Raw genomic sequence first — 550,222 nt, 5'->3', positions numbered from 1 at the left:
AACCGGGTTTCTCCGGACCCCAGGACTGATTTCAAAATATTTTTTGATTTCATGTTAAGAGTGAAGTAAAGAACCTACTTTGACCACTCCCAGTACTGGGCAAATGCCAAAGACTTTGTTAAGTGACTATCTGAGGAGAACATTTGAATCAGTTTTTCTCAGGTCTCCTTTGACCGATTTCAAAATATTTTAATTTCATGTTAAAAGTGAATTAAGGAACCTATTTCAATCACTCCCACTACTGGGTAAATAAGACAGGCTTTGTAAAGCGACTGTTCATGTGGAATATTAGAACCGGGTTTTCTCCGGACCCCAAGGACTGATTTCAAAATATTTTTGATTTCATGTTAAGAGTGAAGTAAAGAACCTACTTTGACCACTCCCAGTACTGGGCAAATGCCAAAGACTTTGTTAAGTGACTATCTGAGGAGAACATTTGAATCAGTTTTTCGGGTCTCCTTTGACCGATTTCAAAAATATTTTAATTTCATGTTAAAAGTGAATTAAGGAACCTATTTCAATCACTCCACTACTGGGTAAATAAGACAGGCTTTGTAAAGCGACTGTTCATGTGGAATATTAGAACCGGGTTTTCTCCGGACCCCAAGGACTGATTTCAAAATATTTTGATTTCATGTTAAGAGTGAAGTAAAGAACCTACTTTGACCACTCCCAGTACTGGGCAAATGCCAAAGACTTTGTTAAGTGACTATCTGAGGAGAACATTTGAATCAGTTTTTTCTCGGGTCTCCTTTGACCGATTTCAAAATATTTTAATTTCATGTTAAAAGTGAATTAAGGAACCTATTTCAATCACTCCCACTACTGGGTAAATAAGACAGGCTTTGTAAAGCGACTGTTCATGTGGAATATTAGAACCGGGTTTTCTCCGGACCCCAAGGACTGATTTCAAAAATATTTTGATTTCATGTTAAGAGTGAAGTAAAGAACCTACTTTGACCACTCCCAGTACTGGGCAAATGCCAAAGACTTTGTTAAGTGACTATCTGAGGAGAACATTTGAATCAGTTTTTTTCTCGGGTCTCCTTTGACCGATTTCAAAAATATTTTAATTTCATGTTAAAAGTGAATTAAGGAACCTATTTCAATCACTCCCACTACTGGGTAAATAAGACAGGCTTTGTAAAGCGACTGTTCATGTGGAATATTAGAACCGGTTTTTCTCCGGACCCCAAGGACTGATTTCAAAAATATTTTGATTTCATGTTAAGAGTGAAGTAAAGAACCTACTTTGACCACTCCCAGTACTGGGCAAATGCCAAAGACTTTGTTAAGTGACTATCTGAGGAGAACATTTGAATCAGTTTTTTTCTCGGGTCTCCTTTGACCGATTTCAAAAATATTTTAATTTCATGTTAAAAGTGAATTAAGGAACCTATTTCAATCACTCCCACTACTGGGTAAATAAGACAGGCTTTGTAAAGCGACTGTTCATGTGGAATATTAGAACCGGGTTTTCTCGGACCCCAAGGACTGATTTCAAAAATATTTTGATTTCATGTTAAGAGTGAAGTAAAGAACCTACTTTGACCACTCCCAGTACTGGGCAAATGCCAAAGACTTTGTTAAGTGACTATCTGAGGAGAACATTTGAATCAGTTTTTTCTCGGGTCTCCTTTGACCGATTTCAAAAATATTTTAATTTCATGTTAAAAGTGAATTAAGGAACCTATTTCAATCACTCCCACTACTGGGTAAATAAGACAGGCTTTGTAAAGCGACTGTTCATGTGGAATATTAGAACCGGGTTTTCTCGACCCCAAGGACTGATTTCAAAAATATTTTGATTTCATGTTAAGAGTGAAGTAAAGAACCTACTTTGACCACTCCCAGTACTGGGCAAATGCCAAAGACTTTGTTAAGTGACTATCTGAGGAGAACATTTGAATCAGTTTTTTCTCGGGTCTCCTTTGACCGATTTCAAAAATATTTTAATTTCATGTTAAAAGTGAATTAAGGAACCTATTTCAATCACTCCCACTACTGGGTAAATAAGACAGGCTTTGTAAAGCGACTGTTCATGTGGAATATTAGAACCGGGTTTCTCGGACCCCAAGGACTGATTTCAAAAATATTTTGATTTCATGTTAAGAGTGAAGTAAAGAACCTACTTTGACCACTCCCAGTACTGGGCAAATGCCAAAGGCTTTGTTAAGTGACTATCTGAGGAGAACATTTGAATCAGTTTTTCTCGGTCTCCTTTGACCGATTTCAAAAATATTTTAATTTCATGTTAAAAGTGAATTAAGGAACCTATTTCAATCCTCCCACTACTGGGTAAATAAGACAGGCTTTGTAAAGCGACTGTTCATGTGGAATATTAGAACCGGGTTTTCTCCGGACCCCAAGGACTGATTTCAAAAATATTTTGATTTCATGTTAAGAGTGAAGTAAAGAACCTACTTTGACCACTCCCAGTACTGGGCAAATGCCAAAGACTTTGTTAAGTGACTATCTGAGGAGAACATTTGAATCAGTTTTTCTCGGTCTCCTTTGACCGATTTCAAAAATATTTTAATTTCATGTTAAAAGTGAATTAAGGAACCTATTTCAATCACTCCCACTACTGGGTAAATAAGACAGGCTTTGTAAAGCGACTGTTCATGTGGAATATTAGAACCGGGTTTTCTCGGACCCCAAGGACTGATTTCAAAAATATTTTGATTTCATGTTAAGAGTGAAGTAAAGAACCTACTTTGACCACTCCCAGTACTGGGCAAATGCCAAAGACTTTGTTAAGTGACTATCTGAGGAGAACATTTGAATCAGTTTTTTCGGGTCTCCTTTGACCGATTTCAAAAATATTTTAATTTCATGTTAAAAGTGAATTAAGGAACCTATTTCAATCACTCCCACTACTGGGTAAATAAGACAGGCTTTGTAAAGCGACTGTTCATGTGGAATATTAGAACCGGGTTTTCTCCGGACCCCAAGGACTGATTTCAAAAATATTTTGATTTCATGTTAAGAGTGAAGTAAAGAACCTACTTTGACCACTCCCAGTACTGGGCAAATGCCAAAGACTTTGTTAAGTGACTATCTGAGGAGAACATTTGAATCAGTTTTTTCGGGTCTCCTTTGACCGATTTCAAAAATATTTTAATTTCATGTTAAAAGTGAATTAAGGAACCTATTTCAATCACTCCCACTACTGGGTAAATAAGACAGGCTTTGTAAAGCGACTGTTCATGTGGAATATTAGAACCGGGTTTCTCGGACCCCAAGGACTGATTTCAAAAATATTTTGATTTCATGTTAAGAGTGAAGTAAAGAACCTACTTTGACCACTCCAGTACTGGGCAAATGCCAAAGACTTTGTTAAGTGACTATCTGAGGAGAACATTTGAATCAGTTTTTTCTCGGGTCTCCTTTGACCGATTTCAAAAATATTTTAATTTCATGTTAAAAGTGAATTAAGGAACCTATTTCAATCACTCCCACTACTGGGTAAATAAGACAGGCTTTGTAAAGCGACTGTTCATGTGGAATATTAGAACCGGGTTTTCTCGGACCCCAAGGACTGATTTCAAAAATATTTTGATTTCATGTTAAGAGTGAAGTAAAGAACCTACTTTGACCACTCCCAGTACTGGGCAAATGCCAAAGACTTTGTTAAGTGACTATCTGAGGAGAACATTTGAATCAGTTTTTTCTCGGGTCTCCTTTGACCGATTTCAAAAATATTTTAATTTCATGTTAAAAGTGAATTAAGGAACCTATTTCAATCACTCCCACTACTGGGTAAATAAGACAGGCTTTGTAAAGCGACTGTTCATGTGGAATATTAGAACCGGGTTTCTCCGGACCCCAAGGACTGATTTCAAAAATATTTTGATTTCATGTTAAGAGTGAAGTAAAGAACCTACTTTGACCACTCCAGTACTGGGCAAATGCCAAAGACTTTGTTAAGTGACTATCTGAGGAGAACATTTGAATCAGTTTTTTCTCGGGTCTCCTTTGACCGATTTCAAAAATATTTTAATTTCATGTTAAAAGTGAATTAAGGAACCTATTTCAATCACTCCCACTACTGGGTAAATAAGACAGGCTTTGTAAAGCGACTGTTCATGTGGAATATTAGAACCGGGTTTCTCCGGACCCCAAGGACTGATTTCAAAAATATTTTGATTTCATGTTAAGAGTGAAGTAAAGAACCTACTTTGACCACTCCCAGTACTGGGCAAATGCCAAAGACTTTGTTAAGTGACTATCTGAGGAGAACATTTGAATCAGTTTTTTCTCGGGTCTCCTTTGACCGATTTCAAAAATATTTTAATTTCATGTTAAAAGTGAATTAAGGAACCTATTTCAATCACTCCCACTACTGGGTAAATAAGACAGGCTTTGTAAAGCGACTGTTCATGTGGAATATTAGAACCGGGTTTTCTCCGGACCCCAAGGACTGATTTCAAAAATATTTTGATTTCATGTTAAGAGTGAAGTAAAGAACCTACTTTGACCACTCCCAGTACTGGGCAAATGCCAAAGACTTTGTTAAGTGACTATCTGAGGAGAACATTTGAATCAGTTTTTCTCGGGTCTCCTTTGACCGATTTCAAAAATATTTTAATTTCATGTTAAAAGTGAATTAAGGAACCTATTTCAATCACTCCCACTACTGGGTAAATAAGACAGGCTTTGTAAAGCGACTGTTCATGTGGAATATTAGAACCGGGTTTTCTCCGGACCCCAAGGACTGATTTCAAAATATTTTGATTTCATGTTAAGAGTGAAGTAAAGAACCTACTTTGACCACTCCCAGTACTGGGCAAATGCCAAAGACTTTGTTAAGTGACTATCTGAGGAGAACATTTGAATCAGTTTTTTTCTCGGGTCTCCTTTGACCGATTTCAAAAATATTTTAATTTCATGTTAAAAGTGAATTAAGGAACCTATTTCAATCACTCCCACTACTGGGTAAATAAGACAGGCTTTGTAAAGCGACTGTTCATGTGGAATATTAGAACCGGGTTTTCTCCGGACCCCAAGGACTGATTTCAAAAATATTTTGATTTCATGTTAAGAGTGAAGTAACCTACTTTGACCACTCCAGTACTGGGCAAATGCCAAAGACTTTGTTAAGTGACTATCTGAGGAGAACATTTGAATCAGTTTTTCTCGGGTCTCCTTTGACCGATTTCAAAAATATTTTAATTTCATGTTAAAAGTGAATTAAGGAACCTATTTCAATCACTCCCACTACTGGGTAAATAAGACAGGCTTTGTAAAGCGACTGTTCATGTGGAATATTAGAACCGGGTTTTCTCGGACCCCAAGGACTGATTTCAAAAATATTTTGATTTCATGTTAAGAGTGAAGTAAAGAACCTACTTTGACCACTCCCAGTACTGGGCAAATGCCAAAGACTTTGTTAAGTGACTATCTGAGGAGAACATTTGAATCAGTTTTTCTCGGGTCTCCTTTGACCGATTTCAAAAATATTTTAATTTCATGTTAAAAGTGAATTAAGGAACCTATTTCAATCACTCCCACTACTGGGTAAATAAGACAGGCTTTGTAAAGCGACTGTTCATGTGGAATATTAGAACCGGGTTTCTCGGACCCCAAGGACTGATTTCAAAATATTTTGATTTCATGTTAAGAGTGAAGTAAAGAACCTACTTTGACCACTCCAGTACTGGGCAAATGCCAAGACTTTGTTAAGTGACTATCTGAGGAGAACATTTGAATCAGTTTTTTCTCGGGTCTCCTTTGACCGATTTCAAAAATATTTTAATTTCATGTTAAAAGTGAATTAAGGAACCTATTTCAATCACTCCCACTACTGGGTAAATAAGACAGGCTTTGTAAAGCGACTGTTCATGTGGAATATTAGAACCGGGTTTCTCCGGACCCCAAGGACTGATTTCAAAAATATTTTGATTTCATGTTAAGAGTGAAGTAAAGAACCTACTTTGACCACTCCCAGTACTGGGCAAATGCCAAAGACTTTGTTAAGTGACTATCTGAGGAGAACATTTGAATCAGTTTTTTTCTCGGGTCTCCTTTGACCGATTTCAAAAATATTTTAATTTCATGTTAAAAGTGAATAAAGGAACCTATTTCAATCACTCCCACTACTGGGTAAATAAGACAGGCTTTGTAAAGCGACTGTTCATGTGGAATATTAGAACCGGGTTTCTCCGGACCCCAAGGACTGATTTCAAAAATATTTTGATTTCATGTTAAAAGTGAATTAAGGAACCTATTTCAATCACTCCACTACTGGGTAAATAAGACAGGCTTTGTAAAGCGACTGTTCATGTGGAATATTAGAACCGGGTTTCTCGGACCCCAAGGACTGATTTCAAAAATATTTTGATTTCATGTTAAAGTGAAGTAAAGAACCTACTTTGACCACTCCCAGTACTGGGCAAATGCCAAAGACTTTGTTAAGTGACTATCTGAGGAGAACATTTGAATCAGTTTTTCTCGGGTCTCCTTTGACCGATTTCAAAAATATTTTAATTTCATGTTAAAAGTGAATTAAGGAACCTATTTCAATCACTCCCACTACTGGGTAAATAAGACAGGCTTTGTAAAGCGACTGTTCATGTGGAATATTAGAACCGGGTTTTCTCCGGACCCCAAGGACTGATTTCAAAAATATTTTGATTTCATGTTAAGAGTGAAGTAAAGAACCTACTTTGACCACTCCCACTACTGGGCAAATGCCAAAGACTTTGTTAAGTGACTATCTGAGGAGAACATTTGAATCAGTTTTTTTCGGGTCTCCTTTGACCGATTTCAAAAATATTTTAATTTCATGTTAAAAGTGAATTAAGGAACCTATTTCAATCACTCCCACTACTGGGTAAATAAGACAGGCTTTGTAAAGCGACTGTTCATGTGGAATATTAGAACCGGGTTTTCTCGGACCCCAAGGACTGATTTCAAAAATATTTTGATTTCATGTTAAGAGTGAAGTAAAGAACCTACTTTGACCACTCCCAGTACTGGGCAAATGCCAAAGACTTTGTTAAGTGACTATCTGAGGAGAACATTTGAATCAGTTTTTCGGGTCTCCTTTGACCGATTTCAAAAATATTTTAATTTCATGTTAAAAGTGAATTAAGGAACCTATTTCAATCACTCCCACTACTGGGTAAATAAGACAGGCTTTGTAAAGCGACTGTTCATGTGGAATATTAGAACCGGGTTTTCTCGGACCCCAAGGACTGATTTCAAAAATATTTTAATTTCATGTTAAAAGTGAATTAAGGAACCTATTTCAATCACTCCCACTACTGGGTAAATAAGACAGGCTTTGTAAAGCGACTGTTCATGTGGAATATTAGAACCGGGTTTTCTCCGGACCCCAAGGACTGATTTCAAAAATATTTTGATTTCATGTTAAGAGTGAAGTAAAGAACCTACTTTGACCACTCCCAGTACTGGGCAAATGCCAAAGACTTTGTTAAGTGACTATCTGAGGAGAACATTTGAATCAGTTTTTCTCGGGTCTCCTTTGACCGATTTCAAAAATATTTTAATTTCATGTTAAAAGTGAATTAAGGAACCTATTTCAATCACTCCCACTACTGGGTAAATAAGACAGGCTTTGTAAAGCGACTGTTCATGTGGAATATTAGAACCGGGTTTCTCCGGACCCCAAGGACTGATTTCAAAATATTTTGATTTCATGTTAAGAGTGAAGTAAAGAACCTACTTTGACCACTCCCAGTACTGGGCAAATGCCAAAGACTTTGTTAAGTGACTATCTGAGGAGAACATTTGAATCAGTTTTTCTCGGTCTCCTTTGACCGATTTCAAAAATATTTTAATTTCATGTTAAAAGTGAATTAAGGAACCTATTTCAATCACTCCCACTACTGGGTAAATAAGACAGGCTTTGTAAAGCGACTGTTCATGTGGAATATTAGAACCGGGTTTTCTCCGGACCCCAAGGACTGATTTCAAAAATATTTTGATTTCATGTTAAGAGTGAAGTAAAGAACCTACTTTGACCACTCCCAGTACTGGGCAAATGCCAAAGACTTTGTTAAGTGACTATCTGAGGAGAACATTTGAATCAGTTTTTCGGGTCTCCTTTGACCGATTTCAAAAATATTTTAATTTCATGTTAAAAGTGAATTAAGGAACCTATTTCAATCACTCCCACTACTGGGTAAATAAGACAGGCTTTGTAAAGCGACTGTTCATGTGGAATATTAGAACCGGGTTTTCTCGGACCCCAAGGACTGATTTCAAAAATATTTTGATTTCATGTTAAGAGTGAAGTAAAGAACCTACTTTGACCACTCCCAGTACTGGGCAAATGCCAAAGACTTTGTTAAGTGACTATCTGAGGAGAACATTTGAATCAGTTTTTTCGGGTCTCCTTTGACCGATTTCAAAAATATTTTAATTTCATGTTAAAAGTGAATTAAGGAACCTATTTCAATCACTCCCACTACTGGGTAAATAAGACAGGCTTTGTAAAGCGACTGTTCATGTGGAATATTAGAACCGGGTTTTCTCCGGACCCCAAGGACTGATTTCAAAATATTTTGATTTCATGTTAAGAGTGAAGTAAAGAACCTACTTTGACCACTCCCAGTACTGGGCAAATGCCAAAGACTTTGTTAAGTGACTATCTGAGGAGAACATTTGAATCAGTTTTTCTCGGTCTCCTTTGACCGATTTCAAAAATATTTTAATTTCATGTTAAAAGTGAATTAAGGAACCTATTTCAATCACTCCCACTACTGGGTAAATAAGACAGGCTTTGTAAAGCGACTGTTCATGTGGAATATTAGAACCGGGTTTTCTCCGGACCCCAAGGACTGATTTCAAAAATATTTTGATTTCATGTTAAGAGTGAAGTAAAGAACCTACTTTGACCACTCCCAGTACTGGGCAAATGCCAAAGACTTTGTTAAGTGACTATCTGAGGAGAACATTTGAATCAGTTTTTTTCTCGGGGTCTCCTTTGACCGATTTCAAAAATATTTTAATTTCATGTTAAAAGTGAATTAAGGAACCTATTTCAATCACTCCCACTACTGGGTAAATAAGACAGGCTTTGTAAAGCGACTGTTCATGTGGAATATTAGAACCGGGTTTTCTCCGGACCCCAAGGACTGATTTCAAAAATATTTTGATTTCATGTTAAGAGTGAAGTAAAGAACCTACTTTGACCACTCCCAGTACTGGGCAAATGCCAAAGACTTTGTTAAGTGACTATCTGAGGAGAACATTTGAATCAGTTTTTTTCTCGGGTCTCCTTTGACCGATTTCAAAAATATTTTAATTTCATGTTAAAAGTGAATTAAGGAACCTATTTCAATCACTCCCACTACTGGGTAAATAAGACAGGCTTTGTAAAGCGACTGTTCATGTGGAATATTAGAACCGGGTTTCTCCGGACCCCAAGGACTGATTTCAAAAATATTTTGATTTCATGTTAAGAGTGAAGTAAAGAACCTACTTTGACCACTCCAGTACTGGGCAAATGCCAAAGACTTTGTTAAGTGACTATCTGAGGACATTTGAATCAGTTTTCTCGGTCTCCTTTGACCGATTTCAAAAATATTTTAATTTCATGTTAAAAGTGAATTAAGGAACCTATTTCAATCACTCCCACTACTGGGTAAATAAGACAGGCTTTGTAAAGCGACTGTTCATGTGGAATATTAGAACCGGGTTTTCTCCGGACCCCAAGGACTGATTTCAAAAATATTTTGATTTCATGTTAAGAGTGAAGTAAAGAACCTACTTTGACCACTCCCAGTACTGGGCAAATGCCAAAGACTTTGTTAAGTGACTATCTGAGGAGAACATTTGAATCAGTTTTTTCGGGTCTCCTTTGACCGATTTCAAAAATATTTTAATTTCATGTTAAAAGTGAATAAAGGAACCTATTTCAATCACTCCCACTACTGGGTAAATAAGACAGGCTTTGTAAAGCGACTGTTCATGTGGAATATTAGAACCGGGTTTTCTCCGGACCCGGACTGATTTCAAAAATATTTTGATTTCATGTTAAGAGTGAAGTAAAGAACCTACTTTGACCACTCCCAGTACTGGGCAAATGCCAAAGACTTTGTTAAGTGACTATCTGAGGAGAACATTTGAATCAGTTTTTTTCTCGGGTCTCCTTTGACCGATTTCAAAAATATTTTAATTTCATGTTAAAAGTGAATTAAGGAACCTATTTCAATCACTCCCACTACTGGGTAAATAAGACAGGCTTTGTAAAGCGACTGTTCATGTGGAATATTAGAACCGGGTTTCTCCGGACCCCAAGGACTGATTTCAAAAATATTTTGATTTCATGTTAAGAGTGAAGTAAAGAACCTACTTTGACCACTCCCAGTACTGGGCAAATGCCAAAGACTTTGTTAAGTGACTATCTGAGGAGAACATTTGAATCAGTTTTTCTCGGGTCTCCTTTGACCGATTTCAAAAATATTTTAATTTCATGTTAAAAGTGAATTAAGGAACCTATTTCAATCACTCCCACTACTGGGTAAATAAGACAGGCTTTGTAAAGCGACTGTTCATGTGGAATATTAGAACCGGGTTTTCTCCGGACCCCAAGGACTGATTTCAAAATATTTTTGATTTCATGTTAAGAGTGAAGTAAAGAACCTACTTTGACCACTCCCAGTACTGGGCAAATGCCAAAGACTTTGTTAAGTGACTATCTGAGGAGAACATTTGAATCAGTTTTTTCTCGGGTCTCCTTTGACCGATTTCAAAAATATTTTAATTTCATGTTAAAAGTGAATTAAGGAACCTATTTCAATCACTCCCACTACTGGGTAAATAAGACAGGCTTTGTAAAGCGACTGTTCATGTGGAATATTAGAACCGGGTTTTCTCCGGACCCCAAGGACTGATTTCAAAAATATTTTGATTTCATGTTAAGAGTGAAGTAAAGAACCTACTTTGACCACTCCCAGTACTGGGCAAATGCCAAAGACTTTGTTAAGTGACTATCTGAGGAGAACATTTGAATCAGTTTTTCTCGGGTCTCCTTTGACCGATTTCAAAAATATTTTAATTTCATGTTAAAAGTGAATTAAGGAACCTATTTCAATCACTCCCACTACTGGGTAAATAAGACAGGCTTTGTAAAGCGACTGTTCATGTGGAATATTAGAACCGGGTTTTCTCCGGACCCCAAGGACTGATTTCAAAATATTTTGATTTCATGTTAAGAGTGAAGTAAAGAACCTACTTTGACCACTCCCAGTACTGGGCAAATGCCAAAGACTTTGTTAAGTGACTATCTGAGGAGAACATTTGAATCAGTTTTTCTCGGGTCTCCTTTGACCGATTTCAAAATATTTTAATTTCATGTTAAAAGTGAATTAAGGAACCTATTTCAATCACTCCCACTACTGGGTAAATAAGACAGGCTTTGTAAAGCGACTGTTCATGTGGAATATTAGAACCGGGTTTTCTCCGGACCCCAAGGACTGATTTCAAAAATATTTTGATTTCATGTTAAGAGTGAAGTAAAGAACCTACTTTGACCTCCCAGTACTGGGCAAATGCCAAAGACTTTGTTAAGTGACTATCTGAGGAGAACATTTGAATCAGTTTTTTCTCGGGTCTCCTTTGACCGATTTCAAAAATATTTTAATTTCATGTTAAAAGTGAATTAAGGAACCTATTTCAATCACTCCCACTACTGGGTAAATAAGACAGGCTTTGTAAAGCGACTGTTCATGTGGAATATTAGAACCGGGTTTTCTCCGGACCCCAAGGACTGATTTCAAAAATATTTTGATTTCATGTTAAGAGTGAAGTAAAGAACCTACTTTGACCACTCCCAGTACTGGGCAAATGCCAAAGACTTTGTTAAGTGACTATCTGAGGAGAACATTTGAATCAGTTTTTTTCGGGTCTCCTTTGACCGATTTCAAAAATATTTTAATTTCATGTTAAAAGTGAATTAAGGAACCTATTTCAATCACTCCCACTACTGGGTAAATAAGACAGGCTTTGTAAAGCGACTGTTCATGTGGAATATTAGAACCGGGTTTTCTCGGACCCCAAGGACTGATTTCAAAAATATTTTGATTTCATGTTAAGAGTGAAGTAAAGAACCTACTTTGACCACTCCCAGTACTGGGCAAATGCCAAAGACTTTGTTAAGTGACTATCTGAGGAGAACATTTGAATCAGTTTTTTCGGGTCTCCTTTGACCGATTTCAAAAATATTTTAATTTCATGTTAAAAGTGAATTAAGGAACCTATTTCAATCACTCCCACTACTGGGTAAATAAGACAGGCTTTGTAAAGCGACTGTTCATGTGGAATATTAGAACCGGGTTTTCTCGGACCCCAAGGACTGATTTCAAAAATATTTTGATTTCATGTTAAGAGTGAAGTAAAGAACCTACTTTGACCACTCCCAGTACTGGGCAAATGCCAAAGACTTTGTTAAGTGACTATCTGAGGAGAACATTTGAATCAGTTTTTTTCTCGGGTCTCCTTTGACCGATTTCAAAAATATTTTAATTTCATGTTAAAAGTGAATTAAGGAACCTATTTCAATCACTCCCACTACTGGGTAAATAAGACAGGCTTTGTAAAGCGACTGTTCATGTGGAATATTAGAACCGGGTTTCTCCGGACCCCAAGGACTGATTTCAAAATATTTTGATTTCATGTTAAGAGTGAAGTAAAGAACCTACTTTGACCACTCCCACTACTGGGCAAATGCCAAAGACTTTGTTAAGTGACTATCTGAGGAGAACATTTGAATCAGTTTTTTCTCGGTCTCCTTTGACCGATTTCAAAAATATTTTAATTTCATGTTAAAAGTGAATTAAGGAACCTATTTCAATCACTCCCACTACTGGGTAAATAAGACAGGCTTTGTAAAGCGACTGTTCATGTGGAATATTAGAACCGGGTTTTCTCCGGACCCCAAGGACTGATTTCAAAAATATTTTGATTTCATGTTAAGAGTGAAGTAAAGAACCTACTTTGACCACTCCCAGTACTGGGCAAATGCCAAAGACTTTGTTAAGTGACTATCTGAGGAGAACATTTGAATCAGTTTTTTCGGGTCTCCTTTGACCGATTTCAAAAATATTTTAATTTCATGTTAAAAGTGAATTAAGGAACCTATTTCAATCACTCCCACTACTGGGTAAATAAGACAGGCTTTGTAAAGCGACTGTTCATGTGGAATATTAGAACCGGGTTTTCTCCGGACCCCAAGGACTGATTTCAAAAATATTTTGATTTCATGTTAAGAGTGAAGTAAAGAACCTACTTTGACCACTCCCAGTACTGGGCAAATGCCAAAGACTTTGTTAAGTGACTATCTGAGGAGAACATTTGAATCAGTTTTTTCTCGGGTCTCCTTTGACCGATTTCAAAATATTTTAATTTCATGTTAAAAGTGAATTAAGGAACCTATTTCAATCACTCCCACTACTGGGTAAATAAGACAGGCTTTGTAAAGCGACTGTTCATGTGGAATATTAGAACCGGGTTTTCTCCGGACCCCAAGGACTGATTTCAAAAATATTTTGATTTCATGTTAAGAGTGAAGTAAAGAACCTACTTTGACCACTCCGTACTGGGCAAATGCCAAAGACTTTGTTAAGTGACTATCTGAGGAGAACATTTGAATCAGTTTTTCTCGGGTCTCCTTTGACCGATTTCAAAAATATTTTAATTTCATGTTAAAAGTGAATTAAGGAACCTATTTCAATCACTCCCACTACTGGGTAAATAAGACAGGCTTTGTAAAGCGACTGTTCATGTGGAATATTAGAACCGGGTTTTCTCGGACCCCAAGGACTGATTTCAAAAATATTTTGATTTCATGTTAAGAGTGAAGTAAAGAACCTACTTTGACCACTCCCAGTACTGGGCAAATGCCAAAGACTTTGTTAAGTGACTATCTGAGGAGAACATTTGAATCAGTTTTTTCTCGGGTCTCCTTTGACCGATTTCAAAAATATTTTAATTTCATGTTAAAAGTGAATTAAGGAACCTATTTCAATCACTCCCACTACTGGGTAAATAAGACAGGCTTTGTAAAGCGACTGTTCATGTGGAATATTAGAACCGGTTTTCTCGGACCCCAAGGACTGATTTCAAAAATATTTTGATTTCATGTTAAGAGTGAAGTAAAGAACCTACTTTGACCACTCCCACTACTGGGCAAATGCCAAAGACTTGTTAAGTGACTATCTGAGGAGAACATTTGAATCAGTTTTTTCCGGGTCTCCTTTGACCGATTTCAAAAATATTTTAATTTCATGTTAAAAGTGAATTAAGGAACCTATTTCAATCACTCCCACTACTGGGTAAATAAGACAGGCTTTGTAAAGCGACTGTTCATGTGGAATATTAGAACCGGGTTTTCTCGGACCCCAAGGACTGATTTCAAAAATATTTTGATTTCATGTTAAGAGTGAAGTAAAGAACCTACTTTGACCACCCTCAGTACTGGGCAAATGCCAAAGACTTTGTTAAGTGACTATCTGAGGAGAACATTTGAATCAGTTTTTTCTCGGGTCTCCTTTGACCGATTTCAAAAATATTTTAATTTCATGTTAAAAGTGAATTAAGGAACCTATTTCAATCACTCCCACTACTGGGTAAATAAGACAGGCTTTGTAAAGCGACTGTTCATGTGGAATATTAGAACCGGGTTTTCTCCGGACCCAAGGACTGATTTCAAAAATATTTTGATTTCATGTTAAGAGTGAAGTAAAGAACCTACTTTGACCACTCCCAGTACTGGGCAAATGCCAAAGACTTTGTTAAGTGACTATCTGAGGAGAACATTTGAATCAGTTTTTTTCTCGGGTCTCCTTTGACCGATTTCAAAAATATTTTAATTTCATGTTAAAAGTGAATTAAGGAACCTATTTCAATCACTCCCACTACTGGGTAAATAAGACAGGCTTTGTAAAGCGACTGTTCATGTGGAATATTAGAACCGGGTTTTCTCCGGACCCCAAGGACTGATTTCAAAATATTTTGATTTCATGTTAAGAGTGAAGTAAAGAACCTACTTTGACCACTCCCAGTACTGGGCAAATGCCAAAGACTTTGTTAAGTGACTATCTGAGGAGAACATTTGAATCAGTTTTTTCGGGTCTCCTTTGACCGATTTCAAAAATATTTTAATTTCATGTTAAAAGTGAATTAAGGAACCTATTTCAATCACTCCCACTACTGGGTAAATAAGACAGGCTTTGTAAAGCGACTGTTCATGTGGAATATTAGAACCGGGTTTTCTCCGGACCCCAAGGACTGATTTCAAAAATATTTTGATTTCATGTTAAGAGTGAAGTAAAGAACCTACTTTGACCACTCCCAGTACTGGGCAAATGCCAAAGACTTTGTTAAGTGACTATCTGAGGAGAACATTTGAATCAGTTTTCTCGGGTCTCCTTTGACCGATTTCAAAAATATTTTAATTTCATGTTAAAAGTGAATTAAGGAACCTATTTCAATCACTCCCACTACTGGGTAAATAAGACAGGCTTTGTAAAGCGACTGTTCATGTGGAATATTAGAACCGGGTTTCTCGGACCCCAAGGACTGATTTCAAAATATTTTGATTTCATGTTAAGAGTGAAGTAAAGAACCTACTTTGACCACTCCCAGTACTGGGCAAATGCCAAAGACTTTGTTAAGTGACTATCTGAGGAGAACATTTGAATCAGTTTTTCTCGGGTCTCCTTTGACCGATTTCAAAAATATTTTAATTTCATGTTAAAAGTGAATTAAGGAACCTATTTCAATCACTCCCACTACTGGGTAAATAAGACAGGCTTTGTAAAGCGACTGTTCATGTGGAATATTAGAACCGGGTTTCTCCGGACCCCAAGGACTGATTTCAAAAATATTTTGATTTCATGTTAAGAGTGAAGTAAAGAACCTACTTTGACCACTCCCAGTACTGGGCAAATGCCAAAGCTTTGTTAAGTGACTATCTGAGGAGAACATTTGAATCAGTTTTTTCTCGGGTCTCCTTTGACCTGATTTCAAAAATATTTTAATTTCATGTTAAAAGTGAATTAAGGAACCTATTTCAATCACTCCCACTACTGGGTAAATAAGACAGGCTTTGTAAAGCGACTGTTCATGTGGAATATTAGAACCGGGTTTCTCCGGACCCCAAGGACTGATTTCAAAAATATTTTGATTTCATGTTAAGAGTGAAGTAAAGAACCTACTTTGACCACTCCCAGTACTGGGCAAATGCCAAAGACTTTGTTAAGTGACTATCTGAGGAGAACATTTGAATCAGTTTTTTCGGGTCTCCTTTGACCGATTTCAAAAATATTTTAATTTCATGTTAAAAGTGAATTAAGGAACCTATTTCAATCACTCCCACTACTGGGTAAATAAGACAGGCTTTGTAAAGCGACTGTTCATGTGGAATATTAGAACCGGGTTTCTCCGGACCCCAAGGACTGATTTCAAAAATATTTTGATTTCATGTTAAGAGTGAAGTAAAGAACCTACTTTGACCTCCCAGTACTGGGCAAATGCCAAAGACTTTGTTAAGTGACTATCTGAGGAGAACATTTGAATCAGTTTTTTCGGGTCTCCTTTGACCGATTTCAAAAATATTTTAATTTCATGTTAAAAGTGAATTAAGGAACCTATTTCAATCACTCCCACTACTGGGTAAATAAGACAGGCTTTGTAAAGCGACTGTTCATGTGGAATATTAGAACCGGGTTTTCTCGGACCCCAAGGACTGATTTCAAAAATATTTTGATTTCATGTTAAGAGTGAAGTAAAGAACCTACTTTGACCACTCCCAGTACTGGGCAAATGCCAAAGACTTTGTTAAGTGACTATCTGAGGAGAACATTTGAATCAGTTTTTTTCTCGGGTCTCCTTTGACCGATTTCAAAAATATTTTAATTTCATGTTAAAAGTGAATTAAGGAACCTATTTCAATCACTCCCACTACTGGGTAAATAAGACAGGCTTTGTAAAGCGACTGTTCATGTGGAATATTAGAACCGGGTTTCTCCGGACCCCAAGGACTGATTTCAAAAATATTTTGATTTCATGTTAAGAGTGAAGTAAAGAACCTACTTTGACCACTCCAGTACTGGGCAAATGCCAAAGACTTTGTTAAGTGACTATCTGAGGAGAACATTTGAATCAGTTTTTTGGTCTCCTTTGACCGATTTCAAAAATATTTTAATTTCATGTTAAAAGTGAATTAAGGAACCTATTTCAATCACTCCCACTACTGGGTAAATAAGACAGGCTTTGTAAAGCGACTGTTCATGTGGAATATTAGAACCGGGTTTTCTCCGGACCCCAAGGACTGATTTCAAAATATTTTGATTTCATGTTAAGAGTGAAGTAAAGAACCTACTTTGACCACTCCCAGTACTGGGCAAATGCCAAAGACTTTGTTAAGTGACTATCTGAGGAGAACATTTGAATCAGTTTTTTTTCTCGGGTCTCCTTTGACCGATTTCAAAAATATTTTAATTTCATGTTAAAAGTGAATTAAGGAACCTATTTCAATCACTCCCACTACTGGGTAAATAAGACAGGCTTTGTAAAGCGACTGTTCATGTGGAATATTAGAACCGGGTTTTCTCCGGACCCCAAGGACTGATTTCAAAATATTTTGATTTCATGTTAAGAGTGAAGTAAAGAACCTACTTTGACCACTCCCACTACTGGGCAAATGCCAAAGACTTTGTTAAGTGACTATCTGAGGAGAACATTTGAATCAGTTTTTTTCGGGTCTCCTTTGACCGATTTCAAAATATTTTAATTTCATGTTAAAAGTGAATTAAGGAACCTATTTCAATCACTCCCACTACTGGGTAAATAAGACAGGCTTTGTAAAGCGACTGTTCATGTGGAATATTAGAACCGGGTTTTCTCGGACCCCAAGGACTGATTTCAAAAATATTTTGATTTCATGTTAAGAGTGAAGTAAAGAACCTACTTTGACCACTCCGTACTGGGCAAATGCCAAAGACTTTGTTAAGTGACTATCTGAGGAGAACATTTGAATCAGTTTTTTTCTCGGGTCTCCTTTGACCGATTTCAAAAATATTTTAATTTCATGTTAAAAGTGAATTAAGGAACCTATTTCAATCACTCCCACTACTGGGTAAATAAGACAGGCTTTGTAAAGCGACTGTTCATGTGGAATATTAGAACCGGGTTTTCTCCGGACCCCAAGGACTGATTTCAAAATATTTTGATTTCATGTTAAGAGTGAAGTAAAGAACCTACTTTGACCACTCCCAGTACTGGGCAAATGCCAAAGACTTTGTTAAGTGACTATCTGAGGAGAACATTTGAATCAGTTTTTCTCGGGTCTCCTTTGACCGATTTCAAAAATATTTTAATTTCATGTTAAAAGTGAATAAAGGAACCTATTTCAATCACTCCCACTACTGGGTAAATAAGACAGGCTTTGTAAAGCGACTGTTCATGTGGAATATTAGAACCGGGTTTTCTCCGGACCCCAAGGACTGATTTCAAAAATATTTTGATTTCATGTTAAGAGTGAAGTAAAGAACCTACTTTGACCACTCCCAGTACTGGGCAAATGCCAAAGACTTTGTTAAGTGACTATCTGAGGAGAACATTTGAATCAGTTTTTTTCTCGGGTCTCCTTTGACCGATTTCAAAAATATTTTAATTTCATGTTAAAAGTGAATTAAGGAACCTATTTCAATCACTCCCACTACTGGGTAAATAAGACAGGCTTTGTAAAGCGACTGTTCATGTGGAATATTAGAACCGGGTTTTCTCCGGACCCCAAGGACTGATTTCAAAAATATTTTGATTTCATGTTAAGAGTGAAGTAAAGAACCTACTTTGACCACTCCCAGTACTGGGCAAATGCCAAAGACTTTGTTAAGTGACTATCTGAGGAGAACATTTGAATCAGTTTTTTTCTCGGGTCTCCTTTGACCGATTTCAAAAATATTTTAATTTCATGTTAAAAGTGAATTAAGGAACCTATTTCAATCACTCCCACTACTGGGTAAATAAGACAGGCTTTGTAAAGCGACTGTTCATGTGGAATATTAGAACCGGGTTTTCTCGGACCCCAAGGACTGATTTCAAAAATATTTTGATTTCATGTTAAGAGTGAAGTAAAGAACCTACTTTGACCACTGCCACTACTGGGCAAATGCCAAGGCTTTGTTAAGTGACTATCTGAGGAGAACATTTGAATCAGTTTTTCGGGTCTCCTTTGACCGATTTCAAAAATATTTTAATTTCATGTTAAAAGTGAATTAAGGAACCTATTTCAATCACTCCCACTACTGGGTAAATAAGACAGGCTTTGTAAAGCGACTGTTCATGTGGAATATTAGAACCGGGTTTCTCCGGACCCCAAGGACTGATTTCAAAAATATTTTGATTTCATGTTAAGAGTGAAGTAAAGAACCTACTTTGACCACTCCCAGTGGGCAAATGCCAAAGACTTTGTTAAGTGACTATCTGAGGAGAACATTTGAATCAGTTTTTTTCGGGTCTCCTTTGACCGATTTCAAAAATATTTTAATTTCATGTTAAAAGTGAATTAAGGAACCTATTTCAATCACTCCTACTGGGTAAATAAGACAGGCTTTGTAAAGCGACTGTTCATGTGGAATATTAGAACCGGGTTTCTCCGGACCCCAAGGACTGATTTCAAAAATATTTTGATTTCATGTTAAGAGTGAAGTAAAGAACCTACTTTGACCACTCCAGTACTGGGCAAATGCCAAAGACTTTGTTAAGTGACTATCTGAGGAGAACATTTGAATCAGTTTTTCTCGGGTCTCCTTTGACCGATTTCAAAATATTTTAATTTCATGTTAAAAGTGAATTAAGGAACCTATTTCAATCACTCCCACTACTGGGTAAATAAGACAGGCTTTGTAAAGCGACTGTTCATGTGGAATATTAGAACCGGGTTTTCTCGGACCCCAAGGACTGATTTCAAAATATTTTGATTTCATGTTAAGAGTGAAGTAAAGAACCTACTTTGACCACTCCCAGTACTGGGCAAATGCCAAAGACTTTGTTAAGTGACTATCTGAGGAGAACATTTGAATCAGTTTTTCGGGTCTCCTTTGACCGATTTCAAAATATTTTAATTTCATGTTAAAAGTGAATTAAGGAACCTATTTCAATCACTCCCACTACTGGGTAAATAAGACAGGCTTTGTAAAGCGACTGTTCATGTGGAATATTAGAACCGGGTTTCTCCGGACCCCAAGGACTGATTTCAAAATATTTTGATTTCATGTTAAGAGTGAAGTAAAGAACCTACTTTGACCACTCCCAGTACTGGGCAAATGCCAAAGACTTTGTTAAGTGACTATCTGAGGAGAACATTTGAATCAGTTTTTTTCGGGTCTCCTTTGACCGATTTCAAAAATATTTTAATTTCATGTTAAAAGTGAATTAAGGAACCTATTTCAATCACTCCCACTACTGGGTAAATAAGACAGGCTTTGTAAAGCGACTGTTCATGTGGAATATTAGAACCGGGTTTTCTCCGGACCCCAAGGACTGATTTCAAAAATATTTTGATTTCATGTTAAGAGTGAAGTAAAGAACCTACTTTGACCACTCCCAGTACTGGGCAAATGCCAAAGGCTTTGTTAAGTGACTATCTGAGGAGAACATTTGAATCAGTTTTTTCGGGTCTCCTTTGACCGATTTCAAAAATATTTTAATTTCATGTTAAAAGTGAATTAAGGAACCTATTTCAATCACTCCCACTACTGGGTAAATAAGACAGGCTTTGTAAAGCGACTGTTCATGTGGAATATTAGAACCGGGTTTTCTCCGGACCCCAAGGACTGATTTCAAAATATTTTGATTTCATGTTAAGAGTGAAGTAAAGAACCTACTTTGACCACTCCCAGTACTGGGCAAATGCCAAAGACTTTGTTAAGTGACTATCTGAGGAGAACATTTGAATCAGTTTTTTCGGGTCTCCTTTGACCGATTTCAAAAATATTTTAATTTCATGTTAAAAGTGAATTAAGGAACCTATTTCAATCACTCCCACTACTGGGTAAATAAGACAGGCTTTGTAAAGCGACTGTTCATGTGGAATATTAGAACCGGGTTTTCTCCGGACCCCAAGGACTGATTTCAAAAATATTTTGATTTCATGTTAAGAGTGAAGTAAAGAACCTACTTTGACCACTCCCAGTACTGGGCAAATGCCAAAGACTTTGTTAAGTGACTATCTGAGGAGAACATTTGAATCAGTTTTTCGGGTCTCCTTTGACCGATTTCAAAAATATTTTAATTTCATGTTAAAAGTGAATTAAGGAACCTATTTCAATCACTCCCACTACTGGGTAAATAAGACAGGCTTTGTAAAGCGACTGTTCATGTGGAATATTAGAACCGGGTTTTCTCCGGACCCCAAGGACTGATTTCAAAATATTTTGATTTCATGTTAAGAGTGAAGTAAAGAACCTACTTTGACCACTCCCAGTACTGGGCAAATGCCAAAGACTTTGTTAAGTGACTATCTGAGGAGAACATTTGAATCAGTTTTTTCTCGGTCTCCTTTGACCGATTTCAAAAATATTTTAATTTCATGTTAAAAGTGAATTAAGGAACCTATTTCAATCACTCCCACTACTGGGTAAATAAGACAGGCTTTGTAAAGCGACTGTTCATGTGGAATATTAGAACCGGGTTTCTCGGACCCCAAGGACTGATTTCAAAATATTTTGATTTCATGTTAAGAGTGAAGTAAAGAACCTACTTTGACCACTCCCAGTACTGGGCAAATGCCAAAGACTTTGTTAAGTGACTATCTGAGGAGAACATTTGAATCAGTTTTTTTCTCGGGTCTCCTTTGACCGATTTCAAAATATTTTAATTTCATGTTAAAAGTGAATTAAGGAACCTATTTCAATCACTCCCACTACTGGGTAAATAAGACAGGCTTTGTAAAGCGACTGTTCATGTGGAATATTAGAACCGGGTTTCTCCGGACCCCAAGGACTGATTTCAAAAATATTTTGATTTCATGTTAAGAGTGAAGTAAAGAACCTACTTTGACCACTGCCACTACTGGGCAAATGCCAAAGGCTTTGTTAAGTGACTATCTGAGGAGAACATTTGAATCAGTTTTTTTCTCGGGTCTCCTTTGACTGATTTCAAAAATATTTTAATTTCATGTTAAAAGTGAATTAAGGAACCTATTTCAATCACTCCCACTACTGGGTAAATAAGACAGGCTTTGTAAAGCGACTGTTCATGTGGAATATTAGAACCGGGTTTCTCCGGACCCCAAGGACTGATTTCAAAATATTTTGATTTCATGTTAAGAGTGAAGTAAAGAACCTACTTTGACCACTCCCAGTACTGGGCAAATGCCAAAGACTTTGTTAAGTGACTATCTGAGGAGAACATTTGAATCAGTTTTTTTCTCGGGTCTCCTTTGACCGATTTCAAAAATATTTTAATTTCATGTTAAAAGTGAATTAAGGAACCTATTTCAATCACTCCCACTACTGGGTAAATAAGACAGGCTTTGTAAAGCGACTGTTCATGTGGAATATTAGAACCGGGTTTTCTCGGACCCCAAGGACTGATTTCAAAAATATTTTGATTTCATGTTAAGAGTGAAGTAAAGAACCTACTTTGACCACTCCCAGTACTGGGCAAATGCCAAAGACTTTGTTAAGTGACTATCTGAGGAGAACATTTGAATCAGTTTTTTTCTCGGGTCTCCTTTGACCGATTTCAAAAATATTTTAATTTCATGTTAAAAGTGAATAAAGGAACCTATTTCAATCACTCCCACTACTGGGTAAATAAGACAGGCTTTGTAAAGCGACTGTTCATGTGGAATATTAGAACCGGGTTTCTCCGGACCCCAAGGACTGATTTCAAAAATATTTTGATTTCATGTTAAGAGTGAAGTAAAGAACCTACTTTGACCACTCCCACTACTGGGCAAATGCCAAAGACTTTGTTAAGTGACTATCTGAGGAGAACATTTGAATCAGTTTTTTCTCGGTCTCCTTTGACCGATTTCAAAAATATTTTAATTTCATGTTAAAAGTGAATAAAGGAACCTATTTCAATCACTCCCACTACTGGGTAAATAAGACAGGCTTTGTAAAGCGACTGTTCATGTGGAATATTAGAACCGGGTTTTCTCCGGACCCCAAGGACTGATTTCAAAAATATTTTGATTTCATGTTAAGAGTGAAGTAAAGAACCTACTTTGACCACTCCCAGTACTGGGCAAATGCCAAAGACTTTGTTAAGTGACTATCTGAGGAGAACATTTGAATCAGTTTTTCTCGGGTCTCCTTTGACCGATTTCAAAAATATTTTAATTTCATGTTAAAAGTGAATTAAGGAACCTATTTCAATCACTCCCACTACTGGGTAAATAAGACAGGCTTTGTAAAGCGACTGTTCATGTGGAATATTAGAACCGGGTTTTCTCCGGACCCCAAGGACTGATTTCAAAATATTTTGATTTCATGTTAAGAGTGAAGTAAAGAACCTACTTTGACCACTCCCAGTACTGGGCAAATGCCAAAGACTTTGTTAAGTGACTATCTGAGGAGAACATTTGAATCAGTTTTTTCTCGGGTCTCCTTTGACCGATTTCAAAATATTTTAATTTCATGTTAAAAGTGAATTAAGGAACCTATTTCAATCACTCCCACTACTGGGTAAATAAGACAGGCTTTGTAAAGCGACTGTTCATGTGGAATATTAGAACCGGGTTTTCTCGGACCCCAAGGACTGATTTCAAAAATATTTTGATTTCATGTTAAGAGTGAAGTAAAGAACCTACTTTGACCACTCCCAGTACTGGGCAAATGCCAAAGACTTTGTTAAGTGACTATCTGAGGAGAACATTTGAATCAGTTTTTTCTCGGGTCTCCTTTGACCGATTTCAAAAATATTTTAATTTCATGTTAAAAGTGAATTAAGGAACCTATTTCAATCACTCCCACTACTGGGTAAATAAGACAGGCTTTGTAAAGCGACTGTTCATGTGGAATATTAGAACCGGGTTTCTCCGGACCCCAAGGACTGATTTCAAAAATATTTTGATTTCATGTTAAGAGTGAAGTAAAGAACCTACTTTGACCACTCCCAGTACTGGGCAAATGCCAAAGACTTTGTTAAGTGACTATCTGAGGAGAACATTTGAATCAGTTTTTCTCGGGTCTCCTTTGACCGATTTCAAAAATATTTTAATTTCATGTTAAAAGTGAATTAAGGAACCTATTTCAATCACTCCCACTACTGGGTAAATAAGACAGGCTTTGTAAAGCGACTGTTCATGTGGAATATTAGAACCGGGTTTTCTCCGGACCCCAAGGACTGATTTCAAAATATTTTTTGATTTCATGTTAAGAGTGAAGTAAAGAACCTACTTTGACCACTCCCAGTACTGGGCAAATGCCAAAGACTTTGTTAAGTGACTATCTGAGGAGAACATTTGAATCAGTTTTTCGGGTCTCCTTTGACCGATTTCAAAATATTTTAATTTCATGTTAAAAGTGAATTAAGGAACCTATTTCAATCACTCCCACTACTGGGTAAATAAGACAGGCTTTGTAAAGCGACTGTTCATGTGGAATATTAGAACCGGGTTTTCTCGGACCCCAAGGACTGATTTCAAAAATATTTTGATTTCATGTTAAGAGTGAAGTAAAGAACCTACTTTGACCACTCCCAGTACTGGGCAAATGCCAAAGACTTTGTTAAGTGACTATCTGAGGAGAACATTTGAATCAGTTTTTTTCTCGGGTCTCCTTTGACCGATTTCAAAAATATTTTAATTTCATGTTAAAAGTGAATTAAGGAACCTATTTCAATCACTCCCACTACTGGGTAAATAAGACAGGCTTTGTAAAGCGACTGTTCATGTGGAATATTAGAACCGGGTTTTCTCGGACCCCAAGGACTGATTTCAAAAATATTTTGATTTCATGTTAAGAGTGAAGTAAAGAACCTACTTTGACCACTCCCAGTACTGGGCAAATGCCAAAGACTTTGTTAAGTGACTATCTGAGGAGAACATTTGAATCAGTTTTTCTCGGGTCTCCTTTGACCGATTTCAAAAATATTTTAATTTCATGTTAAAAGTGAATTAAGGAACCTATTTCAATCACTCCCACTACTGGGTAAATAAGACAGGCTTTGTAAAGCGACTGTTCATGTGGAATATTAGAACCGGGTTTTCTCCGGACCCCAAGGACTGATTTCAAAAATATTTTGATTTCATGTTAAGAGTGAAGTAAAGAACCTACTTTGACCACTCCCAGTACTGGGCAAATGCCAAAGACTTTGTTAAGTGACTATCTGAGGAGAACATTTGAATCAGTTTTTTCTCGGGTCTCCTTTGACCGATTTCAAAAATATTTTAATTTCATGTTAAAAGTGAATTAAGGAACCTATTTCAATCACTCCCACTACTGGGTAAATAAGACAGGCTTTGTAAAGCGACTGTTCATGTGGAATATTAGAACCGGGTTTCTCCGGACCCCAAGGACTGATTTCAAAAATATTTTGATTTCATGTTAAGAGTGAAGTAAAGAACCTACTTTGACCACTCCCAGTACTGGGCAAATGCCAAAGACTTTGTTAAGTGACTATCTGAGGAGAACATTTGAATCAGTTTTTCTCGGGTCTCCTTTGACCGATTTCAAAAATATTTTAATTTCATGTTAAAAGTGAATTAAGGAACCTATTTCAATCACTCCCACTACTGGGTAAATAAGACAGGCTTTGTAAAGCGACTGTTCATGTGGAATATTAGAACCGGGTTTTCTCGGACCCCAAGGACTGATTTCAAAAATATTTTGATTTCATGTTAAGAGTGAAGTAAAGAACCTACTTTGACCACTCCCAGTACTGGGCAAATGCCAAAGACTTTGTTAAGTGACTATCTGAGGAGAACATTTGAATCAGTTTTTCTCGGGTCTCCTTTGACCGATTTCAAAATATTTTAATTTCATGTTAAAAGTGAATAAAGGAACCTATTTCAATCACTCCCACTACTGGGTAAATAAGACAGGCTTTGTAAAGCGACTGTTCATGTGGAATATTAGAACCGGGTTTCTCCGGACCCCAAGGACTGATTTCAAAATATTTTGATTTCATGTTAAGAGTGAAGTAAAGAACCTACTTTGACCACTGCCACTACTGGGCAAATGCCAAAGGCTTTGTTAAGTGACTATCTGAGGAGAACATTTGAATCAGTTTTTCGGGTCTCCTTTGACCGATTTCAAAAATATTTTAATTTCATGTTAAAAGTGAATTAAGGAACCTATTTCAATCACTCCCACTACTGGGTAAATAAGACAGGCTTTGTAAAGCGACTGTTCATGTGGAATATTAGAACCGGGTTTTCTCGGACCCCAAGGACTGATTTCAAAATATTTTGATTTCATGTTAAGAGTGAAGTAAAGAACCTACTTTGACCACTCCCAGTACTGGGCAAATGCCAAAGACTTTGTTAAGTGACTATCTGAGGAGAACATTTGAATCAGTTTTTCTCGGGTCTCCTTTGACCGATTTCAAAAATATTTTAATTTCATGTTAAAAGTGAATTAAGGAACCTATTTCAATCACTCCCACTACTGGGTAAATAAGACAGGCTTTGTAAAGCGACTGTTCATGTGGAATATTAGAACCGGGTTTTCTCCGGACCCCAAGGACTGATTTCAAAATATTTTGATTTCATGTTAAGAGTGAAGTAAAGAACCTACTTTGACCACTCCCAGTACTGGGCAAATGCCAAAGACTTTGTTAAGTGACTATCTGAGGAGAACATTTGAATCAGTTTTTCTCGGGTCTCCTTTGACCGATTTCAAAAATATTTTAATTTCATGTTAAAAGTGAATAAAGGAACCTATTTCAATCACTCCCACTACTGGGTAAATAAGACAGGCTTTGTAAAGCGACTGTTCATGTGGAATATTAGAACCGGGTTTCTCCGGACCCCAAGGACTGATTTCAAAAATATTTTGATTTCATGTTAAGAGTGAAGTAAAGAACCTACTTTGACCACTCCCAGTACTGGGCAAATGCCAAAGACTTTGTTAAGTGACTATCTGAGGAGAACATTTGAATCAGTTTTTCTCGGTCTCCTTTGACCGATTTCAAAAATATTTTAATTTCATGTTAAAAGTGAATTAAGGAACCTATTTCAATCACTCCCACTACTGGGTAAATAAGACAGGCTTTGTAAAGCGACTGTTCATGTGGAATATTAGAACCGGGTTTTCTCCGGACCCCAAGGACTGATTTCAAAAATATTTTGATTTCATGTTAAGAGTGAAGTAAAGAACCTACTTTGACCACTCCCAGTACTGGGCAAATGCCAAAGACTTTGTTAAGTGACTATCTGAGGAGAACATTTGAATCAGTTTTTTTCTCGGGTCTCCTTTGACCGATTTCAAAAATATTTTAATTTCATGTTAAAAGTGAATTAAGGAACCTATTTCAATCACTCCCACTACTGGGTAAATAAGACAGGCTTTGTAAAGCGACTGTTCATGTGGAATATTAGAACCGGGTTTTCTCCGGACCCCAAGGACTGATTTCAAAATATTTTGATTTCATGTTAAGAGTGAAGTAAAGAACCTACTTTGACCACTCCCACTACTGGGCAAATGCCAAGGCTTTGTTAAGTGACTATCTGAGGAGAACATTTGAATCAGTTTTTTCTCGGGTCTCCTTTGACCGATTTCAAAAATATTTTAATTTCATGTTAAAAGTGAATTAAGGAACCTATTTCAATCACTCCCACTACTGGGTAAATAAGACAGGCTTTGTAAAGCGACTGTTCATGTGGAATATTAGAACCGGGTTTTCTCCGGACCCCAAGGACTGATTTCAAAATATTTTGATTTCATGTTAAGAGTGAAGTAAAGAACCTACTTTGACCACTCCCAGTACTGGGCAAATGCCAAAGACTTTGTTAAGTGACTATCTGAGGAGAACATTTGAATCAGTTTTTTCTCGGGTCTCCTTTGACCGATTTCAAAATATTTTAATTTCATGTTAAAAGTGAATTAAGGAACCTATTTCAATCACTCCCACTACTGGGTAAATAAGACAGGCTTTGTAAAGCGACTGTTCATGTGGAATATTAGAACCGGGTTTTCTCCGACCCCAAGGACTGATTTCAAAAATATTTTGATTTCATGTTAAGAGTGAAGTAAAGAACCTACTTTGACCACTCCCAGTACTGGGCAAATGCCAAAGACTTTGTTAAGTGACTATCTGAGGAGAACATTTGAATCAGTTTTTCTCGGTCTCCTTTGACCGATTTCAAAAATATTTTAATTTCATGTTAAAAGTGAATTAAGGAACCTATTTCAATCACTCCCACTACTGGGTAAATAAGACAGGCTTTGTAAAGCGACTGTTCATGTGGAATATTAGAACCGGGTTTCTCCGGACCCCAAGGACTGATTTCAAAAATATTTTGATTTCATGTTAAGAGTGAAGTAAAGAACCTACTTTGACCACTCCCAGTACTGGGCAAATGCCAAAGACTTTGTTAAGTGACTATCTGAGGAGAACATTTGAATCAGTTTTTTCTCGGGTCTCCTTTGACCGATTTCAAAAATATTTTAATTTCATGTTAAAAGTGAATTAAGGAACCTATTTCAATCACTCCCACTACTGGGTAAATAAGACAGGCTTTGTAAAGCGACTGTTCATGTGGAATATTAGAACCGGGTTTTCTCGGACCCCAAGGACTGATTTCAAAAATATTTTGATTTCATGTTAAGAGTGAAGTAAAGAACCTACTTTGACCACTCCCAGTACTGGGCAAATGCCAAAGACTTTGTTAAGTGACTATCTGAGGAGAACATTTGAATCAGTTTTTTCGGGTCTCCTTTGACCGATTTCAAAAATATTTTAATTTCATGTTAAAAGTGAATTAAGGAACCTATTTCAATCACTCCCACTACTGGGTAAATAAGACAGGCTTTGTAAAGCGACTGTTCATGTGGAATATTAGAACCGGGTTTCTCCGGACCCCAAGGACTGATTTCAAAAATATTTTGATTTCATGTTAAGAGTGAAGTAAAGAACCTACTTTGACCACTCCCAGTACTGGGCAAATGCCAAAGGCTTTGTTAAGTGACTATCTGAGGAGAACATTTGAATCAGTTTTTTTCTCGGGTCTCCTTTGACTGATTTCAAAAATATTTTAATTTCATGTTAAAAGTGAATTAAGGAACCTATTTCAATCACTCCCACTACTGGGTAAATAAGACAGGCTTTGTAAAGCGACTGTTCATGTGGAATATTAGAACCGGGTTTTCTCCGGACCCCAAGGACTGATTTCAAAAATATTTTGATTTCATGTTAAGAGTGAAGTAAAGAACCTACTTTGACCACTCCCAGTACTGGGCAAATGCCAAAGACTTTGTTAAGTGACTATCTGAGGAGAACATTTGAATCAGTTTTTTCTCGGGTCTCCTTTGACCGATTTCAAAATATTTTAATTTCATGTTAAAAGTGAATTAAGGAACCTATTTCAATCACTCCCACTACTGGGTAAATAAGACAGGCTTTGTAAAGCGACTGTTCATGTGGAATATTAGAACCGGGTTTTCTCCGACCCCAAGGACTGATTTCAAAAATATTTTGATTTCATGTTAAGAGTGAAGTAAAGAACCTACTTTGACCACTCCCAGTACTGGGCAAATGCCAAAGACTTTGTTAAGTGACTATCTGAGGAGAACATTTGAATCAGTTTTTTCGGGTCTCCTTTGACCGATTTCAAAAATATTTTAATTTCATGTTAAAAGTGAATTAAGGAACCTATTTCAATCACTCCCACTACTGGGTAAATAAGACAGGCTTTGTAAAGCGACTGTTCATGTGGAATATTAGAACCGGGTTTTCTCCGGACCCCAAGGACTGATTTCAAAAATATTTTGATTTCATGTTAAGAGTGAAGTAAAGAACCTACTTTGACCACTCCCAGTACTGGGCAAATGCCAAAGACTTTGTTAAGTGACTATCTGAGGAGAACATTTGAATCAGTTTTTTCTCGGGTCTCCTTTGACCGATTTCAAAAATATTTTAATTTCATGTTAAAAGTGAATTAAGGAACCTATTTCAATCACTCCCACTACTGGGTAAATAAGACAGGCTTTGTAAAGCGACTGTTCATGTGGAATATTAGAACCGGGTTTCTCCGGACCCCAAGGACTGATTTCAAAAATATTTTGATTTCATGTTAAGAGTGAAGTAAAGAACCTACTTTGACCACTCCCAGTACTGGGCAAATGCCAAAGACTTTGTTAAGTGACTATCTGAGGAGAACATTTGAATCAGTTTTTTCGGGTCTCCTTTGACCGATTTCAAAAATATTTTAATTTCATGTTAAAAGTGAATTAAGGAACCTATTTCAATCACTCCCACTACTGGGTAAATAAGACAGGCTTTGTAAAGCGACTGTTCATGTGGAATATTAGAACCGGGTTTTCTCCGGACCCCAAGGACTGATTTCAAAATATTTTGATTTCATGTTAAGAGTGAAGTAAAGAACCTACTTTGACCACTCCCACTACTGGGCAAATGCCAAAGGCTTTGTTAAGTGACTATCTGAGGAGAACATTTGAATCAGTTTTTTCGGGTCTCCTTTGACTGATTTCAAAAATATTTTAATTTCATGTTAAAAGTGAATTAAGGAACCTATTTCAATCACTCCCACTACTGGGTAAATAAGACAGGCTTTGTAAAGCGACTGTTCATGTGGAATATTAGAACCGGGTTTTCTCCGGACCCCAAGGACTGATTTCAAAAATATTTTGATTTCATGTTAAGAGTGAAGTAAAGAACCTACTTTGACCACTCCCACTACTGGGCAAATGCCAAAGGCTTTGTTAAGTGACTATCTGAGGAGAACATTTGAATCAGTTTTTTTCTCGGGTCTCCTTTGACCGATTTCAAAAATATTTTAATTTCATGTTAAAAGTGAATAAAGGAACCTATTTCAATCACTCCCACTACTGGGTAAATAAGACAGGCTTTGTAAAGCGACTGTTCATGTGGAATATTAGAACCGGGTTTTCTCCGGACCCCAAGGACTGATTTCAAAAATATTTTGATTTCATGTTAAGAGTGAAGTAAAGAACCTACTTTGACCACTCCCAGTACTGGGCAAATGCCAAAGACTTTGTTAAGTGACTATCTGAGGAGAACATTTGAATCAGTTTTTTTCTCGGGTCTCCTTTGACCGATTTCAAAAATATTTTAATTTCATGTTAAAAGTGAATTAAGGAACCTATTTCAATCACTCCCACTACTGGGTAAATAAGACAGGCTTTGTAAAGCGACTGTTCATGTGGAATATTAGAACCGGGTTTTCTCGGACCCCAAGGACTGATTTCAAAAATATTTTGATTTCATGTTAAGAGTGAAGTAAAGAACCTACTTTGACCACTCCCAGTACTGGGCAAATGCCAAAGACTTTGTTAAGTGACTATCTGAGGAGAACATTTGAATCAGTTTTTTCTCGGTCTCCTTTGACCGATTTCAAAAATATTTTAATTTCATGTTAAAAGTGAATTAAGGAACCTATTTCAATCACTCCCACTACTGGGTAAATAAGACAGGCTTTGTAAAGCGACTGTTCATGTGGAATATTAGAACCGGGTTTTCTCCGGACCCCAAGGACTGATTTCAAAAATATTTTGATTTCATGTTAAGAGTGAAGTAAAGAACCTACTTTGACCACTCCCAGTACTGGGCAAATGCCAAAGGCTTTGTTAAGTGACTATCTGAGGAGAACATTTGAATCAGTTTTTTCGGGTCTCCTTTGACCGATTTCAAAAATATTTTAATTTCATGTTAAAAGTGAATTAAGGAACCTATTTCAATCACTCCCACTACTGGGTAAATAAGACAGGCTTTGTAAAGCGACTGTTCATGTGGAATATTAGAACCGGGTTTTCTCCGGACCCCAAGGACTGATTTCAAAAATATTTTGATTTCATGTTAAGAGTGAAGTAAAGAACCTACTTTGACCACTCCCAGTACTGGGCAAATGCCAAAGACTTTGTTAAGTGACTATCTGAGGAGAACATTTGAATCAGTTTTTTTCTCGGGTCTCCTTTGACCGATTTCAAAAATATTTTAATTTCATGTTAAAAGTGAATTAAGGAACCTATTTCAATCACTCCCACTACTGGGTAAATAAGACAGGCTTTGTAAAGCGACTGTTCATGTGGAATATTAGAACCGGGTTTTCTCCGGACCCCAAGGACTGATTTCAAAAATATTTTGATTTCATGTTAAGAGTGAAGTAAAGAACCTACTTTGACCACTCCCAGTACTGGGCAAATGCCAAAGACTTTGTTAAGTGACTATCTGAGGAGAACATTTGAATCAGTTTTTTTCTCGGGTCTCCTTTGACCGATTTCAAAAATATTTTAATTTCATGTTAAAAGTGAATTAAGGAACCTATTTCAATCACTCCCACTACTGGGTAAATAAGACAGGCTTTGTAAAGCGACTGTTCATGTGGAATATTAGAACCGGGTTTCTCCGGACCCCAAGGACTGATTTCAAAAATATTTTGATTTCATGTTAAGAGTGAAGTAAAGAACCTACTTTGACCACTCCCAGTACTGGGCAAATGCCAAAGACTTTGTTAAGTGACTATCTGAGGAGAACATTTGAATCAGTTTTTCTCGGTCTCCTTTGACCGATTTCAAAAATATTTTAATTTCATGTTAAAAGTGAATTAAGGAACCTATTTCAATCACTCCCACTACTGGGTAAATAAGACAGGCTTTGTAAAGCGACTGTTCATGTGGAATATTAGAACCGGGTTTTCTCCGGACCCCAAGGACTGATTTCAAAAATATTTTGATTTCATGTTAAGAGTGAAGTAAAGAACCTACTTTGACCACTGCCACTACTGGGCAAATGCCAAAGGCTTTGTTAAGTGACTATCTGAGGAGAACATTTGAATCAGTTTTTCTCGGGTCTCCTTTGACTGATTTCAAAAATATTTTAATTTCATGTTAAAAGTGAATTAAGGAACCTATTTCAATCACTCCCACTACTGGGTAAATAAGACAGGCTTTGTAAAGCGACTGTTCATGTGGAATATTAGAACCGGGTTTTCTCGGACCCCAAGGACTGATTTCAAAAATATTTTGATTTCATGTTAAGAGTGAAGTAAAGAACCTACTTTGACCACTCCCAGTACTGGGCAAATGCCAAAGACTTTGTTAAGTGACTATCTGAGGAGAACATTTGAATCAGTTTTTTCTCGGTCTCCTTTGACCGATTTCAAAAATATTTTAATTTCATGTTAAAAGTGAATTAAGGAACCTATTTCAATCACTCCCACTACTGGGTAAATAAGACAGGCTTTGTAAAGCGACTGTTCATGTGGAATATTAGAACCGGGTTTTCTCCGACCCCAAGGACTGATTTCAAAAATATTTTGATTTCATGTTAAGAGTGAAGTAAAGAACCTACTTTGACCACTCCCAGTACTGGGCAAATGCCAAAGACTTTGTTAAGTGACTATCTGAGGAGAACATTTGAATCAGTTTTTCTCGGGTCTCCTTTGACCGATTTAAAAATATTTTAATTTCATGTTAAAAGTGAATTAAGGAACCTATTTCAATCACTCCCACTACTGGGTAAATAAGACAGGCTTTGTAAAGCGACTGTTCATGTGGAATATTAGAACCGGGTTTTCTCCGGACCCCAAGGACTGATTTCAAAAATATTTTGATTTCATGTTAAGAGTGAAGTAAAGAACCTACTTTGACCACTCCCAGTACTGGGCAAATGCCAAAGACTTTGTTAAGTGACTATCTGAGGAGAACATTTGAATCAGTTTTTTTCTCGGGTCTCCTTTGACCGATTTCAAAAATATTTTAATTTCATGTTAAAAGTGAATTAAGGAACCTATTTCAATCACTCCCACTACTGGGTAAATAAGACAGGCTTTGTAAAGCGACTGTTCATGTGGAATATTAGAACCGGGTTTCTCCGGACCCCAAGGACTGATTTCAAAAATATTTTGATTTCATGTTAAGAGTGAAGTAAAGAACCTACTTTGACCACTCCCAGTACTGGGCAAATGCCAAAGACTTTGTTAAGTGACTATCTGAGGAGAACATTTGAATCAGTTTTTTTCTCGGGTCTCCTTTGACCGATTTCAAAAATATTTTAATTTCATGTTAAAAGTGAATTAAGGAACCTATTTCAATCACTCCCACTACTGGGTAAATAAGACAGGCTTTGTAAAGCGACTGTTCATGTGGAATATTAGAACCGGGTTTTCTCCGGACCCCAAGGACTGATTTCAAAAATATTTTGATTTCATGTTAAGAGTGAAGTAAAGAACCTACTTTGACCACTCCCAGTACTGGGCAAATGCCAAAGGCTTTGTTAAGTGACTATCTGAGGAGAACATTTGAATCAGTTTTTTTCTCGGGTCTCCTTTGACTGATTTCAAAAATATTTTAATTTCATGTTAAAAGTGAATTAAGGAACCTATTTCAATCACTCCCACTACTGGGTAAATAAGACAGGCTTTGTAAAGCGACTGTTCATGTGGAATATTAGAACCGGGTTTTCTCCGACCCCAAGGACTGATTTCAAAATATTTTGATTTCATGTTAAGAGTGAAGTAAAGAACCTACTTTGACCACTCCCAGTACTGGGCAAATGCCAAAGACTTTGTTAAGTGACTATCTGAGGAGAACATTTGAATCAGTTTTTTTCTCGGGTCTCCTTTGACCGATTTCAAAAATATTTTAATTTCATGTTAAAAGTGAATTAAGGAACCTATTTCAATCACTCCCACTACTGGGTAAATAAGACAGGCTTTGTAAAGCGACTGTTCATGTGGAATATTAGAACCGGGTTTCTCCGGACCCCAAGGACTGATTTCAAAAATATTTTGATTTCATGTTAAGAGTGAAGTAAAGAACCTACTTTGACCACTCCCAGTACTGGGCAAATGCCAAAGACTTTGTTAAGTGACTATCTGAGGAGAACATTTGAATCAGTTTTTCTCGGGTCTCCTTTGACCGATTTCAAAAATATTTTAATTTCATGTTAAAAGTGAATTAAGGAACCTATTTCAATCACTCCCACTACTGGGTAAATAAGACAGGCTTTGTAAAGCGACTGTTCATGTGGAATATTAGAACCGGGTTTCTCCGGACCCCAAGGACTGATTTCAAAAATATTTTGATTTCATGTTAAGAGTGAAGTAAAGAACCTACTTTGACCACTCCCAGTACTGGGCAAATGCCAAAGACTTTGTTAAGTGACTATCTGAGGAGAACATTTGAATCAGTTTTTTCTCGGGTCTCCTTTGACCGATTTCAAAAATATTTTAATTTCATGTTAAAAGTGAATTAAGGAACCTATTTCAATCACTCCCACTACTGGGTAAATAAGACAGGCTTTGTAAAGCGACTGTTCATGTGGAATATTAGAACCGGGTTTTCTCCGGACCCCAAGGACTGATTTCAAAATATTTTGATTTCATGTTAAGAGTGAAGTAAAGAACCTACTTTGACCACTCCCAGTACTGGGCAAATGCCAAAGACTTTGTTAAGTGACTATCTGAGGAGAACATTTGAATCAGTTTTTTTCTCGGGTCTCCTTTGACCGATTTCAAAAATATTTTAATTTCATGTTAAAAGTGAATTAAGGAACCTATTTCAATCACTCCCACTACTGGGTAAATAAGACAGGCTTTGTAAAGCGACTGTTCATGTGGAATATTAGAACCGGGTTTTCTCCGGACCCCAAGGACTGATTTCAAAATATTTTGATTTCATGTTAAGAGTGAAGTAAAGAACCTACTTTGACCACTCCCAGTACTGGGCAAATGCCAAAGGCTTTGTTAAGTGACTATCTGAGGAGAACATTTGAATCAGTTTTTTTCTCGGGTCTCCTTTGACCGATTTCAAAAATATTTTAATTTCATGTTAAAAGTGAATTAAGGAACCTATTTCAATCACTCCCACTACTGGGTAAATAAGACAGGCTTTGTAAAGCGACTGTTCATGTGGAATATTAGAACCGGGTTTTCTCCGGACCCCAAGGACTGATTTCAAAATATTTTGATTTCATGTTAAGAGTGAAGTAAAGAACCTACTTTGACCACTCCCAGTACTGGGCAAATGCCAAAGACTTTGTTAAGTGACTATCTGAGGAGAACATTTGAATCAGTTTTTTTCTCGGGTCTCCTTTGACCGATTTCAAAAATATTTTAATTTCATGTTAAAAGTGAATTAAGGAACCTATTTCAATCACTCCCACTACTGGGTAAATAAGACAGGCTTTGTAAAGCGACTGTTCATGTGGAATATTAGAACCGGGTTTTCTCCGGACCCCAAGGACTGATTTCAAAAATATTTTGATTTCATGTTAAGAGTGAAGTAAAGAACCTACTTTGACCACTCCCAGTACTGGGCAAATGCCAAAGACTTTGTTAAGTGACTATCTGAGGAGAACATTTGAATCAGTTTTTTTCTCGGGTCTCCTTTGACCGATTTCAAAAATATTTTAATTTCATGTTAAAAGTGAATTAAGGAACCTATTTCAATCACTCCCACTACTGGGTAAATAAGACAGGCTTTGTAAAGCGACTGTTCATGTGGAATATTAGAACCGGGTTTTCTCCGGACCCCAAGGACTGATTTCAAAAATATTTTGATTTCATGTTAAGAGTGAAGTAAAGAACCTACTTTGACCACTCCCAGTACTGGGCAAATGCCAAAGACTTTGTTAAGTGACTATCTGAGGAGAACATTTGAATCAGTTTTTCTCGGGTCTCCTTTGACCGATTTCAAAAATATTTTAATTTCATGTTAAAAGTGAATTAAGGAACCTATTTCAATCACTCCCACTACTGGGTAAATAAGACAGGCTTTGTAAAGCGACTGTTCATGTGGAATATTAGAACCGGGTTTTCTCCGACCCCAAGGACTGATTTCAAAAATATTTTGATTTCATGTTAAGAGTGAAGTAAAGAACCTACTTTGACCACTCCCAGTACTGGGCAAATGCCAAAGACTTTGTTAAGTGACTATCTGAGGAGAACATTTGAATCAGTTTTTCTCGGTCTCCTTTGACCGATTTCAAAAATATTTTAATTTCATGTTAAAAGTGAATTAAGGAACCTATTTCAATCACTCCCACTACTGGGTAAATAAGACAGGCTTTGTAAAGCGACTGTTCATGTGGAATATTAGAACCGGGTTTCTCCGGACCCCAAGGACTGATTTCAAAAATATTTTGATTTCATGTTAAGAGTGAAGTAAAGAACCTACTTTGACCACTCCCAGTACTGGGCAAATGCCAAAGACTTTGTTAAGTGACTATCTGAGGAGAACATTTGAATCAGTTTTTTCTCGGTCTCCTTTGACCGATTTCAAAAATATTTTAATTTCATGTTAAAAGTGAATTAAGGAACCTATTTCAATCACTCCCACTACTGGGTAAATAAGACAGGCTTTGTAAAGCGACTGTTCATGTGGAATATTAGAACCGGGTTTTCTCCGGACCCCAAGGACTGATTTCAAAAATATTTTGATTTCATGTTAAGAGTGAAGTAAAGAACCTACTTTGACCACTCCCAGTACTGGGCAAATGCCAAAGACTTTGTTAAGTGACTATCTGAGGAGAACATTTGAATCGGTTTTTTTTCTCGGGTCTCCTTTGACCGATTTCAAAAATATTTTAATTTCATGTTAAAGTGAATTAAGGAACCTATTTCAATCACTCCCACTACTGGGTAAATAAGACAGGCTTTGTAAAGCGACTGTTCATGTGGAATATTAGAACCGGGTTTTCTCCGGACCCCAAGGACTGATTTCAAAAATATTTTGATTTCATGTTAAGAGTGAAGTAAAGAACCTACTTTGACCACTCCCAGTACTGGGCAAATGCCAAAGACTTTGTTAAGTGACTATCTGAGGAGAACATTTGAATCAGTTTTTTTCTCGGGTCTCCTTTGACCGATTTCAAAAATATTTTAATTTCATGTTAAAAGTGAATTAAGGAACCTATTTCAATCACTCCCACTACTGGGTAAATAAGACAGGCTTTGTAAAGCGACTGTTCATGTGGAATATTAGAACCGGGTTTTCTCCGGACCCCAAGGACTGATTTCAAAAATATTTTGATTTCATGTTAAGAGTGAAGTAAAGAACCTACTTTGACCACTCCCAGTACTGGGCAAATGCCAAAGACTTTGTTAAGTGACTATCTGAGGAGAACATTTGAATCAGTTTTTTCTCGGTCTCCTTTGACCGATTTCAAAAATATTTTAATTTCATGTTAAAAGTGAATTAAGGAACCTATTTCAATCACTCCCACTACTGGGTAAATAAGACAGGCTTTGTAAAGCGACTGTTCATGTGGAATATTAGAACCGGGTTTTCTCCGGACCCCAAGGACTGATTTCAAAAATATTTTGATTTCATGTTAAGAGTGAAGTAAAGAACCTACTTTGACCACTCCCAGTACTGGGCAAATGCCAAAGACTTTGTTAAGTGACTATCTGAGGAGAACATTTGAATCAGTTTTTTTCTCGGGTCTCCTTTGACCGATTTCAAAAATATTTTAATTTCATGTTAAAAGTGAATTAAGGAACCTATTTCAATCACTCCCACTACTGGGTAAATAAGACAGGCTTTGTAAAGCGACTGTTCATGTGGAATATTAGAACCGGGTTTTCTCCGGACCCCAAGGACTGATTTCAAAAATATTTTGATTTCATGTTAAGAGTGAAGTAAAGAACCTACTTTGACCACTGCCACTACTGGGCAAATGCCAAAGGCTTTGTTAAGTGACTATCTGAGGAGAACATTTGAATCAGTTTTTTTCTCGGGTCTCCTTTGACCGATTTCAAAAATATTTTAATTTCATGTTAAAAGTGAATTAAGGAACCTATTTCAATCACTCCCACTACTGGGTAAATAAGACAGGCTTTGTAAAGCGACTGTTCATGTGGAATATTAGAACCGGGTTTTCTCCGGACCCCAAGGACTGATTTCAAAAATATTTTGATTTCATGTTAAGAGTGAAGTAAAGAACCTACTTTGACCACTCCCAGTACTGGGCAAATGCCAAAGACTTTGTTAAGTGACTATCTGAGGAGAACATTTGAATCGGTTTTTTCGGGTCTCCTTTGACCGATTTCAAAAATATTTTAATTTCATGTTAAAAGTGAATTAAGGAACCTATTTCAATCACTCCCACTACTGGGTAAATAAGACAGGCTTTGTAAAGCGACTGTTCATGTGGAATATTAGAACCGGGTTTTCTCCGGACCCCAAGGACTGATTTCAAAAATATTTTGATTTCATGTTAAGAGTGAAGTAAAGAACCTACTTTGACCACTCCCAGTACTGGGCAAATGCCAAAGACTTTGTTAAGTGACTATCTGAGGAGAACATTTGAATCAGTTTTTTCTCGGTCTCCTTTGACCGATTTCAAAAATATTTTAATTTCATGTTAAAAGTGAATTAAGGAACCTATTTCAATCACTCCCACTACTGGGTAAATAAGACAGGCTTTGTAAAGCGACTGTTCATGTGGAATATTAGAACCGGGTTTCTCCGGACCCCAAGGACTGATTTCAAAAATATTTTGATTTCATGTTAAGAGTGAAGTAAAGAACCTACTTTGACCACTCCCAGTACTGGGCAAATGCCAAAGACTTTGTTAAGTGACTATCTGAGGAGAACATTTGAATCAGTTTTTTCGGTCTCCTTTGACCGATTTCAAAAATATTTTAATTTCATGTTAAAAGTGAATTAAGGAACCTATTTCAATCACTCCCACTACTGGGTAAATAAGACAGGCTTTGTAAAGCGACTGTTCATGTGGAATATTAGAACCGGGTTTCTCCGGACCCCAAGGACTGATTTCAAAAATATTTTGATTTCATGTTAAGAGTGAAGTAAAGAACCTACTTTGACCACTCCCAGTACTGGGCAAATGCCAAAGACTTTGTTAAGTGACTATCTGAGGAGAACATTTGAATCAGTTTTTTCTCGGTCTCCTTTGACCGATTTCAAAAATATTTTAATTTCATGTTAAAAGTGAATTAAGGAACCTATTTCAATCACTCCCACTACTGGGTTAATAAGACAGGCTTTGTAAAGCGACTGTTCATGTGGAATATTAGAACCGGTTTTTCTCCGGAGCCCAGGGGCCGATTTCAAAAATATTTGGATTTCATGTTAAGAGTGAATTAAGGAACCTATTTCAATCACTCCCACTACTGGGTAAATAAGACAGGCTTTGTAAAGCGACTGTTCATGTGGAATATTAGAACCGGGTTTTCTCCGGACCCCAAGGACTGATTTCAAAAATATTTTGATTTCATGTTAAGAGTGAAGTAAAGAACCTACTTTGACCACTCCCAGTACTGGGCAAATGCCAAAGACTTTGTTAAGTGACTATCTGAGGAGAACATTTGAATCAGTTTTTTTCTCGGGTCTCCTTTGACCGATTTCAAAAATATTTTAATTTCATGTTAAAAGTGAATTAAGGAACCTATTTCAATCACTCCCACTACTGGGTAAATAAGACAGGCTTTGTAAAGCGACTGTTCATGTGGAATATTAGAACCGGGTTTCTCCGGACCCCAAGGACTGATTTCAAAAATATTTTGATTTCATGTTAAGAGTGAAGTAAAGAACCTACTTTGACCACTCCCAGTACTGGGCAAATGCCAAAGACTTTGTTAAGTGACTATCTGAGGAGAACATTTGAATCAGTTTTTTTCTCGGGTCTCCTTTGACCGATTTCAAAAATATTTTAATTTCATGTTAAAAGTGAATTAAGGAACCTATTTCAATCACTCCCACTACTGGGTTAATAAGACAGGCTTTGTAAAGCGACTGTTCATGTGGAATATTAGAACCGGTTTTTCTCCGGACCCCAGGGGCCGATTTCAAAAATATTTGGATTTCATGTTAAGAGTGAATTAAGGAACCTATTTCAATCACTCCCACTACTGGGTAAATAAGACAGGCTTTGTAAAGCGACTGTTCATGTGGAATATTAGAACCGGGTTTTCTCCGGACCCCAAGGACTGATTTCAAAAATATTTTGATTTCATGTTAAGAGTGAAGTAAAGAACCTACTTTGACCACTCCCAGTACTGGGCAAATGCCAAAGACTTTGTTAAGTGACTATCTGAGGAGAACATTTGAATCAGTTTTTTTCTCGGGTCTCCTTTGACCGATTTCAAAAATATTTTAATTTCATGTTAAAAGTGAATTAAGGAACCTATTTCAATCACTCCCACTACTGGGTAAATAAGACAGGCTTTGTAAAGCGACTGTTCATGTGGAATATTAGAACCGGGTTTTCTCCGGACCCCAAGGACTGATTTCAAAAATATTTTGATTTCATGTTAAGAGTGAAGTAAAGAACCTACTTTGACCACTCCCAGTACTGGGCAAATGCCAAAGACTTTGTTAAGTGGCGTATTTACAGTATATACATGGCTAGTACGCAAGCGTGTGAAACTAGTCGCGAATAGATTGGAATTCACTTTTTATACAAAGTCTTCCGATGTATACAGCAGCAGTACGCAAATACTCGCATATATTTTGTAGTGGCCAAAGTAACTTGCTTTGTTCCATAATATACAGTGCTAGTCCGCATGCAAACTAATCGTGTATACACTGGAATAGGTGCGAAAAACTTTACGATTCCAATCTATTCGCGAGCAGTTGCATGCTGCCATTTTGATTAAAACACGAAATAGCATTTAATGTTAATTTAAATATTAATAATGCTCGTAAATTCAATTTTTTTTTTGTATGTTTTTTAAATAAGTTGATTTTTTATATGAAATATAAGTGCAGCCACAAAATTATTTACTGAACACATGATTAAGCTTCCAATTTTACAACATTATTTATACATTGTCATCTAATTTACTAACTCGGCCTCCTTTTTAGTATATTGCCATTTATAACCTTCAATTAAAAAACATTGTATTAAAAATTGAAGTTAGTGACGAAAACGAATCGCTGCAAAACCGACTCCACGTAGTCTTGTCTGCCCTACCCCTAGAGTGCAATTCAAAACCGCGTAGGCGCGGAGGGGCGAGGCGGCCTGCGAGCTGAGCCGCAGGTAGTTTTAACGCTCGCCGCCGCGGCAGAGGCTGGCCGGCTGAGCCGGCCAGCAAGCCGAAGCTGCGGTGGTGAGCGTGAAAACCATCTGCGATGATAAGCTCTCATGGGACCGCCGGAGCCCCGCAGCACCGGAGCCGTGACAGAAGCGATGCTTGCTGCATGTTGCTTGCTTACATTTTAAACGTACTGAGTTAAAAAATTAGAAGCTAATTAAATATATTTTATGGTGTCATTTAATATTATTTTAGAAGTTTACTGTTAGAATGCATGCTACAAATTTAGATGCTAAAAAATAACCATCATGCTGAGTTGTATTTAGAGTGGTTTACTTAGAAGATACTAGTGGGTAAGATAGTATTATTTAGATGCTCGTTAATTGTGGTTACTTAGTAATTTAGAAGGCAACATACATTTTTGGGGGCGAATAATGATATCAAAAAGAAGCCTGTTTAATTAGCATTTTTAATAAACAAACTCAGATTCGAAAGCCTTTTTTATTTAATGCTTTACCTAATATTAATTTTGTATAGTTAAATTTGACCGTGTATAAATTGGAAAGATGCATGTGCACGTCTAAGCTACGAATTATACTGGAGCAGTACGCAAAATTCGTGTATACTTTGAAATCACAAATTAAAAAACAGCATTACAAAATATCAGCGAGCAGTTTCCTATGGATGCGTTTTGGCTATGTACACTTTGTAAATACGCTGTTAAGTGACTATCTGAGGAGAACATTTGAATCAGTTTTTTTCTCGGGTCTCCTTTGACCGATTTCAAAAATATTTTAATTTCATGTTAAAAGTGAATTAAGGAACCTATTTCAATCACTCCCACTACTGGGTAAATAAGACAGGCTTTGTAAAGCGACTGTTCATGTGGAATATTAGAACCGGGTTTTCTCCGGACCCTAAGGACTGATTTCAAAAATATTTTGATTTCATGTTAAGAGTGAAGTAAAGAACCTACTTTGACCACTCCCAGTACTGGGCAAATGCCAAAGACTTTGTTAAGTGACTATCTGAGGAGAACATTTGAATCAGTTTTTTTCTCGGGTCTCCTTTGACCGATTTCAAAAATATTTTAATTTCATGTTAAAAGTGAATTAAGGAACCTATTTCAATCACTCCCACTACTGGGTAAATAAGACAGGCTTTGTAAAGCGACTGTTCATGTGGAATATTAGAACCGGGTTTTCTCCGGACCCCAAGGACTGATTTCAAAAATATTTTGATTTCATGTTAAGAGTGAAGTAAAGAACCTACTTTGACCACTCCCAGTACTGGGCAAATGCCAAAGACTTTGTTAAGTGACTATCTGAGGAGAACATTTGAATCAGTTTTTTCTCGGTCTCCTTTGACCGATTTCAAAAATATTTTAATTTCATGTTAAAAGTGAATTAAGGAACCTATTTCAATCACTCCCACTACTGGGTAAATAAGACAGGCTTTGTAAAGCGACTGTTCATGTGGAATATTAGAACCGGTTTTTCTCCGGACCCCAGGGGCCGATTTCAAAAATATTTGGATTTCATGTTAAAAGTGAATTAAGGAACCTATTTCAATCACTCCCACTACTGGGTAAATAAGACAGGCTTTGTAAAGCGACTGTTCATGTGGAATATTAGAACCGGGTTTTCTCCGGACCCCAAGGACTGATTTCAAAAATATTTTGATTTCATGTTAAGAGTGAAGTAAAGAACCTACTTTGACCACTCCCACTACTGGGCAAATGCCTAAGACTTTGTTAAGTGACTATCTGAGGAGAACATTTGAATCAGTTTTTTTCTCGGGTCTCCTTTGACCGATTTCAAAAATATTTTAATTTCATGTTAAAAGTGAATTAAGGAACCTATTTCAATCACTCCCACTACTGGGTAAATAAGACAGGCTTTGTAAAGCGACTGTTCATGTGGAATATTAGAACCGGTTTTTCTCCGGACCCCAGGGGCCGATTTCAAAAATATTTGGATTTCATGTTAAGAGTGAAGTAAAGAACCTACTTTGACCACTCCCACTACTGGGCAAATGCCAAAGACTTTGTTAAGTGACTATCTGAGGAGAACATTTGAATCAGTTTTTTTCTCGGGTCTCCTTTGACTGATTTCAAAAATATTTTAATTTCATGTTAAAAGTGAATTAAGGAACCTATTTCAATCACTCCCACTACTGGGTAAATAAGACAGGCTTTGTAAAGCGACTGTTCATGTGGAATATTAGAACCGGGTTTCTCCGGACCCCAAGGACTGATTTCAAAAATATTTTGATTTCATGTTAAGAGTGAAGTAAAGAACCTACTTTGACCACTCCCAGTACTGGGCAAATGCCAAAGACTTTGTTAAGTGACTATCTGAGGAGAACATTTGAATCAGTTTTTTTCTCGGGTCTCCTTTGACCGATTTCAAAAATATTTTAATTTCATGTTAAAAGTGAATTAAGGAACCTATTTCAATCACTCCCACTACTGGGTAAATAAGACAGGCTTTGTAAAGCGACTGTTCATGTGGAATATTAGAACCGGGTTTTCTCCGGACCCCAAGGACTGATTTCAAAAATATTTTGATTTCATGTTAAGAGTGAAGTAAAGAACCTACTTTGACCACTCCCAGTACTGGGCAAATGCCAAAGACTTTGTTAAGTGACTATCTGAGGAGAACATTTGAATCAGTTTTTTTCTCGGGTCTCCTTTGACCAATTTCAAAAATATTTTAATTTCGTGTTAAGATTGAAGTAAAGAACCTACTTTGACCACTCTTACTACTGGGCAAATGGCTCAGGCCTTGTAAAGTGACTCTTCGTGGAGAATATTTGAACCGGTTTTCCTCAGGACCCCAGGGAGCGATTTCAAAAATATTTGCATTACGTGTTCAGAGTGCACTAAGGAACCCCCTGGAACTACTCCCATTGCTGGGCAAACTATGAGCCCAGACCCTGGCATTGTCCTTTAACAACTGTATGCGTGGCACGTAAAGATGACAACTATTAGGCAGATTAAAAAGCGAAAGAAAGAAAAATCTGGGGGCACGGCAGTGCCCCAGCCAAGTCTCGAGCAAAACGGGCACGGCCGTACCATCTTTTCTCGAAGCGATTCGCGGCTGTTTCGCCCCCCCTATGTCTTCGACGTGGACAAAGCTAGGAGTTTAGGTTTTCGGTGAATAATAGTAGGCATTAGAACAAGCTTAAGTTCGAAATTACATGCCAATTGAATTAATAGTTTAGGAGTTACGGTCGATCAAAGTTACGCCATTTTGTCACTCACTGACTCACTGATTCACTGATTCACTGACAGATCATCAAAAATCTAAGGTACTTCTAGCAGACTTAGAAACTTCAAATTTTGCACCAAGATAGGTCATTAGCCACATATAAAGGAAAAATTATAAAAACATTAAAAAATAATATGCCATAGAAAACAATTTTATATTTGCGGTTTGGCAAGAACATTATGTATGGATTTTAACTGCATTGTTAACTTTGTTCGTTGTTTATACCATAAGTACCTATTCAATTGGATGAATACATACATAGAATAGAAAAGAATAATATAAATGTAATACATAGACTATCATTAATACAAATTAATACATAAAGTTCATAATTCATTAAATTAATAAAGCTAAAACTCCATTGTATTGCGATAAATATGGTATGCGCGCTCGATAGATGGCGTTGTACCTGTCTGAATCGCGCTATGGTTTCGTTACAAAGCGCAGTCTAAGTAGTACTTCAAAATAATTCGATAAATTTCATTTGATAGCGCCATCTGTCTATGAAAAACCATTTCGAAACTAAAAAATATTGTAGTGGTAATTTATATTCGGACTTTACGTGTTATTTGGTTTAGATTAGCTAGTTATATTATAGTTTGTAAGTTAGTAGATATATATTTATTTAGTTAGTTATTTGTTAGTTAGTTTAGTTCTATTTAGTTTGTTAGTTATTTATTATACATATATATATATATGCAAATATATATAAGTTTAAGTCCTATTAATATGTTGTTATAGTAGTAATTGTAAATATAGTGTAATGGAACGTGAAAAAAAAGAAAGAAATACACTTACAAAAAATAAATGAGATCCCACCAAAAACATTAAATGTAAAAAAATGCCAAGTCTCTCGATGCAGTCTTTCCATCGTAAAAAGTTTTGAGATCTCATAGAAGCCAAGTCCTATTCAAAATATTTTGTAGTTATAAATCAACATTTAGTAATTGTATCAATAGTTTTCTTTATATTATAATTATAGTGACTTGGCAATGAGCACAAATTAAAAGCTGCTTGCTGCCTGGAATTATGTGCAAATATTACTGACGAGACCAGTGATCAGATTATTTGTTATGTGTGAATCATGATGGTCACTACCGACTACATGCTCCAATACAATAATTAAGAATACCTTACGGGCCATCGCTATGAAAGTAAATGAATCGGGAGTACACTAAGACTGACTGCCGTTGCCGAAATTCGGTTGGGACGACACGGATAAACCAAAAGAAAATTAATTTTGTGATATTAATGTTTACGCATGCGGTGTGTGTAACTTTCAACTCCTCCAAATATGCCGTTTTATTTGTTTCTTCTTGTGCTCATTGCCAAGTCACTATAATTATAATATAAAGAAAACTATTCATACAATTACTAAATGTTGATTTATAACTACAAAATATTTTGAATAGGACTTGGCTTCTATGAGATCTCAAAACTTTTTACGATGGAAAGACTGCATCGAGAGACTTGGCATTTTTTTACATTTAATGTTTTTGGTGGGATAATATATTTTTACGCAGACGCACACGTAAACACACAAAAACAAGACAAGGAAAATTACTTTAACAAGATAAACAGAAATAACACTAAAAAACTTAATACTAAACAACAGTTTTAATCAATGGTCCACAGCGTCGCTCCACTGGTCACTATAACCATTTTTGAACTCGCCGTAGCCTAGCCTATATCCACCTCCAAGTTAAAAACAATTTTTTTCAGCGATTTTTACTTGAAAACATACAACACACACTTCTTCTATTATAACAATAAATAAAAACAACTTTATCACCAACCTTCATGCAGAAACGGCCTAATCCCTTCAGGCCACTCGCCATCTGCATTAGTTCTATAATACTTCTCGGCTAAGATCTTGAGCGTCCTGTCTGGAGTCCACAAGTTCTGTGCCTCCCTGCGGGCACTGTGACAGTGTGTGCTGAGCAGTTTTGTAGTACGGTGACTGGTCTTACGGTCGTAGATTATCTGGAAATGTTAGGAATAATGATTAGTTCCTGCTTGTGGTTTCATCTGTGTCCCGAGGGATGCATTCTTCCAGTACCCGAAAGAGAAGTAGCTTACGTCCTTTCTAATCTGTGTCATTTAAATTGTTCTAATAGTTTTGGTGTGAAAGCTAGACAGACAGCATTTATAACATTAGTAAAAAAGTTGTATCCTGTTGAAAACTTAATTTTAAATGAGAGCCAACTACAAAAGAAGTATAGATATGTCAAAAATTATAGTAAGGATGTGAAATCTCATTTAAGATTTGAGTTGACTAGGTTTTACTAAGAAAACAAAGTACCTAAACTCATTTATTACTTGCAATATTGACTATATTGCAAGTAATAAATGAGTTAAAAAAATAATAATTACTTACCAAAGCTGGAGGATAATGCGCCAAAGTAGTGAGAAGCCTGGAGGAATGCTTGTCATCTTGAAACTGGCCTAAGTGGAACAAACCTATTGAAGTGTCCACAAAGCATATCCCATAGGTGCTGCTGCCATTACTTTCCTGTAATATTACGAATTAATGTTAGTAAATAATTATCATCTGCGATTTTTGTTAAGATCACATCAAAATATAGAAATAGGTTTAATTTTATTTTGTGTACTAGCTGTTTCTTTTGTTCTCACTCATGTCAAATAACGGAACTTCTGCAGGATCCGGATAGAATATAGCTACTGGTGACATACCAGGGAGTAGTGTATAGTATATTCCCAACAGTGAACCAACTTTATTTTGCTTGTAAAGGCCTAGACAAAATAAATAATTTGATTTTGCGTGAAATATTTTTTCAAATCGGTTCAGTAGTATCAGATCCTTCAGGATACAAACAGAAAAACGAAAAATGTTTTCTCTTCATTAGAGATAGAGAAAAGTAAAGATTATTGTCAGTTGTTACACTGACAACCTAGACAAATTTAATGAATACGGATATTGAGTGTTACAGACTCAAGTTCAGTGAATGCTGTTAATAAAATACCTCTTCAGCAATAGCCATCATGTAAGCAGCAGTAGGCTCAGCCGGGCCGTTGTCCTGCAGGCCGCAGATCTGAGCGCCGCGCATCGTCACCTGGCAGATCTCGCGACGAACCACTTTGTCCCATTTGCTGTTCTTACCCGCTGAAAAGGAATTTATTATTTAATACTAACAAACAACAATATAAATAATGTTGTTAGTGTGCACTATCCAAGACCTATATTGGTCATCAAAAAATTTGTCTGAATGGTTTACCTACACTATGTTAACCATCCAGTATATAATTACAAAAACATAAAAACTTACTCTTCCTGCACCTTTCCTGCATCATGTCAGGAGTTTCAGTCTGTTCGACTCGCGCTACTTTGTATCCCTTCGATACTAATGTTGACGCCATCCTGCCGTATGCACTCTCAGGGAACCCGGAATGTGCGAATTCACCCTGAAATAGAATAGATTTTTAAGTTTTTGCTATTTAAAGCTTTATATCTCTGCCAGAGGTTATGATTTCCGGTCATACTTTTACTCGTGTGAGCGATTTTGTTATGAATATGGCAATGTTTATTTAAATGTTTATGTTGGCTACATGTTGTTAATATGTCAATGTTGGTATAAGCTCTCTCCCGTTCTATTGTTCTAAAAGCAACACGTTGTACAAATTATATTTTCAAATAAAAGACAAGATAGTCCACCGAACAAGTCCTGTTTAATTTCAAAAACATCAGATTTCACACGTGTCCCGAAGGACCTACTCCGCACAACCAGAAAAAAATGCGTTTAGCATTCCTCGATAAATGGGGTAGATTTTTTAAAATTGGGTTGGCTGTTTCTGAGTTCTGCACTTTCAAGGAAAGAAACAAACTCTTCAGCTTTTTAATATTAAGTAAAGATTGACACTTGTGAGCTCAAGATATGAGTGCTAATTATATTTACCTTCATATAAGAGAATCCAAGTTCGTTAACCCCAACAGCGGCATCCATATGGTACAGCTCATAGAACTTGCCCACTTTGAAGAATAGCACACAATCAAAGTGTGAGGACTTCATCTCCCACCACTGACGGTGAGCCTGCAATCAAAATTAAATTAAATCAATAAGTACTTGTGAAATATCAATGAATTGTGAAGGAAAACATGGATTAAAAAGTATGAAATCCCTATTCCGCCTTGACTATATAACAATAATGATGAATGCTCAGAAATTCTCTGTATGACAAGATCCCTGTGTCCTGCAGTGAGATAGTAGAAAGGCTGATAGAATGTTATTAAATTAAAAACTAAGCTTTCAAAATTGGTAAAACAGTTGAAGAATAATTTTATAACGGTCAGAAAATAATTTCAGACTCTTATCTGCCTATAGGTTTTCATTTACATAACACATAGGTAATGTAATGTATGTATAATGAAAACTAGTAATAAAAAAAGACTTTTATGCCCCATCATCTTATCAATGGTGGTTACCATGTCGTTGTTGTAGTTATTGTTGCATTGACATCATACCTAAATTTTATTGTATTTTTTTTATAACATGTTGATGGGTATATACTTACAGGAGTCTGATCCTTATAAAACTCAGATGGCACAAACAAGGTAGAAGGGTCGTACTCAGGATGATCTGGTCTCCTTTTCTTTGCATCCCGTATTTTCTCAGGCTTTAACCACTCCAACTTACAATGAGTCCAGTTGTCATCATCGGCTGATATGGGTTTTTCTTCAACTAGCTTTGGGGCTGATGTTGAAGGTCTGAAAAGTATTTATAACAATTCTGGATTTTATTGATGACAAGGACGCCTGGCTTTAAAATAATATTGTTTTTTCTTTTTCTCTGCACTGTGGCTTCAAGGAGTGCCTATGCCCAGACAAGCCAAACGGAGCGCAAGTTGCATTATGTGTTTCAGAACTTGGTTACCCAATATTTTTTTTTATTGTATAATTATTTTTCTCTTTACAATCGCAGAAGAAAATGGCTGATTGCCTGATAAAATTTAAATATTTACGTAAGCTTTGTAGCATTTACAGTGATATTTTCTTTTGTAACTTAACTGTTATCAAAATGAATAATGGAATTTTATTTTTATATGTTCCATAAAATTAGTTTTGTTTATTTACTTATCACTGGTTGAAGATTTGGTGGCTGGTTTGCTTGGCTTCTTAGCCTTAGGTGACTGGTTTGGTTCATATTTGAAGCTATCCTGTAGTTTCTTCTCCATAGATGGCTTCTCAACTTCAGATGTATCCATTTTGTTATCTGCTGAAAATTAAAAAAAAATGTTAGTAATCGGGAGAAAGTCCTTGACTGTGTGTGTATGATTGTTACTACCTCGCGCTCTAACAGCTGAATGAAATTTCATTCAAATTTGCAGTAATACAGTTTATATATCAGAATAATAGTTAGGCTACTTTTTATCTACATACAGGAAATACTTCCCCCAGAAATCAGGTCAAACTGAAAAATATCAATAACACAACCAAATTGCATACAGCGAAAAGAACCTAACTATTTAAATATAAACAGGTCATTTGGTCACCTTATGGCAGGTATATGTATATTTACCGGTATACCTTTTACCACTCGGTTGGTTAGCCCCATGGTAAGTTTGTTTTGTAAAATGTGAATTACTTTGTAACCCACCTTGGTTCTCCACATCGGAATCATCAGAGTCCACCGGGTTGAGCCGGATTCTCTTCCTGCGTTTGGGAGCAATGGGCACCTCATCCTCACTGTCGCTGTTTCTTTTAACCTCAGGGGATGGTGTAGCTTGTCTTTCACGCTTTTTCTCTGTTAAAACAATGATTTTGTGTAACTATTAACAGTTCATGATATAAAACAGTTAAATGCTTGTACTGCTATTATGTTATGTACTTACTTTCAACCTTTTCTTTGTCACCGTTTTGAACCGAAGAGTTTACTTTCGGACTTTTAGCAACCTCAACCTCTGATTTTACCTTCTTATTCGTAGGCGGTGTTTTAGTAAAATAATTGAATAGGGTGTTTGAAGCACCTACACTGTTACGTTTCGACATTTTGTGTTATTTTACTGAAAAATCATTCTTTTAATTCAACAAAACAACAAAAGATTTTACGTTTTGGCGCAAAATCCAAGGCCCGCTTATGACAGTGACACTCGTCGGCTGTCAAGTTGACATTCGGTCTTTCTTGTCTATGATATAAGAATTTTTGCACTAGCCACACTCTTGTAATTTAGTCGATTATTGGATTGAGTGGGAGCACTCTAAGGATCGAGAGGTGTGGAAACAAAATGGGGAGGCCTTTGCCCAGCAGTGGGACCATAAGGGCTAAGAAAAAAAAAAAAATTGGACTACTTGGTTGTGTCCAATAGGTATTCAATGCGATATTGCGATGGCGAATCAACGGTGACGGTGGCAGCGGCAGCGGCTGAGGGTGGTGATCGGTAGTCTGTCACCCCAGTTCCTGGAGGGAGCCTTAACTGATTCATATTGCAGTTTGCTCTCGTTCCACCATCAGACAAACAAAAAAAAGGTACTACTATTGCCACCGAGTAAACAGTTTTTAGATACAAAAATTATAAGCATCAACATCATCGCCCCAGTACTAGGCAAAGGCCTCCTCTCACGTAGAAGGACCGAGCGTTAATCACCACCCTTGCGCAATGTGTGTTGGTGATTATAGAGGTCACCTCGAGATGTTTTCCTTCACTTTAATCCAACTTGGGTAAAACTTGGGTAACCAAGATAAGATATAATGCCCGTTTTCACCAACAATCTCTTAACGTTTCGCTAACTTAGTGTCACTTGATGAATGGATTTATTTACAAATAACTTTTTACAATATCATAATAATGAATATATTTACAACATACAACTAACTTATTACCCAATATATACACTTACTATAAATATAGTTTAAAAAGTGTCACTTAGAATAAGGGCTCCGCCAATAATAAAGGTTATAAGGGACACTTAAACTTTGGTGAAATCGAAATACGTATTAAGTGTTCCCTAAATGCTCTTAGGGGACCTCTAAATTAAGGTATTTATTGGTGAAAATGGGCAAAAGAAACTTTATAGAAACTTAGAAAAGTTGCATTTTTACTCAAATATTAATTTTAAAAACTAAAATTATAATAATAGCAAATTAAACGTGTGCGTTCGCGCAGCGGAATGTTGTTGAATTTAAAGATTTTAATTATGCAGATAATTAGTGTAAGACGTCCTATAATTGTGTATGGTAAATAAAAATTTGTGTATGCAGCCATTGTGGAGAAATTCACCAAAATCAGATTCCGCTGGGCGAACGTTGGCGAACGTTGTCCTGGCGGAACTTTTTTTAATCCATAGACTTTAGAAGAAAAGAGATGTGTCCGAAAATTAGTGTGTATTTGTGTATAATTGATTATGTATGAATGAAATCAGTGCATGCATAAACTTCGGAGAAATTCAAGTTTCCGCTACGCGAACGTTTGGCCATTAGCTAGTTTTCATATAAAGCGCTTACATAGAGAGCTGTAGATTTTTACATATGTTGTTTTGAATTTGTTTATATTTGTTTAAAAAACAGATTCAGAAAAAGTCGTAGGGTTTAAAAGATAAAAATATAAACGTAAAATACACTTATTTGGTCTTAGTTCTTAAAGTATGCTTAGTGGCATTATTATTGAAAAAATATTTTTCATTCAAGAAATGCAATTGTTTTATTTTTTCCTAACGCTTGTTTACGCAACTGTACCATTTTAATAAATATACTAACCTTCCAAGTTAAGAACGTTGCTTAGACATATGGCACGGCCGCTTTTTTGTAGCTATCCGAACTTGGTCGGATTATGTAGGGTTTCGATGCTCCCTCAGTATTATAATTGTCTTTCTTTAATTACTGAATTTAATGACATGAAATTTTGCAAGTGAATAGTTGAACGATTAAACTAATTATTGGCATACATTTTACCATGCAATTCCTTAAGAACGTCGTGATATTCGACTGCTTTGTAAACAGTGATCTGTTCATGGTAAAATATCCTATAACTTTTTAATTACTAACGGAACATCATTGAACTCAATCAATCATCAATTATACACAAATACACACTAATTTTCGGACACATCTCTTTTCTTCTAAAGTCTATGGATTAAAAAAAGTTCCGCCAGGACAACGTTCGCCAACGTTCGCCCAGCGGAATTTGTTTTTGGTGAATTTCTCCACAATGGCTGCATACACAAATTTTTATTTACCATACACAATTATAGGACGTCTTACACTAATTATCTGCATAATTAAAATCTTTAAATTCAACAACATTCCGCTGCGCGAACGCACACAAATTAAACAACTCCAAAATATTCAATTACTATTGTATTGTGTTGCCTTATTTTTATTGTGATGTACATAGGTAGTTATAAAGTATTTATTATCATCTAACTTCACAAAATAGTTTACACTGACATCAAACCTTAATCTAATTTTGGTGTAAAATGGCAGTACATTACATTGTACGCTGTAGTAAGACGGCTTAAAGTTAATGTAAATCGTACGTTTTATAGACATGTTTACAGATTTCAAAGCTCTCAGTTTTACCACTTATGGGAAGAACATTCTGGTAAATAGTTCCTAGCTATCCACGTGTGATGAAAAATACCTGGTTAGTGGGTACTTGAGTGCTCTGAAAACTGATCGCGTGAAAGGAATGTTTCTATTTATAATGATTAAAAAATAATTTCATTTACAAATTACAAAATAAAAATAGATATATTCTTTGAAGTTTACAAACAATATTTTTATCATTTACAGCAGAATAACAAAATAAAATGAAAATCAATTTATAAAACAAAATAATCAAAACTACCACTTTAGGTACGTATTACAAAATAATTAACATAGTACAGATTATTCAGAATATAAAATCTATTTTGTTTTTTTTTACAAATAAGTTCTATTTTATACCACTATGTTATGTAAATAATTTGTAAAACAGCAGATAAGAGACTTTTTGGTCGGTGCTTATGTCACCAAAATTTTAAAATAATTATAATGTCAAATATTCTAATTATTGTGATAGTTGTTTTTTGTACTTTTTGATTAAGAGATTTGATAAGCAAGTACATTATCGAATACGGATTTAGTGACATAACCCATAGGTAAAACGTCAGTCGATGACTAAAGAAGGAACTGATTTCACTTACCGACCAGTTGAGTCATCCGTATCAAGTGATATAATCATGATAACTGGCTGCCGAACACTTATTTTTACAATTATATTTAAAAACTAGCCCCAACTACGAAGAAGTTCCACTCAGTCTTTTTACATAATGATCTGTGGTTCAGGCACGGACAGTGCGATGGACTTGTGCGGTAACACTTGGCCCCCGTTCACGTACAGTTCGTCCTTGACTATGACATCTTCGCCAAGGACCGTGCAGTTCTCCATGCGGACCCAGCGGCCCACTACGGAGCGCCAGCCCACGATGCACCCGTCCAGCCAGGCGTGCTGGCGAACGCAGGCCCCTCGGAGAATTGTGCTGCGTTTGATACACGCTCCTGAAAAAAATGATAATCATTGTTATAAATCCTATAACATTCACCACCTGTATTTTTCTGTTTTTAACCCCCGACGCAAAAACGACGGGGTGTTTTTGCGTCGATGCCCAAGTATCGTATACCTTTGGTAGTAGCACTGCCTTTCAAGGCTTTACTAAGGGCAATAATTGGACCACCTTGAAGAGGTTTTTAGATAGGCAAGCATCAACAGTTGTACTCCAAGATCGAGCATTGGAATCGGGTGAATCGGGAATTCCATGTAACGTCATATTATATTTATAGATTGTACTAAAACTTGAATTTACAAGTGGCGAAAAATGTTTGATGCCCTCAATGTTTTCACTCAAAGCCGGTACGAGTCTCAAGTGCCAATAGACATAATTATTTTAAAGCATACATTGCGACTGACGATTGAAAACAATTTCAGTGCTGTTACAAATTCTTTTTGTACTTTGAAACGAAAGTTTCATTGTAACCTCTTCCAGACCTCGGGACTATAGAGTCCCGGATTTTTGGGAGGCGAACGTGGGGCCGAAGCCAACACGCTGAAGCCCTTTTGAGACAACTTTAATGAAATGGTGACACAAAACCGACGATTATCCCTGTATACACTATAGAAATGTACCCAAGGAAGGACAATCCCCGGTTCTGTGCTAAACTATTGCTAACTATGGATGAAAACTACTTGGGCTATTGTGATGGGATGCTAATGGACTAGGAATGGGGAAACTACGGGAACTATGGCACCTGCCGATGACAATGTATTAAATACATGTTAAAATGGCAGGTGGAGACTCGCCAACTCACTTACTGGGCCCCCGGGAATCAGTCACTGAAAAGCAACAAGAGGGCAACAGGGACATGAGCGGCTGAGAAGGGTGAGGATACCTCGGCGGACTTTAAACGCAGATCACGCGCTCCCTGTGGGTCCAGCATCACCGGCCCACTCGCCACTTACCACGAGGCACCTACCCTCCGAGCAGGACTAACCTTGCTCTAGCGATTCCACTCTGACCGGCCGATGAAGGCAAGTCATGCTTCACTCCGGCAAGCCGGAGATGGGGGACAGTATACTCTCCCTGGAGCAGTCGGATATATAGCCTCGCGGGTCGCTACTCCCCGTCATCCTATTATTTTCTCTCATTAAAAATAAAATATTAAGCTTATGTATTTTATTGTGCTGAGCACGTAAATTGTATAGTTGTTGGAACACAATGCAATATACTCTTTATAATTAAGAGGCATGTATAACATTTAGAAATTCGCACTTCCTCTTCATTCATATCATTATTATTTAAATGTTCAGTTTCCTTTATTACAGCACAGCTGAGTACATTGTCGCACCCACTCAGCCAACCAATGGCAAGCGCTCACGTGTAAAACATTCAACGACACGATAACTATACCTACTACATATAATTACTTATGCACGACAATCATGCAATACAGATAGCACATATCTTTACAACTATAAATAATGATGGTATAATCACTTGACGGATGTCAATAAAACCGGATAACCACGATTTTGATAAAAAAAAAAACTAAGTTAAATGTTCTTACCATCTTCTATAACGACGTCTGGGCCGATGGTAACGTTGGGTCCTATCCTGCAGCCCTTGCCGATAGTAGCTGTGGGGTCAATCAGGACATTGCCAACCACACCAGTGCCGTCATGTAACATGTTCGAATTCTTCTGCCGTAGGCTTGTTAGATATAGACACATTCCTGAAATAAATTCATTCATACACTGTTAATTTAAATGTATGTCTGTCTCCACCGCTAACACTCTAGCTGACTATCAAAAAGGTCTAGTGGTTGCAAATACCGTGCAAGCGGTCATAGATTCGATTCGCTATGTAGGTTTTAGGAAACTGTCTACTATAATTATTTTAATTCAAAAATATGTAACAGTGTTTTTGATATGCTTACAAATAAAAGAATACCTACAATAAATAGCGAATACTTCTTACCTGTTAAAAAGTCTTTGGGTTGTCCCACATCCATCCAGAAGCCCTGCAGCTCCATGGCAAATAGCTGCCCATCAGTAGCCATGAATGGGAAAACCTCCTTTTCAATCGACATGGGTCTTAGTTCTATTCTACTTAATACCGAAGGATTTAATATGTACATTCCTGGGGAAGAAAATAAAATCATATAGCACAACTTTTTTAATGAGTTTAAAATAATAGAAATAGAGATGCTATATTTACTCTTATCAGGTGTAATTAAAGTTACATAAGAAGTACCTGTTTCATAAATGAATCACTATTATTTGCTTTGAAATGAATGTGTCATTGGTCACTCTTCACCTGTACATGTACTGAATCATTTTTTTTACAATAATCACGTATGCCATAATTCGTCTAATACCAAAACAACTTACTTACCAGCATTAATTTTATTTGATATAAACTCCTGTGGCTTTTCAACGAAACTTTCGATCTGACCGCCCTCTTTGTAAACAACAACTCCATACTTTGATGGTTCTTCTACTTTGGTCACAACTATAGTTCCTTCCTGAAATAACATGTAACAAATAAGTGATATTATAGGACTATGCAGTAATATTTTAACACATTCTGAGTGAGCAACGGGTTATGGTCATCCTGGACAGCAGATCAAAAAAGCTGTACCAATCAAGTTTATAAACGAACAGGTAAAAACCCATATGTATGTATTGAAATCATACATACATATAGTTTCACTTAAAAGCAAACTACAATATGTGTAATCTAGTTCAGCAAACAAGATAAGTGTTAAGTGTTATCTATTAGGAAAACAATTATCAGAAAAGTGAATGTACTATATTTTCCACATATTTTACTACTTTTGCTACAGACTAGCTGAATGTATTAAAATTAGGCAACAGGAAAATTTGATACACTGAATAATATAAGGAAATATAACTGCAAATTCCTTCACTTTAAAAATTCCCATTTTTTGTTCTTACTGTTACTTAATTTTCATCACAAGAATATTATGAGTTTTTGAGTCCTTGTAGTTTAAACATATAATTATTTTCTAGCTACAAAGATTATAAAAAAAATATTATGATCGTGTAAAAAATAAATACCTTTCCATGACTCCTGTGGAATTTGGCAAGTTCTTTGAATGGGAAGTCGCATATGACATCAGAATTTAGTACAAAGAAAGGCTCAGGGCTAGCACTTAGAAGTTCACGAGCCAATGCAAGAGGTCCCGCTGTGCCCAAAGGTTCAGTTTCATGGGAGAATGTGAGAGACACACCAAGTTTGGAGACCTGCTCTGTCAACTCTTTTTCCATATCCTCTGCACGATATGACACTGCCAGTATGACCTGCAATTTTGTACAAAATAAATTATAACAGGCCTTATTTATATTACACAATTTGGTCAGTGGGTTTTCTGAGGACTTTTCTGAGTTTTGATAATGATTTTTTTTTTTTGTATATGCTAAAGCTTTTTTTAATAAAATAAACATACCTGTGTGACTCCAGCTTCAACCAAGGCCTCAATTTGATGCAACAAAATAGGTTTGTTGGCAAACTCGACAAGTGGCTTTGGTCTACTTAAAGTAAGGGGTCTTAAACGAGTCCCATAGCCACCCACAAGAATGAGGGCTCGAATTTCACCCAGTTTCTTATCAGACCCACACATTTTCGGTATTATTTCGATGTTACGATTGACAACAATGCAAAGCGAGCCGGACCTCAATTATTATGATAACAGTTTGAACCTTATCAACACGGAGATCACATCAATAGTAAAAGTGGAGTTCGTTTATTTACACTGACTTAATTCAAGTTATGACTGAATTTGAATTATATTACAGTTTTATGTAAATCCTTGCAAAACAAAAAGCTAATTACACGTCATATCTTTTCGAATAAACAAATTACCACAGATTACACAGAAAACTTTAGCATTCTACAGAATATAACTATAATCAATGAAAACCATAAGCAATTAGTCGATTATTGTATGTCATATTGTTAAATTCCACTTGTAACACTGGAAATTATTTGTCAGTTACGTAATGGCTGATGAGATTATAAGAACCATCTGTCAGTCATCGTTAGTGTCATTTAGCTAAATTATTTGAATTCTGGACTCCTTCCTTTTTTCCAAATAATAATCTGCTGTAAAATGGCTGTGCCGATCCGGAATTTATCACGGTTTAAAGGTTAGAATCTGTTTTATCCATCGGTAAATTTCTGCTTCAGAATATTCATGATAAGGATAGTTGAGCACCGCAGCACGTCACGTCAACTTTTTTTTTACTATTAACCTACGATGTTAACCTTGCTATTCAATTAGCACCTGACTAAAATATACTATTAAAACCTAGATAAATTAATAGAAAGTAATTAAAGCCAACAGATGTTGTATTCTGTGAACTTTCAATGTCGTACTCATTAAGCCGAATAGAATGTAACCGAGACCTTCGTCTAAAAATACTATCAATGTCGCCGCTAGCGATAAATTTCGGCGAATATCTTGTTATATAAACTCTAATTTGTACTGAGATTGTCCACTCCCTTCATGCTTTTCTTAATTTGTGAAGCTTCAGTCAATAATGAACAAATTGCAATGAATCAATATGACCTTTGATCAAACATGAACCTATATATTGTATAGTTGACTTGTCAGATTAGCTTATCTGTTTATTTTTATTTTTTTGTCATATTTTTAAAACAATAGTCACTATCTATAAAATTTCATAATGCTCACACAAAATATAAATAATTTTATTTGACCTATTCCTTGTTTTTTCCTTTTTTTGTAGTAAATGTGTGTTGAAAATAAATTGGAAAATCTTCATGGATACTACTACAGAAATAATTTATATTCATACAATAGAAATAAAGCAATTTGATGCAATATGACCTAAAATCTAATATAAACTTTAAACAGGTTTTAGTATGTTTTTCAATTTCTTGTCTAGTTAGAATCTTATCAGTATTTGTCTTTTCTCAATGCAATCAAAAAACTTTCATTCAATCTTCATATCATATATTTTTACTGCATTGACCCCACCCATGTTATGTAAATTTACCTACTAGCAGGATTTGTTCCTGTAGTAGGTTAAACTATTTTCCAAAATCATTCTCATCCAGGTATCATTCAGTTCTAGATTAGTTTGAATTAAAACGTAAGTAAAAATGCTTAAATCATACATAAAAAGAACCACTAAGTTAACTTCCATAGAATAAATTAAGTAACAAAATATTTTTCTGTTTCAGATGTGTTGAAGCTAGGGTCTGTCTCAGTCAGATACTCATCAGAATATGCCAGCACAAACACTAATTTACTGCTGACCAAAGACACTAAAGTCATCATACAGGGATTCACCGGCAAGCAGGGTACATTCCATGCTCAACAAGCAATCGAATATGGCACAAACATTGTTGGTGGAGTATCTCCTAAGAAGGCCGGCAAAGAACATCTGGGCAAACCAGTGTTTGGAACGGTGAAGGAAGCCATGGCTGCAACTGGTGCTACCGCTACTGCTATCTATGTACCTCAGGGAGGATCTGCTCAAGCAGTGTTGGAAGCCATTGAAGCGGAAATGCCCCTCATTGTCTGCATCACTGAGGGTATTCCCCAGCATGTAAGGTTTTCGGTTATTTTATTTTTACATGTCTTTCCCCAACTATCTTAGTGTGTTTTACATAGAGAGACTGCCTATCTATCCCAACTCAATGCAGTTACCTGGGCAACCTGACACCCTTTGATAAAACTGGTAGTCAGGCTTTCTCGCTTCTGAACTGCCTTACATTTATACATATGTATAGTGCATTCAGTCAATAGTGTAGCAAAAAATGAAGTGATAAGCCTAATACCTTATTGTTGACGATTATCATGCATAAAGAAATGACTGAAATCATAGACACTGCACGTTCCAAACTCCTCTTTTATTTCAAATCTATATTCATTCGAAATCAATATTGCAATCTAGGTTATACCAAAAAATTTAATGAATGTTATTACAGGACATGGTGCGCGTGAAACACGCACTTTTAAGGCAGAACAAGTCCCGTCTATTGGGCCCCAACTGCCCAGGCATCATCTGTCCGCCTGCTAACTGCAAGATCGGTATCATGCCCGCATCCATCCACAAGCCTGGGTGCATTGGTGTAGTGTCCCGATCAGGCACCCTAACTTATGAAGCTGTCCAACAGACCACTGAGGTAAGTTTGAGTATTTATAGTTTTAGCACATGTAAAGAAAATAGGTTTTATTTCATTTTCTTCCTTTTTTGTTTGACGTGCTTGCACGTAGAACATCATAACTGTAAACATTGAACCCCAGAATTAGGTCCCATCAAAGTCCATTTTCAAAAGGATGTTCAATACCCTACATTGGTAGTAGTTAAGGACTACAATTTGCATAGTGATAGATCTTATGAGGCGGTAATTTATTTATTTAGACACATTTTTTTTTGTTGTGGATTGTTTCATTTATTCTTTTCCATTTTACTTTTCAGCAAGGGCTGGGCCAGACCCTTTGCGTTGGTATTGGAGGTGATCCATTCAACGGTACCAACTTCATCGACTGCCTAGATCTCTTCCTGAAGGATGACAACACAAAGGGCATTGTGCTCATCGGTGAAATTGGTGGCAACGCTGAGGAACAAGCAGCTGAGTTCCTCATTGAACGCAACACAGTAAGTATCAAAAAATTCATAAAAATATATTTTCTATTTCGCTCTCTAAAATATATGCTTGATACTAATATACAAGTAAAAACTAAAATATTTGCCTAACTACCTTCAATTTATTTATTTATTTAAATCTAATAGGCTCTCTTATTTTTCCCCTACAGAGTAAGGTAAGGTGTAAGATATTTTTATTATTTACGTAACGAGTATTATTTGCATTTTTTATCATGTTATTGTCACGAACACGACACGAACATAAATGTAGTTACATCACGTTATATCAACAAGTGACGTGAATCATGTTTTTAGATTGCGATCTTTTAGATTTCGGTAAAATCAGGGCCGGATCTAGGGGGGCTAAAAAATATGGGTGTGGCTCACGTCATAGTACCTACCTATCATATTAGAATGACATATTTACATTTTATCTTGAGGGAACACCCGATTGGAGTGCGCGGTGAATCCAGGCGCGGAATTATTAGCACTGGCATTTTTCACTTTTTGGCCCCCTCCCCTCCCCACCCTCAACAAAAACGTAGATCCATTGGGTAAAGTAATACATGGTCATAATCTCATGCTATTAAAACGTTCAATAGTGCAGACATCCGTACGTTAAAATCGATTTGTTCTCCTTTGAAACAATGAGCACTGCATTGATCATCAATTGTTATTGTTGTATGGTCGTTCACTACTAATTACCTCTTACCTCCATACATCTCTTGATTTGATTAACGACTTCGGCAACGATGTCCATACCCATATTCTTTGATAAGCGTTAACGAGAGTCCTCTAAATAGGTAGATTGAAGACGAAGATAGAAACTAGTTTTAGCTGGATACAATCAATGTACTTATGGATGTAGAGCATCTACTTAACTGCAGCATTACAATGTGTTCTTGCTCCATCAGATTCTTCTTTTCAATAGCAGAATGTATGAGCTATTTTAATTCGCAATCAACTATCGCAAATTTTTTAATTGAACCTACTTCTTTTTTAACACAAGGGACCGCGCATTCGTAATCGTTTTATCCTTTAGATACAGACCCCTAAAAAACAATATCTCGTTCTAAAAAAATAACTAAATTTCGTACGTTTTTAAAACTTTGTATTTCAAATTCCAGGGTCGCAATGCGAAGCCAGTGGTATCATTCATCGCTGGACTGACAGCCCCACCCGGCAGGCGGATGGGTCACGCTGGTGCCATCATTTCAGGCGGCAAGGGTGGCGCCATGGACAAAATAAAGGCTTTAGAAAAAGCTAACGTGCTCGTCAGCCGCTCCCCAGCTAAAATGGGTAGCATCCTCTTCAAAGAAATGAAACGATTACAGATCGTCTAAGCGACGCGTTAAGCATACATTCTCGTTGTTATTTGACGTTAATATGCATGATATTTACGTATGCGATGTATAGTCTTATAGTAATAACATGCTACTATTTATTTGCACTGTTGTCCCGTCAACAGTTTATTCAAGTTTACTTGCCGGGAAAAAAGGAAGGAAGACAGAATTAAGTGACACTGTCGATGATTACATTATTGTACCTACTTAAAGCTATAGTTAATTTTTGTTATATGTTCTGTAAAGCTGGTGGTTTAAGACACGAATCGTTATCCGAGCACCCACTCGTAGTATTAAGAACTCATATTAATGTTATAAGAGTTACCTTTGATTCGAACAAAATCGACTCTGCGGTAGTTAATAAAAATTATGAAATATATTCTAGAATTCCTATTCGTTACGCTTGGCGATGTTGTGTCTAACATATTGTGAACTCGAAATATATGCATACTATCCAACTAAATATTTCATTTTATTTCTAGAACAAATTAACTCTGAATCTACTGGACTAATAAAAAAAAAGTCACAAATGTGGTTATATCCCTGGTTAAGATAGGTTGCATTTTATATGGGCTAGAGAAGTAATTACCCCAGGAAACAAGTGAAACCTACAGAAACAGTTCTATTACACATAATACATACATGATACATTGTACGTATATGGCGCGAATGAGAGCCGTTTGTAGCATGCTGACGACACGCAGAGACGGCGAGGGATGTTGATTGCTCTTTTTATGATTTAACAAATTAGAGGGATAAAATATAATAAAACTTAAGTTTTGATCACATAAACCTTGTAATAAGAAATGGCAAAATAGACATCGACGACATATATCTAACATATCGTTAACATCAAATAGTTGTAAAACAGTAGTTCTACATTATTATGTATAATTACACCATAAATACGACACCTTTTGCTAGAATTAGCTTTTATAAGGAAAAGTACCTAGTACAAACTACGACATTTATTATAGACCGTGAATATATACTTTTCACTTTCTATCACAGCATGAAAGTCAAACTTAATACTAGTTTTAAATATTTTTAAACAATTAAGTTTTACTTTTCTTAACTTAAGTAACCCGTGTCTTGCACTTCGTACAAAGACAATTCACATAATATTAAAAAGGGTACAAGTAATAACGAAAAATTCACCAGTTTACTGAAACAACACGATTCAAGAGGAATCCCGAACTGCATTAAAAGAGTTATATTAGGTATAACCTACGTATAGGATAACATTATTGTGTAAACTATTTAGGTATTACATATCTACTGTTTTCACTAAAACATCGATTTTGACATAAACAGTTCTGATAATAGCCACAAACTACAAAATCACGTAACATAATACTGTTAAATAAATAGGCCACATCTCAAATCATGCCATCTTCGATTTGCTTAATATTAACTTGATGAGAAAATCTGAGAAAATATTATAAATACCGAAACTCAGCAATGACCTGGAATAGAGCGAAAAAACCTGTTTCAGCCTCTGTCCTAGAACCAGGTTAGCGTTGAGTTTCGGGACATCTGTATACATCTGCAAATTAATCCCGTATTTTTTTTTCAATATTAGTATTTTATGCCTTCATGAGTTGTTTCAGTTTTGGCAACTTATCTAGGATATCGTCACCAAATTACCAGCGATCTCTCCTCCCGCGACTCCCGCCGCCGCCGTATCCTCCACCGCCGCCGTATCCACCACCTCGTCCTCCGCGGCCACGACCTTGACCTTCTCCTCTCTCCTTGTCTCGACGTATTTTCATAGCTTCGAATCTAGAAGCCATTTGCTCCAGTTCTTCAGGTACTTCTTGATTTGCTTCCTCCAGGATTTTTATAAGTTCCCTAGCATTTCCCCAATCACCCCTTGCTATAAATGTTAGAGATATGCCTGTTTTTCCTGCACGCCCTGTCCTACCTACTCTGTGTACATACTCTTCGATGTGCCGTGGAAAATCTAAATTAATAACATGGGTAAGATCTTTTATGTCAATACCTCTAGATGCTACATCAGTTGCAACCAAAATATTGACAGTGCCATCCACCATTTCATTTAAAGCTGCCTCACGGTCAATCTGATCTCTATCTCCATGCAAAGATTGGCACTCTATGCCTTTTAGGGCTAATTCGGTGGTAATGTGTGTTGCTGTAGCTTTCTTGCCACAGAAAATGATAACTTTATCTGTTGGGTCCATATTACGTAGAAATTCAAACAATGCCTCCTCCTTCTCAGATTCTTCAACAAACATTATTTTCTGTGTGACAGTGTGCACTGCAGCAAGATCTAATGAGCCAACATTAACTTGTATGGGGTCCTTCATGTATGACTCAGCTAGACGACGTACACCTGGGGGCCATGTAGCTGAAGTCATTACCGTCTGCCGATCAGGCCTCACATCAAATAACGACTTCCTGATCTGTGGTTCAAAACCCATGTCTAACATCCTATCAGCCTCATCCAGAACAATGTAAGAGAAATTGATGATATTCAAGTGGCGAGCCATTACCAAATCATTAAGTCTGCCTGGAGTTGCTATGACAATGTCTACACCTTTAGCCACAACTTTTATTTGCTCCTTGCGGTCTCCTCCTCCATAAAGACAAACTGACTTGATACCTTTGTATTGGTACTTAGAGACTTCTTTGTCTATCTGTAATGCAAGCTCTCGAGTGGGTGCCATGATAAGTACAGTTGGGCCTTCCCTTTCCTCTCTTGGGATGGTCTGACCGTCTATATGTATGAGTGCTGGTAGAAGGAATGCCAAAGTTTTTCCTGTACCTGTTTGAGCTATACCAATCATATCCTCACCTCTAAGCAGAATGGGCCAAGCTTGGCTTTGTATGGGTGATGGTGTTTTAAAGTCTTGCTTGTATATTTCCTCCAAAATTTCAGGATACTCCTGAAATGCTTGTTCAAAAGTAAGCACTGGGTTGGGTATTGGGCGCAGACCTGGTTTGTCATCAAATGTTCGCTTCACCTGTATGTCAAAGTTAGCGAGCCTCCAGCGTGTCACCTCGGCTGCTGTCATAGCTGCTACAACTGGGTCTTCTTTGTAAAAATCCTTAATAATAGGAGGTAGCTTTTCATATCTACTTTGTTGGTGCTCATTATGGTATGCGTTGAGCTTTTCCCAATCAATTACCTGAACTCCGTCGTCAGAGGTTTTAAAAAACTCGGAGGTATGTCCACTGCTGTCACTAGTATTGTGAGATTCTTTTTCTTGAGGGGGTCTAAAATCCTCAATTAAATTATTAATCAATTCTTCTGCTTTTGAGATAGCTTCATCAGTTCCCGACAGAGTGATGTCGGCTTCATTGCCGCTAGAATCTCCGATTTTTATCCTGGCATCAGATTCGTATTGCAAGTCTTTGATTTTGACGCCGCCTTTGCCTATAATACGGCCAACTTTATTAGAAGGAACGTAAATAACTTTTTTGTTACCGGATTCTCGCTGTTGGTAGTCGCGACGGCCGGTCGCGCCTCCGCCGCTGGCACCATCACGGTCGTAGTTGCGTCGGAAATCACCGCCGCTATTATTCCCACGTTCCCTCCAATTAGTATCATTGTAGGAGCTTGATCCTCTGCCGCGAAAAGTTCTTCCACGATATTGCCGAGTTTGAGGCGCGGGTGCTGACGGTGCCGGTGTTACACCCGGTTCATTATTATCCCAATCATCTTCCCAGTCTGCCATTTTAATCTTATTAATTTGGCACCACTCACGACTATGATGTTTTCTTAGTTATGAAATACAACTTTTAAAACAAGCGAATCTTAGTTGCGAAGCTTTTTCAAAACAACGACCGCGTTTTTCCTCGAATGCGAATCGGCAACGTGAATGATTGATTGTCAAAATTTTACTTGCGATCGCACTTTTTCACTTAAAACGTTTCCAACTGTATAGTTTACAGTTTTATAAGGTTCTTGTAGTCGAAAGTACTAAAAACCTAAATTCTGATAGCACTTTAGTAGGACAGGCTACGTATTATTTTTTAAATTATCGATTTGAATTCATTTTATAAAATATTATGTTTTCACTTATTTCTCGGCCTCTTTGAGTGAAATGGAACGTTTTATAGTGAAGCACCACGTGGCGACTGTAATTGATCAAAAAAGAATAGTTACAAATACCTAATATCAGTAATATCTATAGCCGTTTTTTTATTTATTGATTGATTACATAAATTACACAGTACATTGTGAAATAAACTTTATATAATTCAAAACTATCAAATCAGTCAGTTAACAACTTCAATTAAGTAAAATAGCTATATGTAAATACGATAAAACAGGGTTCGACCTTTTTGTGCCACATTGAAGTATTTAAAAAATCATTGAAAGTACCTACACTTATCAAATGCACCTCTAGATTACATTGAGAGATGGCAGAAAACTGAAAAGAAACAAAGAGATCTTGAAGAAACGTGCAATGTTTGTGTATCATACATGAATAAAATCACAACTAGCACTGTTATTATTTAGATTCTCCCTAAACTTTTTGGTCGTCACTGAACAGCCGTTTAGAAATTATCAACGAGTATCAGGCAGCGGTATCAGCGAGTGACGGGTTTTGGAAGGAGTATGGACACATAGCGTATTTTACGTATTTGTGTTATTACGTTGCAGAACGACATCAATTCTCATCAAAATTTTTCAAAATACTTGTAACTCAGTTTTAAAGAGGTTGAGATTCTAATCAAGTAATATTATTGGTGTATAAATTTTGCCGGAACTGTTCCAGATACATATCAAACATATTTTGATTTGCTTGCACATCCCTAGTTATTTATCATCTGTATGTTTTGTGCGTGCGTGCGGTTCGTCGGCTGGCAAACGAACGAACCGGGGATTGCGACTGTACCGAAATAATTATTATTTTGCAATAAAAAAATCAATTTACTTTACACGGTTCTAAATACTTCGACACAAAATGCGTGTAGCTTTTATAATTGTTTGATAGTATTGCCAAAAGCCTGACGTCCCGCAAACAGCCAAAATGAGTAACTGGGCTAGAAGGATGCATCGACGAGCTGCTACATTGAGCAATGTGGTTACGTCTTGTGGGCATCCAAACTCTTTGCCATACCCAAGAAGATTAGAGAAAGTGAAGTTTGGTGTTCCTCTACATGAAGTGTGCAAGGATGATATCCCTGGGCCCTTGCTTGTTAGTATACTAGCGACTTGAAGTTCCCTGACAACGCCCTTGAGAAACTTGCTAGTTTTGATTATCAATATGAATATGACCGTTTGTTTAAGTGCTGAATTGTTGTAGAGCGGGTTTCAGAAGTTGTATCAAGCTTGAAGTTAGATATGGTTAAAACAGCATTTCATTCTGGTTTCCATTCTTGCGTGTGTTAATAGCAGCTTAATAAACAGCTTTATCGAGTGTTTGGTGTGTGTTGTGAGGTTTTCCTGAAAGTAAAGTTGTGGTGATGTGTAGGTGCTGATACTGAAGCTGAACAAGGAGGCGCCGCTGCGGCGGGACGTGTTCCGCGCGCCGGGTCACCAGGGTGCCATGAAGAAACTGATTCACTTCCTGCAAACCGGCCGCCTGGTCAATGTAGATAACTACTCTGTTTATACTATTGCTAGTGTGCTCAAAAAATTCCTCAGGTAAGCATCCTTAGTCATACTACAAAAGTTTTTTTCTTTTTACCCAGTGGAACACAGTTTATTTTAGTGAGCAATGTTTCTTATTATTGCTAAAGCTGAATTGTTGCTTACTAACAATAGATAAATAGTTTTCTTTAATCTGATAAGGTTTTTTAAGTAAATATTTTTGTTTGCATTATCAGGAGGTGTGATAATAGTGTTTGAGGTGCACTCAATACAGTTTAGATTGATTGATAATCTTTGAAAGGTGTAAGTTCATGGCTGATGCAGTGAGCTTCATTTCCTGAGTCACCTGAGTGTAGAAAGTAACAGTTTTTTTTATCTTAAAAAAGTTGTATCTGTAAAAAATAAATTAGTTTAAACTACAGTGATACACTCTCCAACTTTGAGGCTGATTTGGTGGTTAATAATTATTTTGTGATTGTTTTTTTCATAAAATGTATATTGTTTAGGAAAATCCCTGGTGGTGTGTTTGGCCGAGATGGTGAGATGCACCTGTTCACAGCAGTGGAACTACCTGAGGAGCAGCAAGTTGATGAAATTCGCAGGTCAGTTGCATGCATTATCAACTTTAATATAAACAATTACCCTTCTGGCAGCCAGGTAAAATTATGCGTTATGGTTTCAGTTTGCATACCTTTGTTGAACTACTTACTTCATAACAATTATTAAACTCTATATTTTTAAAAGAAAGTACTAATCATTATCGTTTGCCTGTCTCTACTTTTCACCAGACTATAAAGTATGTGTACCTATATAAACTATATTCTTATCCATAGGTATGCATACCATTAGTATCTATAACTATAAAGAACTGTTAGGTACAATGTATTGTTCTCATATAAAATATTTATTTGAAACAGGTATTATTTCCTATCATTAAGGCACTTTAGTTAAAACTTGCAACAAATAAACTTTTATTACGAATGTGATAACATTGTAATTGTGTACTCTTTTCCACCTTATCATCTGAAAATATTTTTGAAAACAGGTATTCAAGAATTATTTAAATATGAAACCAGTTTACTTAGTCAGTGAAGTGCCAAGATAATGTGTATCCTTCAAACAAAAACTATACAAGAATTTGCAACAAAGTATAAAGAAAATGCAAATGTGTGGTTACTTATGTAAATTAAGGGTTACCAGCCTTGCCTTCTTCTTTGCTTATTGTCAAGTACTGGTTGTCAGCAATTATTCTCCTTGTAAACGAGCCTAGATTGCACAATTTAAAGCTTGTTCTGGCAAAGTTTAGCTGTGTATATGTAAAACTATTTAGGTACGCCAAAATTTGATAAATCCTGTGACGAATTCTAGGTTCTAAAGTCTAAAGTTTTTACTTGATAAAATTATGCGAAACAGCACATACAACACGGGTGCAATGTGCTTATTCCGCGGCGATTAAAAGCTTAATAATAAAATTGTTTCTTCTAATTTGGTGATTTAACACCGGTTTAATTTTGGCCCCCTTGACTCCAACTGAGTCAGTGAAAATACTGTCGACAAACTGTGTGACTTATCAATTTACGTTCGAATTCAATTGCCTCTTTGATCGTTATTCCAAAGAAGCAATGAATCAACTTCTCTGCAGTTTATTTAATACTTTCCGAGTCTGGGGTCCTCAAAGTGTGTGACGCCAAACTGAGCGAGCAATCTGGCATTGAGGCCCTCCTTGCCTCGTACCATCGTATTGTAAATTAACTAGTTAGGGCCCCGAGACGTAATACTTAGCAGTAATAGTAAGTGCGCCGAAAATTGAAAAAGTTTGTGAACTCTAAGGTAAACCGAGAGAAACAGCTAGCAGGCAATAGAAACCGCTCGCAAAGTTCAGCGTTTGCCGTAAGTCTAAAATTGAATTTTAAATACCCTTCGAGAGCTGGATAGTGTAACCAGTTTTGTGTTAGACAGCAGTAAGTTTATGGAAATCGGTCGGTAGTCGCTCCTCTAAAAATTGATATTCAGCAACTTCTAGCTCGAGTGAAAGCTGCGACTCCAACCTAGTTGGGAAAAGGCCAAAAGGCTATGCGAATGTATGGTGATAGCCAACACTACGTGTCAAAGTTGATTTAGAAAACTAGTTTTAAAATTAAAATCTAAGTTGTATCAAAATGAAGCTGTGTTCATAGAAATACTACAGCCATTGTTGAAAGTACTGTAACGTTTTAAATTATATCGTCTGTCTTTAATTAATTAAAGAATTGAACTGTTCTCGTCGTCAAAATGATACACAAGTAAATTTCCCATGGTTGCAGGTGTGCAATTATTTATATACCTTGTTAGCTCATCGGCCGAGTTTAATGTTCGTAAGTAACCTGTTTTCCTCTGTTGACTTTTATGCAATTGTGTGGGATGATAAGCACCTCTTGTACAAATGTACATTGTTGTTGCATTACAACTAAATAGCTGGAACAATATTTTCAGTGTACCTACTTTGAAACTGTGAATCATTAAAGTTAATGCTAAAATTAAAAGTGCATCGATTCTTTTGTTAACTTTGATTCAAATGTGTAGGTTGTTATTATTTTTTTCAAAAACATGTAGTTTCTGGGAATAACATAAATATTTTTCTATTATTTAATCGTTTACCTGTTTGTGTATTCTCTTTCAATCTATTACCGCGTAAAATTTTATTATAACGATTTGAACGGCTTAGTAACACGCAACTGATATAAAATGACGTAAATACACAATAGATTGTATAATATAACGTAAGAGCTATTTTATACTCCTACATGAGATTAGATATTGTGTCCTTAGGGAATATCCTTTTTCTTGTGCTCAATAATAGCTTGTCTTGCAAAATTAAGTTAGTTATAATTGGACTTTGTTGATGGGGAAATAGAAAAAAGATCCTCCGTTTTGCTAACTGAAAGCAATCAAGGAGTTTTTTGAAAAGTAGACCCCTGATACATGGGTCGTCCTATACCCGCCATGACGGGGCAAACGGTAAATAATGACAAACTTAACATTATGGCAAAATTAAAATATATCCTAAATTGAGATACTTTTCTCAACGACCCATGTATCAGCGATCTACTTAAAAAAAAAAAACTACATAGTTATACATAGAGACAGTAATATTATTTTAATGTTGGCTAAGTAATGTTTAGTTTGTCATTATTTACCGTTTGCCCCGTCATGGCGGGTATAGGACTTTCACAATACATCAGTATTATGGATAGGAACAATGGTTGTTTATAGAACACCCGACCTGAATTTTGATGCGCTTACACATAGTAACGGTGCGCTTCGGTTGCCATGGACATGGCAGTAAACAAATAAATATGTTTTTAGTATTTTGTGTCATGTTTCTTTAGTATGCAAATATTTATGGCCGTCACTTTAAATATTCTTTCAAAATCGATTCAGTAGATCCGGAAATTATCCTCTACAACGCAACAAACTCCCTGTCTCTTCATAATATTAGTATGGATTTAAAAACACAGACAATAGCCGAATTCGAACAACCAACTTCAGAAAAGTAATCGTTATTTTTTATTAAACTTAGGAAGAAGTCGTGGCCAAGACAAATGTAATTGGTCATGTCACGGACAAAAATAAGCGCTTCTCAATTTTTTCCAAGTTTTTTGTTGTTTCATTTAGCTGCAATGAACGGTACAATATTACCAGTGGTAGACAATGTCTTACAATTTAAACTTGGCAAATTGGTAGCTTCTGAAATCGGTTTCACCCGCGTCTATAAAGATAAAAAGTAGCCTTCCTCGATAAATAGCTCCCTAACATTGAAATACTAAATCGATCCAGCAGTTCCCGAGATTAGAGCATTCAAGCAAAAAAAACCCTACAGCTTTCATATTTCACCTATAAACTATTTATCCCCATTACGTTTTTAAATAACATAGTTGCAATGAACCTTAAACAGATTTGCCCTAAAATGTTTAAAAGATAGGCGCGGTCTGACATATTGAGCGTGAACTCCCGGGTCCATCGAGTTTGGAACCATTCGACCATTAAGTTTCCAAGCACTCGGGTAGGCTACAAGCATGACAGATTTTTGTTTATAGATATGGATAATGAAACCTATCTAGTATGGACGCCATGGAGAGAAAAAAATATTTGGCGAAGTATCTCATGAGTTCATCAGTATACAGCTTTTTTGTAAATTATTCGCATGCTCCAAGGCAGCATAGAGTTTTTCATTGGTCAATTCTTAATCTTTGACTTGCATCGTCATATGTAAGTCGATAAAAGGTCGCCGGAAGACGCTGGATGCAGGTCGCCTCCAACAGGTATCTGTGGAGACCTAATGGGGAGGCCTATGTTCAGCAGTGGACGTCCTATGGCTGAGATGATGATGATGATGTTAGTCTATCATTAAGGATTGTTTATACTTCTGAGACAGTCTTAAGTTTAGTAGCTGACGAAAAGAAGAGGTCAGTTACTAAATATAGACAGTAAATAGCATGATGCTTTTAAAATCGGAACCATAGCCAGTTAATGAATTGGTTTCACATGGAATTGCTGACCGTGAACCTTCGATTCTAAGCCATGGTCAGCGATCAGCTAATAAACTTTCTTTTTTACAACGATAATGCTCTGTTTCGAGTCGAATAGGTCAACTTTTCTTTTGAGTTTTACAATAGTTTATGATTTAACAACTGCTACTGTTAAAATCCTGTCGCGGCTGCGGGATTGTTGGAAAGAGTTACCGCGACCCTAGTATACAAAGTGCTCCAGATGAATGAAAGCTGGGTTTTAGTCAGTAAAAGTCTGACTCTCCCACTGCATCCACAGCGGGAGGGGTAATATGATGATTTATCTGATTTATTACATAAAAATAAGACTGTTAACATTAAACGGCTCTCATATATCAAGGCGAAGGAGCCCAATTGTATAATCGGAACAGCGTTGAGCGTACATATTAGCGTAATCGTTCCTTATTCATGCGTTAAGTCGACGCCTCATACTGCATGTTATACAATGCCGTCTTTCAACTCATTCATATAAATCTTGGAGCAACCGAGTTATTCGTGCGGTTTTGCCATCATTTACGAACCAAAGGTCAATAACCTCACGTACGTTTTTAATTTTCCTCTTATAATAATTGGGTCACCGCGATAATATCATTGAAGTACCAATAACCGCAGTATCACGGAAAATATTGATTGGTATATTAATTTAAAAATGTTAATTGATTTTTTAATCAATTTTAAAGTTTATTTTCCTTGTATGAGAAAACAATATGTTTTACATGGAATTTGGTTTAAAAAATATGACATAATTGTATTTTGATGTAACATACGAATTATATGGTTGTTATTATTTTCGACGAAGTTATGTAAAATAAAACGTTTTGCGTGAAGCACCGCTGTATAGCTACCAGTATCAAGATCACTATCATTCTTGCGAACATGCGATTCTTTTCTCTCAATTGACTCGCACAATTCAACGGAATTGCTATTATAGTTCGGCCGCTCAGAGAATGCGTTTCTGACACATCGCGATTGAACTGACGACGTAACTTTGTAATGGCGTTGCAGTACGATAAAAATATTTTTGCTGGTTGTTTATCGTTTTAACAATTGTTGAGCATTAAAACAACATTATTATATCAATAATAATCAATGAATGTTGTAATTTTGTGCCAAATTGAGTGTCAAATAACTTGGTAAACAATATTTTTCTAAATCTATACTGCGCTATTACAAGGTTATGTCAGCGCTTTATATTTGTAGTGCTGTGCTAAAAATAACAGGCAAGTATCGTAATCTGTTCTGGTTGATGGTTCTTATACAGTTATACTCATAATATAAAATAATACGTTTTGTTTTTCTTTTTAAGAATTTGAAAATAATGGACTATAGGATAACTTTTATGAAATATAAAAATAAAACTATGATCAAACTGAATGCGCGAAAGAAAGTAGCATTTTTATATTTAGGTTGAAAATGGTAACCCCAAATGGCATCATGGGCCGTCATTTTGTGACGCTAAATAGTCATTTGTTGTCGTTTCGTGCGCTAAGACTAAGTGCCCTGCCTCATTAGGACGCCAATGGCGACGTCGCCGGCTACGTATCCAAGCAGTTAGTATTGAAATGTATGGAACCTAACTCACTAGGCGACGGTTTGGTAACGTCGCCAAATTGGAGGCGTGGCCACGAGCTACAGTTCCCTATGTGGCTTCTGGCTACCGTGGCAACTTGGCGACGTGGCCACAGTAGCCACTATAACACGTAAAAGCGCACCTCCCTCACACAGTCGCCAATGTGGTCGCCAGTCAGCTTGCAATTTCTTGAGCGACGACGTAAACAATTGACTGTCGAGACGCCATGGCCACTCGACTTGGCGACATTTGGATGCCAGAAGTAGCCAGACCTGTGCCGATGGCGACGTCGCCATGGCGTCCCAGTGAGGTAGAGCTCTAAAAACCTGATTTTGGAAGATTTTGACCGAGATATCAGGATTGATTCTGTTATTGATAATACCTAATATACACGTAATATACACGTAGGCGAAGATGATGATGAAGACACCACCTCCTCAAGCGAATCGGAGTCTGATTAACATTCTGTACGCACATTCAATTCAATGTACTTACTTTATTGCATAGAAATACAGATTGTAACTTTGTAACAAAGAATAAATAAAACGATTTTATTATATGAATATTACCTTTTTTTGGTTTCCACTTAAATAACAAAAATATAAATTTTAAATGATTCCGCCAATTTAAAACGAAAATAATCTTAAAATAATGCGGCGGTTTATTTTGGGGGAACGGTAACGAACTTAGTGTTATTTTGTGCCCATCACTAGTCCTGACTAACTGATAGGTGTCAGGAACGCATTCTCTGAACGGCCGAACTATAGTAGTACATACCATGTAAGTATAGTTTTAATTTTCACTCTCATTGGTCGCATGTTTTCATGATTACCGTAACTTTAGCCTTGTCACGCAGAGTCTGGATACATCATCAGTTCCAGTAAAGCATTTTGTTGATTAATAGCTCAGAGGTGGCATTTTGGGGTCAAAGCCTGCCGGGGCTGCTGGATTGTTAGAATCAGTACTATCGCCCTAGAACACGAGGAGCTTCAGAAGGAAAAAGGCTGTATTTTTGTCAATAGGAGTCTGATGCCCGTTTTCACCAACAATCTCCTAACGTTTCCCTAACCAAGTGTCACTTAGAATAAGGGCTCCTCCAATTATAAAGGTTATAAGGGACACTTAAACTTTTGTGACAACGAAATGTTTCCCTAAATGCTCGTAGGGCATGACACTCTTTTGTTCCACCCACAGCGATGATGAAACCATTTGACGATTTTCGTCCTTCTTAAAATAGGTTTTGATCGTCATGCTATACATCTACTTTCATAAATGATGTAGGCCCTCAGCACGATATAACTTAGTACAACTTGTGTAAGTAAAGTGGAACTTTACCACTCGTGCTACATAACACATGTATGCGACTGTTGTCGAGACTCGGCGTCGTCAGTCGATGCTTTATTTAGCCGCTTCATTGATTTATCTATATCCAATGCTGTGGTGCTGTGACTAACTTGAATGTCAGGTCATTTCAAGTTGTAACTTTAATGCAGTATGCTACATAAATGCTGTCAAGTTTTTTTGTCTGATACTGTAATAAGGGTCCCATTTTGATGGGCTGCGGGATAGTTCGAAAGAGTTACCGCGGCCCTGGTACATAAAGGGCTTAAGAAGAAAATTATGATGGGTTTCAATTAGTACGAGTCTGACTAAAATCCATCACCCCACAACGGGAGGGGTCATTTGACAACAAGGCCCCATTTGGATGCTTAACAAATGTGTCAGAAACATCATTTTCGTTTTTTAGCCTAAAAATAAAACATTAGTATGTAGCATGTTAGTAAATTGTGTTTTTGTCCCCAGATTGCTACTGTCGCTACCAGTGTGCACGCAGAGGTTGTTGGTGCTACTCTTCGGCACGTTTCGGGTGATGGCCTCCAACGCTGACAAAGCAGGTATTTAAGTAATCTGTGGTATTGCCAACAAAAACTTGATATTTTCTGTCGACATCATCAACATACTTCCTAGACTTAGGAATTACAAAATATTTACATTTAAGGCTTGAGAATGTAATCTAATTAAGATGAACTCAATGACTAACTGCAAATGAAATCTTAACTCTTTGTTAGCTAATATTTACGTTGAGTAATTACAAGAATATTCGCGATAGTATAGCAAAATTCTTAACATTGCCGAGATTCGAAAGCCCCGATTAAGGTTTATTATGATGTTATGTACATGACAATACATAGCCAGCATTTGGCAGTGGCCTAACGAAAGTAATTAGTGGTAATAATGCCAATTACACGCGAAGCTGCGTGGGCGCGCGTGATGCAACGGCTTTACATTCATTGTGCTATTATTTAATGTTTCTTCAGAACGTCTCGCTGGATTATTTCTTGGCCTAGTTCGTGATGACGTCTTTGCTTTAGTAGCTTTAGGCGTAACCTTTTTGATCTATTATATATTTATATTAATTATTTAGGTCGCGCTGTGCTGTCCTAGTTTCCGAAAAGTCGCGATTTTATGGGAAATGTCACTGCTCCCATCGGTAGAAAAATATTATTTTGCTTTCAAATAATACGCCGTAGTTTCGTGACTTCGATATAGCTAAGGTAGAAGTTAATATGCAAGGACTCCATTATTTCTTTTCGCACAAAGTTGTGCGTGTTTTGCATAACAAAAGGCGTGAGGGCTACATTAATGATTTACTCTCATCAATGTCTATTAATCAGTAGGATCTTTTGCTATCACGCATGGCAACTGTTTCTGAATGCTCTTTATAAGGCGTGTTCTTCGTCACGTCTCCTTTTAATACGTATTCTGTTTTCCTGGACAATGTTACCGCCGACAAACGCGTCGTGTGCGATTGTGCGGCGCATATACGGCTCATTTAGCTCTATATCGAGCCTTGTTTAATGCGACTTGCGTCTGTCTGTTCGTCATTGTCGTCGCAGGTACTAATATGTAAAATATTATGGTAATGACGTATGGACGCATGAACGCGAATGCGGTGCGCTGGAAATAATAGGAACCTCTTATGTGACTCTAGTTGTCTTCGAATCAAAAGGCAGCTGTTAAATTATCCTTTGACTTTCAAGTTTGTTGTAATTACTTAGGGATTTTTGAATACAGGTTAGACTTAGGCACACCTTTTTGTTGATGTTGTATTGTTTTTTTCTTCATGCTTTGTATTCAGTAGTCAATTGAGTGTAAGAAGAATGAATACCAATTCATACCATTCAGTCATGACTTATGTATGACGATTACGATGTTAAGTTTTTGCTGTATTTTTTAATACCAAGAAAACTCCGTTCATACACCATTGCGTGTAGAAGTGCAACAGTACTTATGCATTCTGGCAAGACTTCTGTATTAATGCTAAATAATAGCTAATTCGGTGTCTGCAGTTTTAATTACAGTAATTTGCCGCTTAAATAGTTTTTTTTTGTATCCGACAATTAGATAAAACAGCCAAGTTGAACGACTTCACCGTGCTTAAACGAAGAAGAGAAAAAAGTTAATTTGTTTTCCGTGAATATCTTGTGCTGTGATTTATTTACAGGTTTTTGACTTGAGAAAAAGCGTTTAGTTCAGCTTCTAATTTACTTGTTTACCTACTGATGAGTTCGTCAGTGTCTGAAAAAAAGATTGGATGTTAATTTAAAGGTTTTTATCATCAGAATATTGGCCAGCTACAGTACTTTGATTCAAACAATTGTATTGTTTCTAGGTACAGGTATGACATCCGAAGCCCTGGGCGTGTCGGTGGCCCCATCATTTTTCCACTCTTGCGTGTCGGACGGCAAAACAGCTACAATGGAGGACGTTCAGAGATTCAAGGTTAGTTCAATCATTATCTGTCATATGTCACAGTACTAAGGTGTCATTAGACCCACGTATGGCTGAGGAAATGTTAAAATTGTCATGTTGTTATTGATTCGTGATAGTTTGTTCGACGTTGCCATGGTTTCCCGTGGAACTTTCTGTTAGTTACATCCTTTTGTCTAGTGACTCATAACTTCATAAGCACAGAATATGATGAAATTAAAATATGCAAACTATGACTAAGTAAGATATTAAAAGACTTATCAAGCAATTCCTAGACATCAACAGTTAATAATTTCCAAGAATTATGAAAAAAATAACAGTTGCTTTTGAACTAAATATTGGGCTGATGATACCATGATGTTTATAAAGAACTAATATACTGACAAAAACTATGTTTAATGTGTGTACAAGGGGAGTGAATGCGCTTTGTAAAGTGATACATGTATGTGTCGCACTATGTGATAGCTGCACCATTATCGACGATTAAATATATCGAGTTTCGGTGTAATCACCTGATGTGGACATATGTTAGCTATATTATGTATATCTACGTTTGTTTTGGTACCGGTCGCTCATCATACGATTGTCATTTGAACTTATGCGATGACATTTACAATCTATCGTAGTATTAGAAAGGTTTTCTGTCGCTAAGCAGCTTTTGCTGTGAATTGTTTCTTCCCTCTGAACGTTTATTGTTATACAATGACTTTATTAGGTACTAAATTCCATTATAAGTCGCCATTAAAAGTACTTACTTAGTTTTTTTTTATTATGATGAAAATATATTTTATTCAAGCAAGCTTTAACAAGTGTAGATAGTTGATTTCCAAAGACAGTATTTTACATACCTCGTATTTTACTACGTACTTACCATTGTTACAAGTATAATCCGTTGAATGACTCGTATATAAAGGTGAATCATATTGAAAGTCATTGTAAAATTAAATCAATCTAAGTACACGTTCACAATGAAAGTGAACGCCAAGAAAAGCAACAATATAATCTTGCTATCGTAATTCATAGTCAATAAACAGTTTTTTTATCAGCAATGTCGAGTGGGATTCTAATAGTGTTTCCTTATCAGATACAAGGCTTAAATTTAAATTATCTTTCGCTTGCTGACTGTATGTGCATTGTAATGCGTTTGCAGTACCAAGATTATGTTTTATCACTTTATGCGATTGTTCTTTTAAAACACGTAGTTAAATCAGATTGTAAGGAGGAAGTTACGTTAGTTTCAACGTTTAGGCGTTTATTTAATACCTGTTTTAGAACTGGTTAAATAATTGACGTTCTTTGCTGCGATAAATCAAGCCTACAAGTCAACAGTCGGAAAAGTTGCTGTAACAATGATAGCTGAAAAACTAGTAGCATTTCTAGACTGAAAGTTGTACGTAAAAACTTATTACACAAATGTATGTGAACATTCTGCTTTACTTAGGTTTATCTAAAGCCGGTACATTCCACGGTTTTTATGAAACATTGCAGACTTCGACTGATTGTGCTATGACGTCATATTCATTAATTAACCTTTTTCGTTGCTTTTCTAATTGTCTTTGACATGCATTACGGTTTTAATTATGACTTCTACTCTTTAGCCGGTCATAACCTTGTATGAGGTTTTACATGCACTTATTGTTAGTCCGTTTTAGTGGTTTCCGATGTTTCTTAAAGTTATTAGGAAGTAAAGTACCTACCTATATTTTTTTGAGAGTCGTATTTTCAGCATTTAGTGTTTCAGGAGTACCAATTTTGAACATAAAAGATTGTGCTAACATTGTCCACATCAATTGATTAAATCGATGTTAAAAATGAAATGTAAGAGCGTTACTGTAAATAGCTTGTACTGTATTCACTAAAACTGTATAACATGCGGCAAAAGGCTGAAGTTTCCGTGAGTACAACATTATACAACCAATCAGTTTACTTTCCACTGTTATACTTATGTAGCTCATCGTAACTTATGTAGCTCATCGTACTACGCTTTCCTCAACTGCGGTTATTTATGTTTTACGCATTTTCTATATGAACTACTTACTTATTGCATGAGATATTATGTGTAGCTTGTTCGTGTATTATTGTTTGTTTACATAGAATTGTGTATTTTGTTGAAGAGGTTCCAAATAACTGGTACTTACCTATATATCATTATAATTTTTGCTTGATTAGTCATTCTATAGAGCTTGAAGTAGTCTTTGCTTTTATTGTTGAAGCTGGTTATGATAGTAAATATGTATTTAATTAGCATGTTAAAATAACACCTTTATCTTTTCGTAGAAATACTGAAACTCACTCAATTACTCTTTATTAGTAATGAGTCCTAGAATCCTATCTCCTATCCTAGAGTAATAAAATCATTGAGTTTCAGCAGATGTGACCTAATCACGCTTGCGGAAAGAACGTATTAATCACCACTCATTCTTTTAAATGTTCTAAAGCTTCATATCATCCGTTCCTCTAATTATTCTAGTAAGCTTTCATAGAAATGATATTACATCATAGAATGCTAACATTGTGCTCCTTATCGGTTAACTCAAGCAAGAAGCATCATCTATTTATTTTTTCGACCTCAACACTGATAAGCTTGATTCATGGATTCTTTGGTTACTCACTTCCTGCACGCGGTTCGCTGTTACTCAACGAAATATTGTAGCAGTAACAGTTGATTGTTTAATTGTTGGTATAAATTATGTTAGATTCCATAGAAGGAAAGGTTATTTGTAAAATTTTATCTGATTATTGAAGAGTCGGCTTTTACTGAATTGCTAGTGAGACCTGAATCTATGAGTCATGCTGATACGAGTAATATCTATCAGCTGTTAATTTGCATTAGTTGTCAAACATAATTTGTACAAATGTATGGAGTGACTCATGCATGAAAATTGAATTTCCACTCTGGATAATGCAATAATGTTTTTGCTAGTTTGTCCGTCGTTATAAGCATGCCCTAAGTAGCTACTATTTGATACCTATTTATATAATTGATTGCATTGTTGATGACTTTTATGAATTAAGAACATTAATTTATATTTTCTAAAAATAAATATGCTATTAAGCGAACTTCTTCCCAACAATTCAAAACTATAACGGCTGCTCTCAATATCATATTTATCTGTTGATTTGTTTACTTTAAGATAGATAGATAGAACTTTGTCAAAAATGCTATTGTCAAAATTCTATCTTCAGTAAGCAAATGTACGGATAGAATATTGGGAGCGGCTTTTAAACAACAACTCATGTCCAGGTGGCGACCCGTATCATGCGGCAGCTGATAGAACAGTTCAGCGCGGGTGATCTCTTCGGTCGAGACAACTACGAGTATTACGCGCGGGTGACGGGCCGGATACTCAGGGTGAAGGACGAGTGGATCTGCTCCTTCAGAGACCCGCCCCCGCCGCGGCACCATCGCGACCAGGAGGCTTATGCTAGTAAGTACCATTGTTCTTGTGAAATTAGTGTACAGGCTGGTTTTGGACAATAGGCGGTATTTTTCCTCATGCTGCTTTGAGGAAGGTTTTTGGACATAGTCAATAAAAGAGTATGGAAGAAGAAAACAAGCTGCTCTGATCCCAAATAAAATTTGGATAAGGGGATTTGTCTCCTGCTTATCCCAATTGGTGAATGATGAGTGATGATGATGTGACGACCAGGTCGATGATGTTTTCCAACTGTTTCTGTAATTATGAAACCAAGCAAGGCCTTATTCTTTAGTGTCACTCGTTAGATTATAGTTCTTCATATTAAGCCTCAGTTTTCTAGTCCTCTATTTTATACATATGTTGCTCATTTCCATACGTCTTACAATCATTGTGATGTCAGTTCATAATTATTATTTTGCATTCCAAGGTCGCACTCCAAAGTCCTTACTCATTATTTTAACTTTATAGATATCTACAATAGCAGTTACAGTTTCGTTTTGTCATAAGAGCCGCATGGCCGATGGAGCGACACTCGAGATATAAGATAATATTTATAAGTACGTCTAATAACACTCGTCTGAACCTAAGGTTATTATAATAATATAGTACTCGACTAATTTGACTACAGATTTTTGACTTCAAATTAAGATGAGCCTCTGAGATAATATCAGATTATATTTGAATAAGATACATGAGAAAATCTTTGAGCGGACATTGTTTTGTAAAATACGGAAACTGAGCTTCTTATGTTATGAGAAACTTTAGTCACAACACACATTGTTCAAACAGTTTTATTGGATGCGCTCTCTGTATCAAGGCCTTGTAATAAGAATTTATTTTAGACAGAAACACGAACGCTCCGTGTATTAATTAGTACTGGACTCTTTGTTTCGTATTTTTGTTGCATTTTTTTATTCTTTTACGCAATTGTAATGAATTACAGAGTTCTTATAAGGCCCTGAATTGTATAAAAATAAAATAATTTAAATTAAAAAAAATCCGTACTTGTTATTATAGAGAAGTTTTTAAAAGGTTATTACTTTATTTACAGGACAACTGTCTCTGGAGGCCGAAAAAACATGGCTGCAATGCGAGTGCGATCGTTGGGGCAACAAATTTAATTTAGAAGGTAAATATATAAATCAATTTCATACACTCTCGTATTGCCAGAGGGAATTAATTCCTAATATAATAGAACATTTTTCGCAGGTCATCCGAATGAAAGTCATTTAAGTTGTTAAAAAATACATAGTCAAGTTACAAAATTCATTGCAAATAATATATAATTTTTGGTGAGTTTCCGACAGTTTGTGAATGAGTTCAATAACATATCACATTTGATTTTCATACTTGGTACGGATTTGTTTTTATAATACATGGGTTTTGGTAGCACCGATTTGGTAGATATTTAGCAACCACACTAATACATATAGACCCAAGTATAAGTTTGATCCATTTTTGAGTACCTGATATGTACCTTCATCTGTATTTGTGATCACTAACTGGGTCGGTACGGTATCTTTTAAAACATTTTTTTTAGTTCTTTGACCATACTAGAAGTACCATTATAGTACGAGTAGTACCTAGGTATACTTACTTTCTAGATTAGAGTAAAATAGTTTTAAATTGGGAGAAGTCAGTTTCGAGTTGACTGCATCTAAATATAGCGTGCTTCTTGACTTTAGCTCCATTTTATAACTACTCGGGAGCAATTCATAATGCAATACTTAAAGGCTTTAGTGCAATATTGATCCGGTGGGTATTCCAATTTAATTTTAGAATAGATCATATTTAGCCTTATGATAACACTTCTCGAACCTACTTGGATTTTGAATATTGTTATTAAAAACTGGAAAATACAGTTCTCTCAAGGGTTAAAATTATTGATCTGGACAAACTAAAATCCTGGCCTATTCTTTCTTATTTTTGTGCACTGTTTTAATCGAATTATTTTCTACTTCGGTTTTCTCTATTTCATTATTAATAGCATTAAATTCAATATTCATATTGCACATTTCAGAAACTGTTTTTTGTACACATTCTCGGGACGGTAGCTGAGATACATTAGGGAAATAACATTTTTCTTATTTCCCGTGTCATTAAACAATGAACACAATCATCTTCTAATAACGGTATTAGCTCACTTCTGTTGAAATAAATTGAAAACAGTCAATATGACATCAGTTTCAAGTTTTTTATTGATGTAAATAACTGCATACTTGTGCCAACCCATCTTGATAAAAGGAAGCACTGACAGTCATTTATAAAGTACATATAGCATATTTAAGATACATTAGGTATTATTCACGGGCTTATTTACTACGCCTCATTCATTTAGGTAAAAAAAAGGTTATGTCCAAATTGTAACATGGGTCATTCTTCCCTAAAATCTAAATGGGCAACTCCGACTTTTTACTTATAAACTCTAGAAAAAAGTAATGTTTTCGACCAACTAACCATTGCTATATCAATCTCCAAACTTTTACCATCAACCGAGATGTCTAAAAGATCTAATCAAAATATCTGCTCAGCAGATATGACACATCGGTTCAACCTACATGACTCCATAGTGACATGCCATATAAGTACCGTCACATCTCAAATATCATTACAAAGTTCTATAGTTCCTAGACTTGTGATAATTACCGAAGTAATTTTGACCTAATGTAGCTACTAATAGGGTTAAAATTAAAACCACGTATTAAGTGCTTGAACTGCTGGCTCATATATGTATTTGATCTGATCTGATCTCGATACATACTAAAAAAAAACAATCTTAAATAAATCGTTGTAACTTGATAAAACCGACCTAAAAATTGTCCTCCTCAATATTTTTTCAACAAAAGGCAGTAGATTGTAGAGTGTGAAGTGGATTGTCTGGCAGGGCTGTCGAAGTCGGAGGAGTGCCAGTCGATGCCGGCGCTGGCGGGCGGCGGCGGCGCGGGCGCGGCGGGCGGCGTGCTCGGCATAATACCCGAGCACAGTCTGCTGGACTCCTGCACTCGACTGTCTATATCGCTTGAGGAGAGCGTTTTTAAAGTACGTATACATTGCTTCTTTAGGGCTTTTTTTCTTCGTGAGAAATCATCAAATGATCTCTCCAAGGTCCAGCGTGAGGGAGTGTCAGACCCTTACTGACTACAACCCACCATGTCCCTTCGGAAGCAATCCTTTGGCCCGCTTCTTTTGCGCTTAGGCTTACCATCTTAATTGACCTCGAATTAGCAAACTGGGATGGTTGTTGGTTATTGGGGGTAGCCTTCATTCAGCAGAGGATAGCAATAAGTTAAAAAGGTATCTTTATCAAGTTATATACATAAAAGCACACATTTTCAAGTACATTCCTTTTACAAAATGTAGCAATGAGCCGATGAGCAGGTAAGAATTAAACTGATTTCACTCTCTTCTTAGGCCGAACTTATTGCACAAATGAATGCTGTAACCTTCTAAGTGGCTTAAGCAATTTCCGGATCGAGAGCGCAACAAAACTGAAGTATACATTCATTTGCATTTAATTAATTAGTCTACTCTATATACCTTATTATGATTATGCAACAATATGCACCGATACCTGATGTTTCTTCTTTAATCTTGAAAATTGACATTGACACAATAAAAGTAACAGATATGATACAGGTATCAAAGAAAATCAGGTCAAACCAAATTTGCAGTGCGATAGTGCAAGCAATAATCAGTTTAAATCGAACCACTTGTCAGAAAACATTGATTTTGTGTAGCTTCTGTTAAAATGGAAAGTTCTAGAAAAGTGTGTATTAAAACATTGCTCTTCCTTTAAAATTCGCCATTGATAAAATGTTTACTTTTATAGATCTTGCTTATTTATATATTTTTTCAACTTTTTGTGTAGAGGCCTGTAGATATGGCGACAATTCGTTAAGGAGTTCTTAACCTCAATTGGTATATTGGCTACAATATCATGAAGCAGAAGAGTTTGTTTGCTGCACCTATTAAAAAATTCTTTAGGTCTTAGATAGCCTATTTTTCGAGGAAGATAGGGCAGTGTATACTTCTACGATGCCCTATGATGCGCGAAGTAGTTCTCAAATTTTTATTTATTTATTTAATCAGGCTTACCAACTAACACATCTCACTAGACTGGAAGAAACTGCTTCTTCAACAGTAAACTTATTATATTCTACTACCAATCTCCAGGTATCAGTGAGCTCGTCATCTCAATCGTCTCGCAGCAACTCAAGTCCCCACATGACCCTGGAAGAGTTACGCGCCATCAACAAATACGCCGAGAGCACCAAGAGCCTCTCCTACTTACCTCAGGTACGACACCAAATGTATTACGAACATATCTTAATACTGTTACTACTCATCTATTTGACTGTGTTCTTCAAATGATTCTTGTTTCTCTATCTTTGTTATTTGTTTTAGAAATCATTTTTTTGGATGAATTTTAAGTCTAAGGCGTTCAACTTTATAACTACCTAACTGATTTTAAAAATAAGACTGTGTTTCTGTGTTATTTTGCAAAATGCGAGTAATAAAAATGATTTCTGAAATGGTTCTATCTGTCCATATAAGTATGTGTTCTATCTGATTACATAATACTATAAAACTATTAGCTCCCATTATAACATGTATTTCTACCATTACATCTAAACAAACGTTGGTGTTGCCATCACCAAAAAATCATATACCACTAACATATTACCAGATTGAAAAATGGCCACATTATTATATGGACGCCATTGAGCCCTTTAAACTGAACAGATAAATGTATAAAGAGTATTATTTCAATTCTAGCGCTCACTGAAGGACATGTTTTATAAGCATAAGTGATGGTGACGAGAATTTTCTCAATATCCACCTGTAGATTCTAAGTCTGTTTCCCCTGTACTGTCTCAGAAGTAACGTGGACTGCTAGCTGTAATATTATATAACACTTAGTACAAAATTATTGTAGGAAAAAAATAAAAATCCGTAGTGTTTTGATGTAGGTGTTCATCCGCTACTAATAATTGGCATAGGTCACTTATATAAGTAGTAAATTGTGCGATTGAAATACGATATAGAAAATCGTGATTCGCCAGTAGTCCACGTTTGACTCTTACATGCATGAGTGATGTCTGTTTCCCTGATAACCTAGGACAACTTGTGGCTGATCTGTTAGTTCTTAGATATTTCCTCTTGATATACATTATTATACTGGTAAATACACGGTGTGACATACAACAGAATGTTGGACACAATGTGCTTACTCAAAGCTAGGTGTGGCAACGCACACACACATACACAGATGCTTATAGCAGCACTCAATGGTGCAGTGTGACCACCACAAACGAACACCTAGATATACGTAATATTATACATTTTGTGATATTTATTTCTTATGATTGTTATTCTCTATTTTAATAAGAATGTACTCAAAAACATGACTGAATATTTTTTATCATTGAAATAAAATAAAAATGTAATATTTTATTCAGTGGTTGTGGTACCTTTTGTGGTTAATATTATGTAGGCGAAACTAATATTCGTTTCATTTCGTCGACTAATTATAGAAATATTAGTTACTAATAAATTATTAACACACGCTCCATGTTTACTGTAATTAACCTCAGTTTTAATAAACATTGCCGAAGTAGGGTGGGTACTTGACTAATTAATTATTACCGGTCGAAATTAATATCTTGTGCTAAATTAGTTCGCGAAAGTATACTACTGCCTCTTGTCGCGACCCCCGCTTCCAAAATCGTCATTTAACAGTCTTTTTATGATAAACCAACCAGCCTAAATTGACTTGAATTCCCAAACCACTATGTTAATCAAAATAATTACAGAATATCATGGCAACATTTTAAGTGGGAATACGTCAGAAGTTATTGCATATGAAATAGGTAAATATAGAGAATCGGGTCAGTTTAGGCAGCAAGGGTGTCGGATTAGGTGTCATGGGGTGGGAGGTCGCGAGGTGTAAGCGGTGTGGTGCGTAGGTGCACGAGCGGCAGCGCGCGCGCATGCGCACGCGCTCGGAGTGGTTCCTGCAGCCCGCCGCGTCGCTGGACGCCGGCCGCGCGCGCGCCGGTACGCCGCCCCGTGTCGCCCCGCCCCGCGCCCCGCACAGCGCCCCGCACGGCGCCTGCGCGGGCGAGGCTCGCTCCGAGAGCACCGCTCTCTACGTTCTTGTCGCCTGCCTAGAGTTTTTGTTTTGAACCTCGCGCACCGGTACTGTCAAACTGTGTTCGTTCGCTTCGGTGCGGAGGACTAACCGGCCGCGGAGGCTTTGCACGCTCTCGATATCACATCGGGTGTCACGTAGCATCTACAATTTGCACTTGACAAGTCTAAACCTAACCTTTAGAAAATCTCAGCTAAAGACTCGAGGAGATACCAAAAACCGTCTCCTTGTCCCCATGACGAAGTTACGTTTAATCTGCTAAATCACTAGAGAAGCTAGAAGCTATTATGTTTAGATAATAGCGTAACTTCACAGCTAGATATACTTCGCGTGGGGGCGTGGTCGGCAGAAGCAAAGCCTCCTGCGCTACACAGGGCGGTACATCGCTTTGTGCGCTTACGCTTGGGCGCATCGCATGTGTCATAACACTGTTTGTCGCCTACATATCGCACGCATGACCTGCTCCTATATGTTCTCTCTCTTTTTATTGTTTCTTCTTGCTAAATATTTTACAAATATTATTTTCAGAATTATTTTTAACTTAAAATCTCAAATTATGTAGATATTGCTTCTATTGTAAATAGTTTTTACATTTTTGTCTATGGTTATTTAATATTTTTTTTATATTGTATTTGATATAAAATATTCTACATAATATTGTAAATAGTCCTTTCTTAGCTAAGTTGATGTATATTGAAAGAGTAGCGGTAACAAGTAAAGGCGATACTATGGTGTACGCAGCTTTGCCAGCACATTGTGCATCATCAACAATGTCATGACGAGCATGTGTTGGATATAACTGCGAATAATTGTGTTCGAGCATGTTGGATGTTGTGACGTCACAAGCTTGGACATCAGTCACGGCCCATTCAGTTTCATCGTCACCAATGAGAACATGCCAAATGTCACACGTTCATTGTAAAGTTAATGTCATACCATGCAGTGAATGCAGTACCGTGTTATATGTATATGTTGTTTTGATATGGCAAGAATACTGTACCAACTTGTCAACGCTTCTTATTCAACAGAAAGGAAAGACTAGTTTACAAATACATATATCTATTTTATATGTGTATCGATTCTAATATGGGAACCTATCTATTCGTATGGCATAAGCGGACTTGCAGATTGAGTGGAAATTAGTCTTTGCTTTCTAAACAATCGATGTTTTCAAATTTTAGTATTCATTAACAGAATCGAATCGCTGATTGCTCTTAACAAGACAATTTTTGTTTTAATTGAATTTAATTTGAAAACGTCACTTATTTTTTTCTTAATTTCGCTACTTGTATGTACTTACAATTAGTAATGACGATATATCGCAGACGTACGGGCGTGTCTTATTCCCCATAAAAATATATAGCTAAAATCTTTAGAAAAAGCGAAGAAAATATTTTTTATTTTTTTAAAACCATTAGAACTAATTTTCCTTAGCTACCATATTTTAATTTGCTATTTTCTAAATTAAAGCTACTAAACATTAAATAACTGCTAGATAACACAAAAAGTTAGGGTAACAGCAGTTCCCAATATTCTATGTATGAATCCGTTCTTTTGCTTACTAGAGATAGAGGAATTCGTCATTAGCCCCACACAAGTAATGTCAAATTCATATCTCTAGTAAGCAAAAGAATATACTTACATAGAATATTGGGAACGGCTTTAAGCAAAACAACAGATAGACCGAATATTGGGAACGGGCACAAGTAAGGCACGGGCGTACGTCAGCGAGTACCAGGAGCGCATGAGCTCACGGAGATGTCGCGTCAGGTGGCGAGCGGCGCAGTTCGCGGCGTCGGTCCCGGCGCGCGCGCGTGTGCGGCGGCGGCGCCGCGTGCCGCGCGCTCGCGCACTCCGACACTGAAGTCCCGCTCGCTCTCCAGCCTCGTAAAGTGACCGCCTGACTGCGCCACGCGCGCTCCGCCGAGGACACCAGGTAACGCGCGGCTCCCATGCGATGTCTTATGCCACTACACTAGCTCGTATACTATAGCCTGCCAAATACCTGCGTGACATTACCATGCTCCGTAAACAGCGGATGTAGGCATCAGGGGTTGTAAAGGGCAATTAAAAATGATCCTGTTGGGAGTGTTTATCTTGAGCCGTCACTGTTGGCGCTAACCTCCCACGTGATCCAAGGGAGTGTCACGTACGAATTTTCCAGTTTATAGCTACTAAGTGCGGATTCATCCCCCAAAAACTAACCTCGGCGCCAGCTGTCGAAAATTTGTCCTGAGCACCAAAAATAGCAATAAGTATTTAACCTAGGAAAAACATAGATGACCAATAAATTATTCCTTTAGTACGAAACTATGAAGTTTATGCATGGTGTACAGGACAAGGTTTTCGTTTATGCCGAGGCGCTAAAATGTGAAGGGATGATCCAATATTCAATATTGATTTTAGTAGCATTAGACTAAAATCATAGTATTTAAACACTCCTTCGACTGCTAACTGCTACTCTGTGTAGTAGAGCAGTTCTTTCGAAAACGCTTAAAAACATTACCGTTCCTAAGAAGTTGTGTATCAGACGTTTAATACGGAAATATGGGTTGAGTATCACTGCCATTCGATGATGATACAAAAATACTGATGCAAAGTAGGAACCGTAAGGAAATGTGTTAAAAAAGTTAAGACTAGATATACCCATTAGATAGAAGCGTTGCGTTGTCTGTCAGTATTATCCGAGGCTCGCCACCTCTAGCTAGGGTAGTCCGGCGCGAAACTTTCTATTATAATTCGTGGAGTCTTGTGGCTGTTGTGCTGATTTACTAAATATATGTGATAGAGCGTAGGTTCTGCGATAAGGAGTTTGTACATTTTTATAGCTGATGTCGTACGCTTTAGGCCAATTTTTCATTTTTTTTCTCATTAAAACGATATCATCATATTTATAAATAAAAATATACCACGTCGTTTTTCGATTTTTATATTCGATGGAATTAAATGTCAACCCAAAATTATTGAGCTCTCTATTTTATAAAAAAAATATTTCGATGTTGCGTGAATATTAAATTAGTATAACGCGTTTGTTTATCAGAATTTACTTTTCTGAAGTCTGTTGAAACTCGTTTCTACTAATGCATCACACTTGCGCGTTTTTTGTATGCACACAATTTAATTATACACAATATTTTGAAATAAGATATGCAATCTTTTCTGTGCCATGAAAAATGTACCTAAACTAAAATGTCAAAGTTTTTAATATCAAGTTTTGAAAGAAGATAAAATGTACTGTAGTTATCCAAATTATTACATGTTTGGGGGCAAGTGTTGCTAATGTCAAATTAATATTACGACTAAACATTCCTGTATATAAATGGTTAGTTTATTTTTACGTCGTAGAATAATACTTTCCTAACTTAGTTAAAAGTTTATAACGTGTAGAAACGGCATTATTATACTTTTCTTTGTGCATTTCTTTCTACCTCATACACGTTAATTTCTCTGTTATTACATCGTTCACGCGGTAGATAGTAAATTCTGCAAATTTCAAGTCATGCCAAAATTTACTGCTTACAATTGGCTCTATATAAAAGTATACAGGTGTCCGCCAAAATTTGAGCCAGATAGAAAAGACTGAGCTATGTTTAGAGACGTTTATCTTACCTAACGAACAAATGCGGTTGAAAACTATGCATACATAGTTCTCGATTCAGTCACATTCACATATTGCAATTATAATGTTGTCTATTATTGAATAGTACAAAATGACATATTATACAGTTGTCAAGTTTTTTAATAATGGTTGTTTTGTATCTTTCTGTAAATATCTACAATTGGATCTTGATAAATTAATATAGGTGCTAGTTTATTCAGAAATCTTATGAGAAAATTCATTTAGTTATACCTAACGTTGACATTTAAATATTTAATATTATTTCCTTACATCATAACATAATTATTATTTTCACATTATTATGTAGGTAGTTATAAAATATATAATGTTATAAGTTAATAAGACTCGCAATGGATCAAATGTTTCTTTTTTGTTAAAACATGTATATAATTTAGTTATTATTGGAGTAACATGTGTCTTTGTATGCACATCATTCGCACATTAATTATTTTTTATAAAATGTACCTTTTATTTGTAAGATTGTATTCTAAGACTGTTTTAGGTTAAATTGTTTCAATGCAGGTCAAAAGCAATTTTCGTTATGTTGAATAATAGATAATTGTTTGTACACAAGAAGTGTTCAGGCTTAGTGCCTGATTGCTAATGTAGAGGTTTGTGTATCGAAGGCAGCTCAAAGTAATTTTATATTCGTTGTGTAATTACGTATTGTTAAGTATTAGCACTCGGCTAGCGGTTACATCGCTGCTATCCACGGCTACGTCATGGCCATATTTAGAAGTACTTTTTGTTATATTTCGTTTTTATTTTATCACCTTTATTATATATTTGAATATATCAGGTGAAGTAGGGTAGACTGGGTACAGTTGTGCCAATTTTCGTTTGATCACCAATAATTTTGTTATTTTACTAATTAGCTCCCAGAAAAGGAACTTGTATCGCAATTTGGACATTTGTGTACGTAAAAACACTAATATATTGTTCCTTAATACAATGTATTACTCATAAGATCAATTTTTAAAAAAATGGGAAAGTGTCACAACCGGCCACATACCAAGGGCGGTTGGGACACGCATAAACATATATCAAAATGGTCTATAATATCTTTTATTGTAGAAATGTTTAACCTAATAAGCTTACAAACATAGTTTTAACAATCAACAAAACAACATTTACTCTGTTAAAACTTGTAGCTGTAGAAAGGCTTGTAGCTTGTGCTAGACTTACGAAATCCCTTGTTTCGCTTCTTCATCGGCATCTTTATATTTTTTTACATCATACTGCTCTCTCCGGTCTTCCACAAACGTATTCTGGACATCTAAAAGCAAAAAATAATAATATGAGATTTTTATATGTATAGATATTCGTCACAACCGTACCCAAAAAAATTGTCACAATCGTACTCAACGCATCATTTTGAAAACAAAAATTCGCCATGATTTTGCCAAATACTTTACGTAAAAAGAAATCACTTGTAATTAAATATTAATGTCCAACTTTTAAAGAAAAAAATAACAAGATAATCTATCTGTTTAAAAATAACAGAAATTAAGAAAAGAAATCGAACAAAAATACTTACTTTTGATTGTTGAAAAGCAATGTGGGCTCCTGCTTACGTCAACGTCCTGCGCCGGCTAACGCAATATTGGGGAACGTGTTTAGGCTTGTGAGCCACGTCTTTCTCCCTCACACCCCTCCCCCGTATTACGTATAGTTTCGTTACAATTGCGACTGTCACTACCGTACCCTGGCACAACCGTACCCAGTTTACCCTATTTGTTGTCAACTATAGTATTCCCCATTTCAGGCATGGTTTTTGTGACGAATAGTCCCATGCTGTATACGAATATGTTACTGGTAAACGATTATCAAATTCAAATGTTAGGGCTGCGGTGACCACTGAACTAGTGGTCCCGATAGTAGCCAGATAGAGGAATCTAAAATTAATTGATACCTGGCTTGCATTTTTGGATTTGCACGTCCAAGTTCCTGTGTTCATTATTAGTGTTAGGAGATAACGAATGTCGTAGTTTAATGTGTAGATTTTGAGATCAAAAGACTTGTCGTTGTTGACATCACAAACACTATGAACAGCCGTCAAACGATTCCTGTACTCTTGTGGTACCAATAGCGACAAAACTAAATTTTTGTAAATTGTAAAAGTTAGCTTATATTTTTCGTCTTTATTCAAGTGCGTCCTATTTTTTAATAAATTAACATTTTTTTAAAGTATAACAATATTAACTAAATACTAGTAACATTTTTGTACAATAATATAAGTTTCTCTAAAGTTTAGATAGTATAATATTATTTTTGACTTTATAAGACTGTTTATATGTTATAATTATAATTTATTACTAACCCTCGAATACATTTATCTAATCATTCCACCGACTTAAGTATATAACGACACCAGTTGCATTTGAGTATTATTTTCTGTCATAAAATGTTAGAACAGATCTCGGAGCTTTAACAAAATTATAACAGTGTTACTAGCGGTTTTATACTATGATAGTAAATTAATGTTAATTTTTATTAGGAAATGTAACAGCCGTCAAGGAGTGCAATGATAGCCTGTGTTACCCGTAGGTCACACTCGCATTATTATGTTCGTCGCGTGTATAAGGGAATATATTAAAATGTAATTCCTTTAGTATTATTGTATTTACGGTATTTGCTTATGTAAATTCAGTTTGTATTTTCACATTATATTTGCACATTTTTTCTACACAAATTATAAAGAATTACACAAGAATAAAAAGTATAACAAATTACTTTTGAGTTTTATTTATGTCCAAGATTTTATTTAAGACTAATTTATAAAAACAACACTGATTTTATAGTGTCTAAAAATATTTTATAGAAAATGTAAATATCACATTGACGTACGATGGCAACGGAAGAGTGCTTTGCATAAAATATTGATAATCTCAATTACTTACTAATATGTATCTTACCCACAAATTGTTACAAAAGATTTTTCACTAATTCTCCTTTCACATAAACTTGTACAATGTTCCTGTCGTCTCCCAAGAATACGAATTTCTGCAGCAAGTCCACTATATATTCTTCAGTGGTAGTTGGTAAAGCTCCTTCATACTCGTCAATTTGGCTACCCTTAGAATACACATCTACCAGCAAGGCGTCAAAATCTTTGCCTACATCGAAGTTGCCAATTTTGTCATCCAAGTTCAAGGCTGCGAAAAAAAGCAAATTTATGGTAAAGTATCCTACATAAAGAAAACTGGTCACAAGGTTCTTAAGGGGCAATCTGAAATTAATAACTCTTAAGTAAAGCCACTATAGCAAAAGTTCTCTCAAGTAATACCAAAAGATAAAAATTCGTCCGGTTCTTTCAATAATTTGATAAAGCTGCTAGTGTAGAGGGTATGAAAGAAATAAAATTTTACCTTTAGCACCGCCTAAAGTAGCTAGGTAGAAAGCTTCCTTCCAGTTCAGAGCGTAGTTGGGGCTGCCTTGCATCTCTAAACACATGGAGATGTCCATAGTCCTTCGTATAGCATCCAGTATTGATGCGTTGTCGCCACCGGACACATCTGAAGAAGACCATAGTAGGATGTAAAGGTAATTTGAAGTCAATGTTTATACTTAATGCTTCATGCTTATGAATGGGTACGCTTCTGAGTGTAGGTATTTGGTGGTTCAGGATTTAGTATTTTGTAGATGACATATTTTCATTACGATTCCGACAAGAGTGATGTTGAAATTCTGTCTCATGGCATTCCTTCTATTTATGTAGGTAGTATAAGTTTTGTATCATTCTATAGTGGCGTAGTATCTAGGTAGTGACAATATTAAAATTTCATACAGCAACTTTGTTGTGCATAAACAAAAAATATAATTTGTATTAGATATGATTGTATAAGTTGAACTAAATAGCAAGTAGCCTGAGCCTTAATAAGAAGTAGAATTTCTTACCCGTCCCCAATCCAACAGTAATATTAGCATTGATAATCCTTCTAACAGGACAGAGTCCAGACCTCAGCCTTGTATTGGAAGCCGGACAGTGAGCTACAGACACTCCTCTCCTCGGCAACAGGGTCAACTCCTCGTCTGTTAGGTGAACTGCATGAGCCATTATACACTGGAACCCAAAGAGAGAAGGTGAGTAGGAAATATTGTTATTGCTATGTGTAGCGAGTATACTGAACTGGCAGACTGCCAGTGGCAGTATAGATTTTTTACCTTGTAAGATCACTTTGTTGTCTGACTGCGTGTAAAAAAAAAATCAGCAAATAACATTGATGTAGAATGTAGACAATAAGAAAAATACTGGAATTTAAAAAATAGGGTGTCAAAATTCTAAATACTACCAAGCACTTGTTCAAAATTATTTCTTATAAAAGGACTTGATATGCAGGGTAACCTACGCCCATGCTGCAGTGTGTTCTTAATGTGTGAAAACTCCAAAAAATGTACAAACTTACCTTGTCAGTAAATATACCACTTTCATCATAAACATCTCCATAAGTTTTGCATTTGGGGTTTGTTTGTAATACATATTCTATTTCTGATAGGTTTTCTGATATATGGCTCTGAAAAAGTAAAATGCAAATATAAATAAAATCACTAAAACTCTTTTGTAAAGAAGTGTAACTTTGAAGATTACTTTTAAAAATTACTACCTGTATCCGACAATCATATTGCTTAGCTATTTTCGACAAGCCCTCCATTAATTCTTTATCACAACTGACTGCAAATCTTGGGGTCACCACAGGTTCCACTAGTTCATTCTGAAGACAAATGCATATCAAAAATATTACTTATCCATCCCCTGTCGATTTAAATATGGAATCTGAACCAGAGACCAATCTTCCTGAAAAGTGTGGAGTTTTTTTCTTTATTTATGATACTTGACCTTCAATCAAATGAGACCTCCATGTTACTATTTATATTATTTGCAACAAAGATAACAGTACAAGTGAACTGGTTTGATAGGAAGAGACACAAACCTGATAAGAAATGACTGTTTGGATGAATTCTTCAACATCAGCCAACTCTTTCTTGGTCTCATTGTAGTACCCTGCATCATTTTCTTTGTTCATGCTCACTTTACCTATAAGGGCTCTTTGGTGGTGCTTGATGGCACTTTTGACTAGTTCCAGTGTTCCTTCTACATGTAGGGAACCAAAATAGCAGGCTGTTGTGGTACCGTTTGTGAGTAACCGTTGCTGAAATAGATGCAAAACATATTTTAGAATTTTCTTGTTTTATCATGCAGTAAGAAGACTTAGAATGTTTGTTATATACTACATGCATATAACTTTTGCATAAGGAGGGTATTATTTTATGTAATATTTCGACTATTCAGTAAAAACTGGCTTTTGTTTATTCATTCATACCTAGGCAATGGTATCCTCAATTAGCAGTAATGAAGCTTGTACCTTCAGGCCTTTGCCCTCTATTAAGGATAATTAATAGGCTGATACTGTTAACAGCCACAGATAAAAAGGAAAATTGTTATAAAGACTTATTGTATGTGATGCAATTTAATTGGCAAGTTACTCACCACTACCTGGTCGTAGACCTTAGCAGCAAACTCTGTGTCACTATACTTTTTCTCTAGAGGGAACGTGTATTTCGCTAGCCATTCTAATAGAGGTCTATCTAAACCTAGACCGATATTAGGAAACTGAGGAGCATGGGTGTGGCAGTCTACAAACCCAGGTATGATAAATTGGTTCCGGCTTAATTTCATTATTTTATAGCTTGAGAATTCTCCAGCCTTCTCAGATTTGGCAAACTCATCTGTAGAACCTTTTTTGACAATCTGAAATATGTTTTTAAAATTGGAACAGTTAAAAAAATTACAATAATTAGCGATGCATTTGTCAATATTATAGTATTCTTTTGGGTCAGTGGGTCGTCTTAGGGGGTGTATGATTTATAGGGTAAGTAAGTTATTTGCTTAGTATTTACCTTTCCATGTTGAACTGCAATGTATCCGGAGTTTATATCAAGTTTGTTTAGAGAACTCGAACTAGCGATTATTCCGACAAACACAATGTTTTTACTGGTCATTTTTGGTACGTATGTTCACCCAACGTCGCGATTATCATATGAAATAATATGAATAGCACAAAATTACGCAATAAATGCCGTGTTATTGAGAGATAAAGTTCTACTAAAACTTTGTTATCAGTTTTGTTTGTTATCAAGTTTTTATCACCGATGACAACACTTGACAACAGTGTTAAGTTTTTAACGCTTTTAGTTAACTTGGAACTCTCGTCTTTTAAGATCTTTTGACACTGTCCTTTGCTAACGTCCTACCTACTTTACGCACCCCGCACCCGGATAGTACGAAATGACATCTTACCGAACAAAAGGCAGTGGTTTACTAAAATAAAAAAAATGAATACTGACTAGGTACAGAAAAAGAGAAGTTAAGTTTTAAAATACTTATATTATTTTATTAGTATAAAACATTATGCTTAATTACTGTTTTACATTCCAAAGGTTTGAATTGATTCCATGGGAGAAACGGGTAGGTACATACGGATGAGGTCACGTTTCAGAGAATAGGATAGATAATATTGAATTTTGATTTATATGAACGTAAACTTGAAACTAATTAAATTTTATCGTCTCGTGGTACTGATTCTATACATGATTTGGTGCCAAGAATTTTGTGCGTACTCTGTACCCTCCCGCCAACTCACGAATCGTCCTGTGCGCGCATTTTGTATCCAGAACACTGAGTTTGTATTCGTTGCGCGAACCATGGCTTCCTCGAGGCGGTTGTGCATCTTCTTTGCTTCTTCTGAAGCCTGCAAATTTGGATGGAATGACGAAATTATAAAAATATAAATTTATCCCACTTGGAATGAAAGTCAAGTAGAGATATACTACTTAACTAAATTCTTAATACTCTCTTCTTAATACATTATGGAATGCAATAAACGATATGATATGATACTATTTCATAAATTATTTCAGACAAAGTTGCAAAGTTTCATACTTGATTAAAGATGACGGTGGCAGCTGCATGTCGGCCAGATAACATTGACGAGTTGGCTCTCAGTAGGCACCAGCGAGGGTACAAGGCTCGCAACTGACGAGCGTCGTTTTCTAACCGAGCTAGTTCTCTGTCCGCTATCGAACGTAATTCCATCAGATCCACCACCTAATGAAAATCAATAGTTATTATAATTTCACTTTTTGGATATGTATCTCATAGCTTTACTTTCTCATAACGGAGTCTTGGATACCTTTCGCAAATCGTCCATCTTTCTTGCCAAACTTTCAAGCATCCCTTCAGCGAGTCTCATTGAACTCAAAAGTGTGGACATCGACCCATCATCTTGATGTGATGCCCAACTTAAAGCCTCAGACTCGAAACGTTTCGCCTTCCTTTCTGAATCTGCTCTTAGCCAATAGGTCCACAGTCCTACAACCAGTCGGCGTCGACTAGGCCCTGCTGATTTACCTCTACTAATTGCATATTCAGCAAACCGACTTATCTCCTGTGGTGACTCAAGTTGAAATCCTGCATCTAGTATCATATCCATACACAGAGCATAATACCATGTTTCAGAATCATATGACATATGATCTTGTTGATTACCACGTAGGGCAAATTGCAAGATGTCGATAGCTTCTGTTATTCGCCGACGGGTAAGAAGAATATAGAATAAGTCTGGTATTAGGTCCAAAGATACATCTTCAGCTTGCAAGAACCGACTAACAGCTAATGCACGGAAGCCAGAGCGGATAGTTGGCGCCAATTCACCTCTGGCCATCCGAGCTCGAAAGGTTGCCATAAAAAGTTTTCCAACGGCAAAAAGTTCATCAGCCTGAATTGGGTTAGCAAATGATTTCAAAGAGTGGGCCGCCATTTGCTCTATTTCTGCAGTAGCTTCTGGTGTGCCGCGGTCCAATTCTACTTGTATAGCGTTACAATACGTGTCGCATGTATTCACTACGGAACACTCAAAATTTTGTACTATGTTTAGGGCACGGATAGCCGTCATCCTTGTTACTCTTTCATCTCCCAGCATGGAGTATAATAAAGTGGCTGTGTTCAAACAGAACACTGAGTCTGACTTTAGTATTGCTTTATGTAAACGATGTTTTTGCCTTTGAAATTTGAAAACCTTTGTGATATTTTTCAATTTTAAATATTCCGGGACCTTATGTAAATTGATGTTATAAAGTTGTGTTGCATGATCCGTTTCAATTTTAGCTGCAGATAGATTTCCCATTACGAGGCACGCGGAAGCTCTTAGTGAATAAATTTTTCCTAAATATCGCTTTTTTTCGAAACTATCTAAGTGGCTAACTGAGTAACACATCCCTTCGGCTTCATCGAGCTTGGCAAATACATTTTCAACATTATTGCTCAGGATGCACAAATAAGAGTACTTAATCAGGAATTCGATAGCTTTTGACTTTAAATCCGCACGTTGTGCGTGGTGGACAACTTGTTCACTAATAGTTATATTTAACTCCGCACAGGTACATCTGGCAAAATTTGTTGCTGATACACCTTTTTCAATATTGACGCTAAAAGTTTTTTTCGATTTGTCATTTTTAATTTCTTCGAAAACTTCTTGACTATCAACAATACCCAGGTTCTGCCAGTCACTAGGAGTATCGGCTTCGGTGACCTCACGAAGCATATCGAAAATCTTAAATTTTATAACGTCTTCAGAACTAGTTTCGTTATTAAAAACGTGTGTCATAGTAACTTTTTTAATTGATTTTTGGTTGCTTTGAGCCGTGCTTGTTATATCCATACTGCCTCTTGCTTTCAAAATAGGTGTTACTTGAGATTGCCTCATATCAAATTGTGTACTTTCTTTTGAAATGCTAGGTAGCTTTATTTCACTAGGTGATTTGATTGTTAGTAACGATTCTTTTACAACATTTGTTTCCGATTTAGCTTGATATAAATTAATAGAGCTCTGTTGTTTAGAAGTAACTTCTTCATCTTCTTGCGACTCTTCATCTGAACTTTTGTCTCTGCTTATGGTAGTAACTGATGAATCACTTGAGGGACTAATTACTGGTTCTTCTCCATGTAAACTTAATAATGATTGAACTACCATAACCGTCCCACCACAGTCTGTGCACTTTTGTTTATTATTTTCTAAGTAATTGACAATCCGTGTGTGAAATTCCTTTTTTTGATTAATTGGTAACAGTTCGTAACATGTTTTTCTCGAGTTTTTGCTTCTGAATCGCATTAATTTACAAAATGCATACTTAGGTAGATCGTGAACGTTTTCTGAGTCGTATTCGAAACTACATTCACAAACAAGATTGGGATTATAGGATGAGTTGCTGGGAAATATAGATGAAGTAGAAGTGCCTCTGCGACCATATTTATACATAGAGTCCGCGTTTGCACACGATAGGATTCGTAAAGAAAAAAGTCTTTTGATTGCTTTCGCTGTAACTATATCATTATTTTCATACATGATATTTTCTAAGAGATCCCTCGGTATGAAGTTACCTATTACTGATGCAATTTTTAAAAGCAGTTGTTGATAAGGCGTCAATGAATCAATTTGTATCATAATTAATGCATCTAAATTGTGGGCATTTATATTTGTATTCAGTTCTTGTTCGTCAGTAACTATACATATGCCTATGTCTTCTTTGGCATCATTTTGTATGAGTCTGTCAAGGTCATCTTGATTTTTACCATCCAATGCCTGTGGGTGTAGAAGAGCGGGATCTGGAAATTGTAAGTCTGCTGATTCCCAGTCACTTAGTTCAGTATCTTGTATCCTATTGATTTCAATTGCTCCGGTAGAAAATAAATGAATGATGAAGCTCTCAACAAGTCCCGGCATACCTTTACATTTATTTCGTAAGGCAACACATAAGTCATTCGAGACAGCGTCTACGTCTAATATTTGGCAAGCTAAAGCAGGGATCCATTCTGGTTCCAAAGGTCCTAAACATATTTTCCTAACACTATTATTTATAAATACACTATAGAGCCAATTGTGTACAGCACTAAATTTTCCACGTGATACGGATATGACCAGAAATATTTTCATTGAGCTGAACATCAATGATATGTATTCCCAGGAAAATGAATCCAAATTTTGTAAATCGTCTAAAAATATGACAATCGTTTCTGGTATCGCATTAATTAATTTCTGAAACATGAATTTAGCCTTTTCTTTTCGCTTAGCTTCATCTAATGAATGAGCTCCTTCGTAATAAGCGAAACGTACTTTAATTACATTATTCAAAAAGCATAGGTCATCAGAGTAGATTTTTAATAATTGCACTATTTTTTCTTCTTTTGCAAAGGCCTCTAGAGGTTCTTCAAGCTCAAGTATTTGATTAATAATCTGGCTCAAAGCTAAATAGGCAGTTGCAGAATGTATGGAAGTTAAGGTTAACGAACATACACGAAATCCATTATTTTTGGCACGGCGCGCCATCCATTCTAGCAATCTACTTTTTCCGATTCGTGATTCACCTACCATTAGGAGAGCATCAAAACTTCTATAAGTTGACTTACTATCTTCCAGCCAGCTGTCAAAATATTCAATTTCATCACCACGATTAAGAAGTGGGGGAATCATTGGTATATCGTACATCTCTTTAACTCTAATATCTTCCGAGTATTCATATATTTTTCCAGGTTTGACAATACCTTTTAATTCAATAGTAGGTTGAAGTGTAAACCCGTTTTTGGACATTTTACTTTTGACAAAAGTTGTTTCATCACAAGTGATTTTATTTCGGAATCCACACATAAGCCGTGCTGCCTTGTTGACAATAGCACCAATTACTGTAAATTCTCTGCGAAGAGGATGACCTACCACGCCACAATATACTTGACCAGTCGTCACACCAATTGATACTTCTAAAACTCCATCCAGTGCAGATACGGATTTTTTTATACTGTAGGCACATTTCAATGCGGCCTGAGCTTCAGATTCGTGTTTGAAGCCCCGTAATCCGAAAACGACCAAAATCATGACGTCTTTATCAAAAAGAATTATTTTATTAACGCACCCCATTGATTTGTATACTATTTCACAGGTTATTTGATAAGAATTGTTAACAATTGTTATTAATTGGGTAAATGAACATTCTCTTGGCTTAAGAGTCACAAATAAAATTGAAACTTGACGCATTTCAGTCAGGTATTCCAGTGGTTGATGTGCATCAACTTGAGTCAGAACTGGTCTGATCATAAATCTGCGAATTTCAGATCCTATATTTTTTTCTTCAGCGACCAAAATTGCTTTACGTAAGTTAAGTGCTTCGCTTTTCCTTAAAGCATCGGCAACGTTAGAACTTTTCGATGAGTCTAATATGAAATCAGGCAGACTCTCTATTGCACTGAACGGCTTTTTGTTTTGCCTGACCAAATTTCCAAAGCCAGCGAATGGTTTTGTGACGTTGCTTTCATGAGGATCATAAAGAATAGACTTTATTGTTACATATCCGTTGTCATGAATAATGTGATCATAATTTCTGGAGTAGCAATGTCCCCATGCGGTGGGGGTCAATTTTACTTCCCCCGAAGCACAGAGACTTTCGGCAGCTTTAGCTTCGATTACGGGTAAGCCAAAAATAATGTAGCTCATGTCTATTCCAGTTCCTACAGGCGCAAATATAAGATTGCCAGCAGATATGGCAAGTTTTACTTTTAAATTAACTTTAACATCAGTTTCATATACTGCATAGGAATGTTGTATAATTAGAGCACAAGCTATAACTGTGTGAATGGTGTGACATAAAAATGAACGTTTATCAGTTTTCCAAAGTGCTAAGAAAGCGTCTCCGGCGAACTTTATGATGTCACCACCGTGTCCATAGATGAGCTCGATGAGTGCGCCGAGGTACGTGTTTAGGGTTACAGTTAGTCTATAGGTGCCGCCCTTGCCAGTGTTATTATATCTTTCCGACAGAGCTGTATAGCCTGAAACATCGGCCATGAGGAGAACGCCAACAAACCTTTTCGTATCTGTTGAATCGAATCTGAAAAAAAAAAGTTTTTATGAAAAAAAAATGTACTACGGTGTACCTACTAATATTTTAAATGTAGGTATATGAAAGGTAGACGGTAGGTATGAAGGATATGTAACAGAAAATGATCCTGAAAAGTTAAACCCTACATTACATTTTCTCAATTACATTAAATACTTTACTTGTCTATTAAAAGAATTTCATCAGGAACCAAAGTCGATAGGATAAGAGTCTGCTTCTTAGTCAGTTGTACTTCAATGTCTTGGTCAACTTTGTCAGCATCGCTCTTTCTCTCGAATAGTTCCTCGACCCAGTTTTTAACATCTTTATATTTCGGTTCATATTCATCCAATTCTTCATCGAATATATCCTGACCTCGACGTGACATCCTCCGGCTGTAGGTTCTCCATTTTTCAGTGCTTGCCATAACACTTGTGGAGTTTCTCCTGGCACCTCTTTTGTTCTTGAGGAAATTCATTTTATTTTTTTGTTTTGGTACGGAATGAACGTGAATTTTGAGCGGGGTCCGGATGATTTGTAACACTTAACACTTAACCTAGTGTCATCAGCAATCTAGTAGGCCACCCTGTAGAATAATATTTGTAATCGTATCTTTCCGAAAACATAAAATATCTCTACAAATAGCACATGGGACCATTGATTTAGATTTTTGACAAATAGTTTACTTATGTCATGTTATATGACTAAAGAGGTATTCATCTCGTGTTGTATTTAAAACTCTTTCTTAGAAAACTTAACTTCTGTCTAATGTTATAAAAACTTCGGGAGACGCGGACTACGAATGCAAGAGCGGTTCGTGTATGCTGATCACCGGCTCATGTTAATCCTTTAATTTTTTTTCTATTTAATACAAATCATTATTTCAATTTAAAACTACCAATCGTCAATGATTACGTAGGTAGGTACACCGTAGTATGTGCGTATAAATAAAAGCTGCCCATTGTTTACAAAATATTCCATCACTTAACAGTTATGATTTAGTCATAACTTTCCATTACAATTCTGATTACTCGTTAATGAACACAATATTCATATATTAATAATACAAGTACATAGATACCCAGTTGATTATTTTCATGTCTTTGACCCACAGCAATATTACATAGGCCGACACCCATTGCAAACAATTACAGTTCTTAATTACCTACAATAAATGTTGATAGTACGAAGAGTAAACTAATTTGACCTTTGTGCAATAAAATATGATTGAACAATGTAAATTGTTTGTTGTGTTGAATGCATTGTGCGTCTGGCCCGTGCCAGTACGGCATTCTCTATTGGCCTGCGCACACGCAAGTGTCGCCGAGTGATCGTGTAGCGATGGAGCCGAACGGTACATCGTTTTTAGATAAAGTGCTCAGTTTAGTCAAAGAGGAAAGGGCTGATAGTGTTCCGCTAATAAGATTTAAACACCCGAAGGAATTGGAGGTACTTGTCAATTGTTTTGTCGTTCTAATAGGGTATTTTCTTGAAATTTTAGTTGTAATAAATCCTACAAAACGGTAAGTATTTTCGTAGCTAATGCAATACACCTGCGTTAATTTACAGTAAATATGTAAAATCTTGTTTATTTTTAATTCAAAAGAAAGTGTTTTTGTAATTGTTTGCAAGCCTACAATAATTCAAACCACTGCCAAGCTCTGCTAGCTTCGCAGACTGATAAAAAATATCACATGCACCACATTCTTCGCGTATCATCTTCCGGTGATCTTAGGTGCCTTGATCGATATCGTATGACAGCACGAATCCGGAAGCCCATATTAAAAAAAAAAACACTGGTATTTATCCAGCCACTCCGATCGATCTCATCTACCTATAAACACGGTAGTAATTTTCCATAGAATATCCATTTTAAGCAATAATAACAAGGTCATGCGTTTATAGCTTCGTTAAACATGATCATATAACTACGATATATCTAGCCTAATTTCGCCGACACCTACATATACATCAGTTTTTCTTATATGTAGCAGTCTCACAAAGAATTGCCAACCGCATTACCAACTGTTCCTTTAGCTATACCTACTTCCTTAACGTGAAGTAAGAAACAAGACGCCTAACTTAAGTAAAAATAGATAGGCAAAGTCTCTAGGCAAGAAGGTTTACCTGATTAAAATGTAAGGCCAGTATGTTAATACGCAAACCTTGCCGTAGTTGTACCTTCATTGCGAAGCGTTGAAAGCAGAAACTTGTTGCAAAATCGATAGAATATTACAAGCGATATTTCATTAGGAGCTGTAGGCCTTCACATACTCATAAAGGTCTTAGTTATTTTACTATTCGATTCGATCTTTATTAGGTACTTTTGTGTTACAGCTCAAGTTGTCAGCATTTTAAAATTTGTCGCGTCTAAATAATATGCCATGTGGGATATTAAATGCCGTGTTTGGAGATGGGCAGCAGCATCTCTTAAGCCCAAAAGGATCCCACACTGCTCTTACTAACACGCTTACCTATAGTGACTATGGGCGAGGCCTTTGTCCAGCAATTGAGTTTTTAGGCTTGGACGACGACGATGCGAACGCAGAAAAAGTCGCTAAAGGAAAACTAATCAACAAAGATTTTAGGAAAACGTTACCAAAATAATGTTAGAAAAAACTTCTCGTTTCAGGCAATTTTGGACCTAGACGTGACAAAGGGCGTGAGTGACAAGGACCTGGAGCAATGCGTGCGCGAAGTGTTGAAGTACAGCGTGAAGACTCACAAGGCTACCTTCAGGAACCAGTTGTTCTGTGGCACAGACCCTTATGGGCTGGCCGGGGCATGGATCTCAGAAGCTTGTAATACTAGTCAGTAGGTATACGTACATATTATTTAAATGTTATGGAAAGCCGTTATATTGATTTGGTCCAAGAGACAGATGGAAATCTTGTACCGCTCTTGCCTCACGAAGAAGTTATTTCAAGTAACGCCAAGAAAAGATTGCATTCATCGTCAGGACGAATTGTTAGTGGAACCATTAGACCTACGCGGCTCAGGAGTTTGTTTGCTTAAACACGCTTATCTCCATTAACCCATTTACCGAGGAATGCTCCCCTTAATCAAATGTTTAAAGAATTGCACATGAGACACGGGTGACAGCAAGGCGTTTAAAAAAATCTTTTAAATAGAGTCAGATGGTTCTACACAATCAGAATCACAATCTATCCATAAATAGGTAATTCCAACAGCGGATAAGGTTAACAAGTAATGCAACGTCCTTACACCTAGAATGCAGTTTCTAATTTGTTAATACCTGTAACCAGTTCCTAAGTTAGAATATTTTCTCGCCAATGTGCAATATTTGTGAACTAGCAAGACTTGTCTTCTATAGTTATTAAATAGCGTTAAAACTTTCATAAAACATGACCTGCATAGGTCGCTTTCTAGTATTGACTCCCCCTTTGTTTTATGAGCTAGTCAAGACGTGATGGGTCATGGCGACCGTAAGGCGTTTTAAATAAGTGTACAAAGAGCTATAAAAATGGGGTTTTATGTCCATAGCTCTTACATGACATGAAAACGTAGTTTTAGTGTTAAATTACTTCGATCGTAAATAAAGAATTGAAAGATGACCTAGTGGTCAGTGGTCACAACACTTGGTCTAGGAGTGACTTCTATATTGAGGGCACCTTTAATCATGGTAATTCCGAGTAAACCTTCGGGTTGCAAATAGGTGTTTGTAAACTTTTTCCTACTTTTCAGGTACACATTTGAAGTGGGTCCAGTATTCACACTCATTGAGCTAAAACTCTTGGGTCACATACTCAAACTGTTCGGGATACCAAATGGAGACGGTATCTTCAGCCCTGGAGGCAGTATATCCATACTCTATGGGATGGTGGCTGCGAGGTACAAAGCCTTCCCTGACATCAAGGCCAAAGGCATGAGGAATCTGCCTGAGATGGTCATATTTACTTCTGAAGATGTAAGTTTGACATTATTGTTTTGGCTTTAGAGAATTGCTATATATGTATGTGATAGATACCTCTAGAATAAAATACGTACCTACCCAGCTGTGAAAACGGTTGAAGATGTGATTTTTGTTTAGTTCAGAATTAAACGTAGAGACTTTGCACAACAGTTGTGAGACAAAAACGTATAACTTAAATATGCTGTAGACTATACTTGAGTTTTACGATATGATGAGCTCAAATATTAATTTTAGAGATTTTTGACTTACCGAGTCTCATACTGGACAGACGATTGTAAAGCCCTCTAAAGAAAAGCCCTCAATGCTCAACAATTATTTGCACTGAAAGTTTTTACCCTAACATTTTCAGAGTCACTACGCTATCAAAAAAGCAGCTCACTGGCTGGGCTTCGGCACAGAATCCATTCGGATCATACCAACGAATGACATAGGACAGATGCTCATACACAAGCTAGAAGAAGCTATTCAGAAAGAACTGGATCTTGGCAGATGTCCTGTGTTCGTGAATGCCACAGCCGGGACTACGGTGTTGGGCGCAATTGATGATTTAGACGCCGTAGCTGATGTGTGTGAGAAGCATGGCGTTTGGATGCATGTTGATGTAAGTTGAAAAAACAATTAATGTGGTAGACTAAGCTATGTGGGGTAATTTGCCATGGGATTTAGTTTTAAGAAGTAGATACCAGAGAGCTCTATTTATAGAAGCAGGTTTTTCGGGATAGTTAGAGTTTTCGTAAAGTGATTGGGCAAAGCTGCTAACGGCTTAATGACTATTTTGACAAGTAAGTTTTTCTTCTTTCCGGCTACTTCAATAATAATTTTTATAACTTCTTTTTTATGTATGTTCCAGGCTTGCTGGGGAGGCAGTTTAATGCTTTCACCGAAATACAAAACCAAACTCAAAGGCATAGAGAGGTACAGTATAAATATCCAATTTAACATTATAAGTATGCTCTTAGATTCAGGCATACTTTGGACACACAATGTCTATCTCCTGGCACTTCTTTTTCAGAACTCAGAAGGTTTCATTAGATTTTACCTTATGGAAATTTTAGGCTTCTGAAAAAAAATACCCCTGAAAGTATCATATGTAGCTACCCGCCCCAGCTTCATTCGGGATAACAGTATTTCCCCTCTATTTAACGGATGTTATTATACATATTAACCTTCCTGTTCAATCACTCTAACTATTAAAAAAACCGCATGAAAAGTGGTTGCGTAGTTTTGAAGATTACATGACATACAAAGGGACATAGAGATATAGAGACAGAAAAAGCTTTGTTTTATACTATGTAATAATTTGAAGATATTAAAAAATGCACAATAAAATTCCAGAGCCAACTCAATATCGTGGAACCCTCACAAGATGGCGGGCGCTCCGCTGCAATGTTCAGTGTTCATGGTGAGAGACAAGGGCTTGCTGCACGAGGCGAACTCTGCGGCAGCACAGTACCTGTTCCAACAGGACAAGTTCTATGACGTGTCTTATGACACCGGGGACAAGAGTGTGCAGTGTGGGAGGAAGGTAGGTGCCATATTTGGCAGTAAAAGTCCATACTATGTATAAAGAATGGGTCATCAGCCACTTAAGAATAAAAGCATAAAAAGCTTCAATTTAAACGTGCATGCATAAATCGTTTTCTCAAAAAATCCTTCAGATCAAGTTTGAGATGTATCAGGCACTTATAAAGAAGGCAACTGTATTCTCTATTTAGCAGAAATCTCAGCACTTATTCGCAGACAGTTGGCTGATGCTCATAACAGAATTGGAGATCACAATCCAGAATATGTAAATCTATGTTACTAAATGTACATAGATAGATACATATATAACCTTTACTATGTAAACCAATTATGCTTAGTTTAACGAGTAACATCACCAATTCGCAGATCGACGCCTTCAAACTATGGATGATGTGGAAAGCTCGAGGGGATCTGGGTCTGAGCAAACTAGCAGACCAGACGATGGCTACAGCACAGTTCTGTCTGAACACCGTAGCCAAGAGGGATGGCTTCAAACTGGTTTCGGAAGTACTGCAATGCCCTAATGTGTGCTTCTGGTATATTCCGAAGTTTATGAGGGAGAGGGAACAGGATCAGGGATGGTGGGAGACCATGCATAAGGTAAGGAAATGGTATTCTTGAAAAAATGTGTTTTCGACTTTTAAGATTCTTGAGGAAACTCAAAAAAGGGGATGAAATTTAAGAATATGAAGTTTGTATGTTTTATCCTTGTTTGCGATTCCCGCTTGGGCTATTTGCCCAACCACAACTAGAGAATTGATAAGGCGGGTCTACGCTAGACGAACCATCGACTCATTTTATTCTACCTCTTATTCCACAATTATTTTTCTTAAAATATGGATTCGACACCTTTATATCGTTTAATAATACCTACAATTTTCCATCTCCAGATAACTCCAAAAATAAAGGAGCTCCTAACATTAAACTCGCAGCTGATGGTAGCTTACTCCCCGCTACGTAACTACAAGAATTTCTTCCGTCTCGCCTTCACGTTCCATCCAGCGGTCTCCGAAGACCAAGTGTTGAGTATGCTGCAGTCCATAGAACAATGTGGAGAGACCGTTACTTTGTCCATGCTGTCGTAAGATCTTTATGTTATAATTGTGGAATATACTCGTATATATGAGAATCTGAATATTTTAACACCAGACCATAACATATTAGTGGTAGATATGAACATTGAAATAATAACTGTCTTGAATGTGAGTGTGTCTGCGCAAAAAAGGCACAGGAAATAAAACAATTGAATATTTTATCACAGTTTTTTATTTATGCACAATCATTTTTCAATTGAGAAGTGTAACTTCTGTTATCTATATTTCTATAATCCCCTTTTCCCATACCTTTGTGTTATCATGAACAACCCAATTTAAGGTGTTGTTTTGGCCACGAGGATCGCCGTTGTGACCCCAAAGTAGTCTATCGCCGTTTGAGTCTACATTTACATCCATCTTCAAAGCCTGGTGATGTTCGCAATTTATTAAACGAAACACCAGAGTTTCATCTTTCATGAGTGGCTCAACAAAATATTGATGGTTCGTCTCATTGTCGTTGCTAGAACCCATTACTTTTCTATCTCCCAAACTATCAGTTTCAGCATCTAATTTTAAATACAGATTACTTTCCATATTGCATATTTTAAATACAACGTTATCATTTACCCACATCGGCACGAACTTCCAGCTGACGGTTTTACTTGTTTTATCAGCACGATCTCCCGAAGCAAATCTATCATTTTTAGAATCAACGTTCGAATTTAATTTCAAAGCTTGTTGATATTCCATATTCGTAATTGTTACGGCATCTCCTTTAAAAATTAGGCTAAAGGCAGCTGGGAAACTGTTACCGATAATTTGGCTATCTTCACTGTTCCATAGTTTTAAAGCATATGCCATGACATTAGGCTTAGCTTCACGTATAAGTTTGTAAACAACTTCACCTATGGCTGGCCTTCCAGTGTCGTTATTCATATTTTTTGTCAATTCTAGGGCAACATCGTAAGATCCTGCGGAGATGTTATTATAAAGGTGGTCTTTTACTGCCGTCAGATTAAGGAAAGCAAGTTCACTGTCAAATAAAGTTAAGCCTCGGAGCCCAGTTGGTAAGGTGTACTTGGGGCAGTGAAATATAGCTTTCTTATTCAATTCATTAATAAGATTTTTACTGTATTGAGAATCCTTTTCAAATCCATACGCAATAACTTGGCCGAGGTCGGAGTTCACTATACGCGCTATATCTTTAGCACAACTGGTGTTGATAGGAGCTCCCATGATTGTGACGGTTTTGACTGAGTTGTCTTTGATGTAGCTGCTAGTATCACAGTTTGTGTAATTAACGACTGGGATCCTGTTCGGTATCTTCCTGTCACGATCAGCACCATTGCTTACTAGTTGATACACATGGTTGACGTTGTAACAATCCGAGAAGCCGCTAATACCGGCTGTGGTGGTAATCCTGCCTTCGCCCCAGTAGTCCACATGTTCTATCAAGTTGTTGAGTGAGAGCGGTATCTTCACTAAGTTGTATTCTCCTAAATAAGGCACCTCGGAGTAAGGGTAAGTTTTGTCCTTATTAGTGACGTAGTTTGGTCTACGAGCCAGCTTCCAAGCGGATATGGAGTGCATGTTTGAAATTACACTTATTATTTACCTGAAAATTAAAGGAAACACATAAGCCCATGGGATTTTGTGTGGGTGGTGCTACCCCACACGTAGTATTTATCCTGTGTGTAAACGCACCCACGATTTAAGTAAAGGAATATGTGAGAGTTTGTTAGCCATGGTGTTCAAATAACGAATCTAAAATTGTACAACTAGAAAGACCCATTTTTTGGGATTCTTGGACATTTGCAGATAAAAATATGAACAAACTTACCAATTAACACTTGCACCAATAATTCTGCCCTTGCAGGTCAGCGGTCCCTTATATATCAATCATTGTTGTGTGAACTTGTTTATTGACTTATCATGTGGTTGTATCAACCACAAGCAACCTTCCCAAGGACCAGCCGCAAATTGATAAGTCCAATACATATTGAGAAATTATTTTAGGTACCTATAGGAGCATGAGTAGTTATAGATAATTAAATAAATGGTGTCTCACGAGGATAGGTAGAATTATCTGTTTGAAGCTCATTTTAAAGTTATTTCTCAGGAGGTATAATTATGATAGTAGGTTGCAGGAGTACGTGCATCTTTGCATACACGCAGTAGATACCATTATAGTTACCAATACCTTTACGTGGTTTGACTGTACCTACAGCACGTATGCTCATTTTGATCGTTATTTTACTTCACATGTACTTTCTTATGACTTGGGTAAATCATTAGGTTCCTCACAATATAGTTCGACAGAACTTGATCGTCAATTGTTAGAATTGTTTCTTCCTTATGTTAAGTACATAGTATCAAGTATGTATAGGGCTCGTGATGACGCCTAAAGTGCAGGCCATGAAAGAATAATGGCGAAAATATTTTCTTCAGTGATGGGGGCTTAGGGATTGCTTCGAAACCATTTTTTTTGTACTTTTACTTGCATAAAAAACTAGTCTACAAAATAAAAACCACATATAATTCATATTAACTTTTATTTCAAATAATTTTAGAACAGATATTTTCTTCTTCCTAGAAGCGCGCATTCTGTGCAATCCATCCTAGGTATTTGTCGACACGTGCGTACAACCCAGGGTGGTTGGGCTCTCCGCAACGTAGGCCCCAGGAGACCACGCCGACGGCAGTCCAGCGCCCGCTGGGCATCTGGTACATCAGGGGACCACCACTGTCACCCTGTGAACAATTATTTACATATTTTTTTAAGTTTTTGATGCGTGATGCTGAAAACTGCGAAAAGTGGCTATCCTTGGGGAGGCCTTTATCCAGCAGTTACCTATCTGCTTTCTGAGGCGTGTTAAATAAGTACACAATTTTAAGGTTGGTAGGTATTACTAATACCTTTAAGACAACGATGATGTGGTTATTGAACAACGTCCTTAAAATTGTGTACTTATTTAACGCGCCTCAGAAAGCAGGCTAAAAAAAGAAAAAAAATAAGCTACGCTAAATATTTTCGACCTCAACTTGCACCTGCATATCAAGGACAATTCCTATAAGTACCTGACAAGCGTCCTTTCCACCTTCTCGTCCTCCAGCGCAGAGGGTTTCATTGAAGATACTGTCTGCGAAGGCGGCCACACACTCGTCGTGGTCCCACACCGGGACTGTGACCTCCATCAGCACGTTGCTGTGAGGACCTCCGTACCATTGTGTGCCCCAACCTGAGTAACAAATAAAATATTAACAAATAATGTCAGGGAATCTAGTAAATGCGGGCGATGCAAGAGCATAATAGAGATACTTTGTGGATTCCAAGGGATTTAAGTCACCAGTTTGGATACAGCCATACCAAATTAAATCGCTCTAAACAAAAAGAACCTTTTTGTTACTTATCACTTATACTATACAGAACTTTCATTGTCTTTCTGGGATGCATATAGCGAAAACAAGAAACTTTTCACAGAGTGGTAATGGTTAGTAGTATTCAATGCGCTATAATTTACATCAATCTATTGTGTTAACAAAATATGAGACGTAAGTACTTTGGAGATGCTGTCATAAAAGTGGAATGTGCTAAGTGTCATGTACGTTTTCTCCTTATAACTATAAATTGTGAGTGACGCAGAAAGTTCTTCAATTTCCATCTACAAAGAGCACAGAGTCCGCCAAGAGGGCTTTGGAAAATAATTCTATTATTGATTTAACCAAGGTAAATAAACAATAATCATAATCACCAATAACGATAGCCGGTTCACCAGTCAGCTCCAAATTCATTGGCGGAAGACATATCGGCCACACATAAGTATTGAATACGGCTGGTCGGTCTAACTTCAAGATGGCGATGTCGTTCTTATAGTTGGAGATCTCGAAGGCTTCGTGCTGTCTGATCTCTGAGACTCTGAAGTTGTAGGTGCGAGAGTCGTTGTTGCGTTTGAAGTCGTACTCGCCAAGACGGACGAATAGCTCTTCTGCTTTCCATCTATAACGTAATAATGTAATGTGTAATGTAATAACGGAATATGTAGAAGTAAAAGGATTAGATTTCTTTAAGACTCCGGTGCTTTGATAGCTGTTAGGGTCAAAAATGGATGGTCACTATATATTGCAGATGATGATGACTATGGCTTTCGAAATTATTAGTCGGGAGTTTTCAGAACAAGTACAGAATTCGCGAAATTGTTCAAAAGAGTTACCGAGACCCAAGGGTCTCAAGAATACGAAGGATTCTCGAAGGGACAGAGTGACACCACTTATTTGATGATTTACTACCTATAAAAAAGTCATAGAGGATTGTCACCCTAAAACTTTTTTCAAGATTCATCTTTGCTAGAATTGACTCCAGCGTACCTCCTAGTGCAATGAGCAGCAGTCATGACATGTCTATCAGTGATGAGTACTCCGCCGCAGTACTGCTCGAAGCCTTCAGGGGTGATGGAGGCCATCCACGGCCACTCCCGAGGGTTGGCCTGCCGGGCGCCTAGCACGCGGCCTTGCTGACGAGTGCTAAGGCCACAACCTGGGAAAATAAAGGGGTTGGTAAATCATAAGAGACCTTGGAACCCCATCATAGAAACTAATATATTATTAACTATATGAAAATCCAAAGCAAAAACTGCTACACCTAAGGATATAGTGAGCTCGTTTTGCGTGAATCGGATTGTCAATTATAATGAACATTTAGGGTAGCTGTGTGTAACTAAAATATCAAGACGACCAACACCTTAGTCTACCCGTGACCATGGATGCTGTAAAGGATCCGAAACGTCGGGATTAGATAATATTAATATAACCGCGATAAAATCCGTAAAAGAAGTTTTATTTAAATTATCCGACTTCCCAAAGAGGTTCCCAGAGAGTTCCCAGAGAGGTTCTCAATGCGGGTATTTTTGTTTATTGTTTTAGTGTGGTGACTCAGAACGGCTACAGGTTGGCAGTAAGTAGTCGACAATTCTTCTGAAGCGAAATAATAATTTCTAGTATATTTCGAGAAAGCGAAATATAATTATACACCTACCTCTGGTCTCGGCTCTAGTGACTTTAATAAGGGCTTCATTCTGTTCCTCCCTGGGTGCTGTGGCAGGCAGGTCTCCCGCCAACCCTTCAGCGCCGCCGCGAGTCATATCATCTGGGCAACACGCTCCTACGGTACTGAGGATATTTTTCGAGATAAGTAAGTCAAAGGTAGCAAGGACTGACACCTGCAATTCTCTACGACAGTACATATTTTTTTTCAAAGTCGGTAAAAAAGAACAAACTCACTTTTGGTTGATAATGCAGACGTAGTCCATGAACTTTATGAAGTCATTTCGGAACTCCTCCTGGATGCAGTGACGCAGGGGTCGGCAGTGACCCGTCTTGCCGTTAGGCAGCACGCAGCCTTGGTAAGCCATGTTAACCTAAAATAAAGTGTTCATTTTAATTTCAGGATTTATGTAAAGCTGTTACTCAAATGTTGGTATCGTAGGTCAAGCCATGAACGGGCGCTGATTCAAGCTCCAGAATAGAAAATAACGTAGATTAAGGAACTATGACACACTCTCACTCTTCGTGTGAGAGGAGGCCTGTGCCCAGCAGTGGGACGATAAAAAAGGCTGTAACTGTAACTGTAAGGAACTATGACAAACCCTACCCAGGAATGAAACTAGACTCTTCGCCCAGCTGCTCTTTATCAAACTACTAACGAATGATGGTGATGAATTGCATGTGTATTGATAAAATTACATCACAAGAAATATATTAAGGTTCTTGTGAGTATACTTAGGTACCCACTTGTCTATGGGAATAAAGTTTCTATTGCATACAAACATTCACACAAAACATTATCATGCCCCTAATTTGGAATCATTAGAGGTCTTGTGTCAAGAGTTAATGATAAGATCGTGACAGCGTCATTGTATGAGTCGGTGCTTAGAACACAAATACTAAACGCATATTCTTTGCAGAGAGAGGCTGATTAAGCTAGAGCTTATTTAGAATGTAAGATTTACAAACACGATGTGCAATATGCCAATATTTGCCTTAAGTCAGACTTTACGAGAGGTTTAATTTCCCTCCATTACCTGTTAAAATCAATTAATCTTTCAATTATTATAATTATAATCTTTTAATTATTGTCTTTCCAAATGGCCTGTAATTGGCTTGAAAGACACTCCTAAAATACCGTTCATGATGCAGTTTAAGAAAGAATCATACCGTCAACTATAAAACTGCGATTCTTACACACTTACTTACTATCTATCCTGTATGCAAATTCGCTAACACACAGGTCAGCCTCGGAACTTCGCCTAATTGCTCATGTTTTACAAGCGTAATGATGTTGTTGTACCAGGAATCGGTTGCAAAACACGCTAGAACTGGCGCCAGCAACAAAGTCGGTGCGAATACAACGACTAATTGAATACGACATTTTCTAACTATGTAGTTGCCGCTTGAAGGCTGTAGGCGTGAAATTGAATGTTCTGACTTATGTCTTTATACACCGAGAGATAGAGATGATTCTATGAGTAAATTCGGGATTCTGTAGAAAATAGAGCATGGTATTAATTAATATACAAGTTAACTAATGAATAATTGTGGCACCGATCAGAAAAGGCGGGTAAAACGTGCGTCAGTAGCTATTAATTGCTGGAAAAGGTGACTAGGATCCATATAAATAGTTAAGACAATCGGTTCTCAGCAATATTATTTATATAAACACGATATTCTTTTTCAATACTTACATTGTAATTCATATTATACATATCAACTTTGTTTTATACTTTAACACCATTGTCTGCAAACAAATTTAGAAACAATGGAAATATATATTTAAAACCTACTGGTACCTAAGAACCTAGTTATATCTATATTTCACACTGCATTGAACAAAGTATTCCAAATATTATGGCGTTTGTTATAATTATAACGTACCTACTTACCTAATATTACGTCAGCTTCCTGCATTTAAACTGAACTGAATTATAACTTTGTGACAGCGTGATTGGTTTGGACAACATGTTCTAGATCTGATAGGACTTTAAATCCGTTTTTCCCTGCTGACGCTTTATATAAAGTTTTGGTTTCCTGACCCCTAACTTGAAGCCCAAATCCTAACAATATAGTTGGCAAGATCGGACTGTCTGCAATTATTATAATAATTTATTTTTCCACAAAAAGAGTTTCTGTATTCATAATAATGTCATGTCGTTCTAGAATGCACTGATTGATAGAGAAGTAATTACACTTACCTGATTGTCGTTTATAGCGATAAAGCGTTTGGACCGTCCACCGCCGATGTGCAAGCCACCTTCCTCGAGAACCTCTTGCCATGTTGGATCCAGTAACTTGGCTGTAAGAGGTGAAATGAAAAGAACGATGAGAGGAAGAAAACAAGAAAATGAACTTTGGCAGGCAAAATACTATAAAGGCAGAACTCAGAAAGACTTAATAAGCAAAGTGGTTTAAAACTCTCACAGGCCAGTGGCGCAGTAGGCAAGCGCGGGGCCCGTAGTAAAATACTTAGCGGGTCTTAAATCCTACTAAAGAGATGCCAAACCTCCAATAAAATTACAGTTCAGAACTTTTAGATTAAAACCAGATACTTCCTATATGTATAGATAATCCGGCACTGACAAGCCCATACACCGATCAAATTAACGCAACGGATGTTTCACAAGAACACAAAATAAAATACTCACACTTATAATCATCTTCACTAACACTGGCACTTAACACAGTCCCAAATAAAAACAAAAGAAGCAACATATTTAATGATCATTCATTCGAGGAGTTCAAGCGATTGTGGAGTATCGAGACCAATTGGGACGGATGGCCGGATACCGCAGTGATAAGTACAGTAATCCACAGGATGCCATTGAGCTGATAGTGGATATTTTGCAGCAAAATGACGGAAAATAGATACAGCCCGCATGTATTCGGACAGTTCAAGGTTGGCAAAATAATGTACATGTACCACTAAGTCACCATTTGATCCTTTTTCCTGCTTTTTGCAGACTGTCTCTGTTCGCAGAATCAATGAGTCACGTAGATATGCATAAGCATATGTATGAGTTTCTTTTCTTTATTCGCCGAGAAGACAAATTAATGCAAAGCTAATACTAAGAGGCGAGTTAACACGTCACCAAGTTACTGTTAAATGCTCTTAACTGATCTAGCCACTTTTGGATACATATTTTGATACAATTAATCGAAAATTAAATTAAGTGCTGAACGTGTTGCTGAATTAATAAAGATTAGACTGATAAAGATTAACGGCATACATAGACATTCAGTACCAATTATGGTTTTATTAATGTCATTCAATAACATTTAACACTCCCTAAACTGGTATACCTAGGAGAACATTACCATGAAACTATCTAACTACGTATATTCTAAATATTATGTACTGCAAAGTAATTGAAGACAATTTTGTAACCGTTATCCGCAACGATGTCATAAAATAGTAGTTAAATTTAATCTAATACATTTTCTGGTCCGTGGGTGATCATTAAATTCCAGCGAAGTTGCAAAAGGTACATCAGTGGCGAAACCAGAATTCCTTGCGGCGATTGTTTGGTCCGAAGTGTATGCAAATGGTCAAATATTCGTCAACGCCCATTATACTGTTATGATAATAACTACATTGAATTTAAGTTATCCTGAGGCACCTCTTATTACTCAAACTGGTATGTCCGCGACTTGTATAATGAAGGTACTTTATTTATCTAATGTAACCGTTAAACAAAATTAGCTTTGTTGAGATTGTTTCAAATTAAAATGGAAAAAATGAAGATCTGTCTACCCCGCCTTTACCCGACGAATCTATTCGTGTGCTACAAGTTTATAGCCCAAAGCGATATTTAATTGAAATAATTAAACAACTCAAAAAAATGCAACAATCGGAGAAGACAAATTTGGTAAGTTATATGTTTATATTTACATATCTTTATATTTTGTGGTTGGTTAGAATTATAATAATACTTTTAGAGAAAAGTTCATGTACTTAACATTACTTATATAATTAACAAACTACGTAATAATTAATAATATTTCAGCACGCATACATAGCACACAACTTTCAAACCCTGATTCTTCAATTAAGAAACCTCACCTTGATTGTCAGCCCGTAGCATTTGTCAGAGACAAAATTAAACCGATGGAGATCTAAACTAAAGCAGTGCAGATTTATTAGCGGCTTGAAGTACGGCCTGGACACTCGTATTAAGGTTTAACCGAGCTATGCAAATAGCTGCAGTCGCACGTCGAACCTGGATATTGGGTCGCAATTAAAATACTCGCCTTATTAACTTGACACTATGTGGGATATGTGCAGAAGTTCTGTTTACTACAATTATGGTAGGCTTTAATAGTGAACGGAATTAATGTTTAGGAAAATAAGTTTGCAATGCAAGAAGAAATAAGAAAAATAGAAGTCGTTATGTATCTAGAAAAAAAAACAATAAATGTATCACTTACAATGAATGACAATAAATACTTAATTAGGAGCCAGTGGTTAATGTAACCTGCAAAACTTTCTAATGCAAAACAATAATATTTCAAGTTACAGTTGATTTATTAAACAAAGGCATCTAAAAAAATACTTTGAGGTATAATATTCCCACGGATGATAACATCACGCCTCATATTAATTAGGTAAAAGCAAAAAAAATGTAGTTACCCTTCTGAATAATATTATGGTGCATCAGACAGGTCGGTGTGCGCCGGCGCCGCCGCTGCACCTATGCATCTAGTTAGGTAAAGTCCTCGCACAATTTGCTGTTTCCTTTTTAATGAACCCTTTATTGTTGCTAAATATTTTACCATTTAGGGCCTCAATGAGCTTTTTAATTTCCGGAAGATGTTACAAGTAGCAATTACTATTTTGTGCGCAAACGTCGTTTACGTCGTTTTCCTTGACTGCCAATTGCTTCCGGGATGACTTAGTAATTCGCGCAAATTGTGTAAAGGAATAACTGCACAAGTAAATACTAGCAGTTTAATTAATAATTAAAAGGCAATTATCATTTTGTATTTTAAAATTTTATGAGGATTTTATGTTTCGCGCAAAGTTTTAAGTATCGTGTAGGAACTAATCGTTAAGTTAACATCTAGATGCGTTTCGTACCTAGTTGTGCAATTGTTTATATTTAATTAGGGACGGCAAGAATGTTCTTGTGGTTGCTTATAATTTTCATTATCTTCCTGAAAATTATTAACTCATTTCCCAAAAGAGGAGTTTTTTTTTTATTTTTTTGACTGTAGTGTACCATTTTATAATAATGAGTCAGTTGTAGGAAGGATGTAGAGTAGCATCACCCATTACCTTATCCCAAAGGAAAGGAATTTCTTTCAGCACATGGATAAAGAATTTTTTATGTAGTTTTTTTTATGTTATTCTGCGAATATATATCAAGCAAGAACATATGTTCTTGCTTGATATATATTCGCGTTTATAAAATAAGTAGGATGAAATCATCCGGTGTTACGAAAGACTTGAACTTGTGGAAAAGTTTTTGTTATTATGATTTATTTTTTAAGACTTTCGCACACCTACATTCAACATCTTAGAAACCTACTTCTTAAATCTCCAAACATTAGTCATCTTTATTACGTACAAAACTAATAAATTCATAAATATTACGAAAATTTAATTATACATCCCATCTATTTTGAAAGATAAATCAATCTGTGTATCTTAGGGAACAATAAACTTGTCTATATTTAGTTAGAATGGCATTTGTCTATGGCAGTGTCGTATTACTCGTCCTTGTGTTACGATGTTAGGAATATTTTGACCCACATAACTGTGATTTATTGAAATCGTAATGTTACCTCCTTCGTGTAACTGCAATTTATCAGATCTTCTATGTTCTGTATAGTTTGATATTTGTTTCGTGATTATATCTAGGCAAACATAATGTTATTGATAGTCCACAATTTAGTTATTGAATTATTAAATCGGTCTATTTAGCACATTTTTAGCATATTATTTTTTACTACACTCGCTATTCCTCGAGGTTCCACCCAGAACTATTTCCCACTAGCTGGTGCCCGCGACTTCGTCTGCGCAGGTTTAGTATTTCGAACAATATGTTTACAAATTGTAGCCTATGTGTTATTCTGATGTATAAGCTATATTATTGTAAAGTTTCATTAAAATCCATTCCATTCCATTCCATTGAAAGAGTAACAAACATCCATACATCCATACATACAAACTTTCGCGTTTATAATATTATTAGTAGGATTAAAAATATCCTATATCGTTTTTAAGGTTCTAGAAAATATGTTTACCATACTATATCGATATAGTAGTTTTGGTGCCAAAGAGCTACGGACAGTTTCGCACTTATAAATAGACCATATTACCTTTATACGATATCTTTTGCGTCAACATTTTCTGAATCTTATTACATTCTTCCTGTTAGCAATAGGTGACAATTACAAGTAGACATACATAATGCATGCGCTAACATCGATATTAAAAACCGACTAATTATGCAGATCACCCACTTGCGATTCAAACTATAACGTTAACTGTCGCACGTATGCACTGACATAATGAAATACTTGCATAATGTGTGGGACAGCAGTGTCTAGACATGAGTCCTAGTCTTACGACCTGGTAATTACTGCCCACAACTAATTGTTGTACTAGCAGAACCTATTTGAAATAATTTACTCTCGTAGAAGGTTCGAACACTTCTATTGCCATTAATATCCTAACTAATACTAACAAAACTATATAAATGTGAAAGTAACTCTGTCTGTCTGTCTGTCTGTATGTCTTTTCTTCACGCCTAAACTACTGAACTGATTTGTGTGGGTACAGACATATTTTGGAACTTGAGAAAGGACATAGGATAGTTTTGATTACAAAAACATATACAAATAAAAAAATAATGTTATTCCGGACATATAGCGCCATTCGGTCAAATCTGCCGAAAGTCACTATTCCACGCGAACGAAGTCGCGGGCAAAAGCTAGTGCCTACATAAAAGTTGGAGTGTCTAGGAAAATACGTGCCTAATCATAATTTAGCACTAACTTTAACAGCGGTAAAAGTTAGTAATTGAGGGTTATTTGCGGACCCACTAACGGATCGCGTTATTTTTATGATCTAGTCAATAGGACTGAATATAATTGAATGGGGTTACGTTCAACGATGTCTAATCTATGGCTAACGCAAAGAGTAAAACTGATCTTTTCAATTCGGATATTTTCAAGGATTTAAGTACTTAATTAATATTTTAATGAAGAGTTCCAACCATTTAAACCATTTATGATATGATCTCTTGAAGAAGTTCCGAGCATAACCCTCTTTATAGTTAAGCTCTTTATACACGAGCTTCGTAAGGAACAGCTCATTCTCAAAGCTTTTTCCCACATAACAACAGCAATTCCGTTCCCACCGGGTGACATTATAACACTTACGAGAAATGCAGTAAGATAACAAATTATTTTATAAACTATTGTTATCATTACTTAGTATGAGTCAACGTGAACTGTAGGGATGTTCTGCTCTTGTTATCGAAGTACTTACATGTGATCTTTCAACTCTTGGTTACTTGTAGCGTAATATACTGATAGTGGAAGTTCTATATGTATAACAGAACAATAGGAAAGCTTGAAAATATTGGTATGCTACTGTTAGTTGAGTTTTTGTAAGTTTGGCTAAGTAGGGAACTGGGTAAGAGGCTGAACGGAATACTTAATTGCAGCGCCGAAAAATGTCGTGAAGTCGGTTGATTGGTCGGTAACGCAATGGTTTGTGAAAGATTTAAGCATTCTTGAATAACATTAAGGTCTCCCTAAGACGGTTTATAAGAAAAGTATAAGGTGGCATGCAGACCAATATACATTGAGCGATATCTCTATATAGCCCTCACCAACCAACACGCATGCAACCAAATTTCCATATCTTGGTGGAGGCCTTTGTCCAACAGTGGACGTTTTAGACTGTTAAGACGACAGACGACGATGGAACTGGTTTTAATTCTGTACATCAAAGCATCAATATTGATTCTTTCCTACACTATCATCATGTTATCGCAAGTACTACATGTCTGATTAAAGACTTACATCACGAGATGATGTTAGTCCAGCTAATTTATGACGTCACTTATACTCCACGTTACTGCGGATGCTGTCATTGCATGATAAACAGCGATAGAGATCTTGTTTAACGGTGGTTCTCAAACTGTGTGCGGATATTGGATAGACCTTGACAGGACGATGTCATAACCAGGATTGGCCTATCTTAAAATTGCATGAACTCCTAGGTTAGGTACTCTTTTGAGAGTATGTAAAGGGTGATGCTATTTAGAAAAAAAATCCAATAAAATGTTCTTATTTGTTTAACACGTTAGAAAAAATATGTGAACAGATCTAAAACGTCGGTATTTTAATCTTGATTGTTGGGGAAGAAGCTCCAAAAAAGAAGTCAAGTAAAGTTACTTTGGTACCTTAGACTAGTTGTCAGGTTTTATTTCATACGACCAGTTTAGATAACTTTGAGAACCACAGAGTTAGAAACTAACATGCTAATAATACTTGTATTCCAACTTTTACACTTCCTGTCACGAAGTATCGATGCAAAAACCTTATCAAGATGGCAAGCCTTTACTAAAAACTAAAAACAATACTAATTCTGTATTCCCCGAGTGTTTATCGTACTGTAGCAGAAAATTAAATAAAAGTGAGATGTTTTTTAGCTATAAATGTATGCTAAGCATTTTGATATCATTTTGGGAGTTTTTTTTTTAAGTTATTAGGCACTTCCTTAACTAATAATATTTAAGCTTGGTGGTCTATAAGCCGAAAACCAGTTAATAAATAAATGAGCCTGCTTCAGTTATAAGATGGCCGGAAATATATGTCTGGTTCTGTTTTTATTATGATTTATTATTAGCTGGTAACTCGTTTATTTTATTGTGGCAAAAAATTAAGCGCTTTATTTTTTTGTCTTGTCTAATCTGTCCGTAATAATACTTGAAATTATTGACGGCATTATTGAAGCTAACATACATAAAAATACTAAACTGGCTTTTTCCCGTGGTTTCACCCGCGTCCCGTGGATTGAAATAAAATATAGCCTTTGACTCCCGAAAAGAATGTAACTTCCCAATAGTGACATTGAACTTTTAAGGCGCAAATAAATCCTCCTTATTGTTATTTATTATTATAGATTCCTTGCACCGTTCGTACTTCTGTCGGCAGATGCCTTTACAGTCAGTCAGTCAGTGCAAAATATCTTAATTTGTCACAGAAATGAAACCAAGAACTAAAACACTCAAATTACCCAACAAAATCGCGGACATTCGCGAATTATTTCTCAGTTTGAATACCAATCACTCTATGCCCACTTCAAACGGGTCCAATACAGAAATTTATCATTTACGAACGACCAGTTCACTATATAAGAGACATTACCAAATCATTTCATTACAATTGATGAATGAATCGAGTTTCCACTCAATATTATCGTGGCTGGCATCAATTTAGTTTGTAACGCTAGGAACGGCCTACGCGTTCCCTTCACCAGGTTTAGCTTATCAACTGATATTCCTCAACAGGTTACTAGGCTAGGAATTACGACTGTTAGCTGTGTTTGATAATGTCTGGTGTTGGTATTAATTTCACTGTTATGTAACAGGAGGAATTATGAAGATCGAAGCTATTTGCGAAACCTGTGAGGACAACAAATATTAAGAACATTTTCTTTTAAATATGAGGATTCTAAAAGAAAACGTAATAGATCATTTGATTTCAGTATTATTTTATAAAACAAAAGGGGTCTTGTTAACATCTGAGCATCATCCGAGTTTTATTATTGATGATCAATTTCAAATTCAATTTTAGAACAGAACGCCTCGAGGTCAACGTCCATAGACAAAACGAAAAAGGTTTTATTTAGGCCTGTCATAACGTTAAAGTGCGATCGAGTTTTTAAATAGTTGTTAAATTACATGTAATTATAAAGGTCGGTGTTACAAAACTGCGTGTGTTGAGCGTGGTAGACTGACGTACAAAAACATGGTTTGCCTTATCATTAGTCTCGTTAGCAGAGCCATAATTATCACTTATCGTCTTCTGAGTAATCCGTGTGGAAAGACGCTTTTAGAGTTCCGTATGGAAAAGTGCTGAGCTCTTATGGAAATGGAAAATCAAACACTTATTACACATTTATTAGGAATACATACATACATTTATGTCTTACTTTACGTAAGTATTAATTAATTTGAAATAATTGTAAAACTTAATGGATCGATTTCTTAAAGGCGTTAAAAAAGAAACTAATTTTTATCACCGACATCATTAAGCTTAATTAAAATAATTAAATATCACAATTAAGGTTTTCCTCACATTTATATTAACATTCTGGTCGGAAATATTCTAGACCGGAATCTAAGAATTTGAGGTATTCGATACAGTTGTTTGCATCTAAAAATAATCGAAATATTTGCGGACGCGACATATCTGACACATGACTGTACTTATTAGCATCTGGATTTTAGTGTTTATTTTAATTTTATCAATACTTAATTGATTCTGTGAGAATTTGTGGCACACATTAACGGCTTTCCTGTCTTATGACTCATGTATTATGTGATAGTAACATAGTGATGTTTAGCATGACATTGTACGTGAACGGACATTGAAAAACTAATTACTAATTACAAGCATCTGTATTGAAAACCTCATCCTTTTCGGGATGTCGGTAAAAAATACACAAATAATTGTATCATTACATTCTCTACATTATAGTAAGTTATTAGATACTACAACTAAAAGTAGAAATTCGTACGGAACCACTACCGCGTTTCAGTAGTCTACAATTGACGTTCATCACGTTTTCTCTCTCACATCACCTAAATGTGACAAAGACGGTTACATTCATTTAGTGAGCACACGCATTGATGTCCTACTTTTGCTCATTTTGACGAATACGGGAAAATGACGAAGGTACTTTAAAACAAGCGTTTTGACGCGGAACCGCTTATTATCCAACGGTTAAGACAAGGTCAAATATAGCACTTTTGAAGACCCTTAGTTTTGACGGACACTCTGACAGACGGATAGACGATTGATGTTGCGGCTAGTCGGAATTTTTTATATGTATGTTTTGTTCGTTTATTTTATAGAGACGATTTCAGACGTGTCTAGTTGCAAGGTTTGATTTGCATTTTCTGGGAACTGGGATGTTTATTGTGCACCTATTTTGAGTATTTTTGATAAAATGCCGAGTAATAGTTACAAAGATGACTCCTGTAATTAATGTAAATAATTAAGTAATCGAGTATTTTATTTACCAATCACGTAATACACATTAGACGTTATTGCAATTACATAGGTTCATAAATTACCCAAGTATGCGTAATTAGATAATTATCTAACTTATTTAGTATTCGATACTATGGTCCTGAAGACCTTATTGGCCAATTAATTACCTATTTAAACATTACAGAGACACAATATAAAGAAGGAGAGAGTTGCCAGGTTTAATTAGGTAGGTACGTGTCATGTAAAAAATAAAGTTATCTCGAAAAACTAAGCTTTATTTGTTGAATTCATAGCTTTATGTATTGAATGTAAACATATGTATAATCCATAAAAATAAGGTTCTGAATAATTTTTAAAATGTGCGCATGTTTGATAGATTTGATAGCTCATAAACAAATAAAGCAAACTAATATTTAATTCAATAATGACAGTTATCTTTAACGCGTGCATTCATTAGATTTATTTATTCCAGTGTTAATATTATTTGCATAACTATTTAGGCTTTGAACAGCAGATACACTTAATACGGTTACCTTTCCAATATCTGAAAAATGGTTGCCAAATTCTTGACCTTCAAATTTTTATGGACAAGAAACATCTCTTCGTACAGAATCGTGCGAAAATGCCTATGTAAATAATGTGGGTCTGCAACTAGAGAATTCCTAAATAATTTAGCTATAAAAGTGATAAGTTGTTTTATTGCGGCAGATAACCTAAATACTTACTTAGATGCTATTAATTATAAACAAAAAAGAAACAAATATTTTTATCTGTTTAAGAACAAATTACCTACGCACCTAATAAAAACATAAAATTACAAGTACACAAACCACAAACAAACACAGGATGTGGCCGTGCCAAAGACAAAAATAAAAATCGACTAAAATTCTCGATTTCAAAAAACAATGCGTCGATTTTCAACTCGGCGGTAAACAAAAAACGATCAAGCTGAATTTCTTCAATGGTTCATTAGTCCGTTGATTCATTAAGAAGGCGGACGTCTTCTCTGAACCATTAGTTTGCTCGGCACGTACAAAATTGCTAAACCGAGGGTTAATAGTAAAAACTGTTGCATAACCGCATGCCCGTAGGACGTGCGTGGCGATCATACTTCTCCGGTCATTGGATGCGCTCCGAGTATCTATTGGTAGTTTAGATTGGTAGTTTTTCCAGACTATTTACCTGTAAGGAAACATTTGCTTCTGATTTTGTTCACAGAAAAATATAGGTATATTTATGGATTTCATAATTATCATTCTCATTTAGACATCATTGAATCAAATGATAATTACCTATGTAAACATGCACCATGCAATTAGCACCTACTATTTTTTGCTCGTCAAGAAACAGACTTTTATACATAGAATAAAAAATATTAGGTACCAGTTTTCAACTTTAAGCAAAAAATTTTGAAAAGCAGTATCTATATCCAAAACCAGATTTGAAAGTCTGTGAGTCATTCGAGCCTAATCGAATCAACTCGAAAGCTAGTAATAATTGATATGTAATGTAAGTATATCGGTACAGTCAAGACGCATAAGTAATCTGATGTGACTACCACGCAAGTTAATTTCGCAAATAAACAATGCAATAAGTAGAAAGTGGAATTAATTAAAGTAACCATACTTAATCTGATTTATGTCTTTATCGTGGGAACATTGATTTATAAGCCAGTTTGTCTCAATGATAGACATCGTTACATCCTTTTCACATCGGCGTAGATATAATTTGCATTATCAAACGCTGTTTCGATTGATTAAACTTTAATGTGGTATTTCCTGCCTTGTAATGAAATGAAATACCAAAGCCATTATAAATTGCCCTCCGAAGAACGAGGAACAATGTAGGGAGTTTGACAGATTTTTGACATTTGTCCATAGACACGCCGCCGCTCTCAAATGCCAAAATACGTTGGTCAAAACTTTCTTTGTACCTACATATTTAGAACACATACACTATAACGGGCCTTTTCCTCGGCAAACTAATAAACCTATGCGTATGTGGATCAATTGAAAGCGTAATTATAGACTGCACCAAAGTTTTTACCATAATTAATTGTTACTAACGTTCTGTTTACAATGGGTGTTTTTATTGGTTTTTAAGCGGATGTGAGATTTGAAACACGTTTTGAAAGTGCTTAATTGTTTTGCTGATCGAGCTTTGTAGACAAGAAATTGAGAACCGAAATAAAGGTCTACCTGATTTGTGACTGTATTTTAAAAGGAGACACTTACATGTTCAATCAAATTCCATTAGCATCATCGTAAAAACCGCATGCGTCCGTCCGCGGCGTAAATCGTCAAACGTCGAATAGTTCTCGTTTCAAAGTTGTCAGCAATTAGAGGGAACGTTTTTGCTGGGCCGTTGTACAGTTAGTGTGTCCAGGTCGTCTTCCTTAGAAGGAGACTGGTCCCGTCCCGGCGGAATGCGTCAATATTGTGCCGCGTTCCGTCGCCTGCGCCTGCGCCGGACCCGCGGTCAACTTAGCGGCACCCGCGACCAGCGCACCAGCTTCCATTCATGCGGACAAATGTTTACCGGTTTTGGCATTTTTTTGTGAAGTGAACCTGTTCAGGGTATTTAGATACATATAACTGCATGTATACGCGTGAAGAAGATTACCGGTATTGGATTTATGATCGCAAAAACCTGTTGTGTTCGGATTTGTGAATCTTGGGCTTTGCGTCTGCTTGAATTATGTTGTTAAGATGAGTATTAGCAAATCTTGAATTGAGTTCAGTTCATCTCCAGTGATTTTAAATTACGGTAACTAGACCTCAACTTTTTGTGCAAAAATGTGTCCGATATAAATCAAAGTCGCGACCAGGATAATGAGCTGATAGAGTGGTAAGTATTTCTCTCCCTTTATAAAACTAAAATGCCCATAAGTGTCCACAAAAAAGGGACACTTCCTGATCTAAACGAGCGACTTGTCTCCATGTAAGCGGTAATGATGTGCAGCGTAAGTCATTGAGAGCATCGTCACGTATGAATGATAGGTGCGCTGCGGACGCAAGCCATTACACGCCGAGAAGCCGACATTACGGCAATTGTATCCACTCGCGCGCCAGGGGAGACGGCATTTCTCTCATTTGAAAGTATTCTATACTAAATTATTGTTGGTACATTATATAAGCAACATAACATTCTTTTACAACTTACGCTCAAGTTCAACGGCAAAATAAACGCCCGTTTACTTTGAAAATTTAACGTACAAATACAAGTAAACAGGTGTTTTAAGAAAACTGGCGTTTTATTTGTCGGTGAACTTGGGCCTTTGTAACTTTTTGCGCGCAAGATGTTTTCGACAACTTGATTTGTATCTGATCTAAATTATACTGTAAGCATGTAATTTTAAAATGTATGTAGTTCTCTTTTTGCTCCTTGTCAGTAAATTGGGTTTTAAAACATTTTCATCGTGTTCTAGAACAGTGATTTAAAGAAAAAAAAATCAAATGGAAACTAGAATGGAATTATTGTAACGATGATGAGTGATTATGAGGAACTTTATCTGTAGATTGGTTCGATCCAAGTTAATCAATACCAGAAAGTTAGGATAAGCGTAAATAAAATTAATGAGATCATTCATACGTGTGCGGTATTAAGTTAGCGATTAGAAAGTAATTGAAACGGGTACGAATAATTGCAATCACAAATCAATCAATCGATCGTGTTCCATATTGACATGTTGAAGTGCCAATAAACTCCACATACGCTGAATTACTAGAAACTCGACCCAGTTTCCACAATACATAAACATACTAGTTTCCATTTAATTTCCTTTAGATTTTACTTACGCTTATTAGCCGCTGGTTTTATTGGAATACCATTAATAAAACGCGTATATATTTTCACCTGATTAATTAAGGCTGGGTTATAACTTTCTCAGTCTAAGTTAGGTGGTTCTTAATTAACGGTCTAACAAGATTCTAGGTGATCTGTGGTAAGTGGTAGGTAACATTCCTCTACCTAAATAAGTCGAAGTCGACCTGCCTCACCTTTGGGCCTCTCTTCTCTTTGTTGTACCTACCTACAATTAATCATTGTCATGGTAAATATCTTAGGGAAACTATACGTGATATTCCATAGGAATAGATAGCGAGTTTGACTCGGGTGAAGAAGTTTCTAAAAGAAAAGAGAGTTCAGTCATGTTTCTAGGCGGACATAGAGCAGGAATTGAAGGTGGATTACTGAAAAACGAGCTAGTGGCGCGTGTTATAAATATAATAGCCATAATATAATATTCAGTAGAGTGAAAAGAAAAAGAAAAGAAAAATGATGATAAAGTTGAAAAGTCGTAATTGGTTGTTCTGTTCGGATATGTTGTTTTTGTTTTTATATAACGTTACCTTGACGCAAGCCAAGCCACACGCCCGGTACTCACATGCAAAATTAAGTATCGGAGTTAAAAAAGTTGATTACACTACAGCTTAACTTAAACCCTACAGAATACTTAATTAGTACTTTTTCGCGACAAACAATGAATCAGAGCAATTAATTCAGAACAGGAACTTCATAGCGATAACCTTTGTCAATAAGTCAAGTTGAGCTGGTACATATGAAATGAGGAATTGTATGTAATTATAGCTTACTATACTATAATGCTATGTCCTTCGAGGTACGCAGAAATATTAATTTGACTGACATCTTGGGCATACACGTGAGACACATTTTGAAGAGGTCATAATGTGGATGATAAACGCACATACTTAATTTTACTCTCTAGCTTGATCTGATTTTAAAATAAAATTAACCAAATGACTGACACCTACGTACCTATCAAGAAATATTTACATTTAGACTGCCTACCAGATGAAAAGCAAATAAAATGGTTATTTAAATAAAAGCTTGTAAAAACGTTGACACATATAATTACACATAATTTGTATGGCAGAATCAACGTATGAATGACCTGACTACTACCAAGTTTGACTGTCTGTCTTCAAACATCCCTATTAAAGTTTAAACCTTACCAACTCCATACGTATCTACTAAATGTATGAGGGACGCCACCTATTGCAAAATGAAGAGTGCATGTAGCATCCGCAAGCCTATCTGCGACACCTGACATACGGCATCTCTTCCTAGAACCATCATTATACCCCACAGACTATTCCTTGAACCCATTTGGTAACCAGCAGCTTTTCCCACGGCTCTTAAGCAATATCTCACGGGTAAATATGGAGGAACACATTCATCTTTCACTTGTCCTGTAATCAATGAAGTCAGATTTATGGTTTCAGAAGTGTGAGAGGAATTTTGAAGTATTTCTGCAAAGGTATTATGAATTTGTCGTATTTTGCAAACATAGGAACTGGAAACTGATTTACCTACTGTCAGTGGCGGCCCTAGGGGTGTGCGAACTGTGCCGTCGCACAGGGCCTCGCGCTTGGGGGGGCCTCGCGCTACAACCCACATTAATATCAAAAATATATAATTAAAAAATATATGGTGCCAGAAAAAAAAATTGCAATTTTTCTTTATTTCTAATTAATTCTGCGTTCACTTTTGAGTCCTCAATTTAACAAAAACTTGGAACACCAAAGTAACAAAAACAACTGGCTCTCGATCCAGTCAACAAACAATTTAAAAAAAATCGCGTTCGCTACGCTCGCGGCTGTTCACTTGACAGTCCCTTTCACAGTCTTTTATTATTCAAGTTTAGGTGCTTTAGTGACCCAAAGTTCAAAAAATTTTGCGCTCGCTACGCTCGCGGGTTTTTTACTTTCCACTTGTTTTATTTTTTTCATCCTTTTTTAGCCGAACCTAGAAGGTAGTACCGCTTTTAAGTCCTTTTATTAACAAGAAAATAACTCCTAGTTTCCGTATGAACTTTCTTATTTACGACGTTCGAACTACTCAAGCCACAATCTTTCAATACATAGGGGGCGCTTGGGGCATGATTGCACCCGGGCGCTACATGAGCTAGAGACGGCCCTGAATCAGTTATAGTTTTATACGAAGAGCTGAATATTATCTCGGTGCTTGTTATTTTATGTTTCAGTGACCCAAAGCTCTAAATTTTCGCGCTCGCTACGCTCGCGTGATCACCTTCCACTGTTGTTTATTATACAAGTTTAGGTGTTTCAGTGACCCAAAAGTTCAAAATTTTCTCGCTCGCGACTTCACCTTGCACTGTTATTTATTATGCAAGTTTAGGTGCTTTAGTGACCCAATGCTCAAAATTTTAGCGCTCGCTACGCTCGCGGGTGCTTTACTTTCAACTTGATTTACTTTTTTTAACCAAACCTAGACGGTAGCGCCGCTTTTAAGTCCTTAGTAGTACTTAAATAGTAAAAATAAAATTTTATTAATTTGTTTAACTTGAGCATTTCTCCTCAAACATGACGATTAGCTAAATCAAACCACCAGCTTACTCTCGCAACACATACTTTTCACGTAGGACAAAGGGCCTCGCATAGACCTGCCGCACGTAGCCTCGCAATGGCTAGGGCCGCCGCTGCCTACTGTATAAGAACATAATGTGAATTTGCAACATAGAACTACATATACTTAGTGGGTATACCTTAGGAATGGTTAGAAAGCAAGCATGTTTGGCATCAACGATTTTGAATTAGGCTTTGTCTAAAACTTACAGTTAAGTGGAGATACTTTTCAGTAATTTAAGCTTTGTCTAAAACTTACGGTATAAATGGAGATAATATTCAGTAATTAGGAAGACTAGAGACAATAGCTTCCAATTAAAACTACAGTTAACCATAGTTCTTTGTGCTGTACAAAATACGGAAACTAAAGCTATTTATAGTCCATCATGTAATATTAATTTATCGTATGTTAAACTCCGCAAGAGGGCTATATTTATTCAGTTTACATATTTATTGCTAACGGATTAAAACAATGGGTCATGAATGGATTCTGTTCGAGGATACACTTATGTGTATGACCACATATGATGGACATAGTAATTTGAACTTTAGGTCTTCAAGAATAAGATTTAAAATTGTGTGAGATGTTGATATTGTTAGTTTGTGTGTGTAACAGATTTACGCGTTCCACTCCTTCATTACTTGGATATTCTGGACATAACGTTTAGTATTCCGAAGATGTTCTTTATTTTCGCGTTGGCAGAATAAATACGCAACTGCTATAGATTAAAATTATCCATAAAGCATGGTCTGCACAGTCTTACAAGGTTCCGTAGATGACAAATTTTATTTGAAAACTTATTGAATGAGACCCATTTGGTGCAGACTGCAGTCACGGCGGATAAAATACTTTCTCGCTGCCACAATGGTATAAGAAATAAACTTGTTTCTTTCTTACTAACAATTTATGGAGAACGAATAAGATCAAAGTATAAATTTCGAAAATTTACGCAGTGTTGTAAAGTTAACAAAAAGCATGTATAGGCGTTGGCTTAAAGGCGCAGGTCGTAAATGTCAACTCTAGGTAATAACTGTCTTTATCCCAATGACTTTAGTAGGTAGCATAGACACGATACATTTTACAAACTGCTGGTAAGGTACCTATCACATTATTCTGTGTAACATAAATAGGGGACATGACAATACATGAGAGGGCCAACAATGTAGCCCTGAACCTCTGAATGCTGATGCTACATAAAAAGCATACATTCTATACAAGAAATACTTCAAGAAAATATGTACCTAAGTACCTACTCAACAAAATGGATTTGATTTCAAGCTAAAACTGTCAGAATTTTCTTTCGAAATATGGCAGAATAAAAGGGACACTCAAGAAAACTTTGAGGAACCCAAAAAAAAAATTCGCTTGCGCACATTATGTCGACGATTGATTGTTTCCAAATCCTCTTTACTGTCCGTCTTGATTATAAATGGGGGTCTAATAAATTCTAATCACAGGGCAGACGAATCCATATTATACATGTATTTGGATGCATTCTCACGTACCTACCACGTAATATTCCTATTGCGTTTTGGTTTCAAATTGGAAAATTTTATCCGTCCAATTGAACTACAGTATCAAGTAATCATACTTATATGCCAAAGCCTTAAATTGTACAGATAATGAGACAAGGCAAATGGTTCTAGCTGTATTTACATTGGTGTACGTACACAGATGCACGCTTGTGGACGTTTAGTCAATGAGATTTCTTGAATTTGTTTAACAGAATAAGGTGTGTCGATCTGATTTAACTATTAACTGCAATTTAGATCCAATATTGAAACGTCTAAAAGTAGGTCAATATTAAAACTCCACATTTATAAACATAAATAATTCACTTAATTTATTAAAAGCCAAGAAAAGCCACATATTGATTTAATGCTAAGATAACTACGACTTACGGGTCTAATATCATATTAGCATCCATATAGAGATTACCATTACGAACGGAAAGTTAACCGGAATCACAAATAGTTAATCATTTGTACTTAATTCGTGACAAATTGAATGTGGTGAAACCTAGTGGTCGTAAAATGTAAAATGGCGCGCAGACGAACCAGAGAGCGCCACGCCGCCGGCGCCTGAGTCTCTGGTAATCCTAAGATTTGTGACCTGCCTATCTTGACAGCTCAAATAGAATTATGTGCTCTGCGACACTACTTAGCTTAACATATAGGTGAAATCATCTTTTATTGCGAATTCGTCGAAACAGATGGTATTAGGTTCACTCTAAAACGAGGCTTATTTGGTGTTTTTTGCCTATTAGGCTCTACAAGGCCTTCTAGGCTGTATATTAACATTCACATAAGACATAATCTGTATCCGTTTGGCGCTATAATTACAATCTGTGGGTTGCCATTTTTTGTATTCATTGATACAAAAAGAGAACCATGAATGAAATACACTAAATAGGCTAGTTCTAGTTAGTTAACAGTCTTCATTGTTATGTTGAGTTGTGCGATTCTCGGAACAAACTAAAAGGGGTTTTCATAAGATTTAAGGAATTAATAATTTCTAAATAGGGTCTCATGGAGAGGAATTGGTGGTAACTTGTTATGCTTGACTTTTTCCAAAATAGTTCTTTGGATTTATCGAAACCCTTCAATAAATTACAGTCTTAAAAACCAGACATTACAAAGTGAACCAGTGCGCTGTATCAACAATCCATATGCCCAATAAAGGCAACTAGATTTTTAACAGGTTACTGTTAAACGTTATTGATAACTTAATTATTTAAGGTGTTTATACAACAATTAAGGTTAACCAACACTCTGTGGTAGTTAATGTATCGTTTAAGAGCACTTCACGGATAAAGGGGAGCCGATTAGTAAATAAGTAAGTAGAGGTAAATACTTAGTTGAACGGCACAAGCCAGTGTTCACTTCCTACGCAGTCTACAGTAACTAGTGTTGTAAGACTTGAGCCACATTGTGAGAACGTTGCAGTACGGGCTTTTTGAACTCAACAGCTTTATAATTATATTTCAAAGGGAGCTGTGGTAATAAGGCTAAAAATCAGGGAGCATATGTACCACTGGGGTGTTAACTGCCAAATTCACCAAATAGATATACGGGACGGATGTCACTCAGAAGCAGGAAATTATGGGATATGGCTTCGAGACGTCGACGCCCCGTTGTCGCTGGTTCTTGAATCATTGAGGTATACGTTAGTTTTCTTTAAGTTTCAAAGTAAACAGTTATTTTACGTAAATCAGACTTTATGTTGTCGGGAGCTTGGGTCTAAAGAAATTAGTTACAGCAGCTTCTGCATTCCCAAAAAAGGTTCAAAAACATAATTCGGTTACATAAAATCTTGTCAAGTCTTACCAGACATGGTATGATTTACTACTTTTTGTGACCGCAAAGCAATAAAAGGGTTTTAACTTTTGAGTTGAGGACTTTCCAGTTTTATGCTTTTTCGGGAAGTGGTAGAATGAGTTTAAGAATGATTTTGTTTGACACTCAGAGGCCACTGATGACAAGATATTGCTTCTTCAAAAATGTTCTATCTTGCTTATTTTAGTAGGTGTGCTTCTTATAATGAGTTACCATGACTTGTGTTGTTTTATATTGTTACTTTATGATAAACCAGAAGCCGTCAGTTGCACAAAGCTCCATTAAAATTAAAGCTTCATTAAATCTATTGCTTACACTTTTTATCTTGTTGACAAAGAAAGAGTCAGCAATATACCTATTTAAAGATGCTTTAACTTTAATGGAGCTTTGTGGAACCGACGGAAAGCGCAATTCCTACTAATATTTCTACACGTTATTTTGCTTATTGGCATCCGCTGTCATCATTGGAAGCGTTGCATTCACTATCTGTGAAGGTCTCAATCAGACCTTTAATAGCTTGATATCATAAGCGTAATCAGTAATCACATGAACTAGAACTAACTCGTTAGTTAATGCATAAATATTTACACTTAGTACCAAGATCATACCGTCGTTCGGTCGATCGTTGATTAATGCTCAATCCTTCTCCGTGTGAGAGGAGGCCTGTGCCCAGCAGTGGGACGATATAAAAGGCTGTAACAGTAACAGTACCAAGATCATAAATAATAATCTAAACAAATATATGTATCTTCCTCTTCTGATCATCTGATTCTAAACCAGAAGTCAGTTCAAACAATTGTTTTTTTTTTTCATAGTTTTGAAGAACGTACGGTCGTCATGGTCAAACACATTACAATCCAAGTAAATAAGTAACAATTATTTTGCTAACGTAATTGCTTTAACTTCTGCCCATCATCACATCAGTATGATATCACGAATAATTGCATCATTTTCATTAAGTTGTGAACTGTATTTTACCGTCCTTGGTCATGTACTTTTAATAATACTGGTAGATGTAATAATACGGTTCAAAATAATTTATAGGACCACCTCATAATTACTACTTCATATTAGGTATTTTAACATCACACGTTACCATGTATTTCAATACAGCGACATATCGACCCATCCCACTATCTTATATTTTGGATGAGGTTAAGGAATCCCAATGTCACTTCTTGACCAGAAGTATACCTACATACAATTGCTGCTATAAGTTACCCGAACATAAAAGCAAAAGACGTGCGATCACCCTCCCAATTAGCAATAAGCCTTGTAGGGCTTAATAGGTGGATAATTGTTACATTGTCGCTTTAAGCCGCAACATAATCCCTTGTTTTATTCCTACCTAAACCTAAAACAAGTTAAACAAAATGACTAATAGGTTCTTTTAGCCAAAACACGTGTTACCTACGTTTAGTTCCGCGAAACCGTAAGACATTTTAAACAAACATGTTTCAAACTCTGTTAAACAATAAGCAAATACATTCTGAGCAAGCTTAAATAAATTATGAATATTCAAAAGCCATAAAGTAGGAACAATATTTGATTATGTGCTTACTAGAAAGTAAGATCGGAGTCTTGTTGAAACTGCATCATCACCTGAGTTTTCCCTTTGAAACTTTTCCTTGTGATAGGCGAAGAATTTTAGTATTGTTGGCTGTGGAATTATTCGAAAGAGTTTCTGCGGCCCTGCTGCACGACGGGATCCAGAAGTAACAAAGGTGGGTTAATTCAGTAAAAGTCTGACTGACACTCCATCCTGTAACACTCACAGCGTGATACTTAAGTTATATGATGATTTCCCGCTGAAAAGGACCAATGATACGAAAACTCCGGGCCGGCCGCTACCGTAAAAGTACCACACTTTTCCAACAAGGAAAAAGTATGCCAGCTAAAGTAAAATAATCATGAAAATCTAATTTATACTTAATCTAATTAAAACTCTTATCTGAAATGTGCATGAAACTAGGTTGAGGTATGCTGGGAAAGGCTTGCAATACCAACATTATTTCCATCTGAAACCCAAGCATTTTAGCCTCCGCCAAGAGAATGGGTATACTATTTTTAGTCAGAGGTAAAACACGCTATCAATTATGTTATCCGTTATGGCAAAACTCATTTAAAACAATCATACAGCGCTTTAGCTCGGAATTATCCGAGCGCCTTGACCTAATCGCACCTCGCACGACCTGAACCACCGGCGTTGTGTTACACGCCGATATTATTACAAACACAGGCTCATTTATGCTTAATATTGTTTATATTATAATATATAGGCTTATTTCATTGTGTGGTAGGCAGGCTAACAGAGAATGGTCACATAATGGCGCGCTGTCCGGTCCACGCCTTGGTCTTATCTGCGTTTAACCGATCGTAAGCATCGGTCCTTTATAACTTCAAAACAATAGGTACTTCCGAAGCTGGAAATGAGGATTTACGACAGGAAGACCATTTCTTGATTGGTTAGCTTTCCTTCTTCGATAAGATGCAAAGTAAAGCAACTAATATTCATCCGGTTAAAAGCGCTGTGACAAAGCAGCACTGGCTGTGTTATGATGCGATTTAGAAGCCAGGCATCATATCACTATTTAATTCTGCTATGTCTAATCTTTACTCTTTACTCAATAGTTACGTGAATGACCTTAGACCACCAACAGAGTCTGACCTAAACCGCAAAATATAATTATGAACGTTACAAGTACGTTTAAATACAATATTAGATAATGCACTTTTTAGCTCGTGTCAAAGAGCTAATTGCAAACATCCACGGAATTTCAAAGTTAATTGGTCATAAATCTAGGTTGTAAATGATCTAGCACCGGTTTATTAGTTTTTATTACACCTCTTTTCGCAGAAGAGCTAGGTAATATGGCATTTAATAAATGCTGCTCAAGTATATGAAAGTAGATAGGTGTTGTACTTTCTTAGGAGGTTACGGCATTGTCACGCATTTAACCAGATTTTACCCCAGCATGGTAACTGGTTGCGCTTTTACCTGATATCCCAACTTGTTATAGCTCGGAATCTTGGAAACTGTTCGTATTGGAGCGGAAAATTGCGACGAGATTATGATCAACTGATGTTTTCCATATAAGAGCCGTAAAAGCGCAGCCTTGTGCATTAATAAATTATAAATCTTCTCCATAACTCAACGCCCTCAATCCATCAATCATATCCAAATTTTTGGACTTAAATATCTAACAGTAATTTTTATCAATTTTTATTGTCTTGAAAATATTTTTAATCAATTTCTAACAACAGAATATTTGTAACAGAAAATGATTTATGCCGCCATAAAGACGTTAGCACATCGACATAACAAAGCGGATAAACGTCGTCAAAACACCTACGAGTAATAAAACCTATGCCTCGGGCTCACAGAAGCGAAGTGAAACTACAGCCCGACCACTGTATGCAGACCCGTAACCACGGAACGGACTGGTTCACTTCCTCCAATACTCCTTCATAGTGATTTATTCTCCAGGTCCAAATACACTGGTGATACAGCCACGTAGAAAGTTGTGAGCTTACCATATCAAGCGAGCTGTTCTGACGCCAGTTCCATATTAAATATCATATTTAATAATCATTTTATGGGATAAGCAAACTTGATTATAATCATTGCGTTGATAAACTACGTTGTGATGGCAATTATCGAAATATTCAGCAAGATGCATAATTTTAACTTTAATTAAGGATGTACGGACTTCATTGATGAAATAAGCTTAATTTAAATATGTGATGACAAGCATTCATTTACGATTTTGGGTGGGGTCGAGAAATCTTGGTTTTAATTGGGAGATTATGAAGGGTTAATGATGAGGTATGAGCTGCAGGTTATTTAAGGTATGCACTTATGCAGTTACGCCACGCGGTGTATTTGCCCAGCGCTCATTACGCGGCTTGATGGCGAGTCTCCATTAATTTAATTATGACGCTGGTCCTAACCGGCCGCGCTAGATTCCTTATTAGACTCAAATTTCATGAGCACACCGTGCATTTCCGTGGGTGTTTTTTGGAACACATCCACATGTTTGTTTGCAACTGTTTAAGACTTAGGTAGTGAGAGACAATCTTTCACATAAGCTTCGTATTACTTTGGTTTTTATGTCCGTGCCATTTGCTTTATCAGCTGCTTTGTGAGCAACTTTAATTCTGGGCATTTCTGGGTTTACCAGGTTACTTTTGACTGTTAAAATAAAACGGGTGCAAAGGGCACGATGTAAATACTATAAATCAAATTATATTTCATACCCTCCATTCGTTCCGAATCTTAAAAACGTCAGTCACTCCAACCACAAAATCTCAAAAAACCTAAGACTAATTTGATACGATACTAAAATGCATTCATCGGATTCAATAAGGCAGCCATGAAAATTGATTGCAACGTCGTACCTTAAAGAGCAGGTCACACCTAAAATGGTGTTCGAAATAATATGTTTTAAGTCCTTAAGCAAAGGTTAATAAGGTTTAATCACGCTATATCGATAAGTAGGTGGGCAGTTAACCTGTAACGACAAACAGGTTGCTAATCTGCTGTAATAATCACTCAATGTTTACGGTTATATATTTCAATTATTTGTTTTCCTTACGCAGGTGATATTTTTTTATTTGGTAATCTACCCAATGTTTTGACTCATCGACCATTTCTCTGATGGGCCTATACATGCAGAATGATGACAGTAGTGCATGTGATATATTTTATTATGTCTGTCTAGATACATCTAAAAGTCTTGATGGCTGATGTTGTAGCTCCATCTAAAGCTCTATACCACGAAACCAGTTCAATCCGCCAAGTATTTATTTCTAAGATATAAAGCCATGACAAGATGATGTAACGAATGCATCAGAAAAGTACTCGGCCTTCTGAATGTCAGTTGAAGCACGAAGCAAGGCTGTGTCGACGAGAACTTGAGATATGCAAACTTAACTTAAGCCTCTAAATCGTGCATCACACAAACATACCGTAAAGCGTGACTATGAAATTTTTCGACCATTATTAACGGTTACAATTTGTATTTGTACGAAATTCTTTAGCTATGGAATGCTGTTTACGAAAGCCCGAAAGGCTATTCTGTATGATGATGACGGTAGATTCAGGTGTAATGAACCCGCACTATGAAATATCACAGTCATGTATCAACACAAATATTTTGGTAAGTAGGAAGAATAGATGCAATTTGTAGACCGTGAGTTGTGGGAAATACTTATCTTCTTATTGGAATATATCGGGTGCGTCGTTCACAATCACATTAAATGAAATTCATTAATATATTGGTTAATATATGTCGACTAACACAAAGAAAAAAGAAAAATACCTACGTAAAAATAAAAAAAAATATTTTTTCAAACAATGTAAATAGAATAAAAATGTGCGAAAATTAGAACACCATATAAAAATCTGTCACTGAAATTCTCCCTTAAAAACTGACAGCTGTCAACTGATCAAACGTTCGATACTCCTAACTTTATCTCTGCTTTACACATGATGCGATAGGATTTAATGTGATTGTGAACGACACACCCTGTATTAAAGAAAGTTTGAAACAACATTTCAGGTTTGATTCTATTGTTTGCCTATTACAATTAGTGGAGACAACTTAGACATAGAGACTGCCTTAATTCTGAAGACACAAAATTGTATTAGTTTCTTAATTAGTGGTAAGGAAAACAACGAGATGGTGCTTTGCATGCATAAATATCAAGTGAGACTTGTTTAGCACACGATATTTCTACTAATGTAAATTATGTATAATTAAATGCCTTTTTCTGAGACCACAGAACTCAAACATGGAAAAAGACAAGAAAGAATGGATCTCCATGAGGTCTTACCATCAAATGTCGTGGGCAGCAAAATGCTATGCCCATTTCATCTTACGGGTGGTTCCTACCGATATATTCGCGGTCTACCGGTTGTCGAGATAAGCGCAAGAGTGCGCGGTGTGCGCTTCTGCGTCAGCGCATGATAAATGTGCAGGCTGTAGGTGAGATCATTGTTTATGTTGTATTATGATGTTTGTAGCCAGTTCCTGGTAACTGAGATTATGTATATCTATGTGTGGGTAGATAAAGAAAGTAGGTGTTATAATTTAAAACTCATAAGTATTTAGCTGTTGATAATTTTAGCAGCTGCGTTTACTAATTCATCGTAATAACTAGGGCCTTGTTAAAATCATTTCAACGCTTCCGATTGCAGTAGTACTTATGCAGTTTTTTACAAATGTTAAAAAGGGTGCCTAACTAGTTTTTTAGCAGATCCTCGTATTAATCCTCTTAACTATTTTTTGTTTTAGAGCCAGAATTAAATAAGGTGAACTTCTAAGAAATGGCCAAATCCACTTAGATACATATAAACCTTTTCAGAGAATGCTCAAAATAAGATAGCGCAAATGTTCAAATATGGTAAGACCGATACATTTTTTATTATCTTTTTGATTAAAAAGCAATAAAATTGGTAACGAATAGACGCGAAACAGAAATAGGTACAATATCTTTTGCATACTCAGCCTCTAATTTCTCTGTGACATTTTATGGCTCTGTGGGCGTAGGTTCTTTTATTCTAAATTCAAATGTTTCAGGTAGGTCAGCATTGGTATTGGTTCCATAGATATAATATTACTAAACAAGATTGCGCACGCTCAAAATATATATTTACGAAAATGAACTCTATTCTAAGGCAATAAGGTACTAAATTGGTTGCATAATACACAGAGGCAAATCCGAGCCGAGAGGGATAGTTCGAACGGAGGCTGTTTGTCTCTTTCTAACACCTTGCCAGCATAAAAAAATGTTGTGATCAAAAGTTTTGTCTTCCCAAAAAACAATTGAATCACTTATATTTTTATTTTATTTTAACAATTGAAGTCAACAAATTAATAACAATCGCATTCATTTATTCGTATTTATTCTTAAAACATAAACAACATAAATTTTTATTTTGCTTTTTTTTATTTTCTAGCGGTAACCCTGAACATTCTTGGCGCGTAATCAGCATTTAAAATTTTGTTTATATTTTTTGTATTAAATCAATTTAAACTATTTAAATGGTGAAAAAGTGTTGCGTTTATACTTGTAAAAGTGAATCCTATGGTGGTTGCAATATATCGTTCCACAGTTAGCTAATATTAACATTTTCGTAAATCAAACAACTAGGGTGTCCATGAATTCTTGTAATGAGTCAAAATATGGGTAATGGATTTTAAAACTGTTGTACTATTGTTATAGCTTCCCAAAAAATTAAGGAAGGCGACATAAATGGCTTAGCAGTCTATATGTGAAGCAAAAATACAAACAAATCAGTCTTCACTTCGAATCTTCCTGCTTTCATACGGCTAATTCCTGCTAATTTTTAAAAGCTTATATTAGTATCTTAAGGTCACAAACTGCGTAAGTTAAAACTTCAATACCAATCTGTGTTTAATAATCTTAGCAAATTCGGATTTGTCTCACATAGCTTAATCTCATAGTCACCCTATTAGAAAGGGACAAACAGCCTCGGTACTAACTGTTTCACTCGGCTCGTTTTTTGGGTATAGGTGCGCAGTCCTGTTTACTAATATTATGTCTATGATTGGTTCCCACCTCGTATCAAGGTCGGCCATTGTGAATTTATGGTTGCTTTATTTTTACTTGACTAGCGCCATTTTATGTTTACGAAGCACGTAGGTGAAATACAAACGTACAATATAAAAGAGATGAACAATAGGTATAGAATTTTGTGGCAAGAAATTTATTTTTTCAACTTTCTTCTTTCTTGATAATTGTTTTTGGGTTTTTAATGGCCACGGTTTGAGAAGTAACTGGCCAGTTAAGGCGATGTGTGACGAAATAATCGATTGTAAGTGATCGGGTGTATTATTTTGCACAATGACAATGTAAACCAGCAGGAAAGTAAATTGCACAAACATTTCACTTAAAGTTCACCACTTTAAATATAAATAAAAGAACAATTTACAGTAATAATGACATAAACAGTGAGAAAATTAAGCTCATAAAGTTCTCGTACGTTACAATCGGGCCAACGTTCCCTGTCTCGTAAAATACAATATTAAATGTTATGTCAACTTGGCCGAGGTTTGCGTAGGTCGACAGTTTTTTTTTTTTTATCAGACCACACCGCGGTTTAGTCCTTGAGAAAATAGGTCCGTTCAAAAGCTGGCTTTGTTTTTAAAGTAGCACGGTGCGGCTCCGATAAGTAATGAGTTTGTTGCACTGTATGCTTGGCGATGGAAAAGCAACCATAGAGTTTCTGACACCAGAGGATTCTACATTTTGTCACATGAGAAATAGCCACTTCAACATATAGGTAATTTGCTATTAACTGTTAGTTTTATAGTTCTTCTTATATATTAAAATGAGTCGCCTGGAAATGTTTAAAGTGAATTCGCAAAACTATCACCGTAGGTTGCGTTTTTCACTTAGTAGCACAGATTACTATAATAGTTACTTTCTTTTTCACGAGTACCTATTGTCTGCTATGGTTTCTTAAATTCTCTTCTCATTCTTCAAGTTTCAAAAGCACTACCACTAAGCACCAGCCTCGACAAGGTCATTCAAGTTTATCAGCAACAAAACAATACCAATAGCTTTCATATCAAACCTACGAAGAAATTCTCTAGCTTACCCATAAAAGCACTGCACTTGGTTTTATTTCCTATTGTTTTCATGCGTGAGCGCAATACCTATAAGAATTAAATTGTCAACACTGTTATTTACAACATAACGCCACAAACTTGAGGAAGCTATGCAGTTCCGTGTAACTGTTTATCGGAAGTTTTTTTTCAACAGCAGCCCTTGAATACTTTATGAGGAATAAATACTTGGTAAGTAGGTATTAATTAATGCAATAACGTAATGCCATAAACATAGCTAGTTCTTTTTGTCGAGAGGTCTTTTGATTAAAGTCTTCAAGAGGGAAAATGGAGTGTCTACTTTGGTCTTCTAAAGTTATGGTCTTGTGGAACTACTGAATAGAGTAAATGAAGTTATTTTAGCCAATAACTAGTAAAAAAAAATGTATTTAAAAAATATATTGAACGCGGTAAACTTATTTTTTTACACGATTTTATTTCTAAATCACAATATATATTCGTCTGCACCCAAAAACAATATTCTGTAAAAAAATTACAAGTCATCCGTTCTTTTTCCGCGTGCATATTGTCGCAGTGGCATGTTCGAGCCTCAAACAGCTGCCCACGCGCACCGTTCCGTTATACTTCGTACTGTCACTTAGGAATTTCGACACCACGATGCTTTCCGGTCGCGTGAACTGAAACAATTAATGCTTATAATAAGTGATTTATTACTCGCATTAGATTTTGAAGGAAAGCTTTTTAGCCAATGATTTATTAATATGAGTTTGAGTATTATTTTAAAGTGTTATTAGATTTAATACAATTTATGATAGGGAAATATTAAAACTAAGTATCAAAATATTCATCCGCATCGCTGTCAGCTGGGATCGTGCCCAAAAGGCTGGCTGCATTGCCACGCTGGATAGCAATGCATATCCTTTGGCCGAAGTATAGGCCAGCCCTTTGGTCACGAGTGGACTACACTAATCGCTTAAATTAGATTTAAAAATGTCGTATAGAAATGAAAAATGTTTGTCTGGATATGTTCTATTAATTCAATGTTACCAGATACGTGTAACTTACGGACTGAGTTAAATTACGATAAATCGGATCTTAAATATCAAATCTGCTGAGAAATCTCTCATATCTACTCAAATATTTGTTTCTATTAAAACTACGTAACACCACATAACCAGTTGAGCTTGTTAATAACTATAACAGCTAAACACCTCATTTTACACGCAAACAAACAAACTAAAAATGTAAATGAGCATAGACAAGTCAAGCACTAAATCACAGCAACGTTAGAGCTAAAATATATGACTATAGCATCACTGGGGCCCGATGATTCTCCTAATTTTACTTAAGCAACATACGATTCATGTTCGACTCGATTCGACTGAGACCCAATCCCGACTCGATTACGATTGAAGCGCATGTGGCATTCCGCTATTTTTCTTTGAAATAAACGTTTTTATCCTTTTCTGTCATTCAATAATGAATCATTTTGACTGCAAAGGATTTACGATTGCAAAATGATTGTACAGCAAACTACCGTATAGACCAAAATCACCAAAATAGCAGACCAATCGCACACCAATCAAATGTCAATCGAATACGATTGGTCTTTTATTAGTAGCAGAATGCCCGATATGGTTAAAACTGCTATTGCGATCATATTGCGATCCGATTTCTATTCGATTTTGACATTATTAACTTAGGAGAATCGGGCCCCTGATTGATATCAATATTTATCTTATCTTCGAGAGAAACCTTGGTTTCGTATTTCGAAGTTTTGGGGTATTCTGATAATGGAAACTGACTGATAGCACAGTTGGAAGGCTACGGCCTTGTAGAATTTGGAGCCAAGCAGTCTTGCTTCGTATCTTTGGTAACTATTGATTTTTGTGTGGACAGATAAGCAAAGAACCTACCTATGTATGTAAAAATTACAATTATATACAAAAAAAGTTAATAAGAGAAATGTGCTTTGCAAAAGACAAGCAGAGGAGTTTTTAACCCACCATTGTGACAACTTATGAAGAAACCGGCAAATGGGATATAGCAAACGTCTTACTTATCTTAGAAATAAGCTAACTCACAATACTGTTATATTACTCAAGTATTATCAAAAGATCTCAAGAAAACATCTAAGTTAAACACAGTAGATAATAATGTCAAAACAAGACGCGTAACCCTCCTGAATATTGGCCCATTTCCTGTAGTTACAAACCGACCCATATCTGTCATCAACCCATCAATATTATAATTGCCAAGACTTCTTGTGGCATAAATAAAATCCGATGACAGACGAAATGTATCTTTGACTCCAAACTTAAACTATCTCGTTAATTCTCGTTAACTTTTTTATTTAAAAGTTTCAGATAAAATATAGGGTCAAGGCAATATAAACGCTCCAGGCTGTCTGACAATATTCATATGTTTGTATCTTAAAAGATACGTATCTATATAAGGTATGACATAAATAATAGTGAGTGTTATCTGTGTTCCACACATGTGCAAGTTATATGCAAGTCTGCAAACGAAGTGGCCTACGCAAAACATTGTTTATCAATTCGTTATTCAGCATCTTTATCTAATCTTAAACAAACAATATGGGAAGGATTAAATTTTGTAGATAGTGGTGACTAAACCATTTGGTTAGAGATTAGTAAGTACAGGTTCCATTATAGTTATAGTTAACCTTAATGTAGTTAATTTTATTCTGTAGAAAGATGTTTTTTTTTTTGTGCTAGATTTGCGGAGTTTTAGAGCCTACTCACGGGTTAGCAAGAAACCTGTTTTCACAAAATACTACATCTCTGTTGTTCGCCGCAACTATTATGTTACTTTTTTTTACAGGATTTTTTAACACATTTAACATACAAGGTGTCCAGTAAATAGCACGACATACTGCAGGGGTTTTTTTCTTATAGGCACATACCTACTCGTACTTACCTACTTATATTCTACGATCCAGATAAAATTAAGTAACACTTGGTATATATATACATATAGTATGTACTATATATATAGTATATGTATAGTACAGTACGAGTATGTGCCTATAAGAAAAAACATTTCAGACTTATGTGCACTTTTGTTATACATATTTTCTTATAAAAGACTTCGAAACTCAACGACTACATCTCATTTAACTTAAAGTTCGCTCAATTTATATTTAAAATGTTTATAAAATATTCTTATAAGGTTACTACGGCCTACGTAGTCGTACGTAAGTAGTACAATAATATAAACTGTATTAACATATCGAATAAGGGCCGTACTTGAGACCAATGTGATGATAATTTACACAATTTACTGTTAAACTCGGTTATAAGGTCCCTAAATATGTTTTTAAGTGACCCTATATGAGTTGCGAGTACTTATCACCCACCTTTTAAATAGTAACAGTTGTTGTTGATACTCGTAAATAGTATTTTTTTTTATATTTAAAAACATGGCAGGTTCCTCATTGGCTTGTAAGTTTACAAAAAAATAGAGCATACTTCTTTTAACAAAACTACTTTAATTGTATAAATAAAATAAATATATATTTTTTTTTTAAATAAATTACATAATATTTTTTTAGAAATAGGTATATTTTTTAATTTAAAAATGAGGCCTCGCGACCTTTACAACCCAGTACCTAATAGGTACCAAACTGGGTAACTCGATACCTTTAACACTACAATACTGGTAGTCAGCCTGGCTCCGTCTACCCGTGACAATTCAAAAAGAAGAACGGGGATTTACGAGGCACAATTTTTTTTTAGTTTATTTATGGTCCTTCCTAACTAAGTATTTACCACCTATAGCTTAACTTGTCCCGCTTCCACGATTATGTCTAGCCGTCTCCCTCGTGTCATTTTGTTTATTAAAAAAAAATGTGAACCAAAAGCAACAAGATCTTATAACGAGATACAACACAAATAGGTAGGTAGGTATACCTACATACTTGTTTGAATTACTTAGCGCTTTTTATCAAAGCTCATTTCTTAGAACTTTTATGATAAATGTCTCATGTTCTCGTCTGTAATAGGTACCTACTAACAAGCGTTCTCATAAACACAACTTAGGATATTCGTTCGTGTATTTTCCCTTTTAAAGTAGCAGAGATACATATTACTTGAGACAAATCAGATATTGTGGTAAAGATCAGAGGAATAAGTAACAATATAAGTATAGTCAGAGGCTGTATCTACCTGTTAAGTTTCAAGTAACCATAGCTTCGAGCAGGCAGTCGCGGTCGGTGGCCCGTGCTCGCAAGGACGTTGGTGCGCGGGCGGAGGCAAATGTTCAACAACTTCTTGGCCAATCAGCGAGCGCCGTTCGTAGTGTGAGTGGGTTGCTTCGTACGATGTTTGTAGTGTTGCCAGGAATAGTGGTATTACTCAAATTGAGGTTTTGTTGTTAGTTTTGTAGAATGGTTTTATTATTAGAAGTTTATACCTAAGTTTTTAAAGGATGAAAGATTAAAGATGTTTAAAAAAGCAAAATAGCTTTAAAAAACACTAAAATGTGGAACAAGATTACGTTTCTAATTTTGTAACAATAGGATAAGAAAAGTCTATTGACATGAAATTAAATCATTTATTTATTGTAAATATTATTATTTTTATCATAAATCAAATGTTTTACAATATTTACTTTTATACAACAAAGTTAGTTATATCAGATATATAAACATTCAACATTAATACAAATATTACATGTTATCCCAGCGAATAATGACAGCATATGAAAAAGACGGGATAATTATAATTCTTATGCTGGCAATACTCACCTGAGACAGAGCGCGCGCACGCGTGCGTTGCATATTGTTTGTATCTCCATTCACTCACACTGTGACGCCGCGCTGAACGTGGAAGTTGTGTGCGATGTTGTAAACTTTTGTTTTTTTTTTCGTATACGGACGACCACTTGCTTCTTTGCCCACCGTTTACCTGCAAGAGTTATAACTTTGGTTTTAAACTGTGATCTTATTTGTTAAACTACAAAATATACGTTTGAAGTAGAAGAAAACTTGTAAGTTTTAGCGTCTAGTGAAATCTCTGTCGAGTGAGGTCCAGATGTTAGAGCAAGCGGCAATAACCTCGTTTTGTGTCAACAAATAATAATAAACAGTGATCGGGACAACTAACACTGTGCGTTCCGAACAAAAAGTGATGAATTAAAAGATGTTCTAAACTGGAAAGCCTGGACGAGAATGGGTTTCGTTCGCTTGTATTGGAACGTGAATATTGTTACGACCTCACCTACATAACATTTATGGTAAGAAAAAAGTTTTACTTCTTGTTTCGTAACTTGCAACTTTATTTTTTCGGTCGCCGAGTCAGTCAGTTTTGGTGATGATGTGATGCGCTTTTTTTACTTATGCTTGTATATTGCGAAGAAAGTTGGACAAGTATTTTTTTTTAAATCGTTTTGCTTCGTGCAAAGGTGGTGCGTGTTGAGTTGCGAAATTGGCGGTATTATGCCTACGTGCAAGAAGTTTCGTTTATGGTGTTTAGCCTACGCAAATTTATGTAATAATGCCGTTTCGTGATTGCTTAACTTACCCGGTTAGTTTATACTTTAGTGATAATTGTGAATATTACCAGGACTTAGTGGCTGGTGTTTTTTTTTTTATTAAGGGTCTGTACTTCTGCAACATGTTATGAGTAACTTACCTACCTGCAGAATTATTGAATTTACTAATTAGTATTCGATACTTATATATAACCTTCTTTGGTGAAAAAGCCAAGATATCCATCCTGCCTCGGGTTCCCCTAAAACTAAAATACCTACTAATAGGTAGATTTCGAGCTACCGAATTTTCAAGTAGAGAATGTGAAGTAGGTACCCACGAAAACTTTATTAGGTTCAGCTACAATGGCCCAGGTCTGCATCTTCTAGAATTAAGAAGCCATTAAAGAGAAACGTAATAGAGATGTACCTACCTCTCATAGTCGATAATTACGTATATATGACTACCAGCACCTACCTACCTTCTAAACAATTTATTTATCGCAGTAATAAATAAAGCTTAAAAGATTACCTAAGGCTATATTTTAGCGGCTGTCAATTTCTGGGTCAAAAGTTGATGAGCAAAAAATTGATTAAGTTACTTATTTTCCTCATATTTTGTGACCAGGATTAAATTGCCCGGTAGAAAGCTATTATGACGGTAAAAGTTGATTGGAGAAGTTATTCGGTTATTATACTAACCTAAGGCTGCGTGTACCCCCACAAACAACAAAGTCGCACAGTGGTTTCATTTCGTACCACCAAAGAAAAAAAATCACCTGTGAAACTTAAGCTTCTTCTTTTGAGAAATCTTTCTTCCACGACCTTCAAGTGACATAAACATATTACGAGACAAGAAACCAAGACGATACTAGACTGATTCACCTCTCAAAAACTGGCTTTATCAAGTGTTGGCGCCACAATCAACTAGTTACCTAGGTATGTCACGAAAATGCAAATCTTCGTCGACCATATGGATTAAAGAGCCTATTATGATAAAAGTTCCGTGTCTGTCCATAAGTAGATAAATCTATCTACTACTACTACGATCAAAATAGGCATAGCTGAGAAAAATCACACCAATAGTAGTGACAAGGATGTAGTTTACCTACGTAATTTTTTGGTCTCAAATGTGCTCCACACTTATCAAGCGTATGCTGTACAAAATATGTAATTAAAATCACCGAAATTATACCTAAATGTGATAGATGTTGTTGCATTGCATTCCAGAAATCCTATTCAAGGCGCGATATAATTCATCCATGCTTGACAAAGCATTGATCCATATCTATCACCGATCACGGCAGACGGGAGAACGTGAAAAAAAAAAACAAAATGGTCTTCAATATCGCCTTGACACGTTTCTTGAGCACGCAGTCGAAGAGTGTCCAAAATCATAAAGTACCATTAATTTAAGAGATAGCACCAATAAATGCAAATTGTCTGCGATGACGCTGATTCATTACCGCCGTGTTGCAATACAAATACAATGTAGGCCAAACATATTGATACCATGCTTTGATTGTAATCAATTAACGTACAGCCATTGTCTAGCTGCGTGTAGGAAGGAAACCATCAAACCGTTAGCTTGAAGAATATGTGGGCTTGTAATTAAAGATGTCTAGCTCGGTGTCAGAGGCCAGTGAGACGCGTTGATAACATAAGGTTAGAATTCAGGGGTAATGTCGGGTGGTCGTCGTTAAAATGTGTACAACTAAACGAGTAGTGACTCAAGGACGGAATACCTACTAAATAACAAACGATTTTTTTGTTATCTCAGAAAAAAACCCATCGGAATTCCGTAATGATGATTGTAGCTATTATTATTCTATGATGATTTAATTTTTACGACCGGAGAATAATACCTAACTTCAGAATAACCTACCTTATTATAGGAAAAGACAATTGTAAAACTACAGAAGAGAAACTCGATAAACCCAAGTTTAAAGTTCCCAACCAACATTATTGTTAGGTTCCACAGTTCTACATCCAGTCTAACCAGTTGCGACTGAATTTTAAGTAGGTATGACTTCTTTTTTGATTACAAGAGTTGCTGCAGTTTTCAGTTTAGTCTACTTTTTATCTTGGTGGTCAGTCGCATAAACAGATGACCACGTAAGAATTTTTAACGATAGGTTATAGAAAATAACTTTTAATCGGTCTAACAAGGGGTTTTAGGACACAAACGCTGCTGAAAAAATGAGTGGTCAGTCATACATAGTTGAGATGGTGTAAATGTCTTAAGTAAAATTGAGAAGTTAATAAACATGGAAGAAAAATGGATTGATTGCCTGAAAGAGGACTATAAGAATGGGAAGGATGTAAGGATTGAAAGCTGACAGAAGAGATTAATGTTATCGGAACAGGACAAGACGAAAAACAAAAAGTGATACATAAAGGTGAAGAAAAGTTTTTCACTTGAAAAATGAATCTGTTTTTACTCGCCAAACATTGAGCATATGAAATGTGCTGACAGTTAAAGTTAAGACCACATGCAGACATACCTTTGTTAGGTTTGTCACCGTAAGTTAATTACCATGCAATAACACAGCGTGTTTTGTGCATATTCAACTGGAAACTCTCTAAAACACGTGTGCATTGTCATTGCGTGAGTTGTGATTTATTATTTTGTATGCACAGACGACAGGGTTATTCTGTTTGTAATGTTTTTGTCAACAACTGGTAATGAGCGGTCTTAAAGGGTAATGGTCTTCATAATGATGATTCAAACGCGCGTTCCATACACAAGAAAATATGTAAGCGTCTTAAAAAATATGACATCGAACAATTTTATTTTAGTTTGACAGAAAATCTATATACCATATTAAATATTGAGGCCAGAAAATAAGCAGCCTGTGCAAAGAACATGATTTTTTTCATGATTAGTCTCCTTTCATTAAAAATAAAGAAATACCAGTACAAGAAATTGGTATTCATTTGTGTTGTGATTAAGATGAAAACGATAGAAGTCCCATCCACCTGTTGTGCAATGTTGTTTGATAAGATCATAGTGCGAAAACCAGGTTTGTTTATGGGCTGCAAAGGTCAGAATGCCACTACCTACCGCGTAAAACCAGAAATTCCATATCTGATGATGGAACTTGCTCAGAAGTACCCCAATGATCCTACGACCAGTCCAAACAAAGACTGACCTTCCTTGAAATATCTAAACGAGATACTGTTACATGATGAGTACATCCGTTAAAATATAATCTGCCGGTATTGTTTGTGATGATATGTTAGAAAAACGATGAATAGGGTAGTGTCCAGGGTCGAAATAATGAAATAATATTTAGTCCGCTTTTTAGATAATCAAAAAATATTGGATACGTATTTTTTCTTTTTTTAATTAAACATAAAATGACAAAGATAATACACTTCAAAAATTAGGAGTGGGGGCCTTTTACGTCACAGTGTCCTGAAAATTGTAGCAACTTGTGACGTCACACTCAACTTTAACACGATATATCTTAACAAGTTCTGATCCAATTTAAAAAAGAAAAAATACGTATCGCTTAATTTTGGACAATCTACAAGACGGATTAATTATTATTTTTTAGGAAACTGGCCTATTGCAACTTCCTTTTTAACCCTAAAAAAACCACGAGCTAAGTAACCTGCACTAAAGTTTCGATGACCTTAAATTGGAAGGTCACTTGAGCTTCCAAGAAAACAGTTTATTTCAAACCATATCAACAACAAAAGGTTTATAATTGCTCGTTTAAAAATCGAGTTACACATAACCAATTTCCGCCAACAAACAGCAGTTAAGGCCGTATAAGTAGGGTCCTTTGCCTTACATAATTATATTTTTTTTATTGCCCGTGCGTGTGCGCGTGATTTCCACTCCAGCACTGATATGGTGGGTAGTGATGGGACGTGCTTTTATTTTTAGTCGAGTACTTCATTAAAACGTCAAGCTGAACTAAGTGCCAGTTCCGATTATACGGGACGGGTTGTACAGGATGGACACAAAGGAATTTATGGGCTGTTTATTGGCCTCAAACCGTGAATTAGGTACTTTCTAAGGACTATCATTTCTTTAACGCCGTATAGAAATGGTAATAAGGAGTACGGGTACAAGTTTTCCATGTGGAACATCTTAATATAAGAGCTACATACATTGACACGTAACTAAACTACGTAAAATGTAATTACGCACAGACACTAATTGGCTGAGTTTACAGTAATTAATTATCGCACCTTTTTCCTTGTCGTATTTAATTCTTAATTAATTTTATAAGTAGGTACATATTTGCATCTGCTTATAATTAATCACCAGCAGCGTGTAAACGCCAATAAATCTTACTTAAGTCTTAGTTAAGCCTCAATACACATCTCTAGCGGGTTCAACGGTTGTGCGTACGTATTCTGAGAAACAGTAGCTTTCTTGTTTGTGCTGGCAACACAACGCTACCCTCAGAGGAACCATTGTTCCTCCGAACACTTATGTACTTAAGCGTCAAGTTACATATGTTTGTGTGATACGGCCACTGCTAACATGCTGGCCAGCACGTAGCACGTTCTTCAGACTTTATCTATTGTTTAAACAATATCGATACTTATACGTATTAAAAATGTTATCGATAAAGCTTTTACGATGGTGTAGGCAGTGAGATAATGCAAAATCTCAATGTTTTACGCAAATGGAGATAAGATTTTGAATGAAATTCGCTGTTGATAATGAAAGTTGTAGATCGTCAAGGATACACGTTCAATCGATGCGCAGTATTTTTCTTGAACGACAATAATTACGAACTTTTGTGCATCTATGTATAAATTAGAGCTTCACGTCGAACTTAAAGAACGACCCGTGCCTGAAGAATTCTATGATAGATTCTCTAGATGATTCTCTGGAGATGGAGATGGAGATGACATAATTCGTTCATACTGTGAAATTTGATCCTAAAATAACCATACCGCAACGAAATAAAAACTTGTCGCTTGCCTACAAGAGAATGCAGTTCAATCAACCTGTAGTTCATTTTTATTATTTAACTCACTATCTAAACTTTCCTTAACAGTAGGTACGTACGTTACTTATTTAGATAACACGGTACCCTTATCTGTTAAGGAGTTTTACGCCTACTATATAAATAAACTGAGCACTTGACGTATCAATCTAGGTCGATTTCGGTACACAATTTTTTATCATATTAATCTTAAACGTTTTAAAATTTATTAATATTTGTTGAGTCAACAATTTACACTTGATAGGAGACGTTCCATAAAAATAAGTGGATAACAAAGTTCACCATGTATAAACCTATGTGGGTTCTGTAGAAAACGTTTTATTATAATTGCCGATACATAGGTGTCGATAGCCAGGTTACATCCCTACCGAACGGTTTTGCTGTAGAATGATACAATAAGGATTCTGTTTTCAAAAACTTTATAAAAATGACTTAGGTATTCCACCTATAGTGATAATCACATCCATTGTTAGTGTATTTATAACAGGCTCTTATTGAATGTAGGTTTTCTTTAATAGGTGCCACATCGCGCGGTCTTTATTTTGTCTTCAATTTTTCTTTCTTATACCCCGTTGAAAATGATAGTATACGAGGTCGTCTCATATCAGTGAAGTAACAGTATTTTGGGCATTTCTAAATATTAGTCATCAGGCCAAATCTCGTGGAAAAAACTGTCTAGAACAAAATGTGACCGGACCACATACAATTATTCTTGAATACATTATGATATTTAAATCGTTTGCTTGTTGTCAAACAACACATTAAAATAAATAACCGGTCAAAAATACATTAATATTTAATGTGAAACCTCATTTTAATACAACCTCTATAGCAGTTAAATTACATACTACATTTACGATTGGATGTGGACATTTTTGTGTTTTTATTATACCACTACTAACGCAGATACGTATTGTGACGGTTTATGGTTTTACTTCCACGGAGTATAGATTCTAAGCAAGCATTTTTTTAAGCCTTTGCTGTTCACTGTGCCTATCCAGGTCTTCTCGCCAGAAGTACCTACCTTGGTCTGCCTCTAAGTTACATCCATCAACCTGCTATACCCATGTAAGACAAAAAAAAATTCACAGTAATCAGTACTAGAAAGTTGGAAAGCATTAATAGCACGAACTACTTCGAAACGATTATTAGAACCCGTCCGTTTTAAATATGGCGGTATTCTAGTATATTATTGTGCGGTGGCTTTGTTATTTCATTGTTTGTAGACCTATAAACATGCAGCACTGTTGATTAGATAGTACAAAGAGAACTTGTATTGTACATGGAATTTTGATGAATGCTGCAATTGTGTGACCGGTTTTGTATTGATAATTAAAATTTATTGTGACTGCACTAAATTGAAGATCGTTAGAAACCTAAAATATTTGTAGCTTCAGAACTATTGTAGATATGACGTCATATGGTTGACCTGCATCCTTATTGCATACACAAAACTATTTTCAACCGTTCTAAGCGTGATTTCACTGCAAGCACTGCGATTGGATTAAAACCGAACGAAACAAACAATTGTACAATTAAATAACTTGTTTTAAATAGCCTTCAGGACATCTAATAAATAATAACACCCGTCATAACCAACCCAATTACGGATAATTCTAGCCAAAAATGTCTACATATACTATCAAAGAACCTAGATAGTCTATCGCAAGGCATAGCTACTGTATTTATTTAGCACCATCAAGATATGAAATCGCCATATCGCCTAATATTTGCGCATTTGCCACTAATATTTGTAAAGACCACTCCCATCGCCCGAATTAAAACTAAAATACGGAAGCTGATATCAAAATAAATACATATCATAAATGAGCACTCAATATTTAGGTCGAAGCAGTTGAACCTTCTTGAGATACGAGTATTTAAAATGTTACGTTATCTCAAACAGTTTGATGTTGATGTTTAAAAATGTTTTACTGGATGGTCTGTGTAGCTGTAATAAATCAATTAGGTAATTGCGCACGCGTCTCTTTCAAACCAAGCTTATATGGGGGACTACAACAATGTCGTTGGTGTTAAGATTCCTATTATTTTAATTGAACTCACTGGTTTTATTACTTCAGTTTGAATGATTATTCTTTAACGCATGACTGAGTTAGAAGCGTACTTAGTTTTTGGAGCAGCTATATTTTTCCTATAATTGCCAGCCTTGTAATGGCGTCTGCTAAAAAATGGAGTCATTGATTCGATCTCGCGGCTGGATAAAACGCTATTGGGTTTTTCCATCTGGAATTTCCAAGTATTAGGCTTTGTAATAAGCTCGTCCTGGTATAATGTGGGACTTGGGTCAATTCACACTGAAAGAGCAGCGGCCGGCAGCGGCCGGCAGCGGCCGTAATTGCAAGGGATTGAGCGTGAGCGCGGCGGGCCGCATCGCGCCGCGCTCTTACATTTTCCGTGCTCTTACGGCCGCTGCCGGCCGCTGCTCTTTCAGTGTGAATTGACCCTTAAACGAAATTGGAATGAACTAAGGGATCCGAAGTTACATCTCGGTCTTATAGTTTAACTACTGTGGTTACAACTGCATTATCATCAGTTTTCAAATTATCTGTTGATTTTCTATGCATAATATTTCGAGTTACTGGCTACTTGGAATACTGATGTGTTTCACCTCATCTCGTTACGTTACCACTTCACATTTTATTGTCTACTTTTACTTTAATGTCTAGAACGTTTCTATTACATACTTTCTATAATCTATGTCTTCAGGCTTGTTTTCGCTTCAAATGCTTTCGCTTAGAATTCCGAACGAAACAAATGTTACGTTGTCGAGTGCCTATTACAAGTTTGATGTAACAAAAAATGCTTAGTTGAAAGTTGTGTTGTACGTACCTAATATCTATCGGTCATTGGACTGTCAAATCGTTCTATTAGAATTGGTATTGGCGCGTACGCAATTTTATATTCTTGTTATTACGCAGTTCTTTGTTACTTAATTCCCTTAAATTAAAAAGCCCATTAAAATTTGCCGGCATGCGGCTGAATTATTTTTTTACTTCTCTGACGTTAAACGTTTGAGTGTATTATTAAAATACTGCTTCTATAACGCGGTTGCAAAGGAATTTTTAACTTTAAATCAATTAATCTTTGAAGATGTCCTCTTGCAGTTGTTTACGATTTACTAATTTTCTAGAAGATCTTGGCATCAAGTAGACCTAACTACGTCATTATGTTTCCCTAGAATTCAAATCATACTCTCATATGTCCATACCAATTTAATATCAGAATCATTGCAGTGGTTATTTCAAACTGTCGGACAGGGCTACTATCGTATTTCTAATAATATTATTTACAAAATTGCCTCGTTAGATCATTGTAATAAGATCGATTTGTTGATGCTTAGTCATGATTCAGTAATCACGTTTTGTTATTACATAAGTAATGTGTTATTATTTATAACTAAATGTTACGGATAAGTAATAACTAATAATTGATTGGTCAAAAGCTATTTGCCGACAAACATTGCAAAATACATTATGAGTAATTAATAACACATCACTTGCTTGAATTTGAAATGATTTGTAGATAAGTCTTAAAAATTAAGTTAAATAAGCCTATTATGCTTTATATGAGTAATAAGTTAATTTTAAACAGGTTAATGAATGCACTGATATTTGTCGTAAAATATGATCAAATTATGTACACACGTAGGTAGTCACGGTTTATGCCAAACATTCTGTCGGCAAAATTGTTCAAGACCGCAGTAGTTTTAAAAATATAATAATAAAACTGCATTTGCAATTGGTGAGCATGTAGATGGAACGTTTTAACAAAACAAAGATTACTGTTACAGCTACAAATTACGGAAGTTTTTAAATAAATATTCATTACTGCCTTGAGTGGAACTGTGGAACTATGCACGTTTCTTACATAAAGGCAGTCTAGACTATATTCGGCCGTGACGATTGATCAATAAAGGACAAATTGACAATAAAAATGACGAGATATCGATTGACAATTTCTTTTGTTTACATTTGTTTGTACATATCATATCCATTATCAGCAATCGATAAATTGAAATCGTCTTTAAACTTGTGCCAGTAAGAAATATTGTAATTATTTTACAATGGGCGTTACAGCAAGTGAAATCCATGGGTTCATATAAAACTTCATCGTCTAGTAACCTAAGCAATGCGTGACTAAAACTAACACTTAGCTTATCAACTAAAACCCATCATGTGCGTAAGCCTAATGGAGGCAATGACACCATATCTTCAGTGCTCCCCCAGCCTTATTATGCCTAAGTGGGACGTTGAGCTTCACGAACTAAAACTAGATATAGGCCTGACAGACAGATAGACAAATGGACGTGAATTGACAGCAAGAATCGATAATGTTTGAAGACTATGTACTGAGCTATACTTCAAACCAGTTTAGAGCTTCTAAGCCTAACTTAACTGCTAAGCCATAAGGCAATTAAGCAAATTGATTTTAATGCGATTCCAATAGTTTTTTTTTAAAATAATTGCAGGACACGATATAATATAAAAAACACAGGTATTTACGGAATTTGTGTGAACAGTTAGCATCCTTTTAGCAAATGGTATTCTGGTCTGAGATTATGGCAAATATTTGCATGATATATGGATTTCGGATGTCGAGAACATTTAAGTTTGAAATATTTGGAAACGACATCCATATCTTGTTTGCTAATGAGCGGTAGACCGTTCTACCGAAGTAGATTTAGTCACAGAAACACAGACTTTGCATCTACGCTATTTGAATTAATAAACGCGAAATGCAAAGACAATGTTTTGCTGGTATTAGGACAGAAAAAAAACTGTATTTCAGAAGTAATTTCAGGTTAATGTTCTATTCACATGTGAGGCTCTCTCCTATTGGAAATCTAGAAGAATCACATTAAAATTAAAAATATGATTTTTCTTTATCTCTAACGTTAATTTCCGTTGTTACAGGTAACAATAATCTTCGAGAATGACGTGGACGGTATACAAAGTAGCTGCATTAATACTGCTCAGTGCACTCAGCAAAGGAGAACTGCCAGAAGATGACTTCAGGATAATCAATAGACAAGGTAATTACAGTTTTTCTTACTTTATTATTTTCATAACCTACGTATGATTTGCTAACACCAAACAACCAAATAATTTCCTGTCTACACTTGAGGTTAAAGTCCTGAACACAGCTTTTTTATTATTATCACAAGAATGTGAAGAATTCACATCTGTGTGATATAAAAGGTGATTGTATAGCTATGTCAAAAAAATCTTTGTTACAGTTTACATTAAGCCATTAACACCACAAACCAATATTGAAATCAAGCGATCCATATGGTTCAATATTTACGATAACTCTAAGATGTTTATTGCCTTACGGTGAATTTGTTTGTACAGTCAGTGTGAAAATAATCAACGCATGGTAATCGCTTAATCGCTCACTATAAACATTTGAAGTGATGACAGATACACGACAATTACTTTGTAACTGATCGCCCAGGTTATTTTGACCCGCACTGTAATACTCTTACACCAACATACAAACCTGGTGTTTGGTGTCAAGATATTCTGGTGCTTGTAACAATGTGTTCTTTACTTGTTCGATTTACAAGTCAAACAGGCTAGCCTAAATGTAAAGTAGAAAGCTAATTAGTTCACTTAACTGTAATCTAAAGGTATGGTCTGTAATGCCTATGATATTTAAGGGGCTATTGTGTATTTTACCTTTAATTGGCCGAGGAAATATGGGTGAGAGTATAACATGGTGGTGAAGGATAAAACTAGATACGCTGCTGATGATCCTAATTCGCGCATTTTATTACCGCTCTAGATTTCATCATAGGAATTATTTAATTATGGTCAATGATGTACTTATTAATCATAGTGCTAATCATAGTGTAACCAGAATCTTTCTAAGAGTCTGAACTTAAAAGATAGTTACCATAACTGCACTTTTAATAAATACAACCTACTCTTCTAAACCCGCCTGGCCTCGACTACTTTAAGCAATGAATTTAGATTGTCTCTTCAGAATTTGCGTGGGTAGTCATTACATAAGGTCAGTATTATAATCATCTAATTTGTTATTCAAACATGGCTTCTAATCAATCAGTATTCTATGTAAAGATATGAAAGAAACCTGCCGTTCTACTGCGATAGTTATCTTTTTAATTTATACTGAGTCTGGTTAGTTAACAGCTTTCCATGGAAAGATAATATTTGCTTGCCTAGTTGCATAAAACAGTCGCATACAGAATGGCTTTGACCAATTTATTGTGTTGCGTTGACAGTTTCTGTTGAACAGGCTCAGATTTCATTAACTTGATGAGGACTTAGCATGAGTTTGTTCTAGATGGCAAAGCGTTCTTTAGTTTATGCAAAACTACAGTAATATTATAGTTGCTATTAGCCTGGAACTTTCATACTGATGATGATGTCCTCCTAGCTGATTATCGGCTACGGCGGCTTGTTCTCATGTAGAAGATAGCCACCTGCGCAAGACATATAATAGTGCGCAAGCATTTGCGCAGAAAGGAGCACTCACTATTCCTTCACTGCCATAGCCCGATGGGACGGCAATCCGACACGACCGGAGAGAGATCAAGCGCAGGACCGACATTTACGTGCACTTTCATACTACTGTAGAAAGGACTGATCAGAAGAGATTGACCCTTGATTGTCAGATTTCCTGACTTCTGACTACCTATGACACGATGCGGTATGATATGAGACAGCCAAGACCCACAATTAAGACATCCCCTAAAATATTTTCTAAAACTTGTGTATATTTTTCCAGATCTGCTGACTTCGGAACACAGCGACTCATTCGAGGACAGTACCACCGGGTCGTTTTCGCAACTGCTGTTCGATGTAGCAAGGGACCAGGTTATCGTGGGCGCAAGGTGACTGCCTAAATCTATTAATGTCTAGACTAGCAATCCAACCTGTTCTAAAATACTTGATTTAGAGCCTGAACATAGTTTCGGTGACTTCATTATGGTATTGGAGTAAAAGTTGAAACGATCCTCGATTACTTGTGATTTGAGATGCTTCAACGTGCTTTATTTTTTACAAAAACGCATCCTGACTAATTGTGTTTCGTCGACCATGAACAGCCACAAGAGCAATATAGCTACATAATAGAAACTCACTTAAAATTCAAGTGATTGCTCTAAGTTTTTCTAGCTGTGCTAAGCTAGAAAATCAGCAAACGATCTTATCGCATAGTATAGAAGTTAGATAATTTAGAAAATGTGACAATATATTTTTGTGGCAAAATGTGACACATTTCCTCCTATATCTTTATAAACTTGAAGTTCGCAATAGACCTTTTGGAACGACTTTGTTAGGAACATTATTAACTGCACAGCTATTCAACTATCTTCAGACTCGTCATAGCTTTGCAGTATTTTACAGCTGCCATAATACTAAAACTTACCTGTTCTTACTTCTTGCTAGCCTTGTGAACTTTATAGTTCTATTAGTTTCTCTTTATTCTTGTAATTTTATTGTGATTTCGTTCTAAGGTTTCCTCAGTTTGAAGTACTTTGTTTGATCGAAGTTTTTACATGACATTTAAAAAGAAATGCCTGCACTTAACAATGTACTAGAAAGGATTTCTAGTACATTGTTGTTGTAGGTAAACCCAGTTCTAAAAAGAAATTAAACTTTCACAAACATTCTGCTTTAATTAATGCTACTTAAATAAATATTTAATAGTCTCATAATTATCATATAATGGCTTACGGTGTAAATTTTATAGAATGTTGATGGGGTTTTATAACTTCTTGATTTAAGCTCGGCACGAACTCTATAAAATGTTGATAGGTATACGTAGCTATCGTAAACTAATTGGCAAGTTAATGAAAGTTACAATGTTTAATTAATTCATTAGTAGCAGCAATGTATTTCAAAATTGTCATATTATGGTTACGTTCCCTTTATAGTAATTCTCCTATTGGATAAAGAATAGCAAAAATAACCCCTTTTTGCCATGTAATCTGACACTTATGACATTGTTATAGCTTACTTTCCAAAAAACACAAAGTAGCCTTTTCCCTACTATGTTGGGATCGGCTTAAAGTCTAACCGATGCAGCTGCAGCTACAACTCTGGTACTCTCCAGTGTTTTACAAGGACCGACTGCCTATCTGGCCTCCTCAACTCAGTTACCCGGGCTAAAATCACAGTTGTGTTATAACCACTTAAGTTACAGCAGTTCTCATAGTTAACTCTATTAAATTTTTTTACGATAATTTGATACTGATACCACCATAAAGATATAAGAATACATATTTTTATATTGGAAATAGATGCAGTTCTCAAACGTTACGAGTTGGCCGGTTAATAAACTGAGGGGGCGTCATAATCTTAAATCGATTGATAAAGCTATCTCGGTATAGACGAGTTGAACGAATAATGTAGAATTTATTAAGTATACAGTAAGCTGCTGAAGTTATTTACACTGTAGATAGTTTCATTGAATATCAATGAAATATCATTAGCTGCCGGGGAAGATATAACTAATTTTATCCACAAAACATTATAATTTAATCGGTATATAAATTATACCTCTTTTTCTTAAGAGGACGAATTGGAATTTTTGGCCCCAAGGATTTCAATTTTTCTCAGTAAATACAAAACGGATCAAAATACAACTTGGTTACCTGAAAGTTCATGATATAAACCTTATTCTGTTAGACGTAGAAACATGATTAGGTAACTTTTATAACAGAGAAAAATATATCAAACATACCTCTTTTTAAAAAGAGATTCACATATTATGGGCGTACGGGACCGATTTAAGCCTCTTAACTTTTTTAGTAGTTGAGTATATATGTTACCGGCCGAACCCGATTTTAGGATAAACCAGTTTTGCCTAGGCTCAACTAGTTCTTCCTATACGCGTTAGGATTAACTAGTATAGCCTAGTCCAAACTAATTTGTCCTAAGCCCGATAGGACGGACCAGTTTAGGCTAGGCAAAACTAGTTGGTCCTGATATAAGTACGCACACTCTAGGATAAACGTGTTTAGAAAAATAATCATCTTTATTAAACTATAATAATTCGTCGTTATGGATAAATTGATAATACGAACAATCATATTACATATATGTAGCTAACTAACAAATAAATAGGTAAGTATTTTTTTTTTAATAGAAGCAATAATCAAATCTCAAATTAAAATTGTTGTCGTTAAAAGTTATGGATAATAATTGGTAATACAAACAATCACACTATCTATACATATAATAAATCTGTAGAAAAGTAATTTTTGTACATTGAAGAAATTGACAAAAAAAATAGCCAGCATGTTAAAGAATAACTAACAGAACCCATTTCCATCATTTTTGTAATTTTTGTCTGTTTGTCTGTTTGTCTGTTTGTTCGTTCGGGATTCACGTAAAATCTACGAATTAAATGCAGACAATGCTTATATACAAAAATTCTACGTAACTTGGGGTATTACTTAGTTTTTGTTTCATCGAAATCGATTCACTTTATCAAAAGATATGATAAATTTTGTGAATTCAAGATGTAAAATATTACGACACGCAATCTATTTGTCAAAACTGTACATTTGAATGTTGTACTTATATTAGTTGATCGGCCTATTATTAATCTTTACACAGAAAATCACAACTTTATAAGTAACTTCGGAAGAAAAAAAAATATGAAAATTTTGTTTAGCCAAGGTTAAAGTAGCTCCATCTGTGTTAAATCTGTGGTAAATAAAATACATCAAATTAGTCAAAGGAGCGAGATGGTAAATGACAATATACATTCTTTATAGAGGATTATTATTTCAACAGATGGAGTTGTGTATTTTCCGTAATTCACCATATTTTAACACGTAGTGTAATTTTTCGATAGACATTTCAATAGTGTTTGTCAGTTTGCCGTGCCACATCAAAATCCAACTATAATTATTACCTTGATGAAAAGAAAATTAATAGTTCTCAGCCAAATTTAAAACGGTGCCATCTAAATTATTTTTTGAACATTATGTCAAAAATGATGACTTTAGTGGAACAATTAATTATCGTTTAAAGTTACAGATGGAGTTCATATCAGGATTTTTTCATAAACATAGTTTAGCTTATCTTCCACTAATGTGCTGGCCTTAAAACAAATTACTTTGAGTGAGTAGTATTAAGTAGACCTTAATTATTTTTTCTGATGCAAAATATGTAAACTTAATCCTAGAAGAAATGAGGATCTATCTCTCGCAAGCGCTGCTAAGCGTGAGGTAGGTAATGTAGGATTCTGTAGCTTTAAAAACAAGAACAGATACAAATGCAGATAAGAAATGGGAGCTTTCTCTATTTAATACCATACACACGTAAAATGCTTTATGCGTCTGAAAACGCACAAATTGGCGATTATCACACTGCCCCGCATGATGCAGCGTAGTGCGTGGATGCGTTTTTTTCTGTTGTATGGAAATATCTCCGTTTGTATGGAAAACACGCATAGTCCAACACACTGAAAATGCATCCACGCGCGTTCATGCGGATCACGCACATACATGCGGAGAAACACGCACCCCCGCGCGTAGGTGCGGGGCGAGACGCAAGGTATGGCACACTGAATCCCGCAGTGACGCGCGTGATTCTGAATGGGCGTGACGTGTATATTTGAAAATGGAACTCGATGAGAGCCGCTGTGCGTGAATTTACAAAACGCACCTACGCGCGTGAGTGCGCGAAAAACCCGCACTATGATGCAGATCTGCACTCCCGCAGGAACGCGCGTAGGTGCGTCGACACGCAAGATGCAGCGTGATGCGGGGCAGTGTGAAGATCACCTTACGCGCCGCATACCAGAGACATGCTTACTTTCAACTTCTGATCGCAAGTACACTGTTCACGATTACGAACAGTCTCAGTACGACCCGAGCCAAGTCTAAAAAAATACCTTTTATATAAAACTACGTTTGATGTCATTTAATCACAAATCTAAAGACAGAATTGTTCTCTGTTCCTATCCACCTATATCCTATCCTAATCCAGAATGCATTGCAGGTGTGCATAGCACAAAAACCAATGGTATCCTATTCGAGAAGTCAAAAGAGTTGATCTGCCAACGTCGCCATCAGAATTACATTCATCGTTGAATGAGGTGAATAAATTTTCAGAAACCACAATAACAGTAGGAGCCAAAGCGTATTATCGCTTCATAGAGCTCTGATTGGCCCCAGGTGACCAAGTCAGGTCTGATTTGTTCGTTTATCAGATCTTTGAAAGTGTTTCGGTGGATACTTACTGTCGTCCTGTTTACGTGTGACACAAAATATACGTCCTCCGCAAGAGCGAAATTTTCCCGGTGTGCGGTAGTGACGCACAGTATACAGCACTTATGTTTCTTTTGATTTGCTGGCTCCACCAAGAAATTACAAATTGCGAGCGCAAATTTTTAAAATCTTGGCAAAACTGCAGGTTTCAAGTACGAATACATGAAGTGGACTCTCACAGATACGTACATTTTGCCTATTCGTGAACTAATGCAAACATTTCGGTGGAGTCCCGGCTTAGGCCACCACATTAGGCGTGCGCGTTCCTCGGGCGTGAGAGTAGCGCGGGCACCACGCGTGCGTCGCGAGCGCGTTGCATGAGCGTCGCGTTTTGCTGCCCTGCGGCGTTTGCAGGGCGCTCGCGGCACGCACGCGCCGCTCTCCTTGACGTTTAACTGCTAAGGCGTTTAGCGAGCGGCGGGGATAGCGGGCGAAGGGGTAAATACGCAACTTGAGCGCCGCGTGCTCGCCGCGTGCTCGCCGCGTGCTCGCCGCGAGCGCGTCGCTTGCACTCTTCACACATGCCGCAGGGCAGCAAAACGCGACGTTCACGCAGCGCGCTCGCGACGCCCGCGCTACTCACACGCCCGAGGATCGCGTACGCCTAATGTGGGGTCAGCCTTACCATAGTGAGTAAGTGAATCTATCCTACCCTATGCACCTGCTGATGATGATGACTCATTTTATCATCCATCCAGCTATTCCCCAACTATGTTGGTGTTGGCTTCCAGTCACCGAATCTGTTTGAGTACCAATATTTTGCTTGGAGCGACTACCTATCTACCTATCTTCAATCCAGTCAACTACACAAGACGATATCCATGGTAAGACTGACAGACTTTCTGGCTTCTGATTAGTCGCAGCAGCTGCAGAAAATTTACAAATGACAGCTTTGTCAGACTCAAAGCATAAGGACATAGATTATAGCTGTTTCCTGTGAAAATTACTTACGCACCATACGTAATAATTTTCCAAATTGGCTGACTAGATCCAGAGATATTCACACCGTCACAAAATTTACTTCTTTCGTTTAGATAAATGGTCACATCCACAACACAACCTTGATCAATGAATCTATGCTACTGCTAATTAAGTCATCATCCTCCGAGCCTTTTTCCCAATCATGTTGGGGTCGGCTTCCAGTCTAACCGGATTCAGCTGAGTACCAGTGCTTTACAAGAAGCGACTGCCTATCTGACCTCCTCAACCCAGTAACCCGGGCAACCCGATACCCCTTGGTTAGACTGGTGTCAGACTTACTGGCTTCTGACTACCCGTAACGACTGCCAATGATGTTCAATGACACCTATGACATCTATGCTACTGCTAAGTGCTAATCCTAATTATACTGTCACGTGAAAGAATGCACCTACGGGGTAAGTAGTATTTTAACTATTCTATATTGCCCACGCAGACGAAGTTGCGGGCAACAGCTAGTAACAAATAATACAGTTTTTTTTAAGAAGCAATAATCATACGAGTATTATATTAATTATTAAAATTGTTATTTATTTTTACACGGTTTACTTTGGTGGCACTTAGAATTGCAGAGTATCATTGCCTTCTTGCACTGGCATCTGTTTGTGGAACAGTTCTTGTTGCAGCTGCATCTTACAAAACCTTGGCCTGATCCAACAGAATGTTTCGTAGCTGCAGTTCTTGACATGTTTGTTCAGTTACTTTCCGACCTCGCTACATTTGTTTATTGTTTAGACTAGGCCATACCAGTTTATCCTAGAGTGTGCGTATTGATATTAGGATCAACTAGTTTTGCCTAGCCTAAACTGGTCCGTCCTATCGGGCTTAGGACAAATTAGTTTGGACTAGGCTATACTTGTTAATCCTAACGCGTATAGGAAGAACTAGTTGAGCCTAGGCAAAACTGGTTTATCCTAAAATCGGGTTCGGCCGGTAACATATACATATTCTTTAAAATTATTTTAGAAGGAATTTTTATCAAATTATCATTTCTAAATAATAAAATTACAAAACCATTTTGTCGCTTACGACTTTTAGTTATAAGCTAGCGCGCGTATTGTTATCCTCGCCCCGCTCAGACGCTCCGACCCCTTTTGGCGCCTTAGATGCGCGTGCCGGTTATGGAATTATTGTTGACCAATTCGTCGCCTTAAGCGATTCTCAGACACTAATAAAGAGTTTAACTTAAAAAAAAATCCTTTTTTTATCTTCGGTTTATTAATGTCGTAAGTAAATAATATAAGCGATGTAGTCATTAAGACAATCTTAAAACAAAAATTGAATAATGTCCAGCTTATCATAATTGAATCTAAATTAAACGAACCACGATTATAATTCACAAGATAATAAAATCACTGCGAACATTAAATTAAAAAAAGCTACATATAAAACGATTAAAAAACTATGTATATCATCGTAAGATATAACAGCATTTTAATGTGGTATCAGTCGTTCTAACAAGTTGTTCAAACATCGAGTCATTCACCTGCTCAACTTATGATATAAGATATCGTTATCAGTGAGACAGCTTGTTAGCTTCAACCACTCGATTTAATTATCAATTACCGTTTATTTTTTACTTTAAAAAGTGTTCAATTTACCGTGAGAGCTTTTCAATATCCGATCGGCAATGATTACGCGGTTTTAAAAGGCTTTTTGGCCGCGAATGGCTCAATAAATTATTGGGAACTGGTTAATTTAACACACATCTTAATGCTTTTATTGGCTTGTGAGGTGCTATATAATCGCAGTTTATATGTAACGCAAGTTCTTGAAATATCTGAAACATTTACCATAATCAAAATAAAGTACCTATCTATTAAATATTTTCTATAAATATCAAATAGGAAACTCTTACGTACTTCTCATAATTTTTATAATAAGTAAGCGTAGTAGAAAGGTGTAAAACACGTTAGTAATGTGTGGGTTAAAAGTGTCAGTTTTATGTAATGAAATGTGGTAAACAGTAATTAAAGCATCATTAGCCAGGCTGCATCATTATACTCAATACTGTAACGATACTGACCAATAAACATTATAATATTTACATTATTATTATTGCTATATTTACGTTAACCTCGGAGCTAATTAGTTGAATTAATAAGTAGTCATCATTAAAAATATAAAATGTATAATTTTATTTGCGTTTTAATATTCTTAATTAGAAAGGTCTTTTGTTATTCAGTTACAAGGTCTACTCCATGTTTTCATGTCTATAAAAAGTCAACAAAGGTTTTCACCATGAAAATTTTTCCACTTTGTTACTTTTCTTTCATACTAGATTAAATCCAATAAACGATTTGGGCAGTAATAATCATAAAAAATAAAATCTTTAGGTTTGGCTTGTAAGCAGTTATAACTTTTGCCAAAAACAAAATGCTATTAAAATCAGAACAGCCCGCAATATGCCAAAATAATATTCCCGGAAGCCTGTTCAGGGCAGCTTATAGTCTTAAGAAACAGTTCCACTCTAGGGTGTTAATAATCCTGCACTAAGCCTATATCAGGTTCCAGTTCACCTAACTCCTGAACAGTAAATCCGCCCGCGTTAAACCGAATCAAGGTCGACCAGAGATTCATTGATCCTGCTCAACTCATGTACAGTTATTATCTATAACTTGATCTTAAAATTGCAATAGCATAAGTACTTATTTTACATTGCAAAGTTATAGTGAACATAGTAACTCGTTTTCCATATAGGGAAAGGGAGATTCTAGGCCTTCTTTGATATTCTTGGTCTAGAAATGAGAACCTCTTAATATAGTCTTGGCTTATTGGCTGTTACTATGTAGTTGGTCTCTAATACCTTAACTGCATGTGAAATATTTCTGGTAAGGAGAATTCTTGCTAGCCGGCATTACATACATTGTTGGCCCATGAGAAAGTAGGTATCATTAAATTAGAAAAATAAAATAAAAAAAATAGACGCAACAATAATTTTCTCAATCATAAAGGTAGATTTCTACTTCAACTTTTTATGACTAACTTTCTTTACTTAGAAACATCTTCGTCGCTATCAATAAATGTATTTAATTGATTGGTTAAGTATTAAAGTAAGTAGGAATAAAAACACAAGGAATGCTTTCGCGTATCGTCGTGACCCAATACTCCTAATTACTTCAACGCGTGGTGAGAAATGAAAGTTCACATCTCGAAATTTCGTCAATATTGAGACTAACGCCAGTTAAGTGTTATTACGATTGTCTATTAACAGTACAGTTATAATCTATGGATTCGGTTCACGGGTAGGGTTGCCAACTCATGAAAATAATGAAAATCCGATTGGTAGATGATAGATGATGGTAGATGGCAGAACACCGTCTACTATTTTTGCAGCACACCTTGATATACTTCTACAATGAAAGTTTTTAGCTAAAAAGCAAATCTAGGTTTTTGGTTCCGAAAGTTGTGTTACCAATCGGTTACCCTCAAAACTGTGCAAAATGAAATCTTAGTTTTTAGATTCTGCTGTAAATCGTCGTACCTATTTCGATATTTTACCCACGATTCCTAGTTCTTGTAACCCTAAAAGTTACATTAGCAGAGCGGCATAGATGAAACGCCAGGAAGTGTCAGTGTTTGCCACAGTGTGTCAATATGTGTGCCGTGAACATTTGGCTCAGCTATTAAACCTTTTTGTTTGTTCATGTGCTTTTTGAACGTATCAAGGCACGCGTTCAGCCATAGTACTGGCTGGTATGTGTGAAGTTTATTATGTAAACATAAGTTTATGGTGGTACTGGCTGGGTATATTAATTTGACGTTATATTTTGGCGGGGTAATTTTATGACAGCCTCGATTTTTCTTGAATCTAATTTTGTAACTACCAAAATGTACCTATGTTAATTGTTAACCAACATAAGTACCAATTTGGGTGATTCTGATAGTAAAGCTTTTAGCTAATTAGACTAAAACAAAAGTCAGAGTGACAAAGGCGCGGCTAAGTAATTAATTTGGCAGTTTCTAATCTACTAAGTAAGTCTACAATGTTGTAAACTAAATACACGCGACCACACTCGATATCGATACATAAATAATTTCGATACCGTTCCTATCGGTAACCATATCGATTACAACGGCGTAGCATTGATATTCGATCCTGCGGCAATCGACTCGTATACAGTTACTTACATGTGTTCTGATTTATTCCAACTACTGCTGTGTAATGATTTATTTCCTAGATCTTTAAAATTGGATCTAGGTGATTAGATTACGTTTCGAATTCAATAACATTGAAAAATGCATGCGAAGTTGCATTTTTATCTACTCATTATGCGACGCCCCGCTGTCTACGTGCTGTTGATAAAAATGTTCAATGTCGCGATATTTCGATATCTGGTGGATATTTGAATAAGTAGTAAGATTAGTATAATTTATAGCTCTCTACTTCCTAAGGATAAAACGTACGCAAAAGCATATTGTTATCAGCTTGACATCATTATTGGATTAAAGAGATTATATCTGCATTGTTGTCACGGAAGTACTGCATTATGTAAAGTATTAAGCAAGTGACTTTTAACCAAGTATTTGCATTGGTCTTCTAACTAGCAGGGATTGTTACATAGTACTCTATACATGATGTCATTATTGGGATGTATAAGGGATATATAAGGGATGTGTTTCTTCCTTTTTTACTTATCACATAATTGTTTCAAGGATAAACCGGCTTTTATTACAACGTTTCACTTTATTATTTGCATATGATGGTCGAACCACCACAATATAGTTTGCGGTTTATCTCGTAATCCAAAGCTGCTCCTGTATTAAACACAAACCCAAATTAGAATTTGGGAGATCGAATTTCTAAAGCGGTTTGGTTTATAGGTCACCTTATGAGGACACAGATAAAATATATCTTGGATTTTATTTAAGTACATAGATTTTAGAACTTACTGTCACTCCTCCTCAGTTATTCCTTCATTTGTTTTTCGCAACTTCGAGAAATTGTCGATTGACAACGTTTTTATTCTTTGTTCTCAGGGACGCTCTCTACCGACTATCATTGCGTGGCCTAGGCGTTCTAGAACGCGCGGACTGGCTAGCATCCTCAGAGAAGGTGAAGTTGTGCCAAGTGAAGGGTCAGACGGAAGATGACTGTAGGAATTACATCAAAGTGCTACTGCTGCATGGACATAAGCTGTTCGCTTGTGGAACTCACGCGTTTAGTCCTGTTTGCAGTTGGAGAGAGGTATGTGGAACCAACTGTTTTTATGTATCTTTAGTTATCCATTCAGCTTTCATTGGAATCTCGGAGCCCGGTGATATATGTAAAGGTCCTTCTCTTAAATAAGTGGGACATGAATGTGTCACATGAGGCACACCGAGAGAACTCTTTACAAGGAACATGGGACTTTCAGTATTTTCAGCGCTTTCACGTCGCGCGGTTTTCACTTTATTTTTTGCACCGGCATGCGGCAGGCAGCTGTCAGTTGTTTGCTAAAATGAACGTTGTCGAAAATCTGCTAGTGTGAACGCGCTGCTAATAGATATTTGGATTATTACCGTAATTTGGTTCTTCAAAAAATATTTTCTTCGAATCCGCAACCGGTATTTTAAGAAAGAAGCTAGTTAACTGGAAGCAACTGCGCTAAAATCTTATTTGTTGTTTTTACTGCCTAGCTGCCGTTAAGTGTGTGTGCACAGAATATTTGAATATTGAAATCGAATTTGTATGTAGGTACACATAAAATGTTTATACAACACTTTCGGTGTTCAATCTAGTTTCTAGTTTGTCTGGTTTCTAGTAAGTGAACTATGAAACTAAAGACGCATGCAATTTTATATTATTATTTTTGCTAAGTACTTACTTGAAGCTCACAGGTACTTAACGAGTTACCAATTTTAGAATATTCTAACGCTGCGAGTCACTCCTTAGTGAAGGATTGTCAAAGAAATCCATCACTAAGGAATGGCTTAAGTAACAATTAGGTAAATGTCTCTGAGTGTGTCCATAACCGTAGAATGTTTAAGAAAACATATTGTGAGTTTTTCTTAACGGAAGTTACCAAATGACTCCTCTCTAGATTGTTGCTGTGGAGTTAAAGAAATTGATGAACTATAGACGTCCATGCCAGGCTTTTAATGATCCTTTGTTTTACAGAATGGTCAATTTTGCATCTCCAGACGACTTTAAGACTTATTAATATACTGTTATTTTCTTTCTATAACTCTCTATAATTTATTTCTGGATTTACAGGAAAACTTCTATCTACTTACATATAATTTTGCCCCCAGATCGAGTCAATAAGAACAGTGACAGAATGGGTGACGGGCGTCGCGAATTGCCCGTACAACCCTCACTCCAACGTGACTGCTATTCTGGCCAGTAATGGAGAATACTATGCTGGTACCCCCACAGACTTCGCTAGCTCCGACACGGCTATATGCAGGTAAAATATTAGTAAATTAAAGTCTAATATTGATAACTGATGATGATGATGTCCTCCTAGCGGACTATTGTCCACGGCGTCTGTTCTCATGTAAGAATATTAGCCAACTGCGCAGACACAGGTGCACTCACTATTCCTTCACTCTCATAGCCTGTTGGGACGGCTAAGATAACTATTATGATAATGTCTGAAATCACCAACCGGCATTGAGCAAGCGTGGTGATTAACGCTCAATTCTTCTCTGTGTGAGAGGAGACCTGTGTCCAGCAGTGGCACGATAAAAGGGCTGATGATGATGATGACTGAAATTTATTTGCTACAAATGAAATGAAGGTGCAAAGAAAAGTGTCTTATTGTAAATCAATTCAGAGAAAGTGCAATGGTTTATGGAATTAGAAATTAAACAAGAAGTGTCTTTCAGTCAAGTAAGATTTTATGCTGCGGCGTGCAGCTATTACAAACATAATATAACTAATACTATCCATAACACACAAAAAACTTACAAAAACTAACATTAAATTAAACATACATTGTGGGTCTTGCATTTCTAACTTTCCCGTACCTACTTATTTACTAAAGCTATTTTATTGCTATCAGTTGCCAAGTGAGTTTTACAACCAACTTAATCAAAATCAAATATGTACTTCATTTTACCTATTACTACAAGAGGTTAGGTTATTTAACGACTCTAGTGTCACCGCTCTAATTTGATATCGATTACAGGTCAGTAAATTATTAGTTGTTATCGATATTCGCCCTTGTGTATCTTGGAGTGTCATGCTTTTATCTATTTTCGCTATGTAGTAGCTTTGATTAGATTAATTTTATTTTCGGTGATGTTATTCACTTGCACTTACTAAATCCAGTCCATTTTATTTTCCTCTACTCAAAGAAATATGACACATATTATTGAAAATACATATATTGTTCCTTTATGTATTGTATCGATAAGTCAATCATACATAACACTAACAAAATAATTACATCACCTGAACCGTTTGTAGTCTACGTTTGGAATTAAGAAGGTCTTTTTAGGCCTATTCTGCCTTTGAGGAAAATCGAGCTCCGGAAGGTCTCAGAACATTAGGGTCAGAGAGGACTTATCTCAAAAACACTCCAACATGAGTGGCGAGTGGCGCCTATATCACACTTCAATAGAAATCCACTTGAAAATCAGTCAAATTACATGTTATTTGGATAATGAACTTAACGAAGACTACCAGGTACTCGAGCAAATATCTCGACCTAAAACTTGATTCAAGCAATCAAACTATGCTATGGAATGGAATGCCCATGTGTGTCTTATTTTTGTTGTTCAGTCTTTAAAAATCATCAAATGACCCCTCCCGCTGTGGGTTAGCAGCGGTGAGGGAGTGTCAGACTCTTACTGACTAAAAACAGTCGTGTTCCATCGTAGGCCTTTTATGTACCAGGGCTGCGGTAACAATTCCGCAGCCCCGGAGTTCTTTGCATCTTACTTAACAAGATTTGTACTTCCCATGACTTATGTAAAATATATATTACCTCTCAGTCTTCTATAAAATGAACTTTCTTCACAGGAGCCAAGGCGCAGCGGCCCACGACTCTGGGATGCTTCGCACCACACAATATGACCTGAACTGGTTGAACGAGCCCCAGTTTGTGGGCAGCTTCGAAGATGATAGCTTCGTGTATTTCGTCTTTAGAGAGGTGGCTGTGGAGTTCATGAATTGTGGGAAGGTAAGTTTGAGATTATACTTATGTGAAATAGTTTAAAAAAAACTAAAAAACACGCTTTTTATAGAAAAACGAACTAAAAAATAGAAAATAAATTTTAATGAATTTAAATTAAGAAAACAGTGTTAAAAATTTCAATGAATATAAATTAATAATAGTGTGAATACAAAAAAAAATATTTAAAAAAAGCGTGGGGTGCATGGTGTCAATAGTTATAAATATTTTATTGACAGATATGAGTACAGTGATTTTCATTTCGATAATATCTTAAAAGCACCCACGCTTTTTTAAATATTTTTTTTTGTATTCACACTATTATTAATTTATATTCATTGAAATTTTTAACACTGTTTTCTTAATTTAAATTCATTAAAATTTATTTTCTATTTTTTAGTTCGTTTTTCTATAAAAAGCGTGTTTTTTAGTTTTTTTAAACTATTATTTATTTTCTACTTTTTAGTTTGTTTTAAAACTATTATTTGTTTTGTAGAATTAAAATTCTCTTTAGTATACAAAAAATTGTCAATATTAGAGAAAACGGCTAAAGATAATTTATTGGAAATAAAAATTAACGTCGAGTCCTGCCTTATCGACTGTCGAGAAAAATTCTAGAAAATTTTAATTAATTTTCTTACCTTATCGACTATAGATAAAAATTATATAAATTAACAAAAATCATATTTTGCAAATTGAAAAGCCTAGAAGTCGGTGTCTAATGGATGTTACTAAGTTAATTTTGCCACCGACTTCTAGGCCGATGCACCTAAAATTAGTTTTTTTTTTTTGCTTTTTAGTGTTTTGGGAAGTCGGTTTAAATTTTTTGTAAAAAGGTTATTTATTTAAAGCTTTTCAGTGATACGAATAGTTGTCACTATCCATACAAGTGGGAAGTTCTCATCAATACAAAGAATATAAGTCCAAACGAGGTATTTTACATATTCAGTTGTCGAGTTCCCTCGACTTTCTCTGGTCTCCATCATCAGGTCAGCTCCAAACCTTCACTGTTGCATAGGTCTTGTCAATACGAATAATTTAAGCCCAAACACGAGGTAGTTTACATATTCAGTTGTCGAGTTCCCTCGACTTTCTCTGGTCTCCATCATCAGGTCAGCTCCAAACCTTCACTGTTGCAAAGGTCTTGTCAATACAAATAATTTAAGCCCAAACACGAGGTAGTTTACATATTCAGTTGTCGAGTTCCCTCGACCCTCTCTGGTCTCCATCATCAGGTCAGCTCCAAATCTTCACAGTTGAATAGTGCTTTTAGGCGTACATCTGAGTGTCAAGTTTTTACCCTATGTATGCCTACAACTTTTGAAGGTTGCCCTCGATTTCTCAGGGTTTCCATCATCAGATCCTGACTTGATGACTATGGGACCAACTGGCAGCTATTCCGAGTCGAACAAAAAAAGAATCACGTAAATCGGTCTATAAACCTCGGAGTAATCGATGTGTATGTGTAACCTCCTCCTTTTTGGGAAGTCGGTTAAAAATGGAATAATTTTATCAAATTAGTGTATTGTCATCGGTCCTCAATAAATCTACAAAGTTTGAACGAAATCTGGCCGTTTAAAGTGGGTCAAAATCGCGCCCAAAGAAGTAGGTTACAAACATACAGGTGAAGTTAATAAAAAGCGTGTAAAATACGTTTGTTTGCTAGGTTTCCCGGTAGGTCGAAATTTGTCTGAACTGGTTAAGATGTTTGGTACCGAGACAGGTTGTATTAAGAAGACGGTTATAGGTTTCTATTTATCTAGATGTTGGGAAATACTTTCTTCGAGACGAAGGATAACAAAGGGGAAACAAAGGTTTGCTTAAAAGTATCAAGAGGAGTTATTTCTGTTAGAATATCTTGTTGCCATATAATTGAGCTTCTTTCGAGGCATTTTGCAACTTTTTGGCTAACTGTTATAGTTAACGTTATCTCCTGTAGGAAGTATGTAGTAAAACGGCATAACTCATGAATGCATTGACTACAGGAGACAGGGCTTATAGACAGGATGTTAAATATACTATTATTTACTACCCAAGCTAGATTACCGAACAACGCAGCATCCTAGCATAAAACATTTCTTGTTTCACATTCACTAAGTCCATATCTATCTTCTATTCAAACGAGCTATTGAGTGCAATGACTCATTTCGTACAAGCATTGTATTTGGCCACGCTTGTTAACATATACAGGGCGTACTTGTTACATGTACATGGTGTTTACATAACAGAGAGTACGTTTGTGACGTCATCTCGCGTCAAACGAATGTGTTTCTAAATTATGTCTGTTTCTTCATGCAAACAGTGCTTGATAGATTTTGTTATATTAGCTGTTACTCGCGGTTTATTCCCATCTTCTTTCCGGATAAAATATGCAATGATATACGCGTGTTTCAGTCTCAAAGCCAAAAGGTTACAACTAAGCAAAAAAATCCTCTTAAGAATATTAGTTTAGACTTCACTGATAATGCTATGTTATTAAAAATATTACGTTCAGTAACTGGCCCTGTTTTCTAGCTTCCAAGAGTAGTACCTAATTGACCACTTCAGTGACAGTTTCCTCTTTTGAAATCAACCATTTTGTTTGTCGTCGATCGTAACTAGGTACTTATATAATTCATCTATATCTGAACTCCCTACGCGGAGGTCCAAAGTATCTTATCGAAGATAGTAGGTTAATTCGTTCCTTGGTTCCTTATACAAGGGGTCCTTTAACGAGAAAAGTGTTCTAATGATAGTGCCATACATCTTACGCCGGAACAGGTTGACTTCTGACCCTATCATGTCGCCACTGACAATTTGCCAATTGTCTTCGTAATAATTTGTTTGATGTATTAGATTGTTATTGATTTTAAAATTGAATTATGTCGTTGGTTCGCATTGCGGGGCACCTTCAACATATTTGTAGGTGAATAATAAGCAATGTGGTTGTATAATATAATTCACTTCATAACCACTAGTAGGCCTGAAACATGACTCATGGAGACTCTAATCTGGCTTATGTATTATCTGGACTTATCCCATAGAGATTTTAAACGCCCGCGATGATTTTTTTTCGTATCTACTTATTTATGGGCCATATGCTGCTTAACAGATTTGGCTGAAGCTTCATTCAATTTCTAGGGCTCTATTCAATTATCTATGCAAAATTCAATTTCTAGCTTCATTCAATATTTAATTAATCACATAAAATACCTTCTAAATCACCACTAAACTCCACTTTTTTAAACCATTCAGATAATCTACTCGCGTATTGCTCGTGTCTGCAAGAACGACCCCGGCGGCTACTTAGTAATGAAGGAGAGTTGGAGCACGTTCCTAAAAGCGAGGCTCAAGTGTTCGGTGCCAGGAGATGTGCCCTTCCACTATGACGAGGTTCAGAGCGTGGAGTATCTGCCTCAGGAGAAGATACTGGTTGCTACCTTTACTACACCCGTGTAAGTATTTTTTTTCTACGTTATTTGGGGCTTATGTTTTTTGGATGCTTTTACAGTGTGGTTATATCTTTATTTAATAGCTAAGGTTTTTATAAGTAATGGCTTTGCACGAAGTGGTAATTGTGTGGAAGTAGGTAGTCTTTATATGGAGACTCACCATCTTGTCACACCATCATTTGTATAACATGTGTGCCTGTCCTTGATAAGAAATTAACGAAATAGCATTCTAAGCTAAGGATGTTCTTTATAAGTTACAGTTCAAAGAGAATAATGATTTGATATAGTCATTGGAATTCTTTGCTTAGTCTCATACCATTAATATGCTAAATTAAGTTCAATTTGCTGAATAATGTATTAACAATAGAAATGTAAAAAATGTACTTTCTCCCACAGGAACAGTATAGTAGGAAGTGCAGTATGTATCTACAGCATGTCAGATATCCACGCAGCGTTCGAAGGGCCTTACAAGGTGCAAGACAGACCTTCATCCACTTGGGAACCGCGGTCGCCGTCCAAGCAAGCTAGAGACCACTTCAAATGTGTTCCTGACTCCAGGTTGGTTTTGTAAATAATTTTGAATTTTTCTTTCTTATCAACTTAGGTAGTAACCAATATACATACTCGATTTTTTTTATATAGCTGTTTCTTGCGATTTCATGTTAAATTATAATTTTATCAGAGAAACAAGAAATATGCCTATGGCACCCGGGGATAGTGTAGCTTCCCAAATGTGAAAGAATTATTCAAATCGGTTTAGTTGCGGAGTCTTTACATTTTGAACCCTTGATCTCTTGTAATCACATGTAACATAGTTATACATACCCACTATAAACAGCGTTTGTGAACTTCTAAAATTACCAAATAAATTATCTTCCACAGACTGAACGAAGCAATAGAGTACCACCGGTACCATTTGATGTACGAATCCGTACAACCCGTCTCTGGCGAGCCCGCTTTCAAAGTGACCTCAGAACGGTTCACCCACGTCACCGTCGATGTTACCAGCGCTAAAAACATTGACAAACAACTCGTTCTTTACGTGGCAACACAGGAAGGAAATGTCTTGAAGTTGGCAGTACTGCCGAAGTTAGATGGAGCCTGCTTGGTGGAAAGGTGGAAACTTAATAGTAGGAATAGCAGCTTTGATGTCTTGACTATGCAGTTTGTGAAGGATACTGTAAGTATTTTTTGACTAGGGGTGATTTTATATTGGGATATTTGTATGAACGTTCATCTCTCTGAACCATAAATCTCTTCTTTTCCAAAGAGTAAAATGAACATCGGAGATAATAATGTTTAGGGTAGATTGGAAAAACCTTGAAAAATCACAGTGTTTGCTGACAAAATTGTCCACTAATAGAAATCAGTTATGTATAGAAATTTTCCCTACAAGTTATGCCAGATGAAGTCAAACTGGCATTGCATTATTTTTAACCGTTCATCATTTTTTTTTCCTTCCCAGATGTCAGTATACATAGGTGGCAGGGCCGGCGTGTTCCGTATATCGGGGGCCCGCTGCTCCCGTTACACGGGCCGCTCGGGCTGCGTATTAGCCGGGGACCCACACTGCGGGTGGGATGATGCAAGGGAGCAATGCGTACCTGCGAGCGGGAGAATAGGGGACCCACAGTTTAAGCAGTCTACGGGGGCTTGTGCTGCTGTTGATTCACCAGGTAAGGAGTAACTTATCTGTCAGATTTTGTACACAGGATAAAACTCTTTTATTTATTAATTTTGAAATTCTCTTTAGCGCAAAATTCTTCCGCGGCAATGTGTGATGTCTTATGTGACTACAGCCCATTTGCATCGCCAAAATAAATGCCCGTTCTTAAAACAGCTTTTTCCTTAGAAAATGCAACGCAATGCAGTTGTTTTAAGAAGAATGACGTGTATTTTCTCGGTGAACTTGATAAATACCTCTTGAAAATTAATTGTAACATTATTTTTTGCTGCTAATTTGTACATGCACCAGCAATTTTTCTTTATTTAAAATCTTTTCCCCAGTTGACGGCGGCTGGTCACACTGGTCGGAATGGGAGCCGTGCATGCAGGATGGAACTTCACAATCTCTGTATGCAGACAACAAACCTGATATGTGTGTGTGTCGAACACGACGATGTGACAACCCGAGACCGGCTTATGGTGGACAGCCTTGTGAAGGTAGGTGATGAGATATGATAGCATACGCATGCATGAAATTATAGTTTATTTTATTTATGAAGTAGTATTTTGTACATTTAAACATAAGTTCAGTCAGAGCCGGATTAAGTGAGCTTGGGCTCCTTAATTCACAAAATGTATTTATTGCTATGTGGTTAATCCAGCACTGACTTGCATTGCTAAGATTCTATAACTTTACATACTAGGCTACATTACCCGTACTGAACCAGTCAAGATACCAAACACCGCAATTTTTTATTTATTTAAATCAGGCCATAGAAAATAATAAATAAATAAATAAATAAAATTAAAAACACATAGTTCAACATGTACAAATACAAATAGCTCATTGTAATGGCAGTAAATAAATCTTAAAAAATAAAATAATCATAGGAGTTCACTTAATCTAGACTAATACATAATAAATACAAGAAAGACGGTCTAAATCTAATACCTATATGGACCACCCGAACTAAGATTATTTTAAACCTGTGTTTCGGGTTATCATAGGAGCAAAATAATATTTATGGATAATTTAATTATAATTCTATGATATAAGTTTAAAATAGACTAAAAACAGGACAAGCTGTCCTAAATTATTACATTACCTCTACCTATTATATAATTACCAAGCTAAACAGTTTATTGTAATACTTCTAGCAATTTTTCCGTATCTGAGTAATTTAGAGACTGTAAATACTCTGTCACCATTATATTACACCTATTTAAGCTTACACTATATACCTTTAGCAACCTATTAAGTTTGTTATATAAATGAGGTCCTAAAAATAAATAAAATCTGTTAGTAAAAGCATATATTATTACATTAAATTTTGAAAATACATATATTATTACATTAAATCATATACTAATACATATTTTATATAAACCACTTAACACCAAAATAAATAATGTCAACCTTTAACCCAACTTTCTTCCCCAGGCGCCAGTATATCAGTAACGAACTGCACAGTCCACGGCGGTTGGTCAAGTTGGTCGGGCTGGTCGAAGTGCTCAGCATCGTGCGGCATCGCCATCAAGTCCCGTCGCCGCACGTGTTCCGCCCCCGAGCCCAAGTTCGGGGGCCGAGTGTGTGTGGGGCTGGATATTGATGATGTCTACTGTAATTTGCCGCCTTGCCCCGGTTAGTATTATTTAGAGCAGTCATTTATTTTAATTAATTTCACCATATAAATAGTTTGAAAAAGTTCTTTATAATTTTCAAGCTATATAATTTCGAAATGTGAAGGATGTACATATATTTGTAAAGTTGAAGATGGTGTTTATGTCAACCAAATAGGATGATATGAATAAAAAATCTGAATTTTAGAATTATTTCCCAGTTGCAGCACAAATTGACTGTGCTATGTACATGTTGCAGGATCGGTTCTGACATGGAACATTTTGTATATTTTTATCTGCAATTTTTATCAAATGTTATTTTCCCCAGACCCAACTCTTGCGGCAGTCGACGGAGGCTGGTCAGACTGGGGCGCGTGGTCTCCATGCACCAGTGCCGGTGGGCCTGGCTGCGGCCCCTCGGGCGGCTGGAAGGAACGGCGGCGTGAGTGCAACAACCCCTCGCCTAAGAACGGGGGTGCCGAGTGTGAGGGGTCAAGTGTTGAGAAGACACCTTGTGATATGGCTCCCTGTGAGGTCCGGAAAGCTACGGCGTGGACTCCTTGGGTACAAATACCTGGTATGTAATGTTTTGAAGGATAAGTCATTATTTATTTTTAGTATGTAAATGTAAAATACCTTTCCATAAATAAGTCCTAATGCAGGATATTTAATAAAATTTTATATTTTGTGTAGGAAATGGATCAGATGGCAGCTATACTGAAAAGAGATTCAAGTTTCAATGCAGGGCTCCATCACCTGAGCAGTTGAAGGTATGTAGCCACTATGACTTGCAGTTTTTGTACTTTTCAATAATAACCAATATGTATTTTTTATTGTTTAAATGTCAAGTAACCGTAGTGAAACCGCGCTGAATATTGTTTTGAATATGTCGAATAAAATGCTTATGTTTTTTGTATCTAGTTATCATTAGTACGCGAGGACGAGCGCTACTGTACAGCCCGGGGCCGCTGCAGCAGCGAGCGGGCCCCCGAAGACGAAGCCGGCTGGGAGGCGTGGGGCCCGTGGCAGCCGTGCTCGGCGCCGTGCGGGGCGGGGCAGCAGGCGCGGCGGCGGCGCTGCGTGCGGCACCCGTGCCGGGGGCCCAGCGAGATGCTGCGGGCCTGTAACACGCATGCTTGTACTGGTGAGTGTGTAGCACGAGGCGGGCAGCAGGCGCGGCGGCGGCGCTGCGTGCGGCACCCGTGCCGGGGGCCCAGCGAGATGCTGCGGGCCTGTAACACGCATGCTTGTACTGGTGAGTGTAGCACGAGGCGGGCAGCAGGCGCGGCGGCGGCGCTGCGTGCGGCACCCGTGCCGGGGGCCCAGCGAGATGCTGCGGGCCTGTAACACGCATGCTTGTACTGGTGAGTGTGTAGCACGAGGCGGGCAGCAGGCGCGGCGGCGGCGCTGCGTGCGGCACCCGTGCCGGGGGCCCAGCGAGATGCTGCGGGCCTGTAACACGCATGCTTGTACTGGTGAGTCTACCGTACCGAATACGAGGCGAGCTTAGCTCCTCGTCCAGGCCCGGGGCCCATCAACTTTCCAAAAATACAGTCACCAAAACATCGTCCAAATCATAGACCTACTAAACTATTACGTACCGTACTATTCATATATTGTGAAGAGCTCGCAGCTAAGTCAAAACCGCGCGGATCGACCATAACGCTCTACACTTAACTCACGGATCGCGCGCGATGGCCGCCAAATGCGTTTCGAAGTATTCTTTAGCGAAACGGCTCCACACTTGGCGTTCCCGCCCTTTCGCGGCCATCGCGCTCGGTCCACGTGCGTAGTATAGAGCGGGCTTAAGATTAAGCAACGCTTAGCGCGGTCGTTCCATGGATAGGTGACCATTTTGTGATATCCGTTGTGGGTCTCTGCTGTCATTTGTTTGTCGAGTCCAAGCCAGAAAAATCTGCAAAATTTGGCTTTTGGTAAAATCTAGCAGATGACTATTACATACATTGTACTCACTATTTAATTTGTCCTCAGGTGAATGGTCATGCTGGAGCGAGTGGAGCGAGTGCAGCGGCTCGTGCAGTGACGGCACATTGTCGGCGGCCGGGCACCGCACTCGCACGCGCCTGTGCGTGTCGCCGGAGGGCTGCGCTGACGCCGGCGCCGCGTTAGAGCGACGCGTCTGTGTTAATAATTGTGCTGGTAAGGAGTTTCTGTAGTTAATAATAGTACCTACTCCTTACACGACGCCCTACACACCTACATGGTAAATTCGGGTTGGTTTCCGAATGTTAAGTGTAAAATGACGGGCAATGAGGGTTTTCTAAAATGGCGTCCACGAGGTGGCAGCACCGAGTCGTCAGGTCCAGGTAACTGTCAAAGTGCTTATCTTTACTATGAATAGTGAACGATTTTAGTGTTTTTTTTTTATTTTATAATTAAAGCACTGCATTATTGTTTTACTATTGAGGTTGAGTAAATAAAAAAAACTAAATCATATTGTGTTAACAAGCTTTTCCTTAGTACCAGTGACTTTTGCACCCTCTCTCTTAGCTCAATTTTTAGTTCGGAAACCTTATTCTGACCGTAGTCCATAATAAAATCAATAACACTTCCAATATAACAGGATTTCAATAAACAATAAGTTCGGACCCTACAATTCCATACTATTTGACAGCTGTTTGGACCTGACGCATACGAAGCGCCGCCTGGCGGCAGAAAAAGTATCGAAAACCCTCATTTATTTATCTTTGTTGAAATCGTACCTAACTTTTATTAAGTAACCGTAACCTATACCTAAATGGTATATTTTACACTGTAAATTAAAATTAATAAAGTAAATATACTGTAAATTGAATCATTTACGGGTAAAAATAAAGTTGTGTGATTATTTTACTTTTTATCTTACATCTTTGATTATATAAATGTAATCAAAGTCTTACATTTATGTTATACTTAAAAATAGTAAGAGTATAGAGTACAGTGCAAAATAAATAATTTAGTAGGTACTTTGTCGTGCTTATGTATGACTGTAAGATAAAAAAAAACATTCAGGACTAACCACAACTCTTCTTTCAGACTCGGAAGCAGGGTGGGGTGAGTGGGGCGCATGGAGCCCGTGCGCGGGCGGCGAACGAGTGCGCAAGCGAGCCTGCCTCTCCGGGGCCTGTCTGGGAGCACAACTACAGGTCGCCCGCTGCGGCGGAGACCAACAGGATCTCGATAATGGTGAGGGAATTCTGGAAAATATTATAACATATGTTTATGTAATGTTCAAAAGTAATGTTAATCGTGAATTAAAAAAAAAATACGAGAACACTGTGTAGTGTATAGTTTATGGTCACATATAAAGTTAATGGAGAATTTAAAAAAATATTTTGTAGTTTAGTGAACCAGTTCAAGTAGTTCATCAAGATGGCTGAAATGATGTGCACTGCATATTGAACTAAGACTGTTTGATTGTGATTGATCATCATATCATTTTTGATCAAATTGTCTCGTATCGATATTTATATGGTTAATAACACATCATATAATTGAAAGTGCAATATGGTATTTATGATGAATTATGTGTTACATAGGTTCATGACGTTTGCGATTATTTAAACAATTTCAACATTATCTTCTTCAACAGAACTGTACGCGATGCCGGCTTACAGTCAAAATGTGGAAATGGCATCCTTCGTAACTATGGCTGGAAATGAAACTCTCAGCCTAGGTAGCATCATAGGCTGTGTGGTCGCTGCCTTTGTCATGGGTAAGTTCTTAACTCACTTCGTAGTTCCTTTGTCTGATTATAGATGGCGTTGTTTTATATAGTACGGTGTAGCGAAACTAGATGGCGTTGTAAGCAATGATATGAATTTCTAATTTAGTTTTGCGGTTTTTGTGGTTTAATTTTTGGATATTTAGCAAGTTAGTTTTTTGAATTGGTAGGCATATTGTTTCTTGTTATTACTGTGTAAACTTTATTATAATTTAAATGAAATTTGTTGAGTTATAGTATAAAATGCTACATCGCGCAAATGACATTTTCTTGTAAGTTTGTTCAAAAGTTGAAATTTGAAAATTTCTCTCGTGTCTATTGAAAGGAGAGACGGTTAGCACTCCCCTTGACAAGGATGGAACACATAAATACTGGTTAAGGCACAACTTGACCACATTTTTTTTTTCAAAGATTCGACAGATTTTTATACACTTGGATAGTTTTTGCTTTGATAAATATGTATGTAAGTTTTCTTTACTACATTTGAAAAGGCACTTATCTGAAGATAAACAAACGTGATGTGATTTTTTAAAATGAAATATGCTGCTAAATATTAATTTAAATATTTATTCTAAGCAGCAATTTATTTGTTTGATATGTATTTATATAAAATACCTAAGTGTTTAACCCCAGTCTATTCAAATGGAGTATAGATATTTTACATGTGATTTTAGTTTACTAGATATTTCTGTTCTAGTTTTTTTTCTGAATTTTGACCGATTTTTTTGTCACCAGGTTGTCTAGTCTGTCTTGCTGGTGTAATATTCTGCCAGCGCCGAGGGACCCGCATGCCGTGGAACAAACAGAACAGAGTGCCATCCAGCCCGCACTATATCACAGCTAAACAGAATAGCTACGTCACTGTCCCTTTAAAAGAAGTTGTAAGTACATACTAACTATGTAGCTATATTTTGTTTTTTTTTCATAGTGCTTTTTACCCGTCAAAACAATGTACCTACATACTTACCCAATTTTTGAATGGTCCAAGTTCTTTAACATTAAATATGTGCGAATAAATATAAAAAAATATACAATCATTTGAATGGAGAACTTCCGCCTTTTTATGAAGTCGGTTAAAAAGTTTGATAAAGGACTATTCATACTTATTTAAAAAAAGTACTGTATTTTTGAGGCTATTTAATAGCCACAAAGTATTTGAAGTTTTAGGATAAAATATTTTCAACTGAAGACGTCTTTTTACCTGCAATGTGTAGTTCAAATCGTTTCATTTATATATTTTTAACATTTCGACAGCCACGCAAAGCGAAACGCCAGCCATCCTTCACTGGCATCGGCGGTACCAGTGGGATCCTTCTCTCCAAAAGCAACAACATTTCCAACGCGAATAACCATAATAACGCGACGACTACCCCCAAGCTATACCCTAAGGCCATAGCCAATGAGTACGACTCACTAGGAACATTGCGAAGACATTCTAACCAGCCGAATAATAAGAATAATCTGGATATCGAGGAAGATAAGTTTTATTGAAGAATTTTGAAGGTATGTCTTACCTAGTTTTCTACAAAATTAAGAAACTGTTCTACAGTGCCACCGTGTCTTTTGAGCAGTTGACAGCTGTCAGTTTGCAAGGTATACATATAGGACCATCCTTAATCCCACTCCAAAATTCTTGGGGATGATACCATTTTTTGTACTGAATGACAGCAACTGTTAACTGTACCAGAAAACGGTCCGACCATAATTATAATGTGGTAGTTTTTATAAACAAATGACAACTTTGATGATCGTCTTATCTTCGGCACAAAAGTACAGACTTTATATAGGAGAAGTTCAGAGACAAAGTGACAAAGAAAAGTGGACTTTATAGTAATGAAGTTAAGGTCGATAACGTGTAAAGCCTGTGATAGTAAGAGATGGATTCTATTTAGATAGACGAAACAGTGTTGTTACTGTTTATTTTTCTGTTTTTATTTTGACAATGTCGCAGTATGAATGATTCAAGGTTAATATTTTTTGTGCATTTATTAAAGTAAGGTCCAAGTTCACTGTCAACATAAAAGTTAGTTTTCTCAAAACCACAGTTTATTACTAATTTTCACGTACAAGTTACAAAGAGAAAAAGTTGGTACTTACTTTTAATTTGACGGTGTACTGGGGCCTCAAATATATACGTATTTTTATATGTAATAATGACAATATTTATACATACCACTGTGACGTAAACCTTGCCTTGACAAAGTACATATGTACGTAACTATGTAACATTTTGCCTTACAAATAGTTCCTTGCAGTTAGTATGGAATCTCTAAAGAAAAGTTGAATGATTTCCCTAGTTGGTCTACAATTTATTCCTGTGTACATCATTGTTGCAATGTTAGAAGATATAACTTAGGTACTCTAGATAGTATTATTTATTTCTGCATTGGAATAATTATGTTTCCGTACTGTCAAGAATATCCCTCCAAATTATTTTGTACTATGAAAAAGGTATGTGTATGACGCAAATGAAATTTAAATATGCCTGGTGTATGTTTGTACTATCGATATGTAAATTCATTGAAAAGTAATGAAAGAATGTGCTATTTATAATCTATGTAACATCTATTTCCATTTCAGTTGGTGAAATAATGTTGCCAAAATGATTTATATTCCAATTTTTGTAATATTATGCCTATGTTAACTATTATTGTTTCTATATTTTATTAAATTTTCTATTTTCTTTTTTATACAATAAACTGTGGATGAAGTTGGGTAAAAAGTGAAAGATGCCAGGTGGTAATTTTTAAAAAAACAAAATTTGCTACGGGACCAACATAATGTCGCAAAATATAATTATTTGCGATCAATGGCGTGATTTTAAACAACTCAAAAATCTAAATGCTTAGTTGGCAGTAAAACACGTCATATCAACAATGTCTGTCTTAGTTTTCTTTTGTAAAATATTAGTTTTTAATAAATAAGTATTGTGATTAGTCGTAGAGAACGAATCCAGTGCCATTCTACTAAAACATGTAAAAATAACCTAATCCCTGTGTATTTTAGTTTTTAATTTAAAATGAGTTTGTTTCAAAAAGTATGTGCCATGTAAATAAGTAACGTATTTTAATATTAAACATGTAAATAAAAATGTAGTTATTAAAATTAAGAAATATATTTTATATTAAGCAGTACAAAGAGAGGTGCCTTCACATACAATAAATATATATTAAAAAAAATACAGATACATATTTACAATATTGAAATAGATGGTTATTTACATAATATAATTATTATTATATTTTATGTAGAAAATTGTACGTAAATACATATGTAAAAGTTGTTGAATGAATTTCGACATTTTGAACGGCTCATGTTGAGTCATATATAGAGAAAAGTGTGGGTTATTTGTATGTGAATTTTTATACTTTTGTATTTTATTATGTAAGTTATAAATGAGGCTAGTTTACACTTTCATTAGGACCAGCAAATACAAAAATATGAATACTTTGGCTAAGCGGATTATTTTTTATAAATGGCTCTAATAAAAGTGTAAACAAAGCTTAATATAAGTTTATGAAGTGTGTTTTGAGCTTGTTTTCCTATTAATTTTGTATGAGAATATTATTAAAAATCATTTTTTTCTGGTTCATGAATGAAATGCGAAACTGGCTATATCAATTGGTCTCACTGAGCGCGTAGGGTAGGTATACGATTTTTTTATTTTTGTTATAACTATGTGTTGCTATCTTTTGAGAAAATTCATTTAAATTACAAACTATCAATATTTCTAGTGGAATTAAAAAAATAGGGCTTATTAAAAATGTTTTTTACAATCTAGCACCCTAAATGGATTTATTTTAGAACATCACTTTGTATCTAACAAAAATGTGAACAGTCAAACCCAAAGCTATATTCAAAAAAGCTCTTACAATATCTATCAAAATCATTGCTTATAACCCGCCTACGCGGGCACTTGAAACATTTCCACATAACATTAGCTATAAGTGTCGCATGATGGATAGGTTCTGAAGGTCAGCAAGTCTGATGCTACTCTAATGTTTTATGACGTAGCCCTTTGTTTGGCAGTAGACAGCCTTGCTGTATTGTCTATCGATTCGTGCCAATGAAGATTTCATTAGGGAATAACTGGGTTAAGTGAAAAGTTTCCGTCATAGATGTGGGCCATTTTTTGATCGGGCTTTAATGTAATGAATATGAGGGAATGTAACACTCTCGTAATAAAATGTTATAAAAATGAATTTTTAAATTACCAGTGATTTCACTTCGACGAATTTATACTCAAACGTCATTTTATTACTTAAGTTCCCATTGAATAAGAAAATAATTCTAATTTGGGTAACCCGTTTCGTTCTCAATAGTCAAAACCGGTGAAGACTCCCAAATTAAACTCCATCCTAAAACAGTATATCTTTGCAAATAGGTCCATATTACAAAAGGGTAGTAGGATATTGGTGCTAGTTCCCCATTAACGACATAGTACGTGGGTTGATGGGAATACAATGGGTTTCACTTAGGGCCTTCGTAAACGATGTCATTTCGCTCGGACCGTCCGCACTTATATTACACTATCGTTCAAACTTATTGCAGCACATTGTTAGACTTTCTACGTTATATTTGCGAAAGAGTAAGTCTTCCAAAGAAAATTATATAGGGACAATATAATTTACATCCTTTTTTTCACGCAAAATAATTAATTGACGTTTATGGTGGGTTGCACCATTGAACTATAACGATTACTGAATCATTTTCATTTTTCAATTTGACTAATGGGCGGCCAAATTGCCGGTTTCACCAATGACTGTCAAGTACTTACATGGCTGGTTATGGTTTGGCTATCATTATAGTTAAATGGTGCGATTTACCTTTTTTATAGCTTTTTCAACTATGTTAGTTTTTGATAAATTTCGTATCCAAATAATTGATTTGCGGACTTAAATCGTGACTTACTTAGTTTTTCCTAATATTAAAGTAAAACTTTTACACAAATATCGTTGGATGTCGACAATGTGCGCTTGCTTTCAGTGGCTTTCATCAAAACGTTTCACCAGTAGCCTTCATTTCCATTTCAAGTGAAATTCATTATTATTATCTACTCCAATTAAATTCGCATACTGTATAAGTTAAATTATTATTTGAAGAGGCTTCTTATCTCAATAACTCACCGATTCATGTTAAAATGTAGGAGATTATTGTTCTTGTGATTTGTAATAGGTACTATACGCCTTAGTTATTTCTTATCCTAAATGTTTAACTATGTAAAATGTTTATATAAGACGCTGTACATTGTTATTAAGATAATTACTTAAAATAACAATAAAGACTGTCGGATATTGATTACTTGTTTTATTCGTAAATTACTTTTAACTTTATTATGATCCCAGTGGTTTCTTGAAAAAGAAAGTGCAGCCCAAACCCTTTGGGATCTAGCTTTTGAGAGAGAATAAAAGAATATAATGAAAATACGTAAATTGAAAATAATATGTAATGGAATGAATACATAAAATTAATAAGCATTTTTGTAATTCACGTAGCACTTAAGAATAAAAGCCAGACAAATAAATTCAATGAATTAAAATAAACGATATGTACCTAACTTTATAATGGGTAGTTTAGGTAGGTACTTATATACTTGAAATATTTGCGTTTTCGTTTATTAAAAAAAAATCTAGGTACCATTACCCAGGTTTGTCACCATGCCGGACTGCCGAACCTGAGGTCCCGGGTTCGATCCCCGGTTCGGTCGACATGTGTGTGATGAGCATGTTTGTTGGCCGTGGTCTGGGTGTTACAATATGTATATATGTAGCTATATGTAGTTTATCAGTTGTGTTAGCACCCATAACACAAGTTAATCTAGACACACGGCAGTGTGTCCGCCAAGTTCGAGCAAAAAAAGCGACACACCGGCCGTGGGTTATATTACACGAACCATTTCGGGCCAAATTCGACCCCCCTATAACTCAAAAACTATTTTATTTACGCAAATCAAATTTCTAGTATCTGTTGAGACCCCCTCACTTATCTAAAATACAAAATTTCATTAATATACCTATTGTAGGTCTTGAGATATTGATGTCAGAAAATCGCTATTTTTACTATACACTCACTGACTGACTGACTGACTGACTGACTCACTCATCAAAAACCTAGACCACTTCCAATGGTCGTATTGACTTGAAATTTGGCACGGAGGTAGGTCTTTATGTCAAGGTAAAGGGAAAAATCTGAAAATGGCCAAGTGTGAGTCGGTTTCAAAATAATGAAGGTGTTTTATACCCGGTGTAAATTTATACCCCTAAGGAACTAAAACGAACTAAATTTATCTATATTTATATAATACATCTTCGGATGGTCGTACCGATCTGAAATTCGTTACAAAGGTTTGTATTTAGTCAAAGTAAAAATCTGAAAACGGCCAAGTGTGAGTCACTTTCGAAAATAACGAATACGAATAACGAACGAAAAACGAATAACGAACGAAACTTTGATCCACGAACATAATATATGATAACATGTCATGTCAGTCAGTTGGTAAATCTAGTCCATTTAGTTAATATAGTTCATTTCTTTGTAAGAAACATAGTGCATATTAAAAAATCTGAAAGATAGTATAAATGAGACATTTCTTTAACTAACTTCATATAAGAAAAAAATAAAATAAACAACCTTACAAAAATAAATGAAATCCCACCCAAAACAAAAATGTGAAAGACTGCCAAGTTCGATAATATGGGAATGCTTCGCCTATAAAAGAAGTGAGATCTGAATTAGTACCAAGTTCCATACACATACCTCAGTTAAAAATAGTTACTTTTTATTGATGTTACTTGGCAAGTTTTAATGGAATATTAAATACTTGATTCATAGCGTTTAGTAGGTTTATAACAAGGTGTAGGAAAACTTGCCAAGTAACATCATTAAAAAGTAACTATTTTTAACTGAGGTATGTGTATGGAACTTGGTACTAATTCAGATCTCACTTCTTTTATAGGCGAAGCATTCCCATATTATCGAACTTGGCAGTCTTTCACATTTTTGTTTTGGGTGGGTTAATACTTACTATGGGGCTAACCGACCGTGTGTGAAAATGTGTCCAGACATTATTACCCAGGTAATTTAATCTTTTAATCCAAATATTTTCTTAACGATTTAAACGTACGAAGCATAGAGATGGGTTCTCTACAATAACTGAATATTCAAATGCAAATCAAAATAAACATCTTCGAATGAACGATAAATAATTTATCGTTTCTTTGACATCGAATACAATTTTGAGTTGTTTATTCGGATAATCTCGCCGAGTTATGATAACAAGGCTCATGCATTTTAATGAGGCTGGTATAGGTATACCTAGGTATAATATTTGTTGAGCGTGGGTAAACAAAAATACCTGAGCAGTGAGCCTGAACAATGAATTTGATCGGGGACGAATTTGTAAACATCACAGACTACCTGAGGATATTTTAGATAAAGCTTTATGATTTCGGTAGACATTTTTATTGTTTAGTCAACATGTTGGTTGTAATAAGCGATGTTGGAGTAATTTTTGTCTATATAGTATAGAATTTTGAGAAGCGAGACGTGCATTGGCATTAAAATTAATAATGCTACTTTCTTGCTGTTGATGGTTAAAAAAGTGTGGTGGCCTAGTGAGTAAAGAGTCAACCTCTCAAGTAAGATTGTGTGGGTTCGACTTCAGGTCAGGCAATGCAACTTTTCTATTTCTATGTAGATACTTTCTAAATATCCAAGTGGTCTACCAGCGCTGCAATACCTAGTATCAAAGCCAGTTCTTTGAGACTTATTACTTAATACTCAATAACTACAATCATACTCCAGACTCACAAAGCAGACAAACTCGCAATACTATAGGTAGTTAGTAGGCAATATAATAATAAGCGTCGGAATGCGCGTCACGTAGTCACTCTGTACGTCGGGAGAGCACTCACTGAATACCATATAATAAGCTTATTGATGTGAGATCATGGGTGAAATATATTGCTAATAGAAATGCAGTAGCTGTCTCTGTTTGGTGTGAAATTATCTTTATGACTACCTACTTGTTTATTTATTGCGTCTAGACCTTGTGGGGAAACACTTCTCAATACATTTGAGAATTTATGGAAAGCTCTAAAATGTCATCATATCTATACTAATTTAATAAAGAAGAAACTTTTTTCATCGATTTGAAAAATCCCTTCACTGCTGGAAACAGTGGCGGATTTACAAACTTGCCGCTAGTAGGCCATTCAATTTTTGCCGCCTCTAATGATTGTGAACTTAATGATATTTCTGTCAGTTACTAGATTATTTTTGCAAGCCTCTATGTATGTACCGAAGAGTTTAATGTTAACAAGTTTGTATGACAGCGACTTTGAAGCGTAAAACCTCTGTAACTTTTAAACGGCTCAATCGATTTTCATCATACACTAAAAAAAAAACTAAATTGAAATCGGTTCATTCGTTCGGGTGCTATGATGCAGTGGCGACATAGCATCGGGTGGCACCCGGGGCGGACTACCTATTGTGCAGCCCCCCAAAAGAAAAACGACAAATGTAAATACTTTTCTGTTCCAAAACTCAATAATTTTGTAAAGTGAAAAAGTCGCGAGCGAAGCGAGCGCGAATTTTTTTTTAGTTTTGGTACCCAAAAATATCTACCCAAACAAGAGTGGAAAAAAAGCACTGTAAAGAGAAGAAGCCGCGAGCGTAGCGAGCGCGAAATTTTTGATGTTTGGGACGCAATAATACCTAAAGAAATCAGAAAATAGCCACTGTCAAGTGAAAGGCGCGAGCGCAGCGAGCGCGAAATTTTTTGAGTCTTGGAACACAAAAATACTCAAACAAGTTTGAAAAAAACCAGTGTAAAGTGAAAAAGCTGAGAGCGCAGCGAGCGCGAAATTTTTCGAGTTTTGGACACAAAAGTCCTCCACGCGTCAGTTGTTTTTACTACTTCGGTGCTTTAACTTTTTGTTAAATTGAGGACTCAAAGAGTGCAGAACAAACCAGGAATGATGAAAAAAGCCGCGAAACCGCGAGCGAAGCGAGCGGATTTTTTATTTTATTTTTATTGAAACGCTATTAGAATATTTTAAAATTCATGATCACGTAAGTACCTAAGTATATGTATATTACAGTTTATTAATTTTGCGTTTATTAATCGTCTATTTATATATGGATTGTGTACTCATATACTCAATTATAAAAAAACCTGTAAAAAAATTGCTAATTTTGCCGCCCCTCTAAATCTGCCGCTCTAGGCACTGGCCTACTTGGCCTATTGGTAAATCCGCCACTGGCTGGAAAGCTACACTCTTCCCGAGTAACATAGCTATATTTGATCCCTAGACGGGCAGTAGTTCCCAAGGAACGCAGGTGAAACCGGTAAGGATGACTTAAAGAATTTCCTGAAAACTCAGGTCTGATTATCGGCGTTGTCTTTCGTATTTAGCTTAGGTAATTTAGTAGCTAAGTATCATGTTACAATTCCAATTATCATGGTTCCTCTTGGTTCTCTAATATGCATTTTTCGAAACAATAATATACTCAAACCAGCTTCCAACAATTTTGAATAACTATATACTTAAAAGAAAAACATTTCTAATATAATAGTAGATTATATTATATAACAAAGCGGCAAAACTAGAGGAACGTCGCCGGTCTGACTAGACCATAAAGTAAATAACCACTAGAGAGCGCACTCGCCAATTTCTTCTAAGAACACGACTCACCACTGCGGGCGGGGGGACGCGGCATAATCCGCGGCTACTATTGGTCAGTTCACGGTCGCTACTAAAGGATCGTACTGATCGTAGCCTTATAGTACGCGCAAAATCACTAACTTTTGGCGAGCGTCGGGGCACTGTATGCGCAGTCAAGTGGTTTTATAGTCTTTGGACTAGACGGAGTTTAAATTGGAATATAAAACAATAACAAAGTTTCGATGTTTTGTTTATTATACGACACTAATATAATTAAGTTTGAAAGTGTTAGGCTCTTACGCGGTTTGTTTGAACGAGGATGAGATACACACATACAGTAGGTACATTATATACAGTTTTTGAAAGTATAATCAGCATTTCACAGCTGAGACAGTTACTAAGGTATTAGGTTTTATGAATTAGGTTAAATTAAATAACCAAATAGCTTGAAGTTTTACTTGAAGCATTCACCGACCCTGGCAATTTTATTACTGTATTTATGTTAAAGTTAATTTTAGATAACATAATATTTGCACAGAAGTTTGGTAATGAATTCTTTTTTAACGATGATACCTCTATGGCCAAAATATACTGACGGAAGAGATGTTCGACTTTTTCCTATTTTTCAATAATACCAAAGTTATAAATATTTTTACACAAAAATATTACCTTTACCGAGCGGAGGCCTATTCCATTCATTGTTCTCATTACTAATGTGTTACACGACCCCACAGTAATTATTTTCCGAGAATCGCGTGTATTTGGCACACGGTTCATGACGGTAACTGAATAGAAAACTTCTTGTTGACTTTGAAAGGGCGCGCTCTCAGAAATTATATTACTCAGACCCACTGAGTAATGAAAGATGATGAGCGGAGATGCCATAATGCAGCGGTAGGTCAGGCGCCTTCTTCTTGGTCAAATTCGTACGATGGGTAGTACTAAAACCATCAGTAACGATTGAACTAACGGGGCGTTCGGGTTCTTAGAGACATACATATGTCAACGATTTTTGGTATTACGATAAATTTTCGGGTCCAAAGAAGGCGTATAAGGGCGAAAACAATAACTATTCTCGTCCCCCGCTCACCCGCATTTGGCGCGCTTTTTTCTTAGGAGATTTTCCGCTATGGCACCTCCGCTAGTCATTTTGTTTTCCATGCTCAAACCACACTCACACTTACTTTGTTGTGTTTCCAGTAAGAAAACCTTTTCCTCTAACCGAAGCAGAACTTTACCACGATTTGGGGTAGAAACGAAAACCAAGCTTAGTAATAATTAAGTACATAGCTACCTACTAATTCGCTTTTCAGGGCCTAATTTTATCTTGAGATATTCATGAAGATCTTACATTATTTATTTGAGGTTCTATTAAAATATGCTCAAAGGTTTCTTGGACTAAGTGTAAGGTAGATTGGTAGACTGTATAATCCTTATTAAGACTTAGGATTTCTTTTGGTAAGGTACGCTGATACGCTCACACAGTGGGTACAACACTATCTATAACTTTTTTTTGGGAATTATTTCGTGTGTAGTGTGTAAATGGATTTGATATATTAGCATCGGCCTTTTTTAGTTGCTACCTACCTACATAGAGTTTATTGAGAGAGAACGGGTTTAAACCACATAAAACCCTTTTGTTCAGGTATTGGTGTTTTGATCAGGTAATATTTTGGGATTCATGCCTTAGGCGTTGCTTGTCAGTACCATACACTGCCTTGTCTGTTCAAAGGGTTCCGTACAGTGAAATAGCGATAGAAATAGCAATTTATTTCTGTTGTTTGATCTTTTATCATTGTAAAGCCTAGCTAGCAAAGTATACGTAAAATAAAACTAAGGAAAAATGTTGAAGTGTGTTGTGAGGATTAACAAATGCGCAAAGTTTTGAACCTCACGAAATATCCAACATTGTGGTCATTGTGAAAACTTATTATGAAGGCTTTTCAACTTTCTGGTTTAACAGTACTCACTAAAAATATAACCCAAAACCCATATTAGCGTAACCTACCACAGATTTGAAAAAGTATTGGACTGAAGTTTGGCTACAGCACCACCTATTGTATTTTATCCACTACTCGTTAACAATCCTGTTTAAACTTTTTGGACCGTAATGCAAATTAAAGGATCCTTCTGTACATTGTGAGACCCTCAAACTTTAATATGAGTAATACAGAAAAGGGATTGGATCTTACACAAAGGTAGACTAAGTTCGAATTAATTTCCTTACAGCTAGTTTACAGGCCCACTGTTCTTGTTCAATGGAAATAAATTCAATTACTCGCGTGATTGAACTTTAATTGAAATAATAATTTAATTTCTTTATGCTAGCGTTTGGGCAATGATAGTTGATGCTTAGTCTGGAGTTTAGAATAAATCTAGACCTGAATTAACAGCACATTCAAGTAAAGGATATCTTTAGGCATCGCGTTTCAGTAGAATGGACCTGATTAAATAGAAGATTCAACCATGACTAGAAACGTAGGTACTGGTACTGGAATAAAACAAAATAAGAGTCTGACACTTTCTCACTGCTAAGCCACCTCAGAAGGGGATTTGATGATTTCCACATCCACATTTGATTATAGCCACTATTCTTTCACGCAAGGTGGGTGGTTTGGAAATAAACACAAAATAGGTAAGTATTTTAAGTGGACTGTATACCTAATGTTACGAGCGATGTGTATGCAATCAGGGAAAACGTACGCGTACCTGGCTCTCCAGCGTTGGGCGTTTCAAGATGGCGGCAGGCGGCGGTCTTCCCGATCTCACAACACAATAGCCACGTTCACACCCGCGGGCGGATTATCACAAGCAGTTCGCTATCCTATAGCAGAGGTGAGGATGCGTCACGGGAGAAGCACGAGCACTTTCTCTCGGCGATGCGTTTACTTTCAGCGGTTTAGCAATGGAGCGCGAGCGCGTCACTCGCGCCAGGCGTGCGTAAGAACAGGAGCGGGAAGTCGGGGGTGGGGGTAGCATCGCTCGTTTGAATGTGGTCAAACGCAGTACTATTTTTTATTGATGATAAAAAATATAGATGGCGCTACCAGTGGGGAAGGTTCATAAAGATAGATAGATAGATAGATATTCTTTATTAGGTACACCAATTTTACATTCTTGATCTTAAACTAGGTAGTTAAAGTAGGTGACATAATGGGCGGTCTTATCGCTAAGAGCGATCTCTTCCAGACAACCTTAGGATGGATTGAGACGAGAAGGAAAGCTATACAAAAGCATTAAAGGACCAAACATGACATGATTGATCGGTACATGAGATAGACAGGCATCACAGGTAGGTATACTTGATAGAAATTGTTGAAAATCTCACACGCTTATCTCAACTAGAAAAAGAAAACTGCTGAAAAGCCCCAAAGGAAAAGATTCGCCTGAATCACAGTAAATACCTACATACATTTATTTTGCGGTCCTATTTCCTTTGCCAAGTCAAATGTGAACATGGAAATGTCCTAAAACCTATGTCTAGTATGATTTATTGTACACTTAAAGGCAATGAATTCGGGACAGTTCTGAAAATATATTACTGGTATGATGTGGTAGATAAATATAGCTGAAATATCCATTTTATTCCTATTTAGGAAGGTATCCCATATGAATGTTTTCTTATACATCGCGTACAATTATAATTAACTAACTGTGTCCAGGTTTCATCCGCGTCTCGTGAAAACTTTTCGGATCCGGATTAATCTGTCCTCTGCGATAGTCTAGCTTCCCAATAGACGAAAAACTTTTTCAAATTGGTTCTGTAGCCTGTTTCGGTTTGCAGACGAGTACATAAGAGGAGTACACAAGAGAGTATATAAGAGGAGTAGGTACATAAGAGAGTTCACAAGAGGAGAAAATAACAGGTCAATCCATTAGATTAGAACATCCTCTGAAAACGAATGGATATTTTAGCTCGAGTTTGAGTGTTTGTGATCAGTAAATCGGCAGATTTTGATCAGTAAGATTCTGCGTCCTCAAGTGTAGTGCGTTGACCTCTATCACAGTGATGTAGATATTCACGACACGTTCCGGTCAAGCTCTCGTTTGCCGTGAATTCTTACTGTAGTCTTTTGTCTGTCCGCATGTTTATTTCATTCTGATTGTATTGTCTTATCCTGTCGTTGTACAGGCTAATTTGTGTTCTATATTCAGTTAAGAAAGTTGTGTTATGTGTAGGATATATGTATTATTTGTGGGATATGTGCAAACAATTTAGCCTAAACGTGTTAAAGAAAATCTTTTATTATTTTAAATTATACATAAATAACTATAATTTCCTTATAAAGGTCGCCGGAAGACGCTGGATGCAGGTCGCCTCCAACAGATATCTGTGGAGATCTAAAGGGGAGGCCTATGTTCAGCAGTGGACGTCCTATGGCTGAGATGACGATGATGAACTATAATTTCTATAGGTGGTGATGCAGTGTTGTTACACCACCCGTGGTGGGCTGTATCGAAGGACCGTAGCGGGTGCGGGAAAATAGCTTGGTCGGTGATTAGGCGAACCGAGACACAGTATGAGTGAAGCTAAAGGGTTTTGGTGAAAGGAAAAAGGACTTACTTGTGCTGGATGGTGGACGTGCACGTTGTCGCAGGCCTGCGATGCTGTTTCCTCTACGCGTAGGTTAAATACACTGTCACTCACGATTAGTTCTTGTGTGCCGGCTACACTAACACTGATTTTATGCGGTTTGAGATGAAGCGGTGCGGTTATTTAATTTATTTTCACATAAAAATGAGGAGCGGTGTTGCGGTGATTCGAAAGGTTTTCGGAATACAACGGCGGGAGCGTTGCGGCGCTAGTCGCGCCGAGAGTTGGTGCGCGCATCTTCCTTCTCTTTCTGGTGTATTGTAGCGGGATAGGAGGGAAAGGGAAGGATAGCCAACTCATACTGTGCGGTTGCGGAAGTATTAAATGTTAGAAAAGATGCGTTCAGAAATTGTATTAGAAATAATATAACTAATGAAATTAAAATGTAAAACTTGCGCGAGCAATAGGTATTAAATGTATTTATAAGTTTTAAAATAATGCCTTTTCGTTAAACAATTTCGTAACCATTTGTTGAAAAATACATGTGATATATTTCGGTGGAGAGCGTTTTTTTACTTTACACCCAAAAATCTATCCCTGCAGAATCTTTCATCTCTAAGGTTTTTACTATTTATTTATGTTACAATTATGAAAATATCCTCGTGCTATATTTTCCGCGTCATCAGTTGCGTAAATTGCGTCAGTGATTCCCGCCATTTCATGTTCAGTTAAGCTTTATCGAGATGATACGGCACTGTTGGGCGAACTGCCAGTCTCGTGTTCGCGGATAGCCCAATCTACATTATAATGTTTATTTACCTGTAGGTATATCATTTTTGTCATGAAGTGGATAGTACTTAGAAAGTGTCGTGAGGGAGAGTTAGTTCGGTTCAGGAGTGTAAGTTATAAGGAAGTTCTGGTTAAATTATCAGTTTCAGGCTGTTTTTAGGGTTGTTAAATAGAAAAGAAGCGATGGAATTCCTCATCTCTCATTCAGCGCAGGGTGAGAATATGATATTAAAGCACAATTATTATGATATTATTAAATAAATACACGAATGCTAAAGCTAACGTTCAGTATTTTTGATACTTTATAGAGCTCACGCGGACGACGTAGCTGGTATCAGCTACTTAGTAAAAAATAAATCAAAATCATCATCTAATTCCGTTCTGTACTTTTTGCGTGAAACAGTAACAAACGTACATCTATATATCTTTACAAACACAAGATGAAAATGAAATAACAAAGAATATTTGCATTCAGAGAAAAATGCATTTTACTGCAACTAATCTAAAACTACCCACGTGATATAACTGTGATGTCTAGGTTCAGAACAAACGGAAAGGTTATCTAAATAAATAGTTCCGACGACTGGTTCTGACATTTCAATTGAAATCCCATTTCAGTTGAACCCGTTGAGGTAACATTGTTCTGTTAACTCGCAACGAGTTTCAGCTTATTTCAATGTTGTACGAGATACATATACTTACATTAAATAAAAGATAGAAAAAGGTTCTTACTTCGTTATATTTGGAAACTTTAACCTGTGATATTTTTAGCTGTTATAACAACAAACACATTGTTGGTTATAGAAAGTTTATTGTAATTAGAATAGAGACATGGTAATTAGTTACATAGGTAGTTCACAAACACACGTCGTACTTATCTAGATAGCCACGGTCGCGAGAGCTAACACATCGTGCGAAATACATGGCGTCGTGCGCCGGACTGGCGACTCAGCGAGCGTCCCCGCTCGTGAGAGTAGGCCCTCGCTCCCCGCACCCCTCTGCCGGCCGGCCACGTATTGGTCGGCTCGGTGATCATGCGATGGCCTTATATGGCCATGGACTCGACCACGAAAAGTAGGCGCGCGTTACACTGTGTTTTTTTGTCATCCCGTGTATCGGGAAAGGACAATGTTTCGAGGACTTATCGTCGTTACGATTTTTTGGATTAATATAGCTTTGTTTATCCGTAGTACTAAATACACACTTATGATTTTAATTTAATTCTGATATCGGATATTTTGATATATTTGAGATACATATATTGATTCAGCGAGGGATTGCTTAAAAAGTAGAAAACAAACAAAATATTTAGGCACCTACGTATTTAACAACGTTACCGCGAGAGCAAAATGTATTGTTAGCAAAATGTAAAGCTATTACGATGCTAACATAACAGGGGTGCCACAATACTACATGCAATTAAAATGCAGTCGCTTTGACAGTTTGGACACGTAATTTAAAAAAAATGATAATTGAAAGATTTCATATATTTAAGAAGGTACTATGTTTAAAGAAAAAAAACAGTGACACACTTGATCAAGTAGGTACCTATCGAAACTAGACAGCAACTGGTACAAAACTTCCTTTTTTAAAACATGTCAGAAAAAACATCCTGCAGAATATACTTAGTTTTATGAGATCTTTAGAGATCTAAAACTACTAACCCTACACGTGCTATAGTTATTCGCCACGTCTAGACCGATTCCTAACCCTTAGCATTTACTGGCATAACAACGCTGAAAGTTTCAATTTTCTCACAATACGCCCTTGTTGCAAGCATTGTCTGTTAAACCCAGACGTAGCTACAAAACTGCAACGTTGGGAATATGTACGGAAAACTTTCAGGTAAGCTTCTAGAAAATTCCATTTAGACTGGAAAATAAGCTCATTATTGTAATAGGAAAGTTCTAAAGGAAATGGCTTGATGTTCTAACTATGTAATCAATTTTCTGATTGAAAGAAAGGTGAGGAAATTGCATTTTCCTGATAGAAGTCGGTTTTAGCCTTTTTCAACAGAATTATTGTGGTGTACAATTATGCTTTTTCTTTCTAGAGTAAATAGAAAAAGTTGAACAGGAAATTTCGATAAGTATCAAGTTTCCGAAATATGAAACTTATCTTTTTGAGGCGACTGTGATTATTTCTCTTCACTTTTCCTTGTTTTGGTTGACTGTAAGATATAGTTCAAATTGTTTATATAGCAGTGCGATCATAGGATCATATATTCATTTAATTCATTAGATACATTCAGGCATATTAAATCGCATCTTTAGATAAACTCAATTAATTTATACGCAAATATAAAACAGCAATTCTTCTGGATACACTGTTAAACTGCCTACTATTTGATGTTAACATCAGTTAATCCAATACAGACTCAACATTAACCACAAACAACCTCACTAACTACACACACAGCTATAATATGTATGTTAACGCTACACTGAAATCCTGTGACAGATTAGCGAACGCTCCACAGAGTTGATAGACAGACTGACAAGCTGTCACGCGGAGACAGCCGCCGAATTAATTCCAACCGCGCTTTCCACGCACAACTCCGAAAACCATTTCAATTGTCATTTTGTGAGTAGAAGTTAATTTAACTTATATTTCACTACCATCCTAAGGTAGGTGAAAGCGTTAAGTTCTTGATAGTATAAAAATAAACAACTAATTTAAAACAAATGAATGCACAATTGTATAATTTACAGCTGAACATTTTAAGGATAGTAAAGAGTTATAAATCAATAAACATGTGCCTACTTAATGCATTTATGATTGTAACATAAAATATCATCATATCCATTGGGTATAAATTATGTCTCCACTATTACATGACGTATGCCATTTACAATATGGCATGTTATAAGTTAAGCGCTTAACTAAAGCATGACTGAGGTATGCCTTTCTTAACGAAAAAATGCCTTGTTTATTAGAACAGTTTCTGGTGACTCCAGTGTAAGAATAAATAGAATCGGATCAATAGAATCACTAGAATCGACTATCTTTCTCATCTGAATGTTCGAGGAAGCCAATTGCTGCTAAGATTTCGGCTTCAATATTTTAATCAGAAAACATCCGAACATTCATAAAGTTCCATTTGTATTGGATAAAAGAAATAAAGTGAACGAAACACAAAATCTCCGCCTAGAGATTGCAATTTCCGTCAAAGTTCCATTCTACGTTGAAGCGTCATTTGAAAACGATCCATCATCTGAAACTGAAAAGGAATTTGTGTGAAACTCAATTTCAGGATAATCTAGGCCACATTCGTTCGATCAAAGCTTTCGGACCGACCTCGGGAAGGTAGAAAAAGAAATACAGAGTGATGGATTCAGATTGGTTCTAGTTTAAAAGTTGAAGTAGATGTTTTGAGTTAATACTTGCTTTAGAAATTAGTTTTTCTTTGTATTATATTGAATCTCTTCTACAACTAAATCCAAAACGCTTCAAAGTCTGCTTCAATAACAATTTTGCGTATCACATTAAAACCATGGAAATCAAATTATGTTAAATGTTTAATTAACATTATATATGCATAAGTAGTGTAGTTTTATGTTATTTAATATTTTAGTAACATTATGTTGCATTTAACATTTTGTCTGTTTGTTCCGCTTTCATGCCAAAACTGCAGAACCAATTAAAATGCATCGCAAATAGTCTAGATTCTAGAGCTTAAGATAAGACAAAGGCATTAATAGTTCAAAATTAAGTAGTTATATTCAGTAGATACAACATCAAAACCCACTTACATCTTCATCTCAAACAAGCCTACTAAAATACAATTTTCCTCCACGCCCAGCACCAATAAAACGTATCAGGTTAAAAGGAAAATCCTGATTATTTTCCATCAGCATAAGACCTTAATACCAGGCCGTCTGGTCCAGGATTACTGGCGATAGATCACGGACACGTGAGCCGTGTGCTAATGGCCACGTGTTCTATCCCACATACGCTCTCTTTTACAGTAATAGGGAAAAAGGTTACTTAAGTACCACATGTTTTTAACACGCTTATATTAGCTTCACTTACTTCACGTAAATGGGTTGAGGAGGTCAGATAGGCAGTCGCTTCTTGTAAAGCACTAATACTCAGCTGAATCCGGTTAGACTGGAAGCCGACCCCAACATAGTTGGGAAAAAGGCTCGGGGGATGATGATGATATTAGCTTCACTTGTAACTATGTACGTATGTAAGAAAATCTGGAATCTTAATTACACAAACTTCCCGGTCTTCGATTAAGATGAAATTTTGAACACGCTCTGTGTTCTAATGACATTAAATGATTAGCTAAGAAACGTCATTATGCATGGCGCGTGATTTTTTATTATTTTTGAACTATTTTGCGTAAGATTAGGCGGGTTAGAAAATTAAGTTCTATTGTTTGATTACACGGTCGGTTAGGAGAGAAGTTAGCCTATTGATTAGCTTATGTTATGGGTGTTTACATAAATGATGGGCTGCTCATATTTATAGCTAAACCATGACAATCATTAAACATGCTCATCACACAAATGTTGATCGTACTAGGAAACGAACCCGGGACCATAAGTTCGGCAGTCCGGTATGGTGACCATTGCACCGATTAGGTGTTCTTAGGCGATTATCACACTGCCCCGCATGATGCAGCGTAGTGCGTGGATGCGTTTTTTTCCGTTGTATGGAAATATCTCCGTTTGTATGGAAAAAACGCATAGTCCAACACACTGAAAATGCATCCACGCGCGTTCATGCGGATCACGCACATACATGCGGAGAAACACGCACCCCCGCGCGTAGGTGCGGGGCAAGACGCAAGGTATGGCACACTGAATCCCGCAGTGCCGCGCGTGATTTTGAATGGGCCTGACGAGTATATTTGAAAATGGAAGCCGCTGTGCGTGAATTTACAAAACGCACCTACGCGCGTGAGTGCGCGAAAAACCCGCACGATGATGCAGATCTGCATTCCCGCAGGAACGCGCGTAGATGCGTCGACACGCAAGATGCAGCGTGATTCGGGGCAGTGTGAAGATCACCTACTTAGTAGAACACCGAATATTATATTGAAGAGTTAGTTATTGTATTGTTGTCGAAAAGCGTAAAAGTTTCCTAAATAAATAAAGATAATGGATAATTAATATCCAAAATTGGTTGTAGTTTCAGATTTCACATTTGAAAAAATGATTAAGTATAAAAATATCTTTCACTTTATCACATTTCAACGTATGGATATGTTTTGACGTTCCCTATGATACTTCTTCTATTTTATCTTTAACAACTTACACGCGCTTCAGGAGCGAAACTAGCACGTGTTTATAATACTTCTAACGAACGCCACGAGGAAGTATTGCTATTGAATGTCATACTGTTTATTAAGCTTTATTCAATGATGTTATTTAACTAGGAAATCGAGCAATCAGATCACTGAATACCTACTTAATTTCCTTTAGTTGCATTTGAAATTATTAGCAAAAAAAAATATTTTATTTGCCTTTATTGTGTAATTTTGTAATTAGAGATTTGATTTTTTCTGCAGAGACATTTTTTCAATAACATTTTAAATGGTAGGTATGTGCCATTCTGACTTCTCATCGGATAGCGAAGAAAGCAAGGACCTTAACGATTGAATTTTTGGTCATTACAAAAATATTCAAGTAAGACTTACGAATTAATGTACTCGGCATTATCTGTGAACAAAACAAATCACTTTGAACAACAAAGTCCGAAGCCATAACTTACTATTATTTGGAAACTTACACAATCAAATCTGAAGTTTGTTCATTGAGTGAAGTATAATGACTTCCGAACGAAATACAATAAAAGAAAACAAGTTAATAATCACAAAGTGTCATTACTTATGACCTTTGAAGAGAGTCAAGTTTTTTGTTCTTATAGTCAGAGAGTTACAAGTGATACGACATAATAGTCTTTTATCTAGTAAGTAGTGGTTTTCTTCCGGCTTCCCCGTATCCTGGGGGAACTTCTTTCCGTACTGGGATAAGACATAACCTATGTTTCTAGAGAAAAGTACCTTTTCAGTTAGGTACTTACCTTTTCAACAGAATTTATCAAATCGGTTCAGTCATTTCGGAGCCTTTCGAGTAACTACAAACAATGAAAAAAAGATGCTCGCCTTATATACATTAGTATACATGAACCAACGCCATTTGAGAACCCTAGATGCATATTAAATTCTTAACACAATTAGGGACAAATTAGGGTTTTTTTTCTATTAGTATTAAATTACTGGTTTATGTGCAATTGGAAAACCGGCCAGAAGAGGGTTGAATCTATAAAAAAATCGCAATAGTTTACCCCTACATATTCCGTAAAAAAACAGCGTAAAGTTGTGTAACAAACTCCTAGCCTATCAGACTGGCGGACAGCCAAATCGCTTCACAAAAGAGTGCGTAATAAGCAACGTACAAACAAAAAACCTAGTTGCCGACCCAAAACGTTGTTTATCGGGTTCAAAGGTGAAACAATGGATTGTTTGTTACGAAAAACGACTTTTGGGGATAATTTTCTTCTACATATACGACGTTTGAGAGCAAAACATGTTTGACCGTAATTCCTTAGAGAGGTATTTCTTGTATCCATGCTTAGAACCTTTGAATATTGTACGGTTGGGTTCATAGCAAATTAAGCTCAGTGTAATTTCTGTGTCTGTCAGTGCTCTAAGTAAATAATTGTTTTTTTGACAAGTTAAAATTTGTATATCTATGCTGTATACACTGATGTTATAAAGTGGAAACATTACTAGTTTTTTTTTCTATGTTTGTTAGCTTGTATTCTACTAAGTTGTATTGTACTATAGTGTAAGAGAATTTTTAGAAGATAAATTGTATAATTAGAATAATTTCTGTTTTTATTTATTATCAGTTTTTTTTGTATCTAATAGTTTAATTTTGCACGTTTTATGGTAGGATATGGTAATGCTCCTTTTGTAAAATATAATAAGATCTACATGTTACATACATTTGAACTTATGTTTTTTTGTTAGAACAAATTATAATGGTTGGTTGGCACAGATCGGATTCAATATTTGCACGTAAATATTAATAGGTATGGACATTTGAAGTGAAGAGTCTTCACAAAATAATTCCTAATACATAAAAGTCGAAATTGAGTACTTTTTTTTTGCAAGGCCGTTAACGAGGAAATAAATCCCTACCAAAAACGAATGAAGATCAGTAAAAACTAAAACAAAAAGTTAGAAGTTCTTCGGTTTACTTCCACGGAGTCGGCAAACTTAATTTGCTCGATTTGCTTTACTTGTTTGTAAGGTTTATCTATTTATCTGGTGGTATAACCAAGTATTCTTATGTTGAGATCTCTGTAAACATGGCCAGCTAAATGAATCTTAGTATGTACCTGACACAAATATCATCATCTGCCGAGCCTTGTAAATGAAACAAATATTATAGCTTGAGTAAATACCTTTTTTACAAAAAATAAAACCGACTTCAATAATAAATCTTCTAAAATTTTCGAAAAACGGTACAGCCAAACGTGAGATAATCGCGCTCAAACATACATACAGGTCAAACTGAGATTCTTCTTTTTTTTAATTCGGTTAATGATTGGTAATTTAGTTTACTTCATACTTTCAAAAGGAATAAATCAAAGGCCATAGCTGACTTGAATATTGAGTATTACGCTAGTGGGCAGAATCAGAAATGAGTTCATAGTCTTTTCTAATGATGTTATGGCAAAATAAATATGTAGTTACTTGATGGCCTTGGTAATTTTATCGATATTATTATGAATTGAGTTTTAAATTGATTGATCTAAATAAATTACGAAGAGTGTTTTGACTCCACGAGCTAAACTTGGTAACGTAGTGAATTATTTTTTAGTTCAAAGCTGTAGTATTTAATTTGGAAATTTTCGTTTATTTACTTGTTCAGAAAAAAATATAACTTGTACTTTGAAGAAAGAAATATTAGTACTAAGAATTATGTTTGTTTTGAATGCTTTGTAATTAAGAATATATTTATTTTTTACTTATGTATTCGACTTACGTGGTTTTAAAAGCTAAGATTAATTATAGGTATAATTCTTATTTATGTCTCCAGCCTACCCAAGGGTTAGCCAAACCTCTGAGTACAGCAGTAGCAACTCATTTGCCAGAGTACCGCTAATATATTGATGGCTACTTTGGGTTCCCTTCGCGGGATTACCTCCGAAACGACCATGAATATATGAAGACAAACACTACTAAATAAATACGTAGGAAGCTCAGTATAATGGGGTTGAGTAATAATGTGGTTTTTAATAATGCAGGTTTTTGTTTTGTTTTACAAGCCATTTCTTTGATTTTTTGTCAGCCAAAAGGTAAATGCCATCGGTCTGAAGTACTATGACGCGCCAAAATATTCATTTCTGGTCTACTCGCTCTAATCTATTCTTTCTATACTAATAGAATAAATAGGACACTCCTTTTTTTGTTTGTTTGTTCTCTAAAGGTTCCGAAACTATTGAACCGATTTGAAAAATTATTTCACAGTTAAAATGCTACCTATCTTCTTCCCAAATAATATAGGCTACATTTTATCCCGATTCGGCAGTGGTTTCCAAGGGGCAGAAAAACGGCTAGTATTGAATAGGCCATATATTTACGCAAAACGGCTCTCGTTTAGCATAATGCTACGATATCCTAGAATTCCAAACACAATACTCCTTACTGAGCAAACGTACCAAGATTTCCTACAAACTAAATGCAGCCTAGTTTATCCAACAGTTATGTACAAGTACTAACATTTGTACACAAGCGGGGCTGATGCAGATGCGGAGGAACTTTGCTCAGATGGTGACGAACGTGTGACTGAATATATAGTTGAGTTACCGTGCACTAATGTGCTCAGTTATATACCTACATATGTTTTAGTTTACGGTGTTTCTGTACGCTTAGAAAATAGTACGTTGTGTTAAAAGAGGTTTTTTTACTACAAAAGTACTTGAAAAATGAATTCTTGAAATAATAAGGCCCAAATATACCGATATAAACGTTAGTTTTCTTAACAAGTGTTTCTGATTTTTCACTTCCAAAGAATACTGTTGTTTTACGAAAAACAGACGTTTATGTTGTTGTTAAAATTAGTACTAAAACCTATACGAAAACATTGCTTTCGAGCCGGGTATTTAACCTATAGAATTGACTATGTTTGCTTCTGGAATGATTAAAACAACTGTACACTATAATAAAACAAATGAACATACTCAAACCATAATCCAATACACCAAACAAACGCTCTTAAATCTCTTTATCTACAAAAACTTACGATAAACTACAATGTTCCCATAACAAATGATCTTGTGAAATTCCCCAGAAAGGGCACAATATATCCACTTACCTATCTAGAGGTATAGATGTGTGACCCATATCGGCGATAGCAAGCCATTAGTATGATTAATTAAAATCCCAGCTGAAACCTTTTCAGGTTAGTGGTCAACCGCGCCGGTATTCAGTACAGGACTAGTGTTAAATACGGGAAAAGTGCTTTGTGGAAAAATAGGTACCTTTTAACAATATAGGGAATAGTTCAATTTAATTTATTCATTCCGGAACACATTGGTCCATAATGATTACTTGTAACTGTTACTAATCATTATGTACCAGTTGTAACTAATCAGTTGTACCTCCCAGTTTACCCTATAAAATATTAGTCGACAGATATCTCGTGAAGTTTGATTATCTCCGCTACACACTCCTAAATATACAAGTTATTCTTATAAAAAAAGCTTGTTATTTCAAAATTCTAATCGTAATTTTTTATTCAGAATTCTAGAAGAGAAGAGCTATTTTCGTCATTGTTCTAATTTTTTACGGAACCAAAATACATGTAGAACATATGTATATGCTTAGTTATTTCAGTAGCAGCATCTATGAGTTAACAAACAAAATAAAAACAGCATCCAATTCTACACAAACAGCCAAAAAATATTCCGATAGCAAAGAACCATGACTCCATAACAGATAACTACCATTAATTTACTTTTTTTTGGTCTCACAAACACAATTTTGACAAAATACGCAATAAATCACGGACATATTGTCGAGTGATACGGCTCAGGTGAAATACATACATTGGGTTACGGCGGCCATGACACTTTTTATTAATGAGAAATAAAATAAAGCTGTACAGTTTGATGCGAGTTGTAAACGAGGTATGATTAAGTGACGTGTTTATTTTGCAGAATTTTGAAGCTAAGAAATGAAGTAATTCTATCAAAGGAAGTAAGACTAAACATACATAGGCTGACAAAGCTAGCATCGCGTTGTTGTAAAATATTTTTGCAATTACAGAACAGTGGCGATGAAGATAAACTACTTCAAAGTACATATGTATGTGTGACTACGAAAATACGATCTTCAAAGGTCTGAGTCACTAAATCCATTTTACTTTTCATCTTTTCCGTCCATCAAAATATGTGGTAGGTACGCATGTCTCCTTACTTCCATTGTTTTTGATGAGAAATCCTCAAACGACCACCCCCGCTATGGGTGCAGCGTGAGGGAGTGTCAGACTCTTACCGACTAAAACCTACCATGTTCCTTCTTAAGCCCTTTATGTACCAGAGCTTCTATAACTTATTCACAAAGATCTGAAAAATCATTTTTACCGAAAAACATAAAACTTTTCCTCATAAATTATACATTCTACAAGCTTAACCCCAAAACGACTATGGGTAGACGATAAATATTTATTACAGGTAACACAGCCGTTACGCTAAGCTATGAAAGAAAATAACTTTGTAAGTGAATTCAAATGGCCATACTTACAGGTAGAAAACAGGTAATATATGACTCGTTACTTTTTATGTGATTTCTTGTTTATGGACGAAGTTTTTGGAAGCAAAAAAGTTGGTTAAACATGAAAAGAAAGTATCACGGGTGCTTCCTATATAGCCTGGAAAAAATACAAGCCCATTGCAAACTCACAACAGAAATCAGTATGAAAATGAATGGTAATATGCATATTACAGATCTTGTATTTAGCCGGTATCAGACAGACTGAAAGCTTTGATGCAAAAAAAAATACAACCATTGGGTCAACTGTCGGCTCACTGTTTAATCTGCAGAAGCTAACTAGTACTTCAAAGAAATATATTTTGTGTTATTAAAGTCAAAATGAAGTCTACTATGTTAGAAAGTTACTACAAGTAGACATAAACTAAAAGACACCAAGAAAAAGAATTATTTCATGAAGTCATATACTCCGAAATACGCAAACTAATCTAAAGTAGATGCCTTACTAAAAGCCCAAACCTTTACAATCGTGGATTCTCTAAAACTTTCAAACTAAGTTAACAAGACCAGGTATATTTTTCTATATCGATCCAACCTATTTTCAAACGCGGTAAAAGCAAATGGAAAAATAAAATAACCTTGGTTTGTTGATCAATGTTAAAAGCTATAAAAAATATGGGTCATAAGCAAGGAGGTCTCAAATACATACTCTCAAAAAGAACACTCAATGAAAAATAAAAGAACATCGAAAAATGTACCTTTTACGACCAAACCCTTGACATAAAATAGTCAACAATGTTTCAAACAAAAATACATTCATAACAATTTTCGCTTGATCTTAAAGTTTTCTACTCTTTCAAATTATATAGGTACCTATATTTTTTATCGGAGATAGTACGATTTCATTTTGATATTTTTCATATTTATTTTTATCGAATTTATTGGATGGTTGCTAATTTTTGATTTAAGGTCGTCAACTTTATCAATTTATTTATTGCTGATAAAAAACTTCTTAAAACAAATTGAAAAAGAAAGGCTTAGACAGCCATAAAGTGATAAGTTTCAACCTCAAAGAGCTTAAAAAATAAACTTATATCACAAACTTTTTGAACCCAATAAAATCTAAGTTCTTAAAGAAAATACATCTCAGTATGAATATAAGTATAAATGATGGAAAAGACAAACATAGCACACCCTTGAGGCTTAGGCGTCTCATCGATCACCAAGGAATTCCGTCGAAGCCTTCGTAGGCCCTGCTTTGTACGTGAGCGAGCCAGTCGCGCCGCGCCCGTAGCCAGCTACGCTCGTAGCGCCGTAGCACCGTAGCACCGCTACGAACGTGACGTACGTACTATATTTATAAACAAGTGCTGTATTGTGAATGTGGAAGTGAGTTTACGGGAGTTTTGTAACTTACATGTAAGTTTTAGTTAAGTTTTACTTAGTTTTTAGTTTAAGTTGGTTGTTTTATTTTAGTTTTGGTGGGTAATAAGATTGTCGTTTCTCTTGTAGCACTTTAACTTTTAAGCTGTATGAATAATTTAGTCTTTCTTCAATCGTCTTTTCTACTTAAGATAAGGTTGGTTATTTGAATGAATAATTCCTTAACAAGGTTTAGATATCCAAATAAAATATTTTTAAGTATTTTTATCACCAAAAATTAAGTAAAATAAAAAGTTTTAGTAGATGTAATACAGAACTTTCTGCTACCTTACAAAACAAAAAAAATAATTCTCTCTTCAAAAGCGGAGGTGTCATCATGAAGTTCAGGAGGCTGCGAAGTGGGTCAATGATCCCGCATCACAGTACATAACGCTACTCAGAGACGTGATACAAATTTCAACAGGTTCTATATTTAATTGGGACCTCGAAGCCTCTTTAGAACCTTCGCTATAGCAGCTACATTTTTAAATTTAATTACCTACCTTGAGAATATTTCCAACGACTTTTTATTTCATTATAATCACACATTTTTAGTCCTTAACTTAATCATTAATCTTAAGTTCTTCCGTTAATTATTGTTATTTTACCACTAGTATTATTTCTCAATTTGACCGCACTATATATATATCACTTAAAGCTAATAAAAATATCAAAAATCATTAAAATATTTTGTCTTTCACAATTAACATTACTGTGCTTTTACTCTAAAAAAAAACATCAAAAATATTTCGTAAACATTTTTTGGGAACGCAATTTTAAATTCTGTAACTTCAAAAGGCTGTCCAAAAGTTACATCGCAAAGCATTTTTCATAAAACGAGCGTTCCAAATATTGCACTGAAAATATATCCTGTCATGTAGTAACTTGCATGCATATAGTTGCATCGTATATACATATGAATACGGAAAACTATGCTGCGGTCATATTCAATTAAAGGTTTGTGAAACCTTTATTTTGTAAAAGCTTGTTAGTATACAAAGTATGTCCACGTTATATGCGGTCACCGTAAAATGTATGTGTTGGACGATGTGGGCCCATGTATTTAAAACTTAATTGATAGTTGGTCGGTGGATTAAATACCAAATAATATGTTAAATCTGAAACTAAAGGTTTGTAGAGTTTTCGTTTGACTGTTATCCTAATTTAATCTTATTGAATAACCAATTATGATGAGTAGGTACATTTAGTTATCTTGCTTGATTTCGTTACTATTTACTTACCTTAATGAAGAGGCAGAGGTAGAATAAGGTAAAGATGGGTTTACTGCTTGAAACAATAAGAAGGCATTGGATATTAGTATGACGACTGACATAGACAAATGAAAGCGGAAAACATTGGCGCTGATCCTAAATAACCTGGGAACAGGGGAAGAAGAAGAAGTGGTAGCTCTGTGTATTATGGCTAGCTGTTGGCCGTTCTAATGGCGTCCCAAGGGAATTATTTCCGACATCCCGATAAAAAGTAGTCTAATGTTTTACCAACGTGTAAGCTTTTTTTTTGCTCTAGTTTCATTCCGTCCAATATATTGAAAGACAAAGTAACATACTTACTAAGATTTAGAAAAGTCTAGGCAGATTATGTTGCTCCTCATATTGCACGTGATTATGTATCATTTAGGGTATATCCACTTCTCTATATTTATGTAGTTTTGACAACTCTATACAGATTATCCCCATTTTAACCGACCAGACACATTAACTCTAAAAGAAATCGTGACAAGAATAAACGCATCTCACAATCCGAGACATTACCGTTTAACTTGAAGTAATATACTAAAGCCTGTAGTTAATACTACTGTCGCTAGTTAATTGCAGTTGCAGTTACAGTTAATTGCCAATTACTGACCGCCGCAGCCTCTGAGAGTAACTCAGGAAAGTTATATTCATCCCGGGAGATGTATGTGAGCACATTTTGCTTTGTCACTTGGACTGGAAGATGGGCAGAAAGCTGGGTAGCTAGAAATGAAAGAATCCTTTATGAATTGGTTTTTGTAGAGATAGTTAATTATTTCAAAGGAAATCATTAGTGGTCTTCGTGATTTGTAAAAGCCGAAAATCGATCTCAGTGGCATGCACTTGGAGAGGCCTATGTCCAGCAGTGGACTGCTATATGCTGATGATGATGATGATGATGTGCTTTGTAGCTTATTAGTTCGTATACATTTTTTTTGTGAACCAAAAGTGTGTATGAGTTGGCGCGAGTCCACTGCTTATACAGAGTGCAATTTTGTGGAGGTATTCTAGAAATGTTTGTACGCAATTTGTTGCTAGAGTTAGTAGACAAGAAGAAACAATTGCATAGTGGTGGAATTTCGGTGGAATCGTTGTAATTTAGAGTCGAAACTATGAATTAAGAATTTTACAAAATATTCGCTTATTTAAAAAAGTTGATTATGTACTGCATTCTAAACTGTAATTCATTTTAAGTTACATTAATATTCAGTCCCATAGGCTTATTGCTGTATGCTTAATGTGTCGATTCTACGGTTACAATATACGTTACCTACATAAAAGTAGATTGGAGCATCCGCGATTGGCTGACATTTTCCCCCTACACAGACCTTTAGTTTCCAACTATTATTTTCCTTTAAAGTTGAGAGTAAGTGCGCGCTTCTAGAACTGAGGAGAAAAGTTTAGTTTTCAAGTGTGTTTGATAGTTCTTGAGTAAGATAAACTATGTCGTTAGAGAAAATAATGTGTTCTACACCACCATAGAATTGAAATAAATAATTCAGAGTAAAAAGAGGGTTGGAAGTGCACCTAATCATTATTATCCGTAAGATGAAGAAACCCACATAATATAATGTGGAAAGATCGGAACATATTTTTTCGTGAGTCATCGACTTGATTGAAAGAAACCATGTCAATTAGATACCCTGAATCTGCCAGTCAAGTTAATCAAAAGACTCAGGCTTGATTGTGAACGAATATCAATATGGATTTTTTACATACGAGAGCAACTTTTCACGATTTCCAAAGTTGGTGTACTGTATTCAGTTTTAAAGTAGGTACCCGTTTACTGTAGACAATTTATAAGCCCGAACAAACTATCGGCCGACTAAAAGTTTTCAGTCTGCAATACTGACACATTTGTGACTTACAGCCAGTTTCTTCATCAAAAGTTAAAGCCAAAGTTAAAGTTAAAGTAATGTCTAAAGTTAAAGTAACGGTTAAATTCAATTTTTCTATGAATTTTGCTGTCACCTTAGCCTTGAAAAAACGAATTTGACCGTTATTTTTACTTTAGACATTACTTTAACTTTAACTTTTGATGAAGAAACTGGCCGTTAGCCTGAAATAATTTCAGACCTTATTTTATTGTAGGCTCATAACACAATGAGACATTTTTCAAGGGCTCAGAAAGGCTACTCATTCTTTGTCAACAATACAATGAAATGAGCAGATTCTTCTACCCTAAAACATTTTATGTTTATTTCTCACATGGGTACTTGAGAGTGAGAAATAACTTCGTTGGAATAGAAGCAGGAAAAATGTGGTATCGGCTCATATTTACATTGTTCGTAGAAAGATTCTCCAGTATTATTGATCAGTTCTGGAAAATTCTTTCACGGAATCCGAGTAGCAATCAGTTTTGTTCGTTTTAGGAGAATATAGCGTTCAATTAGATATTTATTCCGATTCTAGAAATGCTTTTCTTGGTATATAATATGTAACATTAATGTAAAATATGCATTAAGTTTATTTCTCCGGTGCCACCCGCAGCCCGAGGGAACTACTGCCTGCACCCTGTTAAAATGTAGACCTTAGATTTCTTAGGGTCTAAATTAGGAGAGCTGTGTTACAAATATATTTAATCTGTTCAGTAAGCCAGTTGGCTGTTAAAAATTGTTAGTTAGTCTTTCATGGTTTGTCAACAAAAACAATAGGTGGCACTTTTAGTAGTTGTCATGTACGAAGAACAAAAACCAATAATTACTGAGTTGCTACCTATATTTTGTCTTCACATACATAACATACATACACAGATGAATAATTTAGTAGGCAGTCGTGTCACATACAATTAATACAAAACTCGGTGTTGCGTGAGTGCCTGAAATCACACATAATGTTATAGTGTGTATAAGGAGGCATACAAGGCCATCTTGATAATAATTCGGATCATTATTTGTTACCCCTAATAGCGGGGTTGTGAAAGTTTATTAGCTTATATAAGGGTTTCTTTGAACAATGAGTAATGCAAGCGTGGTTTTCGTGAATATATTAGTCATATATTTTAGGGGATGACTCAAGTCTAGGCTTCTTATAAGTTGTGCAATGTTTTAATCTTGGTATACAAAAGTTATGACTCAAGCTGTTATGAAATCTTTGCTAATATTGTAAAGCTGATTATTTTCAACGCGTTTATCTTGGGAACTACTGGACTGATTTGAAGAATTATTTCACTAGATATACTATTTATCGAAGAAGGCTGTAGGCTACTTTTTATCCGTATGCACGGAATAGTGGATCCGTGTGATGCGTGTGAAACTGCTGGTGGAATTTATTTTATAAAACCTATGAGTCCATTATCAAAGTTAGACTCAAAATACATAGGATTATACATAACAATCTCCATTCATTGTCTTGTCTAACAATTAACGAACATTGAAACAAAAGTTTTCATTAATTTGCGAGGCTTTGTTACCTTTCAGTGAAAACGTAACAAAGTCGTTAGCGCATTTATTTCGTAACAATTTAATAGTTGTCGGTTTTTGTTGAACTCGGATTAAACTAGCTCTGGAACTCGCTAATTAAAGCTTTTCGGTTTTAATGGCGGTTCATTGAAATTTTATTTCATTTGTGTGTGATGTGAATTCAGTTTTGTGTTTTAAAACTTTTGTGGTTTTGGTTTTAGCTTTATTTTTATTTGATGAATAATAATAAGAATAGTCTTCTTATTATGCTTAACCTCTATCTGATACGTAGTTATTCTAAAGAAGCATGATCTCATTTTCTGCCGTGAAAGTTTTATCGATAACAAGCTTCTGACCGCGTTGTCACTCACGTCCCAAGATAACTACTTCCCGTACCATGACATCCTATGTTCGTATCATAGTAGGTAGATACTAAGCAATCACCAATTTTTAAATCGGTATAGCGATTCTTGAATTACAAGTAAGTAGTGTAACTTGGAATGCGAATATAACTTCTGGCGGAAGCTACTATAGGTATAATAAAAAGTTTCCTTAACCATATAACAGTGACATTTTGAATTTATATCAGTCCTGAATGTTACAGTAATACTTTAGGGTTCAGAGAATACTTTACCCCTGTCAGTCATGCGAGGATTTGGGAGAGGTATCCCGAGTTCCCGGGGTCCTTTTACCTTAAGGCGCGTACGCACGTACGAACACGAACATAGCGAACACAAACACCAGACCAGAACATTTGGTTCGTACGTATGGACGGCATATTCGAACACGAACGCAAACATAGTTTGAGTCGAGTTCGCGAACAACAGAACTCTATCTTAGTAGCCATGACGGCGCCGTTGGAAGTGGTCGATTGTGAAGTTATTAAAGCGCTTCGAACACCGTCCATACAGAACACACTACAAGGATCGCCGCGAACATGTTTGACGAACAGAGTGTTCGATGTTCGATAGTGGTACGCACGTGCGAACCAAGTTGTTGCATATCATGTAACGCAACAAATTTGTTCGTACGTGCGTACGCGGCTTTACATAAATTGTACTTAAGGGTTTGAGGATCGTATTGATTTTGTTACCGTTTTGTGTCACTTTAGAAAGGAAGAATAGTTTGCTAGTTACATAATTTCTTGACGAATATTGGTAAAAGTATGAGGTAGTGAAGTATCTTGTGATTTCTTTTAATTATTCATTGATTTCCATATAAAATATTTATATCAAAGTGAACCGTGTGGACAATATTTAAGAGCAAGCAAATTGCTACAAGTTTTAAAAATACGAATAGATATAAATGAACATGAAAGTTGGTCATTTTCATATTGATAAATAAAATGATTTAATCTAAATAGCATTCATAAGGCTGCCTGTCTACCGGAGCGGAGCTAGGCTGCGGAGTGGAGAAACTGAGAAATATTAACCAAAAGGATTGAGGAGCGGAGATTTTGTGCAATCATAGGTACCTGTTTAAATCCTATTTTAAGATGCAGCCTCACGGCACATTTATCGTCTCTGCTAAATATACGTTATCGCATCACTCGCTACAGCTGAACAATGCATCTCGCGACTGCTATAGACGGATAAGCTGAGCTTAAGCTTACTCCGGATCACGCGAGACGTTTTAGAAATGCTGCAGACGTTGCCAACATTTGATCCAATGGTTGGACTGAATCTTAGTTCTTTTGGATAATGAGAATGTTTGTGCAAATATTGGAGCTATTGGTACATAAGTTCCTCGAGGAAGATTTCTGTCCGAAGGGTGTTGTGTACTGTTGGTTTCGTGGCCAGCTAAGTGACACCAGTCAGCGAAACATTTAGTTAGTTAGTTAGTTACAGCCTATTTATCGTCCCACTGCTGGGCACAGGCCTCCTCTCACACGGAGAAGGATTGAGCATTAATCAGCGAAACATGAGTTATTAAATTTACGTTACCTATGTGTAGGTATTTAAAGTATGTTTAAGTTGTTTACTTTCACGGTTTTTTTTAATGGTTAATTGAGGTGGTGAGTAATTGAGTGGAGTGAGTGTTATTCATATCCCTTTTGACGCGAATAAAACTGGTACTAATGATTTGTTATTGCCTGGTTGAATAGCTATGTTTTTTAGCAGCATTGTATTAACCAGTAAGTCCAACGTATGCAAGCTTTATTTCGCACACGTTTAACGTTCCGTTTGTCAAGATACTAACCTAACATTCGACACGAGCAGTCTTATTGTGTCTTTACGTGGAACGGAACGTGACGGTGACGTTAACGGGGCCATTATTCTTCTTTCGTTTAAACTTTAAATCCTGCAGTCTTTATTTATTTATGTTGGTGATTTTGCTACCATTTAAAAGCGTCAATGGAGTATCTTGCCGATTCTTCTTCATGAGACTACAGTCGTGCATATAGCTTTAGACTTTTAAGAGAAAGCTCTAATAGGTATATCACATTGCAATACAATAAAACCTACCCGGTTGCGTGAAGTAGTTCCTTTCAAGAAGCGTGTGAAACCACATGCGGAACCTGGTTTAAAATAGGAACCTTTGACTTTGATTTTGCACGAGTAATCATTGTTGAATCTTGTATGGTAATTTAAACATACCTATTTAATATCTCTGTTTATCTTCCTTATTTAGAATATAAACAGATATTTGTTGGTTCCCAAAAGTTCGTCTTACCACAAACATTATTTGCAAAAACATAGGTAATATTATTATATAGATAGTGTTATTACACTATCTGTTTTCACGCGGTTTAACCCACGTCCCATGAGATCACTGCCCGTACCGAGATATAATGTAGCCTATGTTATTTGAGAAGAGTGTAGCTTTCCAAAATTAAAAAAGTTTTTCAAATTTTGCTCAGTAGTTTCGGAGCCTTCAAGTCACAAACAAATAAATGTTTCTTTTTTACGATATTTTTATAGAAGTATAGATTAATCTACAAATTGGTTTGAATCTCAACCAACACCCTGTGATAGTTGATAAATGGTTAGTTTTCTTTTAAGTATTAATCTTTCGATCTATTTCCTTTATCCATCGGAGCGTGAAAGAGTATCGTTAGCACCCACGCAAACACTTCAACTTTCATTAGGGAGGAATTGTCTATAGTTTTCGCCTTGAGAAATGTGATGACGTCATTATGATCATATTTATTTATATTTTAATAAGAAGATAACAAATATACTTCGCAGTCGCTGTAGGTAGTCAGAAGCCAGAAAGTATGACCACTAGTCTTACCAAGAAAAGTCTTAACAGATAGGCAGTCGCTCCCTGTAAAACACTGGTACTGCATCCTATTAGATTAGAAGCCGACCCCAATAAAGTTGAGAAAAAGCTAGGCAAATAATGAAGAAAATAACAAATTATGACGAAAATAACTAATGGAGCATTAAAAAAAATAAGGAACAACTTCCTCATTTCCCTTAAACATTGAATCAAAAAGCCAGTAAATATCATAAAACACAGTCATTGAACCATCCCCAAAGACAAATAAAGCGATAAATATTACGTAACGGTACTTTAGTTCGACCTCTTTCAATAAAGCAACGCTTGATAAGCATTCTACGTACGAATTGAATTTCACACTCAACTTGAGATCAAAGTTTGGCATATTGTAAGGTGATTGACCCCTCACGACATACGTCGGACGTCTTGGATGGACCCTGGCTGTCGGCCAAATCCCGAGGGTTTCCGACATTTCCCGAATATCTCCGAAGGCTAATTCGTTATTACCTAAGCAATTTCTCCATAGTTTCCGAGAGTAACACTTTTTTATACGTTCATTCACACCGTCTCGACGCTTTTTTGTTTGTTTGTGTTTTTCGTTGATATGAGCTGTTTATTGTTTATTGGCAGTTGTTTTTAAACACGTTGTTAGTAATAATCTTTTTATACGGTGTGAAATGGTTATTTTTTCACACATTTCTGTCTGAAACAGTATAAATAAATACCTGATTCACTGATTCATTTGTTTTAAACAATAAGGTTTTAGTTCAAAATGGCGGGGTTTTTCTAATTGGTAAAAAGAATCTATTTAAGATATTTAAGGTAATATGTTTTAAAATACATCTTATGTGTTAGATAGATTACGTAGTATGACTCTATATAGCTCCAGATTTAAAGAAATAAAAATAAAGATGAAACACGGACACATCACGAATTCATTTATCCAATCTAGAAACATAACAAGATATGTATATAGTACAATGATCGTAAATGTTGCTCAATAAATAAATAAAATGCAGACAGCTAACAGTTCCACAGCAGTCTACAGTCAGCCATAAATTATGATTTCAGACAGTAAAGCATTGGTTATGAATACAGACGAGATCTAGTGGATTTGTGTGTAAGAGCACTTTCAGAATAGCGGATTTCCCACTCAGATTTTCTGCGCGGCAACGCTCAGTTCATACGGCTGATGTATATTTTTTGAGAGAAATCAAATGACCTACTATGGGTGCAGCGTGACGGAGTGTCAGACTCTTGCTGATTAATCCCGCCATGTTCCTTCTGGAGCCCTTCGTGTACCAGGGTCGCTGTAACTCTTTCGAAGAACCCCGTATATTTTCCGTGTGGCAACATGGCGTATATACGCTTTATGTTACAACAAACAATTGACTACTACCGGTACAAACGATGACATCTGAAACCGCACGAAATGAGTCGCGCGTAGAAAAACGTTTATACCTAATATAGGCGTAAAAAAGGTTCTCCTAGTGTGAAAGTGATGTAATCCTATTTATCATATCAGACGCTCTAGTCGATGTTTCATAAAACAGCTTGTAGATACTGGCCAATGGCCCGTGGATTTGTACTGATTTATTTGGAAATAAAATCTTGGACTATCGTTTTATTTGGCTGAGAAGCTTTCGTTACGTCCTCCTACTCAGTTATATCACTGAAAGGAGAAATTACTCAGTAAGTGGAGATGAGAATGATAATGATGATGGCGCGATGGCTAGACGATTGTGGACCACGGCGGCTGTTCTCATGTAAGGAGTTTAGCCAGCTGCGCAGGACATATTACAGTGCACAAGCAAGTGCACTCTCTATTCCTTCACTCTCATAGCCCGATGGGATGGCAATCCGACACCGTCGGAGAGAGATCAGAGTACGAGATGTTTCAACAAGGTGGTTAGAAACTTCTCAGTTTTCCTCCACTTCGGTGAAAACCTAACAATACTCTACGTAAATTCATCCCATTTACACTAAAAGCAACAGGATACTGCAATAAACCGTTGATTGCTTAAGTAACGTTCGGTAATCGTTCGTGTATTAATCAATTAGAGGCCGAGCACTGAGGGGTAGTATAGTTTACGACGTTTATTTTATAGGCTCGCTAAGTTCTCACCTAGACGAAGTTTTATTTATGTCTCGGCGTTTTTATTGGTTTTCGACGCTTTGGGTTGGTAGGGAATTGTGGCTGTAGTTGTCTTTTGTCGCCTGGAAGATTATAGAATCTTTAGGGTTCTTTAGTTATAAGGAGGTTTTTAGGATTAGGTAAGATGTATTTCTATAATCGTAAACGCCAGTTCAAAAGTAAAAAAGCTGTGATAGTGAAACTGACAATTTATCGCAGTACATTTATTTTTCTGGTATATAATTTTATGGTTTCACAAAAAAAAGTTGTTATTTCGAGGCTACTTAACTGTAACCAGTAGTACTTTAGTTTTAAAGTTTGGAATGAAAACAACATTATCCTTAAATTGTGAGTGGTGTATTTCGCTTTTATGTAAGAACTTCGTAAAAAAAATAACAAGTATTTGAGAACCCCTAAATCAGAAAAAAATTGCGCCATAATCTCTGAGATTTTCACATAAAAGTTGTAAGGAACAAAAACTTTATTCGTTTACATAACCATTACATAACGTTGCTAACTAAAACTTGATGTAATTTGTTTACGATACAGTTTCAGGGAGATTGTGTACGTAAACATTAAGTTGGTTTGTGTTGTAAAATGACATGTTTCAGTTCAGGCAACTTAAGTAAAATATCTTAGCCACATAGCTGCATGGCAGAATATTGCTGAAGAGTATCATATAGCTGTGTGGTACCAAAAGTTTTCTTTTTGACAAAATGAAAGTAGTTAATAAGTTGATAATGTTTAAGGGTAATATGATTTCTTTTGAATGAGAATTAGAATATAAAGAAGAAAAAATCTTCCTTATGTAAGATAAGTTTTTTGCATTTTTGTTTCTGTATAGTAGGTAAATTGATATTTATGAGTTTGGCAAGACTCCTGAAAGAATAAAATATAAATCATACTAACCTATGTCTCTAATAGGTGGCCACGACACCAAGAAAGTAGCTCTTTATTGCAACAAACAAAACGTAATTCAGTTTTTTTTTCATATTAAAAGTATATTTTCCCTTAACCCTTACGATGAGGCAGGATAATGAGTTATTCCGGAGGAAATGTGAGTCGGCAGAGGGTTAAAGTGATTTGTATATATGGTGGCTTTGATAAATCACCGTATGTATTTTATTTTCGTCTCACATGGTAACTTATTATGATCATCATTGTAGTTTCAAAAATAGTATCAAAATACTTTTTTATAAAGATAAAATTCTAAGTTTGTTCTTTTAAGATGGTAAACTGAATTTATTAAAAAAAAACTACATGGATTTAATAACGTTTTTATGTCCAGATAAAAGTTGAAAATGCGGTGTTAAGATTTTAGTGTTTCAACTAAGCTTTTGCTACGACGTAGCTAGCGATGATCTCACTGCTACGGCGCGGCGTAGTCTTGCCTGCGATGTAGTCTTTAAGACTTATAACTTTTATACATCTATACAAATAATATAAAAAAAGCAAACATTGTCTTTTGTAATGGATAAACTCAAAAACTACTGGACCGATTTTAAAACATTCTTTCATTGTTGCAAAGCTGCACTCTTCCTAAGTAACATAGGCCATATTTTATCCCGGCACGGGCAGTAGTTTCTACAAGAAGGTGAAGTTTCTGCAGGTGAAACCGCATGAAAACGGCTAGTGCCCAATAAAGTTATAAAAAAATATCTAAAAGAATACATAATATGAAAACCTTCAAAGGGATTATATAGCTTTTAATTTTTATATAACCCTGGCTTAACAAGACAAAAGGCATTTCACATATGATATTATAACCCGGCAACCGCTGTACGTTGCGCAATCACGCGGGGTCGTTAAGACCCCAAGCTGTTAATTGTTTACGACCCATCACTCTTATGGCAGTTATGCTTTATTTAAGGACCTATGGCGTATGGTCACTATGGGTTTTATTTTGTTGAAGCTTATGTTGGAAGACGTAAATAAAATAAATGTTTTGTGATAATGCTATTAATTGCTTGATTAAAAGTAGTTTGGCAGCTATTTCATATTATATCACGTCTGAAAAGATATATAATACCTTATAATCATAAACTTGTCTAAAAATTATTTACCAAAAAATCAAATCTTATAAAACAATTTTTTTTGCGAATGTTTGTTTATCTCATCGGGATTTTTTTTTACATAATTTCATAAGATATTAAATTCTAACTCTCAACACAACATGCGCACATAATCTTGATGAACCTCTGCTCTAATGATAGCATTTAATTCAAAGGGATTTCGTAACACTAATTACGAAGGTCATTAAAAGGCGAGGGGGTCACGTGTCACAACACCGTCATTTAAGGGTTGAAACGTGAGCATTATTTTGTATGTGTTCTTGTGAAAAAACAAACAATTCCTATGGTTTTTTGCTCTTTGAATATAAGCGTGACAACAAGGTAGAATTGTACTTTGCAAGCTTTGTGTAAGCTCAGGTGAAAGTGGTCAAGCCTGTAGTATCAATAAATCACAAATTCAGGCTGTAGATAAGTTCAAAATGTAAGATAATTTATAAGAAGAATTCATCTTCGAACTGAGTTTAGGATCTCGTATTCGCTAAATGGATATTTTTATCTCACAACAATAAAATAAGATATTAAATTAAAATAATATATGCATAAGGAGGTATCTGCTACTTGTAGTTAGGTAATATGAAACTGGGAATATCCATAACCAAAAAAGGAACCAAAATATTGACCTGCTTTCCACCACAAAAAACTCGCAAGAATTTTAACTACCATTTCAAAGTCAAAGCAATTTACTAAAGCTATGCAGTTGACCAAAATTGGCGTGTTGCATGATAATCATACGAATTACCATGGAGAGTCATAGTCTGCGGTGCGGTGAGTGTCGGCAAAATGACGACCGCCGCATACATTTGCGTTAAATCAACGCTTCGGGTGAAGTAGGAAAATGTAGTGGCTTTGCCTATCGGAATTTACAATTCATAGTGGCGCTTTGATAGGTTTTTTAGTAAACTGGCGTAACTCACTATGGTACAAAACTTTTTTGTTTTACCCTGTTAGCGAGGTGGATGTTGTGTTCTATGTGGTCCATGTTTTTTGAAAGGTTCTATTTACCATAAGATGGGATTGACATATTATGCTGCGCGTAAAAGGTACTACAAATAAATAAATAACTTAGGTACAATACTGTTAGACTACTCTAAAGTTGTCAAGAGTTAAATTACAAAAGCTTTAACCAAGACTTTAGTCAAGTCTCTAAAGAGTTTGTTTTTTTCTTGTTAAGACAAGAGCTTGGAAGAAGTCCTATAAAGTTTAAAGATCCGAAAAAACGCTCTGTTGAAGTTAAACATCTAGGTATAAGAAAACTGGGAACAAGAGGTTTTCGTTTTGTTTGTTTTATAAGACGATTTTATTTACCTACTCAAACCACGGTTGTTGTATGTTTAAGTTTTATGTACCTATATTTTTTACATTATGTATGATTTTTACATACATCATTTTGATAAAAAAAAACAAAACATCTCATTAATAAGACTTTAATCAATTGAAGAGAAAATTGTCTTAACTGTAATACTCGAAAAACCAATTTAAAATGCTGAAAAGTTACAACTGTTTCAAAATGAACTGACACTGAACTGAGTTGTTTCAGCACGTAATATCAATTTTTAGCTGTAAGCTCGATAATCCTTGGCAAGTTAACATACAGCCCCTTCATAAAATAAACACCAACCGCAACGTAAGTATAAAATTAAATTCAGTTGAATCGAACATTCGTAGAGTTTGTATTACATCTGCTGAATTTTATCCCTGCAGAGTTGAAATTGGCTAATTTACACATCGTGGCTGCCAGGGATTCCCATTTCCATGCTAATTTGTCAATCGAATGCGGAATTATGTATCAATTGGCTGAGCTTTGCGGATTTTAAAATATTGTTAGAGGGGTATTTTGATGCGTTACGTGGGAATGTGTGTTTATCATTAATGATGAACAAAATTAATAAAAAATGACGATTTAACGAAACTTTTTCTTACAAAATTGGCTCAAAAAATGTAAGTTTCCACAAGATACTTCAACATTATTTTGGCATGTCAACATATCTTTATCATGTCTGCAAAAAGATGTGGAAAAACTATGGTTGAGAAATAAATCAGGTAAGTACGACTTTGAAAACAAAAGGTATGCTCATAAATCTTTCACGGGTACCTATTCTTTTTGTAGAAAATATTTGAGAATTAAAATCTTGTTTAACAGCTTGGAGAAATAGATTTTGTTTGTGGTGTTTTCTGCATACTCCTTGAATTTAATGTTTTACTAATGAGGTGAAAAATATTCTAGAGAATGTGGTCGTGCTATCTAGACAGTTTTACTCCACCTTAGTAATAATAGATATTGTTAGTGTTTTATTATATAATAGTTGAAATAAGCTAATAAGTTCATCGAGTTGCATTTTTAAGCGATTTTTATATTGAAAAGAGATGATTTATTTTAGTTTAAGTAGGAACCAGCTCACGTCTTGCTAATGTTTGTTCTAAAATGATAAATAAAAATAACAATCGATCAACAAAAAATAAATATGAAAAGCCTTCTACTAAGTCCAAATAGGACGGTAGAATCCGTAATAGGTATCAGACATGGGTCGTAAAACGTAAACATACCTAGTTAATTTATTTAGGCTGAGCAATTGCAGTGACATCACGTTTGTGATCCAGTCTAGACTAATATTGTAACTACATTGTTGTTACACGTATTGAGTTTATTCACGTGAAGTAATTTATGTTTGGCATGATATATTTGGGAGCAATGACCTCATGCTAGACATGCTACAAAACTATATTAACTTAGGTTTGATTGAAGGTAGGTATTGTACAAGATTTTGCTGATGATTTGTCTTTGCTTCATAGTAGTAATGTTCATAGTTTGGTTAATAATTAATTGAAGCTGCTTAATTGCTGTGGAATTGATTCAAAACTACGAATTTCTTCAAAACATAACAGAGCATTTCTAGTAATTACCACAAAAATGGGCATAAACTTTGGATTAAGCGAAACAATTATTTTGTGCAAAGTAAGCGTGTTGGTTCAAAACAATAGAGACTAATGTGCAGCTATTAAGAGCGTGTACGTCAACCGCGCGCCATTTGGCCTAAAATGGTACTTTTCAAACCACTGTTTCTCAGTAACTACTTATCCTATAACTATGTTATTTTTTAATAACGCAAGGTAATTTCACTGTCTATATAGTTAATTGAACATAAATTTCAATTTGTGTAGTTTAAATACTTAAAACCCCTATAACGTAACAGATGTTTTATAAAATTCCCGTTCAGCGTCTATTTCGAAGCTTAAATTCATGTGAAAACAGTGGCAAATCTAATCATATTTATTTTTTTACTCATAGACGAAATCCCCATGCCTATAGTTAGTTGAAAACATTTTTTGATTTAGGTCTCTATCTTTCAGAAAAAAATATTTTAACAATGTGAAAAATTGTGAATTTCAAATGCTTTTTTTACCTATCTATCTTACTTCATTCAATATAACAATTATTTACTATAGTAATATAACTCTTTCTTTAAAACATAAACTTTATATTATAATTTAATCTCTCGTTTTATTTTTTATAAATTATTTAAAACTACTATAAAACGCTGCACGCGAGTCAACTCAAACCAGACCGCCGCAAGGCTTCACAGAGAGAGGACGTGTCGCTCCGTCACGTCGCGTAGGGTGAATAACCTCTGCCGTGGATACCGAGAATAGAGTACATTTCAAGCGCGGCCAACAAATCTTGATACATAACTATTTTATTTAAAGCTCAATTTTGAAGCATATTTTTTTATCGATTGAGTTGAAATTTTGTTTGAATGTTCAGTTTTAATGACAATGTATGATTCTATATCCAATATGGCGGTATACCCAAGATGGAGAAAAAATGTTTTAATGCATTCCTACGATATGGGTATCAAATGAAAGGGCTTGCTATGAATAACTCGAAAAAAAGTGTGTCGCGAGTCTAAATCCAATATGGCGGACTCCTTAGGCTAGAAATCACTTATTGCAGATGTCTGTTACCAATCGAGCTATAATTTTTTTTTTTCATTTTGGATGCACCCAAATTTTGACTTTTGATCTCGAATAACTTTTGAAGCATATAGGATAGATAACTTAAAACTTTATTTGCAATGGTAAACCCAAGCTCTTCACCAATATTTGGCTTTCCGGCAATTGTTGTTATTTGACCACAATTTTTCGGTCTGGATGGACTGGACCATTCATATAAACAATCAATTTTTCAAATCGGTCCAGGCGTCTTTGAGAAATCGAGAACAATCACATTGAGAACAATCACAAAACAATCTAATTGAAGCCTCCTCCTTTCTTTTTTTGAAATCGGTTAAAATACAGAAACTCTTAACATTGTCATTAATCATCAGTCGACTATTTAGTACTGTTGAAAATTGTATGTAATATACAGAAAGTCCTCAAAACCAAGGTTTTCATAGGTGCCCGATTTTTTTGCAAAAGAGTGTAAGTATTAACGACTTATTTTCATGCTTTTATATTTTAGACATCCATACACTTACACTATTTTCCCGCTATTAACTATTTACTAAATAATATATTTTTTGTTCTACCAATTTCACTCGAAAGGATCAAAATGGTTTGTGTGACTATACGTGAAGTATGATAGGCACGCACACAGCCGCGACGCTAGTCTGCGCGGTTTTTTGCGTTGAATTACCTAAAGTTGACATCGTGCGGCGAGCGTGCACGCTCTTAACCTTATAAATGTTATAAAACTTGTAAATAAAATGAAAGTGTGAGTTATGAATACTGCAGCACTTTTTACGTTTTTCAAGCGCTGTAATAAAAACTTTTGTTATATGACCAATATTTATTTTGGCATACATTCTGCTGCATATAGTTACTGCTATTTATTTAGTTGACTTGTTTAATGACGTGTCTTCGCTTATCAATTTGTTTGTTAGTTTTGTAAATAACGCTGTAAATGGCATATGTGATAGTTGATTCAAATAAGTATTGTGTTGAATGTTAGGTTGACTTTTAGCCAGATTAGTAAGGATTAACTGTGAACTGTAAATATAAGAATTTATATGTAAGGTTTAAAGAAGTATACACAACACATACATGCTATGAATACATAATTAATAATAGATTTGAGAAAGTTACAACCCCAGTTTGTTCTAAAATCATCATTACCAAAGAATTCACAGCTAATTTCTTATGAATTATGTTTACAGACTATTTATCTCACCAAAAAATAAAATAAGGCAACTCTCACAGAGTTTCTTCTATAACAGGAAATTCTTCGGCATCCAATTCAGACACATTCGAATGCGCTTACATAAGAATGTGCAGGGAAAAGGAAAGACTGTCCCAATTTTCTTTCACTGTCAATTTCCTTATATCTGTGGAGAATGTTTGCTCACTTTACTAGTATGGACACATATGCGCCTTTAGGTGGTCGCATAAAATTGGTTTGATATACCTAATCTTTAAACCTAAGCTAACGTTATAAAAAGGATTTTTTTCTCAGGCTCCGAAATTACTCAACCGATTTGAAAAATTCTTTCACTGTTGTGAAGCTATACTATACCCGGATGATATAGGCTATATTTTAAGTATATGGATAGAATAAAAAGAATCCCCGGAACGCGGGCGAAACTACGAGAACCAGGTAGGAACTTTCAATATTCAACAAACTGATATTTTCAACTCTAAATACCTATACATAAGCTTAGGAAACTATCGCTTAAGTTTCAAAGCAAACTTTTTTGTCAACGTGAGAGTTAGCACGTACTTGACTAGCGCGCCACTCGGTCCCGCCCGAGGCTCGCTAAGAACAGCTTGAGATGTTAAGATCTGACGCCTACATTGGGGTGAAGAAAACGGTGGTTGGTGACAATTGTTCGTATTTTACTTTTCATTCAAGCGGGAAGTCAGTAAGTGTAATTTTAGTTTTTCAAAAGAATGTTGAGTTTTGTCGCTAAAAGCAACGAGAAGATCTTAATTAATCTCAAAATTGACCAGCTTACAAAAGACGGTTAAGGAATTACACAGTTATTTTTGGCAGTCAGCAAAAATTGCTTTTTAATTTCCCAAAATTTATTCAAACAATCCTACAAAGATAGTTGGATACTTGGGTAAGAAAATTATGGTTATCACGTGAACAGAAAAGCTTTAACCATATTTAAAAGGGAAATGTCCTAATGAGGTAGTTTGAACCACTTCTAAGCGGTTTAATGAGGGTTCCGTTCTGATATACCCATTCCTATTCAAGTAGAACTTTATTTAATTCCATTTCGAGTTTTATATAAAATTGTAATCTTGAGGAATAATTGCTGTTTAATGATATCCCTCGGAGTGGATTCAAATCGTTTTATATTTATGCATATTATATTTATTAATTCTAACAAAAATGGCTGACCCGTGGTTAGATAAACTTAATTTGGATGTTCTTTGTGGTAATAAGAAGAGGCCAGGACAAAGTAGATAAAATCTTACTCATAATATCAATGAAGAAAAACTAGGAGCTAAATAATAGCCACAAGGATTGATCGATCATAACGTCAGCGTTGTTTAACCTTCATCATCATCATCATCATCAGCCTATCGCAGTCCACTGCTGGACATAGGCCTCTCCTTGTGCACGCCACTGAGATTATTTAACTGATTTTTTTGTTTAACCTTATGATGAACATTTTTGGCAGTCCAAAGCCAGAAAGTCGGACAACCCGCCATATCAAGGGGGTCAGCTTGCCCAGGTCACTGGGCTGAGGGGGTCAGATTTGAGTCACTCAATAATACTCAACTGCATCTGGAAGCCAAACCTAAAGTTTTGAAAAGGAAAAAAAAAAAAATAAAACCTCAGGTACCTCACACCTGTTCGTTACTGCGCTTAAGTTTTCAAACAATCAACTCGTGACTCGTAGGGCATAGACAATAAGTCTTATCTCTTAAACTTTTGAGTGCTTTTGCAAAGAACTGTCGTCTACTGAAGACAAGTTCTTTTCAAACACAGGTTATCGCAGATCTGTCTTTGTATTTGAATTAAAAGTGAGTTTTCAGTTCAAAGTTACGTATTTTCTGGGTCCTATTCAGAGCCAGTTGATAAAGAATTTCCCTTAATTGATGAGATTGTGATGCTTCAGCTAAATATACAAAATTAGTGAAAGTAAAAAAAAAAAATTGTCAGAAAAAAATAGGTTTCTTAAAATATTCATTTCGCTTCAGTATAACTACGTGAATGACACAACAGGATGGTCCAGAACCTAAAAAGCTTCTTTTTACCCGGATTCGGGAAGTGATTCACCCGCAACTTAAGGAGAACAGAACCGGCTAAATCTAAGCAAAAAATATAGCAACAGTACGAGGTCAAATGGGAAGAAAATTCAATTTTCCCTGCTCGAACGTCGATTCGACATAATTTCATTTTAATTTAAAAATGAAAATGTCTTGTCTCACCATGGCGATGGCAGACATAAACATAATTGCATTGCGAGCGCGGCAGAATTCTAATGTAGCATTTGTGCGGGCTCGGCTAAATTATACTGAGAAAGACAACTTATTTGGTTTCTTATAAAAGTGGTGCTGGTTTGCGACCGTATTGAGCTACTTGTTTAAATATGATGGGGTTATTAAGTGGCTAATAAAGTTTTTGGCTTTTATAACTTATAGTTACCGGAACGGATATTGGGCTCTCGGCGGAGGAGTGGGGATCGCTTTGCGCACTGTACACATAAGGCAATGAACCAATAAATCGCTTCTGCGCAGGTGAAGGTCAGGGCTCAATATCCGTGCCGATAACATTATCATGGTAAGTGAATACAATGCCGAATGAAGAATATCAAAAATCATGATACCTTTGACCTTTACAAGCTGAGGTTAAGTAAAATCCGGCCGTAAAGAAATTCAGTTCAATCGACTCAAGATTTCGGCTTCGAAATTGAGTTTGAAGATTTCACTCGCTAATCATTTAATTTCATTACAAACATACATTGCAAGTTAAATAAAACTGAAAAGACTTCTAAATAAAAACAATTTGACATAAAACATTTCTTTAGGTATTAGTTGCTAACCTATAAACGAAAACAGTGATATTAATTTATCAAGAAACCAATATTATAGATTCTATACTATAGATTCTATAGTAATATCTACTGACAGATACTTCGGTAGCCATTCAAGTGAGCTGAAGGTTCATTCCCCAGACTCCACCTCCATTGTGATGTCAGAACCCCATAATAAATGGCTTCTAACCTTTCGCATAATCATTTCCTTTCACAGATTTGATTGTATTTCCAGGTTTATTAAATAGACTTCGCGAAGATTTAATAGGGCAAATAATTAATCATTTTAAAAGTAAATGATGAATATAATTTTTCTCTTTAATATATTCGAAAGGATACTGTGATTAGTTGGGCGAATGTTGCATTGTGTCGTGGATCCTGTCGACTACATATTTTTTAAAGTATAGACTTTTGTGGATTTGCAATTTGGTGCTATGCCTTTGTTTATTATCCAGCCATGTTAATCTTCTTTGCGATAAGGGCTGCAGAGCAGGGCGCAGTAGTAATTATAAGTATTTTAATTATACTCGGTGGAGAAAAAGAAATACAACCTGGCTTGTTCATAACCTCAATCCGCAATAGACAAGAATACCACAGACACCATAGACAATAGTTTGTTTCTTTTTTATTGGCTATGTTACATTTCGAATTATTTATTACAATGTATTAATATTAAATGAAATTTTCAAAAATCCCAAATAAAAAGCTTAATTTATTCTGCACTAATAATGTTATGTCAAAAACATGAACCATTTTTTTTTTTATGAAATATTCACAAATAATATAATACCAACAATAATTACCAACAATTCACAGTGAAAGCATCTATTTTAAAACATTTTATTTGAAATGCGCTCTCTCGTGCATAAATCCGTTTTCAATTAATCCATGCAATAACAATCCTAAAGAGAGGCCACAAGCAATTTATTTAAATGAAATAACTGATAATTGCTTACGATATTTGTACTCGTAAATATATGCTTCCTACTGTTTGTTGGAATTGATTATTTATCATCATACTCCGAGCCTTTTTCTCAACCATATTGGGGTTGGCTTCCAGTCTAACCGGATTCAGCTGAGTACCAGTGCTTTACGAGAAGCGACTGCCTATCTGACCTCCTCAACCCAGTTACCCGGGCATCCCAATACCCCTTAGTTAGTCTATGTGGTTTGGTTAAAACTAAAATAACAGGTTATGATAGGTATTTAAAGTAATTTACAAAAAAAATGCATTGACTTTTTTTTATGGATGTTTCATCACCGATTTTTCTAGTATGAACTTGCAAAAACTTTAAATTGAATCCATCATTATTTAATTTCAGTAATATACCAGCAGGATAACATATTCAAAAATGAATGGGTGTGTTGACAAAAAAGATACAAATGTCATTTTACAAAGTTACACAAAGGGAAGCCCATTCACCTGTTTCAATTAACACAAATAACGATTCAAAGGCAGTTTAATGCTTCATTAAACTTTATTTTTATTTAAAAGGTCCAGTATTTAAATATGTACAACATTAAAGGGGTTTTGTTCAAATAAGTACAAAAGAGGTAATAATGTAGGACTTGTCAGTGAGATCCGTTTAATTATTTAACGAAGATGGACTGTACTTTGAATATTATAGAGCGGAAGTGTTTGTTTGTCTGCTAGAATCAGTAAATTTTCAGGGATAATTGGACCGATTAAAAAAATCTGTGTTAGACATAGGCCAAACTGTAGATTGTACCTATGGTTTTTGCTTTTGGTCTAAAAGTCTAGAAGGTGAACTTACGAAGCAATGATAGTCAACTTTCTTAACCTATAAATGTTACAGTCTTTAGAACAATGTCTATTAAACAGATAGCACAATTTAGGTCAAGGTGGTATTTTTTGTGGTCTACAAAACCATATAAACTAATATATCTGTGGAAACTGTTAATCATTTAATTACTTGGATACCAGATACTAAAAAGGAAGAATAATCCATTTTACAAAAGGTTACAGGATTAATTAACTAACAGACGTTGCAGTACAGAAAAGTTCCGATGTAAGTTACCGATTCGAGCGAAAAATATAAAAGTACGAGCCGAGTTTAACTTACCACTGCAAAGTCTGAGCCGAGGCGTTGCAGATAGTTGCGGACTTTGCAGAGAAAGTTTTAATTCAGTTTGAATTTAAAGTAACATGAACATAATTAAAACGAGTTGATTCCTTGAAATTCTTGGGAAATGGGCTTTTGTTTAGCTTAAAAGGACGGGTTTGGACGGATTAACTTTTTGCCATGCACCAAGCATTTTAAATCTCACTCAAACATTAAATCTGGCACCCATTTGGGTCTACTGGAGTATCATTGGCTAAACCAGCAGTTTAGAATATAAAAAAACCGGCCAAGTGCGAGGCGGACTCGCGCACGCAGGGTTCCGTACTATAATTTATAAACCTCCAAAAATATTTTTAGGGGTTTTATTTAATTCTAGTTTTCAGTATTTGTTGTTACAGTGGCAACAAAAATACATAATCTGTGAAAATTTCAGCTCTCTAACTATCACGGTTCATGAGATACAGCCTGGTGACAGACGGACGGACGGAGGGACGGACAGAGGAGCGAAAACAATAGGGTCCCGTATTACCCATTGGGTACGGAATCCTAAAAAAAGATGATTGTTTAGATAGAGATCATTCATTGCACGAAATATGTTTTCCCGAATGCGATATCATCAGTACACCAGTACATTGCCTGTTTGACGGAGAAACACAAAATACTTATTCAGTGTGCGCACTCCATACTTAAGAACAGTAGGTATTCGTACATTGTACTTATCTACGAAATAAATTCACATCAAAAGTGAGCGCGGCCTAAAGCTGCGAGATTAAATACATATTTAAGATTTAATTCATCTCAGAGGTATTTTCTTTGTGGTATATAATAAGTATTTTGCTGTTCATTTCGAGTTTAAATGATCTTTCATGAGTTGACTTTTACCTCATTGTTGCGTAACTGAACAATCTCTGACTTATTTTTTTTTATGAAAAAAAAAATTGTGTCTGTTAGGTAATAAGCAGACGCTTTATAGGTTGTAAAAAAGGAAGTTGAAAGCATCTGTATACATGCTAAGCTGTAAATCGGACAAAACGATTACTAAAAATAGTTTTTTTATATATCAAATGAGATGAGACGAAACGTTATATTTACTAACCTAATATTATTTATTAGTTCTGAATTCTCACAAGCATGACACAAGACAAATATTTTAACCTCATTACGTTTTTTTCGTAAGCTCTTTGCAAAAATAAACGGTAGTACAAAAGTAGTTAAAAACGGTAGTACAAAAGAAATTCATTAACGTCAACTCTGAGAAATATTAATAAAAAGAAAGCTTATAAAAAAGTGTTAAAGCTCAAAATGAGCGTAAATTTCAGAGATACAAAAATACACTGTGGCAAAAAAAGGAAAAAAAGTGTTGGGGCTTTTCATAAAATTAATTTCAGTGAGAAGCTACTGACTGGGTATGAATAATTTATATTTCTTTGTGACATATATCTTTGGGACCGTCACTTAGTCCCGTAAATAGAACAGGTACCTTTTTTGTTCCCGTTCTGAACTGAATACAATTTTAGCGTGCAAAGTATACTAGGTTATTCTTTTGACGATATCCATTTCAAGGTATGGTTGTTTTTATACGAGGAGATAATTAAGACTAATATTATTCAAAGTTGAGTCCCTGTTAGGCCTAAAGAATCACATAATACGGGCTGGTTCCCATTTTTCAAATAAGTCCAGTAGTTTCCGAGTTGAAACCAACAAAGTCAAAGTATAGGTAGATGATTAGGAACAAGAAAATTGTTAGTTATGGACACAAAAATATTATTTGCAATTTAAAGATTAAATGAAATCAAAATGTGATTATGTCAAATGAAGTTTCAAATAAACACGGTTCTGTTATGAGACTCCGAGACAGTTTTCAGTTAAATTAGCATTGTGAGAGCACGGAAGTCAAGACTAAAGGATTGTTGAGACTTTCCTTGACGCAGCGCCAAAAATTTAAATGAGATACACTGCTGACTTTATGAACTTTGTCATAATTGTTTGTTTGATAAATAACTGTGGTAATATACCTATATTAATTTGAATTATATGTAGGTACATATAGGTTATGTGCTTGTGCTTAATGTACACATCTGATAAATCATTAGGTAGATAAGTGAGTAGGTTTAAAAAAGCATGATGTTTTTTTAGATATTTTACTTACAACTAGTATGCTACTTATATATAAATAATTTAGGACCAGGATTAAGATTAAACCCTATTATAATATAATATTTACAGACTATACCGAGGTAGCCTTGCTGGTTCAAAAAAGATACACGTTTTAAAAGATTTTCATTAAGTTAAAAGGACCTTGCCACCTGCACTGACCTGCCGACGTAGGTGCATGAAAAAAACAACTTAAAAAAAAGTTCTTAATAAATTATTAACACGTAGTTGGTAACGTGTAAAATATAATTACATTCGTTGACCTGGATATAAGTTTACGTCAGCTTGCATGCAACTTTTAACGAAAGGTAATTTTTTTATAAAATATTTTCTTTTATTTTACAGAAAGTTGATGTTATTTGACACGAAAGTTCTAGACACTTTCATAAGTGAACTAAAGGTTCTTTAAACCAAAATAAAACCAGAATATTAAACCGACTTAAAAAAAAGGAGGTTCTCTGTTTGACCTGTCGTATGTTTTTGCGCGATTATATTATCTCACGTTTTGCTGAACCGACTTTGATTCGGTTTTTACTATAGTATTTTTCAAACTAAGCAGAAGGTTTTAGGTATATTATTTATGCCTTTTTAATCAGTTCAGTACTCCAGAACTTCGCAGTTTTTGTAAACAGAGTTTTAGTATTGAAGCTACCTGGACTGTCTGGTCCCAATTTAATTAGCTAATTGACTGTAGCGGCCATTGCAGGTTTGTGGGTGACTAAACATTAGTGCTATACTTCTTTTGTTTTTATTTTAGTTCGTAATGGTTCTGTCTGTATTAATATACATAGGTCAGAAACTGACAAATAAAATTGAAATTTGACCGAAACTTATTTGAATTTAGGTAGACACTTACCTAATTTGTGTTTTGTAAAACAGTTTTATCTTATTTATATTTGATGTGTATGTTGTATATTTGAATATCTATTAATTTTATTTCATGGTGGTAGGCGAGGGGAGCCGGGTCAGCTAAAATTAAATTATTAAAATTAGTTAACGTGAAGGAAAAGTTGCGGCTAATTGGAAATTTTCCAAAAGGGACGATGGGTCTGTAAAACATATTTAAATGTAATCTTAGTTATAATTTGTTCGTATACAAGTATTTTGGTTGCGGGTGGTCTTGGTTTAACCTGTAATTATAAATGGTTGTATATAGAAAATAATCAATTTATACATGAAAACATCTTCAATGCATCTCAATTCACAAATACATAGTTCAAAAATGTTTTTTTAGGCAACATACGAGTGACCTTGACAAAGAATTACCATACTTTTCTAACACCCAAATATCTCGCAAAGTAAAAACATAGCAAAATATGGTTGTCTAGTTGTAGAAATAGTTGTCTGTCTTGCGTCCTGAAGTTATTTCATAAGCCGCTTATGTAGCTGATCTTCTAGAAAAGAAGATTAGATCTAAGAAATCAGGATTTTTCTCACGAAATAGTATAAGCGACGTTATTTTTTGTGAGAAATAAAATACACAACCTTTCAAAGAAATTCCGTAATATTTTTTCTCGAAGGATTTATTGAAGTGAAAATGAAATATTGGTTTTGCCAGATTTGCTTTGGAAAGGACTCCTAAGTAAACTATTTACATTATTATATAGTTGATATAATATTAAGAATGTTTGTATGGATTCTTCAAAGACCCTTTATGATAACTTGGTAAGTCTCAAGTAAATATACAAAGGTCTGATAAAACAGACGTTGTTGATGTCTTGTTTTAGCACAAAAAATGGGTCACAGTGGTGTCTTAAACTCTTTTTCGATTTTGAACTTTTGGTATTCGGATTTCGAACTAAGCTTTTATCTACATTTTTGCACCTATTAGCAAAAATCAACAAGTTGAGAGTGGTTGAAAATTTAACTCAAGAATAAAAAGTAGGTTCTTTGATAAACAATCCAGTCAAATATTATTTCGTTATATTATAAGATTCCACATTTAGAAGTTAATTTATCTCCGTCGACCTTGAACTTATCAATTACGACATTTATCCATTTAGGGCTTATTTATTGATGAAATTCGGTAAACTGCTTTGTTTTACGTTAAATGTTAACCTGGATTATATACTTGTATAATTTGTATTATATAATTGTAAATGTGACTGTATAATATTTCCTAATCAGGCTTGTAGACTAGATACCTATACATAAGTATGGCGAAGTCTTTCTCACTACAAATATGAAAATAAGTGGTATAATAAAAATGACCTTGAAACATAAAAGGCATAGTATTATCGTACAAAAGCTAACAATACACATAAAACATGCGGGTTATGAAGTTTTATGTTAGAAATAAAATAAATTAGCAGTTAATAACATTTCCACCATTATTCGTCATTTCTTTTGTTTCAAGGTCAAGGTCGATTTTGGTTTGCTTTGAAATATGACCTTGGCTTTTAAATATTTAGGCAGTAGGTATTGATGTCAGTGAAATGGTTTGAAACACGTTTTTCGATTGATTGATAGACTTTTCAACTTTAATTTCTGGCTTTTCCCTTGTTGCTGTAATGTTTTGTGTTTTCTAATAATTTAAGTAGATATTACATCGCTTCCGCCTGCGATTTCACGTGTATTCTAAGGGAACTACTTTCCGTACATGAATAAAAAAGGAGCCTTTAGGTTTATGTTATTCTGATTGGCTAAAATAAATATATAATTTTATATTGCTCCCAATTGATATGTCCCACAGATTTCATTCATAAACCATTCATTTGTTTCATTTGTAAAAGGGTTGTTATTTGCTCACTTAGATCTCATATTTATGATCCTATTACACCAATAAAATTACTTTACGCTTGTTACAGTTAAACAAATGACTCTCAAAGGTACAATGAGGTCTATATGTCACTGAGACTGTGTGACTTTCTGTTTTAATCACTCATTAGGGGACCGCACATAAATTGTATAAGTTTAAAAGGAGTTAGTTAGCTTCTTATTTCATGTACTTTAGAATTGTTTGTTCAGTATAGTTTGGCTTTTATTTAAGATTTCGATGTTGGAGATATTGCAATGACCATATGTAGGTACATATAGTCCCCGTAGAGTGACACGTTTGAAAAGTTACTAAGTCCGAAAAAAATAATGGATCACTCATTTTCGTCTTTTTTCCGGACTTTTCAGTCTACGTGGACGATATTTGGCCTTATTCGCACTTGACCGTAACATAACACTTCAGTTTTATTTAACCATCCTGCAACAGTTTTTGAAATGAAAATAGTTATGGTGTTATTTGCATTAAGTATCGCAATGGAAACTTCTTACTTAGAATATGGAAAACAGTGGCAGATAGAAGACTATAGAAGGAGAAGACATGCTGCGCCGGCCCTAAATAAAATTGAGAGAAAGACAGAAGGATGATGATGATAATGAATATGGAAAATAGTAAAAAGAAACAGTGAATCCCAATGCAATAGCAAAATATACCTTATTTGTCTCAGAATAAGATCTAAATTTAATTAAAGCCATTTATTTGTGAACATTACAGTCTCAATTTACTCCCAAAGAACAGACAAATTATTCGTCACTAAATAACAATGTCTACCAGAGTAAGTGACATCGCATTAAATCAAATCTAATTTGAATTCTAACACGAGTGTCGGAAGAAGTGTCAAGAGATTGCTTGAGATCAAAGGGATGTCAAGCGAAGTGTTTTGTTCAAGTGTTAATTTTCGCACTTATTCACAGTTTGACCTAGTTTCGATAAAGTCGAAAGTATTTGTGAACTTTTGAGCTTAAGGATTTTTTTGAAGTGAGTTTGGGACATCGAAATGTTTTGAATAGGTAATGGAATGTTCCAGAAATGGTTATTTGTGTGACTCGTAAAATAATATTGTAGAATATATTAATTTCGAATATGTTCTCTTTGATTATGTCATTCGTAATAAATATCAGTCATAAAAGTAGGGTAGATGGCAATTACTTCATTACTTATTATTCTGCTCATACATCACACATTCTCGTTTATTACGACGTGTTACTAATGAAATTATGGCCGTCGAATGACTAATAAGCCCAATAATAATATAACAGCCATATTGGATTATGATATCAGAAATACTGCGACGCTTTCTGCTCAACAGGTTATTGGCGCCCACCGTGGGACCATTCATAATACATTTTTTTTTGAGAAAAATACAATATTAGTCATATTTAACGTGTAGATTTATGAAGTGTTAAGTTTGCATACTTCTGCAATAAAATCAATAATTTGATAACATTGGGCTGATTGGTCCCACAGTGGGCGCCAATAATTATTTCAACTATGCAATTTACTTAATGTGTCTCTTCTACAACCTACAGCTTATTCCCGTGTTCTATTTAATAGAATTAATGTACTGCAACATGACCTATACCAAGAATAGATGGGAAGACGCCCGTGGGTGTCGTAAGACGATACCTGTTATATGCGGGTACTCAGTGACCGTAGGTGGTGAGAACTTAGCTATTATTATGTATATGGATACTATTTAGTTAATTGAAACTAGAACTAGAAACTGCTACAGTTCTTGCGTAAATGTAATATACCTATCTATGTATGTGGGAGTTTTGAGACGCATTTGGAATCTGTGACGCATTTCTCGATAGTCGCCACTCGCAAATATTTATATTGATTGATTTCTGACTCTTACCTTGGGTGTGGCCCTTGAAAATATTGCGTTCTTAACAAGTTTAAGAACACACTTAAGCACATAAATTCTTAATACACTCCACAAACTCGCATTTCCTAACACACACAACATAAACAACACTCATTACTTATCGCATAATATTCAATTACGTAATATTAGACGCTGAGCGCCGCCATGATTTTGGTTCATTCTTTACATCATAACCTCAACGATTTTGACAACAGCGCATAGACAAGGAACGAATGAGCCAAATGCGTGTGCGATTGAGTCGAATGTTGCCAATGTTATCACTACTTAATTTATTTATTTATTTTAATTCATAATTTATTTTAATAATATTATTGTTTTATTTTTAATATATATTATTTAAATTGCCGGCGGACGTTAACACGTCAGCTTTCGGCTTTTGCTGAAAACCAGCGCTGAGACTCTGTCCAACAGAGTGACAGCAACATCTTGAGCAAGGACCTTTTCGCGTGGATTATTGTTTGTATTCGTCTATGCGTTATGTCCATGTGAATAAATGTATTTTCTTTCTTTCTTTCTTTCTATTTACCTACAAAAAACTTCACTTAAAATCTTCTAAAACCCTTCAGGCAAAACTCCAATAGAGCTGTAGAAATAGAGTATTAGTTCCATGAAAGCTTTTGAATAGGTCAATGTGATTGTAGTGGCCATTCCGATGGCCGATAGTTGGGATTGCTTTGTAGCCGGCGTGGCTCGAGCTGTTTTGAGAACGAGCTTCACATTGCCTGGTGCATACTTCAAATACAATTTGATTTTGAATTTAATCTAGGGGTTTTTATTGTGAAGTGCTTTTGGTAGTGGTTTGGGTTTAGTTTTAATGATATGAAGGTTATAGTGATGAGAGTATCAGTGTTTGAGCTTTTATTGTTATAACTCGAATCCCAAGAAACAATACTTACCACACAAAGATAAAAGCTGTATTTACTGCCAAGTTTTATTAAAAAAATCATCAAGTAGTTAAAGCGTGAAAATGTAATAAAAGTACAGACACGCAAGCATGCATTCCTACAAACTTTTGTGTTCATAATAGTAAAAGGATCGTTTCAAATTTTCCTAAAAATTTGAATTTAATAACAATCCAGATACACAAATTGTAAAAATGATTTACTATTAACAAAAAACTTTTCCATAACGCTTTAAAACCTAATTTTCTGCTAAAACCTAATTTTCTTACAAATTCCATCTATCTAAGACGTAGTTTCTACCTACAAAATACTACCTACGTTATTTTGCATTTCAAAATCGGATTTAATTCCAAGATTTGAATTTCACAATTTCCTATGAATTTCCAGTGTGCATTCAAGTAAACGGAATACCGAGTTTCCCTACAGTGTTAAGATCTCAGTTTAACGAGCTCGGTGCGGCTTCAGCCTGAATATTCATGGCATAAACATACGCCTGTTCTTTGTTCAAATAAATTGCCTGAAAATAATACCCGCATTTACATAGGTAGGTGGACTAATTAATTGGAAGATTTTTGTTTTAAAAAACATGTTTTTTTGGTGTTTGGATTTGTACATAACACGTATGTTAAGATTTAAGCTTTTTAGTCGTTGGGCAAATCGTCAATAATTTATTTTCGTTTACTAGGTATAGAAAAAGTTGCAAATTACGCTGTTTTAACTCCAATTTGGGCTCTTTTTTATATGCGATTGTTAAAAATATTCTCTACTTTGGCTTTTTTATCGAAAACACAACATTAGAAACTGAAATCTAGACACACGGCAGTGTGTCCGCCAAGTTCGAGCAAAAAAAGCGACACACCGGCCGTGGGTTATATTACACGAACCATTTCGGGCCAAATTCGACCCCCCTGTAACTCAAAATCTATTTTATTTACGCATATCAAATTTCTAGTATCTGTTGAGACCCCCTCACTTATCTAAAATACAAAATTTCATTAATATACCTATTGTAGGTCTTGAGATATTGACGTCAGAAAATCGCTATTTTTACTATACACTCACTGACTGACTGACTGACTGACTGACTGACTGACTGACTGACTCACTCATCAAAAACCTAGACCACTTCCAATGGTCGTATTGACTTGAAATTTGGCATGGAGGTAGGTCTTTATGTCAAGGTAAAGGGAAAAATCTGAAAATGGCCAAGTGTGAGTCGGTTTCAAAATAATGAAGGTGTTTTATACCCGGTGTAAATTTATACCCCTAAGGAACTAATGGTCGTATTGACTTGAAATTTGGCATGGAGGTAGGTCTTTATGTCAAGGTAAAGGGAAAAATCTGAAAATGGCCAAGTGTGAGTCGGTTTCAAAATAATGAAGGTGTTTTATACCCGGTGTAAATTTATACCCCTAAGGAACTAATGGTCGTATTGACTTGAAATTTGGCATGGAGGTAGGTCTTTATGTCAAGGTAAAGGGAAAAATCTGAAAATGGCCAAGTGTGAGTCGGTTTCAAAATAATGAAGGTGTTTTATACCCGGTGTAAATTTATACCCCTAAGGAACTAAAACGAACTAAATTTATTTATATTTATATAATATATCTTCGAATGGTACAAAGGTTTGTATTTAGTCAAAGTAAAGTAAAAATCTGAAAACGGCCAAGTGTGAATCACTTTCGAAAATAACGAATGTGTAACTTTGATCCACGAACATAATATATGATAACATGTCATGTCAGTCAGTTGGTAAATCTAGTCCATTTAGTTAATCTAGTTCATTTCTTTGTAAGAAACATAGTGCATATTAAAAATCTAAAAATAGTATAAATGAGACATTTCTTTAACTAACTTCATCATAAGAAAAAATAAAATAAACAACCTTACAAAAATAAATGAAATCCCACCCAAAACAAAATGTGAAAGACTGCCAAGTTCGATAATATGGGAATGCTTCGCCTATAAAGAAGTGAGATCTGAATAAGTACCAAGTTCCATACACATACCTCAGTTAAAAATAGTTACTTTTTAATGATGATTACTTGGCAAGTTTTAATAGAAAATTAAATACTTGATTCATTGCGTTTAGTAGGTTTATAACAAGGTGTATGAAAACTTGCCAAGTAACATCATTAAAAAGTAACTATTTTTAACTGAGGTATGTGTATGGAACTTGGTACTTATTCAGATCTCACTTCTTTTATAGGCGAAGCATTCCCATATTATCGAACTTGGCAGTCTTTCACATTTTTGTTTTGGTTAATTTAAATTCCTGAACAAATTATTACACACCACCCAAGTACAAAATTACGTTTTCCACTATAATTTGTTTATGATTAAATAGTGCGTGGTATTTACTTTCAATAGTTTTCCGTGCCAAAAAGCAATAAAACATCCGAGATACACTGACGGCCATAAAACTTTGGTCGTTAAACCGTTTACAGTTTTCATGAACAATCCTGAAATTAGGTTAACGTACAGATAGTTGTATGTATTTTTATGACATTGTTATTGACACGAGTAAGAGTAGTGGCGGAATATTATTTATGAATGTATATACATGTAGTACCTGGTACATATTAGGTACTGACAGTTTTGAACAATAATGGTCTTACTACAAAAACTCAAACATGTGTCAAACACTTGTCTAAAAAAAGTTTGGCTGCCAAATAGACTTTATTTCAATGTCATAATTTGTCATTTTTTAGACAAGTGTTAAACTGACGTTTAAAAGTTTTTGTGGTAAAAAGGTTAATGTTTTATGAGGCAGTTATCAAATGGTCATTGAGAAGTATATTTTGAAAATTCTGCGCCTTTTTTGACTAAAGAGTTATTTAAATACACTTATTCTATTTACATAATATAGGTACACTTACAAACTTAAGTTACTTAACAAGATTAAACGCCTACGCCTTTATTCTGATTTCTTTGTAAGTTCTCTGCCGTTTTATAACTTGGTAATTTCCCTTAGCTTCGGCTTCATTAAAAACAAATTATACACAAAGAAATTCAAAGCAACATTAAATAAATCTGAAAGAGTTTAATTACAAAAAAAAGTAACAGAAAACCAGATAATATAATAACTCACGATGAAAAATGAGAACGGTATCGCAGAAAAAATAATGTTTAAAGAATTTCTATAGGAGAATTAGGAGAGCTCGAAAAGTATGATAAATCACTCTTTCCGTCTATTTAAACTGTTTCCCTTTTGTTTAACAAAAGGTCAACAAACCTAGCCGTCGTAACTTGTTATAATTAATTAAATTTATCGCTTCGGATGCTCTTTATAACGACTTTGTGAACTTTTGCTGTTACATTCCGCTTAAGCGACAATTTGTCCGCTTTTGTTTATTTTACTATTGAGAGGTAGTATTTACAAAAGGACGATCTTAGTAACCTATCTTTTGATTTGCTTACAATAGATAAGAACATGCTTGTATGGGGGAGTTAAGTAAGTTGTATGGGGTTTATGCCAAATATCTATTTTTGGTAAGAAAATCAACAGAAAGCACAGCAACCTTTCGCAAGATGATCTTAAAGGTTTGAGGTGTCAAATGCATAACTTCAGAAATGCAAAGTTTAGTGGAGCCGATAGTAAATATACAATGTGTCCCGGGGATAAGTGACCGCCCGAAATTTTTTGAATATTTGTACAAAATTAAGGATAATTTCCTTTATATTTGGGACTTACCGCCTTTGGTTCTTTTTAAATGATTTTTTATTTTTTTTAGTAAATACTGTGACGTGCTGCAGTTTTTTAAAGATATTTCCTAAGTTTTTACATCTTTTTAAATTCTTTTTTCTTTATAGACTAGCCGACATCGCAGTTTATCAATTAAAATTATCAAACATAACAAAAATGTAATTAAACGCCTTTTTAAAAAAAAAAAAAAAATAAGTCCAATAAATGCCCCCTAAATATCACTTTCTTTTAATTTATTAATAAACTACATGATATTTCCTACAATAGCTCAAAACAATGTTTGCTGCTATTTCAAACAAATGCAAAAATACAGTCAGTTGAAATTTGACTCCTACTCGGTTAAAAATGAGCAAAGCCTGTTATTAACAGGCCTGACAAAAAATTTTTTTTAATGATTTTTTTCAAAAATATAAAAGAAATTATCCTTAATTTTGTACAAATATTCAAAAAATTTCGGGCGGTCACTTATCCCCGGGACACATTGTATAGCTATGTATTTGTAATGCTATGTTCATTCTAAGCGAGGTTAAACTAACTTACATAAAAGGTAGTAGGTATGAAAATCTTCCGTGTTCTCTCAGTACTTCATTTGTTAGCTTAAGTTTTAGTTGAGTAAAGTTATACCTTTAAAGCGCACTTAGTCTAAGTAAAGTTGTTTTCTTTGCTACTTCAAGAGAGTAACGGAGATTATGAAAAAGATTTTAATATGTTTTTTTATAGTTTGTACGGGGTAAGTAGTTTCTGGAATCTACTGTATCCCTTCTGAGTACTCTTTTAACAATAAAAGGTCACGTTATATTTTATCTCAGTGCAGAATCCTTGGGACATTAATTATTGTATTTAAATTGTTTCAATTCACAAATCTGCTTTATGAAATTTTCTGAGCCTTTTTGGGTACCTACAAATAAACAAAGAGAAATCTCTTATTATACTATTATAGATGAAACCCCCACTCACCAAAAACATCCTTTTATATTGTGTATATTACAACGCCTAAAACAAATGAAACGTAAATAAATAGATATTTTCCTGTTACAACCATGATAACCAATTTGATGCCTTTGGGATTGGGTACAACATTTTCCTTACCCAAAGTTGTGTTACACGCTATAAAAGCGACTGCAAATTGCATTTGCAGATTACATCGGCAATAGCATAGCTGAATAAGTGTCGTCCCTCGAATTATATAGGGTTCGAATAACTAGGAAATTCGTTGGTTAGGACTGGTCTACACAAATGCCCAGTTTCTTTTAACACGTAACGTACGTACGTGTTAATACGAGTTACGATTCCGTAAGTAACTTTAATGTTTATTCTATGACGCTTATGAAAAAACTACTGTAAGTAAGCAAAATGAATCTTATGTTTTCATAGGAACCGGGCATAAAAATATATATGGTGAGTAGGTATTGTCAAAATGCTGTTTTGAAATTAAGACATGAAAATCCGTATTTTTTTTTCATAATACTAGAATTTTTAAGTGGCATATCCAATCAATCCATTTAAACATATGATACGACAAAGTACATTTACTAGTGATTTTGAAAGTATTTTTGCTTTGTTGGTACATAGTGAACCAAGTGTACTCTGCCCTTTACAACACATTCACTGCAACCAAGCACTTGAGTTTGGTATTCGCAGAGACAGGTCAATCGTACCAATGCATTCTATGCGGGGACATAATATATGCAAAATATACATATATTACAGTTATTGTATGTAGTTTACCGAAATTGTTGAACTGATTTGTACAATTTAATTTCCTATTTATTATATTAGTAAGGACCAGTCAGTAGGGAAAAATAACAAAGCTTGTGCTTCTGTTAATGAGTTTAAAAATAACACTTTAAGTAAAAGGCCGCTATTTCCTATCTGACTGGCTTGAGAAGAAACGCTGAAACAAACTCAAGGGGCACAGTCTCTTTTAAGGCCCAAACATAACTGTACTAAGTACTACCCGGGTTTATCGGGGTTTCACCCGCGTCCCGTGGGAACTATTGCCCGTACCGAGATAAAATATAACCTATGTTATGCGGGAAGAGTGTAACTTTCCAATAATGCAAGATTTTTTCAAATCGGCTCTGTAGTTTCAGAGCCTTTGAGAAACAAACAAAACAGAAAATGTTTCCTATTTATTATTATATTAGTATAGATGGAGAATGTAGGCTGATATAATCCGGCCTTATACGACACGACGCCGTGACGTGCCGGTTGCAATCCGGACCGGTTTTAATTAAACCATAGATAGAACTGTACACAATACACAGGACGAAAAACAAGCTATACTTACGCGGAAAGAGTGTAACTTTCCAATAATGAAAGAGTTTTTCAAATCGGCTCAGTAGTTTCAGAGCCTTTGAGAAACAAACAAAACAGAAAATGTCCTATTTATTATATATTATAAGTATAGACGGAAAATGTAGGCTCATATAATCCAGCCTTATATGACATGGGGCGCCGTGACGTGCCGGTTGCAATCCGGACCGGTTTTAATTAAACCTCAGATTGCACTGTACACTATACACAGGACGAAAAACGAGCTGTTTAAACTAGTTTATTAATTCCTAGCGAGTTGGAATACAGTTGAAGTGAAGTTGGGAAATTAGTATTGCAGTGCGCTTAATATTAGTATTTGTTTCCTGTGGATTTTGTCGTTTTATTTGCTAAAGGTATTGTGAGTAATTAAAAAGCAATATGTTTTTTAAAACCTTCAGCAAAATGTTGTTTTATCATTTATACCTACGAGTATGTGCTGCAATATTTTAATTGCTTAACTCTGCGAATGCCCCAATTTTCAATGTGTTACTGAATGAAAATCGCTATTACACTAGTGTTTTTTCCGGTAGTTTTTTCCGCGCTGCGATGCTCGGTTCTTAGGGCGCATCTACAAGGTGCAAGTAGCTTGCGAATATTGAGGCACATGCGCAGGCTACATACCTTTTAAAACGTGCGGGATGTACCAAAGCAACATACCCACCCGCGTGCTCATATCACTTGTCACTTGCACATGTTAACTTGCTCCAGCTACGTGCACCGTGTAGATGATCCCTTACTGCATCGCTAACAAAACAATTTGACATCTGAAACAGCGTGGCCGATGTTTTCCGCGCGGAGTATGTAGAGAAACTACGCGTAGGTATACGTATGTACGTGCGATAAAATCCACTAGTATGAAAGCACTCTTAGGTTGTCAGGGATGTTACGAATATATTAAATTATATCGTTCCACATCGCAGTTGACAGTTTCGACGTTAATACGTTTTATTGGTTACTTTGACTGTTGGATACATATTATTTTATACTTGTATTTTTTTATAATGATATTAATGTATAACTTTGCTTTTAATTAATTTCTTTAATAGTACCTAGATAAAGGGATGATGGCAAAAAGAAGAGTCCGAAAGAAGAAAACATGCTACGCCGACCTCGAATAAAATTTTGATAGAGACAGGAGCATTATAAGATAAAGTATCATAAATTCTAAGTGTCAAAAAAGTTGTAATGAAAAAAAAATCTTGAAAGCCCAAGACATTTTTCCATATTTTTTTTCAATATACAATCAGATTGCTAATATAACTTGTCCAATATATAAAGTTTAGTGTGCCAGCGTGCGTGGATAGAAAAATAAGTACATATGTTAGTTTCCGTAATATGGTACGTAATTTATCACATGCCTTCCATTTCTTTAAATAGTATAACGTTTAAAAGAATCTCTTTAGAAAGTTTTTATCCAATATCCAAACAAAGTAAACAAAAAGCTTTTCATAAGTATTTTTTAATTTGCTTTTCACATAAAAGACAATTGTAACAAACAGTTTCATGGCATTATTTTCCAGATTTAATGAAACTTCAATCGGATTTCTTTCAGAAAGAATAGAACCGTTCGTTATTCAGCTGAGAGAGTTTCAGTTTGTGAAGGCTACGCTATCGATACCTTTCAAACGGTTTGGAACAAAAGGATAAATCTGAAGCAAAATGTAACTGGTTTTATGAATAGTTTGTGTTGTTTTTAAACGTTTTTCCAAAAGGGAGGTTCTGAATTTTGATATGTTTGTTGCTTATATTTTGAATGAAGTGAATTCTTATTAGTGGAAAGTTGATGGTAAAAAATAATGACATAAGTATCCAGTATGGATTTTTGCAAATACGGTCTACTACGAGTATGTTACTCGGAAATAGTGTAGTTTTCCAATAGTGAATGAGTTTTTCAAATTGGTTCAGTTGTATCGGAACCTTTAGACTACAAACGAAAGAATGTTTCCTCTTTACTGTACAGATTATTTGGGTATTGTACGTTATTTCAACTTACCAAATAAAACACTACATGATCATGTATGAATTTCTAACATTACCTCTAACTAACATCAACACAACTCCACAAGAAAAAAAAAACAACCAGCTATTTCCGAGCTTTTCTAGCTCAAAACCAATTACACATGTGCACCCAGCTTATTTACACAGCAGTGTAAGCCAAACATGCTATCCACTGCGAGCTGCATTTGTAGACACAGAAGACAAATGTATACCATCCTTCTTGTCTCAAAGACTTGAATTTCAATCTGATATCACAAACAGATGCTTCGTTTAATGTTTATTTTTGTAATGAATGTTGCAATGCAATGTTTGTTATTTAGTTGGGAAATAGCTGCTGTTTTTAATAAGTGTTTAGTTCTTTATGTAATGTGAATCGTGGCTGTATTTAGTAGAGATTTTCTTATAGGAGCTTGGGGATAATCAACTGCCGAACCCGTCGATTAATCAGGAAGTTAAGCTGATATTGGTGCGGTTGATCAGTGGATGGGTGGCTGTCTATAACATAAAAAGTTTCTTCGTGTTTCGAAAGGCACGTTAAATTAACGGGCGCCGGCTGGCATTTGTAAATTTTCGGCTATGGTTAAGGGTAGTCAAAAGTCAGAAAGTATGATCCTGTTAGACTGAAAGTCGAGCTCCATGGATTTGTGAAAACGCTAAACAGTTTATCGTTATTGTTTTATACAAAGTACCTATTAGTATTATGGCCAGCGCGTCTAGATTCTGCTAACGAGTTTGTGTGGGTGTAGGCTTTCCGTCCAATTAAGATGTGGCTATAGGTACGTAACAATACTACGTAGGTATAGCATCTGACCTTTACAACACCGTTTCTGTTACTAAATGTACCTCGTTAGTTCGATTGTTGTTAATCTATGCTAGTATTAGGTATACTGTGGATTTGTTTCCTTATGATTGAACGCGCTAATCTCAGGAGCTACTGGACTGATTTGAACAATTCTTTCACTAAATACATATACTTAGGTAAATGTCTAGATTTATATAAACGTAGCATCAAATTTCGCCTACCTTAACCTACGAAACTAAATGATTATAAAGCGTGAAAATTGACTAGCGTTTATCCTCAACGTTTTTCACATTCGTAAAATTGGATATGGAAAATTATTTTCCAATTCAATTTCGAAAATACTTTCTTAAATTCCCGCACATAGTAAAGTATTCGAACGATATCCAAACCGCAAGCGATCAGTTTCTAGACATAAATTAAATCACACAGGTTATACTTTATGAATTTTATGCAGAGGTAGGGGTTTAAATTCATATGAAATTATATTATCACATTATTAGCACTGATTTTATATAAACAAAGTCTTATCGTAAATAAACTTAAAAAAATATAATTTTGAGAAGAAAAATGTTTGGTAGATAATTCGCAACAAATTATACATACCATCAGTTTTCATTAAAAAAAATATTGGGTAAAGCTTGTTATTATTCTTGTGTTCGATTTTCAAAACCAAAACCAAAACGTCTACTGCATTTTATTCATACCTACCCAGGTTCTCTATTCAAAAATCCTTCGCACTCGATTCCCAAAACGTTGCCAAAAACCCTAGTACCCAATATACCCAATGAAAGCTGTACAAAGTGGGTCCTCCAATGTAGTGCTGCACAAACATGGCCTAGTTTACCCCGCGGCTCCGGTTACACCGCTTTGTTGTGACGTCATTGATAGGCTCACATCGTGTGGACGGCGAAGTTTTTAACACGTCATAACTTTGTTGTCACAGAAATTGTCGTAAGTGGTGGTGGGAGCGAGCTTTTGAGAATGAAAAATACATATAAATATACTTTATTGTTGTACACAAATGGATTAGTAGAATCAATTATTTTATAGAATATGGAATTTTAGGCCTACTTACCAATACTAGCTTTAGACTAAGACATAAATTTTCCAAGACACAGAATGAAAAATGAATTAGATCAAAATATAATTTCAACAACGTATTACAAAATAATTCTATTTGTAGACCACAAAACACTCCGGATTTCTCCGAAACGAGCTTGCAAAACGCTTCTTTTATTATCTCAAATTGTCTCACTGCCAAATAAGGACCCTCAAATCCCCAACCGACTATTATTTCCCAATCCTCGAAACGAGAGGCAATTACTCGAAAATAACGAGAAAAATAAGGCGAAGAACTCACCTGCGGTTCTCTAAAACCTTTATAATATTCCCCTGGGAGTGATTGGAGTCTTCTATATCCCAAATTTATGGCCCTCCTTTCGTAAAATATAATGGGAGTCTCCAATTTATTACTTGTTAGCTGTAAGCAGAATTAATTATGGTTATCAAGCCTTAAGTTGAGAGCTCTCTCCGCGATACCGTGTAAGAAATATGTGCACATTAATTTACCTGAGGGAAAAGAAATGTGGAAGGATATCTGAGGATTTCTTTTATGTAATAAATGTATTGAAAGAGGGTTCTCTTATTACATTACATTTTTAGTTGAGAGCGTGTAGACAATATTACATACATCTTTTTAGCTACATTTTGTTAAGAAATGCTTTCATTTAAAAAGTTGTATGTTATATGTATTATGTTAGTATGTTAAATATTTCTACCTAAAAATGACGTTACATGATAAAAGAAAAAGTGACCAATATTTTAGCCTAATCTATACAAAACGAACTTATACTTAACAATTTATACTTAATTACATTTTTATTCAACATGCCTATTCTTATTCCGATGTGAAGGCCTATTATGCCTGAACGAATATTATAGGATAATAGCTATCAATTTAGATGATGCAGTGTAGAAGCTTACCTAACATTACCTTTTTACAATATGAAGAGTAATGGTTATCGGAGCAATGGCTGACATTTTGCGGTCGATATTTTATAAATCTAAAGTTACCATCCCAGATCAGCTAGCAAGATTAATATGAAAATACCTGAATTCACAGGAATTTTATGATTTTAGAGTATAGCGGGACTGGATTTTTCTCTAAAGAAAAATCGAATTAAGTACGGCCCGTACTTTTTAACCTTATTAGTTCTTCGACCTAGGTCGGCTATAAATTAATTCTGAAGAACCTGCTTTTTCAGTCTATATCTAATGATTTTAATTTTATGATTTCCAATTATAATTAGATACCTTTACATATTCAGGCGAAACACATTTTTAGGGTTTCTTTGTGATAAGTTTAATACCCCCACATTAGCTAGAAAAAATAATATATAACTCTTCTTGTAACCAATTTTTTGCTATTGTCGCCAAAGCGCTCAAGTTATTCCTGACATGTATCTCCACAGACCGGATTATTACCTAAGCTATTTACTTGTAACCGCATAAATGAGACTTACACCAAACAAAGAAGAAACAGGAGCAAAAGCCGAAAGGACAATATTACCATTCTAGAAAATCATCAACATTACCAATAACAATACATCCTATAGTTTCTTCCCATTTTATAGTTTCTTACCTAGTTAATGTATTTCTGTCAATGTTCTTATAAATGTAATTGTTGGCAATCCAAAATAAATACTTTAGGCTAATCTGCACCATATCTGATGGTATATTTTGTTCCTTAGCACGATGTCCCTGGTTCCTCCGGGGGGTGCGGACTCCCCCAGTCCGCGACGCGCAGTCAGTCCCCTGCTAGAGATGCGCAGACCCCACTGCACGCTCGCCTGTGACTACTGCGCAGCTATATTGGAGGATAAGTTTAAACGTGAGTAGAAACAGTATATTTTCAATCACTACGTACTATAAGACAAAGTCGCTTTTTGTCCCTGTGTCCATATATCGCCATCCATTTGCACGCTTAAATCTTCAAAACTACGCAACCGATTTTCATGCGGGTTTTTAAATAGATAGAGTGATTAAAGAAGAAGGTTTATATGTATAATATCACACATGAAATGGTAGAATACGGTTATCCCGTGCGAAGCCGGAGCGGTTCGCTAGTCCTTGCTAATGTTACAAATAATGTTGAAATTAACTCTGCTATCTGTCTGTAGTTCATGCCAGAAGTTTATGAGGTGGAAAATCAGCAGAATATCTCCCCCGCTGTGGGTGCATTCCTGCGCTTTAATATTTTTTCTTTTGCATTTTTTAAACTAACACAGATAGTTCCGATTAAAATGGGTTAATGTACAACCGATTAAAGAATACATTAATATAAAATGGTTCAATATAAAAAATAACATCACTAAACATTTTTATACCGCCTACATTTACGTCGCAAACATTGATCGACCTCCATAACATAATCAAACGAGAATATATTTTCTATACGGCCCATTTCTCCATAACCTCGGGCATGGAGCATATTTTCCCCATAAATTGTCATATAAAGTCCTCTCTCTATGGGGAAAGGGAGTTACGGGGCTTACCTTTCATAGAGGTGCAGATTTACTATAGAAAGGCCAGGTGTTAGAAATTGCCGTAGAATAAAAATAAAACCTACATAGTTCGATCGTAGCCAAAACCAATAGCGACCTGTTATTAAAAAATACTCCGAGCATTTTCGGAATTTTTCCGTGCATTTTTTTGGGAATAGGTATATCAAATCGTATGGATAGGATCTGTTGGTATTTCGCAATAAATCTGTATTTGTAGTGATTGATCTAAAATGTTATTGTGAAAGGCCATTTCTTTGGTCCACAGCTGGACCAATACAAAAAAGGCCATAAGCTGTAATAACAGATGACAGAATTAAATCACTCTGTAAATATTTTCTTTTTGCAAACTATTAATTATATTCTACTAGTAAAGGCTTTACCGATATTTGTCGTCATTGCCAGATAGTTGCATTCAAACGAGGAGTTACATAAAAAGAAAGATCGAAAGGTCAGAAAAAGGCGGGTCGGGGCAAAATCTAATAATAAGTATATTTTTGCTGATGCTATGTTCTTCTTCCCATGTACCTTATATGGAAAGCCAATGTAACAACTATGTAATACAAATTAATTATTCAGGGGAAGTCACGGCAAGCACGTGACTAATCAGACCACATTTGCATATATAGTTTATCTCGGAAAAAAAAGACGCACGTAAATACTAGAGGTACATTTGTTTTGCTTTTTTCACAACCCGTTTTTTTTAACAAATAAAAAATGCGGGAATTCTGTGAGTAATCTTTAAAGGGACATTTTAATTTCATGGGCCATTTAGTAAATACCTTTTAGTTCTTAGTGAGTTCAGTTTATAGGCTATTAATTTGTCTGAACCTTCATGTTTTTTAAACGCTGGAAAAAGCTGTTTTTAATTGAATCTTCGTTTAAACGTTTTATGGTTAGAATTGACTGCTCATTTCGGACTTAGAGCAGACAGACTAATGATTATTATCATAGCATAGAAACCGTTTTATACGTTGGCTATATAAGTGCTGAAATATTAGGATAGTATGCCATTAGATACAAGGATGCAACCCTGGAGTCTGGACCCTGAGAAATGCAGTTTGTCTATTTACACCGACCTTCTTTTTTGGATATATTGTATGTCTTATGTTTGTTAACTCATCGTTCTGTTTATTTATCTTTTAAAATTGTTTTCTTGTTTTACCATGTTTTTTTATGAATATTCGCATGTCTGTTTTGTGTCCTAAATGATTTGATTTGATCTTTATGACACCAGGGAGCGCCGATATGCGCAACCGAGGCACATCGCCGCTGTCAGCGTCACCGCGCCAGTCCCTGACCGGGGAGCCACCCTGGACCCTCCCGGATGACGACCGACCCGACTTCTCAGCACTCAAGGAAAATATACAGAGGATTAACAAGTAAGCAATCTTTGCATAATATCAGACCGTTGCCGTCTACAACTGAAGCAGGCCCTTCCACAATGAGCGTCAAACATCTCTTTCTTTTACGAACAAAAAGTGCACGCGACGAGACGTTGCGAGTCCAATTATGCTAGCGTATGTTCGGTTGCAACTTCGTGGATATTTTAGAAATGTTTGTAAGCAATTTGTTGCTATTTGCGTCACAGTGCCGTACACTAGTGGAATCTCTTCTTTACAATGCATAGATACGTAGAAGGTTCGTTAAACGTCTTTTGTTTTGGATTCCGCCTGAAGTTCTTTTGATCAGCGTTAAACGCTATGCGTTTTGGATATTTGGTGGGTTGTAGATTAAAATTCGCTTTGGATTGGCTTGTACTCAGGTGAATTTGAAATAAAAATTGTTAAAATATGAAAAATTATGTAGGTATCTGACTCATTATAATACGGCCTTTTTCCACATGAGTCTTGTCATTTCATCTGAAATCTAACTCTTATTACCCAACACAATAACGAAACATAACAATAGAATCGATACGTAACCTAGTAGCGAGCTATATTACTAGCTGATTGAATAGCCGCTTGGCCGCTGATTAGATGCGATACAGCGAGGAGCCACAAGCCATAATATGCAGTAACAATACAAACCGCTACAGACTGAGATGAACTGTGGGTTAGCTTGTGAATATCAGAGTTAATATTGGATAATAAAGCTCTAGTATATAGGATTTGTTTTATTAGGTTTTGAAATCTAGGTTTTCCTACTAAAAAAGTTCCATAACTAACTACCTTTTCTTAGTTTTGATTTTTTTAAAGCTAAATAATAAGCATCGTTGGGTGAAAGTTTTAGTTAGTGTCAGGTTAAATAAAGAATGGTATTTTAGGAGTATAACGCATTTTTTTGCCTGAACCGTCCCACTGGTGGATAAAATCCTCCCCACTTTGGTCTCTGTGCAACGTATTGTCATTGAAAAAAAAAAACATTCTATCTACTATTGGTATTTAATTAATATTCCATGATGAGGATGACTAGGGCAGAGCTTTTTGACTGAGGAAATATATTTTGTTTTGGTACAGTCCAATTCTGGATGTCTTTTCTATAAATAACTTTTAAAAACTTTTCTTCCTCATAGGGACTGCGAAACATCAACAAGGCTGGACATGCTGCTGACACAAGTGGAACAGTATGCTAACAACCTGGAGGCGCTGGTGGAGGAGAGGACCTCCGACTACCTGGAGGAGAAGAGGAAGTGTGAGGAACTTCTGTACCAGCTGTTGCCGAAGTAAGTCAAATTGTCTGTTATACTGTCTTCGGAATTGTGAGACAGTCTTCGTTTCAGTGAAAGACCACTTCAGTCCATTGCCGAAAAAAGGCCTCCTCTGAGGTTTTTCACTTTAGGTGTTTATCAGTTGTGGCGAGTAAATTACTATTGTAACTGCCTCGTTGGTCTAGCTGTCGCAAGTGCGGCTGCTGAGCACAAGGTCTCGGGTTCGATTCCCGAGTCGGGCCGAAATCGCTTTGTGGGTTTTAGAAGACTTTCACAAAGCAGCCCGGAGCCTGGAAGCTGGTGATTGATACACCCGTGCATCGGAGAGCACGTAAATGTCGGTCCTGCGCCTGATCTCTCTCCGGTCGTGTCGGATTACCGTCCCATCGGGCTATGAGAGTTAAGGAGTAGTGAGTGCACCTGTGTCTGCGCAAATGCTCGTGCACTATAATATGTCATGCGTAGTTGGCTAATCTCTTTACATGAGAACAGCCGCCGTAGCCGATAATCGGCTAGGAGGACATCATCATTGTGAATAGTAGGATCAAAATAAAACATATAATTTTGCTTTTATTGACTTCATCTTGTTAGCTCCATAAAAAATGTGTATGTAGAATATATCTACAAAGCATCTGCCGCCATCTGGAACAGCGTCGTTTAACAGTATCCGCACTGCATACTTTACAGTCGGTCGACAGTTGGTCCGACTGTTCATTGTAGCATACGGGGTACACTAAACATAATGGCAGTTTTTCAATCCATAATTTAAATTGTCACTGGCTTGCTTAAATACTTAGAACATTTATGTTTTTTCCACCCAGGTCCGTAGCCTCCCAACTAATAATGGGTCAGCCTGTCATGGCGGAGACATATGACCAGGTGACAATCTACTTCAGCGACATCATCGGCTTCACCCAGCTGTCAGCGGAATCCACGCCCCTAGAGGTCGTTGACCTCCTCAATGATCTGTATACCAGCTTCGATTCCATTATTGAGAATTTCGATGTTTATAAGGTGAGTGAGTAAGAGTTACAATTAATATTTACTGATATTCGTACTCTAAACATCAAAAAGATTCTCAAAACTTCTGCGTTACAAAAGTTTCAAAAAGTATATCAAAATAACCATTTGTCATATTTGTTATTTATATTTGTCTTGCCCTTATCCCAATTTTTATTTTTAGTTTGTTTTTATTTGTAGCATGTCTTCTTCTTCCATTCTTTTCTCTCTTATGTCTGATGTCATCCTTCAAGTAATATCGTCAGGCATATTGTCTTTCACAAAATCCACATAACTGACAGAACACGAATTAAATAACATACCTACAGCCATGAGAGACGAAATCACTGCATTACATTCAGAAACTTTTTTACTAACCAAGTTAGTAAAAGAAACATTAAGTACCAGTTTCATTTCATCACTCTTCCAGGTTTTATTTCCTCTTATAGAAGAGGAACAAAATGATGTATCGTGTTTGAGCGTCCATCGTTCACTGCAGTTTGCTTTCTTAGGTCGGTGTTGAAATGTTTCCACTTTATGAGAACAAAGGAATTTTAAAATCTTAAATGTATCATTTTGAACAGGGCAGTAAATCGTCACAAAAATCTTTTTTTAATCAATCTTGTAAGGCATCCTCAATCTTTAAGTTAGTGGGGACAAAATCGATCAAAACTACCACCACTAATATTAATTTGTATAGTCTTTTCTATGTTGGGGGCGGCTTCTAGTCTGCCCTTATGCAGCTGAGTACCAGTGGTATTACATAGAGCAACTGCCTATCTGACCTCTTCAGCCGAGTTACCTGGGCAAACCGACATCTCTTGGTAAGACTGGTCGTCAAACATACTAGCTTCCTAATACCCGTAAGCCTGCCAGAGATGTTCAAAAGACAGCGGGGACCCACGAATTGCCTCCCTTTTTTAGTACTTTATCAATTGTACTGTAACACATACTTAATTCTCTTCACTCACCCACTTATATTTAAAAGTTCTAAATATTTAAGACACATCAAACGTTACCTTACAAAACAGCTTGTCTCTTTCACAGCTACTGAAAGGGCAATCAGAATATTCTAGCACTAACCTCGAAAAGGGACAGAGTAATCAATGCATTATTAACTGGCGACCTATTTAATTCCGTATTGGACAGTGATAGAATATTAATTAGATTCTGCCCGGCGGGTTGGTAACTAATTTATACTGATCTGATGACAATTTAGAGCGCATTGCTATTTATGAGGTAGTGGATTAGCCGGGATTGCATAATTATTTAATAGTGAATTAATTTAAATATTTTGGGTGTCAGTTCTGATGACGCAAAATAGTTAATATTTTATTGTAAGTACAAATAGAATTACTAACATAGTTCTTAAGCTATTATCTTTCATGTATTACTAACACTATATGGACCGAAAATAAGTCTGAAATAAATATATTGAAATTGAAATTGAAAAGCTTTATGCATAATTGTGAACAATTGAAATTTCGGAAGACATTGTTTTTTTTTTCAAAGATCATTCTTTTGATTAAGGGTTCCACTTTCTGTAAAAACATAGCTTTTAAACAAAAACTATGTTCGACATTAGTCATATCATACCTATGTATGGTATACTAATTAGTCTCAAGGCCTTTGTGAATGTAAAGTTTACAGAATATCATTACTCTGTATTTCCGTATAGTTTTGTCTGTGACATCAAAAGCTTCGCAAAAGCCCTCTCCCAAATTCAATTTTGGACTGAGCCCGCTTTTGTACGCAACAACTTCAACATGGATATGTTCCATTTCAAACTTTAATAACAATTGTAGAAATAAACAAGTTTTTGCTATAGCAATAGTTTTGATACTTGAATGTACTGTACTGGAATAATTCCGCTTCATAGTTTTAAATCCAATTAGTATTTAAACTTTCTTGAGGACAATTTTAATACTATATTGAGTCACGTGCATACTATTATTCATTGCTGTATGCCAATGCATTTTATTCACCTCAACATAGGTATGTATTTTTTCAATAAGAACGCGGTGTTCTTCTACTTAAGAAACGGAAGAAAACTACCTATAAGAAGGCTTTTGCCTACTTTTTTGGGTCAATTCTATCATTGTTTCTAGGAGTCTATACCTATTCGTAATCGTAAGAAATCATGGCAAATAATCAAGAGATGAAAAAAATACCAAGAGCAGGTACCCAAACAAAAAAGTGCACATACCTATAGTGCTATCAGTTTCTACATAACATCAACATCACACTCTCCCCAATATTGCTATTCTACAACCACACAAATTCTCCCCAGGTGGAAACCATAGGCGACGCCTACATGGTGGTATCCGGGCTGCCGATGCGCAATGGCAACCGTCACGCCGCAGAGATCGCGCGCATGTCTCTCGCGTTACTCAACGCGGTGCGCGTGAAGACCGTGCCTCATCGACCTGGAGAGCGCCTGTTGTTGAGGATTGGTATGCATACAGGTAAGGTACTGTTGGTTAGTTGGCAATATTCTATCTCTCGATTTGCTTAGAAACTAGGTATAGAATTTTGACATTAATATCAATATCAAAAAGCAATTATTCAAAGTAGGATCAAAAACAGCACTTTGTGAACGTTAAAATTAGACGAGACAACCCTCTAACCTCCCCACTCAGAGACATTTAATGGTAACTTAAGCCATTCCTTAGTGAAGGATTTGTATGACATTCCGTCACTAAGGAGTGACTTAAGTAATCATTAAATGTCTCTGAGTGGGGGGTGAAACGCTCACCTGTCTGTCAACACTTATGTTATTGCTGGGAAGGAGTGGAACAAAAAAAAGCAACGCGCGTCTGTCTGTTAGATTTAAAGGACTAGCCCCATAAGTACAAGAAATATCTTATTTCTATCTCTAGTAAGTAAAACATAACATTATTGGGTTAGGCCGTAAGTCGGTAGAATCTTTATGCATGTTTTGTAAGTGATTCCTTATTACGTACATGTTTTTACTCGAAGAAATTAAAGAGTTTCCATTAAAGGAGTTTCATAATATTGTTGTAATATTTATATTATTGTATAAAATAAACTTCTCTCAAGCAGATAATATTTGTTGCAAAATTTTCCACACTCCCGTCAATGTATGCAAAAACTTTTATACTTCTTACTCCGCTTTACGCAGAGTTTAAAATATACATATATAATTATATATTATGTAAAACTAACACGTGTTTAACATAAACATTTTCTTAACTTAGAATCTTAAGCAATCTTGAAAGAAGAAAATTGAAAAGTTTAAAGTAATACCAAAGTACAGATATAAAAGAAAGTCGTTTTATTTATACTATCTACTTAATATGTCTGAAGAATGACTGAATCGTTTAAGACGAAAATCAAAAGACAGGTATCTCAGACTTGGGAGAAGGACATAATATAGTTTTTATCACTATCCGGGAAACAGTTATCTGGGAACGCGGGTGAAACAGCGGGCGGAAGCTAGTTAAGAATATAAGTCAGAATTGAAACAGTATTATTAAAAAATGCTAGCATTTATTTCACCAATAGTTTTTCAAGTTATTTTATCATCCTGTCGTCAGTCGATAAACTACGCAGTTTAGCCTACATTCTTACAGATTATACGCAATATCGTTCAGTGCAGACAAAGTAATGAATCTTCCTGTCAACTTATCGCGAGGGCATATCAATCACGACATAGCAAAAACGTATAAAAGTGTATTACATTGTAAATATAGGAACTACTGCGTAGATTCTTAAGTTTCGATCGGAAGATGATACTGTCGGTATGTATGTGTGAATGTTCTTTTGTTCTTGAAACAAATGTAACTGGCGACTGGGTGTTGTTGTTTAATGTACATGAAACAAACCATTCAAAAAAATTAAGAGCATACAAAAATGGAGTGGTTGTTTGAAAAGGAAGCCAGAATGAAATTGCTACCACGTAGTAGTGTTAATGAAGTTACTACGCTCGAATGTCGTAGCACTTACCTATCTTGGAAATTAAGATTTGTCATTTTTCGTTTTTTTGCAAGTTTCAAAAGACATTGTCAAATTAATAACTAAACCTATAGCTAAACCAGTCTGGGTTGTTTCAAAGTAGCTCGATATCTAAAGAAATAAGGGATCTACTAAGATATTTTCTTATCAGGATATTCCTACCAAATACAAGATAACGACTGGGTTTGATTAGAAAATTCTATACACCTGGTTCATTTTAAAACATAATGGATAATTTAGACGTGGGTGTAAGTAGAACCACGTGCACCTACTAACATTTACTTAAAGGTCGTATCAGTGCAATAGAAGTACAAACAACGAGCTTTGTACCTCGTATTCCCTGTATAAGACATTAGGTACTTCCTACACTTGACACGTGTGCTCAATTCGAGGGTACATATCTACATATCCAAAATATATACAAACTACTTCTTAAAAGTGGCTGACTACAAGTTTGCAGTGCGTGGGGAGCTCTAACAAGTAGGTATGTTTAGTTAGGAAATTGGAAAATCCATTTTTTGTCACAATTCGCAAATGCCAAATGCTCAATTCAACTTAGAATTTAATGCGTCATATCATAATATGCCAAAATTATATTCCCTCTTTTATAATTTAAAGTCAAATCAAGATTTTAGAATATCACTGTAGATTAATATTTCACACTCCATGATTTTCTTTTTTACAAACTTGCGAAAGTGCAGTCTCAAAAGAATTGAAGACCTCCAACCAAATTATTAAAGAATTTTCTTTTCATTTTCAGCTTTGCCTATTATAAGGTTCTTTTGTAACGGAATAAAAATGAGGCTCATAATTTTAGTCGCAGGTGCAAACTAGTTCTTTGAGCTTTTGAATAAATTATTCCCACTAGGTGTTTTATAACAAAGAGAGTATTATTCGGTCCTTATTAATAATATATTTTTATTGAACGAAACCGCCATCTGTTCGGGTTTTGAATTACCTAATGTTTTTCTTATGATTATCGAAATCAAATGATTATTACAAATATGAATCTTTCTTAATACTACTGGACTTGCGAATATCTTAAGAAGAATTAGTCAAAGGAAACGTTTAAGTCTACGTTTCTTCCATTTATTTTGATATTTTTCTAATTTATATAGGTTTCACAGTAAAACGTATTTCCTCTTTTCTTAGGACCTTGCGTGGCAGGAGTGGTAGGACTCAAAATGCCTCGATATTGCCTCTTCGGAGACACAGTCAACACAGCGTCAAGGATGGAGTCCCATGGAGAGGCCCTGAAGATCCATGTCAGCCCGAAGACCAAAGAGGTTCTGGATCTATATGACTGCTTCGAACTGGAGTGCAGAGGAGAAATCACTATGAAGGTCAGTATCCATTCTAACACCATAAACAAAAACAAACGAATATCTGGACCTCATTAGATGAAGGTGAATTTAAAAATAAAACCTTGAAATATTTCTAAGTCATGTCAATTATGTAAAAATGTTCACAAGAAAGAGAATAACAAATGAGTACGAAAGATGAAATACAAAAATAAATTTCCATAAATATAGGATTTTATTTCCGCGTTCGTATCAAAGGGCGGTATATTAAGGGAAAGCTTTGTCTTGTCACAACTAATGCTACCTCATGAATTTTCATCGGAATCCCGCCAACTGTAATTTCTAGGAGAAACAGGAAAGTCCTTTCCCTAACAAAATTACCTTTTCACTAAGAATCTAGGTAGAGCCGTGTAATCACTGGTTCCATAAGACCAACAATTAACTAATATGGCAAAACTTTTTTGACTAATTATTATAAAAAGATGGTGTAACTAAAATATTGTTCACAGGGCAAAGGAAAAATGACGACATTTTGGCTGATAGGTGAAAAGAAGCCAGAAAACCAAGAGTGTTACTACACACAAACGAATCACGCGCAAGCCACATTGGTGAACAACCCGAGCATCACCTTTCAGGGTCCCGACAGCCCTGCATCCCATTCGCTGACACAAAGTCATAGTCCTGAACAAAATATCCCAGAAACCAAAGAAAATCACAGACCACTCGAAATCCAAAGCGAGAGAGATCGCATCAAACACGAGATAGCTACATTCGTTGCAAAGGACTTGATAAACAACATTGATATCGCTGTGAGAGAATTTCGAAAATCGCAAAGCGCGAATTTTGCTTCACACGCAAACAATAAGCCATTATGCAATGGGAATGGTAAAGGCCTAATAACACCAACGTATGATAAGGAACTCGTTATCAGCAAAGGTAAGGTCCGTGACGTTGTGAACAGATTCAACAACTCTGTAAACGAGGGTAATAAGTGCACGAAAATGAAAATTAAAAACGAAGACTGAACTGAGAGGAATGAAACGCTTATTGTCTTTCCCGGCCCGGTCTAAACAGATTTTAATACTTTAGAAGTGTTTATAGAGATACTTACTTAAAGAAACGTTACTAGTATATTTTGTGCCAAGCACATAGAAGATTTCTTTCATAGTCTAGTCATTACTGTTTTAAGATATTATTATATTAATAATGCATAGTACATTCCTAAGAAATTACATGTTAAAGGTAGTGGGTGACCAAATACCCTCCGAATTCTAGTTAAGTATAAAAATAGATGATTTTAAAATGTATCTCATAGATATTATAAATGTCATAGATTAAGGCGACAATCGCAGAAGCGATTTCAAGAAAGATGTAGTGAGAATTATTATGTGTGAATAGTAAAAGGTAACTATTGTATAATACACTTGGACCCTGTAGTGTTTTTACTGACCTTTTATACTTGCGTATCTTTCTAGTCCATTATACTGTCGTGAAGTAAGACATTTGTATGATAGATCACTTTCTAGCACCGCTGTTATTGGTGGCATTTCATCATTCCTTCAATGAACATCATTTACGAAAGAAATACAGCCGAGAGCTTTGTTTGTTTGAATGAGCGTATCTCGGGATCCACTGGACCGATTTGAAAAATCTGTTCAGTGGAAGTTCGCTCATTTATCGAGGCATGTTATAAGCTACTTTTGAAAGCGGGTGAAGCTACTAAGTCAAGTATTTGATGCTTATGTTAACTTGCGAAATACTCACTATTTCCTAATTTCACCCACACTTATAGAATTAAGTGGTTGTTAGAATTCTTCTAATTTTAGAATTGTTCGTTGCGTCTGTATGCTGTAAGCATTTTTAGATGATTTTGATGTTTTAAATAAAATATTTTATTGTGATAGCTTTGTGAGATTCTGATGTATGGATAGTTGGATATACTTCGGATACAATACAAGCAATTAAGAGTTATTTTTGTTGCTTTCAATGAACTAAAAGTATAGAGCGAGAGTTGATCATTCTGAAGTTTAATGATTAAGCTATATTCAAGTATTTTGCTACTAATTTATAATCCTTTCAAATCTTCTAAAATCGTTCCTTTTTTGTCGCAACAAAAATCTTACATAATATTGCTCTGGAACGGGAAATATAAAGAAAAACATTAGCAAAATTACTCTATTTATGGCAGTAGGCGCGGTTGTGGTTACTGCTCTACTTAATGCAAAATGGTCACTAATGAAAATACGCAGTGCAGGCTAATGGTTTGTACCTGATTCAATTATTTTCTAACTGTGACTGGTATAAATACATTTCAATCAAATAGCTAATATTAATCATCTGCGTTAGCAATTGTTTTGGAAATTGACGTCTTCCAATTTCAATTTCGTCAATTGTTTTGGATTAGGCTCAGGCTTATAATTTGCTAGTAAGTCAACTAAAACATTGCCTGTATTGTATCATTAAAAAAATATTTTGTTGTTATAATGAAATTATAAATAAAATACGTATTATTCAAAGATCTCTATTCTAGTCCATTTTGAAATTTTGATTGTGATATAAATATTATTATTCTAGTACAACTTTACCTGAGCTGTGACTGTATTCTATGTATATTAATTTAATTATTTATTGAAGTTCCTTTAAACAAGATATTTATGTTGCGACATTGTATGAATCATATATGAATAAAGAAATATAATTATTTTTTGACGTTTCATTTCTTTTTACTTTCTCCTTAAAATATTTACAAAAAAATAATACTTAAATATTAAGGAATTTTTATATAATTCTATATACTAAATGAAGGTGCATCAACTTGCATTGAGCAAGCGTGGTGATTAACACTCAATCCTTCTCTGTATGAGAGGAGACCTGTGCTCAGCAGTGGGACGATAAAAGGGCTGATGATAGTTATATGATGATGAGGTGTTCAAAGATAGATTTAATACTGGTAATTACCCTTGAATTTATAAGAAAACCCTCAGTATAACTTCATAGCTATGTATCCTTTAAGGAGCTTTATATAACGTCCACGGCCATAAAAAGGGGATTAAACGGCCGTTTCATGTTTTACTAGGGGGGAGTTAAATGCGGTGCATCTAACAGCTTGTCGGTACTTATTCCGCGCGATAAACTGCCAAGCGCGAGCGATTCAATCGCTGGGAGATTGGCAAATCTTTATGTATCGCTTTATGGGAAGACAGAGAATGGGATTTGTAGTTATATGTAATTGGAATTGGGCCACGTTTAGTTTAATATTCGGTGAGAGTTTTAATTTGCAATTAATTTATTACTAGAATGAAAAGTAAAATTGTCGTAATAATAAAGAAGTTCTTAAGGATGTACTCGCCGGTGCAAGTCCACTGCTAGCTAATGTTCTAGCGATTGAGATTTTGCGGATGTTTTAGAAACGTTCACACTCAATTTGAAACTGTTTGCTAGAGCGAGTCGACCCGAAGAAACAATTGGTGTCACACACACACTGTGTGTCTTACTACGAAAACAAAACTAGGCAACACGTAACAGATAGGTGTATCAAACAAACACACGAGCTCTGAATCCCCTAACGATAGATACAAATGCAGCTATATATAGCAGTAACAAGCTTTGCAGCAAATGGGTTAAACTACGAAGCGACAGCTCACTAAACATTTTTGTAACACATATTGTAAAAAAACTTTTAAAAACGATCTATGCACTTTTGAGGTAAACTTAAGAAAAATGGCAATCTGTGAAGAATTTAAGAAAACTCTGCCATATTACGTAACATACTTTTGTTACACACTACACGATATTTTGTAGAACAAAAAGTAACGACAAAGTCTTTAAAAGGAATATCAATTTACTAAAAGCATCAGACTCGAAGGCACTTCCAGATATTACGAAGACGTTTCAACTAAAGCTTGTTTTTGGCCATTTCGTTTTAATTGCCTTGTTTCTGGCGGTTATTACAATAATAACTGTTATTTGTTTAATAGAACCACTTTACGTAACTATTGTAAGTTTAAGTTACAGTGAAGTTCCAACATGCATTTGTTTTGTTCTTTGGTAACTAGCAAGTACTGGGGTATAGTTAACTGCTAAATCTTTTGTAGCAATTGACTAAATTAAAACTCTTAAAAAGAACTATGACTACGTTGTCTTTCACGTTAGTAGCATGTGTTTCTTAAATATCCAATCTATAGATGGCGATTAGAAATCGAATTGCTGTCTCATCTTACTATGAGGCTGAGTGCCAATATAATATGTCCTGCGCAACTGACAGATCTTCGAAAACTGGCTCTAAGGCCAAATATACTAATATTGAAGACCTTATTGGCCTGATTGGCCTTAGAGCCGGTTCTTGAGAACATTATCTTACAACTTATGAACACATTTCAGTAAATAACAAACGGTATACTATCCCATATTATTGCTACTATAACTATAACTAGATGTTGTTCCTTTGATCGAGAAAGTTGGTAACAACCTCATCCCGTATTCTATGATAGTTCGACGACTCTCGAACTTTGTCTAGCTAGTAACGACCCCATATCGAATGTGTATGATGTCTTTGTCGTGAGATAACGAGCTTTTGGATATAACTTTGATAGGACATAGTATAGTGTTTTGTTTTTTAACCGACTGCTAAGAAAGGTTGTGGTGTTTTCAAAGGTTTAAATAAGAGCTTGTTACTTTTATTTTACCGTCAGCAAAAAGGGCTTGTGACCTAGCTATGTAAAGAGAGGCTCGTGGCTACTTAACAATCGTGCTATTGCAGGCCGTAAGTAAGCACAGATTTACATGAAACTGCTATAGCAGAAAAAATACCGGTCAATTCCCATTGGTACCTTTAATTTAATAATTAAAAGTATGATGAATACCTAATACTTATTAAAGTATCAATAGTATACAATCTAAGTAGTTATTGAACTTGATACTTATAGAAGTTCAATCCAAAACAACATGGAAACTTACTAACAAGCTCTAAGAACCTTAACAAGGTGCCTATTCAGATCGCAGCTTGTTTAAAGTTCTCAAGAATAGCATACACTAGCTCTTTCAGGCATTTGCTAATGCAGCTGGCTGGATCTAAGTTTGCCGTGCTTGCTTCTATGGGTGAATGTGCATACCAAGGAGAACAAAAGACGAGAGATGTTATAACGGAAAATCTCCTAAGAAAGTAGCGTCGCCAAAATGCGGGTGTTCGATGGACGAGGAACGCGACTTTCTCTACTCTTATACGCTTTCTTTCGGACCCGCTCATTTTTTTTAACCAAATCGCCAATAAATTAAGACCAAACTTTGACAGATATCTCAAGGAATCCGTCAAGGACCCCGAAAATCTCTTTACTTTACCAGTAACTGATCGTTTTGATTACGCCTACTGTTCTTTATTTGGCAACTCCGCTATCTTTCCTTCTTCCTTGACACATACCGAGGACATAAGTGCATCTCAACTTACAAACTGTTCCTACAGATAGTATTAGCAAAGTGCTTCGGGGCTATTTCCAAATTAACTTAGTTCGAAAACTTATAGGAAGTGTTGAAGTCAAGTTTGTGAATGTAGTCCAATTTGCTTAAAAGTTTTTGGTAAGTTTTAATGTCTGTACCTAAAGTTGTAGATAGAGTAGACCTTGAGTAGGAATTTGTTTGCATTTGTGTTAAGGACTACTTAGCTTTTGAGTTACCAAAGTCTGTATTTCTCATATTCTTTACTGGTACTCAGCTGAATCCGGTTAGACTGGAAGCCGACCCCAACATGCTTGGGAAAAGGCTCGGAAGATGTGTATTTCTCATATCGAACCGCAGATGTTTAAGTAAGTATAAAGATGACAGACGTAATTCTACTCAGCCTTGTTTTGGCAAAAGCAAAATATAAGTGATGTTACAGGCAGTTCAAAACCAACAAACAAAACCCAAGAAACTGACCTTCAGTTGTTTTCCTACCACCGAATATACAGAGATTTCTTCGAAAAAACAAGCGAGAGTGGATCCGTTTATCGAGATCTCTCGCCTCAGGATTTAATTCATCCGTCGCGTTCTGGGATCCATCAAATTGGATCCGTGACGTGAGCGTTTGAGCAAAAGGGTATTCCAAGAAAGGCTTTTATGACTTATGGCTTATTACGCAATGTATGAAATCCGTAAGTATAGAGAGTTTACTTGAGTTGAGTTTCTTTTTGTGTGCAGTAGGCAGCTTTTGAAGTGTTTTTCAATTTATCAATATTTTTTTGTATTCTTAAGGCATGATGCCATGTTGGGAAGCTACACTGTCCCCGAGTAACGTAGGCACATATTTATCTTATATGGGAACAGAATGAAGTTCGGGACGCGAGTGAAACCACGGTAAAACAGCTAGTTCGTATATTATGTTACTGTAAAAGTTTATAGCAATAGGTAACTTTTGCACTAGATATTTATTTTAATTCTGACGTACAAGAATGCCATATAGAATGAAGTGATAACCCGTGTTATGTGATTTTTCGGTTTACATCACGACAATGCTTTTGAAATTCAGTACTCGCAATAACAATACTATTACGTGTATAATTTACAAGAGCATCCAGTACTGTTGATGTCACTATCATAAATGGGGCGAATTTCTGCGAGCTGGGCCAGGGATGGAATGCTTTTGCCAATTCAAACATTCCAGTTAATTTGCTTTACATCTGTGAAATTTAATTGAATTCATAATTCATCAAAGGGATTTATATCACTACCTATTTTATCTGTACCAGCTTTTTGAGATAGATCCTTCATAAGTATATACTACATTTTCATGACACAATTCATCCCCATTGTACGAGTATATTGCTTTGAAGCGTAAACATTAAACCAAGCAATTCTTTGATATCCCAATAAAATCAGTGAGATTAGTCTGTGCAACTCTAAAATTGGGATATCGTATTGGGATATATTTCGGAATCTCGGAATTTACTACGCTGGAAAAGAAAGCAAAACTAATCAGTGTATTGTCTTTTTATCAAAATAGTATGTATCCCATGTTCCGCAAATTTTACTGGGTTATGTCAATTTATTAGATACTTCCAGTAATTAAGATTCTACAGGCGAAAATAATAACAGACCTAAAAACATTCTGAAAAAACTACTATGTGTTCAGTACAAACACTCAATGTACTCTCTATTATTTTTTTCCTTTCGGTGCTCCTTTCAAATCCTGATCACTACAGCACACAATTTTATTGAAATTCTTTGTCCTCAAAACCAATAGTAATTGGTAACCCTAGGTATGTAGGAAAGTGGCCATTAAGGGGGCGGACTCAGTACTAATAATAGTAATAGGGGTGCCTACTGCCGACGCTTCGGAATGCCTTGTGCAATCAAATAATATGCATTGAGTTTGTAAGGCTATTTAGCTTATATTAGATGTCGTGAAATGTGCGTTATGGGGTATCTGGCCTTGGAGATTAGGAAAAAGTGTAGTAAACTAGTACTTTTCTTGTAGTTTTGTATAGAAAACAGCTTTTATGTTTGATTTGTATTAAAACAAGATTTTAATGTGAGTTAAGCAAATAAATTGTATAGAATTAAAGACACTTCATGAATGTTTATTCCAGATTTTTCAAGGCATAGTTAATTTTCTATAAAACCTTTAAGTTCTTTTTGGTTATCGAACTCTTTACAAAAATCCCAAGACGTCTGTAACTCTGGGTGCCTGATTTCTTTTTTTATCTCGTCTGATAAAAAAAAACTTATCTATAGGTATTGGAGGTATAAAATGACGTAACTAAACACACTTGAGTTATTGTATTAACTAAAGTAAACACGACTTATGACACCAGCGTCACTACAAAGAATTAATAATATTATATGGCAAATATTTGTATTGGAAATAATTGTTTATTCTGCGAAGTATAACGTGCAAGACGTCAATAGGTATCAATGTTTCTGTTAGAAACATTATCTTTGCTGGAAAGAAAAATAAAATGATTTATTATCAAAGTATAATACAACTGGAGACTTTGTTATGCTTGGTTGCGTTTTGAAAAATTATTTGTTTGTTAGATAGCCCATTTATAAAAAGTCTATAAATATGTTTGGGTGCGTGGAGAAGTTTCCACTTGACGCATGTGACACCGCTTGTCAGTCATTTCTGTCCAGATTTCTGTGCCTAGTGATAAGCGTAATATTCAGAAAACGTAACATAGTAGGCTTCACTTACGAAAACCAGAAAAGAATAGGTAGTACCTATAAATGAAGCTCAAAAATCTTTTCATGAAAACTTTCTTTACAAAACATTTTTAGGTACTTTCACTCACGTTACCTTTATCTTTTCTGAAGATTTCAAACCTTCTACCCTTGGGACCCAGTCATGTAATGGAATAGAACGGTTCACGCATTTTATGCTCCTAAGTTCACGTACCTACAACTATTGGTACCTAATATTAGTTTATAGTTTCCCTTGGGGTACCCTACATACGGGTTCGACTAAAATAGGTGGATATATAAAACCTAATATGAAAAGGTGGAGAAAAGTTAGCCTTATGAAATCTTTGTTGCATGTATGTAGGTACCTGGTTGAAACTAAAATAAATATTTTATCCGGGTGCGGTAAGTGGAACCACGGGTAACATCCAGTGAATGTATAATTTACTGTCATACTCTTACTATTACCAAAGTAACTACATATTAAAGTAATCTGTGTATTAGGTACACTGTAAGTAACAGATCAATAAATAATTCTATTTATTTTCTTTGTAGTTTTGGCATCAACGTTCACATTACATAGTTAAAAGATTTTCGAGGCTGAACATTTTGTTCCCAATTGGTTTTTTAGCGTGATTTATGATTACTTTCACTTAAAAGCCTACTAACTGAAATTTTTGTAACAGAAATAGTCCGTTTTTTGGTAACCTATATACCTACGTACCTATATTACCTATATTTTTTGTATTATTTCGCGAGCTCGTATCATTTTATCTGGGACCCCAACGACACGATATTATTTAGAAAATCTGAAGGGAAAAAGAAAAGTTGATAATTATAAATACAGATTTCTTGTAAAATGCCCTAGGTATAAGTTAAAAGGGCTTAAAATCTTCAATCGCTGTCACTTCGTTCACTCGGTGCCGCCTCTAATTTGCGTTCACGTCAACCCTATCGTCATATCCAATTAACTTTCTTACAAACTGCAAAACTTAATGCATTTATAATTCCTAGTCATTAATTAATATTTATCAAAGCATAAATTATACATTGTTTTATATATAGAAACATCCCTACTAATATTATAAATGCGAAAGTAACTCTGTCTGTCTGCCTGTCTGAAAGTATTTGTAACTACTTATAAAAAAAAAATATGCATGATGTGTCCTCCTGTAATTAAAGGAATACACATGATAGGTTAACCTATGTCTTAGTTTTAAGATTGTGCTGTGCATATTCTTTGTTGGAGGCCCAATATATATAAATTAATTAATAATTTTTTGTTGGTGAATTTTCGTAAATTTTCCTACTAATAAAACTTTCACAACCAGTACCCGAAAGTTACTATTCGTAATAGTTTCTGAAGTAAATCAAGGTACGGTAATATATTTGGGGGTGTATAAAAGGGTATTTTTATGGGAATGTGAAGGGAAAAGTTGAGTGTAATAGGAATAATTCTTGGGAAAGGAAACGTGTAAAAAGAGCATAAAACATAATCTAATGTCCGCAATACGTGACATGGGGAATATTTCCACTCCATCCCATGTTCCCATAGTTCACTTTGAAACTGTACTTTTTGGTTCAAGCAAAGAAAATTCCTATTAATTTAGGGAAACCCCTAAATTAATACTGAGACCCCTAAATTCCCCCCCTAAAAAACCCCTAAAGGGGTTTCCCTAAATTAATACTCACTAATTAGAATCTCCTTTTACTTATGCCTTGGGGTCACCAAAGCTGCATTGCATGACTTTCGCAATCCTCAAGACCTGTACCTAGTACCCTACTAATTAAATTGGTTGCATATTAATGTTGCAAAATTAAATGTGTTTTAACCACTTGAAATCTAAATAACGTTTAAAGTTCGTAAATTCGATAAAAATATAATTAATTTCAAGATTAAAATAATATCAGAAACTTGATGAAAACATCGAAACTTTTTGTACAAGGCAATCAAAATATAAAACTTGATAGTTTTAGAAGCCACGGTACGGCTAACAGACAGGTTTTAAATTAATTCAAAAGTTTGTAGACTTTTGTACTAATTTTATAGATTTAATGTTTGTGTAAGTTTAATTAAAACTAGCTTTAGACCGCAGGGTTTAAAGTTTTAACCACAGTATGTATGAACTTGGTTTTGGACAGACGAATTGACTAACCGAAAAGGTCACGTCTTATCCATTTTTGGTAGCATGACGTGGAACATAATAAAACTATTTCGCTGGGGAATACGTTATTTTATACTCGTGTGTCGTAGGTAAGTCTTTATAGTTTTAAGTTCAGATCTATTTTACTATTAATTTAATATTTATTGACTGTTTATGTTTCTTATTCCCTAAACAGTTAATGCTGTGCAGTTTCTACAGTGCTACTTCGCGCACCTGCGTAAAAGCCCGCAACCGCATTATGAGTTTTACTATATATGTACTTACTCATAACAAATTCGCAATTGGTACAGCGGGTTTATCAGCAGGACGAGGCGTCGATAGCGAGGTTTTTTACAAAAATCAATTCGTCTATTTATATATATTACTTAAAACAAGCAACAATACAATAAGGTAGGTACCTATTGAGAACAAAGAACTGGTACAAAGCTATGTTTAATGATAAATGAAAACAAAATCTAATTGACAGTTAACACAATCCAAAAGGTTTCCAAGTATTTTCCCAGTTTTTTTTTCAGATATTCATTCATATTGAATGTCAAGTCTGTTTAAGAATAGACTGAGATCTCTGAGATAAGGTATTATTTTTATTTTTGTTATAAATTAACTTTATATTCAGGCAGAAAATGTTCCCGAAATAAGTGAGTATATTTTTTTCAGTGATACCTCACTGAAGTTTTTTTCGGACACAAAAAAGGAAAATATAATGATTCTTTCTGTGTATGAAAAAGTTTTAGTTGACCTTTAAGGTGTCCATAAATAAATTCAGGCAGAACTTTCCAGAAACACGTCAGTCCGTTTAACGTATACACTACAAACTCTATCCTACTAACTGATAAAACTTGCAGTGATTATATTCCAATTGATCTAAACTAAAATAAATCATGGTAGGATTTTTATTATGTAAAAGTCCTACATACAATACTACATACATAGTAATACATGATGGTGATGTCCTCCTAGCCGATTATCAGCTACTCATAATACCCATATACGTACATAAATACATATTGGAAAAATAAACTACAGCTTAAAATAATGATTCTATTGATTAAGCAATTGTATATAAATTGTTTTTTTTTCGCATTTCATTTTTAAATTAAGCTTTTAATAAATAAAAAGTCATTTTAAAGTGGTTTACTTTTAGTAAAATGCCCACTGAAATAGAGTATACGTACATAGAAGCTTGTGATACATCAATAGGTTACAAGCCACATTTAGATCACGGCTCGTGACGTCACTCGTAACATTTAACATATATGTGACGTCATAGTTCAAAGAAATATATGTTTTACTTTGAAGACGGGTTTGTGTATGAATCTTCTTTCAATCGTAAAGCAATAATATTGATTCTATTAGATTTGGGATGTTCACGCTTCCTTGACGTCAAAGCTGATGTTAAACGTGCGTGACGTCATATTTTGAGTGGAAATTCTACCATAGGCAATTCAAGACTCGGGAGGTGAAGTGAATCTCATTGTACATGATCTTTTTTTTTAACGACGTCAAAAATCATCAAATCACCCCTCCCGCTATGGGTTAGCAGCGGTGAGGGAGTGTCAGACTCTTACTGACTAAAAACCGTCGTGTTCCAGCGTAGGCCTTTTATGTACCAGGGCCGCGGTAACTCTTTCGAACGATAACGCAGCCCATTTCACATGATCTCCGTTCGACAGCGCGGTCCAGCGGCTTACTTCTTGTTTAACGCTACTGCATTCCACAGCGGTGCACAGTGACTTGTACCTAATAATTGCCATAAAGTTACAGTAATGTAAAGTAAGTATGTTTTGAAGTACATTTGTTGGCATACGATGATAATTCCGTCATGCTTGTGCTCCGACGCTTTTCATGATTTAACTGCCTAATAAGGCTATCATCAGTGTCTGGTATACACTTCAATGATCCTAGGGTTCTGTGGATCCCAAGCAACCCCGTGATACCTTAATTTCCGCCTTCACATAACTCTCTAGATCCTTTTCAAACAAATTAAGAGCACGGAATAATAATTCCCCTCCCTTATAAATAGTTCACATTATACAAATGCAACCGCAAGCAAAGGCTATACATATACATATACCTATGTAGTTATAAATAAAATATGATACTGGGAAACTGTGTAAAAGCTCACGGACCGCATGTAGGTTACACTCGCGTTACGTCACGGGTAACATTTAACCTGTGTGACGTCGTAGTGTGTCTATTGTATCTCTGTATTGTATGTATGTAGGTATGTATTTCAGTGGATCATTTGTTGTTTGTTGCAAATGCGGTCGTGTTTTGTTTATAATATTATATTATTTTATTTAAACTCTGTTCTCTTTATCGGGTACAAAATGTTCTGTCTGGATGGATTTCATAAATGGAATAGCGGGGATACCGTCTCATTTTTGACAGTTACTTTTAAGTTTAGGTACCGTTAATAGCTACAGTACTTCGTGGCTGGGATGATCGCATACAACAATTTCACAGGTCACTTTCAGACTCTAGTTCGGTATAAATACCTAAGTTAGGTGCTTCCAATGCTCGCACAAAACTGTCGTTCGGATTACATAGTTGTTGTCCTGCAGAATGATTCCCGTAGGAACTAACTGGACTTAACCCAAACTCTATAGAATCGAAATTGTGAACTTATCACATACAAGAAACTGAGAAACAAAGTTAAACCCTACAAGATATGAAGATACTGAAAAACAAAGTTAAGCATTGTTTGTTAATAACAAATAACAAACTAAATAAATTGTTTGTTTATGAAAACTTGTGAGAAAAGTCGATATCATAGAGATGTTTACATTCTGTAGATATTGCGGTGACATAGAAATTATTTGCTTCTATGAATATGTAAAGACGGTTTTCGTGTTGATTATAATTTCATACTTATTAAACGCGACAGCTTGACACAGCTGTGAGCCGTGGTGGAAAATTGTCGTAGCTAAGAACTGTGTACAAAGGTAACTTTAACTTTTGTTTTATATAAAATTAAGTATGTATTTCATATTTCCATTAGATTAGGAAAAATTAGAACCAGGAGTTGTACAGATCAGCGAGGAAACCTTTTGGTTGTATTGCCTACCTAAACCACAGATATGAGAATAAGTAGTATGTCATAGTTACCATTTTGCGTTTTGATTTGAGATTTCAGATCTGCGCAGTTTGCTTATGCAGCACAGCATATTTGCTTCTTCCATACTCTTATATCTGCAGTCAACTGTCAAGTTACTACAAAGCATAAAAGGGTATAGTGTAGTTTATTGCTTTGCATTGAACACTTCAATTAACCTACACAAGACAAAACGTCACTCAGTTTAACTTACTTTATCTTTTACCTTTACTTTACCTCTTATTCTAAGAAATACCCTTTTACGAACTATGCACGGGGATCCCTGGAGGACGTTAACGTTCAGTTCGTTTCTGGTTCAAAGCTGTAAGTTCTGAGGACACTGATCCGTGATCTGTGGTCCTTTGGTTGCACTGAAATCTAACCGCTTTCGAATTCTTACATTTATTTGAATTCCACTGGAGAACTGTCGTTTAGATAGGTTGATCGTGGCTATAGTTTTTAGTTGAAATTTTAGGTGGTTAAGTCTTTTAGATAAGTATTTAGCCAATATTAACAAATAAGTACCTATTTTGAATAAAAGCTATATTTAACACATATCTATACATATAATAAAATGATAGGAAAGTCAAAACTGTACATTGAATATTTTTTTAAAAGAATACTTGGGGGGTGATCTATTATCGATTCCGAACCCAAATATATAGTTTTTAGGATTTTTGTCTTTTTGTCTGTATGTCTGTTTGTCTGTTTGTCTGTATGTTTGGTCTCACTGAACTCGAAAAGTACTGCATAGATTTAAATCAAATTTTGCATGAATATTACCTGGGGGCCGGTTCAACATATAGGATATATATTATCACGCTATCACCTACGGGGGATGAGCAATGAACGATAATTTCTGTTAACGTTTCTGCAACAGCGGGTGCAATAATGACACATATTTGAATGTTGAACTTTGTAAGTTTATCGGCCTATTAGCAATCTTTACATAGAAAATAACGCTTTTATAAGTAACTTGAGCAAAAAACTGAATTTAAAGAAATGATATCCTAAAATTATAGATGAAGAAAATCATGCAGAAACAGATGTGCCATAAAACTGGTAGTAGGTAAAATATCAATGAAAACCGACTTCACTTTGTCATGGTATGTTCTTACTTTCAAGAAAAAAATATATGACAACGTGTGTATTTCGCTACTATAAAAACACTACAAGAAATATCAGCGCATCATCAGGGACATTTTTATAATTCTTTCACCATTAGAAAGCTACATTATCTGCGAGTAACATAGGGTATATTTTATCCCGGTGCGGGCAGTAGTTCCCATGGGTAGCGGCACTCACATCCCGAAGAAATTATGAACTTCCCCACATTCTTAAAAACTCTACATATGTTGTTCTGACATAATATAAGCTATACCTCTCATAAACATGAATATCCATTCATTTCATCCAATAACAAACATGCATCACACTGAAAGTGCATTGCGAGTCTAAGATTTTATTATTATAAAAAAAAACATTGTAATTAATATTCAAACATCCTTAAAAATAAGTTCCTGGTTTAAATCCACTTTTTGAGTAATGAAGAATGTAGGCAAAATACGACCGAAAACATTGTGTCACTTCTAAAATTAACATCAATGGTTATAACTACCTGTCACAATACGTCAACAAGATGTCAACAGAAGACAAGAGTTCGTTCGTTCTGAAAACGTACAAATTACGCGTCGCAGGCCAGATACATACTTGCTTTCAACTTCTGATCACAAATCATCGAGCTAAGAATTATATCACAAATACACCATTCACAATTACGAACAGTCACAGTCACACGTTTATATCATTTATATTATTCAGTTACAAAGACAGAATTACTATCAAACGTGTTTTCGCTAAATGTTCTATTAGTTTTTGCAAACAAACATTCCCAACTCTGATCTCATGGAGGTGGCGCCCGGGTGTCACCACTGTGCGGACTGTGCGACCTATCGCACCCGGCCCCGGTTTAAACCATGATCTGGAGCAAGAAGAAATGGGATGACAAAGAATGAGGCGGCGGAGCGACTGAAAATTCCCAACTCTCATCCCAGCCACTGCGGTAAGACACCACGAAAGCCGGATGTCGAGAGACGACTCCCGGCCACCGTAGGCGTGAGCGATTAGTTTTGAGTGGGTCATCGACCTTCCGGCTTCTGGGAAATCCGTTATTTCATGCGCCCCTCAAGGAGGTTCAGCAAACCCCTGTGAGGCCAAAGCCTGACACTCCCTCACGCTGCTCAAACTGATGGCTGAGAATTACGTAACTTTCCAGGATGCCACGCAACGTGTTGCAAATGCCCAGGCCTTTGGGAGCTTGGTAATCCTTTTCTCCACCTTAACTTGAGTTTTGTGGTACATGAACAAATTAGAATAGTAATGAATTAGGTCATCTTCATCACGTATTTACCAACTCTTAATGTTCATCATGCACACCCGCTTCTCTAACTTTATTGAAGGATCACTAAAATTGTTTCAGTTAGTTTAACTACGCTACTATAGCCCGTTGTCAAACCTTTTAATATCAATTCTGTAGAAGTCTGAATATCGAATGTGTAATATATCGAATTTCAGTTTGTGCATTGCACAAAAACCAACGTTATGATTTTCGAGAAGTCAAAAGAGTCGGCCTGCTAAGAATTATATTCATCGTTGGTTAATTGAATATATTTTCAGAAACCACAATAACAGTAGGAACCAAAGCGAATGATCGCTTCATAGAGCTCTGATTTTCTCGAGGCGATCAAGTCAGTTCTGGTCTGTTTGCTCATCAGATGTTTGAAAGCGGTTCGATGATAATATACTGTTGTCCTGTTTACCTACGTGTGACACATAATATGGTATTTAAACGTCGTTTGTGCTATTTATAAAGACGAAATTTTACCGTTGTGCAGTAGTGACGCACAGTGTACACAGCACTTATGTTTCTTCTGATCTGCTGGCTCCACCAAGAAATGACAAATTGCGAGCGTACATTTTGAAAATCTTGGAAGAACTGCAGGCTTCAAGTGCCAACACACGAATTGGACTTACTCTCTCGGACGTATACTTTACCTGATCGTGAACTAATGCAAACATTTCGGTGGAATTCCAACATAACATAATGAGTGAGTGCACAGAAAATCCCACTAATACAAGTAATAAAAAATACCAATTAATACAAGTAGTGAAACTATGCGCTTGCCTGATGACTCAGTCATCATCCACCCAGCTATTCCTCAAAAAATTAATGTGGGTGTTGGCTTCCAGTCAAACCGAATCTTTTTGAGTACCAATGTTTACTTGCAGTGCCTATCTGATCTCTTCAACCCAGTGAACTAGACACCGCGTTATCCATGGTAAGTAAAACTGTTTGACAGACTTTCTGGCTCCTGAGTTGTCGCAGCTGCTGCAGAAAATGTACAAATGACAACTTTGTCAGACCTTTGTTTTCTGTGAGAATTACGTAATAATTTTCCAAATCGGTTGACTAGATCCAGAGATTTCCACAACGTCACAAACTTTACTTCTTTTGTTTAGATAAATAGTCACAAATCGTCGACACCACCTTGATTGATCAACCCGTGCTGCTGCTAAGTGGTAATCCTAATTATACTGTTATGTAAAAGAATACACCTACGCTACGGCATAAGTAGTATTTTGACAATTCCAAATTGCCCACGCAGACGAAGTCGCGGGCAACAGCTAGTCTAGAATAAGTATTTTGAATAAGAGGTGTATTTTACCAATAGGTACATATAACCAATTCTTTGTTAAATAAAATTAAGCATGGAAATGAAACCAAAAATAACTTGACAGTAGTACCTTAATATAATTCAGATTCAGTTAAGTAACGAGCATCTTTTGGAGCAAGATAAATAAATACTAACTTAAACAAAACATTAGGTTTAAGACAAGAATTCACTAGAGACTTGTTCAGACCTTTATTTCTACTACAAGTTGAATAGAAATTACTTTCATTTCACACTTAGGTTAACCTGGGATTTCTGACCCTTAACCATTGGGGACCGCTACCAATACAAAGAATAAGAATAAGAATAAGAATAAGAATAACCTGTTCCCAGAAACCGAAGGATTTATCATAGCAATCCAAGATCAGATTATCAACACTAAAAACTACAGAAAATATATTATCAAAGACCCCACAGCCACTAATGACAAATGCCGCAAATGTCACACACAACCAGAGACCATACAACACATCACAGGGGCATGCACAACACTCACACAGACAGACTACACACACAGACACAACCAGGTCGCAAACATCATCCATCAAAAACTAGCACTCAAACACAAACTCATACAAGACACAAACACACCATACTACAAATATACACCACAAACCATTTTAGAAAACACCACACACAAACTCTACTACGACCGCGCTATTCTCACCGACAGGACAATACACTACAACAGACCAGACATAACACTTCAGGACAAAGTCAACAAAATCACCTATCTCATAGACATAGCAGTACCCAACACACACAACCTACAAAAAACCATAGGCGAAAAGATCAGCAAATATGAGGAATTAAAAGAAGAAGTCTCAAGAATCTGGAGACAAGATAAAGTCTATGTAGTACCCATTGTCATCTCCACCACGGGTGTTGTACCTAATCACCTCCACCACAGCCTCAAACTAATAAATCTCAAAGATTCCACCTACATTTTACTCCAAAAAGCCGCAATCCTCAACACGTGTCGCATAGTACGAAAGTTCATGCAATTGGATGAACATGGAATAACAGCTCACATCAACACCACACAATAAATACACACTACACGCTACATTTACTTGGCACCCGCCCGTAAATGTAGTCAAAACTAGCCAAAAGGCTAAGAAACAGAAATGTTTACCCCAAAAGAATAAGAATAAGAATCATTTATTTGCCAAATGTAGGTATACAAATTAGCTGGAAATAATATTTTACAACAGTCCCGATACATTTTGCCTTACGGCGTGCAAATTTGTTTACATTGTACAATTTGTTTACAATTCTAAACATACAAAATTGCTCAAACAATACAAAAAACATAAATAATTAAAACCCTTTCAGTTTGTTTGTACCTTACCATCTTTATTTATTTCACTCGCGTCCCGGGGAAACTTCCTCTTTACCCGTATAATACATATTCAGCGTGTTCAGCAAAAAAAGACAATTCTTAATCATTTGACTATCAGCATTTTTTGGCTGAATAACCTACATTTCGTTCTACCATTACAACTACCGAAACATCTATTTTCATCAATAACCCATTAGTCTAATATCAATCACAAGTATTCACCAATCACGAACAATTAATTATACTAAATTACTAGAACAAAGCTTCGTCATGGCTTCTAAAATATTACGAATCATTGCGGATTTGTGAGGAACCCATTATTTCGCCATAAACCCTCTTTACGACGAAAATGAATGCCAAGCATTTCCAAGCTAAATAAGATTTTCATCCCACCATCTCGGAAAGAGTAGTTTTACTCTTTGATATCTGAGCGCAAAAGCCGTTTTTATCCTCTAGAGCGGCAAAGTGATTTGAATTTAGAACATCGTGTGCAATACTCCATTTGTGACAATCATAATAAGACTTTTCAAACAAATACATATTAAACAAATAAAATACTGCTTAAAATAATTATTCAATTAATTAAGTAATTTTTATTATTGTTTTTACATAGATTTTTAACCTCATTTCATTTTTAAACTGAGTTTTCAAATAAATGAACTTTAATAGGTACTTCTTTTTAATTTGATACTCATATGTGCGCGCCATTTTGTTTTTTTTGCATTTAGTAATTTCCTCGATGAGGTGGGATGAAAAGTTACGTGTTGCACTCGAGTGCAAAGATTTTTCACCTTGTGCTCTTTTGATTCCCTCGCTATCGCTCAGGATTCTAATTATTGAAACACTCGCTACGCTCGTGTTTCAATTTTAGAATCCTTCGCTTGCTCGGTCATCAAAATTGAGCCCGCGGTTAAAAAGCAACTTTGCACTCTTGTATAACAAATAACTATTTGTTGCCTCGAAAAATGTAAGCAAAATAATTCCTCAAGGCACTTGAAACACAAAGTATCAAGACTCCTCAACGATTTTTTCGAAGCCTCAAGTTTTTTCTTCAGAAACCTTCACAAGTTTTAGTGCCAAAGTTCTGTGTTGAACGCTTAAAGTCTTGGGTTGGGAAACTCGTTTATTTGTGTGGATTTTTTGGGTATATATTTTTCAGAATTAGTTTTGGTTGAAAACAGTACCCTAATAGTCGTGGTGGCCTACTGGTAAAAGTATACGACTGTGCAATGAAACTGTTCTAAGTTATGTTTATTTTATAAGAGTAGATATCTTGGACATCAATGACTGACTCGAAAACATCTCGATGAAACTTGAACGTCTGAAATCGCTAATTCGTCTAGAGCAAGCGTAGTGAAGAACGGTAAAATACATAACAATACATATAACGATGGTAAGACCATGAAAAGGCTGGATAATGATAACAACAGTATCCTTTTAACTCTGCTTCTATTTCTGGCTAAAATAAACTGCCTGTTCCAAATTTATTCTCATTGACTAATTGTTTTATTTAAATGAAAAAGTGAGGCAACAATGAAAGTGATTTCTGTCCTAATTGGTATTTGACTGATTATTTTAATTTTTCTTTAAGCATCAAACAAAAACTATAATTAACGAGCACTCTAAGCTTGGATTAATTAGAACAAGAAAGAATTAACAAATTCTATCTCATCAAAAGACAACGTAGTTTTATTTGCAAACATTTTTCTTAGAATTTTCTATTTTCGTGAATTTTAGCAATAAACTTTGAGCTGTGACTAATCAAACGTTTATTTTTGGTCAGACAAAATAATGTAGCGTTTGACCTCAATTAGTTAATTTCTTAAAATGATAAGGTCCGAGCAAATGGAAATATAAAGCCCAAAGATAGACTTTATTAGGGTTCCGTAGCCAAAATGGCAAAAACGGAACCCTTATAGTTTCGTCATGTCCGTCTGTCCGTCTGTCCGTCTGTCCGTCTGTCACAGCCGATTTACTCGGAAACTATAAGTACTACAGTGATGAAATTTGATGGGAATATGTGTTGTATGAACCGCTACAAAAATATGACACTAAATAGTAAAAAAAAGAATTGGGGGTGGGGCCCCCCATACATGTAACTGAGGGATGAAATTTTTTTTTTCGATGTACATACCCGTGTGGGGTATCAATGGAAAGGTCTTTTAAAATGATATAAAGTTTTCTAAAAAACATTTTTCTTAAAGTGAACGGTTTTTGAGATATCAGCTCTCAAAGTCGTAAAAAGTAAGTCCCCCCCCCTCTATTTTTATAACTACGGGGTATAAAATTCTAAAAAAAATAGAGGTGATGCATGCTAATTAACTCTTTCAACGATTTTTGGTTTGATCAAAGTATCTCTTATAGTTTTTGAGATAGGTTGATTTAACTGTAATTTACGGAACCCTTCGTGCACGAGTCCGACTCGCACTTGGCCGGTTTTTTTTAATATTATGTTTGTCAAATAGAAATCGTAAGAAAATTACTCACAAATATAGTCCAAAATTACGAATTTTCCTTCCATAAAAGATTTTCTTACTTTCCATTAGATATTCAAAATTACAAAATCGGCTTTTCAAACCTTCATACAATTACTCTGAGTGTACAAAAAAATGATAAATCAAAGGTTTTCATTCGTATTTTTTACTATGGACCTGAAATTTTACGTAAGGGCTCCCAGTTATCCGAAACCCCTTTTTGTATGTAATCCGCTATTTTTAGCGAAAGAATCGATGGCCTGGGATTTCGTTGAATAGAAGGTATTGATACGAGAATATAAAAGTAATTATTCGAGATTAACTAAAGGATTATTTTGGTGTTCAGTTGATGTTTGGTTTAGTTCGAGTGGAAAAGGGATGGGTCGGTAATAATTTTTGGTTTTCTTTTACTGGCAAAAAAGGTTTATCGATGATGTAGTGGATGTAGACCTCTAGAGATTCACAACACAGATTATGACCATTGATATTATGGCGTACCTAAATGATTTAGAGGTATAAGTGGACGAGATTTTTCAAACATATACCTAATACTACGTTAGTGCTGATTATTCTCTAAAAAGAGGCCCTTAATGGAATTAGTTCATTTAGGATGCTTCTGCTAAGAAAGTGATGTTTTACATGGTTTTAGCTGCTAATGTAAAATATATTTAATTTTTCCACATTAGCGACGAAACGGCGAATTCTGAAATAACACTACAACATAATTTTGTAACTCTAAGGAAGTTTCGGGCAATAAGACGCCATTAACTAAACCCCTTCTACAGTTCTTAGATACAGTTTCCCCAAAAATCCAGACACATTACCACAATACAACAGACCCACGTGACGATGTCACGTACTCAAGCTAGTTAGACCTGCTATGTTTGTCTACCCTCGTACCCAGCAATGTCTTTGTTAAATGTGCTTCACGACCGACCAACTTACTCATACACTCCACTACAACCTTATCTCTTCAACAATAAGGTCCAAAATGCTTAAATAAATCGTCGTGGTTAAGTTGGTGGGGTACATGAATGCATCTACCAAGCTATTCAGTGCGCTGATTCTATATAAATTATAACGTCAAGTCAAAGACTGGAAGTATTTGTTTACACTACAGATTTTCTCCGAGTTTTCCTAAGCAGGTGTGTTAGCGTGAAAAGTAGGAGATGTGGGGGTTTCAGATTTTAGTATAGACAGAATTACACATATGAAAAAGTTAAAGATGCCTCAAAGGTGTGAAGATTCTTCTAGGAAAAGCTTTCAAGTAAATCCTCGAAATATCAAGTCCATGATGAGTATTTTTTTCTTACTATTTAAAGTATCAATCAGAAAATAAATATATTCGTAAGTAGATACAATGTTCTTAGAAATAGCAGTTTTTGATACTTACAGCTTGAATGTTGATAAATACAATATTCCTGTAACCACAATTCAATAAGTTCATATTTATTAGCTTTACCAGTAGCTCATAATTCAATATTGCTAGTTACGTAGCCAGCTAACTATGTATGTACTACCTATTATATTGAACTAAATTAATGAAATATTATTACAATCACGATCGTATAGCATACAAAGCAAATTAAACGATCAATGCCATATGTTATTCCAATCCAATGATATCGGTATTTATTAATTTATTGTAGTAATAATAATGTCACATGCATTCACCAATCCTACTGGAATGATAGGCATTAGTTCATTTTTAATTTTTATACAGCTGAAGAATTCATTTGTTTGATTAAACACTCTAATGTCATCAACTATTGGACCACTTCAGTTTTAGATAACCGATTTATCCAGTGAAGACTATAGGCTACTTTTTATCCTGATGAGTAGATTCCGAGTAAAACCTCTGACTGTAGCTAATGTTATAGTATTATAGGCTTACCTACATAACATACCAAATCGAGTTGTCATTGTATTATAGGCATACCTACATAACATACCAAATCGAGTTGTCATGAATAATTTATATTTATGTTATTCTATACTAGATAGCTATGGTGACCACCCAGCCTTCGGCCCTAGATTAAGTCTGTACGCACACATGTATAATGTGCTGACTATAATTTTAAGAACTTAGGTAGATAAGTCGCCCCACCGGAGATGTCGCGCCGAGATGGGTCAGACAGTAGATTAGTTTTTTTACAATTAAAAGTACCTCAGAATCGGTAACACGCTTTTAATTAGTCTCCCGAAATTCCTTAGTAGTAATACTTAGTAATTTCAATAGTTTCCCCGCTCCGGAAACAAGAGTGGCGCAGCCGGTAGGATTTCGCTGTTATATTCCTAAATTCTTCGCGGTTTTAAATTCGTCGCGTGTCTCGAGGACGAGCTGCACGATAGCTGTGGGAATTTAAGGACGAGTGAAATCCGACGAACCAAATAAATTACTCTTGGTGCGTGTGGGCAAACAAAGGAATACCAAGGATGAGAGTAGCAGCTGGCTGGTGAGTGATTTTTTCGCCAATCCATGTTCCTCTATCCCCCAATACTTAATACCTACATTATTTTGAGATTAAACCTCTCTCATTATAACGTGTTCATTTAGATTATTGGCTTATCTCATTGTGTTCTATAAATAGAACCGACATAGAGTAGTTAAACTTTCAGAGACGCCAATTAATTGTTATCTCAAGTGTATTCTTTGCATTGATATTTTTATAAATGTGTTTTATTAAAAGTAATAAGTAAAGTGTATGTAATTCTACACCTAATATAAAAAAAAAATATATATTTTATACATTAATATTTTTAATTTTATTACCTAAACTATTACATACATTTTGCGTCTAATTATTTTCTGATTTACGTGTGTTATGTTTGAATTGTGTTATCTTGTGTGTTTCATAGCATAGTCAATTGTACTCTCACGAATTGTTTTATCTGTTCCGTTCTCTACTCTGTGAACATGATGACTTCAGTGACTATTGAACAAATACCCAAAGAAATTATTCAATTAATACCTTTGTATAATGGTGATAAAAGACAGTTAAATCTTTATTTGCGAAAGTGTCAGTATGTCCTTGACCGATATAAGGGTAGCCACGAACAAAATCTTTACGTTTATAATGTTTTAACTAGTCGATTGAGAGATGACGCCGCAGCGCTCTTATCAGAACGTGAAGATATTGTGACATGGTCTGCTTTTAAAGATCTACTTATTCAACATTTTGGAGACCCGCGTAGCGAAGCGTGCATTAATATCGAATTAGAATCCTTAAAATTAAATCCGGTGAAAGTTATTTAGAATTTTGTAATAGAATCCAAAGTGTTCGATCATTATTGATGTCCAAGGTCAACATGATTGAGGATACTGATTTGAAGAGTGCAAAGACAATTATTTATAACAATACGGCCTTGAATGTGTTCTTATACAATCTCCCAGAGAATATGGTTCGTATTGTAAGGCTTAAGGCACCCTCTAGTTTAGAAGCGGCCTTGAGTATAGTACTTGAGGAAGTTAATTTCTTAGAGCAGTATAATACTAGGAATCGCATTTACGGTCAATCTAGCAGTTTCGGATCAAAATTGGTAATGACGCCAGCGGGATACAAACCTTTATTGCCAAATAATATTACCACACCTAAATTTAATTTCGGTATTCCACAGAATAAATTCAATCAGCCCCAAGGTCAATTACCAAATGCATTAACATCACGCCCCAAGCCTGGGTACTTACCCCAATCTCAACAATTTGGGTACAGGCCACCCCAACAATTCGGGTACAGGCCACCTCAACAATTCGGGTATAGGCCACCTCAACCATTTGGGTACAGGCCACCCCAACAATTAGGATACAGGCCACCGCCACAGTTTGGCTATAAACCGTTGCAACCTCAGCAGTTTGGTTACAAATCCCCCAATAATTCTAATACCCCACAAATACTAAAACCTCAAACGCAAACTACTGATGTGTCTATGCGAACAGCCCAACCTAAATCGAATGTACCACAAGGTTTCAATTTAAATGAATTGTCTGCTGACGACTATGAGCCTTATTACAATAACTATTACTCTAACTATGACGATGACTATTATGGTGACTCAAATGAAATTAATTATCATGACGAGACTCATGTTGACTATGAATTACAATCAGAAAATGAAATTCAGGCACTGGATTTTCAGGAGAGTGCCTCGACGGACAAGAAATCTTAGAATTAAATTTTGACTCTAATTTAGAGCTACCGTATATTTATGTAGAAGAGATAGACGCAAAATGATGATAGATACTGGTAGTATGAGATCGTTCATTGGTCCTACAAAAGCATATGAGTATTTTACGACTATATACGTAATGAAAATTTTCAGGTGGTTAGTACTCATGCTACTAGTAGACATAATGAAGTAATAGAAATTCCTCTTCTACCTACCTTTGTTAGTGACGATTGGCATAAGTTCTATGTATACGAAGTAGATCCACGGTATGACGGGCTTATAGGTAACGACCTTTACAGCAATTAGGTGCAATTATTGATCTAAAAGAACGAATCTTAAAACGAATTCCACTTGTATTCCAATAATCAATAATAATTTAAATTATAAAATTACTGTACAGCCACGTTCAGAACAACGATTTAAATTGCCAGTAGATCAATATTCAGGTGACGCTATTCTTGACTACCAAGAATTTCGAAATGGACTACGAATGCCTAGTGCTTTAGTAAACTGTGATAGTGGATACGCATTTACAGTAATTCAAAACACTTCAGATTGCCCAAAACAACTGACTATTTGCCAACCTTTCACAGTAACGCCATATGAAAATACAGAATACAACATTAATTTTACTACGACCAATACTCCTCTAGAAATTGACAAATTACTTGAAGAAAATTTAGATAAATTAAGACTCGATCATACCAATGGCGAAGAACGTGAGAAAATTTATGCACTTTGTAGGGAATATAAGGACATATTCTACTGTGACCAAATCCCCCTTACGTTTACTAATCAGGTTAAACATCACATACGTACCAAAATGAAGATCCTATATACATTAAACCCTATAGACAGGCACCTTTCATCCAAAACGAAATAAATAATCAGGTAGAAAAATTACTTCATGAAAATGTTATACAAGAATCTCATTCCCTTGGAGTGCTCCAGTTCACCTTGTCCCTAAAAAGAAGGATGCGTCTGGTGAAATTAAATACAGGATGGTAATAGACTACAGACGACTGAATGACATAACCATAGACGACAAATACCCCCTACCTAATATTAATGACCTTTTCGACAAACTAGGAAAGAGTGTGTACTTCACCACATTGGATCTAGCAAGCGGCTACCACCAAATAGAAGTAGAAGAGAAGGATAGACAGAAGACAGCTTTTTCGACGCAAAATGGCCATTTTGAGTTTCTCAGAATGCCGTTTGGACTTAAAACCGCTCCTGCTACCTTCCAACGGACCATGGATAATATTTTGCGTGGTCTGCAAGGACTCCACTGCATGGTATACTTGGATGACATAATAATTTACGGAAATAGCCTTGACGAAATGATAAATAAATTAAGAATTGTATTTGACCGACTTAGAACAACTAACATGAAAATTCAATTAGACAAATCTGAATTTTACGCAAAGAAGTGCTCTACCTTGGACACACTATAACTAAAGACGGGCTAAAGCCTAATGACGACAAAATAAACGCTGTATTGAATTACCCGTTACCAAAGACAACGACAGAGATTAAGAGCTTTCTTGGACTTGTAGGTTACTACAGACGTTTTATAAAAGATTTTGCAAAAATTACTCAACCATTGACAGCCTGCTTAAAAAAGCGCAACAAAATTGTTATTGACCAGAAATACATAGACGCATTTAACAAATGCAAGGAACTCCTGACACATGCCCCACTGTTACAATACCCTGACTATGACAAAACATTTATACTGACGACCGACGCATCCAATGTCGCTCTAGGCGCTGTGCTGTCACAAGGACAGATTGGCAGTGACAAGCCCATTGCGTATGCTAGTCGTACCCTCAGTGATACAGAATCACGTTATAGTACCATCGAACGTGAACTGCTCGCTATAGTGTGGGCAGTAAAGCATTTTAGGCCCTATCTGTACGGTAGAAAATTCTATATATATACTGACCACCGTCCCTTAACTTGGCTCCAATCTCTTAAAGACCCTAGTAGCAAACTCACACGTTGGCGGTTACGTTTGCAAGATTACGACTTTGATTTAATTCACAAAAACGGCAAACAAAATACAAATGCAGACGCTCTGTCCAGAATAAAAATCAATGCCTTACTCACAGACGACGAAAATCAGTCTCTAGCAGTTAATATTGATGAGAAGGAAGATAAAAATCTAAATGAATGTGCAGATAGTAAAGGTTCATCAACAGTAACGATATCTGATTCTAGTCGAACTATGACCTGTAGTCCTATAGATTTTTCCGACAATATTAGAGAAGTTCACTACGATACAAATGAGTATCCAATACGATCAGTGTCCAGTAAGTCGAACGAAACCGTTCATTCCGCTGTAGAATTAGAATCAACCGGTATACCTATTTTACATGAGGCGATCGACACCAAGCCGAATCAAATCTTAATATTTTCATGGTTTAAAAATCAAATGCATGTTAAGAACCTGTCACGTGACAAACAAAAGATATTAGAAGTTTTCCTGCCAAAAGATAATCCGCAATTAGTAAAGGACTTTTTAAAGGAATACATACAGCCAAAATTAAAATATTTCATTTATTTTGAGGAGAATGAACATCGGAAACTATTTAGCAATATAATAATTGAACTATTCAGAAAGGGAACTATTAACCTATTTGAATGTACAGAAAGAGTTATTTTGTAGAAGATGAAGGAGAGCAAAAGGCACTTATACTTAAACACCATGAAGGAAAGACCTGTCATAGAGGCATAAAAGAAACGCTAGTTAGGCTCCGTAGAAATTATTATTGGAATAGAATGCAGGAAACTGTAACAGCCGTCATAAACAGTTGCGATGGGTGCCGTAGAATGAAATATGATAGGAAACCCATCAAACCTATATTACAACTAACACAAACCCAAGACGCGCCTTTTCAAGAGCTATTTATAGATCTTTTTAGTATAGAAGGTAAAACTTATTTAACTATAATTGACGCATTTAGCAAATTAGGTCAGGCAATCGAAACTCAGGGAAAATCAACTCCCGAAGTAACTAGAGCACTGATGAAATATTTTTCGTATTACGGTACACCCAGAAGAATAAGCTCAGACCCCGGAACCGAATTTAATAATGAACTAATTAAGGAATTTTTGAATTTACATAAAATTGATTTCACATTGGAACCCCTAATAACCCCAATTCAATGGGTCTTATTGAGAGGTTCCACTCCACTATAATAGAAATTTACAGACTGGCCAAATACGAAAAACAATGTACTGATGCGGCTTCGGTTATGACTTATTCTGTTCTGGCATACAATCACACTATTCACTCAGTCACTGAACTTGCACCATTTGAAGTTGTCTTCGGACATACCGACTCAAGCAGTCCGTTTAGCATAGAATTAGAAAAACGTTATTTCCAAAATTAGTAAAAGATCATGCAAAAGAATAAAAACATTATACGAACACTTAGCAGACAAAATGGTTAATATTAAAGAAAAGAATAGAGAGAGTAAGGGTGGTGAAGGTGAAATAAAGTTTAAAAAAGGAGAAATTGTTTTCGGTAAAGACATAAATAAGCGTAAAAGTAAGGATAAGCCCCGATATATAAAAGCTGTAGTAACAGGCAAAGCAGATAAAAATATTTTACCTATAAAAATAGGAGAAAGGGATACCAAAATTCCTATTAAAAATATAAAACGTCCTCCACAGGTGCGGCATATTATTGATGACAGTCACGATGCTGTCGCTGGCCCTTCATCTGCAAAATCTTGAAGGTAATCCAGGAGTTTTACCGGTGAAACAAGGTCATGCATATTTCCAAACTGATCAGTGGACTATTGTAAAGATCATCAGCCTAGATCAAATTTATACTGACCTTAACTACATCTCTACCAACTATCAAGCGCTTTGTAATTTAATTGATTGGAATGCATCATACTCACAAGAAATTATGACTATTAAAATGCATACAGATTCCATACGTGATTTAACTGTAGAAAAATACCAACAGCTTATACCATCCAAACGATCTAAACGAGGACTCATTAATCCACTGGGCTCTATTATAAAATTGTTACCGGTAATTTGGATCATGATGATGCGTTGAAGTATGATAATCTCATTTCTAAATTGAATCAAGGTCAAATCACTATATCTAAAAGGTTAACATTGGTCTCTAAAATGTTTGACAGTTTTATTAATGCCACTGAAACTATTGAACAGAATACAATTAACTTCCATAACAGGTTAACTAAAATTGAAACATTAATTAAAGATTTAACTGCTCAGCAAAATAGTTGGATTTTTCTGACGTACTTAACTGGGTTGTTCAATGTTTTCATGAGTAACTTTCGTACTATATTTATTAGATTAAGTGAAATCGAAACTGCACTTGCATTAAGCAGAGTCTCTATTTTACATCAATCAATTGTTAATTCTTCAGAACTTTTATATCATCTTAAATTAATATCCGAATATGAAAGCTTAATATATCCTCCCGCCGAAGCGAACTTGTTAAAAATAGAAGAGATTATATGTGTTAAATCATTTATTAAAAGTAATCAAATAACGTTTATAATGGAGATACCACTTACCGATAATGTTACTTATAACTATTATAAGATTTACTCCCTACCAATTTTCCATGACACCGAAAATAAGACCCTAGCTATTTTCCCCAAATACCCTTACCTATTGGCGAAAGAAAATAGATACTCACCAATCGCAATACCGTGTAGACCATTCTCTGCCGGTGCTCGCTTCCTCTGCACTGCAGACAACAGGATCCCCTTCTATGAACTTACCTGTGTCGAACAGCTTATGAATTTCGAAAACGACCTTACCCTTTGCAAACAACATCCAATAGAAATCGAACAGGTCAGAGTCCAACAAGTCGCTAACAACAACTGGATCCTGTATAGTGAAGAGAAGACCACACTAACAGAACGATGCAAGGATGAGACCAGTAGACAATTGGTATTTGGTACTTACCTGATGACCATCGAAGAACCCTGTGAGGTGGAGATTCATGGCATACACATTAATCATCGTATCTTCATAGAGTCCGATGTGGTGAAAAGAGTACCAATCATCGCCTTACCTCAGTTACGCACTAACGCACAGCTATCCAGTACACGTGCACTTGATATGAAGGGCATAAATCTAGACGAAGTGAAATATATGGCGTATTCGTTAAAACATAGTGAAGTGATCGAAAGTGTTTTTGATAAAAGGGACAGTAGCTTCAGTGCGTCCTTGGTGTACGTGACCTTAGGTTTAGTTATTTTAAGTATTTTTGTATTTTCCGTTTATGTTGTTCGGCTCAAATTGCTGAAATACACGTGTTTCAAGAAAAATTATCGGAACCAATCTAAAATCGATTCTCCCGATAATTTTCCTCTTAAGGTCGGAGGAGCTATGGTGACCACCCAGCCTTCGGCCCTAGATTAAGTCTGTACGCACACATGTATAATGTGCTGACTATAATTTTAAGAACTTAGGTAGATAAGTCGCCCCACCGGAGATGTCGCGCCGAGATGGGTCAGACAGTAGATTAGTTTTTTTACAATTAAAAGTACCTCAGAATCGGTAACACGCTTTTAATTAGTCTCCCGAAATTCCTTAGTAGTAATACTTAGTAATTTCAATAGTTTCCCCGCTCCGGAAACAAGAGTAGATAGTTCCCGATGTTATGCCAAAACTATAAAAAAGTCACTGTATGTATTAGTTACGGGTAAAACCGCAAAATTATATTCGCATGAAATCGTTAAACTAAAGAAGTATTGACTCATTTTCGTGGTTATTGGTGATTACAGTAGAAAATTATGTTTGTTTGGATTCGCTAATTTCGTGAACTACTTCTTAAAGTAGTAGTTAGAAATCTATAGGATACTTTTGTTTGCGGGCGTGGGAAAGTTCCACTGTATGGGGTTGAATCTACTAGAAGAAGCTATTAAACATTTTTTTCCATGTCAAAAATGCCTCTAGATATATGAAAATAGTAGGTAGCCCGTATTTTTTCATAGTTTTCATTAGCGAGAAAATGACTGATGTCTGGCTCTGGGATCTTACTCTATTACCCAAGCACAACAAAAAACCTTCATTTGTTTACTTGTTATATAAAAAAATACCAATCCTTTGTAAGACTGAGCCGGCTGCCCAACAAAGGCTGTAAAAGTAAGGTTACAATATATGACAACAAAGTGAGACGGGCGAAATGAAAATGACTTAGTATTTGGGACTGAAATTAGCCAAGTTATATGAGTAGCTGACCAAAATAGGAATGAAAAACCGTCTTTGTTATATAAGAAGCAATTTTACAGGAAAATAGAGAAAAGTGAAAGAGTTTTTCAGAGGATATTACACCTAACCTAACCTAAATAAAAATATACCAGAAAGTAAATGGTTCCCAAAAAAAAAAAAAACTAATTACTAGAAACCTATGACAGAAAAATGCAAAATATTAAAATATGCCTTCACACTTAGATCAAAGAAATTCACAAGTCTTTTTTATCAAACGTGTTCATAACGCATGTATTATTTTATTAAGAGCAAAGTCCAAACCAGGAATTACGGTATTAACATGTTAAAAATTATCACGTCACCAAAATATCCTGGAATGAAATACCGCCGAGTTTTATTTAAGGTACTTATTTCATAAAGTTTTAAATATGTCAACGTGTGTTGGTTACATACGGACAGACGGGAGATAATTGGATTCCGTGCCGGCATTATCTTTATCAAAAATTATGAGTACGGTAACAATATTAACCTATGGAAATGTAAAATTGGGTTTGTTCGTGAAAATTGGGGTCGCGTTCTGTATATTTTGAAGCTACTGAAAGGAATACCTTGTGAAGATGTATAGAGATGATTAAATCACTAATACATAGAAATTAACTGTCTATCCGTCTGTCGTGCTTTATGTGAAAACTTAAGGGAAAACTAAAACTTAAAAATGAAAGGCGCGCAGGTGCAGGTATTCTGAGGTTTCAATCCTAAGGCTTTAATTAGGTTGAGTTACTTTAATAAGGTACATAGTTTAGGTAGGTAGACTTCCTACTTCTGAGAAATGTGTAGTGTTTATAATTGGTTGTGTCGAAATAATTCCCTAAAACAATTTTCATTTTTTAACAACTGTATGTCGGTTAACAAAACAATTATCATGTTTACTTTGTCCCTAACTTTTTGCACTCGCTAACGAGTGAAAAAATAATGGAAGCAACAAAATTATTTCAGCATAATTACTTTTGTACCCGTACCTACATTCTTTGTTTTACACTCATTTTGTGTCGCTCTCGGGAAAGTTATTAAAACTAAGGTGAAAAGAAATGAGAAAAAAGGGACACATCTCACTTCACAAAGGTTTTCAAAAAACTTTTATGACAAATGACACTTGGAAAGAACCTTCAGGAAAATTTCGAGAGCCCGTGAAGGTCTTATTCCAATTATTTCCAAATTTAATTTGAATTCGGCGCCTATCAAGGGTCTTATAGAGTGTAATTTTAATTTGGTCATCGGGAGGGAAATATTAATTTTTCGGGCTAAATATATTCTTATAAACTTGAGTGAAATTCTATAGATACTAAAGATTCGCGCAGTTATTAAGGAACTCGACTGTTCTTTATTTAATTTTTGATTCTCAATTAAGTCAATCGATTAAAAGCAAAAGAAGCACATTTGCAACAAAGGCTACAATGTATATACTTAGAGAATATTACAGTTAGACTGAAAAGTAATGTTTCAGTTTTTATAGTAGGTATGTCATATTTCGTCTACGTACTCCCTAGAGTATACCTAACTAGACGGAGGTGCAGTACCGACAAAATTTTGTCTATAAAACTCTCTACCTAGTGGAATAAGTTACTGAAAAGCTGGGAGACAGGCCAAAAAGATCATAAATACGATGAGCGTTTTGAAGGTCAAAGTAGTCCTATGAACTGTTTAAGATCAGTTTTGTAGTAAAAAATATAGCTCATCTTTTGTCTCCATGGCTCTTGCATACTAGAACTAGAACAGTGTAAGCGAAGCTTTTCAACATTGCAGAGCCCCAGAATAATCAAAACCTTGAGCTTCCTCAATGTAACATTGTAAAGGTCAAACTGGAAATCTAATACAAGTAAACCAAAGTAAAAGATCTCTTCATTTCCAAAAATACAAAACATATTCATAAGCTTATCTTCAGAGAATGTAAAGCCACAATAAGGCCGTCTGCACAACATTTCATATGTATTCGTATTCATGGCATTTTCAGGTTGACAAGGCCCACTTCACCGGGGTAATCCGGTGAGCCGAGTAATTCGATTTCTGCTGCTGGACAAGCTATGAATTAATATGACGTGCCTACAACGATGTACTGTGAAGACTTGCTTATATTTGTGTGGGTTTGTTGTATTTGAGGGTAACTTTTAATAAGTCTTTTTATCGTATAATAGCCGCCAAAGTTTGCACTTTTATAAAAAATAAAGCTTTTTGATAAATGGGCTATCTAACCTGAAATGTTTGCTTTTCATAAAAGGCCGAATAACTTAGAGACATAACAGCTCTTTTCTTGCCATTGCTTTTTCTTTGTTTTGTTTTTTTCGAAAAATCAACGAAGATAAGTTTTTCGAGCATTTTCTCATTTTATTATAGGTAGAGAATATTGATAAGAAGCATGATTACACAAAGACGGCTCTGCTACTTAATTTCCCTTATTCCACAAATCCGATTACTGTACCATTGTATAAATAATACCACAGATTATATAATAGTTACTGATAATACGAGCAATTACCTCTATCTGATTTACCCACAATGATAGTTCCTGCGTATTTTACATAGCCCATCAAAACCAATAACAGCATTGACTCACACAATTGGTACAATTCATTTGCAATTAAAATCAGCCATCCAAATCGGTTGATCGGCTTAACTGTGTCGGATAGAACGACTATATTATTTCGGAACAACTGATGATAATCGGGTACATAAACAAACATGTTTCATGTACATAATAAGGATTTATTTTCAGCTATTGTTTATCCTCTGGTGATTCTAGTTTAATAGATCAATAATTAATCGGTTCGCAATATTATTGAATTCTAACTACTTCCCTAAAAATTGACGAAAGTTTACGACGTTTACAATAAATTCTAGACATAAGATACATTTTAAAAACCCTAGCATAATTCGAATTAAACCTATCGGCCGATAAGTGGTGATGACGATGAGTACTTCTACTCATATCCATACAGACTTGGGAGCCCAATCAAATTATCAATTTAACGCTACACAATACATTATCAAACTTGCTACTATCAATGCTACTTCGAGAGCCAAACTCTATAATTATAATCATGCAAAATTGTTGACGTTAAACTTAAATTTCCTTGACCTACGAGCGAAAACCCACTTAGCGAAGGTATAAGACCCGATGAGTAAGCGATTCCGAACTCCTTGGGTAATGATTTGTACGGTAGAAGAGTTAGTCTGGGGAATTTGGTCGGCTATCATATTTTGCGGTAAAAACGTAAACAGTAAGCAGTAAGTAAACGTAAGCAGTATTTTGAAGCTAATTTTATTAATTACACTTATATTTTAAATGTGAATGTTTGATGAAGCATAGCAGTACTTAAGAGTCACTGAAATATAATGCACATTGTCTTTGTATGCGCTTCGAAGCTAAGACAATACAGTGAACGTGTAAGTACATACATTTACGCACACAAGCACAAGCATGATACAAAATCAAAATCAAAAATTATTTATTCAAACTTGGCTGCAATACAGCACTTTTTGAACGTCAGGAATTTACAATAGAATCATCCAAAATGCCCACCCTTCACCACTTCCTATGTGTTTTTGTTGGGAAGAAGTGGCGCAACAAACTCTACAGCAACACATGTCTGTCTGTAGGTTAGAAGAACCATACACCCGCGTTTGGTAAATAAAACATTTTTTAATTTAGACGACGAAAAATCTGTATATCCAGTCACTCACAGTTTTCAAAATAAGTGCCGTTAAACCGAGTCGGTTAGAAACCAAGCGAATGATAAAGTTTTCTCGTTAAACTGAAAACTTTTTGGCTTCGTCAATTCAAAGTAATAATTGAATTGCTGATCTTGTTTATTGAGGTTTTATTTATGAGATTCTATGGCTTACAATCTTTACAGTATTAATTTAGAAGGTAAGATTTGTAAGAAATGATACGTAAGTAAGTAGGTCGCTTTTTAGGGTTCCGTACGCAAAGGGACCCTATGGGACCCTATTGTTTTCGCTCCTCCGTCCGTCCGTCTGTCACCAGGCTGCATAGACCATGATAGTTAGAGACCTGAAATTTTCACAGATGATGTATTTTTGTTGCCGCTATAACAACAAATGAACTGAAAACTACAGTTAAATAAATATTTTGGGGGGCCCCCATACAACAAACGTGATTTTTTTGTCAGTTTTAAATAATGGCACGCAACTCTTCGTGTGCGAGTCCGACTCGCACTTGGCCGGTTTTTTAACTGGCTTCCCAAAATAGGAGGTTCTGATCTTTTATTACAAAATATATACCTACTCATATAAAAGATACGCTGGTACAACGCTGTGCGTAAATTCAATGCACAAAACTCAATGTTATAAAGATATCCGAGATCATATTGGTATAAAAATATCCGAAGGTTTTCCCCAAATTACATTACTGGGAACGTATTTGAAACATGCTTTTATACTGAAAGCAAATCTTTGTTTCCGATCGTATGAGACCGTGTAATAGTGTTTCACTCGAGAGAATTTTCGCCAAAGCCGAAACCGGAATATGACAAGCCGAAAAGGAATTCTATTTTTTTTTATTAAAAATAAGCTTTTAGGTGTTATATTTACTATGAATTTGAAATTATCATTGATCAACTGATAACCCTGTTTTTATTAGACAACAATAAACTTTTTATTTGCCAATCAAATCTGCACTTTTAGAGAAAAGTGCCACTAAAAACAAGAACTGTCAAATAAAGTTTTAGAGTTTGTGACCACGAATTCTAGTGTAGATCAGTTGAGTCATTCCAAATTACACTTACATCTCCTCTCTATCGATTCTACAGTTATCAACATAATCAATAAATCGATACTCGTTTGCATGTCTCCACTAGTCTGTCAATTTACTCCGTACTGAATCGAACAGCCTTTGAAGACCAGTCTAGAGCAAGTTTAGGCCGAAACCGAAATTCGGGCCGAGAAATTGGCATCTCTATACATTCCATACATATTGAGCAAGAAATCGAGTGGACTCTGCGATAAATGCAAGAAACCTTTTAACTGGTTTCTTTAGTTGCTAACGTTATAGTTATTTGGATAGTTTCATTATAATTCAACTGTATAAAGTATTTCGTAAAAGCTAAGCAGTTTTGAGGATAAAACGGTTGATTTTGAGGCAAAACGATAAGCTTACTAGTTTTGATCAAAATCATAGAATTGGCATGCAGACTAAACATGTAGGTAAATAGGCCGTCTTTTGTATTAGAAAAAATCTTCTTTTACTTTCACCCTAAAAATAACAACGGAAATATAATGCGATAAGTTTGTAAAGGTCACTGATTCGTTATACTACCCGTATACAAATGTGACGTCAAAGAAGTTTTCTGCAGTACATAGAGAAAACATATTATATTGTAAAGGAAAAACATTTCCCATACAATAATAATTAAGTATATTATTGATGGTATAGTACAGTACAAAGACTATAAAACCACTTGACTGCGCATACAGTGCCCCGACGCTCACCAAAAGTTAGTGATTTTGCGCGTACTATAAGGCTACGATCAGTACGATCCTTTAGTAGCGACCGTGAACTGACCAATAGTAGCCGCGGATTATGTCGCCCCCCCCTGCCCGCAGCGGTGAGTCGTGTTCTTAGAAGAAATTGGCGAGTGCGCTCTCTAGTGGTTATTTACTTTATGGTACAGTATGATGAAATTAAACGGTAATTAGGGCGAAGCTGAGTACGGCGCGGCCTGTAATTGAATCAGTTTGCCGCATCGCTCTGCCTTGGCCGTGCAATTGGGTTTGCTTGTTACTGATAGAACCTACCTATAAGTGACTTTGTTTAACGTTATTTATGAAGAAAATTGGACAATGGGGACTATTATTTGTGTTTAACTATGCAGGTGTCAAATAAAGGGAAAGTAACTAGAAAAATTGGTAGCTGTTATGATTTATTTTCTTCAAAAAAGTTATTTAGTTACTTACAAAAAATATTCTGGTTTTCCCCCAGAATCAGGATTAGCGAACAATTCCCGTAATAATATGACATCAGCTCGTTATGATAAATTCTGCATTCTGTAGTAACTACTTAATGCTATTGTAAAGTCAATGATGAAACTCATATTTTTTAAAGTAGGTACCCTCAAAAACATCAAACACTGCAGTAAATATTTTCTACATAGCAATCATAGCAGCCAAACTGTTTATTACGGAACTTTCCCCTTCATACCTTTCTTTTGAAACCGACAAACATTTACATACAAAAGGACTCTGATATACACTCTTTTGCAAAAAAAACGGGCACCTATGCGAAATCTTGGTTTTAAGGCCTTCACGTGTATTTCAAAGGGTTTTAATGACTGTAGGATGTTACTAGCATCAAAAGGGTTAGCCAATCATGCGTGAGAGTGTATTCTAAATTTGAATTTTGTAGATTTGCTAAGAAACTGGTTAAACCTTGTTTTGGACTAATTCCTGGTAGAAAGTTCGTGGGCGTTCTGAAAAATTTTTGACGTGATTTTCAGAAAACTGGTAATACAGTTTTAATTGATGATTCATGTACATTTCTGTTAAATCAAAACATTTTTGAAAAACTATGCGTATTTGATAAAATTTTCACCTACTCTAAATGGTCTATGCTGATGATTGATGGCAATGTTCAGAGTTTCGGTATTTTTGCGTAAAGCGTTCTATTGTTTAGATATTGTGTCCACGCGTTTTAAAATAACCCTTTCTCATAGATAAACACAATTTAGAGCAGTATCAGTACTTTGGGCTGCGACAAAACAAATTTAATGTTAGCAGAACCAGACCACAACTCGTCTCCTATCACAGTTTGACATAAAAAAAAATAAATGCAAAAATAACCATATGAAAAATAATGAGAAGGGTTAAAACTATCCAAAAAGTCAAATTATTGCCGCGTTGAAGCTCTCGATAACTCCGTAGGTGTCGGGTTACTAAACGATGATTTAGCTGAAAGGGAGTTATGACTTCAAAATGATTGGCCAAACGTATGTTTTTTTTTTTAATGATCAATTAGCCAATTATTGTTATGATTTAAGCAGAAAAATGCTGTGGATACCAGAAAACCTTGGAGTAGATAGGTTTATTGAATAAAATGTCCGTGGGATGAAAACCCGATATTTGAACGCTCAGACTCATAGATCTTTAGAGGTCTACGGGGTTTCTCAAGAGGCGAGGTTATTTAAAAATCAGTGATTACGAGACCTTAAGACCTCGTGCTCACAGTCTATGCGTTATTTTCTGTATTTTGTAGAATTTCAAGAATTTTCAAAATGTCAAAGTCTGATAGGAGCCGACTTGTGAACGGCACTGCTAACTTTAAATTGGTTTCGTTGCAGCCCAAAATATTGATACTCCTCTAAATTGTGTTTATTTATGAGAAAGGGATATTTTAAACCGCGTGGATACAATATCTCAACAATAGAACGCTTTACACAAAAATACCGAAACTCTTAACATTGCCATCAATCATCAGCACTGACCATTTAGAGCAGGTGAAAATTTTATCAAATACGGATAGTTTTTCAAAAATGTTTAGATTTAACAAAAAGGTACATTAATCATTAATTAAAACTGCATTATCAGTTTTCCGAAAATCACGTCAAAAACTTTTCAAAACCCCTACGAACTGTCTATCAGGAATTAGTCCAAAACAAGGTTGAACCAGTTTCTTAGGAAATCTACGAAATTCAAATTTAGAATACACTCTCACGCATGCTTGGCTAGCCCTTTTGATGCTAGTAACATCATACAGTCATTAAAACCCTATGAAATACACGTGAAGTCCTTAAAACCAAGATTTCGCATAGGTGCCCGTTTTTTTTGCAAAAGAGTTTAGTAACTACACAAAATCAAAAGGAGCAAAAAAAACAAAGGAAGTTCAGAAGTTTTGCACGAAGCAACCTCTTTGTACCTTTGACAAATGAGTTGAAACAGTTTTGATATAGCCTTTGCATTTCATTTTTTGTTGTATCCTAGCTAGAGGTATATAGATTCCAGCAGTCCAGTACTTGCTTCGTTGCGCAGGAATAAAGTGAAATTTAAAAAAAATAGATAAATGAGGAACCGCTCGACGGATTTTGTTCAAACTTCACATAAACGATCGACTAAATAGTCTGAACAAAGGCTAAACATTTGGTTTAGCTGGGTGTGCTCGTTCTTGAGTTATAAAATTACAATGAAAGTGACATAATTTTTTATAAATAGATTTTACCTTGTGGCGAGGTTCCACCAAAATTGTTTTGTACATAAATGAAAACCGTTAATGTACGACGACGCTAGTCCACTGCTACCTGCTATGTTCACGCACAAAGATTGCAATGTTTTGTTACTGTTTGCTAGAGCGAGTGAACCAGAATTCGTGTGCGTAACAGTGCTACAAGCCGGTGGAACATCACCTTTAGACTCACTTCAAAAATAAATATGATGAAACATAATTTGGGCTAAAAATTGTTATTCCTTTTGTACAAATGAACACAAGAATACTACATATTAATTAATTAGCCACATTTTTTGTTTCAAAGAGAATAATCGTCCCAAGTTAAGAATAAGGCCTGATCTTGCCCTCGGCCATACATTGTTTGTTGTAAGTATATTCTAAGGTAAATACAAGCAATTAGGACCTTTGTACAAAGAAATATATCATCAGGATTATGTACTACTGAGTACTGGTTTCTTTTGATATTATTTTACTGGAGGATATACATGTTTTAATTTAGTAGTCATTATAAAGCCAAAGAGTTTCCTTGAACGCACTTATTTTAGGAAGATTTTGAATAAGTTTTAAATAGCCTATTTATCAGGATCAAAGATTTATCACCACCCTATTTATATCTAGATACACTGGGTTAAACTGGGTTTTTATTCTACAACGACGACCTTTCCTCTTTCATGATGTTGGTTAAGTATTTTAAAATGGTACAGGCTTTTAACTTATTCTTCTTTATTATGTACCAAAACGGAAAATTCACATCATCCAGGATTTTATAAATAAAACCACGAATTGTAATCAGACAGCGTCACAAAGTTCCATCATTTGTCACGAATAAATGGAAAAGTTTCGATGTGCGACGAATATACTCGTGAGTACATATTGAAAATACCGCCCTGACTGTGTTTCTCGTATTTCTTTATAGACATCTATGTATGTATGTCTATACATTTCACATGACACATATGTATACATCGGGTAAAACGCGAAAGGCTGTCATTCAAGAAGTAACTCGCCTGAAAATGTTTTACGTATAAAGTAACTATTTCGCTGAAAACTCTGCCTGAACTTACGAGAGCTTAGTATGTGTATGATATACATACTCATATATAGGTATATGTATTTTCAATAAGTAGAAAGTTCTGTCTATCCGTCTGTCGTAGGTACTTTTAGGCCATAACTATTGAAGCGGTGCATATGGCTACATTTTATCCGCGTGTGGGAAGTAGTTTAATCGCAACGTGGGTGGGACCACAATGCACAGCTGGTAGGCAGGCTATATTTTATCCTAACATAGGAAGATTTTTTTATCGGGACGCGGGTAAACCCGTGAAAAACAGCTATGTAGTACTAAGATAAATTAATTACAGAAATACTTGATTGCTTGGACAAACTACATAGGTATACATACACATGTCTACCTGTCCCCGGAAATTAAACTTCCTGTACGTATCTAGAATCATTAGTACCTCGTCGTGTATATTCTAATCAAGTGCATCATTATAGTTGCTACGTGTTGGCAACTTGTTCCAAAGTTATCTTGTTATATAGTGTCCTCTGGGGTCGCCTGTGTGTCGTGCAGCGTAATTATGAATGTTTTATAGGACTTTCACAAGTATCACCTCACAGCTCATGTTTCATTATAGCTAGGGAATTTTGTTATTGTTATGATATATTATAATTTTTGTTAAAATTAAAATGCAGGAAAAATAATCAAGTTTTGAATACTAGAATCCATAAAATTAAATCAAACTATTAGTAGAATACTTTAGTTTGAAGTGCAATTTGGCGTTCATAAGTAAGAAATAAAATGTTGATAAGTACCCATAAGTGTCTGCGTATTTAAACAAAAAAAAAACATGAATATCTTGACAGATCTCAAATGATCTGAATATTCCATTTCAGAGGATAATGCTATCGTGTGATCTCCACGTTTCCAAATAAGATGCTCACTGGCTGTGAAATTGAAATATGTTGTATAAAATCATCATTTACTTGTAGATGCGTCACCCGAAATACGTATTCTGTGAAAATTCAGTGCATCGGCATAAAAAACAAACACCATTATCTTGGAATTTTGAAGAAAATCTACTTACTTTCTAGAAACATTTTAATATTTCTCAAGTTTATGCCTGATACGTTGCTAGAATTTTAATTAGAAGATTGTGTGTACACTAAGTGAGCGGTTACTAATGATTTAGCTGAAACTGAAACTTTATAACAAGTTCAAGCAAAGCACTTAGGACATCAAAACGCAGCTCATATCATTCAATTTTCTTTAAAGAGTTTGTTCAGTTAAAATATTGACGAAATTAAATTGAAAAAGAAAATGCATGGATGAAATTAAATAAACAAAGAACCAATTAATGGCAACGTGAATGAAAGAGATTAATTCCTTATTCCAAGCGCGAATTTTATGAATGTCAGTTTTAAAGATTATTGCCCAGTCAAACTTTAAGGCCTGGGCTTTAAACTCATTTTCTTAATTAGTAACCAGCTTAAAATAGGTAACAAAACTTTATGAAAAGTGAAAATAGTTACTTTGTACCCAACATAGTGTTGATATTTTTGACTCGAAATAATGTCTTTCTAACGTCTGTTCCCAGATGCAGTTGCGGTTTGTATGAAAGCATAATGAATTCCAACGCTTTCTGACTGTGGTCACATTAACGTTGGAGCCACACTAACGATGTTTGTTTTAGAAACACGTAACAAGGAAAACTTTAAAAGACATCAAATGAAACGAGACTTTAAACGAATATCACTATTTTTTATTTTACAGCTAACCTATTTACAGTTGGAAGATTAAATCTAAGGCGCGTCGTCTCCTCGAAGGGGCAGATATTGATGGCGTCTATTCGCAGGCAGGGGTCGGCGTTTCTGGTGCATCGATACAGTGTCTATCGACGACCTGGACTGAGCCTCTTGGAGGTTTATTGAGCTAACTGGCACAGGGGTTACCGCGTACCCAGCTGCAACAAGAGCTGCGAACTCTTCAGGAGTATACGCCTTGTTATTCTTCGGAGGAGGCAACTGCGCTCTCTGCTCTTCCAAACTCTGTCCATGCTGTTCAAGGTTTACCTGCTCAACACTCGATTGCTGGCTGTACAGTTGCTGAGGCCTTACCTGTTTCCTGGGAGCGACATTTTTGCTGACAAAAATAGACGACTGTGGCGCTTTCGCCGATTCTGATACCCTTGATTGTTCAGATTTGATCTGAGCCGGCATTTCATACCTTGGGCGTTGTTCATTGGTTCTGTAAATAGGGCGGAGATAATACTGCTGCTCGCCAATGATCTGAGCTGGTTGTTGGGGTACTCCTTCAACAATGGGCTCGTAGATTTTGACAGCTCGCATTTTGTCTTGGTCGGGGAACCGCTTGAGATATGAAACTGGTCTTTCAACGCTCTGGCTGGTAAGACGTTGTTCTTGAGGTCTGATAACTTGTCTGGGGGCTTCGTAGATTCTGTATTGTTTAGCCTGGGCTTCGGGCTGTTGATATTGTGGTACAATTCTGTAGTTCAGCTGAGCTCTGGGCTGCTGCTGTTGGATCTGTTGCTGTTGAATCTGTTGTTGCTGGCTCAGGGGTTGGAGTTTGGGTGCTGGGACCACTTTCAAGCCTTGAGACTCGGGGCGTTCGTACAATATTTGCTGAGATGCCGCTTGAGTTTGAGGGACCTGCACATAACGCAGAGCCTGTGGCACTCTCTGGGGCTGCGAAGGTTGGCGGTACAGAGGCGACTGCTGGATTGCCTGTTGTTGAACGTTGGTGGTCTCGATCAAATACTGCTGAGGAGCCGTGGAAGGTTGGGCTGGAGCTATTTGCACTTTGTTCCTCAGTTTTGACTTCTTGCTCGGCTTGGTAATGTATCTGTCGACCTGGAATCACAGATAAAGTAAATATTAGAAATATTAAGCAAGTTTGCGTTAAATTTACTTTTTAGGGTATAACTTACCTGCTGATATTGAGGTACAACACTCTGAACATTAGAGGCTTGTTGAACTTGCTGGATATGCTGTACTTGTTGCGGTTGAGCGTACAATTGCTGTTGAGGTTCCTCAGCCGCTCTCAGAGGAGGCTGTCCAAGCAACGCAAGGAGATCTTGGTTGTAGGCATCATTATGATTGGATCCTGAATCACTGACGGATAAGGCAGCTCCTACTGAGGCTTCACCACCGTTGGAGGTGTAGTCTGGACGAGCGATGACGGCATGAGACGATGGCTGGTAAGACACCTGTAAGTTAGGAGATATTATGTTAATGTTGCAAGATGGACTATAATGTTCACTGACCAGTTTGATCCTACAATGTCACATAAAGATGGGCGCCTGTCCTTCATATAAAGGTACGTGAAACAAATTATTCATATCAATAGATCCCATAACGGTAACGCTCTCAGTGCTGTCTGATTGCATGTAAACCAGTTACGGTGAAATATTTTATTTCGTATATCGAAATTTTATTTAAAAGCTTTTTGATTCGTATGAAATATTGATTACTCAAAGAGTAATTAAATCACAGCTATCGTCTGTGAGGTTAAGCGTCAAATTATTTTTATAGTTAACTCAAACGATTTCTCGTAGGTAGTTAAAGCAATAACTGAGTTTAAATAACTTGCATCTTTTATAAAACTACGTGTAGCGAAATCAGCTAACGAGTTTTTTAAATATTTTGTTCAGAAAGTATAACTTAACGACTGCCAAGGATGTTCAAAAGTCAGCCAGGACATACAAAAACGTGCAGAAACAAGGACATGTAATGTACATATGTAATGACCATCAGTATCTGACCGATGGAAAAAACAAATTATGAAGGAATTATTAGACAGAGCTTAGAACTTTATTTCATATATGAAGGCTTTATTACCTGACGTGCACTCTGAGGCTCCAAATAGTAGATCTGCTGCAAGTTGGACTTCTGTTCCTGCTGGGGTCGGTATAACTGCTGCAGCAGCTGGTTGCTGGTGAGGGGGGCCTTCCTCTCAGGCTGCAACTCCAGGAGTTCTTGCGTGTTCAGCGAGAACACCTGGCCGGGGCGGTACTGCTCGTTGTCGGCGCGACTGGAATTTTGGAAGAGATAAATTAAATTAGGTTTTTTGGAACAAAATATGGTCTGTAAAATGTTCTTGTATGGTATGATAGGACTCGTTAAAAGTTTACTGTAAGAATTTTTGCAAGTTAAAGTACTTTACTAAAAATAAAATACTATTACAGAAAACATAAAAACATATATAAAAGAACATTGATTAGGCGTCGAAGTATTCCTCCGCATCACTGTCCTCCGGAAAGTCTTACAATTTAGGTTTAAAAAATATGCTGGAAGACTTTAGAAAAGGGATCTATTTTATGTAGTATTGGTAATTTATATAGTTTTTTTAACAAAATAAATAATGTACCTAACTTTTCTACGCAGTCTCAAGTTTTTGGCACCAAAAAATATATTTCAAAAAACTTTATATTTTTCGGATTTTCTGATTAGATTTATTTACCAAATTGCGATAGGTATCAGCGCAAAGCCATAAGACAAAGAAGTTTTTGGCTAAAAGCCACGCAACGGGGATTTCCTATATTTTTCTGATATCAAATATCATTTTTCAAACAAGTGAGGTAGAAAATGTCACATGTATCTAAGTTAGCCAAAAGAAACAAAAGTTTTAAACTGAGAAATAATCTTTGAACATAAATTCTAGCGAAAGACAAACCCACTTATCTACCGACATAGTTTACTACAAATATTATTCTGTGTTGCAAAGGAAATGATATTTCACAAACTGCTATCCAGTTTGTATATAAATTAATAGTAGAATAACCGATATTTCCTTTTGACTGATAAATGCGAAATTGGAATCAACGGACACAACTAATCAAGTTTAGATTTATTCTTCAAAGTCTTTGGATTATTTCAAAGCCCATCTACAATAACACAGCTACTACAAACTGTCAAAATCCTTTAATAGATTTTAAACTTTATCTCTAAAGTATAAGGTTCAATATTGATTGGGAAAATTGCTGCGCTCATCTGTACTTCAAAGTTGAAAACAATTTATTTACCTGACAGGTTTGTCATCATCTTGAGGCTCTTCCACTGGGGCGACTTGCTCCTGAAAAATATAAATTAAAATGTTAATAAAAAAAGTTCGAAAACTCGTCTTGCCATCAACAAATTGAAATACAAGATTGACCGGTAAGATAACGCAGTAAAAACAATCATCTTTTCCGCAATAACATAAGCATACAATACAATATGGCGGAAGGACATTCATTTGTCTTTCTCACATAACGTAAGAAAAAGTGTATCAAACAATCAGGCTGGGCCAAACGAATTAACGGTGTGACAACAATGCATGTCATAACACGCAGTAGCCGGCAATTATGTATTACATTAGATGCGCGTACGTCGGTGAAAGCCAAGGAAAATGAGACAATGCGTCGCGTATCGGCCATTTTCGAAACTGGGGGCGGATCGGTCGCGAACGTCGTGTCAATCACCTTTGCACAATATGTTGGTCAATCGTCCCGAGTACTCTCCGGGCTTCGAAACGATTCCTTGCGCTAGTTAAGTCTCAATCAATCAATTAAGCTGTGTTCAATTTTGCGGTAAAATTGCAAAATTGCGGGTGTGTTTACTCCCACTTACTAAGTCTTAAATCATTCTTCCGTGTCCGACTTTTGCATTATTTATTAACATAGCTTGTTTTACTTGACTACAGCTGTTCTCCATATATTAGAAACGATAAGTCACAAAAACCAAATCTACATACAATTCACAAATGAAATAGAACAGAGAAAGTACTTATTGTAATATGTTTCTGATCAGTGGATGTAAATACCCATATTGGCAAATTCAAAGAAGCATTGAAGTGAAATGCAATGACTCATCTCAAAGTTGATGAACTTTTAATGGGAAGAATGACTATTGTAAAATACTCGTACATATACTTATTATGATTGTAACTGGCTGTTTGCAGAGTTTAAAGATTATCTTGTACTGGATACCTACTAAGTAGCTTCCTATATCTCTTGCCAAACTTCTTTTCGTCACGGGAGACGGACTTTTGCGAAAACTGTACTCCTATTGATTGATCCTATTAATTGAGCGTGTCCAAAACTTTTACTTGTAATAAGTAATTAATCTATAACTTTGTATCATCTGTGACATCTTTTTTAAGTTCAATTTATTGAATGTTATCTGTAGTACAAATTATATTCTAAAACAAAAGTCAACAAAAATACTCAAAGGCCTTTTAAAAGCATTCAAAGACACCAATTTACTCAAAACTAAACGCCATGTTTAATACATGAGCGTGATAAAATGTTCTCGTTTCGATGTGTTTCTGTGCAGTTACAAAATAACGGGCATTCCTCACACAAGGTGTGATTATAGTGCACTTGCAATCCCTACTTACCGACCGACTATTATTTGGTCTCCTACCATGTTGCAAGCGACTATTAAAATGGTATTAGCAGTGGATGAGTGTGACGAATTGTTGAAGGTTGGATGTTCAGCTGTTTGTAGGAATATTTGCAATGTTTTGTACCTATATTTTTTATAGAAAGTAATACGTATATTCGTACTAGCTTCCGCCCGCGTAGAGTTCGGTTATATCGCGTTTCCAAGAGAATTCTTCAAAAGTCCGGAATAAAAACTATCTTATGTTCTTTCTTAAGGTCAACTCTATCTCTATACCAAATTTTATTAAAATCGGATCAGTGGTTTAGACGTAAAAGCGTAAGAGACAGACAGACAGACAGAGTTACTTTCGCATTTATAATATTAGTAGGGAATTTGAAGATGTTTAAAACTGTTTTTAACTCATCATCTCGGCATTTTGTTTTCAAAGAGCTCGCGGAGACGCGATATAAATATCAATGTTGTATTTCGTAAAATACACACGTATTCTATTAGGAACTAGCTGGTGCCCGCGACTTCGTCTGCGCAGGTTTAGTATTTCGAACAATATGTTTACAAATTGTAGCCTATGTGTTATTCTGATGTATAAGCTATATTATTGTAAAGTTTCATTAAAATCCATTCAGTAGTTTTTGTGTGAAAGAGTAACAAACATCCATACATACAAACTTTCGCGTTGATAATATTAGTAGGATAGTTCAATGAAAATTCAATACAAATAGTTTGGAAATAGCTTCAACGTATACCTTCTTCTAGTCAGCAAAAAGTAGTTTACAGATGTTTCTTAATAAATCGCTCTTGTCACATGAGATTTAATCTCGAAAGATTTAATAGCTTTGTTCATTATTTTAACAATCACAGTGTTATTGAACATATTTTAATTATAAAATTGGATGCCAATTAGGAAAAAATAATGTTGCAAGCATTCCGTTACGCTTTTTGCTTTTACAAGATGAGTATGAAATAAAATATAAATATACACTTTTCCGCCAGTCAGCGTATAAAGGTCACTTCGAAATAAATTGAATAATTTTACCTTCAGGCGTTTGTGATATTTATACTTATTTGTTTTATATGATATAGCTGAAGAGTTTGTTTGTTTGCTAGAGGAATCACGGGACCGATTTGGGAAACTCTTTCAGATAGCTCATTTATTTAAGGTTAAAGGATACTTTTTATTAGGGCGCATGGAGTAGTTTCAATGAGACGCGGGTGAAACCACTGTTGGAAGCAAGTTTATTTATAAAGCTTGTATTTATAAATCTTCCATCTATGAAAGTAACCTTTATAGATGGAAGATTTTCCTTGTATCGTTTTTCATGAAAGTTTTTATAAAAAGCAATATTTCCTATGAATATTAACTATTTCTCACATAAGCGATGAATAATGTTATTTGAACGAATGGTAAGGCCGTTCTCGTCCAATCAATGGTTCTACGTGATCAGATTAGCGTCGGCTGCGATCAAACCTGCACTGGACTGCTGAACTGGCTTGTAAACCACTTACAGGAGTGTTACATTTTAACTAGTGAAATGGATATTTTTAAACATAGATACTGAAATTGATTAGCTAAGTTCTTATGCTAGAAAGGAGCCCAAGTATTTGCAAAATGTTTTATTCTCTCAGGACAAGATTTTTAATTACCAGAACGTTTTTAGAAGACTGCTTATGTACGTAAGTCAGTTGTTCCCCGTGGTCCCGCATCCTGAGGGATCTAGTTATCACACCTAAATAAGAAGCCTATTTCCTTTCTCAGGTTCTAGACTATACATATATTCTGTTCTGTAATGGTATTCGGTTCAGCAGTTTTGACGTGAATTGCCACAGACAGACATAGTAACAAGTCCGACTTGTTTCGTGTTATATGAGCACACCAGATTGAGATAATATTTTAATTAACTTTTGAACCCAAAATGTTAATAGAATTACACCTTATCTGGTAATAAAACCTCAAAGTAGATTTTAATTTTGTGGTATCTTTGTGAGGCTCAATTTACTTCTTTTATGTGGTAAACCGCTTTAATTTTGGTAATTTGAAGCTGTAATTATGTGTCAAATTTATTTTATTTTGGCTTTACGGCTTTGTGCGAGTGACATATAACATTGAGATCATATTTTTTTTACTTTTTATATTCCATCTGCTGAGACTATTTTATTTTTGTGGGCCCGGCGACATCTATATATATAAAAGAAAGTCGTGTTAGTTACTCCACTTATAACTCAAGAACGGCTGAACCGATTTAGCTGAAAATTGGCAGGGAGGTAGTTTAGAGCCAGGAGAAGGACATAGGATTTTTTATTACAAAACAATAAAAATAAAAAATACAATTTATTCCGGACATACAGCGCCATCTATTTTGTTCAAACCAAAAATCTGCCGGATGCCACTATTCCACGCGAACGAAGTCGCGGGCAAAAGCTAGTTTGTTATATAAACCAGTATAAGTAATCGGTAATGGGTTACCTAGCATGTCATACATGGTCAAGAATTAATCAACTAAAACTGGCCTTTAGCAATTGTTTAAGTAATTTTTACTGCACTTAAAAACAAAGAAATGAACGCAACAATTTTACAAGATTCTAATCTAGCAATGCGTATTTTTGTGCGTAATTTTCTTTTGCCAGACTATTTAAAGCAGGCGTTAAATCTTGAGGGTTTCTTGTATAAATAATAAGCCCAGACAGCCGCGACAAACGTTGTTCGTCTCGGAATATCAAAAAGCTTTTATGAAGGCAGTGGGCTGAGTAAACACTTCTCATTTATACTGAGGCACCTAAAGTGATACTCTATTCTAAACAGGGATTATGTTTATGCAAATATTTTGAACAAGGTAAGTGTATTTTTAATCTGGTGTCATGAGTAGGTTTAGGATGCCTACCAGCCTGTAATATATGTTTATGAGTCCGAAAAGCCATGTTCAATACATCGTCATCATTATCATCATCAGTCTTTTTAACGTCCTACTGTGTCTCACACAGACAAGGATTGAGCGTAAATCATCATGCTTTCTCAATTAATAGAATTACTTAATACACATTTACCATCTATAAGATTTGATGTGTCCTTAGTTTCCAAAATATAAAAGATCGAAAACCACGATAATAAAGTCATAAAATTTTGCTACAGCCAATAGAAATAAATTGATAGATTAAACTTCTGAAGAACAAAGTTTATATTAAGCATTTTCGTTGGCAAATAGTTATTTTAGTTGACCCCAAGTTAACTAGATAAGTGTCTATTCACGATGCCTTATCTGCATTTTGTGCCTAGTTTTGCGTATAAGGCATTGAGATTACGTGTATTTTGTGTCTAAATGTTTATCTCTTCTTTAGAGAATTTTCACACTAAATATACTTGAAGGCAGATTGTGAGCTGTTTCAGTGTAGACACGATAGTTTGTTTATTATTATTCTCAATTCAAAATACTTATTTTTTCTTCGGTACTGATAATACATTTTATTTAATGAATCATCTGCGTTCCTTTCAGTTACGGCGGTAGCGTACCTATCCTACATTACATTTCGTTAATTTATTTGGCCTCATGCTTGGAGATGAGTCACGATGGTATGAAAAAATCTACCAAATGTAACTCCTAACTGGCATCGGTACTTATATGACTTAAATGTTACGGGCTTTATGCAAAGTGCGATCCGTCCTTAATACCTTCATCAATAAATTATGCCTATAACAGGATGTAACATTAAAGTTCATTTAAAGCTTGTTTGAGTAATTACATAAACACCATCATTTTCTTTTTTAATAAAACATCAACAATTTATCTTTCATGTTCCATCCCACAAACCTTTGTAAAACCAGATTCTTCCAAGTTTCTGTACATATAAGACACGTCCAACTTACACAAATACTAGCCACCGCCTGCAGTTTCACCCACATCTAGTCAAAAAATCTTCGCACACCCAGATAAAGAGTAGAACAAGTATAGACATGCTCCAAACTTAGGGTATCTAACTCCAAAATATAATTCCGTACAGTACAGATACTTACTAAGAATGTATAGTTACCGTGTACTCCACAGTTTAAAGGACTGGTCGGTCGTGACCAAAAGTGGGCCATAGAAGTGAAAGGGCGACTTAGGACACGACACAGTGAAGTTGACTCACTTTGCAATGTTGGAGAAATAATACGATTTATTGATGTCAGGGGATGGCTTATCGTGTCATCTTATTCTTCGTTACGAGTAAAAGTTATGATAGAAATATTGTGCGAATCGAATTGGAATTATATTCAAGTAATCGATCTTAGGTCTCTTACCTACCGCAGGGTCCCACTTTAGTGTAATACATTAAGAAAGGTAGACGATAATGAATTTTCATACCATAGCACACGCAAAGGTATGACAAAGAAATATTCTTTAACTCTTCAATGAATGCATTATGAACTGCTGAGTTCATAAGAGATGCACATCTTTACAATAGACTTTTATATCTTGACATGGTGGCAACAGACAAGTTAACATCAACTACAGACGAAGTTCTTACGACACCATTATGGTGATGAAACACCAGATACGTGTTTTTAACTCTCATTTACATATCACCATGGGAACATCTACGGGGTATCTCTATGCAAAGATCTTTACACCTATTAGGAGTTATCGCGCCAGTTCACAATGAGAAAAGATGGAATTATGCGTGCAATAACAGATTTAGGAAACTTTCGTTGACTTTTGATTGACTGCAATTGCATTGAACAAGCAATGTACATCAAAACAGTGTATAAAGAAACGTCATAAACATCTTGTGTGAAAATAGAGCGAAAAATCATACTGTTCTCAGAGATAAGTGCCTATTCCTACATGCATTTAAAAGATTTACGGGCACTCCTTAAGAAGAGTGCCACAAGGTCATTAGTTGGGCCCCACGCGTTTTCAAACATTCTATCCTAGAGAAATAACTTGTGCCAGAGATGTAGTTTACATTTATACTAGAGATCTTGTTAGCCTGTCCTCCTACGATTTCCCACGTTGAATTATTCAAGTACCAGACATTCACTGAAGTACTGTTTATAATCCAGGTATGAATTTGATAGTATCCACCTACTTTTTATGCTACTGTAAAGGTCAGATGCTCTTGTCTCTCGTCGCATATTTGGCACAATATCTACTAAATAGTTGTAAAGAGTTATGATTCATAAAATCATTTTTAAATATTTAAACTGTTTATATTTACAGTACAAACTGTGGATGAGAAAATATATATAAAAAAATATACATTTACATGTCTTCGTCTTGATATTTGCATTTCCGTAAATTATACACTAAGTAGGAAAACAAACAATAATTTATTAAATAATTTGCAACCATCCGGTTAATATATACTTACTTATATAGTGAACTATACTATATATGCATTATTATATATTGTAATTTGATGATATTAATCATCATCCGGTTGTTAGTATCCATTAGGATCCATTAGGATACAATATATAATAATGCATATATAGTATAGTTCACTATATAAGTAAGTATATATTAAAAAAAGTTCCAATCACGGCACACTACAAGTGAACTCGTAAAATTGTGGCAGCTTCGTGAGAGCTCGAACGGTATGCAAGCATTATAATCGCCGTTACAGTTAAAATGTCATAATTACAGGTATTGACTTGTCGTCTACATTTGGTATTGCGTTTCCACTAATCCATCACTACCGGTCGATAAATAATTGACATGAAACACTCCGCTACCGGTTTCGAAATGCGGAATAGGAAATATTAATTTTTCATAATTTTTCTACTCTCGTAATGTTCCACCATTTTAGCAATAGAATACTAATGTGGAAAATGATAATGTTGGAAATTTTACCGGCATCCATTTATCATACTTAAAATTATGAGCCAGCATACTTCCCGTCAAGTTTTGGAAGCATTATGCAGACACAGCGAAGCAACAAATTTTTGGTAAATAGACCGTGCAAAGTAAAGACTTTGGTATGTTTGAGTTCGATGTAAATTAAGATGCTTCGCTTTGTTACTAGCCCTAATTTATCATAATCAACACGCTCTATTGATGAAATGCGATTTATCGTATTTAAAAGTAGTGGTTATATTAAAAAATTACCCGTAAAGTTTTTAGAGCCAATTTTAACAGCCAAACAGTTACGTAATAATAGATGTGTTAAAAGATATTTTCTTACTGTAAATATGTTGTGTAAGTAATTTTCTGCCCAACCTTGGTTTGGTAATTGACCCTTTTGGAAAATGGCTAATTTCCAATTTTTTAAAAGGTACAGCAATGTTTTCTCGTTGATAAAATTGGCTCTAAAATTATGTTTTATCAAAATTATCTTACCTGTTTCCTAGCTGTCCTGTATCCTATATGCGTGTATACTCCTTGTGTTTGTCGTTTGTCCTTCGCGGGTTCTGCCGCTTTTTCTGTCTCCTTCACTTCGGCTGCGTATGCGCAAAGCGCGAGAGCTGTAACAATGATAAAGGACAAATTAATTTTGAGACCACTTTTCAATACAAATCTTAGATTGTATTTGAAAAAAAAGTCAATTTTTAACATATGGATTATGCAAATAATATTTAAGGAGTTTGTGAATACCTAGGTACCTACTTATAATACTTGTACCTATTTACGTTTGGCCACTATTTATTTACTGTTTCTACATCATCAATTGGAGCACCATTAGCTAAAGCTATTCCTGTTTTTATCGGTTTCATCTCGTCTAATCTCCTCTTACCTAACATCAAAAACGTAACACTAAAATATCTATAAATTCTCTATATTCCGATACTCAGGTGATTCGTAGAACTTAAGTGCTATATCGCTAAAAGCAAAGTTGAGAAATAAGGTAGTTTCAGCAAATGTCACCTGGCCGGGTACTGATCAATAATGTCTGCCGTATCGACATTAAATTTTATGACAGTTGTTTCGAGTACCTCGTGTTGTCTTTAGGATTGTTTTTATGTAGTCTTTGATAAATGAAATCAGTATTTTCTATAGCACAGGGAGACAATTTGCATATCTTTTCCCTTCATATGAACTCTGGATTGTAATTCTTCTCACACTAGGATTTAAAGTAATAATTCTGCCTTCTGTTTTATGAAAATTAGGTTGCCTAGATCCAAAAAATAACAAAGTTATTACAATTCTATCCAGACGGGTGACAAACCCTTCACTTTCTCACTATCCGAGGTCCAAAATGTCCGCGTTTAAGATGGACCCTTGACCCAAAATCATAAAATTGCCTCATTCTTTTCCAATAAAACGATTTCCGATGAGTCCCGTAAAGATGGAACTTGTTTTTTATGGAGTTCGGGTGCTATGGAGTTTTTATTGCCGGGGAAGTATTATAGTGGGTTAATGCTTTGGGTTAAATTGAAGATAGTTAACGTAGTATTTTCATCGTCCTTTATTCCCCATTAGTCCCAGCACAGGACACAGGATTCTCCTACATACAGAACAAGCATGAGCGCTGCCAAAATTTTGGCAAGTTGGCAATATTTTTGGTCGAAGTTTTCTCCTAACAGTAGCGAGTTATTGATGTCCAAGCATATTATAACTTTGAAGTGTTACTTTGTTACTTGCCTGACCTGGATTACACACATGTGTTTTAACAACTAGGCCATCGCTGACTTTTTTGGTAATGTAGTGTTCTGTCCACATTATTTCAAGCTCTCGCTAATATAGTCCTAAATACAGGATACTTAATTTGCTTAATTTAAGTTCAATTATGGCTAAAATAGACGTTTGACTTCATTAAGCTATTCGATGTTGGTATTTTCTTTGATCAGAAGATTCTACAGGTTTGCCTTGATGTTATTATGGCCTGTAGCATTTAATTGTCGTCTCATCCTAAATATATGAATCTTAAATACATCCACAATTTTAATGAATATCCTTTACATACATCCTTTGCTTTGCTATTACCTACTGGTTAAAACCATTGCTCATAATTTATCCATCTTTTTCAATATAATGCATGCGTGCTTTCAGTAATTTGTGTATAAGACTAAATTGTTATCAAACACGAATATTATTACGTATTCATTCACAATAGTTTCTGATATCAAGGTTATTCATAATTTCAATAGTTACGATTGTAATGGCAGTCCTTCAAATACCTACGAAACAAATGTATCAGTCACGAATTTAGAGCATTCTATGTCGATCGATTCTATGGCTTTTTGTCGTACACCTCATCATCATTAGAAGGCAAATGCCTAGTTATAGCTTAGGTAGTTATTATAATTCCAATATTGACCTATTTATTTTATGTTATTTATAAGGTATCATACATCAGCTTAAGCCAGCGGTGTCAGCCGCGACTATTACGAACAAAGCTAACTATTGCGAACCCCCGACTAAAAAGTAGCCCATAGACTTCCTCAATAAATGCGTTGGAATATTTTTTCAAATCGGAGCAGTTGTTCCCGAAGCTTCAAGTTTATAATATAAGTGTAGATTAAAACTAAACAGAAACAGATATGTCGTCAAAAAAAAAACTAACTTACAAAGCGAAAAGTAAACATAGATTTTGCATTTTTTTTAGTATTAAGAACTACATAGAAGGAGCTCGCATAGATATGCTACAGTATAATAAAACAATAGAAATCACTTCTTCGTCTTGCATACATCTTCGCTGACTACAACTATAAACTTTGTCTCCATTCATATTACATTTTAATATTCATCACAATATAAAAACAAAATAGAAACATGCAACTGTCATCAAGATGCATACTATTGTATTGCAATCGTTTTTAGTATCATTGACACGAATATATTTCCGTATAACTGATGTGAGTGTGTCAAATATGCATTTGCATAAAATATGCATTTGCATAACATTATTATATGCCGTAATTTTAACGAAATCTTTGTTGTATTAATTCTTTGGACGTAAAAACCGGCCAAGTGCGAGTCGGACTCGCGCACGAGGGGTTCCGAACCATTATTTAAAATGAGCAATAAAAACACGTTTGTTGTATGGGACTACCTTTACTATTTATTTTATTTTAGTTTTCAGTATTTGTTGTTATAGCCGCAACAAAAATACATCATCTGTGAAATTTTCAATTTTCTAACTATCGCGGTTCATGAGATACAGCCTGGTGACTGACGGTCGGACGGACGGACAGAGGAACGAAAACAATAGGGTCCCGTTTTACCCTTTGGGTACGGAACCCTAAAAACGATTTGATAATGGAGATACGAAATCTATGTTTGGTTGAATTTCTAATTAATTAATTATAACTGACGTCAGAAACAGTGAGTTATTGTGAAATGTCTAGATATCTGCGTAGTTTAGGACTAGGTTAGTCTAGGTTTATGGCGCCAGAATTATGTAAAGACTATTAATTAAAATTGGATTAATTGTCACTTCCTCTTTTTTATACCAACACTTTTACTATAGAAAATATTTCTATTTTGTACCTATGTTGTATATGGTTGTGTATGTAGTGAATAAACACCGAAACTATTTTGGAGCAATTTCAAAAAATCCGTAACCATTAGAATGCTACATAATTTTATATGAGTAGTTAAAGATTCTTCCTTGACACGGATAAAACCGCGAGGAACAACTACTTTTAAACAAGGCTCATTTCTGATTAAATTAAGTATACAAAAGGATTTTTCTAATAAATCGCTTACAATGTTTCAATCTATTTCTTTAAACGATATTCTTGTTAAGCCTTTTCTTACCCAAAACTACCTAAAAATATAATTATCCCCGTTAGCGATATTGGAAAGCTGAAAGGAAATGGTTGATTCAGCGTGACGTAACTAAGCTGCGTTGACTGAGCATGTCAAAGGGTGCCGACGTCCTGAAACGTGACGCAAAAACCAAAAGTTCGGGATAAAATACAGGCTAACTATGTATTTATATAAGGTTTATATGTATTTTTTGCTATGTTAGGTAGAGTTGGTATATTGAAAGCAAAAGGTCTCAAAGAAATAATTTGTTACGGTAGGTATAAAATTTAGTCCACAGGAAAAATCTATTGCAAAATTGTCAATATTAAGATAAGTAAATGACGATAAATTAAGGTAAATCTGGAATTTAGTATTGATGTAAATTGAGCTTTAAAGTAAAGGACTTTAAGGAAATCTGGTATAGTTTTGAATCTATTTTTACTTTCAGAACAAAAATAAAATTTTCCACAATGATCCAACCTAATATAGTTCCAATTCCATCAGATAAGTAATTGTACAACATAACAAATAAAAAAAACGTAACAAATGATTGAGTCAAAGCTTTTTCCCACAAAAGGTTCAATGGTTAAACTTGACAATACGTCCATTTTGCCACACTCAAACATTTTCTGAAGGCCATTGTGTACTTCAATTGGTTTCGTGTGTAGGACCTTTCAGACCATTAGGAGAAATTGTAGAGTAGGTACAATTTAATGCGTATATAGTATGGTATGGATGGGTGGGTGATGAAGATTGTGAACTTCCTGGTACAGTAGACTGCATATCGGTGGTAACTGTCATGCACCTTAACTCAATAGTAATAAGCACGATTTTCCTGTAAAACTCTTACCACTGACCTGAAGTTGACTGTACCAGTAATATATTTGAATTATGAAATTACTGTCAATACTTTTGCCTGTTTTGGTTCTTCTAACTTTATAGTAGGTACTCAACTGCCTCTAGTAATAAATAATATTCTAAATCGTATATAAATGCTTTTTTAAGTTGACTTTCACTTCACTCCGCATTAATTGTAGATGAACTGGTGAATAAGGTACCTCCAAAAAATCCTTCTAATTATACGAAAAGTGATGAACTATGACATCAATAATTTTAAAAAGTACCAACCGTAAGAGAACCATGTTACAAATAAAAAAAATGCGAGTTATTTTTATTTACAGCATATCAGAAAGGTAAGGCGTTTCTCAAACCCTCGTTTTGGAGCAGTCGGGTAAAAATAGAAACGTGTAAACTTAACGACTGTGAAGTCACAGTCCTGTTTGATATTTTTTGTTCGGAAAATGTCCTTTCTGGTCGGAAGTTTTAATCAACCGTTTAGTTTTTCCACTTCAAAGCGTTTTTGTTAGCGCTCAGGAATTACCTACATGTTGACCTACTTTATTAATGTTGAAGTTTTTATATTTGTTTTGCTTACAAATAAATTAAAATTTATATTTAAAAAAAAATTCTTCTCATAGCTAGGTAAATAATGTAGACATTGCAAAGGTTTATTAACAGAAATGAGTAGGTAGCAAGTTTCTTTGAGCTGAGTAAATACTTATAAATCAAAAGGCTTCGAGTACGCTTTCCAGCTGAAGTGTACTTCTTCGGATTATATCCTTCCTTTATCTTTTGCTTATGTAAGATGCTTTTTATGCAAAGGTGAGAGTAAAATACACATATCACGTTTAATTTAGTCTTGTTTTGTAACCAAAGATTTTCAAGCCCTTTTCAATATTCGACGCACTAGGGAATTGAACCCGTAGCACGCGTACCAACTAATCTAAGCAAACACTGCCACCAGATGTCAAACAATCAAACTGTATTGTCCACTTTAGTACAACTGCAACATTTTGCTTAGGTAATTAGTAGGTGAGATTCCACCGGTAGTGACGTACACAAATAGTTCTTCTGGACTACTCACATTAGCAAACGGTACTTATAACTTTGAACGTAGACATTTTGTTCACAAAATTGTAAGATTAGTGCTCGAACAAAATACACTTTAGCACTGGCACTAGCAATTTCGTAAACTCTTCATAAGTTGCTCAATGCTCATCATCATCATCATCATCATCAGCCTATCGCAGTCCACTGCTGGACATAGGCCTCTCCAAGTGCACGCCACTGAGATCGAGTTGCTCAAACAAGGTAAATGATGAATCACACAACACTTAATAACAGAATATTATTTATTACCTCTTTGTTACCTGAATGTTCAATTTAAATATTAATGTGACGTGTATTAAAGTATCGTAATTCTCTCCTACGGAAACTGTACTAAATTATGTCTGTACATTATAATTTATTATAACTCCAACGTGTGTCGGATTATTCGTAAGACGAGTGGTTCAGATGAATCTTGTTTAAGAGTATCCGCAAACAGCAGACTAAACAGTCGGCCGACAATTGACACGACGGTTGGCATTTTTTTTTTTTAATTGCTCCAATTTTCTTTATGATGTTATTTAAAAAGGTGCAGTATTATAAACTAAAAAAAATCTTGATTATGATATATCCTGGTCTTTGTAAAGTGCCTACTACCATTCATCTTCATACTGACTGACACATAGGAAGTGGTGAAGGGTGGGCGTTTTGGGGGCTGTCTATTGTAAATTCCTGACGTTCAAAAAGTTCTGTCTTGCAGCTAAGTTTGAATAAATGATTTTTGATTTTGATTTTGACTTATAAACCAAAAAAAAAATATCGGCCGACTAAAAGTTGTCAGTGTACGGGAGCTCTAAGATAACAATTTTAATTAATTTTGTAAGCGAACGTGTAATTATTCATGTTTTAAGGTATGAAGAGAAGTTGTAATTGAGTGTGTTGTTGTGTTGTAATTTTGTTTTATGATGGTTTTATTATTTTTTGGGTACGCATGTTGCATGTTCGTTAATCTGATGTTGAACTAAGGACCACTGTTTCGCAGAATAATTGTAGAATAAATTAAGTTTTTCATTACTTAGTAGGCCTCGATGCTTGAGTAAAATAGGTCGTTAAAAATATGAAATAAAATGATAATTAATTAAAGCTGATGTTTAATGATTTTTTAATGAAAATAGTGTTAAATAAACGATTATGCGAATATGCAAAATTCAAGCAGAAATGTGAAAAACATTCAAGTATCTTGTTATAGTTTCGCAAAAAACTGCTGTCTATTGCAATTTTATGCTTATGCTAATTCGGCAAAATTATTTCATTTAATTAATTCAGGTTCAATGTTTTGAAACTAATATTACTCAAAGCCTTGAAATTCCGTTTATTTAAAGAATGTGTAAGAAATCTTAAGAGTTTAACCAATATCTACCTATTACTACTTATGTTTTTTAGCTTGAACAAATATCCATGTATACTAACATTATCCCATTAGTTATACAACTAAGTACTTAACTATAAGGTTCAAACCGGAGGTTAAGCAATATTCAAATGTCTTGTTAAGGAAGTAAAACAGGCTATGTAGGTATGTTTAACTGACAGGCTTGGAAGTCAATATTAAACTAGACTCGTTTTTGAGCCTATGTGTAAAGCTGGAAGTTATGTATATCTAGTTATGTCATTATGTTGAAGCTTCTACATAATTATTTGCATATTTAAGTTTGCAGGAAATGCATATTGGTTTTATGTTACAAGATGTAGTATGTTGAAAAAATGTGGGTTTAAATAGGTATATGTAAATATATAATAGAAAAATCTTCGGCCCTTAATATATACATATGTAAAAGATGTAAGAAATAATGAGTTTGACCGATTAGTTACACAGTCTTAAAATTAAGTTACTTTCTGTAATGCTAAAGTAATGTAATCTTCGAGCTTTGACAATTATTTATATAGAGAATATATATTTATTTAGTATGTGTGTACACGTAACATATATTTTAATTGCTCACTACGTGCCAAAGAACAAATCCAACATAGCTATTTACTATCTTGGTAATACTCGCAATTTAGACAAACATGAAAGTAAGTCCATATAAGCTGGGTAGCATCCACTCCATAAACTGGAAGGCCACCGTAACGCGAAATCCAAAACACAGTGCGCCGAAGGTCAGAGGTTTAGATGGCCACTGTCCTCTCACACACAAGGCCATTCACTCTCACTTGCGAGTACGAGCTGCAGAAGAAGCTGTATTTGTGTCTGCAATGGGTACTATTTATTTTTTTAAACAGGTAAATATTACAATGCAATTCTGGAAATGTTGTTAGGTAGGTATGGTAAAGAGTATTATTCTGATAGATGGTACAATTAGCGTCCACTTTATATTAGTTCTTTAGAAAAATCATTGAATCTTTATTGATAGGCAACTAGAGATACATTTTGTAGAGCTTTTGTATATTAATTTTAAATATTTTTAAGATTTAAATGATTCTTCTAACTCTATTTAAAACCGACAATTTATAACAGTTCCAAAACTGTTGTTTTATCACCCATGTAATTCAATGAAAATAGATTTAACAACCTCCACCTTATTATAAAACGTGGTATTAAGAAGTACCCGCTTTAGTAATAGCTTTAGTCCTCTGATTTTGTTCGGGACGGTGGTTTAAAGGTGGTGCAAAAGCTGGTACTTTATTTAAACCACGTTTTATAATAACCTGGCCTAAGTTTAATCTTTGCCAGTAAGCCAAAATATTAATCTGAATTATAGTCAAAATAACAATAAAAGATAAACATTATGGCTTAGAATAAAATAAAGAAAAAATATATTTTTTAATTTCAAAACGCGAATAACGGCGTCTTTTTTGCTGTCGGTTCTGAGCTCGGCCTAGTTCCCACAGATCTTTATAATGTCAAACGTAAAACGCATAACAACAAAGAATGTATTTATTTTGTGAGAGTGCAACAATGACCTTCATTATAAACAATTATTATTTCAAAACATGTCAATTTCACTTTCTAGAAAAATGTTCTACTTACTTGCGAAATTAATTTTTAAACTTGTACTAAATTTTTAAGTATATAACAAGTCATCGCTATATTACCGGTTTTTCATTATAGGGCCAATGACCCAATCTTTAAAAAGTAAAATGAAAAGTATATTTTAGTGTGCTGTTAGGTTTGAAGCAGGTGGCATTTTATAGCTGATCTTGCCCAATGGGAAAAGAGCGTTGGTGAATAAACGTGAAGTTATTTTGTTGCTGTTTGTAAGAGTCCCCTTTGATTTCGAGGTGGAATCCCTAAAGATTGCACTTAACACTAGCTTCCGCTCGCGGCTTCGCCCGCGTAGAGTTCGGTTATATCGCGTTTCCGAGAGAATTCTTCAAAAGTTCGGGATAAAAACTATCCTATGTTCTTTCTCAAGGTCAACTCTATCTTTGTACTATTTTATGAAAATCAGTTCAGTGGTTTAGACGTAAAAGCGTAACAGACAGACAGACAGACAGATTTACATTCGCATTTATAATATTAGTAGGGATTGGTTTCACAAAAGACAGATTTTTCGAACGTTTGGGTAACCCTATGTCTAAAAATGGCAAGGATACGCTAGGGAGAAGACTTAGATAGCTTCCTCAAAGACTGACCACACACAGCGACTCGTAGAGAAAGATGGAAGACTATGGGGGAGGCCTTGGCCCAGCAGTGGGACAGCATAGGCATATGATGATCAGAGCTATAAAAAGTATACTGTGAAAGAACACTTAGTATTCAGCGGCATATTCTTAACTACATCACAAACACATTGTCACAAAAACTCCGCATCACAAACACTTCATTGATTAAAATCCACTTATAATATGAGAAGTTTTTACTTGTTCACGAAACAATGAGCAAAGAGGCATTGTGTGGTTATCGATAGTTCGTAAAAAATAACTTCTTTGAGGAGAATGACCATGAAAGATGAGTTTTAGTGAATGGATGACGGTACAAAGAGTATATGCGATGCTGTGGACTTTAGACTCAAGTCTAAAATGTAGACGTGCAGGCAAAAAACGTAAGTTCATTCTTTCATCAAAATGGGCGAAAGAGGATCAATCACCTATATATCTAGAAGAACATCCATATATACAAACTTTCGTATTTATAATATTTGTTAGATACGATAAGAATACCTATATTAATAAGAATCATAGGAAGAAAACATATTCGAGGCAAAACTTTTACTCAGGCACATTATCATAGTGCCTTCAACACCAAAGACAAAGCCACAACTAAGAAACTTACATTCGTTGAAACAGACACACCAACTACCATTTAGCCCTTCAAGTTACCATGAACACCAATTACCAGTCCGTTTGCACGTTACTAATGCAATGTTCCACTTCATACTAATTTCAACTTCGTAATAGCACTCAGAACTTAATTTAGATCAAGAGCAGGAACTATAGAGAACTTTAAATGGATTGAGAAATTATTAGTGTGCTTGAACTATGATAGTATGGTTTGAAATAAGTATAGTAAAACATACAAAATATGTATTGATGGTAGAAATATAGCGACAAAAAGATAAGTTGTATTTCGATAGAGTAGAGGGAAGAACGTGAAAAATCAGATATTGTTCGACTAAGTATATGTAAGACAACAAATCGATGGAGTGTCCCATTTTAACGTAACAATATTTAAACACCCACACACACGTTGGACAAACATGTGTATGTGTTTATCCATCTGAAAAATATCCGGCACTAAAAATAAAATAAATGAAAAGCAAACAAAGATGGGCTCGGGATTTTACAAAAGTTTACAGAAACAATGGTTTATAACCGCATTGCATGTCCGACAGCACGTGTAGCACGGATTGTTATTCGATTGCTACCCATTGCAATTCGCAATCAACCAACTCGATTTTATGCGCTTTGAAAAGTCCACAAACGATTGTGTATCTCTGCAGACTAACATCGGAAACACGTGAATAATCCAAATGAAATCATCTGTCGTAACACAAAAATTCCGAACTTGGGCTTAAAATAAACGAAAACTTTTACTTTCACGTATTAGTCAATCGGATTGAATAAATTTCTTTGGTAAGAATTGGCAAAAAACGTGCGTGTAGTGGTAGAAGCTGGACGGTCGGTGCGCGGCTGAAAGTCGAAAGTGTTTGCGTGCGCGCAGAGGAACGCACAACATAGTAAAAGTAAACTTCCTAATCGCGCGCGTCGTATCACAATGGACAATTATTCGCATTACGACGCTCACGCGACCGGCTCACAGATTTAGAACACTGTGTCAGTATTTCGGAAGGTCAATTTTTATTCGAGATTTTGGCATTTTAATGATGAGTTGCGGTCGCTGTGAAATTACTCTCGCTTGACTTACATATCGTTATTGTCAATGAGTCATGGTAGCATTAGCCGGTGTAATTAGAGGTAGAATGCTTGGCCGACATTCTCGCAAATGAGACATACATTGGACATTTCTTGTGAATTTAGCACAGCTTCGATTTTATCGCGTTAAATGGTGATTAAGTATTTAGATAGATAATTTGATGAACAGTTACTGGATGATTATCGGTATATAGAATGATTTTACATTATTTAATTGCCGATAAGATTGGATAGACAGTTATATTAATATCAATGGAAGGTTTATCTTGTTTATCAATGTAACGATAATTTTATGGGCTGTGCTTGAGTTAACATGCTTGATGGATCGGACCAGGATCACTTAGCTGACATTCCAAGTGAGAACCAGTAAGACTTAGCTTTCACTCAAGATGTTCCGTACTCCATAGTGTCTTCCTACCCGATTCTCACAATAAACTGGTTTAATATTTTCCATACAAATTATGCGAAATTTTACAACTTCTCAAACCGGATTCCGTGTCATATCGCTAGTAAAAAAGTGATATCTTATTAATGAAATTATATATTAATAGAGTTAGAGGTATTTCGTTATACAATATTCATAAGTATTTCATAACCGACTGTATAATTTTGTTTGCTGCCTAAAATATCTAAAATGTTTTAACGAAGTCTCAAAGGTTAGGTCTGCTAGGCTGCCGACCTTTTTATGAACCTATCACGACCTTTGTAACCTCATTTCGGTCCAAAAACAAAATTGAAGCAAATCTTCTGAATTGCCTTGTTTTTAACGTAACTTCGAACATAGCCAATAGTTCTGTGACACGATAATTTCGTTTGTCCGTCGTCCTAGGGTCCTCTCTCATAAATCACTGTCTCTCATCGATGGCGAACTAAGTTCGTTCACCCCTGACCTATTACTGCTGACGATAATTTAGCTTAATACTTTTAAAATTGGTGTTAAGAAAATCAGTTTCTTCATTAATGTGGTTTGTAAATTGAGGAACCTAATCAGGTGAGATTGAAGTCTATAATGATGGTTTTCGAATTAATTTGATGCAATGTATGGAAATGGGACATTAGAGATTTTTAAGACGACTAGCATAAGATACGCTCACTAATTACAAATTTCGAGCCGATATTTGGTTAAGTTTCATATATCAGTATGAAGATAAACGAACGTGCACTCGTAATAACAATCAGGTATTTTTCCGGCATCAGACTGAGTAAAAACTATTTACAATTTATACTAGCTGTTGCCCGCGACTTTGTATGCGTGAGCAATATAGAATTTCCAATTTCGTTTATTTAATCATTCATTGCCCAGCCTTCATAGGTGATAGCGTGGTAATATATAGCCTATGTGTTGAAACGGCCCCCAGGTAATAGTCATGCAAAATTTGATTTAAATCTGTGCAGTACTTTTCGAGTTTATCCGGGACAAACATACAGACAAACAGATAAACAGACATACAGACAAAAATTCTAAAAACTGCATTTTTGGGTTCAAAATCGATTATGGATCACCCCCCAAGTATTCTTTAAAAAAATATTCAATGTACACTTTCCTATCATTTTATTATATGTAGGTATAGAATAGATATTTTTCGAACCTAAGGACCAACGGTCGTACCACTGTTTAGTCTGCAGTGTGCTTGTAGGATAAATTAGCGGAATTAACAAAGTTAATTAGATTTTCAAGAACTTCAGTAATTAAACAGTTCGTCTTCTTGTAAATTCCTTATTGTATTTTAAGCTGATTTTCTACCATTTCATTTGCATGATAATATCTTCCCGGTTCATCAGTCATTAGAAATTTATCGGACGTTACGTGGAGCGGTTGTCGGTTGACCTCGGCAACCCTTAGAGAAACCAGATGCGCGCCCGTAATTGCATTAAAATTTTATCGCTATACAAGTTCATCCACTATCACTAATTAAGTTAATTATTTAGGAAGGTCTGACTAGTGGTATTAGCACTTGTCGATCAAATATAGTTAAACTGTGGGTCTAATCATCTTTGACACTTCTGGCATTTATAAATCTCTAAAATTCTTTAAAGTTAGAAGTTCACGAGTTTACCATATAGAGTCAGATAATTGACTCGGAACCAATATTTAATAGTTCTAAGATAGGAAATTGCTCAAATAAATGCACAAAAAAATTCAGGTACTTTACATTTTGGAAAAAATGCTTTTTTTTATTTCAAGACTAGCTTATCCTGTTTGACTTTCATAACTAAACCAGACGTGTTTCACAGATTTCAAGTGAAATTTAAACCCTCGATTTTGAACCAAGATTGAAGGCAGACAATGGGACCGGGTGTGGGGTCAAACACGTTGTGATCGTGACCAACCAGATAGTTACGGCATTTCAAGACTTAGCACTGTTGTTGATGGACTCGACCAACAATAGACTTGCCCAATTTTAAATTGATGGTGTATTCAGAGCTTAATAGGCGATTGAAAAGCTAATAAGTGGTTACTTATGTTATTTTGTAAGAAAATTACACGATGTTTTTGGAGGAAAAGTGTTTACCTAATTGTATAGAATTGCTGATATTTCCGTGTTGACAAATGTATGAGTGTGTTTAGAAAAAATATTAGGTAGATACCTAAATTATATATGAAACATTTTGGAAAGCGAATTTACTAGTTAACTTCGTTGCTCTTTTGTCTATCTTTTGTTTTGTTTTGTTGTCTTTTGTATGCTGTTTTGTTCACAATTAAAATACGTAATTTCAGGAACTTAGACATACTTAGTTAAGCAATCATAATTTGTAAAATAGGTAGTTATAACTAAGATAAATCATAGACAGCAACTATAATTTCTTTGTGGTATACAATAAACAATATTAAGTATATTCTATCTTACAATAGCTGTAACGGTTATTTTACTACCTATAACATAATATTTCTTTAGCATACGATGAAAATGTTATATCTCAATATGTTTATTACATTACAATAGTCATAAATTTTAATAAGAAGTTGTTGTGACAATATCCCGGGTTAATACTTTATTAGTTTAATATTAAGAAGTAAAATTGTTAATATCCTCGTTTATTAGTGGGTCCCGCTAGACTGTGGTTCAATAAGATTGAACTTTATCTCTTAGTTATATTATCTTTACTGAGATGCGGATAATTGGAAGGTTCACTGTGAAATGTTTTACTAGACATTTGTGTTGGATGTTTTGTTTTGACTCTTCCTTACAATAGTTACTCATATAATCCCTACTAATATTATAAATGCGAAGTAGCTCTGTCTGTCTGTCGCTGTTCCGCTTTCACGTCTAAACCACTGAACTGATTTTAATAAAATTTGTTACAGAGATAGAGTTGACCTTGAGAAAGAACATAGGATAGTTTTTATCCCGAACTTTTGAAGAGTTCTCTTGGAAACGCGATATAACCGAACTCTGCACGCGTGCGGAAGCTAGCTTGACAATAAAATTAATTGTCAAAGAAGTAATAGTAGTAGGTATACACTGTTTCATGTATACATACTGGCATGTACAAATGTTTGCTTTACTTACTATTGTTTAGACGTAACTAGCCTACTGCTAAACAATGTTATCCTTTTCATATGTTGTTACGTAGAGAACAATAGAGGGTCCAGCGGCAGTAAGTAAATTCCAAGTTTTAGCAGTTTCCATTGAAGTGAGAACAACAAGAGATCTGCTTCCCTGGCAACGGCGGCGGAGCCCCGTGTGCGAATCACCCAATTTAGGTATACTGTGGCGTAACACACTATTTTTTTCACATCATCTAAAGATTCACCGCCTTTCTAACCACATAATTTTTCACATAACCCATCCATCATTTCCGCAGAATTTCTCTGTTCTTATCTACTCTTTCTCATCATACATGCATCAGATAACTAAAAGAAACAAGGAAACTTATAAAAACACTGCATCAAACAAAAACATAGAGCTGCAACAAATGAATTCACTAACAATACTTTTTGCGGTCAACGTTACACAAGACAGCGAACGAACAGGGAACGAATGAATGAACATAAACTTGAATGAACAACATAACGTCATGGTGCAAGTACCCGCTTACCGCAGCATTTCCTCCAAGGAAATGCCGTAATAAATTACGAATTTCCTTCACTATAATAATATCATAAAACTCACGGTAAATGTACATTACCGGCTTAATTATAACTTACAACATGAACGTATTACGTTTTGCAATGTATTTTACAAGAAATGATTACTTAAAATAGCATCATTATAATCCAGAAATAGCCAGTTTTAATTATGTTTCACTTATGACTTGGCTATCATTATTATCAGCTGTTAATGTGCTGTTGGACGCATGCTTTCCTCACTTTGCAGTGATTATGGTTGAAAGATGATATTGCAATTTGTAACAATTAGGTCAGCAGGAAAAAACGTTGCTATTCAAGATTGTTGTCAAGAAAGTGAATGTTGTTTTCAGTGAAATTTCAAAACACATTCACAAAATTACAGCAACGTCTGAAGACAAATAATTACGACTTATAATGACGATGTTACAAGAGATGGTGGCCAACGTTGTTAGAGTGAAAGAAACAGTATTACAAAAGAAATTAATTGTGTCCACAACGAAAGTAATTTTTCATGTTTGCTTTAACAGCTATCACACACTGTATTTCACGTGAAAAACTTGACAACATTACGAAAATAAAACTTTACGGCTCGCGACAACAGTCGTCTCAATTGAGATGAAACTGAAATTCTCCGATGAAAAATAACAATAAATTAATGTCCACATTACGGTGGGAAGTGGACATAAACGTTGCAAATGGACCAGTGTGTACACGCAACATTCCAACTTGTGTAATTAATCAAAGTAATTATCTAAAGCGGCTCATCTGATCATGATCTGTATTGGACATAATGGCTTCGTAAAATCGATGTTATCGCGGGAAACAGTGATTGTTGAAACACAGATACTTTCGTACTGCATAATCTATAACAAAAGAGTTTATTTTGGTACAAATTGACAAAACATGTTGGAGCTAGATAGCCTACTTATAGAGGAAGGCTGCATTATGCAAATCGGAGGGCATAGCCCATATTGATACAGAACATAGAAAGAAGATAAAGCAAGTGTCTGCAATTAACAATTACAGTCTAACTTAGCTACTTTTAAAAGTTGAAAATTAAGAGCAACCATTCTTCTTTCTCCTGCCCTGTTCCCAAATATTACTTGGGGTCGGCGCAATATGTCATTTTCTTCCATTTTCCCCTGTCACTCGTCATACTGACACTCACTCCCTTCCTATTCATATCATCTTTCAAGCAATCCATCCATCTTTTCTTAGGTCTTCCTCTTCCTCTCCATCCATCTACATTCATACTTAGCACACACTTTGTTGCATGCGTATCATCCCTCCTCATTACATGTCCATACCACGACAATCTTCTACTTCTCATCTTTTCTGTAACTGGCGCTACTTTCAGACTTCCTCTAATGTAATCATTCCTCACTTTATCCATTCTTGTAACACCACACATCCATCTCAGCATTCTCATTTCTGTTACATGCACTCTCTTCTCGTCCCTCTTTTTCAATGCCCAACACTCCGATCCATACAGGACGACAGGTCTAATGACGGATTTGTAAATTTTGCCCTTCAGTTTGAGGGGCATCCGCGGGTCACAAATAGCGCTAGTTACCTGTCGCCACTTCATCCATCCAGTATTGATCCGATGCGTAACGTCCCTGTTCACCTCACCATCACTTTGGACGAGTGAACCAAGGTACCGGAAGTCGGAGCAAACTGGTAGGGGCATGCCGGCTAGGGTTATGGTCATGGGTCCCGAAATACCGCCAAAATCACAATGAAGGTATTCGGTTTTACTCCTGCTCACCTTTAAACCCACTGTCTCCAGTCTCAGCCGCCATGCCTCCAGTCTACTCTGGACCTCTGGCCCACTCTCCCCCACCAGAACAATGTCATCGGCGAAAAGCATACACCAGGGTGCCTCCTCCCGTATGTCTGCCGTAAGCGCGTCCATTACAAGCAGGAAGAGATACGGGCTGAGGGCCGACCCCTGATGTAAGCCAACACCTACACTGAAGCTGGTGGTAGTGCCCGCTGCGGACCGGACTTCTGTACGGCATCTGCCGTACATCGCTCGGATCAACTGCACATACTTCCCTGGTATACCTTTCTCCTCAAGGGCCCACCACAAAACCTCACGAGGCACCCGGTCATATGCCTTCTCGAGGTCAACGAACACCATATGCAAGATTTTGTGTGCACCCCTGTACTTTTCGCACAATTGGCGAATACAGAATATAGCGTCCGTTGTACTCCGACCAGGCATAAAACCGAATTGATTTCGTGCGATATCACTCTCTTCTCTCAGCCTCCTTTCAATAACTTTCTCCCACACTTTCATACTATGTGACATTAGCTTTATTCCTCTATAGTTGTTGCAATTCAACACATCACCCTTGTTCTTAAAAATGGGCACCAGGAAACTATTGCACCACTCGTCTGGTATAGTTTCCTCTTGCAACAACTTATTGAAGAATAAAGCCAGCCATTTCCATCCATCCATCTTTAATAATTTCCACACTTCCACTGGTATTCCATCTGGCCCTATCGCTTTTCCATTTTCATTCCATTCACTGCTAATCTGACCTCATCCTCACATACATTTCTTACAAGGCCCTCGTTCACCGCTTTATGATGGAGCACACCGCTCCACTCATTTTCTTCATTCATCAGTCTTTCAAAATATTCCTTCCACCTACCTTTAATCTCCACATCATTCGAAAGGACCGTTCCGTCTCCATTCTTTACACACCTTATCTGGCATACATCTCTTGTCATTTTCTCCCTAGATTTAACCAATCGGTAAAGTCATTTTGACCAGCTGGGCTCACATCCTCGTGCGCTTCCCTTGAAACAGCCACCTTTTTTTCTTTACCATCAGCCTTTTCCTTCATCATTGTCTTCCGTCCGCTGCCATTCCTTGAATTTCATCTTCTTTTCCTTTAATACACTCTGCACCTCTTCCACCCACCACCAAGTTTCTATCACTCCATTCCTTTTGATTCTCCTAGAATGCTTCTTGCCGCTTTCCTTATACACGTCGCCATTCCACTCCAGCATTCATTCACATTCTTTTCATTCATTTCTCCCATTTCAATCATCTTATCAACCACTACTTTTCTAAATTCCCGGGCCAACTCAGCCTTCCCCAACAGATGCCATTTGATTTTGGGGGGCCGTCTCTCTTTGGCTTTTGGCCGGGAAGTTAAAATCACATCCATAATTAGGGGTCGGTGCTGCGAGACTACAGCTTCGCCTGGTATCACCTTGCAGTCTTTGATGTTCTTTAAACTACTGCGTCTGACCAAAAAGTAATCTATTTGTGTCACGTGGTGACCGCTTTTATAGGTGATTAGATGTTCGGTGTTCTTTTGAAACCACGTATTTACCACTGCTAGGTCAAACGCAGTAGCAGCCTGTAGCAGGGCTTCACCCTCGTCGTTCTGGCAACCGAACCCCCACCCTCCATGCACTCTTTCATAATTCCCTCTCATTCTGCCAACATGGCCATTAAAGTCTCCTCCCACAAATACCTGTTCATTCGTCGGCACATTCATCATTACTGCATCGAAATCCGTCCAAAATTGTTCTTTCACCCTGTCATCACAACCGACTTGAGGAGCATACACACTTATAACATTTATTATCAAACTTTCATACATTATTTTAACAACTATTATTCTATCATTCACTCTATTTACATCTATCACACTTTCTTTCAAGTTCTTATCTAACACAATGCCTACCCCATTCCTATTCCCATCACTTCCACAATAATAAAACTTGTATCCTTCCATTTAGTCTCTTGCAAACATGCCACATTTATTCGTCTTCTCTTTAATACATCCGCTAACTCTCTGGCTCTTCCAGTCATCGTTCCTACATTCCAACTTGCATACCTCAATCTTACTTACCTTAAGAGCAACCATATTTCAGTATAAACATTAAAAAACTATGAGTACATCGTAAAAGCGATACTAAGCAGCTATAAAAATATGAGCACCTATTTTATGCTAGACTTTTTGCAGACACTTCACAAAGACCATCTTCGGCATTCAGTTACGAAGAATTACGAACTTAGCCGAAGTACTAAAAGAGATTTGCTGCATTATTAAACATGTCACTTTACCTATATGTATACATATTTCGACCACCCACATTGTCTGTGCATACCATGGAGAAAAATATAATAAGCGGAGATGTGATGACGGAAAATCTCCTAAGAAAGTAACGCGCCAAATACAAGTGTTGGGATGATCAAGAACGTCCCTGACTACGCCCTCATATACGTTTCCTTTGGAACTCGCCCGTATTTTGTTAAACCAAAAATCATTGACAGATCTCAAAGAACACCTCGTTAGTTCCCTCTTAAGTGATCATTTTGGTCATGCCCACCATATGTATTTGACCTAGAAGAAGGCGCCTGACCACCTTATGGCATCTCCGCTCTTTCCTTACTCCGTGGTCCATACAATAGGGCTTGCAAACGGTGCTGTCTGACCCAGTTTGTGGGATCGGGTTAAGCTGTGATTCGGGTAAGCCGCGACGATATTTGGGTTAAAACCTCATTTCTGTCAGGCTTTAGAAGCGGATTGTATAGCTTGTCTTACATCGATTGACTTAATAAGATACCGTTATATGCGAAAAGGGCCAAAATCTTATTTTAGGCCAGAAAAAAGGCCATAAAGATTTTAATAAAGATTTTTATTCGTTTTTTTTTGTGCCAACCCTAAAGCCAGACGGTCATCAAAATTTATAAAGAATTGAAAGCAAGCAACAGGCGTAGGTAACAGATTGTCCTAAAGACTTTTGGACCTAAAAGTGTTTAAAAAGAACATTTGGATAGTAAAAAGATGCTGATAAGCTATCGCCAGATGGGGTCATAAAATTATTCTATGAATTCGTGATTTTTTTACATTGACTCTACGTTAGCTTAGTTATTTTCTTTACTATATTGAACACACAGTGAAAACAAATAAATAAATAGATTTTTTAGTTATCCATCATACTCCGAGCCTTTTCCCAACTATGTTGGGTTCGGCCAGTCTAACCGGATTCAGCTGAGTACCTTAGATAGATTTTTAGTAAAGGTACTTACAAAATAAACTACACGGAATATTAATTATGATTACAATATTTGATATCATGATTTATCTGTTAAGAATAGACACAAGAATTATTTTCATCCTAGTGATAATTAGATTCCGCCAGACGTATCAAAATAATATTCCCATTTATTTCGCCCTTCAAATATTCGACTCTTAAATTAATTTTGTGTCCCACTTATAGTTAATAGTATATCGTTTATATGTTAACATATAGATATGACATTATTACAGACGTGATTACATCATACTTTCTAAAGAAATTCGCGTGACAGCTAATATACTTAGTTATGTACGTACTAGGGCCAAAAAAGGGAAAAAAAGAAAATATACCTTTTACCCAAGTAGGTAGCTATTATTATTGACCTCACGTCTAATAAACATTTCCAGAGAAAGTGTCATGGACGTAAGAAAATTGTAAACAGTTTACATAATAATTTAGTGTTATTTATAAAGATAATAAACAGTTAGTGTTGCCACGTAATGAGGTTTTATTTTGTTATCTCGTAATTCTACCAATTTGATTGTTATAAGGAACTGTGGTAGGAAATGCTTTGAGTTCTAATGGGAAATAACATTTTCTTTTTATTACGTAACTGAATTAGTTAATTGTATAGATACTTATAAATATTATATGAGTTAGAATTAGAATGATTCGCAAATGGTTCTACTAAAAGGAATTAATCTAAGTATTTTATTTATTCACAAAGGAGGGAGCATCGTTAAATTAAATGATTTAGGCAATAAGCCTGAATTAAAAAAAGCTTTGAAGACAAGAATTCTAGGAATCTTCAGAAGTATTTTTATATAAGACCAAGAGTCAAACCGTGTTTTAAGTTGATTTATTTAGTAGGTACTAGCCGTTTTCCCGCGGTTTCACCCGCGTCCCGTGGAAATTGCTGCCCGCACCGGGATAAGACTTGTCTATGTTACTAGGGAAGAAAGAGGCTTTCCAATACATACTGAAAGAATATTTCTAATCGGTACAGTAGCTTCGGAGCCTTTAGAGTACAAACAAACAAAAATATTTCCTATTTATTATATGAATGTAGACTGTGTTTCGAGCCGATCGTATCTGGCGCCACTTAATTGATGTTACTTGTAACACATTTGCTCCCAATAAACTAAGTTTTAATACTAAATAGTGTTGAAATCGTAGTCTAGGAACCAGAATTATATTTATCTAAGAGTTTGCGTAAACCTGCTAATCTAAGTATTTGCCTAACTGAGGTTAGTAGAATATATTAAGATCATGGAAGAAGTTCTTAGATTTTGTTCAGAATTAATTATGTGCTTCATACTTAGACATAAGAAAACTGAAGATTTTTTATTTTAGGCTAAAATGGGGTTGGAAATTACAGTGTTGTTTTAAATTCTGTAGTTACGATGTGGCTTGATTTAAGCTATAAAAATACGTTTATGCTAAAATTAATTAAAGATAAAATAAACAAAATCTCTAGATTTCTTGATACCTATTTGCGTCTTTAAAAAGGCAACCATTCACAAAATACAGTCCACATGTACCAGGGTAGCATAACCACCTAGAAGATGGAACGATAACACCCGCAAGCGGTCCAAGATATCATTCACTATCCATTTCTCTTTTTAAATAGTAACGTTTAACAATGCATAGAGAAATAACGCAATGTATAGAGATAACAAAAAACAATCGTGTTTGGTATTGTCACGCGGTAGGTCGGTAGTCTACCGCAAACGCTCGTTTAGTAGAAAGCTTGTTTTGTTATATTCTTACATCTTTATCTGTGAAAATTGTTTGAGTTTAAAGAAAAAAAAATGGAAATAAATCGGTATTTCTGTAATTTTGGGTGCAAAGATAAAAAATAATAATCATACCATCGTCCAAATAATATCTTGATCATATTTAAGACAAAAACTGTGACTTTGAAGATGTTCTTGGACCAATTTGCAAGGTACAAGATACCTTAGGTACCTATGTTTAATGCAAACACAAGGTATTATTTGGCATGAGTAGATATGTCTAAATTAATAATTTAACACTATTTAAGTGTTCTTCCATGAAATATTTATAAACAATGTTGTAAATTAAGAGTTCTTAAAAACAATTGTTTTGTATATATTTACAACAAATTCAACATAATATTGCATACTATACATTTGCATACTACATCGCATAGTAATTTAATTGCTAAATAAATTAAATAATTCATCTCATTTCGTATCATTAATAAACATATTTAAGTTATTCATGAATTTGTGAACTCATTTAAATAAAGTGTGTAAACACTAGGCTATTCAGAATTTCTAATGAAGATACATATATTAAAATGAAGAGATCTTTAACCGTTTTAGGAATATAAATACATATGTATGTTAACAAACGTCACAGTAAATGCCATTAGGCTTGAACTCGGCAATGCAACATAGGTATTGCAAAATTCAATAGGTTCGAAGACAAAATATGGTTTCATTGAATAGATACTTATCTTGTGATTGGAAGGGAAGAGGCAACAAGTGAAGAATAATAATATAGGATATTAACTTTGAGAAAACTATATTTTTATAGAAAAAGGTGCAGTATAATATCAAGAAATGCTGACAGTTTTAAAGACATACATAAAAAAAATGGGGATAGAGCAGATTTTAAAGAAAATACCATATCAAGTGTAAAGATATCAAAGAAAGCAGTTACGAAAAGAACAGTGTGTAAGCCGATGTGACCCAAAAGAACATTCCTAACCAGGTCACAAGGTTAACGTGCATTAAAAAAATGAAATTGGAGCCTCTTAGCTCGAAGGGAGCGTCTAATTGATTGGCTCTCATTGACGCTCCAAGAATGGATTCCCTGATTAATTCTCCAATAAATTGAACCGGGTCCTTCTGTTTGTTCCTGAGAATTTATAGGGGTATCTACAACAGGTTGCGCAGGTGCGTGCTTCGCCTTAAATAACCATAAAGTATGCTAAATCTGAAGATGGATTGTAAGTGTGTCTTCCCCTTAATTGTGCTCATAATGTGCTCATTTCTTAAGAGCAATGACCTTCGCTTTTCCAGATTATGATAACAAAAGAAAATCGTTTAAGTTAAGAAGTCAGTTTTGCAAAATGTATAGAACTTTACGCGTTGTCATAATGCGTGCTACTTATGCTTATGAAGTTAACATTTATTTAATGAAATAGGTAATGTTATGTATTTCGTTATGTTCTTGTATGTGGTTATGGAAACAATGAAGATTTCGAGGTAGGTGACCTCTTTCGCTGGAAATGAAAATGAGCTTAAACTGAGTATTTTTGAGAAAAGTAAGCATTCTTTTTTTTTTGTTTAAAGAATTTAGTAATTATTTCTATATCACTAGATATATATAAAGTAACAAGATATTTTTGAAACAGACAGGTGAATCACGTTAGGTATTTTACAAGTTTTACTATGTAGACTACTCTGACCTATGACTTTTGGTGTTTTGGTTATATTCGATGTATAGATCTTCATTTTACCAACACATACACCCATTATTTAATGCTGTTACACATGCATGCTAGGGCATTTTTATCACTTACATAAGTACAGCGTCGTAACATAATGTTGACGTAGATATATCATTAAAGACTTATAACGTGAAATTGTCGTATTTTATGTACTGGAAAATCATTGTTAATGTTTGTTTCTATCACTTTTCTTAGATAATGTCAGTTGCGTAATTTATTCGGAATTACAAACATATTGTAAAATATTTGGAAATCATTTTTATTTGGTACGATAAAAGCGCTCATTAGTTTTCCGGTAAGCTCAATGATCAATTAAGAAAAATAAACTCCGTTCTGACAAGGGTAAATATGCGTTATAATGGCAAATAATAATGTGTTAGATTTTGCTAAAAAAAGATTGACTCACAGTTTCCTTAAAATTAAACAAATCCTAAATCTATTATCTAATCTATATTTATAAGCTATGAAAAAGACAGAAAAGGATCACTTAATTAATTATACCAAAAGGGCAAACTTTCAAGCCAGTGAAAACTAATTAATAATATTATGTGTGTGTACAAAAATTTGTAAAATAAATAAATAAATAAAAATTTGTAAATAATATCATTGAAACGTTTATTCAAAATTCCATAACATACCTTTCATATTTTGCTAGGACAGCACCCGGAATACGAAAACTAAAATTCCTATTCATTCACCCATCCAATTAGCAGACAAAACATTGCTTAACCTCAGACAAGCGTGCGGATATATGACCTGCTCTTTGTTTTAACAATAATGTGAATATACCACGAGGTCAGGTTCTATAAGCGATTGTACGTACTATCCCACATTCATTATCGTCTTACCAAGGCCGGTGAATGCTCTATATACTTAGTTTCTCTTAAATCTTATGTAAACAATTAATTTTGATCAAGGTCTAGAGCACCACGTTTGCCATTTAAAAATTCATTGTTATTATGATCGATTGATGTCCGATTCTATCGATCATCAAATTAATCGTTTTTTTTTTACAATGGCGCGTTGCTAATGTTCGATGTTCAAAACTTTGAGTGACCTTTTCGAAGAGTATAAACTATTTAGTAGATAAGTACGGTTTTTTTGTTTAATGCGGATATTATTAGGTTCCTTACTTGGTATAATGCAATAATTTATGGTTATTTATATAATATTCTCACGCTGCAGACAATCCGTGACCGTCGATGCAGGATATCGCGAACAGGAACGCGGAGATTGCAATAAATACATGCAAAATTATTGCTTCGATATTGTTTTGTTGATGGTTCGTTAGTTTGAGAAACAAAAACAAATAAACATATTGCTATTGCTATTACTGCGGTTGCGCTTATAGAACGTCATATGCATATATAAACGAAAATACACTCGTAACGTAGGACCGTTTTGTATCAGCCTGCTTAAAAAATCATTATCTGGCAAGTACCAATACAACTTTTCTTTTGCATGTTTTTTCAAAGTAGGCCATCTTGGATTGCAACGGCTGATTAACCTAAAACCTAGACAAACAATGTTTGCAATCACCAACCCGCATTTAGCAAGTGAAGTGATTAACACGCGAATAAATGCTCCGAGTATAATAGAACACCCATAAGATGAATCATTTTTTTTACAGTAATACAAAAGAAACTACAAAATTAACTTGTAAAAAAAAAATCTAAAAACTAAGAAACCAATTTACATATGAAGGGCCTCTAGAAGCACTATTGGATAAGAGCTCTTAACTAGATGATCGTGGCGCTCTGCCAACGCGATATGAAAATTAGCATTAGTATTCTCAACTTTCTAGGGATTTCTGGTTTTGATGACTTCTTAGAAATTGAAGTTTTCCCAACTCTGCAGGATATTTCTAAGACAAAAGCTTTTTTTTATAAGAATTTAGAGAAAAATAAAAAATATTGAACTAGATGAAGTTTTTTATTGAAATAAATATAAAGTAGAAGAAATAAATAAATGAATTAGTAAAATACATCATATATATTGTACTTAAATATTATAAAAAATACATAAGTAAAATAAATAATATGATCAACGCATAGAATTCGAAGTTATACCTAACTTATTTTCTTAATTTACTTTTAATGAATTCACTTCATTCATGAGTCATGTCATGTTAAACCTTTTTGAATGGTAACTTGATTTAAGAATATTCTAATAAGTAACATTTAAGCTAGCGAATCTAATTAAAGTTTATCTTTCTAATACATTCACTAAGTTAGTATCTTCAATTAATTTTGAGTGTGGTTTTACACGATGCTTACATATGCTTATTTTGTATGAAAATAAAATAATATCTGTGTAGTGATTAACGAGTTCTTAGATCAATAGCCAACCGGAGAGAACATATGCCCAAATTTTTTTGCGAAAAAGTCTGTTATTGGGAGCGACAAACAGAGATAGCTCATGCAATTTCGATTACATCGCTACACACGCACACGACTGCCAAAACTTGATGCTTACATGACCACCGGTCTTGTATCTTTGGCAGATTGGAAGACACGGTGTCTTAAGGCTTCTCCAGTTGGTTAACTGTTCCTTGATTAAGTTCTGTTACACTATGTTAATGTTATGTCGGCTTTATTTATTACATAACAAACACATTATGTCTTGGTTGCATAGATACCATCATCATCACTTTTTATGGCTTTCTGATTATATGTGGACTGACTTTTTTAATGTAAGTAGTGAAGAAACAACTGTTGTTATTAATTACACTTGTCATAATTTTAGATACAGAAAACTTTATAAAGACGTAGGTTAGGTGTTGTTAAATTATTCAGACAATATTTAATGTTTGTTTTAGCACACGCAGCGGATTTTCCGCTGATGTGAAATTGTTCGATTCGTACGGTGGTACAATACAATGCGGGTGGATCAAACAAATAAAAAACAATTGTTGGTGCGAAAGACGATGTTTAAAACGGAGACACGGGTGTACCTGCTCTCGGAAGCCGGTTCAATAATATCAAAATATACCAGAAATAGAATCATCCATAAAAGCACAAAAATTACTTCTCTGAACAAACCTTTACTGGTACGTTTCTCATGTTATAGTAACTTATGTACGTGCAGAACATAGTATGTGCAGAAGCTGGTACACTATTGACTTATTAGAGCAGGAGATTATTGACTTACGTTGCGATTTAATTATAACTTACGATTCATGCGCACTCGAGTCACTCGATTGTCGAATCGAGATGTGTATGTAGCATTGATTGAATACTGCTTGTTAAACCAACTACCTCACTTAATTTACCTGTTCAACTTAGGAAAAATATTGGCTATAAAATTCTATATACAATTAAATTTGGAAATTGGAAAAATATCTCTTCTTAATGTAACTTAGTTAATATATTTTTTTGTTTGTAATTCATATAGCCAATTTTGCGTTAATTTTTCTTAAAATAGTTATAGTTAAGGATAATGCATCAGTTTCCCTTTTCACATAAATTGGAAGTTAGAAATATTAAACCTTTTTAACACTTCTGAATTGGGTCAGAGCGTTTCAAGCGAATGTTTAGCGAATTTCATTAAAAGAATAGAAATAAATAGTTCTAGTTTACTTTTCAGCGCTGCGACAAAGTGCTGTCCGTATTTATGAAGCGCTTTTTCCGCGCAAACCATGAAATAATTCTTTAAATAACGGACTTAATAAAATAGGTAGTGCTATTACTGAGAGTAAGCACTTAGAGGAAGAAAAGTATATTAAAAGAGACATGAGTATAATAAAACATACTGCTCAAAATTTTAATTTAAAAATACTTAGTAGACGAACTAGAACCAAAGGTTTAAAATAAATAAATACTGGCTTCCCGTATAATGTACCTATTCGGCACATTCGGATAAAAAGTAGCTTATAGCCTTCTTCAATAACACTGAAAGAATTTTCCAAATAGATTCAGTTCTTAAGATTAGCGCGTACAAAATGAGTATAGATTTTAGAGAAATCGATCTACAATGATAAAGAACTAAACACTTAATTATTCCAATTAAACATCGCGTAGGATACCCAACAAACTCCTATCTCGAATATCAATTAAATCTTCAAAGATTAATTAGTTAAAAGTGAAACGATACGGTACAATTTTACAGTCAAAAGCAACCATTTATGAAATGTGGTTAAGTAGTAGTTTCTGCGGCGACGGTTCATATCCTGATAGTAAATGGCTAGGGGATATTACGTCTGTGTACTAGGCTGTTAGATAGTCTAGACTTGTGTGGGCGTAGGGTTTTAAGGTGATGTCTGTGACAAATTCAAAAGGTATTAAACATCATTTAAGTTATGAATATGAAATTGTGTTACGGCTAACTTATATTTTGTACCTTATCAATTACAATGGAGTGTCATTTTTATTTTCGTACCCATTTCATTTACTCAGATAAAAGGAAAAGGAAAATGAATACGAATAGGTAGGTAAGTGTTAAAAATATTGTGTTTCTTTAGTTTAATAGTAATTTTTACTAATGTAATAATCGCTTGGTTTATAAAAGAACAAATATGTAGTTAGGTACGTGTAGAAGCTTCACCTTAAATATAAGTTTTCCAGTGTTTATATACTAAAGTGTATGTTGACTAAGCGTTTCCATTTCCCTGTGCGGCTAAATCCGCCGCTGATAACAGACATTTCAGTTACGAAACCGCGATTATTTTGTCAAAGTACTACGTTTGAAATAGGAAATATAAGCTAAATATTGGCATGAAAAGATTTTTTTTCTGAAGACTATAAAGAAGTCGTTTAAAATAATACCACTGAAATGATAGCATTTTTTATGCATGCTTCGTTTCAGTTAAACTATCTCACAAAATTTCGGGAGAAAGATTATTGAATCAGATCGATGTTAATGATGATGACCGTATCTACTTATTATTAATATACTTACCTCTAGTTATGTTAACGCGTGACTTGTAAGTATATAATTGATACCTTGGTAGCAAAATATGGGGGGATGAACTCTAAATGAACCTTGCAAGAAAGGTAAGATGTAATGACGTTTATAAGTAGTGCTTTGGTCTGAAACCTGCTCATCTCGCTACCGAAGGAGCTATTATTAAATAATGTTAAATGAAAGAAAAACCAACGAACCATAGTAGTCTGCATCGTTGCGTTTTTCATATCTATTATTTAACTACCGTGTCTTCAGCGCTTGTGTTATTTTACCTCTTACCCTTTTGCGCTGGCTAAAATGCAGTTTTATGAGACATTTTTTATAAATGTAAGTAGGGAATTAGAACTTAAAACACCACCGTAATTATAATAAAAAGCATCGTTTCTTACAGTTTCGCCAACAGTTATAAAGGGCTTAAAGTATTTCGTTAAAATATACATATTCAAAAAAATATCAGTTTTAGGAATGTGTGATATAATAAATGTGTAATATTATTATGCATGATTTTTAATATGATTCTCTAATTTGTATATTGATTTGGATTTACGAATGTAGAACTTTCTCTCTTGTGTTTTGTGTTTGTATAGTCAATCTACTCATATAAAACTATGCCTGTAGAAAAAAGTCATCCTAGACCGACCATAATTAATCAAAATACCTACCTACCACAAACTGCTTGAATAAAGAACATATTAAAGTAAAATATCTGACGATACAAATGATAAAATCAATGAAAAACAAAAGAATTAAGCTTTAACAATTAACAGAGTCGCGTTAGACAAAAAACTACATTTATTTGTAAAACAATAAGCAGTTATGTTTAAATGGTTATTGTCGGCCATGGTCTAAGATATATGCGAACAAAGAGCACGTAAGTAACTGATTCGTTTAGGTGTATTAAATAAACTTTAATGTATTTAAGACATATTATGGGGTAGTTAAAGACATCCAAATTATTTAATGCTTGTCTGAGAAATAGATAAACTTCATCGTCTGTCTAGCTGTTTCTCAAATATGTTGGAGTCGGCTACCATTCTGACCAAATGTAGTTGAGTGCCAGAATGAGTGTTTTACAAGGTATGACCACGATATGTGACCTCCCCAACCCAGTTACCCGGACAATCCAATACTCTTTGGTAAGAATGAGTGTCAGACTTTCTGGCTACTGACTACCCGTAACGACTACCGAAGATCTTCAAACTCGATATCTGACTTCTGATTACCCATAACTTCTACCAAAGATGTTCAAATGACAGGTAGCCATTAAAGATGCCATCCGAAACACGGAAATAGAAACAGCATCTTAACAACTACCACATGCAAAAACACTATGAACACCACCATTACAAAAGTTGGTTTTGTAATCCAATGGTAACTGATACCGATCCTTGCTAGGACCGTGACAAATGGTTTGCGACACCACATCATTAAACTATGGTCATTTCCCCATAACCCATTAACGGCTATGACCTACAATGGCCCATATGGACTTATGGCTTAACGTGCTTCGCTTGTCGGCATTTGTAACGCGTACAAAAAGTGCATATTGAGTATGTATTTATTTTATCCTGTGGAGTACTCTGATCTTTTCATATGGTAAATGCTCTTGGTGGTGAAAAATTTAAATATCAGTGTTCTTCATTATTTTTATTGAAGAGGTTTGATACTGACTTGATGTGGTGATTATTTAACGTATCTTCTTTCTATGAGGTAATGATGTAAGTGTAATAGGACTATTAAGAGATCAACGAGTACATTTTATAAAAATACTCGATGATAAAATACTTTTCGATGATGGGGTTTGTTTAGTTTTCTCAAAGTTAATAAAATGAAATAAAATTAATAAAGTTAAAATAAGAGGTGGATCTTCACCCTCGTGTCTATAATTGATCGATTGATATTTGATAAAATTGATTTAGTACATCAATCATTCATATGTCAAGTATTATAAAGTTTATAGTATAACAGTGTTATAGTATAACACTGTAATCATACCATAATTGTCTAGTATTAATACCAATCTCATTACTTTTTGTAAGCTCCAATTTTCGCAACAAAAGCAATATACATTTTGGCGCCTCATATTGCTTCTATTGTATTATTTTGTGAACAAAAACTCCTTTATCCAACGTTCATAGAACTGTACTGATCTGTAATCCTAGATAACGCAAAAATTGATCACTATGAAATTAAACCTGTAATAATGAACTATGAATTATTATAGAAAGTAAATCATGTAAGACGTAAGAGATAAAATTATTTTTGTTAAAACTATTCATAAAATTGGTTAGTATGATTTATTCTGGAGCCTTTATTCAAAAAAGTTTCAAAGTCAAATGATTTTTAAATTTAACAATTAAAGTTAACTCAATAAATACCTATAAATTATCAGACTAGGTATCTTTGAACCTTTAAAAAATACTGAAGAACAACACTGTCACATGACTACATTTTTCGAATGTTTTGGTCAATCTTAATATTTGTTGTAAACCTCGAAAGAGATAAACAATGCATATATTGAAGTCATACTTAAGTCTTTTTAAATTAAGTGTGGTAGAGATAGAACACAGCATAACAGTTAAGCCGTATCTAAAATAGAGTGGCGTTTCTGTACTCGACCGTTTGCGTTACACTTTTCGCTAGCTCACTTGTCCACAGTACATGCAAAAACGTTTGTAGATTTGTAGATAATGGCTAATTCATACAGAGTACTGAAGGACCACCATGAGAACTATTTCCAGATCAATATCAAGTAATTGTTGTATTAATGGTTCGACCAGTTCCCACACATTTAGATAGTTAGAGGAAACAGCGCAATACTGAAACCTTCGAACTTAGTTAGGAATTGATAAAATCTTTGCTGAATTGACGTGTTAATAAGTGGTTTGCTGTAAATGTTTAAGATAAACCCGTGTTTCAATTTAAGTGACAAGGTTTTTGGCAGAAGTGGTGAGAAAAAAAGTAAAAATCCCTTTTCCGTATTTTTAAGAAAACTCTTTCTTGCAAGAGAAAAAAGTAAAAATACTATTGTCTATTATTATCATTCATGGAACTTGAATTATCAATCTTGCATTTTTTAATAAGCATGATATCACGACTGAATAATATTGAATATCCAGAGACAGAGGTTAGATAATAATTTCAAGGTACAGGTATGCAGAGAATCATACTGTGATTTCGAAACAAAAATTCTTTGTTTGTATTCTCAATAATGGAAGTTTTAAATCGAATATTTCATCTCGAATGACGCGGATCTCTAGATAGAAATGGATTCATTTTAAAGAAACCCATTTATTTCCAGTTTGTTTAAGTAATGGAGTAGATACCTATTACGTGGATTTTTCATTCAGTTTTCTAACATGTTATAAGAGTGCAATGGTTTTAGTGATAGCGATCATAATATCTGAAAGGGTTGAGCAGTGAAAGTTTGGAGAAAATCAAATGCAAATAATTTGATTGATGGTCAATAATTAAGTTACAATTATTCCATCATCTAGCGTTAAGTTTTAAAAGCATGGAATTCATTATCATATAAGAGAATAGTTATTGGTTCATGTAGAACTACATAGGAAGTTTATTTTGTTATAAACCTTATTTAACATAAAGAAGGATATTCCTTTCTAAAATACAGTGAAAATCTACCAAACAAAATAAAAAGAAAGTACACCGGCCCTAACAACGCTATGTCGTAATCCTCCACAGAAACCTACCGTGAAACCCATAAATTAAACTTAACACCTTATTAAGGGTAATAGCAACATGTAAAGTGTCAAACAATAATACTAAAAATGTTATTACGAGTGTAATAACAGTAATAGTACAGGTAATAATGTCATTATTGTCAACGGCAGTCGTTAGAAAATTCGCGCGGGAATCGCGGCGGCCATTGCCTACGGTTAGAAAAAGTAGTGAGGCCTAAGTACGCTGCATTGTTCAGCCTATTCCAAGAAGTTCTTACAATGTAAATACGAATAGGTTTTGCGTTGACAGGGAGATCTGATGGTTAATTATAGGTTTAAACGTTTGTTGACAACATTGTTTAAATTCGCTTGTATATAGGAACCTGCATTGCACAAATTCACAGTATACGACGAATCCCAATAAAATGATAATTAAAAAATGTGCTTCAAGAAGTAACATTTTAATATAGCGCGATAATAACGTAATTATAAATTATTTAATGAAGAATAAATGGTTATTTAATTAAAACTTAAAACAGCCTTTTATATTTAAGCCTCCAGTTTCATAACACACCAAAAGATTTCATGTACATTTTATCCCACCCAAAACAAAAATGTGAAAGACTGCCAAGTTCGATAATATGGGAATGCTTCGCCTATAAAAGAAGTGAGATCTGAATAAGTACCAAGTTCCATACACATACCTCAGTTAAAAATAGTTACTTTTTAATGATGTTACTTGGCAAGTTTTCATACACCTTGTTATAAACCTACTAAACGCAATGAATCAAGTATTTAATTTTCTATTAAAACTTGCCAAGTAATCATCATTAAAAAGTAACTATTTTTAACTGAGGTATGTGTATGGAACTTGGTACTTATTCAGATCTCACTTCTTTTATAGGCGAAGCATTCCCATATTATCGAACTTGGCAGTCTTTCACATTTTGTTTTGGGTGGGATTTCATTTATTTTTGTAAGGTTGTTTATTTTATTTTTTTCTTATGATGAAGTTAGTTAAAGAAATGTCTCCTTTATACTATCTTTTAGATTTTTTAATATGCACTATGTTTCTTACAAAGAAATGAACTAGATTAACTATGACTAGATTTACCAACTGACTGACATGACATGTTATCATATATTATGTTCGTGGATCAAAGTTACACATTCGTTATTTTCGAAAGTGATTCACACTTGGCCGTTTTCAGATTTTTACTTTACTTTGACTAAATACAAACCTTTGTACCATTCGAAGATATATTATATAAATATAGATAAATTTAGTTCGTTTTAGTTCCTTAGGGGTATAAATTTACACCGGGTATAAAACACCTTCATTATTTTGAAACCGACTCACACTTGGCCATTTTCAGATTTTTCCCTTTACCTTGACATAAAGACCTACCTCCATGCCAAATTTCAAGTCAATACGACCATTGGAAGTGGTCTAGGTTTTTGATGAGTGAGTCAGTGAATCAGTGAATAAGTGTATAGTAAAAATAGCGATTTTCTGACGTCAATATCTCAAGACCTACAATAGGTATATTAATGAAATTTTGTATTTTAGATAAGTGAGGGGGTCTCAACAGATACTAGAAATTTGATAGGCGTAAATAAAATAGATTTTGAGTTACAGGGGGGTCGAATTTGGCCCGAAATGGTTCGTGTAATATAACCCACGGCCGGTGTGTCGCCTTTTTTGCTCGAACTTGGCGGACACACTGCCGTGTGTCTAGATATTGTGAGAATAACAATTCCAAGGCATTATTTTATCCTCATTCTTAACCTAATGCCTTAACTTGCACCTTGACAAAACCATTGACCTTAATCCGTAGACAAATGTTTTCACTATAAAAATTAAGAAAAAAAATATCCGCATTTATGGTTTATTTCCCACGTTTGTTAACTCTTTACGTATTATTTATAATAATTGGAGCAACGGTTGCTAAAGATGTGCACTGCGATATAGTCAAGCAACGAACCTGTCCAATTATGTTGCATTCTTCGACGGTTGCGCTAAATGCAGTCACGAGATACTGACAATGCAATATTTTGAATTTAATTAATATTATTTAGAGCATACGAATTAATTTACCGGCTCATCCAGTGAACGAGAATTGTGACAGACCCAATGACTATGTCTTCCTATACCTACTTTTTATTTTTCTGGTTTTCCTGAGGTAACAATTATTGAGATTCCACAAGACAATAACCTAAATGGAATACCTACTCGAATGCGAAAGCCCCATCATATAATTTTGTCGACAATCTTTCAACAACGTCTTTATACGGTGACGCCGTATCCCAATCCAAATACAAACCAAAAATGTACTCTGAAAATACCAACCTATAGCTAAGGCCAGTTAATCAATCATCATCAGTACCTACATATATATCCCAAACTTGCTCTGCACTATTTTGAACTTGATGAAAGAAAGCTAAAGTTTAAAAGTAACTCGTAATAGTTTTAGACACAACAATGTGCTTTACTCCTAACCAACACAAAATATAGACGCAATTTAAAATCAATACAGACATTTGACCCGCATTTCAGATCATTATCGGCATTAAAATAACCGCAGTCTAAGATAAACAGTAGGACCATTGCAAGAGGCACTGTTTCACAATAGTAAACTGCTGATCCCATCTCTTTAGATAATGTCGTCTTATTGCAAAGTTTTAATTGCAAAAATAATGAGCATGTTGGCTAAGCGAAATACCTTTTTTTTGTCTTTGTATTTTTACTTAATTAATTGATTCTTATGAAAAAAATATAGCGAATTCTATATATTTTGGGCTTAATTTAGGGGTTAGGTTTTTTATATCTTCAGTACATAAAGTTTTTGTTTGTTAAATAAGAATCTAATTTATTTCATGACTACGTTTTGATTTACATAAAAATGTTTAACAATGCTAACATTCGACTTTTTAAAAAGTATATGAGAAACATTTTGAATACGTACGAATTAGTTAGAAAAAAAAATAATTTCGGTATCACGCTTGAACCAGTAGTTCATCATTTCAAAAATAACAGTAGCGTTACAAAATTATGTAAAATAATGTACTTACAAAAAATAGTGGCAGATCACTAGCTCATTATTTATCTGTGGGCTCACGCTTAACGCTCTAATTATCTACAGCAGTTTAGTGTGATGCTTCGTGATAAACAACTTAACATTAGTAATTTTATGTAGGAACTTCCAACTTCCTACTTATACTTAATTTATCAGTTTCGTGGTGGAAGTAACTATGTAATTAATATAAAACATTGCCTCATAATTAAAGTTATTAATTTAATTATTCGTTTTATTAGAATTTTAAGTTGAAACTATACTTAGTTAAGTATTTATTTATTTTTTTCACTTTGAATTAAATATAATGATACTACCAAAAAGTTCACACACTTCAACATATTTCATGAAATTTCTAACATTGTCATCTACCTAACAATCACAGCAGACGACCCAGTTTACAAAATTCCCCACAGAACAAAAAACAACTTAAACCAAACACACGCACATGTTATTCGCATGTTGGCGCGCATTCTATCATTACACTATTAAACCATTTTTTTCACTATCAAAGAAAACATACATAATTTGTCGTTTATTTCTGTTATATGCGTGTTTCAATCTGACGACCACCGCTACATTTCCTTATGAAAACAATGGAATTAATTCGTCAAATTATCATATCGCTAAAGGGTTGTGAATAACGTGCGATGACGTCTTACCGCAAAATTTCTCCAAACATCGTGATTTGCGGTGCCATAACAGTACAAGTATAATTTCAATTTCACTTGTGAATTTGTTGATACCTCATTATAATGTTTTGCGGTATACTACCGCTAGAATACGCGCCTACGCGCCAACAAATTGGCGGAAAATTGTCGTGCGTATTTTTTTCGTAGCGCGCTGACTAATAGCCAACAAGAATTTTCATGCTTTGTTTAATGTGCAAATCAGGAAGATATCGGCACTTGCGTGTTATCATTTAGCTATTAAATCAGCGATCTCAAATATCGGAATAAATCGCACGCGGATTTTTTATTTGTTTACATGAAAAAAGATCGGCATAAATTAGAAGTTTTAGTACAAAAAAAAACTTACCGAGAAATATGAAAATCTTCATGGTGAAGTTTTATAGAGCTTGCAACACAGACACTAAAGTTTAAAAGTTAACAGACTTAGTTCGAAGTTCGAATTGATTTGAACAGCGGCGTTCGACGTGGTCCGTCGCCGAGCCGCGTGTGTTGGATGCGCGCACGCAGCGTCGGTGGACGGTCCGTGGCGCCTTCACTTTCTACGTGGTGGGGTAAGGAGGACCGGGAAACCAAGGGTTTGTTGACATTACTGCATACGCACGAACGTAATCGGACGAACTCATTACTGATGAATGTTACACAATGTCGGTGTTGATTTATGATTTAATTGCTTTATTTATTAAATTCAAACATAACATTGACCGTTATTATTTTTTTATGTATCATTTTTACTGATTTCCTTTTTGTAGTTCCTCGTAGATTCGTGATCAACTCGACATTTATGTGTCAGGATGTGAATTTAGTGACGTACTTTTACAATAGAATCGTAATTCGCTCTAGCTAGAAGACAGGACGATACATTCTATTGAATCCTTTCACTGTCGCCTTGTGTTCAACTTTTAATTTCAGTGACAGTTTTTGTGTCCATTGTCCGTTTCCTACCACAGGCCACAGCTGCGCTGAAACGGCTGCAGCTGCAGAAAACCGCAAACGGCACAAATACAATAAACCTTATTGGTAATAATATTTAGAGCCATTTCGTTCTCCGATTCTTAGATACAAATATAGGGATATATTGCAGATTGCACTTTTTCCAGAGATACCTACTGTATGCAGTTAATTCGGAAGAGCAATTAATGAAAGGAAAAACGGGAATTTAAGCCAGAAATTGAAGAAAAGTTTGAAAACTTCAAAAAGTAACACAGGTTAATGCATAATTAAACCATTCTAAAACGTCGACATATTTTTGCTGCACTGTGACTTGAAAACCAAAATAATTTACTTTGGTTTACAAACACAGTAGTAAAATCAAGATAACACTAGATTTTAGAATATTCATGTAAATATATTCATTGTGTGTTTAAGCGTGTTCATGGTTTACAGTTAGCTAGGCTCGGAGATCGCAAGTCAGATTACAGGCGGGCTGAGTAGCCGCGATCCATTAATTTCACTTGTTTTCTCGAAAAACTGGTAATATTGTGTTTATTTTGCAGGTAAAGGAATTTTCTGTGGTGTCATGGTGAATGTTTTGGGAGATAAATGATTTTATAGAAACCGAAAACGTTATATTTTTATTGCTTGTAATACGAGCGATGACCTCGATGGTGCAATGGTCACCAACTCTAACTGCCGAATCTGAGGTCCCGGGTTCGATTCCCGGTTCATTCGACATTTGTGTGATGAGCATGCTTGTTGGCCGTGGTCTGGGTGTTACAATATGTATTTATAAATATGTATATATGTAGCTATAAGTATGTAGTTTATCAGTTGTGTTAGCTCCCATATCACAAGTTAATTAATAATTTACCATGGGGCTAACCGACCGTGTGTGAAAAGGTGTCCCGACATTATTTATTCATTTGTTTAATTCGCCTAAGAACTGGGGTTTATGACCGTTTGTATCTATATTACCTCTAGGTACCAAAAAGCATTATCCGTCCAGTTTGTATAATCTGTTCGCAATAAAATCAAAAACGTAACCAGGGTTTCGTGCGGAAAATTGAGGGTTTTATGGAACGTTAAAAAATCTTATTTGGTAACAGAATTACATATTTTGTTTAATAATAATATTACGCAACAAAAAACGGAAGCTAAGGCAAGTTATGATTATTAACTTACTAAATAATGGAATTAAACGTAAGTATGTAGCATAGCTAATGTAGAGTAGTCAGAAACTCTTTAGTCTTAAGGTTTTATTCATTATATTTTATTCCTGGCTGAAGAACTGTGTAAATTTATTCGATGTAAATAGGTAATATGTGAATAATGATGCAATATGTGAATAGGTTTTATACAGAAGTTGTCACTTCGCTCCCAATCAAAAATAAACCAAAGTAAAAGTTTTCCAATGTTGCTATTATAAAAGATCCCTGATATCCCGGTACAGAGCGCGCTACGCTCTACAGTACTTATAGTAAAATTGACATAAGCAGTGGATGGCATGCAGCAACTCCAATTGTGACAGTTTCACTCATTAAATGTACCAGGAACACATAAGATTACATCAGTGTCCGCTGATTTGTAACACTCGATTACATCTCCATTCTTTGATTCAACTTACGTGATGTCTCGAAACTAATTGTCGCTTTAGCTTTATGTGGTGCAGAACATTTTTCTTCGTTATTCAGTAGATTAGGTAGGCTATTTTACCATGCCAGGTGCAATAAAAGTGTAATAAAGTATCGGTTAATAAAAAAAATTGCAATCTAGGGGTTTAAATAAAAACATACATTCTATGGAACTCTTTACAAACCACTGAAAAGAAAAATAATTCGTTGCCGAAAAAATAAAAAGTTGCATCCGCTAGATAATGACTTCTAGACCGATGCACCTTTTTGATTTACTTGAATTGTTCTTATTTCATTCATTATATTGCACTATGTCTGCAGTCAAGAAAATAAGTTCCCGTATCAAATAACCTAATAATTAAATGTCAACTGTTCTATAATTAAAACATAACCTTTGACATTTCATTCATTTTAACGAAGCCCGTAATCATAGTTCATAGTATGCAGAGACAAGACAACTTCTACTAACTTGTATTTATAAATACCTCTTCTAAATGTCACTGTGCGTTTAATTCAACACGAGCATTTGAAATCAAATAATTTTGCAGGATGGATTCTATAAAGCTTGATAACAATTCACGTAGATATTATAAGAATACAAATGTGTGTTTAAACATTAAGATATACATACATCAAAGCGTTCATCATCTGCCTAGCCTTTTTCACAACTATTTTGGAGTCGGTTTCCAGTCTAACCGAATGCAGCTGAGTACCAGTGTTTTACAAGGAACGACTGCCTATCTGACCTCTCCAACCCAATACTCCTGGGTAATACTTTCTGGCTTCTGTCAACCCGTTACGACTGCCAAAGATGTCGAAGTGTTGTAATATGACTATCAGCATCAGATATATTCGCTTTTATGAATGTTCGATAGGTAGCAAAGTTAATCAATCTGACAGTTAATATAGTTGTTAATGAAGAGAAAAGTCAATAGGCGACACTAACGATCTGTCAAATGGTAATAGCATAAATATCCATTTACTTACCCATAGGTATCCTAGTCGATCTATATCTTAATCTTAATCCAGTCACTAAAGCGAAAATAACATTTGAAGTTGCGTTATGATCTTTAACTCAGTTGTTTATAATAAAAAGGGAACCGTTTCTTTGTTTGTTAGTTTGTGCCTTTTTAAGGCTCCATAACTACTGAAACAATTTGAAGAATTATTTCACTGTTGGGTTGACATTAGTCCGGAGAAACAGAGGCTATATTTTATTCGGATATGGGCAGAAATGCCCTCGTTACGCAAGTTACACCACGGAACAGCTAGGAGACCATAAAAAGAAAGAGAGAAAAAGGGAAGGAGCTATTATTGACAAAGTTCAGAACAGACAGCCTTTAAGACTGAAAGATACTCCGACAACCTCTAAAATAAGTATGTGTGTTTAATATGAGAGAATTATTTTACTACATGCATGCAGTTCTCATTAGACGTCATCCATGTCTATTTAGCATATCTAATATAATTTATGCGTCAATCAAATTACGCTAAGTAACGGTAATATGGTCACAGCTAAGTTCATTACTGTAGAACTTATAGCATTAGCCACAGCTGTGATCCTTTGTCCATCAAAAGTTGACTGATAGATGAGACACTGCTAATTATCTTGAAATTGAGTAATTACTAGCTGGTGGCAATAGGCTATTGATATTTTGAAATATTGTCATCTGCTAAAATGATTTATCTAATCAGATGCAGGTGAGTAACAGTGTTTTACATGGAGCTATTTGCCTATCTGACCTCCTCAAACCAGTTACCCTGACAACAAGTTACAGATGAAAGACACACTTATAAAGTAAATATGCTTAGAAAACGATATGCTGATAATTCTCTAACTCGGAATCAAACCCGCACACTCGTACGCCAACACTACTTAGTGTGAGGAATCTCATAGCATTGTGAAGACTAAACAATACCGCTAGATATTGTCAAGTCACCACCAGAAATCGAAATGTCTTCGCCATGGCAACATAAGTACGCTTCTATACTATCAGAAGAGAATTAGGTGTTAGTATTGTACATGGAGAACAAAATGACTAGCGGAGACGTCCGACGATCTCCTGAGAAAGTAGTGTCGCAAAAATGAAGGTGTCCGGGAGACGAGGAACATTAATCTCACTCTTATTTGGAAAACCATAATTCTTTGACAGATGTGTTATAGAAGCCGAAAGTTTTCGTCTCACCCATAGTATAATCATCGGCAAGGATATTAAGCCCTGACCTTCACCTGCGCAGAAGTGATTTATTGGTTTATTGCCATAAGTGTACGGTGCGCAACGTGATCCCCACTCTTCCGCCGAGAGCTCATTATCCGTGCCGATAACTATACGTACGTTATTTGAACAGAACAAGGCGCGCGACCTACCTTCCTCATGGCATCTCCGCTCCTCTTTTCTTCCTCCATAGTATTGTATTTACTAATTAGACAATGAACAGGCCGCCAGCTGTTTACATGTATCGGATAACCTGTTGTGATCAAAGAGAACAATATTGATTTTGTCTAACGGGGAAAAAGGACATCAAATGTTTGAAAAAGGCCTGAGCCTTTGTTTGTAAAGGGAAAACAGTGGAAAATAAAAGACAATCATTATATTTGAACATGTTTTTAATTTTGTTTGCCGTTTTTTTTTGTTGGTTACTTCTTTGTTTATTTCTCTTTGAATTGTACCTACAATAAAATTTATGAAACGTAATGTTAACCTATTTGATCTAATTTAGGGATAAGGGAAGGTCGGTACCATAAAGGATAGAGAGAAAGATAACTTCTTTTATGATATCTGATAGATTTTTTTTTGTTTCAAGAATTTGTGCAATTTATGTTTCAGGGAAACACAACTAATTACCACAATCTTGCCTTAGTTCATGACATATGTATATTTGACAGAGTCTACGTGACATCTCTCTCAATATTCATCGTACACGAATTATGCATATTAGATAGATCATCAGACAAACATCATATGGTATTCAGCTGCTTACATTCAAACGTTGAATTTAATTAATTACATACAGTACTGTAATAAGATTTGGTTATACGCCGCTCAAGGTGGAAATAAATATTGTCGTTTGGTCCCTTCACAATTCGCTAACTTAAGTTCTCTTAAGGAATTATATTGCTGCGGTCCCAAAAAAACGAATGTGTGAAGCATTTTCTTGGCGTATATCTACTGTGCTATTCCCATACAGCTTTTTTACTGATCAATATACTTCCTTATACGAAATTATAGTTTTCAAAGTCCTGAGGGAATTATTTTCCGCAACTGGGAAAAAGTAGTTCATTTTTTTGACCGCGGAGCATCTGTGGATTGTTTATTTTTCTTATTGATGATACCTAGATAAGATTGTCGTGAAAGCGACAGGCAGACTTACCTTTGCCTTTATAATATTCGGAAAGATTTGTTGTAAGTTCCATTACAGTTCACAGTTAAATGGGTTTGAAAAACAAATGAATGAAGAAATAGTATTTATGCAAATAACAAATTATGCGTTTACGATGACAGAAATAAAAGGTGCGGCCGGCATCGATCCCAACTGTCGTGTAATATCACTTGCATGCACTGAATTATTTATTTTGAGGTAATTAAAGCAACTACTTAATTAGTGACCGCTTGTCATAACGTACACTATTCTTTTATTATGCTTAATTGATCTATTATCGAATTTTGCATGGCCCCGTTAAAGTATGCATCCTTCCTTCCTTATTAGTATAATGGGGAAACAATATTGTCGTTAAAAATATGTATTATAAACATTAATGTGACTTTGTTTTTACTTTCACGCTAGAACAGTTTAATTAATTCAGTTGTATGGTATACCGGCGGGTACGCATTCATAGGCTACTCGATGCAGGACTCGGATAAAGTCGCAGCCAAATCCTGTATGATTTAATTTGAAGAGTATTTGTGCATATTATGGGAAGTGATAAACTTCTATTATGCTGCACACAGAACCGAGCCGATCCTGTGTGCGAAGTGTGCGGTGCGTACAAGCGCCAAGCAAATAGGGTCGCTCCTTTTATCCCGTTATATATAATTTCTAGAGTTTTCTACCCTAATGTAAAAACGGGAGCCTTGTCAGCCTTTCCGTTCATCTGTTACCGCAGCTGTTAGCTCTGGGTGCAGTGTGAGGGAGTGTCAGACTCTTACCGACTAAAACCCACTATGTTCTCTTTATGTACCAGGACCGTGGCAACTGTTTCGAACAATCCCGCAGCTCACAGACACTTTAGTCACATGAAATACAAACTAAATTAAAAAAATACATACACAACCTTTATTATTATATACAGCTTTGTATCTACTTTTTAACCAAAGCTTTGATCGACTCAACCGATTGACTGTGCGTTTTGTTTGACTTCGGTTCGCATTTTAATTAAACTGTAATTGGATTTGTATTGGATTTCAAATAAATCTGTTTGTGAATCAAAAACGTTTGTTCATAGTTTATTATTTTGATTTCACGTTATCTTTATGTTTATTAATGTTTTAACGTTATAAATGAACCATTCATGATATATTTATAGACTACAATGGCTTCTTGGTTGTTCTAGTAAATGGTTTATGAAAATCGGATAGATAGCCCGTAGTAGCTAGATATAATATACTGGAGTCCAAATGCATCATATGGATATGACTCATATGAAGCTCATCCACAAAATAGTGTAACTTAACCACAAAGACCAGTCAATCAGCTCAGGTAAGTAATAATTTTCAAACAAACTATTCTAGACCAATAAACGATTGCGAAATAATATAATAAATCAAACCAACCGCATCCGTTCACTATTTATTTATTTAGAGCGCCCGCACACTGCAAACTTTTAGTCGGCCGATATTTTGTTTGCTCTCGTTAATCAATATGGAAATAAATGGCACATTGCAATGATCAGGTCTTTAGCCGGCATTAGACTGACTGTAAACTTTCATTAGAATCTTTTTTTTTTTTAACTTAGCTAATCGTCGGGTCAACTGTTAGATGACTGTTTCATCTGCAGTGTGCGGTTACTCTTAACGATGACAGAAAGCATCAATTACATTTACATTATTCATTTGCAATGACCTAGGTATAGTTGCAATAATATACTTGCGAATTGCAATTGCTATTAAAATAATTTGAATGCTATAAATTAGTGTGGTCATCATTATTTATCTGTTGCAAAATTGTTAAGAAGCGACCAAGTATTACTTACTTGTTTATTATCATCATAAACGTCATTGCTGTTTCAATGGTTAAATAGTGATACACAATAAATATAATAACAACATACATAAGGCTTTCGTCTGCAATAAAACTGCTACAAAATCAATTAAACTAATCTGTTCCTTACTACACAATCTTTCCATAAAAACTCAGTCACATAACAATGCAAATCTTTTTCACAGCCTTCAATAAAAATATTCTCCATTAAATAACAATTTAACAGCCCAATTAGCTTATAATTACTGTTACAAAGGATAATAAACTGAACCAACTTAATCTAGAATCTAGATCTTATACTCTATACAAATATACCGTGAGAATACATCAGTTTCGAAGGATGGATACGAACCACGGAGTAAGGGAAGATGAGCGGAGATGCCATAATGCAGGTAGGTCTTCTAGGTCAAATACGTACTGTGGACATGACCAAAACGATCAGTTACGAGTGAACAACCGAGGCGGTCGAGGTCTGTAAGACATCTGTCAACGACTTTTGGGTACTGCAAAAATTCTCGGGTCTAAAGAAGGCATATTAGGATTGATACAGTAACCTCCACACACCCGCATTTTGGCGCGCTATTTTCTTAGGAGATAATCCGTATCGGCACATCCGCTTGTCATTTTGTTCTCCATGATGCGAACTAATCTATCATTGCTCATCGACGGAGCGTTAATAAATCATATTACAGTATCAAGAAGTACAGTGAAGCAACTCTGAACGAAAAAGCCGACCCACTGTGATCAAAAATGTCAGAGTGTAAACGCAAGCCGTTTTGACGTCAGAGCCAGTATAATCTTGTTATGCAAAAGCATGCATGGCTTGAAACTGACGTTGTATTCCTGGAAATGTTGCAACTATCCCACTTTTTAAAACTGAAGTAAAAGAGGATTTTCTGGCTCACTGGTATTTTTGGCTTGATATTTGAAAACGCCTTTCGGTGATGAATAGAGGCCAGTTTGCAAGTGTAACGACATTAAACCATATGATCAAACATGGGGCTAATCTGAATTGTTGAAGCTTCGTAAAATTGTTATTAATATATATTTATAGCACCTAGCTCTTTTTCTTAACGACGCACATAGGAGTATTTAACCCAAAAAATCGATCAAAAGTCGAATATTACAAAGTATTCATAGAAGGTAGTTTTTGCTACCTGGCAAAACGGTAGGGTCGGGGGGACAATAAACCGCTCGACTCTCTTTTGTTCTTGCTAAAATTCCGTTCACAATCAGTCGTCTTTCTAACGCAAGCTTGATCGCACGAACTTAATACCCAGTGAAAGTGAGTTAACTTAATTGTTAAAAATAAGCGTGACAGTTAGATTACTCGGTATAAATCATATTTTAGTTATGGACGGTGCAGAACAAGGTATGTAAAATTTATATCACTATTTTTTTTTGTAATATATACCTTTAACAATTATTTACTCCATCTTTTATGGGGTACATTAAAAAGATGAGTCGATTTTAGCCTTTTCCAATATTTCAAAGTCTTTTGTTGTATTTCCGGACTTTTCCGGGTCAAATTCTTTTTCATCCTGTTGTTAGATATGCATATTAGAAATTTAAAAGAAAATAGCTGCCAACATGTGCCAAAATGAAAACATTTTGAAAATTAAGTGCATGTGGTATTTACAAAACAAACTTTATTTTGCGGTCACTTAAGTTAATTTCAGATTTCTCTTGTTGTAGGGTCTTCTGGTACAAAGGTCGTGACGCGAAATTATGTTTTCCGAAAATCGAGGGAATATACTGAACCAGATTTCGGAAAAAAGTTGGATTTATTGGAGTTTGAAATAATTAATGACTCTTCATTCCCAACTGATCAAAAATCATAGTTTATTCAAACATTTTCTCGTCTCAAGTCTGAAATGAAGTCTAAGTGGCAGACAGCAAAGCGAACAGAAAGTGTATTTTTGGAAAAATACCATGATTGGTTACAAGGCACTCTTGAAATACCGAAAAAAAAATAATATTGAAAAATCCCCGGTCGGCCAAGCAAAGAGTTCGCGGAACTAACAGACTGCAGTAAGCGTCGGAAGACATCACATTTACGAGGCAAAATGAAGCAGATACACTAATTTATGCAGGTCAAATGGCGCTTCGTGATAAAGGAAATGTGGATGGTGCATACGTGATAAAAGATATTATGGCATCCCCAACACGTGGTCGGAAATATCGTGAAGCTTTCAGAAAGAGCGCAACTCCTGAAGCAAAAATTAAGCAACTATCGCCAAGTCAGGCTTTGTCTATATTTGTGGAAGCTGCATTAACAAGAAAGCAGTACGAAATAATTAGAGAAAGTTCTAAAAAACTATATCCGTGCTATTCCATTTTACAAAAGCAAAACAAGATTGCTATCCAAATGCCGAGTCTTATAGGGTCACTGAAACGTGTGCAGAAATTCAGTTACAAGCATTATTATTTTAATACATGGGCCTACAGTTATTAGACACGCCATACTACCAATAGGGCCTTATCAGAAGAAGCTGCAGAGGCTCGTAATAAACATTTTCGAAAATTCAGGGAACAATATGCAAGAAAATTCAGTAGAACTGACTGTAATATAGATGTCTTAAATAGATTATTATTAACTTCAGACCCATATTTGACAAGTATTAGACGAAAAGTGACTAAAAAATCAATAAATTTTAAACTAGAAACTAGGGAAATGTTAATGTCCTACGAAGTTGATAAGGATAAAGAGAATGCAGAAGATAGTGAATATCACTATCTTCTGCATTCTCTTTCAGATGAAGAAGAGTAGTTATAAGCGATTTAATTAATTTAATAATGTATTAGTTTATAAGTTTTTAATTAATACGTCTAAATTGTTAAAGATTGCAATAAACAAATAGAGACAAATTATTTTTTTTACACTTATTTCAAATTCCTGTTAAAAAATAAATCAAAATAGTTTTTTTTTTACTTTTTGAGTACATTTTAATGCCAATAAATAAATTATAGCAGATAAATAATTTTGATCGACTTTATTGATCAAATACCCCTATGTGCGACGTCAAAAATCATCAAATGACCCCTCCCGCTGTGGGTTAGCAGCGGTGAGGGAGTGTCAGACTCTTACTGAATAAAAACCGTCGTGTTCCGTCATAGGCCTTTTATGGGCCGCGGCATCTCTTTCGAACAACCCGCAGCCCCGGCAGACCTTGGCCCTACTAGGCCCCACTGGGGTTGCTGGGCACCTACCGCTGAGGGCTACATTATATCCTTAGTAAAGTAAAATGTAAACAATTAGCAACCTCATATTGATACCTAGTGCTTTGTCCAGAATATTACTAAATTAATCTACTGCTTAAATTGCACTGTGGTCATACTCGACGTAGTTATAGTCCACCAATAAATGTGCTTCACACATTAAGTAAGAGTGATAAACTTAGTTGATTAAAGCAGTTACTTGATGTTGCGGATTAAGCAAAACTAATAAAACTAAGCTGGTTTAACTCTATAGCTTACTTACAACGGTTACATTATTGGTAAATGGAAAATTGAATGAAAAGTCATACAGCAATAAAAAAAGTGTCAATTGAGTAATTATGAAAGTAAATACAATTTTAACCTACCCGATGATTAATATAAATAATAAAATAGGATTATGAGTTATCCTCATAACCAAAAGATACTCGTAGGTACAGTTTGGATCCACTTCTCCCCTTTTTACTTTAGTAATCTTACGCCAATTTCTTTGAATGATAATATACCATGTTTTTGTCATAAATATTAGCCATAGATACCTAAATATCTGTAGCTTATCTATACCTTATTTTGATCAAAATATTTCCTTCTAGGATACCTGCCTACTTTCGCTATCAAAACCTAATTAGTATCTCCCTTGAGAGCTGGGACCACTTGATAAGGCCAGGAAACAGTTCCTAATTAGCTGCAAGGTAACTAGCGGTAATCTTAATAAGTTGCTAGAAGGCAATTATATTTTCTGTTCCTTTCTCCCATATAAGAAAATGTAATTAGGACTTACTTTAATTATAACAATTATTCTGACCTTATGTGTTTTCTCTCAAGTAGGAAGAAGAAGAAAAGTGTTTTCTCCCTTTTAGCTAACTAATTCAAACTAACGTGTGAGATGTTTTTTTCCATTCAATTCAAGCTTTTACCAGCGACTCTCGATCCCTTCATTTATCTACCTACTTATCATAAGTTACTAATTTACTTTACCTAGGTACATGGGTAGCTCTACCATATCATAAGTACTTTAAATCAGCTCGAATTAATTCACTATATGATATAAGCCCTTCTAAAAACTAGGACAGAATAAACTTGCCTATTTGACAAAAAATATCTTCGCAAAGACGCAAGTTCCATTGCATCCGCTTTTTTTTATTAATTTGTCTTATTAGGTGGTTATAACATGATTGAATTGTAAAATGACACCACGACTACCATATTTCAGATTTTATTACTAAAAATCTATATCGGTATTACCTAAAATGTTTAAAGGACTATTAAGTAAAGCTCTAGGCAATGTTAAGTGGTTTGATATCCAACCTTGATGTGAGAAAGGTAAATACTACACAAATGCTGCATTCCAGTTGCAATCTTGCAATTCCGATTTTTTTACCTGATAAAATGTAGATCGAATTTGAAAGTTCATCCTTGATGTTACTACGTGAAAAGATACAAAAAATTGATGTTGCTAGGCAGTATATTGTAACCTTCACAATAAGATACTTTTTAAGAAGCCAGCCTAAAAATTAATCTTGCAACAAATTATTAAATCTACAATAACCTACTTACATTATAAAGCTGAGGCGTTTGTTTAATCTCAAAAACTGCTAAACTGATTCAAAAATTATAATAGTGTTGGGTTAGATAGAGGTTAGATAGAGCATTTAAGAAGACTAGCTAAAGTTTACACTTGCCTTTATCCGAGTGTGCAAATTAGTTCAAACGGGACAAGAATATAACCGCTGGTTGAAGCTACGTAGTTCAAAATATACCTAACTACAATATAAACTAGAATAAAATCTAGACTTATATTACTCAATGCCCAATTTATTCTCCCAACAACTTCACACATTGCATAATGTACTGCCAAACTTTTGGTTTCATCAAAATAATTATGCCTTGCGGATTCCTAACTATGTAAGTATATGGCCTAGTTTTATATTGTCAGCCTGAAAAGTAGTGTGTAATTGTTTTTAAATAGGTATTGTATTGTTAGTACTGAAATATGCAAATTTGGCATATAAGAAATAATGTAGGTATTTATTTTTTGAATCTACAATATTTGTAAACAATTACCTATACCTACATACATATATGTTTAAATTATAAATTAACTATCAAAAAACTGGTACCCATATTAAGATAATTGAATAAAAGCTCCTTAAATAAAAGATTAAAACAAATGAATTATTTCCATCATCCTACAAATCGATAGTTTTTAGGGCACCATACATAACCCAATGGGTAAAACGGGACCCAATTACAATGACTCCGCTATCCGTCCGTCCTTCTGTCAGTAGGTTGTATCACTTGTATCTCATGAACATGATTCCAAACCAAAATAATTTAGTGTGGTTAAGAAAGACGTAACATCATTAATTTACCAATGTTTTATAATCATGTAGTAAATAATGATGCTCCTATCTAAGTAGTTCATGACTATCAACTATTAAGTTTCGTGCAAAAGTTCAACATAAGGTGTTAGTCGTCCAATTATTTATCTGGTTACGGTTTGCAATTCTGCAAGTGATAAATAATAATGTCAATTTGTTGTGTCATCAACCTTATTAGATGCTCAGTAATATTATAAATGCGATTGTAATTATGTCTGTCCGGCTTTTACGTCAAAACTAGTGAACCGATGCGAAGGAAATTAGAAAGACAAAACATAAGCTTTTTTTTACCCTGTTCCGAAAAGTGGTTCTAGTGGGATGTAAGTAAAATTAAGGGGATCAGCCAGTGCCTATTTATTTAAATTGATAATAAAAAATAGCACATCCTTGGGTTGTCCATATTAGAATGTAATATACATTTTTGGTAGAATAATAATTATGTAAGACAATCAAGTAACATAAAATGAAATAAGGAACTTCGAAAAATGTGAATAAAATATGGCATCCGTTCGACTTACACCGTGAAATGGCCAAAATATTGCTTCCGTATTATTAACATTTACTAATGTTAAGTAATTAATATAACTTGAAGATATAAGAGGAAACCTAGAATCTAGGTATTAAAAAACAAGTCTTTCTTAATCACTAGGTCTAACTATTAGGTTTTGACATAGAGGTAGCATGCAAATCTGTCTACGTGCGTCATAAAATCTCATTATGTAGTGTGGGGTGTGTAATACAGTGACATTACGACATACATATTGTAAGATCTTCTATATAACTATTATATAAATATTAATAATTATTTTAAATGTATAATACATTTAAAATAATTCACCTTTTTCACATATTATTTCTAAATGATAGGCTTTAATTAACCTAGACCCAGGTCAAATTAATTCATATAAAATTATGTATGTTAAGGTCATGAATAGTCTTTATTTAACATTGCGAAAAATCACGCTAAATTAAATATGTTTTTATCGCACTTCCTTAATATAGGTACGATTGTCCAGTAGTCACATATGTAGCGTAACTGTTGTGCATAAAATCTCGAGTTCGATTCCCGGGTCAGGCCGCTTTGTGGGTTTTAGAAACTTTCCCAAAGCAGCCCGGGGTCTGGAAATGGGTGCTGTTACACCCCCGTACCTGGGAGGGAACGTAAAGCCGTCGTCCCGAAATCTACTCAGTAGCAGTAGTAATAAATCTGCGTCAGGGACAGTCAGGTGGATTTGAGAAATGTCTGACACTAGAGTTAGCTAGGTGATTAAATCATTAAACCTACAGATCACTCAGTAAGAAGAATATGCGACTTCTGAAAATATTTTTAGTCGACGGCTTCAATATAAAACTAATTCCGGACAAAACAAATGCGTAACAATATTTCCTCAAATCGTACCTGTATAAAATTGACAATTCTATCGAATGTCTCCAGATAGATCGGATTTGCTTAATACGTAAATCGCTTTATTTGTTTTGCTGTTAGGTTGTTAATTATGAAGAGAGAATCCTTAAAATATCTATACTTAAAAGATAAAAATTGAATATGTCATTTGCTGTTTCTTATTAAGAGCGAATTATGTATTGATGTTTCATTCATCACATGACGGTAGGCCAAGTTATTCATTCTCGTTCAAAATATTAACCTCAGCAAAAAAAAATTACAAACTCGTCATCTATGCGCCCTCTCGCAGACAACCATTTATTTAACGTAATAGGTTACTACTTACAGCGACATCTAGTGAAAGTTATACGAGCCAACTGCCTATAGCGGTGGTGAGTGCAAAGTTTCACTTTCCCCTCAACTGAAACCCGTTCAGCTTCGTTAAATTCACGCTAGAGGGCGCTCATTATATCTACATAATAAGTTTCTGTGTACCGTTTATTTATTTAAGCATCAGCATAGTCTTTATAATTTGACTAAATGTGTTGAAATTACATTTCTGGTATGCATGCTAATTAGCGTAACCCCTGTTACATTTACAAAATCTTTAAGAGTTAATTTCATAATCATTACGAAAGTATTTTGCGTGCAAAAGCATTGTCCATTTTTAAAAGTACTTAAAAAAACTGTCATGACCAGTTGCTATGTTTCAGGAGGAAAGTCTGTGTCTTCCAGCTGTCGTTACTCGAGATAGTCTGACGACCAGCTCTACCAAGCGTTATCGGGTTGCACAGCTTATGAAATACTTAGTTGGGAAAATGCAACGAAAATGATGCATATATAGGAAATGAGTAGAACCATCATCTGCCTAGCCTTTTCCCAAGTGTGTTGGAGTAAGCTTCCAGTCTTACGTGATGCAGGTACCAGTGCTTTACAAGGAGCGACTGGCGACCTGACCTCCTCAACTCAGTCACCCAAAAAAATACAAACAATTTTTTTTCTCTCGAACAGATATTATCATACCTAAAAACAAAACCGAAACGCATGATTAACGCTCCAACCGGATGGCCGGCCATATTGGGTCTGCGGAAATGGACCGATCTTTCCGGCACATTTGCGAATTTTATACCCAAATACATGTGCTTCAGTTCAATACCCCAGATTACTTGGAAACAATTGACCCTTTTTTCTTGTCAAAGTAAAAAGGATGAGTGCAGTTGGAGTTGGTAAAACCTCTTTTTGACAAACCTATATCGTTTGAAGTTTTGATTGGAAAACTCGAATGGAGATTTATTTAAGACCATTTTTAAGTAGGCAATATTGTGACCAGGACGTTTGGAAAGGGCTTAAGTAGAAGAGTTTTTAAGGCTTGGTACAAACAATCCGACATTCTGTATCAAAAAGGTTTGGGTTTGTTTATTTCGAAGGGTTCTTGGTTTTCCGATAATTTTATGCATGTAATAAACACGTAATATGTAATCATCTTCTATTGTTTATTTCTTAAGAAGAAATTTTGTAAAGAACTGAAAATATTACAAGAATGAAATAAAAGTATGTACTAGATCTTGAGTTTTTATATGAAAATTCTTTATCTACGTATAAATCTAGCGATAAGAAAGAAGGGATAGTAAAAATTCGTAGGTCAACCCTTTCAGATGGTCTACCCTACAGAATCTAATAGGATTGAACGTAAATAACAAATAGCTGAGGAAACTTACGACTCATGAAAGGGTCTGATATTGCGAAGATAAATAAAGCCAACAAATTCAATTTATTATTTATTTGACTAGTTCTACTTTCTTAAAAATACTGTACGAGCCCAAACTATACATATTTTATCTAAACTCCAGGATAAAAAATACATTAGAATTATCAGAATTCATTTCTTACCTACATAAGAAACACTTACATTTTTTCATTCTTACAGTTAACAAATTATTATAAATAATCCAAATTTTCTATTCAAAAGTATTGCGGAAAAAACAAAGAAAAACATTGCACATTATCCTGTGGCAACTAATTGGAAGAATTCACGGTTTTGAAATCTTATTACTAATATATTAATTAACAACAAACATTGGTATTTTGTTTAATTATTTCAACAAACTATATTACAAAGGAAAAAGAAAATGTTATAGACAATCATTAAAATAAAAATATGATAAAAATTACACAGTATTATTAGTAATTACCATGAATTTTCAGATGTGCAAAGTATTCAATAAAAAGCAAAAATAAGGAAGAAAATAAATTTTCTTGCAAATTATAAAACCATGGACAGAAAGCTACTCCAAGAAGTAAATATTAGCAGTTACTAACGCTGAACAGTGAAAAAAATATAGAAAAATATAATATAATGTGTAATCAATAACAAAATTAAAATCTTAATAAACTACATACATCACAAAATAGGTAACTTTTAATGCGCGCTTAACTTAAAACTAGAAACTATATGTATTATTTATTTAAAATGTATAAAAGTACAAAAATATTATAAAAAAATATTTTTTTACTAACTTAATTATCATCACGATACATTGATGTGGTATTTTTACTAAAACATTAATTTGTCTTTGATTTCCTACATTAATACTTAAGTATTACTTAATAATATTAAGTAAACTAACATAAAGGTTTTTATGTGAACACAGTTAAGTGATATCTACATAAAATAATTAAATATATACATAGATTAAAAAAATAATTAAAGAAAATTGTAGTCACAATAATTCTACAATATTTTTTCACTTGTTAATAGAATTACACATTTGCCCGACATAGGGAATACAACCCAATAAGAAATTATATATAACTTATTTACTATATTACATACTTATAAATTTGCTAACTAAAATTAAGTATCAGAAGCTCCAATTAGATTTTCATTGCATTAGAGAATTGTATTTCGAACGAAGTGTCTCGTACAGCGAATTTTTTAAATTGATTTTAGACGCAGTGGAAACTTACATTCGGGATAATTTTATATACTCTGCCAATAATGACTCCCAATTTTTATCTCAGATAGCATGTAAGAGCGTTTAGATTTATGATTTACACTTGAAGTAATAACTATTTGCAATTACTAAGTGTCCCATTTTCCATTTAAAGCAAATCTTCATTCTATCCCGTTTATCAAACTATTTAGATAGAACAACGAAATAATGCCATGTTATCTATATTAACATCTGGTTAGATCAAGAAGAATTTGATCGTGAAAAGATGCCAAAATGCTACCAAAGAAAACTATTCTAACGCTAGTTCTTTATTTATTTGGTCTAAACCCATCCTTACAACCTTACCTCATATTCCTTAATCTTCAGAGCCGTAGGTTTACTTAGTCATGGACTAAGTAAACCTACGCTATGCCATACTGGCCACTGTCACAGTTCCGTCTCTTGCCAAGCTGGTGACAGAGTTGAGGGGAACCAACGATGTCTCCTAGGAACACGCTGAGTAGGTAAAACTCTTTGGCCTGGTCTGGTGAGCGTTTGTATTGGCTGAAAATAAAAAATGGATTTGAATTTAGAACATTTTTTGCATGACCGACATATAAAAAGGCCCAAGTTCATCGATAACATAATAGGTACGTCAGTTTTCTTAAAACTGGTGTTTGCTAAGATTTTTTACGTTCAATTTTCCATGTTAACGGTTCTTTTAAGAAAAACGGTCATCAAAGCCGTCGGTAACATCAAAGCCATAGGTTATTGATGATGGGACACATGATATTGTTGGTCTAACTAGTACAATGTAATTACTCTAAGTAGAAAATCATGCACACATTTGCGATTTTTTGTTGTTTATTGTTGTAAAAATAATAACTACCTATATTTTGTAGATTTTTTTAAGATTTAACTGCGTATTGTATTTTGTATTTTGAATTAGAATCGACATCCACTTTTAACAGTATCTTACGTTCTACATAACTATTCAATGTAACCTGATTTAAACCTACAAAACACGCTAAAAATTCTTAAACGAAGTGACATACATTTGCACTTCACCGCTAAAAACCTTAGCAGTTAAGTGATTACCTTCGTACAAAAGTACGAGTTTACTTTTCAAGCAAAGCTGGGTTTCGCCTGAAACCGTACAAAGACACAGAATTTCAGAGAACTGAGCTTTGTAACTAAATATTGTGAAGAAAACTTTTTCTTTATGTGTAAAGTTTTTTTAAAATAAAAAAGCAGTAGGTATTTCAGAGCTCTCTTTTGTGCTCATTTACTTGTAGATGTATTTAAAGTTGGGAAATAAAAACAAACTAACTTATTATTTTCTTTGTTTTGTGTTGTGTTCTAATTTGTCCATTTTACTAAAACCTATTTTACAAGATACCTAAATTATTTATTATTATAAAATCTACAGCTTCGACCTTATGAAATCTATTGAAAAAAATTTTTTTTTTCAATGAGGAGAACATTATAATTAAGAAGACGAGTAACAAATTGTAGTAGAAGATATCAACTTCGCTTTTCTTACGATCACTCTCCCATCTCAAGTTCGCCACACAAAACAAATTGAAACCGCAAGTTATTTTGACAAATAACAGCTATTAAATCCAGAAAGATGAGATAATACGGAACTGCATCTCTTATAACAATCTCAATACACCACAAACTGACAATTGCTGACTAAAACATATGGCATTATGGACTTAAGATGAAAAGCCTAAGTGTGATATTGCAATGTAATCTAAGATGTAGGGAAACCCACTCATACCGCCTTATATTAAGACTTATTACCCTATAAATAAGGTGTATATTTGTTTGTACACTCGGATCAGTGAAAGTGTTTTGCGGTATTGCATAATAGCGGCTCACCTCGGACGACGAACGTAAAGTAGACGCTAGTCGCCCATACATTAAGATAGTGTACTCGTCTGCTTGGCCTTCATTTTATTTGGGTTAGGAAACTTATTGATAAATATTGTCAGGTTGATTTTCGATGATATGAACAAGAAACTAGAGTATTAGAGCATAAAAGAAAACTAAAACACTCATTATATTCGTGTATATTGGTATCACTTAGCGACTAGACTCATTGTAGCCTAATATTAAGTGTAGTAGTTATTTAGACTTGCAATATTATTTAACACACAACATTAAAATAGGGAAAATGTAGTGCTTGAAATTAAAATGACTATCTAAATAACCAACATTTCAAAACAATCTGCATAAATATTCACAAAAAAAAATATTCAACAAGAACGCCCCAGCATAAAATATTTCGTAATTTCCTACAATCCTCATGGTTGGGCGACTACGACGATGACCCGCGGTTGCGTACCACTATTACATCGATGTCCCACTTGAGTCCGACAGACACACTTAGCTACATTCTCATACGAAACACTCGACCACTGACCCGGTTCCGTACAATTGGACGTGCCATTGAAATTCAACTGATGAAATATTCATGGAAAAGACACCCATAATTTGACATGTCAAGGTCGGTGGAAATTGTGGGTGAATTTTAATGTATGAATTATAGATTTGGGATTCGGTAGCTGGAAATGTCTTTTGTTTGTAGGAGATTTCGGTTTGAGATGATGTGGATGTAGGAAGTACCTAATATAATATACTTCCTGAGGTGAAATTATTTGTGTAGGTAATCGAATGGTAAAAGTTCCTAATATAGATTATTCTTTAGACAAATCCTCGAATTTTGGTTGTAAAGTACCTAGTACATAGCAAAATTTATTTTACTGGTTGACTTAATGAAGTGAATATTGGTAAAAAAATGAACATTGAAACCAAACTCTTTCTGACATCCTCTTTTCATTTACCAAAAAGTTACCTACATTGTATGAGTATGTGGCCGTTTTATAAGTTTTCCAAAGTACTTCAGGAGTAAAACCTTATTATTAACGAAAGGGACATTTTTCAAGTCCACGCTACCGTTCGCATTATTACACAACTTTTCATTGTTAAAACTTCTTATGCAATAAGTATCTGCCTACTTTAAAACTAGTACAAGAACAAGGGTTAGGTTCAGATTTATTACATTACGTGAATAATCAGGATTAGCAGGTTATTCCTGATTTGGTAAACAATAACATACCGAATCGTCGAAGATTCTAGAACCATATGCTTCTGCCTACACACTTAATAATCATAACATTAGTAAAGTTAATAATATAAGAGACTTTGGTGTTATACTAGACAGTAAGCTTCTTTTTAACCAACATATTGAGCATATTGTTAAAAAAGCATCCAGTGCATTGGGTTTCATTATGAGACAGTCAGCCTGTTTTCGTTCTCTTAAACCTATAAAAATTTTATACTGTTCGTTCGTGCGAAGCCATTTAGAGTATGCATCACAAGTCTGGAACCCTCAATACGAGGTCTACAGAACTCGTATTGAGAGGGTCCAGAGGAAGTTTATGCGATATCTTGATTTTAAGGCGCAGCAGTACTCAGAAGATTACATCCATCGTTGCAAAAGGTATCACTTTCTACCTCTTTACCTGAGACGTGAAATTAATGATATATGTTTTTTACTTAATATTGCAAATGGTTCTATTGACTGTCCTGATTTTCTATCCAAATTAACACTACGTACTAATAAAGTAGAACTCCGTCAACGACCACTATTGGATATACCTTTTGCAATGACTAATTATAGACATAATTCCTTTTTCTTGAGAAGTGCTAATAAGTTTAACAAATTGGCGCGGGAACTTGATATAGACTTATTTTGTACTAAAACAAATACAGTCAGACGACTTATAGCTGACTCATTTTTTGGATAGGTAAAACTATAACGAAACATTTTTATGTATAATACATGAATCACTTGGCACGCAACATTGGATAGATACCTACTTATTGTTATCGACATGTGTCTATTATCTGTGGAGGCTTGTCATTAGCGATATGATTATTGTATATTGTAAACTATTATTGTATTAGTCTGTAAGCCTTCTTAAAATAAAATAAATAAATATTATTAGCCAAGCATATAAGTATCGTAGTATTATCTATTGTAACAATGTCAAAATAAAATACTTGGTATATTTGGCAAGTTTGATTTACCTCCCTATACTTTATATTTTCTTCTATTTTATTTAATTTGCATTCCGGGCTATTTGGTGTTCATAGATGATCTGATCAGAAACTGGTTTTAATCAATGATCTTCATGTCTCTTCCAGACGACGGGACTCCGCCGCCGGGACGGCGGGAGTGCCGTATTTTTGAGAAGCGAACGTGGGGCCGAAGCCAACACGCTGAAGCCCTTTTGAGACAACTTTAATGAAATGGTGACATAATTATTATTACCTGAAAACATCAGGCCAATCGAACTGTGGGCGGGGCTGTGCTTGGGCCCTCATCGCGTAGTGTGCGCAAACGCGTTCGAAGATGCATGCGCGCGCGCCGAACTCGCCAACGATGTATTTCTCAACCTCAGTCGCATCGAATAGCTCGGGGTCTGCAAATGTCAGCTGACGACGGTTGCGGGAGCGGTATGTCGCTGGAACAGGTTAAATGGAAAATTTATTTACAGAAAAAATATCAGCAAAGGTTCCCTTAACCTATTATGACCTAGGTAAAGGGATGAGTTAATTGATATCAAAGATTTTAGATTATTTCCTAAACCGTTGTAGTCAGATTTTTGTTATTAAAAAAACCACAGCTTTATCGTTTTTCAATCAAATAAAATATTAAGGCATACAAAATCGCTATCGTATTCCGAAACTTATAACAATACCTAACTAACAAACAGGCATAAAAAAGTCTACAAAACCCCGTTACCTCTTAAACGTTAAAAACATATGGATCAACTTCAGGATTCTATCCTAATGGGCATTGGGAGTTTGAACTATACACTAACTAAACAACTTGATACCGCTTCATGGACATTGGTCACAAATCGATGGCGTCAAAGTTGCGAGATCGGTATTCATCGGAACAGCAGACACGTAGGGCATTACAACATGCTGTATTAACTGAATGCGTGGACCATGGCACGCAGACTTCATATTATTATGAGTTCATCAGTCATCGATAGAATCGCTCCCAACACTAACCAGTCATGTGTCAACTGGATTTTCCAAGTATAATTTTAATAGGGCGTAAAACGCGTACCAACATAATAATATTACTTGCAGTTTCCCGCGGTTTCACGCGCATACAGGAGACACTACTTTTGGTATCCGGATAAAATATAGCATATGTCACTTGGGGATAGAGGACCTTCTCAAAAGTGATTAATTTTTCAAATCGGTTCAGTAGTTCAGTGCCCTTAGGGTTCAAACAAAAAACATTTAATATAAAAATAAATAACTTTATATTTTAACTAGGTGGTGCCCGCGACTTCGTCTGCGCAGGTTTAATATTTCGAACAATATGTTTACAAATTGTAGCCTATGTGTTATTCTGATGTATAAGCTATATTATTTTAAAGTTTCATTAAAATCCATTCAGTAGTTTTTGCGTGAAAGAGTAACAAACATCCATATATCCATACATACAAACTTTCGCGTTTATAATATTAGTAGGATTAAATTTAAAAAGTAGGTATTACGATTATACATTAAAAAAAATATTACGGTTACAGTATACATTAGTGCTGTTGTTACACAATAACACAGTAATATCGAAACGATAAATATCTCGATGTAATCCAAATCGAGAGAACGATAATATAAATTTAAGGAAGATACATTTAGCTCCATCACCGCCAGGAAATCGGAATCGTGTTATATAATATGATAAATGACGTTTTAATGTAATAACGATGTTCTTAATACAAAATGTAACAAATAGAACATTTATTTTGGAAAAGTGTTTTGAGAATAAACGTAGCAATGTAAGTATCTACATAGGTAAATATGTTTTGATTGGTTATTAAGTCTCCATGTTTCCACAAATTAAAGAAAAAGACGGAATCCCTAGGAATTGGATTAACACTTTATTTTCACAAAAAAGGTAAAAGCCTAGTCTTTGACATGGTAAAGTAATCCCTGCTATCTCAAAATTGGTTTGATGATAGGATGAGAATAGAGAAAACTGCGTCTGATTTTTTGGCATCACTAAAATGAAAAAAATCCTATTCATTAATATTACCTTTAATCCTAAATAGGTTGGATTAAAAGAGCCCGCATAACTTCTTATTTCATTCAATAGGACCTAGTATTTGTGACACATGTCCCAAAAATCCATTCAATTACCGAAACAAAAGTATCAGAAGTAAGTAATCTGAAGTATTTTTTATCATCTAATGACCATTAGCTAGTTAATTGCCTCTGTCTTCGTCCTAATTACTCGTGCACTTTATCTCTGCCAGCGTTCTTTTAGTTCGGTGCAAAACTTTTTCTTTCTTTCCTACACTATTTTCGAAGAAAGATAAGAAATGCTGGTATTTCAATATTTGTATGTATTTAAACCCTATACTTGAGTATGCGATTTATATAACTACTAAAGATCACTAAACATAAATGGATCTTCCTAAATATCTTATTTAAAAAATATTTTAAGTTAGAGATTTTTGGATAAAATTTGAGGACTTAATGAATACCTACCTACTTTTCTTAACGTGAAGGAAGATACTCACTTCAAGATTATAATTTCGTAAATAAATACATATTTCATTACAAAATACTACGTAAAGGATAATTTAATTCTTCTCGAACAAACCCCGATTAACCCATTTACTCACACCACATATCACTGTCAAGAACGATTTGCAATCCAGTGCAACCGGCCTAATATTCGACATAAACACGTAATACCATCTAAGTAGTTCACGTTTGATCGCTAATACAAACAGTGGCTAGACTCGTTGAGTTCCACGGTGGTTATTAATGTGACAGACTAACGCTCAAACCACGGTGATTTACGAACAAACATAAATGTATAATCTATGCATTATGCAGTTCTATGCAGAGTTTAAACCAGTTAGATGAGGATCGCAGGTGCTGAGCGATAACAAAAGAGTTTGTATATTGAAGAGGCATAAACAATGAAACATATTGGTATCATGTACGCAAACAATTGTTTGTTACATGGGACTAAAAACAAATGAAAGATGACCCGTGATAAGCCTACATTCAGCAGCTAATGACGGATGGCTATAGACTGATATCATTACGATGATAAATTAACATTAGTATGATTCTGAAGATTTGGGTGCAGGATTAGGGGGCATCATCATCTCCCGAGTCTTTCCCAACTATGTTGGGGTCGGCTTCCAGTCTAACCGGATGCAGCGACAAGGAGCGACTATCTACCTATCTGACCTCCTCAACCCTGAGTAACCCAATACAACCCGGGCAACCCAATTAGGTGACACTGCAGTTGAATGAGTAAATATTTATTTTATTTTCAGACAACATTTAGCCATAACAGTGACTAACATAATATTTACACAACAATTGTTTATTTTTCCGGGCCAAGTGCATACGTTCTTCAATTCAATGCCCTGTCTAACCAAAACAGTTATTCAAAAAACCGGCCAAGTGCGAGTCGGACTCGTGCACGAAGGGTTCCGTAAATTACAGTTAAATCAACCTATCTCAAAAACTATAAGAGATACTTTGATCAAACCAAAAATCGTTGAAAGAGTTAATTAGCATGCATCACCTCTATTTTTTTTAGAATTTTATACCCCGTAGTTATAAAAATAGAGGGGGGGGGACATACTTTTTACGACTTTGAGAGCTGATATCTCAAAAACCGTTCACTTTAAGAAAAATGTTTTTTAGAAAACTTTATATCATTTTAAAAAACCTTTCCATTGATACCCCACACCGGTATCTACATCGAAAAAAAAAATTTCATCCCTCAGTTACATGTATGGGGGGCCCCACCCCCAATTCTTTTTTTTACTATTTAGTGTCATATTTTTGTAGCGGTTCATACAACACATATTCCCATCAAATTTCATCACTGTAGTACTTATAGTTTCCGAGTAAATCGGCTGTGACAGACGGACAGACGGACAGACGGACAGACGGACATGACGAAACTATAAGGGTTCCGTTTTTGCCATTTTGGCTACGGAACCCTAAAAAGAGGTAGGTAACGCTACTGGCTTACGAATTCGGCTTTGAAATCTTTTGAGGTAGGTAAATCTGAGGGTTTTTCGTTTGACGCGGGCTCGAAAATAGAGGATTCGAAAAAGTCAAAGAGAAAGAATTATCTAAGCAGCTTAACTTGACAGCTTTGGCACTATTCCGGGGAAAACGAGACCGAAATAAACTTAGTAATTAATTGAAGTGAAAATACGGTTTTCAGAGCTCTTTGAAGTGTGTTTGTGAGCGTTACTTTTTAATTTCAGGGGCTTTGCTCTATGTCGTATCTACGCAAGATTAATTTCTATTAAAGTCGACAATAGTAGCAAAGTCACACTTTAGCGAACTGTTAGGATTCTATTGTTTTATCTGTGTAGAAATATATGATATGAACCTTTACTTATTGCATTTTATTGTTGCTGACTTATCTCATACTGACTGAGCTACATTCTTTCGAAATGGGAAACACAATGCGAGCTTCATTTTTAAAGAAGTGGTAAAAAATGGAATGTCCTGGTGAAATGCTGTACTGCATTTATCATGGTGCAAGTTGCAGTGGGGTGCAATATATCTGCCTCCCGTCACAACGTGTATACGTGTGAATAACTGCTTCGTACACAGTATTTTTTATTTTATTTACGAAAAGTACTGGAATCTAAAATAGCGCATTCATTTTTTATTCTAAGCCACGGAGGCAAGAAAAATAATATAAGGCGGACAGGTCAGACGCCTTCTTGTAAGTCAAAAACGTATGGTAGGCTTTACCAAAACGATCAGTTACTAGTTAACTAACGAAGCGTTCGGGATCTGTCAAAGATTGGTCTGGATTGATTAGTGATTTGGATTCCTCGTCTACCGAATACCCGTATTTTGGCGACGGTTCATTATTAGGAGATCTTCCAATACGATATTTTCGCTCTCCATATTCTAAACGTTCATTTTGTGAAATCAATGATGTGTCGTATATTTGTTAACATTCGATACGCTTTAAATTTTAACTGGATTTATTTCGGGATCACCGTGAAAATCATTTCGCAGGCTCACTTTTCAAATTGGATATTGTGCTCAAGGTAATTGTTTTATTAAAATTTAAAGGCTCAATGATTTTACTCGTGTAGTCGTGATAAAATGAAAATGCTTCCCGGTAAAATAATAAAAAACATTTTTGGATGCGTATAAAATATTGAATATTTATGACCTAATTACGTAAATTCATGTGACATCGGGTCAAAGATTAATATTGTTTAGAATTTTAAGAGTTTGTGTGTTTAGGTGCACGCGCTAATCTCACAAGTCCGATAACATCTTTCAGTGTTAGGTACTGAATCCATTTGTCTGTAGGTTCTTTGACTATATGTTCGTTTTTAACCGGGATTGCAGAGTAGCACCGGTGTAATATCCAGGGGATGCGGCCGAAGGCGCCAGTTGAAGCTAGTTGTATGATCTTAAAACACTTACCTGGACTTAATGAATAAGAAAATTTCTTCAAGAAATTCGTCAATTTCACACTCGCTACAATAAAAGGAAAGCCTACTAACTGCACTGGTAACTCAAAATTACTCTCTTGAGAACGCACATCATCGCAAATATTAACCAAAAACAGTGCTAACAGTAATATAAACGTTAGTCCACTGCACTTCATTTTCAAAAACTAATTCAAATTAAAAACACGTCAAAAAGTAAACAAGGAGAACGATCCGCGCCAAAACGCGACAACAGAATAAAAATATTTTCAAAATTTAAATTTCGAACGTTTGTTTCTTCACTCGCGGTGACCGCGGTCTATGGGTATGCTCAACTAGCCAGTACTACGGTTGAGATTGCACTGCAAAAGCTCTCGGTACGTGAGAAGGAACGCAAACACGTTCTCTTTGGTATAGTTTATGTAATGATTTTGTAGGTCAATCAATCTTAATTCACGTTACACTAATCGCGTTAATATTATATTGCGGAATGTTTTGGTATTTTAGTAGGATAAGGTATTTTTTTGTAATTAGACACGATTACTATAGGTATATTTAATAGTTACTTTTGAGAAAATGGTAATATTAATTAGAAAGACGTTAAAGAGTTGGATACCTAATAGATTTCTGTCTCTTGCTTGAAATGAAAATTTTATTACTTACCTACATCTCGATTTATCAAAAATCATTTATTGAGCTAAACATATATTTTCTTTGATTATTTACTACTATTTAGATTAGATTAGATACTATTTCTATATATATACTATTTCTCTGGAAGTACTTATCTATATTTAAAAATATACATTAATATTATACTTATAGTCCATTTTTCGAGGTAGAGACTTGAAGTATAAAGTGTGTGAAGGTTTTGATATAAAAATGTCTAATAAGAACCTGTCCCCAGCACTACTAAGATTACAAAAGTGCTAATAAGTAAGTGCATGACATTGGTACAATATTTTATCCAAAAAGTTCCAGACACAGTCCTCAAACAGGCTTCTACATTATTTTCAAAAAATATAGGTTTTCCATCTATAAGTACATCATTCATTATTTCTTAACCTTTCGATGTTCCCGGACATTAAAAAACTTTACCAATAATTTCGACAAAAGGTCAGGGTCACCGTTAGGCCAAGGTTACCTTCCCCGAAAATATAATATACAGTAATTATTTTACATACAATAAGATAAGACATAAACATTTACCTGGACTCAAGGCGTAAGACAGTTTCTTCACGAAATTAGTTAGTCGGACTGCTACTATAATAAATGGGAATCCGACTAACTGCACTGGTAATTCAAATGTAGATTCTTGAGTCGATCCTTCCATTAAGCAATCGAATAATAACAATAGCAAAACAGTCCAGATATAACACACTTTTAGTAACTGCATTTTTGTCTATGACTTTGTTACTGCAAATTCTTAATTCAAATTGAATATGTCACTGTTAATTCTAAATTCAAATTGATTTTTAAAATCAATTTCACACACGAAGGTTTTAATAAAAAAGGTTTTAGTGTCCAATCAAGTATCACGGTTTAGTTCTAGTGGTATTGTATAACCCGGCGACCTTACTGGATTACTGCGTATAACTGACCGTGTCCAACGGGCGGCCACCTAGTTAGGGTTATTATTTCGTAACATTGTAATCAATGCAGTTCAGTCACATTACTAATCATTGCTCATAATATTTTAATGACAGTTGCTAACTAGTTTCGATTATTTCGTAAAATGTATGCAATTTAAGAAGACTCTAAATCAGGAATTTGTACTACGTATCACTTTTCTTCCTTTAGACTTTTCTTCCTAAAATCGGAAAGTTTTATATCGATGAATAATATTTACATTTTGAATAAAACTCAACCGAAATATATATTTTTCGTCTGGTTGCCAAGTTTGTTGCAATCTCATGAGTTACCCAAAATTGCCTTGGATTTTGAACAATCATTATGCTTGAGCAATACATTTTGCGAAATTTGAGTGCCACGACACTGCGTGCTTATAGCAGGTGGAAGTGGCGTAATGTGTATCTAAATTGAATTTTATTATGTCCTTAAAAAAACTGGGAGTTCCTTTGAATTTCGCAACGATAACGGAAATTCTTGCTTCATTGACCGAGAATCGAACTCGCTACATTATAAAGGCAACACCAAATATGTCCCTCTAATAATATGTAAAAAAATTTAAAACAAAAGCGGCCTAATGTATTTTCCAAACAATAATCCGTCATTAGGATGTATAACAACGAACATAGACAAAATATAGGACATAACACCAGTACTAAAATAAATTAAGAAAACTAATAAACAACTAAAAAGACACACACATTAGCCATTAGATCTACAAGAAAAAAAAACATGACACGCAGTGTTGCAACCTTATCGATACATTCGAATTCCGAATATATTTTTCGTAAAAAATCTAGTTCACAGGAGCAAAGATTGAAAGTGACTGCACACACGTTCCGATTTACGATTCGTCATAGACTTTACCGCGCGGGAACCACACTAAAACTGCAGTAGTATAAGATAGATCTATGCTTACCCCTCCCGACCTACACTAATAGTTGTTAGCATTATGCAACGGAACGCATGTACTTGAAAGTAATGAAGGTTGATAAAATTGAGCGATTAAACGCAACCTAGTATTACGCTACTTAGTTAATATTTTTAGCTGCATGCAACCTAAAAGTTATTAAGTTTCAAATAGTCTTCGCTAGTTGCATTGCAGGTTATCTATGAATGAATAGTAATATAGAGATCCGATCAAAATAATCGTAGTTAGGATTCCTACAACGATTCCATTGCTTATGAAGTTCAATTAATTAAGATTTAACCACCATATTTCGGTTTTGACAACTGGTATCAGAAATTGTTCTAAAAATTATATTTTTTTCTATATACCTCTTGCTTTTAAACCGTTTATTTAATAATACTTGGTCTCAAAGCACCAGTTACCCTTAAAATGCATCAAAATTTCTTCTATTCTTAGAAATCTCAAATGCTACCGTTAATATTTTTTATTTATTAGCAGAGCCTATGCCTATATCTAAAATAAGTTAACGCCCTACCCTGTCATACTATTATTTTTATATATAGTTTTCGCACTCAATAACTCGTTACGTCATACATACATAAGAATAGACTGGATGCCACGTGCCACCTCGGTGCACCTTATAATTACGACACTAACACCTGACATGCATACTAATTATATGACCAACATACAAGCCGTTTTAGAGGTACTAAATACTGTAATTTTCTTAGTACAAACGCCAGCAGGTCAACCTAACCAAATCTGTCAAATAAAAAAAATCGAACCTGGCACTATTGTGATAAGGTTGAAAATCTAATGAAGAAATTTGACAGCTTGTGGTAGGTTGATGTGCTCTCTGTACTAAGCCTGGCGATATAAACTGAAGCTAATTAGCCATATATTCAAGAGATTAGTACATAAATAAGTATTATGAGCATAAGAGTTTTATTTCACAATTAACGTATGAACATGCTCGCAAATTAAGTACACTAATAAATGTGTAAACGCGATGCTCAGATGATATAAACCCTTAATTAATCTACTTAACTTAATCTCCACGTTCAAGTTAAATATAAAAGCTACGTCACGTAATTTAATTACGCGATCATCTTTAAACAGGATCATAGAAATTAACAACCTCTTAACTGAGTTTAATGCCAATAATAAAATAAATTTTCATGCATCCCTTCATACTCTTGGAAATGTAAAATTTATTGGCGTTTATTTCCGACACTTTACTCTCAGCTTAACCTTTAGAATAACGAACTCAGTAAATTATGAATTATAAATTTACGTTTCTATGATATTATGACCGGCTTTGGGTCTTCTATTTTGAATATACCATCGGGAATTGAAGCTAGCCGGTTGGGCAGCGTAATAAAAACAAACAAAGTAATCTTTATTGTTGTATTGTAATCTTTATTGTGTTGATTGTGTTGGTTACAGGTGTTAGATATAATGATATACATACAGTACAACAATCAGCCCGTTTGGGCATACAATAATTAAGGCCCATTCGGGCAGGTACATTATTGTTTATTACAAAATTATATAAATTACAAACTAATTACTTATTTTCTAAAAAATCCTTAATAGTATAATAACATTTTTGTGCCAACCATTGCTTCATTTTTACTTTAAATAATCTTAATGGAAGTTCTCTAATAGTTCGGGGTATTTTATTATATATTTTTACACACATGAACATACAATTTCTGTGGTACAGAGTAGTTCTGCATTTAGGTACAAGAATCTTACTAGGATCTCTTTTGCTAAATATACTGTTTTCTGAGACTTTTTGAAATAATTGTGGGTGCTTTCTAACGAAAAGACCAATCTCGATAATATATAGGGAAAAAATTGTAAGTATTTTAGTTTCCTGAAATAGGGGTTTACACGAATCAAGGGGACCAGCATTACATATTGCTCTTAAGCAACGTTTCTGTGCCAAGAAAACTTCGTTTATTAAAGTTGAATTGCCCCATAATAATAAACCATATCGCAAAACTGATCCTATATAACCATGGTAAGCAGCAATAGCTGTGGATTGTGTAGCAGTTTTGTTAAGCTGTCTTAGTGCGTAAACGAATTTATTTATTTTTGAACATACGTAATTAATATGTGATTTCCAATTGCAGTAATTGTCTACAGTTATACCTAAGAATTTAATGTCAGTAGTTGGACTGATTACTGTATTATTATATTGCACGGTAATTTTTTTGGTCACGGTTTGATAGTTAGAAAATTGTATATATTTAGTTTTAGTTAAGTTAGCCTGTAAGTCGTTGTGTGTTAGCCATTGTATTACATGTCCTAGGGTTTTATTAACCTCTTCTTGGTGGTGGTTGTTAGCTCGGTCAGTGTTAGGGATAATAATACATATGTCATCTGCAAATAAGATACATTGGTGGGGTGTTATATTGGGAATGTCATTTATGTATAATAAGAATAAAAGCGGTCCCATAACACTACCTTGTGGAACTCCTGATCTGTTATGCCGGTAAGTGGATTTACAAGGTACGGATACTAGATTAGTGTTGAGGTGGTTTATTTCAACACATTGGGTTCTGTCTGAGAGGTAACTTTGTATCCAGTCCAGGGCAGGTCCTCTTATACCATAGCGTTGACATTTGTTTAATAGGACTGAATGGTTAACATAATCAAATGCCTTCGACATGTCTAGAAATAGTACTGTAACTGGAATTTTATTATCAATATTTTCTGTTATGGTCTTCATTAAAGAAAATCCGGCAAGTGTAGTCGACTTGTTTTTTTGGAAACCATTCTGTTCTTCCTTGATGACCTTAAATTTATTTAAAAATGCAGTAATACGGTTATGCATAAGCTTTTCATATATCTTGGAGAAAACAAAAACGATGCAAAATAAAAACGATGCAACCAATAATATCTTTGTTCTGATATAACCCGAAACCGATTTTATGAAGAAAACTGCAGACTTTACTTGTCATTTACCACATGTCGTAATAACGTACATACTTCATGATTATTTTGGTATACTGCAATATTAAAGACAGAATCATATACCTACACATCAGGACTGCCCGAAAGTTACTGTGCTAAAACACACAAACGCATATCTCTCACCCTAAACGCATATACCTGCTCCGTTCCGTCGTGGGTAAAAATGTACAAGCCCGATACCTTAGTTCCACCCAAAGTAGGACTCATTTCATCATTTCCTACAGCCCCAAAACCTTCATGATGATAACGTAACAAAAGCGTACCATATTCTCTCATATTCTTCAAGTATAGCGACGATTCCCTTCTCAAGTGACAAAGAGCGGTAAGTACGCCATTACGGGAGCGCCACTAAGAGCCTTGTTATTCCGGGATTATGAGCCAGTTCCCGCGAAATAAAAACAAGTTTGTTTCTCATCTGGCTCACAGTTAAAGGACGCTAATTATGACATGAAACTGTTTGTGAATAAGCTAAAAGTTCGCTTTTAATATTTGATTTTGTGTCTCGTTTGATTTGTTATTTATTTGCGTTGCTTGTGTCAATATGTAGCAATGTTTCCCAGAGTTTTGTCATAACATCTGGGCATTGTCTTTGTGTAGATGATGTTGGCTAATGGGGCAGTTCACAATATTGAAATTAGGTGCTGAAATTGTTCTTAATATTTAACAAAACATGACCTTCCAACGCATCCTGTTACAGCCTTTTTATCGTCCCACTGCTGGGCACAGGCCTTCTCTCACACGGAGAAAGATTGAGCATTAATCACCATGCTTACTCAATCCAACGCATTAATTATTATAAAATAAGTCATTACCTAAGTTTCTGCTTATTATAAGCCAAGTGACAAGTTTACTCTGATTTCTCGGGAAAAATTATTAAAACTATTACTTAGGCGTCATTTTACATGCCGTTTAAAAATGTACTTCAGTGATAAAAGAAAACCAATTCTAGAATTACATAGGTGTTACTTATCGTAAATAGTAATATGAAAACTCTATTAAAAATCATGCTGGCGTGTGGTTATTATAAAAATAACAAGTAGCTACATTCAGAAAACAAATGAGAATCTTGGTAAAAACAAATTTCCCCTGCTAAGCTTATTTCCGCTCCATTTACATTGCACATAAGCCGAGTACCCATAACAATTCGTTACGGGACCCACCAGGATTTCTTACGATATATTTTGTTTCTACTTTCTTACACGAGGAAATGTCGGGATAAGACATTAAATAATTTAAAACTGTACAGAGGCTTATTTTTTTAATGAAAAGATTTCCTGCCTTACGAGTACGCGGGATATAAGAAAAAAAATATGGCTTCCGTCTTTCGATTATATTATATGTTCAGTATTAAAAGAAATAAGGTGACATTTAGACGGAAATATTTGACCGTCTTTGCTTCGTTTTAAGACATTAAAAAAAACAATTAATTTCTTTTCTTATGACTGTAGCCAGCTTAATTTGTTTGCTCTGAACGCAAATGAGAAAAAATGCCACTGCTTTGTGTCTTTCATTTATTTACTAAATTGCTGGTATCCATCTCAATTTACCTTACCAGACTATGTGTAATGATCATTTATATTGTACGTGAACTTCTTACTAACTACCTTTATTTGTTTTGCGTTGAAAGTTGCATTAAAAGTTTGACTTTCCAGTTTAATTATATTACATAACTACTTATACTTTCTGAATGACGAAGGTCGTTAAATTAAGATATTTGTGGTCATTTTAATTTGGATTTAGTAGGCATTACGATATTTTTATATTGATTTCTAAATCGAAAATGTTTTAAATGACTTGTAACTGCCCTTGGTTCCGTATTACCGTAGTAGCTTTGAAATGAGTATTGAAAGAAAATATATTCTATAGGTACCAATATCAGTTCAGTAGTTCCAGAGATAAAAGTGTATTTCTTTACAATGATTACCTATACAGATTAGATATATCTATCTATAGATTTAAGAATACTTTTTGTTAATTAGACTGTGACGAGAACGTTGCATTCATGCTAACTCTACAGAGTTTCTGCGATTGTCAACGTGAAACAATACCTTCATTAAATAATGTTAATATTTAAGCTTAGTAACTCGTCAGTTCTGTTGTCTGTAGCAACACGAGCAAAAGGCACCTTCAATGAACAAAAATAAATGGCAACCGCCAATCTATATCACTATATAAACAAATTGTAATTGGAAATACAAACTGCCCTATAATTTCTTCCTTTCATTATCACCATTATCCTCCTCCTGCCCTATGCTCACTTTGTCATACAATAATACAGATAGTAAGTACCTATATTACAATGATTAATATGTATGAATGAAGAATTTTCTAAACAGCCCAATGACTACTGTCAAGCAGTTACACTATAAGGGTGTCCATTGATTACCACAACCCTTTCACATTCGTATCGAAGGCGTTAATATCTTTCACATAAGCAACAGCAAAGATGAAAGTATACCAACCTTTACTTAATGATATCTCCACGGCGACCAACACAAGGAACATAACAACGAAACACTTATTTCCTGCCATTATGCAATATTTATTACACGTATAATTTTAAAAGAAACTGCTACAATATCACAGACGCGGGCAATCTTGCGACGGTTTGGGAGCGAATGGCAGTTTTTACGCAAATTCATTTAGAGAAACAATTTCTTGATAGGCGTGCAATTGTGTTGAAAAGGTACTTAGCCTTCGTGTGGGCAATCAAGCATTTGGTACGGTAATGGACATCTTATTGAATGTTTCAATGTTTTCCAAAAGTAGGTCACGAAGGGTCAGTTAGGATACTTTTAATTTGCTGTTACAAAAATAATTGAATTGTGACATGTCATATCAATGTTAAAAATACTTTCACACTTGTGGATTTTGTCGCACATGTAAGCTCGGTTTTTCTACGCGTGATTATGAGTTATAGCGCGAAAAATCCGGTAGTGTGAAAGCACTCTTTAGCATTGCCTTCTATACCTTGAAAAATTACAATTGTGTCATTCTGAGGTCAAACTAAACCTATATTACAATGACATATTGGTTTTTCCCTTGTCATTTCCAAATTACTTATGATGAAACATACAAGTTGTATGACAAAAACCCGATCTTTAACCTACGACTAGCTCAAACTAAGGCTCTGTAACCAAACCAGCTACCTAACCTTTGTTGAACCAAATTAGCATGCTGGGCAAAGGTGAACATAGATCTTTGGCAATTAGCAAGACTGTGGCTTAGGTGTCAGTCGTGGATAAGCATTACATACAAAAATGGCATCCAAGCCAATTTTCGCTACAACAGCTGTTCTGGAGATCAGCTAGCTGCGCAGGACATATTATAACGAATAAGAAAACGCTCAAGCATAGGTGTATATTATCCTCCTCACCCTCAAAGTCCCATGGAATACTTAGCATTTTGGCACTACCGTAAAGAGATCAGGTGCAGGATCGACACTTACGTGCTCTCCAAGACGTGAGTGTATCATCAACTTCCTGACTCCGGGTTACTTTGTGAAAGTTTCTTAAAACTGTCATTGTAATCGAGTTTTTTTGAAGGAAACTACTTTTGCCTTTCTGCATAAGATGTCGGAAAACGAAATTCGTACAACCGTCTATTGTACATTGTTTCAGAGTTCAGATGTTTCCAAATTAATGTTATCTGATGCTCCATTCTCAAAAGTCCTCGATTTAAAAAAAACTTCTTCCTATTTACCAAAACAATGATAAATAAATACGCAACTGGTACATTACTCGTGTTTTATTATTACATAAGCAGACAACTTATAACAATAGAATACTTAAACCTGTATCAGAAGTATGTAGATGAAAAAACTTGCGTGTCAGGTAAGCCATTAAAATAATGTCGGTTTCTTACACAGGGAAGAATATTGTACTTGGATATTTATCTGCATATCTATGTATGTAACATCATTGCAAGTGATCTCTTAAACGAGATCAAAATACACGAAGAAAGAGCCACAGATCAAATATGTACATAAATATCCAAGTACAATACGAAAAGCAATAGTGCTGTCTGTTTTCTTAATTTTCATTATTATACCTTAATGACATTAAACTCGTACATATAATAAACTAGCCGTTTTCCCGCGGTTTCACCCGCGTCCCGTGGTAACTACTGCCCGTACCGGGATAAAATATAGCCTATGTTACTCGTGGATAATGTAGCTTTCGAATGGTGAAAGAATTTAAAAAAAACAGTACAGTAGTTTTTGAGCCTATTCATTACAAACAAACAAACAAACAAAGTTTTCCTCTTTATAATATTAGTATAGATAAGTCAAAAGCCTGAATGTTGTTGTTCAAATAATCTTTAAAAATTGTGTTACCCGAAAACCCGAATAGCGTGCAGACGAATTCACAGCCAACCAGTCTCTTATAAAACTTTTGATAATCTTTACATAAAACATTCTTTTAACGGTCAAACACAATAAAAAGAAACAATAAATTATATACTAATGAAATATGAATTCTAAGTCGATGATATTGGCCGCATGCATTGCGTGTGTTACGCGATGGCCGTACAATACGTAATGACTGCATTAAAATGGGGTCGCGCGTCGCGCTCAGCGGGCCCCGGTTTTTTGACATCGCTGCAGGTCGGCTGTTGGATAACACATGATTATGCTTAAGTTATGTAAAAAATATTATTTACTGTGAAAAATATTGTAATTTAAAAGTTTGTAGTTTCTAGAAAATAGTGTAAGATTTTTGATCCCTAATTTCTTTGTACTTATTTTTTTTAATTAGTCTTAGCAACTTGATCAGTAAATTGAACCAAACTTTATAATCTGTACAGGATTTTTTCATCACACTAATAGTAAGATTAAGAGAGATATAAGAAGAGAATAGAAAAAAAGAAGATTTTGATGAAACTTTGCAATAATATAGCCCATTAATTCGAATCACTTCGCTCTAGGTAAGCGGGTGAAACCGCTCTGGCAGAAGCTATTAGGTTTATATATTGCAAATATGATTCTAATTTATTCCTGCCTCGTTATATAGGCTTTCTAACACTGAAAAAAATCTCAAATTGGACTAGTAGTTACTGAGATTAACGCGATTACACAAAACAATAAACTCCAGTTTTATAATTTTAGAATATTTATATTGTTAATGACGTAACACAAACTGTGCAACCAGTAGCTAAATAATTAATGTTACCAAAAGTCATTTGCAAACCGTAATGGCGGCGTTACATAGACGCGTGTGGCGGGAATCACTAATCGCTCAAGCAATGTTCAAGTGTTCATGAATATTTATAACCCATCGTTGATTCGATTTTAGTTTATCTTCTAAATATTTTGCCGTTGTACCACAAAAACTTTAAAACGTCTGTTGAACACTTGTCTAAAAAAATGTCAGATTGTGACGTTAAAATAAGGTCCGTTTTGCCGCTACACTTTTTTTAGACAAGTGTTCAACAGACGTTTAAGATTTTGTAGTAAGGCTGAAGGAGTCTTACCCTGATTCACCAATGTCCTTTTAGAACTACGTACGTAGTTGGAATATACGGTGAAAGTTTAAGATATAAAAGATTTGAGCCTGTTTTCAATCTGGAGTCGTAGAGCTTTTTTGAAATAACTTAAACAATACTATTTGAAATGAATTAACTCGAGCATTAAATACTTCTTGTACACAATACTTCTTCGAACCAAATAATGATAAATTCATCGCATGAATGTAGACTCTGAGTTATTTTATTGCAAAAATATATAACGGCACGTGTACAATATTTATATTTAGATACTTACATTGTTAAGGAAAATTACATTATTATGTCTATGAAAAATGTTAACCTTATCATCAATCATTTTTTTTTCATCCCACCATCTCGGAAAGAGTATTTTTACCCTTTGATATCTGAGCGCAAAAGCCGTTTTTATCCTCTAGAGCGGCAAAGTGATTTGAATTTAGAACATCGTGTGCAATACTCCATTTGTGACAATTTTGATAAGACTTTTCAAACAAATACATATTAAACAAATAAAATACTGCTTAAGATAATTATTCAATTAATTAAGTAATTTTTATTATTGTTTTTAAATAGATTTTTGATTTTGTTTAATTTAAAACTGAGTTTTCAAATTAATGAACTTTAATAGGTACTTCTTTTTAATTTGATACTCATTTGTGCGCGCCATTTTGTTTTTAAATTTCCTCGATGAGGTGGGATGAAAAGTTACGTGTTGCACTCGAGTGCAAAGATTTTTCACCTTGTGCTCTTTTGATTCCCTCGCTATCGCTCAGGATTCTAATTATTGAAACAACAAACAACTCGCTACGCTCGTGTTTCAAATTTTAGAATCCTTCGCTTGCTCGGTCATCAAAATTGAGCACGCGGTTAAAAAGCAACTTTGCACTCTTGTATAACAAATAACTATTTCACTTAACTAATGAAAAAAAAATCTTTTTCGCCTTCATTTTCTTATGTATACCTAAGCAGGGATCGATAAAAATAAAACCTGTAGATTGGTTTTAGCGATTTTTTTGTTCAGAAATGCCTATCCGTGTTTTATCTTCAAAACCCAGTACAAACTGCATGTCAGTCCTCGGTTTGTTCCACCGACTGCACAGATATAACGACGTTCGTAGGTCCTCACTATTCAGCAAAACATCCCAGCCTCATTCTCTAGGTAAAATATTGCAAGTGCTTTATATCTCATTACAATACCTTTTTTGAGATATTTCAAAATTCCTAGAAAAAGGGTCACTTGGTGATTTGAACGTAGTCGGTTTACCAGTCTTCTCAATTCACAAATAATTATCTCAAAATTGACGGAAAGAAGGTATTCGATAACTCCAATGAATAATAATATTTTTTCATTAACCAAATCATTTATTTAATGACACCACACCAATCACAATGTAGGTACATAAAATTATAGTTACAAATACATTTAGATTTTTTTTTAATTAGTATCGCTTCGCCAACACACGTTTAATCCAATTCAAATTTTCGAACACATCTGTATACACCGTTTTATGTTCTAAAACGCCGCTCGTAACACCTACCAATGTGTCGTCGTGAACTAGGGAGCCACCTGAATCTCCTTGATCCGCCCTCACATGAGAATACGAGCATAGAACACTTTCATCCTTTGCACTCTCACATCTACAGATAGTGACATTACCTTCTCTAGGAGTTACTAATCCAGGCTCAGCATCTCCATAGCCCGCAATTGTTGCCAAAGATCCAAAACTGACAGGACTGCTGACCAGTCTAATTGGCCACGTAGTACAATCATTCAAATTTATATGTGATTTTGTCCTTATAAGTGCCAGGTCTTTTGCCCTGTTACTATAAGAATTTACGCCTTGAATGTACTCAGGATGAACTTCAATATGCATTGAATTCGCTAATGGATTTGGCGACCCTTGTTGGTAAACACTGACGTAGTTCTCGTCGTCTTCAAAGCAATGTGCTGAACTGATGATCCATCGGGCACTTAGTATAGATCCACTGCATAAACCAATCTTGTGTATAGAGATAATTATAAGTTCAACAAGATGTCTATGTTTCGTAATATCAAATGCATTGCCACCTCGTACCCGGTTTTCTATCACCGAAGCTGAAATGTATTGTAGTACAACAATAACAAATAACGAAATATGAGTTAAATAAGACATTGTCACCGTTACAATTATGAAGGCAATGCTTTTAAAAATTGAATGAACCTTCCTTTTTATACCTAGAGAGAATACAGTTTTAGGAATTCCTACATTATATAAATTAGATAAAATAATACTTTAAGGAACATTTTAGTGGTCGTAAATATTTTATAGATTTCACATACATTTATTTACATAGTTTACAATGTTTGGGTATTTTAACTGTGACATGCGTAAAGATAAAATTATTTCCTAAATTTTATTTGTGCAGTAAATTATAAAGTAAATGCTGGTGTTTGTATGTTAGTATTTGCATCTATATATAAGTAGGCACTGGTAAAAAGCTTATACCTTGATGGAATCGAAAATGTGTTTCAGACAGTGACCTGAAATCACATGTAGCAAAAAAAAACTTTCAGCATCGTTGCTAAAAGTTGAAACTGTATACTCATAGTAGCAATTTTATGTGACTCTTATTTGATGGAAATAGATATCGGGTTGTCTTAGTCAGTTTATAAAAGTTTAGCATGGCCATCTAAAGCAAAAAGGAAGTCAAACATGCTGCCGACCGGTTTCGGTGTAGAAGAGGGCACCTAATCTTAACGCATACATACAGTTAATTTAACGGGAGATTAACATTAACAATAGCGATACACGAAGCAGAAGCCGCTCTACTGTCTGGACATGACAATACAATACGGCGAGGATAAAGTCCGGCCCCTCGCCATGGCCGGTCTTTCCGACAGCATCGGACTCCCCATCGTCACACAAACAAGACTACATCATACTCCAAGAACGAAGAAAACTTCAATATCGTGATGCAGGCCTCGCGATCCCATTGGTCTAAAGGCTGAATGTTCGTGCCGTTCCAGTCAATGACTCCAGCAAAAAATACGAGGCCAGTGGTAATAGCGGTACCACTGTCATTATCTTAGATCGTTGTACCAGAGTTTATTTTATAATGTACCGTGAAGACATGTGGTTGTTAGCTGACGTATGTAATCTTAAAATTGATATACTGATTTTTTTTAAGGCTTTAATAAAACTTTACTGGCTAAGCAGTAGGTGATAGCAAATAGGTCTTATAAAAAAGCAAGTGCATCAAAATGAAGTACTCTGGTTGTGTACGTCGTGCCTACTGGATTTCAGTGGTGTCTACGTTTGTGACTGCTAGGTTTACTGGGTTGAAAAGATGTATAGCCAATATTTAAACAAATGAGTATTGAGTTGAGAATACGTATAAGTAAGATTTGACGTGAAAGTGACAGTCACAATCAGCTGAATACCGTCACTACCCCTTTTAACGTGGGAATTGTCAGAAACCTGCAATGAAACGTGGTCAGATTTTTATCTGGATAGACTTCATTTAATCGTTATTGTAACACAACATTCACTTTTACGGTAGTAAAATACTAACATCTTTAGAATCTCTTCCTGTGACGTATATTATTGAAATTTGACCAATTTTCAGCAGTAAGTAAACCAACTAAACCACACGGTTCGATCTTAATAGAATGGATGCTAAGTTTCTTCTCAAACTTATAACAAAAAGTATGTATTTATCAACTAGAATGAGCTCTATTATACATACCTACATAATATAATATAGGATAGGTTTCTGATTGAAGTGAACCTTTTAGTAAAGCAAAGATAAACGGTCCCTCTTTCTCCGTTCCTCAGATATCGCTTGATAGCATATGTAATGTATTGCTTCCTATTATTTATGTAGCTACAGTATTATTTGGTTACAATCGATAGAGAAAATGTGAATGTTAGGGGAAAATATGGAGTGTATTTACTACATTTTATATCCACAGTTTTTTTTAGAATACTTATCGTTGTAGAAAACAGTTCTTCCGCATAATATCGAATTGCTTATGTAATTTAAGTAGGTACATTGGCATAAATACTGAACAATATTATAATAAACTGTTAGTTGTCTACATAAAATTATAGAGAACCGTGCAATGTAATAAGTTTCTACGGTAAAAGCACACTGCAAACTTAATAGTCGACTGACGGTCGACCCAATGGTTAGCAAAAAATATTTTTTTAACAAAATCTTAATTCCATACCAGAGAGATCTTTGTAATGTCCTACCACTTATCTTCATACTGATTAATAAGCCCAAACAAACTATCTACCAACTAAAAGTTTGCCGTGTTTAGGTACTCTAAAACGAATCGTATCTTACATTAACTGACGTAATTTAAAAGAAGTTTAACTCTTACCAACTTTACATAGGAAATGTAGATATGCCACTACCGATGACACACATACATTTGAACGTGTACGGTCTTCTAAAAGCATTTCGGCAATGAAAAACACTACTCCCATACAACCGACAGAATAACATAAGTTTCGTACAAAAGGCTGCGGCAACCTTCTCTTACTACACTTATTATTTTTACCCGACCATCAAAAGGAAATTTACCTTTTAAATCAGTGTTTTCATACGTAACATTTTCCCGGTACAAGTGTAGTGTATGTTTTTCTAGTGTATTTATTTTGCTCTAAATATATACGGATGTTTCTGTGAATATTTATATAGGACGGAACTACCGGACGTGTTGTTCGGACTGACCGCAGAGCCTTTTGTGATGTTGTCTAATTAGAATGAGCAATGAGGAAACATTCAGATGGTAGCCTTTTTTTTTAATTATACCCAGCTAGATTATTATTTATAGGCAAATCGTTGTATTAATTTCATTTTAGCATGTTAAGCTTGAATTTTCTATTGCTTTTTTTTTAATTTTTCTATAAAACGTCCCGAAAAATACATTTGTTGTATGGAAACCCCTAAAATACCCCTAAATTTCATAGTATTTGTTCTTATAGGATGTTATAAAACAACTGTCTAGCTAAGTATGTGTGGTAACAGGGAAATTGTTATAACAGGGTCCCGTTTTTAGGGTTCCGTACCCAAAGAGTAAAACGGGACCCTATTGTTTTCGCTCCTCTGTCCGTCTGTTCGCCCGTCCGTCTGTCACCAGGTCTCATGAACCGTGATAGAGACCTGAAATTTGCACAGATGATGTATTTCTGTTGCCGCTATAACAACAAAAACTGAAAACTGATGAAATATGTGTTTTTTTAATTAAATAATGGTCCTTTAGATGTAGAATCCTGAAGAGAGTACTTATGCATACCTAATGAGTAAAAATATACACATTATACTGTTGATTATCAAGACTGTTTAATGTTTGTACTTAGTGCATTTTAAGCTGGTCTCTACTAACGACGAAGATGTATCCTCAAACATTTAACATAAACACAGACGGTTTAGTTTCATCAAATACGAAGCCCAAGCTTGATCTAGTTTCCAGTTGTCAGGCCGAAGTTGTACACAGTTTGATGACACTAGTTTCGTTATACCAACCCTGGGTGAACTTTGAATTTAAACCTAGACTAATTTTGATATAACCAAAAGTCTGCGAGGCAAAAGATTACTACATTCTGTACTAATAAAATTAAAAGAAAATATTTTTTGTTTGTTGGACCCTAAAGGCTCCGAAACTACTGAACCGATTTTAAAAAATCTGTCACCTTCGGAAGGAACATTCTTCCGTAACATTCTTCAGTAATTTAAACTACATAGATTTCATATTGGTGCGGGCGCGGTAAGTAATACCTACAAAACAAAATATAATATGGCTGATTGTATATGTACGGGAATTCTAACTCATCTCTGTTATTTGTAAGTTATTTACTTATTAAAACCTCCAATAAATGCTATATTTTTTACATAAACAATTCGTTCGCGTTCAAAAAAGTTTTTAGAGTTTGGCCAAAAATAAAATATAACAAAGGTAGCCGATACTCCGAAAAAGAAGAAAAAAATTGGCAATGTTCATCAATACTCCTACTGTTATCGGAAGGAGTATCATTAACCATGGCCCTGTGTTATCACGAATGACTCGGCTGAAGTGAGGGTTAGATCATAGAGTAAGGAAAGATGAGCAGAGATGCAATAATGTAGGTAGGTCCGGCGTCTTCTTCTAATTCCAATTCGTACGGTGGGTGTGATTAGACCGATCAGTTACGAGTGAACTAACGAGGTGTTCTTGTTGTTGTTTGAGACATCTGTCAACGATTTTTGGTATTACAAAAAATTGACGGGTCCAAAGAAGGCGCATATGGAAGAAAACAGTAACGCTCCTCGTTCCCCGTCGACCCGCATTTTGGCGTGCTGCTTTCTTAGGCGATTTTCCGCTATGGCACCTCCGCTAGTGATTTTGTTATCCATGGGTAAGATAGACCCCCAATAAAGTCCATGAGCTACGCAAATGGTTAGGGTCCACAACGACATCTACAAAGAGTAAGTATGATCGTATCGTTTACAGGTTAAAATTATGGCCGCTTGTGCTTACCCCTTTTAGGACAAAGTGGAGGACTGAAAAATGTTGTAGGATGGTAGGTACATGCAATAAATAGAACTTCATCATATTACATACTGCCCAGTGCCTTGGTTTTGAACCTTACCACTCTATACTAACAACTTTTTTGTTTGTTCCGAAAAGGCACCGAAAAACTACTTGAAAAATTATTTCACTGTTGGAAAGACACACTATTCCCGAGTATATTTTGTAGTTAGAGTTATATACCTAGAGTACTTATAAATTAGCTATATTAAAGGCATATTTTTCGGGGTATGAGAAGAAATTCCCAAGGCCCAAGACGCGGCAGAAACCGCCGGAAAACGGCTAGTTTTGTCCATAAGAAAGAAGCCAGGAGTACAGGCTTGATAAGTTACTAACACTAGCCTGCTAGTTTTTCAAGTTGGCATTATTTTATATTTCTGTATCGAGGGCATGGAACGACTTTGTATGCTATTTAGTTAAATGCCAAAAGTAAAGGTAAATTATGCAATAATACAATCGTAATTAATACTTCGTTTAGGTAACTAACCTCCCCACTCAGAGACATTTAATGATTACTTAAGTCACTCCTACCTACATACATACCTCAGTGCCTCAAGACGAAAGTCTTCAACCAATGTGTGTTACCAGTGATGACTTACGGCACCGAAACGTGGTCTCTCACTATCGGCCTCATCTCAAAGCTCAAAGTCGCTCAACGAGCTATGGAGAGGGCTTATAAAGGTCGCCGGAAGACGCTGGATGCAGGTCGCTTCCAACAGGTATCTGTGGAGATCAAAGGGGGAGCCTATGTTCAGCAGTGGACGTCCTATGGCTGAGATGATGATGATGATGATGATAAGTACTCCTTAGTGACGGAATGTCATACAAATCCTTCACTAAGGAATAGCTTAAGTAACCATTAAATGTCTCTGAGTGGGGACGTAAAGCACTTAAAGTTAATTAGGAAAATAAAATTAACACACGCAAACTGTCGATTTCTTTAGCAATTGACTTAATTTGTGTTATTCAAAGAAAGGTAATTGTAGGGATTTGATGAAAGTACTCAAAACGAGGGAAATAATTACTTCTTTATTGGGGGCAATTATTAACACGTCATCGACGTCGTTACCAGGTTATATACCTTCAGAAAATAAGGTGGAGGAAAAGTTTTCTCACAAAAGTTATGGGTTCACCTTTACTACGAGAAGGACACTCCCAGGTACTATGAGAAGTTACATCAAATTCCATGAGAAGAGGAATTTTAATTCCAATAAGTATATATGTAACACCTACTTCTATAGTTGAAAGTATTTAAGTTTGATTTACAAAACAATTATAAGGGCGCGTTCACACGACACGCGCACGCCCAGCGCACGCCACCCGCGTCCAACTCGCATTGAAATGTGTTAAATAAGAATTTGAGCCTTATAATGCATCAATAGATCTCAAATTCCATTTAACGAGGTCTACACGCGCACGCCATGCGCACGCCCCGCGCCCGCCTCGCTCCCACCCTGCACTCGCCCTGCCCGCGCTCTGCACCCGAGCCGCGTACGCGTTGTGATACCTAGAAGCCACTATGCCTAGTGAACGAAGTAGTCCAGTCACTAGTAGTTTATGTAGGCGCGAGGCGTGTGCGAGGCGGATGCAGCGCGTGTGCGGGTTTAAGGCGGGCAGAACGCGTGCACGGGTGCTGTGCGTGATCGGCGCGTGTCATCTGAATACGCCCTAACACTAACTTCAGTCACCTTTCTTTTTTCAAAGACGTCGAAAATCATCTAAATACTCTCCCGCTGTGGGTTAGCAGCGGTAAGGGAGTGTCAGACTCTTACTGACTGAAAACCGTCGTTTTCCGTCATAGGCCTTTTATGTACCAGGGCCGCGGTAACTCTTTCAAACAATCCTGCAGCCCTGGACTATCCCGCAGCCCCGGACCAGGTTCCTCTTCAGAATATTTTAGGAAGACAGAGTAAAAGTTTGCTTACAAATCAATAAACCTTCACCAACAGTTATGTATAAGAACAATAATTTGCTGTGACTATCTCCAGAATGTTTTAAAATAAGTATTAGTTCCAACGTTCTTACATATTTAATAGTTTTCTACGTTTTAATTACAAATACTATAATATAAATAAATACTTAAATAATATACTATATTCTACTAACTATTATAGGTATAATCTGTGATACTACTATATTACATTAAACGCCTTCCTCTCTTCTAACTATTTTGCTGTGCCCATCAGGGTCCATAATTGTGACTATTATTTTATATTTTCCACCAAATGTACATTATGGAATGCTATTAATGATATGATATGATGATATGAAATATTCACACTCAGTCACCTGACATACAGTATTTGAACCATTTTCCCAAAATAACTTAAGTACTTTATACTTAAGCGCCGAACATGGAACGTTAACATTTTGACGTCATAAACCCATGATGACATGAATATAGATAACATAGTAGGAAAAAGCGCACCATCATTCACCATTATACACTTGATCCATTAGGTACTGTCATCGACAAAAGTAGCTGAACACATCAAAATTTTCAAAAATGCCTAAGAACATAGGGTCATAAATTCTTAAATAAATAATATCCTAAACTTTAATAGATGAATACTCTGGTAAGTTATCGACGACACAGTGATTAGCAGTTTTTATTTATACCTTTATTGCAGACAACTAGGATCCGTAGAAAATACAATTGCACACACAGACAGACACAGCAATACCTATATAATTGTTAGTATTTTTATACTAATACGTACAATTATATAGGTGTTGTATTGTGGGAGTTTTGAAAAATTTTATTTATTCAGCTACTTTTGAAGCCGACTGTACTACTTATGACGTCACGCTATGACGAAAGAGGTTGCAACGATTCTACGCAAACTCATTAGCTTTAGCAAAGTTTTCATGCGGAAGTAGAGGCCACTTAATTTCTTTATAAATAAATAAACGGCAAGGTTTCAGTATAAACAGCTGACAATTTTAAAGACGAACTTTTTTATACTAAAACCCAAGAATAATAATTTTAGAGCTTCTTGACAAATTGATTATTTGTTTTGATAATAAGCACCAGTAAATAAAATCCTTTTCTGGGAAATCAGAAAAGCATTGATCTACTTTAGAACCAATAACGAACGAACAGATTAATTATATGTACATTTTGATTCTCATGTGTTTACTTATCCTTTAATCCTATGAAGTCTTTACTTCAAAATCAGGAAAAATGAATGACAATAGGTCTATTCTTACTTAAACCGAGCTGTTTGGTAGGCAAACGCTTAAGGCTATCCTCAGTACGCCAGCTATTTGAATTAATCATGAGTCGTATGAGACAATTCTACCTGAGACAGATGAAGTGAGCGCGGCGACGGCAGATAAATCGCTTCGGCAAACCACGAAACGTCTAAGAAACTGCCTATTTAAATAATGTTAAGAATTATAAAAGAAAAGAAAATAGGTTGAATACGAAGGAGTATGCTCTTTACTGTGGTTATCTATAAGTGATCTATCCTTTGCTATGCAATTAGAGACAGTTTAACATTATTGTGGATTTTTATATTCGATATTTATTATTTCATTTCATCTTACAAGCTAACAGATGACACATCCAAAACGCTAATAAGATTAACAATGGTAGGTATTAGATATCTACACATCCTCGTCATTATGTACTTAGGTAATAACAACATAATTTTACATAAACATAATATGATGTATCCTTTGTTATGCAATTAGAGATTTTTCGTCATAATTTACATAGAGGTAATGTCAAAATTCAGTCACTAGTAAGTAGCAAATTAAAGGATAGATCAGTTATGGAAACCCACCGTTAGTAAGTAATTCAAAAGATGGCGCCTTAGTTAAATCTGAAAGCAACACGCGTGTGTGTGTAGTTTTCGTTTTACAAATAAACAGTGTATTTCAAAATCAAAACGTCTTTTTATTTTGAACCACATATTTTCTTCACGTCCAATATTACATTGAATTGACAGAAATTCAAAGATATTCATAGCTGCAGTCGAACAAGACTAGGAACCGTTTCGCGACGTGTCTTATAAAAGTTTTTCGATTTAGAAATATTTCCTCATGCATTTGTTTTACGCTCGACAAAATACACGTAAAACTGTTTTGCTAGTTTAAGAAGTATCATTGTCAATTTATTTTTTCATGCATAACAAAATATCACGTGCCTGTTCTCGGAGGAAAATGCAGAAGTTCCTGTAATTATACTATTATTATTTGGGTGGTTTGGTTAAATTATAAGTTGGTATTTCTATCTATAGTTTAGGTATGGTATTTACATCATCATCATCATCATCATCAGTGTTACCTAAGGTTATAATATCATATGTAGTTTTAAAATAAATGAAAGACGGGTACGGACGGGAAATAGATAAATATTATATACTAGCTGGTATTATATACTGGCTGATAATATAGCTTTCTAATGGTGAAAGAATATTTAAAATCGGTCCAGTAGTTTTTGAGTTTATCCATTACAACTTACAACCAAACAAACAAACAAAGTTTTCCTCTTTATAATATTAGTATAGATTATACACACAAATTTTCTTAACTTTGGTTAGTTTTTAGTTTACTTCTGTTAGTCTGATCAATAAAGAGGATTCTTGATAATTTCTCACTTTTTAATATTACGTTTTTAATAGGTACCTACTACATATCTCTGTCATGTAAGTATAATAAATGACGACCCTAATGCACTATTCTGCATAACATAATAACTTAAGGACTAGAACAGATCTCCGGTGATTGCTATCATAATACGCTGCAGCGCCGAGTAACCCAATTTCCTCTGTTCCGACAATATGCTCACGATGATAAGCCTCTTACAATGTGTTATTATTTAATTTTCCAAGCAAAGTGAACTGAAATGTAAGAGGTTAGATGTTCAAGCAAACATAGGAGCAATTTTTTTGTTGGAACGCATTCCAGTAAAGCAAAATCTTTACTTTACCATAACTAATTTATTTAAACAGCAATAAATCTTGTAAAAGCGCAAGGAGTTTGTTCAGGACGTTTACAGTGAATAAGGCTACCTAATTGAGTTGTAAAGCATAAAAAGAGGTGTCAAAGAAAAAGTTATATCATTATGCTATTTTTGTTAGGTTGCAGGATAAAGTTATCTAGGCACGTGAGTAATAAATATGAAAATACTGTAATTCCGACGTCAAAAAGTAACGGTTTTAAAACAACCTTTTCGAGTGGAACTGATAAATCCGCATATAATTGCAACTTATTCTCACTGAACCTGAAATAAACTCTTAACTTAAAATATGGAGATTGAAAGATCAGAAGAGAGACGGCGAAACAATCCAATTCCTTTCGACTTCGATTTCCATTGAACCGCTAAATCCACTTACTATTAAGACAAATCTCTCGCGAATCCAAAAAAAGCAAATGTAATGTAATTTTAAAGTAAAACGGGAGGTCATATTTCTTTCGCCAAGTTATCTAAATCTGTCCAATGACTAGAGGATATTAATATTCGATCTTTTTGGATTACAGCTCTTAAAATCTGCTTCAGAAGAGCTTTAAGACGATATATTTATCTCGTTTTTTTTCGACGGCCTTTTTTTCAGATCTTGATTCATAATGGATTGTAAGAGAAAGCAAGATTGTGATCGATCACCATGTTACATCTTTCAGTGCCAATAAATATGTGGTACCTAAATAATCTTTTACGCAGGTATTTTCGAAATATTACTGAACCTACTGACAATATCTAAAAGCCAAAAAAGCGCCAATAACAAATGACCGCTTAAAATTCTGAAAAACTTTCAATAAGCTCAATTAAACTGGACGCAACTTTAAAACTACCGACGCTTAATTTCCTTTCATATTCACACAATTTCAAACGGGGTCAGAAATAAGGAATATTGATACACTACAAAGTATGAACTCAAAATTCAATTTTGTATAGAGCTTCACGTGTTTTGTCGAGCAAGCGAAAGCTTTACCGACTTGAATGTAGGAAGCTTCTGGTGAATATATCATTGTGACACGCTTCTTTTGGGTATGTGGAAATGTAAGAAATGGGGTAGTTTTCTGAATATGTTTTTATTTGATGATGTTAAAAAATAGTGCATTAGGTGCCATTTAAGTGTGTCGCTTGTTTTTTGATAAACCACTGTTGCCCGTGGCTCATTTGTGTATCAGGGGAGCTATTTCCTGCACCAGGATAAAATGAAGTCCTTTCTTAGGGTATATTACAGCTGCGGGTTGTTCGAAAGAGATACCGCGGCCCTGGTACATAAAAGGCCTATGACGGAACACGACGGTTTTTAGTCAGTAAGAGTCTGACACTCCCTCACCGCTGCTCCCCTCCCTCACCCACAGCGGGAGGGGTCATTTGATGATTTTTAACGTCGGAAAAAAAAGGGTATATTACAGGTGTTTATAGGAGTACCATTCTTCGTTAAAATCGGTTAAAAAGTTTTGGTAGATTTATATTAATGGTGCAAAACATGTTAACGATTTATGTGAATCTTCATGGAAATAATCTTCATCCGTATAATAAATCAAGCAGTGAACTGAATAACATAAACTCACTTAATGAGCCTTTACACTAGACTTCTCTCACTCACAAGTTAATATACAATACAACAATGCTTCGTCGCTCCAAGGCGTCAAGTTGCCAACTTTACTCGTTCAACTAAGCTTATATAGAAAAGTAAACAACGCATGAACTTTCCTCTTTTCCTAGAAAAAGGCTGAAAAAATAAATTGAATATCGTATGACGCTTCCAGACTTGCAAGCCAGTAACATATTCATTGAGCTAAAACTCCGTGGATATCAACCTCGGCACTTAATTACCATTTTATAATTGAATACAGAGGCCAAATTAATTTTTCAACGAAGTTTTATTTTCGCAGTTTCTAGTTTACTTTTAATTTCCAGTTATCATTCTGTGGAAAATTAATTGTTGGTTTAATTTTGCGTGTAGATTTCCTTGGTTACGTCACGACGCGTTTGGGTCTGTTTCTGAAAATTGAGGGGAATTTTCGTTTAATTTTAAAGATCTTATATTTTCTTGAGGGGACTGTTATATTTTTAGGACTGAGTTAATAAGCTTTAAAACCTTCTAATAAATTCAAGAGTAGCGACACTTAATATAAGGGCCAACTACCAAGCTAACACACTTATTGTTACAAACGAACTTTCTAATCATTACATTTTAACAAATAAATTAAACCTTTGACCAAATCATAAAGAAAACCCGCCACAAAACGCAACAAATAAATCTAATTACACCGCAAACGAAACCACGCTTTCTTATTACCTATTTATCGCACTACTTTCACACCTTAAGCTTTAACCCTTACACTAATAACTGCAAAGCCGCTTACAGGACGGCTGCAGAAATACACGGTTTCAGGTTTTCAGTAGCGCGACGACCAGCGGCAAGGACGGTCGTGCCTGTGACGAGAAAATTCTCTCCCGACATCGAAAACAAACGAAAAAGTTCGCAACTTTCCGACGTCACTATGTGTTATAAGTAAAACAGTTGTAAGCTAACAGTATGGTGATTAAGTTAAAAAACAAATGAGTGGTGTTAAAGTTATTGTGACGTGAACTTGGATTGTTCTGCAGTTAGGACTGTTTAAAGTTAGAAGGTAAGTTGGAACCCATGTCAACCGGTTTAAGTTGGTGTCGGCATAGTAAATGGCTTTATTCAGACTTGAATACCGCAAACTGGCAGCTGGTTGAAGAAAAGTTTGTGGTCAAAGTTAATTTAGGATAATTTTGGCCATTGCAAGAATCTGCTACGAATATATTACTACACAAATATTTATAATACTTACCTGTAATCCTATTTGGTGGTTTAACGGCGGTATAGCGCTGCGTTCCACTTTTGATTTATGTTTATAAGTTTTGTATATGACTAAGTACAAGCTGATCACACAAGCTACACGGATAAAATATAGCTTTTGACACAAATAACGGAGTTATCTATCGGTAAAACGAATTTAATAATCACTTAAAATGTACCAGATATTATATTCTAGAACTTCACAAACTCACAAACTTTATGCTATTAATACTTATAAGTAAGACTATTGTGACAGCAATAAAGTCAAATTCTTTCGTACTTATTCCCAAAATTACATTACATTCTACATAATACAGTAGCCTAACCGTGGTTTCTAATATTAAACGTATCGATCCATCAATGTTTTACGAACACGCAAGTTTACGCAGTACGCAACTTGAAAACTATAAATTGCCAAAAGTTACAACTTCGGCTGGTCATTTCAAGGTCGCAAGGTCTGACCTTAACTTGGAAACTGATGGACTGGAATTACTTATAAATATTTTGTTACTTTTTTTGTTATTGCCCGTAAGACGGGTACTTTCTTTAGCTCTAGTGCTTTCAAGGTTTGATTGTAGGGTAGGTACTTTTTTGTTTCACTTTTTTCATATAAGTCATGGTGGCCTAGTAGGTAAAGAACCAACCTCTCGAGTATGAGGGTGTGCGTTCGATTCCAGGTCAGGCAAGTACCAAGACAACAATTTAAAGTTTGTAAGTACTTTCTAAGTATATCTTAGACACCAATGGCCGATACAAAAAAGGTGAAGGATTACATCTTGAGGAAACCTGGACTATAAAGTCTGAAATCACCAACCCGCATTGAGAAAGCGTGGTGATTAATGCTCAATTCTTCTCCGTGTGAGAGGAAGCCTGTGCCCAGCAGTGGGACGATAAAAAAGGCTGTAACAGTATGTCATTAATAATATTTATATGTTAGTCCTTAAGTCATATATGTAACGGCCTGAGAAAATAAAGGCATTTTGATCACAAAACAATGTATGAAATATATGTATGTCCTGTGAAATGATCAGCGAGTTGCTAAAATCGTCGTTGTATATTAAATGTCAACAAGACAAAGCTAGAGAGTAGCTCTCTAGTATATAGTTTATCACAAAAACCAAGATTAGCAAACAGACCTTGAATACAAAACCTACTTCGCTAACCTATTCAGAGCTACAATCCTTCGCAAACAGCACTGTCAACTGTTTCGCACCAATGAAGCCATTGTCAGCAAACACTTGAATATTTAGCTTTCTATTGAAGCCCCACTATTGATCTGAGCGATTAGGCCGAATTCCAACTCTATTGTTTCAATTCTGTAGGTATGGGGACACTAATCACGATTCTAGTTGGGTAATTACGAACCCGTCATTGTAAGTCGGTATTTTTGTCGATCATTTTTACAGTTCAATCGTCATCTGCCTAGCCTTTTCAACTATGTTGGATTCGGCTTCCAGTGTAACTGGATGCAGCTGAGTACCAGTGTTTTGCGACTGCCTATCTGACTTCTTCATCCCAGTTGCCTGGGCAACCCCTAGGTTAGACTGGCTTCTGACTACCCATAAGGACTGCCAAAGATGTTCGATGACAGCCGGCATGTTATAAATTATTTTAACTGTCCAACCGACGACCGGCCCCGTACGAACCGAACCAAAACGCAGTAAAACGGAGCGGAAAATCCACCAGTATGAAATTAAACTATTACCTAACCGCCATAGCGATAACTTTTACATATAAACATGAAGCTTGGAGCTGAACAAGAACATTAGTTGCTAGCATAGATAATTCTGTAACCCGTTTTATGGCTCCCAAGAAAGTAAGCAAATACTTGAATTCAAAAGGTCTTAACATATTAACCACAAAATCGTATTTAGACAAAGGGGCGTAGACACATTAAACATCGAATTGAATAGTCCTTTATGACCCAAATGGACATCAATTTGATAGTACGACCTCTATTCAACGTGCCGTCAAACCCACGTTGAAATCAAAATTAACAGTAGAAACCAATTAATTAGTTTCAGGGAAATTGAATGAATTTGTACCATTGAATTAGACAATTAGTTTGTGACAGCGGCCGGCGGTGGTGAACTTGAAATTAGGGTTCGATCCGAGGTTAAAATTATTCGGAGTAAAATGAATTATGTTTGATCCAAACTGGTCCTGAAATTAGTAAGAACTGTAGAAATAAAGCGCTTAGTGTAGGTAAGTTCTTTTAGAACATTATCGTGGTGTTTAACTGTATCACTGTCGAGGGGTATTTGGTTGCCCGGGTAACTGGGTTGAGGACGTCAGATAAGCAGTCGCTCCTTGTAAAGCAGTGGTACTCAGCTGGATCCGGTTGGACTGGAAGCCGACCCCAACATAGTTGGGAAAAAGGCTCGGAGGATGATGATAACTGTATCACTGTAAAGCAATACAAAGAGAAAATAAAGAAACCGTTCTCGCCAAGCAATTAAATTATGTTCAGAAGGTCTCGAAACAAAATTAAAAATACTCAATCTTGAGATTTATTAACACAGAAAGAAACCTGCATATTGGTTGATATACAAAGGTATATAGTTTTGGATACTACGTATGCTAAACACCAATCAATCGCTTTGTCAATCCCCCACACACTCTCACGCCTCTCATTAAGTTGGTGTCAACTGTCTATTTGCGCTTAACACTCGCACTAACAAAGCTTTGAATAGATTTTAAGGCACAGGATTAAGCTAAACAAATAATTAGTTGCCCTAAAAGACTTTAAAAAGCATGAAAGAGGTTAAAACAAGAAGTTCCAACTTTAAAACACCCATTATCGTTACAAGTTATTCTAAAGCTGAATATCGAAAGTATCGTTCAGTAAAAATAAAGCAAGAACTGCTGACAACTTATAACAATCATAAGTAGACAAGTTTGAGTATATGAAGTAATTCTACTTAAATGTAAACCTTCAACCTAACACTATGAGTTATTTTAAATCTACTAGCTGCTGCCAGCGGTTTCACCAGCATCCCGTGGGAACTACTTCCCGTACCGGGATAAAAAGTAGCCTATAGCCTTCCTCGATAAATGGGCTATCTAACACTGAAAGAAATTTTCAATTCGGGCCAGTAGTTCTTGAGATTAGCGCGTTCAAACAAACAAACAAACTCTTCAGCTTTATAATATTAATATACATAGATTCCCTTTCGTAACGATGCTCATAGGCTTTCCCTAACGTGTTTAATCGCCCCTATCCAGCTTATAAAATTATAATATTCAGCAGGAGTGAGAATGCATTTTAGCTCCCCATTAACCCAGCTGTGCGCCAGTAATCAATAACTAATGACTGGTTTAGCATCAGGCTGTGTCACGCTAGTTCGTGGTTAAGCCTCTAGTGTAATGACGAGTGATGACCGTAATATTGCAATAATGGGAATTAGGTTACCTAGGGTTAAATAAGAACTGTAGGTTCGTGACCAGCTGTTGGAGAGACCCTTTGAATAAGCTAGAGAAATATAAGCAATAATCTTTTTTTTTCGCTTGATGGGAGGCAGACTACATATGCATTTTGAGGTAAATCGTTTTTGACGGACAACCAAAAATGTTCAGACTTACTGATTTTTCTAAAGTGGTCTAAATTCGTTTATAAACTTAGCTACTTCAATCCCAAATATAACAGTTACAGTTCATAATTTCAACAGTATAGAGCAGCGGTGTAATAGACAAATCCTGACATTTATTTCTGCTTCCTTCCTTGCATAACCATTGTAAACTCAAGGTCAACAAACAAGTCAGAATCAAAGTCATGGCTCGTCAAAATTGCGTGCATTCAAGTTTTGCATCAAGCTTAACCAATCCAATATAAGATAATATAATCGGATGTAGGTATGTATGTATATATACAACTGATGAACTCTGATAGACTCAGCACTGCTGATTCTCAACAAGCCAGTTAATAAAACGAGCAAAAAAGCAAATTGAATAAAAGTCCTGCCATTCCCGAAAGTAATTTACGTGGACACGCATTTTTTGCTGTCGCAATAAACCTATCTCTATTTTAATTAAGTTTGTGTACTCTCGCACTCAGCGATAAAGGACCCCTTCCATTGTTACACTGTGTTATATGGCCGTTATAATATATTGCACTACCGCTCTTATTTAATCAGTACGTTATATCGTGCATAGACATAAAATTGTTTAGATTTATTGTCATATTTTTTTGGTATGATAACAAATAATACCAAAAAAAGTGATCGGTCAGGTATTTTCAGTTTAAAAAGAAACAGGAAATAGAAAATCATTTTCCACATTCTTGAATCAGCTAAACCTGCATATTAAGTAATGGTAGTGTCATAATAAACGCTACATAAGTACTTTATGTTTCCAACAAGTCACAAAGCCATGGTTAAAACAAAGCACCACGTACTTAAAACTTAGTTTATATTTTATAACTAACTTTAAGCACCGTGTTTAACTCAAAACAATGCAACTAGTCTCCAAAATTACTCTACAGTAGCATTAGTAGCATTTCTAAAGTTTCTACCTATGTTAATGCGTACACGGTTTAAAAAATAATTTATATAAAAGAACGTAGAAATATTATACTCGTACGTTATGCATGACTGAAGTGGTATCAATATCGCCAGTGTCACTTGAAATGTAAATCCTTCGCCACTAAGAACCACAGTAAGTCTTGGATGGAATCCAAAAGTCGTATCACCAAAAAGGTTATATAAATAACACTGAACTTCTTGGAAAGAATACGTTCTGAGAATACATTACGATTTAAAAAAAAAAACATTCGATGTTCGAAAATTTTATTAAAGCGCGAAATTCTACGAATGTGGTTTACGTTCCTATTTCAAATTCGAAGCAAAGAGGGCAGATTCAAGAATCCATTCTTTTATTTCTTCCCTCCATATTTACCATTGAAACACTTTTTTGCTTTTTTATCTTTAATCTAATTAGTCAAGGTTTTTTTTGGGTATAGGGGCCATGATGAGTGTGTGCGTTGAATATCGATCGCTGCCGTGCCACTCGGTCACTAGCCCTGACAACATATCGATTTACCAAGCGTTTAGACATTTACCATTGTTGCCGACGACTAAATATTTAGTCACTATCAAAGCACGCCTGATACCTGAATAGTTTATTATAGATAGCCTGTAATAGGTAGGCTTTGACATATATTTAGCTACAATTAAATAATTATAGGTATGTTCTACTTTGAAGAACGGAATTTAATTGCGTTGATGTGAAGGTATAATAGCTGTGATTACTACAGCTTATAATTTATTGGAATGCTATGTTTTAACGTTGAATTTACTTGTATGAAGGTTTATTTTGAATTTTCTTATTATTATGGACGTAATGAAATCATGATTAAATCAATTTATGGTGCAGTGATTAACCGAAAAAAAGTGTTTTGTAAAAGTTGCTATAGTACAAAAAAAGAACATTTTTCAAACCATATAACAAAATAGGCCACATAGTACAAGTCCCCAAAAAAATGGAAATATACCTGCGTGGTTGCCTAACTTAAAAGTAATGGGTTTTGCGCGGGAAACATAACACGCACCATTTAGGAGGGGTTGCAACAAAAGAAGCCTTGATTTATTTACCGGGATTAGTGGGATATTTCCACTGTGGCAACACTTATTAATCAGCCGGACGTGACGTTTGCTTTGTTGAATGATGACGTAGCTAGTTCTTGAGAAAGTCGTTTGTACTGGTGTAGGAAATAACTGCAATGTTGTCTGTTTTGATAGTTATTTTCTAGCTGTCTTTCATTTATTTTAATGCCCTCTATCTATAACGTAATTATAGGGTATTTTTGGTTTAATAATATATGAACATCAGTTTTTTTTTACTATTTCTGGCCAAAAAAGCATTTACCAAAAATATAGGCACAAAGAGCTGTTAATAAAAATAATTCAAAAAGTTTTTACTACCAACAATAAGTTGGACCATATAGTCTCCTATCTTTATTATTCAAGTCTTAAAAACCAGAAGCAGGTTTGTTTAACGAGGAAATTACAAGAAATAGTTTTAACATGAAAATCAACTAAGGTTAGTCAAGAACGCGGCAAAATCGCATTCTGTCAAACTATAACATGTCTTGTCACAATGACGTTCGAAAAAAGAATCTTCCAAGCATAGATGCACGGCTGAATGGCGAGGTGTCTATGGTCGCTCGTCTCTGCTGCCCTCTTTGTAACTACTGGCAGCTAACACGGCCTCTCCTGACACCCTGACGTCCTCGGCAGGATCTGGGTGAGCCTGGTTGAGTCTCGGAACACCTGCACATTCAATAAGCGAGTTGGATCTGGCTCAATTTCGTCATATTTAAATCTTGATTGGTTTTCGTGGTCAACATCGGTTTTTTGAGCACATGACACTTTCGGAATAAAAATTATTGGAGGTTTTACAAACCTCAAACAAAGTACTGATCCATTTAAACAAAGAAAAATAAATAACATCAAGTTTAAATCAAATAAGAGGTACAAAATTAATAACAGAACACTGGTATACCAATCAGTGACTTGCAAATAAATAACATCAACTTTAAATCAAATAACAGGTACAAAATTAATAACAGAACACTGGTATACCACCCAGTGACTCGAAAATAAATAACGTCAACTTTAAATCAAACAACAGGTACAAAATTAATAACAGAACACTGGTATACCACCCAGTGACTCGAAAATAAATAACGTCAACTTTAAATCAAATAACAGGTACAAAATTAATAACAGAACACTGGCATACCACCCAGTGTAAGTGTGTCGAGTGTAAGGCTGAAACACATATTAGTTGTACACATATAAACACACAACATACAAAGAAATCATGTAAATTATTAACCTGGTTTGGAGTGTAAGGCTGAAACATATATTAGTTGTAAGAAGAAATATGATTACTTCTACTTATTAGTTATACCGTGGGTGCAAGCGTGCACTCAAGCGCAAGAAATATGTTATCAAGAACAAATACTCGAACTATACGGAAGTCATAGTCAAATCAAGTCATAGTCAAGCCAGGGGCTCAAAATATACGGAAATCATGGTCAAGGCAAGTCATAGTCAAGCCAGTTGTTCAGACTATACGGAAGCCATAAGCCAGAGGCTCAGACTATACGGAAGCCATAAGCCAGAGGCTCAGACTATTCGGAAGCCATAAGCCAGAGGCTCAGACTATTCGGAAGCCATAAGCCAGAGGCTCAGACTATGATGTCCTCCTAGCCGATTATCGGCTACGGCGGCTGTTCTCATTTAAGGAGATCAGCCAATTGCGCAGGACATATTATAGTGCACAAGCATTTGCGCCGACACAGGTGCACTCCCTATTCCTTCACTCTCATAACCCGATGGGACGGCAAATCCGACACGACCGGAGAGAGATCAGGCGCAGGACCGACATTTACGTGCTCTCCGATGCACGGGTGTATCAATCACCAAATTCCAGGCTCCGGGCTGCTTTGTGAAAGTCTTCTAAAACCCACAAAGCGATTTCGGCCCGACTCGGGAATCGAACCCGAGACCTCGTGCTTAGCAGCCGCACTTGCGACAGCTAGACTCAGCTCAGACTATACGGAAGCCATAAGCCAGAGGCTCAGACTATACGGAAGCCATAAGCCAGAGGCTCAGACTATTCGGAAGGCATAAGCCAATAGAACCAGCAGGAGCACCAGCACAGCAGCGCTCGTGCCGCAATCAAGAGCAGCACCGGCAGAGCAGCGCTCGTGCCAGGATCAAGAGCACCGGCAAGCAACGCTTGTGCCGCGACCAGGAGCACCGGCAGAGCAGCGCTCGTGCTGCAATCAGCAGCACCAGGACAGAAGCGCTTGGGCCAGGACACGGCCGTTACACATTCTCGTGTATAAGTCTGCGAACAAGCACTTACGACATACATTTCGTTCGGCCACTTCTGACCTTCAAAATCTTTCGTCAAATCTGGAAAGCTTTTCGCTCTCAAAGAAATAAATTCAAGGCATAACTTTGAAACTATGTCTCAGAAATATCATTATTACTAATCATGTGTCAGCAACGCTGAAAACACAACTACCATTGCGGTTTGATAAGTTACGTGTAGTTAACTTCACTTCAGCTTTTGCTACATAGAATACTCATAGGTGACAATACCAATGGTTGGTACATTATTACACATTTTTCCACTTAATACAGCTAAGAGCATAATTACTTCCGATGTGTAATCAAAACAATAGAACAGATCACCTGACCTCAAAGCATGATATGCCAGGTCTACTATCCACTGGCTTTCATTACCGGAGTATGCCAAACGAGGTACTGGCCGTCAGCACTCCGTACAGCATGCAAAGCTTGTGCAGCAGCACAGCACCCGGGGAGCATGAAGTGTCACAGCACTCTTACTATGTCAAACGACACAGCACCTGGAGCGCTTACACCATCACCTCACACAGCTTAGGCTTATCGTCAATACCTGTAGTCAAAAGACAAGCAAGCAAGCATCTGGCTAAGGCAACCAAACGTTCAATTAACAGACTCTCAGGCATGGTCATGTTACAGAACCGAATTACATAATCAGTAAAAGAAAATAAAAACTAAGGTCTGAAAACAGACTTTCAATTTGTAAATTGTAAAATGGCACCAAAAATCTAGAGCCTGATGCACAATTTTAACTATTCCATTTCAATGAAAACAATTTGAGTAAGTCAATATCAAATCAGTGTGCATTTATATCACAAAAGCAGTAAACTTATATTTCTGTGTAGGTCCTTGTTGAAACTCTCATGAACAGAAAGATTAGAAATAAATATTATTGGGCTCATTTACATAGTAAGCCTGTTAGTTATCTAACTCAAGTTCTCATACACATTCAGTATGTCTTTAACCAATAAACCACCAAGATGGATTACAAGACATGTTACATAAAGGCTAAATAAAATCGGATTGATCTCACCATTCACATACAGGTAGGTACATTACAGAATTCTTCCCATAACATCTGGAGCATAGTGGGAGCAAGGCATGTTGTTCACGGATACCACAGCAATACATAGGCAGAAACTAATTCCACCCAAAACACACGAGAGCAGCATCAGTGTACTAAGCTCGAGCAATTCTCGAGCTGCCTGCATAGCATTTTGAATCTATCGTTGCGTAGATTGCAACGCACTGCAATCCATTACAAAATAAAATAGAACGGCAAAAACTTCGGTAATGGCGGATATCCTTACACCGCGTCGTACTTAGTAAAAGTGCCAATGAATCTAAAAAAAAACTTTATAGTGGGAGTGAGACTATCCCACTTCTGATCTTAAAAACCAGAAGCAGGTTTGTTTAACGAGGAAATTACAAGAAATAGTTTTAACATGAAAATCAACTAAGGTTAGTCAAGAACGCGGCAAAATCGCATTCTGTCAAACTATAACATGTCTTGTCACAATGACGTTCGAAAAAAGAATCTTCCAAGCATAGATGCACGGCTGAATGGCGAGGTGTCTATGGTCGCTCGTCTCTGCTGCCCTCTTTGTAACTACTGGCAGCTAACACAAGTTAATTTATTGCGCACATACATTTGTGAAAACTGCAGTATAATGACTACCTCCGGGTCACAAGAGGATAACTTCACAACCGAGCTCGGGCTGTGCAGTCTTACTTAATAAAAATATTCCTCTATCTTCCTTTTATTTAATCCCTTAGAGAATGGCCAAGATAAAAACTGGTAGTAATAAAACGTTACAAACAGTGTGAATGATCTCTCTTTATGAGGAGCAATATTTTATGGCCGCCATCAATGAGACCCAATCGGAATATTTAACACATCTAATGCTCGTTTCCGACGTAGATATCATGAAAATGTTCTACTTAATGGAGAACATAAAACGGTAACGTTTTCTGTCGTTATCATTTTTAAATATTTCTACAAAAACATATAAAGTAAAAAGATATCTAAGATTTATGGCCTAAACACATTTTATTTCTGACCAAAAAGTTTCTAATAGCCACAGATTATTTTTATCAAGAATTTTGAATTAGGAACGAGAATAGTGTCACATTCTTTATTATAAAATTATTTAGGCAGGTTCTTTATTTAACAATGAAAAACAATATCGTGTAAAAATAATTTTGATAATCTGTGGTCTAAACACGACTAATGGCCGCTATGCAAAACGGGGCAGCGCAAAATACGGAGAAAAACTATTATGAATTATGATTTAATAACAGATTTTGTTCTTGTAGCAACAATGTGCTGTTTCTAAGTAAATGCGATAAATCATAACGTTCGCGGCATTATTTACGGTAAATTATGCTTTGCCGTTATTTCTTTTGTAGGATTTGTATGGATAATTGGACCAAGTAGCTTTGTGGTTGTGGCAAAAGGGATTTTTCCTATTAGCAGTGGAGCAGTTCGTTAAGAATAAAAGCAGACTTTTGCTGTTTAGAAATACCACTACTATTGCATTCATAACACAACTTATTAAGACAGATTTCATGAGAAATAATGATCTCAAAATGACCCCATTATTGACAATCGGTAATTATCATTAGCAATTAAACATAGATATTATGTATTTTGATTCATAAAACTCAGGTAATTTTACAAATACATACACTCAACCTACCATTAACAAAGCTTGATCAATTAAACCCAGGCTAAAAGTAACCCCATTTTCAGTACAAAAACTTTTTCTAAATGAATCTGAGCAACGTGATGCGCGGTAGACAAACTTTTCCACCCATTGCTCCATCAGTAGGTGCACTTAACTTCCTCTAAGGTAATTAGCACTCCATGCACGTTGTACATGGGCCACTGTTAGCCATTCAGCCATTGTTTAAAGGCTTTCAAGTACCTAGATCCCAGTTTATGTTCAGCCAGTCCCCAACTTGAAGGGGAAACTTTTATTTTTATAGCGGCATTTTTGTTTGGTGTTGATAGGAATTAATGTTTTTTTTTAGGTGTTTTTTTAAGTTTAAATATTCATTTGCATGTAAGTATATTGAAAATGCAAAAAAGAATTGAGTATAGGTACATAATAAAGACCATTGTTCAATTTAGGCCTCTCTTATTGTCAGGACAGGACAAAACAAAAAAATGAATATAAAAGATTGGCTTCATAAAAAAGATGTACCTAAATAAAGATTATAAATCTTTTATTTACCTCAAAATCTGTACATTACATTTTAAAATAAACTTAATCTATATTTACATTAAAATAAAACATTGTGATTTGATGTTGGCCGCAATGTATTATTTAGTTTTAACAAAATAGGGAATTCCCGCATAAAACGGTGTCAAGGGGATTAGGTTGCCATGGTTACCAGGTAACTATTATATAGGTAAACCATGCGTTCACATGTTTCTGGTTACTTAAGCACAAGATTAAGGTTATTTCTGCGCACCCCGTCAAAGGGGAGAGAAACGTAAAATATTAGAAAATATGATGAAGTTGTGTTAAAAAGCAGATATTTTATTATTAAATAAGTCTTCGAATTCTTATCCTACTTAATATTATAAACGCGAAAGTTTGTATGTATGGATGTTTGTTACTCTTTCACGCAAAAACTACTGAATGGATTTTAATGAAACTTTACAATAATATAGCTTATACATCAGAATAACACATAGGCTACAATTTGTAAACATATTGTTCGAAATACTAAACCTGCGCAGACGAAGTCGCGGGCACCAGCTAGTGAAGATATAATTATGTTCTCCACCTTTTCATTAATATAGCCCATTAGTGTGATTGTATAAATCAAATTATTTTTATTTGGCTTGTGAATAATCCAAATTTTACAAGCTATAAAATATATTTTCGAATAGAGAGACTGAGGACGTAGTTTTAGGGTCAATTCCCACTGAAAGAGCAGCGGCCGGCAGCGGCCGTAAGAGCACGGAAAATGTAAGAGCGCGGCGCGGCGCGGCCCAGCGCGGCGCCGCGCGGCCCGTCGCACTCGCGCTCAATCACTTGCATTTACGGCCGCTGCTCTTTCAGTGGGGATTGACCCTAACAATTTATATTTTATAAATATTCCTATTTTAATTTAAAAAAAGCTGAAATATCTAACATGTGCATAAATGTGGTCCTATTAAACTGCCAGAATATATTTTCGAACAATTTACAATATTCATGTCAGCAGTCAGCTCCCTAATATCAAAGATATGATCATAAATTATGAAACTTCAAGCTTCTAGAAATATCTTAGAGCGTACAATATGTCGTTGTCTGTGTGTGCACAGTTTGTGTTTGTGTGTGTGCGTGCACTTTGCTGCGAGCATAGAGAATAAAATGACTAGCGGAGGTGCCATAACAGAAAATCTCCTAAGAATGTAGCTCACCAAAATGCGACTTCACCCTTATATATTCTCACTGAAGCCAACTATTTTTTCTAACACCAAAAATCGTTGACAGATGTCTCAAAGAACACAAAAACCTCGTCAGTTCATTCGCTAGTGATTGTTTAGGTCATGCCCACCGTATATATTAGACCTAAAAGAAAGTGCCTGACCTACCAGCATTAAGGCATCTCCGCTCATCTTTCCTTCCTCCGTGGCTATAAGGCATTAGTTGAATGCACTTCTACGATAGATCAAATGTTGCCATATCTAATGGACGGATTCGCTTAGAACGTCTGTTTTTAGAAATTCTATTATAAGTGATGTGATAGGTTGTGTATTATTATATTACTGACCTTTTAAACATCCTATATAGCTATTTCTGTGGCATCGACAACGTTGTCAACAGATACCTACCTAAACCAAAGTAAATATTTTAGTATTAGTAAAACCGACTTCAATAGCATACCTAAAATATTCTCCCATGTCCGACAAATACCATGATGAAACCACATCACAATCAGTTCACCCAAACATGAAATAATCGCGCTCAAACATATATAGGTAGGAACATCTTTTTTTACTACTTTTTAAATCTTTTTCAAATTATCATCATCATCATCCTCTTGCCCTTATCCTAATTGTATTTGGGGTTAGCGCAGCATGTTTTCTCCTAACATAATCTTGTATCTACCATCATGTCGGTCAAAAAAGAAGAATCAGTTCCACAGTTTCAGAAACATGTATCTTCAACAGAATACTTGACCCAAATCGATAAGTTTATCACGTAGTTTCTTGTCATAAAAGTTCGATATAGATCAAGTCGCGGTAACACATTAGTTACTGGGATGGACTTTGGACATATTATGATCAATAATAATATATCGTTACTCGAAGACAACCTCAAAGCAATTTCAATAATGCGCCCGTCAGAGTACCTAATCATTCGTAGAGGTTTCACATTCTAAGTTTGTAATTCAATGTCATATTATATTAGCTCTCCCGCGACCGAGCTGGTGGTAGTAGAGAAAATAATGTACTTATATACATAATATACTTATATAAGTAACATACTTATATTAAAATAACAATCAATATTTTAACCACTGTAAGGGTTACATTACAACAAATATAATAGGTAGCCAATGGATGAGGTTTTTAAGAGCTCCTGTGTACATAAACTAGCAGTTATTACACAATTAAATAATCTACTATTTTTTCCTGAAGAAATAAAATTTTAAAGTTAATTTTCTACTGCAAAGCCTACAAAACAAACTTTTCTTCTAGAACATTCGTGTGACTGGCTAGAACTTAGCAGCATAGTGCAAACGTTGAAAGTTAAAGTCTTGGCGGTTTCCACGTCACTGCACATCTAGCTGACCGATATTTACGAGCTGCTATCTGCTCCCGTCTGTTTATACATATGTGTTACATGTATCGCCTTGCGTTCCTGTTGCCCTGGTACTTGCTAGCGAGTCAAATGGGGTTTGAAGGATTTGATATTTTAATTCTAATACATAAATAGAACTTTTGTTATCGTAGTTAGATAAAGAGTTATATATAGGTCACATAAATCAGTATCACTTCGGCCGAAAATATTTTATTTTAATACGTTCTTAACCACTAAGAAACGAACGTACTTACATGATCTTACTATCAGTACCCTGTCATGTTTATTTTATTAATAGGTATCTTCTACATTCTAGGCACCTGGTACTTTAATTCCCTCGACTACAGTATCATAACCATGTAATAACTAATTAGCGGCAGAGATATTAATTAATCATCATCCTCCGCTAGGAATTAGGTCAATATCTCTATAACGTGTCTTAGATGTAGTTCTAGCGTGGTACCTATATTTACTGTTGTAAATACTCCTCTGTCTATGTGAGACGCCTTTACTACAGAACCGAGTAAAGGTGCACAGATATTCATCATCATCAGCATCTCAGCTATAGGACGTTCACTGTTGAACATAGGCCTCCCCCTTAGATCTCCACAGATACCTGTTGGAGGCGACCTGCATCCAGCGTCATAATAAATGTACCAAATAATAAGAAGTACAAATTCCTTTGTACATGCATCTTTTGCAAGAAAACAATCCCATTACACATTAGCATACAGACCTACATTTCCTCTTGCATTGTGCTTTGTTTAAGCAAATCCCTGCACAAAGGGTAAGTACAACATTAGAGAATAGGACCGGTCTACACTAACGCATGAATATTTAACGACAGCTGTAAAACAGAAGGCAAAATAAACATAATGGTGGGTCTACACGATGCCAACTCCACACAAACTTTCATAGAATTTTGTCTACACAACATATCGGTCCATAAAAAAGTCTGAGCCAATGAAAAGTCTGCAAAAACATCTTGTCAACATAATTTCACTCAGAGTTCAGATTTTTACCCTTCTTTTCCCCTTTAGATTTTAACTCAGACTCAAAATTCGTACCTACATATATTTGTACAAACTTAAAGTCTGAATTGTAGACCCACCATAAGAGCAGTTGGCATCTCCGCCAGTGTATCTACGGCCTTTCAATTACCTGAGTTGACGTCCTAATAAATTATACGTTATAGGTCCCCATGGATCTCCTTAGTTATTCATAGCGGTGGCCATAAAGCCGTGTTTTGACAGCACTATGAATATTTTATTGTTGAATTTTGTGAGCCTTGGGAGGCTGTTGAAATGTTTCCTTGACCTTACGAAATGTAGAATTGTGAGATGTTAATCAATCTGAATTCAAACACAAAACAAACAAAGCCATTTACATTAACCAGTTCATTAACTAACTTTACATTAAGCTAAACATATAAACCTAATTACAAGCGTACCAAAGCGTTTCCCAGCGAACGCAAATTAAGCTAAAACTCCATTTGCTAATGCAATAAGTATGAAAACAAAAATGTACGAGTATCACCTTGCCAGAGTAAGTCTGGGCCACTCAAATTAGATGGCGACCCGGTTTCCCACTAAAATAAAGTTAGATATCAAAAGAGAGTTCAGACATACGACCTTTTTAAATTAGCAAGGTTAGGCAGAAATAGACACAACTGGAGTCAGAGGGACTGTTTGATGCGACGTGACCACAGACCCTTGGGCTATGTAATTCATATGACAAGTATATTCTGTTGTGTAATGTTGAATTTACACATCATGTACTCGTCGGTCTCTTAATTAAGAAGAGTTATAAACTGTGTGGGTGTTGTTGTGTGTCAAGGATGTAGGAAAACCACCCAAGGGTTGCGTATGTCTGAGCGATTGAGAATGTAGGCCAGTTTGACGAAAAATTAGATAGACAGTGGTTTCCATCTTAACCGGGTCCTGGGAACACTTAGCATTTTCTTCAAAGTCACTTTACTCCTTACTTCTTCTTACACTTCTTCTTCCCTGCAAACATACATAGGCAAATTGAAGATTTTGAAGAGCGTTTTGGGGTTTTGAAGGATTATTTTTGTAAATATTTAAGTTCAAAAAATATTGTTCTGTGGCAAAATTTGAATAAATGATTTTAAGCTTCGTATATTCTTCTATTGAATAGGTTTGATCTACATTACAGTTTCACTAGCAGTAAAGGGATGACTCTACCTTTAGCCAGTAATGTTATTACCTCGACCAATTGTCCTGAAGTGTCAGGTGAAATACCGTCACATATAGAGGGGTTCATTCAAATGCATAACAAGGGAAGGTGCTACAATAGTCGCATATTCTGGGAAGGTAATTCTATGAAGGGGAGTTTAATTCCCACAAGCTTAAATACGTAATATTATTCAGCATTTGGTCCAACATGTGTAGTGTAGTGAGACAAGTACCAGCATGGCATCGTATTTGTGTCTCGTATTACAACTTCAATATAGATTTAACATAAGTAAATTATATTAGTTCTGTTAATACGTTATACAAAAAACAGTTCGTACCCAACATTAATATTTGTTTTATGAAAGGCAAAGTAAAGATGACAGGTACAGTTCTGACAAAGCTTTCTGTAAAAACAGTCTAGAATTCTTTATGTACCTTAAAATAAACTAGAATTTTCTTAGCTTGAATAACAGCTTCATAAAACTTTTACTCTAAAATCTATATTAGGTTTTGTAATACTTGACAACCGGTATATCGTATACCTTTTTACAGTTGAAAGCAAGCCAAAGTCTTTTCCTCACTATACTGAACTGGGACGGACAAAAATTTGGCCACTCACTGCACAAGCCGTGAGCCAAACCAGCTATCTCACTGTCTTATTAACACATTTTATGTCCAAGCTGAAGTGTAGCCATTTTGTCCAGTTATTTTTGTTTAAACGCCCAAAGTCAAAGATTATTAAAAGTTTTTGATCAGCAAATCAAGCATGAAAATTGAAAAATAAATATAGAATTAATTATATTTATTTGGATTTTACACAATACTTTTAAAGTATATCCTAACTAACACCATCTCTTTTATTCTCTTGTTCCTTTCGCAGGTATACTGGAAGAGATTTCTTTAGAAATAAGCATTACCTTTGTAAATTCTTTCTTTCCTGTCATCTTTCTTTATTATGTGTGTGTACAAAAATTTGTAAATAAATAAATACCATATATGTAAAAGTCTGCATTCGGCTTTCACGCCGAAACTACTGAACCGATTTAAATGAAATTTAGAACATCGATAGCTTAGAGAATGAGAAGGGACATAGACGTAGATACAGCCACGGAGAACGGCTAGTATAAATACATAAGTAGAACAAACACCGTGTTGGAATAAAACTATCCTGAAAGCATCTTCCATATTCCATAGCTCCCTCGACGCTAATAAAGAACTAAACCGCTCCTTACAAAAATAAAATACGAATTCTAACGCCAAGGATTCTAGCTGTATAACACGCGCAGAATGTTTACAAATAGTTCCAAATGGTCCCGTATCTTCGCTATTTGATATAAACCTGGGAACATTGAACCGACAGGAAACGCCATAATTGTCGAGCCTTCGCCTCTTCCAAAGGTCTGAGAAAACTGGTCATACACGTCAAGCTATTCCAATCTGTAAAATTTTCTCAATCAACATTGAATCTCATACATTAGAGATAAATTTGAAAATCTATTAGGTACAGAAAAGCAAATTAAACCTACTTAGTATCTTCATACTTATGCTGGCGTCTGTACATGTGTGCGTCAAGTTTATGCTAGTCAATTGTAAAAGTCGTATGCGTATGGGTGCTTACATAAAGAAACAGGTTGCCGGTACAGACAAACCTGTACGGGTAGGTACCGATCAGTTCAGGTATAATATTTGAATACAATCCTATTGACTCACTTATAAAGAAACAGGTTACCTGTTTACCTGTTTCTTTAGAATATTATACCTGCACTGATCGGTACCTACGGTATGACGGTTCCGATCAGTTAAATGATCTAAGATATAAACGTACACAAATGCAGCATGCACTTTGCAGTAAATTGGATGTACTGAGTGCAGTGCTAGCTGCCAACTACAATCGCGCATTCAAGTGCACCTGACTGAGGTACTCAAAGCCAAACGCTTGGAGATTGCATAGCTAAACTTGTGTGCAGAGGTGATGTCGTGTGGTAAATGCATTAAATAAGTGAATAATTTAAATACTTAGGGCATTTTACATAAAACAAGTTCATAGTAATACTTCAAGATGTTCCCCGTATTCCCGCACCCGGATAAAAAGTAGCCCTTGTCCTTTCTTAGGCTACAGACTGTGATCATCTGTGATGACTATCTGTGTACCTTTCATACAATTCGGTCTAGTAGTTTTGGCATGAAAGCTTCACAAACAGACATTCTTGTCTAGGACTTTCACATTTATAATATTGGTAAGAATATATACCTATGGTATGTTGCTGGTTGACAATTCTGACAATTTTCTACGTATCTATATGTTTGTTACCTATATAAAATAAATGGTAAAAAGGACTGAAAAAAAAATGGTGAAAGGAAAATAAGTTATAGAAAACGTTGTAAATGTGTCAAAAACTTGAAAATGAACGCTAAAAAAGAGCTTTAAAATCAATTAATTAATTCTTCAATCCTTTTCTACTCGCTACAAACATTGAATCGTGCGTCAGAATATTCCACATTTACCTGCCAATATAATATATCTGGATATGAACTCAAAAGCTCTCACACTAATAGGTTGCCTATCTTTCTGACCTATATACCTGACGGATCATGTTTAATGCGGCTCAGCCCTACTCAAATTAACTCTTAATAATTAATGTTTGGACATAATAGCGTAATTATCATTATTCATTAAATAGAGCAGGTCCCTTTTGTTTTGGCTAGACTTTATTAATGTAACCGTGTTTTAATACTAATAACATAATTATGTATCAGTTTTTTTCTGACATAAATTAGTGTCAAATAATTTTTATATGTAAGTTTTCATGGCAAATAATATCAAACTTGCAATTGTTGAAATAAGAAAATAACATTGAAACTGTGATAAGTATCATATAAGTTAAACTTTCACCAAACTGAACAAGTTTGATAAGAATACCTATAACATTTATCCAAGTATTAATCTCAATGATCCATCTTGATAAGATTGCACGGAAGCACAAGGATTGATAAAGAGAGGGTAAATCGCATATAATGGAAACCATAGATTTCACCATCCCAAGGGACCTCTCATTTTTCTACCATTTTTATATCTAAGCTCGCGAATAAATATCATGATACGCCATAGACTTTATCGGAATCACAACGCGTTTGAAATGGAAAATATTTATCGTGGAAACTGATAGTATGAATGGGCATAATTTTCAAGAAAATCGTACCACGAATCTTTACTGAAATTATTCGAAAAAAAAAACTTTTTAAACGACTTCAAAAAAGTTCCTATAATATTATAATTAGTTAAACTTCAATATGTTATAATCATGTATAGGTCTGTAATTTGTGTTTTCAATACCCAACAAAGCAAACAACCAGAAAAGCAAATATCCAGTAACATCCTTGAACAACCAACTTAAAACTAACACGAATAAAATTATAAATAGAGCCAAACTTCAAGTTGAACCCATCCCAAGTGAACTGCCGCATACAATTAAACCTTTAACTACACTAACTAATCCGAATACTGAACGAACATGTCCGGTAGAAGTTATTCATACGAACGTAAGCATAAAAGAAATATTTCTGTAGCCTAACAATTCGACAATTTGCAATTTCAGATTGAGACTTGACTTTAACTCCATAAAAATTATATCTAATTTCTAGTCGTTAAACATCATCATCCTCCGAGCCTTTTTCCGAACTATGTTGGGGTCGGGTTCGTTAAACAACGATAATAGAAAAAAGTAAGTCCCTAAACTTCTTTTTACATGAAAACAAAAATACCTAGGTGTGTAGCTTAGATATAAGTATTTATAACTCTTTGTAAAATAAACGTTCATTTTATCGACTTATATATAATTATTTATTTATGAGTATGGAAAACTTACAGCTAAGTACAATATAATAGATGATTGTGTGACTAACTGACAGCATAATGAAAATATTCAGTAACTTCATTCAACAACAAAAAATAAACTTATTTCAAAATTCAGGTTGAACCCCAAGTGAACTACCGCATACAATTAAACCTTTAACAACACTAACTAATCCGAACACTGAACATGTCCGGTAGAAGTTTAAACTTTTGAACCACATCGACGAGTACGTTCGTCTGGGTCACTTCTATTTATATCTGAATTGGAATGGACTAGGAATTCGTTAAGCTTTTCTTTCAATTAACTGTTAGTAGATAACAATAGAAAATCAATCGTTTCTCACGTATATCTGCGCTCTGGCAACAGCTTGTTAATATGTATTTATTTTATTTTATTCAAAAGGAACTCCAACAAAGGATACACATTACTTGCATAATTATAAAAAGATATTTATAGATTTGTGCTCTTTCAGTTTCTAAAAAACATAAAAAATAAATCAGAAAGAAAAATATCTTGCTTAGCTTAAACTTTGAAAATTAAACCTACCGTTTTGGTAATCCTATTATTATAATACTTTGTATAGATATTATCTTGGTTGTGGGGGTCACTTAGACAGCCGCCGCTCTATGTAAAACACTGCACTGTATTCAGCTAAATCTGGTTACACTTAAGAAAAGGTTAGGCAGATGATTATATTGGTAGACTCAATTTCACTAAATCGACCCAAAACATCAGCAAACTAACCACAACAAAAATATGCACCCATAATTTAAAACACATTATGCAGATGACCCATACAAGATATTAATATCTGCCTCAAGCGATAGCGTCGCGACACACTGGCAGATTTTTAGCAGTATGTTACTGATGTCATAATCCATTTTCCGCTGTTGACGTCTTGACGCGGATGATACATAATCCTGTAATTCACTGAAAGAAGGAGTGGCATATCAGGGGAACGGTAATATTTTTATTTATTGGGGACATTTTTAACACCAAAAATAGTCGTGTGTATGTTGTTCTATGAATATAAACATAGACATACCTTAATTAGAACATCTACCTGAAAAAGCATAACTCTAACTTAGCTTGATTTTCCATCTTTGACCGATAAAAATAAACAACATTTTGCGAACTCTGTGACATTGTAGACTTACCTTATTAGGCTACCCAACTTAAAAGCCTTAAAAATATACCTCACCTCTTTATCTTGAACCCCATATAAAAATAAACAATCTTCTTAAGTAAAAACTCTTCGTATATTTCACGCTAAAAATTAAAATTTCACGGAATTAATTGTGAAAGTCTCGCGCTCCTATATAAAACTGTAAAGTATAATTTTCATTATTACCAAGAGGCCAAGTTTCTCCATTCATTTTACGTTCATGATACCATCTAGATATTTCTCTTGAAACTCCAGTACTTCAGCAATTTGATAACTCATAGCTAACTAGAGATAGCACGTTTTAAACAAAAGAATGTTTGGAATTATGAACATTGTTTTATTTATAAATTATGTTAATATTTGGAAGCACGTAATGGTCAGATTTCGACCTTTTAGTCATTTATAAGAGGTAGCTTCACAGCTTAATGTGTCCATTTATTTAAAAGTCCAGTAATATAAACAGAGTTCTCAATGCTGATATCACACACCAATTTCCCAAACTTTTCGAACAACTACATCAGTCCACTCAATCAAATAGGTCCGTTAATCTAATTGACAGAGTCGCATCGGTACCAGGGTAGCATCACATATGCACAGGTCGTGCCGTCAGCGCTCAAGCTTGAAATTGTTCTCTATTTGAAAGTACCACGGTCAAAGGACGACCACTGCACTGCAAATAAAATGTCCCCCCTTTACTGGACGTTTGAACTGACGGAAACACTAGAGAGCACCTACAAACATTTTCTGTTAGCCTGGTATACATACAAAAGATTTTGTAACATTTAAATGTGAAATTAGAATGTACAGGTGTTTTTGGTCGTTCTTGTTGTTTGTTTTTATAGAACAAAATCTAAAAGCTGGAAATTCCGTTTTGTTTATTTGTTTTTAAATATTTGGTTACGTTAAGATCTCATATTAACATAATAGTTGCATGTGTTCTGTTACATAAGACACATCATTTTGAATCGTACATTTAATTATCTACAGTGATTTCTGAAAGCAAACATGATGATTGTTTGCTAGAAGTTTCTGATGCGAAACTGAAATAAAAACTATATATTTATCTAACTGTTTACCTGGCCGTGCAAATTATATGGGATCGACCCTATTACCGGCGACTTATGGATATGGGTCAGAATCCCCTAGACCATAAACTATCAACGTACCTTTTACATGGTATAACAAATTGTGCCTACATGTTGAAGTATACTTTTCAATTCAAATATAAGTACTTACTAGTTTGCTCACATACACTGAAAATATGACCTGCGTAAATTATTATAAAATAGTGAACATTATTGAGAAAAAGATACGTTATAAATACGGTCACAAAATGAACTAAAATTAAACTAGTCCATAATGCGGTGTACCTAATCGTTGAAATAAAAAATACCACGATAAAAGTAGTCCAGCTTAATGGCCTCTTTATCAGATGTAGTTGCAGCGCGTGACGCATGCAATGGCGCGGGACATTCCGCCACATTGCCCGACCCGACTATATTGCCCAGCCCGACTATATTGCCCAGGCAGGCCATATTGCCCCGACATACAGTTTTACTGCCCACAGTGTGAGTGTTATAAAATGTTTTGTTAGTCGGCAGTAGATTCGATATCGGCAGTCTATCGTTTAAGTATTTATGAAACAATTAAACTGAATAGATGACACACAGCAACTTATTTACAATCGGAGAGTCAATCAAGTAATCAATCTGTTATCATTTTCCGAGAATTTGTTTAGTGTGTCTTAATCATGTCTTTATATCTACTAACTAGCAAATCAAAGCCTGGATCGAGCTTCATTGCCTAGAGAAAATAAAATAAATATAGATTTTATGTAATCGAGTAACATTAAAAAACAACAAACGCTCAGCTTTGTAATCCAAATTTTAATAAATAAAATATCACGGCAAACAAATGTTAATTTAACCATTTTACAACAAACAAAATGCAACGTCACGTAGTTATATTCCAATCGTGTTTCCAATAGCAATATCAGTTGGAAAACCATCAAATATATTAAATATAGCTAACCAATTGAATACATCGACCACATTCTGATTCGTGCACCGTACAGATAAATGTGAATGTCGTTTACAGACCAATATTCAGTTAATTGCGGCTATCCAGTGGCTTTGAGTACCAATCTTACTTGTACCAGTCAATTTTGTGTCGTTAATACATATTCGGTGTTGACACACTTTGTTTGTATACTGCGGCTATTTTTATGTGGGAAAAGCAACGATTGCGCAGTGGCTATCTATGTACAAATCTACAATCGTTAACAAATTGCACAGAAATATTGAGTGTCAAACTTGTGGCAACTTTTTTAAGCCTTTCTTAACCCTACAACGCATACTGTTCCATATCTGGTACAGAAAAATAAACAAATTTCCTGATTGTTTAAAGATACATAGCGTCATTTATTGACCGAAGGAATATTTTTTAAGCCCTTAGCATCGGTTTTCTAATGACAAATGTATGCACTTGATGGCGTAAGGTATCGATTGGTATTGATTTGTACAGAAGTTGAACGATTGATTTGAATTCGTGGTTTACGTAAATTGAAAAATCTAAATAAAATAGTTCTAACAATAATTCTTAGTGAAAAAAAAATAGTTTACATTGGAAATAGTGTATACTAAATGAAGGTAAGATATTTTTTTTAATTATTACTGTTTTATGTACTAATATACCTACTTATTTAAACGTTCCAGATATGGAACATCATGCATTAGTTCACTTCTTATATGTTATTTTGGTTGGATTTTAGTACAGATAATGACGAAGAAGGTGCTATCTAATGAGTTGATTGAGCAGTATTTAGATATATCCTCAGGGGGCGAAGACTGTCTACACTTTTCGAGTGCGGAAAGTGATGATGACATTTGGAAAATCAGAGAAAACTTAGACCAAATGACTGCAGATAGTGACTCTGAAAATGATGTGGAGCCTACCAGGTATGATCCCTTATCTTCTATTTACTACACACCATATTTACTATTCCCTTCGCCAGAAACAACTCCTCCACCGAAACAAATCCTCAAGCCAGCATATCAGAGCCAAGTACGTCATCACGCCAAGCAGAAGTTCATTCATACCAGTTACCAGAAATCGGATGTCAAATAATAATACCGTTGATAAAGAAGGTATCCAGTCACTGGGAACGGTCAACAAAGGTCGACTAGGCAAAGATTTGAAAATCCCATCCCTGAAAGACTTGAAGAGTACTAAAACAGAACAGCTCTCGTTCTGTTTTAGTTATTCAGAAGAATGGGCAGCTGATGTAGACGGCATGGAAGTCGGCATAGTGATGTTTTATGATAATAAGCCTGTTGTTTTGTCCTCGTCCTTTTTAGGTCAACAACCCATTGAAAGGGTTAGCCGATATTGCAAAAAAAATTTAAGTGGATTGTCCTAAAATAGTACAAATCTATAATCAGCATGTGGAGGGAGCAGATTTATTGGACTCCTTACTTGGGAAGTACCTACAAAATAAATATGCACACTAAAAATGGTATCTGCGTTTGGTTGACCATTTTCTAGATATTGCCACCATATATATCTGGCTACTGCACAAGGGGGTGGGAGAACAAAAGAAAGAACCAATTCGCAAAAAATCGCGGAAATCGCTAAGTCTTTGTATGTGGTGTGGTCCATCATTACAAAGAAAACGAGGAAGACCGTCTTTTGCCATAGAAGACATGATTGAGAAGAAGAAAAGAAATGCAGCAATCCTTCCCCCTCGAGATGTCAGATTGGACAACCTTGATGATCTTCCTGTATGGAGCGAGAAGAGACAACGCTGTAAATATCTACATTGCAAGGGGAAAATGTATATACTATGCGAAAAGTGTCGTGTTTAGTTGTGTTTAGACAAAGACAACAATTGTTTTTATAAATTTGATCAATAAATGGAGCTATTGTTATGATGGTCCTAAATATACGATTATTTTCATTGTTCCTGATTAAGAGCCAAATATTAATGTTAATGCATACTGTACCACATATGGAACCGAACGAAAAAAATAAATATCTTCAAAATTAATCAAATTTAATTTTTATTATTATTTTTTATTATCTCTAGACACTATATAAAACCACATATATTTAATTGACAGCATTTAAAAAAATCATGCATTGTAGGGTTAAATACTAACTAACCTTTTCTTTTATTTTCTGTTTTAAGCTACGAAAATTTTCAGTGAAATCTGTAAGTTGATATAATTATGAAAAAATGGCTATCAAAAACTACCGCTTCATTTAAGTATGTATTTAAACAATATTTCGACTCCCACTTAACACCGATACATGACACATGATATCACCGATCCCTTTACTATTATTTGCGGTGTCATTATGATATTGGAACGTCACACACCTCGTTAATAACCCTTCTAAGCCATTAAGCCTTTGACATTCACATGATGTAACCGCTGCCTAAATGACACATTCATATTTGAAGGGTTGGTATGACGATATCAATTGTTTAATGGGATTACTGAATTGTTTATAGGATTATGTTTAATTGGGAACGGGATGTTTAATGAGGAAGAAACCGGGTGTCACGATATAATGAGAATAATGTTATGAGGAAGTTGAGAATGAATGTGGCAGTTTCTAGAGAAAAATAACCACCAAAGAAATGTTGGATTGTTTGAAAAATAGTAGTGGCAATAAAGTGTTACTAGGATTTAGGAGAGAAGAAGTATATAAATCCGAATAATGTATTGGGATAATTAAAATCATTCATTAGAATGGAATATGTATTACCTAACCTTTACTGATATAATAATGGTGACAGGAAAATCGGTCAGTTTTCCAACAAAAATAATATTGTTGCCGTTGAAACACACGCCTCTACCATATGAAGCCACTTAAAAAAGATGGATGACCTATCATTTGTGTTAAAAATACCGGCATGGAAAAATCAATAGGATTACTTACGTGTAGCATTATAACATCATCAATAACTCATCTATTGTTTCCGACTAAAGTTATTATTAAGTTCATTCATTCCCTTTTCAATATTTTTTGTGACATGATGTTGTTTTAATTTAGAGGCCTCCAGACTATTTCATACTGCATTGGGATGTGACTAACAGTGCATTTAACAATATCTTGGCTTTTGCCAAAATTATTGTCCTGAACGCAAGGCTACTTTTTAGTAAGAACTTTCTTATTATTATATGTCGTCGCTTCATTCTTCAGATACAGTTTACCAGGTAGTCCCTTTGACCTACTAGGCATGATTCGCACGTTGAGAGTATCGATTTTTAATCGATTACCCACTTTTTTTTTTTTTGTTTTCTCAATATAGTGGCGGTTGAATGTTCAAGTCATTCCTTTTTTCTGCGAGGCAGCGAACGCACGTATTTACAATACTAGTTCAAAAATTGTTCTTTCCGTGTATATTATAACGATTAGTATGCCTAAAAGGAAGCGTGAAGATAAGATTGAGCGTTATAAACGCAAAATCGAGAAACTTAAAGCAAAGCGTAGAAGAGTTATAAATACTTCGTCAGACGACTCGGATAAAACAGGTTAGTAACCTAACTTCGTTATCATATATTAGTGCTTATCAGTGATCGTAAAATATTATTCAAAAATCACGCCTGGAGGTTGACCGTGTGTCATCACGAAGGCAAATCAACCCCTAGAGGTTAGCCGTGTGCTAACACGTGGGAGTTTCCTTATTTACACCCTAGAGGTTAACCGTGTGTTAACACGTGGGAATTTTAAGATATTATATAATACCCTAGAAGTTAACCGCGTGTTAACGCGTGGGTTATCAAAAACATATTTTAATATCTAAGTTTAAATCATTAAAATACCTACCTATTCAGGTTTTATGGTAGTGTCTGGAGGTGGATCGAGTATCCTCACGAAGACAATTCTTAAAACTTATTTTTCCATTATATAAAATATTGCTCTTAAAAATAACATATTGTTATTTGCTTGCAGATAACGAAAATTTGGTCGAAACCGTTATAGACCCACAAGCTACGCCTGATGTATCAGTAACTAACCCAGAAGGGAGCAATATAGGAGAGGGTAGTGAAGAGCAGGCACCTGACCTGGACCCAGATATCTTATCCGCTCTAGGCGAAACAATCGAAGATATACCGACGTTAGGGCCAAAAATTCATGATAAATTGTCGAGCCTTTGGTTACCTATCCTTAAAAAAGGTATAAACAAGGAAACAAAGGAAAAGCTCCTTAAGGAGTACACAATTCCTGAAAATTGTACCCTATTACAGGCGCCGAAACTAAATCCAGAAATCTCGGCCGCAGTTACCGAGGCCGCACGATCTCGGGATAAAAGGGTAGAATCGGTACAGCAGCAACTAGGACAAGGTATAGTTGCTCTTAACAAAGGCCTAGAACTGCTTTTAGATGATGGAAAAGATCGGTTACAAGCCGTAAAATTCTTAAGTGACAGCTGCCGTTTACTTTGTGATCTACATCATCATGAAACCGAAGCAAGAAAACGGTTTATTACGCCAGGTCTTGACAAATCTTTCCTAAATATTATGCAAGACGTAGACCGTGACGAAATGCTTTTTGGCAATAAGCTTTCGGACAAAATAAAAGCTACCAAAGTTATTGAAAAGCACGGCTTGCAAATAAAAAAGCCTACCCCTCAACCAAAGACTCCGCCTACGTTACCTCCATACCAACCGTCGCGCCCACGCTATCAGGGAAACTGGACGGGCCCTCCTCGTTTCCCTCCGAACAGGGGGGGGAGGGGAGGGCAAAGGAAGACGACGGCACCCTCGAATCGGAGAACCCAACCAGGCAGCTCTACACATCAGAAGCCACCTGCACAACCCAAGAAGCCACGTGCATCGGATCAGCAGTAGAGGTACATGCTGGTAGAATTCAGTATTTTTACAATTGCTGGTTACAAATTACCAAAAATCCTGAAATACTTAAGTGGGTATCAGAAGGTTATTCCATACCTTTCTGCAGAACAGTGACCCAGGTGTCTACCCCTCGTAACCTTCATACAAATAATGATAAGATAGAAATATCACGTTCTATCAGTGACCTGTTAAGACTAGGTGCTATATCACCATGTTTAAGATCTAAAAATGATTTTATATCTAGTGTTTTCCTAGCTCCTAAGCCCAATGGGACCAAAAGGTTCATCCTTAACCTCAAAAAATTAAACTCTTACATTTCCTCTCCTCACTTTAAAATGGAGGATCATAGAACAGCAGCTAGACTGGTGCCAAAAGGTGGTTTTTTGGCAAACATTGATTTAAAAGAAGCCTATTTTTTATTGCCTATTTCAATAACACATCGTAAATATTTGCGCTTTATATTTGAAGGAAATTGTTTTGAGTTTAACGCTCTGCCTTATGGTTTATCTGCAGCCCCTAGAGTTTTCACTAAGCTAATGAAAGAAGTGGTAAACTATTTGCGGAGTAAGGGTCTTAGGTCTGTAATATATTTAGACGATATATTATGTATAGGGGATACCTATTCCGAGTGTCAATCAAATGTTACAAAAACAATCGAGTTGTTGAATTGCCTCGGATTTGTCATAAATTATGAAAAAAGCAATCTAGAACCACGACAAATTTGTAAATTTCTCGGCTTTATTTATAACACAATTGATATGTCATTAAGCTTACCAGCAGCTAAGCGAATTACTATCATCAGATTAGTTAAAAAATTTAGTTCCCTACCGCAATGTTCCATCAGAGAACTATCGCAATTCATTGGCGTGCTGACCGCAGCATGCCCAGCAGTAAAATACGGCTGGTTGTATACCAAATCCCTCGAGCGAGAAAAATTTTTAGCACTCCAAAAACATGGAGACTTCGAAGCTCGCATAAAACTATCCGATATCGTTTTACCCGATTTACTGTGGTGGGAACAAAATATAATGTCAACATGTAATGTTTTAAGATATGATAACAATTATTCCTTAGAAATATATACAGATGCCTCCCGAACTGGCTGGGGAGCATTTTGTAATGGCAAACGCGTGAATGGTGGGTGGAAAGATGATGAATTATCTTTTCATATTAATCACTTAGAATTATTGGCAGTCTTCTTAAGTTTAAAATGTTTTGCTAGCAAACATTGTAACTGCTCTATATTATTGCGTGTCGACAACACAACTGCTTTATGCTATATTAACCGAATGGGCGGTATTCGGTTCCCTCATTTGCATCAGTTGGCAAAAGATATTTGGCGGTGGTGTGAGAAGCGAAACATTTTCCTCCTTGCATCTTATATAAATACGCGTGAAAACGTGGAAGCTGATGCAGAATCACGTAAAATCAACGTAGACACAGAGTGGGAACTATCTAATTGGGCCTTCCAAAAGATAGTTCACACTCTGGGTGAACCAGAAATTGATCTTTTCGCATCTCGCACTAACACAAAATGCTGCCAATATATATCTTGGAAACCAGATCCTGATGCAATCACAGTCGACGCTTTCACTGTTAATTGGCATCCCTACTTCTTCTATGCATTCCCACCGTTTGCACTAATTCTAAAATGTTTGCGAAAAATAATAAACGATAATGCTACTGGCATTCTAGTTTTCCCCTACTGGCCAGGCCAAGCATGGTTCCCCTTGCTCAAACGAATGATCATCTCAGATATTGTAATTTTTGAACCTAAAAAAGATATTTTACGTTCAAATTTCAGATCTCATCACCGGCTTCATCGCAGCCTTTCCCTGGGGGCCGCGCTGCTCTCAGGGAAGCATTTACAAGATTAAATACACCGGAGGTAGCCCTGGATCTTATGTTAGCATCTATTTCCCACAATACCATGAAACAATATTCATCGACTTATAAATTATGGTGGTCTTTCTGTGAGAAAACCTCAATTGATAGTTTCGAAGCCCCCATATCATCAGTTATAGTATTCTTAGTTAATTTATTTAATGAAGGCGCATCCTACGGCGCCCTTAATAGTCACCGATCAGCCCTATCTTTACTCCTCGGGAATAACATAGGTTCTGATGAGCGTATCAAACGACTTTTAAAGGGCATGTACAAACAAAAGCCATCCCGTCCTAAATATGCTACTACTTGGGATCCCAAAAAGGTACTAGACCATATTTCCAGTTGGTATCCGAATAAGGAAATAAACTTAACTCAACTCACAAAAAAGTTAGCAATATTATTAGCTCTGTGTACTTCACAAAGAGTACAAACACTATCTGTTATTAAAATTTCCAACATCAATAAGACTCCTACTGGAATAAAGATTTTAATATCAGACATTATAAAAACCTCCGCAGCCAATCGAGAACAACCTGTACTTTGGCTGCCTTATTTTTTAGATAATCCATGCATATGTCCAGCAACAACCCTTGAAGATTATCTTTCAGTTACAGCCGTATCTCGATCAGATGATAACGATAATCTATTTTTGAGCCATAAAAAACCGTTCAAAAAAGTTTCTTCTCAGACCATAAGTAGGTGGATAAAGCAGGTTCTTGCAGAGAGCGGCATTGACGTCACCATATTTAGTGCTCATAGCACTCGTCACGCCTCCACCTCGGCAGCGGCCTCTGCAGGAGTCTGCATTGAGACCATAAGAAGGACAGCTGGCTGGTCTAGCTCGTCTTTGACATTCGCTAGGTTTTATAACCGTCCAGTGGTCGATTTAGATACATATGCAAGATCAGTATTTGCTGTTGATTAAATATTTATATAATGATTCACGCTAAATAATTAATCAAAATGTTGTATATTGATTTATCATAAGAAGTTTGAAATTATGTTTTTTGGTTATAAAATAAAAGTTTTCTTCTGTATATCTATGTTTTACTAACATATCTCTGAACATCTACCTGGTAAACTGTATCTGAAGAATGAAGCGACGACATATAATATAAGATCAAACGAACTTCTGGAAGTGAAGTTCGATCATTATTATATGAGTCGCTTCATTCGAAGATACAGGCTTCCCTCCCACCCATACCCTAGAATAAAACTTTTATTGTATTGTATTTATATTCTCTAAACAAGAATGACTTGAACATTCAACCGCCACTATATTGAGAAAACAAAAAAAAAAAAAAAAAAAAAAGTGGGTAATCGATTAAAAATCGATACTCTCAACGTGCGAATCATGCCTAGTAGGTCAAAGGGACTACCTGGTAAACTGTATCTTCGAATGAAGCGACTCATATAATAATGATCGAACTTCACTTCCAGAAGTTCGTTTGATCTTATATTATAACACATTATAACTTTTTTTATGGGAAATCGATGAGGGAGTGTCAAACTCTTACTGACTAAAACCTATCATGTTCAATGTTGAACCCTTTATGTACCAGGGCTGCGGTAACTTTGTCGAACAATCCCGCAGCCCAAATTGCTACCTTAATTATCATTCAAAAGATGCTTTGACTAACACCCCAAGGACTTACAATTGTGCAACTTGCCCAAAGTTAACAAAAGCGAAGTTTTTCCTTAGCTTTTGATTTCGATCGAAAAAGTTTCCTCCTTTGTTCGTCCCTAACTTTCCGATAGTCTTGGAGTCGGTTAATGTTGCCGTGTTAACGATCTAACCGGGATGTGATTACTGTTTGATGGAGAGTTTCAAGAAGGTTTTAATGACTGTGATCTCATCACAATTAAAACAATATTGTATACTAGCTTTTGTCTCGTTTCTCTAACTTCCTACACCCGGGTAAAAAGTAGCCTATATGTTAGTCATGTTTCATTAAAACCCATTCGATTGTTTTTGTGTGAAAGAGTAAACAAGCATCCTTAGATCCATCCATACACACATACAAACTTTCGCATTTGCAATGATATTAGAAAAATGTGATTCAACTCAATACATAAAGGTTACTTATAGGTTGATTTAGTCTCTTTCCCTCTTATTATAAAACGCGGTATCAAATAAGTATCGGCTTTTGTACTACCTTTAATCCACCTTTAAGTACGACCTTGAAAAAACGTTATTACAAAACGCAGTTTATCGCAAGTCCTATTACTATCTGTAGTACAAAAGATAAACCATCGAGCCCCCTAGTTTAACTGCAGTACTTAGTCGACAAACGTCAAATTCCGACAATAATTACTTTTGAGGTTATTTGTTTTGTGATAAAAAAAAACGAAAGTGGATATAAATATGTGTGATTTGGAATACTTGGATGTGTTAGAATACTATTGAGAGTGTCCGGAGACCCAACAGAATGCGTCATCGACAAAATCTCTTCAAATTACCTGACGACAATTTTCGATATAAATATCGATTTACGTTTTTCGAAATAATAGTCAATTGAATGCATGATGATAATCCAGGATGATCCTATGGTGCTCAACTGGGCTCGCCATAAAGTAAGTAGCCTTTACAGTGCAAGTAGGTTGCCAAAACATCCTAATTAATTGTAAAAGTTATTATTATGGATGTTTGTTTATGTTCCACTCATAAACTACCACATAGATTTTGATGAAACTCCGAAAATATATCAGATTATCATACAGTCTACTGTTTATTTACAGATTCAAGACTATTTTGGCGTTTTGCACGCCGTATCTCTGCCAGTAATATGCAATGTTTGTAAAAGACTGGAAGCTTGCTAAAATGTACAAAAATGCCTAGATGAGAAAGGGAACAAGATTGTGTGATGAAGAACAGTGTCCAACATGTATCAGTGCATTGAACTGTATAAATAGACATCGGAATAAAATATAACTTTCTACTTTTATGTTGTTTCAAATGTTTCATTTTCTTTTGGTAATTTAATGCACACGATATTCTGTGGGTAAGTTATTGTGCACTTAATTTTGAAGAGGTTCTCTGTGCATCTATGCACAACGTCTTATTTAATCATTTAAATCGGGATGAAAACAATCCAAATTATTTCTAACCTAAAAACAAAACATAACTCGGATATGCGCGCTGACGTTCCGTTATACGCGCAAACTCGATAGTTGTTTAAAAGAGAATAATTGGATCATGTATATCGTTAAAAGATACTAGAAATATAAAATTACCTTTAAATAATAAAAAGTAATATTTTCAACTGCAGAGATATTTTTTTTATTATCATAGTTATTTATTTTTCATCAAAATAGACTTAACAAAATAATGTAAAAAGGAACGGCGCATAGAATTCGGAACGATTGAACGAATGATTTAAATATTTGTTGCTTATAATCTGTGGATATTATTTGAACCATAGACAAATCGAAGTACTAAACAGTCTTCTCTTAGTCTACGTTTTGTAATAAGGATGTAAAGACTATCGTAAGTACCGTAACAAACCAAGACGTCTTCAGTCGGGTTTAAACCACTACTTGCGGCAGTTTTTATAATAAGAGGGTTTACGTTTATGTTATTGAATTTAACTACAGAGATATTTTGCCCAACATTAATCTTATACCTACCCAACAAACAAAGTAGAACTTCAAAACAAGGCTTGACAAGTGTCAAAATAGATTACTGTCCAGCCCTGAGGTCCATCCCTTAGGGTAATGATTTTACTAAGTGATACATCGTACGTAACAAGAGGTCACTTGTGACTTGGGATTACGTCAAAATGAATATTTTTAAGGGACAATACAGGCTAAATAAAACTCTTATACAGAGACATAACAATTCTGCATATCTTCACAGCTTTTTCTCACATTGCAATCGGGATCGCTAACACAATGCGACTCCAATAAAGACTGCAGCGAACACAACTTAACCCTAAAATGCGGACAGACCATTTTTCGTCCTTAGAGGCGACATCGCGATCTTGAAGTCGGGTCGGGTTACGACGTAATTTCCGACGCGGGTCCAAACGACCTGCCTCAATGAGATACCGTTTTGATAAAACCCTGTATCAAGCGTGCTTGAGAGGGTTAAAGGGCCCCGTTATTGGGCAGTTTCATTGTAATTATGTGAAACTGTTGGAGGTACATGCCGTAATGGATGACACACACAATCTATGAATAAACCATACGGGGTAGTGCTTATCTTACAAATTTAGATTGAATGGGTTTGGTGAGTACACACAGGTGATGTGTGTTCCTGCCCTAGCGTTTTGTAGTTTTCAATTTAAAGTGCTTTTAATAAACTTAAACTTTATCTGATTTTTTTCTGGACTCTTATATTTGTAGTTAAAACAAAATAAGTTAAAGATAAAGAGATTTTTACATTACCACTACAACTTAGTACGCTAGTCTTTACTACTCAATGCGCTACGTACGTCTAATATTTCATTCAAAGCAACAACTTAACTTCTTAAAATAAAACAAAGGAATTTGTTCCATAACTAGCATAAAGTTTCCAAAGAATCCCGACCTACACTTCTGCATCAGTCTACCAAAGGCAATAAAGTAGCACCATAATCGTAAAATAACAGAACATAGCGTTACCACAACAAATACATACGTCTGTAGAAATTGAAAACATAAAGAGAGAAGTCTTGGGTTATCTCGGCTTTCTCGCCATATACATGCTAAGGGGGATGCCCAAATTCTTATTTAGGCTGACTGAGGGTTGGTAGTAAAGGCCCGACCACAACGATGCAGTGGTTTGAATCTGCATAGATTCTTGTTGTGAACCAACCAAAAAGATTTTGAATTAAGACCACAATGTACTTAAGGTTCTAGATGCGTGATGGATGTGAATAATGCTTGTAAACAAAGTCCTGTCTCAGAACTGATCGTCCATAATTCTAGACACTGTCTCAGTTAAATTTTCAATTGACCAAGTGCTCTTTTTTACTTAACACTAATAAATGGCATTTATTCACAAAATATTTACATTAATTGAAAAAAATAAAAATAAAATAAACTTATATATATATACAACTTATACAGTGCATCAAAAAATTGCTCCTCATCGCTGTCACTGGGTAATGTACCCAAAAAACTGGCAGCATTGCCACGTTAGATGGCAATATATTGGCAATATAAATTCAACAAATATATACCGACATTTTATTTAAGACAGTATTTCTGTGACTTTCATCTTTCTATGCATACTCTGTGGTCGCAGCTTTAGCCGGGGTAACAAAAGTGAAACAGGAATCTTGCAAGCCTCATCTGTATTCGTCAAACGTAATGCTATATTAGGTACAGAAGCCTACTTAGTCAAGGAGTTAGGGAGACATGTTTTTTTCAGTATATGGAATGATTTTCATTATAACAGATAATGAGGGTGGTGGAATCGGGTTGAATTTTTCTGTTGAAGTGAAAGTTGGTCACTAAAAAGTCGATCTTTAGCCGATCTTAGTACACAGTTTCAAATTGAAAAGATTTATTCGTAAATGGAGTCACATAAAAGGTGTGACAAAATGCTAAATCACTCTTAATTTGTTGGACTCCTTGATTTAAGTAATGTCCCTTCACAGTACTGGTTCGGAAGAAGTACGAGTAGTAAATCATTAAAGAATTCACTTATTACGCCCATTAATTAGAGACCAAGTGGTTCTTTGAAGGTTACCCAAAACCCTGAGCAATACTTTTCAGAAACCACCACTCATCAGTTCAAACGTTTTTTACATTAATTCAACGTACACAGGGAATCAATACTTTTCTCTGATGACCTATAAACAGCCCCAAAGGTTCAAGTTCCCCCTCCATTTATTATTATTGGCCCCTATTACTCAGGTTTGTGGGGAAAAGGGAGTTCCCACGGGGGCTATTACCATGAAGGTAGAATGATCTAACCTTCTTTCTTATATTGCGGGTAATTTACGAACTAATTAAGCTGAATTTACTGTCTATTTTGAAGGTAAAATGGTACTTTATTGATTTTAATTATTTACCCCTGGCTGTTATTTTAAGTAATTTAAATGCGTTCCGGTTAAATTAAATTTTCTTCCCATTACAGAATTGTATTTGGACAAACTGTAGCGTTGACGTAGAATTTAATCTAATTAAAAAACCGTCTTTTAAACGGCATCGACGCCTGAAAATACACGATTTTTATACCAAAAAATAACTATTTTATTATCATAAAATATTTTTATTTTCTTCTCTTATGCTGTAACCAATAATAAAGTTAGTGCCTTTTCATAAAACAACCTGTTTACTTTTGAAACTTGAAGCTGATAAAGCATAGTATACAGCTGCGTTGAGAAAACTGACGTATGTCGCGAATGAACTTAGGCCTCAACGGCCATAACAGTTCCTACTATCTAAAAAGTCGACAGATCACGTTCAAGAACCGAGAACATTATTTTCGAGTGACGTATCTTCCATTTGATATCTGACCCAGATGTGTTGCACTCAAGTGTACACGAGCCATGAGCCACTACACGTGCCCAACGCAAGCTTAGTTATTAGTGAACTATCCACACTGATTGGATAAATCCATTCAAATAGTTTACGATAGCACTTTAAATACCATTCATAAATATTGCTGTTAGAATATTTCTGAAAATCCATTACGTATATATCAGCCAATTGAAATGTTCAAAGCAATATAAGTAATATACTTTTCATATTTTGAATGAATTAAAACTACGTATCCATCCATAAGCGTGAAAGCGCATCAAACAGGATTATTTTAAATTTTACGTACGTACGTACCTACGTAAATGGAAAATAACCCTGTTTGATGCGCTTTCACGCTTTAATCAGTGAACTGATTAAAATTTTTGGTTTATGATATACTCGTAGGTAGTCTAGGGCCTGAGAAATTGCATAGACTTATGCTACTTTTTATAAGTTACTACATAGATTACTTTATAGCTTTTCACAGAGTATTTTCATAGCTTGTTTTGGAAGAATGTATACTTGCAAGTATACCAGAAGATTTGCCATCCAAAAAACATGTTATTTACAAAAAAATACGATAATTCCAGGTCACGTTTTTTATCAAGAGATACTAAATTTCCCCGTATTCGGCCGTGTTCACCCGTCCAATTAAAAAAGGTGAAATATTCAGATCGTGAATACGGACCCACTCGGCCGGAATGGAGTGGATACTTAAATTTATAATTGCCAAATTTAAACCTGAATTTAAAAAGAACTGGCGATTTTTGGGACCAACAAAAGGGCACAAGAAGATTTTATATGAAGTGCCTGAAACATGTTAAAAGGAATATGGGTTCCTTTTGATGGGAACGGTTTAAAAATGTCAATGGGCTCAAAGGCAAAGCCAGATTTTTTAGGTATGTATGTAGGTATATGTAGCACTTTATATATTTTTTTGTTTTGTTGCTTTGGGAAAACTAGAGATTTCAATGTTTAAATTAATTTAAATGATTTGAATCTTTTCAATATTGATATTATTTGAAAAACTAAAGTTTGATGGCTGAACACAATAGAGTTGGAATTAAATAAATTGACAATTTCACAAACATAATATTGCTGTTTACCCAAAAACTTTTGAAGCGTATACCAATATTGTGTCACACAAGTTACAGTCAAGTTATTTGTTTTATGATGAATAAATTATTACGCAGCCTCCCAGAAGTTCAGACAAAATATCCAAATTGTTTGCAAATTGTTCCAGTTTCTTCAGAAGTCACATTAATATTGTCAAGGAATTGTAAACAAAAAGTTGAAGAAAGGGTTGTTATTAAGAGATGAATATTTATTAAAAGGGTTAAATATTTGTAAGGATATTAAAGAGCTTAGTAAAAGTTGGCTTGAATCCAATATTACGATCAATTAAGCAATTTCCGAAGCCTCAAAAGCAGACGTTATTTTTATGTACCAGATTTTTTAGATTCATGTACGCCCATTTACTACGGATTTTACAACTACTTCTTAAAATCTTTGATCTATTTTCCTCATCAATATTCCGTTATCTACCCAAATTCATCCACTAACAATTTTAAAAAGAGCTATCGTTTAAGAAAATTTTATTCCCCCTACATCGTAGAAAAGAGACCGTTATCCTAAAGGTATGTGTGCTCACTTTCTGCCAGCAATGTCGACTGCCAGGCTTGATTAGCATATCTATACGTAAGCTAGCTTCAAGCTTACATACCCAAGCCTATTGTGAACACTGCAGATTACAAAGTACTTCGACAAAGATAATCTTGGGAAATACAGATGTAATAAAAAGTTAAGCAACTCCCACTTATCTACTTATCTTTTTTCTTTTTTAACATAATGGCTTTTTTACTTGACTTGCTTGTGTCTTCAAGTTATATTTTTGTATAATCTTTACATCAAAGAAACAAAGATTGGCGCTTGTGGGAGATCGATGTGAATGGGTGACAAATGTTAATCTTATCATGACATAGGTACTCGCAAAATATAAAGCTATGAAAACATAAATAACTTTATTTTTATAAATACTTTGGATGGGACTGTCATGAAAAAATCCTTACAAAAATTGCCATTGATAAATATTCTAAGCTGTACTGTAGCCAATTGATATAAAATAGGTCTTATATGCTTCGAGTTCTGTTGCTTAGGCATTCAAAATCCCAAAAGATACGAGGACAGAATAGGTAATCATATATTTTCTAGTTTACCCTATTGGTCATGAACTTGAGAGAAGCAATAAATAAAAGTTTTAATACTTATCTTCCAATCATAATAATGTGACATGTATACGCAAATCTGAAACTTGTTACAAAAGAGAAAAATATCAAAATGTTAGTAGAACCATTTTTATGCCGTTTTAGGTCTTTTGGGAGATATTCTTTCGTGATGAATGACCATAATATAGTTTTTGAAGATGGCAATGACAATACTTTAGCTATAGCGTACCGTTTTCTATAAAGAATGTTCTGATAGTTCAAACTACTTTAGCAGACTGAATTAAAATGTATTACACTGTATTTTTTATAATAAACAAGGAACTCTTGACTATAGAGTCTCCCCCAGGCATACACAGAGAAAAAGTATTTTATTTCCAGTTAACAAATAATTTCTATAAACATAAACCTATGTTACATAATGAAATCTAGGTCATATCAATAATATAGCATACAATAATATCGTAACAGAAAATGTTGCTTGAAGCGTAAGGGTCCTTTAGCAACAATTCCTAAGAAAGGGTTTGTCATGTAGTTCAAATTGGGCCTGTTCTCAGAATTTTGTACAAAGATACATTAATTTTATAAGACCAACTGATATTCTATATCCACCTGAGTAATATTTTTATTCTTTATATAAGAAAAATGTGTTCTCAAGAGACATGCGAGCTTAAAGGTCAAAAATAATGAAATATAAACAGTATGAAGTTGCTATGTTATACCAACGAAGATCGAAATCGCTTACCAAACTTTTCTCAACATGTGTATTCAATAAATATTTTTGGAGACCATTATTATAGACAACTTAGATAAAAATTTGAAAAGTGTGAAAGATACTAGTTTATTGATAGGGTTTTTAAAAATAAATTAAAAATACTAGACTGGTACAATAAGCGAAACTAAATAGTCGCACAATATTTATTCTTTATCTTATTAACATCATGGTAATTTTTAATACGCGGGTGAAACCTTGAGAAAACAGCTAGTTTTAAATATACCATCAGGAATTGGTACATTTCGTAACTAGACAACATCTGCTTAACATAATGTCGGGCAGCGCCATTGTCGCCCATTGTCCTCCTTTCTACAATCTACAGCACTGTCTTTAACATAATGCTATAAATATTTCATAAACCATTGCTGTATATAACTATAGTATTTGGCTCGTGAATAAAACAGGTTTTTAAGGTCCAAATAATGTAGCCTAACTAATATACAAAACCTGTGTAAGTTTTTGTTAGATTTTTTATTTTTCTGGGCTAAAACGACTATCCCATTTTGGATGTAAGGACCCATATGGACCTTGTAGATTTTACAAGTTACAAGCTAGACTTTTTGTGTCTTTCGTTGATTTAGTTTCCTTGGGATGCGGTTGAAACTGCCACAAACACTAGTAAACAAAAGTCTTATTCAACAAAGTTATGTTAATAGTCAACTAGAATTAAAGAACTTGATCAATAAAAAAATACCTATTCCGCCATATAATATTTACGCTTGTACAATCAATAAAATAAAAAGTAAATATACGGCTGGGCACCTTTTACCTTCCTTGTAAATGTTACTTATTTCGTGCCCGACTACAGAGTTTTCCATTCCCTATAGACTTCTACCTCGCTAACTATAAATCTTTAATCAGATCAATTACACGATGAATTGCTACTCCGATATTCGTACTTTTTTACCTCAATACCTCTTTTATTGATTCCCACAGAATCCGTTTTTTTGGTATGCCTATAATCTGAGGTTATTGAAGTTTATTAATATCGGAAGCACTTGTTTGCTTTTGAGCGTAAATTAATTGAATCTGCAGGAGTTTTATATTTTTCCTAGTTGTTTCTAGAGTTTTTATTCACATCCCGAGATTACTTCTTCCCGCGCCTGTATAAAAAGTAGCCTATGACCCGTTTCAAGCCCCAGTCTTTCTGTGTATCAACCATTCAACCTCTTGTATGTCGCTAATTATAGAACAATAGAAGAATCGATTGTGTCTCGTATATATCTGCGCTCTGACATACAAGGGGTTAAATCGGTTCAATATTTTTGTCATAAAAACGCGAAAACCAAACAGAAACACAGTAACTTTCTTATTTATAATATTACTAGCGACCCGCCCCGTCGCACGGGATAACAGTATTTACCCACTATTTAATGGATGTTATTATACCTACATATAAACCTTCATCTTAAAACACTCTATCTAAAAAAAACACATGAAAATCGATTGCGTAGTTTTCAAGATTTAAGCGTACAACGGGAGACAAGGACAGAAAAAGCGACTTTTTTATACTATGTATGCCTATGTATGTATGTAAGCTCAGCCAATTGCACCAATCTTACCATACATTCCTATTCCTTTCATAACACTTCCTTACGTAGATATTTTCGGCAAATTTTCAAAGGTGTAAAGAAACCAGTCATGCATAATTCACAGGTTCTCAAAAGTGGCGTATTTGTAGTGCAGCACAGGCGTGGACGTGTCTCAGCGGTGGCTTATATGTGGGTCAAGCAATACAGTATTGTGCTAGAAGCTTAAAATAGGCGGCTTCTCGGAACACGTAGGTAGGTGGTAAATTGTTTGCAGAAAAACAATTGAAATGTTCGGAAAAATTTGACAGCTGTTTTTCAGTAACGTTGGTGTGTTCTTAGAATTGATTAAAGTTTTGAGATTACTTGACTGCGCAATTTTGTAACTACGCAATATCTGTATCATGTATAGGTAATAATATTACTGAAGAATGCTTGTTTGAAAGCACTAACCTCGGGAAGTACTGGATCGATAAAAAGAACTGTATTCGATAGCCCAGTTATCGAGGAGAACTATAGGCTACCTTCTATCCGAGTCCTTGAAGATGCTCCCACGGAATGCGGATGTAACTGCTGGCAGTAGCTAGTAATTTAATAAAATCAAATTATTTCCTTACAATAATTTTCTACTCAAAATCTGTAAGTAAACCAACTTCACGTATACATTACCTGTGACAGTACCTACTATATAGCTACCTACTATTTACGTTTATCTATCCACAATCCCGGTGACAGTCTACGGCGTAGCATGTTTGCTACGGCGTAGCATGTTTGTCTTGCTACGGTATCTAGCTCGCCTTTGGTTGCCGGTGACAAAGCGGTTTTAACCCTGACTCTGCTACATGTGCGAATTACGTAAGGTTGCATAAATTCTGTGGAGTTTATTAGCTTAGAGAGAATTTGGGAGATACATAGGAATTTCTGTTGTGATGTCTTTAAGATTTTGCTGTTTTCTATTTTATTCAACTTTTAGTTTATGGATAGGCGGTTGATTTTTGACTTGAAAAAAAAATGTATTTTTTCTGAAAAATTGAAAGTAAAACATATGCTTTTAGTGGTATATTCAAAGATAAATAACATAGGTATTTTATATCAGGGTATATTAATAACTATCTACACGTGTAAAATCAATCTATTTAGCGTTCTCATAAATATATAATTCTGTATGTGTATCTGTGTTCATGAACTATTAAATAAATAGATAAATGTAGTCTAAACTCTGCAATATTGATGCTTAATTCGCTAAGACAGCTTTGTCTAGCTTTCCCCAGCAATAGTCTAGCCCAGATTATTCCAAAACTTTAACTAGGAACAAACTTCATTAATCTTTGTTCCGTACAGCAGATTCGCGAAGAATTATATTTTGTGAATGAATATTTATGATCTCGATATTTTATAAATACAACTACAGCAGAAAAGGGTTGACTTTGTTACAATATAAGTCCGAATATTATATTTTATTTGCTGAGCTTGTGACCTTTTTCCAATTTTTACTTTTGTTTAAGTTATAAAAGTTTTTTTTTTATTTGTGAACGAAAATTGCCAATATACGTAATGTATTTAATAAATTATTTGCTGATTTCCCGCGGTTTCACCTGCGTCCCGGGAAAGTTTCTGTCCGTACCCGAATAAAATATAGGTACTTTAGCCGAAAAATTTTTTCAAGTCGAATTTGTAGTTTTGAAGTCTTTTGGATATAAACAAACAAAAAAACGTTTAATCTTTATTATATTAGTTTATATTATGTATATCTAAAATTGAATTTAAAAATTAATTATTCCTACAAGCTTTAACCTATAATATATCCTAAATACAAGCTTACATTTCACATAACAAAACTAGCTAGTTAAGTTGCGGCGCCGCCCGGTGCGCGCTAATTATTATCTGACATGGGCCCGGTGTTGCCAACTTAATTAAACTATTGCCAACCTCAAGAATATAACTGTGTTCCCTATCATTTATGTGAAGTTAGCACTTTCATGTTATTAATTACTTAAGTTATTGTGAATTACAATTTAGGGTAAGTATACATATTTGTTACTAATTGTTTTCTACGGTTTCACTCGCGTCCCGTGGAAACTATCGGAATACCGGAATAAAGTATAGTCTATGTCACTCTCGAAGAGTGTAGCTATCCAAAAGTGAACAAAAAACAATCGGTTCAGTAGTTTCGGTACAAACAAACAAAAATATTTCCTCTTTAGTACATAGTAGGTATAGCCTAGCTAGTTATTTGCCACGATCTCACCGGCGTATTGAGGGTACAATTTCCCGCACCTGGATAAAAAGTTGCCAATTACTATTTCCAGACTGTCACCTGTCTCCATGCTAACGTACATCTCAATATCAGTTAAGCAGTTTTCCTTGAAAGTGAAACAAACAATCTTTGGTATCTTTTTCTTTAGTAAGGTTTACGTAACTTATTATAAGTCCTAATTTGGGGTATATTAATTATAGTCTGGAGAGATCTTTTGTCTTGTCAGATACAGTCTTACTTGTTTTTAGGAATACCTAGTTATCAAGAATTCTGTGTTTATTCGTAAAAACGGCTCGGACATTTTTCTCTTAAAGGTCAATTGTATTCTATTAACTATGAAGATAACTTACTCCCCACAGACCAATTAAAAGAATAATATTTGCTATTAGAATATAAACTATATAATTTTGTGCTCACAAAAAGAAGGCCAGTTGTTTCTTTGTTTTGTGTATTTTTACAATTTGCTGAGGCTGACTCTTCTTAAATGTTTAACCATTTGCATATAAAGAATGTATGCTTACTTCGTACATCGAAGAACTATCAGATTTTTATTCCGCCTTTCACTTGTTTTGTCTCAATGTCTCAACTTGTAGAAGGGATTTATTCCATTCTAATACCAAAAACTAATACCACTGGTATTTGTTTCAACTCATATTTTTTTTCTATTCCGAACCGATACCATTGTTTACACTAATACCAAAACAAGTTCAAAGATATAAAGTACAGTCAGTAAAAATGCTTTGTATGTAAATATAAGACCTTTAATTGAAAAAAAAAAAAACAGATAACTCCAAAAAAACAAATTTTGTTAGCAAACGTCTTGTTCAATGATAAAATATCACTTAAATAATCAACTTTAATATAATTTTAGTTCCTCTCTATACCTGTATAATATTTTTTTTTTGCAAAAACGTCAAACAGAAAGAAGGAGATGGCCAAAAAAAAACCCAGAGTCGACAGAAACTTCGTATGTATGGTTGGATTCAGTATAATTTGTAGATTGCAAAAAGTATTTCATATCATCTAAAAACCATGGGGTTCTCTTTTTAACCCCCGACGCAAAAACGACGGGGTGTTATAAGTTTGACGTGTCTGTGTGTGTGTGTGTGTGTGTGTGTGTGTGTGTGTGTGTGTGTGTGTATGTGGCATCGTAGCTCCCAAACGGATGATCCGATTGTAATGCGGCTTTTTTTGTTTAAAAGGTATGTCAGTCGGGAGTGTTCTTAGCTAATCGGTTCAGGTCTTCAAGGTCATCAGCTCGTTTGCTAGATGTGATAGGAATGTTACACGCTCAGTTTACTTGCATATTTGGGATCTGAAATTTGAAACACTAATGTCTTTTGGAACCACTGAGCTGGTCTTCTGTTAGGGCACGAAGGCAGGAGACGTAACCCTGAACTGCCTTTTAGTAAACCCATCGAGTTTGGGCTCGTTGAATTTGTCTTGACGAATTCTCTTCATGTTTCTGATTGACGAGAACCTGATGCTGGAAATGGGATGTGGCGGATGAAACCCTGGAATACCGGAATGAAACGGATAAACCGATTTATATTTTTGCTGAAAATCTAGAATGTCCAAAGGTTAATCTTTATTGTTTCTCAATCTGTGCAATTCTCCCAGAGCCAGTTTGTCATGAGGATTGTTAAACAGCTTCCTTTGGCTGAGATCGCATATAGCGACCCCATCTTAAGATAAAATAAATTAAATGAAAGAAGGGAAAATTAAGGAGCTCCTTTAAAAAGCATGAAATAAAATTAAATTATAAATTTAAAAAAACCCCCGACCCAAAAAAAGTATGCAATAATTATGACAAAAGGTTAAAAACGCTAAACCCTATTAAAAGCAAAAAATAACTTAACACTACGTAAACTAAATTTTGACGTGTCGGGGGACCGCTTTTTACCTTCATAAATACTTACATAAATCAAATGATACCTACCTAATTACAACAATCGTTTAAAAAAATAACACGTATCTGAAGTAATGAATTAGAGCGGTCCCGACACGACAAAATTTAGTTTACGTAGTGTTAAGTTATTTTTTGCTTTTAATAGGGTTTAGCGTTTTTAACCTTTTGTCATAATTATTGCATACTTTTTTTGGGTCGGGGGTTTTTTTAAATTTATAATTACAAGGTTTTTTCGATTAAGATTTTAGTACTTACATAAAAAAGCTTAACTTTTCTGTTTGCTGTTCATAAGAAGTTGTGCATAGGGTAAAAACTTTACACTCAGGTGTATGTCTGTTAGCACTATACACGAGTGAAGGTTTAGAGCTGCCCTGATGATGGAGAAGAGAGAAGGTCAAAGGAACTCGGCAATGGTAAATATTAACTACCTCTTGTTTGGGCTTATATTATTCGCATTGACGAGAACTTTTGACTTATGCGAATAGTGACTAAAAAGCTAAAAATAAAAATAAAAACTTTTTTGTTTTTTTTTTTATCAACCTTTGTCAGCTCAGAAGTTTACACATAGGTAACAGGGAAACCTCTTCAAGTAGGTAAGGTCGGTATTTAATCGTATCTGGAGTGGTTCATGTCAATATCGCAATGGGTGGGAGTCAAAATCAAGACCTTTACATTACCAGGCAAAGTCTGTAACTATGGGGATATTACTATTCGCATGTATAATGTTAGTATACCTTGTTTTTTATGGACCTTTACCTAAATAATCTTTAAAATCAACAGAAATTCAACATAGCCTATTTTTGTGAAAATATGATATAGCTCCTCTACCCCATGGATTACAGACTGGATTTTTTGGCACCATCAAAGGTCTATCATAATGAACCCATTGGTACCCATTTCGTTGCTGTCGATTCTGGGTTTTTTTTTCTATGAAAATTTGGCCATCTCCTTTACTTACTTAATATTGAAAAACAAATTTACTTTGATTAGGTTTGACTGCGTTGACTGTACCAAATTCAAGTTGTTGGTATTCGTTCGTACATTAAATTAAATTATTTAAAATGGGTATCCGTTCGGAATAGAAAAAAAATAAGAGTTGAATCAAATACCAGTGGTATTAGTTTTTGGTATTAGAATGGAATAAATCGTAGAAGGAATAGAATTTGCACAAACAAAAGGGACTCGTAGATCCGTCTATTTTAAGATGGCTGAGACAGTATTTCTCTGTATTACGTAAATATTTAATTCAGCGGCAGCCAGACGAGACAGCGACCTACCTGAAATAAATGACAAGTTGAAAACTCAAAGCTGAAATACCGGTTTCGCGGAATTCTATCAATCTTCATTTGATCGTGTTAACAAAGAAAATTAAACCTAAAATAAACCTTGAAAATTCTGAACATGTTTTTCCTCAAACAGTTTGGAGTTTCTCCGTCGAACTGAGTGAAAACAGATTAAAGTTTTGAGATGGTTCTCGGTCGCGTTTGATTTTCTTTGTCAAACTCGAGAAACGTGACGTGAAAATAAAGCCGACTTTTTTCGTGTTAAATGCCAAAACATGAGTCGGGAATGTCGGTCGGTTTTTTCAACCGAACCTCGAGAACAGATCGGAACTCACTCAACTGTTTTTCATTGAATGCACATATGGATGGGCGGAGTTTTATATGTACGTTTTTATACAGAACGGCAGATAGCAGTATTGAATTTATAGGATCAGTTTGTATGCCCTCCAACCGTCCATGTTTCTAAAAATAATATTTCATTTTATCGTCGACCATTTACATTGTATGCTACAGTACCTATATATTCATTACAAAGAGCAGATATTTAGTATATTTTTACAGACGCTACATAAAAAAAAATGCACCACGCTTCGTCTATCACGCATCAGCTATTGGCAAAACTAAAACCTCAAACGAAATATATCTGACCACTGCACAATAGCGCGAACATTTCGACCGAAAGGCTTCACACGATCCCAACAAATAAACAAAACACCATCAAACTACAACTGAATGGACTCACGCCAAAAGTCCAGTTAAAACCATTAGTTTTGTTGAACCAAACGATTCAGCTTTATTAACTCCGTACTTAGAATTTATGTGAAGTACCTACCTACATTCCTATAATGAGTGGTTTTGTATTGCTAGCTAAGAGTCCGCGGAGACCACAAACTTTTAGTCGGCCGATAATTGGATTAGGCTCATTAATTAGTATAGTTATCGGCACGAATCTTGAGCTCTGACCTTCACCTGCGCAGAAGTAATTCATTAAGTCCCTTTTGTGGTATGAAGTGAGGTGCGGGGGCGGGCTAAAGCGGTGATTGGCCCGCAGTGCATCGCGTCATAGCCGTCACTCAGGATTGGTTCTTTGCTAATAAAATACTTCTGCGCAGATGTAGGTCAGAGCTCAAGATTCGTGCCGATTACTATATGAAGATTAATGGAAATACACACGTAATAACGATCAGGTATTTGTCCGGTATCAGACCGACTAGCTTATGATTCAATCCAAAATTAAAAAAAAAAAATCAGCAACCGGACTAACAGTCGGCCGACTATTTAGTCTGCAGTATGCTTGTAGTCATGATTGCCTTGTATTACCAGCTAATACTCCTGCCAGTATTATTGATAGGAATAACACTCGATTTTATTGATTTTACATGCCGCCCTAGATTTTTATGAAAATTAAAGCAATCTTTTTAAGTGGTTCTAATATGAACTCGATTACTGTAATAGCGACTTTGAATATTGTTTGGATTTAAAATGTATAGGTTTTTGTGTAGCAGGTGCCTTTACAGTACAATGAGTTTGCTTCTTTTTAACGTTATTTCTTTTAGAAGTCTAGACGAAGTTTCAAATGATATAAAGCGAGTCCCAATTCACATTGAATTTAAGTCTGGTGTGCTATTAAATCAACGATTCAATCAAATAAGCCACTTATTTTTTTATATCTTTCTACGTATATCAGATTTATTTTCATTGTCTCCCATATACGTTCTTACAATCTTCAAAAAAAAGTTTCAATATTGAGTCAGCATTACAAGCCCTTTTTTTCTGACACCCATAGCTGTCTTCACTTCTAAAAGTATCACACCAACTTAAATTGAATTTCCTCCATCCTCATACCTAACCTTAGTTCCTGGGCGATGTCACGACCAGGTCGGGACAATAAGCGTTAATGTTGTATGAGTCAGGTCAACTGTCTGACCCACTTGCTAAGCATATTATTATTTCACTAGCTGGCCTGTCACCTTGCGTTAACTTGCTTGGTTGCACAAACAACTTTGGGATGGCGTTTAGTTATGCTGTTGAATGTAAGATGTTCATATAAGATGGGAATAGGGACTTATGAAACAGTATTCTGGTATCATCGTCTGAAAAAGCTTCTACAACCAGTCAGGATTAGCAGTCATTATCGCTTATTTCTTGCGATCCTTTGTAGGTTAGCCGCATTCGAGATTTCTGTCCAAGTCTCTGATGTTTCTCGGCCATGATTTTTTTCCTCCGACCAATACTTTTTTTTACTAAATACTTTGCCCATCTTAATAAACAGTAAGTGACTGTATAGACACCATGAAGTAAAGAGTTTAAGCGGTTAAAAAAAGGTTTTAAATTGATCTGTAGCAAGCCAAGGCTTTGTGTATTGATTTGATGGAATAAAACCGGCCAAGTGCGAGTCGGACTCGTGCACGAAGGGTTCCGTAAATTACAGTTAAATCAACCTATCTCAAAAACTATAAGAGATACTTTGATCAAACCAAAAATCGTTGAAAGAGTTAATTAGCATGCATCACCTCTATTTTTTTTAGAATTTTATACCCCGTAGTTATAAAAATAGAGGGGGGGGGACATACTTTTTACGACTTTGAGAGCTGATATCTCAAAAACCGTTCACTTTAAGAAAAATGTTTTTTAGAAAACTTTATATCATTTTAAAAGACCTTTCCATTGATACCCCACACGGGTATGTACATCGAAAAAAAAAATTTCATCCCTCAGTTACATGTATGGGGGGCCCCACCCCCAATTCTTTTTTTTACTATTTAGTGTCATATTTTTGTAGCGGTTCATACAACACATATTCCCATCAAATTTCATCACTGTAGTACTTATAGTTTCCGAGTAAATCGGCTGTGACAGACGGACAGACGGACAGACGGACAGACGGACAGACGGACATGACGAAACTATAAGGGTTCCGTTTTTGCCATTTTGGCTACGGAACCCTAATAATGGTGGAAAATTTTACTTGCTATAAATAGGTGTGTATATTGGATACATTAGCTTTAGCTTTGAGGATATAAGCACGGTTGTGTAAAATATGTATTTTGAAGGAGAAGATTTGTCTATTTTTGGATCCTCATTGATCGTATTGTTATTATTGGGAAGGAATATAACCAGTCTTCATATGGAACGTTATGTATCGTAATCAATGATTAAACTATATCCTTGTTAATGAGTTTGTAAACTAAACCAGCCAATGCTTATGCTTTCCTCATCACTAAAGAATTAAATAATTTGATAGGAAAAAATACTAGGTACGAAAGAATGCTTTTGTCAAGCCCTAATTTAAGTCTTTGTTTCTTTGGTCGAAATGAACCCTACAAGTAGAATATTACTATCAGCTTTCGATGCAAATATTTGCTGCATCACTAAATACATTCGCATGATAACATCATTGTCAGATACGTAACCGCAAACCACAATTACTGGACATCACAATCTAAGTCCGCACGGGATTCTAGCGTTCCCAATTAGCCGCACTTGGTTCAACGCTACCTAACTTTCAACTGTCCCTGACCATATTTATATACTATCAGCCAATGACACCGTTAGTAAATTTTCGTAAAGATTCATTCATCAAATACAACAATGTCGAAATTCGGCATACACTGAAAGAATATGCGCACACTTCAAGCTTTTAGTCGGCCGATGATTGGTTTGGGCTCATAAATCAGTATCAAGATGAATGGAAGTATTTAAACACGTAACCAAATCAGGAATCAGGATGAGGATTAAAAAAAATATCTTTTAACATAGGGCCAACTGTCGCACATAGGGGTATTTGATCAATAAAGTCGATCAAAATTATTTATCTGCTATAATTTATTTATTGGCATTAAAATGTACTCAAAAAGTAAAAAAAAAACTATTTTGATTTATTTTTTAACAGGAATTTGAAATAAGTGTAAAAAAAATAATTTGTCTCTATTTGTTTATTGCAATCTTTAACAATTTAGACGTATTAATTAAAAACTTATAAACTAATACATTATTAAATTAATTAAATCGCTTATAACTACTCTTCTTCATCTGAAAGAGAATGCAGAAGATAGTGATATTCACTATCTTCTGCATTCTCTTTATCCTTATCAACTTCGTAGGACATTAACATTTCCCTAGTTTCTAGTTTAAAATTTATTGATTTTTTAGTCACTTTTCGTCTAATACTTGTCAAATATGGGTCTGAAGTTAATAATAATCTATTTAAGACATCTATATTACAGTCAGTTCTACTGAATTTTCTTGCATATTGTTCCCTGAATTTTCGAAAATGTTTATTACGAGCCTCTGCAGCTTCTTCTGATAAGGCCCCTATTGGTAGTATGGCGTGTCTAATAACTGTAGGCCCATGTATTAAAATAATAATGCTTGTAACTGAATTTCTGCACACGTTTCAGTGACCCTATAAGACTCGGCATTTGGATAGCAATCTTGTTTTGCTTTTTGTAAAATGGAATAGCACGGATATAGTTTTTTAGAACTTTCTCTAATTATTTCGTACTGCTTTCTTGTTAATGCAGCTTCCACAAATATAGACAAAGCCTGACTTGGCGATAGTTGCTTAATTTTTGCTTCAGGAGTTGCGCTCTTTCTGAAAGCTTCACGATATTTCCGACCACGTGTTGGGGATGCCATAATATCTTTTATCACGTATGCACCATCCACATTTCCTTTATCACGAAGCGCCATTTGACCTGCATAAATTAGTGTATCTGCTTCATTTTTGCCTCGTAAATGTGATGTCTTCCGACGCTTACTGCAGTCTGTTAGTTCCGCGAACTCTTTGCTTGGCCGACCCGGGGATTTTTCAATATTATTTTTTTTTTCGGTATTTCAAGAGTGCCTTGTAACCAATCATGGTATTTTTTCAAAAATACACTTTCTGTTCGCTTTGCTGTCTGCCACTTAGACTTCATTTCAGACTTGAGACGAGAAAATGTTTGAATAAACTATGATTTTTGATCAGTTGGGAATGAAGAGTCATTAATTATTTCAAACTCCAATAAATCCAACTTTTTTCCGAAATCTGGTTCAGTATATTCCCTCGATTTTCGGAAAACATAATTTCGCGTCACGACCTTTGTACCAGAAGACCCTACAACAAGAGAAATCTGAAATTAACTTAAGTGACCGCAAAATAAAGTTTGTTTTTGTAAATACCACATGCACTTAATTTTCAAAATGTTTTCATTTTGGCACATGTTGGCAGCTATTTTCTTTTAAATTTCTAATATGCATATCTAACAACAGGATGAAAAAGAATTTGACCCGGAAAAGTCCGGAAATACAACAAAAAGACTTTGAAATATTGGAAAAGGCTAAAATCGACTCATCTTTTTAATGTACCCCATAAAAGATGGAGTAAATAATTGTTAAAGGTATATATTACAAAAAAAAATAGTGATATAAATTTTACATACCTTGTTCTGCACCGTCCATAACTAAAATATGATTTATACCGAGTAATCTAACTGTCACGCTTATTTTTAACAATTAAGTTAACTCACTTTCACTGGGTATTAAGTTCGTGCGATCAAGCTTGCGTTAGAAAGACGACTGATTGTGAACGGAATTTTAGCAAGAACAAAAGAGAGTCGAGCGGTTTATTGTCCCCCCGACCCTACCGTTTTGCCAGGTAGCAAAAACTACCTTCTATGAATACTTTGTAATATTCGACTTTTGATCGATTTTTTGGGTTAAATACTCCTATGTGTGTCGGCCGACTGTTTGTGTGGACAGTGTACGCGTAGGCTAAGGAAGAAGTATTTATTGTTTTGACAATTCCAAATGTTTTTTCGACAAATTGGGTCATACATGACATTGGTCGAAAGTACCTGGTCCAAATATACCATTCAAAATGCTACGCTAGTACATTACGAGTTCCGAATTCTGGCGTTAATTAGAAATTCGATGTTCCTAGCACGTTGCCATGTGCAATAAATATAATGGTCGTGTTTATTCTCGGCCTCTGGCTACGAATGGCAATCGAATATTCTGGATACGGACCTAATGTAGTAAATGTAGGCCATTTGCAGTAATTGGTAATGCCAATTAGTTGGTATTATTTTAATGTATAGAGGACTATTTGAGTATAGTTTTCGCAGAACTCATTGGCGGTTTACAGCAAAATTCAGAGCAGAAGTACGCGCATGTGGCCCTCCAAAGACTGATAGGTACCTAAAATGACTCGCGCGATGCTCGGTGTCGACAAAAAGTTTGGCGAGAAGAATACCACTATAGACCTCTATCTCCGTTAAGTACCAACTATACTACGATAGTGGTGTAGAGTGCAGACCACTATGTCTCTGTTAAGTACGCTCATTATTATCAGGCTCACGTGTTACTACATATTTAATGGCTGGAAACAGCTATATTATGACGGTGTGGGAAGAAATTATAGACCATTGTACTCACTTTTTTGTGGTCAGACACAAATATGTTTGAACTAAAGCTGTTATGAGCTTTGGTGTGAATGGACTGGTGATGAATTTAGTTACATTTTCACAGCCCTATCCGAGTTATATTATTTCATCCTTTACAACAGCGCTAATTTAAAATATGGCAGAATTTTCTCTATAATAAAACAACGGAGTGTCGAGTTCTCTCATTATTATAGCAGAATGAAAAAATAACACTCTCTTAATTAAGTTGTAAAAATCCTTTTTGTGAAAATGAATTCAAAATTAGAAACTTGATATATGAAGATTGAATTTGACAATTTCTCTTTCTCTGAATTAAATTGTTTGAGGATTTATTATGCGAGCTAAGCTTGTTGAATTTCGATTTTAGAATTGAACACGGGAATTTTAACAGTCAATTGTTTTATTCTACAACATTCTACTATTTTTTTTACATGTAAATTAGATAATTAAAACAATAAGAATTGGACTTTAATTAGTTCACTACATGTCTCTTACCTCGTGGGAAATTCAAACATTTATGATACAACTCAGGTCAACTATCAGACAAATTAATGAGTCTATGCTCATTGGGGTGAGTTCCAGGTAAAAAGGAGGTTTTGTATCAATAGTTTTAGTAAACACATACGTACATTACCCATAAAGGTACATATAACATAAAACGGAAAACTCCCCCTGACAAACCCCTACAAATAATTATGAAATTACGTATACTGATCGACCCAAAATTAAAACCTACCTGCTTTTGTATCGTGTGTATGAAGTGCTTAAATATTTAATTCAGGATTTAAGTGAAACCGTGGTAAACACCTAGTTTTACCAGCCACCAAACTTCCAAGCTTCATTAGAATTTAATACGAAAAAAAAAAACAAAAGAACGCGTACCTACGTAATTGGGCATAAAAATACAGTTTGTAGATACACAGTCCTTCAAAGAAAACTTGGATAAATTACAATATTCCAAATAAGGCCTCTTTTCTGAACAAAGCAACCAACTTTGTTATTTGAATTCAAAAGTTTCTGTATCAAGTGTAGGTACTATCTCAGGAAATTATATTCGATATTCTTTGAAAAAGTTAAGGTAAACGCTGTTTTATTCCAGTTTTAGAGGAAATAAGAGTGTGTTATTTGTCTTGTGAAGTAGGCAGATATTGTGTTTAAGGCTCTACCTAAAAACTTGTCAAACTTAGGAGTAAGTTCAATTAATACCATGCTGAAAACCTGCATCAAAATCAGTTGATTAACGAACGTCAGTTAATCGGGCACAAACATACACACATATAGGTCAAATTAGGAACCTTCTTTTTTTAAGTCGGTTATGTTGTCGTCTATCATGATTAGAACTATAAACCGAACTTTTATTGCACTTTATTCATTTAATTCCAATAAACTCACAATTGATCGTTACTCCTTTAATCACCTATAAAACAAATAAACTGCTTTCATGTACTTAAAAACGGACAGTGAACATAAAACTAATCTTCGAGACGATTCCTATAAACGGTACAATTTCCTTCGAGTATCGATAACCTAAGTATTGGACGGAGTGAGTAACAAACTTTGACAAAGTTAGCTCTCTCTATACAATCAGCCTAAATAGTGAATGCTCATTGGTCGATATCAACCCCACATGCCTATTTGAACCTTAACGTCATTAAAATAAGGTATATTTACGTATGATACAGGGAGTCTGAACATCTGTTACTTTACCATGGTTTTAATAGCAGGGTGTTTTATAAGGGAAAATTTAAGAGTTTTTATTCACTTGTACAACAGGCATAAAAGTTTAACTGGCACAAACATCTGTTGTATAATTACGTGCCTAAAATAAAGTGTGTGTATTTTTGTAGAACGTAAAATAAAGTTAGGTACTTTTTAATTAATAACCTGAACCAAAATACTGACCCTTCTAGTGCAAAAATCTGGATCTGATTAAGCAGTAAATAGAAAAAAAAAAACAGGATGAAATTGATGTTTTTTTTGAAAAAAGCAGACCGATCCGAGTGTCTGCAAAGAATAAACCATTTTTAGGCCGTATACAGAAAGAAAGCTGGAAGAAGCTGGAACTTATAAGCGCTTATCGGCGCTTGACAGTGCTGGTAACCCGCGCAGGAAAGCCAGCTTCTTCCAGCCCACTTTCTGTATACGGCCTAAGTTTTGACGTTGGTAAAAGAAGGAAGCCCATCAAAAGTTAACTTTCCTACACACCGTGATGCAATCATAAACAACACCAGTAGTTTATATTTCTTCAAAAACAAAATAATACGTTGTTCGAAAAAATAAAAACATGTTTTGACAAACGCACTCCATTTATGTTATATACTCCGTGACGTACATACACGTTGGCCCTCAAATCCCAGGTGAGGCGACCGACACTGACACGACGGCAGGTATCAATAATTCAGGACACAATCTGGCCGCCCACGGATATTATTTTAATAAAACAGCTTGCAATAAAAGAGACGAGAACTTTGTAAGGGTGTGTCCTACGTGAGCAAAGAGAATGCGAAGCGATCTGAAGCTAATTCAAGGATGTACGCTGCGCTGTACCGCACCACGTCACGTAGGACAGTTCAAAAGAAATCGACTGTTTGTTGTTTTTTCGTCGCGCCGCCGCGTCGCTTTGCGTTCGCATCCAAAAATCCAGATCCACAAATAAAAAATAGGACCAAAGAGTAAGGAAAGGTAGCAAGTCAGGCGCCTTCTTCTAGGTAAAATTCGTACGGTGGGCATGACCAAAACGATCAGTTACAATTGAACTAACGAGGCGTCAGGGTTCTTTGAGACATTTTTGATTTCGGTATTACAAAAAATGTTCTGACTCTAAAGAAGGCATACTTATAGTCATTTTGTGCTCCATGCATAGGACGCATCGTTATTTTTGTTAACTTCAACTCTGAAAATATATTTTACTATGATTAAGTACCTATGCAAGTGTATATTTTTAGACAATACTTTAGGTATCATTTTTCCACTCTTATAATGGAGCCTTGGTACATTACTTCAAGCTCGTGTTTTAAAATTATAAAAGGTATATTCATCCCAATTTGTGTAGGTACTTTACTTTGTTTTCATGCATTTTATAGTAAAAATTCATGCAATATTTTCTAGTTTTAGCATATTAAATACTAGCTTCTGCCCGCGACTTCGTACGCGGATAAAGTCCCTTATGCCAGCGACTACGGGGTCAGCAAAATCAAAGATCTGAACCGTCTGATATTGAATTTTAAGGGCCCGTTGATTTGAAAACAACGGAATACGCATAGCCATTAGAAACGTTCCATATATTTAATTTTTGTACTTCAACGGCAAAAGCACAGCAGACTAAACAAAACGCTGAGAACTGAACCGCAAAAGACGTGACCATAGGGATAAAAGTAATGATTCTAATTAATCCGCATTTAAGTTGTGTGTGGCAAAAATATTACACGTATTAATACGTTAAAAAACATTAAATGTTACTGAGATGACAAAGTCGTGGTGACTTAGTGGAAGTCGTGGTGGTTTAGTGGGTAGAGAACCAATCTCTCAAGTATGAGCGTACGTCTTTGATTCCAGGTCTGGCAAGTACCTGCCAATGCAACTTTTCTAAGTTCGTATGTACTTTCTACGTATATTTTGGATACCAATGACCGTTATTTGGAGGGGATGTTAAACTGTAGGTTCCGGCTGTCATTGAACATTCTTGGCAGTCGTTATGGGTAATCAGATGCCAGTAAGTCTGACCAGTTTTACCAAGGGGTATTAGATTGAGCGGGTAACCGGGTTGTGGAGCTCAGATAGGCAGTCGCTCCTTGTAAAACACTGGTACTCAGTTGCATCGTGACTGGAAGTCGACTCTAACATAATTGGGACAAAGGCTCTTGAGATAATAACGACAATAACAATGAGATATAAGCACCGCAGGACATCTGAGGCTGATGACGGGGAGTAGCGACCCCGGTGGGCTATATATACTGAGTTCTCCAGGGAGAGTATACTGTCCCCCATCTCCGGCCGGTCGGAGTGACCCATGACGGGGGTAGGTCTCACGCCTCTGGCTTGGCTTGGCCGTCCAGAGTGGAGTCGCTAGAGCAGGGTTAGTAGCCCTGCTCGGAGGATAGGTGCCTCGTGGTAAGTGACCCACAGGGAACGCGTAATCTGCGTTTAAAATCCGCCGAGGTATCCTCACACTTCAGCTTCTTGTTGCTATACAGTGACCGATTCCCGGGGGCCCAGTAAGTGAGCTGGCGGGTCTCCACCTGCCATTTTTACCACTTCACCATTTTTACATGTATCTAATACATTGTCATCGGCAGGTGCCATAGTTCCCGTAGTTTCCCCATTCCTAGTCCATTAGCATCCCATCACAATAGCCCAAGTAGTTTTCATCTAGAGTTAGCAATGGTATAGCACAGAACCGGGGATTGTCTTTTTTTTAACGACGTCCACCGGGGATTGTCCTTGGGTTCATTTCTATAGTGTATAAAGGAATAATCATCGGTTTTGTTTCACCATTTCATTAAAGTTGTCTCAAAAGGGCTTCAGGGTGTTGGCTTCGGCCCCACGTTTGCCTCCCAAAAATTCGGAACTCTGTAGTCCCGAGGTCTGGAAGAGACATACAAAATAATAATGAGATATAACGCAACAAATTCGGAGAGTGGGGGCTCGTGACGCTACGTCTAGGTATGTAAAATTTCAAAATTCAAGCGTGTTATATCTTCGTTATTATTTGTTTGTGAGAAGGAGAAAAGAAAAAATACGTGTCCATTATTTTAGGATTATCTAAAAGACGGACTAATCTAGGTGTCCCGACATTATAAGTGTAGTATTGCTCTTGAAGTTCCACATCAGGTGTTCCAGATCTTCGATGTATATACGTCAGTAGAAAGTGCTTATCAGGTTGAACCACTTTTGCTAAAACGTCATATCTTTATATGCTATAGTCTAGCTGGGCTCCTGGCGTTCCACATCAGGTGTTTTACATCTTCAATTTTTATAAGTCAGCAGAGAGTGCTTATCAGATTGAACAACTTTTGCTAAAACGTCACACCTCTATATGCTATAGTCTAGCTGGGCCCTTGGAGTTCCACATCAGGTGTTTTAGATCTTCAATTTGTATAAGTCAATAGAAAGTGCTTATCAAATTGAACAACTTTTGCTAAAACGTCATACTTGTATATGGTACAGAGAAGCTGGGCACTTGGGGTTCCACATCAGGTGTTCCAGTTCTTAAAATTTATTATCTCAGCTGAAAATGCTCATCATATGAAACAATTTTTGCCATGGCACCATTTTTGTATCTCTTATAGTTTTGTTGGTCTGTTGGTGTTCTGCATCAGGTCTTCAAGTTTCGAAGATAAATTATAGCATATATGTTGACCAGGCTTAATACTGATACAACAAAGAAAAAATCATTGAAATCCGTTCAGTAGTTCCGAAGATTAGCGTGTACAAACAAACAGACATACAGACATACAGACATGCAGACATACAGACATACAGACAGAATTTTTTTTTTTGGATTTGTGCTCCATTACTGTTTCTAAACCCCACCCAATTATTATTTTTTAAATATATTCAATGTACAGACACAGTTTTTTTACAGATTTATTATATGTATAGATGAAAAATATTGCTACGCTAGGTATTTTAATCTTATGAATTTATGAAAAGAAACATTTTTAACCACAACCAAAAATGCTAATTTACTCAGTTCTTTTACGATACTTTTGTCAAAATAAAATCGCAACAATTCGTTTGTCAGTATTGGTTATCTACTAATTGACAAGCATCATTATGGTTTTCCGATCAGTTCCCGCGGTCTCGTGCATAATGACAACTTAATGATTTTTGGCTTTTTATGAACGTATCGCTACCGCGGGTACTTTTAAACAAATTAATCAATTCTGTGGTGTTAAGGCAAAAGGGGATGAGTCAGAAATTGTGAAAAATGAGTTAATTATACAGTTGGGTAGAAAATTTTACGAACTATCATGGTAAAAAGGAGATAAGTGAATATAATGTATTTTATTTCGTGAATCTCCAATAAAAAATACGAGTCTAGTCATAAATAGCAAAACCTAAAAAGTAAAAAGGAGTTTTGTCTAGTTATCTTCTTATTGCATACGTGATCCTTTATTTATAAAATTAGGTATAATGAGATAAGTCGACTTGTGCCTAAATTCATATTCGTCGTTCCGCGTTAGTTGCATTTCGCGCGCGAAGTTGACTTCTTTTTACTAGTGCAACGGTGCAAAAAATCCTAAAATTATGGTTTACGTGGGTAATTTGAGTGTTGAAACCTACAGAAATGAATAGAATTAACAAGTTCGATTTAACGTAAGTATGATGGATTTAAAACCTTTAAATTATGAGCTGATTCGGATCTGGAGGACTACCAGTATGGTTTCCGTAAAGGGCGTTCAACAGTTGACGCTATACTGCTTCCTCCACGCATGCGCGTGAGGGTCCTGGCGGGCCTGGCGGAGGAAGCAGTCGACCGGGGCGAGGTGGTTTTGGCGGTGTCGCATGACATTGCTAACGCGTTCAACACCCTGCCCTGGAATATCATAAATGAGGCGCTCCGTTATCATGGAGTGCCAGGGTACCTCCGTCGCATAATCGGGGCCTATTTATCCGAAAGAGCTGTCATGTACCCGGGTCGAGAAGGATGGGGTCGTCAGAACATCTCTTCCTCAGGGGTCGGTTCTCGGCCCTCTCCTGTGGAACATTGGCTACGATTGGGTCCTGCGCGGTGCGCTTCTCCACGGCGTCAGCGTGATATGTTACGCTGATGACACGCTAGTCACAGCACATGGGTAGACGTACCGGCAGGCGGCCATTCGGGCCACAGCCAGTGTCGCGCAGGTCGTGGGTAGGTCTTGGCCTTGCACAAATCCGAGGCCCTTTGCTTCCATGGGCCAAGGAAGAAGCCACCTCCGGGGTCCAGTATCGTGGTGGGAGGGATTACCATTGCTGTGGAGCCGACAATGAAATACCTGGGACTCGTTCTCGAAAGTCGTTGGGACTTCGGGCCACACTTTCAGCGACTCGCTCCTCGGTTATTGGTCGCAGCTTCAGCGCTCTCACGCTTGTTGCCCAACCTCAGGTGACCCAATACCTCCTGCTGGAGGCTCTATATGGGGGTCGTGCGGGCTATGGCGCTTTACGCCGCGCCAGTATGGGCGAACACCCTGACGGCACGCAACCTTGCAGTGCTGCGAAGACCACAGCGAGCGATGGCCATCAGGGTTATAAGAGGATACCGCACGATCTCCTTCGAAGCTGCATGCCTCCTAGCCGGATCCCGGGACTTCGAGACCGACAGCCCTCGCGTCACTCTATACATGGCGCGAGGAAGCGGTGGGGCGGGCCGAGCGCCTCGTGCCTCAGCAAGTTGAGGTGCGCAGGGCAGAGCTCCGCCTAGACCTCATTGCGGAATGGGAGCAGCGACTTGCGCGACCCACGGCAGGGCACGCCGCTCTCGCGGCGGTAAGGCCCATACTGAAGGAGTGGCTGGAGGGACGCCACGGCGCCCTCAGCTTACGGCTGACACAGGTCCTTACCGGACATGGGTGTTTCGGAAAGTTCCTGTGTCGCATCGGTCGGGAGCCCACGCCCGAATGCCACCACTGTGGCATCTGGGGCAACGCAGCGCCGTGACCTAGCGGCAGCAGTAGACGCTGCGGGAAGTCTTTCGCTGCCGGCTGTCGTGTCCTGCATGGTCGGCAGCGAAGATGGATGGAACGCCGTCGCCTCCTTTTGTGAGGATGTGATGGTTTTAAAGGAGGCGGCGGAAAGGGAGAGAGAAGCTGCTTCCTCTCTCCCCGCCCGCAGCAGACGTGGAGGACGTCGCAGGCTGACTGATCTCCGGCCACCATAGGGCGCGGCCTGCGGTCGACAGACTAGGGGCGTCTTCGTCCGATCAGAAACAGGCCTCGAAACGGTGGCGTTGTGTTGCGAGCGCCTCTTTTAGTGGAGCTTGCTGTGGCCGCTGGGTGACGGCCACAGCGGATGACGGGGCCCGCCTTTGAACATCTGGGGGGCCAATACCTGTCGGGGGTGCGGAAGAATGCTTTGGCGATACCCGTGCCCTCGACAATAGGTAATTGAAGGCAACACTGGGTGGGTTTTTAGCCGGTAAGAGTTCGGCACACCCCCTCCACCGACCCCAGGTGGAGGGAAGACCATGAGGACCATGAGGACCAAAAAAAAAAGGTATATACGTAAATAATAATAGCAAATAAAGAGACGAGTCGTTCTAGGATTTTTTTTAAATTTGTACCGTGTTATGGAAAAAGGAGATATGTCAGTTATTTTAATAATTAACAAATAAAATTAATTTTCGGGTACATAGAAAAGACGACTAAATTAATAAATGAAAATTAAAACAGAGTTGTGTTAATTATTTCTATACACTTTTGATTAAACTGCATTTTTATTACAAAACAAACACGCATTTTTTTGATTAGCCCCTGGTGAAAAGTTGTGTTTTTTGACTCATCCCCTTTTGGCTTAACACCACAGAATTGTAATCAGTAATCTGTACTCGCTGTCAACGATATAATAATACTGAGAGACAACCAAGTATGTGTAATAATAGTTACTAGTAATGAAAATATGTAGTTTTATCACTGCTAAATTGCTGATAATGTGTTAACGAAATACAATTAATACATTTTGGAGTTAAAGTCAGAGCACAGATACTAATATAATAAAGCCGAAACATTTTTTTGTTTGCTTGTTTCGAAAAATTCTTTCACTTTTCGGAAGCTTAGGCTATGTCCATAACATAGGCTACCTATATATTTTATGCGGGTACAGAAAGAAACTCCCCCAGGACGCGGGAGAAACCACGGGGAAACAGCTAGCCTTTATAACAATGAATTATTCCCAGCTTGTAATACAACCTTCTAAGATTACAAGCTGCATACTGTTATACACTAGTGCGACTGCATAAATGAGGTTGGTAATGCTTATGCAACTGAATGCAGAACACATGCATACATTTGGGTGAATGACGAGGGCATCCATCTGGGAGATATCATCTAATCTGCATCACTAGATTATGTAGAGCAATTTCCTGACACAATTCTGGTCTGGTAATATGTATAGATTGTTCTCTATGTTTGAACCATTAACAATATAAAGTTAACCATCTAAAATTGAAACGCTGGATTTAAATTTCGCATTGCCATCCAACGTGGCAATGTCACCAGTATATCGGGTGACAGCGATGAGGACCAATTTCGACTCCATTAATTTATTAGTTTTAACTTCGTATTTTAAATGTAAATATACATAGTTTTAGTTCTGTACAAAATAAATTCAATTTTTATGTCCTTAGTTTGAAATTAACTAAATAATTATAAAAAAAAGCAAATGAGATATTTAAAACAACAATTGTTGTTGTCAGTTTATTTTGATGAAGGCTAAATATGATCTCTAGAGGCCTAAGACTCTGAAACAGGCTTTGCAGAGGTTCTTTTTTGAAGTTAAGGAAAAGGAAGAACGAGCCACGAAATGAAACTTATCCATTACTAAAATTAGTTTCTCTAGCAATGATTATAAGATACCAAACGTATCTAGAGATTTTTTCCTCATAGGTATTTTGAACTCTTCTTGACCTTCGCAAACAAAGGATTTACCTATGAGGTCAAAGCCTACCAAAATATCAAATATATTAACCTAAATGTAACCATTTGATTTTATTTTCTGAACCAGTATTTTTAAACTGATATAATATTTTTTGCCCCTTCTAAGTAGCGTTGTGTGTTTTTTTCGTTTTCCTTTGTCTTTGTTCTACTGGCCTGTATTTATAACCACTAAAGATTGAGCATTTTTGTAAAGTTATAAACGCGAATGTTTTCTCCTAACTAGGGTAGAAACTTTTATTAATTACTCTTCTAGGACATAGCTAAACTAATTTTGCCAAAGTCTGGCATGCAAATAGCCTTGGCATGGAGAATGATCCGAGTACACTAACTGCGGATTGCAATAACCGATCCATGTGACATGCCATCAACCAACCATCCGATGAGCGATTGAAATTTGACACAATTTATATGAAGCTAAGGTCTAAATTAAATCTCCAATCGCTAAACAACGCATGGATCGTGTATTGTAATCTGCAGCAAATCTCAAGACGAGCGTATAATTGCGAGAAACAGACTGTCAGTAATAAAACAAATGACAGTCGCTTAACACAATTACAACACAAACATTGTTCTCGATTGGAATCGTGTGAAATGCTCTCGTAAAAGGTGAAAACACATTGAAGCCCCATTATAAATACAAAATAAATTAAACTTTGTTAACTTTTACTCCGCACAGTACAATCATTGGTTTTATCGACGAATTTTATCGATAATTTTGGCATTGTCTGCGGATTATATTGAATTCATATTTGAAAACACTCTGTGTATGTATTTATACTGGAAATTAATTTATAATATCCAAATAAATTATTAATTTTTGATGCCAGAATTTCGTTTCACTATAAATTTGTAATTTGTAAAATTTGTAAACGGAATTTATTACCTGTGAATATTCAAAATGAAATCAAAATGTTCAATTAATTACATTATACGTTTCACTGAATATGAAAACAGTTATTTTCACAACCATCAACAATTCACATTGTAAGCCCTGATACCAGGAAGAGAGAGAACTTTTCACTTAGCAAAAATTTTACCTCTCTGTAACTTACAAAACTTTAGAGAAAAGAGTTCAGAAATAACTAAAGATAAAACTTAATAGATTTTAAGAAGAATTATTATCATAACTTTAACTTTCTGACTAGCAGTTCTACCCACTTCTTAAGGGAAGAACCTACTTGCATAAGCTATATGCCAATTATAAGCTACATTACTATTTACTGTTAAGTTTCTTTAAAATCTGTTCAGCCGTTAACGTGTAAGACAGTAACAAACTTACACATACACACATACATAACATTTACAAATGGCCTATATAGTACGAGTATAAGTGACAGAATAAGCAAGCTCTCCAAAAAGCAATTCTACACCCTTCAAAATAAGACTCATTTCTGATCACTTCCAGGAAGACAACGATGAGGGCCGGTCACCAGTCAGTATGGAGGTGAAGAAAGACAAGCCTGGCAGCCTGTCGCCCGTGAAGCTAGCTCTGAAGAGAGACAGTGGAGACGAGGGCAAGACCTCGCGGTCCAGCAGCAGGAGTGAGAAGGAGCTCAGACTACCGCCGGAGAAGTCCCCCAGTGAGGATGCGGCTGTGAGACGAGAGAGGAAGCTCTCAAGAGCTAGTGATAGTTCGAAGGAAACTTTAGAGAGGTATGTATTGTTATTTTAAGTAACGACATGTAACAATAATTATAAGCTCTTTGTCTGTTTTCATTTGCTTAGAATAATGCGCTGTTCGATATGACATTTTATATGCTTTGGAAATGGACAAAGGTTATTATTTTTGTAAACCAAACTAGTGACCAAAATAAATAAGGCCAACTTGGAACAATAGTAGAATCATAAAATGCATTCAGTCCCGTGAATTCTAGTTCTTCAATGGACAAAAAAATCACCTCGATTACGAAATCTTTGGTTTTTTGTTGACTTATTCCATGTGAGTGACCGAGAATCATCCACACTTTTAACTTTTTTGCCAACATAATGATTGCCTCAAATACGTAGAATTTTTTACTATCCAAAAATCAAAAGAAGTTAATTTCGCACACAACACACAATTATTTTGTGATTTTAGTTATCTATTCTAATACAAAGACGCTCATAAACCTACAAGCTAGACTTACTTGATAAGACTGCAGACCCAAGTAGGTAGGTACATCAGCAGTTCTCCTTTGAAATATGCATCGATGCTCCTTCGAGTCTTCAGAGCATTAGATGCGAATATTTCAGAAACTAACCTAGATATTTCGAGAACACTGGACACAAACGAGCAAGACAGGAAAAGATATAAAGTTCTTCTTCATTATCGCTGGAAAATTTTCAAAGAGCATATGGGGCATATATTTCAGGGATGGGAACATAGTTTTACAACGTTCTTGGGGAAACTTTATAGCTCGAAAGTTAACTTGTGAAATAAAAGGTCGCTTGAAGAAATAATTAACACAATAAACAAGCCATGATCCCAAAAACAACGCTGATTAATTGCAAAAATTCAACATAAACATAAAAGGGGTCGAAAAGCCTTAATTGAGAGGTATCGCGTAATCCATCAATGTGGTTAGATGATCGATGAGATACGTATTTAGCAGGCAGGCTTATACCCGAAATATTTCGTGACTAGAAATATTCCTAATCAGTATAGTTTAATCTTGATACCATAGTTTCGTAGCGTGCTCGTTAAACTTTATGATTTATTAGCCATATTCCAGCAGGATTTACTACACTTCCAAACAATGCGCTGAAGTCACATACAATAGATAATTTTGCGTTGATACCAAATTTTAGAGGGGCTAGTGTCATCCACATTAAATTAATATCTTAAGATGCATATCTAGACAAAACTAGAGTAACGACAGTCTTTTATTTCTCAGTAAGTAAGCATGTTATGACTATGTGTCTGCAGTAAACCTTACAATTACTTTTACTGTCTTTGTTCTGGTAAGAGTTAATAAACCTTAGTGGCTACTCTGTACAAGTTCTACTCTCCGCATCGCGTCATTGCTTGCAACACAAATACAACACACATTTGTCTGTCGGCTTAAACTGATCGCTTGCCGATGTGTCACTAGCGACAAATATACGTGAAAATATTGCTGCTGCTGAGCGTTTTTCATTGTCACTAGCTGTTTACATATTCAAAAGGGAAAAATCAATACGAAACAAACACGAGGCCGTGACGCCCACAACTAAACTTATATTCCTTTTGCTTCTTTACACAACTTGGTTTCTTATCAAACATGCAAGCGAACTAACTTATCTCTACAATCAAATAAGAATTAAAATGCAATCAAACACCAACCGGTTTTGTGCACGAGACAAAAACAGTATTTAAGATAATGTAATCAAAAATTTTGTTGTCAGACAAGATTCGAAGTCGGTGTCGCTATCAAGTCCAAAGGTGTCAAGGAAGTACTTCACGAATTGGCGCCAGGCATGTGACAAGACGAAGGACAAGACCAAGGAACTACTGAAACGTTGGAGGACGTTACCGGAGTCTGAGGGGGCAGAGTCACCGATGCAGGCAGCCGGGAACAGTGAGGATGACAAGCATAGGGGGTGGAGTGTTCACGTTTGGAGTGAGTAGTTTTTTTTATTTATCAAAATAGTTCCTAATGCACAGGTGTTATATGTTTTTTTGATGAAGTGGTTCGTTAAACTATTTATGATGATGATGATAACGTAGGAATGGGAATCTTCATCAATGTCAGATAGGTGAATTTACGTAGTGTCTTAAGGCCATGTAGACGCTTCGAAAACCCTTGCATTTTATCTTTCGTCAACCTTTAGTAGGTACGAGGTGAGTCTTGCTTGTCGATTTTTTTGACTTTGCCATCATAGACAAACAAATAAACCAGAAAAAAGTTAAATAAAAATAGTGATCTGTATTCTGATGACCTACAAACCTGTTGATGGTCATCGTCCTCAAAGTAAACAAAAAATAAATAAAAGTAAACTATTGCGTCTCAATTACCATCGTAATGTTAGAAATATATTGATCGAGATTGGTATTTTTAGACTAACAGACCAAAAGTAGGTATTCTACATAAAAAAAAAAATATTCTGGAATATTCTCCTCTCTATTGCCTTACTAATTCCCCGAATAAAGGGTAAAACACGCCGCCGAGTGCCACCGAAATAAGGTAGAAACATTTAATAGGAAGTTACTTTTAAACGAAAGTGGGAAAACGGCGGTAGGTCCCACATTAGTGGGGTGTTTTCTGGTGTTTTCTGGTGGCATCGACCATTGGTGGTCTAATTGCCAACGTGGATACGAGTTTCACAATGGCCTCCATTTTGACAATACATACAACAATGTTCATTGCATTGTTCTGTATGGTTGAAGAGGCTTTAAACAATTTGTAGCAGTTTATTTTAATGATGAGTCAATAGATTTGTGAGAGATGGATACTTTTGTTAGCTGTTTGTTCTAAGTGCTAATCTACCCAATCAAGTGTGATTGTAGTCAAAACTTTCACAGCAAATGAAAGAAAAATCGAAAAGTGTATTCTAATTTTAGTCTCAGTACACAAATAGGACAATGAAAAAAACAAACTCCAGTTTAGTATCTTAATATTCAGATTTAAAATTAAAGTGTGCCCGTGCTAACCTACTCTATATATAAGCAGTCGCTCCATGTTAAACACTGGTACTCAGCTGAATCCGAAGCCGACCCCAACATAGTAGGGAAAAGGCTCAGGAGATGACGTGCTAACCTACTCTATATCCGATATATCAATGTCCGATTCTTTCTTTGAAAATATTCGTTCAATAACTATGTACATATCATACCACCGCATCAAGTTCAACAATAGCCAGTTCAATTTGTGAACGAACATTACCAAGTCTATCCTCTGAGGATATAAGCGTAGTACATGCATCGAAGACACAGTGCGACCGTATTGCAATCCATTTAGTGGTTGAATCCAAGATTAGCCACGGCCCGTACCTACCAATAGTCGGGTAGATATGTGTGGATGTTAGTTACATACATGTGTGTGTGTAGTACATACATTTCGTATCGTATGATAACATGTGGTAGATATTTACAGCCTTACTACAAAAACTTAAACATCTGTTGAACATTTGTCTAAAAATTTTGGCTGCGTAACGGACCTTATTTCAACATCATAATTTGACAAGTGTTCAACAGATGTTTAAGTTTTTGTGGTACGACGGTTTGTGGTTTAAAAGACGAATAAGAAAATGAGATGTCCATTCTTGAACGTTTCATCATTCATGAATTTCAAATAGTTCCAGACAAAAATATGTTCATTTGACTTAATTATTCTGAAGGCAAAATGCTTAGCTACTGACATGTAGGTAACTTTCTTGTAATTCCTAGTAAAAGTTCGTACCTTAGCATTGTTTCCATTTCCTTTGACCTAGACAAAATCAAATCCAGGGTTTATTTTCGTCTAGTCGGATTACAGACCCTTTGACGTTGCTAAATAAAATAAATATGAGTTCTCTTTTATTTGAAACTAGCCGTTTTCCCATGATTTCACCCACACCTCTTGGAAACTACTATAGTTATCGGCACGGATATTGAGCTCTCGGCGGAAGAGTGCGGATCGCTTTGCGCACTATACACATAAGGCAATAAACCAATAAATCGCTTCTGCGCAGGTGAAGGTCAGGGCTCAATATCCGTGCCGATAACTATACCCGTACTGGGACAAAATATAGCCTACGTTAAATGGAATGAGTGTAGCTTTCCAACAGTGAAATAATTTTTCAAATCGGTTCTGTAGTTTCGGAGACTTTAGAGTACGTACAAACAAAAAAAAATATTCTTCTTTATTAAATTACTATAGATAGTATAGAATATAGTTCTTACCTGTAGTACTTAGATATTCTCTTGTTTCAGAACAAATAATAAAATATTCCGTTTTATTGAGTTCGGTTTTACGATCCCTCGTGTATACAGACATTTGAATCCTCGTGTAAGACAAAAAAAATATATTGAAAGCAACGCTTTTATTTGTGTCTGTAAATATATTGGAGACAGCGATTGATCCTATGGAAATTGGCAAAAAGAATGTTATGTTAGATTTACTTTAATGCATATTACGCGTATTTATTTCTTGTATGTCACAAATATATATAGTTTTATTCAATTGTGAACAATTAGTTCAAAGATGGTTGATATGAAGATATTATATTGGATGAGAAGATGAGAAGGTCTTTACCTACCACAGAATACATAAAATATAAAGTCAAAGTCAGCCTTATGTTTTTCTTGTTATTTTATGTTTTTCATGTTATTTAAATTATGACTTCAAGTAGGTCATTGCTGTTGTTGTTATTGGAAAGAATTAATGACGTGGAATTTTAATCAATATTAATTTTCTAATAGCTACTTCTCGCGGTTTCACACTTGTAAGAATATTTCAAATCAGTTTATTAGTTTCAGTGCCAAATAAAGTAATAATATTAGTTTAGACTTTAGATTATGCAAAGTTCTTCATATCACAAGTAATCTTTAGTGACAGCACGCATATGATGAAAATCCGTACAAAACACGCAATGCGCACGAAATATCAGAAATGACATGGAAGCTCGGGACATTGTTTCAGAATTCATTAGCATATATAACACTGATTATCATATTTCAACAACATTGCTCATGGAATCGGCTCAGCGGGTACAATCATAGCAACGCAATATAATGAGTTAAGGAGCAATCAGTGTTATATTTATAAAACAAAAACCATTCAAGCGACAAAAGGTAACAATTCGGATTGAGTTGTTTACTTATGTCGCTCAAATAGGTTTCTGGTTTATTTTTCGAAGTAGGTACATGTATTTTGTTAGCTAAAAAATAAAAGATGGATATTATACTTTTTTGATAAAAAAATCACAAACGGCTTGATTCATTTCATAATTTTCTTCAAATGCAAAAAATCTAACTGCGCTTCAAATCAAGGTTTTGTGTGTATAAAAATGTCATATATCAATTAGCGTATATAACACTGATTATCATATTTCAACAAAATTGCTCATGGAATCGGCTCAGTCGGTAAAATCATAGCAACACGATATAATGAGTTAAGATTAACTTACATATTTATTGAGGGTTGATTTTTTTACTTGTCGCTTAAATTGGTTTCTGTTCATATTATTACTTTTTGTACTTCCAGGATCTTACGAAAAAACAGGATTCAAATGTAATAAGACATGACAACTGACTAGGTTTTTTTTCGTAATTTAAAAATGCAAAACAATTAAGTTCGTGTCAAATCGAGTAGATAAAAAAGGAGAAAAAAAACATTTTATGTTACTGACCTTTGTTATAACCTAACGGATAAATATCACACTCGATTACTTGCGTTACAAAACAAACAATATTCACTCCGATTCCTCCATAAAAATAGAAAAATCTGTCTGTTAATATTCTCAGCCTGAAGAGAGCCAATTAAATTCTATTGTTGGGATAGGCTGTGCTAGAAGCCTATTCTTCTATTTTTGTGAACACAGCGGTGACGTGATAAATAACTACACGGTTTCCCGCTCAATTTTAACTGTGTTCTTTTTTTCAAATTCGAATCTCGTGTTGCTAGTTTTAGGCCGTTGCATTTTTAAATCATTTTGTGCATAGACACAATGTATTTAAAAAGGAGTATTTTTAGGCTTTAACATGTATTCAATTTTGTGCACAAAACTGATTAATAAAGATTTCCTTATAGATCACTTGGACTGCTTTAATGTAGTACCTACAAAACGTTTGACTAGCGAAAGTCGTAATATAGTTTTAACTACCTTAAGAAGGTGGTCATTAAAAAGTATTTAATGTTTTATGACACCATGCTGGTTTTCCCACGGTAAGGGAGGGACTGGCACAAGCCATTGAAGTAGGAAGTATAGTTTCGTGGTCTGTTATTTGTTACATTTCTCACCTTTATGTACTATTTATACTTTACTTGTACTCTGATAAACAGTAGCTGGAGAAGTTTCAGGTTTCATTTTTACCAAACCGTTTCAGGTTTTTAGGTTAAAAGCATAAGCAACAAACAAAATCACTTTTACAATTCTATATTTAGTAAGAATACCATTTGTACTTGTACATATAATATTTAAGTACACAAAATAGTAGATATAATATGTATGTATTTTTATGATTACTACAATTTGTACCGACTTATAGTTAAGAACTAACGAACCTCGATCAATATAATTTCAATCGTAAAGGAACTTTTCCATTAATTTGGACAGCAATTGGTCAAACAAAGTAAGGTAATGGAGAGTGTAATTCAGTTCCTTTGAAGGGGGAATTACAAGGAGGTAAAATTATTAGATTCTCGACGAAATAACTCGTTAATTGCACAGTTAAGCAAGCTGTGATTAAAATTATCGGCTACTGAAATACGCTTCAATTTCTTTTGGTTTTATTCGCGATAATTCCCCTTTGTCTGGTAGGTAGGATATCATCAAATGACCTCTCCCGCTGTGGGTGCAGCATGAAGGACTGATAGTCTCTTGCTGACTAAAACCCACCATGTTCCTTCTAGAGCCATTCATGTAGCAAGCCCAATGCCCGTCAATTAGCAGTTCAGCAGTCCAATCTTAGCAGTCCCACTTCCATTTACAAAAACGACCAAAAATCTCAGCTCAAAACTACGGAAGACACAAAATCCTAAAGCCGGCATTAAAGCCGATATTCCACACGTTAACACTCCTGTAAGCAAGTAATAAAACCGCTTCATACCGGTAACGTGGCATATAACTCTGATAACGTTAATAGCAGCAGCCGCAACAAAATGGAGCCTCTTCACCTCTTATGTACGTAAACATGGAATAAAATTTAATTCTAAGTCCACATTACCGCAGTTAATGCTCTAGAGTTGCGCCATCGCTGTTGTAATTTTATATGGTTCTTCTATTGCAGGATCCGTTAGTTATCTTCTTCTTTTCCTGATATAAATCCCATACGGTTGTGGGATCAGCTCTACTTGTTTTTCTCTACTACACAAATCAAAGCTTTGATGTCTTCGTCTCTTTACATTTCAAGAACATGACAGGGAAAAGCCATGTTCTCTAGAAGTGTTAAAATAAAAGTAATTGGCATTGGGTACCAATCATGAAAACAGTTTTAAGAACTGTGCGGCAATGGATGGATGCATAGCGGATGGGTGCATAGTACATGACATATTTTATTTAAGTATCATCTATGTACCTATACGCAATTGTACATAAAGTACGTTATGAAATGTAACGAATGTAATATAAACGAATAATGCATATAAAGGCATAGTAAATCAAACTTCTCGTTGTAATCCATAACTGATATCCCATGATAAACGCGAGCTATATTCGTTTTGAAAACTCTAAAACCTCACACAAGTACGATGCATCAGACTTTGCTGTTTAACTCAATTCGCAGCTGCAACAAATTGAGTTATATGGGAGAATCGGGAGCGCGTTTAAATAGATTTATCTTCGCCTTGCAGACACTACCCGTATCTATAGAACATTATGTAAGGCAGTTCTGTTGAGCCTAATACTTTTTTGATGATGTTCCCTTATCGTATCTATGGAGCCATATCGTCGATCTGCTCATAGTATAAATTGCTCGTTAATTTCATAAAATGGTCGTTAGTGGTCTATGAGTCAGTTTTATCCTGTGTTAAGATTTTAATTGGATTTTAAAATAAATACTTCAACGTCAATCTCATAGAGATGGAAGGTTTCGCTAACTCAAAGGGGTGTTTCAAAATTCTTAAAATATTAATGGTAACCACTTCAAAGCATTTTCAGGGACCCAGGATTATACAGTGAAACCGTTATTATTAATAAATGGAGAATAAAATGCGTTGTAAATTATGCGGATTTTATTAAATTATCTAAGGGTATTTTCTCTGTGATCGTGAAGTTAATCCGTTCATTCAATTTGAACTCTGTCAATTTAAGAGCGACGTCGAGGAAAAGTGTAAATGAAAATTCAAACGTTTTTTCGGCTGTGCACACTAATGCATAACGAAAACTAATTTAAGCGACATGTTTTGAGTTTTCGCCTGAAATCGGGTTAAAAGTTCCATTAACCTAATTTCACGGCACCTTTTTCTCCCTTTGTCTACAACCGTAAATTGTTTTAGTTTTAGTAGCAAAATGGACTTTCAGATAAATAACACTATAACAACGCACGCGATTGGTTTAGTGGAAAAACTAAATTATTCGTAAAATAACGATGTCAAATCAGTCCTTTTACGTCACGTCACGACAAATCGATTGTCACCTATTTCTGGCAGCTAATGGTGACGGAGCGACCAAGCCCCTTGTTTGGTTTCAATTCGCGCCTTTTTATATAACCACAAACAAAATCCCAAAGAGGTTTGTTTGTCCAGGACTATTAATCCTCGCGTTCTGGCCACAAGTATCCGAGATGCAATCCGGGATTCGTGGGTATCCTCAAGCTGGGAATTAAGCCACGATTCTCAGCCGAAAGCCCTCATTCTCCGGCTTAAACTGCAATTTCCAGAAGTTAGTAACAATACTTGGAAATAAGTCGCATTTCCCCGATTTAAACCGCAAATGGACAGTTGGAGTGTGGTTTGGCAAAAATACTGAGAAGCGACGAGGAAAACCACGATTTTCAGAATACTATTGTATTCTTAGAGTAAAGTGTAAATTAGAATACACTATTTGGATGTACTTTGGATATTCTATTTATATTATTATATTGAGTATAGTTCGTAACGTCACAGTTTACGTTAAATGTTGGAACTAAGTAGTGGCTATTTTGGCATCGCAACTAATGATTAGTGACACGGTTTAAAGAAAACTTTGTAACTGGCAACTGAAGTAATTTACTTTGACCCTTCTTCGGGAAGCATATTAAATCCTTGGTCTTTAGTTAGTGGAGGTGTCAAGTGTCATTCTCTTGAATGTTCCTGTTAAAATGAGACGATGAGACATTATATGCTTCAGAATCACATATAGAAAATTAATAGTGATTTCTTTAAAAAATATACAACTTGATTGTATTGGATGATTGAACTTTGTAGTTGTGTATTATTGTGTAATTCAATACTTTCATGTCTGTACACGATATAAGTATCATGTATACAATAGTTTAAAAGTGGGGACCTATAATAATTGGCTGCATGTTACATAAATTGTCTTATAATTATTAAATGTTACTGCTGTTGGTTCTCCAAAAATTAAATAAATAAATAAATAAATTACCAAGATGGCCGCTTGCCAAGTTGTACACTATCAAGTCTCTTTGTTTTCCATCTAATTAAGTTAAAAAAACATATCACTTTTAACTGATTTCATCAATAGGAGGTTCTCAGTTTGACCTCTATGTACATACCTATGTATGTTGGTAGGTATATTTGTACGCGATTACCTCACGTTTGGTTGAATCGATTCTAATGGTTACCAGGATAGTATTTATCAGAAGTACCTAGAAAATATTACAAAAACTGGCATACCTATTACTCAAGTTGTTCTTTTTTTTAATAAACAGTGGAATCACTAGGAAACACCATCTTTATTCAAATATCTGTAAACTATTCAAACAATCCGGGAGCACCCTTTTAATTTGAGTTCGTTCTATTAAAATTATCGATGATATGGGTCGCGTTAAGTTTTTGAAAGCTTTCATTACGAAGAGGATTTAAGCAAACTAATTAATGGGTTAAATGTATATGTATTTATATTTATATATATATGTTGTAGTGAATATTTCAGCAGAAAGTATTTACCTATGACCTTTTCTTTTCTTCCTCACAGGGATTTTAATAACTTTTAACTATGTTGATCCAAAATATGGACAAACATGTTCCAAGGAACCGAAGGTTGCCCGGGTTACTGGGTTGAGGAGGTCAGATAGGCAGTCGCTTCTTGTAAAGCACTGGTACTCAGCTGAATCCGGTTAGACTGGAAGCCGACCCCAACATGATTGGGAAAAAGGCTCGGAGGATGATGTTCCAAGGAACTGTTTGCGGTTTTAGTAATTTAGTATCGGGTATTGATATTTGAAAGATTGACAGTCTTTACTGTTTGGTTGTAACCCTTTGGTTTATATTCCCCTTCAAGTCCTTAAGACCTAATATTTATAAGTGGGCAATCTACCACTGAAAGCACTTTTCAAATCGGACCAGCAGTTCCAGAAATGATCACGTTCAGGCAAAATTTGTAAAGATTAAACAACCTTCCAGTATAACCTGCCCAACCTGAACAATCAAAATGAGCTTGTATCGCAAGTACACATATCTCTGTCGATACAAAGATCAGGCGTGATTCTGTAGCAAAGCGTTCGTGCTACCTTTCTTACTATACTGGAGCTGAACGCTACAATAAGGCTTAAGCGAATCCTTTTATTGTAGTACTATCGCCATTGTTGTGTCCTACGCGATAGATACTCGATAAGTAATTTGTTCGATAGGTTCAGTACTGGGAATACGTTTACGATAGTCATTTTATTTCGATGATTTATTTCAAGAAAGCAGTCTTACCAAGGAGTATGTTACGTGGTATCGGGTTTCCCGGGTAACTGGATTGAGGAGGTCAGATAGACAGTCATCCCATGCATAACTCTGGTACTCAGCTGCATCCGGATAGACTGGAAGCCGACCTCTACATAGTCGGGAAAAAGCTAGACATTTGCCTCATTATCATCTGATCATAGTGATATTTTACGATAACGGATGTAAATGTGCAATTCTGTCTTTGACTTGACCACCACTGAGCGCTCCCGAGTTTATATGTATTTACAACGACAATGTGCATGTGAATTACATACACAAGTATGGCTCAACCTGGCTCAACCACTTTCGTTAAAGTGATCTCATGATCATCTGTACCTAAATAATAAAATTGCAATTTTCTCTTGAATATCATTGATCGCTTGAATACTTTCAGTTCTTTTCATTCAACATTAGTTTCCTACGTTTTGATAGAATATGTATTTGTAAACTGCAATTTAGTAAACTTAACATACGAGTATATTTTAAATATCATTGAATTAATAAGCACTACATTTTATAGACTTAACCCATTTCCATTGATTGGGCACAATTCCAAACTGGTAGCAGGAATATTGTCACTGAAAAAAGCAATCACACTTAGCCTGAAACAATCTAAAACTTTGCCGACTAACTACTAGAGCAAAACGGCCAGAATTGCAAATAAAATCTGTAATTAAAACTAGGTACGTTGGTTTAGGTACCTATAGAAAAGTGCAATAATCAAAAATAGACATTACCGAAGCTAAAATGGACCACCCCGGTCTACGTTTACATTCATATAGGTATTATTTTTAAATCCCTATCTATGCTACCGAAAATCAGTGAAGAATTATTTCAGTGTTAGGTTAGGTTAGTTACCCCATTTACTTACCCCATTTATCGAGGAAGGCTGTACTATTTACTGCTGTACTTTTTTTCCTAACGCATATATAGTTTACAAGGTAACCGTATGAAACCACTGATGTGAGCTAGTTTTGCATATTGTGCATTTCAAGATACGAAAAACAAAAATGCTTTCTAAAGTTTAATCTAAGATTATCGTTAGATAAATGCATTTATTTAACTGTTTCAAACTCCTTTGTTAACAAGAAAGTAATATTTGTTCCGTGACACTGTTCGTAATAAGTTTCTACGGTACAATCCCGGCCCCGCTCAGTGTTGCCAGGTGTATTTATTTTTGCACGATGCCAACGTTTCATAGACAATGAAAATGTTATTTGTAAAATGTTATTAAAAATGTTATTTATTTATTTGGACAAACACTTTTAAGGCCTGCCTTTAAGAATCGAATCGAGGTATTTGTACTGAAAGCAATATTTTGAAAGGGCGCGAAATATTCAATTCCCTTTAGAAATAATAAGTTAATAAATTTATTTAAAAATAAGAGAGCTACTCTAATTATAATCAGTTTATACACACACTACCTACATATTATCATACATAACATTTGTGTTTTCGGCTATTTTGGGTAATACATTGTGCAAAGTGATTAAACCAACAAAAGATTTGATTTATGAATGTGTAGACAACGCAACTCGATTAACTAGACCATATTCAATAATATCCATTGAAATATGGTATCGACGGGAGTGGGTATAACGTCCTACTTTTAATTAAATATAATTAATTAATTACGTGCCGAAAGAGTAAAGAACTATGATGAGCTATGAGCTCGTACAAACTTATAAATTAAAAACCAATGTTCTGTAAGCGAAAATAATTAAATTGAAGCCGCAGTAGCCTGTTCTTTGTCCCGATTGAAAAAACTCATTACAAAGTTTATAGAACGGGAGGAACAGTCAAAGCATGCATAAAAAGATGATTTAAATTTTATTAATGGAATATCGATTGCAGCTTAGTCAATTGTTTGAAGAAAATGGCGCAATACGGGCACGCAATATTGCTTTATTACCTAACACTTTGTTGAACAAATACAGCTTATTTTTCTCCTTAATAATTAATTCTCGCGTTCGTTATCTTCTGCCCTTTTGTTGTTGTAAATCGTTTATGACGAACGTAACAAAAACTGGAAAATAAAAATAACAAAGAATAATATTTGCCGTGATTTGTGCCTCCGAGGGATACGACCTCTTGGCACGCATAACACCCGTATTCTTATATCGATTATTTCATTCGTTTACAGCTAAGGTATAGTATTTTCCACGCCAAAGGTTCTGCCTCAACGTGTATTGAATTTTAAAAAGAAATAACTGAGAAGTTTTTCACGCAAACGTATTCGGGACCGTAAAATATGAGCCGAAGTGCGTACTGAAAACTGAATCACTAAATGTTGGGACTAAGACGGTCACGAACTACGAATTGCCTGCTTACATTCAAACTTATTATTTTAATCAGTTTTACGATTATTAGAAGACAAGTATTTTTTAGGTTCTCAAATATTCCATTGATACAAAAATAAAAGTAATCGCCTTTTCTCCCCATTTTCATCATCCTCCGAGCCTTTTCCCAATCATGTTGGGGTCAGCTTCCAGTCTAACCGGATTCAGCTGAGTACCAGTGCTTTACAAGAAGCGACTGCCTATCTGACCTCCTCAACCCAGTTACCCGGGCAACCCGATACCCCTTGGTTAGACTGGTGTCAGACTTACTGGCTTCTGACTACCCGTAACGACTGCCAAGGATGTTCAATGACAGCCGGGACCTACAGTTTAACGTGCCATCCGAAACACAGCCAATGGTGTCTAAGATATACTTAGAAAGTACATACAAACTTAGAAAAGTTGCATTGGTACTTGCCTGACCTGGGATCGAACCCGCGCCCTCATACTTGAGAGGTTGGTCCTTTACCCACTAGGCCACCACGACATTTCTTTTCTCCCCATTTTAAACCCATAAAAATGGTATCGGAAAGTATATTAATCTTAACACGCATGGCAGGCTGCATTCTCTGCGTCGACGATATTTTACACAAGATAACTTTCCACGAGAGAAATCTATAAAATTAACGGCTTCGAACCAAAAGTTTTTATGTAATTCTACGCTTGTCGCCTTTTCTATAATCATAAAAAAGTTTGATAAATACTTTTCCAAAATGTGCTCCCAATGTTTAAAATCTTCACCACAACTTATTCGAAACTTTTCATACTATACTTGAACTTGATCGCATCGCAGTCAACTAGATTAAAAAACATTTTTGCACTGTAGTACGTCAACTATGTCAGTCTGACAAATAAATAACGAGAATCCCGTAGGCTTAAAATAATTATGATTTCTATACAAGTCAAAGCCACCGCATAACGTGCTTCAAATAATGAATAAGGAAATAAAAGGAAAAGCTAAAAGCAAAGAAAAGCCAACCAGACAGAATGATAGCAAGGAAAAGTTTGATAAGATTGAATCGGCGTCCGGGTCCTCGGAAATCAAACGCACGAGATCGACTAATATGAAAGAGCTAGGTTTCTACAAATTCAAGAATATGATGATTCGCAATATAAAATCACAGGCAAGGTCGCTTCCAGGGAAGGTGACTAAACGAGATAAAAAGCATGTGAAAAAAAGTGTAAGGTCCCAAAAGTAATCTCCATCTATCAAGCTAAAGGTCTCGCGACAGAATGGTTGTGCCGAGATCCCTTTTCAGTGAATATTAAAAAGATACGTTTGTAAATTTATTACTTATGTTTCAGTATTTAAATAAATGCTTATTTTGTATGAGATCACGTTTTCAAAAGTATGAATTAGTAGAGAGAACGTGACTAGTGAGTTTACATCAGCGGCTTTGAAAACCCTTGCAAATTTTTGAAATAGAGATTTTAAGCCGCTTTGGTTAAAATATTACAGAGGCCGACAAGAGCGGAGCCTCGAGCGAGCGCCGGCCATGTTTTATTCTTTTTACTCTTTATGCGAAGTGAATAAAGGAATATCGGAACCGAACTAACGTTTGATTCGTTTGTGTTTCATTCATGAAATATTAATCGAAGTATCAGGAGATGGAGCTATGTAAATACGTGCGCTGTTTGTTAACGTTACAAAGTTTCTTGCTAACAATGTAGCTTTTATCCGGGAATGGCACTGAACATATTTTAAGTCTTTTAAATCATTTTGTCTGGAAGCTTTGTTTTTTGTTCTACAATGTAGGAATCCTGTGAACAGTATTATGATTATATTATTTTGTAAAGATTGGCTAATCTTTTCACTAGATACTTAACTTGTGTTGCGTTTTGTGATAAAAAGCTAAAAATTCGTAAGACCGTATCAGTAGTTTCTTACATTGCTTTATGTCTACAGAAAGAAGTTTAAAACTCACTCTAATTCTCTTAAAAGCATTATTAATGTCCTCTATAGTCTATTACCTAACTTCGCGTTGACACGGAATTGGACGCCTGAACATTCCGAAGTGAATTCCAGACGTTGGCCTACATTGCTACTTACATTCTCACAATTCTATTATAACATGTATCTACTTAATAACCATTTATGAACTTGAAAAGGGACAATTTATGACCTAATAATTTGAGTTAGGAAGGGTATGTTGCACTATTTAAGTATTCCATATAACAAACCCATAACCAGCCATGCCAAAATCAGCTATTTCACAAGTGAAAATGGTTTGGTTATTGTTATAGTTAAATACTGACCGAAGAAAATATCTAAAAATCTAGGTATTGGTTTTCAAGCAAATTTTCATTATAATTAAAAATAAGGAATCGTTAAAACTCGTAACCCTTTCAATTATATTAACAAAGCCCTATTTTGTCACAAAAGTTGTACCTTAACAAAATACATCAAACATGTCGAAATTCGGTACGGGCCAACGAACTTTATTGAAAACCTCTGTCTGAATGGAAAAATACGAGGGTACAGTTTCACTTTACGACGTCAAATAATAGACTAGACTGAAATACACGACATTTTACGTTGAAAACCGTATGCAATAAACCGCTTTCCTATTGTTTAAAGAATACTTTCTGAAAATCATAAATGCACAGCTACATCGGAGTATTATGTAAGCAAAATCTTTTCTACGTCACATTTTTTTCTCCGGGAAAACCGCTTAGAGACAAATATTTGTAAAGTCACACGTAATTTGCTGATTTACGTAACATTGTATCTGTTAGCAGAAAGCTAAATGAATTACAAATAAACACAGCCGTGCCCCCAAACAGCATAATATTTGCGAAACGTGTGTGACATATCTTACGTGTAAATACAGTGAAACCTGGTTAAGTGAGACTTCAAGGGACCTGGAATTTTGTTTCACTTATAGAGGTATTCCACTTACCTGGGGTCTCAGATACCCAGGTATAAATAAATATCTTTCTCAGTTGCAGAGGGTTCCATTAATAGAGGCCAGAATACAAGTTATTTCAGTTATAGAGGTGCGATCATTAAATAAAATAACGTGCTATGTTTAAATTATAAATAGGTTTGAATTGAAATAAATTGTTATCTCAGTTACAGAGGTTTATGCGTATAAAATTCACCAGCTGTCTCATTTATAGAGGTAACTTTGATGATAAAACAAAATTACGAATTCCGGTTATAGAGGTTTGCTTCGTCCCACTAACAGAGGTAAATCAATGCCAAGGTGATGGGACCGCACCATGAGTTCCAGTTATGGAGGTATTTCACTTATCCAGGTCCCACTTAACCAAGTTTCACTGTATAACAAAGATTACAATACAATTTATATTTATCTCATACTAGCTCCCACCAGCGGTCTCACCTGCGTCCCGTGTGAACTACTTTACATACAGGGAGAAAAAATAGATACCTGGATACATACCAGGATAAGTTGTTAGCCTACCTGATTGAATGAGCTATCTTACTCTATCATCATCTCCTGAGCCTTTTTCCAACTAGGTACATATGTTGGGGTCGGCTACCAGTCTAACCTGATGCAGCTGAGTACCAGTGTTTTACAAGGAGCGACTGCCTATCTGACCTCCTCAAGTTACCAATGCCCGGGCTATCTTACTCTAATAATTTTATAAAACAGTCCAGTAGGCCTTGAGATAAGCGCGTTCAAACCATGTTCACACAGACAAACTCTTCATCTTTATAGTATTAGTGCAGTGCAGATACGTCAAATGTTTGATCTTTAAATTAGCGGTGTAACATAAACACTGTCTACGTCCACGGTTATATATTGTCGCGGATCTTGACAATTGCACATAGTGTGTATTCTACAATACAAGAGTACCTAGGCATACTATATTAAAGTTTTACAAGTACCAGCCTCTTCAGAAAATGTACGAGAAAATCCCCAACGGTTGCATTCTGTGTGAGTTACTATTAACTGTCTTTATTTTGATGTTTGCTCTGTTAAAATCTTCAATTACTGTAATTGGGCTATGTATTCATAAAATGTCCTTCTAGCTACAAAGTCTTTATTTTATTGTTGCTATTTTTCATTCACAAGCGTTTTTGAAATAGGAATGTCTCTTTTATATAAAAAAATGTTATTTAGGTACTTCTTCTTCCAAAAGCAGCTTAGATAATTCCAATTGGATAACGGTATTAATTTATTTATTTAACATACAATGCATTTTAAATTAAAATTTACTATAATGTAACTTAATAAGAAATAAAACATTACTGCTGTAGTCTACTAAAACTAGTTTCCAAAAATAACGTGAAACCGCAAAATCTTATGCTACTCTGTATTAAACTTGCCTAGCCTTTATTGAAAGAATAATTAGTTTATGCGGACAAAGGCTGGGCCAGCAAATTGTATCAGCAATGTTTGCTTAATGCAGTATTCATAAAACTAGTTCCCTGCAGCTACCATCAAAGTATAACTTTTTGAAACTGTTGAGGAACTCATAATAATAGTTTATGCTGCAAAATGTTTTAGAAAATTCATGCTAAGTTTAGAAGCGATCATGAGTGGACAAGAATGTTTCCAAAGAAATTGTTGGTTTGTAGAATTCATATTAAAAATATCTGGCTGATTCTTGAGATCTTCTTGCTCTGTTAAATTTTGTCTGTGTCAAAGTTAACGTACAAGAATTTACGTTTATAATTCCTTCAGCTAATTAAAATGGCTTTTACTACCTCGCTGTCGAAAACAAGAAAACGGTGAACTTAAAAAAAACTCGCTTACAATTAAACCTTACATTCGTCCAGAAAGTTAAATCGGCAACTTAAACAAAAGTTATTCATTGTCCAAAAGAGAAAGGGTACGTTTACTCCAATTTGAGATTTTGACAAAATACAATGGGTTCCGCAGTGCGGCGCTATAATTCGGCCACCCTTAGGCCGCTGCCTCGAATTTTGCGGGCAGCGGGGCGGCAGCGGCGGCGGCGCGGGAGCGGCAGGATCTTACGCGTATAATCAAATGGACCGGCCCTCGAATACAGCGGCGCGGGGAGCGGGCAACGAGCGGTGAGCTCTAGTCAAACGGTGACCGCCCGCGCCGCCGCCGCTGCCGCCCCGCTGCCCGCAAAATTCGAGGCAGCGGCCTTAAAACGAGCGAATCTTACCGCTTGTTTAATAAGTAATCTTCACGTCCCTCCAGCCACCATCTTTCCTGGTAATTTATCGAGATGTGGAAGCAAACCTTGAATTCAAATTACACCTGGATTTTGTTGGAAAACTTCGCCAAACTTGGGAGCAGTTCGCGACTTTTATGAAGATTAAGTCATTTACGATCAAACGATTGATGGAAGCGATGGCTGAACGTTGATTTAGTGGCCCCACTGTCATGTGTCGGCACATAATTATAAAGTAATCGATCGATCGCGTGTGGACTGAAAGTATTAGAATTCAAAACTACGTATTAAAAAAACTTATTCAGCCATACATGAATGACTGAAACTAGGAACCACTATCGATTAAGCTATTTTTAGTTACCGTGATTAAGTTAACATGACCGCAGCTTGCCTGACTTAATACAAATAAAACGATACCGACTTACAACGTAAAGCAATTACTTTTTCTAACCACCCCGTGGGGACCACATGTGAGCACGCAAGTGTATCTACAGCTACATAATATACAATGTATGACAATATACCATTCACGTCCCTAAATAAATATATCACTCACTCAGATAGCTCGGTTTGGTGCAAACGCCTATTCGTCAGCTTATCACCAATTTTTGGCACAAAACAAACTTTTTTGGTAAAAAATCTATCGGTATTGGTTTTGCAGATTGCGTGTTGATTTTAGTGCCACTCCTGTCACTGCGAGCCAATAAAAAATGTAGATTTGAAAAACGTAACTTGGCAAACACTGACGTGTTTGAAAACAATTATATTTGCCATTTAATTTAAAGAGAAATAATATTGAACATCACTTAAATATTCTATCATAAACTTTCTATAAAATAAACAGGATTCGATATTCAAATAAAAAAAAAACGATTCCGTTCCTAAAATATTCAGAACGTTGAACGTTACAAAACACTGGTTCATGAAATATGCACTTCATGTAGTTGTCAGCGAAACTGAATACGAACTACGAAACATACGGAATAGTTCGCCGAAAATATTTTCGATAAATTGAAACATCGAACGAAGCCGCCGGAAATATCCGAGGAACGATTACATCTACAAAATGAAAACATGCTCCCATTTTTATTTTACACTAGCCTCTGCCAGCGGCTTCTCTCATGTTCTGTTTGGATGAAAATTAGTCGTTCAAGCAGAGAGACAAACTTCAGATGCATGACATTTGGTAATAGCCTTCGCTAGTGGTTCCACCCGTGTTCCGTGGGCACTATATTCCGTGCAGTCGGATGAAAAGACTAAAAAACCTTCTTTATTAAATGAGCTATCTTATAAAGATTTTGTCTTTCAAATCGGACCAGTATTTCTTGAGATTTGCGTGTTCGAAAAAACAAACTTTCAGCTCTACAATACCTACTTATAGGTTTTTATTTCTTAAAGTTGTCCAACTACTAGGTACTTATTAAGTAGGTAACGTAAGTGTACCTAATTAGGCCTCACTCTCATATTCTTCAAGAACGAGGTTGGGTCACGAGGGATTGTTCAGTTATTCATTCGGAGCAGTTCCCTATAGATTTCAGCAACCTAACCATGTTACCGTGCTATTACCTAAATGTTGCTTTGGGCTACTTTCGAAACGAACGTCGGTACTTCAATAACTTAGTAAAGGCTTATTCAAATTACCATACTGCTGTTTTTTTTATGGAATTAGTATTTTTACGAAAAGTTGATTAGTAGAAATCGTGACTTGAGAAAAGCTAAAAATACTTTTCTTTTAGGTCTCTTTTCAAACCTCAGTTTATTTTACGATTGACTCTATATTCTGTATTCGTTTCTTTTATACAACTTTTGGTTCCTTAAAATCTTTTAAGAAAAGAAACATTTTTGAAAGATATAATTTACATAGGAAACTGGGGCACAAAAGACTCCGAGACTTGAAACCGCTTTGAATAGGCACTATATTCATATGAGCCGACTATTTGACTCCCACTAAATTCATGCTCGGTCCGACTTTGTTTTATTTGTGGCGTGAGCGCCATTCTCTTGGGACCAACACAATCGGACTGTCATTCTATTTCAATCGTGCAATCGATATTCCAACATTTTAGAATTGAAGCTATGAATTTTAACGTATCAATTTTTGGAAGCTATTCGACATTCACAAAATTCCAATGCCTATTGTTTTGGATATGTTAACTGCTAAAATCGTCACGTTAGAAAACGATACTTAACTGTCAAGAAATAAAATTCCATATTATAAATTCCTCTCCACTTATGTGATTCGCTTTCACGCTAAAGTTGCTAAACCAATTTAAATGTTTAGTCCTCACGTAGTCTGCGAAGGAATATTGGCTACTTTTCATCCGTTTGCTGAAAGTAAATGACTGATACCATAAGAACGGAGGTGAAACCACGGGATACATATTTAAGCCCGAAAACCCCTTACTGAAAGCAAACACTATACTTATGTAAAGAGGGGTCCTGCATATTCTTTACCGGAATCGCACTGTTTAAGTACCTAACTTTTTTTCGTAAGGTGAGCGAAGGGTTTACAATAACAATAAAGGATTAAATGGCAGCGGACGCCATACAACCCTTTCCTTTACATAACTTTTGCACTCAAACTTATACGATTTCTTTGGTAGATTTATTACATACTTTTATAAGATATGTAACTAACTAAGTATGTAATAGAATCTAATAACCATTTTCCGAGGTTTGTAGCGTCATTAATGTTTACAGCTGTATTTAGTTTTGATGATAATACAGTAGTATGGTACTGTCAAACTGATCTGATGATGGACTCGGAATATATGAACTGGAACTTCATCATATCGCATCATACCTGTGTTTGGACTTGTAAAAAAAGCCCTGTTATATTTTTTTGTGCACACATAAAGCGTGTTTTTAGACGTTTTTAGACTAATAATTTATTATTTTGTCACAGCGACATGGGTGAACCGGTGCAGCGAAGATCTAGAATGCCTGGATCTAGAAGACGAGCAGCCTCTAGCACAGCTAAGTTCCATGCAAACAGACAAGATGACATTATTCTTCACTGAACTGCTGGACCACGACCGCGATGACGTCATCATCGATACAGACTTCGATCAATTCTTCGAGGTAGGAAGGTATCAAATCTTTTGGCAATTCATCGGTGTTGATAGTTTGTGTTATTATGCCATTAACTCAAGTATAATCATCAGCACGAATCTTGAGCGCTGACCTTCACCTGCGCAGAAGTAATTTATTGGGTCCCCTTTGTGGTATGAAGTGAGGCGCGGGGGCGGGCTAAAGCGGTGATTGGCCCCCAGCGCATCGCGTCATAGCCGTCACTCGGGATTGGTTCTTTGCTAATAAATCAATTCTGCGCAGATGAAGGTCAGCGCTCAAGATTCGTGCCTATAACTATATCGTTTTTATTAGGGTTAGTGAGTTATTAGGGGAATCATTTCGTAGACTAACCAATTTCAATAACCTATCGAACTGTTGATTTATTAACTATTGATTAATGACGTAAGCCCCATACAAGTAATTTCAAATTCCTGACAAATCAACAGCTAGGTACCTAAGTTATTGAAGTCCATTGTAAATAATTAAGTTTAATATAAATATCTTACCAAGTTAAACGAATTATGAACTTCTAAATCAGATCAATCACAGTTAGGACTGACCTTGGCAGCACTTTAAATACGATTAACTCGGCCCAGTTCAAATAACTCAGTTAAATGTTCAACGGTGTTGAATAACGAAGTTATGTATCTTATAGAGGCCTCGATTTCGATACGAATCTAGACGAGAAACTGAGCAACCAGGCAAATAGCTATCCATTTAAAGCTAAAGGTAAATATAGTAAACTAGCCATTTCCCGCGGTTTCACCCTCATCCCGTGGATACTAGTTCTAGTACCTAGAATCTAGATAAAATAAAGTGTAGCTTCCCAACAGTCAAAGAATTTTTCAAATCGATTCATTAGTTTCGAAGCCTTAGAGTGTTCAAGTAAGATTAGTGTTCTATTCGATTAGTGTTCAACTAAGATGAGATAAGTCTAGTGCAGGTTAAGTTTCTAAAATACAACATTAGGTCATTTCAACCTCACATAACTAACACCAGAATAATGAAAGAGAATAATTAAATTCGTTTCTCGTCGTAATTCACAGCGGTTGGCGCATTTCGCGGACTGGTCGCCAAACTCCTCCGAATTCCACATACTGCTCGAAGTGAAGAGGGAATTTATAGACCACTTCATCAATCCACTGCCCGCCAAGTAAGTCGATGTTCACCACCAAACGTGTTAATGCTCCCTTATTAATCTAGCTTTAAACCTTTTTAGGAATTAACGTTCCAAGTTCCCAGTCCTATCTACGACCGAGACGAATTAGAAGTGTCTAAGAAATGGGGACACCTTTTGAAGTCTGTTTTTTTTAATTGTTATTTGCTGTGTCCGTAAAATTCTGGTATTAGCAGTAAAACCGAAATAAGCTTAACAAGTTCGTAGCATATCCGAAATTATGCATTTATACTATGATACCCCATAAAAATGAATGTCAGCCAGCTGCTGACATTTCATGAAATTGGCCAAAAATATGAGCACTTTGTAAATGTAATATGCAATTCCGTAGGCCGTATATATTCCTAGTTGACGTTTTCATGAAATGTAGACCGCTTTTATGACGCAGTATCATGGTACTTTATAACTTTAAGTCCGACGGCTCAACCAGGAAGCTGATGAAAGAAACATAAAGTTTACGACAAAGGAACAGCAAACTGAACAGAAAAATCACTAGGCTGTGTACACGTACAACATTCATTCTCTAAGTCACGTGTCTAACTTTCCTTCGTTATTAAATTCCTGTCTTTCCCCCATTTTTTATTACATTGTTTGCATAACAAAACACGCGAATAATCTGATATGCAAATTATTCCAGTTCTTCCTGTCGTGATAAACAAAACCTTCGTCAAATTCCTGCCTTCTATATAAATCTTTGCTACCTTTCTGTGGTGTATTTAATTTAATTTGTAACTTTTGAACAGATGGGCTGACCTGCCGTATTACAGACGGGTCTGTGGGCCCGAGTCCAGTGGTATTAACATTCCGGGAAGGACGACGCTGGAGGGATGGCTGGCGCGATGGGCCCTACACCTGTCCGAGATGAAGCGATTCACAGACCTGCCACTCTATCTGCAATACCTCTGCAAGATTCTGTTCCATGTAGTTGATAGGACAAGTAAGTTTACGCACTGTTTTTTTAAGAGACTCGACTATTGAACTCCTTAAAATCGAATTTTATAGAATTCTAGGTAAGCAAGCGGTTAGTTAAGTAACTTAACTTAAGTAACTTAACAGCAATATTCATATTTCGATGAAAGTTTAATCTCATTATGGCACAGTACAGTAACTACTCACGAGAACATAGTTTATACCTACACCTACTTAAAAGTAGCTACATAAACTCTCAAACTCTCGCAACGCCTTCGTCCTTATTCAACCAAAACAAACTTTTCTCACTCCTTATTTTTAACCCAAACAGAGTTATTTTCCGCTTGATTGTGAACAAACGCCGCCCTGTTTACGGTAATAGAGTGGCACAAGTGACGTGTGTCGATTCCCGTGACGGCCTGATAGACGGGATTAATTTGACGTGGCCGAGTTACCCCAACTGACGTCATCGCCCTTAGGCCTGAATAACCTTAATTATTGTCACATGAATTGTTCTCTTGCACCATAGGGCCGCAATTTATTGCTAATTAAACGGTAATTGCTGTCGTAATTTAGACGGGAATGTTTGTTAATGATGCTGTTCTGCATTGCTGCTAGTATTATTCTTGGTCGAATAATTTTATGCGCTAGCGTTCGAGTATTTGAATATTGTAATTGCAACTTTGCTTTCGTTCCTGTAATACAAAAGCTGCTTGAAAATTTCACGCTACAATAAATCAGTGTGCGTTGAAGCAATAATATAACTGTCTAACGTTTAAATCTATAGCTCCATAAGTAGTTATAAAACCAAATAAAATGACAACGCAACGTTTGGTTGTTCTCCAAAGGTTTAAAAATTTGGCACCTCGCTCAACATTTGTAGCCAAAAATCACAGCGGGTGTTCTGAGGCGAGGCAGCAAGCTTTTTCTGTGCCATACTTATTTTTCTATCTTATGTCTTTGCCTTTATTTTAACTTTTTAATCTAAAGCTAGTACAAGCCGATATTCTCGCTGTGCCGCGGAAGAGTTATTGGAATAATATGCTGTGTCAATATTTTATGTTACGTGACCTATTTTTTAACTGGACATTATTAAAATTGTGCTATTTTTAGCGCTTTGAAATTGTTTTACTGCGGTTAATTAGATAATGGACCTGAGAGATAAGTCATTTATTTAGTGTAATAAATGACGTCATATACTTAGCATGAAACAACATTACCGAAATGTATTTTTCCCCATCCTGTCATGCTGATTTAGAAAGCCGAAGCGATTTATCACAAAATATTGCCAAGGTGAATGACCTCGTTCGGTTTAGTAACATCGTCATAATGTCTTGCCAATAGAGTCGAGGAAAAGTGAGCTTTTACTTCATTTGTCACTGTGATGGATTCGATTTGACATGTCAATATTCCTATCTCATTATATTACGAGCTATAGGGATTTTTACTTTATTTGGCTCCAATTTATTGCAAAAATGTCTAGGTAAACATTAAAGTAAAAAGGAATGCCAATAACAAAGGAAATATATACTTTTTACTCTCTGCAATAACATATCTACCGTCATATTTAGACCCACGGCTGGCAAATATCAATAGGCTCACCCCTATCACGGGATCCAATCCCGGAGATGTCGAACTGCGGGTGTCCAATAAATCTTGTGCCACCTCTACTGGGAATTCAGGCCTTTCTGTGTTGCCATAAAATAAAATGTAGTTTTGCTTTCAGGTTCAGGTGCTATAACAAAACCTGCTTTGGCTGCGTTCTACCGGTCGGTGATTGGGCTGAACGCGACCCGAGTGGACGAAATCATAGACACGGCTTTCGATCGCATGACTAGCGTGAGTTATCTATATTCTCTATGGCCTTAGGGCTTACATGCGAAGTTAGACAGGAATATAAAAGAGAATATGTATGCTTGAAGTTTACCACAGTTTTACGTAACATTTTTCCAATAATACGAGTACCTTAGTAGATAGATATTCAGAAGCATATTATGAGTTGCCACTTATCATGTCATGTTAGCATATCTATTTTTATTTTGATACCGATCTGACCTACATAATTACCTAGTAACGAAATATCAAGACCATTGTACCAGTCCTCATAGTGATTTCAATTTGCCTAATAAAATATATTTCAACAGAACGGCTACCTCATTCTGGACTACGGGACTTACGTCCACTGCTTCACCAACTGGTTGATGGGGAAGAACCCGAACGGCCCAGGACAGTGGGTGCTCGTGCCTCCCAAGGATTCCCTCCCCCAACCGCCCTTCCCCGTTGACTACAGCGCCCTCAACACAGAACCTGCCAAGCTAGAGCCCTACGCACCAGACAAGAAGACAAACAGACATTCAGTCATAGTTTGAAAACCCCAAGAACATTCCTACGTATCCCTAACAAGTCAATTTTGTAAGTGTTCCGACTTTAACACTTAGGAATACTTGACTGCGTTAGTTAATCCTAGATCTCTAAATATACGTTTATTGATGTTGACCTAAAAAGACCCTCGACATCGCTCGTGGATTGTCGGAAAAAATTGCCATTGTAAAATAAATTCTGTGAAAAACTTTAGGAATTGATACACTGAGCTTTTTCTAAAGGACTTTTGGCGTAGAGAAATGTGAAACGTCAATTCTGATAAACTGAACGTTTTATTGTTGAAGCTAGAATATTTTTAGTATAGGTTCCTAGTTTATTGGTGAAAATTAACAATATCCTCTGCCGATATCAATGTACTTAAGCCTAATCAGATACGTCTATCTACCTAACTATTACCTACTTAATGTACCTAATTAATTAGAGACTATGCAAACAAATGAGTGATTCTACAATGAATTTTTGCTATAAATGGGGAAATCGTTGAAAAAGCACGAAGCAGTAACTATTGAACCACGAAAAAAAATCCTGTAACTCCAAGGTATAGCAAAAAAACTTCGTAAAATGACTTCTCAAAATGGAGACCGTTCATACGAAATGTTAGTTACATAAGTCTTTTTGTAACTGCCTTAAATCTAATGATTTACCTACTTTTTAAACCTACTCTAGATTCGCTTGAACGTAAAATGGAACGCTTTATCTAACGTGTAAAACGTGCAATTCGACCAATTCTTGTCTCTATACATTCTAGACCTAGATATTAGACCTAAGTCGATGTAAATAGTAGTTATAATGATGCACGGTATGCAAGAACTGCCTTAAAGTAAGCATATTCACATCTCACGACATAGCCTTATTTTATACCTTAGATGTAACATAGATATTATAAGTTAGATACTTTAAATATATTAGTTATCTACACTTTGATTCACAGAAATAAACCCTTTCGTTTGTTTACTCGCTCGACTTTTATTTCATCAACAATTAAACCAATCAGTTTCAGGAATTCTATTACGCAATCAGTGCATTTAAATAACTTAATATTTTCCAGTAAAATAATTGGCTGGGCTAGCTGCATCAGCCAATTAGAGCAACTATTAATCTCAGCAGTTTGCGATTTGCAACAAACTCTGAGAAAACATCCAGTAGCTGCTTCATTCATTAAAAAAACTCTGTTCGTGTCTCCGGGAGCAATTAATTCGCTTATTTGTAAAACATGAGAAAATATGTTGGTTCTCGACCTCGGCCTCAGGAACAGAAGGTCTTTTAAAAGCTTCCTATGATTGATGGCGGGCAGAAAAGATTGTTGCGACGGGCCACCACATCGCGGTTCCGTTTTGGACATTTTCCCAAATTATCATTAATCATCCTAAGCTCTGACAAATTCGCCATACTCTTTATTCTTTCTATCTACCAAAAATCTGTTTTCAAAGGGCCAGGAAACCTTTTTACGAATTTAGCTAATGTGATGTGAAATTATTTCCAACTAACCTACATAACAGTTCTACTAAATTAAAAGACGTGAAGATTTTACTCGACATGAAATTCGTGTTTCGCTTCATAAGTTTATTCAGAGAGAAATTCGTATTTTGCTGAATGAGAGAACTCAGAGAGAGAACATGATGCAAATGAAGTGGTATAAAATACGGCCGCGTTCACGGAACATGTAAAATATTCTACCGAAATTCTACCAAAAACTTACCTACACATTCAAATGAGCATGTACCTCAACTAGAAAAGCAGGTTATAAACTAAGACTGTAGTGCTTAAAATATAAACAATGATTCAATTAATCCTTGTACTGGATGAGAAACGAGAGTGTTCAATATTCATCGGACCGAATAATCAACTCTCTAGTTGAAACAAAGAAGACAAACCTAACGGCTTCATTCAATAAGACTGTTAGAGACATCTCGAAGATCAAAGTAGGTCTACACCAGTTGATAGTATCACAAAAGGCTGTTAATACCTGGCACAGAAACGTATCGAAGGCTTTTAATGATCAAATAGTTTGCAAATTACAGGCCCTCGTAGCACATTTAGACGATAAGTACTTTGACATAACGAGCAAAATCCCGCCATTTGGCGCGCTTTTTTCTTGATCTGTCAACAGCTGCCCATTTTTGCAATAACAAGAGGCAGCCTTTTGCGAGTCATTAGCAAACTGTTAAAACGTTGCCATGCCTTTATTTAAGTGAGGTCATTGCAATTATTAAAGGATCCTCAACTCCCTTCTGATATTGTTTCCCGGGCTCAGTAATAGCATCATTAAACGCGAGTGGGCCAGAATTTTTCCTCTGCAATATACCGCCATGATAAATGGAGCACAATATTTATCGATGTTGTAGGAAACAACGCTTGCAGGTTTTTGTGCGCAACGGCGGATGGGAGAATGCCTATGTTGGAGCGAGGGGAACCGTGCGTGATGTCGAAATGATTGGATTGGGAAAAGGTGACGTTATTCTTAAATTGCTGGCGGAAAAGAAAGTTTTTTCATAGCTAATGATGAGGATATGATTCAATTCCTTTGTAGAACGCTACGCATACCTTTACATAATAAAATTGCGCAATTGTTCCTACGTTTAGACAATACATTACAATTCTAATAAAAACAAGTATGTATGTGTCTACAGAGGTCACATAAAAAACCGTTTTCGTGTAAGATTCCACAAAAACGTGATTGATAGGAAACTAGAATAAAAGAATCGCGCGAACAAAGCGTTCGCGTGGGGTGAAGTAAAAAAAATGCTGCGAATTGTGCTAATAAATTGGATTAAGTATATTTCAATATACAAAGATTAGAATTATCACTGGTTTATTAATTAGTTATTTAGGTAATTTTCTCCTTCATCTTCTCGACAATGGTCTCATTGGTAAGCAAAACGTGTTCACTATCACTCGTCCCCATAGACAGACCACTCTTAACCTGAGGGAGATATTTAATTTTTTTACACGAACTGTGGACTATTTTACAGCCAATATCGATAAAAGTCTTCACATTATCCAGATTTATTCCCGCCCCTGGCATGATTTCTATTTTATCACCAGCAGTGCCGACGAGTGCCTTTATTAATTGAATAGCTTCTAAATCATTTGCCGAAGCCTTCTGCCCGCTTGTCAGTACTCTATTGAAACCAAGACCAGCAATTGTATTGATCGCCGTTAATGGATTATTGCACACGTCAAAGGCTCTATGAAAAGTTACTGGAGTAGCATCAGCGTGACGTATAAATCTCTTGCAGTTTATCACGTCAACATCTCGTGTCTCAGTAAGGGCGCCAAAAACAAATCGATCCACGCCAAAAGCTTTGAAGACTTCCACATCAGATAACATTGTATCCATCTCTTCTAGGGAATAATGAAAATCAGAGCCTGTGCGACATCTGATCATTACGTTCACTTTTGGTCGCTGGAAAAAATAAACAGAAGAAACTTTGAGCGGTAAATAAATAGCTACTTGTATGAAGCACTCCATTTATCAAGTGGACGTACCTTCGTTAATTTATCGCAACCGCAATCGTGACATGATTCACGGATTGGTTTCCCGGCTGCTATATTATTCACCTAAAAATAAAATATTGTTACTTGATAGCGACTGAATATATTTTGGTTGACATATCAGCGGGAATTTAATTTATGTTTTGATGTTTTACCATTTCCATGATTTGTTTGACAAGCCCCGGCGAAGGGGTGAGCCCGCCTTCTGTGAGAGTGCTGCATACTTCAAGTTCATCAGCTCCACCGTGGATAGCATTTATTGCTGACTCCAAACTGTCTATGCAAACTTCTAACATCGCCTGTATGAAATAAATTCGGTAGGTCAATAGAGTTATAGCTAGTTAAGGAATAACAAGTGAAGACCCTCGATAAAAATAGGACCCTTTTGTTGCCGGTGCCCGTAGGACCCAGTGGCGGATCTACTGTAGAGGGCTGAGCACTGTGAATGTGATGTTAGTACTCCCCCTAAGAACTCGCTTACCTGTATAGGTACCTACTACCCCTATGTAGGTACTCCTTTATAAACCACCCCCCATGTAATCCCTTTACATACTCCTACTATATCTATACTCTCTTATATACTCCCTCATGTAGGTACGTTACATATGTATGCTACCTGGTCAGTAACTAGTCAAAAGTTTCATAGGCTTTCTTTGGCTGCACTGCAGCTTACCCCTTTTCCTATAGTAGATGCTACTAGGATAGGTGGCGCGATGTGATTTAGTTTCGTAAAATTCTGCTAGATGGCTCATTGTTTTACATTTGAATGAGTTAGATGGCGCTTAATTATAAAGCTACTCATATGACATGAAAGTACACAACAAAGCGTTATAGTGATAAACAGACAACACAGAAGAGTAAAACGAATAAACCACGTAATTCTATACTCTTTTACTTTTATTAATAATTAATTATTCTTACCAGAATCAGTTTTAGACGAAGATTTCGATAAATAAAGTGCAACAAATCAGATAACCAATAAAAAAATACAATAAACAGTTAATTGCAATGTTGCCCGTCGTAAACGTAAATGAAACTGACTGACAAATGCGATTCCATCCAAATAGAAAACGTGATTTCTTTGAAACAAAAATTAGTTATTTTGCTTCAAGTAAAGTATTTATATATATATAAATAATGCACCATTAGGTACCTACCTATTCTCTATATTTTAGCAAATAAGTATGTCGATTTATCAAAGGATATCATTTTAGAACGTATTGCCACTTGGCCAAGTGGTGCTATGTTCACAATGGTTTGTTCCTTTTGACATTTCGAGTTCGATGTAAAAGGACACGCGAACGTAGGCAAACTTTAGCCAACGTTCGCTTTCTTTTATCAGGTATTTGCATTTTTTTCCTATGTTCATTAACATAAAACAAGTTCAAATATATATCAGAAGTGACCATACTCCCATCAGTTTATAATAAATAATTAGTCACGTACTAGAAATTGAGGTTATATCGAAGTCTGTGCCACATATCGGACGATTGTTTTCTTAGATTTTCAATGAATTGTTAAGAAATTTGAGTGCTAAAGTGTATTTTTTTGTGTGAGCAGTTATGTCTCGAAATAAACACCATGAAGAGACGGACAAACTTACGCGTATCGCTATCGTGAATGCGGATCGCTGTAAGCCGAAGAGATGTAGGCAGGAGTGCAAGAAGAGCTGCCCCGTGGTGCGTATGGGCAAGCTTTGCATCGAGGTGACGCCCAACGACAAGATCGCCACCATCTCCGAGGAGCTCTGCATCGGATGTGGTATCTGTGTCAAGGTAATTAATTCATTCCCAATCAGAATGTTATTATTTTCGCTGATCAATAATAAACACATGGAAAATTTTGCATTTGTTTATCGGTCACGTGATATGAAATAGTTTACAAATATTTGTAGTGGAAAAAAACCAAAATATTTTCCTTATAATTGACAACACATGAATCTTATTACTCAATTGAACACCTAGCTCAATAGAATAAAATAAAATAAAAATAAAAATATCTAATATATTAAATTCTCTTTCAGAAATGTCCGTTTGATGCAATTACCATCATCAACATCCCATCTAACTTGGAGAAGCACACTACTCATCGTTACTCCAAGAACTCGTTCAAGCTCCATCGTCTGCCCATCCCTCGGCCTGGTGAAGTCCTGGGTCTGGTCGGACAGAACGGTATCGGCAAGTCAACTGCCCTGAAGATTCTTGCCGGAAAACAGAAACCCAACTTGGGACGTTTTGCTGTAAGATGTAATATTTTTATATTACAATTTTTATTTATAGTAAATTATAACATAATTTGAGGAATATTAGGTTGATAATTTCCATTAGCCATATGGCTCAGTAAATACCATAAAAGTTTAATTCAATAGTAAGCAGTTTGACATTAAACATTAATTATGCAGCTCACTATTGAAACAAGAAATCCAGTCATTCAAAATTACCATATGGATACATTTGCATGTTAACCTTATTTTACTGAAAGCTTGCAGAATAAATGCAAATTGTGAATGAGTAAAGGCATTATCTGAACAGAAATATAATCCCTGATTGTTTTTTATCTGTTACTGCTATTGCATAAAGTTAAGCAATATTATAGACTTTACAGAAAGTGAAATGATGACCATATTTCTAAATGTTCGTACAACCTTCTAAACATAAAGTCAGTATGTATATTTTCCTCTTGTCTCATCCTCTTATCAATCTCCCAGGACCCCCCAGACTGGCAAGAGATTCTGTCTCATTTCCGCGGCTCTGAGCTCCAGAACTACTTCACCAAGATCCTCGAAGATGACCTTAAAGCCCTGATCAAGCCTCAATATGTGGACCAAATCCCTAAGGCTGTGAAGGGAACTGTAGGTCAACTCCTTGATAAGAAAGATGAAAGGAACAACCAGACTGAAATATGTAAAATGCTTGGTAAGTTCAGATTCATCACAATGAATAGTACAGTTGAATTTAGTTCTTAAAATAATACACTGAAAAGAGAATAGCCTGTAGCATGTAACAGAGATTTTGGCAACATCAGCTTTGCATGCCTAGACAAACGTCAAAAGCCATTGCCTAGTGCCACCTCTGAAGCACTACAGCTCCTCATTAAGGCACGAAAATCCTTCCTTAAAATGTTAGCATGTAACAGGGAAAATGGCAACATCAACTTTGCATGCCTAGACAAAAGTCAAAAGCCATTGCCTAGTACCACCTCTGAAGCACTACAGCTCCTCATCAAGGCACGAAAATCCTTCCTTAAAATGTTAATGATGCTAGTTTCATCACCATCACCATTTACTGGATTCTTATTATGTTGTTGTTCTATTTAGATCTATCTCACATTCGCGACCGTGAGATCGCCGCGCTATCTGGTGGAGAGCTACAGCGCTTTGCTTGCGCCATGGTGTGCATTCAAAACGGTGACATCTTCATGTTTGACGAGCCTTCCTCGTACTTGGATGTCAAGCAGCGTCTTAACGCTGCCCGCACAATTCGATCACTCATCCATCCTGACAAGTAAGATAATAACTGCCAGAAAATAGAACTACTGTAAAATAATTTTAAAGAACTGAGCTACAACAAAATGGCCAAATATCTTGAACATTCATAGAGATTGATGCTGCCTTATAAAGCCATGCATACAGTAAAGAGGTCTTCTTCAAATCTAGTGCAAAGTACAACATTTTTTCTTCTTTCCTAATTCAGGTGACTAAATGTTTCATTTCTTAACCCAGGTTCATCATAGTGGTGGAGCACGACTTGTCAGTGCTGGACTACTTGTCCGACTTCATTTGCTGTCTGTATGGTGTTCCCGGTGCTTATGGTGTTGTGACTATGCCTTTCTCTGTTAGGGAAGGTATTAATATATTCCTTGATGGGTTCGTACCCACTGAAAACATGAGATTCAGGACTGAATCGTTAGTTTTTAAAGTAGCTGAGTCTGCTACTGAGGAAGAGGTAAGCATACACAAGTGGGTAACCTATTTTTGATAGTTAAAAGAAATTGCTGACCTTAATTTTGTTAACAGATCAAAAGGATGAATCACTATGAATATCCTGCTATGTCTAAATTGATGGGCGACTTCAGTTTGGATGTACACCCTGGAGAATTCTCAGATTCTGAAATTCTGGTGTTACTTGGAGAGAATGGTACTGGTAAAACTACATTCATTAGAATGTTGGCTGGCAACTTGGAACCTGATGAAGGTGAGAACACGTTTTGTAAGAAATATATAATTTTAGAACTGGCGGAATGAGCACTTTTAGGAAAACGCTTGATTAGCAATTTTTTAGCTGACGAGACTCCATTTTCACACGTTTTTATTTGTTGTATATGCATCCAAACATATTATTATCTATTAGTTGGACACGTATCCGAACGAACAATTTTGAAATAGTCATAAACAAAATTTGTAATGGCAACACTGAGTAACATCTGTCAAATTTGTGAAAGTTGTCAAATAGTCTATAGGCTTCGGTTTTGTTGTAAAAATTCTATAATTTGTAATATTTATGAATAATCCTAGTATTTACTGTGATATTTAACCAGAAAGAATCCTTAATTTTGAATCTCCAATAAATTTGCGTTATATAATAATGTAGACATCGTTTGAAAAATGAGGTTATAGGTGTATTTCAATAAGTGTATTTTAATGAATTTAAACATATTTAGGTCTTTGAAATGGCTAGAACTGAGTTTTTTGACTTGTTTTTCCATCCTGTTTTTCAAAAATGTTTAAAACACGCGGAATCGTGTGCTACAAACGAAGGTATGACATGGAAGAATTTGACTAGACATAAAAGTCAATATTTGTGGATGATCTTTGTCGACGTATCAATTTGTGCTCAGCTATCAATTAATTATCATTTTCTTGATAGTTTAATGTATGTTTTTTGGGTTATCATCTCATTTCTCAATCATTAAGTGCCTATTGTTCTAAGATAATTGATTCTCTTCTATAAACAATGTTATGATCATTAGCACTATATTGACAGTGTGCACTATTTGTTTCGCTATTTATATTTTCAATTTTCATATTGACATCCTCTAATAAAGGAAAATTATTAGGTACACTGAAAGCCAACTCAATTCAAATTCTATTTGTTGCCTATAAATTAATAACTTCCCTATCCCAGCATCTTAATGTGTTATACATAGATTGTTTAACTATTGTGTCTGCATCATGGACACTGAAGTTCAAGCCACCAAAATTTTCTACATATTATTTTTTCTAGGTTCATGTCATTATTCTTAAACAATGTTTAACTTATAACTTTTTTCTGATGAATATGTATGTCGTTTTGATAGCTTTTGTATAGAAAATATGTTGAATCGCCATATTTATTCATTACATAAAAGTTAACTGATGATTGATAAAGCAGCCCTAAGAATATAATAAGTTTAATATAATATTGTTTGCACCAGGTTCGGGAACGCTCCCCCAGCTACACATTAGTTATAAGCCACAGAAGATATCGCCCAAGTCACAGGGGCTGGTGCGCAGTCTGCTGCACGACAAGATTAGAGATGCTTATGTTCACCCACAGGTAACTTATTCATATTATTGTAAGGGTGACACATATAACTATAATTTTTATTTTGCAAGCCAGCTCGCTCCTTGTAAAGCACTAGTACTCAGCATCCAGTTAGACTGGAAGCCGACTCCAACATAGTTGGGAAAAAGGCTTGTATTCTTCATTTGTTTCAACTTCTTATCTTTACATCAAGAAATAATAACATCTATATCCATTTCTGCAAACTTGATAACTCTAAATTTTAGAATGTTGTCTTGTTGTCTCTCTTACTTGTTGACTGGAAGCCGTCCCAAACATAGTTGGGCAGATGATGCAAAGATGGTAGCCGTTTTATTATTTAATAGGGTTAATTACATTCAGTATTTCTCTGTTTACACTTATTTAAGTCATCATTCAAGAGATGAATGTACATATGTCCCTTTTGTGTTCAAAAGTTTTGAATACGCTTATTAATCAATTCATGTTCCAGTTCATCACAGACGTGATGAAACCAATGAAGATTGAAGAGATAATGGACCAGGAGGTTCAGAACCTCTCTGGTGGTGAGTTGCAGAGAGTGGCGCTGGTGCTCTGCCTTGGCAAACCTGCCGATGTGTACCTCATTGACGAGCCATCTGCCTACCTAGACTCTGAACAACGTTTGGTAGCTGCTAAAGTTATAAAACGGTATGTTAATTCTTCTTCTTCTTTTTGTTTTTGGCTCCTTCGTTGGTATCGAAAATTTTGCCAACATCAATGTAGGAAATGACACTGACCGGTTTTTTTATTTTTTAAAACAATAATTATCTAGTGACTGTTTATTGCGTAGAATGCACTGTTTATTATGTACGCAGGTGTTATTAAGAAACATAATATGTATCTGGTAAGAGGAGATGATTTATCCTGTATCAGTTTCAAATGAATGATTGTGTAACTATAGCATATTGTTATGCATTGTGTATCTATACACATAATGGAGATAATGTTCCATGTTCCGCAAGACTTATAAGTACATGCAGCCTTTATTGGAATCTGTCAAACACGGCATTTTGCCATTTCAATTTAGGACTCAAACTAAAAAGATACCAGACATTATCTATGCCAGACATAATGCCAGACATTGGTGTCTTACATGTACTTGGACTATAGATTACTAGATATACCTGCAGTTGCAGTTACAGCCTTTTTATCGTCCCACTGCTGGGCACAGCCCTCCTCTCGCATGGAGAAGGATTATACCTACTTAAAACTAATTATTACCCTTCTTTTATACAGGTTCATCCTCCACGCAAAGCGTACAGGTTTCGTAGTCGAGCACGACTTCATAATGGCGACGTACTTAGCGGACCGAGTGATCGTGTTCGAGGGGACGCCGTCGTCTCACGCCACAGCTCACGCGCCGCAGTCGCTGCTCAACGGCATGAACCGCTTCTTGGAACTGCTCGGCATCACCTTCCGAAGGGACCCTAACAACTTTAGGCCGAGGATAAACAAACATGCTTCCGTTAAGGTAACCATTTTACAAGCTGCTATTTACCTTCACCTATTATTCTTAAGTAAAGCTTGTCTAAGCTGAAAGGATATGGACAAAAGCTATGCGTCTTTACGCATGGCCTTTGCTTAGACGAGTAATACATACATACCAGAGAATGTATTACACATATTTGTTCATCAAAACATGGAATCTAACATTTTAAATTACGCGCGACAGACCAATAGAGTTTTCAGGTTCCCGCCGACGAACAATGATTTGGGGGCAAATCTTTTGTAAAACTTGTTTTATAAATTATACTTGACCATGATATATCCTGATCTAGACACACGGCAGTGTGTCCGCCAAGTTCGAGCAAAAAAAGCGACACACCGGCCGTGGGTTATATTACACGAACCATTTCGGGCCAAATTCGACCCCCCTGTAACTCAAAATCTATTTTATTTACGCATATCAAATTTCTAGTATCTGTTGAGACCCCCTCACTTATCTAAAATACAAAATTTCATTAATATACCTATTGTAGGTCTTGAGATATTGACGTCAGAAAATCGCTATTTTTACTATACACTCACTGACTGATTCACTGATTCACTGACTCACTCATCAAAAACCTAGACCACTTCCAATGGTCGTATTGACTTGAAATTTGGCATGGAGGTAGGTCTTTATGTCAAGGTAAAGGGAAAAATCTGAAAATGGCCAAGTGTGAGTCGGTTTCAAAATAATGAAGGTGTTTTATACCCGGTGTAAAATACCCCTAAGGAACTAAAACGAACTAAATTTATTTATATTTATATAATATATCTTCGAATGGTACAAAGGTTTGTATTTAGTCAAAGTAAAGTAAAAATCTGAAAACGGCCAAGTGTGAATCACTTTCGAAAATAACGAATGTGTAACTTTGATCCACGAACATAATATATGATAACTTGTCATGTCAGTCAGTTGGTAAATCTAGTCCATTTAGTTAATCTAGTTCATTTCTTTGTAAGAAACATAGTGCATATTAAAAATCTAAAAATAGTATAAATGAGACATTTCTTTAACTAACTTCATCATAAGAAAAAATAAAATAAACAACCTTACAAAAATAAATGAAATCCCACCCAAAACAAAATGTGAAAGACTGCCAAGTTCGATAATACGGGAATGCTTCGCCTATAAAAGAAGTGAGATCTGAATAAGTACCAAGTTCCATACACATACCTCAGTTAAAAATAGTTACTTTTTAATGATGATTACTTGGCAAGTTTTAATAGAAAATTAAATACTTGATTCATTGCGTTTAGTAGGTTTATAACAAGGTGTATGAAAACTTGCCAAGTAACATCATTAAAAAGTAACTATTTTTAACTGAGGTATGTGTATGGAACTTGGTACTTATTCAGATCTCACTTCTTTTATAGGCGAAGCATTCCCGTATTATCGAACTTGGCAGTCTTTCACATTTTTGTTTTGGGTGGGTTAATTACACTGCAAATGCCAATAGTTTTTTATGCTCCTGTCTTACAATAGCACTATTTTAACCGATCTATTAAAAATCTAAAGAATTAGCCTTTTCTGTATGCCAGTCATGTTTTAACTATTTCTACAAACAATGTAGTTGACAAGCACTGTAGCTAATATATATTTTTTTCTTTTTTACAGGATATAGAACAGAAACGAGCAGGCCAATACTTCTTCCTGGAAGATTAGTGCTAACAACATCTGTATTTATATATATTGTATCTGTCACAATGGTGATGGCCTGCCACCCGTGTATTTCCAATTAAATGTATTACTGTAATAAATCATGTTTTATACAACCACTTACTCCATCAACTTATTTATTTAATTATAAATGAGACTTTGCACTTGATGTGTGCAATATTTCTTAGCAAGAAATGACACTGCATAAATTTCTTTGAATATCTGATACAAAAATAATATAGTAGGGCACTAATAAACAACCTAAGTATGGTGTTACGTTCTACTCACCCTTACATCGATTTGAAAATTCAACCGTATTATTTTATCTCTATTCCAATAAGCGCTCGCGCACACACTACTATCTTTTAGTCGTCCGATACTTGATTTGGGCTCATAAATCAGTATAAGATTAATGGTACCTACAAGCTTCGAATTCATGTTGTCAATTATTATTTTTAATTACAGAGAACTTACAATCAATGCTATAGTACTATATGCTCATAGGACAGAACTACTGAACCAACACTGGAACGGAATAAAAGGGTATGCTTAACCAGTTGCGGGAAGTAGTACCCCTGGACGCGGGTGTAACCGCGGAGAATAGCTAGTTAACTATAAAACAATGATTTCTTATCGCATACTCGTTTTTTTAATGCGGTAAGATAGGGAACCGCAAAATATGGTAGGTACCTACCATAATATTTTGTTTATTTTAGGTAAAAAAAGGCACAGCGGCACTCCGACCTCGCCTGAGTGGAGGGGGTAATCTAAGGCGTCCAGTCCCCCACCTACTTGAGGTACAACATGGTTGAATATTAAGAATGCAGGTATACTTCACCTTCCGTGAAGTAGGGTTTTGCCGCACTACAGCTGCGGTTATTCCTAACTACGCTAGTATTATAGGTTTCAATTGGCTGTGACGTCACTGTTGCCTAGATTCGAACACGCACAGGGTGCAGGGTCGATAGTATTATCGTCTAGGGCGGTCTTAATGACAGACTTTAGGTTTTATCTAGCTATTATATTTTTATATACACCAGGATAGGTGTATGTGTGTGAGTCAGCGATTCACGTGTACGTAAACGTACATAAGTGCTCACTTTATATTTCAGTCATCTTCGTCAAGATTAGATAACAATCTCGGAATTTGAAATACCCTACTGAATAGATATTTGTGTAAACTTGTATTTTTTGGGTACCTGGGTTGAGGGGGTCAGATAGGGCAGTCGCTCCTTGTAAAGCACTGGTACTCAGCTACATCCGGTTAGACTGGAAGCCGACCCCAACATAGTTGGGAAAAGGATTAAGAAGATGATGATGCATTTTGAAATCATTTCGAAAATAAGGTTTAGGGCGAAATGAATATGATTGTGCTCAAAGGTGTTTTTTTTTTGTTTTTCGCTACTTACGTATATTTGTTAGAGGGAAATTGTAGAGTATTAACAATTGCAGAACATCGTATAAATTGCACACGTAGGTGCACAACTCAACTCACAAGTATGTAGGTAGAACCTACCTACGTAATTTCACGCGAAACTTCCATTAATTTAATGACTATACAGAGCTGACCCCATTTTTCTGCCAACACATGGATTCTAGGTACACGGACTAATTAAGAGGTTAAAACGGTGCTATCTGTATTATTAAGTACCTACCTACCGCATACCGATTCAAAGGCAGTCAATAGTTAATTAAAAATCAATCCCGAATTTTCTTAGGTCATTCAGTGTACCCAAGGAAATAACGGAGATTCTACTGAAATCTATAATCTGTAGGTACTAATATACACTAAAATAATAAAGAGGAAACATTTTTGTAGGCTATTAATTTATCAGGGAAAACCACCAAAGAACTACTTGACTAACTGACTTAAGGAATGCCTCTGACAGAAAGATACGTAGGTAGGCAGTCAAGTGGGTATCGCCGTTAGCAGAATCTAGTCATCAGAATATTCATGTATGAGTAATAGCTTATTTGCTTATGTATGACAGAATGCTAATAAGACTGAAAATTTCAAGAACACTTAAGTAGTTGCTTTCTAATAAAGCGATTATCACGCGCTGGCTTTCTCATGAAATATGCTCTGATAGTGCCAAGATTGTTTACCGCAGATCGTAAGATTATGAGACAGTTATTAAGCAGGAATATCTTATGTTTTGTATGCTTATTGAATGTAATAACTGCAGGTATAGATGGTTGTTTTTAGTTCTCTCCTCATTGATTCATGGAAAGGAAAAAAATGTGTTTTATTTAGCTAAGTACCCACTAGTTATTAACCAGCCACATCCTGAGGAATCTTTGTGCTAAATAATTTTCATCTTGATCAGTTTAGCCGTGTGAGTTAGTGATGGCGACTAATAACTCTTTTATAACGTTTATTTTTAATCCAAAATAATAATACCGCAAAACTTCCATTTTAAGTTCATAATAAAAATCCGAAGCCAACGGAAAAACCTTTCAACAAACCAATTCAAGGAAGGCTAAATAAACTACTTTACCATTGAAACCGCGGTTCGTTTACGCAACTCGTAAAGAAACGTTAAACTGTACCATAACGTAAACTGCTTCCACTCGTAGTTTATTTTCACGTCAGAGAATGAATCAGATTATTTATCTGTCCCACCATTGAGTGGTGATCTAAGATCGTGAATAAGGACTGTGACGTCACAGAGTCTCAACGGAATACTTAATTGTTAATGACGTTGTTATATTATGTCTCATAAATAATTAGGTACAATATCAGGGTGATCATTGGGTTTATTTTCGTAGTTATGACTGATCGTTTAATGATACAGAAGTTCGATGCGGAAACTGCCTGTTAGACATAATAGGCAGAAACCTATGGTACCTATTTACTAAGTACTTATTTACACGGTTTAGATACAAAATGTGCAGTTGCACAATTAGCGATTTTGCATGAGTAACGTACTAATAGCGTGTTTTTACGAGAATAGACAGATAGGTATCCTATTATGATTTTGTTAAATGTCTGAGATTTCCAAAGGTTCATTGTTCTGTCAATTACACAACTATAAAAAGAAATTAATAATAATGCACCTTCATATCAGCACTTTCCAACCTAAAGGATAGGTACATCTAATATCTAATAATAGGGAATAAAACGAATAAATAAGTTAATGGAAAATTATTAAATTTATCCTTCTCGTCTGTGGTTTGATGAGGATAGTGATGTCCTACATTTAGCATTATCTTACACTTTATGCATTAAAAAAGTTAATAATTATTTTATGCAGGAAAACCATGTCTCTTTTCACTTAATTAGCAAAATCATGTACCAATTAATTTTATTATTGAGTCTACCGGCCGTCCAGACAAAAATAATTTATTACCTTCGAGTATATCACTTAATTAACAGGATAGCACTGTCAAAGCCCTACGGAAAATCCATTTATAAAGAGAAAGATATATCCAGACAAAAATAAACCTGTTTATTTTATTTAATAACCTATTTTACCTGCAGCTAAATATCTAGGTATTACAACATGCTAAGCCTAGTCTAAGGAATAACTTTTACTTCAAGTAACAGACACGCCTAGACTGTTTACACCGTCAATGAGATCATTAACCTATGCACGTAATTTCCTACACAAATACATACCTACAACTAAATAAAACGCATAATCAACTCAACGTGATTTTAAGCTCGGGAGCTCGGCAGTAATTTTCTCATACAAGTTCGAGCGGGAAGACCGTAAAATTCTACCTGTCTATGGTAAAGAAAAAAAGATTGCACAGCTATCTATTCCTAATGAATTAAGAAAAAATAAATAAGAAGAAGAATCTAAAGGCTTATTTAGCTGTTCTATAATGAAATTAAAGCATTCTAATAGTGAGGTAATGTGGTTAGTTTCACGATAGAGGTTCTGCAGAAAGCCGGAGTCCCGCCGCGCCGGTAACACGGCGGTCGGCCGCGGTGGCGCGGCTAGCCGACGCGGACGGTGATGTCATCGCTAGCGAATAACTTACGTGGCCCAGGGGTGCTTACAAATGGGGAACACTGGAAAAAACTACATTTGGAATTATTATAAAGTTACTATTTATCATATAACTGAAAATTGGATTACATTTTCTTACATGCGACGCATGCCTTGTCACTGTGAAACTGTGATCGATTAGATAGGAAATATTAAATGAATCAGTTTTGAAGACTAACAATATAACACGCTTGGTATTGATTTGGACTAAACTAATTATTATAAGTGGTACATTTTAGTAAAGAAACTAGACATAAAAAGTAGACAAAAAGAAAATCCTAATCTGAAAACTAAAAAACATGTTCCTGTAAGGCTAATGGGGGTAGGTTCATGTTCAAGGCCTAAGAAACGAGCGTTTCGGAATTATGGGAACCTATGTGATAAAAATCGGAACAACATCCGTTTTTAGTATCCAGCAGAGCGCTTATCGTAACGAATGAAATCTACGAAGTTTTGATACTTAGGTAGGTATCCGATAAATAATTTGATAAAGCTTATGTTTACAGATAACTCATACCCATAATCTTATATTTTTATTTTCAAGAGATATCCTTCTATTTACCAACGCAGGTAGGTACACATGGAACCGTGGTTTTATATTTGTATTCCAAAACGGACCATAGTACAGCCAAAGGTTTGTAATCTCTGAACGGAGCGAGAGGCGAGAGGGCGAACAAAAACAGCTTCGACCGACCTCACCGAGTTTCATTCGAGTCGAGCGTATTTCGGAATTCGGTCTGTAGTGATTTGGGTGTGTCGCTGAACAAAGTACGTACTATTTTACTGCATTTACCTACTATCCCGCTTTAAAATAGTGTTAGAAAGCTTTGTAGCAACAGTTTAATGTGGAAGAATAAGTATTTATTGCAGTAATTCAAAGTGTAGGTCGATATTTGCCGGCAGGCGGCGTCGTGCCGCTGCAATGTTTGTTAATCGCTAAATGCCGGCCCGCGTTGATAGCAAATTGTTTTATTTTTAGCGCATACCTACGTGAAAGCAACTGTTTAACATTATTTTCTGTTCTCCAGGAAACTAATCAACATGAGTGGACAACAGTACTACCCTTACAAGGTAAGTTATCCACCTACTTGACTACCTACATGGATATAATTCTATAGATTTCTCACGGGATGATGTCATACTTAGCGAGGCTACCAATAGGCACAAGGTGCAAAAATAATTCGTGTTACGATAATTTTTAGCCAGGAAAATGTATCATAAGCACCAATATTTGTGTTTTATGAGAGTATTCGAATACAAAATAAATGGACTGAAACGAAACTTTCATCTGTAGGGTACCCTCTCCCCAAAACTACCTACTAAAGTAATCAATTTGATATCTATATCTACATAGTTATAATGTCTATAGATTTTTATGGTAAGGGGAGCGGAGAAATCACGCCCTATCCGCCCCATGACTAAGCTAACCGTGCCAAGGCCACACTTGGCTGCGGGGAGGAAATCTCCATAAGTATATAAAGATATCAACTTAATGACGTAATTCTCGTCTGTTTAGCGGTTCAATGATAATATATTGCCGATGATTCTACCGCTTAATATAATAAGGCATTTAAATATTCTACTTTACCAACAACGAGAGCAAAAAACAACTCGTATGATCTTTTTTTTTTGTCGTTAAATCGTCATCTTTTAAATGATGTCTAAGTTTAAAGTTAGCGAATTACTCATCATTGAATAGTAAAGGAGGGTTCCTAAGAATTCGATTGTGTAGTGCCAAATTGTTCTGATTCAGCTATGCATCATCCTGTCATCTTGTTAGATGGTAATCAAAGGGCAGATTTGTTTTGTTTCGTGTCTAACCTGTCATTGTTTACAATTGAACAGTTTAGCTGACATGTAGGTGGACCCGGAACTGAAAACTTTTTTGATCTTCAACATCTTGAGGTAACCATCAGATCATCTAGGTACTATTAATGGGCGACTACTTCTCCAATTTAATAAGAAAGTACAGGACCTCCTGTAACGACAAGACTCAAGATTGCGCTTGTCTGCTGTCAAAGCCCAGTATATCCCTTCTAGCCATACAGGACCTGTTTCTACTTCATTAACGTCTACTCCTCTCCACAGTGCACCCCCACGGTGTACCCAGCGGAGCCCTTCGAGCCTGCTGCGGACGCCGAGACTCTTCGCAAGGCGATGAAAGGAATCGGCACCGATGAGAAAGCCATCATCGATGTCCTTTGCAGACGTGGTATCGTCCAGCGTTTGGAAATCGCTGAGACTTTCAAGACCAACTATGGCAAGGTGAGCTAAATTACCTATTTACTTTACTCTTTACTATTATATTTGTTTTTAGAAGAAAAACGAGGCGGGTGTTTCTTCGGCTTGCCTTGAGAAAAAACACTAACAAAGATCAAGGTCGTTCTCATTTAAATTCGAGCACATAGGTAGCATTACCGCATCAAAACAATGTGATCATGAAAAACATCCGAGAACCGCCTCCTTTTTGGGAAGTCGTTTAAAATGTAGATTGATAGATTTATGACAAAAGTGGTTATTTGAGGGCAGAGAGACTCAGACTTAGTAACTAAACCCTTTTTAGTCAATTAGCATATGATTCGGTCATCTTTTAACTTCTGCTTTCGGCCTACAATGATGCACGGTCTTGACCTCACTCATGATCATGATAGTGTCGGTGCTTAGATTAACTACTACTACTAGGTATATCATAGTTCAACGTATTTATCTGATGAACAGCAGCAATAGACCATAAAATCAATGCCTGTAAATCAGAATCTTATTCGATTTTAGATAGACAATATATTGGTGAATCAATGAAACGGTAATACTGTTTACTACATCTATCGAAAAATTTGATATAGGAAGCTGGTTCCAACGGTATTTTGAATCTGCATGAAAATGTGTAGAACTATTACAGCTAGTTCTTTAGCTTTTACTTAGATACACACGCGAATAAAATAGAAAGCGGTGTAAAAATGCCGCAGAGTTTGCAGTAACAGGAATTTTACGAGTGCCTTGTAAACATTATTCTTCACTCATTTCTACAAGTACAATTAGTCACACGAATCATCATTTCAAGTGACCTTTCTGCACTGTCTAGTGATGTGACTTCACGATAAAGTTGTTATGTGTCATCGATACTTTGATATAAGTACCCAGGCTCGATTAAAATATTATCAGCACAGAATGGCCCTCTACTTTTAATAAGAAAAAGTAAACAATTTAATTATAAATTCCGCTTGGTACACGATAAAAGAACTCATGAATAACTTTACAATAGATTATGTATTCTTCATTATCGTTTAAAAACACGGGCCTAGAAACAAGTGATAAACAAATTATCCCACGATAGATTACGTCATTCGTAATTACGTTAATTATCATTGTTATATTTTGAATTTTAGGCCTCAGAAAGCCTTGATGTCTGGCTCCTTGTAAATGGTTCGACTGTTGACTGGCCTCGGCATCAGCCTTCCGTTGTTAGTCATCGTTGATTCATGATCATGATTCTAGTTGCATTGACATTAGAGCAATAATCGTTATTTCTAGTTTCGCTTTTATTGTGAATCATTTAACGAGGGTTTAATGGTGTTAACAGCTTTTTGCAGACACTGATCTAGCAATTAGAGAATTACATAGACAGTTTAATTTCTTAGATAGTTTCGCAGATACAATACGTTCTGTTATTATATACCGTTAAACTTACTATTAGGTTTATTGGGAGAACTACATACATAGATTTTTTTTGTTTTAACGACAATATCTTGCTGATATACGCGTTATTTGTAATGTAACATACATAGTGTAGAATCGTGCATGAAAGATAAAGTATTACATGCAATATGAATGATGTTTATAACTCCTATCTACAGTTTTGTTTGCATTTTCCTATCTAATCATATAGGTATGTTTGCCATCTGTTATTATGTCATGTTTTGTATAATTTTAGCTGGGTGATATGGCGTCTAGCTAGAATTGTAATCAACTAAATGGCTTTATGCACGCGTTTAGCCACATTTAATGGATTACACATGTGATGTGTACATTAACTTTTTATCATGATATTGACATGTTTTTAAGGCAGATATTACAAAATCGTCAATTTTAACCTAGTAGTCAAATATATATCTATAGCGAGCGAGGAACACGAAACGCTAGATTGTCTCACAGATTCGAAATTGCTTTGCTTCGACATCTAGAAACATTGACCTTTAATTTTGGAGACCCAAGAAATCAAAAGGACTAATTCGTGCTTGAAATTCTTCCTCAATCTCAGAACAGTTAGTCTGTTTATGTGTACCAAAACGTAGGCGCAATATTATACATGACTGACATAAAGATTGCCTCGTTATGTGCAGTGCCTCGTCAACGCGATTAGCCAACGCAGCTAAAACTAATAAACAATGGCTGACAATTACTCATTGTTCAAAAATTCCTTTTTCCTCATTTTCTTGGCGTTGTTACCGCCAATCAGTGTTCAGAATTGCTGAACCATTGAGTCAACACCTTGATAACGAGACTCAAGCGTGACCATATTACAAGCCAATAATCATGAAAAGGGGATAGCGGTGTATCTCTATACAAATAATATAACAAAGAAGAAACCTTTTATTGTTTGTTTGTATCAGTTCAGTTGTTTCGGAGCAAAGGCTACAAGTAAAATAACCTAAAAAACTAAACCGAATTGAACATTTTTTTTACTGTTGGAAAGCTAGACTACTTATATCCACGGAGGACAAAAAACTAGACTATATCCGAGTAACGTACGGTATACCTATTTTGTCCGGGTACGGCAGAAGTTTCCCCGGCACGCGAAACAGCTAGTCTTTATAACACTAATTCCATAAAATCTAGATCGCTATAGTGCCGTAGTATGGCGCATAGGCTACTAATAACAATCAATATTGTTTTACGATTACCAATTGGACTCGGCTTCATTGGCACATAAAATGTTGCATGTAAAATGGAGGCGAGTCAATGTCGTGTGACCGAGTTTGATATGCCGGTGGCAGCAGGTGAACGGTTCCGACTAACTGATTGAATGATTACCTACAGGACTTTTTGTTGTTTGTCCTTTAAATTGAATCGACAAGTGGACTCTTTGGTTGTAGTGGTTCTTTGAACTAGGAGGATAGGGGCTTAAAATCGGCCAGCGCATGTAGGTTTCATTTATGAATGTCTAATAGTTGTTTCCGAGACCTCATTTAACTGTTAAAGTTTTGAGTCATCGTTTAAAATTACTGTAATATACCTGGGTGCATTACTAACTCCAGTTATTTCCTCTACCTACCCTATTGGCCACTATGTATAAGACAATAACGGCAATAACTAACCAGATTTCTTTTTGTTTTAGGACTTAATCTCCGAGCTGAAGAGCGAGCTGAGCGGAAACTTGGAGAACGTGATCGTGGCGCTCATGACTCCCCTCCCCCACTTCTACGCCAAGGAACTGCATGACGCCGTCGCGGGGCTTGGTACTGATGAGGAAGCCATCATTGAGATCCTCTGCACACTCTCCAACTACGGCATCCGTACCATCTCTGCTTTCTACGAGCAATGTAAGTTTAATAACGAAAGAACGAGGTTAATACTGGTACTCATTCAATTTAGGTATATTGGGAGGTGACCCAAAAGTCTGGGTATATATAATCTAGAACATTTATTGACCTTGTCTAGATAAAACTACTCAATTTTCCTAAAAGGTTGAAGGGTCATGAGCCCATAAAACACAAGCCCACCTTTAGCCAAAGCAATTAAGCCCGAGCCTAATGCCTTCGACCTTAATTCAACTGACATTTCGGACTACTCCTCCTAATATAAAGGGAGCAGTTCCATTATCTTGAATAGACCATTAGATAAGCGGTCCTAGTCAGCGGTTAGTTTAGTTTTAACGAAATTTAAATCTGTTATGAATTAAAGAGCGACTTTTACTACAAGGCAATAAAAAATTACAACCTCTTGTAAACTACGCAGGAAATAGCCGTCAAGGGAACTTCAAAGCGATGCAATCTTATGAAATAACAGAAAACGGTTATAACCGAGTTGTTGTTGTGTAATAAGGGAAACCTGTATGACATTACAGAGACCGCACGAAGGTCGGCTTTAATTCAAGATAATGATATTTTAACAAGTTTTATTTTCATGGATCATGAACTGAATGAAATATTTTAAGTGTACCTCTGTATATTTTAACTATAAATAAGTTAGAAGCAAACACAGTCGTCTTCGTTTGCATTTCAAATATCTATAAGGAGTTGGCCATGAGGCACTAGGACACGCAAAGGATACTATATGACGTCAGCATTCGTGACAGTCTCGCCAAAGAATATTAAACTGGGTGCCAACAACCGACACACAGGAAAATGTTCATGTAACAAACATAATTTAATTAATTACCTATTTGTGCTATTAGTAGGCAGAAATATAACGAACTCAGATAATGATTTAATGAATTTTGTTGTGTTTTAGAATTTCTATGTTTCTATGTCCGTTATTTACGCTAATTAATTGTAGTTTTCCGTATTCATACAAAATACATGTGTATTATCTAACTGTCACAAAAATTGCCAGCTGCTAAGTAATATCTGTATCGTATTATTCTATAAAATATTTGTATGGCTTAACTCATTTCATAGATACTCAAAATCTAAGCATGAGATCCATAAGGATAAGTTTCTCCTTATAAAAATAAGATCTTTATGTGGTAAAGCCATAAGAGAACCATGTGACTTGAAGTTGTTCGACCTTTGCCACCTATTTAGGGACAGTAAAACAACTATATTTCCCTTCAACAGTGTACAACAAGAGCTTGGAGTCTGACCTCAAGGGCGACACATCTGGCCACTTCAAGAGGCTGTGCGTGTCACTCTGCATGGCCAACCGTGATGAGAACCAGGGCATCGATGAGGGAGCGGCGAAGGCTGATGCTGAGGCTCTCGCGTCTGCCGGCGAGGGACAGTGGGGCACTGACGAGTCTGTCTTCAACTCCATCCTTATCACACGCTCTTACCAGCAACTTAGACAGGTAAATAATAGATTTATTTTCAGATACTAAGCTCATAACCTCTAAGTTTTCTTCGTCTAACGGCTAGAGCGAAAATTCATGAGTTTCACGGAAATCACTCTCGAATCGTGACAGTGTATGCATATGTATCTCCAAAAATTGATTCGTGCTAATTTACTACGTTTAGAAACGCTTGAAAAATGAATATTGCAATTCTAAATTCTGTCTCTCGCCTCATTAAGTGCAATTGAAATGCTAATTTTACAAAAAAGTTGATTTGCATCACACAGGTTTGTTATAAATGCATTATTCAAGCATGTGGTGTGCCAGACTAGCAGATGTTACAGTTTGTAAATTTTTACAAAAATGATAATTTTTAATTTCTCTGCACGTGTATCTAGTTGTTTGAACAGAGCAGCTAAAAATATTTATCAAGGTGACACGAGTATTCCATAGCTACTTATGGTGTAGGTAAGCTTTTATTTTTACGGCGAGCGTCGCCGAAATGCCAAGAGTAAACCCGTTTTAGTTGACGATGCCTAAACCAAAAGATCAACGTTGTATAGCAACATGTTTTTAGCCATGATATCTGTGCATAACCATCAGTGTTCGGAATAGGCACAAAAAGTTTTTCATGACTCATAGTCATAAATCTAGATAGCACGGTTCAATTGAGGCTGCAGACTGCAAACACATAAATTAGTCAAGATTCATTTGACGCAATCGTCTAATTGTCTGATACGTTCCAGATCTTCGCTGAATACGAGCAGATGACCGGCAAGGACATCGAGGAGACCATCAAGAAAGAATTCTCTGGAAGCATCGAGAAAGGCATGCTTGCTATCGGTAAGTTTGTCACGAACACAGCTGATAACCTCCCTAACTCCCTACTTAAATAAAATACATGAAACAAGTACAATATAACCGCAAAAATCGTACACGAAAAAACTAGCAAAAGATTCAATTACTCACCTCTAAACAACAGGCAAGGTCATGTAAGAGGAAGTGAGTGATGTAACCTTGCTCAGTCAGTCAACTTTTTGTTGGTACAGCGGAATTACCCGTATTACTGACAATGTAGTACATTCCGAAATTGACACTGTTATTGATATGCAATCTCTAGGTACCGTTCTTTGGCCCCTTACGACTTACATTTAAGAAAAAAAATGTCTTAAGGGTCTTCCGATTGCCAATTTTGTGGAATGATTAGGTCAAAGTTTGCTGCCATATTAATCCGACTCCATCGTTATTATTTTCTAGTCAAGTGCGTTAAGAGCAAGGTAGGCTTCTTTGCCGAACGCCTGTACTACTCCATGAAGGGACTGGGAACCAACGACAAGACCCTCATCAGAATCATCGTCAGCCGTTCAGAAATCGACCTCGGTGACATCAAGCAAGCTTTCCTTGACAAATACGGAAAGTCCTTGGAGAGCTGGATTGCCGTAAGTTATTCCTTCAAATCCGCTTACATTTTGGGAATTACTTAAACGCATCAAATCATTTGGGATTTTTATGGTTTGTTCACCACATTTATCCTCTTCAATTGACTTCAATTAATGTCTTTTTGGAGATCTCTTTTTAAGACATATGACCTCGAAATCAGACATGGCTATTAACACTAGTCAATTGAACAGGATGCTCTGAGATATTTTGCTGTCGTGAAATTTAGAGTCAATGTTAATTTACTTTCATTATTTAAATTTTTGTTTGATGATTTAGTGGCTTCAATTTTGTTTCTCTACGTATATATCCCCATATAACATTTTTCCATCTAACAAATGTTTATTCGATATTAGAAAATCCATATTAATATTAACCACTCATAAATTAATGTTGCTAATCATTAAATCATATAACATCTACTCCACCCCGTGAAAAGCAACTGTAACAATCACTAACATAACCATGGCCATAATTTGTATTATAAAAATTATATATTCAAACTAATAGCATGATATTTTTGTGGTATTCTATACTTTAAGAAACTGACCCATACATTATGAATTGTGAAGTAAATTCCGACACGTCTAAGCTTTAATAACTGAATACTTCTCAACGCGCATGTGGGGTGAATAACGCGTAGAGCCACTAGAAATCATCTCGATACTATTATAGAATGTGTGTTCCATTAATAACTAAAAAAACATCATTATTATAACCAGACTATACAGATCTATTTATTCTATTTATTTCAAAGACGATCAGTTAAACAACACATTGTTTTTTTATTTGTGAGTTTTGTTTTCGATTTGTGTTTATGTTTCTGCTAACAATGTTTTCATTACAAACGTGTTAAAATGAATTTGAATGTGTCTGAGGAATGACAGACGTTTAGAATAGTGGCCCATTTTGATTACAGGATGACACTTCCGGAGATTACAAGAAGGCTCTGTTGACTCTTGTTGAATAGATTGAGAATGTGGCCTCTCAAGGTGTCTCCAGACTGCGATTACCACCTAGTTCTGTATAAGTTTGTCTGTGTCAATTTTGTTAGGTTACTAAGTGATCTGTTAGGGTTACGGTACACTGAGGACTTTACCGACCGGCACTCTCAACAACACTTAAGGTCACATTGCCATCTCCACTAACGGCCAGTTTCGTCTTCAGTGTGCCACGTCTTTAGGTTATCCGCGACGGGTATACACTTAAAAAGATCTGTATATTTTGCTTCCTATTAGCCTTACTCACTGTCATGTAATTCTTTGCACTGTAGCTAACCGCTTCGTGTCGTGTTATGCATGAGGGTAGCGGAACACGTCCGCCTGTGCGTGTCCCTTTGACCTAGTTTTACAAGTAGATGTTACAATTTTTCAGGAGGACTTAGGAGGTCCGCTCGGTGAACTCCTGTCGACAATGTGTTACTAAAGCCTCACCAATGCTTACATATAACACTCAGTATTACGAGCGCCATATGTGTGACAATGCTGCAGTGTGAAGTTTTATTCTAATCACGACACGCGTGTCAGCATATTATCGACCGAGTACAATAAACCTCGTTGCATTTTAAAGACATTTATTTTATTATTTATAGATATCTTCGTAAGATATTTTGTGATACACTTTCGAATAACGTGAAACTACAATCATAAGTAATGGGCCAGTTTCTTTTGTATTTTAGCAAACTGTGCAAGCGGTAGATTTATCTAAATATTCTTTCCAGGATGACCTATCGAGTGACTTCGGAAATGTGCTAGTCACACTTTGTGCTTAATCCTGCAGAATGAATTATATTTTTTTATTAAAGTTATTATTTTTTATACAAGTAACTGTATGGCTTGGCATGCTGTTTTGTATAAACTGAGCTAACGTTACAAAGTACAATGTAATGATTTGCAGGACGATACGAAAGGCGACTACAAACGCGTGTTACTCACTCTAGTGTCGTAACAAAGTGAACGCATAATACTTCGCGATGAAATCCTACTGGATACAGTTCCGTAAAGTTCCATTACTACTTAATACTGCCTATACATTGTATAACTGTTGAGATGTTATAGAAATTAAAGCTTGATATTTTTGTGAAAAATGAGATATTTATTGGTGCTGTAGTTTCGTTTACAATATACACATATTTACATTTAATAATTAATTAAACTACTATGTATGTTCTTACGTGTTTTATTCCACATCCCTTATTCCCTCTCCTGTTATCTGAAAAAATATCAAAACTTTTCTTAGAAATTCCGAATAATTAATACACACATCAAGAAGACAGTAAAATCTACTTTCGTAAGCTTATAAAAAATGACTTGCATAGCCAGGGATTGTATCTACCACATTATTTGCTAGAATATTTTCGACACAGTTATTATACGCATACGACGCGAATTTGGCAAACAGTCAAGTAGTGCGTTGGCCATTACCAGGAAAGCCCTGTTTACATTGGCGGCGCTCCAAAACTCTCATCAATGATAATGCCTACATCAAATATTGATTTTCGATTACGTAGGTAGTAAATATTTGGGTCAAACTTTCCGAAAGCACTATAATACTGCTATCTCCGTAAATTACCCAAGGGAATTTTTGGTAAGTGAGCTTTCATTAGCGATGGAGTGATTGATCTCATCTTTTCATTGTAATAGGTACACAAATACCTTATACCTACTCTATCCACAGGACTGCTTTCCCCAATGAGCAAACACACAGGGATAATATCCTTTGCAAATTATACGAATTGACTCCAATCTCGACAAATCCAGGTACCTATCGGTAGATACGTAAATGTCGGGTGCCAAAAGTAAAATACAGGTTCTCCGTTTTCTACACAATTATGTGGGAGATACGCTAAAGGCAATAAACTATTTATACTACCTACTCTAAAAAAAGTGAAAAACACTGCAGCATGATTCAACTCTGCTGGAACGCAACTATAAATACCAAGATGCTTCCACGTGTAACACGAAAATAAATTAAAACTTTAGCATTGAAAGCGATAGCTTATTCTTATAAATATTTATTACAAGTCCAACGTTCAAAAGATTATTTGCAAAAAAACTTGCGTTTGCAGATAGATTGTGAACATCTGCATAGTGTTAGGCTAAAAAAGTTTGGATACTAGGCGTATCTGTGTCTATGGACTAAAAATAATTCAGTTTGTATCTTTTACACGTGTAAATGAGTTCATCCTCATATTTCCTGTTACTCAGCCTTCCAATTTAATTTTATAAGCAACAGAATCAATTTAGGTAAACGTTTTACAGGAAAAGATCTAGTCATATATGGAAATGTAACTGGCAGTGTTAGACTGCCTTATTCGCATATATGGATGTATTAGAAAGCACTCTAAAGGCATTCAAAATGCCAATGAACATAAAATTACCCATTAATAGCCCGATTCATGAATTTGCTGGAACGATTCCAAAAATCCTTTCACTGATAGAAGGTAAAATAAATTAACCCTACCTACAAGAGAGGCTAGAATCCGAAGTGCAGCTACGCACCTAGTCTTACAACTAACAATGCTTATGGACAGAGTAGTATAAAAAATAAATATAAATTCTTACCTGAAACCTAGCCACAGCATTACAAGCAACATTGCTCTTCAGCAACAACGCCAATCTGTGTGTAGGATCGTCACATCTTTGCGGGGTACTCAACAACAGTCGTACATTACAACGGTGCGCCCACGCATCGCCTAACGAGCCTACAATACCGCCGCCTGATAGACCCACTCGGGTGCTCATCTCGTTTGATAATACCACCTGGAATGTTGGATTTGTAAGTGCAAAGGTTCTCGATACGGTAAAGTTTGTTAGTACCTAAGTAAATTAAAAATCATGCATCATAAGTATAAGATATTAAGGCCCTGATTTCAAAAAGCGGAGAGATGTTTTCAAACAATAAATAGAATTACTCCGCTCAGGGATACCACTGAATGGATGAAAACGAGATGTCTGCATAACGAAGTTATATTGCTTACTTAAAAAAATCTCCGATCCGCCTTGGTGGAGCTTGAGTTTTATGCATGCTGTTTTTTTCCTATTTAAAAATTGAAAGTACCTAACTACGTCCGTTCAAATTTTTTTTCAATTTTAAATACGCGAATTTAAGTGTAATTTGCTTTGATAACTGCATTAATTTACATGATAGGAATAACAAGATTAAAAACACTTAAGTATCTCACCGCAATTTGATGTTCTATCGCAATTTTCTGCAGCTCAGCCATTTGTCTGAATAACAGTCCTGTTCTCTGCTTGGTGGAGATGCCATCTTTGAAGGGATATGCTATTGAGTCTATTGCTATCAGTTTTACCTTTAAAAGCATTCATCATATATTACAAGTGCAAAAGCAAGTCTCTCTATAAATTAGACTTACATCTCTTTCACGCTAGAGAATTTTCCGCCCAGCTTTTTCGAGAGAGCATATCGTTCAGCCGTTATTGCAAAAAAATTATAACCACAGTTTGAAAAGATGATGCTTGGACCTGCGCGACCGATTTTTAGCCGAACGGAATCTAGTTATTCCATGCGCTTAACAAAATTATACAAGCACGTCAAAATCCGCTAGTGTGAAAACTCTCTTAACGTAATTACTGTATTGTTTGTAGCTTCGTTTTATTGTTCCTATATAATTAAGTAACTAAGCGAAGCCATTAAACAGCATTAATTAACTGCACTTTATTTCAGTGAGAAAAAGTGATGATGCAGAAGCTTGTGACTGTTATACTATTATAAAAAACATACAAACTCAGTCACCTCCTCCTTTATGGGAAGTTGGTTAATAGAGAAAATAGCTTACCTTAGGATGTTCCTCTATAAATCTAGGGAGTCTGTACATGAATGCACAGAACTTTTCCAGACCGAACGCATCAACATAGTGGAGCTTGCTTAATGCTTCATCTTCTGTAATTTGTAGCGGCTTTCCCAGTACGCTTTGACATTTCAGCAGGGTTGTACTAAGGATCTCTACAATATAGAATATACTTTCTAGAAGTAACAATACTCTAGTATATGTATAGCCAAAGCAGACTAAAAAAAAAGATTCAGAAAAAAGCACAACTGAAATATTTATTTATTTAACTTTATGCAAAAATTCATTACATAGGCAGACTTAATGTCACAGGCGTTCTCTCCAGTCAACCTTAGGGTACGCAGAGATAATATGGCAGGTGCATCAATTAATTAAAAAAATTAAAATAGAAATAGTGATTTTTAAAATGATTTTCAGTATTAACTAACAAGCAATTGCAGCACAAAGGCAGCATTAATAAGCCATGATAATTTTGACTTTAGACTAGGAGCTAGCAAAGCAAGTTTTTGTAATTAACTAGGTAGAACAAATCAGCTAAGTTCATGAACATGGTGACCAGTTTACCTCTAAACCTAGATAAAGTGAAGTGAGTATTAGTATCTATGTAAAGTGCTTCAGCATCTAGTCCACCTAGGTCTTTAGGTATTTGCACCGATGCACACAGCTGCAAACTGCAAAATATACACAAAAAACCTAGTTTACCATAAATCACAGAATTGGCTGAAGCTGTTTTCTAACAACTAGCTTTGCTTAATGCCGGCCATACAAGCTATGGAGAGATTCACCAGTGCAGGTATGCCTGCGCAGGATTATTTTGGTAAGTTACATACGTTGACATAAGTTTGGTAAAGAAAACACTAAGTTACTCTCCTTATGCTATACACGCTACATTCACCTGTGTAGGTAGACTGGAATGTGTGTAGTTCAAAAACTGCCAGGTCTATTCCCACACACATTCCTGTCTACCTAAGGTAGAAAAAGTAGAAAAAATAATCCCATGTGAAAAACTAATACTTAATCGCTTTTTCTGGTATTAATTATACAATAATACCTAGTAGAGTAACAAAGTAGTACAGCCAAAATTATGTTTCTCTAATGAAAATATAAGCATACCATAGTTGTGTTTTCCCAGAGCCCGGCAATCCTAGCAATTCTGTCATGCTGCCTAGCTGGAATCCATCGGTACCCAAAATGCTGTCTAGACTCTGACTGAAAGATGCCACTGAAGGAAGACTGGTTTCCCGCTGGAAATATACACAATGAAAACTGTAGTTTTGTGGACAATATAGTTCCATTACACTTTAAGGAAGTAATTAAGTACTTAGGTAACATATAATTTTATTATAACTGATTATTTATTGTAGAACTTACCTGCCATAATTCCGTTGCGTTATGGATCTTGAAAGATTTCATATGGAATTGTTAATGGAAACAAGAAATCATATCACTTTATTTTTAATCGATAATATTTACACGAAACAAAATAATTAATTTAAACTTTACAACAATAACAAACTTTTCCTTTTCCCTCCCAATTTTCGAAAATATGTCACTCAAATCAAATACGTCAATGTCATTAAGATGATTCGTCGAAAAACCATCCAGAAATGGGAGTATAAAAAATATCTCAGCCTATAGAGTTTGGAATTAGTATTTTGGGGGATCTGAAATATTTTTGATGATGAAGTTCGATTTCACTGGTAGACTGCTACATGAAAAAAATAACCTTTCCATCCTGTCTTCATAATTTACTGTTTCATGCCGTTTCAGAACTTGGCAAAACTGTCACCAGCTGTCAACGTCAAGTACACAAGTGACATTTGTTGTGTTTGCAGATTCCTATCGTGGTGTGAATATAAACATTAGTATAAAATCGCAATTAAATATAAATAGAATCCCTTTACGACACTCAAGATGAATCACAACCAAATGAACATGCATGTACATATGAATACCGTTGGCCAGACACCAAATGTCGGCGCTCAAATGCCAGTACCAGGTACAATAATGCAACAGCAGTCTCCACAGCAAATGCAGCCTGCAATGCCTCAGCAACCACAACAACAAGAGAAAATGGATAATATATCGAGAGTTAAGACTCTTATGGGCTCCCTGCGTGAGTCCATACCGGTAAGTATACGTAAAACCAAAAGTAGCAAAGGTAGACCTCTATTGTGCCTTGACTGGAGATTTCACAATAAAACCTTATTTTTCAGATGACCTTAAAGTCTGCGGCTCAAATTTTACATCAGAACCATAATATAGATTCCAACTCTCAGTAAGTATCATGGAAAACATACAATTATATTATATTTTACTGCTGGTATTATATTCGGAATATAATATAAAACAGCAAACTAGCAAAGTGCTTGTTGAACTTTTTGACTGATGGGCACAAAGACACAAAAATATCAGGATAGGATACAGTACCTACCATAATAAACTTATAAAACTAATTCAATTTGAGAAAACTAAACCATAGCCACTGGTCAAAAACAAATTTATTATACTTTCTTCTTATCTCCCCCTTTCAGGAAAGGCATTGACAACCCAGTACCAAGGTTTGATAAGAACTTGGAAGAGTTCTTCTCAATTTGTGATCAAATGGAACTCCATCTGGTAAGTCTCTTTTAGTTTAAATATAAATAAAAACAACCAGGACTATCAGCATGTCTTATAATATCCATTCCTAATAAGAAATGATTTCTTTCAAATGCATGTCTCCGTCATATGAGGTAGCATCAAGGGTGCCTTCAAATAAGCAACGAAAATCTGAGCTGCTACTGCGATAATCAACCTTTGTAATATAACAATAAGGGTTTAAATTATCTGCTTCAATGTGAAGTTTATTTAAACTGGAAAGCAACCACAAATGTGTATATTTGGAATGAAACAATTTGAAATGATTCTTGAACACACTTTTAGATAGCCCAAGACCAAGTTTTCTTTGGTTACATACAATGATTGTTTGGCACAAGTTTTTCAGGGGTAAACTTTTGCCACAGACTTAATGTGGGAAAGAACTGCTGACCTAAATATTAGCCATCAAAAAACTACCTAGGATACAAAATCTAGAAATTTCTTCAAGTATCTATGAACAGGGCCCTCGTTACATTGTGTGCATGTTGAAGTAAATATTGTGTATCTATGAGCTACAATTAACTTCTTGACCCGGCAACCGTCTAATCGCTATTATTATTAAATCCTTATCTGTGATGTCTTTGCGTGACACCCTGGCGAACGTCAACACCATCATATATAGGGTAGATAAATACATATGTATACTTTTCAAATACAAAACATTTCTTTAAAGGCCACGAAAAAAAATAGTAAAACTAGCAAGGAAAAAAATATCATGAAGTTATTTTAACTGTAAATTTTGTTGGTATGCAAACCAAAACCTTGAAGATTCTTGGGAGATAGTGAGATAAACCCTATTAAAATAAGTTAGTTAAGAGCCCATTATTATCTAAAAAAAAAGCATGGGTATGTGTATGGGGTTTGTCTATTTATAAAAAAAGCATGTTTTTGTATCACATTATAATGAAATACATAAGTAAGAACATTTCTCTCAAAGAATTTGTTATTCTAGACCTAAGTAATGTATTGTGATAAGTTATGGTAAATGCATTTGTTATCAGCAACTCAGGGGCAAGCATGCTTCTCTTGCGTTGTGGACCACCCACGTTACTAACACGCTTATCTTATTTATCAACATTGCTAAATAGGTAAAAGACAAATGTTTTCGTTGTTTCTTAGGTAGGTAAGTTTTGAAAGTCGCAATAGGAGCTGTCTTTCTTTTACGTTTCAAGATTTCTGCCAGCGAAGGAATACCTAGACCTCTTTAAAAAATCACTGAAGTTAGTTGTTTAATAAATAAAATTAAGTAGTTCAATTCACAAACCTTCAAGCCATTACAAGCCCACAGTTCTTGTGGTCCTTAGATTATAATCAAAGTTGTGGTAATTTTCATACAAGCTTAGGATACATGTGATAGATCATACGATCATAAAACAAAGTAAACATTCCTATTATCACTCACTGTCCATGTAAAATATATAAATGTATATACATATACAAACATATATGTTGTCTTATCGTATGTTAACTTATCCATTCTTAGATCTTTGTGTAAGTAATTAGCAGCACGGTGTTATTGTAACCTAGGTCAATACTGTTTTCAGTTTTTCGTAAACAATAACAACCATAACATTTGCTGTATAGATTATTATAGTTCTGCTTCACTACATTGTATATTTTACCACAGTATAATAGTCTGTGTTCTTTGATTAACTTTACTGGTGCATAGAAATCAAGTGAATGTTAGCATAAAAAACAGGGAGAAATTGAAAAGGAAAACATTATTACCGACCCCAAGTAAAATTGAAAATAGGTCAAGAAGAAGTAGAGATTTTTTTAATAGCCCATTATTAACTGCAATTAAAAATAAAACCGAGAAAGAGAAAATGGAGGGTGTTTACCACTTTTGGGAGCTACACAAGGACATTCTCCCTTTCAAAAAATACTTTGAGGTACCTATACCGCAAACACATATCTCAGTTATATCTGCTCTTAGCTTAGGTAAAACATCACAAACCATTATATCTGTCGGGGCTTATGTAATATATTTTTCTTTCTCCATGTTCCAGCGAACAGCTATCTCGTGCATCCAACAGGCTCAGTCGGCAGCTCACTACCTCCCTCTAACTGTCATGCCGTCGAGGCTCGACACTGGACCCGCAACCGCGGTAAGTAGCAGAACAGAACTCTTGACTTTCCAATTTTATATAATTTCATGTAACTATAACAATACTAGCTTCTGCCAGCTGTTTCACCCGCATCCCGTGGGAACCTCTGCACGAACCCATATAAAAAGTAGCCTATAGACTTCCTCGATAAATGGGCTATCTAACACTGAAATAATTTTTCGGACCAGTACTTCCTGAGACTAGCGCGTTAAAACAAACTCTTCAACTTTATAATATATGTATAGATGGATCTGTAAGGCTCGAGAAAAACAGGGCAAAAGTTGGCCCATACATTTTTATGAACTTCTGTCTTTCTCGCATGTCATTAGAGTTTCTATATTTTGTACCTAATTAGAGGAGCCACATCGCTGAACTATGATCGCCGTCGACGGAAACGTATAGGAGGATATCATCACTGAAGTGATGACTTTGACAATCAATTTATTTTATTGCTTTTCAAAGGGTGGTAGGTCTTTAGCTGCAAGCAATGGTGATTCTTAAAAATAAAACTTTTAACTCGCACGCAACAATTTTCTAATGGGAGGTTTTCTTTTTGAGAATAAAAAAAAAGTTTTCAAGAAAATTATAGATGGCGTTGCAACTACTACGTTACTGGGCCTTTGCAAAAATGCCAAGGTTAAAAATTAATTAAGTTTACAGAAGAAAATCCCTCAATGTCATGTGCTCCGTTAGCCCATTTCCATTTTACAAACTTTTGCTTTAAGTACTCGGAACTTAAGATTCTTTTCTAAGCTAAATATTTTTTTATATATTTCAGGAGTCAAGTTTAAGCTACCCCCAGTACTTGAACACGGTACGTCTACAGATTACCTACGCGAAGGATATTCATGATACCTTGGTCGCTGCTGCGCAAAACATCTCTCCCGAGTGACGTCATCTGTCTCTGTACCTTAGCACGTAAGATAATTATGCATATTTAAAAATAAAGCCCCTTTTTAATTAAACAGTAAATAGGTTTTTATTAAGTGTTATCAAAGTCCTTCACCGAGTCTGTCTGTTTGCGATAAACTTAAAAATTACTTAAACTTACCTTTTTTTTAACGACGTCAAAAACCATCAACCTCTCCCGCTGTGGGTTAGCAGCGGTGAGGGAGTGTCAGTCTCTTACTGATTAAAACCGTCGTATTCCGCCGTAGGCCTTTTATGTACCAGGGGGTAACTCTTTCGAACAATCCTGCAGCCCCGGCAGGCCTTGGCCCTACTGGGCCCCGCTGGGGACTTAAAAGGACCTTAAAGTGTATAATTGCACTAATAAATAGTCATTCTTAAGGAAAGTTTATTTAGGTGCTTATATAAAAACTTGCTATAGATAGTTCAATAAAAATACTCATGTTGACAGTTTTGTTACGAAACTTTCCTCGACTTGTGGTCTTGACCTGCCACACAGTGCCAAGTTAATTAAATATATTTCTCCTTAGTTAATGTACCAGTAAACAACCAACATATATTAAGAAGTATAGAGTGGGTGCCTAGGTGTGTTATTTACAAATAAGCTTACTTTGTAACGAAGCAATGCTTAGCTAACGTGACCATCATTAGGGTCAGAGCACACCTGAATAAAACCAGAAGATTGCCGTGAGGGTAAGAACACACTTAAATAAAACCAGCACATTATTAATAAAATATATTAGACTGTAACATATAAGGATACATCAACAGGAAATAGTTTAACATAGTTTATTTCAGATCTTTTAGCTACATAGATAATACGATATTTTACGTGTCTCTATTTACAATACATGACAAGACAATACATATAGCCTTAACATAATAATAATTTACAGTTGGATATATTTTCGAGATCATAGGATAGTAACCACATTTTATTGCACTTATTTCATTTTTGAAATGATTGTAACGGTACTTTAGAGTAGTTTAACCTAAGTTGGTTTATACTTTCATACGAGCCCTATCGCAGCGGGTCCAGCCATTCCATGCCTTACAAAATTGATTATGACCTAGAATTAACACTTTAACTATAACTATCACAATAGGACAAGAAGAATACTATCAGTCTTTAAATTAGAAGACACCAGGAACATTAGTTTACTCCAATTGGTTGTGTGTACCTGAAACAATACAAATTGTTATTAGAACATTGATTAAGAAACTACGTACCTTCCTACCTATAAATCAATTCCTCGATAAATCCTCGATATCTACATAATACAGATATTTTTTTCAAATCGCTCCATAAGTTCCAACGCACGTTCAAGCATACAACCAAACTTAGCTTTAGATGTTTAGACAAAAGATTTATATATCATCTGTTTACTTAAAGAATTATCTCATCTGGTATATCAAAACGGGCATTTACCATTTTGGGGCAATCAATGAAGCAAGGTAATTCATGTGAATTATCCATCAATTAGCTATCTCACTCTAGATAGTTAAAGAAACATATCCTTAAAAGGAACAATAATTTTTTCGAATGTCGTTGCCTAGCAACAGTTGTAAATATTCCATCTATCCATAGGTACCTACTGTATGTCTAAACCATTTCCTCAAAATACATTAAATGTACATTCACAGTCGTATGCAAACATCCTGAGTTACTTATCAACGCTCAGCAAATAATGGGACCACTAGACAATGTCACTTATGTATTATAAAATATTACCCGATACGTATGTAACTAATCTTATTTTAATTTGATTTATTCAGTGGTTATTTATTTATTGATAAATGAGTAGGTATTTAAACAAAATACCTACTCATAAAAGTGAAAATAACTACTCATTAAAATAATGTTCTTAGTTCATAAAAAAATGAACTAAGCTTATATTCTTACTGGCAACACCGATACTTGTACAACACAAACAAGAAAAAGATGATTGTAGTTAACTATTCTGGAAACTTCTACCAACTTAGAAGTCCATGAAAGAAACTCAAACGTTCATCAATGAATAACGAAATAACCATATTACATAAACAAATGAATGCTGCACTCAAACAGAACAACAGTCGCATAGCGTTAGATATCTATTGTAGTTATTTATAACATTAGCAACTGCACGTATCTGCCAGTACATTTCCCTAACAACAAGCCGTGGGGGTCTACAATACGAAAGGACATATAAATCCTTATCTACAATAAAGAGAAATACGGCTCTGTTCCACTGGATGTTTGTGCATCGTGACCCTAGATAAACTTATTATGATGACATAAATAATGTTCTGTCTATGGAATAATACAGGTTCGTTTTGTGCTCCTGCAAACAATATTAAATAATAAAATGTGTTGGTTTGTCCTTTTGTTTTTGAACAAAGAATTTGTTTTGGGCTTAGTTTGTTATTGAAGGAATTGTATGACATCCTGCCTTATACGGTATGGCAATCTCATCTCCGCTTTTTAAATCATACACTTGTTTAGGACATGACTCTTAATTTACTTTACTGTAATTAACACAGCAAATAATATAAGTACCTACTTAAGGAATCATTAATTTTGTGATGACTTTAAACTCAGTAATTTTCTGAGAATTGTCAATAGAATCAAAAATCTATGTATACATTTTAGTCCATCATAAAGTTCTAAACAACAGCCAGGATATGAGCTAGTCAAATCATAATATTAGTATTTAATTTATCTAATAACATTTCTTAAGAGGTCAAATATTTTCCAAAGGTTAATAAGCAGTAAGTTTAGACCAAACACTCAGTAGGAATTTGCGCAAAACCCGTTCGTTCTAGATTACGGTTTAATTTTAGATCAATTAGTGTGCTTGACAATTAGACATTGTCTTTATAATTAGGTTTATAAGGACCTTTAGCTTATTATGAATACGCATCAGTGATAATTATTATAGTTAAAGTCTTGTATTCACATTGTATATTGTATCAACATTATGGATAATTTTCAGACTCTGGTTCAAACTCAAATTCACTTCTCCAAAATAGTTCCAAATCTAACTATCCTTCATTATTAAGACACCAATTTAAAACTACTTGTACCAAAATAACAAGACCTCAATTCAGCCGCTATTACGATCTAAGGATTACAAGCGCTCATAAACTAAAATAATGAATAGATATTTTGCTAATAGCCAAGATAAAATTATCGGCGCACTTAGCAACAATGATAACCGACCATTCACCCAACAGACATGTAATGAACTTACATAAGCACACTAATATAAAAAGTAACATGATAGGTGACAACAACAAGGTTTTTTTTTTCACAATGATAATTATTATCATGCAGCCTCCGTTGAAATAATGTACTCATATTATTTTCATTGCCATATCCAGGCTGTCTGATAGTTATGTTACCGATAAACAGTCATACGGAAAGAAAGATATTTTTAAACTACAGACCCAATTAGTTATCGTATTTATTGTTTTAAAAAGTTGTTATGTATTTATTTATGATTCGTGAATCATTGCGGTGTTGCTGAACTAAGACCAAGCCCAAATGATATTGTCTCTGACTCTTCGGAGGAGTGGCAATGTAAAGATCACGAGTTCTATTGAACCTATTTGGTTAATTACAGAAAGGATACCTAATAATTTTTTTTATAAATCATAGTTTTATTGATAATATTAATTATTTATTTATGTAATAGTTTAGGTACACAGTTGATGAGTCAAGAAAGATAGAACATTCAAGTACAAATCTCTTCCAGCAGGCCCGCTATGACAGAGTTAAAATAAAAAGAGATATAAATATATGTAGATAGTTTTATATAACTGTATGACTGTATGTACCTAAGTAATATAAAAAAGTAACTTTTTGCTTCAATATCGTCAAGATTATTAACCAATCATAACAAGAGCCAACAAAAGAGGTTTGTCTACATTGTCACTGGCCGATAGATTACAGACTAAGCTCGCTAACAAACTAAGCACGTGACTATCGCCAGTGTTACCATTTCAAATATCGAATGTTAACCCGACGAGCACGTGCGTCCACTATGAACCTATTTGCTTGACAAACATTTTACATTCATCATCTTAGCGATATGTGATGACGTTTAAAAGTATTATGACAGATTATCATGCCGATCTAGCACTGTGCCCAGAGTTTATCACGAAGGAGTACTTACTTCAAGTGCAAATACATTAGCAAAGAGTTTCGCGACTTATCTATGAAATCAATCACTGAATAACATGCTTGTTTATGATCTACCAATCAGTTGTTTATAGAACTAGGTACTGGGTAGGTACTGTGTTATTATTTTCATTTATGTATCTCTCTTTGATTGATTCTGAGAATCTGTTTAAAGTAAACTGACCTGAGGAAGAGGATATATTTGTTCTAGCTTGTTGCTGATCAATAGTACCTACCTACTTACCCTGGACCTACATTTAATTACGTTATGACGCAAACAAGGGTACCTAATTAAATAACACAGTTAATATTTTGTCTGTAAGCATGACTAATATGAATCTATGGCCTATATTTCCGGCAAGCATCAGTATTTACACGAAAAGTTTGTTGTTGTTTTGGAACGAACATGCAGATTCTTCCAATGCAAATTAGAACGAATAATAAAGAGTAACTTAATTAATCCTTTAAAAAAATCGTAGTTCATATTATGGACTTCATTATTATGTACTTGTTTATTATTACAAAATAATATTTTTAATCAAGCAAGGGCCATTAAACTGCAGTTCATTCATTCCTTTTTAGACAAAGGCGAGACGCAGAAACAATTGCCAATTATGTTTATTAAATAAGATTAATACTCGACCTATGCTGACTTCATAATATAAAAGAAATTACCAATAGTTTACGTTTATTGACACAATACAGTTTTTATCAATACTTTATACTCGTAGCTAGTTTATTACGTGCGTACGTCCAATAAATCTCCGTTTGTTTTTCTACGAGTCAAATACCTACATTGTTGCATTGAATTGAATATTATCTGGAATAAATTATTTCAACACGTTATCTGTTTGGTCCTGCTTAGGACTTGTATCCGAGGCCGATAACGAATATCAATCAAGTATAGCAGACATTCGGGCTGCGGAATTCGAAACTTCTAGAAGGGCCCAACTAAAGGTTCTAGATTAGGACCTGATTAGGACCTACTTACTATAGAATAGAGGAACAAAGTTAGGGGTAGACATACTCATGTAAATAAATATTGCCCGAATTAAAAACTAATAAGATGGTAGGTGTTTTTCTAAATATTGATCATTTCTATGTAGACGACGTGTTGTTAGGTACGAGTATTTGAAGAAAAAAAAAGTTTGGAATTAAATCTACCTATAGGTACGGTACAATAATGATGAAAAAAAAAACAATGACAAATGCAAATACACGAACGTAATAAAGCGATAAACGCATTTCATATAAATTAATCAATAAAAATCCTTCACAATATTTTCTGGAAACATCCAGGCTACTCAAAAACAAGGATGATTGGGGTCGCGATCCACAACAACAGCAATAAAATATCATTATCAGTATAAAATCCTTGTTATTGAGTTATTTATAGGCTCACTACAAATATTTTAATATTGTATATACCTAAATTGATATCATCATATTTGTTTACTATCATGGTACCCTTGACTGCCAACATTTTACCTAAGTATCTTTTAATCTACATTGTACCTACTGTGCTCAAAAAATATTTTTTTAAATCATGGCAAAATAATTCGACCTTTACAAAGACCATTATTAGGTCATAGGTTAATTAGGAACTATTACAACCTAAATAACCATCTGTCCATTTGACTGGCCACCTGGTCTCAATGGCCTAGTTCTACCCAATTATTATGCAGACCTAAATTAACTTGGTAACTGAGGAAAGAGGTTACCTTAGCTTACTTAGTCAAGGAGAGGATGTTAATGCTAAAGTTTTCGGCGATTTCAATAACATATCCATCGATTTGCTTAGTACAGAACAGATTGAGTTGTGAAATTAGTCCCATACAAGTTATGTCAAACCCCTATCTCTAAATAACCAAATCGACCGACAGATAGATTGTAGGTATTATTCAGTGACTGGATTGCAGTGACCGATCCATCGGTTGTTTTTCGATTAGAGATTGAAATTTGACATAGTTTTTTAGGTACATTATGTTGGATGTAAGTATGATATCTGACAGAGAACTATGGAAAAAGACATGTTGCGCCGACCCCAAATGACTTGGGAACAGGGCAGGAAGATGATGATGATGATATTGCAAAGATACTTACATGGTTCAACCGAACACCTGCTGGGCTGCATACGTGATGTGTAGGTAGCCGTCGTGCGCGCGGAACTGCTCATACGCCTGCGCCATCGTCATACTGTGGCTCGCTAGGACTTTGTCGTTCACCAGCAAGTATAACGCCTACGGAGGGAAATAGAGGAGTTAGTAGCACATCCAATAATGCAGAAAAGCTTTTTAAGTGAGCGCCAATATCTGAAGGCTCCAGATTGATTGTAGTCTACATAGCTAACGCCGAACTTTTCAAATCATTTTACTCCAAAAAGGAGCATGGTCGGAGGACTTTGGAAACATGCCGCGCCGACCCCAAAAAAAATTGAATAAGTTCATAGTTTTAATATCTAAATAAGTGACTATACCTGCGAGTCTCTGAGTTTCATCTTCGTCCTTATGATGTACAGAAACTGGGACATTGTAAGCTCTTGTGGGACCAGGAATTTGTTCCTCCCCAGCGCAGGGACTTCCCTTTCTCTCGAATACCGTTCCACGTATAACTGTACCAAAAATGAAAATTAAAAAAACTGGCCGCTGATTATTTTTGCAAAAAGTTTTTAATAAAAGTTGGACTTACCGGAACTTTGTTTGGAAACCTATGTCTGATTGCTTGGACCTCTTGATTTGACTGTTTGATATTCATATCTGTAACAAAATTTTTATTTCAAATATCTAAAGCTTGACATAAAGAATGTGTGCCACGAAAATTATCAAGCCGAGTTTGATAATGGATCTCTTTTTTAATTGGGCCACTTGCAAGTTTTACGATAAGGCTATTAGAATGAGGGTTTTGTTCTTCATTAAATAAATGGTGGGAAATTACTTGAGGAATAGATACTTGGAACAATAATCAATTATATACCATTAAACGTTATGTAGGTTCCTAAGGGCCTCCAGGAACCACACTTCCGCATGGATATTTCGGTCACCAAAACTGGATATGGTTAGATAAGCGTAAGCGTAGCGTAGACCTTTTAGCTATCAATTTAGGTAATATATTAATTATCTTAGGTTGAGAATACCATTTAAAATAGCTTACTTACCATCTTTATAACCGAAGACTTCTTGTGACGCATATGTGATGTAAAGAAACCCGTCTTCATCGCCATAGTTTTCGTACGCCTGAGCCATCGTGAGACTCATGCTTAGCATTGATTTGTTGTTTATTATCAAGTATAAGGCCTAAAACAATAAACTTTTTATAAAAACAAAAATCTAGAAAAAAGATTTTGCTGGGCTGCTACTTTTGGACATATCTATTCTTTATCAAAAACTACATGTAACCCAGTAGTTAGACCCAATGAGGATAGCTCAACGTTAGTCCAATTTGCACTCTATCAGGAAGCAATAAGATACAAACTTAAAAAATAGGCATACCCAGATATCTTATGCTACCTACGCAAATTTATGGGGTCACTTCAAACGTCTTCTACTATGTAACATATCAATTAATTATCGCCTGAGCTAATTGATTGATTACGGGATTACATAAATAATACTTTTACCCCGACTATACTATAGTAAGCATGACCAACTAGATTGAACTAGACGTTAGGCAGACTTCATAGACTATGGACTTGATAACTCAGATTAATTGGCAGAATATATGTACCTACGTCTGAATTGAATTGAAATAAATGTTCTTATTAGAATAAAATTACTTCAACAAACTGTAAACTGTAGCAGGCCTAATAAGGGTGTGGACAAGAGGTTTTTTTTCCGAATAGAGGGTTCTTTTTCATTAATTAGTTCGGAGACAATTGATGAGAATTAAGAGATGGTTCTACCTCCTCCGAGGCCTTTAGGAACCGTTCCATACAAAACATATTTGCTGGTTAAATTGTGTACTTACTTGGTTTGGTTTTATTCTTATCCTATTCCGAATTATAACTAGAAACTGCGACATTGTGATATCTTCAGGAACTAAGAACTTTGATTTGTCCAACGTTGGTAGATTTCTTTCTTTGTGGTATCTCTCAACTATTAACTGTAAGAGAAAACCATGGTTATCTTCTTGGAATAAACTTTTTTATGGATAAGAACTTACGGAAGTGAGAAATAAGTAATATGGTAGAATTTCGGTGACAACTACTAGTGATAAGATTTTTGGAACACATAAGTTACAAGAGTTTGAGCCTGAGCAGATAATTAACACAAGCTCCAGTGGGTGCACCTTCTATTTAATGACGAAGGTCTTCGACTAAATGATTCAGTAGTTAGGTAAATGTAAGTTGAAATTACACCGAGAAAAATACTTACGGGTATTTTGGTGGGAAATTTGCTTTTTATCGCCATGACTTCTTCTTTTCTGCTTACTGCAATGAAAAGACTAAAATAAGATCACATTCTGTCGAAGTAGACGGTCAATAGCATAGAGGTTCTTGCACTGTTATCAGTTTGACTGCACAACTTTTTCCTTTGATTATTAATTAACAAGTTCAATGAAAGTAAATATTTTTAATACTTGGTATTTTATTGATGCAATTTTAATTAAACCACAAAAACAGCTCATCTGGCTTTATTAACTTTAGCTATTGTGCTGCCTTGTCTTCACATCAGACCGGTAAGTTATTACACGACAATCACATACCTACTTATAACCGGTCTTACCAAACATGTCATTAGTTACACCAGTGTGAAGACATTACAGTGCAAGATGAATTACCATGTCGTTAATATCGATTAATTAATTAAAATCGATAAAGATTCACTGAAATGCATTATTATGCTATCGTGCATTTAAACGTTATACGGCTCGTCTCACAACAAGTGAGTCTCAAGATTTCACTACCTCTGTTCCGGAGTGCCGGAGGTGTGCTAATGGCCTAGTGCTACGAGCAACCTAGTATGGTGTCAACTCAAGGTAAAAGGTGTCTTTACAAAAGGTCTTTTGATGTATAATTTTTCCTAACAAATTAGAGAGTGAATTGAATCTTTCTTTTATCACAGACTTCGACAATGCAGTATTTGAAGATCGAGGGCACATGTGCACATATGACCGCGGTCACGTATTCGTCACTACCAAATTAGATCAATTTAATTACACAATTTAACATACTGATAACTGGAACAAACACAGATACCGACCAACAAAATCTAGGGTTCAATGAACCTCATCTACGCATAGTTTTGCCAATATCAGTACTAATTAGGTAACTATTTACAACTGTTTCGTGATCTCAAAATGGACTATTGACATAAATCTGCGACATAAACAGTAAACACGGTTTTAGTAAACAATGTTGAGCTAATTGTTATGTTACTGTTAAGTTTCTATTCTTGAATGAAAATAAGTAGGTTTGTCACGAGATTTCCTAACTAAGTAGGTATCCATCTAAGTACACAGTATGAAAAATGTTTAATGTCAACTAAGGTTCTGGAAAATGGAACTCTAACAGACTCCTACGTTAAGAAAGACAAAGGATACCTATTTATCTGCATAAGTATGTAAGTTATATATAAATTGATTAAAGAAGTACCTAACGTCAGAACTTTTGCTCCGTTCTCCAAGGCATGATACGATATTTAAACAGAATTTTCTTTAAGTGTATTTTAAGTAACAATTAAATTAAACAAGTACTTACTGAAAGGCTTTTTTGACTTGAAGCACTGTTTCACATTATGATTCACATCGTGTTTTATTAAAGTTGTTATAAAGTTCAACTCCATTTTGAAGTTATCGATCGCACAATAATTGTTGGTCTCGCGGCGGCCGTGCACTCGGTGCGCAGTGTGAACCCCGACTACGCCAATGTAAATATCATCGTTACTTTTATTATCATTTAACATGGAGAACAGGCGTAAACAACACGATTATCAGTACCCTTTTATAATTTCTATTATTCACAGTTGCATTTCACTTAATGTGATAGTGATTACAGGGTATTGGCGGGTAGTCACGTATTTCTAAATTGCTTGTTTGCATGTTACCCCGCTTTAGAAAAATGTTATCTGCAACGATGAGTTATGCCCGCAGCTTCACTCGGAGTTAGATTCTATTTGGTTTCTGAGTATTTTTGGTACATTAGGGCCCAAGTGTACCGAAAACATAAAAGTCCGATTTCTTAAAACAATTGCTTACAATTTTTAAAGTAAACGGCTATTTCTATGACTAACTGAAGTTTTTATGTCGTCCCTAATTAATTGTTTCCAAGCATCAATTTAAAGATTGCTTCACCGGCTTGTTTGGGTTAATAATAAAAAGAACATGAATTGCAGTGACTACCTATGCGACACGGCCTGTGTAATTACCTACTTAGGGCAATGAGGTATAGAATTATGACGGCTGTTTGCCAATCATTAAGGAAGGTAAGTCTAATAATCGTTAGTTAATAACGATGCCTGAATAAGCATAAACAAAACAAATAAAAACTACCGAATATAGAGCGAGGATTTGCTGTGCTCAGTATGAATATGAAAGGATAGAGAGGCAGAGGTGGACCGAGGAAAAAATAGGTTTGATTGCCTAAAAGAGAACATGGATAAGAATGGAATTGATGCTAGCATGACGTCTGACAGAGAGGAATGGAAGAAAAGTATACAGTACGCGGACTCCAAATGACTTGGGAACAGGGCAGGAAGAAGAAGATGGAGCGAAGATTTCTAGAAAGTATTCAGGCAAATAATAATCGAATTAGACCTAGGTACATAGGTACTAGGTATTGGTAGGTAGCTAGGCACTGTACATACTTCGTGTTGCCCCGTGGATACTAAGTTAAAGTAAATAAGATAAGTATGTTCTTTTCCAATTAATAAATCAATCAGACAGAAGGATATCGTATTTATATCATGCATAAACTTAGGTTTATATAGTTCCTAAGTGTACGTAAGTAAATACAAGTTAAACTGGATTTATCCAGATAATCAATTAAGATGGCGGGAGAGAAAATATCAATTAATATTATCAGTTCTAATTGATTTACAACATCTGGGAGTGATTGAATTAGTCATTCTTGGAACACAAAACCTTCTTTTGGTAATTTTAAAGATTGGCAAGACTTCAGGAATATGGAAACTACGAATTAATTAAGTATCTAATTAGTATCCTATGCTATGTGGTCCTTGTAGATAATTATGCTTAACACCATTACCTCCCGAACCTTTAGGGTCAATTCACACTGAAAGAGCAGCGGCCGGCAGCGGCCGTAAGAGCACGGAAAATGTAAGAGCGCGGCGCGATGCGGCGCCGCGCGGCGCCGCGCGGCCCGCCGCGCTCACGCTCAATCCCTTGCAATTACGGCCGCTGCCGGCCGCTGCCGGCCGCTGCTCTTTCAGTGTGAATTGACCCTTACACAACTATATTGGGGTCGGCTTCCAGTCTAACGGGATGCAGTTGAGTACCTAGCCTATCGGTATTTTACAAGGAGCGACTGCCAATCTGACCTCCTCAACCCAGTTACCCAGGCAACCCATATCCATGCTGAAACTGGTTGTTAGACTTACTGGATTCTGCCTAACATTTTGGCATCATTAAGTTATCATACTACTATCAATTAAACTGCGGGAACGAACTGAATTTTAAAGCCATCTTACGACGACAAAATACCATATCGACCAATGTCATATGGCCAGGCATAAAGCACATGGTCACATAAGAAAAAGGTTGTATAACTTACAGTAATGATATCTTGTCCAGTTTCATGAGGTTCCATCTCGCATTCAAAAAGCACATCTACATCTAAGTCAGTGATCGGAGACTGTTCACTGGACCCTAAAGGCAGGCCACTGGCGCATGACACCCAGTCACTGATCTCGATGAGCTGGGTTGGCTTCATGCTGCATATCCTAGTGGTGTTAGTGTAGTCCAGTAAGTCACATAGATATGCATTTTTTGGGTTTGTGCACAGCTTTGAACTGAGCGTTGGTGTTTCTGTAAATTTTAATACACATTTAAATTAAGAATACTGAAGAATAATTAAATGCTTGTGGGTTTGGTAAGAAAAAAAAATAGGTAATTAAGCCGGTTCGGTTATTAATTAAATTTGATTAGTAGGTAGTGTGTAATTTATCTTATCTTTTTTATTTACTACAAAGGTGACCTGAGTATTGTAGGAACATTTTGATGTTTTTAGTTAATGAAACATGTACTCACCGGCAGCATTTTCAGGAACTTTGCAGAATGCGACACTCGTATTACCGCTCAGGAACTCGAGGAGTCGAGCTCTGAACGAGCGAATCCTCCAGGTCTTTATAAAGGTCATAGCGATGTAAATCGGTGTGAAAAGCATGGTCACGACGAGCACAACACCGACACACAACCCTAATACAGCAGCATTTTACAGCGACGCACTAACGTTTAATTGCAGTCATTTAAAACTTGAATGAAATTGGGTTATCGATTCTAAAGTCCATCGACGAAGCAAAAAGTTTTCGTAAATAAAACCGTATAAAATACAACTAATACGGCCTAAAGCATTGAATGTTTATACAACTACGCATTACGACTACCGCTACACTTTATTATAATTCTAATAAATTATTTCAGAAATTCGATAATTCTTTTTTTTTGCCCATAGGGCAGGCTAAAGTCTTTCGACCATACTGCCTAGTCTTTCGTAGGTATTTATTTCTTTCGTAATATTTTTAAAAAAATTTTGTCATACGTGTTTAATTCATGTCAAATCAATAATTTTTTGTCAAGTCATTGTCTTCTTTTATTATCCAGGTTTTTTTTCTTAATTTTATAATAATTTTATTTCATGTCAAGTCATATCAATTTCTTTTTTTTTTTTTTTAAAGACAGCGTCAACGTATTTTTTACGTCAAGTTGATGTTATTTAAAGGTTTCACCTTTTTCCCCTATTCATATGCTATTATTTATTTATATACACCATAAATTAGACAAATATAATAGAATATTTTAAAAAACTATATATAAATTATATATACAAAAGTAATGCTAACTTTTATGAACATTTAAATGTCATTAACTGTTTCCAATATGAATCTGTACAAATATATATAAGTTGAAGCATTCATAAGCAACTCCTGTAAGCTAAGCGGGACCATTTCAGGATTTTTGTAAATTTTAAGAAGCTCATCCGACAACACAAGGCGCTGAATGTTGAAAGACGAACACTCAAAAAAGATGTGATGTAGTGTTTGAACCTTTTGCAATTGACAATAATCACAATATGCTGAGCTGACCATTTTGAGACGATGAAGGTGATAATTTAATCTGCAATGACCAAAACGCATACGACAAATAATTGAATAAAATTTCCTATTTAAAAAAATGTTATTTTTACAGAACCAAGGTACAGTATTAACTTGGACATCGAGAGTATTAAACCATGAACCCACATTTTCATTGTGCACACAATTATATGAATGTCTCCCCCACGCTTCACACATGCGTTGCCTTAAGAGACTAACTACATCTGTGTAAGGTATGGAAACACTTTTATCGCTGCTGGGAATTGAATCCTCTAGTTCGACAATTTTTTTGGCAAGATAATCTGCTTTTTCATTTCCTTTAACACCAATATGGGATGGTACCCATACAAATTGAACTTCAATATTTGACTCAATCAATTGTACCCACATTTCCTTAATCAGATGAATAATGTAGTTAGTGTTAGCATGGAATTTATTATTTGCTATATTTTGTAGGACACTCATGCTATCACTTATTATGACCCATTTACTAGACTCTAAATTGGATTTTTTTATATGTTTCAGTGCACTCAAGATTGCAACAGCTTCAGCTGTAAAATACTGGCATTTTGTCAATTTTCATGCCTATACCGATATTTGAAGTAGGCTCATAAATAGCAAAAGAAGCCGCTCTATCATTCTTGGAACCATCAGTATATACAAATTTGTGATCTGACCACTCTGACAACATATTATACACATCCTCTTTAGAAGACAATTCTTTTCTCTTCTTTATAATGACAGTTATAGCTGGAAATTTACTACTAAATGAACCTTCATAACAAGGCAGGATATGTTTTGATTGATGAATGTTAATATTTTCAATAAAAGCTTTAAATTTTTTAAGACTTTGTAATATATAAAAAGGTTTTAAAGTAGTATGTGTAGCTAAATGTACAAGATTGTTTAAAAGACTATTACCAGAAACACTATAAAGCTTCAGAAAGAATCTTTCCAATAAGAAATCAAAACGAATAGCTAGAGGTGCAACATTACATTCAATCTGCAAAGCGTTCACAGGAGTACTTCTGAATGCCCCAGTAATAACCCGCAAACATTTGTTTTGCAACATATTTAAACTATTTACATGTTTTGAATCTGCAGCAAAGCAATAAAAACCATATTCAAAGTGACTACGTTAAAGATTTATATAACAATAATAATATTTTTGGGTCTGCTCCCCAGTAAGTTCCACTCAAGGATTTTAAAACATTAAAACCTCTATTTGCTTTGGCAACAATATTCCTAATGTAATTACTCCAGGACAAATTGTGTGTAAATATAACTCCCAAAAATCTAACTTCAAGAGAGCTGGGTAATGCACAATTATGATACAACACAGCGGGTAAATTATGATTCCGCTTACCGAAAACGACTACTTTGGACTTTAATGGATTGATAGTGAGATCAAGGTAAGAGAAGTAATTGTGCAAATGTGTTAATGCAACATTGACTGTCTCAACTACTTGCGAAATGTTCTTCCCAGATGAATAAACCACAAGATCATCTGCAAACTGTAGATTTTTAACTTGAGCCCCTAAAATTAAATTTAATCTATGTATATACAATATAAATATTAAAGGTGACAATATTCCACCTTGACAAACTCCCTTAGCCGATAGTCTAGGACCATAAAGGTGCCTATTAAATTTTACGAATACTTCCCTATTATTAAGGAAATTTGATAGCCAATTAATGATTTTTCCCGGAATCCCTATCTGTGATAACTCATCACATAGAATATCTATATTTACACTATTAAATGCACCTGCAACATCAAAGAACACTCCAACCAGATTTTCATTTGCTGTTATGGATTTATAAATATCAAGCTGCAGTTGACAAATACTTTCACGAGCGGAACGATTCCTACGAAAACCAAATTGATTTGATGGTAAGATACTATTTTTTTCTATATAAAATTCTAAGCGTTGTTTTAACAGTTGTTCAAACAATTTACCAACACAAGAAGTAAGAGCTATGGGACGATAAGAATCGGGACACATTTTAGTTTTATCAGGTTTTAGAATAGGTACTAGGCAATCAACCTTCCAATTATGGGGTATAATATCATTTTCCCATAACAAATTCAAAATTTGTAGAAATAATTTTAAACCTGAAATATTAAGTTTTTTGAAAAGTATATACGGCATTCCGTCAAGACCACATGTGGTATCTCTCCTGGAAGTTATAGCCGCCATCAACTCTTGCAATGTAAAGGGATCAAGCATGTAGCAATTACTAGAATTACAACCAGAAGTGAAAATTTTTGCACTTGATGGGACAAAATCTGGTGTATATTTTTTAAGAAAATCTAAAATCCATGTATCGTCTTCATGACCACTGACATTGTATGTTTTATTATATTTGCGCATAAATTTCCATATTATTGATATCGGTGTAGATCTATTAAAAGTTTCACAAAGGGAAAACCAACTTTTTTGCCTTTCCGTTTTTAAAACCAGTTTTTTAACTGCCCGTAACCTTTTAAATTGCAAATAAGTTTCTTCGGATGGATTATTTTAAATTCCACATATGCGTTTCTGAAGTTTATTACAGCTTCCGCGCACTTTTGATTCCACCAAGGAAGCAAAGGTCGCTTATTACTTCTAATGCAACAAGATCTATTGGAAGAATGTGCAGAACTGACTATAGAATTGGCGGCTGCTGTACGCAAAATGCTACAAAATCTAAGATATGTGTCAGTAATACATAAACTGTCGATTTCAAAATCATATAGCAATTCATCAACACTACTGGTATATCTCTTCCAATCTACCAATTTGTAATTTGGATAAACAGGCAAATGCTCAACATTAGAAGAATAATGACTGTTGTTAATGTAACTATTATTGCTAATCACTGCTTTTATGATTACAGGGATGTGATAACTGCTACCAAGAGGACAATCATGTACGTTCCATTCACAATTCAGCGCTAAAGATGATGAAACTAATGTCAAATCCAACGCATTAGGACGCCAAGTCAAGGAGCCAACAGTAGTTGGTTGACCATCATTGAGCAGAACCAAATTATTATCATCAATAACCTGTAGAATACTGCGCCCACGCACAGAGTCCGAGCCACAGCCCCAAGATGTGTGATGAGCATTAAAATCACCAGCCAATATGAAAGGTTCAGGAATAGATTTTATTAATAGATCCAATTTTTCCTTTGAGAATTGCGGATTACAATTCAAAGGACTATAAAGACTGACTATACATAACTCTTTGTTATTTACTTTTATTTTAACACAAATATTTTGTAATGAGTTATCACAGAAGGTTTTAATTTGAGTATAATTAATACTTTTATGAATGATTATTGCAACGCCATTATGTTTGTTACCAATATCATTTCTTTCAATATTATAATGTTTAATTTTAAAATCGTGTTGCGGTTTTAACCACGTTTCACTAATGATTGCCAGATGAATATTGTGTCTATAAAGAAAGTCAATAAATATATGTTTGTTACTATTTAAGCTTTGTGCATTCCATTGAACAATATTCAATTCCGAAATATCCATTAACAGGCAGAAGAAAATTTATCACATAAAGTTGATTTGAGAGCTTCTTTAATCGACATTGAATTAATGGGTGTTTGTTTATTGCTTAATATTTTCGTAAGTGTTTCCACTAATGTATTTATAAATTTGTCTGATTTCATAAGATTATTTATTTGCGTGTCAATATTGCGTGCCGTTAGAGCTGGGAATGAATTCACATTAAAAAGGTCTGAATAAGTGGCGTTTCGAGATTTTATTTTATTTTCCTCTACCTGCTGTTTTTTAATTGGACAAGCTGAAGATATTGCAATGTGATTGCCCTTGCAATTTGCACATTTGGCATCCTGCGGAGCAACGTTACATTTTTTAAAATTGTGTTGCTCAGAACAGATCGAGCAGACTTCCGAGTTTTTACAAAATTTGGCGATATGCCCATATCGCATGCATTTAAGGCATTGCTTAACAGGAGGGATATATTTATTTACCTCATGCCGCCAAGAATCCAAATATATGTACTGCGGTAAGATGGTTGAGGCAAAAGTAACCGCTACTGCCTGTGTAGGAACGAAAGAGAACTTACCTCCATCACCTCTTACCCTGCGCATGAAACGCCTTACCTGGATGACATTTTTTGAACTACCAATCAACGAAAAATTTCTTTATTTGCCATATCAACTGGTACTGAAGTGAGTACCCCAGTGACCTCAGTATCACCAGCAGGAATAGACGCTCTGAGCGATAATTGCTCCAGCAGTTTTTTGTTCTTCAGGAACATATTTGCGTTGTTCGGTAAGTCGAAAGTGACGCCAACCTTGTATCTATTAATGCTTCGCAAGTGCATCACCCCAGACACACCATGCTCCCGTATGCCCTTAGATAGAGCCATACGATCTCTGTCAGTAAAAGTCCTGCCTTCGTCAATATGGTTTAGGAAGACAACCAACTCCTCCTTCTTACAGTCCTCCGGATACTTCCGTGCGTAGCCTTTGACTTTGTAAATGGCATATTTATCTTTAGACTCCTCGACTTTGGAGTTGGAGCATGCCGACACCACCGAAAGTTCGGAGTCCGAATCTACGGACTCAGGCCGATTCACGTCTGGAGGGACATCTATGAGATCATCTTTCCGCCGCCTCTTCTTCCCCATATTTACAACTATTTATTTACAACTATTTATTTACACTATGTTCACACTATTATTTACAAATATAGTCCCGAAAAAACCTAATATTTTAATTTTAATTTGCTTCAAAATCAAAAAGCGCGCCTTTCCACTTCAATGGTTTCCCGCCTTTTTTTCAATTCGATAATTCATTTTCAGTCGCTAGGAGTTAACTGCGTTCCGTTTTCCAGTAATATTTCAGGAGTCAAGGACTAAACTGGGACATGATTTATTTATCAAAAATTATTAGTATTCCTGAGCATCTAAACTTCCAGAAAAAATACTGTATGATTTAACAATTCATGTAAATACTTTTATTCAAAAAAATATTACTTCATCGTATTCATTTAAAAAAAAAAATGTAACCGCGCAAGCTTTGAATATTTAATGAATAGGAACGGAAATATCTGCTGTCAAAACATTGCTGTGCGTTCAGAAATAGAACTAAGTATTTCTTATCTTTGAATAATACGGCTTTGAATTCGATGTTGAATCCTTCGATCGTCTTTAAACTTTGAAAGATTAAATCCTTCTTGCTTTGATAAGTCATCATTTCAAGTCTAGTCTAGTAATAATGAAAACAGCAATATAATTTTTGTGACCCACTGCTCCTGTTGCCAAATAATGTTTTGAGTTGCGGCATGCATCATGTTTTGACTTAATTAGTACCTACCTAAGTGTAAATAAGGGACAGTATGACTTGGCTAGATAAATAAATAAGTACATAAGCACCTACTAAGACAGCCATTAACAAATATTTACCACATATTTATTATCTAATATTAGAAAACTAATTAGACATCCCTCATTTGCGCTGATTAATCGCATTATCGTCATCTCACGTCATTACAAGTCTAAAAACATTAGTCTTGGAATTAAAGATGGGACTACCTAATTTATCTAATTATATCTGCCTACTGAGTTACTGACTCACATTCCGTAGGTGGTATTTAAAAAAATCATTCGGTAGGAACGGAACCTATCATGTCTTTGAAGTAATTATAATTTAGGAGCATTTTCTACGTTCCAATAGTTCCCAATCGATATACAATTAATGGTGGAACGGTACTAGATTTACACATAAAAAAAACTAACGATGTGGTAATAACGTGACAGGTGAAGATAATTCTCACGTTAGTAGTGTAGTATCGAAAGAAACGCTTTCTCCACGTTATGATCCACACGCTTCGATCACGCTAATAACTTAATCTATCTTATTAGAAGATGTTATGTTACCTGGACGCTACATTGTTGTTAGGTCAAGGTTTGTCAGTACTAGGATCACTTAGCTGGTTCATGAATTTGTGCTAAGTATATGACATTGGTCGATATGGTATTTTGTCGTCGCGTAAGATGGCTTTAAAATTCAGTTCGTTCCCGCAGTTTAATTGATAGTAGTATGATAACTTAATGATGCCAAAATGTTAGGCAGAATCCAGTAAGTCTAACAACCAGTTTCAGCATGGATATGGGTTGCCTGGGTAACTGGGTTGAGGAGGTCAGATTGGCAGTCGCTCCTTGTAAAATACCGATAGGCTAGGTACTCAACTGCATCCCGTTAGACTGGAAGCCGACCGTGTAACAATTCACACTGAAGAGCAGCGGCCGGCAGCGCGTAATTGCAAGGGATTGAGCGTGAGCGCGGCGGGCCGCGCGGCGCGGCGCGCATCGCGCCGCGCTCTTACATTTTCCTCTTACGCCGCCGGCCGCTGCTCTTCAGTGTGAATTGACCACAACTATATTGGGGTCGGCTTCCAGTCTAACGGGATGCAGTTGAGTACCTAGCCTATCGGTATTTTACAAGGAGCGACTGCCAATCTGACCTCCTCAACCCAGTTACCCAGGCAACCCATATCCATGCTGAAACTGGTTGTTAGACTTACTGGATTCTGCCTAACATTTTGGCATCATTAAGTTATCATACTACTATCAATTAAACTGCGGGAACGAACTGAATTTTAAAGCCATCTTA

General features: G+C 35.6%; 22 protein-coding genes, 2 long non-coding RNA genes, 1 other non-coding gene and 2 pseudogenes across 42 annotated transcripts in view; 14 read left to right on the top strand and 13 right to left on the bottom strand.

Moving 5' to 3' along the window:
• Nucleotides 1-51,515, bottom strand: part of LOC110379891 (probable DNA mismatch repair protein Msh6) — a 98,997-nt gene extending 47,482 nt beyond the window's left edge. The window contains 9 exon segments of the mRNA XM_064040781.1: nucleotides 47,196-47,382; nucleotides 47,777-47,911; nucleotides 48,384-48,523; nucleotides 48,687-48,822; nucleotides 49,314-49,448; nucleotides 49,930-50,122; nucleotides 50,489-50,630; nucleotides 51,012-51,158; nucleotides 51,247-51,515. Of these exon segments, the coding sequence (XP_063896851.1) occupies nucleotides 47,196-47,382; nucleotides 47,777-47,911; nucleotides 48,384-48,523; nucleotides 48,687-48,822; nucleotides 49,314-49,448; nucleotides 49,930-50,122; nucleotides 50,489-50,630; nucleotides 51,012-51,158; nucleotides 51,247-51,403 (1,372 nt within the window). The 5' untranslated portion in view covers nucleotides 51,404-51,515.
• Nucleotides 51,516-53,690: 2,175 nt separating this feature from the next.
• LOC110377210 (mannose-1-phosphate guanyltransferase beta) lies at nucleotides 53,691-58,756 on the bottom strand. The gene is made up of 6 exons (XM_064040738.1): nucleotides 58,356-58,756; nucleotides 57,967-58,209; nucleotides 57,281-57,410; nucleotides 56,864-57,025; nucleotides 56,454-56,618; nucleotides 53,691-54,890 (listed from the first exon to the last, which is right to left on the bottom strand). Exons 1-6 carry the CDS (start codon nucleotides 58,527-58,529, stop codon nucleotides 54,655-54,657), a joined length of 1,110 nt encoding a protein of 369 aa, XP_063896808.1. The 5' UTR covers nucleotides 58,530-58,756; the 3' UTR covers nucleotides 53,691-54,654.
• Nucleotides 58,757-58,891: 135 nt separating this feature from the next.
• On the top strand, nucleotides 58,892-63,333 carry LOC110377215 (succinate--CoA ligase [ADP/GDP-forming] subunit alpha, mitochondrial). The gene is made up of 5 exons (XM_049837783.2): nucleotides 58,892-59,055; nucleotides 60,116-60,483; nucleotides 60,866-61,063; nucleotides 61,360-61,539; nucleotides 62,655-63,333. The coding sequence occupies exons 1-5, from the start codon at nucleotides 59,019-59,021 to the stop codon at nucleotides 62,868-62,870; spliced, it is 999 nt and encodes a 332-aa protein (XP_049693740.1). The 5' UTR covers nucleotides 58,892-59,018; the 3' UTR covers nucleotides 62,871-63,333.
• Nucleotides 63,334-63,647: 314 nt separating this feature from the next.
• Nucleotides 63,648-66,896, bottom strand: LOC110377204 (probable ATP-dependent RNA helicase DDX43). Its single transcript, XM_021335991.3, has one exon. The coding sequence runs from the start codon at nucleotides 66,566-66,568 to the stop codon at nucleotides 64,514-64,516; it is 2,055 nt and encodes a 684-aa protein (XP_021191666.3). The 5' UTR covers nucleotides 66,569-66,896; the 3' UTR covers nucleotides 63,648-64,513.
• A 762-nt stretch (nucleotides 66,897-67,658) lies between these two features.
• On the top strand, nucleotides 67,659-92,311 carry LOC110377190 (uncharacterized). 8 transcript variants are annotated; one of them, XM_049837778.2, is made up of 12 exons: nucleotides 67,659-68,038; nucleotides 68,315-68,487; nucleotides 68,940-69,035; nucleotides 76,354-76,445; nucleotides 78,224-78,333; nucleotides 80,204-80,215; nucleotides 81,566-81,749; nucleotides 82,792-82,869; nucleotides 84,610-84,779; nucleotides 85,914-86,036; nucleotides 87,707-87,938; nucleotides 89,662-89,802. In XM_049837778.2, the coding sequence occupies exons 1-11, from the start codon at nucleotides 67,871-67,873 to the stop codon at nucleotides 87,923-87,925; spliced, it is 1,425 nt and encodes a 474-aa protein (XP_049693735.2). In that variant the 5' UTR covers nucleotides 67,659-67,870; the 3' UTR covers nucleotides 87,926-87,938; nucleotides 89,662-89,802. The 8 variants fall into 8 exon arrangements, with proteins under 8 accessions (XP_049693735.2, XP_063896883.1, XP_021191649.1 ...); XM_064040813.1 differs by lacking the exon at nucleotides 80,204-80,215 and having other exon boundaries at nucleotides 84,625-84,779; nucleotides 87,707-87,791; nucleotides 89,650-92,311; XM_021335974.3 differs by lacking the exon at nucleotides 87,707-87,938 and having other exon boundaries at nucleotides 89,662-92,311.
• Nucleotides 92,312-94,113: 1,802 nt separating this feature from the next.
• On the bottom strand, nucleotides 94,114-97,672 carry Dhpd (Dihydropterin deaminase). The gene is made up of 8 exons (XM_021335977.3): nucleotides 97,409-97,672; nucleotides 96,999-97,259; nucleotides 96,442-96,660; nucleotides 96,115-96,222; nucleotides 95,917-96,024; nucleotides 95,408-95,573; nucleotides 94,879-95,025; nucleotides 94,114-94,665 (listed from the first exon to the last, which is right to left on the bottom strand). The coding sequence occupies exons 1-8, from the start codon at nucleotides 97,508-97,510 to the stop codon at nucleotides 94,436-94,438; spliced, it is 1,341 nt and encodes a 446-aa protein (XP_021191652.3). The 5' UTR covers nucleotides 97,511-97,672; the 3' UTR covers nucleotides 94,114-94,435.
• A 222-nt stretch (nucleotides 97,673-97,894) lies between these two features.
• On the bottom strand, nucleotides 97,895-104,098 carry LOC110377224 (adenylate cyclase type 10). The gene is made up of 4 exons (XM_021336018.3): nucleotides 103,615-104,098; nucleotides 98,701-103,444; nucleotides 98,451-98,615; nucleotides 97,895-98,259 (listed from the first exon to the last, which is right to left on the bottom strand). Exons 1-4 carry the CDS (start codon nucleotides 103,908-103,910, stop codon nucleotides 98,071-98,073), a joined length of 5,394 nt encoding a protein of 1,797 aa, XP_021191693.3. The 5' UTR covers nucleotides 103,911-104,098; the 3' UTR covers nucleotides 97,895-98,070.
• Nucleotides 104,099-104,632: 534 nt separating this feature from the next.
• On the top strand, nucleotides 104,633-110,035 carry LOC110377216 (cysteine sulfinic acid decarboxylase). The gene is made up of 8 exons (XM_049837772.2): nucleotides 104,633-104,881; nucleotides 106,065-106,246; nucleotides 107,138-107,360; nucleotides 107,716-107,967; nucleotides 108,217-108,281; nucleotides 108,702-108,891; nucleotides 109,257-109,490; nucleotides 109,781-110,035. Exons 1-8 carry the CDS (start codon nucleotides 104,690-104,692, stop codon nucleotides 109,973-109,975), a joined length of 1,533 nt encoding a protein of 510 aa, XP_049693729.2. The 5' UTR covers nucleotides 104,633-104,689; the 3' UTR covers nucleotides 109,976-110,035.
• A 103-nt stretch (nucleotides 110,036-110,138) lies between these two features.
• On the bottom strand, nucleotides 110,139-111,902 carry LOC110377226 (microvitellogenin). The gene is made up of 2 exons (XM_021336019.3): nucleotides 111,765-111,902; nucleotides 110,139-111,539 (listed from the first exon to the last, which is right to left on the bottom strand). The coding sequence occupies exon 2, from the start codon at nucleotides 111,512-111,514 to the stop codon at nucleotides 110,204-110,206; it is 1,311 nt and encodes a 436-aa protein (XP_021191694.3). The 5' UTR covers nucleotides 111,515-111,539; nucleotides 111,765-111,902; the 3' UTR covers nucleotides 110,139-110,203.
• A 560-nt stretch (nucleotides 111,903-112,462) lies between these two features.
• Nucleotides 112,463-117,777, bottom strand: LOC110377213 (proclotting enzyme). Its single transcript, XM_021336006.3, has 8 exons — nucleotides 117,619-117,777; nucleotides 117,169-117,269; nucleotides 115,202-115,338; nucleotides 114,957-115,090; nucleotides 114,290-114,458; nucleotides 113,677-113,921; nucleotides 113,003-113,163; nucleotides 112,463-112,675 (listed from the first exon to the last, which is right to left on the bottom strand). Exons 1-8 carry the CDS (start codon nucleotides 117,683-117,685, stop codon nucleotides 112,514-112,516), a joined length of 1,176 nt encoding a protein of 391 aa, XP_021191681.3. The 5' UTR covers nucleotides 117,686-117,777; the 3' UTR covers nucleotides 112,463-112,513.
• A 31,500-nt stretch (nucleotides 117,778-149,277) lies between these two features.
• Nucleotides 149,278-187,287, top strand: Sema5c (Semaphorin 5c). Its single transcript, XM_021335987.3, has 20 exons — nucleotides 149,278-149,777; nucleotides 159,919-160,037; nucleotides 161,756-161,861; nucleotides 172,212-172,419; nucleotides 173,466-173,620; nucleotides 175,180-175,339; nucleotides 178,565-178,764; nucleotides 179,158-179,319; nucleotides 179,644-179,941; nucleotides 180,227-180,437; nucleotides 180,769-180,924; nucleotides 181,868-182,068; nucleotides 182,375-182,623; nucleotides 182,740-182,816; nucleotides 182,968-183,190; nucleotides 184,039-184,206; nucleotides 185,083-185,232; nucleotides 185,639-185,761; nucleotides 186,506-186,651; nucleotides 187,025-187,287. Exons 2-20 carry the CDS (start codon nucleotides 159,938-159,940, stop codon nucleotides 187,259-187,261), a joined length of 3,330 nt encoding a protein of 1,109 aa, XP_021191662.3. The 5' UTR covers nucleotides 149,278-149,777; nucleotides 159,919-159,937; the 3' UTR covers nucleotides 187,262-187,287.
• On the top strand, nucleotides 153,936-521,854 carry LOC110377229 (annexin B9). 6 transcript variants are annotated; one of them, XM_064040817.1, is made up of 8 exons: nucleotides 153,936-153,940; nucleotides 512,289-512,331; nucleotides 513,349-513,525; nucleotides 516,596-516,800; nucleotides 518,037-518,266; nucleotides 518,995-519,091; nucleotides 519,506-519,687; nucleotides 521,582-521,854. In XM_064040817.1, the coding sequence occupies exons 2-8, from the start codon at nucleotides 512,302-512,304 to the stop codon at nucleotides 521,630-521,632; spliced, it is 972 nt and encodes a 323-aa protein (XP_063896887.1). In that variant the 5' UTR covers nucleotides 153,936-153,940; nucleotides 512,289-512,301; the 3' UTR covers nucleotides 521,633-521,854. The 6 variants fall into 6 exon arrangements, with proteins under 6 accessions (XP_063896887.1, XP_063896885.1, XP_021191699.1 ...); XM_064040815.1 differs by having other exon boundaries at nucleotides 520,605-521,854; XM_021336024.3 differs by lacking the exon at nucleotides 153,936-153,940 and adding an exon at nucleotides 511,910-512,028.
• LOC126054071 (U6atac minor spliceosomal RNA) lies at nucleotides 186,082-186,174 on the top strand. Its single transcript, XR_007510675.1, has one exon. It is a non-coding gene; the product is annotated as a U6atac minor spliceosomal RNA (small nuclear RNA).
• LOC110377220 (atrial natriuretic peptide receptor 2) lies at nucleotides 212,770-265,201 on the top strand. The gene is made up of 8 exons (XM_021336013.3): nucleotides 212,770-212,912; nucleotides 254,347-254,486; nucleotides 256,394-256,538; nucleotides 257,672-257,821; nucleotides 258,628-258,820; nucleotides 261,096-261,270; nucleotides 263,933-264,123; nucleotides 264,591-265,201. The coding sequence occupies exons 2-8, from the start codon at nucleotides 254,351-254,353 to the stop codon at nucleotides 265,104-265,106; spliced, it is 1,506 nt and encodes a 501-aa protein (XP_021191688.1). The 5' UTR covers nucleotides 212,770-212,912; nucleotides 254,347-254,350; the 3' UTR covers nucleotides 265,107-265,201.
• On the top strand, nucleotides 287,031-294,765 carry LOC126056030 (uncharacterized). Its single transcript, XR_010277626.1, has 2 exons — nucleotides 287,031-287,491; nucleotides 292,884-294,765. It is a non-coding gene; the product is annotated as an uncharacterized LOC126056030 (long non-coding RNA).
• On the bottom strand, nucleotides 306,386-353,407 carry LOC110377223 (bromodomain-containing protein DDB_G0280777). Its single transcript, XM_021336016.3, has 6 exons — nucleotides 353,265-353,407; nucleotides 317,358-317,482; nucleotides 309,687-309,736; nucleotides 308,503-308,695; nucleotides 307,593-307,871; nucleotides 306,386-307,515 (listed from the first exon to the last, which is right to left on the bottom strand). The coding sequence occupies exons 1-6, from the start codon at nucleotides 353,284-353,286 to the stop codon at nucleotides 306,448-306,450; spliced, it is 1,737 nt and encodes a 578-aa protein (XP_021191691.3). The 5' UTR covers nucleotides 353,287-353,407; the 3' UTR covers nucleotides 306,386-306,447.
• Nucleotides 369,447-382,630, bottom strand: LOC110377208 (uncharacterized). Of its 3 annotated transcripts, XM_064040887.1 has the most exons (4): nucleotides 382,519-382,630; nucleotides 381,347-381,758; nucleotides 374,941-375,133; nucleotides 369,447-371,162 (listed from the first exon to the last, which is right to left on the bottom strand). In XM_064040887.1, exons 2-4 carry the CDS (start codon nucleotides 381,531-381,533, stop codon nucleotides 371,021-371,023), a joined length of 522 nt encoding a protein of 173 aa, XP_063896957.1. In that variant the 5' UTR covers nucleotides 381,534-381,758; nucleotides 382,519-382,630; the 3' UTR covers nucleotides 369,447-371,020. The 3 variants fall into 3 exon arrangements, with proteins under 3 accessions (XP_063896957.1, XP_021191674.1, XP_021191675.3); XM_021335999.3 differs by lacking the exon at nucleotides 382,519-382,630 and having other exon boundaries at nucleotides 381,347-381,834; XM_021336000.3 differs by lacking the exons at nucleotides 381,347-381,758; nucleotides 382,519-382,630 and adding an exon at nucleotides 380,133-380,497 and having other exon boundaries at nucleotides 370,120-371,162.
• On the top strand, nucleotides 405,096-496,039 carry LOC110377212 (uncharacterized). The gene is made up of 8 exons (XM_021336003.3): nucleotides 405,096-405,294; nucleotides 469,027-469,274; nucleotides 470,985-471,199; nucleotides 490,451-490,626; nucleotides 491,664-491,770; nucleotides 492,538-492,731; nucleotides 494,430-494,542; nucleotides 494,848-496,039. The coding sequence occupies exons 2-8, from the start codon at nucleotides 469,060-469,062 to the stop codon at nucleotides 495,070-495,072; spliced, it is 1,245 nt and encodes a 414-aa protein (XP_021191678.3). The 5' UTR covers nucleotides 405,096-405,294; nucleotides 469,027-469,059; the 3' UTR covers nucleotides 495,073-496,039.
• LOC135118572 (uncharacterized) lies at nucleotides 431,588-436,173 on the top strand. The gene is made up of 3 exons (XM_064040950.1): nucleotides 431,588-431,926; nucleotides 432,348-433,248; nucleotides 435,054-436,173. Exons 1-2 carry the CDS (start codon nucleotides 431,812-431,814, stop codon nucleotides 433,244-433,246), a joined length of 1,014 nt encoding a protein of 337 aa, XP_063897020.1. The 5' UTR covers nucleotides 431,588-431,811; the 3' UTR covers nucleotides 433,247-433,248; nucleotides 435,054-436,173.
• Nucleotides 464,421-466,285, top strand: LOC135118565 (uncharacterized; annotated as a pseudogene).
• On the bottom strand, nucleotides 497,845-499,619 carry LOC110377201 (PF03932 family protein CutC). The gene is made up of 4 exons (XM_049837422.2): nucleotides 499,502-499,619; nucleotides 498,736-498,879; nucleotides 498,575-498,646; nucleotides 497,845-498,491 (listed from the first exon to the last, which is right to left on the bottom strand). The coding sequence occupies exons 2-4, from the start codon at nucleotides 498,874-498,876 to the stop codon at nucleotides 497,913-497,915; spliced, it is 792 nt and encodes a 263-aa protein (XP_049693379.2). The 5' UTR covers nucleotides 498,877-498,879; nucleotides 499,502-499,619; the 3' UTR covers nucleotides 497,845-497,912.
• Nucleotides 499,773-507,388, top strand: Pix (pixie). Its single transcript, XM_049837421.2, has 11 exons — nucleotides 499,773-499,922; nucleotides 500,141-500,355; nucleotides 500,604-500,819; nucleotides 501,288-501,495; nucleotides 501,897-502,083; nucleotides 502,302-502,524; nucleotides 502,596-502,773; nucleotides 503,993-504,114; nucleotides 504,572-504,768; nucleotides 505,357-505,591; nucleotides 507,224-507,388. Exons 2-11 carry the CDS (start codon nucleotides 500,143-500,145, stop codon nucleotides 507,269-507,271), a joined length of 1,827 nt encoding a protein of 608 aa, XP_049693378.1. The 5' UTR covers nucleotides 499,773-499,922; nucleotides 500,141-500,142; the 3' UTR covers nucleotides 507,272-507,388.
• LOC110377231 (DNA repair protein RAD51 homolog 3) lies at nucleotides 521,066-526,052 on the bottom strand. Its single transcript, XM_021336025.3, has 7 exons — nucleotides 525,867-526,052; nucleotides 525,609-525,739; nucleotides 525,060-525,166; nucleotides 524,484-524,650; nucleotides 523,869-523,997; nucleotides 523,249-523,446; nucleotides 521,066-521,896 (listed from the first exon to the last, which is right to left on the bottom strand). Exons 1-7 carry the CDS (start codon nucleotides 525,906-525,908, stop codon nucleotides 521,864-521,866), a joined length of 807 nt encoding a protein of 268 aa, XP_021191700.3. The 5' UTR covers nucleotides 525,909-526,052; the 3' UTR covers nucleotides 521,066-521,863.
• A 247-nt stretch (nucleotides 526,053-526,299) lies between these two features.
• On the top strand, nucleotides 526,300-530,201 carry LOC110377203 (mediator of RNA polymerase II transcription subunit 29). Its single transcript, XM_064040823.1, has 5 exons — nucleotides 526,300-526,625; nucleotides 526,712-526,773; nucleotides 527,030-527,114; nucleotides 529,145-529,243; nucleotides 530,022-530,201. Exons 1-5 carry the CDS (start codon nucleotides 526,410-526,412, stop codon nucleotides 530,133-530,135), a joined length of 576 nt encoding a protein of 191 aa, XP_063896893.1. The 5' UTR covers nucleotides 526,300-526,409; the 3' UTR covers nucleotides 530,136-530,201.
• Nucleotides 530,202-530,875: 674 nt separating this feature from the next.
• LOC110377214 (uncharacterized) lies at nucleotides 530,876-540,309 on the bottom strand. Its single transcript, XM_021336008.3, has 8 exons — nucleotides 540,010-540,309; nucleotides 538,685-538,740; nucleotides 538,278-538,412; nucleotides 537,469-537,607; nucleotides 537,003-537,070; nucleotides 536,791-536,925; nucleotides 536,418-536,554; nucleotides 530,876-531,333 (listed from the first exon to the last, which is right to left on the bottom strand). The coding sequence occupies exons 1-7, from the start codon at nucleotides 540,212-540,214 to the stop codon at nucleotides 536,423-536,425; spliced, it is 870 nt and encodes a 289-aa protein (XP_021191683.2). The 5' UTR covers nucleotides 540,215-540,309; the 3' UTR covers nucleotides 530,876-531,333; nucleotides 536,418-536,422.
• A 2,630-nt stretch (nucleotides 540,310-542,939) lies between these two features.
• LOC135118504 (uncharacterized) lies at nucleotides 542,940-544,144 on the top strand. Of its 4 annotated transcripts, none has more exons than XR_010277622.1 (4): nucleotides 542,940-542,979; nucleotides 543,458-543,589; nucleotides 543,675-543,813; nucleotides 544,106-544,144. It is a non-coding gene; the product is annotated as an uncharacterized LOC135118504 (long non-coding RNA). The 4 variants fall into 4 exon arrangements; XR_010277621.1 differs by having other exon boundaries at nucleotides 542,965-542,983; XR_010277619.1 differs by lacking the exon at nucleotides 542,940-542,979 and adding an exon at nucleotides 543,163-543,207.
• Nucleotides 544,145-546,115: 1,971 nt separating this feature from the next.
• On the bottom strand, nucleotides 546,116-548,342 carry LOC135118503 (uncharacterized; annotated as a pseudogene).
• Between the last annotated feature and the right edge of the window lie 1,880 nt (nucleotides 548,343-550,222).

The sequence above is a fragment of the Helicoverpa armigera genome, chromosome 23 (genome assembly GCF_030705265.1).
Source record: "Helicoverpa armigera isolate CAAS_96S chromosome 23, ASM3070526v1, whole genome shotgun sequence".
Lineage (NCBI taxonomy): Eukaryota > Metazoa > Arthropoda > Insecta > Lepidoptera > Noctuidae > Helicoverpa > Helicoverpa armigera.
Note: the sequence above shows the minus strand (reverse complement) of the source record. Positions and strands in the feature narration are given on the sequence as shown.

Excerpts from the sequence above, each read along its gene's own strand:
- LOC110377210 (XM_064040738.1), bottom strand. The coding sequence starts at position 58,529 with ATGTGTGGGTCTGATAAGAAACTGGGTGAAATTCGAGCCCTCATTCTT. Across the intron at positions 57,026-57,280 it reads ATCAAATAAAATTAATGCTG|GAATGTACATATTAAATCCT; the intron begins GTAAGTAAGTTG and ends TTTCTTCCCCAG. Across the intron at positions 56,619-56,863 it reads ACCCAAAGACTTTTTAACAG|GAATGTGTCTATATCTAACA; the intron begins GTAAGAAGTATT and ends AATTTATTTCAG.
- LOC110377215 (XM_049837783.2), top strand. The coding sequence starts at position 59,019 with ATGGCTGTGCCGATCCGGAATTTATCACGGTTTAAAG. Across the intron at positions 59,056-60,115 it reads GAATTTATCACGGTTTAAAG|ATGTGTTGAAGCTAGGGTCT; the intron begins GTTAGAATCTGT and ends TTTCTGTTTCAG. Across the intron at positions 61,064-61,359 it reads CTGTCCAACAGACCACTGAG|CAAGGGCTGGGCCAGACCCT; the intron begins GTAAGTTTGAGT and ends TTTACTTTTCAG.
- LOC110377204 (XM_021335991.3), bottom strand. The coding sequence starts at position 66,568 with ATGGCAGACTGGGAAGATGATTGGGATAATAATGAACCGGGTGTAACA.
- LOC110377190 (XM_021335970.3), top strand. The coding sequence starts at position 67,871 with ATGAGTAACTGGGCTAGAAGGATGCATCGACGAGCTGCTACATTGAGC. Across the intron at positions 68,039-68,314 it reads ATATCCCTGGGCCCTTGCTT|GTGCTGATACTGAAGCTGAA; the intron begins GTTAGTATACTA and ends GGTGATGTGTAG. Across the intron at positions 81,750-82,791 it reads CGACCAGGAGGCTTATGCTA|GACAACTGTCTCTGGAGGCC; the intron begins GTAAGTACCATT and ends CTTTATTTACAG.
- Dhpd (XM_021335977.3), bottom strand. The coding sequence starts at position 97,510 with ATGACCAGTAAAAACATTGTGTTTGTCGGAATAATCGCTAGTTCGAGT. Across the intron at positions 96,025-96,114 it reads AATATGATTGTCGGATACAG|AGCCATATATCAGAAAACCT; the intron begins GTAGTAATTTTT and ends TTACTTTTTCAG. Across the intron at positions 95,574-95,916 it reads GTGGTATATTTACTGACAAG|TGTATAATGGCTCATGCAGT; the intron begins GTAAGTTTGTAC and ends TTTGGGTTCCAG.
- LOC110377224 (XM_021336018.3), bottom strand. The coding sequence starts at position 103,910 with ATGAATTTCCTCAAGAACAAAAGAGGTGCCAGGAGAAACTCCACAAGT. Across the intron at positions 103,445-103,614 it reads GAAATTCTTTTAATAGACAA|ATTCGATTCAACAGATACGA; the intron begins GTAAAGTATTTA and ends TTTTTTTTTCAG. Across the intron at positions 98,616-98,700 it reads AGATGGACGATTTGCGAAAG|GTGGTGGATCTGATGGAATT; the intron begins GTATCCAAGACT and ends GATTTTCATTAG.
- LOC110377216 (XM_049837772.2), top strand. The coding sequence starts at position 104,690 with ATGCATTGTGCGTCTGGCCCGTGCCAGTACGGCATTCTCTATTGGCCT. Across the intron at positions 106,247-107,137 it reads GAAGCTTGTAATACTAGTCA|GTACACATTTGAAGTGGGTC; the intron begins GTAGGTATACGT and ends CCTACTTTTCAG. Across the intron at positions 107,361-107,715 it reads TCATATTTACTTCTGAAGAT|AGTCACTACGCTATCAAAAA; the intron begins GTAAGTTTGACA and ends TAACATTTTCAG.
- LOC110377226 (XM_021336019.3), bottom strand. The coding sequence starts at position 111,514 with ATGCACTCCATATCCGCTTGGAAGCTGGCTCGTAGACCAAACTACGTC.
- LOC110377213 (XM_021336006.3), bottom strand. The coding sequence starts at position 117,685 with ATGTTGCTTCTTTTGTTTTTATTTGGGACTGTGTTAAGTGCCAGTGTT. Across the intron at positions 115,339-117,168 it reads TCGCTATAAACGACAATCAG|GTTAACATGGCTTACCAAGG; the intron begins GTAAGTGTAATT and ends ACTTTATTTTAG. Across the intron at positions 114,459-114,956 it reads CACTAGAGCCGAGACCAGAG|GTTGTGGCCTTAGCACTCGT; the intron begins GTAGGTGTATAA and ends TTATTTTCCCAG.
- Sema5c (XM_021335987.3), top strand. The coding sequence starts at position 159,938 with ATGACGTGGACGGTATACAAAGTAGCTGCATTAATACTGCTCAGTGCA. Across the intron at positions 160,038-161,755 it reads CAGGATAATCAATAGACAAG|ATCTGCTGACTTCGGAACAC; the intron begins GTAATTACAGTT and ends ATATTTTTCCAG. Across the intron at positions 186,652-187,024 it reads CTGTCCCTTTAAAAGAAGTT|CCACGCAAAGCGAAACGCCA; the intron begins GTAAGTACATAC and ends ACATTTCGACAG.
- LOC110377220 (XM_021336013.3), top strand. The coding sequence starts at position 254,351 with ATGTCCCTGGTTCCTCCGGGGGGTGCGGACTCCCCCAGTCCGCGACGC. Across the intron at positions 256,539-257,671 it reads AATATACAGAGGATTAACAA|GGACTGCGAAACATCAACAA; the intron begins GTAAGCAATCTT and ends TCTTCCTCATAG. Across the intron at positions 257,822-258,627 it reads CTGTACCAGCTGTTGCCGAA|GTCCGTAGCCTCCCAACTAA; the intron begins GTAAGTCAAATT and ends TTTTCCACCCAG.
- LOC110377223 (XM_021336016.3), bottom strand. The coding sequence starts at position 353,286 with ATGAAGATTTTCATATTTCTCG. Across the intron at positions 307,872-308,502 it reads AGCCTCAGAGTGCACGTCAG|GTGTCTTACCAGCCATCGTC; the intron begins GTAATAAAGCCT and ends CCTAACTTACAG. Across the intron at positions 307,516-307,592 it reads TTGTACCTCAATATCAGCAG|GTCGACAGATACATTACCAA; the intron begins GTAAGTTATACC and ends CTGTGATTCCAG.
- LOC110377208 (XM_064040887.1), bottom strand. The coding sequence starts at position 381,533 with ATGCAGTTACTAAAAGTGTGTTATATCTGGACTGTTTTGCTATTGTTA. Across the intron at positions 375,134-381,346 it reads GTCTTACGCCTTGAGTCCAG|CGACATACCGCTCCCGCAAC; the intron begins GTAAATGTTTAT and ends AACCTGTTCCAG. Across the intron at positions 371,163-374,940 it reads GATTGGCCTGATGTTTTCAG|CCAATACAAACGCTCACCAG; the intron begins GTAATAATAATT and ends TTTTATTTTCAG.
- LOC135118572 (XM_064040950.1), top strand. The coding sequence starts at position 431,812 with ATGCCTAAAAGGAAGCGTGAAGATAAGATTGAGCGTTATAAACGCAAA. Across the intron at positions 431,927-432,347 it reads AGACGACTCGGATAAAACAG|ATAACGAAAATTTGGTCGAA; the intron begins GTTAGTAACCTA and ends ATTTGCTTGCAG.
- LOC110377212 (XM_021336003.3), top strand. The coding sequence starts at position 469,060 with ATGGAGGTGAAGAAAGACAAGCCTGGCAGCCTGTCGCCCGTGAAGCTA. Across the intron at positions 471,200-490,450 it reads GTGGAGTGTTCACGTTTGGA|CGACATGGGTGAACCGGTGC; the intron begins GTGAGTAGTTTT and ends ATTTTGTCACAG. Across the intron at positions 491,771-492,537 it reads ATCAATCCACTGCCCGCCAA|ATGGGCTGACCTGCCGTATT; the intron begins GTAAGTCGATGT and ends ACTTTTGAACAG.
- LOC110377201 (XM_049837422.2), bottom strand. The coding sequence starts at position 498,876 with ATGTTAGAAGTTTGCATAGACAGTTTGGAGTCAGCAATAAATGCTATC. Across the intron at positions 498,647-498,735 it reads TCAAACAAATCATGGAAATG|GTGAATAATATAGCAGCCGG; the intron begins GTAAAACATCAA and ends TTTTATTTTTAG. Across the intron at positions 498,492-498,574 it reads GTTGCGATAAATTAACGAAG|CGACCAAAAGTGAACGTAAT; the intron begins GTACGTCCACTT and ends TATTTTTTCCAG.
- Pix (XM_049837421.2), top strand. The coding sequence starts at position 500,143 with ATGTCTCGAAATAAACACCATGAAGAGACGGACAAACTTACGCGTATC. Across the intron at positions 500,820-501,287 it reads CCAACTTGGGACGTTTTGCT|GACCCCCCAGACTGGCAAGA; the intron begins GTAAGATGTAAT and ends TCAATCTCCCAG. Across the intron at positions 504,115-504,571 it reads ATGCTTATGTTCACCCACAG|TTCATCACAGACGTGATGAA; the intron begins GTAACTTATTCA and ends TTCATGTTCCAG.
- LOC110377229 (XM_064040817.1), top strand. The coding sequence starts at position 512,302 with ATGAGTGGACAACAGTACTACCCTTACAAG. Across the intron at positions 513,526-516,595 it reads TCAAGACCAACTATGGCAAG|GACTTAATCTCCGAGCTGAA; the intron begins GTGAGCTAAATT and ends TTTTTGTTTTAG. Across the intron at positions 519,092-519,505 it reads GAAAGGCATGCTTGCTATCG|TCAAGTGCGTTAAGAGCAAG; the intron begins GTAAGTTTGTCA and ends ATTATTTTCTAG.
- LOC110377231 (XM_021336025.3), bottom strand. The coding sequence starts at position 525,908 with ATGAAATCTTTCAAGATCCATAACGCAACGGAATTATGGCAG. Across the intron at positions 525,740-525,866 it reads ACGCAACGGAATTATGGCAG|CGGGAAACCAGTCTTCCTTC; the intron begins GTAAGTTCTACA and ends GTATATTTCCAG. Across the intron at positions 521,897-523,248 it reads ATGCTGTGGCTAGGTTTCAG|ATAACAGGAGAGGGAATAAG; the intron begins GTAAGAATTTAT and ends ATATTTTTTCAG.
- LOC110377203 (XM_064040823.1), top strand. The coding sequence starts at position 526,410 with ATGAATCACAACCAAATGAACATGCATGTACATATGAATACCGTTGGC. Across the intron at positions 527,115-529,144 it reads ATCAAATGGAACTCCATCTG|CGAACAGCTATCTCGTGCAT; the intron begins GTAAGTCTCTTT and ends TCCATGTTCCAG. Across the intron at positions 529,244-530,021 it reads ACACTGGACCCGCAACCGCG|GAGTCAAGTTTAAGCTACCC; the intron begins GTAAGTAGCAGA and ends TATATATTTCAG.
- LOC110377214 (XM_021336008.3), bottom strand. The coding sequence starts at position 540,214 with ATGTTAAATGATAATAAAAGTAACGATGATATTTACATTGGCGTAGTC. Across the intron at positions 538,413-538,684 it reads AATTTCCCACCAAAATACCC|TTAATAGTTGAGAGATACCA; the intron begins GTAAGTATTTTT and ends TTTCTCTTACAG. Across the intron at positions 536,926-537,002 it reads GGTTTCCAAACAAAGTTCCG|TTATACGTGGAACGGTATTC; the intron begins GTAAGTCCAACT and ends TTTTTGGTACAG.